We start from the raw sequence: 480138 nt of genomic DNA, 5'->3' as shown, positions 1-480138 counted from the left end.
ACTGTCAAAAACAGGGCAGACACCTCAAACTGGTGGTGTGTTCCGTAATTAGATTTTTACCATGCCAGTGGCAAATGTGAACTCCTGGATTACTATAACAGTTTTACCATGGAGTCACAGAGTCTCCTTAGACTCTCTCTATCTTGCCACCCAGGCAGGCTGGACTTAGTGATGGATGGTTGTGTACACCAAAAATCACACCATATACAGGTTGCTTCCAGTCCCAAGAGACCAATCACTCACCCCAGATCAATCAGTACCCCACCAAAGGCAATGCTTTTAGCCTGGGTTGACTGGAGAGCAAGTGTGAAAAACTGGGACACTTTTTTTTTTCAGGGGAGGGGTATAGGTGCATGTATAAGACAAAGCTCCTAATCTCGGGATGGTCCTAATAGTATCAGGACATCTGGTCACCCTACTGTAGTGAATCCTGTAAAAAATTATCTAAAGGTTTACTAACTGGGAATAAAATTAGAATTATTTACAGGTTAAAGCAAGCAAACATATACACACAAATGAGTTACCATCTAAACCCTAAGAGTGACAGAGTTGCAGCGATCTGTCAATTCAAAGTGTCTTTCAGACTGAACCCAGGAGGCAGCCCCTGGGGATCTCTGGCTTCAGTTTGGTGGCTCTGACCCTGTGAGAGTTGAAACAGTGATGAAATGGAAAATTTTCCTGTGATGTTGTTTTATTTCCTTCATTGAGTTTCCAAGTCCAAAGGAGAAGCTTCTTTGCACATAGCATTTCCAAGATGTGATAGGGCTATTAACCAGTCCTTTGAATTGCGATGTTCCTTGATGGCCCATCTGATTTTCATAACCCTTCTGGATGGTTGGAGGGGAGGAGACGATTCCCATGCCTGGGTTCACAAGTTCAGAGCAAACATTTTCAAAGTTTGAAAGCAAAACTTACATATTTCCTTATAGTCTGGAATATTGACATTACAAGTGAGATTAACTAAATTCTAAATACATTCTTATAAAACTAATACCTATTTTGAGCAAAACTAACATCTGGGTGAACTGGTCTGGCTTCCAGCTATGAGTTTGTCAGTTCTTAGCTAATGCCTGCAGCCTAGGCAAGAGCTGACATCTGGCCTGCCAGCATCACAGTATTGATGGAGGTTTTTTTATCCTTTTTGCATGGAGCAGATCTATTTAATGTATCACCATTATGTTTAGAAGCTTATATGTGCTGCTAACTGAATTCTGTTGGGGACTCCCTTCTCTGTCACACAGTGGTAAAGTGTTGCCAACTCTTGTGATTTCATCATATGTCTTGCAATATTTGGTGTTTTTCTTAAAGTGCCAGCTCCTAGAGTCAAGTAACTACACAAGAAACTCAGCTTTCTGATTTTAAAACTAGTAAGTTTTGAAGCCTTTATGATTGTGGAGAAAAGTTTGAAAATGTGACCTCTAACAGCTCAAAAACCAGAAGGTAAACACCCTCCCTTCCCAGTTCTCTTAAGGACACTGACACTTGAAAATTTTGACCTTCCATGGAAGGGAATTTCGAATAAGAATATCATGGTGACTGATGGATTTGTTTGCTCCCCACTATAGCTCCTCCCCATTCAGTTCTGCAAGACACAGCCAGAGAACAGGACAGTGTACTGTTTTGCTGAAGCCAAGATATGAGATGGCACTCAAAGATTGGATAGGGTTCTGAAGCTGATGGGCATGGATCTAGTGATAATCAGCTGATAATCATATCAGCACTAATGACACTGCATCATGGGTTATCTCACAGATAATAGATGTCTTGAAGCACCTCAGAAGTGTGCTGAAGAATTAGAATGTCCAAGTGATCTTTGAAATCCTTTCTGTCCTGTAACTGAAGAAAGACAGAAGGCAGAAGTGAACCGCTGGTAAGGTAAGTGGTGGGGTGTGGAAAGTTTTGGTTTTGTGGAATATTGGTCCATCTCCTATGTGGAGAGGGTGCTATCTAATTTGGATGACCTCTACCTGGTAGATGGGGCACTAATCTCCTTGAGGACAGGATGGTGGGAGTAGTTGGGAAGGTGTTAAACTAATAACAAAAAGAGAGGGTAAAAAAAGAGAAGACATGAGCACTCATTTAGCATATAATTGAAATGTTGAGAACAAATTAATCAAGGTGTGACATGTCCATGCCTAGGGTAGCCACCTAAAAATGCCAAAGTCAGGGCAGGCTGCAAAAAGGAGAGCAGATTCTCCCAAACTGGTGGCTAACACTGCAGTTAGATTCCCCAACCAGTTACAAACAGTGCTTCTGATTGCCCACACTGGTTATCAAGAAGCTAAAACAAACAAAGTATACAGCCTCCTTTACTGCATTTCAGTCTCTGGCTCCCACTTAGCAACTAGGTCCAGTAAAGAGAAAAGTTATTTAAAACCAAAATTCCCTTTACCAAAATACCACGTTGTTGGGAGAGATTTAGGTTGTAAACAGATCCTTTTCTCTGTAGTTGGTTTATATGCTGTTGTAATGTATGGTTTTAGACTCCATATTAAATTGTGTCGGACTCCATATTGAAGCAGGCCAATGTTGGCAGTGTGCCAAGGATTAAACTCTGCCCAGCAACTCAGCGAGCAGGGCTAAGGCTGGAAAATCCCAGCCAACCGAATATTAAATGGTCAAAGCAATCAGATATATATGGTCTTTACAGTCATTTGGATGTATTAGATTCTCAGCAGAACTGTGGCGTTTTCAGGCTTGTACAGTCCCTCTGGCGTACATCCACTACCTGGATGACTCTCAGTCCTTTGTTTCACAACTTCAGGTGCTGATGAGTTGATCTAGAGGTAAGAAGCAGGACTGAAGACAGGATGGGGATGGTGCAGCTGCCTTTTATGTTCCTTTGTCATGTCCCAGCCACACAGCACATGGCATGGCAAAGCCTCAGAGTCCCCTGTCCATGGGCATGTTCTTACATGCCCTGGTGACTCATAAGGTGTAGCCCCTGGATTCTTTCACTGGATTCATTGTACCTGTGAGTTCCCTGGGTAGGCCATTAAGCAGACTTAGTGCTGCTGCCATCCTCTCTGGGGTGCCACCCAGAAACACAGCACAAGCTGAAATACGAATATGCCATACATATTTAGAACTTATAATAAAAAAGACATACATATACATGTGCTTATCAATCTTAGCGAATCATAACCTTACCAATGGTTCCTGACATGGCATATCTCATATGAATTATTGTAATTTTGCCATATTGATATCAATGTTATAAATGGTCACCCCTAATCCAGACAGCATCACACAAGGAACCAAAGGACCCGAAGAGAAAAAATTATTTAATTGCCTCTACACCAATGCTAGGATCCTGGGTAACATATGAGGAATTGGAGTTACTCATTTATTAGCATAAATGCAGTCTATTTGGTATTCCAGAAATCTGTTGGGGTGACTCACATGACTGGAATGTTAAAATCAATGGTTATAACCTATTTAGGAAGGACTGATTGGGCAAAAAGAGAGGGTAGGGTGGCAGTCTATGTAAAAAATGACATCTGTTCCTGAGCCAGTGACAGCTAGGAAGAAAATGATCTTGAATGTTTATGGCTCAGTGTTTTAATAGATAAAGTACAAGATGGGGTATTAGTTGGCGTCTACTACAGACTATCAAATCACACTAGGGAACCTAGTGACCAGCTCCTTAACTATAATATGTAAGGAAAAAAGTTGCGTTATCATGGGGAACTTCAATTTGGGTGACATATACTGGAGGTTTCATACTGCCAGTACTAATATATCCTTGAAATTTCTAAATATTATAGGTGACAATTTCCTAACTCAAAAAGTGTTGCATCAAACATGGAGGAATTCTATAGTAGACTTTGCTTTGACAGATAAAAAGGAACTGCTCACAGAACTAGAAATTAATGATAGCTTAGGTACAAGTGATTATGGCTTGATCATATTTAAGATGTGCAAACAGAATAAAGTCCAAACTAGTTATGTATTTACTTGGTGCTTTAAAAGGACTAGTTTCACAACGCTGAAAACAATTAGGACACAAATAACCTGGGAGAAAGAATTTAACAGAAAAATTAGCATGATAATTGGGAATTACTTAAGAACATTTTACTAGATGCCTCAAACGCTACAATCGCACAATTATGTATTATTGTGGGACAGGGATCGTATGTAATTCCATGGAGGAAGGTGACCACTGCCCTTCAGGAATTAAGAAAGCAGAGAATTAAGAAATTCAATCAGGTTGTAACACCTCTGGAGAGTTACCACCACCTGGAGAGGCTCACATATACTGGTTCAAACTGGATTCTCCAGAGACCAACACAAAGAAAGGACTTTTGAATAAATAGCCTGAGTATAAACTGGCTCGGGGCCTTCATTCTGATCCAGCAAATGGACAGGACCTTCTGTCCCAAGGGTTAGAAGGACTGCAGCCTCCGGAGGTCCCATAAGACTGATGGGTGACTTCTGATAAACTTTCAGCATGAGATGTAGGAACTCTTATTGGGTTCTTTTTATGTTTTCTCTGTAATGCTTTCACCTTAAGAAAGGATGTGCTTGCTGAGAAAGAAGTGTGGTAATTTATAACCGGGGGGGGGGGGGGGTGTGTAATTATAGGCAATTACACTTTTTGTAGCCTCTGAGGAGAGAGCAAAGCACTAGGCAGTCTAGAAATAACATAGCGTAGACAGGGAACCATGCAACCTGGAAACACCTCACTTGGGAGGGGGAGAAACGTGTCTGCTCAAGAGAAGTGACGGCTGTGGAGTTGGGGACCCAAAGTGGGTGCCTTGGTGAACTGTGGAAAGTAGATACAGGTACAGTTGCCCTAAACTATACAACTCGAAATCCCAACATATTATACAACCCTTCAGCACTAGTAGTATTGCCACTGAGCCCCATAACACCACCCCACTCCACACACAAACACACACTAGAAATAGCTGATCACTGTGTAGGGCTTGATTGCATGAGCTACTACGAGCTCCCAGTGCCAGGAGGTGTTCAGCACCTCACACAATTGGGCCCTCCCAGCAAGAATTTATTCATAGGAGGAAGTGGTGTCAGGCAGCGAATCCTGCCCGCCTTGGAGCCATGAGGGAATGTGGAGCTCCCGTTGGGTCAGTTGATTTCTCTAATTCTCTCCCTTTCCCTTCATTCCCCTCACCATGGCCAAACTCCAGCTTTGGTAATTAGGTTGTGTTTACCTAAAATCCAGTATTTTAGCCGGATGCAGCAAGATCCTGATCTTAGTTATACTGATGTAAATGCAGAATTACTTCACCAAAATCATTTGCAGTGTTGCTGTAACTGTGTTGGTCCCAGGATATTAGAGAGACAAGATGGGTGAGGTAATATTTTTTACTGGACCAACTTCTGTTGGTGAAAGAGACAAGCTTTAGAGTTACACAGAGCTGTTCCTCAGGTTCTGTGTAACTCGAAAGCTTGTCTCTTATATCAACAGAAGTTGGACCACCAAAATCAACAGCTGACTCCAGATTCACTCTGGGTTAACTAGTACTAGAATCTGCTCCAGTACTTTTTGCTTCTGACTTAAACAGCATAGTAATTAGAGGTTGGTGGGGAAACAGTTTTTTTTGGTCCCATTAAAATTTTCAAGATTTCAAATAGAAATTTCCCCTCCAAAATGGGGATAGTCAAAAATAAAGAAAAAATTTCAGCTCAGGTCAGCTGAAACATTTTCATTTGATCATTTCAAAAGATTCCATTTTGACCATTTTAAGGTTTGGGTTTTTTGGTTTTTATTTAATTTAATTTATTTATATATTACCAAATTGCTTAAAATTTTGAAACAAAAAGTCATTTTGAACAAGAAAACCAGACCTTTTCTTGTAAAAAATGTCAAAACTTGACATTTTGACCATTTTGAAACATTTTTCAAAAAAAGTGTTTGAGTAAAAAACCCCAAAACCCTGACCTTTTTCTGCAATAAGTTTCAGTTTTAATGAATCATCATGTGCTGAGAAAAGAAGTTTAGTTTAAATAGTCCCAACCAGCTCTACTCAGTTGTGATTTGTGGCACTTTTAAATCACTGCTGCATCCTGCTGAGATGTCTCCAGTTAAGTGATTGGTGAAATTATTTCTCTGTGGTTTATCTAGTTGGTGGAGTTTGCAGAGCACTTTGGGATCTGTAGATGAAAGGTGCTCCATTTTACAATGTCAGTTGTGTGTATATTCTTTACATGTTTGCCCATCTTTCTGCCTGTTCTTTCACAAGGTGTCCAATCACCACCTCCCTCTACTGGATGGACTGTCAGCCTTGCTGAAGTACATTGGCACAAGGCATCTGCACAAGATACTGATCTGACATCTCTGAATTAGCATCCGAGAGGGAGACCATAACACCCTCTAGTGGTTGCAGCCTACAGAAGGCTATAAACCTTTATACTACTGCACAAGCATGCATGTTTCACCAAGTTATTTTTACTATTACTTAATCTTTCTGTTATTAAAGGTTGTTATTTTTTCTTTTGCTTCACTGAGACAATGGAAGGATACACACCATGTAAACCAACCCTACATGCTACCTCTCTCAGCATACCAAATAGGGTCTGCTGTTGGAAGTGTTCTGTATACATCTGGGATTTGGGCACCTTGTCAGGCTGCAGGCAAAACAGGCATTTGTTTTGATGAATGTTTTCCCCATTGGATGCCCCTCTTTTTCCCTGTTAAAGTTAAAGGATCCTTCCCTACAACCACTGTTTCCCATCGTTCCTTCTACAAAGCCCTGTAGTACAGCTTCTGTCGCTGGACTGGACTTCCACTGGAACTCATCCAGAACTGCTCCTTACTCAGCTAGGGAGGCTGAGCCATGCCTAGCACTCATTAGAGCAGAGTCATTGCTTCTTGTCCCTCTGCACAATACAAAGAAGTGTTCTTAAGACTTGCCACTGCTGAGTGACAATAGTCTGAGAAGGCTCTGATTGCGTATGTGTCTGCAGGCACCTTATAAAACAGCTGTACTAGCAACAGGGCACTCCAGTGGAAAAATCTGGGCAATGCCACAGTAGAGCAATGAAGAGAACTGGTTTTGGAGAGGACTACTGAGTCTCAGTGCCAGCTTTAACCACCAGAGGGCAAACTTAGCCCAAGAGAAAACAAGACAATACCTCACACATGGAGCAGGAGTTCTGCTAACCTGTAGCTTCTCAGATCTTATGATAGAGGCTGAAATCTCTAACTTGACTTTAATTTGACTGCTTGGATACATTCTGATAACAGTGATGGATAGATTGCCCCTCAACCTCCATCTCAAACAGAGGGCCCAAGAGAACTTCACAAAGAAATGCGATTGGGATTCCCTGGCCTCTGGCGAAGTGCAGCATCCCATCTCTGGATGCTGCAAAACCAGCACTGCCAGGGCTGACTTTTATCCTGATATTCCTGAAGAACAAATATTTTGCCTTTGGAATGCAACAGACCATCACAAACAGCAAGGATTTTCCAACAAGGATATTCCTAGACTCGCTCCTCCTCTCCAGATTACTTAATTCAGACTGTACCTAGGTCAGACCAGTTCAACAATGCAACACGAAAGATCCTAGCCTCCTAAATCAAAGTTTCTTATGCTTTTCCCTTTCAGGACCTCCTTTTAAAAGTACAGTCCCCTGTCTCACACATCTCCTCATTATAGGATTTTATATTTTTAATAACACATGTTGTGAAGCTAAAGTTATTAATATTTGTCATCGGAGGACTCTGAAGTTATTTAAAAAACAAATACATTTTGCTTCACAACATCCATGAGATAGGTGTTATCCCTATTTTATACATAGAGAAACTGAGGCACAGAGAGGTTCCATGACTGCAAGGCAGTAGCAGAGATAGGAAATTCCACCCAGGAGTGCTGTGCTCTGGTAACTTGATGATGTCCCTCCCTTTGAAGTGTAAAGCACTGGGGGAAGAGCAGGAAGGCAAAGGGCTTAAAACACAGGTAAAGTTAGTGATTCATGAAGGCTGGAATATCAACTCCTGTAAACTGGGAGGGAGGAGAATTGGCTTTCTTCACCTCCTTCTTACTGGTGATGGGTGAAACATCAGAAAGTTCAGAAGCTCATTTGAGAAAAGCTCTTAAAATCCTACAGCCACACAAACCTTATCCAAACTGCTTTGAAGGCCAGATCCTCAGCGGGTGTACATCAGTGAAGCTGTGCTGATTTTCACCAGCTGAGAATCTGACCTTGAATTTGCAAATTTGGCCTGGAAACCTGATAAGAGAGAGATTTTGCAGGATTCCTGGTACTTCCTGCTTCTGCTGCACAGGACCAATCTTTTTCAGGCCATGCCGGTTCTTTTGATCAAAGCTAGAAAGTACAACAGTGGACAAAAAAGGAAATAGAAAAACATGTAATCTTTTAACCTCAGATACCTTTCAACTTCACCTTGTGGAATGGATGAAAATTTGAGCTTCCCCCTGCTATTCCAACCCTAAGCTCAGCCACCAGTCCTGACGTGTTGCACCTGCTGCTATTCTCATCCTGGTCCTCCCACAGTTTACTGGTGCACCTTATCTAAAAAAAAGATTAGTGTTTTACAGTGGTGATCACTGAAAAAGGGATTAACCCTTAGTCTCTACTAAGCAGAGATGGCCATGTGTGCCACCGCACAAGAGGGAAGGACAACCACCAAGTAGGTACTGCATTAAACTAATTTGATTTTGCACCTACTCTTAAATCGCCCTACTGAACGTAACTAGTGCACTAGGCTATTGGCTGAGTGACAAACTATCTGCACTTAGGAACTATGAGTTGGTAACTTTAGTTTTTTCAGGGATGGATGATGCACATGGGTATTAATTGCCATTTTCCTGCATATGCATTATACATTCAAAGGGTACCTGGCTACATCTTTTCTCCAGTCTATTTTGAGCGTGGAATAAAGCCACATTTTATTCTCCAAATGGCAAATAATTGAATGAACAGTGCATTTTGAGTGAACTTAAAAAAACCCTAAGAAACAAATGCTACCCACTGGAAGTCAATCCATTTGTTGTGTACCAATTTTGCTTGTAATTAATTCTTAAGTTGTAATATCAGCCTCTGGCTTTGGTGGACGGAGGGATGTTACAGAGGGGTAGCCGTGTTAGTCTGTATACAGCAAAAACAACGAGAGTTCTGTGGCACTTTAGAGACTAAAAATTTAATTTTAGCGGGCATAAGCTTTCGTGACGCTTAGCTCACTTCGTCAGATCTGTATGTGTGCAAGTTTTTTCATGGAGTTGGTAGATTTCCATTTCAAACAGCTAAATTCAGTGCCTTCCATGTAGAAGAGTTCCAGAGGGGTAGCCGTGTTAGTCTGTATACAGGAGGGATGTTAGTGGAACATAAGTTTTTCCCAAAATGTTATATGTTTAAAAAACAAAGATATTCACACTTTTATCCCCTGTTAAAAGTGAAACCTCGACTGCGTCTTTCACTATAGTCTTGCAACCACTCATCTGTCATAAGTAGCATGTTTCCTTGGGGATTTGATGAAGAAAAAGTTATATATTTATTCATTCATTTATTGCGGTGAATATTTATTTTTTCAGGCTTCATCCATCATATGGATACCTGCAAAACAAAGCTGGATGAAGCCTGACAAAATAAATATTAACTGCAAAAAAATTTTTAAAAATAAATTTTTCACATTTTAAAATAAAATTTACCTCTGTGGAGTTCGCTCCTTTACATACTTTCCACAAACATTCTAGCAAATACATTCACAGGCAAGAATGTTAATGGAAACAGCCAATAGTTTGTGAATTTTCCATTTGGAAACATGAGTATTTACACCAGAAACTTGATTCCATGAGTTACTCCCATGCAATTAGCAAACAAACATTCCAGGTAATTTGTGTCCAATCAAAGCTAACCAACACAGCTCAAGTTTGGAGTTTCAGATAGCAAATAATTGTTTATGCTCAATCTACAGACCAAAAACTATTAATAGAAAGGATTCAATGAATAATTTGGAATAACATATACAGTGGATAAAATTGTAAGCCAGTCACGGACAATTTACAAAGACAAAGAGGCAATATTCACCAAAAGTAATGATTCACTCAGCTCTGCTTTACATACACATGATATTTCACACACATGCACAAACACACACCTTTTCAAGCACATGTTCCTAAGATCAGGCTCCTAAGTTAAGTGACCTAACTTTCATAGCAGCTGAGAACCCACAGCTCTTATTGAATTTTCTGGGATTTGTGGGTATTCAGCACTTCTGAGAAGCAGGCTGTGACTTTCTGGTTGCTTAAATATGGATTTAGGAGCGTGACTCCTCTACTTGAAATGTTGGCCACAGAGTTATGGAGCTGGAGAAAATCTGTTTCAAGATGCACAGAGAGATTGGCAATAACATCCGATGCCGCAGAATAAATGGGGGAAAATGAAATTCAGAACTTTATCTCAGAATCATGGAATATAGACATGGAAAATACTGGCTGTGTTGCTCTCTGTGCGGGATCTTTCCTGATTATATATGTGTGTGCTATGAAGCACCTAGCACAATTTTAGGAGCTATAAAATCAATACTAAACAATATTCACTGAGGGTTTGTGCAATCAAGTCTTAAATACCCTGAAGCAATTGGGCTCCCATAGCTTTCCTTGGGAGAAGATTATTCCAGGTCAATACATCTTCATTGGTTTTGAACATTGTATGTCTGTAGCCTCTCTCTTTCACATGTACATATACAATGCATGGATATAGCTCAGAGGAATGGGGTTAGGACTCAAAACAGTTGAGTTCAAGTCTTGGCTCTGACACAGACTTCCTGTCATGGGATTGGCCCTTTATGGGAGTCAGCTGCCCAGCCAACATGTGACAGGATCCACTGAAGGGAATGAGCCAACCCAACTCCACCTGGGGTTGGTTAACAGCCTAAACAGCTAGAGATCAGTTAATTAATCAAGGAGTACCTGTGCCTAATAAAAGACTTAGGGGCACTCCCTCAAAAAAAAATGCTCCTGAGGAGAAAGGATGCTCTTAGGAAGGGATGCTCCTGAGGGACCCAAACTAGGCAAAATCTTTCCTAGGAGAGACACTGGTGAGGCCGGGGGAAGACTATAGAGCTCTCCAGGCCGTGGCAATGCCTGATGCTTTACAGAAGAAGGAGCTGCCTCTGGAACCTAGAGACTTTTGTTATGGGACTTGTATGTTTTATTTTGGCTCTGGCCTTTTAAACTCTTGTACGAATGCTTCTTTCAGAAGGCTTATATACTGCTGTGAAGTAGAGTGGTTGGCTTCTTGTGGACTGCTAAGTGGCCTCATTATGAGGGGGAAAACCAAGACAGGCTGTGATGGGGTGGGCTTGCCCTGCACTGAGCAGGAAAGTGTTAAACCCGTGATAGAGGTGCTAGAAGTCCTGCCCCAGTCTGTGCTGGGCCTGATCTAACTGCTGCCCCAGTATAAAAGAGAGCAGCCCAGCTCATTCTAGGCTGAGCACTGAGGAGGGAGTGACTCTTGGTAGAGGCTGTGAGCAAGAAGCTGCTTCAGCCCTCAGCTGTGGGAACCAGAGGCCTGAACAGAGATGTGCTGCCCTTGGCTGACTGCCTAGAGTCAGATGTCCAGGGAGCTACCAGCACCAGGGAACCCAAAGGCCCCGACGAGACCCAGATGATAGTGTCAGGAGGCATGGCAGGAAATAGCTGAGGCAGATGGAGTGTGGGGTGTCTCCCGTCTGTGGTAGGCCAGTGAGCTGCAGTGGGATCCCTGCTGGCCAATGACCACCCCCATCATGGAGAGGGCCCTGGATTGGGATGCGGAGGAGATAAGCCCTTCTATGTACCCTGCCCCTGCCACACCCCTTGGGTTGACAGCAACCCCCTACCTGAGCTTCTGACTTCAGAGGTGTGTGAATCCTTGCCCTAGCTACAGACTGCTTGTAGCCCTGCCCGAGGGCCAGAGCTATAGCCCATTTGGTGCCCCGACCTACCTGAGGGTCTGGGGCTATACATTGACTTCTGGGTGCTAGTCTGCGTAGACCCTGGCCCTAGGGGTGGCCACCTTGACTCACACTTTGTTCCCGACCTCCTGGTCATGTAACTCAGTCTGGTAGATTGTGCCTACAGGGACACCCCACTACCTTCTTGCCCCTCAAACCTCCCCACTGGAGGGGGATGGGGTGGGTTTACCCCACGACACAGGCCACAGCAGAGCCACTCTTCACCCCAAGAGAGTGCTCAGGTGGCAACTATGCCTCTTCTACGCTCCCTGAATGGACCTTCTTTGTAGAGTCCAAGGCCCGAAGGCACCACTGTGCTCCTCTGATCTGCCCTCCTGAATAACACAGCCCAGAGAACTTCCCCCTCCCCCCCCCCCCCCCAGAATAAAACCCAAAGTTCAAACAGGAAAGTCACTTCATCTTTCCGTGCCTCAGTTTCCCCTCTGTAAAATAGGCATATTAACTCTTTGTCTCCAATTTACCGGGGGGGGGTGGCAGCAATATCTTACTATGTTTATATACAGTGCCTAGCACAATAGGGCCCTGAGCTTGGTTGAGGTGCTAAAGAAAATAGTATGTTGACCTTTTAGAGGTAAGATGTTTTTTATCCCAGTTTCTGTTGCTTCAGATCAAATGCTGGGTCCCTCATTTAAGGACTGGGTGAGACAGCTGCCATAGGTACTGTTTGAAAAAGCTCCCAAGTAAGACAGCTCACACAATGGCAATTCACTTCCCATTATTTGTGCCAATGCCTTCCACAAACAGTGGAGAGACCGTGCCTAGAACAAAAAGGAAACCATGCAAAGGTACAAACATGTTTCTCCAAATCTAATAGCAAAACAGCTGATACCACAGCAACATATGGTTCCACATTTGCCTCAATGGATAGAAGGGTGTCATGAGCTGAACAAACTGGAAGCCTGGAGAATACTGCTTGTAACAGACTCAACAAATGCCAGTGAATTGAAGATCTGGAGGCAAGGAGTCAAAACGCTGGCTTAACCCTGCTCCCACTGAAATTTGGTAAAAGGCCCAGTGACTGCAATGGGAGCAGAGTTAGGCTGAGCACTTTTGCAAATCCTACCCTAGGTGTTTTCAGTTTCTGTTGCTTGGTAAGTGTGACCTGAGAATGCATTAATGCCAGCCAGCAAAGGGGTTACAGGAAACTCCTGATTCTGGTGTGTACATTTGAGTTCACCAAAGAATGTCATGTGAAGTCTCTAACAAAAGCTGCAGTCACACTGGCTATTAATATCACTGAAATGTTTCTACAGATCTGATGTAAGGAGCTGTTGGTATACTGAGAGCATGGTCCTAAATTCTGCATTAAAATATTATTCATGAACCAGGGTGAAAAACAGGTTTTCTGCCAGACAGGAGATGTCTATTCATCTTTGTTACCATGTGTATATTAAGAATTGTCTCGTTTACAGTGGATCATCAGTCTGAACTGAATGCAAATGAAGGATTGAGCATTTCGGGGGGCGGGGTCTCTCTGAAAGAGGAAAAGCAGGTGCAAGAAGGTGAGTGCACCTCAGAGGCTTGCTTGTCTGTATTGGGGGGGGGGGGGGTAGAGAAGACACCCAGAAGTAATAGGACAGTGGTGTTTTCCTTCATGGAAAATAGTGCTTGAGCCTGGCTTTGTTGAAAACATTGGAGAATTTGGGGTGAGAGGACTTCTTCAGACAGGAGGTTAACCTGTTAAGTTTGGTCTCTAGACAGCAGGTTATGATTTTGTTTGATATATATAACCCTTTGTTTCCAGCATTCTTATGCATTGTCTTGAATTGATGACTATAAACTTGTACTTGTTCTCACCATACCTGTAGCTAAGAGCTGTGGTGTTAAGCAAGGTTGTGGTCCTGAAAAGAACGCACCAGCTTGCAAGATTCGGGCCCTTTGGGAGCAGCAGGCCTGGTAATTCTGAGTGTTAGTGGCTGGATGCTGGAGGGAAAGCTCCAAGGATGCAGGGGTTGCTGTGTGCGCCTGTGGTTACCTGTACAGACAGAGCAAGGCCTGTAAGATGGTGCTTGTATTGCAAGAGGCTAGTAGATTCAGGGAGCTGAACTACACAGCAGCCACAGGCTAGGGTGCCTCACAATGAGGGTAGGTGGTGGTGAGGTGCTACACAACCCCAGGTACCATCACAGCAAGGCACCCTTTCTAGTCCATCAATCTTGCCTTTTGCCATCTAGACATGCTGTCACACCACACTACGGGGTGCGCCATTAGCAGGAGGGATTGAATCCAGGAGGACCTTTGGATTTGAAAGACCCACTTCTATTAGCCACCACTGTTGCATGCTCATTGGTTACATGTCTCAGCCACCAGTAGAGGGGGACAGAACCACATTGAGTGGGCATGGGTTACATATACATCTGGTAATGCTGTAATGTGTTTGTATCAGGTAAACATTGTTCAGAGTTTCTGTGCAGGTTTGCAACTGTACATTGCCATCTCTTTCTTTATTTCTTTAACTTCATGTCCTCTATTCCTTTTCTCTTCCCCCCTCTCCCATTTTCCTTTCCTGTCGAGGGAGCTACTTCCCCCTGCCCTTTCTTACCTTCAGCCATTGCTCCCCTTACTTGTAACATCTCTGAACCAACTAAAAAAGGTTTTTAGCCTCTGACATGCACAATGCAACAATAGTGGTAAGATGACAGCCACAACAGCAATTGCAGGGCAATAGTAAGGGATGTTTGCTCAGTGGACCATGACTTCATACATACTCTACATATCATTCAATGTACAGTGTTTTGCCTGTGTCTTATACTGAGAATTTGTAGGATAAGTGGGGAAGGGGCACATGGGGAATCAGTCTGTTCAGAGGGGGAGATTTATGAAGTCACAAATGGCAATTCAACACCTACCAGCCATTGACTAGCAAAGGGAATTAGACACCAATTCACTTTTGATAATCTCCACTGGACTACATAAACGGTGGCAATGTCCATGTGACTAATGTATCTCTCCAGCATCCTCTCTTCACCTGCACTCTGCCTACCAATCCATCTTTGTGACTGTTCGCAGCAGAGCTGGGCTGGGCTGTTTGCTGCAAAAGATCATCCCACAAAGATTCATTCCAATTTGTAAATAAGTTTGCTAAGCTACTCCTGGGAAGGCAAAAGCCTTGAGCACAGCCCTAACAAAAGGAATTCATCTACTGGCAGGGACGTTGAGCAACACATGGAATTTTAAGGGAGTATCACAGAATAGTCAGACAGCGAATGATGGAGTCATAAGCGTGAGTACTGTACCTGGATTGGGAAAACCGATTCCAAGAGTTGTGCTTATCTAGCATCTAATCCAAACCCCCCTCAAATCTGGTGACCTGAACGCAATGAAATCTTTCCACAATCAGAGAAGAGAAACATAGTAAGGCCCTGATATTGGAAAATACTTGCACAGATGCTGCAAGCTAAGCATGTGCTGAAGTCCAATCACAGTCATATGTGCTTAACTTTAGGCATGTGTTTAAGCATTGTCTTTGATAGGGATGCTTTACTGATTAGGACCCACTGATCCGTGCAGCTACTCAAAATAGCTGGAGTACTGAAAATCTGAATCTACAATAGCTAAGGCATAATCTATAGATTTACTCCATGAATAATTTTGTATGACTAATTTGAGTAAATCGTGATCTCTGCACAGATCAGTCACACCCAGAACAAGAGGCAAAATTCATCCGTTACATTATCTCTTAAAATTATTTGCCCTGTGATCCTTCAAACATTTCAAACCTCTGAGCAGCTTCCCCCAACCAAGTTTAAAATAAAACCATAGCCTGTTGGGGAAATCGGTCATTCCTCCTGATTAGGGAATGTTCTTCCAAACACTTGTACACTGATCAGGTTAGGCAATGGTGAACCTTATTTTATTTTTCCAGTTATACCAGTATAACTTTAGTGTACAGTTAGACCAGAATAGCCATAGCAGTTTAATTGCCGATGTGGAGGCTATTTTCTGGAATAAGAAGTACTTTTTTCAGCTGAGTTTAAACTGCTCTGTGGACGTGTCCCTGGAATCGGGGAGCAGCATCCGGGTCAGGCTCCCTCTCTGGGTCCTCCTCAGAGGGGGACCACCCCTCCCGGCTACCTCTCACCGGGAGCAGTCTTGTGCCTTTCGCAGGGCAATCAGCCTAGCACCGGGCTCCTAGACCAGGCGGGCAAAGGAAGGAGTCTATAGCCAGGCCCTCAGGCAGGGCTAGCGAGGCAAGCAGTCTATAGCCAGGCCCTCAGGCAGGGCTAGCAGGTGAGCAAGCCGCTCTTTGGAACGGCACGGCAGGGAAGGCTTCCTCACAGAGGATAGGGAAGGGGGGAGGGGGACGCAGGCCCACCCGTCTCCACTGCGTCCCAGCCCAGGGTCCTGGCAGTGGCAACAGCGTTTGCCACTGGGTCGGCGGGGCTCTGGCCGCAACACGCCGCCCAGGTTGCCCCTGACTCAGCCACTAACATGTGGCGATCCCTGGGCTTCTTCCTCCCCGAAACCCCCGGTACCTGCCTCCTCTGGGTCGCTGAGGTTCGGTAGACCTGCTAGGCCCTCATCATCCACGGGCGGCAGCTCAGGGAGCTCCATGGGCTCATCCTCAAAGGGTAGCTCCTCCAGGTCCTGTGGTCCCCAGGCCTCGGGCAGGGTCAGTAGGTCCTCGGGGTCCTAGGCTCGGCACTGCTCTGGCAGATCCGCCTCCGGCTCCCAGGCCCCGGGTGTTTCCGGGGGGTTCTCCTCAGGCTTGTAGTCCTCAGGGAGCCCTGACGGGCCTTCTTCCAGCTCCCAGGCCGTGGGGGTCTCTGGTGGTCCCTCCAACTCCCAGGCCATAGTGTACCTGGGGGAGGCCTCGGTCGATCCCCAGGCTGGGTTTAAGGCTGGCCACTCCCTCTCAGCCCGGCCCGGCCCAGCCCAGCCCAGCCTTGGCTAGGCGCTCTAGAGGAGATACATCCTTCCCTTTCAGCCACCTTCCTCCAAATGAGCTCACCCGCCTGGCTCTTAAAGGCCTAGCTCCACCCCCTGCTTCCGGTCAGGTGGGGCCACTGGGGCCTTTAAAGGCCTAGACCCGCCCCCTTGCTTCCGGTCAGGGCTATCCCTGGGGCAGGCCTCTGTTAGCCAGGGTGGGTCTGGCTCCCTCTCTGGGTCCTCCTCAGAGGGGGACCACCCCTCCCGGCTACATGCTCCCACTGTGATATAAGCTAAACTGCAGAAAGGCTCCTTTTCTACTGGAATAAGTGTGTCCATACCAGCAATTATACTAATATAAACATAGCACTTTAACTTCGCAAATAAGCCCAAAGAGTTCACACGGTCCAGTCTCTGCAGTGAATGAGACTGGGATCCTCCCAACCTTGGCCTCCTTAACCGTCCAGCTTGCACACTCTACTGTGTAAACTACATCTGATATGTTACCACACATAGAGGGCCCAGCCAGTATGCTGGGTAGTCATACAGTGGCTTGCATCCTAATGGGCTAAAAGTGTTATAAATGCAGTACAGCACCTATTGAGGCTTAGCAGGCTGAGGGGCTGTCACCCCAGGGTTGGCATGGCCAGGAGGGAGGGGGACAAAGGCCCATCCAACTACACTGCGTCCCAGCCCAGGGCCCCAACAATGATAGGGTGTCCCGCCACTGGGTCAGCGGGGCTCCTGCCGAAACACACTGAGTGATGGCCCAGTGTGGGCAGAGCTGGACTGAGGCCAGCTATCCCTAGGCCACTTCCTCCACCCCTGTACCCAGGTGCCTGTAGCCCATGGCGTAGTCCAGCCCCTCGGGGTAGATTGTGAGGGGCAGGCCCTCGGGGTCACTAGTGTCGGGCAGCTCCTCCAAATTGTTCTGGGCAGGCTGCTCCAGCAGATCACTGGCAGCCAGCTGCTCTTCCCAGTCCCTGGCTGCAGGCAGCTCTTCCCAGGCCCAGGGGCCTGGTAGCCCTGGCAGGTCTTCTAAGCCCCAGCCAGTGGGTAGCTCGGGTGGCCCTTTTACAGAGTCAAGGTTGGGTTCAGGTACCAGCCCTGGAGGAGAGACCACCTTCTCCTTCAGCAGCTTCCCTGAACTGAGCAACAGGGCCTGGCTTTTATACCTCCTGTACTGCCGGTTTGGAAGTGGTGTGGTACCCGTGCCCGCTCACCATGTGGCGTGCGTCGGCCCCTCGGTGTTGACCTTGGAGAGAGGTCACACCACTTCACTACATGCCCCTAGCCATAACCAGCTGGAACAAAGCACACAGCACAAGAGTGTCAGGAGAAGGAAGAATACTGGCAGAGGAGCACCCCCTCTGTTTGCTACAAAAAGTGCCATGGAACTTTCAATGCCCGCACAGGGTAGAGAGGATCTCAGCTTTTGAGGTTTCATCTGAAAGACCCTCCCTTGAACAACCGATCAATTGACAGTGTATGTAATTTATCTACACCAGAATGAAGAGGCTGTATGATGAGCACAGTTAGGATACAGACTCTAGCTACACTTGTTTGCAGAACCAAATCGTGGATTGTGCAGTGCTCCTGCATGCTTCCCATACCTCTGACTGAGATTCCCCCTATGCTGTGTTGGACATGGGTATGACACTGCATCCATGTATATACCTTTGTCCACACTGCTGCTGCTTTGTGATGGTAGTGCCACCCTCTTGGGCAGCTTCTCAGGGTTGTGCATTACATGGGCACAGTGCCTGAACCATTTTGCTGTGGGGTGTTGGTATTGTCCCTCACCTCTACACGTTTGCTGATCATTGCTTCTCACCATTATTTGCTGCAAAACTGGGTGGAGGACATGGAACAACTGGCAGCTGAGCTGGTTCTGCTCCTGTTCCTTACTGCAGAACAGATGGTTATGCAGTAGGGTGGGTGCATCTGCGAGATGCTGGATGGAATTTGGGCGGCATTTGCTGCCATAGTGAAGAGGGCTGATTTTTGAGTGACTGTGACAATTCATTCAGCTCCCTGCGTACAGATATGGTGTAAGGCGATATTGTCACCACGTGCCATTTTGTTGGCGGTTGATTCTGGTGCAGGAGAACAATACAACGTGATGAGGTCACATAGTTTTGGAAACCTGGGATGACTAGCAGTGGCTTCAGAATTTCCGCTTGAAGAATCAGACCTTCCTGGAGTTGTGAGGAGTTTGCACCAGAACACTTGAGTCACAGAAGCTAACTTTGCCTCACTAGCAGGTTGCTATTGCCCTATAGAAGCTGGCAGCACCAACAGCTATAGGTCCATTGCAACCCACTGTGGGGTTGAAAAGTCTACTGTCAGGGCAATGGTGTGCAGGTTTGTGAGGCATTTAATGCTCTGGTTTACCCACGAGTGGTTGCCATAAGAAAAGTTCTAAAAATAAGAGCTGGATTGTAGGGGATGGGGGTTTTCAAACTGCAGGTGCCATCAATGGCCCCCCATCCAAATACTTTGCTGACTGTAAGGGTCAAGTGAGTATGTGACCCAAAAAAGTTACTCTTTGGTCATTCTGCAAGGCTTGGTGCATAACAGAGGCAGATCCCTGAACACACATGTGGCAAATTCTGGAAAGGTTCCTGATGCCAAGGTGCTGAGGAGATCAGGATTGTACTTGCAGGGGAAAGAAGGGACTTTGTTTCCCAGAAATGATGTGGATCTGTATGGCATGTCTATACCAGCTGTTATTTGAGAGGATCCCGCATACCCACTCCTGCCTTAACTCATGACTCCGTACTCTGACATCAATGTCTCTGCTGTGCTCACTTCTGTCCTGTCCTGCTCCAGCCCTGCTTGCCCCTCACTCTGGCTGTGACCCCCGGCTTGACTTCTGGTTCCTCACTGCGGCTCTGACGCTTGACTCTGGTTCCTGGCTTGTGACTCCTGCTCTAACCATTAGGCTGCCTGTGGCTCAGCAGCACGCTGGGTGGCAGGTGGAAGAGAAGGAGGTGCTGGGCTGGCTCTGGGGTCGTGGCAGCAGGCTGACATCAGTTCGATGAGCCTCTCTATTAGGGAATGCTCCTGTTCCCTATGGCATTTCTCTGTCTGTAAACTGGTTCATAAGTGTGTTCTCCTACAGAAGAGACCAGTTCTCCAAGGCCCCAAAAAGTTCAAATTGCTCCTGGTTGCTCTTATCCATCCCCATGAGCAGCTACTCTAGGGTCCTTCTCTGTCTACCTCGGGGAGTGCTGCTCCTGTCCGCTGGGTAGCATTAACTCTCAAGAGTCGAAGGTCTGATTTATTTTTGACTTTTGGAACAAGCTGAGGAATCCACCCCCTGCCACACACGTACACAACACAACTCTGCTGTAAAAGGCCACCCTTTTGATACTTTTCAATATTGCAGGAATGTAGCTCTCGCACTAGCCTGGCTTCTCAGACAGCTTTTGCAGCCCATAAAGAAGGAGAAGAGGCTAAAATGGTTTTAAAGAAATTAATAAAAACCCCTGTATTAATGTTTTTAGTGATGTAAATGTTCATATGGTTTCAACAGGAGCTAGAGGATGTGGTATTAGTTCCCTCCAGAGCCTATGGTACCAATTTACAACTTCTTCCCTGAAGGCTGGCCAACAGAGAACACGGCAGTTTTCAAAGTGCCGGAATGGAAAAGAGAAGTGTCTTTCCGGACCTGGGGAGGTGATCCAGCAATCTATGCCAGAGAGAAGTTTCTGCTCATGGTCACCCCTCTATGTTGCTGTGTCTATTCTCAGCTAGCCTAGGGAAAATTGCATGCAAAAGGAGATCTGAGCTGCCTCCCACCCTTTCTTCTATGTGAAAATATTATGCTAACGATGGTGACATGGACAGGGAAAGAAAGACACACCACAACTTGCTTAGGTTTCCTGAAGTTTCAGCTCAGCACCACTACCCCTCGCCTCACACAACTGGAAAGGGATGCTGCACTGTCTTTCTTCAAGCACCAGATCTGCTCCTTCTCCCAGCACCACTCCCTGTGGCTTGTGCCACATGCATGGGGATGGGACAGGCACTGGGGACAGAGTCTGTAAAGACATTTCAGTCAGAAAACTGACTCCTGTCTCTAACTTTTCCTTAGACAAACAAGTTTTCTGCATCCATGTCCTGTTCCCTTCCCCAACGGAGACCCTTCCTTCAGTCTGCTCCAGGCCCATCGCTGCCTGACTGCTGGCTGAGCAATGTATGGAATCAGGGGCAAGATGACTTTTTCCTTTACAAGGTGCTTAGAAAAATAATCATTTGGGTTTGAAAGCTAATTGTGATTCATCAGAAATCGATAAATGGGTTGATTGGGAACTCTGCCTCATTTGAGGACCATTTTCAAGGTGCAGCACAGTGGGTTTGGATAGACTGTGTGTGTGGGGGGGAAATCTTAGAAGTGTAGGATTGGAAGGGACCTGGAGAGGTCCTCTAATCCAGCCTGTTGCACTCAAGGCAGGACTACATAATAACTAGACCAGGGGCTCTCAGCCTTTCCAGACTACTGTAGCCCTTTCAGGAATCTGATTTGTCTTGCGTACCCCAAATTTCACCTCACTTAAAAACTACTTGCTTACAAAACACACAAAAATACAAAAGAGTCACAGTACACTATCATTGAAAAATTGCTAACTTTCTCATTTTTACCATGTAGTTATAAAATAAATCGATTGGAATATAAATATTGTACTTACATTTCAGTGTATAGTACATAGAACAGCATACACCAGTCATTGTCTAAGAAATTTTAGTTTGTACTGACTTTGCTAGTGCTTTTTATGTAGCCTGCTGTAAAAGTAGGCAAATAGAGGAGTTGATGTACCCCCCTGGAAGACCTCTGCGTACCCCTGCTTGAGAACCACTAAACTAGACCATCCCTGATAGGAGTCTGTCTAATCTGTTCTTAAACAGCTCCAATGGTGGAGATACCACAGCTTCCCTAGGAAGGTTGGAGTTTTTGATAAGGGGATGGGACACAATAGTGCTTTGGTTTCAGCACTGAGTGATGCGCATGTTATCCAGAGAGGAGAAGTCAGCACACAGGACTTCAGCTGCCTTCATCTTAAAATCAGGAGTCTAGCACCAGAGCAAGAGAGAGTATTGGTGGGGGGATTACAGCCTCGGGTTCTGGTCCCTGATGCAGCTGAGGGCTCAGGGCACAGGTGCAGAACCACGTGTTCCCTGAGCTCTGGCTCTTCTGGAGCAAACCCCAGGGTCCCTGCTGTCTCCCCGCCTTGGCCCTCATCTGTTTCTGCTCAGACAATGAGGCCCGTGGGGTTGAGAAGGAGATCAAGAGCCACTTCAGGGTCAGTACTGGAGATCCTTGGCAGCACCTGGTCAAGCTGCTCATAGAAGGGGCCACCTTGGACCAGCACTCCCAGAGCGATTGTTAGTCTTCAGCTGTCCTGTACAGGAGCTGCCAGGGCTTGATGTGTTCCCGGCACTGGGCCAGAGGCTGCTCAAAGCCCGCCTGCTCCAGCCTCTGTGAAACTTCCTGATACAGGAGAACGTTCCTGCTACTCCAGCCAAATTGGTGGAAGACAATGTGCTCCACCTGCACGTTGATCGTCAGCTGGGTACGCTCGGCAAGCCGGGCAGCTGCTCTCGGTGCTGGATCCATCTGCACCTGTAAAGAGTGCAGCAGAAAGCTGTTCTGCAGTAGTCAGTCAGTGCAGCAGCCTACTCCCAGTTCACAGGACCCTAGATTGGGGAAGGGTCAGGAATAAAAGGGTTCAGTGCATTGTGGGAATGGGGATGGAGGAGGAAAGAGACTTGAGCTGCTGCACACCCCTTACCGCCGTTCACACTGCAAACTGGCATGAGTATGGTGTTTTGTTAGAGCCTCAGACAGGTACTTACCCACCTCTCTTAGATGTGCTGGTTTACTTCCCCTCTGCTCACCCTCAAATACATGCTTCTGGAGTTTAATCTGGTCAACAGGGGGGTTCTGTCACAAGCCTGTGCATGACACATATACAATCTGTAGTATAGATGTACATGTAGCGTGTGGTTCCATCCCTTCTGGCATTTTCTGTGCGTCCTGCGCAGATGAAACTGAGCTGCCTCTTTATTTATTTATTTATTTATTTATTTTTAAAAAGGTCCCATATACCATAGAGCTGGGCACGGGGCCATTTCCTGAAACCCTCCCAGCAGATTAATCCATCCCCAGGAAATATCCTGTTACAAGGTGATTTCTGCACTTATTAAAGTCATATTTACAATGTGAGAGTCAAATGCTAAGGCCAAAATCCATCCTTTTTGCTGAGATCCAATGACTGCCCATTTCCTTTCCTCAACAAGAACTGTGGAGTGGGGTTTAAGGTCCTGGGGATCTTCCCTGGCTATTCCTAGCAGGGACTTTAGGAACAACCAGAGCAGAGCTGGCCCTCAACAAACCCTTGGTTATGTATTGTGAGCCCAGCAGCTGCCAGGACAGGCCTTTAGGAGTTTAATCAACAATCGGTGAAGCTGATGCTGTGTACGCTTAATTTGCTGTGTACAGCTCAACTCAATTTGCTCCTTCCGCTTGGCTTGGGTGAGTGGAACCATCACCTTCTTGGAGACAATGGGACTGATGTCCTGTTGTGCTGCCCCTCAGGTGGACGCTGACACCAACGCAAAGTGAGCATGGAATGGGAAAGGCCCTGTTTTTATACCCACTCTGTTTTGCAGCTGGGGGCCGCTTTCTGCTGAATAGTTCATTTGATGAAAAATGTGATTTCCGTTGACTTGACGATATCTGCAAATTTGACGCAGATAGTTTGGGCCATTCGCAAAAGGCACAGAGGAGGAGTGGAAGGTGGGGGTGGTGCTTTTGTTCCCCCCCCATAATCTTTACCTCAAGGGTTAGGCCCCTCACTTGGGATGTGGGAAAACCAGGTTCAAATCCCGGCTCTAGAATAGATGCACACCACCCTTTTAAATTCACTGAAAGCCCTCAGAAATTTCAGAGTTGGTTTGACCCTTCCCCCAAATGAAAAATAATAAATAATTCAGAAGTGCCACAAAACCAAAAAATCATTCATTATTATTCGTTATTCATTCTGCTCCGTACTAGCGTAGATGGCAGAAAAATGGACGACCAGGCTGCCATCTTGTTTTTCACTCTCAGCCTGAGAATGGGGAAATAGCTCCCCTGCCATATTCCTAGTGCTGTGGCTGAGTTCCCACTAAGGGCTCAACTCCCCTTGTCTTGTGAATGGTTACAAATTGTCTCATTTTTCCTTGATTAGTAACAGCCACTGGCAGGCTGCACTCCTGAGCCAAGTGTGTGAGGCAGTGAGGATGGATCGGGGAGCGGTGGGAGGTAGGTATTGCTAATGTCGTACTCCAACCATAGTATTCTGTTTCATCTCTGTTGGCTTGAGGTGGCCGAGGATGGTCAGACTTGCAAAGGTCTTAGGGCTACTGGTGACAAAAGGAGATTTTTTTTTTTTTTTAAACAATGCGTGCGAGATGGATCTGAATTTCACAAGTAAAAGCAGAGCCCAGGAATCTCCCGTGCCCACGCCTCCTGGCAGGCACTGGATGTTCAGCGGGTGGGATACACCAGCTTTTCACCTGATGCTTTAGCAGCGAGTGAAAGGCTCTCTCAAGAGCCCTGCTAGTACTTTATGGATTCCCTGGCTTTTTATATTCAGGGGGATCTCCCGAAAGATCCTCAAAATGATGTGTAGCACAGTACTAATCATGGCACGACAGTTCAGAAAGTTGCCCTGCTGTGCTAAAGGAGAGAGAGAGAGACTTGGGGCAAATTCATCCCTAGGTCAGCTTTAGGGCCAGCACTGGGAGTGAGAGGTGGCAGCTGTTCTAGTCTCTAGGTTCTTATCTCATCTTCATAGTAATTGGGCATCTTCCAGATGTGCATTAAGGGATGAGACTAACATCTGTCACTTGTGGCTTGTTCTCTCTCTCATCCTTGCCCCAGGGATCCTGTAAGAGCCAGTTTGTACTCTATTCAAGTGAGAGCAGCTTGCAGGGCCGAGAATAGTGCTGTGGCACCAAGACTGCCTCAGCCATGTCTCCTGGGACCTCCAATCCATCCCCTCCTCCCTCTAGCCTGCTCCTTCTCCATCCCCTTCCTAGAACACCTCTTGCACTGGTGGCTCTTCAGGTGGTGGTGCTGGCTCTGGTCCTGCTATTAAGACCTCCTTGATGGTGCTTAGATGTGCCCTATGTGTCATTGGCAGCTGCCTGAATGGCACAAAGGTCACTAGCACAATGCTGAATCTGCACCAGAGAAGGGCCAGGAGGGCAGTGAGAGAGTGCTTATGTGATCCCTTGATTTCAATCAAGAACTGAATGGGTCTGTGGGATGTTCACAGCACAGGGCACTTGTGCCTGTCCATCAGCATCCTCTATCATGCTCCCATAGACAAAGCGCAAAGTATACGTAGAGTGAGCGGGCCTTAATTTTAGATTAAGTAAAACAACAAGAAAGAACTAATGTAAGGTCCCCATGAGAGAGCACAGTGTATGTGTCTTGTCTGTAACAGGCTGCAGTAACTCTGAGGACAAAATGGCTGCTGTCTCTGTAGACGGGCAGAGCTCTTAGAAATGGAAAGAGAAATTACACAGAAAAAAAAGGCATCATATTCTCAAGATGTGTGTATAGTGCCACCTATAAGCAACATCGCGGACTGCTGTCTAACTAGCTTCATGCTTTACCCCCCCACCCTGATGCTGCCTCTCAGCTTTGGCTCCATGCAGGTTTTGATCAGGATGCTCTAGCTCAGAGGGTTTGATTTGGCCCTTTGTAGAAATAGAGGCCAGCTGCAGAATTCAGATCTGGGTTCAAAATCCAAACTGCTCCAAAGTTCAGGATGCTCAGATCTGGGGAGTGTGGCTCAAGGTTCAGCTCTAGCTTATTTCTGATGGGCCAGAAAAATTATGCCATGAATTAAATACCGTGACCTATCAGGGATGGTCTAGATATATTTAATCCTGCCTCAGCATGAAGAGGACTTTTCAAGATCCCTTCCAGCCCTGAATTTCTATGATTTCTATGGACTTTTCCTGGGTGGGTTCCAGCCCAAAGTAAAGCTTGGATGAACTTTCACAAATCACACTAGAGCTTTCGGACACTTATCCAAACTTCTGGAGCCATCCCTCATAAAGCTTCTTGAGATCCTTGAATGGAAGGTAAAATATTATCAAGGATCTTCGCTGAGAGATCAATGCTCCAAAAGTACAATGGGCTGTGTAAGGTTGGGTGCATGGGTGCTGAACCTGAAATGGTTTGGAGGGAAAAGTGCAAAAACCGGAGGTCACATTTGATTCCTTCTTTTCCCAGCCACAACCAGGCCATTTGGTTATTATTTCTAGTCCAGAAGCTGCTGAGGCCCCACCGAGATCAGATGTCCTTTATAGAGAGTTAACATTCCAAAGGCCTTGCAACTTGATGGATAAAGGATTGGAGGGGAAACAGAGACTCATCCACAGTCACAGAGCAGGTGAGTTGCAGAGTTGGAAATAGAATCCAGCTCTCCTGGTTCCTGGTCCCATTCCCGAGCCACTAGCTCTGCCCTGCCCTTTCCCCTCCTCATGAAGCTGCAGGCCGTGCTCTGCAAGCATTGGGGAGCCCCTGGGTTAGGGTTTGTGGGATGCTGCAGGTGGCTAGAGCAGTCTCTGCCCTGCCATTGTTTTGGTTTCTGTGAACCAAGCCTCTTGATAATAACCGGTTCAGCAGCCAGTGTTGAAAGCAGGGCAGTGCCTGACTCCGAGGGCTCTGGCACTCTTCCAAAACAATCCCCCTGCTTCTTTTCCCAGAGCAAAACGTGTTCCTCTTCCTGGCAGGCAGCCCATGTGACATGCCCAGTTCCTCTGGAGATCCCTGCCAACCATGACAAATGAATATTGTCCGAAACAAATGGCCACAGGCACTTCCGGGGCGCCCCGGTACACACGAACGCACTGTGGGAAATCTGTTTCTGGACTCCGGCGACCCCCAGCATCACAGTTTACAGCAGTGATTCCCAGCCTGTGGCCCAGGGGCCAAAAGTGACCCACGGAGACTTTCAAAGTGGCCTGCGGCTCCCCTCCTGCTGGCTGCAGAAGGGAGCCACTGCTTAAGGACTCAGGTGGGGTGCGTTTCCGTAGGGCTAAAGGACCATAGAATCATAGAATCATAGAATATTAGAGTTGGAAGGGACCTCAGGAGGTCATCTAGTCCAACCTCCTGCTCAAAGCAGGACTAACCTCAGCTATATCATCCCAACCAGGGCTTTGTCAAGCCTCAGCTTAAAAACCTCTAAGGATGGAGATTCCACCACCTCCCTAGGTAACCTATTCCAGTGCTTCACCACCCTCCTAGTAAAAAACTTTTTCCTAATGTCCAACCTAGACCTCCCGCCCTGCAACTTGAGACCGTTGCTCCTTGTTCTGTCATCTGCCGAGAACAGCCTAGCCCCATCCTCCCTGGAACCCCCTTTCAGGTAGTTAAAGGCCGCTATCAAATCCCCCCTCACTCTTCTCTTTTGCAGACTAAATAAGCCCAGTTCCCTCAGCCTCTCCTCATAAGTCCTGTGCTCCAGCCCCCTAATCAGTTTTGTTGCCCTCCGCTGCACTCTCTCCAACTTGTCCACATCCTTTTTGTAGTGGGGGGCCCAAAACTGGACACAATATTCTAAATGCGGCCTCACCAATGCCGAATAGAGGGGAATAATCACTTCCCGCGACCTGCTGGCATTGCCCCTCCTAATGCAGCCCAATATGCCACCTGTGAGCGTGAACTCCGCTGAGGGTGGGATAACAAATACAAGGTGACACTGAAGTGTATCATTCTTGTGTTCGGTGCCTAGGCACTATGGCGAACGGCCCAATATACATGCATTGTGTGATGAGGTGTACAAAGCCCCTCAGAGTTAGGAAAGGGTAAATGGGCTGCTGGGGGCCCAGTCAGCTCCCTCCTCCTGCCCATGATGCTGGAAGCAAGCGGAGGAGCTCACCTCGGGCTCCAAGGGAGAAGCTAAAAAGAGAGGGCCCAGCTCAGCTGCTGCCGGGTTGGAGCTCTCCCTGTAGGAGAAGTGGGGCTGGGAACCAGGGAAGATGGCTGCTCATCAGTGCTGCCCTGAAGGAAGTCCCGAGTGTGTTTATTTTGGACTTTGGGTGCCCTGGAGGGGGCAGAAGTGTCCTGGGAGCTTGCCGGAAGGTGCTGGAAGCTGGGTGGAGCAGCTGGAACCCAGGAGGGAAACGGGGGGGGGGGGGGGGGGGTGTGTGTGGAGCTGCTGCTGCTGTGCTGTCGTGAGGAGATGCACAGGGAAGGCGTGCGGCCACCCTGTACAGACAGGCCTGTGACCACTGAGCATTCGTAGGCCAAAGGGAGTGGGGTGCGGATCCCTGAGCCTGGGGACAGCTCAGAATGACCTGGACGCTCCTGTAAACCGTGCTAGATTGTGATAGCCTCGCGAGAGACCTCCCGCTAGCAAAGGGCAGCCAGCGCGCATGACCCCTGACATGCCTCTAGGATGGGGGCTGTGGCGTAGGAGCTGGCTCTGCCACTTCTATGGCCACTGGGGATTCCTTACTCTCAGGAGCTGCCCCGGAGGGAAGATGTGGCAGCTTTCCTCTCCCTTGGCACTGCCAGAGAGGCTGGGCCAGTGCCTGTAAGGCACTTTGCAGAAGGAAAGGGCTAAGTTACTTTTTGTATTACAGTCTAAATGGATGAGAGAAAAGCAGGGGAGGGGAAACCAGCACAGCGAGGTCAGGTCTCCAAGGTTACCCAGTGGCTGAGCCAGGAAGAGAAGTTTGGTGTCCTGAGTCCCACCCAATCCAATGGCCTGGCAATTCGGTCATTACTGTGACAGATTGAATCCAATATGTTTGTTAGGCTTTCCTTACTTGATAGCAACAGTGGAGAGAGGCTAATAGCTCCAGCCAGCATCTGTGCATCTGAAAGGGTTGCAATGCACATGTTCGCTCTTAGACAGCGGGCTTCTGCTCTCTCCTACATCTGGCACCTTGCTGACTGCAGTAGGGTTACTCCCTTAGAGAACGGTTAGCAGCAGAGACTTCCCTTTCTTTTTGCTTTTTGGTGGATTCTGTGGAAAGCAGTGAAATGACGACTGGAAATATCATGAAGTTCTCAATCCTGTAACCACAGTGAAGTCACTTTACTCATGTGAGGAGTGCTCTGCAGATGCTTAAGACTGAGATTTCACAGAGGAGTCTAAAGGAGTTAGGTGCCCAATTAGGGCTGGCCACATTTTCCCCTAAATGTTGCTTTTGATGGAAAACTGGGTTTGTGTCGAACTTTTTTTTCACCAAGAAGTGTCAGTTTTCCACCCAAAAACTTCAACTTTGCATCAACAAACCAAAACCTGAGAATCAAAGCTTTAGTTTTTTGGCCAAAACACAACATATATAGTCTAAAAATCTTCTGGTCCAAACCCCCGAAATTTCCAGGCATGTGTGAGATTTTCCAACCAGCTCTACGTGCAACTCCCATAGGGCAACTACGGGAGTCGAGTGCTTAACTCACTTAGGACTCTGAAAATCCCCGCTGCAGGGTTTGCAGGACAGGGACCATGGACACTTGAAGGTAAAAATATGAAAACTCTGTGTATTACGTCCGGAGAAATCTAGCTGTTTAACCTGCATTGGTTGGATAATGTCACCTACATTCCCACCCCAAAGGGTCCAAGGGTTAGCTCCATCCTGGGAGTGGATGAAGTGACTCCTGCATATGCACCTGGGACTATGCTTGTTTAGACAGTGCCCAAGGTCTTGCATGTACAGGAGCCAGTTCATCCACTAATGAAAAGCAACTACCCCTGGGGTCAGGGACATGCACACAGGGGGGAGGGTGGGGAAGCAGGGGCACGGCCCTTGCCCCAATAACTATCAGGCACAGAACTCCTTCAGCCCCAGGTCCATGGGGCAGGGGAGGGAGAGAGCAAGCTCCTCCTGGGATTGGGGTGTGCAGGGGAGGCACAAAAAGGTCAAAGTTAAATTCCTGTGCACGCCCCTGCTAGGAGTGGAAGAAGGAGGCTGTTTAATAGCACACAGAAGTTTAAAATAGGCAGAGAAGGCCAGCATTTCCAGTTGCAATTGCCGAAGGAATTCTAGGAAGACCACATGTCATTATCCAAATTGGAATTTGACCAAGGCCCAGACTTACATCCAGACTCCAGTATAAAATGTGAAAAGACTTTTTAATGACTGCAATTAATCAGGCCCTCTGTTTCACTTGTCCTCCACCAGACAGCAGCAGAGCACCCCTGAACCATCCCGGGCATTTGTCCAGCCTTACTTCAGAGGGAGGAGTGCCACCTACTAAATCACCAGCATCGCTCTCCAAAGCTGCTGCTTCGCTTGGAGGATGTGACCAGATCCCAGTCAGAGGTATGCTTGCAGGCAGCGTTGCTGGTAGGTTTGTCTTGCTGCTACCCTGGGGATGTTTCTCCTGTGTTTGTTGACAGGCCCCACACCACAAGCCACTTGGCATTAGTAATCCAGAAAGTGTGTTTTGCTCTTGCCACTCAGGCTCTGGCCCTCAACTGGCTGATTTCTTTCTTGCTGGGAAAAGACACACACTTGCTTCACCAGGGCAACCCACACAGGAGGCGCTGCTCACCCTCAATACACAGTTGCTTGTATTTGAAGTTAAAGCTTGTGATCAAGGCTGGCATTTCTAAACCTGCTGGTGGTGGCCCCCTCCGATGCTCCTGATAAGGCACATCATTTGTGACACTGGCATGGCACAGGCCCAGCATGGGAGACTTTGGGCAAGCGGCATTCTGATTTGGCTATAAAAAGAGGTTGCAAAATTGAATGCAAAGAGTCATTTTCAGAAGGTGCAATTGATCGGCTTTGCTTGTCCATGGCATTGAAATGCACAGTAAAGAAATATCAACAGTGGCAAAGACTGCACTGCACTGTCTTTTTAATCCTTGAATTTTTAATAATCAAAGGTGATATCATCCTGGGAAAAACTCCCACTCAGCATTTGTAAAGCTGCTGCTTTTCTGAATCCCTCCTTAAAATCCCTCCTTAAAACTTCTCTTTGCCATGATGACTACAAATCACCACAGCATTGGTAAAACAAATGATAAGCTGTCTCCTGCTTTTCTGCTTGCTTTGTTACCCCATCCTCCCATCCTTATAGGGTTTTTTTTTTGTTTTTGTTTTTGTTTTTTTTTGTGGTCCTCGTACCTGACATGTAGATCGGGAGTGCTCTAGGACAGGGACTGTCTCCATCGTGATATGTCCAATCTCAGCATAGTACAGTGGGGCTCTGATCTGTAGTGGGGGTTCCTGGTTGGTACCGTAATGTCGATAGTAAATAATATTAGTAGAGCCAGGCAGAGTAACTGCAGCCGGCACTTCACTGAAATAACGTTTGCCTGGTTTGGGATTTATTGAGCTGGGGCAATTTTGCTGTTTTTCAACAAATTGTTGTGCAAAGCTCTTTCCACGGTCCAGGTGTCTGAAAAATTGAGTCACTTGAGCACAAAAAGTCCACCTTGTGAATTTGGGGTCCGGACGGCTACAGAAGGAGGCTCATTAGCAAACCCAGCTCTTCTTCATACTCTGCCCTGTGCACCCATGTGAAACCTGAGCAGAAAGCTGTCGCCCTAATTACCAGAGCCTGAACGGCACCACTGAAAGTTTGTCTGGTGGTTCTGTCAGGATACAAGGATTCAGGAGAGCCTAGTTCAATTCCTGGCTCTGCCACAGACTGCTTGGACAAGTCACTTCATATCTCTGTGCTGCATTGCATTCTCTCATTCTGTCTGGCCTGTCTATTTAGACTGACAACTCTTTGGGTACAGTATGACCTACCCAAGGTACAATACAGACTAGTGAGTAGCTATGTCACCTCTTATCTGGGGTGCCCTTTATAATGCTTTGCTATTGTCGCCTCTAGTCTGGACTGCTCACAAACAGCCTCCAGCGTGTAAATCACTCCCAGCTATGTCCATGTGCATTTGTAGCCAGCCAGTCACACCTAGACTCTTACCAGCCTGCATTATACTGCAGGGTGACCCCAACACACTCCCGGTTCCAGATTTTCCCCAAATAAATGTACATCTTGTACTGCCCAGCCCTCTCCTGCATAATACAAGCCTATGTAAAGTCTGTCATTTCATTAGTAGAAATGATGCACATAGATCCTGTGGAGCTTTCCAAACACTTAAATTCAAAACAATAAAACAAGTTTATTAACGACAAAGAGAGATTTTAAATGAAGACAAGTAATGAGGCATAAAAATCAGAAATGGCTACAAGAAAAATAAAGATAAAATGCAACTAGGGCCAAACTCAACAAACTACATTAAATTCAAAGCAAAGTTTTTCTCACCACTTGTTCTTAGCAGTCTTAGTGGCCAAACTCCTTAGGCCAGGACCCCTTCTGTGTAATGACTGCCTCCTTTTTTCCCTCTCATGCAGTGTATCGATGGACAGAGAGAGAGAGAAAGGACAGGTTCCTTGGGGTGTCTGCCTGTTCTCTTTATAGTCCTCCCCGTTGGAGAAGCATTTCTATCTGGAAGCTTGGTGACAGGCAGCCTGTTGGTGGAAGGGAACTCCATGCACTTTCTTTGCTAAGATATAGATTTATCGCCCACAAATAGCCACTTAGCAGGTAATGGCCCGTTAACCATGTTCACACCTGGCTGAGGCGTCAGCTTGCCCTTTGTCTCTGAGGAACTGGTTTGGCCACCTCCTAAACTTGGAACATGTTTTAGTAACACTGTACAGTGGAATCTTATAACTTTACATACATTGTTGCCACACATATTTTACCAGGACAATAACGACCAGGAAATTTTGAGATTTCACTTACAAGGCATATGTTGTACAAAGATTATTACAATAGTGTGAAAGGGGTGAATATAGGAGTATAGTCCATCACTGGTGGAGACTATCTTTACCACAATGGAGACCTCGTCTTGGCTGAAGCCTCTAGTCCCTACTGTAATACAAACAATAAATAAGAGACCCTGTCACCCCACATGCTCTAGGCACAAAATGCTGCAAATAAGCATAGTCGAGGTATTACTGTTGACTGAGGGCAAAACATCTAAAGCTGTCCATGGTCTCCTTGGAATGTGTATATATACAACTTTAGACATTTCTTACAACAGTGTTTCTCCTTTTAAGAATCTATAATTTTAAGGTCACTTATCCCAATTTTAAAAATGTGTGCTTTTTTTCTAAGCACGCCAAGACTTGTTAAAAATTTCCCACTTGCTTTTTAATGAATTTCTTCTGTATCTTTGTACATCACCTAGCACAAAGGAGCCTGAGCTGTCTGCCCAATAGGGGTCACCACGCATGCTCTGAAATAAGATGAGAGGACGCTGTGATCCACAGACCAAATGTCTGAATGACTAGGAGGGGGATGATCTGACACTGTGGTCAAAGGCTTTGACCTTGGTACTTTTACATTTAAAGAGAGCAGTTGTCAAAGGAGTAGGTCAAATGTATTGCTCCACTGCCTTCAGTGGTGTTCCATCAGGGATGGATCTGGCCTAGAGCTAAAACACAGCCTGATGATTAGGGACTGAGACCAGGAGGTTATTCTGTGTGAAACAAGAAGAGTGGTCAGTCTGTGGACTAGTGGACAGGAGTCCATGGCCTAAAAAATGTCACCCCAATTGGCACTGGCCCTACTGTTGAGTCTCAGCAGAAAGGCCAAGGTTTGAGGGAGTCTTTCCATTGACTGAAATGGGCTTTGGATACCTGGGTATACTGAGCTGCCCTGCCGTCCCTCTGGATTAAGGGTGAGGCACATTGGAAGGATAGCATGGAGGGAGCTCACTGTCCCTAGATCATTGATAAACAGAGGGTTCCATTTCCAGGGCTATTAATCTGGCATCTTTCACCAGAAATAAAATAATCCATTTTAAAAAAGAAATCTAGAGAGACCATAGGATCAAACTGATCCCCTTTGCTTATCTGCTAAAGCCTTCTCCTTCTGCATCCTTGGCATCTTGTCCCTAAATGGAAATCTAGCTACCTTGCAGCCATATGACAGACCAAGGGCCAGACCCTCAACTGATGTGAATCAGCATTACTGCATTGACAGAAAGCAGCTGCACCTGCTTACTCTGGCAGAGAATCTGGCCTTCAAATCTGACATTGCTTGTGGATTTTTTTCAGTGACTTAGGCATGATTGCTTCTGACCAGCTAGCCAAACTTTACCAGTGGCCTTCATGTCTCTGATCTCTCCAGGGCACAAAAAGTAGACCCTAGCCTAGCTTTTGTCTTCCTTCCCCGCACCACTCCTCTGCTCTGTCATCCGTTCTCTCCACTGCTAATGGAGCAGGAACACACAAGCAAGGTTTCCGAAAAGAACTCTGAACCTGAAGCGACAGGAGAGAGAGAGGCTTTTTGAATATTGAATTAAGGCTGTCTCCAGCAGTATTGATATTCCCATAAGAAAGCAGTCAGCGAGCCTGCTGCCTTAGTGCCCTATGAATATTTCATTGCTTGATTTAAGCACTGTGAAAATAATTTGACCACACAAAGCACCTTCTTGGCATACAGATCTCATTCCAGTCAAATGCTCGCTACCCACATGTCTCGCATCAGCTATGATGTCACTGGGACTGGCAGTCAGAGCCATCTGACACTTAGCGATCTAAATATGTCTAACCAGGGCAATCTTCCTGGCCGAAACAAAGCAGGAATTTCCAGGAGATAACTGGTTGGGCTACAAAATGCATTAGTGGCTGGCTGAAGAAGACTGCTTGCGAGCTGCGAATGTCAGTGCCATGAGCTCAGGGTGGCTTCCTAAGCTGCTTGCTTCACATTGGCTTCTCTCTCTGCTTCAGAGTCAGGAAAACCGAGAGGGTGGCTATAACAGTATCTCAAGGGGGCTGGTTTCCATGGGATTTTTAGATGTCAGGGAGCTGATTCTCCACTTGTGTATGCTGGAGTCACTCCTGCTTTGCACCAGTGTTAGTGCGTAGAGACTAAGTCCCAAAGGGTTGAACTGGGGCTTGCGGTGTTTAAGTCTAAGGGGGCCGTCAGGGACTCGGGGAGGTTTCTATAGGGCTAGTTTCTTTGGTTGTTAGTGCTGAGTTGTTTCTGTCAGACTGTTTTCTTGACTAGATTAGCCTCATCTCAGCTGGCTGCCATTAACATGGGATTTCAGTGCAAATGAGAGGTTTGTACGCTCAAGCCATTCTGGGATGGTCCTCAGGGCTAGTGACAAGATTTCCTGCCCTGCTTCCAGAGCAGTTTTTAGTATGTTGCTCTTCAGTGACTGTAAACTTCACAGAACAAAGAGTGGGCCCCAGCCTGATACGTTTTGGGTAACTGCTGGTAAGTGATCATCCAAGTGATAGGAGGCTGAGGGCTTTATTCCTCCTAGCATCTCATGTGCTTTCAAGCTATTAATGAAGTAGGCTTCACAATGCCTCTGTGAAGTAGGTAATCGGCATTACCCCTGAATTACAGATTAAGTCACTGATGGACAGAGACCATCTAGCAGTTCAGTGACCATCCTGATACCCATTCTTATGACCTGACTGGTAGGCCATGCTCTCACTCAATTCTCAAAGCTTTGGATGCTTAACTATAGCTCCTCTACTATCCAAAGCTCTTGAATCTGCAAAGTCAGACTGGAAATCTCCCAAGAATGGGCTCTTTCACAAGACTTCCTTTACTTCTGGCTTCCTGGATGAAAATACCATGGGCCTTATTCTCCCATGTCTTGCACCTTTGTGGACTCACTCACATTGGTGCAAAATGGGGGGTGAAAATCCTACCACTAGAGTAAGCAACTGTACCCAGATTCACTAAGGGTTCATCTACATTGCAAGAAAACCCAAGCAGCAGCGAGTCTCAGAGTCCAGGTCTACAGTCTTGGGCTCAAGGGATTTGTGCTACAGTGCTAAAAAAGCAGTGTAGACTTTCCTGCTTGGGCTGGAGCTCCGGATCTCAGCCGAGTTTCAGAGCCTGAGTGGGAATGTATACACTGCTATTTTGAGTGCCATAGCATGAGCCTGAGTCTGTGGACCTGGGCTTTGAGACTTGCTGCTGCAGGAGGGTTTTGATTTTGGTTTGTTTTTTGCAGGGCAGCTGTACCCTAAGGGACTTAAGTGTTAGGCCTTGCAATATCTGGAATCTGCAAATCCTGGGTTAGGTGCCTAGCCCCTATACAATGCAGGGGGAGAGATAGGGGCCGGAAAATGCAATCCACAAAAGCCAACACACTAGAGGGGCAGCTGCCTAAATTAGCTAATAGAAGATACAGACAAGAGGGGAATACCATAAGCCTTGCTCCTTGCACAAAGTTAGGCACCTAAGGCCAGGACACAGGGAGGCACTTATCTCTGCTTGCAATCCACAGCTGGGAACCCCCCTCCTGGAGTCAGGCGCCTAAGCCGTTCTTGCAAGAACGGCTTAGGTGCCAAAATGGCTGGTGGGAAGAAAAGGCAGAAGACTCCCTTTTAATTCTTAGCCCAGTGGGTGGAGCTTTCACATGGGATGCGAGAGACCCTGTTTCAGTGCTCCCATCCGCCTGACGAGGAGAAGGCTTAGGACAGGGGTTTCCAACTGCTCAGGTGAGCGCCCTAACCACAGGACTACAAAACGATTCTCACTTCTCTGGCCCAATTAATAATTATTAGTCCAAAGTGGCCCAGCTTCAACAGTAGCACTAGAAAGAGCAACACATCAAAATATCCCAGGGCACCCAGATGAGCGGTGGGCGACTCCTGCTCAAATCCTTCTGCTGGCAGAGAAAAAGGGAATTGAACCTGGGTCTCCCATGCTGTGGGTGAAGTCACTAACCAATGGGCTAAAGGTTATAATAACAGCTACTGCCTCCTTGGCTGAAGTTCTGAGCACATCTACTGAATTGGGCCTGCGGTTGAGATAGATGTTGCTTCACCTCTTTTAACCTTGTCTGAGGATCATGCTGGGGTTTAGGTGTGAATGAGGCATCTAGGTGCTTATCTGAGGCAGCGGTGCATGTGCTTAAAGGCAGAAACTTGGGTGCCTAGGAAACTTCCACACTGCCAATGTGGGTGCTGAGTTGTTGAGACAGTACCTAATTGGATCACATTTCACATCCACTTTGCACAGGTGTACGAGACTGCACAGATGCCTCAAGACTAGCTTTTTTCCGGTAGCATTTCAGCATTTCTATGTTGCCTAAACCCCCAACAGTCCAGTGAAAAAGAACAATACTGAGGGAGAAAAGTCCACACAATGGTTCTGACTGGCAGCAATGCCCTAGCTCTCATTCTATAATGAGACCTTGGCTGGTTCTGATTGTTACTGGGCTGGTTCACCCCATCTTTAAATATTTGCTGTTCTGTCCCAGGCTTGTGTTTGGCAGTGGATCGGCTCTTTCCCCAGGACCAAGAGCGTCATCTGCAATTATTTACTCAGCAAACATTGGAGTCAGACATGGCTGCAACAAAAATCCATTCTCTGCATTACCTGCTGGGTTCAGAGTCCCCTAACCACAGCACTTAACACCTCTCTTTGCTTGCCTGACGCTACTCATCTGATCTGGAGTTACCTGACTCAGGGCAAGTCACGTCAGTACTGCTAGCTCTCACACCTTGTCTATTTAGACTGTTAGCTCTCCAGCGCTGATTGTGTCTCACGCTGTGTGCTGTATACAGTGCCTGGCACCAGTCTAGGTGCTACTGAAATACACATGATCGCTTATAATGGCTCCAAAGCAACCTGGAGCATTCTGAAGAGCTGGAATCATTCCCTCAGCTGGTACCACCAGCTTGTGTGCCTCCATTCTTAGCACCAGCTTGGGGACCAATCCTGGCTTCTTGGCCACTCCCTATAACAGAGCAGTGATCAGGCCTTGAACTTTTTCCCTTAACTCTGATGAGAGGAAAGATGAGCTAGTGCTCAGAAGGGGTCTGGAGTGCTGGTTTGCCACCGATTTCCTTTTATATGCTATGCATTTTGCATCTCCGAAACTGGGATGCTACTACTTACAAGCTTCGTTGGCTTAATTCAGTCATGTGAAGTCCTTTGAGATTCTGGGCTGGAAGGCGCTGTCCAGGCTCAAAGTATCATTACTCCAGCAATCCAGCTTCAGGAATTGCAGAGAACTTTGCTGTTCAGCAGATGCCAAGCCATATGGCACATCCTGCTGCTAGCTCTATCCACCCATATTGCGAGCCGGGCTGGCACCATTCTGCTTCCAGCAGCTTTTGGTAGCTGCTAGCCAGTTGAGTGTCCCCGGTTTAGCACATTAAGGGTAAACAAGTGCTACTGACTGTTTCCTGCAGTCTGCCTCTACCTTGTGTGTGTGTGTGGGGGTGGGGTGGGGGATGTGATGTGAGAGCAGCGTGTTCTTTCAATAATAAATGAGAACATACTGCTGTAGGACTGAAATGTTCATTCTCTTTTGCAATTTAATTAGAAGAAACGAGAACCTCAGGTTAAATGGCATGCGTGTTTTTATGCATAGCCAGACACACACACTCTATTTCATTCTTGCAGACATCAAAATGGCAACTGCAAAGTCTCTCTCTTCTGAGGAAAAAGACATATGGCCAGATTTTCAAAAGGGCTCATCATACTGGGAGCTGGGCTCTCTTGGAAATCTGGGCCCCATGATGGATGCTGATCCTTTGAGAACCTGATCCTGACCAGGTCCATAAGGCCTCATATTCAGATATCCAACTAGCAGCTCCAATCCACTTCAAGACAATTTTTCAGTAGTGCTGAAAACTGGGCCCATGTAGTCTACTACAGCAGAGCTCTAAAGTAAAACAATGTATCATGCAGTCATTTGGACTGCATTAGTTTTGGTGAGATGGATTGCTAGGCTCATAAATAGGACAGCTAGATAAGAATGATGGATGGACGGTCACAGAGTAAGTACATTGTAGACAGATGAATAGGTCATTTTGTTTGTTAATATATTAATGGGAGATGCAGACACAACACAGTTTTTAAACCTGGGCACCTAAGTCCAAGTTTAAGCACCTACAATGGTACCTAGGCACCTAAAACTGGTATTTTAAATGCCTACCATTAATTACGATAGATAAAAGCCCAGAAGTGTATATGCTGTGTTTGGGGCACCTTGGCAACTGACATTATCCAAGATCTAAACTTTTAGGTTGATGAATGGCACTGCCAAAGCGAAGTAACCACCGTCCTCCTCCTCATCACAGCAGGTCTCTGTCCAGCCTTCAGCTTGCTCCCTCCTTGAATGGCCCAGAGAAAAGATGAGCCCTGCAGAATGCCTGGAAAGTGAATGGAACTGGGCATAGGCAGCCCAAGGGGGAAGTGAATTCCAGGGGCCTCGACACTCACTCTGCCTCTACTGATCACAGCTAAGCATGGAAACTAGGACCAAGCAGGTTACTTACAGTTAACACTGGGACAGCATCATAATGGCTGCTCCCATCTTGCTACAGAACCTAGTCTCTATTTGCTGCAAGTCGTGTAGTCAGCCTGCTGTGCACACAGAGGTGATTGGCCAACTCTGTTGATCTGGTCTCGTGATTCAAAGGGCCTCATATTTATGAAAAACCAGGTGGTTGGTCCTTTACTTTTGCATGTATCCCACTAATACCTCAGGAAAGGATAATTTGGAGCTAAGGCACGTTGTCTCCTCTGTATGGCACACCAGAGTTCTGTGGATCAGGTGTTCTCTCCTGAAGATGAACTAGTTAAGTGTGGCGTTGAATTTTGGTGTATCTTGATAATGCAACAGTTCAGTGTGACTTTGAGTTTCCTGGACCCCCAGCTTAGTGAAGTGCCTAATAATGAGTTTAAAGTCAATCACTTTGCTAAATCCCATTTAAATCAATGGAACTTCAGCTCATGCTTTAGTGCTTTTTCGAAGTGGGACCCTGGTGTCTTATCCGGAAGGCTCACAAGGAATGTGGGCCTTTGAATTTCAGGGCACCTTGTCCTCATAGCAAGCCTTAGGGTCTGTTGGCAAGCTAGATGAGGAATATCTCTGATGGCCTCCCAGCACACAAGTGAAAGAAGTGGGTATCTCATCTCTGTTCTTCCCGAGAGCCCCCCTGGTCTCTTTCCCTTCCCAAGGTCACCACTCACCTCTCTTTCCCTGCACGCTCCACATCTTGTGCTCCTTCCCCCTGGAGAGAGTGGTCAGCTTGTCTGTCAGGCAGCCTGCTTCCTTCTGTAGCCCATGCTTTAGGCTTTAGGTATGGGCTCCTAGAAAATGGGCATCTTCCAGCAGCAGAACTTGTGTCAGTCATGATGCTTTCCTGAAAGGTGGGGCTTGATTCAATACCCACTGAACTCCATGGAAAGACTCCAGCAGGTTTTGAATAAGCCCTATGGTTCTCTAGCTAGCTTTTCTATTCACTCTATGCATAATGACAGCCTTCACTGCCCTGATGACCTACTATGTAAGCATGGCTCTGAATTTTGGGGTATCTTCCCCCAATTACACCCCAGGTGAGCACGTCTTTGTGTTCTGTAACAGACTTCATTTAGTTAATTACATTTCTAGTTAAATGTTGCAAGGATTTAGAAGGCAGGCAGGGAAACCAAACAATTGGCAAAATTTCCTGGCTTCATTCTCACCAACTTCTGGTTCATCCTTTTCAGTCTGGTTTCACAGACTCTAGTACTTCCCCTCTTTCTCTAAGAGCTAAAGAAAGCTCTGAAAGATTACTGGAATTGATGGGAAAAGTCTGCCTCTGAGGCATTCCCAGCTCTGTCTATAGCCACCACCAGCCCGTTAATTTCACTTAGCAATAAAATAAAAACATCCATTACTCAGCTCCCCCTGCCCGCATACTGATCTGGATTTTGCATGAAATTTCACTCTGATATCAAAAGCTGATATAGTTGTTTTCCCTCAGTCATCTCCCCCCTTTCTTTTGTCTGGCTCTTGGCTTAATTACCCTATGATCAATCTCATAAAGATACAGCAATGCGGGAATGGCAGATGGGGGAGCCGAACATGAATATTAATTAGCAAAGAATTCCAAATAGAGGACTTGAATTACATTAAAAGCGCAGGCTTGTGGGCAGTGACTGACTTCTTGCTGCTAATCTTTCGAAAGGTCATCCTCTCAGCTTTGTCTGTGCATGTATATACATTTCAAGTGGGGGGGGGGGGGGGAATACATTCCTGTTTTCCAATTAAAAAGAAATCAGTCCCATCAGTGAGAACACGTCTCCTGCTGGGCGCATTTAGGGAGACAATTATTTTGTGATGACATCCTTTCCTTGGGGGGACTGAACCAGAGACCACTAAATCTAAAAGCATGAGGCACAAATGTTGAATTACATGAGGGGGCCTACCTGCTTGTATGTAGCAGCAGACCAAAGAAACTTCAAAGCTGGTTTAGCCACTAGGGGGGGCCAGACAGCCACATTGTGAGTTTGGGTTACAATTTTCATAGATTCCAAGGCCAAAAGGGACCACTGTGATCAGCTAGTCTGCCCTCCTATACAACACAGGTCAGAGAGCTGCCCCAGAGTAATTCCTAGATCAGATCTTTTAGAAAAAAAAAATCCCATCTTGATTTAAAAATCACCAGTGATGGTGAATCCACCAGGACACTCAATAAATTATTCCAATGATTAATTACAGTCACTGTTAAAACATTTCCGCCTTGTTTCCAGTCTGAAGTTGTCTAGCTTCAACCAGCCATTGGCTTGTGTTACATCTTTCTCTGCTAAAGATTTGTTCCCCTTGTATATACTTAGAGACTGTGATCAAGTCACCCCCCAACCTTCTTCTAGTTAAACGCAATCTATTTATTTTATCTATTTTATTAATCTCCTTTTTAAAAAAAATACAAAAGAGAAGCACTGTTAGGTATGTATAATGCTTCCTAATCACTTAAACATCCCAGAGACAGACTAAAATCCCTGTCCTGAAGAGCATACATATTAAAGTCTCCTTCTAGAGCAGTGACACTAAAGCTATCCATCCTGAATCTTATCTTACGCTGGGATACATCCAGTATTTATTACTATTTTAATTTATGATGTGTTTTGCTGTAGCACCTACAGGCCCTAATTGAGATCAGGGCCGCAATGTGCCAGGCGCTACAGACACAGAGTGAGAGAGAATCCCGGCCCCCCAGGAATTTACATTCTGAAGAGACCAGGCAGACACTGGGCGGGAAAGAGGAAGGATTATTTTCCCCATTTTTCATAGGGGTGATTGAGGCAGAGAGAGAGAGATGTGGGGATAGGATTTTAAAAATCTTCTCCAGGTTACAAAGGAATTGATCCAGGCCTTCTAAACCCCAGACCACTGCCTCAACGACTAGATCATCCTTCTTTTTCTAGATCCTGCTCAGAGTCACTGGAAATACATTAATATAAATGCAGAGTAAGTGAACTTGGTTGCCAGCCTCTTGTTGACTTGCCTGTTTTTCCATGAGGAATGAATGCGGCTAACCAATCCTTTTATTCCCACTGGGTCCAGTATGGAAATAGCCCTTCCTCAACCATCGGGTGACCATTGAATTCATGTGGCCAATACAACAGGAACAAGCACCACTGCTGCTCTCTCCTTACAAGTGATAGACTTTTTAATGGTAATATCCCTCCTGGGGAAGAAACATGGATATCACTGGTGTGTTACTGACCATAAGATCATATTGGCCATCGGGCTCTTCAGAAAAACTCTCTGGGCGGGGAGTTATTTCTTCCTCCTTAGTTTGTGTATGCACCATTAAGGGCTTGGGGGTTAGATGACCCCATCATGGGGTGTGAGAACAACTCACCCAAGCTATCTGAGTTCCCTTGTCAGCTGCTGCCTTGGTAGATCTTAGAGGCTAGATAGAAGATGAGTAGACTCTTGCAAGGTTCCTGAAAGGCAGAGCTGAGAATCAAGGATCTCTCCTGAGCCCTGAAATCTGGATTGCTCTGGTATATTTGATCCCTTTTCACTGTTTGGAAGAAATAAAGACACCTTGCCACCTTTTTTGGAGGGAGAGTAGGAATGCAATGAACCTTGTTTCCCTCAAGATTCAAGCCATTTCCCCCACAAGCACTCTGAGCAATGGGGTTAGTAGGATAAACACGAGGCGAGTTTGTCTGGGTGCTTGCTTTTAATCATTGCTGTTCCATGAGGAGAGCATGACAGGTGACTGGCGTGCCCAGGGTAGTGGTAATGGAATGCAAATGTCTTTGCATTCAGTGCATCATTTCAAATCCAACTTGAGTCACAGAGGCTCAGGACTGGCATACCAGGACTCAGGGCAAGTGAGGACTGAGGTGCACAGGCAGAGCTGTGTGTAGATCTCAGGACTTGAAATGCAGACCAGCGACTTGGCAGTGTTCTGCACTTTCACCCAAAAGAGCAGGGTCAGGATAGTGTTGGGCCATCCCTCCACAGAATCTAAACATATACGGAAACTGGGGACCAGATCCTGAGCTGCTGTAACGCAGTGCAGTGTCATTGAGCTATGACACTTTACACAAGCAACGGATCTGGCCTAACGTGGCTGGGCTCCAGGGGATGATGTTATAAACCACACTACCCTCACCCCCCATATGCTCTCCCCCCAAGCCACCCAGCCAAACTACGTTACACCGGGGTGCAGCAAAAGTCTGCTAGCTCCCACTAGCTCAGCGGGATGCAGCATCCAGGACAGCAGCAGCTGAGGAGGGGAACAGATGCATCTCCCTGGTGGCTCTGTGACTCACCGCCTCGCCCTAGCAGATGTCAAAGGAGCTCTATCTCCTCGGCTGCAGTAGTGTCTGGCAAGCCAGGGAGCGCAATCAGTCTTCACAAACTGTGGTTACTTGTGAAGTCAATGAGCTAATACAAAATGCTTTCTAGCCTCTTTCCACAGTAGCCCTCAGTGGGTTGTTTAAAACCATGCTAATAGCTGAGCAGGGAGAGCTGAGGTCTAAGCCTTTCCTGGCAACGTCCTGGATATTCCCTGGGCTGCCTGGGCACTGATGCGAAAGATCGTCTGGATCAATGAATGATTTGTGATTGGGCTGACTTGCACCTCAGCCTCTGCTTGTTTGTGCTATTGCCAAGCAAGGGCAGTTCTGGGGCAGTGCGATGCCTCGCAGAGCACTGTGTAATCACTGTGGCAAGAACTTTCAGCAGAGCTCAGCAGCCTCACGGGGGTCTGAGTTTTAGACGTGCTCAGCACCCATTGACGACAGAATCCGACCCGCCTTCCACACTGAGAGCAATGGGAATTACTGTGGCTGAGCTCTTCTGAAAATCTGGCCCTGAGAAAGTACCCTTCTCAGCAGCAGCTTTCCACACCCGGCCCCAGGATGCCTGCGGGCAGAGAGGGGGAACCTGCATCATCTTTGCTGCCAGAGACTGCCCGACTGTTCCCTCATCTCCCTGTGTCTTGTGTCAGGGACACAGTTTCACAGAGAGAATCACTTTCTTTTAACACTGAACAAGGAGATCTACTAGAATAAAGAAAACAGCGTTGCACCTAAAGCTACTCCCTGTTTCTTCTGCCCGTTTCATTAAAATCTTCCCTAGTCCCTTCCGGCCTGGCTTTCCATTACAGATTTAGAAATGCCGGGAGGTTTCCCTCTCCTCTGGTTTTCTGCTCTCTTCTCCCGCCCCCTTGCCCTTTTCTGGAGGCCTAATCCTATCAGGGGCTGAGCACCCACAACTTCTATTGATTTCAGTGGGAGGTGCAGGTGCCCAGCTCTTCTTCAGATCTGAAGCTGAGGGTTTGCCTTCACTAGGATACACGGTGTTTTTTTAACGCGTTTGTTAAAACCCTAGTGTAGACAGGCAAGAGAGGCCAGCTGGTAAAGTTCAACCTCCGACTCCCCACTAGGCCAACCTCTTTCAGCTGACACATGTTAAAATAAGCATGTTTAGCTAACACGTTTAAATACCTCTTCACCCAAGCGAAGATGTACCTTAAGGCCTTATCCACCAAGGTGTGATGTTAGATTTTAGCTCGCATGTCCTACAGGCCTAGCACAGCCAAAGTAGTGCAGACTCTAACATGTGCTAAGAGTCTATGTGCTAACATATCTAATGTTATGAATGCTGTATGTGATCAGTCAAAGAGGGGATGTGATGGTATACTAGGGTTATAAGACATTCCCGTAGGAATACATTGATTTAACTAATTAGGGGCTGTAGGAAGAATAAACAAGAAGGTAACATGCTGGTCCCAGATCACAACCTCCTCACAAACATCCAAGGTGGTTATAAGACTGGCTTCCTTCAGGGCTCCAGGCTGAGGTGACAGAGCTGTTTGGCCAGCCTGGGAGGCTAGAGATTAAAAGGGCTATAAACGGTTTAAAAGTGACTTAATTCCTGCAAAGGTGGGGTTGAGTTGCCAGGGGTTGTCCAGGGTGTTGTCAGTGACAGGGAGACAAGCTGACACGGAGAGGGCCTCTGCGGAAGAGTCTATGGGAATTAGACCCAGATCCTCAGGTACTGAGACTCCTAACTTCCATTGATTTCAGGAGCCTACATACCTTTGAGGATCTGGCCTTATTTCTCTAAGAGTCCCCATGTGGAAGATGGTGACCCACCTGGCAAGACAGACAGATATACGTAGAAGGCTGGTTTTTTAGTTGTAGAATATGTTGTCTCTGAAATGTTTCTATTCTACATAAATGATCCTTTGCTTTGAGGTGACTGTTTGATCACCAATTAGCAATGTCATTGCTCCAGAGGGAGCAGGGGCTGCAGTGAAACTCAAAAAGATTCAGACTAGGGAAACAAAGATGATCAAGGGTATGGAAAGGCTGCTGTACGAGAGCACTGCAAAGGTTAGAGCTATTCAGCTTAGAATAGAGATGATGGAAGGGGGCACGTGATAGAGGTCCACAAAATCGTGACTGGTGTGGAGAAAGTGAATAAGGAAGTGTTATTTGCCTCTTCACAAAGTGCAAAAACCAGGGGTCACCCAATGAAATGAAGAGGCAGCAGGTTTAAAACAAACACAAGGAAGTCCTTCTTCACACATGGCAGAGTCAACCTGTGGAACTTGTTGCTGTGGAATATTGTGACGGCCAAAGGTATAACTGGGTTCAAAAAAGAACTAGATAAGTGCATGGAGGGCAGGTCTATCAGTGACTATTAGCCAAGATGGTCAGGGACGCAACCCCATTTTTGGGGCAAGTCTAAACCTCTGACTGCCAGGAGCCAGGAGTGGAAAACAGAGGTTGAACTCTCCAAAATTGCCCTCTTCTGTACATTTCCTCTGAAGCTCTGGTACAGGCCACTGTAGGAGACAGGATGCTGCACTAGGTGGACCATTGGTCTGACCCGGTTTGGCAGCTTTTATGTTCTAAATCAGACTAGTGGAGGCAATTGTGGGTAGTACCAGGGACTGAGAATGGGAGAGTTGTGTGAATTCTCCCTGAGCCAAGTGATGGCTACCAGCCCAAGGCCTGAGAACCGGTGCGTTTGACGGGAGCAGAAGGGGTCGGCGGTGTAGTTTGCCTGGTAACTGTAGCAGTGACATGCATTGCAGGAGCTTTCTGAGGGAAGCAATGCAGTAAGCCTTTATTTTGAGGGGAGGGGGACACATTTAAAGGCAAGCAGTTATGGCTTCCGGGCATTGAACATTGAACAGCATGACCAGCCCTGTGTAAAGAGCCAGTCATCAAACACATAGATCTCTCTGTATAACTACAGCGTATGATTATTGTCACTGAGAAATTAGAATTCAGAGAGCAGCAACCAAAATGACAAGATGGCTGGAGAAACCGACTTAGGAACAAAGATTAAAAGGACTAAATATGTCTCGCTTGGCAAAGACGAGGGACATGATAACAATCTACAAATATTTGAAGGGTGCAAATTCCAAAGAAGGAACTGAGCTCAGTGGGGTGGTACAAAGGCCATAGCTGGGGGCAATAGGATGCTGCTAGGCATGGGAAGATTGCAGCTGAATCCTGGCAGTGAGATCTATTAGCCTGTGAAGCTGACTCTCAAGAGAAGTGGAGGAAACCCCAGTCACTTGGCTTATTGAATGCTAGACTAAACACAACACTCAAATACACAGCAGTGTACAAGAAGAAGGGCTTGTGGGTCAGGCGCTGGACTGGGACTCAAGAGGTCTGGGTGCAGTTTCTGGCTTTGCTGCAGACTCTCTGTGTGACCTTGGGCAAGTCAGTTGGGCTGTCTGGATCTCTGTTCCTCATCTGTAAAATGGGGATAATATCCTTTTCTTCTCATCCTTTGTCTGTTTAGACTGTACGCTGCCTGGGATAGGGACTGTCTCTTGTTATGTCTGTGTACAATGCCTCGCAAAATGGGGCCTGATCCGGTTTGGGGCCTCTGGGCTCGACTGCAGTACAGAGAAGAAAGGGAGCAATCCATCAGTGGCAGGGAGCTGTACTGACTAGAAGGACAAACAGCTTTGGAGCTAGGCACAGCCATCCACTCTTGTTGCTCTGCACCACTCCTGCAATGCAAAGCAAAGCAGCCCTCAACAGGGTTTCACCTGAAAATGATTTGGGTGCTGCTTTGCACTGCCAGAGCAGCACAAAGCAGCAAGAACACACTGGTGAATCTACTTTTTGTGCTAGGAGCAAAGTAACATGCCAAATACTTTTGTTCCTACATGTACTTTTAAAAAATCCCTCAATACAAAGCCCTCCACTGTACATGCAATTCTCCCCAGGAGGGAGGATGAGAAAGAGACCAATCACATGTGACAGGCATTCGTCACCTTGCTTAATGCTTTAATGTGGAAGATGTTCAGATACTGGTTCAGAGAGCAGTGTAAGAAGAGCCTGAATAGAATAAAAGACTAAGTGTCTATAACAAATAGTTGTCAGGGACACATAGCTAACTTGGTTACTGAGCTCATACTTTACAGGTCTAAAGCTCAACTCTCCCAGGCAGCTTAAAATTCTGCACCAATATTAACTGACCACTGAGAGCATCCCTGTAAAGAAGACATTGTTTTCCCTGTATTAGATGGGGAAACTGAAGCCCAAAGCAATTAAAATAGCATGCCCAAGGTCAGAGAAGGAGCTGAGCATAGACTGCCCTTTGGTACCCATTTCGCTGCATGACTGAAGAAGAGCTGGGTGGAAACCAGAGCTGATTGTTAGATCTGCTAATTTTGGTCTCACTGACATGGGCACTGCTTACTTGAATGGAACTACTGGATCAACACCATTGCCTTTCACATCCCACCATTCTGTTTATAATGGGACCTAGATTACAAATTTGACCATAAAGCTGCTGCTGTGCTGTGGGAACTATGTGAAAAGTCAAGCATAGGCTGGTTTGCGTCAGAATGTCAGGTACGGTTTCATAGCCTTGAGCAATGCTGATGTAGTGTCTTTGTTCTACGCCGGTCTCAGGTCTTCTAATACTTTCTAATCTCAGTGGTCAAAGTTCTACACCAAATCCTGATGATATGACCAACCCCTCCCCTGCCCCATTCAACTCAATTATCACTTTGCTTATATCAACTTCTCACACTGCAAGACATTCAAGATATTGCAAACAGGTTGTTTCTGAGCTTGATCTGGCCATACGGGTTTTGTGTAGTTGACCTCCTCTTTTTTCTCCGTACTTGGGTTGCTTCCTCATCTGAGAACCCTCCTTGCTGTCCACTTTTCCTTTGAAGCTACAGACTTTCCTCATCTTCCCTAGCAATAGTACAGTTGCACCCCACCTTGCCAATCAGAGCCATTGCAGAGGCATGCAGTACAAAATAATTCCTAGGTTCCACCATCTCCCTCATTCCCACTGCTAGTGTGACAGACTCTGAGAGATTGGTTTACTTTTGAGCGGGGCCTGCGCTACAGAATTTGCTTCTGGATTTTGAACCCTCTGAAGTTTGAGGTGGTTTGCATATGGGGGTTTTGGTTGGCCCATTGCAGCAATGGAGACCAGCTGCATAATTCACATCAGCAACTAGTTTGATTCAAACTCTCTGCCCTCAAAGTTCGGCGGCATGTAGCTGGGAGAGTCTGGTTTGGCTCCATCTATCATTTATACATGCTTCCCATGGCATGATGGCCAAAAGTATCTCTGCTTTGAGAGATTCACTTTGGGACAGCGCAAGAATTCAGATTGGACATGAATGTGCAGCTATTGTCTTTGGTGCAAAGGGTATAGAAAGATATCAGACAACAACTAGGGAAGGTATCTTTGTTAGGAACTATATCTCAGAACCTTTACATTGTTAATTAATGACAAGGCAGTATGTGGGATAAATTACAGGAACAACAATGTAAGTACAATGTGTGTTGAATACCTTTTGAGGATCTCGGCCTGAGACCCATTTACTTGGGAGAGGGCCCATGCATGTTGCAGGAAATCAAAAGGGTTTTAGTTAGTGTGCAAGAGCTTGTGGAAAATGGTCTGTGATGGTGCAGAGTAGAGTCTGAGGGGGCCTGCCTCTTTCCACACAATGCATGAAGGTGGGAACTCTGCCTCATCCTCTTCCATATATATGCTCAGTTCTGAAGGAGCCTTGACTTTTTCCACAGGAGCTTTTAACTCATTGTGTTCAGGTTTGGTGCAGAACAGAGCATTCTATTACTGAATTTTTATCGGGGGGGAGAGGGAAGAAATCTAAGAAACTTCACACAGAAAAGACATAAAGAGAACACTAAGGTTGCAAAGTGAAGCTCTAAGAAGTCTGGGAAAAGCCAAAGTGAAGATTGCATGCATAACCTTATCTCTGCCCCTTTGTATGTGTCCATTACAATTAGGGTGACCAGATGTCCCGATTTTATAGGGACAGTCCCGATATTCGGGGCTTTTTCTTATATAGACATCTATAAACCCTCACCCCCATCCCAATTTTTCACACTATCTATCTGATCACTTTAATTACAATACTCTCTTAATGACATGATCACATTCCCTCTGCCCCATCACTGATGCCCCATTCAGTGTGCACTTGTGGAGATGCCAAACAAAGCAGGGTTATGTAGCAGACGGGATGGGGTCTGTAGGACTCCTGCAGTACACCACACAGCAACCAATAAATAGGAATAGTACATGTAAAAGAGCTGCCCCACTTTCACAGAACACTGTCCAGCCTGCACCCTGTATGAGGGACAGTCACACAGATCATGGAGTTCAGGAATGCATTGTATGGCCACAAGGAGCAGAGCTAAGGTTGCACATGTACCTTTAACGTCAGAATTTCTAGACTATAACAACAGCTGCACTTTGCAACCTCAACAGTCTTTTAATATAATTATTTTTATATGAAGAGGAGACACTTTTTTTTAGTGCAACTGTTGAGTATACTAATTTGAGATGTTGCTGCACTTGAGCTAGTTTGAGTGACCACACTGTGAAACTATACTCAAGCTACTCAGAGGGATTACATTAGAAGTTGATGAGTCGTAACTTGAGTTGCTGCATCCCCACTACTTTACTAGCTCTAGGTTAGCAGCGCTGGGGCTCTAAACCCTTCCCCTTACCATCTCCCACCCTGATGGGCCAGCTAGCTCACTTTTATCTCAAGCTGGTGATTTCTGTGTGTGGATGGGTGTGGGGTTGGAAGCAAAACTCAAGTTCTAGCTTGAGATGACAAGCTTCAACTGAGAAAGTGACCGTTGGTGAAAAGAGACTTTGCTGCATGTAGAATAGCTAAAGTGGTGTCAACCTGGACAGAATGTAGACACAATCTCTCACGTTAGGCTTTGTCTTCCCACAAAATAAATTCTGGTTTTGCATCAAGATAGCTAACTGGAGAACTGGTCTCCCCGTTGACACCAAGGCACTGTGATTTTCACATCAGTGTAGCTAGTCAAGATCAACCCCAGATGAGTGGGTGTAAGGTTGATCTCGACTCGCTACATCAAATTAAAAACTTCCCTTGCTTTGTCTCCACTAGGATTTTACAGTGAGAGATCTATCAGGGTGTAAAAACAGTGAACCACAACCTTATATTTAATCAAGATACAAAATTGGAATTAAGAATGGAGTTAACTGTGTGGTCAAGGCAAGGTCCAAATGGGAAAGGTCTGTTTTCAGTGTGGAGTGAAATCAAGTTGGATGTTAATCCATCACTAGAAGATTTCATAACACCAGGCACAGTGGTCACATTCCATACAACCCGTATAGTAACTATGATGCAAAACTGCTTCATCCTTTCTCCTTAGGCCAATTTTTTTTTTGCCAGCTGTGCCATATTTCTTCAGAGCTCTTCTCTTCTAATCCCTTTTCTAACGCCAGGAGAAATATTACCAGCAATGCTGGAGTAGCTCCAAGCACTTGATGCACTAATAAGCAACTGGCTACAGAACCGACCAACATTACTTCATACATGCTCTGGAAACTTTTTTTCCATGGAAAGCCAAGGAAACGAGATAAGGCCTCAAAATTCAGTGTTATGGATTAGAACAAAGTGTGTGTGTGGGGGGGGGGGGGGGGGGGGGGGGGGGGGGGAAGAGAGGGGGGAACAAAGCAATAAAACCAAAACTGAATTTCATTTCCTGTCATCCAAAGAAATGAACAGGTGTTGATGATTCCGCAGCAAGAGGATTGGAGACAGCCCTGGGCGCTGTGTTTGGATCTAGATAACTAACTTCCCAAAAGTTTAGGGGTGCTCAGCTCCTTGCTTTTGGTTCTAACCACTGTAGGCATAGGGGCCAGACATGGAGTATTCAGGGTTGTTTGGGTCAAGGATTTTTCCTCCTGCTGAGCAACAGGTTCCAGCCTATTCCTAAAATATACTTTCCCTTATTATATTATATATAATATTATATATATATATAATATGATACTAATATTTATTTATTATTTTATATATAATATTTTATATATATATATATATATATATAATATTATACTAATATTTATTTATTTAGATTTAAATAATAATAACAAAACACTTAGCCAAGGCTCCAGGCCCCCAAACACACAATCAATAACCCACTAAAATCCCAGCATGCACTTAGTCAGCCAGCCTCCTAGAGAAACTCCTCTGCACCCCTTCGTCATCTGTGTAACATACCTTCAACCCTCTCCAAGAACCTGTCTGCCGTATTCCCCTTGATATTTTGATGCTAAATACACACATTAACAACTTGCAATGGGGGAAGGGGATCATGGGGACTGCAAAAGGCACATCCTTTATGCTAAGGCCAACCCTTGCTAAATTTAAAATCCCTACTCCAAAGCATGGGGATGCTAGAACTTTCCAAAGAAAAAGTTGCTGGAATTTTTTCAACATGGGCAAAACAATGTATTCTTCCCTAACCTCATTCTTTGAAGGGACTGAACTGTTTTGGCTGGAATTTCCCAAAAATATTCAACACCCAGCCTGGAAAATTTCCACCCAAACCATTAAAGTGTGGTAAAGTTATAAGCAAAAAAGTTATAAGGAAAAAAAAAAGGCCTTAGACTGGGAAGTCTCAGACAACCTCAGTAATAGGCAGCACTTCCAACCTCTTGGTCAGACACACTGACCAATAATAGGTGGTGCCACTCAGGCTCCTTGGTCAGATACTCTGCATTGTGCATGCGGATGACCCTGCTCCTACCTTCTGATTAGTCAGTTGCAATTTTTTTCCTCCATATGATATGCTGTTTGGATGATATTATGTTGCCCCCTCTTGAGATGCAACCTCCATCATCGTTATTTCCAATGTTTGATTGAGTCATTTACACAGGGCAGATCTGCTCTGGAGATGAGACCCAGTTTAGCCGAACAGAGTAACTGCATGAAAAGTCAGAGCTGGAAGTTAGCAGAACTGTATTTGCTTATACCAGGTTCGAATTGGTTCCTTGGATCTGTTCTGTACAGTTGCTGAACTTCCTGAGACAACAGAGCAGTACCTGAGTTTGGGTCATCAGTTGTTTATCTTGATCTCCACTTTTCTAAGCTGAGAGAGAGAGAGAGAGAGAGAGAGAGAGAGAAGTCAGTTATTGTTCAAGGAGGGTTAGATGCACATTTGTGGGTTGTTGGTAAGGTAAGATGTTTTGTGACAGTAAATCTATTTTGTGGGCTTTCATAGAGATAAGTGAGCTGGTTCGGATTAAATACGACCGGAACCTGAACCTTTCACATTTCTTTTTTGCTGCTCAGTGCCAAACTATAAACAGGTGTTACACAATTGGCAGACTAGCAGGGCACAAGACATCATGGCTACACGTACGTATTTGGAATTGGAGCAATGTGGTGGATTCATCTCTAATTCACAAGGCCAGCCAGTGTAAAATACTACTTCATCTTGAAAACAATGGGAACAAAGCTAACCAGCATAAATCTTTAACATCATCCATGGGCAATATACCTGCCTGGATTTCTACTGCACTCATCACCATAGCAGCTGTTCTGTGATCCTATGATTTTGGCTGGAGAGATAAGATAGCAAAGTGGGATTTTCAAAAGCATCTAAGGATTTTCAAAAGCATCTTGCTTTTAAGAAACCCGTCTTTAATCACCAGAGATGGGGTAACTATTGTTTACAAAATCCTGCAAATATTCATGCCAGGTCCAAAAGAAATTCACTCTGACTGCGTTATTTCCTGTGATTATTCTAGCAAATGGGTTTTTTGACAGGAATGGTGGTGGAAACAGCACATGTTAAAGGCATATTTGTTGAAATCGGTGGGGTTATGCTGAATTACACAGCGGAGGATCTTGTTTTAGTTCATTATTATTCACTATTATTTCAGTTCCATTATTATTTTATGCTGCAACTGTGGATTCATGCTGGGGCCAGCATGGGGAATGCTGATGTATGGCATGAGCAGCTGCCCTTATGGCGGTATCCACAGGCCAACTGGAATGAGGAAGCCCCAGCAAACTCCTGATAAAGCTTCTTCTTGCTAGGCCAGCAGAGCTGACTTCAAGGGGTCCTGCTCATTTGAGCAGGCTTCTAATCCGCTTGGGACAAGAACTGAATGTCGGGGTGGTGGGCTGGACCTGAGACCCTTCGCAGGTCATCCATCGCAGTCACGCTTTGCTTTGATTGTGAAAGCTTTCTTCTTTGTCATGCTTCTCCTGCCACTTTCTCAGTCTGGCTGGATTCAGCTGCCTGGCCACAGACAACTCACAACTCCCAGCCCCCTTATTTCTGCACTGAGGCCTCTGCTGGTTTCCGGAGAAGTAACAGACTGAGTGGAAAGCTTCTGCTCCTCCTCATGTAGCTACGTTGCATCCCATCATTGCCCACCCCTTCCACAGGCCTAATGGGAATAATGAGGGTTCCCTCCAGCTCGCCCTCGCATGGCACGCCTCTCCTTGCTGCTTCCTGCTTGCCTACCACCCCTGCACCCCAACAGCTGGGTTCTGACAACCCTCTTCACTTGTGCAAAAATCAGAACATATCCAGCTACCTGACCTAAAAAGCTGGTGGGATCTCCAGACAGGGACAGGGACAGGCTACAGGGCAGTGAGATCACAGAAGTCCAGAGGGAAGGCAGGAAGGCTTGTTTGGTTGTGTGGTGACAGCAGGGGACCTTGCAAATTACGGAGCTAGGGTGGTAATTCCCCAGGATGTGTTTCCTTAAGACAACTCCCCGCCCCTGTATCCTTCAGTCCAAATCGGGAGATCTGTCCTCCTATCCAGATTTCTTCGCTGCTCCTACAGCACAAGCAGTACTCTCCAGGGAGTTCAGATCTTCTGCTCTTGCTCCTTTTACTGGGGTTATCGGGGTGGGACAAGTGTGGCATCGTCTTGCTTCTCACATTAATTTTTAGCCATTTAAATCAGGTGTCTATCTCCTGTCAGGTGCTTTGACATTATTAGATATTATTATTCAACAGATTAATGATTTCACAATCTGACTATTGGCTGAGCAGCTCGAAGACTTTTCTCATGACATCGAGAGGCAACTACGCCTGTCCTGCTCCAAAATAAGGCCCCAAACGATCCTCTAAATCCTTATGGCTGAACACGTGGAGATGAAAACAAGCCAGTTTGGGGTAATTCATAGCAACACATGGTGACCATCGGACATGTGGCAAAAGTATGAAGGGTGGAGGAGCTCGTGGGGTGCTGTGGGGTTGTAATTGGAGCCCAGGTCCCCCTGGCTTGACTCCCTTTTGCTTCCACCCAAGAACCTACAGCCCTTGCAGTGAATTATCTCTAGGCCAGCCCCTCATCCCATCTCTCCTGATCTCTCCCTGTGGTCTCTGCCTCTCACCCTTTAACCCAACTCCTTCATAGTCTGTCAGTAGCTCAGCTTCAGCTTCCCTTATTCATAATTCTCCCTTCTCCTTCCCCTGGAGTTCTTTCTCCTTCCCACTCCCCCAATCACTCTCCCTCCCTTCACAGTCTCTTGCTTTCTCTCTTCCTGCAGCTTTGGGGCTTGATTTGACTGGGGGCCATGGCACCAGGTGTCAGGAAGTCCATCTAGAGGAGGGATGTGGCTAAGCAAGGTACCCACTCTACAGCGCAGCCTACAGCCCTCCAGGAAAGCCCCGAAAGCTTGTGATGCCACTCATGGAAGAGCACTGTCAGGATGGTCAGGGCTGCATCTATTCACTTTATTCCATTCTGGCTCTCTTGAGCCCCCAGTCATCCCTTAAAGTTGCCCTCCCTGGCAGTGAATACCCCGACACTCAGATGCCCCCAGTGCAGCAGGAGAGTGAACTAGGCACCCCATCCTCTCCTGCACCATCACCTCTGCACCTTAATTTCTTTGCTTCACTCCCCTCTCTTTCCCTGTCTTACAATTGCTGTTCCAAAAATTCTCCCTCCTACTTTTGGACAGTATGCTCTGCATCTGTTGCCTGTCTGTGTGAAGCCCCAGAAGTAGCTGCATTTCAGTAGGGATGCATTGTGTGTGTCTCTCTCTGGCTGGAGGAAGGTATATAAGCTGTTAGATGGCCATGTAGCCCATCTGTCAGCATGTGTTATGTGCTGTGCCCAGGGGCCAGAGAATGTGAGTCTCTCCTAGCCTGAGCTGGTGAGGTTAGCCATTTAGCTCAAGTTGTAAAGATGCTTGTTCTGAACCCTGGAGGTCCCCAGTTCAATTTCTGGGGTCTGCAGAGATAGGGACTATCATGAAAGTGTTGGATTGTCTGTTATTTGAATGGTGGGGCCTTAAAAGCTCACAATGAGCTTTCCTGTCTAGATGATGTATGTAACCCCTGGTGGTGATGCATAGAGGATGCTAGTCTGTTACATTCCCCTGGCTAAGGAGTCAGGCCCTGTAGCTAGGGACTATAACAGAATCTGGGTGGACAGACCCAGAAGGGCACAAGGAGCAGTGGATTGGCACCTACCAGTGACATCTGGCATACAGTGTTATGTGAATCAGTGTTATGGTGCCTTGCACCACAGCTGATTGTTGGGTATACAGGTATAGGACAATGGGAAAGCAAAACAGACTCTGCTGGTGTTTGTGGAATCTCCTGCAAACATCTATTCTTTGTCATCCAGCAACCTGTTAAGAAACAGGCCTATTGCACTGCTGAGAATGTGGTGTAATGTAAGGTACTGTTTTGCCAGTGCCCCCTGCCAGGATTCTTGTGCTGCTGCTGCTTCTGCAGTGGAAGAAGCAGCAACATCAGTGATATTAAGAGACACTGCCAATAAGGAAAAAAAGGACCTAATTCTCTGTTACCCTGAACCTTGTGCAGTTGTGCAAGATGCTCCCATTCTGCTTTTGCTAGCCTTTTTCACCTACTTTGCACTGGCATAAATGACTGCAGAGAAGCAGGATGATGGAGAATCAGGCCCAAGAGCTCTCTGCCATATTACTAGCACTGATATGTTTGCTAGACTTCATAGGGGTCCACTTTCTTATCCATTCGTCACGTGTAAAGGCACCTCAGTAATTGTTAATTTCATTTGAAATATGCAGCTTAATTCCATGTATTTTCAAATGATTGAAATGTCAGTGCAGCCATGAAAACTGGCCACACTTGTCTTTTATGAATTTATTTTTTTACATATGTTTTCACTATACTTTACACTTCATGTTCATAGCATCTTTCACCTAAGGATCCCAAAGCACGTCTGTAGATTGTAGCACTCGCAATATCATCTGTTCTGCTGACATTTATGAGAGTTACTCATACCCTGCATTTGGAGAATAGGGCCCAGGGTCCTGGGTCAATATTATTACACCCAGTTTAGGGACCTGAGACACAAAAAAGTTACTTGAATCATTCAAGGCTACACAGTCAGTCGGCGCAAAGCCAGGAAGAAAACTCAGGAATCTCAATTCCCTACTACAGGGAAGCTTGAACTGCAAAATTTTGACCTCAATATGGATTCTGACTCCTACCATCCCCACTGCCTTAGTTCCAGATAATGGGATGGGGGGTGATTGTTTGGGATCAGGTCTAACCACAGTAGAGAATGCATCCTCTCTTATGCATTGTTTTCTCTATCTTACCTGCACAGTGGTGGGGGCAGTGGCTCTGGCATGAATTTTTACCCTTTGTGCGTGGAGAATGCTATAGAGCTAGCACAAGTTAATATTCAATGTCTATTGTTGTTATCTGAGGTTGCTTCTTTATTTCTACATTCCAGTTCCAGGCTGTGGGTTCAAGACTCACCCAGAGCTTGGACTCAGCCTTAGACCTGATGCTGTGCATTGCAGGTATTATTAGGGGTGCTGGACAGTTGGGTGGGGGAGAACCTCATTTGGTTGAGACATCAAGCCACAATCCCTTCTGCCCACCTCTGGAGGCCACAGAGTTGAAAGTTAAAATCTCCACGGTCCCTTCTGCAATCTGCGGAGGGTAATATTGACGGCTGTGTGATATCCTGCTCTGCAACAATGGTAGGTCCGGAGCTGAATGTGAGCTGAACATAGGATGGCAGCAACTTGGCCTACAAAGTTCCAGAGGGGTAGCCGTGTTAGTCTGTATACAGCAAAAACAACGAGAGTCCTGTAGCACTTTAAAGACTAACAAATTTAATTTCTGCAGGCATAAGCTTTCGTGGGCTGTAACCCACTTTGTCAGATGTAAGGAATAGAAATCAGATAGGGGGTATATATAGGGGGTGACCCTTGGATAAAAGTGCTTTAAAGTGCTACAGGACTCTTGTTGTTTTGGCCTACAAAGCCACCCTTACTGAAGTCAGTTGGTGTGGTGCCGGTTTACACTAGGATTGGATTTGGACCTTGCTATCTACCTCACTGCTTTCTAAGGCACTTTACGATATCTTGAAATGATCATGTAAATGTCTGTAAAACCAAACGCTCTTTTATTATCCTACAGTTGCATTAACTGTGCCGTATTCTGGCATCCCCACTACATGTGCAAGCAATTTTATACTAAGGCACATGAGAAGTATACGGTGAAATCAATCTGTTCAGTATTGATGACCGTGGCAAGAAGTGGGAACAATAAATCAGCCTTCCCTCTTGCAAGGAGACCCTTCACAGGATTTCTCGTCTTCCAATCCAACTCTTGCTGAATAAGATTCCAGTAAAAGGCACCGCAGAAGTATTTGTTTCCAGGTGTCATTTTATCAAGCAAACAGCTAAGAAAGCTCCAGGTCCTATATATAGATCCTTCACTTTGCTGCATATTTTGGAGACTTTTATTGCTACAATCGCTTGATCAGTCCCAGACAAGCTGTCCCCAAGGAGCTCAGTTTTGAATCAGAACCTGAGATCAGAAACCACCATTTTAAGGGTCACTCAGCGATTGCTTTTATGGACTCTGAACTCCACATTGAGTGGTAATCTAGCTAGTTTAGAGTTTTCTATGGCATGATGATGATTAATATTAATAATAATAATAATATCATCACCACCAAACTAAACTAAACAACCCAGTGGGCTTTCATTCCTGGAGCTACATTACACCTAGGACTGAACTAAGTTCACACTGGTACAAACTGGTACACCCTTTAGACAATAACTGCTGGCAATTACCCCGTGCATACTGTAGACAGACCATTTGGCAGGCACAAAGTATAGAACACTAAAGCAGAAGCCAACAGGTAACATTATATATCTTGCCCTAGCAGAAAGCTTTCAGAAGTAGATTTGTAATATTTTGTATTTGCCTGATGACTGGAAGTGTCTCCCTCTCTCATCTAATCTTAGTTTGTTGGTGCCCAGATCCTGTTCTATTTTTCTTTTTCTTTCTTTCTTTTATTCTCTGACTTCTTCATTTCTTTCTCTGTTCCCAGATTTTGATCTGGCCTCTTAATTTTCTGTCTCAATATTCCGCTGTCCTTGTTTGCCCTCTGCCTGTGTGTGCCCTCCCTTGCTCCTGTTTATCTGTAAGGTCTAATTCTCCCCCCTACACCTTTACCTGCAGGAGGAGACACTTCAGAGAAGACGTGCTGCCGTTCTGCTTTCATCCCTCGACCGTGATATTCCTTCCCCCCGCTTCACCCTCTCCTACCTTTTTAAAAAAATGCAGCCAGCTCCTGCTGTATGTCCTTAAATCCGTTCCCTCCAACTTTGCTGGTTTGATGGCCGGTACCCTGGAAGGGGCCTCCCAGCTTTCGTTGGCAACCCAGCAAAAGTCTGATCTCCGCAGATAGTACTTTGGAGTGAAGGGGGTGAGGGGATCCCTTCTCGTTGAGATTTCAAAACAGCTCGTACCAACCTTGAGAATCGCGCACTTGCTTTTCATAAACAAGCGACTCCTGATGTTTGGTGTTTTATTTTATTTATTTATTTTATAAACTTTAAATGCGTTTCCTTTGGCACTTTCCGTGTCTTTTCCTCGGGCACTGCGGGTGGGTTCCATGCGCTTCTCGCTCGTCTCTCTCTCTTTGGATGCGATTTTTCCCCCTACGTGGGAATGGCGTGCTGTGGGATTAAATAATTGATTAGTATGGATTTATTTTGCTGTGGCGCTGGCGTCCCAGTCCTCCCCCTTCCCCCATGACTCGAATCCAGCCCACTTTTCCGCACATGTCAAACAGTGAGGATCAGTGGTGGTTTTTTTTTTTTTTTTTTTTTAAAGCCTCGGGAGATGCCTGGTGCTGGTTCGGGGGAGAGGGAACTAGAGCAGATGGGACACCCTGCTCTCTCGGCTTTGTGAATTTCACACATGGGAACTGCAAGAGCACTCTTTCCTTGATGAGGGATTTTCTCTTCCCTCTTCCTCCCCTTCCCCGAGGTGAGGGGTGGGGTGGAAAGGAGGAGCAGAGGGAAAGAGAGGTGGGCAGGCAGATGAGGTCACAGCAAAGTTACAACAGGAGGAAAACACCGATACGATTCAACTTTAAAAACAAAACAAACAAACAAACAAAAAAAACCCAAACGTTGGACTGCCAAAACCGGGAGAGTGGTGAGCTAAGGAATGAGAGAGAGACACACACACCAAGAGAGGCTGGAAATCTGTGCAGCTGCTTGAAACCGTGTGAATGGATGACTGGCTGTAATAATCCAGACTGTGGTCACTAATAAAAGGCAAGGACAGTGTAGGTGAAGCAAGCTCACTTCCAGTTTCAAACGCGGGTAGGGGGCGAGTCGGACTGTTATTCTTTCGCGTGCAATGAAACCTTCCTTCTGGGAAGGAGGTGGAGCCGTTTATTCTTCCTTGCACCTGGTGCTCTTGCTTGTTGTCTCTACCCTTCTCCCACCCATCCGCTTTCTCCAGAGCCCCGTTCTCGTGTGTTGTATATACCACTTCCTCTTCTCACCGTGCTCCCTTTCCCAACAGCGGCAGTTTCCACCCCTAAGTGTCAGTAAAAGGGGAGGGGGGAGGGGGAGAGTGTGCAGTCCAGAGGGACCAGAGAGCACAGGCAGTGGAACAAGAGATGTGAGCAATCGAAGACCAACAGGCAAGAGGACCCAGAAGACTATCCTCAGCACAGCTCGCCTGCGGAGGGCAGAAGGGTGTCTCCTGAGCTCTGGGAAGCACATTTTAAGCCTCTTCTGGAGACACCCATTCAATGGAGCAAGGTGTTTTATTTCGGGGTGGGCCGACTGTGGGCGGGAGGGCTCGTTTCCAGGAGGTTTACATTGCCCAGCAAAGTGAAGTGATGTAGGTTTGCGACCTGTAGCCAAAGCCGGGATAGAGAGTGAGAAATCGCCGAGGTCTGGTATAGCAACATAGCAAGACGGGGATAAATACTCTGTACCTGGTTCCCTCTGTCCTGGGCGAGACCTCCTTCTCTTGTTCGTGGTCTGAGCCTTGTTCATTTCATTTGCTGTCCCCTGCAATCTGTAACTGACGCCTTAGCAGCTTCTCAGGGAACTTCCAGTAAGAGAGAGATTCATGCAACCTCGGAACGACGCTTCCCACAGAATAACGAGGCGGGCTGAGCTCTTAGGGATATATTATTCATCATAATTAATAATTATGATTATTTCCCTCTCCCCCATTACCCATTATAAACGGCTCCTGTGCCCAGCCCCGGCAGAATACAAACCACTTTGGTTCTCAAGAGCAAGCCTGAAAGAAAACCAGTAGCAAAAATGCCTTGCTTAAATGGAACTGACATGCAAGATGGTCTGAATGTGCTGCAAGTGTGTCCAAACAAAGCTCGAGTTAATTTACTGTCGCTTAGCAAGAGCTTGGCCAGCTGACTCTAGACTGGGGGCGGGCAGGATTGAGAGGAGAGATTACTGATGGATTGTTATTGATTGTCTCGGCTGGGTCTGCTGAAAAAAGAGTGAAACCAAGAGGTGCAGCATCTCCCAGTGCCCACGTGAGGAGGTGATGGTTTCCAGAAGGAGGAGGTGGAGTGATGCGCAGAATTTATTAGATCGGACATCCTCCTCCTCCTCCTCATCATCATCATTTTAAAATAAAGCAAACACACAGGGAGGGGAAAGAGAGCCAGGCTTTCTAGATAAGTGCATCACATGCACTATCCTCCTCTCTTTTCCTTCTAGGAATCTACAAGACTCCAAGAAGGGCGAAGATCTCACAGGGATCTCAGAGCCGCAAAGTGACTGGACATCATCTGAAAGGAGTTTGAGGCATCTACAAGACAGACAGCTGAGGAACGGAGCAGAGCCCAACCAAGCCGCCCTCTCACAAAAACAACCCAATAAGCTGCAAATAGAGGACAAGCCCCGATGGTGGAAGTTAAGTACTAGCTTGCCCTGCGTGCTCCAACTCCTCGGTGCGGTTTTTGGAGATTTTGTTTGTGTGCGCATCTCAGTCATCCTGAGGGTGATTCTAAAACAAAAGCCCCAGGGGAGCAGCAAGGCAGCCGGACTAGCGCTTGGCCAAGCGAAATGAAAAGAGGCAGGCTCTGCCCCGAAAAATGCTGAAGGAAAGTTTGTGAACGGACCCTGGCTCGCCTGAGAAGAGATGCGCACACCAGAGAGCCACGCGGGAACATGACCACGCGCTCGTTTGCTAGCGGCAGCTGTCGAACAAACCATATCTGAGCTCGGGGTGAGCTGAGCAGGCAATGCAAGGGAGCCAGAGAAAAGGCGAGAGCTAGAGAAAGCCAGAAAGCTCGCGCACACCGCAGGGAATCCCGGAGATCAGTGGGCAAGGCAGAGACTTTTCGCTGGGATTCCAGCGGGAAAGGCGATTCCCTGACCCTGCTGGCTGAAGCGGGCTGCACTGGTTCAAAAGCTCTCGCCTGTCTCTCCCTGCAGAGGCCCCCTCCCCAGTTGGTACAAGGGCCAGGGTGCGAAGGAGCATGCTGTGCCTAACGGTGCTGCTGGCCACCCCCGTGCTGCTCGCCAGCTGGGTGCTCAGCACTGCTGATGACTCTGACCTATCCTGGGGGCACCCCCGGGCCTTGGCACTGAGGCGGGACCAGGGCTCGCTGGAGGGGGAACGATGCTGGCTAGGAACCAAGCTCCGTACGGCCCGGGCCATCCCTTCGCACTCCCCACTCGCGCTCTATCCGGGCAGAGGCGCGCCAAGCCTGGGCGCACAGCCCCGAGGAGAGGGGGAGCGCAGCGCAGACGCCCTGGAGGCTCCCAACGGCGTCGGGGCCAAGGGCAAAGCTGCTGCCGCGCAGCGCCCAGAGGAAGGCCAGGCGCAGGAGCAGCTTCGCTACCGCCACGCCCGGAGCGCAGAGCTCAGCAGCATGGAGAACACGTGGGAACGGGAGGAGCCGGACGCCTCGCACCAGCGCGCAAGCCCCAGGGCCAGGCCCCGCCAGCTGCCTCGGAAGCGCAGCGGCTCGGGCTGGGGAGGGCCGAGCTCCCCCCCTCCCGGGGGGCTCTCCGCCCTCTACTTCTCCGGCAGCCGGGAGCAGCTGCTGGTGCGTCCTGAGGTCTTGCCCGAGATCCCCAGAGGCCAGTTCACCATCGAGGTCTGGGTGAAGCCCGAAGGCGGACAAAGCAACCCGGCCATCGTAGCAGGTAACTAACGCCGTGCGGGGGTGTAGAGCAGGCCGCCCAGCGGCGGGGGTGTGCCAGCGTGTGGCCAATGGGGGTCAAACCCGGCAGAGCCCACGGGGCAGAGCTGCCTTCTCAGCCCAAGCTCCCGTACACAAATGGGTGCCGGTTCACAGGGGAGAGATTTTTTCCGGCCGGGGTGCTGCCTGGGAGGCGTAGCGCCAGGTCAGGGCGGAGATGTGTAATGCCAGGATGGGTTAGAACCAGGCTCCGTAGGATCTGCAACCCCAGCGTCTTAGGGAGAAGGATGATGAGACTCAGTTTAGGGCCAGGTGTAGGGTTGGGTAGAGAGTAGAATGGTTAATGAATCCATCTCTTCAAACTAGGCATCACGGGGCTGCCCCTGGGGAACCTTTCATTCTCCAGCCATAGTCAGGTGCTGGGCAGTTTAAGATGTAGCAGGTGAAGAGGCATCCACATGTGCGAGCCAAGCCATGCTGGTAATAAAATACAATCCATACCAGACTTTCCTGCTGCCCCCTGAAAGCTCATATCGCCTGATACTAAAGGTGCAGAGTTTAGACTTGGTTCAGATTGGCATCCCACTGCCCTGCCACTTGTGCAAAGCGGGTCTAGATCATCTAGATTATTCTGGTTGGGTAGCACTTTATGCCCATTTTGCACTGGTGTAAATGACTAGAGAGGGTGGGGATGGGGCCCAGGCTTTGTCAGGCTCAGAGATTTAGCTCCAGAAGGTAACTCTGTGTGGTCTGGGAGCTTTCCTGTTGGAGACCCTCGGGGAAATACATATCTGAGAATTGCTTAACTTGCCGCTGGCATCAGCACTGAATAGAAAACAGCATCTGGGACTGATCAGTGGAGGTATGTCCTTATGAGATAAACACCTGGCAGATACTAGCTGGATGCTGCACTACCTTGAAACAGGAAACAAGGTTATTCATCTTTCCCATCAAGAAGTCATCGGGAACATGTGGACCTGACATGCCCCTCAGGTATGTGAGGTCCGTCCCTAATCTTAAATGATAGGTCAACCCCCAAAGCTTTGGAGTTCAGATTCAGTTCCGATAAGTGTTGAAAAGTTTGGATGCATCTCTAAACCTTGCAGGAACTGTGCAAACCTCATGGTTCTGCAGCTCTGGTTGAGAAATTTCAAGGTCTCCCTGGATACTTGGTGACTTCTTCCTTCCTTCCTCCTGGTGTTTTGGAAATTCTAGATTTGGATGGGGGCTCAGAAGAGGAGGGACAGGGGTTGGGAAAGTTAATCAAACTTTTTGTGTTTTGAAATTCTCGGCAGTTTTGTGCGAAGGTTGGGATCAATTCCTGTTGTATCCAAACTGGTCCACTCGTCCCTATTAAGTTCCAACCAAGCTGAGCTCTCTCACATACTCATCTGATCTTATAACTATCATCATTATTGAAAAATCACTGCCATTTAGGAACCTCTGAAGAATAATTTGTATAGGCAGGAAATGAACCTCACCTAATTTCCATCTCTTTATGCTGCTGTGTTTTGTCTGAGCTGTGGCAGGTGATAGCTTGACTGTGACACTGTGGAGTAATCTAACCCAGTCATTGTGCCTTCACTAAGAGATCCCCTGAGTGAAATACCGTAGGCTTTCGTTAGAGATGTGTCTGAAACAACTCCCCATAGCCCCGAACACCACTCAGCTTTGGGGAAGTCCAGACTGAAATCTGGCCCTGATCCAAACTATCTAGTTTATATGTTTCCTTTCATCAGCTGGTTCTGGGCTAAGCAAAACAAGGACAACCGAAAGGCTTCTTTGGGGGCATATCTTGCACTCAGAGGGCTTCTTTAAAACTCTCACTGCATCCCTCTGCTGTTCTGCAGGCTGGGGGCGGGATTTCCCCATTCCTCCCACTTGAGTTAGCCACTTCTGCCCTTCCCACATTCCTAGCCTCTTTTGGCCAGCTTTAGTTCCCTTCAACAGAACATAACAGCAAAGTTCCTCCTGGTATTTGTCCAGTGAACCCCATGGGAGATCTGGCTGCAGGGAATACATGCCTGCTGGCCACAGGGTGGCACTATTGCTGCAGACAGAGGTAGCCAGACAGTCTGTCTGTGACAGCAGGGAAATCCTAAGGACAGTGTGAGCTTCCCAGGGGCACCTGTGTAGGGCTGTACCTTCCCTTGGGGCCTTGCCTTGCTGGTTGGCTAGAGAGAAGTGTTTGGGGGCAGAGGGAGGGAGGAAGGAAAGGAGAAGGACTTTGCAGCACTGGGAGCATTTCTGATAAACTTTTAAGGAGTCCTTTTTCCACCGGCCATTAAGATTAGTGAATTTAGTGCTGGTGAAATGTGCCGGCCCAGCTGCCCTGGAGATGTGAAGGCCTCTATTTTTCAACAGAGCAGATACAGCACAAACAACAGCCACTAGGCAAGTTTCCTTCATGTTGCCCCTGCATCCTGCCTCTATCCTCCTCTGGAGAGAATCCTTCTAGCAAGTTAGGGGAATTCAGTTGCCATGGCCTAGTGTATTCTGAGCCTCTCTGATAAGGCTGCCAACAAGGCATTGGATGTGTTGATAGCATATAATACAGACACTTGTCCAGTGAGAACTAGGCCAGCAAATCCTTTCTTATAGGCCACGAAACAGCTATGAGATGCTGATGGGCTTGGCCAGAGCCCAAAGCTGATGCGACTTAGGAGATCAGAGCTTGGAATGAAAACGTGAGAGCTGGCTCTGCTTGGCAGGGTGGTGAGAAGAGGCTTACAGACCTGCGTGTCCCAGGCCAGGGTGGGGCTGTCGGTTGGGTGTGGTATGAGATAGGCCGGTCAAGATTTATGTCTGGCATAGCCTGTATAAGCCAGCCAGGACTGGTCTCTGGTGTGGTATGCACCAAAGGCGGGAACTGCCTTGAAAGTGTTTACAGTTGAGGAGATTCATTTATGGGTGTGTAGAAGACTTTTTTGCTTCTTCTCTTCCTGTTCGATATTGCTAGCATTCATCCACTCCCTGCAACCTACTGTGCATGTTTATAGGTTGTCTCCCTCTTCTGCCCTAGCTCTCTTCCTTAGCCGAACCTTTGCTGCAGAGGATACCCTCCACCAACGCAAGCTCCACGTCACCTCAGCTGGCATGTCTTTTTTTCCCCACTAGTTTGGCAAGTGCTTGCCATAGTAGCAGGAGCTCCTTGTGTCTTTGAAGTGATGGCTGCAGCTTTGCTGTGGTAGCAGCCTCAGGCTCTGTGGGGAGAAAAGAGAAAAGCATTGCAAAAGGAAACAGAACCTTGGGGTTAATTATGCTGCCCCTCTAAGGGGCTCCATGCTTTCCCCAGGCTGTGTGGATCTGTGCGCATTGAAGCCAGCGGTTGCAGATACATCAGCGGGGCAGCTGCGTGGAACCGGCTATGTGGCTGGCCGGTGCGGGGTTTGGGCTGCCAGATTTTCAATGGGCTAGGCCTGTTGTTACACAGAGAGGAGTGAGCTGTCCATGATCACTGCCCCCCCCCCCGCTTTAGTAATTAGCTCCAGGGTTCCAGTGCTTGAGCCAGCCAAATGCTACTCTCCCTTTCCACCCGGACTCTGTGTCTGACTGGCTCCCTTTATTCACAGCTGGGATCCCTGGCTAAGTGGGGGGGAGGAGCAATTTCCAGGGCACAAGTGGCACTGCCAGCTGCAAGTGGTTTAGTGCCTGTTGAGCTTACACCAGTTCTTGGTCTCTGCAGTGTTTCTTCCCCACCCGCATCAGTGCAGGAGGCCGAGGAAGGAACTGTCATAGGATCCTGGGGTGTCTCCGGTGTTGTCAGGGGTTTTCCCTACCTAAAGATGTTACAAGTGGCACTGGGGTAGTGGATGAAGGTCAGAGGACAGAATACGTCCAATTGTCTCTGTTACCTGCTAACCGAGGTCACCTGGTGTCATGCTGGGGAGATGGGGGGGTGGGGGGAGCATTTGTCATATTGATTAACATCAATATGTCAAAATCATAATAATTCATGGGAGGTATGCCATGTCAGGTGCTGTTAGAATGGTTATAAGGTGTTAAGTAAGATGCTGACGTTTATATGAATGTGTTATGTGTGTAGTGGAAGTTTAGGGACATATTTGATTTGGGAGCCTGGAGCTGAAATGCAGTAAAGGGGGCTGTGTGCATTTGTGTACTGGCTTTACTGGCTTCTGTGGGGATTCAGAAGTGCAGTTTGTGGCTGATTGGGAAGTCTGGCTTCAGTGCCACCCACTAGTGCTGGGAGAATCTGCTCTCCTTTTACAGCCTGCCCTGACCTTGGCATTTTCAGGTGGCTGCTGTGGGCATGGACAGGTCACACCTGGGTTTAGTCATCTGGGGCCTGGATGGCCTTTCCCTGTAGCTCCGTCCTGCTGGCATCTCCAGCTGGCTCAGTTGCACCAGGGATTATTCCTTTGTCAGTGACTCATGGGCTTTGGCTTCCCTGTGATTCTCGCAGGCATCGCACAAGCGTGGCCCACCGGAGCTGTCTTATTGCTTCATTGCCAGCAGTCTGTGTTAGGGAGTAGCAGCCTGTGCCCCTTCATGGCCTTCTCTGTCCCAGGGGATTGGTTTCCCTTGACCTCTGCATTTTGTCAACTCCTCCCCTTTTCCTGAAGGAGGCGTCATGGTGAAGGGGATAGGGCACCACTTTGTGGCTTAAGGAAAGTCATTTACCCTTTCCATGCCTCAATTTCCCCATCTGTAGAACAGGGATAATAAGGCCCAGCCCCCTTGTAAAGCATGCTGAGATCCAAGGATGAAATGATTATTATTTGTATTATTACTTGATTTTCCCTTTCTTTCTTTCTCTCTCTCTCACTCAGGCTCTCCATTTCTTTGGCTTCTATCCACGTTCTCCTTCACACCTTCCCTTCCCCTCATTCTGCTTTCATGACACAATTCAAGCCCCTTCTGTGGCCCCAATTCAAACTTCTCCTCTACCTCTTTTCATCTTCTAATCCCTCCTCTGCCCACTCCTTTCCACCTTTGTGCTCCCTGCTAAAGCTACCCTGTTCCCCTACATTGTTGTTCCATGTTGACACCCCCTGCTCGTGGCTGGGAGGGAGAGCACCTGCTGGACCCCTGAGAGGGTATGGCCCAAATCAGTGCTCGCTGCCAGCAAAGATGTGTGGAAGGGCCAGCCCTCTCTCTCTCTTGCTGTTCTGATTTGGTTTCTTTCACCAGGTGTCACTCAGGATGCTGGTGCCTGCCTATTGACTCTTCACCTTCTCCACAAACACTTTTCCCCACCTCCCTCCTTCGGCTCATATGTTTGCTACATTCTAACTTTTGCAGCTAGAAAAGATTCCACCATTGCATCTGAGTTCTGGTGCCTCATCCTTCCCTGATCCTCCTGAAACCCAGCACCTCTGCCAGCTTCTCCTGCTTTACCCAGTCCTCTTGGCTCCCTAACTACAACCCATCTACAGCCATCTTTTCATTAGCCGGTGCTCCTCTCTACCCATCACTGCTGCCTTGCCTCACTGTGTCTGGCATTCAGGCTTTCCTCCTACCGAGAATACCTTTCTCTAGGCAGTTGAAGATACCCTGTTCCTCATATCGGAGCATGGATCCCACTTTCTTCCCCTTGCTGCTCCTGAGATCGATTAGTCTCTCCCTCTTTTGCAGAGTTCCCAGCACTCTGCCCTCTTGGCTAGACTCTTACTTCTCCATGGACTCTATTTTCATAGCCCGGGGCATTACCAGTTCACCTTGTTCCTTCCATTGTGGGATGGCCCAATACACTCACCTTTTCCTAGTTCCGGTCTCCTCTGGGGCACGTGTCTAGCATTTGCCTTGGTCATCAGTTATGTGGATAACAGCTTCTGTTCTCTCTTCCCCTTCTCTCCCCTCTCTTATTGTATCAGTTCTTGAAAACATCACAACATGCTCATGCTGTGGATTGCTTTCTTTGCTGTAACTCTCCATGACATCGCCTCCAAAACTTGGGTCAGAATTCCTCTTTAACTTGGCCTGGCCTTTGCTGAAATCCTGGAAGGTCAGGTTGAAGGGCAGAGCGGCTGGACTGGATTATCAAGGGGTATTATAGGTCAGGTTTGAAGTGCAATGGCGTCGTGCCTGTTCTTAGCGTAGCAGCGAATGACCTGTACACGCAAGAAACAGCCGTGCTGATATCATAGATGAGATGCATTAGAAGCCTTTGGCATAGCTGACCACAAGGCTGGCTTGTTTATGAGATCTGGCAGGAATGAGTGGAATCATGTTAACCTGGTTCTGCTTGTTGTCCCTGGACATATTTCAAAGGGTCAGGATGAGTGGCTACTCCTTCTCCTCCACATCTCTTTGCACAGGCATCCCTGAAATAGTGAAGACCATGGAGTGCCCAGCTACAACTTCCCCCAGGAACAAATAAGCAAGAGGAAACCAGTGATGGCAGTGGAGGGATAGAAAGTCTGAACTTTCCAAATGACTGTTGCTCCTTCCTTTGTGTACACAATGCCTAGGGACCAGGGTGATGGTCAGATCGTATATGCAATAGGCAGAAAGACAGGGCTGGAATGGCAGAGAAAGCAATTGAAACGTATTGGTCTGTGTGTAGAGAAGCTTGTCCAATTTTGGTTGTAAGTCTCAGGCCGGGTCTACGAACCAATTTAGTTGAGCCAATGCACCCTAGCATGTGGACCCTCAGTTTAAATCTGGATTCTATTGATTTGGCCTGCAGCTGTAAATTACAGGTAATTAAATGTAAATTACAGGTGAAACAGAAGCTGATATAAGCCAGATTTAAGGCAATATGAGCATGCCAACACAGAGGCTTACACCAGTTTAACTAAGGGCTTGTTTACACATAAACCACTATGGTGGCACCGCTGTAACACTTCAGTGAAGATGCTATCTCCCGTTGGTGTAGGCAATCCATTTCCCTGAGAGGCCATAGCTAGGTTGACAGGAGAAGCTGTCAACCTAGCACTGTCTATACCGGGGGTTAGGTCGGTTTAACTGTGTTGCTCAGGTTAGTTATACTGACCTAGTGTAGAACAGGTCTTGATCTGTTCCTAAACTGATTTCAGTTAATCCAGGGCAACGTCTGTGTGTAGACAAGACTTTAGCAAACAGGGAGCCACTCTTTAGTACAGGAACAGAAGAAGGCACGTTGAGGCAGGAGAATGAGAAGAAGAGGCTGTGAAAGTGCCTGAGGGGTGGTAAGAGGGCAACCTCAGGAGTAGTATTTGAGCATAGGACATCTTTGGATTTCTAAGCAAGAGCAAGGGATGCACATGTGAGAGGCATGTATATAATGTACTGCAGTTACACCGAGCAGTGTCTGGCGCTCTCCGCTTGGGGAACCATAACATCTGGAAATGATGTGTCTGGGAGGGGAAAGGGCTCTGAGAGGCAGGGGGGAGGTAGTGTTATTGAATAATTTATCTTGGGGTCTCACTTCAAGGCAGGATACCCAGACAGGAGTCGGAGGACTCAGTTGCTGTCCCGTTTGCTGGATTTTCAAGACAGTAGGAATTCCATTGGGCTGCTATGAGTTGTAGGGCTTTGGTTAGGGCCAAGATTTTAAAAAGGGAGTCCTGATTCTGGGTTCATCCAATTTCATGTGCCCAATTAGAGACACTTGAAAAGGGGCCTGGGCGCTGAGCATCTGCCCTCTTCAAAGGTGTCTCAAGCTGGCCATCCAAATGCTGATGCCCTTTGAGGCACTAGCCTCTTTGGAAAATCTAGGCCAAACTTGTCTACATGAGCATGTAGCACTGGCTTAATTTTAAGGTGTGATTTTTTTAAATCGATTTAATTAAAGTGGTGCAGAAGTGTTCAATGTAAACCAGGCTAATTCCAGTTTAGCTGAAGTCAAGTAATGCTCTCAAACTCCAGTGATGGCATAAAACCCTAAATTTGACAGACGAGGAATCAGATTAAGCCAAACTGACATTAGCCTGCTTTATGCTGAACTGAACGTGTCCACACAGGGCTTGGCACCGCTTTAGCTAAATCTCTTGAAACACTGATTGAAGGGACTGTCTGTAGGAGAAAGTTGCACCAGTTTAACTGAAGCTGGGTCTGAAAGACAAAGGGTAACATTTTCAAAGTGTCTAAGGGCAGATATTTAGGCTCCTAACTGGATTTTCACAAGTATCTAATCTATTGCTTTCAGTGGGTGTTAGAAGCCTAGAAGCTTTTGAAAATTCCACTAAGTGACTTCATACCTCTAAAGACCTGGGCTTGAGTGACTTAGGAGCCCAAGTCCCATTTCTAGAAGCGACATACATACTTAGGAGCCTAATTCTCAGTGACAGCCAATAGGATTTAGGCTCCCCAGTCACTTAGGCACTTTTGAAAATTTTCTCCTAAATCCATGTAAGGGCAGGTGCAAAGAGGCCCAACTCACTGCCACTGAAATTGAATTATACCTGGGAAAAATGTGGGAGACTTAGAGATTCATGTGCCTTGCCCAGCCAGCTATCCTCTAGCTAGGCCGAATTGCATTGCTGTGGCACACAGGTAGGTTGCATCACACCTGTCTGTGCTGCATCAGGTCCGTGGAGGGAGAACAAGTCCTCCATTTCCCTCTCCCTCTCCGACCCTTACCCGTTCGTGCTGAGCACATGAGTGAAAAGAAAACTAGAACATAAAGGAAAGCTGTAAAGCTGCCTGGAAGCTGTTAGGAAAACAATTTCTGGAGGAGTCTGTTTTGCTTTGGGTTGCCGTATTTTAATTCTTAAAAGCTTTGGCCTGTAGAAAAAAGCTTAGCATCTAATCCCGTCTCAGGGGAGCACTCTACAGAGAGCAGTTCAAAAACACCTCATCGCTTCAGACTCGCTCTCTCTCCTCTCACACTTTCTCCTTCCCTCTCTTCCCACCCGTCCATTCCCTTTTTCCCTTCTCTCACTTGCCGTCCTGCTCTCCCACAGGTCTCTCCTCTCCCCCTCGCTGTCCCTGCACCTGCCAGTTGCCTCTGGAGATAACAGTGGCCCAGGCAGAGCACCCAGAGGCCTGTTCTCTTGACTCAGATCAGGTTAATTTACACTTGTGTTTTCAACCTGGCCAAGGCTCCCCCTGCCCCGTTCCCCAACAGAAAAACAGATGAAGTGTTTCGAGTTACTGCTTCTCGTGCTGGTCTCATGACTGTGCCACTGGTTGAATACCTCCTCCGCCCCTGGCGAGGCACCAGTGCTGTCTGCTGCATGAGCCTGGTGAGTGCCAGAGGGTTCCACACCTGGCGGGTTCTCACACCCACCCTCTAGCACGGCTTCCTGGAGCATATCTCGCCAGTGGCAGCTATGAATTTCAGGGAAATGTGATGTTTCCTTAGGCCAGTGCTTTACTGTGCCAGCTAGGCAGTGTCTTCAGGGAAGTACCCACCAGGCCCAGCGGTGCAAGCAGTGTGAGATTCCAACCCACAGCGCTCCACCAGCAAGAGGGGTGACCCTGGTGGTGTGAGATGCCCGGCAGCAGCTCTGTGACATCACCAGAGGTGGCTCCAGATGTGGGCTGTTGCCCTGTCGGGACTCATCCAGGGCCTTGGGTTGAGGAAGTGTAGCGCGCGGCCCATGGAAGTGCTCTCCGAGGGCCTGGACTGTGTACGGGTGGCTGGGCAGGGTGGGGAGAGCAAACATAGGCCTGGAGCAAAGACCTGCGGTAGCCATGAGCGCACCCACCCGTGCCAAGACGTGGGCTGTACCTCGCAGCTGGGCAGGAATGGCAAGGGGACCCAAGGGGATGCTGTGGAATGTCTGACGCCTCAGGACAGGGCACCAGAGCATCCAGCAGTGGAATGAGGGTTTAAGAGTAGATTCTACCCACATAGCCCACTCTCTTCCCAGCAGCCTCTGCAAGCAGTGGGGAGCATGGCTCACGGCGGGGGCAGTGCTATCTCTCTAACCCACATGGCCTCTCCTCCACAGGTGCTCTCCAGGGTGCTAACTTCCACAAGCTCCTCCTCCCTGTGTCTCCAAAGCCGTGGGGCAAAGCAGCAGCAGTTCCAGCACTCCTGTCTCTTCCCCGGGTGGCTCTCCCTCCGCAAACTCCCATGGCCCTCACTTTCCAGGTGTTACGTTTGACGAGTACCTTTTCTGCTTTGTCCTTCTGTCCCCTGCAGGTGTGTTTGACAACTGCTCCCATGTGGCCAGTGACAAGGGCTGGGCGCTGGGCATCCGCTTGCTGCAGCGCCAAGGCAAGAAGGATGCCCGCTTCTTCTTCTCGCTCAGGACAGACCAGATGAAGAGAGCCACTGTGGTTTCTGGCTACCGCCGCTATCAGCTCAACACCTGGACTCACTTGGCCGCCACTTACGACGGGCAATGGATGACGCTCTACCTGGACGGGGTGCGGGTGGGCAACAGCGACTGGCAGGCCGGTGCCCTCCACAGTCCCTTCATGGCCTCCTGCCGCAGCTTGATTCTGGGAGGGGACAGTTCAGAGGATGGGCACAATTTCCGCGGGCACCTGGTGTTGCTGGCACTCTGGAGTACAGCTCTGCCCCAGGACAGGCTGCAGCGCGGCTTCTTACAGAAGAGCGAGGGCGGGGAGGCTGCCGTGGTGCTCAGTGCCAACTTTGCCCGCCTGGAGGAGCAATGGGTGGCGTTCAAAGATGGGGGTTACCCGCTGCTTGAGTCCCTCCATGCACCGGAGCCTGAGCTCCTGTCTCCGCTGGCACCCCCTGCCTGTGGGCAAATGGCCTGTGACAATGTGGAGCTGATCTCCCACTACAATGGGCACTGGCCGCTGCGCAGCGAGAAGGTGGTGCGGTATCGGGTGGTCAACATCCTTGATGACCAGGGACTTCACCCCACCGTCAGCCGGGAGCAGGTGGCACGCCAGCACCAGGCTCTGAGTGAGGCCTTCAGCCGCTACAACATCACCTGGCAGCTGGGCCTGCACGAGGTGCACAACTCCTCCCTGCGCCACCGTACCGTCCTGGTCAACTGCGAGCCCAGCAAGATCGGCAATGACCACTGTGATCCTGAGTGCGAGCACCCACTGACCGGCTACGATGGGGGTGACTGCCGTCGGCAGGGCCGCTGCTACTCCTGGAAGAGACGGGATGGCATCTGCCACATGGAGTGCAACAACATGCTGGATGACTTCGATGACGGAGACTGCTGCGACCCCGAGGTGGCTGACATCAGGAAGACCTGCTTCGACCCAGACTCACCCCAACGGTAGGCAAGGGGATGGGCGTAGGGGGGGCCCATGGCTGGGGCAGCTCCCACACAGCTCTGCCAGTGCCCCTGTGTGCAGTCCAGCAATCCCCCTGCTTGTCCAGTTCTAGGCTTCCCATACAGACGGCTCTGCCAGTGCACCTAGTACTAGTACCCCCTGCTATTCCAGTCTCACTTCCATGTCTTCTGGCACACCCGAGTCCTGTCCCGTCACTCCACCGTTGCAGTGCTGACATGACACCCCCGCTTCTTCCACACACCTCTCTCTCAGCACACCTTAAGCCCTCATCTGTAGTATCCCTTCTGTTCTGGTCCTGCCATTAGCAAAATTAGTGTCTGCCATTAGCAAAATTCACAGTGGTGTTTTATCGGTGGCAAGTGGACAAACATCCACTAGGGACTAGGAAATTCATTTCACTTTTTACAGAACTAGGATCTGAGACCTGGCGACCAGCGATGAAATGAATTTAGCATCAGGGGTATAGACCTCACCTGGTTTGAACATCTTGGAGCCAGATTCAGCGGTGCCCTCCAGCTAGTTGGCATTGCAGCAGTTAAGTCAAGTTCCCGGCTGCTTTGCCACGTCAGTGTGGCACAAAGAAGCCAGAGTATACCAGTGAATCTGTCCGTTTCTGTCTGTGTGAGCAACTGGGGTGGTACAGAGAGCTGGGGTGGATGCTGCAAGCACATCTCCATCGATACCCTTTCGATGTTGTTAAAAAAAAAACAAACCCCTCACTTTCAATAAGCTGAGCTCTGCCAGTGTAAGTGTTGGGGGAGGAATATCCTTAGTTTTTAAAAAACAAAAATAAAAGATGGGGGGGAGGGTGCGTAAAAAGAAGGAGCTGCAACTCTTCAGGATTTCAGAACTCTGCAAATAAGATGGGAATCGCATGAATGGATTCCATAATCTGGAAACAGCTGGCGACACACCCCTGGAATGCCCTGTCCCATGCTGTAGGGAAGAGAGAGTCCATCTCCTGTGAACCTCAGGGGGCCTCTACAGCAGATCAGGGCAGAGTTCCCACCTATACAACAGACAAGGTGCCAGACCTCTTGGCTCAACCCTGTGCACCCAGCACCACTGTAAAGCTGCCTGGAGTGACTCAAGAGCGTGGGTATCAACCTCAGGACAAACTGTTAGGAAGCAGGGCACATGGCTCTGAGTTCTATACTTAGTTCACCAACCAATCATCAAATATAAACCCCTCATGCACTGTGACACAGGTACGCCCATCTGTCCTGCCACTGAGGTAAGCTTACCTTTGTCATAGATGGGCCCTGACACCAAGAATCACAGCAATATTCAGGTTGCTGTCAATCCCAAATGACCAGTCACTTACCCTAGGTCGCTTGCACCTTAGATCTTACACCGAAGAGAACATTTGTAGCCAATCCTATAGTAAACTATGTACAGATTTATTAACTAGGAAAAGGAAGCAAAAGTTATTTACTGGATTAAAGTAGGTAAATATACATACACAAATGAGTTAGTCTTAAATTTCAAAAAATAATAGGAGCTTCTACAATAAGCAAGCTCTGTATGACTGTTAGGCTAACTGGGCTAAGCACTGGGGATCTCTTGCTTATGCCTAGTAAACCTTGCCCCCCAGAGTCCAAGCAGCATAGAGATCCTCAGTTTCTTCTGTTGGCGTTTTTATCCCCCTCCTGTCATGTGCTCCGAGCTGCAAATTCAGCTGAAGGGGGGAATCCACTTACATGATGACTTGTCTTCATAGGGGGAAGGGGAACAACCAATGTCTTTTGTCCTCTTTAACCTTCCACAGCAGTCCATCTGGTGTCGATGAACCTTTCCCGTTGGGCAGGATGTAACACCTTCTGTTGGAAATCAGCACTTCACGCTACTTAATGTTTCAGTTCTGCCTGGCGATTTACACAGGGCACACAATCCAAATATTACCCTACAGTTATGGGACAGAGAGGTAATGAGGGAGTTTAATGCAGGTAGCAACTCACCAGCATTCAATCAAGTCTAAACATTAAACATGTTCTTAGCATTCTAATGCCCATTTTAACGCCACCAACACAGAGGTGAGCCAGACTGATCCCAGCTGTGCATTTGTTGGTGTTTGATGGAGACATGCAGGCTTTGAGATGAGCTGGTATGTGGTTTGCCAGCGTCACACCCGCCTTGCCTCCGGAAGGCACCACAGAGACTCATTCCCCATGTTTTCATCAACAGAATTGGGTTTGCTCCCCCTTTTGGAAAAGTCTCTGGGACCCACCCTCAAGTCCTACATGTCCCCGGGGATCTGCACAGATCCTGGGTACCCATGGGCGGAGTTTGGAGGGGACATAGGGGGCATTGCCTCCCCCCACAAACTTTGTGCCGGGACCAGCCGAGAGAGTGGACCAGGCCAGAGGTGGGCCGCTGCTGCCAGGGTCCTGGCTGGAAGTGGGGACTGGCCGGGAGCTGCCTGCCTCCCAGCTGTACGCCGAGACCAGGCGGGAGGGGGCTGCTTTGTGCCGGGACCAGCTGGGAGCAGGGACCGGGTGGGAGGCACCTGCCTCCCCAAATTAACCCATCAAGCTCTGCCTATGTGGATACCCAGGCGAGGCCAGGGTGGTCCATGCAGAGGCCTCCTGACCCCACTGCAGTTCTGTGCTCATGGCAATCCCTCCCCACCTCTTCCTGGGAGCCTGGTTGTTAAATCCAAGACCGTCAAGAGGGAGCAAACCCTATTCTGCTGTTGGAAACGTGGGGGGTGGGGCTGATCGCTGGACCCATGCGGAGTAGTTCTATCCAATGGTCGGTAGCGACTGTTCACTTCTATGGGGACTGTTCCCATAGTGAGGCACTCCCCAGCGTGAGTGAGTGTCAGAATCCATCCCCCTGTGAAGATCTCCATGGGCAGTGTCTGGGGCAAGAGAGCTAATGGGTCAGATTAGAGGCTGACGCAGGCAGAGTTCTCGAAGGCGTGGTTTTGCCTGAGGTTCAGCTCCCAATCAGGGTAGGTGTAAAAAGTGTTAAAAGAAAAAACAGCAGAGCTCCGCCGTGTTACGCAGAACTGAGAGGGTTTGCTGAAACTTGAACCTCATCCGTGGGCCTGTGGCAGATCGCAGCCTGAACAGGGAAGCTTGTGGAGAGTCAGTCGCATCTTCAAACGGGCATGGATTGGGACCCATGATGCAACATCCGCTCCAGGAGAGTGGGAGGGAGAGAGAGAGAGAGACCCTGCCCGGTTCAGGTCTGTTGTGGGCCTGGCTCTGACTGCCCTGCCCCTGCTGTTGTGGGTGTCAAATGCCACCATTGCCCCCGCAGCAGGCTGCCTTTGCACAGGGGTGACTGACTTCACCTGAGGTGAGACAGTGGAGAACCTGCATCCATACATCGCTGCGGCCAACGTTTGCAAAAGTGCCCAATGGGTTTGGGGGCTTACGGCTTCTTGAGGCCTGAGCGGAGACACCTTAAAGAGGATGTGATTTTTTTTTTCAGGAAGTGCTGAGCATCTGCCCTCTGCAAATCCAGGGCCCTTGAAAGTGTCTTTGTTCCAACTTACCACATCACTTTTGAATCCCTTAGCTGTATCTGTGCTGACACTGGCACAAATACACAAATCCGCTTAGGAGAGAAGAATCCCATGCACAGCTACAGACTGGGGACTGAAGGGCTAGGCAGCAGTTCTGCAGAAAAGGACCTGGGGGTTACAGTGGACAAGAAGCTGGATATGAGTCAGCAGAGTGCCCTGGTTGCCAAGAAGGCTAATAGCATATTGGGCTGCATTAGTAGGAGCATTGTCAGCAGATTGAGGGAAGTGATTATTCCCCTCTATTCGGCATGGGTGAGGCTGCATTTGGAGTATTTTGTCCAGTTTTGGGCCCCCCACTATGAAAAGGATGTGGACAAGTTGAAGAGAGTTCAGCGGTGGGCAACAAAAATGATGAGGGGGCTAGAGCACAAGACTTATGAGGAGAGGCTGAGGGAACGAGGCTTGTTTCGTCTGCAGAAGAGAAGAATGAGGGGGGATTTGATATCAGCCTTTAACTACCTGAAAGGGGGTTCCAGGGAGGATGGAGCTAGTCTGTTCTCTGTGGTAGTAGACAAGAACAAGGAGCAATGGTCTCAAGTTGCAGTGGGGGAGGTCTAGGTTGGACATTAGGAAAAAGTTTTTCACTAGGAGGGTGGGGAAGCATTGGAATGGGTTACCTAGGAAGGGGGTGGAATCTCCATCTTTAGAGGTTTTTAAGCTGTGACTTGACAAAGCTCTGGCTGGGATGATTTAGCTGAGGTTAGTCCTGCTATGAGTGGGGGTTGGACTAGATGACCTCCTGAGGTCCCTTCCAACTCTCATCTTCTATGATTTTAAGTGGGATCACGGGGGTAGGAGACCAGCCTGCTTGTTCCAGGTTAACGCCTTTGCACAGAGAGCACTGGATTCCCTGGGAGAGGAGGGGCTCAACCCAGTGCCTCCCAGGAGACAGGAAGATGCTGCTGTTGATGGAGATAGATGTGACGTCTGGAACTCAGACAGTCTTTGCTGCTGGAAATGTCTCCCCAGGCTGGGTGAGTGAAGGGAGGAGACAGGCACTCACACAGATCTCCCTGAGTCAACAGGCAAAAACGCAACAAAAGCAGCCTGTCCTCCCCAGGCTCTCTCAGTCAGCTGGGAGCTGGGCCCAGGGAGTCTCATAGCCCAGAAGAGACATGGGAGGCATGATTTCTCTGCAGCTGTCGGAGCTCTGCCAAAGGTGCCTTTCGAGTTGCAATTGGGAGAACACGTAATATTTTCTTCAGTGCTTTCTTCATGTCTGAGTGAATCTCCTCCTTTCTCTCTGTGGCAGCCTGGCTGCGTGTGTGTGGAGACTTCCCGCTGCATCGGGCGCTCATTGAGAAGCTTCCAGAGGAGGGATGTAGGCAGGTCTCCATGGCTCAGGAGGGAGGAATCTGTCTGAGTGGGTGGAATACAGCGATGGAAGTCATTAGTGTCCATGGCAAGCAGGTGAAGTAGCAGGACCTGGTAGGAAAAGGTGCAACATGGACTTCTAGGGACACGTGACTCACCTCCCCAGGAGGGAAGTGTAACAGGATGGCTTGCCCCTGGGCAGGAGAGTCTGGGGCTAACTGAAGATAAAGCGGGGGCATTCTCAGAGGGGCAGGAAGCCTAGGGAAGCCAAGGAAACTGAAAACTGTCCAGCGTCAGGATCGATACAAGTCTTTGTTTCTGTTTGGAATTGCTGACGTTTGGCGTTTGATGAGCTATGTGCTGACACCCACTAGAGAAGGAGTAAAGAAAGAAGACTGGGAAGGTGACTGGAACTCTCATGAGTTTTAAAGGGCCCTGCTGAGCCAAACAGGAAGGCAGAGGGAAGTGGAAATGGGGGATGACAAGCAGCAACGGGCTGATGGGTGTGAGACAAGTGAGGGGAAGAGAGAGCAGACACTGCTGGCCTTTGGTTTTCCTTCCTAGGCTCCTTGGGTGTTTCTTGCACTTATTTGGATAGGCTGAGGAAATTTTAAGGGCAAATGGAAGAGCTGTCCATCAAATGGCCATTCTCCCATCCCAGCTACTGTCTGAGTAATAGAGCTGGAATTAGAGCTCCCTGTCATGAGAAGTTCCTCCTGCCACTGCAATCATCCAGGTGACAATAATATTCATTGTGCCGCATCTCTAGGTCTTTACATTTTCAAAGTGCTTTCCAAGCATTTAACCCATTAATCCTCATTGCACCTGTCCAACAGCGTTCTATGCCCAGAGGCATCTGCATTTTAGTGTGTGTGCAGGGAATTGATTCTTGTTATTTATGTATAGTTAATGAAGTGCTTTGATTCTTTGAGGAGAAAGGGTCTACCTTAAATAAAAGAGGCCTCGTTTTTTTGCTGGTATAAATCGGTGTCATTCAATTGGTGCTTGTCTGTTGACTTCAATATGGGCAACAAAATGGCTGTTGATAAGGACAAAGTAATGCATATTAGAAAAAATAATCCCAACGATACATACAAAAGGCTGGGGTCTAAATTAGGTGTTACCACTAAAGAAACAGATCCTGGGTCATTGTGGATAGTTCTCTGAAAACACCCACTCAATGTGCAGCTGCAGTCAAGAAAGCTAACAGGATGTTAGGAACCATTAGGAAAAGAATAGATAATACGACAGAACAGTGGTTCTCAACCAGTGGTACGCGTACCACCGATGGTACTTGGAAGAAGGCTGGGTAGTATGCGAGCCGTACCGCTCCGCCGAATCTGCCGCTGAAAGTCCCCCCGCCGCCGCGGCCGCGAAACCCTGCCGCCGCCAAAAGTCCCCCCCGCCGCCGCCGCGAAACCCCACCGCCGCCGAAAGTCCCACCCACCCCCGCGAAACCCTGCCGCTGAAAAGGGGCAAACGGCGGCAGGGTTTCGGCGGAGGGCATTGTTCCCCCATGCAACCCCGCCGCCGCTGAAAGTCCCCCCTCCCCCCCCTTTTTTCCCGAGTGGTACTCGGGTCAGGTACAGTGGTACTTGACCTGACTTTACCTGACCCGAGTGGTACTCGGGGAAAAAAAGGTTGAGAACCGCTGCGACAGAAGATATCATAATGCCACTATATCAATCCATGGTACGCCCAAACCCTTGAATACTGTATGCAGTTCTGGTTGCTCCATTGCATGAAAGATAGATTAGAATTGGAAAAGTACAGAGAAGGATGTGATGGGGTGGACAAACCCCTCGCTGGATAGGAGGGGGCTAAGGAGCGGCTCTGGGCTCAGGAGGCTCTGTCTCTCTGCCCTTACCAAGCATGCCTGTGTTGGAGTCAGGGTTTAAAAGCCAGCCTGGCAGCTCAGTCGGGGGCTGGCAAGCCAGGGAGAGGACATGCCTTGGGAGCTCCAGGGAAGGACTGGAGCTGAATCCACACTGAGCTGGGGAGCAGTGGAGTGACAGCACCCAGCGACTGAGACTGGGGCTGGAAGCCTAGAAGGCGAAGTTCCCCAGGGACAGGCAGTGGCTGGATGGGGTGCAGACTGAGGTAGGAAGTGATCCAGGGAAGCTGATTTGAGGCTGACACCAGACGAAGATGGGTGAGCAGCTGAACCAACCTCCCAGTGCCCTGGGTTGGAACCCAGCGGAGTGGGAAGGCCTGGGTTCCCCTCCCTGCATGATATGAACTAGGCGGGTTTGCTGCCCCGCAGACCCATACTCATTGGGGTGACTGCCACTGTAGGTGCTAACCACTAGGCAGGAGTCCCAAAGGGTAACAAAAATGATTAGCGATATGGAACAGCTTCCATATGGAGCAGAGATTAAAAAGTCTGGAACTGTTCAGCTTAGATAACATACGACTCGAGGGATATGATAAGAGGTGTATAAAATAGTGAGTGGTATGGAGAAAGTGAACAGGGAAGTGTTATTTACCCTTGACATAACGCAAGAACCAGTGGTCTCCAATGAAATAAATAAGCCACAAGTTTACAACAAACATAAGGAAGTACTACTTCACACAACGCACAGTCAACCTATAGAGCTTGTTGCCAAGGGATGTTGTGAAGGCCAAAAGTATAATTGGATTTAAAAAAGAATGAAATAAGTTCCTGGAGGATAGGTCCATAAGTGGCTATGAGGCAAGATGGTCAGGAACGCAATCCCAAGCTCTGGGTGTCCCTAAACCTCCAATTGCCAGAATCTGGCACTGGACAAGAGGGGATGGATCACTTGATAATTGCCCTGTTATCTTCATTCCTTCTGAACCACTGTTGGAAGACAGGTTATTGGGCTAGATGAACCATTGGTCTGGCCCTCTATGGCCATTCTTATGTTCTTAATGTACCTGAGCAGAGAATTTAGCCTTAGGAATTTAGCTCAGGCAAAACTCCTACTCAGGATTTTGGCCCTAAAATACTGTAATTAAGTGAAAGTTTAGGGGGGGGGTTGCCTAATGGGGGGGATAGGTGAGGGGAGAACTGGACTAAAAATGAAATGAACAACCAAGAGAATGCCACAAAATGGGAAACTTGTGCTTAGATCTGGACAGAGTCTTTTGTCCCATGATTGCAAGAGACGAAGGGCTAGATCCTGGTGTAAACCCTTGCAGCTGATTTACACTGTCTGAGGATCTCTTGGCCAAAAGAGTTCAGTATTAATTTCAGAGGTATCGGAATCTCTAGTAGAGCTGGCAAAAAAACCCCAAACCCCAGAATTTCCATCCTGTGGGAAATTCAGAGACTTCAGCATTTCATTTTGTCCCAAACCAGGATGAAAAGTTGAAACTTCGGAATTTTTAGTGAAATGAAATATTTGGGAATGTTTTGCTTCAACCTTATCATCTAAATTATTATGCTATACAAGTCGAAACATTTTGACTTTTGTATTGTAATATAATATAAAATATAATATAAAAGTTTAAATGAGAAGATCGAAATGCGATGTTTTGCACATTTCCCTTTGAAAATATTGACAACATTGGGACTGTCCTGGGAAACGCTTTGATTTAATCCAATCAGCGTTTCCTGAGGGAGAACAGTTTTGTTGGAACGTTTTCAGCCGGCTCTAATCTGGAGGTGGGCATGCAGTGAGCGGTTGGAGTGTGTACACGCACACTGATGGATGCATTGCTCGCCAGGGCCTGGGGCCCTTTCTGGAGACCAGCTTTGTGCACTCTGTTCACCAGCACAGCTGTGTGTAAATAAAAAGACCTCATAAAAAGCCAAGAGAACCTGCAGTTGCGATGGGAAAAGCTCCCTCCTGGATGTTAACAACTGTAGGCCGCTGTGCGTGCCTGTAGCCGGGAGGTGTGGCCTCCCTCGGAGATTGACACCGAGGGAGAGCGAAACCCGGGAGTACAGCACCTGACCAGAAGCAGATAGGCGGGGCTAGGCCTATAAAAGCCAGGCCTGCCCGCTCAGTTAGAGCCCAGCGGCTGAGGGAGAAGGATGCATCTCCCTTCGTGCCCGAACCTCCAGCCACACCCGACCACTACCTGGAGGAGAGACTGCCAGAGCTATCCACGGCATGGGGCCCTGAGGATCTGGAGGAGCTGCCTGAGCCGGAGGAGACCCCCGGATCCTATGGCCCAGAGGAGAGGTTGCCAGAGCTGCCTACTTCCTGGGGCCCTGAGGACCTGGAGGAACTGCCTGAGCTGCCAACCTCAGGTGAGCCAGAAGGGACACACAGACCCTGGGACCTAGAGGAGCTGCCCTCCACAGACAACCCCGAAGAGTTCCCAGACCTGCTGTCAAGTGATGAGGAACCGGAGTATGGCTCAGGAGACCAGGTACTCTAGGGAGAGGATAGAGGAAGTAGCCCAGGGAAGCCGACTACAGTCCAGCTGAGCTTGCGCTTGCTCTGGGTCAATCTGTTTTGGCCGAAGCCCCGCTGACCCAGTGACGAGACCTGCCCCCCCCCCGGTCACTGACAGGGCGCTGGGCTGGGACACAGTGGAGACGGGTGGGCCTGTGTTCCTCTCCCCTCTTCCTACCCCAATCTAGTGGTGAATGCCAGAGCCTGTCCCTTGCTGCCTGCCATGCCCTGCCGAAGGGTTGGGTGTGGGCTAGCTACTCGCCCTGCGAAGGGCTATAGACTGCTTCCCTTCTACCTGCCCTGCCCTGCCCTGCCTAAGAGCCAGGGCCTTGGACCATTTCCTCGCCCCTCTGGGGCTAGAGACTGCTTCCCCTCCCCATGGTCTGCCTGCCCTGCCAGAGGGCTAGGCCATAGACCATTTACTCACCCTGCCAAGGGCTGGAGACTGTTCCCTGCTGCCTGCCCGCCTTGCTGGGGGCTGGGCAATAGATTATTTGCTCACCCTTTTGAAGGGCTAGAGACTATTAACCCTAAGGATCGACCCAAACCCAAGGCTCACCCTACTAAGGGCCGGAGGCAGCCCCTCTAACTTGGACTCTCCGAAGGGCGTAGGCTCTGGGAGGTGTGGCCTCCCTCGGACATTGACACCAAGGGAGAGCCACCAGCACCACTCCCTACAGGGGATCTTCTACAGTGCCTCGTAGGGCTCTCTGCACCCTTGGGGTCAAGATGCCAGCCTTGTGATTCATACAAGCTGCTGCCATTTGGCAGAGGGACTAATGCATCAGCCACATGCCCTTCCTCTCCTCTGCTGTGGCACACTGGGAGCAGCCTGTGCATAGGGGAAGGGGCACACAAGAAGCCTTACCCTCGATCTGCGTTACTGTGGTCTGGGCAGCACAGGCACTGCTTGATCTCTGCCCTGGGGAGTACAGACAGAAAGGGAGGTAGGCAGAGGCAGGGCCATGGTGTCACAGTTCAGGGCAACTGCTTCTGCATTCTCCTTTTGTGGTCCATCAAGGGCACCTGCTCTAGCTCCAGGCTTCTCAGCTGTCACTTCTTTTGGGTGGCGACACGTAGCTCTTTCCCTCCTAGCCGGGGTGTTTCCAGACTGTTCAGTCCCCTGATATCCCGCAAAAGCCATCTAGCAAGGCAGGTCTGCTTCCCTTCTGTCCTCTGAGATGGTACACAGTGCGACTGCTACCGTTAAGTGACCACACAGCTCTGTCCAAGCAAGTTCTTTGATTCTTAAGGTAAAAGCACCCCAGAGAAAATGGATTTAAAATGAGGAAAGGACCTACACTCGTGCCAGAGCTCACCCCTCGCCCCAGTTTCTGCAAGGGTTCTGGCTGGCAGTTAGTCCTTCCAACCCCACTGTGTCCTGGGGTCACAAGTTCATCAGCACTCCTGCTCCAAACAAGCCCCTCAGTCATATGGGGCCTCCAGGGACCAAAGTCCTGCCAATGCTTTCCTGAGCATCGGCGCCCCCCTTGGACAGAAGGTCCTGTCTGTTTGCTGGGTCAGAATGAAGGCCCTGGGTCAGTTTAAACTCAGATGGTTTTTCCAAAAGCCCTTTCTTTGTCTGTTGGTCCCTGGAGAATCCAGTTTGAAGCAGTATGTGCAAATCTCTCAAGAAGAAGACATTTGTCAGGGTGGACAGCTCAATTAAAACCTCTGTTCAATGTGCAGTAATGGTTGAAAAAGCAATATGTTAGGATGGATAGATTTTAGGGTAGAAAATAATACTGAAAGCACTGTACTGTCACTGTATAAATCAATGATATGCTTTTACCTGGAATACTGTGCTTCATTTTCGTCACCCTATCTGGAAAAGATTGAGCAGAAATAGAGGGGGTTGAGCGATAGGCAGCAAGAATGATCAGAAACTTGGAATGATTCCTTAGGAGAAGAGCTTCAGAAGGTTGGAATGGCTCTATTTAAAGAGGAGACAAATAAGGCTGTGTCTGCATGGCACAGTTAACCCGGGGGATTGGTGCCCGGGTCTGAGCCTAGTCTGGGTGTGAGCAGCCACATTGCAAACCCTACCCATGTGACTGTGTGCTCATTGCTTCTGTACTCGTGTGTTGGGGGGTTCTTTGTGCTGGGATGCTCTAGGATTCTTTCCTGTGTGGTTGTCACTTGTGGGAGGGATTTGTCTGCCCTCTATGGAGAATTGTGGGGAGGGCATCGGAGGACTATCAGCACTCACTGCAAAGTGGTCAGGCGCCATCCTGAGTTAGAGGATCTTGGGCTCTAATCCACACCTCCCTTCTGGGTATATTACCCTGGGTTTCAAGAACCTCCAAACCTGGCTTGGTGGGTTTTGGTGTGTGGAGGGGATGGTGTGGTGAGGGGATTAAGGCTGAAACCCAGATAAGGGTCTGGGTTAACTGTGGAATATGGACACACCCTCAGAGGGGACATGATAGAGCTATGCAAAACAATGAATATTTACAGAGGAGGTGAGTGAGTGAGATGCTCCTCTTTTACCCCCTGTCTATAATACAAGAACAAGGGGACATCCAATGAAATTGAAAGGCAACAGATTATCTTCTGAAACGACAGCTCCTGGCTCAGCTGTGAACTGTCATGCTCAATGCAGGAATGACAGGGTGAAGTTCTAGAGGGGTAGCTGTGTTTGTCTGTTTTCAGCAAAACAACAAGAGTCCTGTGGCACCTTAAAGATTAACACATATATTTGGGCATAAGCTTTCATTGACAGAAACCCACTTCATCAGGGACATGAAGTGGAAACTTCAGTTTGGTAGGTAGATATACACATGCAAGGATAGGTGAGTTACATCACAGTGAGGAGGGTGAGTATTAACGAGGTTAATTCAATCAGGGTGGATGAGTCCCATTCACAACAGTTGATGAGGAGGTGTGAATGCCAAAAGAGGGAACGTAATTTTTTGTAGTGGGCTAGCCATTCCCAGTCTCTATTCAGACCTAGTCTGATAGTGTTGAGTTTGCATATGAGTTCCAGCTTTGCAGTTTCGCGCTGAAGTTTGTTTTTGAAGTTTTTTGGTTGAAGTATGGCAACTTTCAAGTCTGTTACTGAGTGTCCATGGAGATTGAAGTGCTCTCCTACTGGTTTTTGGATATTACCATTCTTGATGTCTAATTTGTGTCCATTTATTCTTTTGCATAGAGACAGTCCGGTTTGGCCAATGTACATGGTAGAGGGGCATTGCTGGCACATGATGGCGTATATCACATTAGTAGATGTGCAGGTGAACGAGCTCCTGATGGTGTGGCTGATGTGGTTAGGACCTACAATGGTGTCACTTGAGTAGATATGTGGGCAGAGTTGGCAACAGGGTTTGTTGCACGGATGTTATGTAGGAGGCCAGACTGTGTTTGTTATGGCTCTTTTTGGCCTCACAAATTGAAGCCTCTGTAAAGCTGATAAAACGAAATATGCCCTTTTTTACCCAATGCATGTTTAGTCCCTGGAACTCCCTGACTCAAGATGTCCTTGAGGCCAAGAGCTTAGCAGAGTACAAAAAAACATTGGGTGTTTATAGAAGTAATGAAAGCATGCAAAGTTGCAGCATGGCACAAACCAGCCACTAACTGATGGGATCTAAGAGAGGCTTTCCCTATGGGGAGGTTATACCATAATTATCCACTGCAGGGTTCAATGGCATACTGTGGGTCTCCAGCGTCCGGGGGCCAAGCCGGCATTTGCATCCCCTGCAGAGCTCACATACCCCCCTGCACAGGGTAGGAGGGGTTCTTGGCTCCCATCAGATGGCACTGCCCGCCAGCTTCCCTGGCGAGGGGGAGGAGTCTGTACCTGTGGGGGAGGACACGCCGTTTACCTCCTCCTGCGTGGGGGACTTTCTGGTGCTCATTGCAGTGGCAACCACCCCTGCTACCTCCCACACTTACCTGCCTCGCGGCACCCGCCTCTCCCATTCCAGCACCACAGCCCAGTGCCAGCTCGGGTGGGTGGCCTCACCCCCCCCCCCTCCAGCCAGGAGGTAGCGGGGGTAGCTCCTCCTGGTCAGCCACATTCCTCCTCCACCCCCCCGAATCCGTCCATCCGCCCGTCGGAGCCTCCTGTGCCCCCCTGTGTGTTGTGAAGGGCTGGCCTGGCAACACTCCCAGGCTGGCACCTGGTGGCCTGCCCCCCTCTCCACCTTCCTTCTTGGTATGCCACTGGCAGGGTTGTTTGCACCTTCCTCTGAAGCATCTGGTCGGAGGGAGGAGATGGAGTTAGATGGAGCATAGGCCTGATCTGGTCAGGTAGTTCCTATTTTTACCTGCACACCGAAGTTCTGCTTACGGATCCTTGGTTAGCGGAATCCAGCAGATGCTTCTGGTAAATGCTAGCGACTCATCATGAGACTGAGGACATTGGCAGAGCAGTGTGGAAGGAGCTTTGTACGGTGATTCCCCATGCTGTCCCTGTTCTGGGGGGATGGGGAGATTGGTCCCTGTGCACAGGGCCAGTTGGTCTCAAGTGCTACAAATGGCTTTTGTCAGACCTTCTGCAAAGAGGTGAATTTCACCCTGGGTGAAAAGAAGACTTATTCTCCAGGGGTATTCGTTCAGCACCTTTCCACATTACCAACACCAGATTTAGAACAGTCTGAAAAGTCATTGAAAGTCAGCAACATCTTTTTAATAATTGAAAGTTGCAACCAATAAAAACCTCTAAAAGCGATGCTATTTGGAGTTATTTCGTCTAGACGTTTTTCAGCTGGTCCAGCAGCTCTCCAAGCAAGCCAGCCAGCCATCTGCCTAGCACGGGTTTAGAAGGCCTTTAAGGGCGTGTTGCTTGTCTGTTCCTTGTAGTGGTTAGTAACCGAAACACAAACACTGCCAGGAAAGCTGTTCGCTCTCTGCCTTTTCCTTTCTTATCCTGATTAAAAGCTTTTTTAAAGAGTTATTACAGTGCAGTGCCAGAGTCATCAGTAAACTTGCTTTGATTTGCTGCAAACATGATGTGTTTGTGTGCTGTTCTAATTGATCCCTTGGAAAAAAAAAGCAACAAGAGCTCATTAGCAGCAGTTAACACTCAGCAAACATTGCTTTCCAGCAGTGAGTCAGTCAGATCCTGGTGTGTGACAATTTACATGACACAGAAAGCCACTGGTATCTGGATGGCTAGAGGATAAGTATGGGGCTAAAGAGCTTTTCACCTTTGGATGGCCAGCTAGAATCCAGGCAAGCTAGAAGAGACCAAAAGTTGTGATCTGACGTGAGATGACTTGGTGCGTCTCATTCGAGTTCCTAGAGGACAAATGTCCGTATCTCCTAAACAATCCCCATACCTGGCAGCCTAAGCAGAGAGGCCAAAGGTATAGCTGGGCCATGAATGAGCCTCTCAGGCCTGGTCTACACTAGAAAACCCACGGTCAGTAGTGTTTTCAGCCACACATGGTTGAACTGCAAATATAGACCAAGGCAAACGGGGGTCAGGAAATCTGGCTCAAGACAATGCCTGCTTCTAGCACATCTTAACTATGGTTTCCTGGTGCCATGTACAACTCTCCCGATCTTGGTGTGCAGCTGAACCTGTTGTTGAGTCTTGTCAACAACAGGCAATTCTGCTTGTGTAGACCAGTCCTCATGTAGACCAGTTCCTAGGCTGGTGATTTAACACTCTTCATCAGCAGGAAGTTCACTGAGGGAAAAGAGCTGACCAGAAACACTTACCCCAGATTCTGTTACCAGGCAGCTGTGCAGGGGTAGGTGGAGACTGAAAATTCTGCCCCCTGAATATCCATTTGAATGTTTCCATGGATTTGCTTTGGTGCTGCAGTGCTTGAGGCTCATTTGGGCTCCTTCTCTGCAGATGTTAAAGGGAGAGAGTTGCTGTGGAACCAGCATTTGCAGACAGCGCATTTTAAATTTGAGTGAGCGGATATTTAAACTGGCACATGACTGTTCATGCAGGAAAGGAAGAGCCAGATTGTGACCCTTGCTGCGGGAGGTGCCCTGTGATCCACTACCCCATCACAAGTAGCAGCATGGTGGGGACAGCGGGCTTCACGGGACTGCTGCTTTCCCTGCAGGTGGGCTGGGAGTGGGCAGAGTTCTCGGGCTGCAATGCACTGCCTTTGTGAGGGTAAGGGATGTAGTCTGCACCACGAACTTGGCTTACAGAGGTTATTTCCTCCTGAAAGAAGGACAGAACCAGTGATAGATTATAACTGAGTCACAATTTCTTTCCTTCTGGGTCATCCTAGCAACCCATTGTCATTTGCTTATGGCACAGCCACAATGGAACCTAAGTTTGGCTGGAAATGAGCTCCCTGTTGCTTCTTCTTAATCCCCTCTGCTTTCTCCATCCCTCGTAACATCACCACCATATTTCCCTTCGCTCAGGCTCCCAAATTCAGCTACACTCAGGGAACAATGTCAGGCTCAGAGCTCTCTGCCAGCTGACGCACTGTTAGCACTAAAGGGAAAATAAAGATCACAGAACATTAACTTATAAACAGAGGTAAAGGATAAGAGAGACGCGCACACTCAGTAAGGCATGGGAAAGGCAGATTTAGGACACATTTACACTACAAAATTATGTCAACCTAACTTACATCAATGGACAGCCACCACAGTTATTAAATCGCTGGTGTGTGCGCACACTTGGCTCCTTGTGTCGGCGGTGCGTGTCCTCACCAGGTGCACTTGTATCGATTGTATTGTCAGTGTGGGGAATTGTGGGACAGCTCCTGAAAGCCAGTGTAACTCCTTGCTTGTTTGGAGCCATGCTCTGTCCCCTCTAGTGGTGGCTAGGCCCATAGAAAATGATTAGCCTGCTACAGCCTTAACTAACAGAGATGTGTCTTTTCGCTCATGCAGTAGAAGCTCATGCATTAAGCTCCAGAGATCCCAGGTTTGATCCCTGCTGCTGACGCCTGTGCGTGGTTCCATGTTGCACCAGTAATACTCCATATAAGCAATACAGTGTCTACAATGACGCTGCGTCAGCCTAATTACATTGACCGTCATTCTACGCAGCTCAAGGAGGTGGTGTTACTAAATTGGTGTAGAGTACGGTGACCAGATAGTAAGTGTGAAAAATTGGGGTGGGGGCAGGGAGTAATAGGTGCCTATATAAGACAAAGCCCCGAATGTCAGGACTGCCCCTCTAAAAATCAGGACATCTGGTCACCCTAGTGTAGAGAGGCACTTAGCTGGCGGGAGCAAAATTGAAGTGAAGACACTTCCACAGCTAGCTCAATGCAAGGCAACTTACGTCAATCTAAACAGGCCCTAGTGACTACGGAAAAGGAATATGTGAAATGCCTGGGGGGGTTGGTTAGAGCTGGATAGGGAAAAGAAGGAAAATTATTCTTTAAACTAAAAATTTTTCTCTTTTTAAAATTTGAAATGTTCAGCACTGTGTAGGGGGATGAAAAATGGGGGGAAAGTTGATAAAAATGTGTTGAAACTTTTCTTGACTTCCCCCCCCTTGAATTTCAAAATTTTGTCATAATTTGAAAAATTTTAACCTACTGTAATTTTAATACCTCAGATATGCAAGTGAAAGCCAGCAATGCAAAGACAAGGTATTGCAAATGCTGATTTACCTTCTCTCTTTATGGACTAAAATGAAAGCTATTGATGGACCTATTGATGCCAAGAAGATTCATAGTGTAATTAAACAGATGTCTGAGGGCAAGTTGCCAGTTGCCTGATGGATTCCCAAGTGGATTATATAAAGCTTCAACAGAGAAGTTGTCACGTAGTTTAATAGTTTCCTAGAATCCGCATGAATTCTAGCCTATACCTTGTTGACTGATACACAACAAAGATAAAATTGATTGTTCCTCTTACAGATATATTTGCCTATTAACCAGTGATGCCAGGATATTTGCCAAGATGCTTGCTAATAAGCTAGACTCACTGCAGCATGATTGAGACCAGACAGTGTATGAAAGAAAGAGTGTAAGTGATCCATTTGGCCCAGTCAAAGTACATGCCTGGTATATTGCAGAGAAAGCCTTTGACTGGGTCGAATGGAATTATTTAAGAGGAATATGTGGATAGATGGAATCTCTTTATAAAATCCATTTAGCCAGAGTCAGAGTTAATAGTAGTCACTCTGAACCTATTGAGCTGCAGAGAGTCACCTACTAGGGGTGCCCTCTGTGATTGCAATGGTATGGAACCTTTTATACCACAAAAAATCAGGACAAATGACATTATCTTGTCAATAAATAGAGGAGGCTTGGAGCACCAAGTAGTGTTTTATGTAGGTGATGTTTTAATGATGACCATGGATCCCCTCAGAGCCTCTTGTTACGGAACGTGCTATGGAATCATCAAAAGATCCATTGGTCATTCTTTCAGAACTCCCAGATAAAAAGACCCATCCATTCGATAATACTAACTTGCTCTGACCCCTTCTGACAGCGGCCCTGGCAGAATTTGGGAAGAGGAGAGAATCCCCTGATAACAGCTTTTGGTTCTTGGATTATGAATATTCTCAGAATGGACTAGTTCATGAATGATTTTGAGACTAGATTTACAGATCTAGATCCCATTTCAAGAGTAGAAAAAACATAAGATAAAAGAAACAGAAAGACTGTAGAAGTACAGAGGTTTTGTTTCACTTTGAAGCATTTACACTGTTTAGCCTCCGTACTAGAAATGGATAGATTTAATAGAAAGGATGGCCAGTACATGATCACCTCTTACATTCCAGCATTTTTTTTTATATAATTTGAAATGTAACAATGATTTTTCCTTGTATCTGCTCAAAAGCCCCTGTTTGGCAAAACACTTAAGTCCATGCTTAACTTTCAGTGGGACTACTTGAAATCAGTGGGGCTACTTGTGTTTAAACATGTGCTAAAGTACTGTGGTAGATCAGAGCCAAAATCTGTAAAACATTACAAAAGAAAAGTTTTTTTTTGTTTGTTTTTTTTTTTAAAGGTACAGGTTCTGCACTGCACCCTCTGTGTAACCAAAACCGGTGAATTTCATTCTGTGGCCCTTTGAAGACAAAGTCAGAGGGCCTTATTCTCGTTTGCTCTGAGCCCCCTTTACTCTTCTAGAGTGATGTAAATGTGCCTTAGTGAAAATGAGAACAAAACCCCTGAATCTAAAAACGCAGTACTGATCTCACATCCCTTGTTTCCCATTCAATTATCTCTACCTGCACAGACTGTATACCCCTTCCCGTTCACATGCGCTTTTGTGATGTATACATTTCACACACATATACATCCACATTTTCCTTATTCTGAACTATCACTAGATGGGAGGGAGTCCCTTTTTTATTTTCAAAAGTGACCATTTTCCCATTCTGAACTTCCAGTGAGCTTCTTCCCAAATATTTCTATGCTCCAGTGATCTCACACACGTTTCAACCATTCAGTGATACAGGCTCTTCTAATTCTGACTGGTGGAACAATTTTCTGGGTGTTCTCATCCCCCAATAATAAAAACCTATATAGAGAGACAGAGGAGATACATTTCTCAATCATTATCCAAAGAGAATTAAGGGTATGTCTGCACTACCACTTATGCCGGGAAAACTTATGTTGCTCACGGATGTGAAAAAAAGTGACATACATTTTGCGAGCATAAGTGGTAGTGTGCACAGCGCCATATTGGCGAGAGAGCTTCTCCCATTGACATAGCTACAGTCACTTGTTGAGGTCCTTTTATTATGTCAATGGGAGTGCTCTTTCCTGTCAGCGTAGAGCGGGCTACATGAGCAATATTACAGTGGCGCAGCTGCATCAGTACACCTGTGCCGCTGTAAACTGGCTAGTGTAGACAAGGCCCTAGGAAGGAACTGTATTCTTGTTTTTACACGTATGCCACCTTTGGGTAGTTGAGGGGAATTGTGTAGACCAGCAGCCGTTTCTAATGGTTTGTTATTGCCTTTATTTTTCCTGTAATTACACTTTCGGTTTACTTAGATTTTCTAATTTTTACCGCTATTTTTCATGATTCCTTGTGTTTTTATGGCAGTTTATCCTGAGTTTCTTGGGCAGGTTTATTTATCTTTTCCTTTCTGTTGAAAAGCAAATGCCGTTTATCCATCGCACCAACGTACTGGATGTGACATCCATTTCCTTTTCCCTTGCAACTCTTCTTGTGCTGGGGGAATATCGAGAGGAATATCACATGGTTTATATTTTTCATTAGGTGATAACTTCCTTATATGATGAATAAGGTTGTGTGATTGATGTTTCCAATGGAACTTTGTAGCTTTTGCTCTGCCCAGGTTTACAGGAATCCCTAAGGAGGGTGTGAAAGAGGGAGATTATAAAGCTACACTGCCTTGGGATGTGATCTTGTTAGAGTGCACGTGCTATGCATGGTCAGGCCCATTTGGGTTTTATGTGTGGGATCATTCAGTGGAAGGGCAAGGCAGGATATGGCAGTGATTCAGGAAGCAACACTGTGCTCTCCAAGACCCTGATTTTGTAAACACTTTTAAATTCAATTTACCATGTGAGCAGTCCCAGTGAATTCAGTGGGACAGCTCATGTTGTTAATGTATTCACGTGTAAGCACTGTAGGGTCAGGAGTGATGTCATCAGTGAACCAGTCCCTCCAGCCTGGTGTTAGGAAAGTCTGTGCTGCTGGGTTCCTCTTGTAAATGGAAGAGGAAATTGATGCACAGACCAATCAAGATCCTTCGGTACATTTTGTAAGGATAGGGGTGTTAGCCTCATGTGCTGGTCTAATTCCACTGGGGGTAATAAGGTTGTGCCTTCCTCAAATACCCTGCAGAGTTTTGTTCAGATGTGGTGGGTCTAATATACCACTGTGTTACTCAAGGTTCAGGCCAGTCTAACTCCATGACTGTCAATGGAATTAGACTGGCGGAGCGCAAGGGGGAAGCAAACCCAGTATTCATTTTCAGTCCCCAATTCAGCAAACATTTAAGCACTGCTGAATTCAGGCCTTAAAACTGTATGGGCAGCTCCTATTGAATTTAACAGAGCATGGCCACCTTTCTGCAGAAGCTTTAAACCAGGCTTTAGAATTCTACTGCTAGAATATAATCCACTATTCAATTGTATAGGATAATTTAAGAATTTGATAGCAAGTTTGGGAGACAATTTATTTAAAACTCTTCTGGTTTTATGCCTATGAAATTCCCTAGGACTTTTTCATAAGTTCCAAGCTATTGGGCAGTGTTGCTGTGTGTTATCACATAGATGCCGTGTCCCACCTCAGAGGTGGCTGCATTGTGGTGCAAGATAATGAATGATCCCTGTTTACAGCATGTAGAATATCTGAGCTCCTACGGGAGGAGAAGAGTTATCAAAATGTTTTAGCAAATATGTTTGTAATGGAAAAAACATAAGAAAGAGGGGTGATATGATTGGGATAACAGTTGTGAAAGAGCAATATGTGTTTGAGCCGTTCAGGAAGTTGCATGAGATCCAATTTTGCCCTTGCTTTAATTCTCGCATAAGGCTCTGCATTATGGTGACCGTCGTCCTGGCTGCAAACAGCTGGGTAATGCATCCCATTGATGCTGCTGAGCAACTTTGGGGGCACAGCCTCTGCTTTCCTCCCAGCCTCGTGGAGGTTAAAGTCCAGGGTGAGAGCTTAGAGCCAATCTCTCATCCTGTCGGCTAGAGAGGCCCCCAAAACAAAAATGAGTGGCAGCAAGGAGACTGGCAGAGAGTTGGTGGGATTCCTTCGGCTCCCAGTAGAAGGTCCCTCTGGAATGATTTATCCAGCGTTTGGGTTGGCAAGCTCCATTGAAGCCATTCGAATTGTTAAATGAATGTATTGTTTTTAGTTTTCTTTGGCTCAGCGAACCCCATTATTTAGGAAATAGGATTGTCCATTTTGCATGGGGAGAGCGGGACTGAGGGCCGCTGAGCCGAAGCCATCCAGAACGGTGCAATGCAAACAAAGCTGATTGAAGACTCGGGAGAGAGAATTCCAAAAGCTAGCAATTATCGCCTGCCAAGGGCAACACTGGGGATGATAGATGGCCTTGGATTTTTTTGTCTGTGGTTAAAGTCCGATCATTGCACTACAAAACTTCCCCAATAAATTATCTTGTGTCCTTTTTATATCCAAGAATGAGGCATTTTTAGAATGCTGGCTTGCGTGCGCCCTTCTCCCAGCTGGAACACCCAATCTCTCGGATTTAAAAATAAATCTGAGATTTTTTTTTTTTTTTTTTTGAGATTGGGAAGAAAGGAATCTTCCCCCACACCCCTTCTTTCCCTAACACATATCGAGGCTGCAAAAATTGTCCTTGAAAGAAAGAAATTTAGGAGTAAATGCATCTAAATGGGAGGCAGTGTGAACAGAGCACTGGACTGTGATTCAGGAGTCCTAGGTTCTATTCCCCGCTCTACCATTGGCCTGCTGGGTGACTTTGGGCATAGTACTTCCCCTCTCTGTGCCTCAGTTTCCCTATCTCTAAGATGGGGATTATGATACTGGCCTCCTTTGTAATGTGCTTTGAGATCTCCTGATGAAAAGTGTACAGTAGAGCTAGGTATTATTGCATTTTAGGTTTCATCTCCAGCCTGGCCAAACATCCTGCAGAGCCTACTGAAGAGGATGGAAGCTGGAGATGCTCAGCTTCTTTCAGGGGAAGGCCCCTTAGCTCCAGGTTGCATCTTTATTATTATTCAATGACAAAAAATCTCCATTAATGGAGTTAAGTTTGCTTGGTGGTGCATTAACCCTTGTAGAACGTTGAGCTGAACTCAGACTTCTGAAAACCAGGGAATGCAGCGTTAATGTTGTTCATGTACCCTTAACTCTGCCCTTGTTCACCAATGCCCCATTATGCCCTCTTAACACACATACCTTTACTCTGCAGACCCTATAGTTCACCACCTTTTGCAATCCACTCTCACCTGCAAGATTCCAACTAACACAATTAAAGGGATAATAAGGGTTGGTCGTGTCACCTTCCCTCTGTTCTCCTGGAGGTGGCAATAGCCAATGGTAATTATTTGGATACACTCCAGGCAAAGTCAGTTTGTTAGGTGTACCTACAGGAAGCGGTGGAGGCAGTAGCTGACCCTGCTCGGTAAAGGTGTATTTCTGGTATGAGGATGTGCGTCAATTACTTTGAGGAGTGTGGCAGAGCTGTGGTTATGTGCTGCACCTCTGAATTTGAGCAAAGGGAAAAGCAGCATGGATCTACTATACATCATTTCAGTGTAGAATTGTGTGTGTTGTATAATTAGCAGGGCACAGGGATTTTATCAGAAAGGGTATTGTCAGTAGCCAGCTGGATTATGAGGGCCGCCTATGAATTTGTTATCTGCATGTATGCCAGGGACAGCAAGTGTGGTCTGTCCCCGGTGTAACTGTGCTGAACAGTAGAGGCAATAGTGAGCTCTGCTAGGTAGAAGGGTTTTTGGCAAGATCTGTGCATTACTCGGAGGGGTGTGACGGAGCTGAGACTGTGATATAAGCAGATGTATGTTTTCCACCCTCTCGTGCATGAGGAAAGGGGAGAGGAACATGTGTACCCGCAGGACGCAGTGTGCGTCGCTTCTCTGGAGAATTGGGTCGGTTTTGTCAATAGCGGGGCACAGGGCTTTGATTAGAACCGCTGCAGTCTGCAGGAAGGTTTCACTGGACAGGACTCTCATGCTGTAAAGGTCGAGGGAATACCCACTGGGTCAGTGGAAGGGAGCTGGAAAAGGTGTGAAGTGGTTGTGAAATCAGACATGCATTGTATTCCTAGCCCCGTCCCCAGAGCAAGTTCCATGCTGTCCCTTAATAGGGTGACCTGGGATCCTGAGGGAGGGAGGCAGTGGGTTGATGGTCCAGTGATGCCCATGGAGAGAATCCCAGTGACTTCAGTGGGTTGTGGATCAGGGCCTGAGATTTTAAGCCACGTGGACAGAGTCACTATTTCTGTTCTCCTTGTCTGTTCAGTGGCTGGCCTGCCTGCGGTGCTGTTCAGAGAATAGGACTAATGGTGTCATCAGGCAATGCTGAGCCCATCCAGGAGGAAAATCTACAGGAGGGAACCAGAGCAGCGCAAGCTCTCTGGGGTGGTCTCAGGTCATGGCCTCCCTGGTACCGAGTGGGGGTATATCAGACACAGCGTAATACAGCCTCCCCAGTGGTTGCTGGGGGGAGCGAGGAAAGGGGGGGCGATAGGTATAGGTCATTCATCCCACTAGCTCTTTCCCGGTGCTCCCTCTTCCACCACCGCCTGTGCACAGATCCTAAGACAGCTCACCACAGGAGGATGTTGCTGTAGAAGTAGCTGAAGCACTTTCCATTCAGTCAGGAGTTACGATGGGCCCCTTGGGGTGCAATATGGTGCCTAAGAGAATTAAGTGTTCATCTCCTATTGAATTTCAATGGATTTGGGCACCTAACTTTGATAGGTTCCTTTGAAGAATCCAAGCTATAGTGCTATGTGTCTTCAAAGCATGTAGGTGGTAACAAGCGGAGTGCCCCAGGGGTCGGTCCTGGGATCGGTTTTGTTCAACCTCTTCATTAATGATCTGGAGGATGGGGTTGATTGCACCCTCAGCAAGTTTGCAGATGACACTAAGCTAGGGGGAGTGGTAGATAGAATACAGAGTGACCCAGACAAATTGGAGAATTGGGCCAAAAGAAATCTGATGAGGTTCAACAAGGACAAGTGCAGAGTCCTGCACTTTGGATGGAAGAATCCCATGCACTGCTACAGACTGGGGACTGAAGGGCTAGGCAGCAGTTCTGCAGAAAAGGACCTGGGGTTTACAGTGGATAAGGAGCTGGATACGAGTCAGCAGTGTGCACTGGTTGCCACGAAGGCTAATAGCATATTGGGCTGCATTAGTAGGAGCATTGCCAGCAGATCGCGGGAAGTGATTATTCCCCTCTATTCAGCATTGGTGAGGCCACATTTGGGGTATTTTGTCCAGTTTTGGGCCCCCCACTACAAAAAGGATGTGGACAAGTTGAAGAGAGTCCAGTGGAGGGCAACAATAATGATTAGGGGGCTAGAGCACAAGACTTACGAGGAGAGGCTGAGGGAACTAGGCTTGTTTAGTCTGCAAAAGAGAAGAATGAGGGGGGGATTTGATAGCAGCCTTTAACTACCTGAAAGGGGGTTCCAGGGAGGATGGAGCTAGGCTGTTCTCAGTGGTGGCAGATGACAGAACAAAGAGCAATGGTCTCAAGTTGCAGTGGGGGAGGTCTAGGTTGGACATTAGGAAAAAGTTTTTCACTAGGAGGGTGGTGAAGCACTGGAATGGGCTACCTGGGGAGGTGGTGGTATCTCCATCTTTAGAGGTTTCTAAGGTGCAGCTTGACAAAGTCCTGGCTGGGATGATTTAGTTGGTGTTGGTCCTGCTTTGAGCAGGGGGTGGGACTAGATGACCTTCTGAAGTCCCTTCCATCCCTTATCTTTTATGATTCTACCCAATTGGACCTCACAGCATGCCTGTGAGGTAGGCAAGGGTTATCCGTACTATACAGATGGGAAGCTGAGGCAGAGGGAGGATAAATAACTTGCCCAAAGGTCACACAGTGAATCAGTGCTAGCCTTGGGATTAGAGCTCAAGAATCCCTGCTTCCCAGCCCTGTCCCTGGACCTTGTGTTTCCTGAATAAAAGACGATGCTTATATCAGACTTTGGTGCTTTTTGCACTCAGGGCAAAATTCTGCTCTTTGATCTGTGCTGTCTGGCTGTGCTCCACACTGCTGATCTCTACTGTGTAGCTTGCTCTCTGAGCACTGTTATACTGCTAGCCATAGCGGCCGTGGCATGCAAGGTCTAATGTAGTGCGTGCAGTGGAGAGGTGGGGAATCTGAGACCAGGACTTTGTCCCAGCCTGTTTTTTTTCAGGCTGAGAATTATACTTTAAAAGTGGGCTGTGAACTTCAGGATGTTGGGATGCAGAAACTTGCCAGCAGGGGTCTGATGGCCAGAGCTCTCCCCACCCCGCAGCAGCAGGCAAACTTGGCTGTGTCGCCTTCTCACTGGGCCAGCTGAACAAAGGGAAGGGCCAGATCCTCAGCTGGCGTAAATCAACATAATTGAATCGACTTCAATAGAGCAAGGCTGATTTTCACCGGATGAGAGTCTGGCCCTAAAATGGGAATCGGGGGCATCTTTCACTTTGGCTTCAGAAGAGCCCCATTTTCAAGTTCTTTCATTTTAAACCATTTGGAAACAGTACAATGAATCTGAAAAGTGAAACCTGACTGGTCTTCTCTATTTTGGAGTCTGGACTAGAATGACTCGGCCCTGTCAAACACTGCATGCAGAAAACGCCCAGCTACAAACGGCCTTGTGTGATTCCCCTGTCCGTCTCCCTCCCTAGACATGTTCTGTATAAGTCAAACATTCAAAAAGTCAGCATCAGCATTATAAAAAGAACCAAGGCGTATTATCCCCTCCCATATAGGGCCTGATCCAAAGGCCGGAGGAGTCGGTGGTAATTTTTCCATTGACTCCAGTGGGCTTTGGGTCAGAGCCATAGAGAGGAGTCAGTGTTCCTATCCTTCCCTCCCATGATTTCTAAACTACACCTTTTTGATGGTCTCACATCCTCTGGTAGTTCCTGATATATACTAGATCAAATGTGTGTTTCTAAGATTTCAGCAACCAGCCTTCTGTAAAGTAGTTGAACATCTGATCTTGCTGTTTCTTTCTTCCATTTCCTTTATTTCTTTCCATATCTGCACCCAGCTCTTTTCCCTCAATCTTTTCCATTGTCAGTTTTCCCTCTTATTAAGGCATTTATTTTCCCTCTCCTCTCTGTAAAGGCCAAATGTTTAGTCAGGCCTCATACTGTCATCACAAACGCAGTGTGAATGCTTCGCTTGCTAGATGAATCGCTAGACGCATTGGTGTGCGTTTTGGAGCTGCAGACACACGTGTATGCACTTCAGACAGTGGAATTTGCAAAAGAACTCAGTGATGACATCTGCACTGTAGCTGAAAAGTATAATTTCCAACTTGGGTAGACACACCCGCGCTGGCTTTGAGTGAGCTTGTGTGCTAAAACCAGCGATGTGGCATGGGCTAGTCACCTGTACACAATCCTGTCCGAGACCCTAGGTAAGTACTTGGGCAGCTACGCCTCTAGCTGCAGCATAATCAGACCCTTTGGTAGCGTAACACTGCCCCCACAGGAGCTTTCCCATTGATTTCAATGGAAACAGAGTTGGGCCAACATTGAGAGCTTTGGAAAAACCCACCCTTCAAGTTCTATCCCCAGTGTACATACAAGTGCTAGAATTTGTTCCCACAAACCCCATTTGTACGGTGGCAGATCTCAGAGTTGTTCATATGCACAAGGGCTAGGATTCCTGCAAGTGCCTGAAAAGCTCCCTGCCCTAAGGACCTTATAGTCGTATCATCTGCATAAACCACGGCAAACTTTGTACGGGTTGTCCACAGGTCAAAGTTTACAAGGTGTTATGTGCCTCCACTGGCCAAGGTTCTGGGCTAATCTCTCCAAGTGTATTTATTATTTAGGGTCTGTCTATACTGCAGCAAGACACCCGGGTTGTCCCGTGCCAGATGACTCAGGCTCGCGGGAGTTGAGCTAAATTGCAGAGTAGACGGTCGGGCTCAGGCTGCAACCTGAGCTCTGGGCCCCTCCCACCTCGTAGGGCCCAGGGTCCAACCCAAGCCTGACCATATACACTGCAATAAAGCAGCCCCTTAGCCCGCGCCCTGTGAACCTGAGTCAGCTGGCATGGGCCAGCCACAGGTGTCTAAGTGAAGTGCAGACACACCCTTAGAGTTCTAGGAGCCCCACGGCACAGCACCTGTCCCACTCGCTAGGTGCCCTTCACAAACCCTTACAAAGACAAGGCATCATCAGGAGACGGTGGTCGTTACTCAGAGACAGCACTGGCCCAGCACAACTGGAGCAGAACACAAAGGCACAAAGCTCTGTTAATGAGACCACCATAGACGCTCCATCGCATCCTTCCCTCAGGCAAAGCAAAGATGAGCCTTGTCACCAGCTTTGAAGGCAAACAAACTCCAACTGTGGCAGGCCAGTTTAGGGTTGTTATTTAGGGACCCAGTTGCTGAGGTTGTAGCAGGATACCTAGCATATTTCTCTGCCATGGAGGGGATCTGAGAGGAGAGTTAAGGTTGCACTGCTATACTTCACAAGGTTGGCTTTGTTGGGCTAGGAGGGCATTCTGGGAGGGAAGGTTAACATGGACTTTCCAGGCTTTCACCTCTGTGGGGTTTATTGTTTAGAAACTACAATGGTCCTTCATAGTTCCTTCATCTTTACATTTTCGATACATGTTGCAGGCTTCACTCTAGCTTCATAAAGATTTCTGTTGGTGTATTGCCGTGCAAGGGTGTTGATTGGCAGTCTGTAAAAGGAGTTTAAATCCACTAGGACCAGAATTATCAGAAGGGCTCAGAATCACAACTTGAGCCACATTTTCCAGAGCTCAGCTTCCAGCAAGCTCACACCGAGAATGGTGGAAGATGCAGAGGAGAGAAGGCAGATTCTCAGGAAGGAGGGGTTGACCCAGCTTGAGTTTGGGACTGAAGACTCTCTGGTGTGTATTTTGGACTTTGATACGCTGGAAGGAACAGACTCTTTCCTCTTATGACTTAGTCAGAGGATCACATCACCGCAGCCACCAACCAGGCTGGAAGATCAGGAGAGCCAACCTGAGTGAAGAGAAACTGAGGCAGCTGTTAGCCCAAACCCAGACTTGGTCATTGGTGCTGCTACAATACCATCCACAGACATGTGAAGTTATAACATAAAGCCCAAATACATAATGTTGGAAACTCTCTATTGTCCATGTGGCTTGCATTTAACAGGATTTTTACTACTCGTTCCAGGAGGCATTGAAAAATTTTGATGCTAGACTCAGGCGATTAAGACTCAGGTGACGCATAAAGATCCTTTTGTGTCAATAAGCTGTGTTTTCCTAAATCTATTAAATACCATTTACGTGAAATTAGAGATTCTGCAATTGATCATGGCTACCAAAGACTCAAACAGCATAATCCCAGAAGACCTAGGGCAATAAACCACTGATTCCCTGGTCAAATTCATCCCTGGGCAATGTAGTTGGCCCATTATGGTTAAGCAAAGTGAGAATTGTCACTCAAGTCAGCATGAGCCAGGAATGTTATAGGGCTCAGAGGAGTGGAGAGGGTCTCCCAGGGAGTAAAAATGAAGGTTTCTAGAGTAAATCAGTTTAAGAGCTAACACAAACTGAAACCAAACCCCAAACAGAAATTCTTTTGCATGTTTGGAAGTGTTTGGATAACTGCTTGTTCTTTTTCTTATTATTGTTAACGCTCAAGTATGTGCACAAATTGTAGCAGTAAGGGGGGTAACTGGTAATGGTGGAGAGTAAGTGAATCTGCATATAGTACGGATGATGCATTGGTAGCTGATGGATGGATCTTGTGATTGAAGCACTGGAAGAGACTCAGAAGACCTGGGTTCAATTCCCAGATCTGCCACAGATGCCATGCATGACCTTGAAAAAATCACTTAATCGCTCTGTGCCTCAGTTTTCCATCTGTAAAATAGGAGTATTAGTTCTTCCTTTGATTCTCTTGTCTACTTCCATTGTAAGCTCTTTGGGGCAGGGACTGTCTGTGTTCGTGCAAGGCTTAGTACAATGGGGCTGCGGCTGTGTTACAAAGAATAGTGATTGGTAATAGGGAGAGGGCAGGTGTGGCACAGCCCTGAGGATTGCTTCAGGGGAAAGGAAAAGCAGTGGAAATGGGGCCTGCAGATTGCACTGTGGCAATCTGTTTGCACTGGGCACCCAGAGCTCTGCCAATTGATTCAGGATAGAACAGTTGCATTAGCAGTGAAAGAAGCTGGGAGTGCCACAGAGTATGGAAGGGTTGCATTGGTAATAAAAACAGAGCAGAGATGCTACGGCCTTGGTGTTGCCTCAGGGGGTTTCATTGTTAATGCAAGTCTGGACAGTCCATGAATTGGTAACTGGAGTGTGGGGCTCTGGAAGCAATGCAGACTGCACTGTGGCTCGTGAATCGCCACGGGGTATGGTGATACACTACAGGAGCATGCCTGCCGACGGGGGTGGGAGGATCGGATATGCATACTGCAGTACTGTGGATTGCCTCGTGGTACCAAAGCTGTGCTGGTGATGGGGAAAGGACTAGGGTTGCCCCGAATCCCCCACGGAAAGCGATTTGTGGGTATGGGACAAGGGAGGGCATGTAACTATGCAGTTGGAGAGAGAGAGGACATGGCAGCCCTGTGGATTGCACACAGGAGAGGTACTGGGAATGGGGAGATAGCAGAGCAGGAGAGATGATTTGCACCCAATGCACGGTCTCCGCAGAGGAGCCGGCAGACAGCAAGAGGGCTCTGCGATCCAGCTGTCCCTTCTCATTAGGCCTCTGCAGCTCACCCTCTCCGCCAAAGAGAAATAACTTGCAACATGCAGGCTGGCGGCCGGCGTCAGCCACCATCTGCTGTGCCCCATCTGAGGAGAGGTCGGGTGATCCTATTGAGCCAGAGGCTTGATCTCACTTGTCTGTCTCCTTGCATGCCTCCTTTAATCAGCCTCACTGCAGCCTTTCGTTCCTTGTTGACAGCCTCTGCTTTCCATGCTATGCCTGAGTGCTTGACCTGCTTTCTTTCCCATCACTGCCCTCTTAGCCCCAAAGTCCCATCTCTCAGCTTTGCTTTCTAGGAAATGTGAGTCTGGAGTTCCGGGTGATGTCTCATTCCTCGGCCAGCTCCCCTGTCCCAGGGGAGGCCATCGGAGAAAGCTGCCCCAATGCCCACCCCCTGTGATACGGTGACGCCACACAATATTTGGGCTGGGAATCGATGGGACAACATGGGGAATTTGTTTTCTCTTTTGCAAATGAATTTAGGTGGGCGGGGGGTTTCTATGGTTTAGATCCCTCTCTGCTGGGAACTGTGCCGAAACCCCAGGTCACCCAGCAGCCATCAGGAAATGACAATGTTTGGTCACTTAATGACCCAAGCCAGATTCAGTCCAGTGACTCAGGAGCCTAGAAAAGTGAGGAGGGGAGACTGCTTGGAAGCTTGTCCAGCTTTGGGTTTATTGGAGGGCATGGAGAAGTGTGGAAACGGATGCAAACATAATAAAAACAGTGTTATTCAGTGATCCAAACAGCCGATCCACATCTGATCCATGTGAGATTCAAAGCCAGCAAGCTAAGCGGCAGGCTCAAAGCACTGGCAGGTGAAAGAGGAAAATGAGGCAAAGGAAGGTGGTTAGCAGAGCATCCAGTCTGATTAGACTACCCTGAGATATGATTTGCAAACCATCCTGTCTTTTCCATAGAGGGGTGGAGGGAATTCGCCCTCCTGCTGTAACAGCCAGAAACTTGGGGGCCGGCAACTGATGGATGCGGACAGTTTGGCATCATGTGAGAGAAGCATCAAAGCCTGAAAATATAATGTGGAAAGCAAAACAAAGATTTTATTTGAAGATGACATGAGTTTGTTGCCAGCGAGGGACTTCCAAGCCGAGCATCTGTCTGTGGTTTGTGTGGGTATGTGTGTACACACAGGGTTGCTTATCATGGTACAAGGGTGCAGTTTGGAGCAAACTACCCTAGAGGCATGATGATAATCAGATCCAGCCGGCTGGTTCTCTTCCTCCCTCAGACAGCTGTATGCACTCTTGGACACTCCCAGTGCGAATGGTGCATCTGGATTTTTAGCTCTTACTTTCCCCATAGCTGAACTCCCTGGCCCGCAGCAAATAGAAATGCTTCAACTGCACTTGCTTATATTTCCATTTCCTAAAAGCACATTGTCAGGCTCCCATCCTGTGCCCAGAGCAATATCACCTAATGATCTGCTCGTCTAGCTGAATCAGGTGAATACCCATGTGTAAACCTACAAGGTATCTTTATAGTTATAAGAATATCCAGTCACATCCAAACCCTGCTGCTTCTGGGCATAATCCATCCACTAACTATTGGGATCAGGAGGGAACCTTCCCTGAGGGCAGATCATCCCATAGCCTCTTCCTTTAGAGCAGCTGGTGCTTTGCACAGTCAGAGACAGGACGTAGGATGAGGTATGCCCCTGCTCTGACCCATTCTGGCAGTTCCTCTCTTGCTATACCAATCCGCTCCAGCCATTCGGGGCTTTTTCAGCATGTCCCACAAGAATCTGGGGGCCAGCAGCAGTGGGGAAAGATTTCTGAAACCATGGCACCTTCAGTTAGAATGTCCTGCCAGCACCTCCTTCTTGCCGATAGCCACTCAACCACCCGTGCTGCTCAGGGCAGTGGCTCAGTCTAGTTGATGGTGAAGGTAAATCGCTCTGCCTTTTCGAAGGGAAATAAGTCGAGGTTCTTTTCTCTTTGTTGGAACTGGTGGAACTTGGCACTTGTGAAAATGATAGATGGGTAGCACTTGCTAGAGGCGGGGACAGAACAGGCAGGTGCTCTGCAAACTCAACACAGGCTGCTCTCACAGTGCATCTCAGTCCTGATTTCCAGGCCTCAATCCACGCCCACAGCTCACCTACTGTTCCCATCCTGGCTCCCACGCACTGCCTGTGCACCTGAGCTGCATCCCCACTGCCGTTCCAGTGCTGCATAGCCACACAGCTCCCCTGTGCACCTCTGTCTTGACTCTCAGCGCTCCTTGCTCTTGTGGTCATGGCTCCCATGAACAACTTCCCTGCGCATCTCAGCCCTGACTTGCTGTGCCCACTGGCTGTTCTAGTTCAGAAGCCAGATATCCCTCCCCCAGGTACAAATAACCCTCATTCACATACACAGGAATTACCCATGCTGTGGGGAGCCCGCACAGAGCTGCAGTGCATCTCCGTTGTGCCCCCCAATCATAGGCCTTCCCACAGCTCTTCTAGACTATTAAATCACATCTTTGACTCCGCACTGGCAGCGGCGGTGGCTTTCTAGGCCATCCATCAGCTGGCAGTGCGTGTTCCCGAGAGAGGTGTGTGCCCAGGTCCACGTGGGCGTGTCATGCTCTTATCCCGGGTGCGCACACCCCCCCCCCCCAACATGTAAGCTGTTGGGCCCTACTCCAAAGCCAGTGCGTGGGCAGCTCCAATGGATGGCAATGGACATTGGTTCAGGAACTTTGTGCTTCTCTAGATCCTGACTGTCATTCAAGCTTCCCTGATCCTCTCAGGCATGCTTCATCCTCCCCATGTGACCTGACTCTCCCCAGCTCAGCGGCAGTGCTGTGCGCGTGACGGTGTTGTGCTCTTGCCATGAGCGCATCCATACATGGGTGGCACGTTGACCAGCACTGCTCTGGAGACAGAGCTGTTCTTTTGGAGGCTTCAAGCCGAGTTGGATGTGAGACCCGCCTGGACCAGCAAAGGAGAACCTCAGCTATACAAACCCACCTTAGTCACAACACTGCAGTGCCTCTGGCTGCTCCCGCCTGGTGACCAAGGGATCTCCGGAATGCTCTGCTGTGTGAGATGACCGGCAGGATAAGGATGGGTGGCAGCCTCGTATCAGGGCCCAGCGCCATGCAGGAACACCTTACACACCATGTGAACTGCAGTGCTCTTACACCTTTGGACGCTGTGTCGTAGAGACCAGGCTGCTGTCGGCCACGATTTCCCTTGGCTTACGGCGAATGCACTGTCAAAACGCCTGCGCCTGCCTAAATCATGAGTGCCCCTGGCCATCCAGTGCCAGCTGCTGGCAAGCCCTTCCTGGAGCCACCACTTTCATCAGCAGGGGTTTGGGGAATGGAGAGCCTCCCCCGTGGGCAGGGGCGGGAGAGAGGACTTTCCCTGCAGAGTGAAAATGTGGGGAGGGACATAAAAGGACCGCCAGCATCTCCGATGACTTCAGCGGCCTGGGCACTTAGCTTGGAACTGGCTGGCTGTCAAGTATTTCCCAGCAGTCCGTGGAGGGTACTTGGAGATCTTGCTTCCAGCCCCGGCCCCACATCCCCACTGGCCTGTCCCCAGGGAAGGGGCTCCTATTTCTGAACTGCAGTGGAATTTTTGTGGAGTTACACACTGCATCCTTAGCAATACCCAGAGAATTCAGCGTGATTTGTGTTATGGCCCAGGATACGTGCTGGCCTCAGGCTCTGTCCAAAGTGCCACCGGTTGCCTCTTGCTAATAGGCTGTTTTGTGCCCACACATCAACAGGGTCCTGAATTTTCCTGTCATATGGTTATCAGTTAAACCTACCTATTCCCTCCTCCCTCCCAGACAAGGGCCTGCATCACAGATGCACCCTCCAGCTGGTAGAACCTGCACAGACCAGTACAGCGCTACACCCCTTCCCTCCTCCCGGTGTGACACAAACAGCGCTCCTTCCCTTGCTTTCAGAAATGGAGAAGCCTAAGCTGATGAAAGCAGCAGCAGCCCTGTCCCTCCAGGCTGTGATGTGCACTCCCTCGGAGAGGCAAACACCCCAGTGCATGGCATGGAGCAAGCAGAGTGACTTTCCACCCCTGCAGACGATAAGAGCATTGCACCTGCATGCATGGCACAGCACAGTGAGAGTGGTGTCTCTACCCCTGCAGGGACCAGCATGAGGAGACGTGCACCTGCAGTGTGGGAGAACATTTCCTTTGCAATGCCACTGCAGTCCTGTAGGTTCTCTAACCCTGCTGACTCATCCACGGCTACATTCTCCTCTGAGTTCTACCAGGGCAACCGCAGTTGATTTCAGCAGGGTGGCACTGGGATAACCCAGGGGAGAGCTCAGCTACTGCTCTCCAGTAGCCTGTAGGTTTGAATGAAGAAACACTTGTTTTGGTCCATTTGGAAAACCTGATGACTTCCTTTTCTCCTTCAGCCTTTGCTTTGTTCCTCATTGTTCCGTACTCCATGTGCCTGGATGTCTGCTCACACCACGCTGCCGGCCATGCATGTTGTCCAAATTGGAATCCTCCCATTTGGAGGAGGTGGGAGGTTATTTGGGGAGGAGGGGAGGGTTGCAGCTTACCCAGTTTGTGGGGGCAGAGTGGGGGGAGGCTGAGAAAATAACGGAGCTGCCGAGGAAGAGGGATAGCATAACATTGGCAGCTAAGCCAATGACCGGCGGAGACGCCAGTTGCATGCTCATTGGGGGATTGAGGGAAATCAGAGAGTTGTCCATTCCGGAGTTGTTTTGGTCTCTCTTGTGTCTTTGGGGAGATTGGCGGGAGGATCTCTGTGCTTACCCTCCCGCGGTGGGACAAATCAGTGACTGTTCCTCTCTCTCTAACCCATCGCTATGTTAGAATCGCCACCCCCCTCAACACACCCCTGAACTGCACAAGTCTCTTGAGGGAGGAAATTAGGGTTACTTACAATTAAGGGTAGAAAAAAATGTTGCTTGTGTCTGGGGAACAGCAGGCGACGGCCAGAAAAACATCTTGCCTCCAGAAGAGAGGCGTCAGGAATATCCCTCTGAACGCAGCTGACATCAGCCCCTGGAATCTGCATAGCTCGGGAGGGCTTGGGGCTGTTTTTCCAAGATATCACAGGTCAAGAAGCAATGTTATTTTTAAAGCCCGTTTCCCCCGAGCAGCCTGTGTGCATGAGGGAGCTTTTCTCCTCCTCCATTCCTGTTAAGTTTTTGCTTCTGTTCCTTCTGAGTCATGCCACAGAAATGTCTTCCAGGTTTATTTATGGGGCCAGGAAAGGATTGTTTCCCTTAATGTATTCTTTGTGTTTTTTGGTGGGAGGGTTTGTTTTTGTCTCTTTCCTCTGAAGCATCAGGAACTAGAGGCACTAGAGATGAGATGCTGGACAGGGTCTGCCAGTGCTTTGAGGTAGCAGCGAGCACTCTCTCTGTCTGTCAGGAGCTTGGCTGGCTGGTTCTTGCTCACATGCTCAGGGTTTAACTAAACCCCGTATGTGGGGCCAGGAAGGGATTTTCCCCCAGGCCAGATTGGCAATGATCTTGGGAGGGTTTCAGCTTCCTCTGGAGCCTGGGGTACGGGTCATTTGTCAGGAGCATCTGGGTACATCTCACTGTATCAATCCTCTGACATTGCAGGGCCTCAGGTGTTGGTGCATCTTGGTCCCTTCTGTTCTCTGTCTGTGGCACATAATAGTGTAGTCTCCTGAGCATTTTAATACTTGGTCTGATTGGTGTGGTTGGGTTTAGTGTGAGGGTGCTGGGTGCTGTTGATGGCTGCGTTACATAGGAGGTCAGATTGGATGATCTGGGGGTTCCTTCCTGCCTTAAGCTCTATGATTGCTCCTGCTCTGGTGGGGTGGAAGAGACGGTGTCAGCATCGCATGGAATGGGGACGGTCTGGTGAGGCACCGCCAAGGGGTCGAATTGTCCTAACTTTGCTGCAGTGGGGTGGAGAAGGCCTGCTGTCTGTGACTTCCGGGGCAAGGGAGACATTCTCTGGGAATGCTTATTGTGATGGGAGCTCGGGGGAACTTGGTAAGAAATGGTGTCCTCTCATTCCCACCCTCAAGCACCACCACTGGCTCCAGCCAGCATTTCCCAAGCGACTAGTGATTTGAGGGTGGCGCTCTGGTTTTGGGGCACCTGAGACTTGATTCTCAGGGGAAATATGCTCAGCGCTTTCTGAAAACCAGGCACCTCGAAGGTGTCTCAGTTCAGGCACCCAAAAATGGAGGTGCCTGATATTGCTGGTTGTTTTGGAAAATTATGGCCATTTCAGAATCCAATTCAAAATGTCTTCTTTGGTTTTATTGTGCCTTGTGAATCTGGGACCTTGTTTCTCTCTTCTGATCCCTCTCTGCTCCTGCTAGCAAGAAGCCTATTCTGCTAGCAACAAGCCGCCTCTCTCTCGCTCCATCATGCCCTGTGGGTGCGTGAGCTTTGCTGGAGCTCCTGGCATCCCAAGCAGCATATTTGCACGTCTTTTGGTCTGTGTAGAAAGGTGCTGTGGCCTTCCTCAGAGCCTGGGCCCGAGGAAGGGTCACGATGCCCCTGCTGGGCAGAACAGGGCCCTACAGGCCAAACTGCCCGGCAACAGAGGGGCAGAGCCAGGGCAGGAAGGGGAAGTATAAAAGGCCGGCCTAGCAGCTCAAGTGCGCCAGGCTGCAGCCCCTCTTCCGGCTCCTCCAGATCCTCCTGCTGAGGTTCTGGCTGCACTTTTCCCCACACTTGTTTATCTATGCACACCCCGTCCGTGGCCCCACGAAGTCGCGGGACCTCCTCGTCAACCTCCTCCTGGCCCTGGCCAAAGTTACCATCTACAATACCAGGGAGGGGAGGTTGGCGGGGGAGGCGCCCTGCGACTGTGGGGCCTATTTCCGTTCCCTTCTCCGTTCACGTCTCCGGGCAGAGTTCTCCTGGGCGGCGTCCGCCGGCTCCATGGATACCTTCCAGGAGCGGTGGGCGCTGTCCGGGGTTCTCTGCTCGGTGTCCCCTTCCGGTTCCCTTCTTTTATACCTTTGACCCTCACTCCCTTTCCTGTTTTTGCATTTGTTGTCCCCCGGAATTAGTTACCTCCTAGGTCCAGTGGCTCCTCCCCTTAAGCTGGGGGAGGGGCCTTGAACGGTGGGCGGGCTGGCGCCCGCCAACCTCCCTAGGTTGTAAATAGGAGCTCAGTAGGGAGGAAGCTGCTGCCAGAGACAGACCTGTCTTCCTAGAGGCTGTGGCCTAGGCCTGACCCTGACTGAGCAGCTGTTTGGAGCAACTGCCCCACTGAGCGGAGCCTTCAAAACCTGCCTGGATTGCCAGGCCCTGGTGATTGGACCGAGCCACTGGGCCCTGGTAGCTGGGATGAACCACCCGAGACTCCTGGGTGGGAAATACCCCCTGAGGCTGGCCCTGACCTGGAGGAGCTGCCTGACACCAGGGGACCCCGGGAGCTGAGGGAACCCTGTGGACCGGAGGAACCCTTGGGACCTGGAGGAGCTGCCCTCCGCTGACGACGCAGAGGAGTTCCTGGACCTGCTGCTGGTTGACGGGGAAGGACTGGTGGGCCTGCTGCTCTCAGTGTACCCCAGCAACCTGGAGGGAAACTGAGGCCTGCAGGTACCCAGGGTCTGGGGGGAGGAAGTGGCACAGGGACAGCCGGCTAGCTGACGGCTGAGTCAGAGGCTAAACCCCATCAGCATGTTGCGGCTGGAGCCCTGCCGATTCCGTGGCAAACGGCTTTGCCACTGCTAGGGCCCTGGGCTGGGATGCAGTGGAGACAGGTGGGCCTGCGTCCCCCTCTCTACTTCCCTAATGATCCCGGGAGGGAGTGCTACCCTCTGCGTTTGGGAGACAGAGGATCCCGAGCTCTACTGGCCCCGCCTGCCTGCAAGGCCAGGGGCCCCAGACTATTTTACAGGCCCCGCTATAGACTATTTTACAGACCCATCCAGCCCTGCCCAGCTTGCAGGCCAGGGGCTATAGACTGCTTACCTGCCCTGCCCTGCCTGAGGGCTGCCTTGACCGCTGGGGGCCGGGGCTAAAGACTTGTGAACGGGCACTGCTTATTCCTCTTAAGGGGAGACGCTGTGTCCTTCCTCGGAGCCTGGGCCTGAAGAAGGGTCACAACACCCTGGCCAGACAGTGCCACCAGGTTACATGTGGTGGAGAATGCAGGCAGCCGCCCCCTAACGAAAGGGAGACTGCCTGCGCTGACGATCCATTGGAGTTCGGACGCCTGTGACTGGTCCAACGATGGACTTGGATAAATTTATGAAATGGTGGGCTGACCACCATCAGCAGCAAGTGGCCCAGCTGCAGCAGCAGCAACAGTTGCTACAGACATTGGGCACCCAGCAATAGCAATTAATCTGGGACCTGGGGGCCCAGCAGCAGGAACTGCAAAGACAGTATGTTCAGCAGCTGGGTGCCCTGCTATCTAGACTAGCGGGCCCGGAGGAACTCCAGGGCCGGCCACTGCTGGCGGCCTGGCCACAGCTACGCCTCACAAAGTTGGGGCCTGATGATGATCCGGAGGCGTTCCTGACAACATTTGAGTGTGTGGCTACCACCATGGGTTGGGCCCCGGACCAATGGGCCGTCCTCTTGGCCCCATATCTGACGGGGGCTCCCCAGGTGGCCTACCAGACCCTGGCCAATGATGAAGCACAGGACTACCAGACCATGAAGGCCACAATACTGGATGCCCTGGATATAAACCCTGAAGCATTCCGGCGCTGGTTCCGGGAGAAAACATATCCCCCTGGGACCCGTCCTCGGGCTGTGGCCCAAGAGCTTCGGGACGCCGGCTGGCACTGGCTCCAGCCAGAGGAGCATGCCACACCTGTGGTGGCAGAGCAAGTCATGCTGGAACAGTTTTTATGCATCCTGCCTGCCTAAGGGAGGACCTGGGTAATGAGGCATTACCCCATCACCCTGGCTGGAGTGGTATGCCTAATGGAGGACTTTTTTTGGTGGCAGAGAGGCCCGCCATGCCCACGGTGCCCGCACCTGGGCAGACGAGCCCTGGGGGGACCGTGACACACCAGCCTGTATGGACTATCTGGTCCCGCCGGAGCCTCCAAAGCGATGATCACAGTCAGCATAGTTGGACGGCATTTGGAGGCCCTGGTAGATTCCGGATGTGGCCAGACCCTCATTCTGCAGGGGCTGGTCCCTGAGGACAGGCAGGTCCTCAGACAGTTCAGCCTCCATTGCATCCATGGGGATCTGAAATTTTATCCCACCCTGTCGATCCCCTGGACCATCGGACAAGCCACCCGGGTGCTACCAGTAGGGCTGGCACCTCGCCTCCCGTACCCCGTGATCCTAGGTTGGAACTGGCCAGGCTTCACAGGGGTCCTCCAACAGGCAGGCAGCTAAGACGCCCGATGAGGGGCCTCCGGAGGCGGAAGTACCAGACCCCCCAGGAGTTGCCCCCTGGAGACGAACAGATGGATCCCGCCGCGGAACCGACCCGAGAGACGGCGACCCAGGAAGGAGAGCCCCCTCCGGCGTGAAGGGATCCACCCCACTTGAGAGAACCAGGAGCTGACTTTTGCCGCAACCAGCAGGAAGACCCCACCCTCAGCCGTACCTACAATCAACTGGCCGCCATAGACTGGGTGGTGACCGATCCCCACGGGTGGCCCAGTGGCCACAATTTGAATTACGACAAGACCAGCTCTATCGCTTGGAGCGGGATGCCCAGACTCAGACCTCCTGTGCCCAGTTCATAGTGCTGTGGACCCACGGAAGGTCATGATGCGACTGGCTCACGACATCCTGGCCGCAGGCCACCTGAGTCTCAATAAGACCCTAGCCTGGATACTAACCCGTTTTTATTGGCCTGGTGTGCACCGGAAGGTCCGGGACTACTGTGCCTCCTGCCCAGAATGCCAGCTTGCGGCCCCAACAGGAGTTCTGCGGGCCCCCCTCGTGCCTCTCCCCCTGATTGGGACACCATTCGAACGGGTGGCTATAGACCTGGTTGGGCCCCTGGAACGGAGCGTGGCAGGATACCGGTACCTCCTGGTCCTGATGGACTACACCACCCGCTTCCCAGAGGCCATTCCTCTAAAGAATGCTACCGCCTGGACGGTGGCTGGAGGATTTGGTCAAGGTGTTTGTGAGGGTGGGACTACCGCGGGAGCTCCTGATGGACCAGGGGACTAATTTTACCGCCCGACTGTTTCGGGAGGTATGCAACATTCTCGGGTACCGGAAGCTCCGGACCTTGATATATCACCCCCAGACCGATGGGTTAGTGGAGCGATTTAATCGGACGCTGAAGCATATGCTCCCGAAGTTCCCCCTGGAGGATCTGATCAACTGATCCATCTGGGAAGTCCCCCAGGCCTCCACTCAGTTCTCCCCCTTGGAACTGCTATAGGCCTGACCCCGACCGAGCAGCTGTTTGGAGCAACTGCCCTACCAAGCGGAGCCTCCAAAACCTGCCTGGATTGCCGGGCCCTAGTGATTGGACCAGGCCCTGGTAGCTGGGATGAACCACCCGAGACTCGTGGGTGGGAAATACCCCGTGAGGCGAGCCGTGACCTGGAGGAACTGAGGGAACCCTGTGGACCAGAGGAACCCCTGGGACCTGGAGGAGCTGCCCTCCGCTGATGATGCAGAGGAGTTCCCGGACCTGCCGCTGGTCGACGGGGAGGGACTTGTGGGCCTGCCACTCGCAGTGTACCCCAGTGATCCAGAGGGAAACTGAGGCATATAGGTACCTGGGGCCTGGAGGGAGGAAGTGGCACAGGGACAGCCGGCTAGCCAGTGGCTGAGTCAGGGGCTAAACCCCATCAGCGTGTTGCGGCTGGAGCCCTGCTGATTCTGTGGCAAACGGCTTTGCCACTGTTAGGGCCCTGGGCTGGGACACAGTGGAGACAGGTGGGCCTGCATTCCCCTCCCCCCTTCTCTAATGACCCCGAGAGGGAGTGCTACCCTCTGCGTTTGGGAGACAAAGAATTCCGAGCTCTACTGGCCCCGTCTTCCCTGTGGGAAGACCGGGGGCTGCTGACTACCCAACCAGCCCTGCCCAGCTTGTGAGCCAGGGACTGCAAACTGCTTACCTGCCCCTGCCTGCCTGAGGGCCAGGGGCACCAGACTGCTTGTCAGCCCGCCCCGCTGGTGGCCAGGGCTAAAGACTTGCGAACAGGCACTGCTTAATCCCCCTAAAGGGAGACGCTGTGGCCTTCCTCGGAGCCTGGGTCCAAGGAAGGGTCGCGACGCCGCAGCTGGATGGTGCAACTGGCTTACAGTCTTATTGATTCTTCTTCCCATTTCAGATATGAGAGAGGAAAATATCTTTTCACCCTGGCCCGTGCTTAGTTTTTTGGTCCCTCTGCCATCACTGAATGCTGCAATGCAATATAGGATACAGCTTCTTGAAAGCTGGTAAATAAAGTACAGTTACATTTTTTGTTTGCCTGCATGAATGGTCCTGGGGAAAAAAAGCCCCACTGGTATCTAATCCCCAGTATGGAGAAGTGGTTGCATTCCCCTCACAATATCTTCCCTACCATGTAACTTACAAGCTGCCAGTTGCTTCGGAAAGATCATGATAGCATGTGATAAATGAGGCCTTTTTCACCATTAATGATTTATCAGCGTTGTGCCGTATCTTTATTCTTTAAAACGATACGTTCCCGTGATGGTGTGTTTTCCCCCAGGAATCTGTTGCTCCAGGTCCCTCAGGGCTTGATCCAAAGACCTTTGTAGTGAATGAGAGTCTTTCCACTGACTGCAGTGGATTGTGGCTAAGACCCTGTACGCTTTGGGTGGACACAGAAATGGTGTCCCTATTATCTGTGGGGTCTAGCTATACAATATTGCAGTGGCTAAGAGGGCTCATGCATGCAGGAGCAGTGAGAGCTTTAATACTTTCTCCCTTCTGTCTAACTCCCTTTCTCTCCCTTGAGTTCCCCCTTCTCTCTTTCCTAGAGCAAGTCCCCTTCTCTCCCTCCCCCCCAGTGGGGGTAGTCTCTTCCTTTCCTCTCTCCCCTGGAGTCACCTATTCATCTCTCCTCCCTTTTCCTCTCTCCTGTCCTCATTTTTCTCTCCTTCCCCCTTTTCACTCTTCCTTGGACATCCCCCAGATTCCTGCTTCCCCAGGACAGGTACCTTCTGTAAGAGCAGAATTCAGTCTTAGTAGGAAGTGAGTATAATGTGTGAGAATTATTTATATTTGTTTAATTGCGTCTTCACTACTGTGATACAGCTCAGCATTAAGACAGAGAATTAGCCATCTGGTTGGACGTCTCCCTAAAACTGGCCACGCCTTCGCAGACTTTCCTAGAAGGCACTGGGACTCACAGGATGGATCCTCCAGGTCTGCTTCTGCTCTGGTTGTTCCCAGGGCTCTGTCTGTCCTACACCGGTCTGGTACAATCCTACTCCTTCCTGCTGCATTGAGATATTTGCTGACTGTTTCCCGTTCCCTGTCCCTGCAGGGCGTACATGAGTGTGAAGGAGCTGAAGGAGGCGCTGCAACTGAATAGCACACACTTCCTCAACGTCTACTTCGCCAGCTCGGTGCGGGAGGAGCTGGCCGGTGCCGCCACCTGGCCATGGGATAAAGAGGCCCTCAGCCACCTAGGTAAGCCAGTCCCCCCACATGACTCCCATGTGTCAGCGTCTCCCTCTGTGGCTGGTTCACAGGGGCAGCTGCCTGCTGCTGCCCTCAAAGGGCACCAGAAGGCAAGTGGGGCCAGGGGTTTGATCCAAAGCCCACTGATGTCAAGGGCACGACTCCGATTGACTTGAGCAGGCTCTGGATCCCCCCTGAGCCCTTCAGAGTATACAGCAGAGGCCTATGCGTAGGAGCTAGAAGTCCTGTGTTCTTCCCAGCCGGGGGGCTGCTATACTTGAGACAGCCAGCCCCTTGGGGTGGGGATGGATCTTGGGAAGCTCACTTCCTTTGGACAGATGCTCCTCTGCAGGGGAGCAGTGATTGGGGGTTCATCTGGAAAGAGGCAAGGGATTCTTAATGAGGGCGTCAGGCCTGGGTGAAGGTCGCTGACTGGCCGTACCAAAAGAGGCGGTGCGGATGTTCCAGGGAGCTTGAGAGTAAGAAGGTAAGTGATGGGCTTAGTATAAAATATGGATCCGTCCAAACTTATTACTGTGAGCCCAATGAGAAGCTTTGCAGAGAGGTGCAGAAAAATTCCTTTTTCTCTTTCTGTGAGCAGAAGGGCTACAATTCCGGCCAGCATGGGGAGGTCGGTAGGGCTGCCCTGCATGGGCTGTGCAGTTTCCGGGATGTGTGTGTGTGCCTGTTCTCTCCTCCACCCCAGCATGGTTTCTGTCTAGTCCTACAGCAAGACAGAACTCACCCACTGGGGCAGCGCACACAGAGGGGCAGCAGGGGCTGCAGTAATAGCAACGCTGGGTTGCAAAGATTAGCTGTTTGTAGAATTTGCAGGCTTCATTTTTTTAATTGCAAAAGAACTAAAGTAGAGATTTGAATGGTTCCAGAGCAGGCCATCAGCAGCAGGTGTTAGCGCCGACGGCTTCTGCAGATAACAGTCAGTACAAATGTCAGGTCTAGTCACTTTTTTTAGAGCCTGATCCAACACCCAGTGAAGTCCATGGAAAGATTCCCACGGACTTGAGTCAGCTTGGGAAAAGGCCCTTAAAGTCAGCCCCAATACAGAGGGGTTAGCAGGAGGTGCTCCTCCAAAGGTACTTACATGTGGTTCATGCTTCCTGCTCTTATGTATGTCTTTTTTTTTTTTTTTTTTTTTTTTTCTATTTCCCTCTCTTTTTCCTACCTCCCCTCCCTTTTTCCACTCTCAGACATTGCTGGCAGAGCCCTTTACACTGTGCAGTCAAAACATCTTACTGAGCAACACTTAAGTAACTGGAAGTAATTGCTCCCGGCACCTGCACACCAGACCTTGACCTTCTGCTTTTATAGTGTGGGATGTTCAAACTTTAAAGTTTTACACGGCCATCAGAGCTCTGTTTGAAAGTTATTTTTACCAGTTTCCTTTCCTCAATGTGCTGAATGCACCAAGTGCAGGGGATTTTGGTGCTGGTTTTCAGCTGCAAAGTGCTCCAGTCGCCTGTTGAGGAAGGCAAATCTCTGTGAAATCCATTCTGTCAGCTTCCAAAAATCATTTTCAAGGCTCAGCCATTTGTGACTGTCACTAATCTTCCTACAACCAGCTCCTCAGTCATGCTCCTTGTCTTCAACACCCTCTGACTATCCATGTGTGTCCCCTATCCCCCTCCCTTCATCCCAGGCCTTTCCCAGCTCCTTCCCAGTGCACATCTCTGTTGCTTTGTTCACTAAGAGATGTGTGGGAAGGTGGCAGGGTAGTCTTGATTTTACCTCTGGGTTCGTCCAGCCTGAAATCTTAAGCAGAGCTGGGCACCAGCTGCAATGTTCGAGTCAAGATCTTCAACTAAAGTTCCTGGCGTGGGGTAGAGTGGGGGTTAGCCTGGCATTAGAGCCAGAGCTGTGAAGTTTGAATCTGCATCTGAACTTTGCTAAAACTCAGGTATAGGTTGAAGGCTTTGATTCAAGACCGTTTCTCCTTTTCTGTGTGCTGCGTTTGCGAGAGAGGGTAACAGCTTTGCATTCATACATTGTAGCATACGTATCTGTCTCAGTTCCAGCAGAGGCCTGGGAACAAGCAGGTAGTTCATTTGGACTTTTAAAAACAAAGCCTTTGACAAAGGTCCAGCTCCTCAAAAGCAATGGGCATTAGGCACCTTTAATGGGAGTTAGGCACCTAAATACCTTGAGAATCTGGGTCACAGTCCCTCACACGAGGCTATTAAAGAAACTAAGTAAACATGAAATGAGAGACAAAGTATTGTCATGGATCAGAAGCTGGTTAAGAGATAGGAGAACAGAGTAGGGATAAATGGTCACATTTTAACGGGGCAGACTGATGGTATGGGTATTGCCAAAAGTTCTGGTGATGTTTCGTATATTTACTAATATTCTGGAAAAGGGGTAAGCTGGGAGGACTCCACTAGAAAATGTTACCTAGCTAAATGGAAACACTTCTCCACTTGGACCCAGCTAAGAGGCATTGTGTGAGAAGCTGTGGACATTGCCCTCATCTGACAATCCTATCTTTAAAGACATTGGGTCTCTCCCTCAGCTACCTGCAAGTCCACCTAGTGGTGATCACCGCATTCCATCCTCTTCCTGAGTGTGACTCCATTTTCACACACCCTCTAACCAACCAATTCTGGAAAGTCCTCATAAGAACCTCCCCAACTCCTCGAAAGATCACACCCCAACGGACCCAAATCTTGTTCTCTCAGCACTAACAAGGCTCCCCTTTAAGCCTTTAGCTACTTGCTCCATGTCCCTTCTCTCCATGCAGGTCACTTTCCTTGTAACTATAACTTCAGCTAGAAGGGTCGATGAACTCGGAGCAAGGGTGGTATGCCCTCCATTCACTGTGTTCCATAAAGATAAAGTTTCCTTACACTTACATCCCACATTTATCCCTACAGCAGTTTCTGAATTTCACTTTAATCAATCCGTTTCATTACCTGTATTCTTCCTGGGACTGTACACATCTGCAGAAGAACATAGAAGAATGTGCCTTGAGGGAGTGGAGTCTACGTTGGCCTTTTACCTGCAGAGACAAGACAGTCAGGACGTCCCTGAGACAGTTTATTGCGATAGCAGAGAGAGTCAGTGGGCACGCCGTCTCCACCCAAGAATTTCTAAAATGGTACCCAGCTGCATTCTACTCTGTTATGAGCTCTCGAACCTACTTTCCCCTATAGGGGTATGAGCACAAGCAACAACCGTGTTGTCCTTTCAGGATGCACCCCTCCTAGACATCTGTCAAGCAGCCATGTGGAGTTCCATCCACACGTGTTCAAAACATTATGCCCTGATGCAGGACTCAGTAGCTGAGGACTCCTTTGGGCCGGTGGATCTCTGTTCAACCCTATGGTCCTCACCCTCGCACCCTCCTCTTACTTAGGTACTGCTTGTCAGCCACCCACACTGGAATACAATAGGGACTGGCACTCAAAGAAGGGGAGGAGATTACTTACCTGTAACTGGAGGTTCTTCAAGAAGTATGGTCCCCATCTGTATTCCATTACCTGCCTTCCTTCACTTCTGCTTCCGATCTTTCTGATTCACAGTGGAGAAGGATCTGAAGAGGTCAGAAGCACGAGGCAAGCCAGAGCTCAAGCACAGACCAACAGACACTGCTTTAAAAGTTCTCCGACTCTGGGCACATGGCGCACGTGCGTAACCGACAGCAGAATACAGTACGGACCACACATCTTGAAGAACCTCCAGTTACCTCCTTTGAGTCCATGACATCCCTACAGGGCAGAGTAAGCTGGTTTAAGTTCCTTAATGGTACATTTCTTAGCTTAACATGTTTCTATAAATTTAAACTTAACTCTGAATTTCCTGGGTTTAAAATAATCCCGGTTTTAGGATAATCACAACATCCCTGTGATTTCTTCTTTTTTTTTTTTTTTTTTTTCTCTCAAGTTAGTGTTAGATCCTTTCAACCTGAAATCCATCCAGAAGGCAACCAAATTCAAACTAATGAAAACACGTACTTCTTATATTTGCATAATTAACCATTGGAACTCACAGCCGCAAGCTGTAGAGGCCAAGAACTCAGCACAGAATGATTCTAGAGAGGGTCAGACATCTCTGTGGCTAGTAAGGCTCTCCACATTTCCCTGCCTTCCTGCCTCAGGCTGGAAGCCAGCCAGTAACTCCTTAGGGTTTGGAAAAGTTTCCTTCGTGAGCACATTAGTGCCTTATGATCCGTTCTGGAGCCTTGACACCTGTCTCCAAAGCAGCACACGGCGAGGAGGGAGCATTACATGGGTGACCTTGCGCTGGCTGAGAATAGTAAAGTCCCAGGGTCTGTAAGTCCCAAGGAGAGCAAAGGAGCAGCTGTCTCTCTCCCTCCTCCTGCTGCATCTGTAGGTGCTGTCTGGGTCTCTGCTCTGGCCTCTCTCACCCCCACCCAGTCTGAGAGCAGCCCCTCCTCTCCAGATGCAGAGCGCTCAGCTCCAGGACCCAGGGGGTAGCACCTCAAGGTACAGTGGAGCCAGCTGTGCTCCTGCCTGGGAGCTGTACCCTGTGCAGGGAGTGGGCACAAGGAGAGGGCCAGGAGATGCCTCATCAGCCCTTGTCCTCCTTGCACTGCCTGGCCCCCAGCCCAACCCTCAGCCCAGCTGTACCACCCTCATCTGGCGCTCCCAGACCCCACCCCACCAGCCCATCCCCCAGCCCAGCTGTACCACCCTCCCACAGCATCCCCAGTCCAGCCCCTGACCCCAGCTCTACCACCCTCCCTTGGTATCTCCAGCCCCTACTCTAGCATCCCTGGCTCAGCGTCCCCCACAAACCGCTCTCCCACTCTTTGGATATGTGCCCCACAAAATGCGTCTCAGCACCCCAGTCCAATGGTCCTTTGCACTGTTCACTGGGTAGGCAGCAGCTTGACTTTCTTTGACCATCGTGCGGCTTACAGACCAATGGCGGTTGGGAACCAGAGCTCTACAGTATCTGTCCCTGACCAGGGTGAGAAGCAGGAGATGGTCCTTGGGCTGGAGGCCACTGAGGGAAGCCCAGGTGCTGCGAAAGGGGTGTTGGTGATTCAGGTCTGTCTTCCCTTTTGAGTCAGTACTGCCACAAAGCCCCAGCCTGTGGTTGGAGGCACTGTGCTGCTGGAAGTGCGAACTGTCGGGCGCTACGTAATAGTGGAGTCCTTGAATGCTGGCAGCAATGTGTGTGTGTGGGGGGGTGAGATCCCCTTGTGCTTTTCCCCAGGAATCAGGGTGTGCATGTGTGGCAAGCCCCGACTCGATGGGTTACACTCTTCTCTGAAATCCCCTCTGCAGTCTCCAGGCAGTGGAGATTGTTCTTTACGGCCCCTCCCAAAGACAGTGCCGTTTTGTTTCTCCGCGATTCTGGCCGGGAGAGGCTGGGGCCAACCTCTCTTTCTCCCTCACGCTGAGGGAGAGCTGGGGGGGGCTCTCCTCTTCCTCTCTGTCCCCTGGAGAGCGAGGTGGACTCAGGGAGGACAGATCTTTCTGTAGAAGAAAGGGGCCTCCCAAGTAGACAGGCCTCGGTTAGCTTCCGGGCTCAGCCCTTGTAACTGGCTGGTCTGATATCAGGGCACAGGACCTTTGGGAGATCACTCGTCCATCCAGGGATTATGTCGATGCAAAAGCCTTTGTTACCGTTATTGACTGGACCCATCTAGCTTGCTGAGAGAGCTCCAGGCTCAGACCTGAGCAAGTTGATTGTCTCAGCACCCCTAGCTTGCAGGTCTGGTCTCCCAGGCCAGGCTGCCATGAGGTCGCTGGCTCGGCTTCTTCAGCTTGCTGGGGTAATTGTGCGGTCCAGGAGTGTGGGAGGTCTCTGGTTCCCCATCTCTAGCTTGCTGGGCTTATGTCAAGGCACAGGCCTCAGGGAAAGCATGGGAACAGCACCTCTAGCTTGCTAGCCTGACATGAAAGCACAGGCCTCTGGGATGTCACTGGCTCATCCCGTCTAGTCTCCTAGGCTTACGTCAAGGCACAGGCCTCCGGGACATCCGTGACTCAGCACCTCTATCTTTTTAGGCTTCTATGTGAGGTCTCTGGCTTGCTGGGACCATGTGAAGTCACAAGCCTTTGGGAGATCAGGGTCAGCTCGCTCAGCTGATGTCAAGGGCTCTTGTGAGCGCATTCGCTCGGCACCTCCAGCCTGTAGGCCTGAGGTGAGAATTTCATTTAAAGCCCAGTGAAATCGGTGCCACAGGACTGCATAAGACGGAGGGGAGGGATGGGAGAAGCAGGAGACACCAATGGCAGTTTTAATGAAAACTGGCTTTCCTTTGGGCGGTGGTGGGGAGATCAGGTATAGGGTCTTGGCCAATGCTCTGCAGCAACTCTCTCTCCTTATTAGAACAATTCTTTATTCCTCTCCGGTGGAAAGGTTTCAAATTTCAGCAGCTCAAAGAGGGGGATATTAAATTTCAGGGCCTCTGGTGCCCTGCGCATTCAGACCCGAATGGATCGGTTTCCCATTCCTTGAGGTCAGCTCCGCGGGATCAGTGCAGGGTTTTCTCATCCCATTCATTTCTTTCTGAGCATTGCTTTCTTTCTGCCCGTCCAGCTCTTGGGCAGGGAATCTCATGCCTCACTCAGACTTGGGTTTGGCTGGCTGGAGGCTTGTTTCTCTTGCATTTTGTTTGGATTGAAACGCGAAGATGCTTTGCATTGGTTTGTTGGTGTCTCCATTGACCAACCTCCCTCTCTTACCTGCCCCTGGCATGTGAAAGAAGGTCTCTTCTTTGGGCCAAATTCAGCCTTGGGGTGCAGCGTCCGGGGACACCTCTGGGACATGCAGAGTGGTGTGAGCTGCATGTCGGATGCAGTTTGTTCAGAAAATGGGAGGAAGGGGTCAAACAACGTAACTTGCACCAAACTGGGCCCCCGATTCATCCCTGGGTCAGTGCAGAGCCCAGCGCAGCCATTGAGCACCGAGGGCCGTGCCCCTCAACTGTGAAACAGCTGGAGGCGGTTGTGGCCCCTGACACTGGTTAAGGCAGCCCTGAGGGCTGCTCTGACTTGCAAACCAGCTGTCTTAAGGTATGTCTTTGCCGTAGTCCTGGGGGGTGAGTGTGGTCCAAGTAGGTATACACAAGCTAGCTTTGGGTCCTGGCAGCGCAGGCTTCCCGGGGAGTAATTCCCTACGTTTTCAGGCGGGTTTGTACAGCCTGTGCTAATGTGCAGAGCCACAGCTTCACTGCCTCGAGACCCCAGCTATCTGGGTTAAAGCTGGCTCAGGTATGTCAGCTGGAGCTCCAGTCGCTCCCTGTGATTGCAGGAGAGACGTACCCTCCGTGTTTAGGGGGCTTGTGGCAGCTAGGCATTGCTAAGGTGTATGTAGCAGGGAGTCTCTGCTTTCAGTGACATCCTGTTATTACCAGTAGTGCAAAGAACATGATGGATGCAGGTGGGCACAGAGAGAGAACCCTCAAATCTCAGTCGCTGTCTCTCTCTAGCTCACTTTTATTAGCTACCTGCAGAGCCCACAAGAAGTGCATCGTGCCCACCCCCTTGCCGCCCCTCCCCCCCCCCGGCATGGCTCTGGCAGGGGAGGAGGCGTGCAGAGGCGGTGGGATGTGAGGGGGTGTTTTCTGCTTTGGGAACATTCACCCAGGCCCATGTAGTTACTTTGTGGCCCCTTTGCACCAACACAAAGGAGCTGTGGAGTAACTGTGAATCTGGTTGCTGGCACGCAAGACGTGTAGTTTACACGCCAGTGGATACCTTGGGGGAAGAGCAGGAAAAACAACCGACAGCAGCGTTGAAGCTACAGAACAGTGCCATATCTGAATGTGTAAAGAGCTACATGGGTGCTGTCGTTTTGTTGTTGATTATTATTATTTTATGAATTCCCTCGTGGGTCTGCAACCTGCTCTCTATAGCACTTGTGTCAATTTAGAGCCACCCCAGTGGGGTCATTCTGGATTCTGGCTGGTGTCACAGAGAGCAAATTCCGGCCCTCTACACCAAATCCTGCCCTTGCTAACCCAGCCTCTCGCAACCCTGTTGGGATCAGGAGTGTCATTTGGGGATATCTCTGTCAGTTCCCTGCTGTTGGAAGGGAATTTGTGCTCCTCAGTCCCTCCTGTGATTTGCCTGGGGTCTTCTGAGGGCTGTACTACTTTGGTGTGATTCCAGTTGCTGGGCTTGGTATGGGAGCGGCTGGGTGGTGTTGGTGGCCTGTGAGATACAGGAGGTCAGACTAGATCATCTGGTGGTCCATTCTAGATTTAAAAGCTATGACTCCAAGGATTGTTTAGGGTGTAAATAAGGCAGAATTTAGCCCTGTGTATCTGATTCCAGTCACACCCTAGTAGACATCTGGCACAGCTCCACTGAAATAGTCAGAGTCTCCTGGGTGTAAATCCAGTGACACTGAAATCAGAATCAAGCCCTGCCTCAGAAGGAATGCCTCTACTTCCCAGGCTTGAGGCAAACGCTAGCAACCCTGGTACCGCAGCTCACACACCAGCGTTGCGACACCATGAGGTTGTTCAGTGGAGTAGCCAATTGATCCATCGAGCATGAAGATCAAACTTGTCCTGGCGTATGTCTGCACTGCAGCCATGGGGTGGAGCGTGGGCTACCCACGTGAATAATTGCCCAGTGGTCCTGGGGCCGATGGTCGTGCTACCACGGCTTCTCAGCTTTTGATACCCAAGCTAGCTTGAGTAAAGCTGTCTGTGGTCTATCTACGCGTGCTGCAATCACCCCCCGTGACCTCAGTATGGACAGACGCTCAGACAGGCCTGTAAGAAGAGAGAGGGCGCAGTGGGTAAAGGTTGCTGTGTGTTGGGACAGTGCCGGGGGAACACTCATGTTCAGAGCCAAGCACGACGCAGGCAGACAGATCAGTGCTGTTAGCCCCGTGATTTGTGTAAGCATCAACCCACATAGCATTTTTAAGAAAGAAGAAAACACATTCTTCAAAGTGGGGAATGGCTTAGTAGGCTTGACTCTGGACCCATTCATCTCAGTTAGTGACTTGGGTGTCCCCACTGTGGGCTCAGGAAGCGATGAGGAGCGAGTTGGTGGGTCTCAGTTCTGCATTTAATCAACAGGTGTCTGTACTGCCCCCCAGGTCCCCATCTAATTTCCAACTTTGTTGGCAGTCTCAGCAGAAAGACCAGGGATCACCTGGGTGTGGAGATAACCTACCCTCTCACCATCTCTGTGGGGCCTGTTGGTGAGGAAAACCAGGGAAGCTTGTGTTATGACCAACAGGCTCCAGTGTATCAGTCTAGCCACTTTTACCAGCGCTAAAACTCCATCGAACAAAAAGGGCTGGACTTCAAAAGCATGCCAGAGAGTTAGGAGCACAGATCCCATAGGATGTCATTGGGGCTCATCTGCTTGAAAATCCCAATGTATTCAGGGTCAGATTCAATCCTGGTGTAAGTAGGCCCCTCTCCACTATCTTCTTTGGATCTGCACCTGGCTTTGAATGTAGCCCTTAGTGTCCGGGGAGAAGTCAAGACTCTCATGGCATGAGCATTGCATGTCAGTTGAGTGCACCAGGTCAGAAATACATTTAGAGGATACATAAGGCTGTAAACTAGAATTTTATCTCAGAATAGACACTAAAGCTGAAATGATCTGACGACGCAGGTGTGGAATATCAAAGGACCTGACCCAGTGAGGTGCTGATCAACTCCTGCAAAGCACTGAGTGCCTTCTGACTTCACAAAAGTCAGTCTTGCATCGAACACCTGGTTTGTGATCACTCAGCAAACTGAGAAATGAGTATTAGCTGGACTCAACCATTAGAGATTGGAGGTAGTTGCTTCCCCACGTCTCTTTCTTAATGACACTGAATGTACTTGCAATTCCAGGTGGCGTGGTCCTCAATCCAGCCTATTATGGCATGCCTGGCCATACCAACACCATGATCCATGAAGTAGGACATATTCTGGGACTCTACCATGTCTTTAAGGGTGTGAGTGAAAGGGAATCTTGTGATGATCCCTGCAGAGAGACTGCACCTTCCATGGAGACTGGAGACCTCTGTGCCGACACAGCACCTACCCTCAAAAGTAAACTCTGCCGAGATCCAGACCCTACCAATGACTCCTGTGGCCACACCCACTTCTCCAGAACACCATTCAACAACTACATGAGCTACACAGGTAATGGAAGGGAATGGGGATTATTTCTGCTAGAAATTCAGCTTGTATTTCATTCCCCTCAGTCTGTTTCTTCACTCCCTGGATATTTCCTTCCTTTCTGGAATTTGGGTACCCAAGCCCACCTAAAATCTCAACTGGCATAGAATAAGCCCTGGAGCTGTTCCACTTTATACCAGCCAAGGATCTGGCCCTTAGTATGTAGTCAATATTCTGCTCACCTCTTTGTTCTTGGCATCAGTGATTTTTCTCTCTTCTTGCTTGACTTTCTCTGGATGACCAAAAAAGTACTGAGACCAACATGTGGGAATTTCAGTGCCTAAGGTCAGGCATTTAAATCCATATTTAAGCACCTAAATAAATGTCTTATTTAAGTACCTACTATGGGTTTGGATGCCTAATTTTAAATCATCTGTGGCCTGATTTCCAAATGTGCAGCACACCGACAACAATCATGGACTTCCATGAGAATTGTGGGTGCTCGGCACTTCTGAGAATCAGGCTTCCCTCTGTGAATGCACCAGGTCAGTTCTCCTCTCACACCAGTGCCTGTCAGATGCACTCCACTGCATCAGTGATGTGAAACTGGTGCAGGTGAGATGAGATTCAGGTCCCTGGACTCAGCTGAGAACATTGCCATTGCTACTCCATGGATACAATGACACACACTAGTCTAGGAGCAGTGAGCGTCCGAGTACTGGTGACTTAGTCCATCAACGCCCCTCCTTTCTCTCTGAAGCTGGATGGTGGGCTGCTTGGTTAGAGGGGCTCTCTCTCGTTGCATGGTGGCCAGACAAATGGATACAGAGGGTAGTAATGCTTCCTTTCTCCCACCCCGTGTCTGTTTCAATTGTAAACTCTCCAAAGGAGGGACTGTCTCATTATGTGTCTGTACAGCACCTACTGCAGTGGGGCCTTGATCTCGGCTGTGTCCTCTAGCTTCAGCTGTAATTCAAATGATAATAAAGGGCTAGATCCCCGGTGGCTGTGAATCAGCACAAGACCTTTGACGTCACTGGAACTCTGATAGTTTACATCAGCTGGGGGTCTGGCCCAGTAAAAACCCTCTGGCACTTTTGGGGCAGAATCAATGGAATGTGTCAGCATTTGGGTCAACATTCCCTCTCCGAAGAAAACCAGTGTCCTAAGTCCAAGACTATGCAAAGGTAATGGCTGAGCCCATACGGCCTGGTACTTTAGCCTGCACCGTCACTGCATACTGATATGAAATAATTCATTACACTGTTCAAGTGTTTTGTGATACCACTGGTTTGAAAGGTGCCATATGTCCATATAACCAACATTTGTTCTTCTGACAGTAAATGAAATGGGCCAGATCCTAAAGACTTCACTCAGTCCGACTCCTCCAAATTCCAACTGACTTCCAGATTTGTCCCTTGTGTATGGCGAAACTCTGAGGCAGAGGTGCTTTAGACAGAGCAGCAGCTTTGATGCATGACGAGTTATTCGTGACACTTGGCTGGCAAATATTATGGTTGATTATAACACATGCCGTTATGCATGCACTAAGCTCAGATGAATCAAATCTCATGCTCCAAGGTATAAGATGGTCACCTGCTGGGCTCAGGAAGGAGTACTCTTCCCACACGCCGTCCATGTCATTGCACAGTGGGCTGGTTGGCTTATGGGATTCCTCACCTTTCCTATAGCATCAGGTTGTGGCAGCTGTTGGATGCAGGATTGTACATCGGATGATGTGCTATGGGCACATGCTATGGGCTGGAAGCTTAGCTGATGTAAATTGGCATAGCTCCATGGAAGCCGTGCCATTAGTTTTGGTTCTGGCTCTGTGTGCTCCTTCTGTGCGTTTGTTGGAGGAGAGCAATTGAGCAGATGGAAATGATTGGTCTGCCTCCTCCTGGCAGCTGCGTGGCATCACAAACAGCGATGCCCTTTCTAGACTTAACAAAGTCTGATGAGAGCAACTGATTTTCATCCATTTGTTAATTTCTTAAAAAGCCAACCTTGCAATGCGTTCTGAGCCCTCCCCTCCATCACACCCCCACACCTCCACAGCTGTGGCTTAACAAGGTGATTAGTCATTGAAAGGTCCCATGAAAACAATCCAGAGGTCTGGTCAGTGAAACAAACCGCTGCTGAAATAGTGCCATCTTGTGGCAGACTGGAGAAATAACATGAGGAGTCATGTTGGACAAGCCATAGGGATTTTCTCTCACCTAGGGCATGTTTCTTGTCTGGTCCTCCAGGAGAGCCTTAAAACAGGACTGTACTTAGTAATGAATACTGCTAATAATGGTAACCACTTATATAATGCCTTTCACATGTGAATCTCAAAACGTGTCACCAACAAGTCCCCTCCATCCCTTCTCTCTTCCATTCCACACTACCTCATCTTCTTTCTCTCTCAGACGATGACTGCACGGACAGTTTTACCCCAAACCAAGTGGCTCGAATGCATTGCTATTTGGATCTGGTGTACCAGCGATGGAGCCAGAGCAGAAGGCCCACTCCGATCGCCATGCCCCCAATTGTCATTGGGCAGAGCCAAGACTCCCTCACCATCCACTGGCTGCCTCCTATCAGCGGCGTTCTCTATGAAAGGTAAGAGGCAACGTCACTTAGATAGTCCCGGACATGATGCTCTGCTGAACATGCCAGAAAGCCAGTGTAAACTAAAACTGCCAGCGTGTTTGATGGCCTCTTGCTTCTAGATCAGTTCAGCTGGGGACCAATTTTGTAGTCCTACCCCTGACCTCAGCCTGTAACTGGATCCCTAAACAACCGCATGTACTTGCTTCCACGGGGAAGTGCCTGTCGCTATTTATTTGCACATGGCTCCCTAGGAAAAGTCATTTGGCACTGAACCAGGGAATTTCAGAAGTTCGTGAAGGTGATGAAGATGAGTTGGCAAAACCCTCAAGTTCTTTGCCAAGTGGCAAGCCATGCCAGGTTTTTTTGTGTTTGAGTAGGTGCGGCGCACGCAGCTATTTGTGCAGCTGCCTTTTAGGAACGAAGCAACCCCAGTCATGTCCACCAGGATAGCATGTAGGGGCACACATGTACTACTCGAATGGCAGTGTGTGCCGGCGTGTTAAGCAAGGGTCCTCCAAAAAGCATTCCACTGTTGGGGGGCTAAGGGAGGAGGCCAAAGGGTTTTGTGCCATCAGGAGACAAGGCCAAATGGAACCTGAGAGCACAATTACTAAATGAAGAATGAGCTTTCGTTAGCACTTACTGGGTAAACGAGTGATTTATGAGGAGGAAATCTGGTCTTGTGGTTAACACACAGGACTGGAAGCCAGAAGATCTGGGTTTGGATCTTAGCTTTGTGACTTTGGGCATGTCAGTGATATTTTCAGATGTCAGTATCTTAAGTGAGGCCCTCACTAAAATGAGCCTGACTTTCAGGGGTGCTGACCAGCCACAGCTGCCATTCACTGGCAATTGTGGGAGCTCGTCCTTCTGAAAGTCAGGCCACTTTTATTTGAGTGCCTAACTATGGATTTAGGTGCCTACCATCAGGCACCCCAGTTTGCAAATATTGTCCACATTAATGAATGTTTGATGTAGAAATCCTTTGAAATCCTGAGATGGAAAGCACTCGAGGTGTGCCACGTGTTATTGCTTTGGCGTAGAATTTCTGTCACATATATTTTTAAACATCTGTTTACACAGCACATAATGGACCATGGTCCTAATCATGAAGTCAATGAAAAGCTGGTGTGATGCAATGGATAGAGAACGAGACTGGGACTCTGGAGACCTGCCATCTATTCCTGGCTCTGCCATTGGCCTGCTGGTCAAGTCACTTCCCCTCTCTGTGCCTGAGTTTTCCTAGCTGTAAAATGGGGGTAATATTTATGTCCTGTGTAAAGAGCTCCAAGACCTATTGATGAAACGCATCATAAGAGCTAGATAATATTATTATTATTTATTACTCCCTGTGACTTCACTGGGCTTTGGAGAGGACTGTATGTAATCTGTCCATTTCTTTATTAATGCTCTGGTAAATGTTTGTATAGACTTGACACTGTTGCTTGCTAAGGCCCTGATTCAGCAGTCCATTCATTTTCAATCAAGCACGTAAGCATACATTTATCTTTAGGCATATGTCTTTTAGGTCCCATTAACTTTAATGGGACTTCGGCACATCCTTAAAATTAAGCACGTTTCATTGTTTAGGTGAACGGGGATGGACTTAAGCAAATGCAGAAATATTTTCTTCATTTGGAGCCTTACAAAGCTTAGTGGCCTGTGAAAGCTGTGATATTTACAATGGCTGTGCAAAGCACATGTGCCCATAAGCTGCTTGTAATAGAATAAGTATAATACTTTGCACTTATCTAACAACTACCAACTCAAAGCCCTTTTCAAAGGTGAGTGACGTCTCACATCCCCCTGAAAGTGTTTTACAAATCTGTCCTTTCAAATGCCTTTTAATTCCAAGAAAATCAATGTCTGAGGACATCCCGGCTAATTACAGAATAATTGCTCTCTAGCTGCACCAAATGGTGCATATGGAGTGCTATTCCTGGCTCCAGAATGACATTGGAACAAGGATATGTCACCTAGCGAGGGCACAGACAGGTGTCTGAACAATCAAATGGGCTTGCATCACTAAAAGAATAGCCTGAGAAGGAATGGAGGGGAGAGTTGGAAAAACATAGCAGGACCATTCAGGGCTAACTGAAGGGAGCATTTTGACATTCTCTTTAGAGCAGGAAATACCCCCTGGTCCCTTGTTACCTTGAGGCTGCCACTTTAATTTAACATTATCTCGTCTTTGCATTATGGTAGCACCTAGAGGCCAAAGTTGAGTGCAGGGCTTCACTGTGCCAGGCTCTGCACGTACACACAGAATGAGACACTCCCTGGCCCACACAGCTTGCAGCCTGAATAGTCAAGGGAGACACAGGAAGTGCTATTCTCCCCATTTTAGAGATGGGAAACTGAGGCACGGAGCATTTACTAACCTGTCCAAAATCCCACAGGGAATCTGTAGAAGAATAGGGGATCCAACCCAGATCGCCAGAGCGGCATCTTAACCAGCAGGTCACCCTTCCCTCCCCAGCCCCGCCAGAGTTGGCTGTGAGAACAAGCAAGCCCTGGCTCATTCAGGCTTTCCATGTCATGCAGAGATCAAGACTGACTGGGGAGAAACCAAGTCTGACCATAAATCAGGGGAAGAATCTTTCTCATTCTCTCTCTCTGTTCTGCAGGGACCCCAGCACCCTCTGCAGAGACTGCGCTGAAGATGGTACTTTCAGCCAATATGTATACCAGGCTTCTTCCCCTCGGGTCTGCGACTCCTCTGGCTACTGGACCCCTGAGGAGGCAGTAGGTAAAGTGCCTTGTCCTCTCTCACTCATGGTGACTGACACTCCCGCTCCCCCCGACCCCTTCGTGGAGATGAGATCATCTGAGACCCAATTTTCCTTTTAAAATATCTAAATCTAATCTAAATTCAAATATGCAAAATAAAAATCCTCTTTGGAGAAGATTGCATAAGGGAAAGCTCAGCCTCCCAGGGTGTGTCTTGGAGTTACCAGTTATGTTGGGGTGCAGGGAGCTTGTTGATGTTATTAACAGCTTCCCAGGAGGGTGCTGGAGAGAGAAAAGAGACACTTGGGAAACTATTCAGATGGACTGATTTCACCAAAGTAAAAGCCAGTGTACGGTGCACCCAACTCTTAGGGTCTGATCCAAAGCCAATAGGAGCCTTCTCATTGACTTCCATGGGCTTTGATCCAGCCCTAGAGAATGGCATGCTCTGCTTGGGGGGTTGGTGAGAATCTCATTTCTTGGATCTTTTCATTCCAGGCATAGCTTTGGAGAACACAGTTCAGGGAACAGTCCCCAGCAACGGGCTGGATGGGATGAACTAATAGGTGGATTCAGTTTCAAGTGTTTATGAGCCAGGCCAGTCAGTTCAAAAGCATCCTAGGGCAGGTTATCTCGCCCCAGGCCTTGCCTTCCAGATAAGTTTCAACATGGATCATACTGATATGCACGAGCCCCTCGCAGTTGGAAAGAGGGGTTTCATGGTGTCACGGGAAATGTCACCTTGAGATCGAAGTGGGGGGGAAACATCTCTCGCAATCAGAGAGAGTGATAAAAGGAGGGGTTAAAAAGAGGTTTGTGTCAAGCTGATTGAACAGCCCCAAGTTTGGGGCCATCCCCTCAGCATTTTCCGTTTCCCACAATGTCAGAAGGCTGTTTCGGCCCTCACTGATCAGAATCGGGTTTGTCTCTTAGCAGGCACTAAACCTTTCTTCATGCTAGTGTGCCGTTTTCACCAGCACATCAGCTTGGGTGCACTTTTGCACAACCTTAGGGATTTCATGAGGACAAAGACACATGAGTCCAGGCCTTGCATTGGCTCTAAATGTGACAAATGTTTATGGCTTTGGGGAAAACTGGGGCATTTTCAACAGAGTCCAGGAGCTTGGAAGCGGTTGTTACACTCAGCTTTTCTTTCAATGGCTCCGAGTACATCTATGTGTGTTTCTCTTGCTGATTGCATGGGGCTCGATCCTGAGCAAGCTTTGATGTAGCTGATGGGGTGGAGGCAAAAGAATCTCTCAGGCCTGTCTGATCCTGAGCTGAGGTGGGCCCCTGATGAAGTGGATTTACACCCTGCTGTCTCGGGATCACCAGCATACAGCGTGCTCTGGCTATGCCCTCTCCTACACTTGGCCCGCTCCAGAATGCCCCTAACATGGTACCCCACCGAGGATTCCCCCACGACAGAAAAACCTCCAGCTGCCTCTGTAGGAAAGCATCGAGTTCCCTTTGTGCCGCACTCTTTCACATACTCACTTGAACGCACTCACCTGACAGCCGCGAGCCCTGACTTGGGATCGACATGAAAAGGAGTTTCCTTAACTTCTCCTCAGTCAGCTAAAAATGGGAGGGATGGTCAGAATGCACCCTGGAACTATTGCAGGGCAATCGGAGCCAGCCATGAACCAATGATGCTTTTCTCTCCATCCCAGGTGTATAGTGAGAACAGCGAGTGGCATTGAGACCAGCCACAGAACCCTGATTGTTGCAGCCCACCTCTGTGTGCTTGCATGTGCATCTCAGTGTGTCTGTGTGTCCAGGTATGAGTGGGTGTGTGTGTGAGGGAGAGGTCTGGAGATGTGTCCGTGTTTCGTTCTTCCCATTAGTTCACATAGATGTGTCCTTACGTCTCTGTGTGTGCCTGATGTATGTGCTTGGGTCAACATGTCTCAGGGCAACCTGGACAGGTAAATGGGCATATGTTTGTGAGTGTTGTCTTTGTGTGCGTGCGTGTGTGTGTGTGTGCAGGTATATCTGTGGTTTTGACAAACCTCTTGTGTGTCCCTGTGCAGGTGTTTCTGTGAGTACACCAGTGTATATAATATGTGTTTGTGTCTGAGTCATTGCAAAGATCACATGTGTGTCTATGCTGGCATTGTATGCACAAGTGCGTATGTATCTATGTTTATATGTATGTGCAAACATGGTACGTGTGTTCACCTCTAAGTGTGTGCCCATATGCACAGACGATCATATCTCTGTTTGCCACCGAAATGATCTGCCGTGTGCCTTATAAAGATCCATATTTTCCCCTTGTCTAGGCCCTCCGGATGTGGATCAGCCCTGTGAGCCAAGCCTGCAGGCATGGAGCCCAGAGCTCCACCTGTACCACATGAACATGACTGTCCCTTGCCCCCAGCCGCATGGTTGTATCCTGGAGCTGCATTTCCTGCATCCCGTATATCCGGAGTCTCTCATGTTATGGACCACCTACCTCTCCACAGACTCACCCAAGGCCCTGTCTGACATTGAAATCCTGACGGAGCATGGGGAGTCCATCCACCTGGGCCCTCTGGACACTTTCTGCGACGCCCCCCTCACCATTAGGCTCAACATCAACAGGAAGGTGTCTGGGGTAAAGGTCTATACCTTTGATGAGCGGATGGAGATAGATGCGGCTCTCTTAACCTCCATGCCCCAGAGCCCCCTCTGCTCCAGCTGCAAGCCTGTGCGGTACAGGATCCTCCGGGACCCCCCGTTTGCTAGCGGCTCCCCCATAAAGGGGTTGCAGATGCACCGAAAGTTCACTGACACGTGAGTAGCAAGATCGGTCCACCAAAGGCCGGGGGTGGGGGGTTGCTGTTCTAGTTCTCCTTTAATTACCTGCCACAGAGCCTCTTTCTATAGCCTCTGCTCAAGGCAATGTAGAATCTGAGCTCGGGGGGGGAGGAGGCAGGAGAGCAGAGAGAAACTGATGATGAGCACTGCTGAAAATCCCACCTTAAACCATCTCCCAAGGCCATGTGCTCCTCGGTGGGGGAGACGCGCCAAGTTCTGTTCTTCATCCCCAGCTCAGAGGGGGAAGTGGATGAGCTCAAGACTGCACCTCTGGCTTCTGTTGCATTCATTTTAAGAGCTAAAAGAGTTAAAGGTGTTTATAAACGTTATTTTTTAACATTAAAGCAATGATACCGTAACGCCGACAGACCCCGGTTGTTAGCGGCCGGGATCAAACTAGTGACCTCTGGAGCTTCATGCATGAGCTAAAAGATACATGTCTCTTAGCCAAGGCTATAGCAAACTCAGCAATCTCTAGCTGCCACTAGAGGGGATGGAGCGCCACACCAAACAGGCATGGGTTACAATACTAAGTGTGATGTTTTGGGGTCACCCAGGCTAGTAAGGGGTTTGGTCACCATCTTCTGGGTAATCCTGGCCATATTGAAGCTGTGCAGCTTCGGTCCAGAGCTGTGACCCGAACAGCCTGCCAGAAGCCCACAAGTCTCACCCTGATGTTGCCCAAACAGGCTGACCCTAGTATGCGTCCAGCCCTGAATTCATCCCAGCGATTCTTTTTTTAAAATACATCAGAAACAGGAAGCTTGCCAAACCATCAGTGGGGCCATTAGACAATCAAGGTGCTAAAGGAGCACTCAAGGAAGACAAGGCCATTGTGGAGAAGCTAAATAAATTCTTTGCATCAGTCTTCATTGCAGAGGATGTGAGGGAGATTTTTACACCTGAGCCATTCTTTTTAGGTGTGAGGAACTGTCCCAAATTGAGGTGTCAATAGAGGAGGTTTTGGAACAAATTAATCATTTAAACAGTAATAACTCACCAGGATCAGATGGTATTCACCCAACAGTTCTGAAGGAACTCAAATATGAAATTGCAGAACTATTAACTGTGGTATGTAATGTATCACTTATATCAGCTTCTGTACCAGATGACTGGAAGATAGCTAATGTAACACCAATTTTTAAAAAAGGCTCCAGGGACAATCCTGGCAATTCCAAGTCAGTTAGCCTAGCATCAGTTGCAGGCAAAGTAGTTCAAACTATAGTGAAGAACAGAATTATCAGACACAGAGGAACATATGTTGGAGAAGAGTCAACACAGCTTTTGTAGAGGGAAATAATGCCTCACCGATCTATTAAAATTCTTTGAGGGCATCAACAAACATGGACAAGGGTGATCCAGTGGATACAGTATACTTGAACTTTCAGAAAACCTCTGACAAGGTCCCTCACCAAAGGTTCTTAAACAAAGTAGATAGTCATGGGATAAGAGGGAAGGTCATCTCATAGATCAGCAGTAACTGGTTAAAAGACAAGAAGCAAATAGGAGGAACCAAATGGTCAATTTTCACAATGGAGAGAGGTAAATAGTGGTGTCCTCCAGGGAGCTATAGTGGTGTCCTCCAGGGATCTATATTGGGAGCAGTGCTGTTCAACATATTCATAAATGATCTGGAAAAAGGGGTAAAACATGAAGTGGCAAAATTTGGAGATGATACAAAATTACTCAAGATAGTAAAATCCAATACTGACTGCAAAGAGTTACAAAGGGATCTCACAAAACTGGGTGACTAGGCAAGAAAATGGCAGATAAAATTCAGTGTTGATAAATGCAAAGTAATGCACACTAGAAAACATTATCCCAACTATACATACAAAATGATAGGTTCTAACTTAGCTGCTACCACTCAAGAAAGAGATCTTGGAGTCATTGTAGATAGTTCTCTAAAAAAAGCTAACAAAATGTTAGGAGTCATTAGGAAAGGGGTAGATAATAAGACAGAAAATGTTATAAAGCCACTATAGAAATCCATGGTACGTCCACTCCTTGAGTACTGTTTGCAGTTCTGGTGGCCCCATCTCAAAAAAGATATATAAAAACTGGAAAAAGTACAGACAAGGGCAACAAGAATTTTTGGTGGGACGGAACAGCTTCCATATGAGGAGAGATTAAAAAGACTGGGACTGTTCAGCTTGGAAAAGAGACTAAGGGGGATATGATAGCAGTCTATAAAATCGTGAATGATCTGGAGAAAGTGAATAGGGAAGTGTTATTTACCCCTTCAAATAACTCAAGAACCAGAGGTCACCAGATGAAATTAACAGGCAGTAGGTTCAAAATAAACATAAGGAAGTACTTCTTCATACAAAGCACAGTCAATCTGTGGACTTCTTTGCTGGAGAGAGTTTTTGTAAAGAAAAACTCCCTTGTTGGACAGTCTCTTAGTTGCTCTCAAAGATGGTTATCACTGCCCTTGGGGGCAAAAAGAGAAGCAGTTAGTTGAAATGGGCTGGAGCTGCTGTTGTTGCTGCTGGTAAAGTCCGATCCTGTTGCATCCCAGATGGTGTTTGGGATTCAGCTGGAACTAGTAGAGCCGGTGATGTTATCTGGAGCCCTCTCTCTGGCCTGGTCTGGTCAAAACATCTCTCGGGTTTAGGATGACAAAAGGCCTAGGATTCCAGGAAATAGTGGGGGTGGCAGCTATGGCTCTGAACCTTGCTTTAGTAGTCTGTCTGTTTTTTCAGTTTTCTTCCCCCAAATTCCCTTTCTTTCAGGACCCACAAAGGGGATGGAGGGTGGAATAGCCCATCTCCCCATTGTTTTGTTCGCAATTAGGCCTAATATCTGACACACCTCTCTCGGTTCATTACTTTCCAGTTCCACATTTTCTGTCTTTACCAAGCATGATTTCAACATGGTCCTTGAATTATATCATTATGGCCTTTTTTTATTTGGACTAATTCAGTCTCTCTGTCTGGTTCTTTTGCATCTGTTTACCACATTCACTACTGAAAGCAACTTGACCTATTTTTATTAACATTTGTTATAAGTTATTTTATTATTTTATTAACTTTGATAGGCTCTTTACATTTTAGCTGATAATTAGGGTAAATTTGTCAGCCCAATTATTACAACACTTCCTATCTAGTAGGACATCATCTCTTACCTTTCCATTCTGCCTGGTACCACACGTGCTTTTTATAACCTCTAACCATCCCTATTCCCTCTAATGAATCCACTGCAAATGGTCACACGTAGGCATATGTTTCTCACACTGTATTTGTTCTCTCTTGCAATTTGTTTCATTCCTCTGTGTTTCTGCAGGGAAGTCATACCAGGCCAGTTGTACCGGTACCAGGTGCAGGCCGTGGCTGGGACAGCCGTGGGAGAAGCCTCCCCGCCTTTGATCCATACCCATGGTGCTCCCTATTGTGGAGATGGAATAGTGACCGTGTAAGTATTGAATTCTACGCATGTTTGGGAGATGTTTTTAAAACAGTTTGGTCTAGTAGATTAGATCCCAAGGTAAACAAAAGGCACGATCCGTCCCTCCAGGACACTAGATTTATGCAAGCCTAACTCCACCCCCATCAGTCCTGCCAAACCATCACAAAAGAATGGATTATCAGGCCCACAGTGTTTTGCACAATTTAATGTTTCTTCAAAGGTAGAGATGGACCTGGCGAGGTGCAAAATTTGGATCTGGATTCTGATCTGAACTTTCCCAAGGACAGTGGGTGCTTGGTCCAGTGCTTTGGTTCTGGCCTGTCTCTAATGACAAAGTTTCATAGATTCTTAAATCCAAAACGGAGCATTTTGGTCATCTAGTCTGGCCTCCTGCACAGCATGGGCCAAAGAACTTTACCAAATGTTTCTGCGTTGTGCCCAGTAACTTGTGGTTCAGGTGGAGCATATCTTTTAGAATGACATCCCATCCCATCCTGATTTAAAGACCCCAAATGATAGGAAACATACAACATCTTCTAGTAAGCTGGTCTAATGGTTAGCTATCCTCACCAGCAAAAATTTAAGTCGTGCTTCTAGTTTGAATTTTTCTGACATCAACCTGATCGTTTTCCAGTGAAAACAGCTTTGTAAATTGTTAGCCTCCCTTTGCAGTTGAGAAACCCAATGCCAAATGACTGTGCTAAATGCATGAAACCCAACAGAGGAAACTGACTAGAAACTGGGCCAGATCCTTACTTGGTGTAATTCAGCATCGCTCCATTGATTTCATTGCTGATTTATTCTAGTAAAGGATCTAGCCCCGAGTGAGTGACTGACCACTTTAGTTCCACTGTCCAAGCTGAGTGAAGTTGAAAAAACTGAACACGCAGCATAAATGGGAAGAAAGCAGCGGAGATTTGTGACATGCTTTTAACATGACTGATCTAAAGGATGGATAGGAACACAGTTTAGGAAGTCTTCTTTTATAAACAATTTTAAACTATCGTGTGAAATAACAGTGAGTCACAGTCAAGAGAGGAGAGAGACAAGGTTGATTTTCATATTGTGCATCTGTGTGTAGGGAGAATGTGTGTGAACAAAGGTGCATGAGTGTACAAAGTTTTGAGTGTAAAGTTTGTGTGTGTTTGTGCGCGCACGAACATGGGATTAAACCTGAATTCACCTGGGTGTGGAATTTTCCCTATTTTTGCCATCAATCCAGCTTTTTGCAAAACAGCGATGGATGCTGCTCATGAAAATTGCTTGTGGTTTTCTCATGAAATGTAGCACATGGCTGTTGTGTTTTCCCCTCACTCACTAAGCTCATGCCTGTCCCTTACTCACCTCACCTTGTCCAACTCTCAGTGGAGAAACTGGCCATTCTTCACTTCTAGCATCACTGATCCCTGGCGTTTCTCCTCTGACACAGGCTTGGTAGCTGCACTTGCACCTGCCCTGAGTCCCCAAGGGAAGATGATGGTGGTGTGGGACCCCTCCTCTCCCATTCTGGGTTTTCCAACCCCTTCCTCACCTGACAAGAGTCCAGACTCTTCTCTCCCTCAATGTAGCTGTCATCCCATGATCCCTCCAGTGAAATTTGACTCAAGGATTGAACTTAAACATGGGGTCTGTATCCTTATGGAGATGAAAAGCTTGAAGGGCGTCTAGTCAAGAGGGAACTAACATTATTGCTGTCGGTCTCTTAGGAGCCTGGAAGAAGAGTGTGATGATGGAGACCTGTTAGATGGAGATGGCTGTTCTAGGACGTGTAAAAGGGAAAAAGGCTTCAACTGTGTTGGTGAGTCCAGGACGACCAACCCCTCCGTACCAGAAACAAAATCTACGGTATTCTGGCCGGACCCTGTAGCGGCATGGCCGTGAGAGTGTCGTAATTTGGGTGACTGCTGCAGAACATTGGTTATTGGTCTATGCTTGTAGGGAAGCCTGTGGGCAATCCTTGGAGCCACGCCTGTCACTGTGGCACGGAACCCATAAATCAGCAAGCCCGGATGCTTCCAGTGAGTTGAGTCCAGTCCAGAAGCTAAATGAACGTGCTGAGTCAGCACATTCCTTCTCTCCTTGGCCACACCCCCATGCTTGGACAGCGCCACCCACTTTTTGGGCCGCAATGACCACCCGTGCCCCTCTCCACCAGTGCAAGTGGAGGGGTCAGTTTTCTCTCCCATTGTAACATCCCTGCAATGGGTTGTCCTGCCTGCCCAGGACCCTCTTCAGGGATCTGCCCCCAGCAGAAGCAGACAGTGGGATGAATCTGATTCCTAAACTTCTAGTCTTTGGCCTCTCTGCAGGAGAGCCAAGCCTGTGTTATGTCCATGAGGGAGATGGAGTGTGTGAGCCCTTCGAGAAGAGAAGCAGCGTCCTGGACTGTGGCCTCTACACTCCCAAAGGGTACATGGATCAATGGGCAGCACAGGCCTACACATCCCACCAAGACAAGAAGTTGTGTCCCGTTTCCACGGTGACCGGAGAACCTGTTGTGAAGGTGAGGTTAGGCATTTCCTTGTACCAGGGGAGTCCCAAACCTGATGTGATCTCCACAGTGCCCTTGATCTTCCTGTCCCTCCCTGAGGAGTTTCGAAAGGCCTATGAGACTCAGTCCCCTCAGCAAAGCAGCTCTCATGTATCAGGCAGCTTAAAGTCAGCCATATAAACTGGAAAAGAAAATCCAGACCACAATCCTGCCATTGCTATGACATGGGCTAAGCTTCGCTTTCCATCATGCTGCATGGACTCCCCCCAGAAGACAACACTGCATCAAAGGAAAAGCTGTTTAACAAACCCCCGCACTGTTAACCCTTGGCGTTCACTGCCACAAGCTTGTATTGAGGCCAGGAGCTTTACAAAGGACAAAGTCGAAAAGGATTATGCACTTCTAACTTCATCCCTATTTGGGGTGGGTGTAGGCTTTGGACTGGCTCTCTGTGTAGGGGGTGTATCACCCTTCTATGACTAGGAAGCATGTCACTGTTACACCAGATAGGATAAGAAACTATGGCCCTGATCCAGCAAAGCACTTCAGTACATGCATGACGTTAAGCCCAGGAGTTGTCCCATTGAAGTTGTAAAAATTAGCACAGGCCTCAATGCTTACAGAATCAGGATGTGAAAGGATATAAACCCTCATGCTTTAGGACGCATGCCCACCACTTAGTGTCTGAACCAAAGCCCCTTGACGTTTGTGGGCCTCTTCCCGTTGACTTCAATGGGCTTGGATCAGGGCTGAATTGTCTGGAAGAAGCTTCTCCCATAGGCATGTTCTTGCATACGTCTCATTACACTACAGGAGCTTCACATCTTCCTCTGGAGTGTTTGGTGCTGGTCTTTGTCTGAGACAGGATGCTGGACCAGATGGACCTGATGTGGCCTGGAAGCTCTTATGGTTCTATGGTCCATCATCCTACATAATGTGTTATCATAGTTTATGAAGTCAGCTCTGTGGGGCATGGTCCCTCACTGCATATGACATTGCTCTTGAGTGAGGCAGTGCGGCCCAGTGGATGGAGCACTGGTTGGGGACTCTGGAGACTTAGGTTCTAGTCCCAGCAAATTAATGACACTGACTGCCTATGTAAAGCACTTTGTGATCAACTGGTGAAAAATGCTGTTTAAGAGCCAGGTATTATATATATTATATCTGTCTGTACAGTGTTTTGTACCTTCTCGGTGCAATAAGAATGGTCATGATCTCAATAAGGAATTGAGATAACTTCATAAAATCGTATTAGTATTTCTTACTAAGAGGCTAAGAAAGGGGAGCCGGGAGTGTGGCGAAAAGTCCAAACTTGTAGCCACTTGTGCACACACTTCTCTGGCCAGTCCTGGTACAGTGGACAATTTTGAGACCCAATGCCCCTTACTCCAGAGGAATCAAGATTTCAAGGGCCAGGTTCTCAGCTGGTATAAATCAGGGTCGGTCTGTGGACTATGCTGATTAACGTCAGTTGAGGATCTAGCCCTGTATATTAATTATTTGGAAAGTTGTTTCTTTTAGACCATTGAGCCCCGAATCTCAGCTGGTGTAAATTGGGGTCCATGTGCTGAAATCAATGGATTTAGGCTGTTTTACATTAATCTAGCCCATAGCCTTTCCCTCAACTCCACAGGTACCCTCAAATATTCTTTATTCAAGCAGACAACTTCAGTCACCTCTTCCCTTCTGCTCTCGTTAACACTGTGGCAACTCTTTCCTGGCAGGCATGTAGGTGGCTGATAGTTCTCTCTCTCCCTCCCTTCTCTTTTTCTCCATGCCCAACTCTTCTGCTTGGGTTTAAAATCTTTCCTTTCCAGGTGTGCAGTTCCCATCTTCAAGATATGCTGGAGTATCATTCCCTCACTGCGTGGTTCCCCTGCTCCACCAATCACGACAATGCTGAGGTCACAGATGGGGAGAAAACGCCCTTGGATGATGAGAGAGTTTGGCTCAAAGTAAGTGGTGTGGGCACCTGGGCTTAATAGGGAGGATACTTTATAGGAGTGTGGGAGGGATTTCCTGTCCTTAACCCACACTTTCAGGGATAAAGGCCAACGCTTTCCTCTCTTCCCCATTGGCTACACCCAGGCATTCTACAGATGAGTCATAGCAACCGAAAGCCAATGAATGACTGGTATATGTATCACTCGTTTCATACCCATTAGTATATAAGCTGGTGGCAGCAATCCATCCTGGAGGTTGCCAGAGCATGGATCACTGTGGCGAGAGCTGTGTCTGAGCGAGAAGTCTGCAACAGTGTTCTGTAGATGAAAAAGCCATTCTCCCCATTGCCTGCTAATTGCAGTGGCATATCCAGGGCAGGGTGACAATATGGAAAATTGCAATAGGCAGGTACTAAGAGGAATTATTTGAGATTTTTCTGTTAGTCTTCAAAGGCTCCTTCACCATCGCCCTTACTTCAATGCGGAGTGGGTGCAAACTGCTGCCATTGTGATTTAGCTCAGTTTTCACTAACATTGCACTGGCTGCACAAGGTGCAATGTGGCCCCAAAGACTTAAATGTCCTAGGGCTGGTTTCCTGTGGAAGGGTGAGATGGCTGGCCTGGAATTCCTCACCGTACCCACAGACATTTGAGAGAGGATGGGAGTCAGAGCTTTTCTGACCTGGCATCCGAGACACGCTGAAAATGACCTCCCTTCTCTACACATCAGTGTTTATCTGTGATGTGTCCTTTAGGGCAAAGATTTTTAATGTAGCAATCACATAGTGAATTAGACCTGTCTCTTCCCTTCTAAAGAGCAACTAAGTCAGAAAAAATAACGAGAGTCTTGTAGCACCTTAAAGACTAACAAATTTCTGCGGGCATAAGCTTTCATGGGCTGCAATCCACTTCCAGCTCACGAAAGCTTATGCCCGCAGAAATTTGTTAGTCTTTAAGGTGCTTACAGGTCTCTTGTTATTTTTGCTGTATACAGACTAACATGGCTACCCCTCTGGAACTAAGTCAGAAAAGTGACTCCATAATGACACATGGCCTGATCCCATGAGATACTGAGTGATCCTTGGTTGGTGCTGAGTGCTGTCTATTCCCCGAAAGTCAGGCTCATGACAGCTCCATATGCATACTCTCAGAATAATTCCAGATGAAATATGCATAGTTTGCATGTCAAAAGATGGATTTTTTCCCCAGCGGCCAGCCTCATGGCCTGGGATCTGACAGTTAAGATGGGGTCTTTTGGCTCTGTCACCATGTCTAGAGAGTTTGCATTGGGAAGAGCTGATGATGCTGCTGAGACAGACCAATCCCACGGCTGCATTGGCCCCAACTCCAGCAGTGAGCGTTAAACCTTGGTTGTAGTTGCCTAAGGACGACATGAGCAGAAGAGACAAGGGGAGCTGATGCATCCATTAGGAAGATGCATTTCATACAGTGTTGATTCTCTGATTGTAACCACAGTTTAATTTTATGTGGCTGCTGCCTTCTATTATTGGAAGGTTATTTGTCTTTGCTCTTTCTGTACAGTTTATTTGGGACATGTTGCCCTGTTAAATCCTACATTGTCTATAATTACCTTTTGTTAAGGCACTCAGAAGACTTAATGCGTCATTAATCATTGGTCAATAAACAGTGTTATAACCTTTCTGTCCCTACCACCCTGTATCTCTACGTCCTCTGCCTCTACAGAGAACTCTACCTATATAATCTTAGTTCTCTCCTGTCTGTATCTCTAGGACCCTCCCTTTGGGTTTCCTGATGTGCTTATGCCAGGGCAAAGGCCCCCTCCCACCATTTTTTCCTTTGCTCAGAAGAAAGAGAAAGCGCCCTCTTTTGCTGCCTTGATGGAGGCTCGCTTTCCATTTCTCACCAGGGTTAACTCGTGTTCCAGTTCATTGGAACTTGTGCTCAGCTCCATTCCTTCATGGATGTTTATATGAAAGACTTTCATTACTGGCTCCGCACGCTCATTTTAGGCGTGCTATTATTTTCCGCCCATAAAATGATTATGGACTAGTAATAAATATGCCCTTTTCTTTCTCTTTTATAGCGTTTGCCTGATTGCTAACAGATTGGGCAGGGAAGGAGGATTCTTTTTCTCACACACACATGAAAAAACACCATCCCCTACAAATAGAGCTGTTTACACACACATCTCAGTAACATGTGCGTACACAGCTCACTTACAGAACTCTTTTTAATGCACTGTGTCACATGCTTTAAAATAGCAGTCACATGATTCATTAGGCACATGATTCCAGCTGTCCGTACTGAAACATTTTCAACAGGTGGCGCTAAAGAGCAAAGAAATCACTGGTCCCTACATGAAGGCACAGTCTTAAGTGGGTGTGGCCATCGAATGCAAATGTCTGTGCAATATAACTAGCCTCCCATAGTGCACCTCAACATAGCTGGTATATTTGCAGATATGCGTTATTCTGATTTATGGAGGAGCACTTTCCAGTGGCAGTGCTTTGTTCTCTATTTCCTACGCATCAGATTGAGGAAAGTTTTGGAATCACGTCAGAATGTAACAAGCAGGAAATTAAACAAAAGAAAAAATGAAGCTATCGCCAACAACAGCTAAATATGTAATAAGAAAAAGGAAGCACAAACAGAGAATATTTAGTGAGATAAATCAGACTCTGCAGTCCTAACTCAGAGGCAGATTTTGCCAAGTCCCTGCATGGGAAAGCAGTGGGGAGGGATGGAATAAGGAGCTTCTCCCAAACTGGTGCAGTCTGTATAAGAACTGGTTTTGTCTTCAGCTGAGTTTTCACCATTCAGCTGAGCATCTGGCTCTCACAAGTTAGGTTGCAATGAGCATTTGACATTGAGGTGCCTTATCCAAACCATGCAAGCCTCTTGGATGTGCAGAATTGGAATTCTCCAGAGTGCAGGGATGTCTTTGTGTAATTTTTGGTAAGGTGCTGATGCTGACGAGATTAGCCTTCAGGGTTTCTCAGGGCTTCCGATCCCAGACAGGAGGTGGCAATGCAACAATGGTGAAATAATAATGGGAGGGAAATGTTACTCAGTGATGGTTGAGTGGGAATTTGGGGTGAAGAAGATACAAAAAGATATTTCATCTGCATTGCTTTGCTCAAAACTGATGCAAGCTCTTGATGGGCCCCAGGGAATGGCTGCAAGGCTGAAATATTTGCTTCACTCTTTGATCATTGTGTTGAGCTCTGAGGGAGGCTCTTGGGCTATTCCTCATTATGTGGCAATGCTTCATACACTTCAGCCGTCTGCAGGCATGGAGGGGCCTCCCCATGACACACCCGGGGGGGGCAGAGGCAGGGTTTGAACAGCCCGCACGGTGGGCTGGCTCTGTTTGCCACCAAAAATCTCTTTGAGTGGTGGAGTGAAACCAAGCTAGGCTGGAGGAGAATAGGGCTAGTGGAACTGCAGCTATAGGGCTCCACCAGTTACCCCTCTTCTGTGGGTGGGGTCTGCAGAGGAGCTGCAGGCTCTGGGAGGCAGTGTTCAGTTGGGCAGGGCATTGGACCAGGCCCCTGGGGACTTGCGTTCTGTTCCTGGCTCTGCCACCTCTCTCTGTTGTCTATCCAGCTCTCTGTCTCATTGGTTTATTTGTCTGATCGATAGCATTGCTTCTAAAATGCAAAGCCATCAGCCCTGTAGTGGTGTGTGCTTTGCCGCAATCCTCTGCCCTAATGGCCCCTGTGGTGTTGTCCCCTCTTGCCCAGGTATGCTTCGACAGACCCGGACTGGCTACCTCAGTCTTTATTTTCCTGGCATCTGATGGCGTCATCCCAGGAGACCAGCGCAAGCCAACTGTGACCGTCCAGCTGGGGGATGAAAGGAGGCACAACCACTCGCTGGGTGAGTGCACTCAGAGCTGAAGGGAGGCTGGGCAGGATGACGAGCATTCCCCTTTCGGCTTTTCCACTCCCTCAGCCCCTGAGCCCCTCTCTGCTTTGCCCTGGGTTTTCTGTTGCAGGGCTTAAGGAGACTAGCAGGTCTGAGGAGGCTCCTGAGTAAATAAGGCAGGGCTGTGTCAGAGAGCTCCTAACAATCAAGCCCAATTGTTATGGCCTCCTTTGCTCACCCTGAGTTCAGTGGGAACCTGGGGCTCTCAGCACCGCTCTGGTAGTGCCCTACTTGAGCTCCTCCTGACCACTCTTATTGGTGGAGACATGGCAGACCAGGAGGAAGGAGCTGGTTTAGGCTGTGGTACCCTCTCTTTACTTGAAAAAACAAGGAGAGTCCTGTAACACCTTAAAGTCTAAAACTTTCTGCGGGCATAAGCTTTACTTGAATCTTTACTTGGATCCTCTGTGTCCCATTTTTCTCCGCATTGGCTCTCCCTCTCCTGCTTTCTTGACCCTACCCTAGTTTCTAGTTAGCCTGAAGCAGAAGGGTTTTCCTTTGCCTGGGGCTTGTCCTGTCTGCCTTTCTCGTGGCGTTACTCCTGTGGAGGAATCCCGTAGAAAAGGCAGACCACAGCAGTTGCATCTGAGCTGTGGAATAACCCAGGGTGAACTAAACAATACCTGAGCTGGTCTAATGGCCTCTCTTTCTTGTTAGGGATGCATGAGCTGTCATGTCAGCGGAACCCATTGGTCATCAACGTGACCCACGGCCAGGATTTCCTTTTCCACCGGATCGCCTCGGTGCTGCTTAATTTCTCCTCCCCATTAGTGGGTGTGTCAGCCGTGGCCTTGCGGACTTCTTCCCGCCTCAGCTCTCCCACACCAAACACCTGCCTCCCAGACCATGAGGAACGTGGCCTCCAGAGACACAGGTACCACATTCCATGTTGCTGCTAGGCTAGGGCCATTGCTCTGCTGGAGAGGCCAGCCCAAGAGTGGCTTGGAGGTCTGTCATTCCTGCAGAAGCTGATGTCCAGCTAAGAGCACAGCTCTGAAGGGCTCAACCAGAGGGAGACATCCTTTGACTCAACTAGCGCTGTTACCTTCTCGCCATTGGGCAAACACTGTCAGAACAACTAGACTTGGAGCTGGAGGTGTGAATTCCAGCTCCAGAAGCCACACCTGCTTGGCTCTGATTTTTAGTGCACCAAAATAGAAAATAGTCTCGGTGGCACGAGGGGAGTGAAGGATGAGCCACCCCAAGTGCATGCCAGGCCTCTCGGATGGGGCGGCTAGTCCTGCTGCTGCTCACGGCACCACGGCTGTGTTCTATTTTTAGCACGCTAGCTTGATGAGAACTAGAGCAGGTGTGTTTCCCTGAGTTGGGATTTATACCTCCAACTCCAAGTGTGGATACAGAGTGTAAGGAATAAACCTGGAGGGAATAATCTTGGGTTGATCACTCTTTCCCATTTTTAATTTCTGGTTCTGTTGCAACAAAGATTGGCTGTGGACATCAGCTGGAAATCACAGCAGTTCCTGCATCCAGACTGCCCCCTGCGTAGAACAATAGGGATTCTCTCTGGAGTCTAGCATTCCACTTTTAGTGCGGGCTCATGTCACTCTGTGCATGCATGTGCACACATCCCATCACCCTGTTGGCTCAAGTGGTTCAGCCTTCCACTCAGACAAAATGGCATCAAGATTCGATTCACCATCTGATTCTGGGAAAAAGAGTTCAGTTTGGGGGGGGAGTGTGTGTGTGCGCACGCGCTAGAGCGAGAGAGACAGAAACTCAGTGTTAAAAGAATGTCATTCAGATCGCAAAGTCAAGCACTCCGTGGTGAAGCAATGCTAATATTAAGGTTCCCTAAGCAGCCCTGATTCAGCCCCTTACTGCGTAGTGTTGTGATAAAAGTTTTTAATTACACAATCACATACTATTTGTTCTACAAGAGCCCTGCCTTTGTCAGGCCTTGATCCAGCCATGCACTTAACCATATACTGAGCTTTTAGCACATGAGCAATCCTGTTGACTTCAAAAGCTCTGATATGCTTAGAGCGATACACAGGCTTAAGTCTTCACTGGAATGGGCTCCGAGCACTCAGCACCTTACAAGATCGAGCCCTGGACATCCTGGTGTTAAAGACAACACTCTGGTTAACAGCGTCCCTTGGGAGGTAGAGCTGAAACTTTCCAAGTCAGCTTTGGCACCCGCCACTCTCTCGTTAAACCGAGAGAGAGAGAAACACGAGGAGAGCGATTCTCCATAAAACAGACCATTGGCGGGAGCTTGACAGACGCCTGCCTTTCCATTTGTGTTTTGTTTTCCTTCCACTTTACCACCGGATGTCCCGGCCCTGTTCCAAACACCTCCACTGGGGAGGGGAATCTCCTCTCTTCCTGTTTGGATTTGGGTGCCATGCTAGATTCCTCAAATACCTCTGCACGGAACTCCCACCCCGGCTCTCACAGGCTGCTCATTTACCAAGTCTCATGTTGCTTCTTCAGTAGTAATAATAATAATAACAACACACTTTAATTTATCGCTGTCCAGTGCTCAAAGGCCTCCAAATGTCTTAGTAAAGTATGCAACTGAGGAGCAATATTTGCAGAATAGGGCAGCCTGTTCCAGATAAATCACTCTGCAAAGGAAAAGCGGGAAGAACTGACATCCAAGATTGAACGAATAAATAAATAATGCAGAAAGCACATCCAGAGCCAAAGACACAGAACTGAGAAGGAATTAAAGAAAGGTGATAAGGTTTGTTCTAAAGGAATAATAATGATGATAGCAGATGATTGATGATGATGATGCAAAGTTTGGCTCTGGATCTGGATCCCAATTTTTCCAAAGTTTAGACGTGTCCAGATCCTGGGGTTTCATTCAAGCAATTATGCAGATAGTGTCCAACTGGGAATTCTGGATTTGGATCAAAGGATTTTGTCCATGCTTATCTCTAATACTAACTGTTTCTGTTAGAAGTTTTATTTTTTAATGGCACTGCATGAAATAATGGAGTGAGTGAGTGTGATGTAACTGAGTTGCACCGAGTTGTGGAATGCACAAGCAGAGTTTCAGGGCGCATGTGATTTACACAGCAACAGAAATCATGGCTTTCTTAGTGAATAAATGTGCAAGCATTTGTCTCAGGCCCTCATTGAAGGGGCACCATCCATCTGAAATCGAGTCAGTCTCCCTTTGGGAGTAGTTACAGGTGCCACACTTCCCCTTCAGCCCCTGCCAGTTGATGTGGATTTACAATCACATTTTCCCAGCCTTAAAATATATATTTCTTTCTCCTGTTGCTGTGTGAAAGCCCCACCCAAACAAGATGTGAAACTGACTGATACTGAAGGAACAGTGGACTTGGCCATACACAAAAGCTGCCAAATACACAAAGAAAACAAACTGAAAGTAAGGGAATGATATATTTTCCCCTCCACCGCTACTCTCTCTCTAGGCCCTAGAGTCTAGGGAGAGGTTATTTGTAACAACAGTGATACATTTCAGACAAAAGTATCATTTTTAAAGAATGGTGTCCTTTTAAGGACTGACCTGAACATGCAGAGACATATCACATAGCCTTCATGCCATATGTAAGCGGATTTTAAAGTGTGGATTTCACACATACGAATGAATATCGTAGCCTTTTGGAAATCCTGGGACCTGATTCTTCTCCAGCGTAGCTCTGCTGCAGTCAGTGGACTAGCGCAAGTTGTGAATTTCGTGAGTTGATGCACATGAAGATCAGCCCTACACCCACTGGAGTCGCGGGGGGTTGGCTTGAATCCACAGCAGAAGCTCCGTAAGCCTCAGGCGTCATGTCAAGTGGAATCCATGTAACCAGCGAGGTGCTGAGCTGCACAGACACATCATCTGCCAGTGGTAGCAATATGCTTGCCAGCAGCAATTGGGAATCATGGTGCGAACGGCCGCTAGGCATACTCCTTTTGAAGGCGGGACATTTTTATGGGGGTGAAGGAGTCATCTCCAGTCAGGCACTCAGGTAGTAGGGTGCTGGGCACTGGGTAGATAAGTCTTTTGCTGGTTTCGGGGGAGAGAGGCAGTTTGGTATAGAACGGAGTCACACCCCTGGTCATCGTGCTGAATTCTTGGGGCATGGAGACAGGGATCTGGAGGCAAGAGTTTGTGGGGAAAGGGGCAGGTTTGCATGGATAAAAGGGATGATCCATCTCTACCCCTCCTCAGGTTTTTTGCTGAGCTCTAGGAGGTGGGATAACTTTGTGGCGGAAGAGATGCCCCCTGATAGTTCTGGAAGCGGTGCCAGTCTCCTCTTCTCATCAGTGTGCTGGGTTTGTCCTGCTGGGCGGGGAGGCAGGAGCCCACATAGGTCTTTAAACCTTCTTTCATCAGACATCATGTGGACTGTGGTGCTGGCCAAGCTGCTTTGCTTTTGCTTAGTTTATCTTGGTGCTGATACCACCTTCCGTCAGAGCTGCCGCTCCAGCTAGTGCTGCCGCTCTTCCCTTTTCTCCAGAGCAAGGGGGCTCTTCCTGCACCCACGTTCGGAGGCATTGCTCTTTAGTGGCTAGGCGTGGCACCAGGAGCCAGAATCTAGCCCCAGTTCTGCCGCTGACCCTCGTGTGACCCTCGCAAGGCAAGTCACTCCAGGGCTGATTTGCAGAGATGAGTGCCTGCAGCCTCAGTTAACCTCACACAAAGGGAAGAGCGCTCAGCCCCTCCGGCACTTGGGCCCCCAAGAGCAGATATTCAGATGAGCGTATCGGGGGGGGGGGTGCCAGGGTTGGTTGAAAATTGGGACATGCTGAGTGCTTGGCACTTGGGGAAAACTTGGGGCCTTTGTTCAGGTGTTTGAATGGGAGCCGAGCTCTTTTCAAACCCTGGCCCCAAGTGGGAGCACAGAGCACTTGGAATCTTGCCCTTTGTGCATAAATTTGGGCATCCAATAAACGAGGCATCCAACCTTAGGGCATTTGCTTCTCTTTGCCTCATTGTGACAATCTATAAACCCAGTGTAACAGCACTTACCTGTCAGCCAGGGGTCTTCTTAAGAGTCCCATATGTGCTTTGAGTAGCTTGAATGACATGGGCCTCAAAAGTGCAACGTATTAGTATCATCTCCATCTTGCAGACAATGGGACCCTGTCGGGAAGCAGAGGACCCATAAATCCCAGCTCCCCCTGATTTCCAGTCTGCAAAAGCCATAGTAACAATAACAGAGCCTCTTTATCAGCTCTGGATGTGTCTGGCTAATTTTTTCCCTGTATTTCATTTTTTAAATTTATTTCATCTCTAGTGAAGAACTGAATTGACTATGCATGCATGTGTATGTTTGCCTCTTATTAAAAATAACCCCCAAAAAGTAACAAAGGAGACTAGGAAAAAGACGTTTTCTAGCTTTAGTCTAGAATCGTTCATTGCCCATATAATAAAAATAATGTCCTTGTATTTCTTTAGCATCTTTTATCCTGAAAGATCCCAAAGTGCTTTCCAGCCTGTACGTTTAATAAAGAGATCACACACTCTGCAAATGAAATGCAGCCATCTCTGGGGCAAGGCATAGTTGTTTCAAAGAGGGAAATGATTAGTCTCACCTGGTGAAACTGCAGGAGGAATTTTAGAGGCAAGGGGGCAGGAAGTACAGAAACTGCCTTGGGACCCTTCATGGTCACAAGCTGCCAGGCCTTTGGGTGTTGTCTCATCCAAAAGATGGCACCCTCCACCCCCCCAGTGCCCTGTAACACCGTGCTGGGTCGGGGGATCAGCACCTTTGTGGGGTGCTGAGTGGATGGCAGCACGTTGGCTGCCCTCCTTACCTGGTGCTCCAGGAGCAGACGTTTGCACTTGTTCCCTGTGCCAGTGCTGAGAGAGAAAGCTCCTGAGGTTCTCCCCAACGCCCACATGGGGTCAGGCCCTCGTATAGTCATGGAAAGTCCCCAGGAGTAAGGAAGGAATGACCTCCACATGTGCCTCGGTAGGGCATGAGCCAAAGTGCGCTGAAGTCAGTGGGAGTCTTTCCATTGACTTCAGTGGATCAGCTGTGACCCCCGACACAGGGCGTGTCTACACTGCAGCAGGGTGCGAGCCTATGTGGACAGACTCGCGCTAGCAGGTTCAAGCTAGCGTGCTGAAAAGAGCGAGGGGGTTGGGTGGGCTTGCGGGCCTGAGCTGCCATGCCCAAAGTGCTATTTTTAGCGTGCGATCTTGTGCCCCATGAACGTGAGTTTGCCTACCTGGGCTGGGTGGCTCGCTTCCAGTGCAGTGTAGACATACCGTCATTGCACCCAAAGTATCTGAAGCCGTGCCTCTCCCTGGTACTTCAGCCCCTTCCAGATAATTGTTTTTGCTCTCCATCCAGCCTTTCCCTTTGCATGTGAACACTGAGCCACATTCCCTCCTGTTTTCTTTGGTATGGACTGTACGTACATCAAGTCAGGGGAGCAGATTTTATTTATTTACTTTTTTAACTGCATTTTATTTTTAGCCTGCTTGAGTTTACGTTTGCTTGTGCTGGGAACTGCCTTGGCGCTATCAAAATCCAGTCTGCATTGTATTCTTATCCCCCCCTCCCCCCCACCCAAAAAAAAAAGTTTTAAAGTATTAAAGAGAAATCAGGTTTGGGCTTTTTGGGAGTATTTAATTTTTGCCTTTTCTCATCCAGCAAGGGAGGAATTGCAGTTCCCTAAGCTATTCCCTTCGCTTTCGTGCCCAAGTATCTTACTTTAATCCAGGAATGATTTGTATATTGTGCGTCAGGCCTACGATGTTTGTAATTAACTCCCAGGCCCCTCCAAAGCTGGGCTATACCCTAGTGAGGGGGTGAACCTCAAAATGAGAACTGGACCTGCCCAGAGCCAGGCTGTTGGTGGAGGTGATAATGGTAGGGCTAGGGCAATATGGGGTCAGGGAGGGAAGTGGGGAAGAAAAGGAGAAAGACAGGAAGTAAACAAAAGAAGGAAGGAGAGAATAGGAGATGGGGTAGAACAAGGGGAGTGTTAGAGGGAGGGGACGCGAATGGAATAAAAAGAACTACAATAGTTTGCTTGAAAAACATTTGTTCCAGACTAATTTAGCACTGGTGAAAGGTGTGAGATGGAGCACCCCCTGTTTATCACATACTTTCTGGGCTACATCATGGCAAGCTTCCTCCATGCTGCCACAGCCATGTGCCTTTAACCACACCTGGAAGAGCCACCCCTTTTCTCGGAGAGAGATTGAGATCTTGATAATCATAGTTTGTAGGGTTGGATTTTGAACTCAACATGGATAGACTCCAGCTTTGCCTCCTTCCAGGCTGTGGTGATTGACACACACGGCATTTCTTGGGCATCAGTGACCAAGGTAGGTCACTTGGTAGGGTAATTTGTTCCGGTGTTCATCCAGCCCCAGAATGCTCAGTGCCAGGGCCATAATATGACAATGCAGACAAACATAGGTGTGGGTGGATTTTTTTGCAGGTAATGCCATTTCTCTTGCTAGATGTAGGCCATTTCTAGAGCTTAATGCCTTGTACATTAGCTATTCAGAATGCTTGAGTCATCTCTCTCCATTCCAGTCAGTTGATAATCTATAATGAAAGCACATTTTCATAACTCAGAGTAAATAATTGCACGGAAAAGACCTTGGGATGAAAACCTCTCTGCTTTTTTTCATACTCTTAGATTCATAGATTTGAAGGCCGGAAGGGACCATTAGATCATCTAGTCTGATCTCCTGTGCAGCACAAGCCACAGAATTTCATCCAGTTATTCCTGTATTGAGCCCAATAACTTGTGTTTGACCAAAGCGTTTCTTCCAGAAAGCCATTTTAAAAGGGGAAGGGGTGTTACACCCAATTCCCAGCCGTACATTCAAGGATGTTGTATTCCCTGCCCGGAGTTGAAGAGGTAGGCAAAATGGTCTGGCTCCAGCCTTCTTTGTGATTGTCACATAGGCCCCATCTACATGAGAGAAGTCACTAACATTGATTCACTGGTAGGAATCAGAGTAAAACTGGCCCATCAACTGTCTGCGGTTTCCAGCACAGCATCATCTAACCCTGCTGGGAACGAGGCTAATTAACAAGGTGCTGGAAACCAGGTCAGTGGCTGGAACGACCTCTACACTAGGGCTCCTAATGTTGCTTACAGCAGTGGGCCTGAGCTGATGTGTAAACCAACAGTGGGATAGTTTTCCTCCAAGGTCTTGTGGCTTCTATGATAGATACCATTCCCTACCCATTTAGTGCATATATGTGTTGGTGAAAGGTACCTTATAAATATAAAAGAAAGAAGGAAAGTTAAAAAGTATGTCAGAGCTGATGGCAACTCACCTTTTTGATGAGGAACGTCAGTGTGAGGGAATGAGATGCCGCATGATTGGTCAGTGCTAGAATAGTACTAGGGATTTGGTGTGTGAAAAAGGAGACACTAGCTCAAATAATAAGACAAGACAGGCCCGCTTCATTCCAGGGTGACCAAGTGTGTATATGTGCATGCACATATGAAGTGACATGAGTCCAAGTTAAAAGTGTAGTGCTAGACTCCAGAGGGAATCTCTATTGTTCTAGCAGGGTGTGCGTTTGGGTGGGGGAGTCTGGGTGCAGACGCCTTGAATGCAATTAGAGAATTCCCTGTCAGGGAGCTCCTGGGACATGAGATGAATCAGTACTGGATTTCTGGGTGTGGCACTTGGAAAGAGAATAAACTGCATAAGGTTCCTGTGGCCACTTGAAATGGGTGCTGGGTGGAACCATTGCTAGTTGGTCGTGCATGTCTGTACGGAGGGATCACAACTTGGTGGACTGTGTCATGTAAAGAGAGATTAACGTTGCTCTTGGAGGCTTGTATGTGTGGATGTTTTATTTTTTAAAAATGTCAGCCATCTTTAAAAAACAGTCAGAAACAAAATGAAACATTTGGTTTCACCCAAAACAAACTTTTTATCCTCTTTTCGATCAGTCAAAAATTTCAAAAAATTTAATTTCCAACAGAAACAATTTAAAAAAAAAATTATTTTAGTTAGTAGCTAACTGAACAATCGTTATTTATACAGCTTTAGTTGTGACTCACATAAACTCCATTTATAGACATTTTTGTCATTTGTATCTTGGTTTGAAGACTATAGGTGTTTATGTGTTGCTTAGTATGACCGTGTGTTATTAATGGGGTGGATAACCTCGTAGTGACAAAGGCATGGATAACTCTAGTGAGGTTCACATCTGTAAAGAAAAAAGGTCATAACCTTCTAGCCAAGTGCAAGTAGCGAATGTGTGGTGTTGGCTGATGCTGCTCGTTAGCCATTCAGAAACAGCTGAGAATCCATCAGGCCCTCCAATCTGCCAGTTCTTCCTGTCGCTCCCTAAAACCTACAAGCACTATTCTAACACTATCCAGGTTGAGTCTCGCCAGCAAGCTGTCATGTAAACCCCAGTCTCTCAGGGTTTTGGCCGATGAATCTCAACTATAGCGTCTGGCAGGGAGAGGCTCCATGTATACACAGCCCATTTGTGTGTGCCTCATAAGTGACAGACTTGCTGTGTTTGTCGAAGAGGGAATCAGGAATCCATTCCCACCAGTCCTGCTCTGGTGCAGCAAGCAACAAAAAGTGCTGGAGGGAGCGATGTGTAGTGTTGAGATCTGGGGACTGATGGAGTCGGGATTCCTGGGTTCTGTCTCTGGCTCCCCCACAGCCCTGCTGAGATGTTTGGCAAGTCACATCACTTCTCACTGCCATATTCCTCTATCCGGTTATTAGGGATAATGACACTTACCTGCCTCACAGGGACGTTGAAACTTAATTAGTTATTGTCTGTGAGGTGCATTGAGAGTCCCTGATAGAAGATGAGGAGGAAAGTACTATAATTAGAAAAGAAGACACAAAAAAGCTTCCTGCTCAACTCTCCCTGTACAAACCCAAATATGTGGGACAGAGACTGAAATTGTATTAAAGTAACAGGAAGAAGCACCTTCCTCACAGAAGCTGCTTTGGTTTGGGGGAAAAGAGAACATCAGAGAAGACCTCTCCCAACCACCACACCATGTTGTGTCATGCTCCGTCATGGGCAGAAACATCCTCCACTGCTTTAGAAGCATGAGATCCCAGAGGAAAATTCTTTTCCTTCCCCAACAGACCATAGAGATCTCTGATAGGAACTGCACTGAAGGCAAAAGAAACTTCTCACACACAATCACCTCTCCTCATTTATCCATCTCTCTGTTGTTGCCGGATTGCTTTGGGGATACGCGTCTGTTATTTGATTGGACAGCATGGTCCTAAACCAAAGGCCACTGAAGTGAGTGCCAAGGCTCACTTTGACTTCAGTAGCCTTGAGCTTCTATTGTCCATCCCACTGTACATTCACAGCAGTGTAGAAATCACTTCTAATAATACTTTTCAATTGTTAAAATTGCAACTTAATTTTAAAGGCTGTTTTGATAGCAGTCTATGAGACTGCAGCCTGGGCAGAGTTTACAGCAGACTTATGGATGATTTACAGTGCCTTTGAAGGTTCTGTTTAGTTTGGTTAAGCCCACCAGTGTTTTCTGGGCCCTATAAAACATCCACAATAAAACAAAACGGTCAAGTTTTCAGAAATGTGAGGTTTTAATATTTTGCTTTGTTTGCAAAATTGGTCCAATTTCCTGAAAAACCTGCACTGTTTCGCAGCCATTGGAGCCATCTTTGAGCAGTTTCAGAAATTTCCAGATTTGAAATGTTATTTCGTTGATGAGTTTTGGTCTCAAGACCCAGGGGACCTTTCAAAGCATCACATGGCTGTTTGCAAAAATGGCCATTTTGCCAAAATGTCACAACGGATCATCTGTTTGGGCTGCAAAAGAGGCTGGGATACAAACACTGGTATTTTTTGAGATGCTGCATGGAGGGAAAAAATAATATTGGCTGCTTGATTTTCTTGCACAACCCTAATCCAAAATGTCTAAATGTCATGGGACTGCAAGAATGAGCTGGCAGGATAACCTGTACCCATCTGTTATAATCAACAAGAGAAAGAAAGATCTACTGCACACCAAGGTGAGAGCTGTGCTATCTACAGCATGTCCCCGCACAGTTACTGCTAGGGCAATATAGATTCCATGGCCATTACGGACAGCGACTTGTTCCTGAGAATCATGCCAAGCCATGGCATGGTATACAGTCTAGCCCCTAAGCAGCTTGTAACATGTAGATCATCTTTTTGTGGTGTGTTTGCATGACGGGGTCCTTGTCCATGACTGTGGCTGCGAAGTGCTGCCACAGAACGTGATATTGTTGTTCTTTGTATTATTGACACTCATGAAAAGAAAATCTGTGGACAAGGAAACTCTGTGAAACCATTTGGGAGGCAGCCAGGCCACTTCCCCTCCCTTGATGTGACTTCTCTTTGGGGTTTATGCCAGCCATTTTGAAGCACTGTTGTTGCTGGCATAGTTCGGATTGCACAGCGTAGGCTTGTCCCCCCCGTCCCCAGTACTGACAAGGGCTGTTCTGTGTCAGAACTGGCATGCAGCATAGTAAACGGTCTCCAAACATCTTTGCAGCATCGTTGCAACCCAGCATGCTGACACTGCGTCACTGGCTCATGAGCTTACAAAGTTGCATCACAACATGGCATGCAATTTGCTGACATAGCAATGGAGACTTCATGGTGCTGTGGCACATAAGTCAATACTGCAGGCTTCCTAGTTTTGTCACCCCAATTTTCCTCCTCTAGCTCTGTCTTTACCTGCCGTACTATGGTAGCTTGTAACATCTTTGTGGCATGGCTTATAAAGTGCCACACACACCTCTGGTGCTAGAGAAGTAAAAACAGGACAAACTCCTAGTGATTGTAAGCGTCTCGGGGCAGGGAATGCTTTTTTGTTCTGTTTTTACAGCACCTAGCACAGTGGGGTTCTGGTCCTGGAATAGGGCCCCTAGGTGCTACACCAGTGCATATAAGCAATAATAATAAGACTGACTTCCTTATGGTGGTTTGCAGAAAATAGCCAGATTCTCTTGTCGTTTCCCTTGTTAGTGTGAGACTGGAGACAAGAAAATGTCCTGAGAGAAAAGAGATCCTCCCCTCTCTTCCCCCTCCAAGGATGTTACACCCGAGAATGTTACTTTGGTTACACTGAATAAGAGCTCAGATGATCCAGTGGGAGGTAAAGACAGGGCTGGGGAAGGGGTGTGTGCTTTGGTGATAGGGGCACAGTTATGGAGCGGTTCAATCTTATGGAGAGAGAGGAGAGGGAGATTTACAATTGGTACCAGATGCACTCGGAAGCTAATGACCTGACAAGCGCTGTGCTCATAAAACAAATTCTTTAAAAAGGAAGCAAATGGAAATATAAGCTAGTGAAAGAATTTGTAGCAGCTGCCCTGAAACCATTTCTCACTTCATAAACAGGTCTGTGCAGGAAAAACAGCCTCTTTTTTTGGTTGTTTGTGGTCCTTTCCCTGGCCATTTTCCCCTCCTTCATCTGCCCCCAACCCTGAATGGGCTGTTCCACTTGGGTTTCCATGGCAACTTTGGCTAACAGGACTTGGCTGGAGTTGACAATGAGCTCTGTTCATTCTGCGCTTATATCCGCAGCATTTTTTGGTGACTTTGCTCAATGAGTATTTGTCTGTGGTGTCTGAGCGGGTTCCTTCCACATATTTGGTGCCTGCAGCCGTACCACCTGGTGCTAGCAGCCTGGGAGCTCTCACAAATTGAGCTGGCTTGGGCCGACTTGGGATTTGGATGGGAGATGTTTGGGGTGAGGAACCCCAACTGTTGCAGAAAGCGGTGTGGCTGATTCAATAGTGCTCTTTCCTCTGAGTGGCTTTCAGGGGTGCCATGCCTCCTGGAGGTACTTCCTTTTGGGGGACCCAGAAAACCGAATATCACTAAATATCCCGTGGCACTTTTTTGTCAGAATCGGAGCCCCAGTGTCTTGGCCAAATTCCATCCCAGGTAGTCATATTCCGCATATTTCATTTCCCTCTGCAATTTTAAATGGATCTAGCGTTCCCCTTCATTTACTCAATTGCTGTGCAGTGTTGCTGTGATTGGTGACGGAGTAGGGGTGTTTTATCCAAGTGGTGGCTGCGTTTCCTTGGTGGGAGAAGCGAGCCCTCTCCGGTCCTTACCTACATGACAGGGAGGTAGAGAGCCTTAATTAATGTTTATGCAGTGCCTTGAGATCCCTAGAGGAGAGGTGCCAGGGAGGGCAGTTCTTTTTGTTGTTGTTTCCTGGAAATGGGGGACAGTGTGAATGGCAAATCATACTTTGGAAGCTGCCCCACTCTCTCTCCCTGATAACTTTGAGTATCTTTTGTATGACGTGTGGTGTGATTATTTTTGTTTGTGGTACAGTAGCACCTTGAGCTGAGAGATCAGGGCCCCATAGTGGTAGGTGCTATACAGACGCACGGTGAGAGAGGGTCCCTGCCCTGAAGAGCTTAGAATCAAAATAGACAGGACAGGATGGCTGGAGGACAGGTTAAGAGACAGAGAGAACACAACTTGCCAGAGAACACACAGGGAGTCAACAGAGCCAGGAGTTGAACCCTGAGCACTAGGCCAGCACCTTAATCACAAAGCCATCCTTCCTCCTATGGGCTGTTTACTATAATAAGCAAACTAAATTCCTCACTGCATGCATGGTGGTGCTAAAGGGTAGAAAGGGCACCTCCTGTGGAGGGTAGGTGAAGCCCAAATCCTTGACCCACAGTTACGCCATATTCAGTTTTTAGCACGTTCCCGTTTTTAATGCTGCCACGTGGCAATTTCCGGTCAGCGGCACTGAATCACAGCAGAGGTGGCTCTGTGGGCAGTGAAAAAGGACAGGAGAGGACCTAGAGGGGAAACGACAGGCTGAGAGGAATGAGTGGGAGTTTCTGAGGCCCTGTCTACGCTACAGGGGCTGTAGTGGCATAGAGCTATGCTGCTCTAAACCTGTAGTGTAGACACAGATTACAGCTACAGAAGGGGTTTTCCTGTCACCGTAGGAACACCGCCTCCCCACATGATGACCGAAGCGTTCTTCCATCAACCTAGCTGTGTCTACACTAGAGGATAGGTTGGCATAGCTATGGCACTCAGAGCCGAGGACCCCTAAGCACCGGAGCTAAGTCGACCTGTGTTGTAAATGTAGACCTGGCCTGAGCTTTCACACAGTGTTCAATCCATGATGTGTTTCGCCTCGGTGCCTACGTGCCCTGTATGCAAACCCTATGCCTGAGGGCTTTGCTGCCGCAGCTTTTGCCAGAGCTGGATACGTAGGTATTGGTATGTGCAGGTCTGTGTGAGTGGAGTGTTTTTGTTGGGTGTGTGCCCCCATACAAGTGACTCTAGGGGAGGAAGGCTTGTCCAGGGGTCATGGGACTTGAGAGACCCCTATCTGTTTGTGTGTCTGAATGTGATGGGATGCTTTTATTCAATTCACAAGCCTTTAGTAGCACGACAAGCTAATCAAGAGTTGTCAAAGACCCTGTCTATACTTACCTCTGAGATTCAGCGGCAGTCGACGGGAGTTATGCAAGCTACGCAAAAAAATTGTGTAACTCCTGTCGACGTCTCTACTTCTCTTCTGCGTGCCGTCTTCACTGCATTGCGCCCATCGACGCAGCACTATGCCACTTGTGAAGGTGGTCTTAGTACCTCAATTTCTGGATCGACTGAGCAGGTCTTCACTGACCGCTCAGTCGATCCAGAGAAATCAATCTGATGGCAGCGACTTTGCCACTGTCAATGTAGCTGTAGCCAAAGTGTATGCAAAACTCAAACCATCCTCCCACGATACAGGTAGGTGTGAGAGAGCATGGGCGTGACAGTGACTGGGTGTGGCTGCCAGCGGATGAGACTGTGGGTGAATGCGGATGAGTGCTGTGTCGCTCAGAGATAGGGGTGAGAGTATGTGTGAGACAGGTTTTTGGGGGAGGAGACTGTGAGTTCGGATGAATACTGTGCTGTTTTAACTTGTGTAGCTAAATGGTCAGCGATTCCCCTTGGGATTTCCTTGGATGCCTGGTAACCTAGCCCCTGGCCCCCATTTCCATCTCACTTCTGGGAACCAAAGCTTGGAGGGCAGCCGTGAGCTGACCATTAACACGTGGCTTGGAGCGTGCAGGCTTGCATTTAAAGGTGAGAAGCATCAGCATTTGAGGAAACCCAAAAGCTCCAGGGAAATACCTTGTGGGGGCTGCGTGCCATGGAGCAGCTCACTGCTCCACTTATGGGTTCTGTTGTGATTCTTTTGAACAGGCTCCTTGAAATCCGTAAGGTCCCCTCTAGGCCCCTGGTTTGTATTTCTCCACTCAACTGTCACAGCTTTTAGTGACTTAGAGTTCCCAGGGGGCTCCCATCTTCTGGGGCAAGGCCCAATTAAGGATGTGCGGAGTAGATCCCAGAACAACATCATTTGATGCCTGGATCCTGTGAGAAGCTGAGCACCTGCAGGGCCCATGGAAGTTTAGGGCGCTCAGCGCCTCTCAGGATGTGCCCTTAGTTGTTGTTTCTAATGAAGAGCTTAAGGGGGGAAAATGGTCCAAACCCTCAACTGGCATAAATTCAGCACTGAAGTCAGTGGCGCTTCACTGATTGCCAACAGCTGAGGATGTAGGTTTTTTTTTGCCATTTTTACCTTTTGCACTCAAAGCCTGATCTTGCTAGACTCTTATGTGTTTGTACAGCTCCATAATGTCATGGAACTGTGGTTTTGGAAAACATGCCTGCTTGGGCCCTGATCCTGTGATTGGAGTCACGTGGACAGACCCTGGTGCCTACGCAGAGTCTCGTTAACTAAAACGCTGATCCCTAGCTTTGCAAGGGTCTGCCTGTTATTATTCACACTGCAGTGGCATGTACATGCCAAAACTGAGAGCGTAGGTTCCCTGGCTGTCAGTTTACTGCTCTGTCCACTAGACAACACTGCCTTTTGCCCAAGCGTAGGACTGGGGCCTTTACTAGTGTGTGGAAGTTTGTGTGTTTGTGTACTGGGAGCAGGTGGGGACTAAACCGAGGCAGAGCCAGCGGGGGGGAGGGGACAGGGGGAATATGCTGGGATACAGAAACCCTTGGGCAGAAGAACACTTCCCCTGTCCCCAGAGCAAATCTTTGCAAGTGCATGCCTAGATAGGAAGCTGTTGGATAGGGGGTTGTTGGAGCCCCCTCACTCGATCTTTCCACTGGTTCTGCCACTTCTGCAGATTAATTAATAGACAGGACTAGACTGCAGGGAAACTCCCTGTGTTAACCATCTGCCATGCAGCGTTTTTCTTAGGGAATCAAAGGCAACCGTGTAGGACGAGCTGAGCTTTGCAGCCTGCCAATGCAAGAGAACCGAAAATCCAACTGCAGTGTTGTCTGCACTGACCCATCCTGGGCTGAACATGGGAGTGCTGGATGTCACCTGCGACACCTGTCCTGAGCGGGGTGCTGGCCAGTCCCGGGTGGGGTGCTGTTGCACGAGGAATTCCCGTGTGATGCCGCAAGGGAGGAGCTCCTCCCCCTGCAGAAGCACTGGGAATCCTCCCGAACAAGGCGAGCTGCTTTTTGATTCTCTTCTCCCACCTTTGTCTCCCCGACAGCTGCACCCGCCGGGACTGCGGGGAGCAAGGCAGTTGTATGCCCTTGTTGCTTGACCATGCCATGGTGAACTGCACATCCGGTGGCCCAGGACACATGAAGTGCGCCATCACCTGTGAGAAGGGATTTGTCCTCCACTCCAGCAGCGGGAAGGGTCTGAGCCCTAGGCAGGTGAGTTGGTAGCGAGTTTAGGTGGAAATAACAAGGAAACCTACCTGAGTGACTGCTAGCTAAGACAGGCTTGAACCCACCTGTGCTGGTGCCCCTCAGTCCTGCCCCACAGTACCCCCTGCTATATTTTACCCATCCATATTTACAGGACCACCACCCTCAGCAATACCAGTGCACTTCAGTCCTGATCTGTGGCAGCCCTGTGGTTCCAGGCCTGGGCACCTCACAGCTCTGCTAATCCACCTCGGTCCTGACCCGGGCCAAATATTGCCCTGGGTGTCTGGGGCCTGTTCGGTGCAGGGGCTGCCGGCCAAGCGGAGCTGAAAGATACTATTGTGAAGTGAAGAACTATCCCCCAGGCTGGGAGCTGCCCTTGTGAAGATACTCCTGGGGCGGTGGGGGGAATAGTTTCCCTGGGAACCCCTTCTCTGAATTCTAAATACAGGAATACATTCAATGGGGGGCCACATCTGTCATGAGGCGGATCCTAAAAATCCCCAGGATCACCCCTCGATTTGATTTCTTGTGGGATGAAGAAGAGAGGTGTCTCCGAAATACTTCCCCCCCACCCCAGCACTCCCCCGGCATTTTTGTGGCTGTGGGGCAGAGGCGAGTCAGAAGGGAAGAGAGCAGCCATCATAACTCTGCTGCTCCCCCTGTAGGCTGCCTGTCCTCCTGCAAGTTCTGCCACCCTTGGAGAGCTGATTAATGGGTGCATGTGTCTTGTGGGGGAAGGAGGGCTGTTTTAAATTTCCTCCTCCTCCTCCTCCTCCTCTCGGCAGCCTCCTCAGTCCAACTCCTTCCCCTTGTGTCCACACTGCAGCTCTCTTGTGGGTAATCCCAGGAGCTGCTAGAACTTGGGGGCCTGTATCGCCAAAGTGTTAGGCTGCTATAGCTCCATTCAGTGGAACTGGGCTGAGATAGCCCAGCCGGAAGCCCTACTCTTTGACTTCAGGCGAACAGGAGCAGTAGCACTGGAGTAATGCAATGAATAATGTTTCAAGGCTTCGAGGTTTTCATCTCACAGCTTCAGTATTTCCTTAGGATCCCCTTTCCTATCTGTGGCACTTATATGCCCCCCATTACTATAGTATCTGAGCTCCTGACAATCTTTCATCTATTTAGCCACACAGCATACCCAGGAGATGTGGGAGTGCGGTTATCTCCATTTTACAGAGGGCTAGAGAGACTAATGCCTGGTCTACATTAGAAAATTAGTTTGGTTTCATTACATTGGTCAGGGCTTTGAAAACTCCTTACTCCTCTGTGGCGTAGTTAAACCAACCTAAGTCCTTGTGTAGGCAGCACTAGCTACTGCTTCTTGGGGAGGTGGATTACCTACACCAGTGGTTCTCAACCTAATTACCATTGTGGGCTGCATGTTCAGCTTTCTGTGTGTTATGTGGGCCGCATCCACACAATATATACGCTACCTGCAGGGCCCTGAGGACGTCACATGGGCCTCAGCTGTGTACTGATTGGGCTGCAAGCAGCCCACGGGTTGAGAACCACAGACCTACGCTGATGGGAGAATCCCTCCTATCGGAGTAGGTAGTGTCTACATCAAAGGGCTACATATGAACGGCCATACTGGGTCAGACCAATGGTCCATCGAACCCAGTATCCTGTCTTCTGACAGTGACCAATGCCAGGTGCTTCAGAGGGAATGAACAGAAGAGGGAATCATCAAGTGATCCATCCCATCGGCCATTTCCAGCCACTGGCAAACAGCAATCCCTGCCTATCCTGCTAATAGCCATTGATGGACCTATCCTCCATGAACTTATCTCGTTCTTTTTTGAGTCCCGTTATAGTCTTGGCCTTCACAATATCCTTTGGCAAGGAGTTCCACAGATTGACTGTGCATTGTGTGAAGAAATACTTCCATTTGTTTGTTTTAAACCTGCTACCTATTAATTTCATTTGGTGACCCCTAGTTCTTGTCTTATGAGAAAGAGTAAATAACACTTCCTTATTTACTTTCTCCATACCAGTCATGATTTTATAGACCTCGATCATATCCCCCCTTAGTCGTCTCTTTTCCAATCTGAAAAGTCTCTGTCTTATTAATCTCTCCTCATATGGAAGCTTTTCCATAACCCTAATCATTTTAGTTGCCCTTTTCTGTACCTTTTCCAATTCTAATATATCTTTTTTGAGATGGGGCGACTAGATCTGCACACAGTATTCAAGTTGTGGGTGTACCATGGATTTATAAAGAGGCAGTATGATATTTTTTGTCTTATTATCTATCACTTTCCTAATGATTCCTAACATTCTGGTAGTTCTCTTGGCTGCCGCTACACAATGAGTGGATGTTTTCAGAAAACTATCCACAGTAACTCCAAGATCTCTTTCTTGAGTGGTGACAGTTAATTTAGACCCAATCATTTTACATGTATAGTTGAGATTATATTTTCCAATGTGCATTACATTGCATTTATCAGCATTGAATTTCATTTGCCGTTTTGTTGCCCAGTCACCCAGTTTTGTGAAATCCCTTTGTAACTCTTCACAGTCTGCTTTGACCTTCACTATCTTGAGTAGATTTGTATCATATGCAGATTTTGCCACCTCACTATTTACCCCTTTTTCCAGATCATTTATGAACATGTTGAACAACACTGGTCCCAGTGCAGACCCCTGGGGGACCACCACTATTACCTCTCTCCTTTCTGAAAACTGACCATTTATTCCTACCCTTTGTTTCCTCTCTTTTAACCAGTTACTGACTCAGGAGAGGACCTTCCCCTCTTATCCCATGACCGGTTACTTTGCTTAAGAGCAGCTGTGCTGCGGTAGCATTTTAGTGTAGACATCCCCTAAGTATTTTGACCAAGGCCCAATAAAGAGTCTATAGCAAAGGAGGGATTTGAATGCTGGTCCCTTGAGGCCCTGACTAACCCCTGGGCCATCTACCTAGCACCCTAACCCTTGGGCCATCTTCTTCCTTCTGCCCGTGTTGACTGGCTCAGTATGACCAGGTACAACACAACTCCAGTATTTCACTGGGGTTGGCCACCTGTATCTCTAACAGCTACATCACAGCAGCCTCCACCAATCTAGCACTGAGCACACATTCCACTGGGGCATGTCTGTTCTCTAGCCAGCACATGCCACTGCAGTAGCCAAAGGAAGCTCCCATTCCCCAGTCCCACTAACAGGTAAAGGAACACAGCCATGCTCGTGAAGAGAAGGTCATGTTCAGAGGTGACGAGTGTCACTGTTTCACAGACCAGTGCTCTCTCAGCTCTGTATGGTTCCTGGGAGGAACCCCCTTCAGCGTGTTAGCCCTCCATGAGGTTACACTCTTGGGGTTAAACCCCTTACTCCACCACTTCCTGGGACCGCAGCTCTGAGCTCTCAGCATGTCTCTTGCCATGAGCTCCCTCAGTATGTCCACTCAAACTGGACCTCTGGTGGGGAGGTTTGCACACCCAGAGAAGGAAGCAGTGCACCCCCGACCTGTTGAGTCTCTCACATGGCGTTGTAAAACAGAAGGGTTTGTTAGATGTCTGGAACCCATCCGAGGAAGTCCCTGAGTTAGCATAGAAAGCGGGAAGCTACAGCCAAGTCCGTCTGAGCCTGTCCAGAGCTCAGGGCTCTCTCTCTCAGCCCCCCGGTCCCTTAGTGTCCCTGCTTCCAGCAGCCTGCACTTCACTAACTCAATCTGCTCCTACTCAGGCCTTTGTTCCTCTTCCTGATCAGACAGCATCACCTGACCGACCACCTTAGCTCTTTATTCTCCAACTTGTCCAAACTGGATGGCTTCCTCCCGAGGGAGATGGGGGAAGCTGGCAGTCCACAGTCATTAGTTGCTAGACAACCAGATGTCTGGGTCATTGGCTTCTGGGCATGGGCCCAGGCAGCTAGGCAGTAGTTACTGCTGGAACTCTGTGTCTCTGCAAAGAGCAAACACCCTTTCCCCACCCTCCTGGCTAAACATGCAGCACATAGGGGAAACTGAGGCACACATACTACCCCTATAAAAGATCAAGAAAATTCCCCGCTTCATTACAATGAGCAAATCAGACATGAGCACGTGGGCATGAGGGAGTCTGTCTGCGTGGAAGTGTTTCAAAATTGGTGTCATTTGCACAAGGAGGGGCTGGAAAAGAATACACAAAGGTGTACATTAAAAGGAGTGGTTGAGGGGAGCTACTTGAATGTATACCTTCCTCTGCCTTCCTTCTTAGCTGCTTTCCTTCCAGCAGTCCTGTTATCCAGCAAGTGACACCTCCATGCTCTCTCTTAGGGCTTGCCTGCACAGGGACATGTAGGAAAGTGAATTCAAATTAAGTGAAGATGTGAATTTGAAGGGGATTAGTTCAACCACATTAAATCCCTGTGTGAACACCCTCATTCAGATTTAAAGTGGCCTCAGTTCACTTTAGTTTAAGTTTCTTCAAAGTAAATTAAACCCAATTAAAGTCACTTTAATTCTGATTAACAGTGTGCACACAGGGATTTAGTGAGGTTTAACTAATCCACTTCACATTCACACCTTTACTTAATTCATATTATTTTTCCTGGATGTCCCCATGTAGACAAGTCCTCATTCTCAAGGTCCTCTCTGATGGAACTCCATTCAAGTCAGTGGAAGTACATCAGGGATGAATTCAACCCGGCTGTACTCCCTCTTACCCATGCCTCAGCTCACTTCTGAATTTATCCCAGCCACTTGTGGGACTGTCCTAGGCCACTCCCTCCTGCTTGCCCAGCATGCAGCCAACCCCTTGGATAGCAACATGCTGCTCTGTGTACCTCAGAGGGCCAGTCCAGAGGAATGAATTAAGTTGCCACATACTGTATTTGCAAATGTAATCTGTGAGACAAGCATATTATCAGGGAAGGAAATTAACAACAAGCAGAAGTGACGGCTGTGGCTCTGAGCGAAGGGCTGGAGAGTACTCTGGGTGAGTACCATAGGAACAGATTAAATGATCCCATTACAGTTCCGGAGGGAGTGGCTAGAATGACAGGCGTCTCCAGAGCATTGTCACTGCTAAAGGCTAAGGTAATGGCACGTGTATGGAGCAGAAAAAAGTAGGTTAAGAGGGATGCATTTGAAGGTACATGGATGAGGAGCTAGGTAATAGGATATGGAGCCTTTCTTCCTCTGTAGGTCACTGGTTCTAGTACAGTCCACATCAATGTCTCACAAGTCTATGTAAATTGAGTTTGGCCTAGTTCCTCGCAGGCAAAGGTCTGTGTCACAAGCCCCCACTATTGCTGGCCCCCTTGTTAGCTGGGAGACCAAGGACTGAAGGTCCTGGATATTGAGTTGCCCTAGAAGTGATCCTTGCAGGTCCAGGTAGTGTCCCTTTGGTAGGGCACTGGGCACAGTCCATACTTTATTTGGTGTACACATAAATACGGACTGCTGGACGGGCATCTGTCAGGCTGGCTTGTCTCTCCAGTGCTAGACAAGAGAGCACAGAATGAAGTGAGGTGAAAATAGATGGGGGTATAAGGAGAGTTCAGGGGACTTTTTCCTGTGGCTGAAAGCAGTTCATGTCTGGAAGGGGCACTACAACTGTGAATGTGTTTCCCAAGGGCACTTAGTAGTGGTTAGATAGGCACTGAGAAGAGAGACCTATTAGAGTGCGAAGATTAATCAGGCAGATGGATGAGGCTAGATGGGTTGCTTGGCCCCCTTCTCTCCAAAAATGCTGTAAATCATACGGCCTTCCAGCTAATCCCTGTGTGGGCCACGGCAGATGGGATCGGACGGCGGGTCCCGTAACACACACTGCACCGTTCTCAGGGGAAATGTTCTTTTTGCCTCTGAAATGAAACCACACAACATAAATCTGCCTGGTGGGAGTTCTCAACCTTTGGCAGTCAGATAAGAAGTATATGGGCAGAGTTGGACTTGAGGCTGTGACACAGTAGATGGGATGTTACAGGTGGCCGTACCAAGGTTTGCAGTGGCACTAGAACTGATTTCTAACTCACAAGAGGTCAGGGGTAGCCGTGGGGTCTCCATTATTGTGTGAGCCTTTGGTGGGATGGTGACACTTTGTGAATGCTTCTGTTGTGATTTCCCGTGCAGCTGGGCAGACAAGTGTCACTGCCTTATATTGTTCCACGTAAGCCTTGTCTACACTGCAGAAAAAATGGTACTTCATGTTGCCAGGGTTATGGTTATTGCTAACGCAGCTCACTACATCCACACATTTTTAGAGGGTAACCCGTGTTGGCCTGTACACACCATGCCACGCAACTGTATTTATCTCAGTGCATTCCGGGAAAATCCAAGCAGCTATCCCATCCAGCCTCTTCCCACTTGCTGGTGCAAGGGGCAAAGGATTATAGGTGGTTTTACATTGGTGCAGTGCATTTTCAGATGCCCTTTGACATAGTGTCTATTTACACTATAGAAACAACAGTGTTTAAAAAGTGACTCCATCTTGCATTGTGGACATACTGAGCCACAATTTAACCATGCCTCTGAACTGGGCTATATACGTAAGGGCCGCTTTGTTCTGCAGATATTCAGTGAGTTTGCAGCCAGGTTGTAACATGGCTGACTTGCACGCAGAACATGGATATACCACATTTTGAACCTGATCATGATCAGGACTCTCACGTGATTGACTGGTCGTAACCAGAGTCTCAGATGATTCTTCTGTTATGTAAAGGGGATTTCTTAACTATGTTTATTAATCTGGTTATCCTCAGGGGTCTGTGAGCCTATACACAATAAAAAAATAAGCTTGGGGGACCCAGTTCCAATACGGCTGTCCTCTGATATGGTTAAAATAAGGCTCAGTTTTGCAGTGTCGAAAAGACAAAGCCACACTTCCTAACATACTATAGCCTTGCTTAGGAGCCATGTGCTAACCATGTATTTGGTGGAGTCAGCCCCGTCACTAACTGATGGCAAACATCTCTAATGTGGACGGCCCGTACAATACCGCAAAGGCACCACTGTGCAGTGTGGGGCCACACATGCGTTGTGCTCCAGTGATGGCAACGATGGCACATGTCTTGTGTACGACAAGGGATGGTTTGAGCCTGGGTTCCCAGGGGAGGGAGGAAGGCAACAACACTACTGTTCTTTGCAACCCAGGCCAGCCTTTTTGCCACTGCGGTAACTTTTAGGCTACATCTACACTGCACAGCAGTGGCGGCACTGTATGAGTAGCTACACGAAAAGCGAGCTGCATCCATGCTGCAGTGTGTAGCTACACACATCAGCGAAAGGCTGTAGTAGGTAGGAGGCAGATGGGAAAGGCTCCAGCTCTGGCGAGCTGCTGGAATCTTTCCCTGCAGCAGGGCAAGGTTTCAGCAACTGGGAGGCAGAGGGACACTAGACTGCTAAAAATAGGAGTGTACGCGGGTGCGTAGAGCTGTGTAGGGTACATACCCATAAGGTCCAGGCTTCTGTTTACTCGCCTAAGCTATGATTCACTGTCTACACTGTTCTTTATAGCTGTGCTGGGAGAGGATGCAGTGTATGTACGCTACATGTCTTCATAAGGTTGGTGCCATGTAGACCTATCTTTAGCCTACAACTCATTCATAAAAATAAGAAGCGGCTATGTTTTCTTCTTAGAAAGAGTTTCCGGTGACATGCAACGCTGGATGGTGGGACAGATCTGTGACCTGCAACCCCGTGGACTGCGGCGTTCCTGACCAATCACTTGTGTATTACGCTGAGTTCTCCTGCCCCATGGGAACCACGTTCCTAGAGCGCTGCTCTTTCGCCTGCATCAAGCCAGCTAAACTTCAAGGTATGGGATTGTCTGCTGAGGGGTGGAACCGCCCTCGTGATGCCGCATGCATCCATCCTTGTCTCATTCAGAGTTGAGCGTTGCTTCTTTGTCCCTACCAGTGTTGTTCTAACTGTGCCAGCCAAGCAGGCTTTAGGTATTATGAGGCCTCCTGGGATGATGTGCTTCTTCTGTCCCCCTCCCTCCCAATACTCATGGCAACCCCTCTGGCCAATTCCTGATTGCCACCTCCAGCCCTGGGAATGCCCCCTTCCCTTTTGCTTGTGCAGTTCCTGCAGGATCTGTTAGCTCCTTTTACATAGATCTAGGGAGGTGGGTATGGAGCAGAAGTTCAGCTGGTCAAATCGGGATCGGACAAGGGCTCTGCTGGGGACAGTCGGACAGGACTGCAGATGGGGAAATCAAAGAATGGCACAATGGCTGATGGGCATGTGCACATATGTGGCACTGGACTCCTGGAAGACATGGCCTTCTGTAGCCAGAGAGGCCACTACGGGAGCCCAGTCCCCAGGAGTATATGGCATTATGACTCCGTACGTTGCTTCCTGCCCACCACCTCCATCAATCCCTAATCTGTGGTTTTAAACCAAGTTAAGAAAAAAGAGCTACTATTACTGTCTCTATAGGACAGGGATGGGTGGGATTTGGGGGTAATTGTCCTGACAGTTCCAAGTGCCGGGGCTTTGTCTGAGTTTCCACAAGCTTTTATTCACTCTAGCATCACCTACAATAAATCATTTTAATGGGTGCCCTATTTACTGAGACTTTTATAGCTGAAATATAGGAAAATTGTTCATCTTTTTATTGAAGGAACAAACCACTATAAATTAATCTGATTTTCCTGATGGTGAGCACGCCTGCAGATCCCAGCATGAACTGATCAGTACAGCGTGTGCGAATGCTTGTAGTCAACGGGCCAAATTTTGACCTACACAATACTTTTGCCTTCTGTGGGGCTGCTCAGCTGAGGGCAGGGTTGAATTTCCTAGGATGAAATGCCTGTGTATGTTAAGCTAAGTCTGTTAAGTCTAGTGGATAAAATCAGAGGATCCCGTCAACTTCACTAAGCACTGGAGCAAGCCCTTAGATTGGAAGCTGTTGGGACAGAGCTGTACCAGCTTCATGTTCTCACGGAAGCGCCTTGCATCCTGGTGGGCATTTGATTGATGATGATAAATTCTAATAATAGATTATATGATCTGTGTGGTATCAGTCCTGGGCCCTACCATGCAGGAGATCCAGATTAAGGAGAAACCTTATGACGAGCTCCTTGGAACCCAGGTCCTCTGGGAACACCAGCACACACTGGAGGGGCCGCCAGCACAGCATGGACGCTGAGCAAACAGTTGTGGGAATGCCATGCCAGGCAGAACAGACTTCTGCTCACTTCTCTGTGCTGGGTGGCCTCTGTTTTGGTCGGCACAGAAACCAGATAGGAGGGTGTAGAAATGTGGTGTTAGACGGTGCTATATCTCCCATCACTTTTCTGACTGTTCCTATCTGTTTATCTTAGAAGTTTCTGAGGTACCCATTGCTGTGATAGTCAAACACTGACAGAGCCCCTAAGGAGAACTGTAGCATTTCTTCTTTCTTCTTTTTTCTTCTTCATAATGTTTATTATTATGTATTGGTTGCATAGCATTTCGGGGCCCCAGTTAGGGATCATGGCCCCATTGCAGTAGGCACTGTAACAAAATGATGGCCCCATCCTAAAGAGCTGCCCATTTAAGAAAAGGTTCAACAGGTGAATACAACAAACAGACGGGAAAGCATGAGGAAACAAAGATGATTGCAACTGGTGTGATAAACCAGCCATCTAGCTATCGTTGAGTTTTCCACAGGCATCACGGCAGAGAAGGGTTTTAAGGAGCGATGTGAAGAAATTTGAAGAGCGTTCAAATTCCTTTTCAGAGAGATTTCTCTCCTCCCCTAGGAGTTGTGACTTCCCACTGTGCTCAAATATGTCAGTTTCAGTAAGGTCCTGATCTAGTGTCTGGTGAAGTTAATGAGTTTATTTCCATTTATGTCATTGGCAGTGGCATCATACTGTATAAGAGCAGATCTTGCTGGTTTCCCTGCCCCTAGGGTTGTGTCCACTTCAGGTAGTCCTGATAGAATTCTCCTGTATTCTGAGAATGCTCCGCTTCTCTCTCATGGAGTCAGGAATGAGTCAATGGCTGACCTGCCTTGAGGACGGGCTATGGTCACTCCCTGAAGCGTACTGCAAGCTGGAATGTGATGCACCCCACGTGATCGCCAACGCCAAGTTGCTGGTCCCTCGTTGCCTGCAAGGGAACCATGATGTGGGTTCTGTCTGCCGCTATAAATGTAAACCTGGATACCACGTGGCAGAAAGCATGGAGAGCAAACCCAGAAAGTAAGTCTGAATCTCTTCTGTGTCAGCAACTTTTCCCATGCTCCTTTAATCCTCTCTGTGTCCTTCATCTCTTCTGCTGCTTATCATAGTAGAGTCACTGAGGGCAGAGAGATATTTGCACACTGGCTTCACAAATGTCTGACTTGGTTGCCTCTGTGTGCACAATTCACCACCTTTTTCTAGTGTTCACACATACATCACTGCATAAGAAATTAAGTTTACCTGTTTGTTGGTAAACTGATGGGAACAAGGTGTAAATCTCCAGTGTCCTTGCGTGCGCACATTAATGGCAGTCATACCATCCAGTCTTACAGCCCAAGCAGGGTTGTATTGGCCCTATACTCACACAAGAGACCTCAAAGAAAAACCAAAGTTCTCCAAGAAGTGCTACGGGTGATTCCACAGAGGGTGCTCGTCTCACTTTTCTCTTAGTCATGTGCTCAACTATAAGTATGCGAATTGTCTCAGTAACTTCAGTTGGGCTATTCACTTGCTTAAAGTTAAACACTGGTGTGAGTGTTGCAGAATAAGGGCTTTAACCATTAATTAGCTAGTACACTATGCTGCTGGAGCTGCTGTCTTTGAAATGAGTGATAAAACCTAGGTCTTGACTCTTTGTGATCATGAAAGAACTTGTGGTGATTTTCTGTGTGGATGGAGATGTTAACCTTCGTGTCCTGGCAAAATTTCAATCAGGTAATTACATTTCAGTTCAAAAAGGCATTCTCTGCTGCTGGAGAAGGTGCTGGTGAGACAGGGGCACTGATATCTGTACTAAGCCAATACCCTCCCGTGGTGCTATAGGGTGCCACAGTGTCTTTTTAGGTGAGACCAACTGAGGCCCAGCCGGTTCTGGGCATTAGAGATTCCAAGCCAGTGTTTGTGTACTCCGCAGGGTCTCGGCCCAATTCTAGATCAGTTAATTACCTTCTGATTATTTAATCTCCCCCTTTCAGTTTGAATTGGACGCAGCTTCCTTCTTTCCTGGCTCTCCTTAGCTGTGGTATAGTGCTGCAGCCTGCTGCGCAATCGTTGTCACAGCTTCCCCTCCCCTGTAATGGACAAAGTGATTACTGCACACATCTTTGTCAAGTGCTGTGAGGGTTCCTGGGAATGTGAGAAGCCAGATGGGACAGTCATTACACAACGCTGCATAGACCAGTTGATATGCACATAGGGTTAAGACAACGTTGTAAATCAAGACTTTTTCAGCAAAGAAAATGGCGTAAATCAGAGTGAATTTCAGGGTTATATTATGAGTACTTATTTGCATTGCTGTAGAAGCCCAAGTCCTGGCCCGGGACCTCACTGTGCTAGGCGCTGTACAAACCCAGAAGAGAAAGATGGTCCCTTATTAACATTTGTGTTAACAAATACAGTGAGGGCCTGATCCAAAGCCAGGTGAGCCAAGTGGGAATCTTTCCTGGATGAGTAACTGCGGGCATATTTTTAAATCTTGCTTTACACATTTTTACTTAACAGTTTATTGATTAGCTAATCACACTTATAAACTATCCGGAGTTGTATCCCCCAATCCCACCAGAGACGGGCAGAGCATACTGCCCTGCAGCTCCACCTCCTACTCCCTGGAGGACTTGGGGTAAAATGCTCTTAAGGTGACTTAAGAACCCACCTTCCCTCAACAGTTCAGCTTGTGCAAATAGATGCACTTTAGGTGGTGTATTTCTGCAGCGATGCTTTTGTTAAATACTTTCTAATCCATTTTTCGCCCTGCTAGTTAAACGGATTATGACTATGACAGTAACACCTAAGACCGCAGTGAGGATGAGAGTCCCTGTGGTGCTAGGCACTGTATGGACACCTATTAAGAAATGGCCCCTACCCCAAAGAGGGGATCATGCCAGTAGACTTAAGATGGAGGAAGGAACCATCATTACCCTCCTTTTGCCTGTGGGAAAGTCAGGTGGAGAGAGGAAGCACTAAGTTTTTAAAGGCATTTTGGTGCCTAGGCACTTTTGAAAATCTTCCAGGCACCTATCTGCCTCTTTAGGTGCCTAAATACCTTTAAAAATCTGGCCTGAAATGACTTAGGCAAGGTCACAGAGGGAGTCTGTGGCAGAGCTAGGAAGTGATCTCAGATCTACTCTGTCCCAGTCCAGTCGCTTTACCACAAGGCCATCTTGTATTTTCCTCTCCTTTCCCCCCAGTCCTTCCAAAACTGGTGCAAGGCCCCTAGTGCTCATGTCAGACTCTCCAACCTACGTTGTTTGAGGAAAATAAGGCTGTCTATGTCCAGCTTGCACATTACTGTCTGTATGTGCGGATGCTGCCTCTCCCCCAGCCCCATTCACCTGAATGTCACTGCTTTGTCATTCCCTTCGATTGAACACTCTGTGGCTGGCATTCCAGCTGGGCTGGAATTCCCTCCACTTTGTTTGGTTTTAATTGATTTTTACCACTGGGAATGCAATTACACAAAAATTTGTTTTTAAATATGTACACAAATTCTTCCTCCTAATCTCCTGAGTAGATGCCCTCTAATTCCCTAATGAACACCGCTATGGCTGATTACATAGAGGTGAAATGTAATTAGGTCATAATGATTGGATTGCTACCTGCAGCGCATGGGGGATCTAGGTTGGGGTGTCAATGCTTATTCTGAATTTCCTAACTTTTTTGCTGGTTTCTGCTCTAATAAGGAAGATCTGAGAGATCCAATGACCTTAATTTAAGGACATTTCTCATTTCCTTGGTGGAGGGGTGGGATGTGTAAGGTAAGTCTTTGTCTAATAGAAAAGGTTATTCAAGAGTTGCTCCCAGGGGATAGAAGCCCCTTAGAGATCTTTATTGACAAAGAATCCCTTATGTGATTTTAGCTGTATAATTAAAGGTCTATGCAATGATTGCTACCATTTGATTTCAAGGGACCCTGGAATGGTGTGACTGAGGATTTTGAGGGGGAAAGTTAGAAGCATCTTTAGCTTTGCCTGCAACTCGGGAAAGCTAAAGATGTCTCACTGTCGGCAACACAGGTGCAACTGATGAGCTGGGGAGCTCTCGCATAGACACACCTCCAGCTGCCAGCCCTGTTCCCCCCCCCACTGCAGCTGCACGGAAGTAGTCACTGAGGAGACTGCCTCCTTGGTGATCTCCCGTCTCCCTGGCTGCAGCAGGGAAACAGCACGTGGCCTGTAGCTCGGGCACTCCACCTTGGTCCCTAGGCAGTGGCTCCCTTCTGCAGTTAGGGGGATGGGAGATCCATGCTCCCCGCCCTCTGGCTTCAGCAGGGACCCCAGCTAGGCAGAGCACTTTGCTGTGCTCCCTTCTGCAGCCAGAGAGAGTGGAGCCATGGGCCCCTTTGAAAGCCCCTGCGGGCCATTTTTGGTCCCTGGCCACATGTTAGGAACCACTGGTTTAGCCATACCACTGTTAGCAACAGTGGGGAAATTTGTAGGAAATGGCCTTCATGTGGAGAAGGCCTTTTTTTGGGGTGGGGGAAGGGACTCCTTGGAGAGCACTGAATTGAAGACTGATGGCCAGAGGGGCCTGGGCTTGGTGCGGGAGGGGGGTAATATCTCTTGAAATTGTGATGGTTGGATGGGGAGATGGGTCTCATTGTATCTCATCTGGATGAGCTCCACTTGGAAAGGCTCATAATCTGGTTGGGTCACCCTTGAAAATGGTTTCTTTGGGCCAGCCAGCTCGCCTCAATGATGGCATTACTTACACATGAGCCCCCGAAGGCCCTCGCTGCTTGGAGGAGGACAGGATGATTCCTAAATGAACACACGCTTCCCGAGGCACCACTATTACTGCTGGCCAATGGCTACGGGAAGCCTCCTCCTCGCTGCCAAAGCCTGCCATGGGGCTGGGAAACCCTCCAGGCTCAGAGACTATCAGATCCACGGGCAAGAAGCCTCTGCTGGATTCACCCTGTGCCTGGAGAACTTTATCCCGGGGCCCAGCAGTGGCGTCCCAGCCCATCTCAACAGCCGCCATGACAGGCAGAGTGGAACGGTGGATTCTCAGCTAACTGAGCCCTGTAGCATTTGGGACTTTGTAAATTAGAGTAAACAACCTGGAGGAGAATGGGCAGTGAGTGCAGAGCCCGGCACACTAGGGCTATATGCTCACATCAGTCTGTCTCGCTTAGGTGGCGGACGGCCCCCTCCTGCACCAGCCATAGCTACCAGTGTCATGTCTTGCCTTTGTTGTCATGGGTAAGTGTACGATGTTGCCCCCAGCGATTGGGTCAACAGAGAAGATAAGAGGCCTACCGTTGTTGCCAGCTGTGGGGGTTTCCCTGTAGTTCCAGGGGAGATGGCCTGCATTTTTTGGAGTGGAAGGGGCAAAATCCTGTGTGATTTCTGAGATGATTGTTTCCTCTGCTGCATAGGAATTTGTTCCACTGTCTGGTTTCAAGGACAGCATGAAGGAAGGTATATTCACTAGGGGTGGGATTTTCAAAGCTGCCTAGGGGAATAAAACTAATGGAAATCGGACTTCCAAATGCTCTAGGTGCCTTTCACAGCCTCAGCCTACATTCCTTTCAGCCCTAGCCCGTCTCCAGTCTCTGTTGCTTCCTTCCACTGCAGGAGTTGACCCTGAAACCATCACCTCACTCTCCGGTATAGTAGATATAAGATGCTGGAACAGCTGAGCAGCAGATGGGTGGGAGAGCATTTGAGGCCAGAGCCACCCAGCACCAGCCAAAGAATGATTTGCATCTCACCCCTTGACTAAATTCAACACAGCCCAGACTGCCCAGGAAATCCAGCCTGTAATGAACTGCACCCCTTCATGGGGACATCTGATCCCTCCAGCTCTTTGTGTTGTCCAAATACTACAGGAGACTGAAGTAGACCATGAAAGGGGAAGAAAGGTGGATGCGGGGAAAATGAAATGGAAAGAGTGAGCAGGATAGGGCTGGAAGCACTTCAGAAAGGCCACAGTGGGCAAATGAAGACAGAGTAGTCCAGGAGCCGTCTGAGTGCACCAGGGCACAGGGCCATCTTACATTAGTTGGGTATGGGCATGGGCTTTAGCTCTTTAAGCCATAGATTTATCATCCCAGATAAAATACAAATGTGCTGCCATGAAGCAGGGGAAAGAAAACATAGGTTGACAAAGGGACTCCCATGTATTTACATCTCTAAGAGCACCGATAAAGATTTACACCCCATTAGTGTGGGGCTGGGTTGTTGGTTTTTTGTCCTTCGACCATTACATGACGGAAGGGAGAGAGGCAGAAATCTAGTGACCCAGCTCTTCTGTCTTTTAATTTACCAATAAACAACACCCCCCCCCCCCTTTTCAACTTGGAATCCTTGAATCTCCTGCCATTGGCAGATAATGTGAGCCTTAGGCTGATTTATTGCAGTCCCTCTTGGCATCCATGCAGTGGATCCTCTGCTCCAAGTCCTGGCCACTCTAATGCGCATTTGGGTGCTAGCCAAGCTCCCTGCTGCATGGTTCGTGGAGCTTTAGAGACCAACATTCATGCCTGCACATCAAACGCAGCTCCTGCAGGCCTCCTAAGTCCTCCCTGCGGCTGTCACCTTCTGCCCATTAAACATCTGCTTGAAACACTTGATTTTTTAATTTTATTTTCCTTGGGCTCCTGGCTCCTCTGCTAATCCTAAGTAAATGTCGCTCTCCAAGATCAAAAGGAGTCAAGGTATTTGTATGGCGCAGCGAAGTTTAGGGCTGCAGGTTTTAAAAGGCTTTCCCTCTGCCCCTCCCTCCCAGCACCTCTCTGTAAATGGGCTGCTTAGCATTGCAGTGTCCGCAGCGTAGCTGCCACCTTCTACCTCAGGGTCAGGTAAGGACAATCCTATTTGGAAGTAGCCTGAAATGGGAAATTTGGGTGGGCACCCGAAGATGTGAGTTATTGATTAGTATTTGTAGGATGTGCCTTTTTTCCCATCGTACAGCGTGTGTGGTGGGGCTGGAGGGGGAGGAGTTGGTGAGAGAGCCTCTTGTGCCAAACTCTTTTGTATCCCTGGAATATTCCACTGCTCATGAAGAAAGTCAGCATGCTCCGTGATAAGCCCCTGCTTTAGTAAGCCAGGGCAGATGTAGTTCAAATCCATCAAGGAGAAAGCTGCAGTGTTTACAACACACTCCATTCCTTCCCATGGCTACTTCTGACAAAGCATGATTTTTCCCGTGCGGCTTGGACAGGCTGGCAGGCAGCCGTAGGCCCCGATGTGTTTATTCCAGCACCACATCAAACCGAGAAGATAAGTGAAGGCTAAGGAGCTCGCTTACTACACAGGGCACCTGTGCAAATCACACATTTCTTAGCGATGTTGCAGGCTCCCAGCCCTTTTGATACTAAGGGCTTGTCTACATGGCGAGTTATTGTGCAGCAAGCTGGAGCACTGCAGATTCGCACCTTGAGCTGCTGAGCAGAAACTCACCGTGTAGACAAGCCCTCAGGCGCTCTTCTTACAGAGTTACCCTGTTTCTGCAGCAAAGCCCTTGGATGTATTTTTGAAGAGCAACAGTGACATGCAGTGGCTGGATCGGTTACTCCTAGGTGACTGTTTGGGGAATGCATGCAGGTGGCTGTCTAAGCCGAAAGGGATGCTTCTTTTTTCAAGGGCGTTACTGAATGATTGAGGCCCACTTTATACTGGGGTTTTTTGTTTGTTTTTTGTTGTTGTTTTCATGCATCAGTTCAGCTATATTAGTATAGTAACACCAGTGTAGGCTCCCAGTGCAGGTGTGGTGTGTCACATGAGGTTTTGCTGATCCCAAAGCTCTTGATAACTTTACTCTTTGCAAGGTTGTGGCAAGAAATAAATCAATGGGGACACTGCTGTCCGGCCAACAGATAGGTCAGGGATCAGCAACCTATGGCACACATGCCAAATGTGGCACATGAGATGATTTTGAGTGGCACGCATCGTGGCACTGGGTCCACGTCACGTGGGGGGAGGGGCGGGTGCAGGAGGGGGGAGCAGCACTGCTTGGGCCAGGTCATGTGGGAGAGGGGCGGGGGAAGGGGCAGGGCCGAGAGGGGGTAATGCCCATCACGTGGTTCTGCTTGGAGCTGGGAGCGGCTCCTGGCCAGAGTGCTGGGACCACAGCACGTGGGAGAGGGGCAGGGGGAAGACTTGGCATGCCATTTCTCAAAGGTTGTCGACCTCTGAGATAGGTGATGAAAGCAGGCAAATGAAAGTGCTTTCACGCAAAGCTGCTTCTTTATTCCAGCATTTACACACATCCGCAGCAGGTTAGTAGAGCACTCCAGATTCTTATTTACTCAGGGTCTTGAAAAGGTCTTGAGTGGATAACTAGAATTCCCAGTGGCCAGCGTTTTGTCAGCAGGTGAACTTGAGAGATGTTCAATTGTCCAAGTGTTCAAGTGTCCATCGGGTTCAGATTTCTTCCCCTTTTTATACCCAATTTGTTAGTATTACAAATTAGCTTGTTCATAAAACAAAAACTGCTTGGCAGTTTTTGTTTTAAGCGGGGAGATTTCCAGCCTGTCAAGCTGGGAATTTTCCATCATTTAACCAGCTGTATAGCAGTAGTTAACTATTGCCAGACTTTCCATCTTGCAAAACCGCATGCTTCAGAAAAACAACTCAAGTGAGGAGGGCAGAAGGTCATGTTTACTCCTTGTGGTCACTTGCTTCCCCCTCCCCTCCTGGTCTGTTAGTTGTGCTAAGGTTTCAGGAAGGCCTCCTTTTAGCTGCTTTCAGCAGTAAGCATAACAATTGGTATTCCAGCTGCAGGCAGTGGTTTAAGCATGTTACTGGATTCTGGGCTCTCAAAAATCAGCCCCTACAGGGTGCACCTGTGTAAGAGGGGGTTTGTACTGCTGTGATGTACCTCAGTAGATTGCCAGGCTAATTCGCACCAGGCTCTATGTGCAACTACCATGATGTAGCTACACTGGGGCAAATGTTCCTGCGCTAGATGAACCCCCAAACACAGATTTTCACCTTCCTTTTAGCATCTTGCTTTTGCAGTCTTATAGTCCTGAAGTTTTAAAGGATGTTGCCAGGTAATTAATAACCAAGATTTAGGCTTAGTGCAAGCAGAGAATCAAAGCAATTCCAGCAGAAGCTAATGTTAATAAGCTCGCCTTCGAAAGGTAACAAATGCAATTTCAGTGGAAATAGCTTGAAACAAAAAATTAATCTAGTGATGGACTCAAGCCACAAAAGTTCAGCTCCAGATCTCCCATTAGTTTGTGTGGTTTCAGAACCATACTGTTGATTCAGGACTACCTCTGATAGAAGTATTTCCCTGCATTCTTTGAAGCTCAGATATTTGCATTGTAGTAGTGGATGAGTTGGTGAATTCCCAGTCTGCTACTGACTTCATGCAATTCACTTCACCTCTTGGGGCCTGTTTCCCCTCCCACCCTTTGGCTTGTCTGTTGAGATTGCGAGCTCTCTAGTGCAGGAGCTCTCTGACTATCTGTTTGTACTGTGCCTAGCACGTTAGAACCCTCTTCTCCGGTGGATGCCTCTAGGCCCTACAGAAACACAAATGAGAGTACTGAAAGTGCAAGGGAGTAGAAACTGAATCTATGACTGTCAAACTGAGTGAAATGCAAAAAGGAAACAAAATTGCATAAATCGTGGAGAGACAAGGTGGGTTTGGACAGGCGTGCGGGGGGAAACAGAAGAGCTCTGTGTAAGCTCGAACGCTTGCCTTTCTCAGCTACAGAAGTTGGTCCAATAAAAGATATCACCTCCCCCACCTTGTCTCTCTAATATCTTGGGACAGACACGGCTAAATCAGCACTGCATAAATCATAGAGAGACATTTGTGAATTTTTTCAGTTCCAATAATGGATTTGTTTAAAATGCTCACCCTCACAGTGTCTCTGAAATAATAATAGCCTTATCTCATAAGGTTTATTTATACTACAATCCATATTAGCTCCCTCGTGAGACACTGCTGCCTGCTGAAACGCTATAGTAAAAACTAAACAGATTAAATTGTAGCTGAAAGATCACGTCACAAGAAGCATTATACATGAGGCATGCAGAATGGACCAAACTGACTCTCCTCTTCCTCTTTTGCCAATACAAAACCTCCCATTGCCTTTTTCCAGTGCAACCTGATGCCATTTGGTCACACTGCGCTGGCGAGGGTAGCCAAATAGGAATGCACCCTGCTGAAATAGCTATGTCAGTGGCAGGACTTTTGCCAGGAAAACTTCCTAGTGTAGATAAGGCCTCAGTGGCACAGTCAGTCCTTGCACTGCAATGGCTGGAAAGCAGTTATGCGTTGCCCCTTATTTGAGCTGGATTGTAAGGTGCTTTTGTCTCCTGTCCCTATTTCTGCAGTGAGAGCACAGTGGCTCCCCTGCTTTTCAGATCCTATAATCACACACGCAGGTGGCCAAGGGTTGACCTTTGGAAATTAAAATGGGCTGGCTGGCTGCCTATTGTGTCCTAGAAACTTTTAGCAGTTGCTGCCTAGGACTGTGCCTGCTGGAGGTGAGGAGTGGAGAAAGAAAAAGTGAGGGATTGGTCCTGGACAATGAAAACCATCATTAAACTTGTAGAAAAGTTCAATAATAAAGACGTATGACTAGTAAAAGATCTGGGAAACTTACAAGTGGTCAAAAGATTCCAGAGCAGGGTCAGGCAAGAATAATTAAACATTGGATTTAATTAGGGTCCTGTCTGAAATTAGTATAGCTAGGGCAAAGCTCCCCAGTGGCTGGGGTTACAGAGACATTTCTCCCCCATGATAGGAGTACTGCTCAGTTGTCCAAGTGCAGAGTGGGTTTTTTATGCCTTCCTGTGAAATGTGTGGTATGTAGATGATTGCCAGCAATGGGATACTTGAGTAAATGGACTGTTGTTCTGTACATTTTTCTTTTTCATTATTTTTTGCAAGGATTTAAATGTTATATTGTTTTAGCAATACAAGATGATATTGGTCTGTTCTGGTATGGCAATTCCTATACCAGAAAGATATTGACAAATTGGATCGAGTACAGAGAAGAGCCACAAAAATGATGAAGGGGCCAGAGGGATTTACTGATGAGGTACATTTGAATGATCTAAGTATGTATCACTTGGCTAAGGGATAAGGCACCAAGACTGAGTGCACATATCAGAAGGGCTTGAACAACATGGAGGGAGAAGAATTGTTTAGGGTGGCACAAGGGAGAATAGCAAAGGGGGAGGGGCGGGTGAAATTGAGGAATGGCAACTTTCAACTAAGAAAGGAAAAGCTTCCTGATGGTGTGATCTGTTAGACTGGCATAATCTCCCAATTTAAGTGAAGGAAGCACCACTACTGTAGACATTTAAACCTGTTCTGGGCAAAGCACTAGGGAATATGCTGTAGGAAACAGTGCTGCATAGGGAAAGGGCTGGATAATTAAGGCCCTGATTCAGCAAAACATTGAAATCATGCTGAAATCAATGAGAATTCAGCACCTGCGGAAAGTGGAGTGTTCTGCTGAATAGGGATGGATTTAAGCATGTGCTTAAGTGTGTTGCTGAAGTGGGGCCTAAATGAGTCAAATCCTGATTTCAGCAAATGACGTAAGCATGTGCTTAACTTTCAGCACGTGCTTAAACCCCTGGGGCAAGCATAAGTTTAAGGGCTCTCCAGAATAGAGGCCTTAATGTCACTTCTCTGATTCTAAGCTCAGACGAACGGTGCTGTATGTGCAGAGCTGTGTGTTGTTCAGTATTAATGATTATTTGCAGTCCTAATAAAAAAGCTGCCAAACATCCATCCAAATTTCCTTGCATGGGGTATTGTCGCTCTCTTCTTTATTACCCTTCCTTCCACTTCCCCTGGCCCCCACTGCACTTTATCAGTAGACAGTGTGGGTGTGAACACAGTTCCCAGTCAGGATTTTAATCTGAACTTCCTTTAGTCAAGGGGAAAAGCCGCAGAGTTAACAGCACACCCTTTCGTATGTGAGCACTTGCTCCTCTGGGGCTGCCCTTCAGGTGTGCGGTACAGTAACTGTCTTGTGCATGTGTTTCCCAGGAAGTTATTGAAGATCCACTGTCTTGAAAGCGGAATGTGGGAGGAAGGCAGCTGTGTTCCAGTGCTGTGTGAGCCACCCCCTCCTGTCTTCGAGGGGATGTACAACTGCACCAGTGGCTTCGAGCTGGACACCCAGTGTGTACTCAGCTGCAACCCACAGAGCAAAAGGGTAAGAATAACGTCTTTAAGGGGAAATGCAAGAGCACAACAAGCCAGCTAGAGGACACCCTGGCAACCTTGTTTGGGTATGGCTATGGCCTGGCCTGAAAGCAGTGTGACTGGCTAATTAGATGAGTTGCAAAGGATATTCCATGCAGTTGTTCTGACTTTATTTGCTGAACTACAAATTCGTGGTATACTTGGTGCAATCAGCATCTAGGGTGGGATTTCCTAGGGAGCCCGCCAGAGAAGTTTGCACGGGAGTCTTGCAGGTGGATGGAGGAATCTTTCTCTCTCTGTCAGGTCAGTAGAAAGTAGGCCCTCAGTATTGTGAACACTTAGCCATGTGCAACTCATGTGTGTTAAAGTTAAGCACGTGTGCTTAGTGCGTGATTGGGGCCAAAGTAAAGGAGAACCTGAAACAGGTCCTGATTGAGCAAAGCACTGAAGCGTGAATGGAATTTAAGCATGTGCTTAACTTTAAGCACATGCTTAAGGGCTTTGGATTTCCGTGCTCTGCTACAGCTGTGCATCTCCCACAATGCTCTGCTAGTGACCCATCTTGGCCAACATCAAATCCATCTTCGGTAAAAGGGGGACATGAACCAAGACAACGCTATAGCAAAGCTGAAGGTGAGCAATATTTCATGACTTATCCAGCTGTTTAGCACAAGAGCTATAGGATCCAAACCTCAGTCTTCTCCTTGCTACGTTGCTGTATTTTATGGAAGTGTTGTGGGCATGCGTACACAAACCATGCGGGCTGACTGGGTTAAGAACACTAAAATGGGGCAGCTTGGCTCTTGGTGTAGGAGATTGGGACACAAGTTTGTGTCCTAATTTTGTTCTTCCAAACTATTCCATTCCAAACAGAGCCCCATGCATTACCCGGCCCTAGACAACAAGACCTGCAAGCTTCTTGAGTTATTCTGTATAAAATAATTCAACAAGCTCAACTTCAACTCAACAGGTATTTTACAAACAAATTTTAGGCCTCTCTTCTGTTCACTAAATATCTGCAAAGCTGTCCTAATTTATTTAAAGTTAGTTCATTATTTGCAATGCTTCAACAAATAGTTTTGCAAAGAATTTTTTCCCTATATTTATATGCACGCTGGTCATTGAGCATTTCCTAGTTGTTATTGGTGCCTAATGACTGAATGTCCCTAACAAACACTGTATTATTCTGTCCCTTACTTGGATGACTAAGCATTTGGGCTAGTCTATATTTCAGAGCACATTATGGAACCTTTTCAGGGTCCACACGGCGAGTTAGTGTGTGGCAAGCTGGTGTGCTGTAGATCCGTATTCTGGCTTGCCACGTGCTAACTCGCCATGTAGACAGGCCCTCAATAAACAAGAGGAACCGATATTGTCTGTTGACATTCAGAATTGTTTGTTGTATCTGACACACAGCTAACGGAGAGCCTTTCAGAATGGGTGTGAGTGCATTTCCATCTCAGAGCCCCATACATGTTTATTTGCGCTGGTATTTGCAATGTTCTTGCAAGTGAAAACTTACTGACTCAAATGTTCATGAAGAAGTAGAAGTATTTAGCTGCTTGCTGTCCTTTCATCTGTGGGCCAGGTGACCTGCAGGCTATCACCTGATCCCTGGCCTCAAAGCTGTCCCTGGGAGATGACTAGGCTCAGGTGGGGGCTAAGGCCTGCTCCCCTTGGAGTGCCAGCCAGCTTTGTGACAGCAGGATGCAAGTGTAACATTGGCAGCAGCTCTGCAGATTCTGTGTTATGTCCTGTGTTTTGTTTTGGTATATTTGGGTTTTGCGCTTAGTCTGTAAGCACCTGGATCTTTTCTCTCCTGTCCCGCTGAAGAAAATCTCAGTATGTTGGCAGTGCCTTTGTGATGCAACAGTTTTCATGGGCTCTCATAGACTTTAAGACTCAAAGGGACTGTCATGATCCTCCAGGCTGACATCACAGGACACAGAATCTCACCCACCCACTCCTGCAAGAGGCCCAAGACCTCTGGCTGAGTTACTGTGAGGCCCAATAAAAGAAATCAAACCCATCATCTGGGAGGCAGCTAACTGGTCACAAGTGGAGCTAAGCTCACTCTCTCAAGAGGGCCAGCCCGCCCCGTGACAGTCACGCGCTTGTGTAATATTTATGTAAGAAAATAATTTGTGCTTTCAACAGTTCTCTTTGCCTTTTAAATGAAAGGTTAATAACCTTTAAATGAAAAGGTTACAAGCCCTGAAAAGTCCCTTTGAAGCATGCTCTGGGAGCATTTGCTAATGTTTTAGCAGAACTTAGCAAAACGGTGACTGATTTGTGACATAGCTGCCCATAGTCTCTGGCCAGGGGCTTGCTCAGGGAGAAGGACTTCTCACTTAGCAGCTGCTGCTGGGGCAATTTGCATAGGGACTATTGCAACTGTCTCTTCAAAATACACGTGGTGAATTTCCTCTGACGAGCTCAATTGCAGAGTGGAACAGATCGCTTAATAAACATTAAGTATGGGTCACCATAGATTGGATTTCCCATTTCACCATAATTTATAAAAGGCTGCATCCTGCTCTCACTACAGTCCATGGGGAATGTTGCCTTTGATGTCAGTGGGAGAAGGGTCATCCTAAACTTCATTTTCTGAAATTGATGTAAGCAGGGGGGGAAGGATAACATGATTTAAATGGGCTCCAGTGCGAGGTAGGTTTTACTTTCAAGTATGGCCATGGGCAAGGGGAATAGAGACATTGCTTGTGGCAAAACCCATTGTGGAACCTTTTGCACTGGCTGTACTGTGTGGTAATGTGGATTCCTCTCTCTTTGATATTCTAGGTTCCGATTCTTTGCACTAAAGAAGGCTTATGGACAGAGGAGTTTAAATTGTGTGAGAACTTGCAAGGCAATTGTCCACCTCCCCCAGAGCTGAATTTAGTGGAGTACAAGTGTGAACAGGGTTATGGCATTGGTAAGGGCAAAAAAGGATGTTGATTTCTGATCCAAACCCCCTTCTCTTGGAACAGGCTGTGTGTTGAGTCAGCAGGGTCTAGGTCACATTGACTCTTTTGTTACACCAGTAATATTTAAATTTAAATTTATGACAAAGTTCCATTTTCTATTTAGTCTTCTGTCTGCACATAAAGCCAGTTGGGAGCTTTATGGATGTACATAACATCTGGCCATGTTATCAATAGAGCTTTAATGCTAATGCTGGTTTAGTAGTAGGGATCTGTAGTTTCTCGAGAAGGAATAGGTCAGCGAGGCACAACGCAGCTGTTTTCAGTCTTCTTCCACCCTTTGCAGTTGTTTTTACTGTAGGTGGCTGTGGTGGTGACGGTGGTAATTCCTAGAGTGAAGATCTGAGTTACAGCCACGTGAAACTGGGCATTTTTGCATTGCATGGGTCCAGGCAAACTGTTTCTTTGGTCTCACTCCACTTGGGTTCATATCCCTCCCGCTTTAAAGCAACACTCAATCATAGCTGCTACATTTCACTTGGCTTCATGTCTAAATTGAGTGTTAAAGCAAAACTCACATAGTTTTCAAGTGAAAAACTGTAAATCACCCAGGATTGAGCAAAACTGGTCCCAGGCTTGTGAAAAAGGCCTTTTAAGTTTAGCAAAACTTCTGACCAGCCTGGTATGAGTTTGGGGCTTGTGATGAAACTCATCTATTTCCCCATGGTTGCAGGGTCCATTATGCACATTTTGCTCAGCTCTAATTTGATTTTTTTTTTAAATTCTTTATTAATTTTAAGAAATAAAAAGATTAAGGACTAGATCTACAAAAGAATTGCCACTTTAGGCTCCTCCTCAAAGACCCTACTCAGTTGTCAACTAACCTTGTAGGCTCCTGAAGTTCCTAGGCGGCACCTAAGTTTCCAGCGAGGAGGTCCCCTCGGTGCCTACGTGTCTGCCAGCAGGCGTGCTCACAGTCCCTTACATCATGATGTCACTGAGCTGCTGGGCACCTCAACCTCAGGGGGATCCTCAAAGCAGACATCTCCCCTCCATTTCACCTGGGAGGCCAGTCCTGTTGGTGTGCTCACAGGCAGCCTCTCAGCATACCTGCCGGCTCAATCCCCACCCCAAAAAAACCCCCAATGGTGGCAGTTGTGTCCCCTCTTTACCTTACAGCCCTCATTCTAATCCTCAGTCTGCTGGATTCAGATCACGGACATGAACCTCCCAGGTGAGTGCCCAAACCACTGGGATATAGGGTTCTCTGGGGTGGGTCTTGTCGGTTGAAGCTGTTCCACTTTGCATGGAGTATTTTCAGTAGTCATTGGAACCTGGCTCTCTCAGGTGAGTGCCCGAATTGCTGGGCTGTCGAGTCAGTCTCGCTCTCTCTGACCTGATGACTGCTGAAAGTATTTCCTACAAAGTGGAACAGTTTCCACAGGAAAGAGAGAGAGGACCACGCTGTAGCCTAGTGGTCTGGGAACTCCCCTGGGCGGTGCAGACCTGGCTTCAAGTCCCAGCCCCAAATCCAGCAGTGGTGGGGGATTTGACCCCAGCTCTCCCACAGCCTGGGTGAGTGCTCTAATCACTGGGCCATAGAGCAACATTTCCCCACCGCTATGCCACGGCGCACTGCTGTGCCTTCAGGCCCAAACAGGTGTGCTGCGGAATTGTTTTGAAAAAGTACATATGAGAACAGAGGGGGTGGGAGCCACTTTGTGATTGGCCGTCTGCCTCACTGCTGCACCTCCCACAGGGGCGGAGTAACCAATCAGAGTTCAGTCTCCCTCTCTTCCCTCCTCCCCTCCTGTGTGAACAATGGGTTGGCCCTTCTGCCCCCCTGCTTCCCTTCTGCAGCTGCTGCAGCGCTGGGCAGAAGAGGTCGCTGGAGCTTGAGGTGTGCAGCAGCAGAGAGCCTGTTGGGAACCACCGCTATGGAGTGTACGGCAGCTGCCACTTCCATTGTGTTTTGCAAGACTGGACTGACCTGGCCAAGGGGCCTAACTGAATCCCAAGTGGAGATAGGTGCCTGCCTCCAGTCGAGAGGTGATCTCCTAACTCCCTCTGAACAGCAGGTCTTAGGCCACATGCCCCTCCTTACCTCCTCCAACTGGCTATCTTCAGTGGCTTCCTGCTCAGCTTGGCTTTTGAGGACCCCGTCTTAGGTGCTAAACTCGCCCCGTGCATTGCAATAGGGAGACTGAGCTCCTGACTCGGGGCTGGAGATTCCGCCAGGTGGAGGGGCCTAAATGTAGAGCCTTGCAGAACTGAGCCGAAGTCTGTGGCTCTAGCCCGGACAGTCCAAACACGCCGAGAGATTGCCTGAATGTATTAAAACATGTTAGAGAGGCAGCTCTGTCTAGTGGAGGACACGTTGGACTGATGCTCAGAATATCTGGGTTCTAGTCCCACCTCTGCCACAGACAGGTTGTGTGACCATGTACAAATGACTGCACCTCTCTGTGCCTCAGTTTCTCCTCCCAACTGACTGGTCTCGTCTATTTCGATTGTAAGCTCTCCAGCATAAGGCTGGTCTCTTACTAGGTGTTTATACAAAGCTCAGTACTATGGGGCCCTGATCTCACCTGGGTCCTGTATTGTCATCATCATAATAGTTGTTAGTTGATGTAATAACTGCACAGAGGAGAACCAAAGCAATCACAGCAAAACAAACTAAATAACGCTAATATCCTCACTCCCCCTCTCCCCCCAAAAAAAAAACAAAAACAAAAAACAAATACCCACTCCAGCCTTCAGAAACAACACATAGACCAGACAAGCTGAGCCATCTCAAAGCTTCACTGGTTTGGAATGCCCCCCACCCCCGAACTGTATACATAAGAGCGAACTGTGGCTATCAGTGCGGGAGATCAAGACATGCATTACCCAGCTGTGGCATCATGAAGTGGACATTTGTCTCAACATTCATACGGCAATGAAAGCTGCTTCCTTAACCCCCAAGCATCACAGTAAAGATCCCTATGGGATTGTCCCATGTACAGTTCAGTGCCTTCAAAGGATCGTTCATCTTGTATCTGTACCTTTTTTACCTATGTAGCGATCTTCATACTAGTTTTTTATATTAGGCTGAGATTGGGGTGTTTGTTTTTTTTTCCATTCTAATTAACCTTTTAGCTGCAAGATTATTAATCTTTTAGCCTTTACCTTTTAGGAGCCAGGCCTTATTGTACTGATGTAGGACCATAAGTAGAGCCCTGCAAATTTGCAGATATCTGCTTTATATCTGTGGACCATGTTTGCAGGTCACAGATGCATATGGATCCAAATTTTATATCTAGAGCCCTGCAAATCTGCGGGTATCTGCTTTATATCTGTGGATATGGATGTCTGTGGACCATGTTTGCAGATTGTGGATGGATGCGGATCCAAATTTTGTATCTGTGCAGGTCTCTAACAGTAAGTCAGTAGTTATGGCCCACTTGCATGCCATCCTGAGATCCTGATTAAATACCCCGTTAATTGTGGAGAACGCTGTGCTGTTCTGTACTTGGTTGTCCTTTCTGCAGTTCCCAGGAGGCTGGAAGACATAAGCTGTGGACAGATCTCTAGTTCCAGAATTTTCAAGCAAAGATCTGCACTGCAGGATCTGATGTGTGGGGATGTTTTTCAGAAAGTCAAAATGTTACAGGTTATATAGTCAGTTGCATAACCAATAGATTGTATTCCCTTAGGGCCAAATCCCAGTTCCACTAAAGTCAATGGGAATTTTGCCTCTAACAGCATTAGGATCATGATTTGGCTTGTTGAAAAACAGTGGCAGAATCACTGTAAGATCATTGCTAGATAGTCGTGTTTTCATGGGTTTGTCCCATGTCCTGCCAGCTGAGTTTGCAGGACAATACAGAGTCATCATCAGTGCACAAGAGTCGCTTCATGGCTTTCCTAGATGCTTCCTTCTGCATAGCATTGGACTTTGTTTTTTTCTGTTTTTTCAGTTCACTTCTGGGGTGGGCAGCATGAGAATTAGCTGTGTGAAGACCAAAATTCTCCCTTGATTGCTTAGAATTTTGGAAGGGAATTCTAGCCCAATCTCCAGAACTGGAAAATAGAAGATCTCTCTTGGGTCTGCCTCAATCACACTGTAGGGCTTAACACTGGTGTAACCCCGTTTCCCCCTAGAGCATAGGTCCCTTGTTACCAAAGAAAGCGCTATAGAGAGTGCAGCTATGACCCACTGATGAGTCTCCAATCCTGTGTCTCTTCTACACCAGGAGCAGTGTGCATCCCTTCCTGCATAATCCCCCCCAGTGACCCAGTAATGCTGCCTGAAAACGTTACTGCTGACATTATGGACCACCGTTTGGAACCTACCAGAGTCCAGGTAAAGGGGGCAGGGAGTGTGTCGCTGATTAAGATACACTGAGGCCGAATGGCTCCTGAGATGGGAAGGGATCATTCTGATTCCATTGTAGCTGGCTCCTGGAACACATTCTGGGGGGCCAAGGTGAGGCTTAGGTTAATTACAGAGTGGCAACACCGTTCCTCCCAGCCCCCACCTCCTGTGGCGTTAGAGTACAGAGTGGCAGGCCTGGGGAAGAAGGAAGAGAGAGATTGGGGAGGAGAGGAAGCCTGGGAGAGACATAGATGTATTAGGCTCTCTGGAGACACCCCAGACTTCATTCAGAGAACTGCGAGCAAGTTGGAGGAGCCTCTCCCGCTACCAGCCGCGAGCCAGCTCTGCCTACAGAGCAGAGGGAAGGGAGTTCCACCTTAAAACATCCAGACAATCGGACGTGACCGCAGCACTGGGGATTTAAAGGCCCTGTGCTTCTGCAGGCCAACCCTGCCCTTCCCTGGGAGCTGTCGGGGCCTCAGCACCTCTGACAATCAAGCCACCTATTTACATGCCAGCATATGGAGCTAGGTGCTTCCTCTTGGCCACCTGTTGCGGAACAGCTGTAGTGTACCATAGGCAGGGCTGGGAGTGCTGTCTGTAGTTAACTCCCCCCAACACTTCCCATTATAAAACCCTCTTTTCAGTTGTTAATACCTTTGCCAACCTTTAATCATTCAGGGTGAAATTTTCCCACGCTTGGGTGTCTGCCTTAGGCCAATGGTTTTGGAAAGTTTGAGCACAAATGGCTCAGCTATTTCCGAGAACAAGATTAGGGGGGGAAATACATTGTTTTGCCCATTTAAAAAAAACCTCTTACGTCTATTTCCTTGAGGCACTCTCTCACTCCCACGCTGTGGGGCAGATGCTTGACGTTGGGCAGGGCGTGGCCTTTGTGTCACCGATGCGCCTTGTGCCATCTGTGTGGAAATCCACCCAATTTGTCCCACTTATAAGCCCTTGAAAAGGCTCCGTTTGTCCTTGCTCTGTGGAAACTTGTTACACTTTGGCAGCTAAATACTCCAAAGATTCTGTCTGTGCTGACCACGTTTCAGCCCAGGGAGGCAGGGATTTTTCCTGCAATTGCTGCTCCCTGTTGCTTCTATCTAGAGTGGGGCCAGGCATCCGAACTGAGACCAGAGAGCTTGTTTCTCCTATGCTCTCAATGACTCTCTGCCTGGCACCCAGGCAGCCTGGAGGAGGAGGAGGTACCTCCTGACTGAAATGCAAGGGGAAGACAAGAGCTGGACAGGGTGTGAGGAAGGAGTGGTGTGGTGGAAGGAACAGATTGGAATAAGGAACATGGGAGGGGAACTGGAACGGGGACACGGGAGTGTGGGAGTGTGAGACAGAGGGGGTGCAAGGTAAGAGTGAGATCGGATGAGGAGCTGGAGAATTGTCATGGGAGGAGACTGGGATTGGTTGTGCAGACAGCCCAGGCGGGAAGACGGGGACTCAGATGGGGAGCCTGGAGGGGGAGACTAGCACTGGCTTGACAAGGAGACTGGAAATGGGATGAAGAGTTGGTGGGGTGGGGTGGAGGAGGAGGAGAGACAGGATGGGTACAGGGACAGGCTGGAGGGTACAATGACAGAATAGGTCAGGCTTGAGGGGAACAGGGCCACTAGAGCACACTCCCCTCTAGAACCTGGAGTAGAACCCAAGAGCCCAGAGCCTCAGCATTCCCCTGCTGTCAGCAAATAGCTGTGAAAACCGTGGCCAAAGTGTGTCCCTCTAGTGGCTGGTTCACAAAGAGGACAATAACCTACTACTGCTATCAGTCTGGTATCTCTCTTCCCCTTGGTACCTCATCCCAGTATCTCCTGATGTGCAAACTGGAAAGCCAGAAATTCCATCAAGGGGAATCACATTGACACCACATGGGTCATCAGCAGGAGCCTTTAGATCCACCACCAAGACCTCTGCATTTGAGCTATAGTGATGAGCTCCAGGAGAAAAGCCCTTGAGGAAATGAATAATTCTGTCTTCAGAGCAGCCCTTGAATCAGGAGTAAATACGGCCTGGGGCCACCCTTTGTACCAGGAGAAAATAAAATATTGGCTAGCTGTTCATTCAGTGCATGCTGTCCATCCTGTGCACTGAGTGAGGCGGGGGTGCCTTGGAAAAAATGGTACATGAGCATGGAATCAAAGAGTTTGTCATACAGCATATGCAGGAGGGGTCCAAATCAGGATTGCATAGACAACCCTCATTCTGTCATTTCCTAACTTGTGAGTGCTTGAGTTTGTGATTTTAATAATGTTCTTTTAACGGTTTTTGTGTGTAATAGAATATGCAGTACAAATACACATAGACGAGAAAGTGTCCATCGACTGCTTTGGGCTCTCGGGGAATGGAAGGTGCTGCAGAAAGCCAGGAGAAGATTTAGGATCATGAATCCCACTGATTTTTCAATAGGACTTGTGCTTCTAAATCCCTTAGGTGCATTTGGAAAGTCTCCCCCCGTGGGGCACTGTCATTAGCAAATGCACTAAACAGGGTAGATATAGGAGCTGCAGCCACACCGATCTGGCCCTGCAGACTCACTAGCAGCTCAGACTAAACTTCAGCCAGGAGTCTCAGGGCGCTCTCACCTATTGACAACGCCTGCTTCGGGAACCCATTGCAGACTGTTTCCAATGCCTCATGGCAGTGAAACATGGAGTCTCTCTCCTTCCCTCTCCTTATTCGCTTTCCAGCAGAAATAATCTGAAGTATTTGAGCCTAACATGCAGAAGCAGCTCCGCCAGGGGTAATATTTCTTAAAATAAAAATGAAATGCCTTGGAGGGGGTGGAATAGAAGCAAATAATATTATTAGGAGCCAGTGTTCTCATCCAACCGCCTTCCTTCCCTCCTGGGAGCCCATCGGAGGCCCAGGGTTACCAGAACTTCATGCCTGTGGATACTACCGTGCGTCAGTTTGAATCAGACTCGCTGCAAATCACCAGCCTGGGAAAGGCCCAGTCGGGGGCTGGGGGAGGCCTGTGGCATGTGGGATCGTTAGCTGGCTCTTGGAAGGAGGCCTCGGGTTTGAAGGCTCTGTGGGATGCTGGCTTTTGGCTTTCCTTCCGCCAGCACCATCGCCTCTCGAGAATGCGGGGGGGGGGGAAGGCGTTATTTTAAGAAAATGTCATTCCCTTTGCCAGGACCTGTCACTGGAACATATTGTTTTATTCCCTCCCGTAGCCTCTGCTTCCTCCTCCCTCCCTGCTGATAAATAAGCATTTCTTTCTTCTCTCCAAGCATGCTTTTCTCCATGGTGTTGGCTATTGGTCAGGCACCTCCACAGCCAGAGCTGCCATTCCAGCAGAGAAGGAAAGGGTGGGGTTGGGGCTTAGAGCTAGACAGGTGAAATCACTAGGGTCAAGTTCCAGTTCTGACTCTGCCACTGACTCGTGTCGTCCCTTGGGCAAGTCACTCCATCCCTCCGCCCTAATATCCTGATCTGGCCTATGGGGGTGGTAATACTGCCTCCATTCAGGAATTCGGAGGCCGTGAGTGGGATGTGATGACCTAGAGATGGACTCTGCCCTGGTGACTGAAAAGGCTGGAGTTTGGTGGGGGGGAGAAGAGGGGGGAGCACAGTCAGAAAAAAGTCAGGCAATGAGTGAGAGACTAAGAAAAACTATTGGGGGGGGGGGGCAGATTAAACATCTAACTGGTGAACCAGCCGAGCATCCCAAGACTCCTTGGTGATGGAAGGAATCCCGCGTCTCTAGGCTGTTCCTCTCGAGGAGCAGACCTGAGTGTGACAAGCCAGCACATTGAGCCGCCACATCCCTTGACTCCACCACTTCTCTGTCACTCTGGAGAGTTTAATTCCTTTGTATTCCTTAATCATTTATGTCACAAGGTTCAAAGAGGCCGAGTATAAGTGCCTGCTCTCTTCACACCCGTCAGCACGAGTGCTTCCATAGGCTTGGAAAGAAGTGCCCCATCCATACCTTCTCAGCTGGATGGAGTTTGGCTGTGACACAGGCTCTGATGGGTGGGGACAGAGGAGAATTCTTGGCAGATGGCAGAACCTGACCAGCCTGCTGGCGATGCAGAGAGAGGGGTGGTATAATAATTCTGACAGGCCCCTAGAGCACCTTTGCCCAGTTCCTGACTCACCTTACAGCTGTTTTCTCCTTCTTCCTTTTTCTCCATAGAACATCGTATGCACTGGCAGGTTGCAATGGCATCCAGACCCAGCTGTCATTCACTGCATCCAGTCATGTGAGGTAAGCCCCCTTGCATGAACAGCACTTTGGGCTGGAGTTTCAGACTGGAGTTCAGTCCATCATGAGGGTGGGGCTAGTTAGCCTTGGTAAGGGTTCAGATGGTCCACGGCAGGGTTTTCTGTCTTAGCAAAGATGCCAGGGTGAGTGTTCTTCATAAGCAAAGGAAAAGCCTATGCACCAGTTTGGTAAAGTGGCAATGACAAGTCTGAATTTTCAAAACACCTTCTCCTACTAGGACATTTGCCCTGGTAGGCGAAGCCCAAAAGGTTTGAATAAGTGCCCAGCCTGAGTGATTGCAACTCTCTGGATGACGGGAGGTCGAAAGTTTGGTCTTGAAATCTGGTGAACACAGGCTTCCTTGTGTGATTTCTGGCACTATGGACCCAGACAAGCAACAAGAAGTGTGAAATGAAAAATAGTTAGAGCTGGGACACACACCACAGAGTTGGAAGGGAGACTGGAACGTCCTCACAGCTTGAGGGTGTAGGGATGAATTTATTCAAACTTCTTGGAAGTTCAGGTTCTGGGAGAAGGCTCCTGTCAGTTCTTTTATGCGGTCTTTTATCTCCTGTATCCATAAGACAAGCTGGGCAGGAATTTAATTGTACAGGCTACAGTGCAAAGCTAATGCAAATGGTGAAACAAGCGAGTGATGAGCTCAGAGGTAAAGAATGAGAGAGTATCTGTGTCTCGAACATCTGTGAATGGCAAGTTCCACAGAGAAGGGGCTGAATGGCTCAATCAATCACGAGTCGAGAATGACATAGACCTGTGAGCGCGAGACAGGTTGTCTCATTGGAGGCAGCTTGGGTTTGGGAGCAACTTTATATCGTTTTGTCATGTTGTATGGTGCTCCGTGTGCGTCTCCTGATTGAATATAGTGTCTCCATTTACTGCCTTTATTACGACAGGTGAGTTTTGAGGAGAAACTTTAAAATACAGGGACTGTCACTGCTAGGTCATCCTCCATGGCCAGCCCCGGTTATTAGTAAGTGGATGTCGTTACCATCTCATGGCTGTTTGGTGGTCTGTGTGGAATGAGTTCGCTGGTTTCATCCCATCTTCCTGGGAGCCCCTAACTAGTTCCTGTTGATGGCAGTTTCAGCAGTGAAGTAAAGGCCTGAATGCTTGTAAAATACCTTCGTCCCCTTCCAGGTCAGGAAGAAGGCCTGTGGCAGGGCTGTGTGAGAACAGCTCGCATAGCTCTGCTCTCTTCCCTGGATAAGTTGGCACATTACACAATCAGGGCTTTAAGTTAAAGGGAGTGATTCCTCCAGCTGAGCCCAGTGAAGCACTATAAATAAGGATATCAGTCTGTCAGAAGGTCACGGATTTTGTGACTTTCCAGGACTTCTGTGACTTCTTCTGGGGCAGGGCTAGAGCAGCGACTGGCCAGCCCCAAGGCCACTGAACAGCTGACAGGCAGCCAGCCTGGGACCCCGGACTGCTGATCAGGGGTCAGCGCCGGGGCCAGCTGAAGCAGGGCCCCTGGCCTGCTGGAGCAGTGGCTGGGGTTGGGTCAGCCCCTGCCACAGGAGCAGCAGCAGGGCTGGACCAGCTGCGAGCCCTGGCAGATCTGTTTGTCCCTCCCTCCTCCCCCCAAGGCATTTTTAGTAAAAGTCGGGCAGGCTGCGGGCTTCCGTGAATTTTTGTTTATTGCCTGCAACCTGAAATGCCCATGACAGAATCTTAACCTTAACTGTAAGTGTCAAATAAGAATTGGGTAATTATACAGATATCAAGACTGTCCAGAGTTGTCATAACTAAAGATGATAAAAATGGTATGGAAGAGCCATTGAGCCTCATACATCGGGGCTTAAGACGATCTCTGACTAGTAGAGGTCAGGATGCGGGTTTGTTGCACCTTCCTTTGAAACATCTGGTATGGGCTGCTGTCAGAGAGGAGATACTCGGAGAGATGGACATCAGGTGTGATCCAGCCAGGCAGTGCCTATGTTCCTACGAGTTGTTAGTTCTGCAGGGGAAGCGTGACAGGCATCCCCTAAAGGCAAAATTCTGCTGTAAGTTTTACTGTGGTCAGACAGTCCAACAGGGGGCACTGTAGAGCAGCAGCAATTGCCATCCCCAGTGGGACAGTCAGAGAGCACCAGTGTATTTAACAGGCTTCAAGTACAGTAGAAGTATGTTGTGTGCTAAGGCAGCGGTTTAAGAGCCAAGGTGAATAACCATTGGAGCCTGGTGGATCCTCCATCAACGGAAGGCTTTAAATCACGAGCTAGTGTCTTTCTAACACATATCCTGTCGCTGAGAGCTGTTGGGCTTGAAGTAGTAATCAGCGGGGGAGGTTCTCTGGCTGGCATTGTGCAGGAGTTCAGACTAGATGTCCATATTGGTTCCTGCTGGCCTCTAGGATCTGAGAGTCCTCTAAAGCTGTTCAGATAGAGCTGGGCATTCCTCTGAACCCAAGTTTGAGATACAGGCAAACACTGGTCCTTTCTGTGGTGGTTAGAGGGGACTGAGGGACTCCTCCAACCTTTCTCCCTGCCCTCTTTTGAGCTTCCTAAAAGGTAGCTGCTTTTACACGGTATGTAAGAGGTAATCGCTTCACCCAGATAGCTGAGACCATAACAAAAAGGGTAGTTTCATGCCGGCCCGGCTTGGCACCTGCCAGCCAAAGTCAGAGTTTAGCAAGTTTTAGATCATTAGCTCTGCATCTCACCTCAGAGTCGTTTGTTTTGAGCAAGAGCCGTCAGGAGTGGTGCAGGAGCACTGACTGTGGGGCAGCTACAAGCTACTGCAATCCCAGCCTCTGCCAGCAGAGCATTGGATATAAGAGAACATCTAACCACCCCAGTGCCTCTGATAGCGATGGAATTGCTGGCTGTGCAAGAACTCCTGCTGACTCCTGTTGCAGTTTCTTCAAACAGGAGTCACTATTGGGTGGGGTGTAGGAGTGCTGGCCGAGGGCAGGCTCCACGCTGTCCCAGCTCCAGACGGAATAATTTTAGGGAGCTCTAGCTTCCAAGCCTCCAGCTGGAAATATCAAGTCACTTCGTGATGACATTGGAATAATTTACCTTGTCTCCATCATGTGTCTGGCGCTGGAGCAGTCCGACTGTCCCGTCTCTCCCCTCCTTCCTTCTCCATCCATTAATCTGGCTGTCCATCTGACACTCTCTCTGTCTCTTGCCAAATTCCATCCACAGATGGGGACGTCCTGCAAAGAGCGAGAGAGGGATAGAGAGCATTCCAAGCGCTCATCGGGAGTACAATTTAGTGTGGAGTGAGCTCTGCATTTCATAGGCCCACAAATAGCTCATCCTGTGCCATCAGTAGAAAAATAGATGGCAATGAGGGGGAAGGCAGGGGTGCACAGGGGATGCCAGGCAGATAAACACCCAGAGGACAGTGTGATTGGGAAGAGAGATTGGAAAGCCCAGAGCTGCAGAAAGAAGCCACTGGATGAGGCATTTGGGCGCGTTGTGGCAGTGTTTCCTAGGCCATCACGTTACCCTCTTTGCTGGCTAAGGCTCAGCTCCACACCAAGTGAAGGGAGTAGCCCAGGATGGGCATTTCTATCCAGGCAGCCCCCCCAGCAGTCAGGGTGTGGCCCAGGTTGGTTACTGATTCACATCTCCCCTGCCATGCATGCCTACTTCTCACTTTCTGTCACTACCTCTCTGGCTCTTATTCACACTGCACCGTGGGAGTGCTTTAGGCAACTGTTTTGCTGCCCATCTCACTGCTATTCACCACGAGATATCGCCCCATGTGGCACTCAAAACACCGCCCAATCCAGCCAACGCAGTGAAGCAAACATGTCTTGGTTCCATGTAGCAGGGGTGGGGTGGTTTGCAAAAACAAATTGAACGCCTGTTTTGAACGACCAATACTTGACATGAGTACACTGTTTTGGGCTTGAGAACCCATCTACAGCTTGCATTCCTTTCCCTTGCGGCACCTGTCTCCACTTCACCGTTGCCTGCAGACAGCAAGGGGTAGGTGCTTGAGAACTAAGAACAACATGACAGATGGGCAGGCCATCAGCAGATGGCTTCACAGTGGTGCCAAGATATCAACCCAGTTACCAACACGGTCCTAAGAAGAATGCAGATGACAACTGAAATACCTAATGATTCTCCTGTGCAGCGCCATAGAGAATGATGAGCTTTGTTGATGGTCCTCAATGCAATATTCTGTAGATGCAATGGCTGGCTATTATGTGTTTTCCCTGGGTCCCCCTAGCATCTGTGGAATTACTAATAATGAACCAATTGTTCTGATAATCTGATGTTGTGTTCTAGAAGGTCATATGTAAGATTGGGAGGCAGGAATTCCACAATTCCTGTCCTGGGTCTGCCATTGACTCATGGTGTGGCTGTGAGCAACTAATTTACCATTACTCTGACTCAGTGAGCCCATTTGTAAAATGTGGGTAATAATTCCCCCCAACCAACATGGTGTGTGTAGGGATAATGAATCAAGGTTTGTAAAGTGCTTTGAAACTATAAAGCACTGTGTGAATGTGAAGGTCCAAATTCTGTTCTCGGTTATATGGTTGCAACTTCTGATGAAATCCATGGGAGTCACCCTTGCAATGGAGAGCAGAGATCAACTCTGAGTAATGTTGGGTAGATTCTGCCTGCAGATACCTCCACATAACTTCTGCTGAAGACACTGGAAGTTGTGTGCATGGATCTAAGGGCAGAATTTAGCTCCTTATCATAATTGAAGGGGACATCCACTTCCGATACTCATGACACAGACTGTAACCAGGACAAGAATTGGCATCATGTTACAGGCAATTCTCAAAGCAGATGTTTGGAATGTTTTATTGATAACTGGAGTCAGGGGCTCATCATTAATAACTTTATTGGGGAGCTTTTCATTCACAAAGTGTTCTTCACCTCATCCCTACCTGATATGGTGAAAACCAACTGGGTGCTCCTGTTCACCCCCTCCCGTAACACAAGAATGAGGGGATGCTCACCATTTCAGGGCATGTCCACATTGCACTTGGAGGAGTGGTTGCAGCATGTGTAGGCATAGCCCCGCTAGCTTTAATCTAGCTGCCATGGCTAAAAAAATAACTGTGAAGACATGGTGGCACGGGTTGTACAAGGCCACCGAGAACCCTAGATACATATTTGCATTCCTATCCTGCACCAGTGTCCATGGCACTGCATCTTCATTGCTATTTTTAGCTGCGCTAGCTAGATTAAAGGTAGCGTGGGAGTGCCTCCACGGGCCGCAGCCATACCTCCAATTGCAGTGCAGACATACTCTCAGGCAATCCTACAGTAACTGAAGAAATTAAAAAAAAACAAAAAAAACCCACAGCCTTTAGAATTCACTGCTGCAGGATATTATTGAGGAAAATAATCTCAAAGAAAGCACTATACTTATAGAATAATAATAAGAGAGGGTCAGATTTGGATCTGAATCACACCAGTACAAACACAGACTGATTCCTTTGGAGAAAATGGAGTTACTCTAAATTGCACCCGTATAACTGAGGTCTGGATCTGGCCCCAAATCTGCAGTTCAGTGCTAGCTGGGGTACAGTGATAAGGACTATTGATCCTCAAGCTTCTCTGAAACAAATTATCACCAGCTGGAGCCATGAAGACACTTCTCTTGTATGACATCGGATGGCCCGATGGGTTGATTCAGGAGGATTTTGCACCTCACTTTGAATCATCTGGTTCAGGCCACTCTTGGAGACAGGATTGCAGATTTGATGGGCCCTTGGTCTGACCCAGTGTAGCAATTCCTGATTGTAAATTAGCACTTAACAAAGGCAGTTCTGTAGTCAAATCTGTTCGGGCATGTGATGACTCACTCCCTCTGTGCGGATGGCCAACAGGAGCTCCGCGTTGTTGCATTTCAGCCGACACCTCTTGCTGTGCTCTTTCTAGGAAAAGGAGGAAATTGGACATTCTTTATTTGACTTGTTCTTGTAACAGCTTTAAGTCTCTACCCTTGGATTCCCCAAGTCTTGGATGCTGCGTCTTGGGGACTCCTTAACACTCCATGCCCTTCCCCATCCCGCAGCTCTGTTCTGAAAGCCGTTCTCATGCCAGGTGATGGCCTGTGATGACTAACTGAAGGGTCATACGATCACCACCCTTCATAACATGGCATAGTGAGACGTGGTGTCACCTTTAGCCCATATTTTAAGTCAGCTGTTGAGATGAAGCTATTGATCCATCTCTGAAACCAGGACTTTGCTTCCAGAAATCTGCAACAGATACTGGCAAAGGGGCACTGAAGGTTTGGGGGAGGGGGGAGGAGGAGTTTGGAGGGATGGGGAATGGAGTGTTTGTGCAATTAACAGCCGCATTGTGTGTGCGTGAATGAGTGATATGTATCTATGCATGTACACACACGTGAGTGTAATTTCTCTGAGGTTAGTAGTAGATACTAGCAATATTTCAGTCCCTAATTCAGTCCATCTGGGGCTACATTCCACAAATTCTCTCTCTCTAATCCTGGCCCTGCTTTCATCCTCTCTCCCATCTCTCTCTCCTGCTTGTTTTATACATACTCCAGACCCAGGCCTTAGGTGGCCAGCTCGTGACTCCTGCTCACTGCACAGTAACTGGTGAAGCACTGGCTTCTTGCAGCATCTTGGGGGGGGGGGGGGGGAGCCCCTGAGGCAGTTTTTTGTGCCAAGTCCGAGCCACTGTAGCACAGAGTTCATGCGTTCTTGTGCTGCGACGGTGACAACGAAATCACGCTTCCTCTTCCATGGCATGCAGTGGGACTGTGCAGAGCAGAGAGCAACGTGGTGAATTTTAACGTGTCTTGACTCTCTTACAGAGGCAAATTCTCCTGCCCCCAAAATTGGTTGCTTTGAGGCTGAGTTGGCTGCCACCGTGTGCTTTGTTTTGCTTGGTGAGAGTGTCGCCGCATAATGGACTTGCACAGCTGGCGCAGACCAGCATGAAAGTTCTGAGCCTATCATTAGCTCAGACTGGTGAGGATTTCCAATGCCTCCTACAGATGGGGAGGAGTCTAGCCGCTCTTAGACAGCCATAGGTGGTGGTGTTTGGGTTTATATTAAGGGTATATTTATATATAAGCTATAGAGAGTTAATAAATGATTGATGGATGTTTAAGTAAATGGTTACTTGTTGCAGGTTGTTCTCTGGTCTATCAGGTCAATTGGTTGCTTATAATAATCTATAATGTCTTCTACTGACTTGCTTAGAACCAGCTCTAAAGCACAGTGTACCCATAGCTGTAGAATATTTATGGCATATATTAATCCTTTATTAACCCTTTATAAACAGTTTACACATACCCTTATTACAACATATGACTGTAATAATATCATATTATGTAAGAGTATGAGATCAGGGCCCTACTGTGCTAGGTGCTGCACATACACAGAGTAAGAGACGGTCTCTGCCCCAAAGACATTACAGGCTACATCAGGGAAAGTACTTAAGCATGAGTGTCTCATGGGATTGAAGTTAAGTTTGTGCTTAAGTATTGGTTGACTTGGGGCATATCTAGAAAAGATGAGTATTGAGTCCCCCTACTCAAGGAAACTTGTCTCATGAAACAGCATCACCCATATCTGCCCCTCTCTTTTTGGAGAAGGTCATGTAGAGGGGTGGCGATGAGACAGCTTCAGTTGCCCCTTGAGTCTTCAGTTCCTGTCTGTCTGGTTTCAGATGTGGGCTTAGCATGTTGGCATCCGCATCTGACAGTCTCCTTCCAGCTGTAGCCAGAGGTATGATATCGGGTGAAGTGTGAGCGCAGGCAATTACAATGCCACTGGCATAAAACTTGACCTCAGGCAGATTGTCTGCAGCACAAGTTCTTGCTGCCGTGTACCAAAACAACTCTTCTGGATAGTGAGCATTCTAATCAACCTGGCCTTCTTCAGCTCCATCCCAGACCCAAGTACTTGCTGCTTTGAGCGGCTCTCATTTTATAACATGGAAAAGATCAACCACATCAGAACAGGAAGAGGGATTTATGTCATCTTCTTTAACAGAGTTTGACCTGATGGAGCTTGCAGAGCTTCTGGAGATTAAGGGAAGCCTGTTCCCTACCCCAAATATGAAAAGTAACCTTAGCTCATTGTGGTTGGTGAAGGTCAGCGAGGAGCACTTAGGCCCACTTCTTCAAAGAGGGCAGTCTTCAGCTACCTGGAAACTCCTCATGGCCAGTGTTCAAAAAGCCACATCTTGCTGTCTACAAATTCACCTTCTTGTCTCTAACCTCTCCATCTGCAAAGTTGAGTGGTGATGGCTCCCCAAACCCACTTGTTCTATCCCCATATCTTTCTGCTTAACTTTGAAAATGTGGCACTGAGCATACTGAATTTTATTGCTTGTGTTCTACCTGAGTAGGTGAGAGCAAGACTATGTGATGGCTGTTTCATGGGACCCTCCCCAGAATCAAATGCACCTCTCCCAAGGCTATCCTGATTGTCAAACACTTAAACAGATACAGAACCACTTGGCCAGAAATGTGGGCCAATGGCATGAATTGCATTTAGTCTTGTCTCCTAGTTGAGTGTTGATGGCTGAGTGTGTGCAGTGAGAGGGAGAGTGTTACAGACAAATCTGAAGGTTTCCTGTACCTGGTGCATCTCAGATATAGGTGACAGAGACTGGTGCAAACCCCAAGCACAGGGTTGAAGAAGCTGGGGGCAGATTCTCCACTGAAAGTAAGTATTAAAGTCCATAATATTTATTCTAGTCAGAAATGTCACTGTGTAAATATTAGAGCGATAAGGTGGGTGAGGTGATATCTTTTATTGGACCAACTTCTGTTGGTGAGAGAGACAAGCTTTTGAGCCTCACAGAGCTCTTCTTCAGGTTTGGGAAAGACGTGGCTCAAAATCTTGTCTCTCACCAACAGAAGTTGGTCCAATAAAAGATATTACCTTCCCACCCTCTCTCTCTAATCGGGGATCATCATGGCTACAACTACACTGCATACAACTGTGTAATTATGGCAGGGGCTCAATTGTGCAAGAGGATGGGTTCCCACAACTCCCAGTGTTGTCAACAGGAGTTAGAGGTGGTCCGCGCCTTGTGCCTTTTCTTCAAATCACTGCTGATTGAAACAGCTACAGTTTGACAAGCTGGGTTCTGTTCTGTCACATGTGGCAGCAATAAAATCACCAGTGGTCCCAGCTACAAGCTCCCCTTCCCTGGTGCTGCTGTAAGATGCAGAGACCATGCAGCCTGGCTTCTGAGTTGGTAGCACTGGCTGCTAGAAAATTCATCTTTTATCTTGCAAAGAGAGAGAGAATAAACCTAGGGGGGCAGGTTGCCGTTTGTACAGGCACATCTCTGGCTGGACCCTATCATTCCGGACTCAGGATGATGCGTTCTTTCTGGCACAAGAGTGCATTCCCTCCCCCTGCTGTGCTCAAACAACTCCTCGCTTGCTCTTTTGTCAAGAACTCCTGGAAGAAAAACCCCATCCTCTTGTTTTGAATCCTATTTGGCTGGGGTTTAGGAGAGTCAGGGAGGGTTCAGATTTTTCCTGGAAACTGGAAGTGGCCAGGGTTTGGCTCCTGAATGCCCACAGCACCCATTGACTTCAAATGGAGGTGGGGTGCTCAGAGAGCCAGCCCCAAACATGGCAAGTTGGGCACCTAGAAATGGAGGCACCCCAAGTCGCTGGCCACTTTAGAAAGTGCAGGCCTGACTGTGTAAAATGGGCTCAGTGATACCTATCTACCTGCCATAAGAAGGAGCTGTGAGGGTTAAACCTGCCAGTGACTGGGGTCTAATGGCCCTCATTTCCTATTTGGAAAATTGCTCCTGGAAAACTTTACTGCTGCTGATAGTCTAAGGGCTGGATTGCAGCCTGACTCATTCTTGCAGGGGAAGAAGGAGGGGAAGGCACCCCATTGCACCAGCTATCCCCTCGTTTGACCCCTCATTGTGCCAGGCAGTGCAGGTGTGCCGGGCCCTTGTGGACATACTGGAGCAGGAGGGAAAATCCAGGAAGCAGCTGGTTACTTCACATCTGGCGCAGTGTAACTGTCCCATACTCTGTGCTTGTGCCAAACCCACAACTGGGCCCTACATAGCTCAGACAGACGAAGGACAGAAAGGGAAAGTGAAGTGAAGGGACTTGCCCACGGTCACACGGTAGGTCAGAGGCAGAGCAGGGAATAGACTCAGCTCTCCTGACTCCAGTCCAGGGACACGGCTAAAATGCCTGCTGGCAAGAGGGAACTGTTTACTTAGGGGGGACATGATAGTGTGGAAAAAAGGTAAATCAGACATTCCTATTGACCTTTCTCTGGTTGCCCAAAAACAAGGGGACTTTGCATATAGGGAAATTGAGAGACAAGAAGGTAAAATGACTTGCCCTAACTCATACAACAGGCTGGAGGCAGAGCCAGGAATACAGTATTAAGGTAGCTGACTCCCTTCCTGTTCTTTTTCCTGCTAGTCTCCCCCCACCAGCGACTACTGAGTGTATTGTATGACTTCCTTCAGATAATCAGCACTGTGAGCTTTCTGCACCAGCACTCAGGATCCTCAGATCTCAACATCACTGGCTACCTGTCGTACCCTGTATAAGCCACTTTTCCTCAGCATGTCACCTTCCCTCTGTCTCCTGTTTGCCTATTCGCTCTCTCTTTCGATTGGCTGATCACTGTCTCTCATCTAACAAGTGACAAATAGATGGAGAGTGGATGGACATATAAAACACTCAGCTGAAATAAAATCAGTGAGACTTCTGATAATAACTAACCCCCCCTCAGCTCCTGCCAACCACTATTCCAACACGAATATCTTCAGTTCCTCCAGCCTTGTACATTGCTGGGGTTTTTTTTTTTTTTTCTGTTTAAGATCTGTACGAGAACTTGGCAGAAACCAGATACAAGTGGGTCAGGAGGCCCTGGTGGTTTTTAGGGCTTGTTTTGCATAACCCGTTCTATCCTGTAACATACTTAGCGGGAATGGCTTGGCAGGAGATCCAACCCCTGGCAAGAAGCAGGCTGCTGAGGGCAGCATTTCAGGCTGGTGCTGCGAGAGTACAAAGCCCTGGTGTTTCCTTACACATGCGGTACCAACACACGAGCAGCAGGCACTAGGGACTTGCCTTTGAGAGCAGAGGCTGCTGCTAAGAGAGCTAGCTGGGCCGTGCGTGGCATCTTCTTGTTAAGTTTCTCTTGCCAGTTCTGGTTTCATCTCTTCTTGTTCACACTGGGGCTGATCTGGGGAAGATGGAGAGGGTTCACTACAAACCCCGGACTAGGCCAGGAAAGCACACCCTGGGTCGACCCCAAACAAACCACGTACTCACCCATAGACACAGAAGTTCCTGTGAACACCATGAAGGATGGACCCATCATCAGACTGTGTTTAACTACAGACTCCAGCTCTGTCATTCTAAGAAACAAACCAAGCAGAGGCCATATCCTGCGTAGTCTTCAGCCCAAAGCTCCCAGGAAGAGCAGGAGCACCAGAAATTCAGGATGGGGCCCCAGGTTTGCCCTTCCATCTGCACACTGCACCAATTCGTGTAAGAAATCGTGATGGTTCTTCGGTATTCCCCTCACCCTAGCCAATGTTGGAACCATTGACCCTTACTGTAAATTGATGCCTCTTGCACTGGCACTCAGCAGAACCACTGTCTACCAAATCTGTTTGGATTTGGTTGTATTTTTAAGTCCTGGACAGTTTTTCATAACTAAGGCATTGAGATTGGCGGGTGCTGCCGTGCCAATGAGATGTGCAGGGGAACAAGCTGCCTTCCATCTCAAGGCTGTGTGCCCTATTGAATTGCCACAGCACAACCTCGCCAGCATCCTGGAGCACCTTTGCGCTCCCTTCCATTCTGCTCTTGACACGCCGCGTGTCCTGGCAGAGCCAGCATTCTGTCCCTGAGAGTTCTCCACTGCCAGGTCACAGCACTTCAGAGGAGCAAGGCAGAGGGGAGCTTCAGGGATGATATCTGCAAATCTACTGGGACATTCCAAAAATACATCCCAATTCAGTAGCCCGCATATGAAATTATACTGATCTTTGCAGTGAAGGCACATCTGAGCCAAATCCGGGTCCAAACGCCAGATTCTGGCCAAGGTCAACTTCAGATCAGAATCCAGATGTTTGCAGCTGGGACCCATCACTACTGCATTGGTGCAAGAGTCAAGTCCTGGAGTAATTTGTCTAGGGCCACAGGCTTCCCTCCGAGGGGGTGTCTACACAACAAGCTAAGCCCAGGTCTGTGAGACCCGAGCTTGTGGACTCTGTGTTTCCATGTCTGGGCTTGAGAATCAACACTGTGTTGTACATCTGGGTTTACCATTGCTGGACCCAGGTCCCACAGCCATGTTAACACATCCATATTGCACTGTGCAGACCGTCTGACTCGGCTCTGCCAGCTTGACTTGCATCCACACTGTAAAATGACAGGGGTTTGGACCCAATTCACAGCCGAACCTGGACTCTGAGCCGCCCTCCTACCAGGATTCTAGGACTGAGTCCTGAGTGCTTGCTGACCTGGATCAGAATGGTTTGTGTGTGGCCAGAAGGGGAGCTTTAGCTCAAACCTGAGTCAGAGTCTGGGCTTATTGTGCAGTGTAGACATACCCCGAGTGACTGAGTAGTAACTTCAGGATCTGGCCCATAGAGATGAGAATCGTGTGCACCCCTTCTCAGACAAAATGAGTTTGAGATGTGGGGTTTCAGAGTTTCCTTTGGTTTGGTTTTAAAGGAAACTCCTTTTAAAAAAAAAAATTTAATGAAAAGTTTTCTGGACTGAAGCCCCCTTTTGGCGCAAACGCGGTGGCCCTTATCCCAAGGAGTGCTCGCCAACCTGGTTTGCCTGCAGTAGTTAAGATGAGAGTTGGGAAGGTCCTGTGATACTATTGCTCAGACTGTTGATATCCATAGGTCCTCATCCAAAGCCCGTTGAGGTCAGCGTGCTTTGGGTTGGACTTGTAGTGGTGGTCCACACAACAGTGCAGAACCACAGGAGTGCTGGCGCAGGTGCCATGCCCTATCCAAATCTGAGAGGCAAGTGCAGCTCCCTGGGTCTCCATGCAAGCCTCCTTCATCCCCCCCAGGCATCTGACTCACAAAATGAGCCAAAGAGAGCTGTCATCATGGATCTGTTTGGTGGACAGAAGTGGATTGGGAGGCTGGAGCTGGAAGACATACAAATGGTGCAAGGAGGCATGTGGACACTTAGGGACAAGTGAGCTCAAAAGAGCTCCGTTCCCATTGTGCACCCACCATGCTCAGGTCTTTGGTCTGATGTGTCCATTTGCCTGAAGCTTGCTCACTCCCTGTATTCAGCCTAGCATTGCAGTGGGTTCACAAATCCATCGAGTAGCAATTGCAGGGTCCTAAGAGCGTCTCAGGGTCATTGGGGCCTCCCTGGGCTGGATGGAGAGATGTGCCCAGGGGCTTTGGCCAGCGTCCAGCACCGTTACCTTCTGGGCCCTCACTATATATCTCGGAGCCGATTTCCTCTCTGCATGCCTGACTGCCTCAGGAGGGAGGGGGGGCAGGAGGGAGAGAAATAATAATAAAAAAACGACACTCAGCAACAGAGGGATGGCCAAGAAAAATATTTAATCCAAACAACGAACTTTGATGTTTCCTCCCACAGTCTGCATTCCGAGCCAGCTTCCATGGGCAGGCGGGAGGAGCCAAGAAATGCTGGGCTTGCTGCCTTGCCAGCTTGTGTATGTGCGTGCAGCACACGCGTGGTGAGGACGCCGCGGTGTAGCATTACCACAACTGGCTCGTGCTTTACTGCTGCCCTCCCGTGTGCTGAGAAGAGGCCAAGATTCTCAGACTGGACTAGTGATTTGGAGGCCCTTCACTTCCAGGACCCCAGCCTGAGGGTCCTTGGGGAAGGGGGCTCAGTGCTTTCTGAGAATGGGCTCCTTTTTGTGTCTGTCTGGGCCCCGGAACAGAGGCAGCCAGAATAATTGGGCATTTCTGAACATCTTCGCTAGACAGTGTAGGGCAGGAAGGGAGACGTGCAGTGTAGGGGGCTAGGAGAGAGAAAGGGGAACAGTGGGGCTGTTATTGACATTGACAGAATCCCCTCCAGCATGTGCATCCTTCATTCCATTGCCCCTCCTCCAGGACCGGCCCATAGTGCAAAGCAGATGGTAGCTGCATAAGCCTTAGGTGACAATTCCCTTGGATTCATGTCCTGATGTGGCAAGACCCTGAGATTCACCTCCTGATGCATCACCTAGAGCCAGAGGGTGCTTGTGGCGAGTGTCCTTAAATCCTTTGATTCACTTGCTCCTGCAGTGCAGGCCCATAACCAACTGCTCACTGGAAGCCCTGTGGTCACAAACTTTAGTGGGGTCATAGGGAGGCTCACGTGACTCTCTAACCTTGTGTGCTTTGTGATCACGGGCCTGACGTGGGATCCCTCCTGCCAAACAGACATGGGTATCTGGTCAGTCTAAGTCTAGTATCTCCACTCTGGCAGTTGTAAGTACCTGGGCTCAAGTCCTTTAGTCTACCCTGCTGCCATTTTGGGCCCATGTATGTTTGCAGTTGTTGGATGTAACATGAAGCTTGAGGCAGAAAAAGGTAGGGGGGAGGAAGGGTATGTTGCAGAGGGGGTCAGAGCTTGTTTGAGTTGTTTTATCTAGAATGTGAATATCAAGGGGAGTTTTCTGAACTCAGTGGCGCTGGCTTATTTGTCCCTTTGTTTCCACTTGAGGCACAAATCTCCATGATGATGTGCAGCCACAGCTACAGTATTGGCATGACCACCTGCCAAGGATTTAAAGCAGTGACAATCCTTTGTCCGTATTTACCGCCTTCCACCTGAAGATCTCAAAGCACTTTACCAATAGTGATGGGCCTGGAAGATAGCTGTTAATAGTGCACAAACTATGGCTCAGAGAGGTGAATTGAAGGTCTGCAGGAAGTCTCTGTCAGACACACATTAGGACTCCCAGACGTGAGCCTTATTCACAGTTCTTTCCTCCTTGTTACCACTCCTCCCTGACAAATATCCTTGCTACAGCTCCAGAGACCATTCTGCATTGTTCCCTCTTCAGCTCATCTAATGCAGTCTACCAGCTCTGGTGCCCCAGGGGTGGCCGTGGAACAGGGAATGTACCAAGGGCGGTAATGAGTGAGGAAGTGGTATTAGAAGATCAGTAGAAAGAGCACCAGTGATAGAGTGTGATTGTAACAGCATGCTAGCTCTGCTTTCTCTCTGGCTCTTCATAGTAACAGTTGTCATCTTCAACACTGAAATGTGGCTCATGGACTGTTGATTTTTTTCTCCATCCTTGTAATATATTTCTCTGTCCTTTAGAGCCTCATAATCTGTCTCTGATATTGGTTTGGCATGTACAGTGGATAAGGACTAAGATACTCAATAATCACTAGCTCTGTTGCCTAACTATCCAATTTGCATGGGCAAATGATTTGCACAGGCATGTCCAAGGTTTTGCATGTGCAAAACCAAAGGCACAGAATAGAAGTGTTAAAGAATGTGTGTGCAAGAACATACAGTCTCCTGCCAACACGGAGGCTGCATTAAGGGACCTTAGAAAATTTGACCCTCCTTGCCATTTTTACCCAATTTTCTAAGATAGGATATTCACAGACACTTTCAGTCCCCATTCAAGAGTGTAGAAGTGAATCGGCAGCTGGGGTTAGGAAGGAATTCACCCCTCCTGCTGTGGTAGTATGACATAACTGGCCAGGTGCACTATGTACTTCTTTTTATTACCTTCTCCTGAAGCATCTGGTATATGCCACTGCCAGAGGCTAGATACTGGAACTAGATGGGCTACTGATCTGTTCTGCCATGGCAGATCCTACATTCTTAAGAAATCATTTTCATTGACGTGTCCATGGCACAGCTCCAAAGACACTGATATTTATGATATTCATAATTTATTTTTCATATGCAAGTGCATTCCTGGACTACATCCTGTTTATTCATCTGTCTTGTTTATCTTCTCTGTTACTCCTGAGTGTGTCACTTTCTCATGTTTTTACATAGTAACTCAGCCCATTAGAAGGTCCTGTAGGAATTATCTGGATCCTGATCCAACTGCCACTGATGTTGGTGGAAAGACCCCCATCGATTTCAGTGGGAAATAGATTGGACCCAGGATGAGCATGCAGTTTACACGTCTCCAAAGAGTATAGCAGGCTCTGTTCTCTTAGGAAGGGAGCCAACTCACAGCCAATAAGTTCTGCAATGGATCTCAGGAATCTGCAGGAATAGTGGAAACTGTGTATTGCACAAGACATTGTTCCCTACATGGCATCTCTTGGCATAGGGTGAAACTGCACAACGGAACCCTCTGAAGTGCCCCTGCTCAGTAGAGTTTATGGTCTAAACAGACAGTGTGCAAACACAGAAGGAGCGGGGTGGGACACAGCATGAGATTTGTAACAACCCTTTCCTGATTTCCTTCTTTACCTGATTATTTTTAAATAGTATTTTTAACTCTTCCCTATTCTGTTGTTGTTATTAAGGCTATTTACATATTCAGACATTTTATTTATTATCATAATTATTTATTACAATAGCAGCTAGTGGTCCTGAGTAAGATCAGGGCCCTGTTGTGCTAGGCGCCATACAAACACAGTGAGAGACAGACCCTGCCCCAAAGAACATACAGTCTAAACAGACAAGGTAGACAAAGGAGGGCTGAGATTTACTGAAACAGCCCAGCTGATTTGCTTTGCTCTGCCAAAGCAAAGCAGTCACCTACCCAGCTTAAGCTTCACACGGCCAGTGTAGCCAGAGGAAATACTTAATTCATTGTCCCTATCTGTGTAGTTTCTTTTTTTGAACATCTCTCGCTCTGGACAGCGAAACCCATCTAGTCATTTTCCCTAGTTCACATGCACTAGCCCACGGGTGTTGTATTTGGGTATCCATCTCTTCTTCCTTTGCGTAAATCCAAACAAGCTGTTTGCACTGATTTTTTTTAAAATGTCATGAAATGTTTCTATTAATAGGTGATATACATAAACCTTCCTTTATAAAACTTTCTATTTGCTTCCCATGAATCCTAAATTAAAGTCAAAAGTAGGCTGTGTGTGTCTGTCTCTCACATAGTTACAGCACTGCGCCAGAAGGGAAATTGTACTAGAACCTTTTATCTTCACATATCTATAGTGGGGGCCTGATTCTCCACTACCTTGCACAACTATTTATACCAGTGCCAAGGAGGTTTTGCACTTGCTTTGCACAGGTGTGACTGAGTGGAAAATGAGGCCTGCTATCGTAACTGGTAGGTATAGGAGCTGATGCATTGTGGATCTAAACAGTACTGTTTATGAAGATTGAAACCAGATGCAGTCTCTTTAGAAGCAAAAACAACCAGCTTCAATTTATCTCCATATAAAAGTTAACAAGAGTCGCACCGACTTACCCTAGGTCTGGCTTTGGCTGATTGTCTTGATTTGCTTCAGGTCTGTGTGGTAATAAAACGACCATCCCTATCTCATCTATCAAGACAGGCACGTATTTGTATCTGTTGTGTAGGGCAAAGTAACCCTGTGGTTGCTCCTTGGTGTTGCAATGCAATTTTTGCATTTTGTTATTGTAACATTGCAAAGTCGCCTCATTATGCCGCATCAGGACCCAAAGTAGGAAAGATTGTCGGTAATTAAGACACTAGCCTGGGACTTGGGAGACCTCAGTTTGATTCCTTGCTGTGCCACAGACTTCCTTTGTGACCTTGGATAAATCCCTTAGTCTCTCTGTGCCTCAGTTCCCCTATCTGTACAATGGGGATAATAGCACTGTCCTGCCTCACAGAGGTGTTGTGAGAGTAAGTGCATTAAAGATTGTGAGGTGCTCAGATACCAGGTGAAGGGGGCCATATGAGTACCATAGATGGATAGAAGACACATTACACTGCATCCTGACCACCTGTGACCTGATGTGCACTGAAGGCTATACACGTCTTACAAGATGTGGTGTTCAGTGGCTATAAAGATCTCTCAGGTGGAAGACAGCAGCTGTGGGGTAGCAGACAGCAATGCTAGCCAACATTTTAGGATGGGATGTGACAAAGAATAGAGTGTTGGATGCTCAGCTGGTGTACATCAGCATAGCTCTGTTGAAGTCAACAGTGCTAATCCAGGTTGCACCAGCTAAGCACATGGCCCAACCTCTCCAGTTAAATTACAATTGGAAGTAGGAAGGATATAACAGGTTGATCTGAAATTTGGTCTAGATCCCTAAGGTTAGCACCTCTGCTCTTGCAAAAAGCCCTGTGGAGTCCTTAACGAACACAGGTTGGCATGAGAACCATGATTGTGCATCTCATGCAAAAGACCAAAGTCGTGCGGTTTATTAAGAAGACGTGGACAGAATGGATCGATCAGAGCTTTACACCTTTCTCTCACTGAGACACTGTGCTTCTTGCTCTTTCAAGCCCACAGTTCAGTCAGTCATTTTTTATTTTCCTCTTGTATGTATTTCCAATGTAATTTTGAGCATTAGCTGTCAAAGTTTCCCCAACAGATGTTGCCATAGGAGCCTGTATTTGTTTAGGGTGGGGACTTTTGTGGCTATTTGAGGGGAGGAGCAATTAGTTCTAGTAGGTATACAGTGAAAGCAAAAATCTCCCCTCTTCTGCTCCTTCCCTCTCCATCCCTAGACACTTGACACAAGCAATGATCTGGAAATCATTTCAGACCTATGCCTCTGGGACAAGCAATTCTTTGCAATAATTATATGGAAACTAAATACGAAATAGATTTTTGTTTTCCCAGTGACTCATGACATATGGAGCAGAGCTGAAGGAAAATCGACAGCATGGAATCTTGCAAAACAATTCAGACACCACATCGCCCCCTCCTTGTGTGCTGCACAAGGGTGATGCAGTAGATGGCACTCTTCATTCTGAGTCAGGGCCTGAGCATGGTGCTAATGCACATGGTGTCATTCCTCAAACGGGACAGAGGCCTGACGTCTTCACTGTTCAGTCAGTTAAGATCCCTTGGCACTTCTCACAAGGATAGGAATATTAACCCTGCTGTCTTGCTCATACTCGTTTGGGTCATTACAGTCTGACTGGCTGTTCCCTTGGCTGGATATAATGTCCTTCGTTTCCTGCCTTAAACTGTTGCGTAGCATTACCGTTAAACCCAGGCAATGGATCCTAATGCCCTGAGCACGGGACTGACTGAGAGTCAGGAACCCTGACTGCCTATATTGACTCTGACAATGACCAGTTGCGTGGCCTTGAGCAAGTCACCCAATGTCTCTTCCTCAGTTTCCCTATCTGGGAATTGGGGGGATTAATGGATGGCTGTGAAGCACAATATAAGGGCTAAGTATTATTAAACAGCTTTTGCCTTCTAACACAGAGGTGTCTGCACTTCAGTGGGGGGTAAGGTGGTCTCTGTGTATGTATAGTATGAAAACTTGGTAAATTGCTTTGCCTCCTGGAATGCAAGGTACTAGATAAATGTAAGTTGCTGCTCTTATTGTTCTTGGATCCCATGCTATAGGTCAGGGGGTGAGAGGAGGGGCAAATGTAATCAGGCGGTTGGGATACAGGGTTATACCAGTCTGAGGCCTTTGACCACGCCTGTGCAAGGCTACCTCCCTCAGGCAGATATGTAACGAGGCAGTATAGAGCTTGTTAAGGTGCCAGACCGGGACTTGGGCTCGGGTCCTGGCTCTGCCATGGACACTGTGTGACCTTGGGCCAGTCACTTCACTTCTCTGTGCCTCAGTTTCCTCCTCTGGAACATGATGCTTCCTTTCTCCCACCTTGTACCTAGCTGGTATATGTTGAGTGTAAGCTCTTTAGGCAGAGGCTGGCTCATACAATGTGTTTGTCTGCCAGGTCCCTGTGCTTGGTCAGGTACTGTAGGTGCCAATGATTCATTGATTTCCCACCTGTCCTAGCTCTCACTTCATCCTCCCTTTCGTGGGAAAATTACACCTGGTTTGTTTTGGGCCGTCACCACTGTATTCACCCCTGGGTGGCGCCTCCTTCTGGAGATTAGTTCCGTTCAGTTCAGTGCAGTTCCCCTCCCGCTAACGGAGTCGCAGTACAGCTGCTTCGTGACTTGGCCCTCTGGCCAGGTCACGCTGTGTTTTCCCCTGCTGGGGGGAGTCTCTCAACTCAAGCAGTGTCAGGCAGTCCCCATGCCCGCTGCCCTGACTGTGTCACTCCTGCAGTGACTCAGGCTGTCTTCCCATTCACTGCCATAACAACACCGTTCTGTAGGGGCTGGTAGGGGAACCCAGACGCACCTCTGTTCTGGGTTCCAGTCCAGGGCCGTCTGTGGCTACACCAACCTGACTGTTCTCACCCCTAGCTACTTCCTACCGTGCTTCTGCAAGCTTCTCATTCTCCAGCCTTCCTAGTCAGACCCCTCTCTCTTAGATCTACTAGATAAGCACTTCTCAGGGTGTCCCCTCCCATTCCTTCTCCCTGACTTCAGAGACTGCAGGCTTCCTCCCTGCAGCCTCCCACTGCTGCCAGCCACCTGGCTTTATAGAAGCCCCACCTGTTCCCTCACAGGTGTGTTCCTTCTAATTAGCACCCTTGTCACATCCTAAATCTCCCCCATTTGCAGTTTAATCAGTTGATTGGGCGCATCTGGCCTAATTCAGCTCTCTCAAGGCCCATGTGGGGAGCACACTCCGTCCCAGGCCCATTTCTTAGGTTCTGTTCCTATCAAGTCGTGAGGACAAAAGTAGGCAGATGGAGGCCCACGGATGGCAACACGGGCTGTTACTGTTTTGCCCAGCTGCAGTGGATGGTTATTGTGATGTATTTGAATGCATTGGGCAGAGTGTTGAGTCTATTTATGTGAATTTGCAGGCGTAGTTTCTTACGCAGTTGCTTATGTTGAATCCACTGTTATATAGTGGTTACTATGTTTTTCATCTGTCTCTATGCAATACAGAGTCAGTTGCCCTCATGGCTCCAACTGTCTGCAGGTATCTGTGTTTATAATCAGGGATTCATGCCATGTCCGCAATACACAACAACTGGCGATGAGGATTTCAAGGATTTTCTATGCATCAGAATAGCAAAACAATCTGTGACATGACTTGCAGTCCCGGTGGGGAAGAGGAGTTTGCTACAATTAGTAATACTCTGAACAACGAAACTAACAGCAGTGAGGTGACATGTCAAGCTATATCGGAAAAATGGAGGCCTTTGACAATGCCATGAAGGACTGGCCCATAGATAGAGAGAGAGAGGCTGGAGCAGTATTTTGAAGTAAATGAGATTCCCCCAGAAAAACACATAGCAACATTACTGAGTGCAATGGGAGGAAAAACACATAGTTCAGTAAGCAGTCTTATGCACCGGAGAAGCCAGCCAGCAAAACCTTTAAAGAGAGAGCGCAGATTGTTCAAGAGCACTTGTCACCCAAGCCACTGATTATAGCAGAAAGGTTCAGGTTTCATAAACAGAATCAGCTTGAAGATGAATCTATTTCCTCTCTGCAGCAGCATTAAAAAGATCATCAGAACACTGTGCTGTTAAGGATAGGCTTAACGAGGCCCTAAGCAACAGATTTGGGTGTGGATGGCTTAATGAAAGCATACAGAAGAGGCTCTTAACTGAGGAAAATTTTACCTTTAAATGCCCAGTAGAAAGTCAGACAATCTGGTTGACACCTCAGGTGGCAGGGAAAAATGCTTAAAAGGAAATTAAACACAGGCTCTGCAGTGTCTGTTATCTCACGTTCAGAATAGGAGAAAACCTTTAAAAACACCAAACTGAGGGAAACACCAATGTTACTAAAAACTTATATGGAAGAAAAAATAATGCAAATTGGAGCGATGCAAGTGAGTGTGGAGTATAACAAGAAGCAGTGTTTATTAGACTTCTATTGAGAAAGAAGAACAAGCCCTGTAGAGCTGTGAATGGTTACATAAGGTTCTTCTGGGTTGGATATCTATAAAGGTGCTGCAGTCACTTTCAGCAGACTTCAATAAAACAATCGAACAACAGCTGGAAGGGATTCTAAGTCTGCTTTGGGAGTATTCAAGGAGGCCATAGGAACTCTAAAACACATGAAGGCTGAAATCATCCTAGATGAGAAGGCACAGCCCAAATTTCACAAAGCTCAAGCTGTCTCTTACAGTATCTGCTCAAAGGTAGACGCTGAATTGGAACGTCTGGATGTGCTATGTTTGTCTTCCTCCCACAGGACAGAGATGACTTCATCTGTACTAAGTGCAGGCTGGTTTCCTTATTGGAAGAGAAGGTTAAAGGACTAGAGACCCAAATATCAACCCTGCGTTGCATTACAGAACACAATGTCTTTGTCCATCAGGCACAGGCAGAGTGTAAGGAAGATTCAGAAAAGGCCGGGCAGGCGAAACTGAAGAATGGGGAAGAAAATTGGCAGCATGTGACCTCCCGAAGAAAGAGAACCCATGTGCCCACCATGCAGATAGAAGTAAGGAATCGTTTTCATCCTCTCTGCACAAGTACTACAGCGGAGAATGATTTGGAGGACCCTTCGGAGGGAATGGATCAGAAGGAGACCCGTTTGATCAGAAGGCAAGGGATGCATTCTTCTAGGGATGGGGGTTCCACGACCACCATTCCGAAGAGGAAGAGAAGGGTGATGGTGGTCGGGGACTCCCTCCTAAGAGGGACGGAGTCATCCATCTGCCGTCCGGACCGGGAAACTAGAGAAGTGTGCTGCTTGCCTGGAGCTAGGATTACGGATGTGACGGAGAGACTGCCAAAACTTATCAAGTCCTCAGACCGCTACCCCTTCCTGCTTCTGCACGTGGGCACCAATGACACTGCCAAGAATGATCTTGAGCGGATCACTGCGGACTGTGTGGCTCTGGGAAAAGAGATAAAGGAGTTTGAAGCGCAAGTGGTGTTCTCATCCATCCTCCCTGTTCAGGGAAAAGGCCCAGGTAGGGACCGTCGCATTGCGGAAGTAAATGCGTGGTTACGCAGGTGGTGTCGAAGAGAGGGCTTTGGATTCTTCGATCATGGAATGCTGTTCCAGGAAGAAGGATTACTAGGAAGAGACGGGATTCATCTAACGAAGACAGGGAAGAGTATCCTCGCAGACAGGCTGGCTAACCTAGTGAGGAGGGCTTTAAACTAGTTTCGACGGGGGACGGAGACCTAAGCCCGAAGGTACGTGGGGAAGAGGGACACCACAAGGAAGCAGAAGGAGGAGGGTGCAGCAGGGGAGGCCTCCCGATTCATACTGTGAAAGTAGGCCAGTCGGCTACTTATCTCAAGTGCCTGTACACAAATGCAAGAAGCCAGGGAAACAAGCAGGAAGAACTGGAAGTCCTGGCACAGTCAAGAAACTACGACATGATTGGAATAACTGAGACTTGGTGGAATAACTCTCACAATTGGAGCGCTGTCATGGATGGGTATACTCTGTTCAGGAAGGAAAGGCAGGGGCGAAAGGGGGGAGGAGTTGCACTATATGTAAGAGAGCACTATGACTGCTCTGAGCTCCAGTATGAAACTGGAGATAAGCCAGTTGAGAGTCTCTGGGTTAAGCTTAGAAGCAAGAACAATAAGCGTGATGTCATGGTGGGTATCTGTTACAGACCACCAGACCAGGAGGATGAGGTAGATGAGGCTTTCTTTACTCAACTAGGGAAAGTTTCCAGTTCACAGGACCTGATTCTCATGGGAGACTTCAATCACCCTGACATCTGCTGGAAGAGCAATACAGCAGAGCACAAACAATCCAGGAAGTTTTTGGAGAGTGTCGCTGACAATTTCCTGGTGCAAGTGCTGGAGCAACCAACTAGGGGCCGAGCTTCTCTTGATCTGCTGCTCACAAACAGGGAAGATTTGGTAGGGGAAGTAGAAGTGGGTGGCAACCTAGGCAGCAGTGACCATGAGATGGTCGAGTTCAGGATCCTGACAAAAGGAAGAAAGGAGAACAGCAGGATACGGACCATGGACTTCAGAAAAGCGGACTTTGACTCCCTCAGGGAACTGATGGGCAGGATTCCTTGGGAGGCTAATATGAGGGGGAAAGGAACCCAAGAGAGCTGGCTGTATTTTAAAGAGACCTTATTGAGGGCACAAGAGCAAACCATCCCGATGTGCAGAAAGAATAGCAAATATGGTAGGCGTCCAGCTTGGCTTAACAAAGATGTCCTTGGCGAACTTAAACGCAAAAAAGAAGCTTACAAGAAGTGGAAGCTTGGTCAGATGACTAGGGAGGAGTACATAAACACTGCTCAAACGTGCAGGAATGAAATCAGGAAGGCCAAAGCGCAATTGGAGTTGCAGCTAGCAAGGGAAGTGAAGGGGAACAAGAAGGGTTTCTACAGGCATGTGGCCAACAAGAGGAAGGTTCGGGAAAGTGTGGGCCCCTTAGAGAATGAGGGAGGCGACCTAGTGACGGAGGATGTGGAGAAAGCTGAGGTACTCAATGCCTTTTTTGCCTCTGTCTTCACAGACAAGATCAGCTCCCAGACTGCCGTACTGGGTGGCACAGAATGGGAAGGAGGCGAACATCCCGCAGTGCTGAAGGAACGGGTTCAAGACTATTTAGAAGGATTGGACATTCACAAGTCCATGGGGCCGGATGCAATGCACCCGAGGGTGCTGAGGGAGTTGGCTGAGGTGATTTCAGAGCCATTGGCTATTATCTTTGAAAGCTCGTGGCAACAGGGGGAGGTCCCTGACGACTGGAAAAAAGCAAATATAGTGCCCATCTTCAAAAAAGGGAGGAAAGAGGATCCAGGGAACTACAGACCGGTCAGCCTCACCTCAATCCCTGGAAAAATCATGGAGCAGGTCCTTAAGGAATCCATTTTAAGGCACTTGGAAGATAGGAAGGTGATCAGGAACAGTCAACACGGATTCACCAAGGGAAAGTCATGCCTGACCAACCTGATTGCTTTCTATGATGAGGTGACTGGCTCTGTGGATGTAGGGAAGGCGGTGGACGTGATATACCTTGACTTTAGCAAAGCTTTTGATACTGTCTCTCACAGTATTCTTATCAGCAAGTTGAAGAAGTATGGGTTGGATGAATGGACTATAAAATGGATAGAGAACTGGCTAGAGCATAGGGCTCAACGAGTAGTGATCAATGGCTCCATGTCTAGCTGGCAGCCGGTCACAAGCGGAGTGCCCCAGGGGTCAGTCCTGGGACCAGTTTTGTTCAACATCTTCATTAATGATCTGGAAGATGGGGTAGATTGCACCCTCAGCAAGTTTGCGGACGACACTAAGCTGGGGGGAGTGGTAGATACCCTGGAAGGTAGGGATAGGATACAGAGGGACCTAAACAAACTGGAGTATTGGGCCAAAAGAAATCTAATGAGGTTCAACAAGGACAAGTGCAGAGTCCTCCACTTAGGAAGGAAGAATCCCATGCACAGCTACAGACTGGGGACCGACAAGCTAGACAGCAGTTCTGCAGAAAGGGACCTGGGGGTAACGGTGGATAAAAAGCTGGATATGAGTCAGCAGTGTGCCCTGGTTGTCAAGAAGGCTAATGGCATATTGGGCTGCATTAGGAGGGGCATTGCCAGCAGGACGCGGGAAGTGATTATTCCCCTCTATTCGGCGTTGGTGAGGCCGCATTTAGAGTATTGTGTCCAGTTTTGGGCCCCCCACTACAAAAAGGATGTGGACAAGTTGGAGAGAGTCCAGCGGAGGGCAACAAAAATGATTAGGGGGCTGGAGCACAGGACTTATGAGGAGAGGCTGAAGGAACTGGGCTTGTTTAGTCTGCAAAAGAGAAGAGTGAGGGGGGATTTGATAGCGGCCTTTAACTACCTGAAAGGGGGTTCCAGGGAGGATGGGGCTAGGCTGTTCTCGGTGGTGGCAGATGACAGAACAAGGAGCAACGGTCTCAAGTTGCAGGGCGGGAGATCTAGGTTGGACATTAGGAAAAAGTTTTTTACTAGGAGGGTGGTGAAGCACTGGAATAGGTTACCTAGGGAGGTGGTGGAATCTCCATCCTTAGAGGTTTTTAAGCTGAGGCTTGACAAAGCCCTGGCTGGGATGATATAGCTGTGGTTAGTCCTGCTTTGAGCAGGGGGTTGGACTAGATGACCTCCTGAGGTCCCTTCCAACTCTAATATTCTATGATTCTATGAAAGAGAGGGCGCACTTTCAAAAGTGGCCTGGAGCGAGTGGGGGACTCCTGTTGTTTCAATTGTAAAAAAATGTGGTGCAGGAAGGGGGTGTACTGAAAGTTGAAAAAGACCCACAGCCTTGAGTTCAAGATATTTTTGCTACACTGGCAGGGGGATGATGATTCAGCAAAATTGATTTGTCACAGGCCTATCTACAGATGGAAGTTGAGGAAGAGTCTCAGGCATACCTCTCAATCAACACACAAAAGGTTCTGTACCAGTACAACTGGCTAGTGTTTAGTATTGCTTCTGCTCCTGCTATATGACAACGGGCTGTGGACCAAGTTTTGCAAGGTATCCTGAGAACACAGTGTTGTTTGGATGACGTTACTGTGACCAGTGGAAGAGATGATGAACATTTGGAAATCCTGAAAGGGGTATTAAAATGTCTAGAAGAATATGGGTTATGAGCTAATTGCACAAAATGTGAATTTTTCAAGGACTCAATGGCATATTGTGGGCACCTTATTGATGCCCAGGGCCTACATAAATCTCAGGAGAAGATTAAAGCAGTCCTGGAAGCTTCACTGCCAAAGGATGTGTCGCATCTTAGATCATTTCTGAGATTTATCAACTACTACAGCCAATTTGTACCAAACCTAGCAACTGTATTGCATCCACTGAATTGTTTATGGCAGACTGGTCAAAAGACGGTTTGATCACGTGAATGTCAAAAAGCTTTCCTGGAAGCCTAACAATTGGTCCCATCAGACAGTGTGTGTACACACTTTAACCCATCCTTGTTTATCAAGTTAGCACATACCTCCTCTTGTGAAATTGGGCCAGTTATATTGCACAGAATGCCAGATGGCAGTGAGAGATCCACAGCATTTGCTTCAAGAGCCCTCAGTGGCAGAACCTAACTATGCGCAAATAGAGAAGGAGGCTTTAAGTCTGGTATAGGGCGTGAAGAAATCCATCCACTATCTATATAGGAGAAAATTCACCCTTGTCACAGGCCACCAAACCCTAGCAGCAATCTTTCCTCGAAGAAAGGGAGCTTCTGTGACAACAGCAGCATGTATGCAACGCTGGACTGTCTTCTTAGCTGCTTACATCTGACATCAAATTCAAAAGAACAAAAGCATATGTAAATGCAGATTGGCTTTCCCGCCTGCCCTGCTAATTGAAGGACATTTACATTTTGGAAGCACATTCTCTTGACCACATGCTGTGCTATTTGTAGAAAAAGACACAAATCAATGTATGGCTTCACACTATGTTGTGATCCATTTTGGCAGTCCCCTCAGCATTTTGGGCTGTTCTGGTTTAAACAGATGGGGGCACAGTACCATTTGGGGTACATTTGCTGAACACCTACTTACCCAGTCTGGAAAAATTCAGTATCCAGCCTGGAAAATGGTACATCCGCTGCTGATTTCTCAATGTAGAAGAGTTTTTCCTTGAGTATTATGCGCTCCTGAAAATAAATGTGAATAATAGTTCTTTAGGGAATCTTAATCTGTTGTCCTGGATAACTGTAGTATGGCGAATCTTTCTTGTGCCAAGCTTTAATTTTGGACAAGATGTCAGCAAAACAGCACTGTTGCTAAGATTCCAGTGTTGCGCTCAAGCAGGTTTCTGTGTACCACTTTTATCTTGTTTTACCAAGAGATGACCTTACTCTCCTTTTGCAATAGAAATCCCCCCCCCCTTTATTTTGACTGGCTTTTGCAGGCAGCTCTGATTTTGAAATTTTAAATACAGGTACATATGTGAAACGTTGTGCAGATACATTGTCTTGTTTACTAGTTTCTTTTCTGTTATTTTTTTTTCCGGCTCTCTTCCATGAAGACTATAAGCATCAATGAACATTTTAACTAACTTCAGTGGTTCGTACATGTGATGTATGCAATGTATTGAGCAGACGGTTGAATCTGTTTGCGTGAATTTGCAGATACAGCTTCTTAAGCAGATGCTTATGTTGAATCCGCTGTTATATAGTGGTTACTACCTTGTTTTTCATCTGTCTCTATGCAATGCAGTCAGTTGGCACACAGGTGGGAGCATCCTGCACTTTGGAAAAGAATATCTTATGGGTCTCTGCTGTGTGACTCGACCCAGTGCTCCTACAGACACCTGGGATCTGCGCTATGGCAGCTTGGCTGGGTTTGCCTGCCCTTTTTCTTAGTCTCAGGCAGATTAACCACGTTCTATACTGGGCTCTGACCACATGATCCAAAGGCAAAAATTACACAGCCTCTCACACACTTAGCCATACAGCCTAAGCCACGAAGTTCAGATGTGGAGCCAAGATTTCGAAAAGTCTGGGCTGGGGAGGGCTGCAGATTGAGGTTTTGGGCTCAGTCCATTAGGCAATCAGTCTAGGGCACTGATCACACTGTGACCTTGACTTCAGTGGGGTCACATCAAACTGGAGTAACACAGTGGAAGAGCAGGCCCACGTAGCTCCGAGCTGGTCCTGAACTCACCCAGTGTTCAGTGGCATTTGATTCTGAGGCCTTGGTCTGACCCATTATAGAGCTAGAGTTGGCTGTGAAGCTCCAATCTGGATTTGAACTGCTCTGAATTTCAAGGTGTTTGGTTTGTGCTGGATCTAGTTGTAGATGACATAGATTCTTTGTCTGAAACATGCGTCCCTCACTTTTCATGGCTATACAGAATTGCTCCTCAAGTTATGGCCCACATCCCCTTCAGAACTGAGCCCATGCTGGACAGTAGATAAACTGTCCCTAAAAAGCAGTGTGAGTGTCAAAGCTGTGGGGAAGTGTGGCAGGTTGGACCCCATACAGTGATGATGATGCATGAGGGCTTTGTTGAAGACCCGGGGTCCTTGGTCTTGAGAGGCGTTTTCCATTCATGAAGCATCCTAGCCAATCTCCACTAAGCAATTATTCATTTCTCTTCCTAGCCTTTCCAAGCCGATGGCTGGTGTGACACCATCAATAACCGGGCGTATTGCCAATACGATGGGGGTGACTGTTGCTCCTCCACACTGTCCTCCAGGAAGGTAAGTGAGTGTCCCACAGGAGGCAGAGGGGAACAAGTTCTGAATAAGAGCTTAAGGCAGCCCAGGCTTACAGGCTTCACTGCATCTTGGAACTGAGCCTGCAGATTGATAACTGTGCAAGTGGAAAGCGTACCTCAAGGGGTTTGATCCAAAGCTTACTGGGGTCAATAGTTTACCTAAATAGGTTTGGGGTCAGGGCCAATGGGATTAAATGCTCAATCCAGCTCCCACACACCTCCATGGGACTCTTTTCCGAAGACAGCATTTGTAAGATTTGGTGTTACCCAGTGATGATTAAAAAATTACAGTGTTGCATGATTCAGCATCTCAGTGATGCAGTGATTGTCATCCTACTCAGTGTCTTCTTTCATTCTTTCTCTCAAAACTCCTGCTGGACTTGGCCTTTGTATTACACCTTAAAAAGTTGTGCCTGTGGGTAGTTTAGCAGAAGCCTCTTTTGGTTTGTGAACCGAGCTGGCCCCTCTTTTTCTCCCATCCGTAGCTCCCTTCTTTACTATCCCTGCCATCACACCCAGGTTTCACAACCTTTCCTTCTAAAAGCCATCCAAGAGAAAAACAAACCTTAGGGCACAGATACTTTCTCATTCCAAAAATGTGTGGGTCTGGTTCTTTTCTTCTTTCCTTTATTGTGGATCTTGAATCATTTTTCTGTTCATCATTTATAAAAAAGTGAAAAGCAACTGTGAATGTGTAAGCTAGATGAAAGGAAATGGGTGTTGCACTAAAATAACCGGAGCCGGGCACCTAGTTTCACTTGGCGATCTTACAGAATTGGGGTGATACATTGTAAAGATAGAGCTGAGTGAAACTCTACCCTAATAATATTGGCATCTCAGGGATGGAGAGGGGGTGTGTGGTGGAGGACAGGGGGACTAACAATGACCTAGCTCTATTGTGACCATTCCAAAAAGCAGCGAAGTCAAACCACTGAGAAGAATGTCTTGTTCCATCTCAGATGAGCACAAAATCCCATTCAATTGCTTTGTTTACATGATCAGAAATGTAGGAGAGGAGAATATTAGGTTCAAATACAAAACAACTTGCGCAGACCTGTCATCAGATCAGCCTGAAAGAACCCAACATGTCTCTAAAGAACAAAGAATTCCCGGCTCCGAGTTTGGCTTGTATGAAGATCTCCAGAAAGGAGAAGACATTCCAAGACCCTTATCTGTGAACTCCCTTGCCTGTGGTACTCTCTGCTACGGCGTTACCATGGCCCAGCTCAGGAAAGACCCAACCGCAAACCACCATCTTGCTGCTAGCAGTTAAGCCACATGGCAAAACAAGCTTATGTGGTCGGGTGAGGTCAAGGACTGGAAGAGCAGGGGGTGCTGCAGATCAGGACAGAGGGGCATTGGCAGAGCTGGAGGATTCAATGCTATTAGAGCAGGGGTGCAGGTCAGGTCAGAGACCCCTAAGTGCAAATACAGTCTGGATCTAACTCCCCCACCCTCACCCCCACACATACCACCCCACACATTTTTTTTCTTGGAAACCTTTTGTTTTGGCTGAAAATTCTCTTTTCTTTCTTTTTTAATTAGTTCTCTCCAATGTTCAGTTTTTGTCAAAAACTCAGAAAATTCCACACACAATTTGAAAAAGACCATTAAATTTTCAAAAACTTTTTTTTTGTGTGTAGAAAATACCATTTTTAACTGTTCTAACCAGCACCTCTCCCAATCTGCCTCTGTGTTCTACAGCATCTCAGCTTTCATTTTAAAAACTAGTCTATAGCTGCTGTGGTTGCAAAATGTACCTTGAAAACATGAAGGAAGAACAAACCAGGGAAGCGATATCTGCCTGAGTTTGTACACAGCTTGAAACAATAGCACTGAGGCGGGGGTGAACTGCCCCATTCAACTCTAGGGTTGTTAACTCAGATGTCAGGCGCTGTCGTGAACTTATGCACTGTGTATTGAGAGTGGCCTTTCAGAAGGTAGGAGCTTATTTTGTGGCTGGAGCTTGGAGAAGTACCTCTACTTCTCCCCACCCTCCACCATTCAACCACTGTGGGACAGGTCTGCATCCAGGATAATGTGGCCCCAAACCTGACTGGGCCATTTGGGTGCTACTGTAATACATGAGAAGAACCAGACATCTTGGCTGGCTCCTATACTGGCTATTTGGGTGACCAGTCCTGCCTAACTCCATCTCTGATCCAACTCCCACTGACTCATGAAAAGACTCCAATTGACTATGGGGAGAGCCCTGGGTGTGAGACTGTACTCCCAGCTGGACCTCTGCTCACCACAATATCTTCTCCCTGGTAGTGAGAGAGTCCTTCCTTCTGAGAGGACAGAGTTACTCCAAGCAATTAAAAAGCCATTGGTCCTTGTATTCCACCCCCTGGATAGTGACTGTTTCACATCCCCTTTCCAGTGGGGGATTCTGCTAACTCATTTGCTTCTTTCCATCCCCTCAGGTGATCCCGTTTGCTGCTGACTGTGACCAAGATGAGTGCACCTGCCGGGACCCAGCGGCCGAAGAGAATCAGTAATGTCGGCGAGGCGAGCACCAGAGGAATAACAGGAAACAACCGGGGGGCCGCTGGGAGAGTGAGAGACGGCTGGGAGGGGAAAGAGGAGGAGATGGGAAGGGGTCAAAATCAAAATAAGGACGATCGCTGCATGAAATGGGGCCCAGGCACCCAATGTTTTGAAGCATCATAGGAAAGGAGGGCTGTGAATGAGGAGGAGAGAGCGGGAAACACGTGAGGAGATGGTGGAGTGAGAGTGGGAAGATAAATATGCTCAACACGTCGTTACACCCGCTACCCTTTTATCACCCCCTTTCAGAACCAAAATCAAGATCCAGGGCCTGATCCAAAGCCCAGTGAACTCAGCAAGGATGAGTCTTTCCATTGGCTTCAGGATCAGGCCCCAGAACCAAGAGATGAGAAGGTACCATGGACGCTTTATATTACTGTACCAGTGGTTTACCACCTACCAGTGTCCGTCTTTGCTCTGACTTTCCTCACTATTCACTTCCTCTACTATAGAAGCTTCTTTTAGCAAGGTTGAGGTAGTTGTGATCTCTTGCAAATATTTAAACATAATTCTCTCTCTATATATAAAAATATATGTATAAATATATATATTATATTTTTTTGCTGTTTATTAAGCTGAGAAAGAATACCCTTTGTCAGACACGTGCTGCTTTGAAGTACAAACTATTGGAAAAAGTGGTTGGAGGTTGGAAAAGAAGTAAACTTCCCATAATTTGCTGGGAGCGAGAGGGAAACAGAGACACACCAAGCAGGGTCTTTAATTCTAATAGGAGATGCCTTGCCAGTAACCCAAAATTAGAGGCAAATCCTGAAAAGTACTGAGTTTCTACAAATCCCAGCAACTTCAATGGGATTTGCAGGTGCTCAGCTTCTTTCAGAATTTGGCCCTAGGACTTCAAAAAAAATGACAGTACTCTTGAATAGTTCCACCAAACTATAGCTTACTATAGCGTTACTATATGTACTGCTATCACTTGAAAATACTTGACTATGACGTTGCTTTGGAATTTTCTAGTGTGGCTCGTTACTCTGGAATACTCTAGCATGGGCCATTGGTCTAGAATACTCTCAAATGAGCCATCTCACACTGTGTTATTGTCTTAGTTGCTGGTTTGTTCATACTCTGTCTCTTTCCCTCTCAGCTGCCGGTGACCCAGGTTGGAAAGAAAGGTGTGAGAGCCTGATAGTCAAGAACATCCCATCCAGTGGTCTGAGATTTAAAAAGATAAGGTCCATCCTCTTTAAAACCCCCTTTCTGGTCATGGGAGCTCCATATCCAAACATGGTATTGGCAGCGTCTCAGAGGACACTTGGGAGGTGCTGCATTAGCTTAAACCACTTCCAAGGAGAAGTTTTGAGTCTTTTCCCTTTTTTTACTCCTGGAGTTCATTTTTCTGGTCCTCATTGCCCTTAGTTTATACCATAAAATATCAAGAGATCCCTTACCCTGACCTCTCCCTTTTGTAGGTCCCCAGTGAAATAATTCACAGGAGTTTCGAACCAAGCATGAGCCCAAATAACAACATTTGGACCCAGAACCAAACTTCCCAGAATTTCATATAAATGGGTTGGGGTCAGCCCATTTGAGACAGATGCCAGACTTGGGACTTGGATCAAGATGTGAATTGCCCTGTGTTTGAGCTTTGATCTGGGGGTTTGATGAGCCTCCTTTTAATTCCTAACAGATTTTTCGAATCACTTTACAGAGGGAGAGAGGGAGTTGAAGAAACCTGGAAATGGGGGGTTGTGAGGACGAGAGAAAGGGAATATAGAAAGATAGGAAAAGAGGAGTAGAGAAAGAGAAAATGTGACTCTCTCAGGGCCTTCCTGATGTTGGGTTAGGGCTGAGAAAATATCCATCCAGAATTTTTCCTTTGACGGTGGCAGGCTGTAGGAATGGAGCAAGCTGGGAAGCCAGTCTTTGTGGCAGGCCCATTTCAATGTGGAAATGTTCCTTTGGCTGTGGCGCACTTGGAGACAGAGTGTCTGTAGGGAGACCAGGGAATTTCAAAGGCCAGCATGCAGTTTCTGTTACCTTGGCTCTTGCCAGCCTGTTTGTCAGGCATATCAAAAGGTCACCTTGTGTGGGACCCTGCATAAAGTCCCATGTGTCTGGGTCTTTCTCCCTTTCCTGAACTGGGAGGGGCAAGATACATGCTCAGATCCAGGGGATGGATGGTGGGTGAGTCAGTGTATCATTTCACTCAGCAGTAGGGCTGCTCAAAAATTTTCTATGGAAACTGCTTTTTTGATGAAAAATTGAGATTTTGACAAACCAGAAGGAAAATTTTGACCAAACACCTGAAAACCAAAACATTTTCAGTTTTCAAGCAAAATCTGAAACATTCCAATTTGGAAATCCTGTCATGGTGCCTCATGCCCCCATTCTTTTCCATAGCCATACCCCCAGCTGCACTACATCTCCCATGATGCACTGCAGTGAGGGACTCAGGACAGTGGCTCAGCAAGATGGCAGACTGTAATCCATCATGGGAGAAGGAATTTAGTACATAAGAACGGCCATACTGGGTCAGACCAATACTGGGTCCATCTAGCCCAGTATCCTGTCTTCTGACAGTGACCAATACCAGGTGCTTCAGAGGGAATAAACAGAACAGGCCAATTATCAAGTGATCCATCCCATGTTATCCAGTCCCAGCTCCTGGCAGTCAGAGGCTTAGGACACCCAGAGCATGGGGTTGCATCCCTGACCATCTTGACTAATAGCCATTGGTGGACCTATCCTCAATGAACTTATCTAGTTCTTTTTTGAACCCATTGACCTCCACTACATTTCCTGGCAATGAATTCCACAGGTTGACTGTGCATTGTGAGAGGTAGTATTTCCTTCTGCTTGTTTTAAATGTGCTGCCTATTAATTTCATTGGGTTACCACTGGTTCTTGTGTTATGTGAAGGAGTAAATAACACTTCTCTATTCATTTTCCCATACCATTCATGATTTTATAGACCTCTATCATATCCCTCCTTAGTCATCTCTTTTCAAAGCTGAAAAGTCCCATCTTTTCAATCTCACCTCATCTGAAAGCTATTCCATTCCCCTAATCATTTTTGTTGCCCTTCTCTGTACCTTTTCCAATTCTAATATATCTTTCTTGAGATGGAGCGACCAGAACTGTGCACATCATTCAAAGTGTGGGTGTACCATGCATGTATATAGCATCATTATGAAATTTTCTGTTTTATTATCTGTTCCTTTCCTAATGGTTCCTAACATTTTATGTTAGCTTTTGTGACTGCCGCTGCACATTGAGTGGATGTTTTTTCAGAGAACTATCCACACTGACTCCAAGATCTCTTTCTTGCGTGGTAACAGCTATGTTAACTCCCATCATTTTGTATGTATGTTTTCCAATATGCATTACTTTGCATTGGTCAACATTGAATTTTGTCTGCCATTTTGTTTCCCAGTGATCTGGTTTCGTGAGATACTTTTATAACTCTTTGCAGTCTGCTTTGGTCTTCACTATCTTGAATAATTTTGTATCGTCTGCAAATTTTGCCACCTCACTGTTTGCCCCTTTTTCCAGATCATTTATGAATATGTTGAACAACACTGGTCCCAGTACAAATCCTTCAGGGACCTCACTGTTTACCTCTTTCCATTCTGAAAACTGACTATTTATTCCTACCCTTTGTTTCCTGTCTTTTAACCAGTTACTGATCCAGGAGAGGACCTTCCCTCTTATCCCATGACTGCTTACTTTGCTTAAGAGCCTTTGGTGAGGGACCTTTTCAAAGTCTTTCTGAAAGGCTAAGTACATTATACCCACTGGATCACCCTTGTCCACAAGTGTGTTGACCCTCCTCAGCGAATTCTGATAGATTGATGAGGCATGATTTCCCTTTACAAAAGACATGTTGACTCTTCCCTAAAAAGTTATGTTCATCTGGGTCTGATAATTCTGTTCTTTACTATAGTTTCAATCCAATTTGCCTGTTACTGAAGTTAGGCTTACCAGCCTGTAGTTGCCAGGATCACCTTTGGAGACTTTTAAAAAATTGGCATCACATTAATTATCCTCCAGTCATCTGATGTAGAAGTTTATTTAAGCGATAAGTTACATACCAGTATTAGTAGTTTTATAATTTCATATTTGAGTTTCTTCAGGATTCTTGGGTGAAAGCCATCTGGTCCTCCTGACTTATTACTGTTTAATTTGTTCCAAAACCTCTACTGACACCTCAATCTGGGCCAGTCCTTCTGATTTGTCACATAAAAAGAATGGCTCAGGTGTGGGAATCTCCTTCACATCCTCTGCTGTGGAGATTAGGAGCTGAGCCCATACAGGAGTGTGGGGGCGTGAGGCATCTGAACTATAACTCCCATGAGGCACCCTGGTGGTATTTCTGAATCAAATTTTTTCAGGGTTTTGGCCAGCAATTTTCAGTTGTTGAATTTTTGGTGGAAAGTTGAAATTTTCCATGGAAAGAATTTTTTTTCTGAGCAGCCCAACTCAACAGCCACATATGGAAGGAGTTGGGCTGATGGCCCCATCCCCCAGCCCTCTAGCTGTCTGAGGCCTTGAGAATGAGGGGAAGGGGCTGTAAAGTGGGGAATCCTCTGGTAGGAAGCTTCCTCTTTGACAACTGCTCAAGGTCCAGCCCCCTCTTCAAAACAAACCACCAGGGAAGAAAGGGGCCACTGCAGCCCTGGGGTGAGTGAGCACCATTCCACTGATGTCCGTGGCATGACCACAGCTTGCACCAAAGCTGAGACTGGCCCAAAATGAGAACCCAAGTGCTTCGAGATTGTGCAGGACACACATTCCGCACCCTTCTGGTTTGATGGCAGAGCACCAAATATGAGGCTGCTTGAATGCTCCCTCAGTGTTCGAGCTGCACATTCATGTGGTGTGCCAGGCCCCACTTCTATCAGGAAGTACTGCATTTAGACCAGCAGCCAAGCTCAGATCCTTGCGGCTGGGGTGGTGGCATGCCAACAAAGCAGGGCCAGTGCAGCTAGAATGCTGTGGGCCCATTACCATGGCACAATTCCGTATGCTTCAGTAGCGCTGGCCCAGGTGTCACTCAGCACGGAGGTTAGCCTGGTGTTTTGTTTTCTGAATCAGCAGTAATCTGTAGCGATGGATGAATTTGGGCATCAGAGGTTCAGATGAACACCCAGAAAAAGGAATGCCTACCAGAACCTCTGTTCTGCAGCTTGAGCTGGGAATCTCTTGGGGACAGGCTATGTGGTGAGATTCCCAGGCGAGGGAAACCGTGGGTCACTGAACTAACCAGAGGTCAGTAACGTCCCCCAGGTTTGAAGCTGCTAAGCAACACTCAGAACCTAGCGCTGCCCAAGCAGAGACACAGCCAACGACAGGCTCTGAGGGCAGCTGGAGTGGCCCTGTGTGCAGGCTGGGGACAGCAGAAATGCGGCTTGGGCTCAGGATGTGGCGTAAGGGTGACACTCAGTGGGGAGATGGGAGAATTTCAAATATCTGCTTCTGCCCTTCCCAGCCTGACTTCAATAGGAGCTGCAGGTGCCTCTGAAAACCAGGCCACCAATGTAGGTGTGGAATTTTAGGCTCTTGGGTTTGAAAAGCTTTGCCTTATTGACTAGCCCTGGGTCCCATCGCTGATGGGGGTGTTTATCACGTGCATACTCAGGGCAGATGCTAACGTGTTGCACACTATGCACAGAGAAGAACAGTCTGGCACCAGGGCTACCATGGGGTGGGATAGCTGTGCAGAATGCCAGGCTATGGGCCAGGGTTTGAGCAGTCGCAGACAGATCAGATGGGAATGCCAATAGAGGGTTTGTTTCTCGTGAATCAATAGCTTTTGTGTAACAAGAATCTCATTCTTCTGTAGCAACACTGAGCATTTTGTTGCCTTAGGGTTTCATTCACAACTGAGGCTGCTGCTATTTTTATTTTTTTGTATTTGATGATTATTTTTTATAAAAACCTATGAAAATAAATAATCTTCTCATCCTCCGCCTCTTCCTCACTGCATGTAACCTAAAGACTCAACATTACCAGCTAGGGATGCCTGATGCGGCTGGGGGACACATGCCTATGTGTACGCTACGAGGTGGGGAAAAGGTTCATGATTATGGGGTGTGTATGTTGGTGGTTGTTTTAATTTCTTATGCCCTGTAGCAGAGATGGACTCAAGCCACATAATCTGGACCAAGAGCTAGGGTTCAATCCGCTCCCCAGATTCAAAAGGTTTAATTTGGCTATTTATAAAGAAGGACCCAGAGGGACTTCTCAGAAGACCACTGTGCTTGGTTGCTATGGGTCTGTCCCTGGCATAGCATTGCTTATAAGTCAGTATCTACAGCAACGCCTGTCTGGCCACCCTTGGGTGAGTGGTTTGGGCATTATCATCCACCTTACAGATCCTGGGCCTGATTCTTCTTTCAAGTACACTGGTATAAATCAGGAGTATGAGATCAGGTCACTTTAATCGGAAAAGACAGTGTTATGTGCCTCAATATAGCCTGAATGATTCCATGTGTCGCTGATTCTTTTCTTAATTAGAATTATTATTTAAAAGCACTGTTAACATAAATTGCTTCTCTCCCCTTTAACCCAGTAACAGTGGAGGATCAATCAGAGGTTCCATTGAATTAATCAGAATCAGCTTTCTAAAAGGTACAGATGGCCCCAATCCAAAGCACCAGGCTGGGGAGGGTTTCAGAGCCAGGATTTTGGTGCAGACCCATCCCTACCAAAAGGAGGTGTGATGTGATAAGGTTCATTCAATGGAGCAAGCCAGGTGAGCATTCAGCTTGCTCCATCCGAGGAGTGTTTTTGAATAATCTCTCATGGAGTGGGGAGAAAAGACCACGATCTTGAGATCTGACTGTTTTCAATTGTTGCTGTTATATCTGTTATATCCTTGGAAGAGAATGCATCCGAAGGCCAATGTGCTGGGAACCAAATTTATGTGGACATTAGAGTGGCCCAGAGACACTAATTTAGAGGTGAGTTTGGGTGGGCTGCTAAAAACATCTATCTTATGTTTTCATTTAGCCCTGAACTTCTTTTCCACTAACTAGCACTATTGAGAGGCAGTGGATACTGTTCACAGAACTGTCCCTCAAACTCAGCTGAGCCTTAAAGATCTTGTAGCACTTAATTCACTGCGTTTTATCAGTTCCTCAGAGCAGAGGTTTTCCTTAGCTGTAGGAAAGTGGTGCTGGAGATCATCAGTACTATCTGTCTTTCTAGTGATGATCCATATTTAAATCATAGATGCATATTTACCCCCTATGCACGTTATTAGTTAACTAATTGCTGGTTTTTTGCTGCTCTGAAAATGCTGCTTATCTTAATGGGGAAAGATCCTTAGCCGCTATGTATTGATATACCACTTGCTGAGTCAATGGAGCTATATGAGGAGCTGGCCCAGGTTTTATAGCTAGGGTTCTCCTTTGATTGGGGAAAAAAAGTGTCACTGTTACCTCCTTGTCTAATAACAGGGTCACACTGATGAGCAGAGAAATCTAGTTTAGCTGCTTCTCTTGTAGGCTGTTCCTAGAGACCATTCTTTGTAATGTGTGAAGGGGTGGTGTTGGCTCTTTAGTATGGTCATACATTCATCATGGTCTTGGCTTTGATACTCACATAAACTGGATTCTTGATCTGTGCCTGCAGTGTCTACCCTTCATTGTATTTCATTCTGACACCAGGGAGTCTAGGAACCGATTGAGAGTGCTGGCAAACAAGTGGCAAATACCACTGCACAGCTACTAATGCAACAGGAAACCTCTGTCCTGCTGGTCTTTGGCATGGACGAAATGGATTGGATGGCCTCAGTAAAACTGCTGGCAGAGTGGGGTATACATTACAAAAAAAATGCTGTCACAACCAGGACTAACTGATCCCTTTGGCCTTTCTTACATTGGCAAATTTTGCCTAAAATCCCCCACCATGGCTACCCCCAGTTCAGCTGCACCAATCCTAGCTATGATGAGTGCACTAGTGTGGACAAGACAGCAGCCACAGCATTTTAAGACCCATGTTGTGTAAATTTGTTATTGGCAGAGTTAATCAACATGGTGTAGAATGGGTAACCTGCAACAAAGCATTTTTTTAATTTGTTTAATTCTACAGCTTAGTAGACTAATGGTCTATTAGGAGCTACTCCTGCTGGATCTATTTTTGTCTGAAATTGCATTTTAAGGGTTTTTATTTTTAAGAATTAAAAATAGTGGCTCTTCCCTCCACCTCATGGAAGAAAATGCGTCAAGTGATTTAAGCTCTTGCTGACATCACTGCTATCTGCATGTCAAACAGGACCCCACCCTCCTGGTCTTTGTATCTCACCCTCTTTATTTATATACACTGCCAGTCTGCCACACTGTCCTGGATAAAGCTGCTACATGGTTTTGGTGACAGCTCTAACACTGTCTTGATTAAAGCTGCTACATCGCTGCTTCCCAGCTCTTGGTGGGGGGGGGAGGGTGAGTGAGATGGGGCAGATCACATCTCATTGATTCACAAGGCCTGGGATTTGTACCCTCACTAGTTGCCAGGCCAGGACATTTCAAAAACTATGGAGACTGAAAGAGTGTCCTCTAAAGGCAAAAGAGAAAAGTTGGTTCACTTAAAGTTATTAGGAGGACTTAAAGACATAATTGCTGCTCATACAAAGGTGGGATGATGATTTCCAAGAAGCATTGCAGGTTATCTTTGAAACCCTAGTCTTCCCTGGCACTCCAGCTTATAGTGCGTCCCTGATCGCTGTGGTTAAACAGCTGGTGGCAAATTTGAGTAAAATAGTCCTAGTGTAACCACAGCTTTTGTTGGCAGCCAGGGCAGGGAGGCTAAGGAGTCATTGGGCCCTTCACTGAGGCGATCTGTCTGAAAATGTGGTTGAGCAAAGGACTTGGGTCGTCAGAGCACATGGGCACAAGCCTTTGGTCAATTTAGCATGTTACTTGCACTAAGAGTAAAGCTGAAAACACAACTGTGCAGCTGGTGGTGTAGCTTTGTCTAAAATGCCCCCCAGCCACTCACATTGTGTGATCAAGTTAATGTTTGTGTCGCTGAAGTACAGAGCAGCCAGGAAAAAAAAAAAAGCTTCCCTTTTGGCTTGACATGCAGCATATCTTGTCCTGTAACCAAAATTAAAAATCAACAGCTGACTTGTGTTTATCATGATTAAAATAAAATAAAAGGCCTTGTGGCTTTGACAGAGCTACTCAAAAAATGGGCAAAAATTCATAGCAGCAACCTGGCTGATGGAAGAGTCTCAGGCAGGAATTGTGCCTTATGGAAGTTAGGTTAATAAACCAGACCCTAGCAAGGAGTGTTGCTATTGGACATGTGAAAGTCTTTGTGAGTTAGTGAAGAGTCCAAGAGGGGAAACTGAGGCAGTCATAAGCGAGAGCTGTCCTGCTGTATACATACTGAAGTAAACGGATTCCTCCCAGGAACACATTAGACCCCTCAGGATGTTTAGTGCATTAGGAATAGCTTTTGTTAACCATCTGAGTCTTGTAACAAACCTATGCTGGGAACTCTGTAGGGCAGGGCCTGTGGTTTATAGCATGTTTGTGCAACACCTTGTCCTTTGGCCGCAACTGCAATACAAAAACCAAAACTATGTTTAGCCCTTTCCATTCATAAAGCTTAAAAGCAGGAAAATGGGAAGTTAAGGGGAAAGATGTGTGTGTTCCTTTTCATATTGCCTACAGCTCGATTGAAAATGCCCTCAAAGGCTTTCTATTCTGTCTCCAACAGGTACCCAAAAGTACTATGCCCCACCCCTGCTACATTAAACTCTCACTGTAACCACAAAACCTGAACATTGTTCTATGTCGATGCTATCAACAGATGAGCACATCTGACTGTCATGCACTCAATGCACAGGTGATGCTATTTTGCCTTAACACTGCTGAGGTCACGTAAGGGTTTTGCATTTGCGTGTTTGATGAAGATGGGGTACGTAGGACTCTTTCTGTAGGAGATAGCAGTGAAAGTTACTGCTACAGCATCATTAGATTGGGCTCAGCAAATGGAACAAAGCTGTAAACACCAGTGATGGGTGTAGGAAGGTCAGTGCATGCCAGCGTGAACCTGCAGGCCTGTTTAATAAACCATAATGATACAAAGTTACAGGAGCCTTGCCAAATACCTTAGGCCCAGAGCCAAAGGGGTTTAGATGCTTAGCTCCACTGAAATCACTGGGAGATGTTACGGGCCTAAACACCTTTTAGAATTTGGGCCTTAGACCAAACTTCAGGCCTGGTATTAAAACAAAAATAAGGGTTTGCACAATGGACAGAAGTGTTTTCAAAGTGCTAATTAATGAAAATGGCTTTTCAAAATTTCGCCCCGCCCTTGGTGCAGCACAGCATGACTAAAACATGCTGCCACTGGGTAGCACAAAGTTGAGCAGGAGGCTAGGACAAAGGAAATTAGGTTTTAAAAGCGCTGTCAACACTAATATGCTAGAGGGGCCAGCTGTACCACACAGGCTGCATGAGAAAGGTGTGCAGGTGAGAGGGTGCCATGCTCCAAGAGACACACAACGGGCGTGCATAAATGCTTCCAAACCACAGTTTAATGGTGTGTGATTTAGACACTCACCGAAGTTGGATAAAAGCCTGTCAGTATTCATGCTATACCAGTGTAAGGGGTTTGGGTGAGGGTGGGGGACTTTCCTAGCCCATACACTGCCCCCTGGGAGTTGGTTAGCAAAAGGATCTGAGTCCTCGCCCCCACTGCCTTTACCCAGATGGCTGCCTGACCACGAGGACCGCCCCCTTCCACACTCCTGTGTGGTTGGGTCCCTGTAACCCTGACAGGGCTGGGCCCAGGATCCCTGGAGGCTTGACCCTCTCCTCCCCCAACCTTGTCGTGGTCACTCAGGGCAGGGGCCAGGGTGTCCCCACTCTGGGGGGGGAGGGAGGAACTCGCTCCACCCTGGAGGCGGCCCTGATCCACTGATCGCTGCATACAGTGCAAAGCAGACACTGTTCATTAAACAACAAGCAATTAAAGGAAAATACCTATGGCTGCTCCCGGGGACCCCACCCAGCGTGTCTGGGGTGCGAGGATGGTCACAGCCTGTCTCACATGTCACAGGCCCCTGCCCAGGCCTGGCTGTGCTGCAGAGTGGGGTCACACTCCCCCCACCAAAGGCCTCCAGGCTGGGGGTGTCTCCCTGGGCCGGCCCTGCCCAGGGTCCCCCTGGCTCTGCCCAGCCGCTCACGCACTGTACCCGGCTCCAGCTGCCAGCGCGGCTCTGCTCAGCTCGGCTCCCTGGGCCGCTCTGCTTCTGCTGCTGTGGTGCTGCTCGGCTCGGCTCGGCTCCCTGAGCTGCTCTGGCCACCAGCCGCCAGCGGCCGTGTCCTTAGCTGGGCCGCTCTCTGCCCAGGCAGCTCTTCACCTCACACAGAGGATGGGACACCCTCGCCCTCCTGGCTCCCTCATTGGTCAGCCTGCCCTGTCAATCAGGCTGACCTGAAGCATTGGCCTCTCCTCACTGGCCCTGGCGGCTGTCCGTCTCAGGGTCCTGGTTCCTCAAGAGATGCTACCCAAAGAGCGCCCTGCTAATTTTTGGTCAGGGGCTAACAGACCCTTGCACCAGGCGTGTACAAGGCTGACAAGCGGCTGAATTTCACAGAGGCTGATTTCTGGTCGGTGCACGCTCAACTTTAGCAAAACAGTGCAGCGCATGCTGCATAGGGCGGCCTTCAGAGGATGCTTAATTTGCTGGGCTTTAGTCACATGCTTTGCTGCAGGCAGCCCCTAGGCTGTGTAGTGTAAGGCAGGCTGGCTTGGTGGTGGGGGCAGTGTAGTTACCCTATAATTTCCCCTGCTGTATGCCCACTTGACACAGGGCACGGCCCACAGCTCTGCTCCCCAAGATGGTCACACCAACCCCTGCACTCACATCACTGCAGTGGGGCACGTGTCGCCCAAAGCTAGGTGTGTCTGAGGCTGTGATAAGCGAAAGGCAGCCCAGTGGGCCCCCCCCCCCAGGTTTTGGATGAGGCAAATGAGCATAGTCACAGCTGCGCTGACTCAGCTCATTGCAGAGGGGCCTTGAAGGAAATCTGCCCGTTCCCTACTGAAAGAGTAACAAGGCCATCTCCACCTCACTTAGCACTCCACACTGCGCTGATTCTGCCCTTTCAGTTACGCTGCACCGGCGATGGATGTATATGCTGCCCTTTGCCGTGTGCGCCACAGCTGGCTATGCATGGTTAGCAGCTTGCTTACTAATTAGTGACAGCATGCGTGCCTTGTAACTAGAGACTAGTTGTTAGGACACGTCCACACTACAAAATTAAGATGACTGAAGTTGGGTCAATTTACAGCCACTTCAGTGATTCGATTTTTTAAAAATTTTTCATCTGGCCGCCCTACGCTGCCTGTGGCGGCAGGGCGCATCCTCACCAGGCCTGCTTGCACCCATTTAACCGTCAGCGTGGGGCAGCTTCTGAACGACAGCAACAGTTGAGTAGAGTAGAGCAGGGCTTAAAGAAGTTGTCGCCATCGGCTAAGAATTGCAGGTTCAATGCAAACTTGGCTGGGGCGCCGGGGGAGGATTGGCTGAGAAAACCCTGAGTCCAGTAGCTAGCAGACATGCTCTCCTGTGATGCAGGGAATTCTGTATATAAAGGGTAGACCCAACCTACCAGTTCCACTGCTGTTTTTAGCATGTAGAGTCGGCTTCACTCATCCTTTGGGTGATAGTGCATTATTTTCTAATCACATGCCCCAAAAGCTTTTGCTCTTTTCAAGGTAAGGTGGTGGTGGGGGATAGCTGAAAGAACCTCTCGAGGTCCCTTGGCACCCTACATGTCCATGATTGTAAAGTACCCAGAACTAGTGGTATGGGCTAGCCGTGCACAAACCTTTCCAAGTGGGGCCCATAGCAGAGCCGCATGTGCATTTGCAATCTCTGGCCCACTGACAGCTGCATGTCACTTCTCTCCTCCCCTTTCAAGCACACAGACCATCTCCTCCCATGGCTGATTGCGTAACATCCTAGTGCCAGCTATCGTAATCGCTTCCCTGGAAAATGAGCGCACGGAAGGTATTTTATTTCAATGCAGTCAAGCAGCTGGATGCAAGGAGGGACAGATCCTTGGGGGATGATCCAGCAGGCACTGCCGTCAATGGGTGCTTAGATGCCTAGACCCCAGATTTAGGCTCTGCTGGGTTCCCCAGCACTCCCATCTGAGCCTGTAGGTGCCTAAACTCACTTGGTGCCTACGTTTTTTGGAGTAAAAATTCCCTTGGCACCTATGTTTTTGCCTCTGATTCTGCGTGCTGCTGCCTCCTTCTAGCCATTCGGACGCCTGCCTCCCCTCCGGCCCCCCCCCCCCTTCACGCACAAGAGCAACTCCCCCTGCGGGCGGGAGATTGGCTGCCTGCCTACCTGGTGTATGGGGCCCAGTCCGGTTGATGGGCTCAGAGACCACCTACAGCACGGGAACTCATTCAAAACATGGCGGGTGGCAGCAGCACTGCTGCTGCCCATCTCATCCCTTATAGAGCACTCAGCAGAGACATGGCCACCGCTGGTTCAATTCTCCCCTCTGCCCAATGGAGAGGCATCTCCCACCTCACAGGCGAGCACCCTACACCCCCAACTGTGGGCCGCCCTCAGGCTCTCCTGGTGATGCTGTTCCTCTACGCCTACATAGTGAAAGGATGATTAAAGCAGGAGGAGTGGACCCTGCATCTCCCACCTCCCCAGTGGGTGCATCAACCACCTGGCTACAAAATCTTCTCCTGACCTGAAGACTCTAAGTATTTATCCAAAGAGGAACAACTTCAACAGGACAGACTGAGGGATCCCTTCATCACCGCATCCTTAGCCCTCTCCTGAACAGCAGGATTTGAATAAGAGTCTCTCTTCTCCTCAAGAGGCAGTAGGCAGGTAGGATTTGAACCTAGGTCTCCCACATCCTAGGTGGGAGGGATAACCACAGGGCTACAAGTTATAAAACAACCACTTCCCACTCCTGCCACATCTTGTTGCGGGACGGGGACAGGTGCCTAACTCCTTTTTGCAAGAAACTGTAGGTGCCTAAACCTCCAGACCCCAGCCAATGGGTTCCTGGATGTCATTCGCTAGCAGAGACCAGCACCTGCCTCCCTGCAGCCCAGACTTAGGCACCAAACTCCGTGGGGAGTGGGAGGGGGCTTAGGACACACGCCCTTGTGGGTGTCTCTCATTGGCTACTGTAGGCAGCTCCTCACCTGGCCTGCTGGGATCGCACCTATCTAAGGCCCCTCTCTCTCCCCATTTGTTTTATAGGGTACTAGGCCCCTCACTCAGGCTCTGTGGATTATAGTGTTGGGCTGTGATTTTTCCAGGCATCTCAAAGTTAGACATTGCAGTGCTCAACATCCAGGACCTGAGTCCCTTTTTTGGATCCTGGCCCACCTGACTAGCACCCTTGTGGTCTAGTGTAGGAGCCAATGGTTGGCACTGTTGATTGGGGATAAGCACTGTCGGATGCCTCAGGAGAAAGAAAACTGACTTCAGACCTTAAGGTAGGCTGGATCAGAAGTAAGCTTTTGATCACTTGGTCAAAAGCAGGGGACCTCTGGGGTGTGACGCATCCCTGTGATGCAAGGAGGCTAGCTAGACCCAGGCTGCAATAAAGATAGTCAAAACAGACCTATCAAATGGGCTGTGAAGCAAGGATTTAAATGATTTTCCATCATATGTGTACTAAATAGGATACATTTCCTTAGTGTTATAAACCTGACACAGTCACCACTGCTAGTTTACTGTTTTTCTGGATGGGAAATCACACACCCTGTGGAAACATTTGCAGACTTGTACCACACACTCAGGGCCAAATCCACATTTGCTGCAAATTGGCACTGATGTTGGCTAGTGTAGATCAGTATAACTGCCAAGAGACTAGCAACCAATTCCTTACCCACACCTGTACTGTTCCTTTTTCAGGCAGTGCCAGGTATTCACCTATAATTCAAGTACTGCAGGGCAAATAGGTAGCTAACTCTCTGTGTGTGCTGCAGTGACTTTGCCTAGAGGGGAGCTATTGGTCTTGCTTTGTTTATTGATTGGTGAAGGAGGTGCTTAATCTGGTGAACAGACAGGCTCATGGCAAACTTGTGTGAGGAGGGAATGGAGTTCAAAGGCAAGGAAGTTAGTCTGAACACTTCATTTCATGCCAAAAGTGACATCAATGGGCTCAAAACTATAAACAAATATTCCAGTCGGTCAAACCCACAGCTTACTAACGGCTCTGTTTAATAGTCAGTTAAATTTTCATCTGAATTTTTACAGTGTTACAATGATTATTTTTTTAAAACCTTTTAAAATAATACTGTCATTCCTTACGGTTTTGCTTTGTCTCCCGCTTCCCCCCCCCCCCCCCCCCCCCCCCCCCCCACAACTTTCAATCTACAGTAGTAAAACATTACAGAATTCTAATAGAACATCAAGGAACAAGAATTGTAGTCAATAAAAAAAAAGGCCCAAACCGTCTTCATGTTAAATAATTGCACGACAAGTAAAAGGTATTAATGCTATTACAGCAGTACAGCTACAGCCAAGAAACTAATGCAGAGGTTCATATCATGTGGATCTTCTGCCATTAATTCAGGAGGAAAAAAATGGGAGGGGGAGATTGTGGCCTCAATCATACAAAAACATCCTCAAGCATTCATTTGGTCGGCAGGATGGAAAATGCCAGCTTTCTAACGGTTAATACTTTGTTCATGCCATTTTCCGCACACCTACCACAGCTGTTGATAAAACCCAGCTAGAAGTAATATGTTCCTCCACAAGCAAATGTTATACGTGACTATGGACCAGATTCACAAAGGGATTTAGGCACCAAATGCCCATTGATTTAAATGGAAGCACAGCACCTAAGTACTCTTGTGAATCCGGACCCTGGCACATCTGGGGCCAGACTTCCAGCTGGTGTACAGAAACGCCCCAGAAGCCAATGGTCTCCATGGAAATCAATGGGTGACTCCTGGCATTCGTGAGCAGGTCACGTGTAATCGCAATTGCAACCTCTTGTTTTGGTGCCAGGACACTAATACACAACCAGGTCTCGTTTTAAATGATCCAAGGCTTTAAGAATCTGTTGAAGCGTTAATTCAGGATTAGCAACCATAAAGTAGGGTCAAGATCCCAGCAAGGAACCCAGAAGCATGAGAATAAAGGGAACAGAAAACCTCAAAAGATGGCTTTCTATGGCAGTCTGTCCTCCGCCAGCTGCTCACGTCAGCTTGTGTTCTCATCAGTGTAAGGCCAGGAAGAGGTCGGGAAATCTCAGGAAACAATTCCTCACTGTAACTAAGAACAGCAGGACACTGGAACAGACACTCTAGGGAGGCGTGGCAGCTCCTTCACTGGAGGTTTCCAAGAGGAGGCTGGGATAGCCACCTGTCCTGGATGGTTTAGACATAACAAATCCTGCATCCTGGCAGGGGGTTAAACTAGATGACCCTTGTGGGCCCGTCTAATCCTAGGGTTCTAGGAGAGCAGCAATTGTCATTGGGATCCAAGGCCGTCTCACCAAATCCTTTACCAGCAGGAGGCACTGTTGGCTCCCTTGTTGCTCTCCATCTGGAAAGGCCAGGCCTGGCAATGGTGGCTAGTGAAATCATTATAGTACCGGAGTGAAACTCCCGCTTCTGTCCAGCACCGCAGGTAGGTGGCATAGTGCAGCGAGTAGGGCCTGACTGGGAGTCTGGAGAGCCGGGTTCTAGCTGTGGGTCTGCTACCGTCCTACTATGTGACATTGGGCAGGCAAGTCAATTCCCCTTTCACTCATCGTCTCCTTAGATTGTAAGCGCCTGCCTTGTGTGTGTTCAGAAGCCAGCAAAATGGAGGCCCCCCATCTCGGTTGGTGCATCCAGAGGCTAGTGCACTACAAATAAACGTTCCTAGGGCAGAACACTGTGGTGCGCCTGCAATGCAAATAACTAAAGCAGGACCAACTGTTCATGAGGTCCCCAACCGCTGGAAGCTGGGCGGAAGGTGGTGTTGCAGTGTGGTATGTGACACTTGGACGCGAACGTTCCTCTCTGAGGCTAAGCATTGATGTCTGCTAGAAACCCCAGCTCCTTAGGCCTTGAAAAAGTGAACTGGACAAAGCAGAGAGTGGACACCAGTACTAGAGATAATCCTGTACTGGCTAGCGTTTGGACTGGATAACCAATTAGGTCTTTGCCATCTCTGTGATAAGACAGGGGGTTCTTGGCAAGACAGGGCTGCCTGGCCGGGCTCTCTGATGTCATCAGCTTATGCTGCCAGTAGTTTGAGATGCCAAGAGCTGAAGCAATATGGAAATGGCTGTGAAGCCCAGTCATAAATCTTGGGTGGGACAAATCAGTAACCTAGGCAGATGCACGTGCCTGGTGTCTGACAGATGCCTGGGATTCTTGGCAGAATCCCCCCATCGAGGCTGACAAAGCCTGTCTCATACCTTCTATGCTGCTGCACCTGGGAAGCGATAAAAGGGGGATCAGTCTGCTACAAGGAGGAAAAGTCTCTATTTACTAGAAATGCCACATATGGGGTATTGTTTGGTAAGCAACAAACTTGCTTCTGGGCCAAAGAAGGATATATTCAGGAGTCCCTCAGAGACGGCATCAAGCTAAAGTCCCTTTCACCCAGCCCACAGGGGCTGCCCCTATAAATCCAAAACTGTCCTGGCATTTGCTAAAAAGAGTAAGAGGATAAACCAAGGTGCCTTGGCCAAGATTCCTTCTCATGGAACCCAGATTTAATATCCAGGGCTATGTGTGAATTATGGCTGAGTGTACCAATGAGTGCCCTATCTGTCTTCAAGGTTACTGCACTCCTGGCATCTAGCATATCATTGCTTTGTAAAGTGCCTTGAGATACCTGCACTGACCCTGAGAGTCAGGGAGACAAATAACTAAGCAGGATTACGATACCAGGGCCAGGGTTATTTTAGGTTGGTTTTTTTTTTTTTTTTTTAAATAACAGCTGAGACTATGCAAGTGGAGATAACTTTGTAACAGAAATCAGCCTTCATGGCTAGGGTGTAAGCCACCCTGGAGCTGCTAAAACGTTCTCCTGTTTCCCCAGCTTTGTGTAGCTGGGCAAGTGCATCGTGGGAGGCATTTAACTTCCTGTAAAGCATCAAGGAGTGGCTACTGCTGGAGGCAGCTGAGAGGCCATCAAGGATCTAAGACCTTTGTGATGGAGAGAATGAAAAGTGCTGTGTGGACTCCAGATGGATTCCATTGCTTTGTTGCACACAGCAGACGTTCTTGTGCATGGAGACACGTGTTGGCGGCATTTACTGCCCAGTTGTTACACTTGCTCAATGCTGTAGCTGTACTGTTTGTTCTCATTGACTCACCAGTCTAAGTCAGCTATCCTGATGCCAGATTTGACTACACAACTGGCAATAGGTTAGAATGCTTCTGTCATACCTGGGGGACTTTATCTTGCATCTGCCAATCTGAAAAAGGTCACAAGGAGAGCTGACCGATGTCTAATGTGCAAATTCTCAGGGCATGGTGGTTGCTGATATGCAAATACTGTTAGGTAACGCCGTTGACTGTGGACCAGAGCTATTTAATGTCAACCTAGATACGAAACAAACAGCTGTGTGTCCTTGGCACTTAGTGGGAGCAAAGAAGGTTGTCAGGAAAGCATAATGTGTAGGCTGAGATGGCTTCTGCCAGCACCAAAATATTAAAAGGAGATTCTACTTCGAAAGCTGCTATAAACATTCCATCGTGGGGCCCCCTGTTTTGTCTGTCAGTTGTTTCAAATCAAAGGTTGTCAGCTGGCAAGATTAAAGATGTTTTCTCTACCTGCCTCCTCTGTAGCCTCACTCTGGGAGTGGGGAGTCAAGCAGAGCTCTTCCTCCCCCTCCTATCATCACTGGTAATAAAGATCCATTCTGCCAATGAACCGGAATTGAACTAAACCCAGCCTCCCATAACCACCTAGGTTGTGCAGTGCTAACAGGAGTTTAAACAGCAAAGCTGTGACTCTAAGTAGAGGTGGAGAGCCTTGCTGCAATGGCATGAATTCTTGTGCAGCAAGGGCTGTACAAACACAGCTCGAGTCGCATGTCAGGCCCCTCAGGGGCGAGCCGCTCACGTTGCAGTTACCTCAACAAACACTGTAGTGAGCTGTGGCCAGAAAGAACAATCAAAGGGGGTTAGAGAAGCCCTATCCTGAGGGAGGGGGTGGGAATTGCTCTTATTCATTTTGGGTGTTCGACTGAAAGTTGCTTTTCAAATGCCGGCCTTGATAATGGTGCTTCATTTTTCATGAAAGACTAAGCCACAGGTCAGGTTTGGAGAAGGGATCTCCCAAGGGTTGGACTGCACAGCTCTTCCACAGGTAGCAAAGCGTTTGTTAAGCCGCTCCCAGGCGTGTGTTCATGGCTTTCCCCAGGGATGCATTCCACACTGAAGGTGGCGTTCGTTTTCTGCTGAGTAGAGAGGGATCCTAAGATAAGGAGACAACCTTGCTGCAAAATGGGAACAATCCCATGGGTTCCTCTTCCCTCCCTTCCCCAAACCCTACTGATTACGCTGTGTGCCACCTTTGAAGCTGATGCTATGCCATGGTTTGAAGCTTGGTACCAGGGAAGTTGGGCTGGCTGGTAAATGCTCCCGAAGCGTGTACATTTTAGCTAGAGCTCTACCCAAACCCCGCATTGCTTAGCAGCTGTTACTGTGCCAAAAAAGGGAGACTTGCTTCCCACAAATTTGGTCCAGTGAAAAGTACATTGAGGTTAACAGGGCAGCAGCAGTGACCATAGAGGGACAGGCCATTTTGGGCCAACTACAAGCTGGAAGGACTTTGCAGGATCCCAGCACAGAGCCAAGATCAGGGTCTCAGTGTAATAAGCAAGGAATGATGGGGAGGAAGGGGATGGGCGGCATGCAAGCCCTCCTTGCCCTGTGATGGTTTGAAGATTATTGCTATTGCAGTCCGGAATTTGTGCTTTACCCCTGCAGCAATTTTTTTTATTTCAATCTAATCTCGGACCTGGATCCTTGTGGGGAAAAGAGTTAAATCTGATGCTGAGGCCCTGTTTCTGCTGTTCCAGACCTGATGTTCATTTTGCAGCTGGGTTATTATCTCCGCATAGGAGAGTCCTCCTGTCTGGCCTCTCTTATTCTGAATTTGTTCTCTTCGGAAACTGAGACTCATCCTGCATGGGGATTTGGGGGTGGGGGGACTGAGAGAAATGGCTGGACCCTTTAAAAGTGTATCTTTCATTCTGGAGTATGAGTTCACCTACACAGTCCAAGGAACCTCCTGGTAAAATGAGCAAAACACAAAACACTGAGTCTCATGAGACCTCCAACTAGAAAGGTTATTGGCTGTGTTGAAGAAGAGTCTAATCCCGGGTAAATCCTGCCAAGAGCAGCAGCTGCCCTCCCTGGTTTAAGTTTTGTCTTTAAAGAGTTGATTGATCTCCTGCAGATCCATTTATAAAATTCCCACAAATACTCTTTGCTTCCGCTTGCCTCTTAGGGGCCTGAGCGCGGTTCCTCAACCCCTCAATTGTATTTGTCTCCATAGTCGTTATAGAGGACACTCAGCGCTTGCTCTTCGCATGTCTTCTTGAGGTCCCGACTCAGCTCTGACCAGTTGAGTCCGTAGGGCTTGATCTCACTGTAGCGGCAGGCAAGATACCTGAGGGAGGTGCGCTGGAGGCTGATCTTGGGCTCCTGAAGGAGGCTGCTACACCAGCCGCTGAGATCCACCAGCTGGGAGAGAATGAGGCCGGCCTTCCTGCAGACAGGGCATAGGAGAAGCCAGAGAGGTGGTGGGACAAGAGGAAAGACAGGGGAAGGAGAGATGGTGGGAATAGCAGAGAGAGGGTGTAAAAAGAGAAAAGCAGGAAAGGTTTAAACAGACCACGAAAAGGCTCGGGAGAAAGAGAGAATAATAGTCCTGTGGCAGATGAAGTCACCTGGTCAGCCTAAATCGCCATGCCCCATGAAAGCAAGGTCTCCCACCCAAGGGGGTGCGAGGACCAGTGTCAATGCTGAGGATGAAAAGTGAAGTGGGTCCCCACCCCCCCCCACCCCCCGGAGTGCAGGCGGCTTGCAGTCCAGCTGACGTGCCTCAGTCCCCGTCTCAGCCCCCTCATCCTGAACAGCCTTTTGTACTGCGGAGAGCTGAGTGCAGAGCTGCTGGAATTCTCCCAGGGTGGACCTAACCCACATAGGACAAAAATCCTAGGAAAGAACGGAGTCTGTGGGACAGCCCCCAATAAACCGGGAAGGGAGATCCAAAGTTTGGAGCGAGTGCCCTGGCTGGGGACACTGAGCAGAAAACACAGGACAGTGTCCATTGCGTCGGGAAGGAGCCCAAGGAGCTGTGGGGGCACCACCCAAAGAAACTGGGCCTGGATAGATGAAATAGCCAGGCCCCACAGTCAGAGGAAAGCTCCTTATTGAGCATCCTGCTCCTGGTCTGATGGGCAGCCATCTTGGCCAACACCAGGCCAAGGCAGTCTGACGGCTTTGTGGGCTGTGGTTAGGGTGTGTGTAGAGCAGAGGAGGAGGAAACACGTGGTCAGAACCTACGCAGGAGGCTGGGGAGGGACCAGAAGAGGAGCTGCAATCCCTGTGGCACCGGGATCTCCCACTTGCCACAGAGAGGCCAGGTGTCAGGGGGCTTTGGGAGCCATTCCGGAGCTGCCAACTACTCTCCGGCTTGGCCGTGAGAGCAGGCGGAATAAAGGCTGGCCCCCTAGGCTGCCGCTCCTCCCACTACTCTCTCCTCACTGGCCATCGCGCAGGCCTCAGAGGGTTGCTACTGACACGGGCTGATTTTAAGCCAGCTACCTCGCTGGTTACCAGTCCCCTACATGCCCTCCCCTTAGGCCCGGACTAGCAAGTTGATGCCCCTTGGGAGGCAACGAGCCCTTGGCCAGCGCTGCAGGAACTCAACACTTCCCAGGAGGCTGAGCCCCCTACAATACGAAGCCTTTAGTCACTAATGGCCTGATCCAAAGCCCACAGAAGTGGAGAGAGGCCCATGAACTTCAGCCGGCTCTGGATCAGGGCCTAACACCCACTGTCCCTGCGTGCCGGTTCTTCCCTAGAGCAGGTGTTTGGCTAACTGTACTCTGTGTGCCTCCATGGGGTGGGCGGGAATGAGCGCTTTTCTAGCCCCACATCTCTTGCTTTACCAACACTGCTGCCTTTTCCGTCATTGCAAGCCATGTGGCCAAGAACTGACAAGCACATTCTGAAAGAGCATGCCCAGGGCCACCACTGCCCAATGGAAGGTGCTAACTCCTGACACCTCGCCCAGGAGTCACAGAGGTCTGGGTTTGGATCCAGGACACCCAAGGAGCGCCGGAGGGCAGCCAAACCAACACTCTGGTGGCTAAATCATGTCATCTGCCAGTGATCTGTCCTGTCACCACCACCCAGTGTGCTTCACCCTAGCAGAGGATCAATAAGAGGCCTGGCTTCCAAGCTTTGTCATCACCAGCAACCTCTGCAGCTGCCTTGACATTCCTTTCCCCTGGCACGAGCTGCAAACACTTAATCAGAAATGGCGTCATTTCATGGCACGTGCACATCCTCCCCCTCACCTCTTTGAAATTCAAACCAAAAAGGGTGGGTGAATTCAGTGCTGACCCCTGCCAGCCCTGACGACTGAAATGCTCCTGTATATTTTGCTCCACACCATGCTGGTTTACCTCCACTATGAGCTAGCAGACCACCCCAAGGGGCAACAGGGGAGTTCCCGTCTTTGCCCCGCTGCTGAGAACGCCGAAGAGGCAGATAATCAGCGCCGGTTCTGGTATTGGCTCTGTGACGAGGTCGCCTCTCTGGGTTTAGTCGAGTTCCCAACAATCAGCTGCCCTCACAGAAGCACATGCCTCCAACGTGGGGTGCACCAGCCAGTGAAAGGGGGCCGGGCTGGGCAGTCAGGGAATGCACTGTGAATACTTAGAGCCATTATTCAGAGTAGCTAGGAGAGGGTTAAGAGTCTGTGGAAACATCAAATACAGTCGTGCATTCACCCTGACCCCAGTGTCCTGCTCTCAAAGGGTTCTGGCACATCCCTGTCCTGTCTCCTTTCCTGAGAATCACTCACCCCCACGTAATCTCCTGGACTCAGTACTCTCAAGGATTCGACTCTATGGGGCCTGGCAAAGTCCCTCGTCTCGTGGATTTTATATTGATCTTCCTTCTTCTCCCAGCTCAGGTGGTCACGCCAACAAGGGTCAAGTTGGCAAGGGTGGGCTGGAATAGTCAACCTCATCCTATGTTTCTGTATTCTCTACAAACACATCCTATGAAGCCCTAGGCCCACCTGAAGCCATCCTTCCTGGGAAGGGTAGCAGTGCAAATATCACCTGCACTCCCCACCCCATATCCGAGTGCTCCCTGGGGCACAGGAGCAGTGCGGTCAGTAACTCAAACCTATTCATAGCATCACAGAAGATTAGGTTTGGAAGGGACCTCAGGAGGTCATCTAATCCAACCTCCTGCTCAAAGCTGGACCAACCCCAACTATTGTCTGATCCTCAATGGTGACAATCTTCCTTTGGGCCAGATCAGCAGTGCAAGGCCCTTGACTTCAACACAGATTCACTCCAGCTATATGGTTACCAGGCTCCCCCCGTGCTAGCTGCTTTCATAGCGCAGGTGCTCATGGAAAGAAGATGTTTAGCTTGGCCTTCGTCAGTGGTGGGGGAGGCTACGGTTAGAGCTAATGAGGTATGGGGAAGTGCACATTTCCACTCTTCCTCTTCTCCATAGCTCTGACAGTGCTTTTCAGCCTGAACCTACAGCTCTCTCTTGCTCTTGTCAGGAACAGAAAGAGGGGTGAGATTCAGGGGGGAGAGCTTTTGAATCGAGATAGGCCAGCAACGAGACAGCAGTACAAAGGTGCAGAAGAATGTTTGACTTCATCCAGATTTTAACTCAGGCAATCAGAGTTCGGGACCTATGGACCTTCGGGACCTATGGACCTTCAGGACCTATAGGAGGAAACTGCTTGCCCAAATTCATTCCTGGATGTAACTCCTCCACCTTCAGTGGAATTACACTGGAGCTAGATTTGTCCCAGGGCAAGGGAGTCAAGTCAAACAAGCTGAGAAAAGCTGAAAGATGATCTTAGCTTGCACTATCTGTTGTATGTGTGGTGCTGTTTGTGTGGATGTATGAGGTATGTGCAACATTTAAAATGACTTCACGTTTGAGCTCATTTCCAATGTGCAGAATAGCCAGGTGGAAGATGTCCCAACTGGACCTGGCTGAAATTTTTCACTCTGCACCTTTTCTCAGGGAAAAATGCAGATTCGATGGCCCCAAAATGTTTTGCAAATTGGTGTTGATTTCGCCAAATGGTTTGGGTAAGAAAAAAACAACTAATTTTTGTTGTTGAAATGTTTTGAAACAAAACATTGATTTATTTTAGGAACAAAAGACCATTTTGAACCAAAGTCCCCTTTAACTGTTTTTAAAACAAAACCTTTAAAAATGCTCAAAGTTGAAACTTCATTTGAGTCAAAAATTTATTTTTTAACTTTGATTCACTGAAAAATTCCATTTTCAGTTCACCACAATACCAACTTTTTTCCTTTGATTTTTCAGAAGTGCCAATGAACTGAAAAAAATCCATTCCTCCCTCAGGAAAATCACTGCCTCTTTGTCCCCTTCCATCCCACTCTGTGTTATAGCATGCACTACTTGGGCTTTTTTGCTGAAGCACATTTCATTCCCCACTAGCCTGGAACTAGTGCTGGAAAGCCACGGCATTTATTTTTGTCACAACATTCAGTTTTTCCCTGGCAGCAACTGTTGCCACAATACAAGGGGGGGAGCAGGTCTCCTGGCTGCCCTTTCTTCCCACTGTCTCTGCTTCTGCACTGTGTGAAAACAGCTCTGGCCAAGCTGCAGAGAAATCTGGGGGCAGAATGGGGAAAGATGGTGGAATTCCCATGCCCAGCTTGGCTGTAAGTCATGGTAGGTCTCTGCCTTTTCTGTTAAGATTGCAGGCTTCCCCATCTGTCTGTACAGTGCCTAGCACAATGAGTCCCTAGATCTCATTTTGGGCCTATAGGGGCCACAGTAACACAATTTGCCAAATCTAACCTTCCCAATGATAATGAAGTATCAGGGGTGTGTTGGTCAGACAGAGCTGCCACACTAGTCAGCATGGCTATCTGGCTTACCTGGGTCCTAATTCATCCTCACACCGCCAGGTGAACTCCCCGAAGCTCTCGTAGTGCTGGTTGTAGTGGTAGAGGACCCGGTGCAGGCTGGGCGAGCCCAGGTCCAGGAGGGTGTTGTAGGCTGTCTGTTGCTCCTTGCCGCTGGTGTAGCCATTGAAGAGATTGTAGATCTTGTCTGCTATTTCTGGACAGGATGACAGAAAGGGCACGTTTAACAGGGAGGAAGGAAACGTAACAGCAAACCAGGTCCAATATTGAGTAAAGAGCCCTTGCGCAAAATCCTGGACCCACTGCAATCCAGAGCAATTACTTGCATTGGGCCAGGATTTCCTCCCTCCTGTAATTTATACCTGTAATCCTCCTGTAATTTATACCGTGTCACCAGGTCATATGCTAAAGTAGGGTCAGTGGAACGTATAAGATTTCCCAGACTGGATCAGACCTGTGATCCCTCTAGTTCAGTAGCATGTCTCTGACAGCAGCCAATGCCAGCTGCTTTAGAGGAAAGTGCAAGGAACCCTGCAACAGGCAATTACGAAACAACCAGCACTAAGTTGAAGATTCCTCCTAACCCCCATCAATCAGGGGCTGGTTTATGCTCTGATGTAGGAAGGTTTCTATTCCTGTCATAGCTCGTGGGCTCTCTCTTATTATGATGATGTCTATGGCTAGTAAAAAAAAAATAATTGTGTCTAACTCTTTGGGACCTTCACCATCAGCCTGAACAACCAACGACAAGGCAAGTTTCCACCTGCTCACCCCTCCACCAGCCTCAATCCTAACCCGGATAGACTCCAGCTACAGTTAGAATCATAGAATTCATAGTTCCTGCAACCATTCACACCCTGGCCTCTCTAGTGAGTAAGGCTTCCCATTACTGTTGGCTCTGGTGCTGGGTTTTGGGGCAAGATACCGCAGTCTGAGAACCGTAGATGAAAGACGCTGTCTATCGGCACAGCAAATGATTACTGTACTAATGGGAACGAGGCTCAGATCCCTCTCATGAGAGAGGCCACCTAACTGACAGCCATTGTGTGGGAATGCCTTGATTATTGCTGAGTGGGATCTGAACTGATTTATTCACACGGTAGGGCTGTCACCCCGACACCAGTCATCCTGTCCCCCCCTCGGAACAATGCTCCCAATCACCTCCCATCCAAGCGGAATGAGATGTTATTTTTAAACAAACACATTAATTCCCCCTGCGCAAACTAGATGTATTGACCTAATTTCCACAGTCTCTAACAAGGTTCTGTCCCAGTAAGGACAGCAGAGAAATAGCCTTTGAACCTCAGGCAGTGATTCCACCACGTGTGTCCCAAGTCTCCATAACCTTTGAGAGCAGATGCACAGAGCCCCAAGAGGAAGCATCAGTCTCATCACGATTTATCAGTGTTTTGGTAGGCATGGACAGAGATGACTCCGAAGAGGTTTAGGTGCCTAGCTCCCATCGAGGATCTGGGCTAAAGTTCTGACTCCAAGAATCTTACAGTCTGAACCAACCAGATAACTAGGGACAGCCTAGATATGAGATGCTTAGATCCAGATCCAAACACCACCACAGTTTTGGGGGTGTTCAGTTCTGGAGTTTAAGGGGCGCCCGTTACAGAGATGCCATAAGCAACCAGTCTAGATCAGGGCCTGGATTCCACCCAACTTCAGGGCCGTTCACAGCTAAGGTGTGGCCTGGGCGTATCTCTTCAACTAGCCCCACTAAAAAAAATAGTGGAGTGCTCCCATTCTGGGTTCTGTTTAATCAGGCTCCATCGCCTGCCCCACAACCCAGCACAATGAGGTCCAGCATGTCAGACCAGGGCTTTGCTTGGGGGAGAGCAACACCCCTCTCCAGCACCCCCATTGTTACCTTGAGCCTTCACATCATCTACCACCGGGCAGGGGGTCTTGACCGTCACATCACTTGACCTGGAGCGTCTCCCTGTGTTATCCACTCCCCAAATTGTGAACCTGGGGAAGGGGGGAGAGGGAAGATGTTATCACAGCACAGGGACAGCGGACTGATGGGGGGCTCCAGAGCTCACACTCGCATGTGCACATAGTAGATTCCTGTCAGGAGCAACATATGCAATGAACAGCCTAGGAAATAACAGACCCACGCACTGCTGTGCCTGGATTCTCCCCTCCACTGATGCACCTGAGGGATAAGAAACCAACTAAGGGCACTTTGCCCCTCACAACCTCTATTTCAGGGATGCCTTCATCCATGCGCTCTGTGTGCCCCTCATTACCTCCTCCCATACCAGGGTTTCCCATTCTTCCTCTGCCCATGCCAACTGCTCTTTTCCCAATTTCCCCTCATTCCTCCGTCCCGCGCATGCCAAGGGCTTTGTCTGCCCTCTTTTCCCCGTGAGGGGTTCCAAGTGCCGTCTTCTCCTACGTGCCCTCCCATGCTCCTCGTGCCACCATTGTTCTTTCTGTCTGGGAGATAAATCATTGAGGCTGTTAAACTCTAGCAGGAGGCAAGGCAGAGATGAGATGGGATGGGATATTGTTATTGTTATGCTGGAAGGCATTAAGGGGTGCCATCAACCAGTTCTTTGATCTTCAGACAACCGCTGTATCAGCTGGTAGGGGCTCCCTCCATTTCCCCCCATTTTGGTTTTCCCATCTTCCCCAAAATCAATAGGATTCTGGCCCTTGAGGTCTTGAACATTTTCTGGACTTGATTGAACACGGCATTGAAAAGTTATTGCATCACAGACAGGGAAATACTGTAAAGCTGAGTGTACAGCCTTCGCCAGCTCAGCCAGCAAGGCAGTGATGATAATTTAATATTCGTACATAGTTCCAGGAGCACATCCAGCACTGACCAGCAGGACGGTGCTTGCCATGTAAGGGGCAGAGAATGAACACTCCTGCTCTCCATTCCCCCCACAAAAGATGAGGTGAAAACTTAGGAGTAGCCAATCAGAAGTGGCACTGTGACTCACAAGGTCAGGCACAGCCAATTAGAGGTAGCGTCACTCACGTGTAGGTGGTGTCCGGCTCCAGGCAGCGAATGATCAAGGAGATGGTGGTGGATAGCTTGTCGGGTACTTGTGCTGGCATCGCGCAGGGGGATTTGGCTCCGGAGATGATGTCATCCACGAAACTCAGCACCGTCTCTAGGGAAAGAGGGGGGAAAAAAAAGGAGATTTTAGGCAATTATCTTCCCATCCCATGTCCCAGAACCTAAGCCAGGGAAGATGGGAGAGGGAGATGAGGAGAGGCTAATAATGGACTCATCCTCCTGCTTTACAATGTGTCTCATAGACTCTAAGATCAGAAGGGACCATTATGATCATCCAGCCTGACTTCCGGCACAACGCAGGCCACAGAACCTCACCCACCCACTCCTGTAATAGACCCCTAATCTATGCCTGAGTTATTGAAGTCCTCAAATAATGGTTTAAAGACTTCCAGGTACAGAGAATCCACCGGAGAATCCACCAGCAAGTGCCCCATGCTGCAGAGGAAGGCGAACCCCCCCCCCCCAGGGTCTCTGCCAATCTGCCCTGGGGGAAATCCCTTCCTGACCCCAAATATGGCAATCAGCTAAACCTATAGCATGTGGGCAAGACTCACCAGCCAGACACCTGGAAAGAATTGTCTGTAGTAAGGTAGTGGCTTCTAATTGAGTCTTTCCTACTTTGAATAAGAATAGCTTAGATGGACGCCACGCAAGATTGTTCTAGTTCTGATGCCCCCGCAAACACCAGGCCGTGTGGTGGAGTGGGTCTGGATTGGGGTGTCTTACTCTACCCCTTCCCTGAGTAAGGAGATCTGGAAAGGGGAGGATCCTGATAGGAGAACGGATTGACATCCTCAGGAACTCTGGGTATCTGTCTGGGACAATTGGGTGCTAGGAGAATAACTCTGGACCTGTCTTGAAGGATCTTCCTCAAGACCTGTGGTAACAAGGGAATAGGAGGGAAGGCATATCTGAGATTGCTTGTCCATGACAACAGGAAAGCATCACTGTAGGAGCCCTGAGCCATAGCTCCTCTGGAGTAGTACCAGGGCAGCTTCCTGTTCTGTTGGGAGACAAAGAGATCACATAGAGGTGTTCTCCATTGAGTGAATATCTTACTCAGGACAGAGCTGTATAATGTCCAGCTGGTGGTCCCCAGAGAAGTGTCTGCTCAGGTTGTCTGCTGAAGAGTTTTGAACACATGGGAGGTATAATGGATAACGATAATGGTTGGATAATGATGCGGTTTCTGCTGCACGAGTTCCTAAGCCTGATTGCTTCTAGGCAAAGGGGAAGAGATCTTGCTCAGCCCTGTTTGATTACGTAAAAGACTGTGGTGATGTTGTTCGACGTCACTTGGACTGCCCTCCATTCCAGTAGACTGACATATGGTCTGGCCTCCCGTGGGTGCAGGTATGGTATGGTTGTTCAGGTGAGCACCCTGACTCTAAGGGATGTGTCTGTTGCAATGGTGGCACTGGAGGGCAGAGGTAACAAAGGGTCACTCACTTTCACTTGACCCAGGTTCGACCACTGGGTAAAGAGAGGCAATGACCCTGGTCCGAATGATCATCCTGGTGTTTATGTGATCCTTGTCTGGAGAATAGACCGACCGGAGCCAGTCTTGTAGGCAGAGTAGATGAAGCCTGGCGGATAGTGTCACACAAGTGCATGAGGTTACGTGGTCTAGAAAAGAAAGGCACATCCTGACCATAGTCCTTGGGCTGCGAATAATCTGTGCTATCCGATTATTCAGTAGCTGAAATCCATCCACAGGGAGGAAAGCTCTTGCTGCAGTGGAGTCCACTGTTGCTTCAGTGAAATGGATCATCTGTGTAGGTGTTAAAATACATTTTTCTTTGTTCAGGCAGACTCCCAGTGGGGCTAGAAGATGTAGCAGAATAAAGTCGCCAATGTGCCCTCTTGGCTGGAACAATCTACTAGAAAACAAGGTTACTTACCAGTAACTGTTGTTCTTCGAGATGTGTTGCTCATATCCATTCCAATGTAGGTGTGTGCGCGCCCCGTGCACAGATTCCTGGAACTTTTTTCCCTAGCAAGCCCCGCATGGCCAGCTCAGGTGCCCCCTGGAGTGCCGCGCTCATGTCGCGGTATAACGGGCGCTGCTGGCTGCGCGGGTCCCCAGTCCCTTCTTTCTGCCAACTCCGACAGCGGGGACGGGGGGTGGGTTTGGAATGGATATGAGCAACACATCTCGAAGAACAACAGTTACTGGTAAGTAACCTTGTTTTCTCTCTTCGAGTGATTGCTCATATGCATTCCAATGTAGGTGATTGCGTAGCCGTACCTTGGAGGAGGGTAGGAGTTATCGGTGACCTGCTCTAGACAGCACGGCTCTGCCGAACCCTGCGTCTTCCCTTGCTTGTTCCACGATGGCGTAATGCGACGTGAACGTATGGACTGACGACCAGGTCGCTGCCCTGCAGATGTCCTGCAGGGGAACCCTCTCTAGAAAGGCTGCAGAAGAGGCCTGGGCCCTAGTGGAGTGTGCTCTCACCGGCCCTGGGAGGGGTACTCCTGCCTGCTCATAGCATGCTTTAATGCAGGCAGTAATCCACTTGGAGATGCGCTGGGTGGAGACAGGCAAGCCCTTCATCCTATCCGCCACAGCCACGAAGAGCTGTGTCGACTTCCGGAAAGGCTTGGTCCTCTCGAGATAGAAGGCCAAGGCTCGCCTGACGTCCAGCGAATGTCCCCTCCTTTCCTCCTCCGACCCATGGGGTTTGGGAAAGAACACAGGAAGGAAAATGTCCTGGTTACAGTGGAACTGAGACACCACCTTAGCCATAAAAGCCGGGTGAGGCCTCAGCCGGACCTTATCCTTATAAAAAACCGTGTAGGGGGCTCCGAGGTTAACGCCCTCAGTTCGGAGACCCTTCTGGCCGAGGTGATAGCCACTAGGAAGGCCACCTTCCATGACAAGAGTAGAAGGGAGCATGTAGCCAAGGGCTCGAATGGGTGACCCATCAGCCCGTTGAGGACCAAGTTGAGGTCCCAGGGTGGCACCGGGTCCCGCACCTGAGGGAAAGTCCTCTCCACCCCCTTAAGGAACCTCACCGACATAGGGTGAGAAAACAGGGAGCGGCCCTCCATGGGTTGGTGGAAGGCCGAGATGGCTGCCAGGTGGACCTTGAGGGAGGCCAAAGCCAGGCCCTGCAGTTTAAGCTGCAGTAAGTACTCCAGGATGGCCTGAATAGGGGAGATGCTAGGGTGTAACCCTCTCGCTTCTGCCCACCCCGAAAACCTCCGCCACTTAGCTTTGTATGTTACTTGCGTGGACGGCTTCCTGCTGCCCAGGAGGACCTGTTGAACCTGCATGGAACAGGCTCTCTCTCCCTCCGTCAGCCACAAAGTCTCCAGGCGGTAAGGTGGAGGGAGGTCAGGTCGGGGTGCAACAATCTCCCATGGTCCTGGGAGATCAGGTCGCACCGTCTGGGTAGCGGAATCGGTTCGGTGATGGAGAGGTCGAGCAGCATGCTGTACCAATGCTGCCTCGGCCACGCTGGAGCAATCAGGATAACGTCCGCCCTGTCCCTCTTGATTTTTAGGAGGACTTGGGGCAGGAGCGGGACAGGGGGAAAAGCATACATTAACTCCCCTGTCCAGGGAACCAAAAAGGCATCGGACAGAGAGCCCGGCTCGCGACCCCTGAGCGAGCAAAACCTCGGGCATTTCCTGTTCTCCGCTGTAGCGAACAGGTCCAGACGGGGAGAACCCCACCGTTGGAAAAGGGAAGCCACTATGTCCTGGTGTAAGGACCATTCGTGGTGGGGAGAAAAACTTCTGCTGAGGCGGTACACCTCGCTGTTTCGTACCCCCGGGAGGTGAGAGGCAGATAAATGAAAACCGTGTCTCACCGCGAAGTTCCAGAGGTGAATGGCTTCCTGGCAAAGTGCCGAGGAGCGTGCCCCCCCCTGCCTGTTCATGTAGAACATGGCTGCCGTATTGTCCGTAAGGACTTGGGACCACTCTGCCCCTGAGGAAGGGGAGGAAGGCCCTGCAGGCCAACCGGACTGCTCTGAGCTCGCGCACATTGATGTGCAGAGCTCTCTCCTCCAGAGACCAAAGCCCCTGGGTGCCCTGATCGTGAGAAATGTGGGCTCCCCATCCCCGATCGGATGCGTCTGTGATGAGCGTCACAGATGGGGTGAACTCTCTGAAGGGGACGCCCATCATCACTTCCCTGGGGTCCCTCCACCAATCGAGGGACGACAGCACCTGTGGGGGAACCAGGACCACTCTAGTTAGAGAATGCCTGTGTGGTACATACACCGAATTCAACCACGCCTGGAGAGGTCTAAGCCTCAATCGGGCCAGTCTCACTACATATGTAGAAGCCGCCATATGTCCCAACAGCTGCAGGCAGTGCCTGGCTGTCGTCATGGGGGACAAGTGGAGATCCGATATTATGGCTGCCATCGCCTCAAATCTTGCTTGAGGCAGGAAGGCTCTGGCTTGTACTGCATCTAACCTGGCTCCAATAAACTCAATACATTGAACCGGAGTGAGTGTGGACTTTTGCTCATTGATAATCAGCCCCAGTCTAGCACACAAGTCGCGTGTGAGGAACAGACTATGTCTCACATGGGCACTCGACCTCCCCCTGATTAACCAGTCATCCAGGTAAGGGAAGATTTGAACACCTTTACGGCGCAGGTGGGCTACTACCACAGCCATGCACTTAGTAAAAACCCTGGGTGCTGAGGAGAGCCCAAAGGGTAGGGACCGAAACTGATAATGGTGTCCCGCTACCACAAACCTCAAAAACCGCCTATGGGACGGTAATATCGAGATGTGAAAGTATGCATCCTTCAAGTCCAGGGCGGCATACCAATCCCCTGGGTCAAGGACCGGAATGATTGTGGCGAGAGAGACCATATGAAACTTAACTCGCCTAATATATCTATTTAGGCCACGGAGGTCCAGAATGGGCCTAAGGCCTCCCTTCGCCTTGGGGATTAAGAAATACTTAGAATAAAAGCCCCTGCCCTCTTCGGCCAGTGGGACTTCCTCCACTGCCCCCAACGTGAGGAGCGACCCAATCTCCTGCACCAGGAGCTGAACCGAGGCCGGATCCCCAATGGGGGACAGCCTTGGGGGGGTGTTGGGAGGGGAGGTTGTAAGCTGGAGGGCATACCCTTTAGCAATCACCTCCAGGACCCAGCGGTCCGTAGTGATGGCTTCCCATTCTGAAAGAAAAGGGCGAAGCCTGTCCCCAAACGGCCGACCAGGATCCCAGAGAGAAGGAAGAGTACTACCCTCCTGCTCTGGGTCAAAAACGTTTATTAGCCTGATTACCCCCTTTTGCAGGCCCATGCTGGCCCCTCGCAGAGGACCCCTGGCGGCCTCCCCTGCTGGGACCGCGGTAGCGCTCACGACCCCTCCTCTGCGGGGTGGTCGAGGAGCCGGCTTGGGCGGGGGCGGTGGTTGCCCTTGGACCTGCGGTCTGGACTGCTGCCTGGAGGCCTGAGGAGTATACAACCCCAGAGACTTCAGGGTGGCCCGAGAATCCTTGAGAGCGTGGAGCGTGTCGTCTGTCTTTTCCGAAAACAGACCCAGGCCATCAAACGGCAAGTCCTGGATAGCCTGCTGAACCTCTTGAGTGAGGCCAGAGGCTTGAAGCCACGAGCAGCGGCGCATCACCACCGCCGAGGCCATTGCCCTACTGGCTGTGTCAGTCGCGTCGCTAGCCGCCTGCAGCGCAGCGGTAGCCACCGCAGATCCTTCATGCAGAACCGTGGAAAAATCCGCCTCCTGGTCAGGGGGCAGCTGGGAAGCAAACCTCTGCATCGAGGCCCACAGGTTCTTATTATACTTCCCAAACAAGGCCTGGTGGTTCGCTACTCTAAACTGCAGCGCCGCAGTAGAGTAGATCTTCCTCCCGAACAAGTCCAGCTTACGGCCCTCCTTGTCCTTAGGGGTGCTACCCTGACCCCCCTGACGGTCCCTCTGGTTGGCCGCATCGACCACCAGAGAACTGGGCGCAGGGTGGCTGTACAGAAATTCAAAGGGTTCCTTGGGGACATAATATTTCCGTTCCACCCCCTTAGAGGTGGAAGGCAGGGAGGAAGGGGTCTGCCACAGCTTCCTCGCTATCTTCATGACATTGTCATGCACTGGCAAGGTCGCCCGGGAGGGTCCCAGAGAGCCCGAGGGCCCAAAGAGGGAGTCCTCCTCCTCAGACATGAGCTTAAACTCCATGCCCAAGTTCTCAGCAGCCCTCTTGAGGAGGTCTTGGTGGGCCCTGAAGTCAAACAGGGGCCCTTTACGATCCCTTGCTGCTGCCTCATCCGGTGACGATGAGGAAGAGAAGGGTAGGGGTGCGGAAGAGGGTCCCTCCCCAGGGTCCGAGTCCTCCGAACCCTGCTCATGAACCTTAGGGGCCGGGGGGACTGGGGGGGCCACCACAGAGTGCAGTGACACCGAGCCCTGGGGCATAGAGGCATTCCAGGGTCCCCAATACGGCCACTGCCAAGGTCCCTGGGCCCACCCCGCAGCCTGCAGGGAAGGCTGATGGAGCCGCACCGCCCTAGTGTCACCAGAGCCCCCCGTGCGTCGCTTATGTCGCCGACGCGTGGAGCGGTCCGATGAAGACGACGTGGACCGGTGCCGACGTCTGCGGTGCCAGCGATGAGAGGAGGACGGGGACGACGACGACGACGCACCCAACCTGCCCCTGCGGCGAGAGGACTTGCGATGCCGCTTGCCCCCTCGAGACCGAGAGCGGTGCCAACGATGGTGACGCTGAAGGGAGTCCAGCCGTCCCGAGGTCGGTGCCGGTGCCATCATCGGTGCCGGTTGCAACGGTGCCATCATCGGTGCCGGTTGCACCGGTGCCGGAGCCGGCAACAGTGCCGAAGCAGGCGTCGGTGCCGGGATCGGCGGTGCCGCCAGATGTGAGTCGCTGCCTCTCGAAACGACCGACAGTGACCTCGATCGGTGCCGGGACGGGCTCCGCACCGTAGATCGTGAGCCCGAATCCCAGTCCCCGCTCGAATCGGAGCTGGATCTGCGGCTCCGGCGACGGACTCGGGACCGCCCATGATGCCGCGGTGCCGAGTCGCTCGACGACCTAGAGTCGGAGCTCGGAGGGGAGCCGACGCTCTCCACCCTCCGTGACCGTCTGGCAGGAGACTTAGATTGGGAGCGTCTCCAACCACCGGGACCACCCAGCGCGGGTTTGCCCCGAGACGCGGGTCCCTTGTCCCTCGGCTGAGGGGGGGACGGAGGCGTGGGCAAGGCCATGAGGGCTCGTGCCGCAGTAAACGCCTCCGGCGTCGACGGCCCTTGCAGGTGCACTCCCCCACTACCAGGAGTCGGGGGAGGCAGCCCGCGTGGAGACCCCGGTGCCGGAGTAATCTCAACGGCGCTTGGCTGGGGCGTCTCCGTACTTCCTCCACCCTGCGCGGGCCGGAGGGAGATCTTGGGTGCGGCCGAAGGCCGTGCCGTCTTCTTGGCCACTTTAGAGGCCCGCGGCGGTGCCGAAAGCGGTGCCGGTGGGGGGGCGCTCCGCACCGACGACACACTCGGTGCCGACGGAGACCGGGACGGCTCGGAAGCTGGATGGAGCGCCGACTCCATTAGAATCGCCTTTAGCCTCGCGTCTCGTTCTTTCTGGGTCCGAGGCTTAAAGGACTTACAAATCTTACATTTGTCTCGACGGTGTTCTTCTCCAAGGCACCGGAGACAGCGGTCATGCGGGTCACTAATAGGAAAGGCTTTAGTACACAAGACACAGTTCTTAAAGCCTGTGGACACCGGCATGACTCCCAGCAGAAGAGGACCCCGTCCGGGGTTCTAACTTGTCACTACAACTACAAACTAACGAACTCTATAACTACTACTATAACAAGAAATGTTGAAAACAGTCAAACAACTAGGGAATGAGCTACTTGCACACAGCAAGAGGCGATAGTTCCAGTAACCGTCACAGGCGGAAAGAAGGAACTGGGGACCCGCGCAGCCAGCAGCGCCCTTTATACCGCGACATGAGCGCGGCACTCCAGGGGGTGCCTGAGCTGGCCATGCGGGGCTTGCTAGGGAAAAAAGTTCCGGGAATCTGTGCACGGGGCGTGCACACACCTACATTGGAATGCATATGAGCAATCACTCGAAGAGAGAAGCCAATTGTCAAGATACAGGAAAACTGTGTAAAACTCTGACGTCTTATTTGGGCTGCCACCAAAGAGAAGATCTTCATGAATACTCTACATGCTGTTGCTAAAGGGAAGGCCTCTGAGCTGGAAATGTTCCTGACTCATTAGAAAGCAAAGGAACTTTCTGTGAGACGGATGAATATCTACATAGAAATCAGCTCCTTCAGTTTGAAAGCCATGAACCACATCCCCTCTTTTATTGATGCTCATGTATCCATCCTGAATTTTGACTTTCGAATGAAGATGTTCAGTTGTTGAAGGTCCAGAATGGGTCTCCACCCGCCGTCTTTTTTGAGGACTAGGAAGTAAGGGGAATAGAACCCTCTCCCTTGATACTGAGGTGGCACTCACTCTATTGCCCCAAGTAGAAGGATGGAGTCCACCTCCTGTTGAAGAATCATCTTGAAAGAGTGGGCCCTGAATGGGGACTGGGAAGGAGGTTTGTGGGGAGGGAGAGAAGGAGGGAGAGAAACTCCCTGGAGTATCCTCGCTGGATAATTGCAAACAAAAAGTGAGAGGCCATCCCAAAGATAATGGGGATAGAAGTGGTTAGTATCAATAGCAGACAGCATATCTTGACCGAGACATCAAAAGTAGCCCTTAGCAGTGGCTGGGAATGGGTAGAGATCGTGGTAGCAGAGGAGGCTGAAAGTCGAGGTCTCAATCTTCTGGCAGTTACGCAGGGGCTCAACCGGATGCTGTGGTGGAACATGTGTGGAGGGGACGGCCTTCGCTTACACACCTGCCTGTGGTGTTTTCTCCTCTGGACTGGGGTGTAAATTCCCAGGAAGAGTAGAGTCGACCAAGTCTTTCAACGAGCGTAGGGACTCGTCCGTTTTGTCGTTGAACGAATTCGGCCCATTGAAAGTCAGGTCCTGTATGGTGTTCTGGACCTTCCTGGGGAGTCCCGAGGAGTGAAGCCAAGACTTGTACCTCATCATTATGCCAGTGGTCAAGCCTCTGGATGCAGTGTCTGCTGCATCCACCACAGCTTGAAGGGAAGTCTTTGCCACTAACTTGCCCTCTTCTGTGAAAGACTGAAATAGGGCTTTGTCGTCAGGGGAAAGCTTGTCCTTAATGTTGGCCAGCCTGGAATAACTGTTATAGTCCTATTTCATTAACAAGGCCTAACAGTTAGTAATACGGAATTGTAGGTTCAGAAAAGAAAACACTTTTCTTCTCAAAGGTCTGACCTCTTTGAGCCCTTGTCAGCTAGGGTGGTCTTGGGAAGCTGCAATCTAGCTCTCTCTGTGGCCACATGTTCCACCAGGGAGTTGAGCGCCAGATGGGAGAAGAAAAATTCAGCCCCTTTGGGTTGGCCTCTGATGGAGCCAGTGGGCACCAAGTAGGAGAGGCGTGGTGTGACTTATGGATGGATTCGGGGCATCTTCTATGTGGCTTGCCGGGGCCCCAATAAGGCTGAAAGGAGGGATTGACTGGATGAGGGGGACCCAATGGCGTCATGTGCCAGTGGCTCCTGAGGAACTGATATCTGGATATCAGATCCCGGATGGATCCTTTTATCTTATGCACTGTGCCCTCCAGAATGGGAGTATTAGTGGTCCTGGACCCATTGGCTTCATGTGCAAAGATTCCCCCGGCCTGGATGAGCTTGGGCAGGACTCCCTCCTTTTATGGGCAGATCCAGATGGGGCTCTGTCCTTACGGCCACGAGAATACCCGGACTCTCCTGGGAAGCCCAGGAAGAAGAGTCCTTGGGCTCAGCAGCTGTAGGCCCTGCTACTAAGCTCATACTTGGTGGGTGCTGCTCATCTGATGGGGCCAACGTATGGGGGTCGCCTTAGCCCAGATCAGAGTGAGGCCATAAGGGATTTCCTTAACCAAAGCGCACAAGCGGCGGAAACAAGCGACAGACGCTGCACTTTGCAGCAGTACACGTCTCCCCCACCCAACAGAGACAGCGCTAGTGATCATTGCTCACAGAGAAGAAACGAGGGGAGGGGACAGTTCTTGAACCCCAGGAATCTGAGCATAGGGCCAGACTGTGGCAGGGGGTCCCCGATTTGGGGACAGAACAGCCTATGCTAACTAACTATACTAATATAAAAACTAGAAAACTATTTACAAATTTATTTAAAGACTATTAAGGATAGGAAAATGGAGAAATCTGTGCAAGGATTCCAAGTCAGGCCATGTGGTGGTAAGACGGCACCGGGGAGGTGTTGGCCTGTACTTCCTCTTCTGCTAACTGCTGCATGTGTGCGGGCTCACGGACAGTGCTTGTTAGAATTCCCGGATTCGGGTGCATGGCACCCACATGTGTCATACACATAGGGACCGGCGCTCTAAGAAGAATTGAACCTTTTTCCGGCCCATTCCAATTGGGCTCATTGACATGCCAAGGGGAGCCTATAAAGATGCCAACGGCCCAGATTCTCAGAGGAATTTTGAGGCGCCTAACTCCTGTGAATTTCAATGTTAGGTGTCTAAATACCTCAGAAGATCTGGGCCCAGGTTCCTAAGGTTGCCGAGTGGGGAGGGGAAATAGCAATACTACAGTGGGGGAAAAGGGATATTTTTTGGCAGCATGCGAACTTTCAGACCAAGCAGAGACTGATTTTGGAATGCTGCAAGCAAGGGAAAACAGGCCGTTCTGATCCCAATGCAGCAAAGTACTTAAGGATGAATTTAAAGTTAAAGCCCGGTTTAGGTGTTTTGCGGCTGGAGCACACACTTGCCCTTGAAAGCGTTCGGCCCTTGATTTCCGCCTTTGCCAAAAGACAATGCTGCAGAACCCAGAGCTATGAAGAGGGCGTTCCTCACACAGCCGGAAACGAACTATATCGGCTGCCGGCGCCACACAGTGCCCTGAACAAAGGAGGAGCTAGAGCAGAGCCCAGGGCTGGCTGCCAGAGGAGCAGAGCCCAGGGCTGGCTGCCAGAGGAGCAGCGCCCTCCATCCCTGCACTCACCGGTCTCCACTTTGGAATGATCCATCCTGTCGGTGACCTTCTCCTGACGGATGAGGTAATCGACGATCTGCACTCCAATAGGTGGCTCCGAGTGCTCCCATTCCAACACCACCAAGGTGCTGCTGGGCTCGTGCACCGTGGACAGCCGCAGCCTGAGGAAGGAGGAGAAGGGGGGTCAGGCCTTTTGAATAGGCTGCTCCTGCCCGCCCCTAACAGCCCCCGTCTTTTCCTCCCACCCTTCTGCAATGTGGGGCTGGCTCCACCCATTGTTCCCTCTGAGCTACTGGCGGTCTTCTGCAGCCACAGATCAAGGGGCGGGTTATGTCTTTTGCCTCTCAGGAGGCAGTGCTCTGAAGGCATAAATCGGTGGGATAGGGGGCAAAGGTGACTAGTGGCAGCCTTGCATGGCGAACTGCAGCCCAGAATAGCCAGCGCACAGAGCACAAGTCCACCATTTCCCCTTCTCATCCAGCCCATCCTGCCCCAATCTGCACCTACACTGGGGTGTGTCCCCCCCGAGCGCCGCTTCAACACTTTCAGAGAGATGCAAAGGGGCCACAGCATGGGCCAGAGCTGGGCCCAATGCTCTACATTATTTTAATGGAGGAAAGCTGCAGAACTTGGCCTTTGTGCAGATGTCCACTGATTTGTGAGATCGCCCAGCACTGCATGGGGAAGGCAGCTCATTTCAAGCAAGTGCTGCTGATACCTCTGTGCCACACTCAACTCCCCCGTCATGCCAAGACAGGGGCATTCACAAGGGCGGGCAAGCAGGGGCACGGCCTCCTCCAGTAATCATCAGGGGCACAGAACTCCTCCAGTCCTGGTGGCGGGAGGGGGGAGGGAGAGCGAGCTACGGCTGGGGCCGGGACGGGGCGCAGAACGGGCCCCTCCAGAAGGTGTCAAATTTAAATTCCTGTGCACAACCCTGTGCCAAAAGGTTGTCACTCAGGATCAAGACCATCTACGGGATGGAGTGGGGGACTCTCGTGCTGCTGCCCTTCCAGCTTCCAGCCACATGCTGGATCTCAGCCTCTGGCACCGGCACCTTCCACAAACACCGAAGTCCCTTTAAAGAGGAATAATTTCTGCTGAGGAGAGGGTGAATTCAGCATACGAGAGACATACACCGGGTGTGGGAGGGGTGCACATGTCGGGAGCCCGTCAGCACCAAAAGCACTCGAGTCGCACCGGCACCAGTCTTCGATGACATCCCCTCTCCCGGAGCACCACAAGGTGCTCATGGTGGCCTCCTGCAACAGCTGAGAGGGAGGAGATGAAGGATTAGGGCCAGGCAAGCAGGAACGTCCCTCCCTCCAATCACCCACCGTGGAGCTTGCATCCGAAAACCTGTAACTTTCTGTATGTGCCACTCCCCATGCAGCCTGGCACACACTGCCAGCTGGCTGGGAGCTCAGAGATCCCTTGGCAAGAAGGGGAACCAGACAGAAGTCAAAGCGGATGGGGGCCTTTCATGGGGTCTTCAACCTTTCACCCAGCTGCAGCTGGTTTCAAGTGGCCATCGCTGAGCCAGGCCTGCATCCATTTATGCCCACACACGCTGGAAGGTGACTGGCGCTCTGAGCTGGCAGGCAGGGTAGCAGTGTGGTGATCTCCCATAGCCCCACCAAGGCAGATGCCGGTCTCCGGAAAGCTCTCTGTCCCTTCCTCATGGCTCGCCATGTGCTACAGCCGGCTGCGCCGCACCCCTGGACGCCCAGACCTACCATTCGCTGTTAATAACCTCAGGTCGGCCGTCCCACCCCAGAGGCTGCTGACACTCAGACAATGCTAGGGCTACCAAGGCCCAGTTGGAGGATGAGACGCCCATGTGCCAGTGCCATGGAATTGTTCCCTGGGGCTTGGTGACTGGGCTCTGTGAAGCCTTTAAACCGCCCCCCCCCTCGGTTTGCTGGTGTCAGCCATGTTTCCTCGCTCTCCCCCTCTCTCAGCAAGTGGCTCCTCACCCTCTGTGTCTGGTTATTGGTGACCAGCTCATAGATGGGCGCTGCTTTGGTGACATCCAGCAGAATGGGCTCGGCCGGCACGGCTAGGCTCGAAGTCACATGGCAAAGTGGGCAGGAGGAGGGGCAGCGGCCTCTGCTCTGGCACTCCATGCGGACACCGGCTGCCACCCGCTTGGTGCCCGACTCAGACAGGCTGGCAATGTACTCCGGGAAGGTGAGAACCTTGGGGTCCCGCTCTCGCTCCTCGGACTCGTCTGAGGGGGAATTGCCTGTGACAGAAGAGAAAGAGAGGGGAGGGGGAATCAGGCCAACCTGTGGGACAGGCAGTAACGCCCTCCCTCACCTGTCCTCCCTCGGCAACACTTGGCTCTTTCACTTCACTCTGAAGTCAGGAGAGAGGAGATGGTGACTGGTGACTAGACAAGGCCACCAGGAAGCAGGTCTTCTGTGTTCCTTTCCTGGCTCTGTCACTGGCAAGTGACCTAGATGTCTCCGTGCTCCCATTTCCCCACAACCTGGCCTCAAGCTGGGGATGCATTTCCCTAGCTGCTCTCCACGCCGCTCACACATACAGCCCGAGTCCCCCGGCTAGCTGCAGGCGGACTGAATTCCATCTGCAGTGACTGACATATCCACTGGAGGGAGACGTTCTCCTGCAGATGGGGGGCATAGTGTACATGAGCGTTACGGTTTATTCTGACTTCCACATCCCGAGAATGTCCTTAAATATCCTTCTTTTGGGGAGAAACTTGCCATACTCGGTCTCCGCCCAGGAGCAATTCTTGGTAAGTTTGAGGGAAATACTTTTAGCCATTTCTGGGTGAGAGCTAGAGTGAAGAAAATAGATTTTTTTTCAACTTAAAACATTCAAACTTTTTTTTTTTCCTGAGGGTGGGGTCATTATTAATTAAAAACCAGCATTTCATCAGCTCTCATTCCATCCACTAAAGGGCAGCACTGCACATAATCTCCACCTCCTGCATTTTACTTTATTTAGGCTTTTATGTAAGACAATGAGGAAGACCTGATCCAAAGCCCAATGACGGCGAAGAAAAAGGACTTTGGATTAGGCCCCTCCTTTGAAAATTTTGGCATGAACCTATCTGTACCTCAGTTTCCCCATCTGTAAAAAGGAAAGATGATGCTGACCAACCTTTGTAAAGCACTTTGAAATCTAGGTGTGGAAAGCACCACATAAGCATGATTATTAATCAACTTGGCAGGATTCCTAGTTTCATACATGCTAAAGATACCAGAAGGGACCACTGTGGTCATACAGGAGGTCAGACTAGATAACACAGGCCATAAGACTTCCCAGAATTAATTCATGTTTGAACCAGGGCATGTGTTTTGGGGGGAAAAAGATCCAATCTTGACTGAAAAATTGTCAGTGACGGAAAAATTTACCGCAACCTTTGGTAAGCTGTTCCAGTGGTTAATTACCATCATTGTTAGAAACCAGCGCCTTATTTTCAGCATGAATTCTTCTAACTTGAACTTCCAGCCGCTGGATCTCATACCTTTGTCTTCTAGAGTGAAGACCTCAGGATCATATATTTTAATCTATTTCAAGTTTCACAATTGTGCAAAATTATGAATTTTAAGCATTTTTTCCTATTTATATTAATTTAAATGTTCACAATTGCAGAAATATATGGGGGGTTAAATAATAGTTATTTAATGACAGACATTGTGATTCAAAAAGTTAAAGCTTTATAACTGTTAAAACACAAGCTGTCAACATCAAATGTCAAAATATATGAAGTAAATATCCTTAAATCAAACTCTAGTAAGTTCTTACTTTGCCTATCCATAAATTTCTATTAATTTAACCAATTTAAATTGGTTTATTGGTAAATTTATTTAACCAATACCAAATAAATTTGAAAAGCTGTTTTGTACATTTTTAATTGATTTCCAACTTTCAGCCAAATGAACCCTGACACACATAAAGTAAAAAATTAATCAAGTATATAAGATGCATCAGTCACCATTTTCCAACCTAAAAAAATATGTACAAAACAAAAATCTGAATGAATAAATGTTTACAGATATACTGTATTCTCCTGGTTAGCGAAGAGTAGTACCAATGAAAAGGCTATATTTCATTATGAATAAACACGTTTTAATGGTTACCAGCTAATAAGTATAAATGCAAAACAAGATTGAAATTGCTGATTTAAATCAAAGTTTCCTGCTTGTTGATTTAAATCATGATTAAAATTGCTGACTGACATCACTTTGATTTATATCGGTCCATTCTGGTGAGGGAAGCAGAACTGTTTCTTAAAGCAGTGTTTTGCAAAGTTCCTATGGGGTCGATGTAGCTTGAGATACTCTGAATAGTCTCCATGGCCCATATTGCTTGTTATTAACAGATACGCCTATACCTACAGCGTTGCAATACATTCAACAGCTAATCCAACCTACAGCAGGGAGACCACTAGATGGTGCTGTGATGCTGAATTGTTCCAGGCCTGGGAATAGCATATTGACAGCAGTGATTTAAAAGACCCATTTAAGATCAATACAACTCCTGCACCAAATGTGCCATATAGTTCCTCCAAAAGATGCTGGATTAAACAGCAGAGATGAGGTGCAGGCTGATATGAGGCAATGGGCTCATTCCCCATCCTCCAAAGCTGGACAATCTCTACTAACAGGTGAATTAAGCAAAGGGTCTTTCTTTTCCAGGAAAGTTTCCATTGAACAACACTGCATGGGGCGAAGTAGCCCAATATACCAGGGGGAATCTTCAAACAAAACTTCTTGACTGGGAAAAAGAAAGAAAAAAAAAGGCAGAGAGCTTTTCTAGCCACGGCTGCGCTCTGAAAATGTGAAGCCAGATTGTCAAAAGATCTCCGCACCCAGCAGCTCCCACTGATCGGAGTGTGCATGTTCTCTATAAGAGCTGCTGGGTGCCGAGTTGTCTGAAAATCCTGCCCAAGGAGCAGATCCACATTAGATGCTGAGCAGACATAATGAACGTCCCTCAAAGCTCAGACAAAGAGGTGTGTTGGGGGGAAGAGTCCGAACAAGGAACTGAAAAGAGTGTGAGCTCCATCAAGGAGTTGCCCAGACACCAAACAACTCTCCTCATCATCCCGGCCAGGAAGAAAGTGCTGGACTAATGTACGTTCTCTGGCACCGGATCAGGCCCTCCTTCACCTCCGACTGACTTCACTGGGCGGGGCGCCTGAATCTGAAGAGATGATCAGGCCACGATGCCTATTAAACCTTGGTCTGCAGGGCTTTCCCTCAGATCTGCCTGTCCTTTGTGCTGGAGCTGGAAGGGAGGTGCAAACGGATCTGGGCATTGCTGATTGAGCATGCTCTAGAGAGCTGCAAGGGCAGGCGGCTGCAGTTCTGGGAATCACAGGCACTGCTGAGCCCATTCTCCTGGCTGACTACACATATACGGGGGTGGGTAGGTGGATGTCGGAAAGAAAGAGAAGAGAGACGACACACAAGAAGGAGAGAAGGAAAGGCTCTCCAGCCTCTTTGGATTCCACCCAGCAAAGACAGCAGATGTGCCCAGCTTCCTGTAAAGCCAAACAAACTCTGGTGGTGTGTTTCACAGCCGTGCGCTTCAGAATCAGCAGAGCACATCTGGCTTATACCTGCAGAGCAAGAACAAGATACAAAGGGAGGTGGAACTACATATCCCCTGCGGGATGTTCTCATCTCTGTTAGCAGTGGGGGAGAGAGTGTGTGAGAAGGGCTGGCTGGGGACCAGCTACCTGCTTGTTCTGGGACTGGATCCAGATTTTTTGTAGACACACAACTGTCAACAGCACCATCAATGTAACGAGGGTAGAGACAAGCCAGGTTTGCAACTCCCAGAGCTGCAGGGGACAAGAGAGGGTTATGACACAACTGCTTCTGCCTTCTGCCTGCACCTGGAGGCGGTGTGTGAATTTAGCACTGAAACCCTGCCAGGCCACTGGTAACAGGAGCTAGGGCTTTTTGGCACAAGTGGGACATAATGAAGGGCACTCTCCTTTCACTGACCCATGGAGCTCTGAGGCCTCTCCAGCCTGTCTTCATTTTGCACACTTGCCTTGTGCAATCTCCCAGCTGGCACACCCAGCAGCAAAGGCCCACGCAAACCCCGATGACCCAGAGGTGAAATGCTTTCCACCGGAAACCACATTTCCGCTCAACGATCCCTAGGTGGAACTTGGCCCTAATGGCACCGCTAAGGTTCTTCCTAGCACCTTTGTTTCTCTGCTCCTGACGCATCCAGGAAAACGAGCCCAAGCCAAAACAACCAACACGAGGAGCAATTGGGAGATCCGGGGCACAGGAGCGGCTAGTCAGGAAAGCAGCCAGGAGGGTGGGTAGGAAATAGAAGTGAGGCTCTGACTTCATGCACCATCCCAGCTCCAGCAGCAGCTTCTGCCACTGGCATGAACAGCTGGTATTAAATTTAGAACAGAAACCAATTAAAAGATAACAAGAGAACATAAGAGATCATATGCTTTGGATAGCATGAACCTAAGTGTTTAAAAAAACATGACCTCTGGCTATCACAGGGGAAGTTTCAATATTGTTTCGAAAGGCCCACAAACTACTTCAAAACGAGCATCTCATGCCATTAGCGACTTGCTGTCATAAGCCCGGTGATCGATACAAATGGGGAGGGTAGGGTGCATGAGATGACCCAGGGGAATGCTCCATCTCTGGGTGGGCTGGGACAGAATCCCCGTTGCATATTTTGCTGCATGTGGAATATGTTCTCTCTCTCTCTGCCAACGCATATATGTAATAGAAGCAGGTGGCTTGCAGGCCTATTGATCTTTGGAATGATTTTCAGACTAGGTTGCAACTATTTTGCAGTAGGCCTCACGAGGAATACTGGCAGGTCTCTGACTATTTAGCAGTCACTGACGTAAAATGTCGCTGCAAATGGACTGCACATATACACAGATCTGATCAGTTCTTTGCAATGAATTCTCTGGGCAAAACCTTCCCTGGCTGTGATTTACAAATCCCTCACACACGGCACATAAAAAGCAATGACAGAAACCAAGGCAGAGTTGGGTAAGTCTGCAGTAGCGTAAAACCTTACAGTCAAATTGTGTCTAGCTCTGTGGGAAAGGTGTGAGGACTCCTCTTCCACCTCCCATCACCCTGCACAGGCAACGGGTGCAATCCTGGTCCTTGCACGCCCAGCACACAGGAAACAGGGACTGCTGTGTGATTGTTCAAACATTTGCACTTGCAGTCTGCACGTTCTGCACTAGGAGAGCGTGGGTCTTTGTCCCCCTCTAGTGCTTGGTACACACAAGAGGTTAATGGAGGAGAAAAGTAATAGGTGAGTAGGTCTTGAGCACCCCTTTTTCTCGAAAATGGACACTACGGCTTTTCTCTGCTTTACTAGATCCTGGATTATTCTTCCATTTGACTGGCGGAGGATGTGGGAGGTGTTTCTGATGAAAGAATCCCATCTGGTTGGCATGTCCCTCCAGCCCTGGTTTCCCTTAAAAAGAGAAGGGGAGGAAAAGAAGAGACAGGGAAAACTTTGATCTGCCAGCATGTCTCATTGTCGTTTGCTTTGAACAGAGAGGCTGACAGATACTTTCCACTTAAAAGGAAACCTCCTGGATGTCACTTAGATGGAGCTTCCGGAATGCCCACTCCGCAGGAAGCACTTAGCACTCAGCAAGGGAAAAATATTCATTTTCTCGGAGATGAAAAGGTAGGGTTTTGTGTGTCATTTCTCTGCCTCCAGCTGGCAATCACCATTCCCTGGAACGCGACACTGCAGGACAAACTGTGCTCTGGGCCACACCAGCATGAATCCTGAGTAACCTCCCTGGTATCAACGGAGACCAGAATTTGTCCCTACAAGACACGAGGATTAAACTGATCCTTCTCCCCCCGCCATCTTGAATTGAATGAGATGTCCCTATATCCTTCTGCTTCAGCCTGCGGGGTGGTGAAGGAGCCCGCCGTAACTTTTGTGCGATGACGTCACGGCAAGAGGCATTGCAGCGTTGTGATAGTGAGCTGCCGGGGTTGAGGCTACCTTGTAGTGTCCCAGTGGCATTTAGGTTGAGGTATCAGGGGGATCAGACCCTCCGCTGGTGTAAATCAGCACAGCTCCACCGACGTTAGTGAGGTCACACCCATTTACACTAGCCCATGAGGTTTAGCATAGACTCATGCCTGCCATACAAATCAGGATGCACAACTTCCTATAGGACAGCCACTTACAGTGGTTTGCCTTAAGGGCATCTTTAGATCGGCAACAGCATTCAGGCGAAGGATGTTCGTTGCTGAGGGCTTTGTTTTCACTGTAGCTGGATCATATGAAAACGGTTCTAGTTACAGTAGAACCCCATTTTACAAACTGCCGGGAATTGAGAAGATCATGACACTGAGCATCTAAAAATGACAGCAGGTCCAGCGACGAAGTTGCAGCATGATGCACTCTATCACTTTCTTCACAACACTGCAAAGCAACTTCCGATGCGCTGAAGGCATCCGAAAGTGAAGAGAGAGAGACCTGTTCTTCAACGATGTCACTTTTGTTATGGGATTTGTTTTTTCAATGCCAAGAAAAAATGGTTTGTGTAACCGGTCCTTCGTAGGATCGGTGTTCGTGAAATTGAGATTCTACCGTGTTACTACTGTTATTCGTCCCTAGGGATTATGTGCTTAATTTCTCTCTTGGACACATATGGGTAAGCTCTATGGTGCTGCTGATCTGGGCAGGAAGTAGCAGGAGAGAAGGAAGACAAAGTAGGAAGAGCCACTAAGGACTGAGTTGTTCAAAGTCCGCGTTTGATCAAGGCATGGGGCCGAGGGCTTAGTCTGATGAAGAATCTTTGGACTCCATTAGTCTGGAGTGCACATTCACCCCAGAAGCAATTGACAATCACTATAGAGGGGTTGAGAGATGAACCAGTGCCTCAGTTAATGTGTCAGTTTGTCTCTAGCTTTTACGTTCGATAGAACTTACTGTTTAAACATTTTGCCAAGAAACAGGACAGAGCTAACCTCGCTCAGAAACCCCTGCAAAGAAAACACGCCTGTTAAACCAAAAGGAGAAAGGCTGCTTTTTAGCTTCCCCATCGTGCTGGAAATGGACTATTGTGGGACAGCTTTGAATTGCAGCTTTGAAGGCACAGGGGGAAAGCAACAGCCACAGAGAATGGTTTGTATCTTGCAATTTTCCAATCAATATCAGCTCTGGACATTCACCAACTAAAGCCAAGAGGAGAAAGTGGCAGGTGCTGAAACAGGAGTGAAGCTGAAAGGAGATACTGTAGGGGAAGAAAGGAGGCAACCATGAGACCTGCAGAAAGTAAGAGATCATCACTGTGTGATACCTGAAATGGCCCAGACCGGGGGGGGGGCCCCCCACGGGTGGGAATGGAGAAAAGAAAAGTCACTGTGCTCAGAGAGATCCTGCCATTCAACTACTGTGGATTTATGCTAAAGATGGTGGCTTTGGGGAAACCCCTGTTGTTCCAATAGCCATATGAATCCAAGCGATCCATCCAGAGACGGAGAAGGGTGAATTTCCCAAATCAGACCCACGTGCAGAAGCAAAGTTTCCATCCTGGCAGGACAGAGAAAGTCCCATTAGTTATTTTAGTGCCAAGAGTTTGAATTTCCAAACTCAGAGATGGAAACAACCTATCAAATTATCTCATTCACTTCTTGGAAGTGCACTGCTGTTCTCTACAGTGCAGGTCAGGCAGATTCCTGCTGGCTGTAAATGGCACTCCCAGAAGCTGTAACATTCATCTGAATGGGACAAAATTTCTTCTTACTGTGCCTTTGAAAACATCATGACAAATCAAAAAAGTCACTCGCATTTTGACCTTAACAATCAGCAGCCACAGCAATCAGTAGAAAACATCAGCATGGGCGTATTTTGGGGAAAGTAAGGTTTGATCCATAGAGTCAAGTGATCAGTATTGTATAAAGAGTGACTGCTAAGAACAAAGGCCATGCAGAACTGGAATAAAGCTACCACAGCTCGGGGGGGGGGGGGGGGGGAGGAAGGGGGCCTTGCACAGTATCACAGCTGGTTTTGCTCCCACACTATTACACAGTTCACGGTGTGAAACAGAATGTCTGAGGGACACAGTTAATGACAGCAAAGGAAAAACAGACTCTCCTAAAGGGGATTTATAAAGGCACAAGTGGGAGTTAGGTGCCCAACTCCCACTGACTTTCACTGGCAGATGGGTGCTTACGTGCCCTGTGGAAACCTTGCCCCAAAGTGACATGTATACACATGTGCAAAGAGACCCTGTACTTACACGCAGTACAGTGGCACGTGCCGTTCTCTTTCCGCTGCTGTGGTTTGTGCCTGGAATTTCCTGTTTGCACAGATTCACATTTCATTTCACAGGTTGAGAGTGCCTGCCTTGCAAAATGTAACCCAGCTTCTGTCTCCAGATCAAGCTGCTCAAGCTGACTAGCTTCACCCAGGCAGAACTGGTCAAATTCACATGCATCCCTCCATGGTCTCGACTCTTGAGGTTCCTCAATTCCTACACAGTGACCAGTTTTCAACAGGGTATAGAAGTAAAAGAAAGTGCAGGTTTGGGGGGAAGAAAAACACTAGATAGGAAGCAACTCCAGACTCAAGACCCAGATGGAAGAATGCAGATGCGGAAGACACTCAAAAGGGAAGGACAAAGATATAGCAGCTAAGAGTAGAATCCGGCAGTAAGGCTTGGTGGGAGGAATGCATTAGCCTTTCATTTCTCCAGGCATGTGGCTTTTTATCATCTGCAATGACCTGATTTAATCCCTACTGAAGCCAGCGGGAGTCTTTCCACTGACTTCAATGGGTGCTGGGTCAGGGTCTAAACAACAAATAAAATGAGTCGGCATCTTAGCCTGGGCAGTTTGTCCATATCACAAAGCCAGCACATGACTGGCTGCAGGAGTCTAGGGAGGAGAGAGAGAATAGCTGGTATAATGGTGGGAACACACTCATTTGATGCAGTCAGGCACACCTGGCCTGGAAAAGGGCTTTCCTACCTCGACACTGTACCGCTGGGATCTGCCCATATGCCCTCTGGAGGGGTGCATGCATGCGTGTTTTTGATCATTGACTAGGATTCCTACCTTTGCTTATGTCTTCGTACTCCAGCCAGAGCTGACGCTGGACCTGCTTGTTGGGATACCAGATAGAGCAGGATTCCTCAAAGCCATAGACTGCTTCTTGGATGTAGTGGTTGCCAAACTGGTCCAGCAGGGCCACGAAATCACCTCGGGAGGTGGCTCCATCCAGAGAGTGGAGGGCGTTGCTGAACGCTGCAGAGAACGGACACAGAAATAGAAAGCACTAGCGAATGTGAGGGGGGAATCCAAGCTCCCACCAAACCCCGCTCCCAATAGGGCCTTATTCCCTCTTACAGCCCTGCATGGCTGAGGAATGGGCGTGACAATCCAGCCTTTGGTTTTTAAGGAGAGTAGGATCAAACCCTCACTCACCCCAAATAATAGGAAAGCTATTCTACCTCTGCCCTCTCCCCCCAAGCCTGCAGCCCTGCGGCACTTACCCTGGGAGATAGCCAGCTGGCTGAGCCGGACATGGTACATGATGGAACGCACCTTCCAGTGCTGCAGCAACGGGTATCCTGACACCTCGCTGAAATTCACCATCCCTGAGGGAGACAGGACACAAACCCCTCAGCGCTAGAGAGCAGTGAGCTGCTAGCTGCCCAATGGGCAGCCTGCCCCACAGGGGCAGGGGCTCACGGATGATGTGTGAGACCAGCCCCGGTGCACACAGGTGGGAAACGGGGACGCTGCATCGTAGGGAGTGAGGCTAGAATTTCCAGCAGAGCTCAGCCTGGGCCTAATGCCGCTTTCGCTACAGTTAGTGCCGCTTTTACCACTGCCATCAACACAAACAGAGCTAGAGCCATGCGGAGGCCTTCCGAAAACCCCAGCCCTTAAACCCTCACATTTACATTAGTAATCCTAATCCCTGGTTTTCATCTAGCAGATCTCAAAGTGCTTTCCAAACAGAGGCTGTATGATTATCCCCATTTTACAGGCGGGGAAGCTGAGTTACAGGGAGGGGACGGGACTTGCCTAAGGCCACCCACAAGGCAGAAGCAGAATAGAAGAGCCAGGAATAGAACCCGGGTCATCTGAGTCCCAATCCACTGCTTTATCCTCTAGGCTACACTGCTTCCCTTAGCACAAGCCGCGCCTGAAAGGGGCTAGGAATAAATTTCCCTTATGAGCAGGTTATTCCATAATTGTATGCCATCAGGCTTATTGCACCTTCCTCAGAAGCATCTAGTGCTAGCTGCTGTCAGAGGCAGGATACTGGACTGAACGGATCCCAGGTCTGATGCAGTACAGCTGTCGTTACGGTCTCTTGCATTTTAAAACGGAGCAGCTCACATCCCTGTACTCTGATCAACACCTGCTCTTTGAAAGCTCCTAGATGCTGTCATGTCCCAGCAATTGAACATGTGCCACGGTCTCAGCCTCCAGTACAGACCTCTTAGTTGGCTGTAGCAAAGGAACAGGGTGGGTTTTCTGCCGAAGGCTTTCATACGGGCTAACGATCTCTAATTTTTCTTGCATGGCATAACAAGCAAGGCAGCAGCTGGGAGTTCAGAGCCCAGAATTTGAAAAGTGGTTTGGAATCCTTCTAGATGAAAGATAGCTGTTTATTATTTATATTAGAGTAGGACCTAGAGACCCCAACTCAGAACAGAGCCTCCTTGACTTAGGTGCTATGTAAATGTGTCATAAGAGGCATTCCCTGCCCTGAAGGGCTCACAAGGAAAGGATTACCATCTCTATTTTACAGATGTGGGAGTTGAGGGAGAGACTGAATTAAGTGATAGCATCAGGAACTGAATCTAGATCTCCCAAGTCCACATCTTAACCATAAGACACCCTCCCTGTGTGCTAGTCACCCATAAGATTCGTAACTGTAAGTCATTATCATGATCAGCATTTCCTCTGAGGTGCTACTCACTCAATGGGCTTCACAAGCCCTGCTCTCAGCGAATGCCCTAGGTAGCATCTAGCGTCCATTGCCTGATCTGCTGTAAAGGAACAGTGCCGCAGTAATGGGGCGCATTGATCAGCAGTTCTGTTCAACAAGCTGCCCAATTAAATCTCTCCTTGGGTGAGAGAATGAGCCGGGCTGAACCGGAGGAAATAACTGGGCGGGGAAAGAGTCTAATTACGCTAAAAGATGGTTTGAGGGTCAGTGACTTTCCAGCAATTAAAAATACAACTTTAAAGGAATTTGTTTGGGTTTGTTTCCTCACGCCACTTTGGGCTCTGCTTCCGATGATAACAAGGCCTTTTGCGGGTTTTTTCTGGAAGGCCAGTCCAAGAGGCATGCCCCAGCATCTTCATTACTCCACTAATTAGATTTTTTAATGAGCCATCCTCTGAACACAGCAAGCTCGTGTGCGCTGCCTTTAATCCCTCTGGCGGCGTGGTCACAGCCGCGTTCCATGCCAGGAGGAATGGACACGGATGATAAGAAAGCCAGTGGAACCCCTTAGTCCAGCCAGGCCCAGGTGTGAGGGAAAAGAGGTGTGAGGCACTGACTGGGAGCACAGTGAAGCCTGCTCTTGATTTGCAGAGGTGCTGAAGCTCCTAGGGAAGGCAATGATGTTGGGGATGCTCAGCACCTCTGAAAATGAAGCCTCACATCTCTGCAATTTCTCCACACAGAGGATAAACACCACCTAGGACATTAGCCACCTGTCTCTCCTCTACATTAGCCCCTGAATCGTATCCACCCAAAGAGATGCGTAGTGGGCAGAGAAAGCACATGGCAACCCTTTATGTGAGGGGTGAGTTTATAAAATGTCCAGTTAATTATGTATTAACTCCTCAACTGAGATGGCAAGCTATAAAATACAGGAAAGCGAAACCAGCAGAGCTTTTTAACTCTTGTCTTGACTGGCTACGGCAAAACTCAGGCAGAGGTTTCAACAAGTTAAAATGCCGGGCTGAGTTTCAAAATCTCCAGTGCTGTGAACTGGGCAGCAGCTGTGAAAATCATTTCAACCTGGAGCACAGGCAAGGGACGGTGGGATGATCAGGGCCCCGGGCGGAGACAGCAGGGGATAACAGGATCACGGGTGTTAAGGAAGAATGGGCCATTTATGCCATAACAATGATTATTTCCTGGGGGGCAACAGAGTCAACTACCGTGGCTGGCCTTAAAAGGAAAAAAAGGAGCTGGAGAACGTTAGGACCAACAGTAACATCTGTAGGTAGGCACATGCTCCAGTAAGGGCTGCTTATGGTAGCTGTGCAGGGTGAGCAGGTTGTCTGAGAGGACCAAGAAGGAACTTTGTTTTAATTGTGAAGATCTCCAGCTCTGCCAAGTACAGCCTCAGCTGCTGGGATTCACACTCTTCGTTACAGTGAAGAGACTCCATTTTCGAATCATAAACTGTGCTCTATTCTAGTCGCAGCAGGGAATGCTCACCAGCCAATGAAGCAATTCCATTCCTGCCGCCAGCTGAATGGTCTCGTTTAACAGGCACCAGGAAACAAATGTGGAAACACGAACACAGCCTTCGAATCTACTCTCACCCCTTTCTCACCTTTGGTCGACCAAGTTAAAAGAAGCACTGCCTTCCAAATGATCCAACTGGCTCTTTCCAATCTGTGTCTGGGCTGGGCTTTTCAAAGGAAACGTAGGCACCCAAATCTTATTCAAATGAGGCAGCTAACTTCCTGAGGCACCCTGGGAAACTCCAGCCACAGCTCTTGCCTCCCAGAGTTAAAGTGAGATTCATAACTCTGGATTTCAAGCTACCAGATCCTTCCAAATGCCCAGGAATGCTCCTGATGGGACTCAGGCATTTTCCTGCAGAGTGTGGGCACCATCCAAAAACAGAGAAGAGCTAATTACCAGGGGCAGGGGTGATGGGAAACAAACACCCAATTACATCTGGATGTGAGGTGCTGCTGATGGTGATACATTTGGCGGGCCTGCGGCTAGTACCTAATGGATGTTTGCATCCAATCAAATAAATATATTAAAGACACATGACAGCACGGCATAACTAGCAGGGTCAACTCATCGGACAGCACAAACTGGGCTAACGTGGGGTATGGAAGGTCAGAACTGAAGTGAGGCAGCAGAGCTGTGTAGGGAGCCCAGAACTGGAAAAACAAAGGGTGTTTCTGGATAAGATCCAGGCGGTATAGCAGGACCGTGTGTGCAGTTCAGCTCCGGAACAGCAGGCAGTGCTGTGGGTCAGAACCGAGAAAGCGTCTGCCGGCTGAGCAGATGACAGATGGACCAGTCAATGCATTATGCTACACAAAAAGGACACACTGTGTCCTACCCACCCACTTTGTTTAGCAACCTTGCTCCATTTAATGCTCATGAAAGATGAGACAATAGCACCGACAGGGTGGTGAACAGGCAAAGCAAGTAACAAACTAGTCCATGTCAAGGGTTCTCCCAAGGCGCTAACCAGCAGGACTGTGCAAGGAGAGTAAAGCTGCATTTCCCAAGTGATAATAAGCGGAGCTGGGGAAAAGGAGACATTTTTGGGCCTTTAAATTCCTCTTACTTCAGTGCTTGCTGTTACTGATGACTTGAATGTGGGGGGTCTCCTCTGAAAAGTGGTTATGCAAAACTGGCCCCTTCTTACTCAGCACCTTTGCCCCCACATGTGTATCCCAAGCAATGCTGGGACCTGCTGACTTCAGTGAAAAACATAAGATTTTACTGCGTTTTACCATGGGCAGCTGAGAAGAGCCAGCTCAGCTCTGGGAGAATGAATGGGATTATTTTCCAGCTTGCGCCGCATCAACAGAACTGTTAACTACATTCCAATTACAAAGCGGCTTGTGCAATGTTGTGGCCGTAATTACACCTGTGTAACTACCTTGGCGGCAGCAGGGGTGAAAAGTGAAATGCAGTTTGAGGTCAGGGGGGAGGCAGAGGTGTAAATGAGGGAAGTGTTTGACCTGCATTTATTACTGGGTGGATGCACAGGTCGGAAAGAACCAAGTAGGCTGGAACTCAAAAGACCCGGTTCTAGTCCTGGTTCTACCCAGTGTGACCTGAGGAAAGTCACTTTACCTCTTTGTGCCGTAGCTTCCCCAGTGTCTATTTACACTGTAAGCTCTTTGGGGCAGCGACTGTCTCATAACATATTTGTCGAGGGCCCCGATTGTGACTGGGCTACTAGGCGATCCTACAATACGAACAATGGCTAACAACGAGTGCCTTCTAGCATTCATGGAGCTATACTGCCATGCCAGGCGGCTGGTTGGCTGGGATGTCCTGCTAGTCAACCAGTGACCATTTGGTGATCCCCCAGAAGGCAGGGGAGGGAAAAGGCATAGGTCAAGAATGCCCACAGGTGAGTGGGGCAGCCAGGGCATCTGAGGTCTCCCAGGCTTGGGCCTCATCTGATTTTTGATTGGCCAGGGAGGCTTTTCTCTGCTGAAGCCAGACCGTGAAAGGTTCCCTCTCTCTGCCGTTTTGCAGGCACTAAAAACGCTCTTCCACAAGTTGAGCCTGGGAGGAGAGGGCAAAAGTCTGGCTGGAATCACTCACCAGTCAGGAAGCCTGGGTCGGGCGTGGGCTCAGAGATCTGCTCCTGGCACTGATTCTCCAGCGGGACAGTGGCCACCACCAGGCCATCTGGAAGCTGCTGCTCCAAGCCCCGGGCAAAGTTGTTCTGCCTGCAAATTCCAGAGAGTTAACGCTTGCGTGTGTGTCTGTAATTAAAGAGGCTGGATTGGCAGCCCTGAAGAATGAGGACAAATGATACAGGCATAGGTTTTAAGGCCAGGAGGGACCTCTGTGCTCATCTAGCCTGATCTCCCGCATAGCACAGGCTGCAGGTCAATGATCCCTGGATCAAACCCCTAGCTTCTGGCAGAGTGAAAGCATCTCTTTTACAAAGACACTGAATTTTGATTAAAGACCTGAAGTGACAGACAGTCCACCACCTTCCAATCTGTTCCAGTAGTTAAAAACATGCCCCTTATCTGCCCTGGATTTGTCTAACTTCAGGGCCCAGCCACTGGTTCTTGTTACACCTTTGTCTGCTGTATTAAAGGCATCTCCGCTATGCGAAATAGCACAACGCTGCATGATCACTGGATCAACCTTCCCACCACACACGGCAGCGGCAATGCACCTCGGCTTAACAAACTGCTCACGCTCCTGTGTCTATTTAAAGTCTAGCTTCCTGCAAATCAGCGGCTGAGGGGCTTGTGACGGTGGGCACAGATCCTCTAAGTTATTAGGTGCAAGGTGCCTAAATACCTCTGAGGATCTGGGCGCCCTGGCAATTAAGAACTGGACTGTGACCAACGACTCACTTCAACGTAGATAGGATGGACTTTCAACCACACCGACCAGGCTGCATTTAAAGCAGCAACTGTAAACAGCAAAGAGAAAACATAAAGCCACCCCAGAAGCCCATAAGTTAACAACTTTGAAGGGCATGTATCCCCCATTTCCTCAACCCCTCTTGGAAAAGCCCTGGCCTCTATGGAAACAAGAGACTCAGGACCTGGGACTGTGTTACAGACCAGGGCTTCCCAGGGGCGTGAAGAGTTTTCAGACAAGCACAGTGGTGGCGCCTGCCTGATGAAAACAGGGAACATGGTCTTCACCTGAAGGTCCCTTTCAGCACCTGTCCAGCTGCCACCTCCCTGGAGTGGTTGTTGTACCCATAGAATATTTCCCCGAACAGAGTCTGATTCACAGGCAGCTCCCGGCTCTCCCCGCAGTTGCCTCCCTTTGGACAGGACTCTGAGATCAGCTGGCATGACCGGGCGTCCACTCCGAGTTTGTAATCCTCAATGCACCTGCCATGGGGGAAGACCCAGAGCGAGCCATTACAACAGGCGACTGAGCCAATATGTCCAGTGGTGGAGGCAGGGAGGAACCTCAACGCAAAGACAGAAATGCCCCTCTCTATGGCCAACTGGAACAGCCCCAGGGTAGCATACAAGCCATTGAGTTATAAGCATTAGCCGTGGAAGGCTCCCAGTACAGACAGTTACCCTATCATCTTCAAGGCACGAATGGAAGATTGTTCAGTCCAGTTTTAAATGGCTCAGGTGATAGCACTTCCACTGTTTCCCTTGACAGGTTATTCTATGACCCGATAGCGCAGTCTGTCAGGAAATTATTCCCAATACTCAGTCTGTGCTCCATTACCTCCCAAGCACCGTCTCTGGGCAGATCTGCCTCCCTGGCAAACACAGAGCCGTTCCATTTAATTTGCTTATGAAGCGGTTACAGTGCAGAAAATCCCCAGAGGAAACAATGCTTTGATTTCACAGCTGGTGGTGTTAAGCTCATAAACGCGCACCTGTCTGCCCTCCTGAAGGAAGGAATACACAGAGTCCTGGGGGCTGGCAGGGAGGTTCTCTCGCTAACGTACATGCCTGTCTGGGAAGGAGGAACCAGCGCTTTGATGCGCCTCCATAACCTGGGACCTCTTCCACGTGTCATGCAGCTGTCTGTGTAAAATATGAACCCCGCCCGCTAACATCTGGGCAACACTAGAAATGCTAGGTGCCCACAGCTTTCTCTAGAACCAGCTCAAGACACCATGCAGTATGTTTCTTTCCTGTCTTGGGGGCTACCATGAACATGTAAGGTTCCCCCAAACCCCGACCCAACTGTCTCCTAGATGAAAGTGGAATGGGCTGGGTCACTCACCCGCAGAACATGAGGATGTTGTACAGAGAGGGATCTTCTGGCAGAGGCACCATCTGCTGGAGACACAGCTGCTCGCAGCCGCCATTGAACCCATCTGAACAGTCCACGCCAACGTGGCGGTCATAGCAGCCAGTGCCATCCTTCGTAGGGCTGAGTCCCTCTGGGCACTGGCATAAGAGAATGACCAGGTTCTGGATACAGGGACCAAAACAAGCTTTCGCCTAGCTGTTAGCACATAGCGAGGAAATAGCATCTGAAACCTATACCAGATGTTCTCACCTCCACTGGCTGTATTTCAAGAAGGCAGCATTGACCTTACAATAACACACCCATTTGCATCTCCCATCTGTGCCTCGCACGGTGCCAATTTTCATCAAGACTCAGTTAGACTGCACATTCGGACTGGACCAGAGGGGAGGGCGCGGCAGGTCAGGACTGAGCTGCACTGGCAGAGCGGCGTAGACATAAGTCCAGGCCTGGAAGAGCAGTAGGGGCCAGGGCTCAGGGCTAAGGTGCATAGATGGAGTCGCAGAGGAGCCCAGGAGTAGAACAGCACGACTGATCTGCATTGGCAAAGCTGTGTAGCAGCCCAGTGCTGGGGATGCTGCAGGACAGGACACAGGGAGAGCGGCTCCATGTGGGGGAAGAATGGCAGTTTGAAGGGAGTGGCGAGGGGTGCTGACTATCACGTGAGAGATGCGCAAAATGAGCTGGATATGGGGCTCAACTAGAACTGTGGGCCGACTCATCCCATGGATGGACGGACAGTCAGCGTGCTATAGCTCTTGGGCTAAGGCAATTCACAGAAGGAGAAAGGGCTTCGCAGTGACGGAGAGCACACTTGAAAGTTCTCCCCGAGCGCGGAAGCCCCTCGAAACAAAGAACAAAGTGCTAGAGACCTCCCCATCAGCATTCCCCCATTTTGCTGCCCTCCCCCTCGCCGAGAGTCTGCTGGCACAGCACAACAGCCCGGGGGGATAAGCTCGCAGCAGGTGGGCCACTTCAGCATGGTTTTCCCTTCCGATGACCCTGATTGAAGATCACACAACAGGCTGACACTAATTCAGCAATTTGCAAAACAAATGGCATGCTGCAGGCTTGCTAGACTTCCCTCCTACCCCCACACCCCCCCAACCCCTGCACCAGTTAGAGCACTGGGACAGGATGGCACTTTAGGCGGTTTTATGAAGCCACCGCTTGCTGTGCGAACCCAGATGTTCAGGATGATGGCAAACAGGCAAATTGCACAACGGGGGATCCATCCCCTCACCCATCCCCCCTGCTCTCTGGCTGCCCAGCTGTTCCATCAGATGTGCTCTCCAGCAGGCAGGGGGACTGCATGCTCCTGATTGATTTGACTCCTTGCTGGCTGGCAAAGCCCAACCGAAGTGGGTTAGAGGGGGAAGAATTTTACTGGCTTTAATTCACTACGGCTTTGAACCAACTCATTCTGAAGCTGGTGCAATACTAGGAAGACGCCTGTTCCCATTTCACACTGCACATCCTGAAAGCCCAGCGGTTACAAGCACCTCTTGTCCCATAGAAATGACTACCGCTCACACCAAAAATTCAGTGCCATGGAGCTCTCTACAGCTCCCCGAGTGGCTCCCCAGAACGTGGGGTAGAGGGGGGCCTTTGCCTGCGTGGCCGCTAGGTGACCTCACTGGGTTTCTTCCCAGGGCAAAGTGCACTTCTCTCCTGAACAGCCGCTACGCCACGCTGGTCACCAGCACTGAGGCTGTAAGCGCATCCTGCCTCTTCGCCAAAATGTCAATACCTGGCAAGGGACTACACAGCAGTTGTTACAACAGTGCCAGCCAGCATCTCTCCTACTGCTTCCAGAGGAACAAGGGGCGTGAACATCTGCAGCTAGAGAGGGCTGGCTGCTCCCTAGGTAACTTTTATCCTAGCTCATTTGGCTGTGTTAGCAGAACTCATGACTCAGGACTCCCCCTGGAGCCTGCCTCATTGTCTTGGGCTGGAGAACTGTGGGTGGGAAGAAGCCAGGAGAAGCTACTGAGGAGTAAGATAGATGCTGTTTGGAGAGCTACAGTAAAGCTGTAATGCAGCCTCTTTGCCTGCTTTTTCGGTACCTTCTGAAAAGCAGCACCTTGTTAAGTGATGTGTTTGCTTGATCCCCCCCAAGGCATTATGGGAAGCTCTTAACCGCTCTCCCACACGTTTCCTATCACACACAGGAGACCAGACAAGCTTTGGGCTCTGACACCCAGAATGGACGCACCACACAACCAGAGGAGTCCAACTTGCGGTCCGAAATGCAGCGGAAATTCTTGCTGCAGCCTCCGTTGTCCCTGGAGCAGTCCCGAACCGGTCCAAAGGAGTCTAGTAGAACCTCCAGGCTATCAAAGGAAGACGAAGTCATCAGTTCTTCCCTGCAAGGAGAACAGGAGAGGAGGAGGGACACAATAAGAAATTCAGGTCCCAGAGCATAAATAGATTTAACTCCATTTCAATCTAAAGTGCTAGCGAGTGCAGACACCATGAGACACACTCTCACATCCAATCACACGCATTAGCACCTACGGGGATACACAGTTGTGTGGCCATATTTTTGTACAAAACCGCTCGGATCACAAGTGCAAAACACACACAGCAGGCAGTTGGACTCCTCACGCTCCACTGGCACATGGAGAGTGCATGCTGTGCACACAGTGGTAATAACTGCTTTAGTTCTACGAGCCGACACTAGTGAGACCAACAGGTACATTCTGAATGACTTAATAATCATTAATAATCAAGGCACGCAGAAGGACACATGGCGAATGATGTACTAAACTCTGCCCAGGAAACGTGCACCTGAAGGGTTGCCCAGTGTACACAGTGGGAGCTTCATCCAAAGCCCACTGGGGTCAGAAGAGAAACTCTTGTGTTACTTCACTGGGCATTGGGTTAAGATTCTATATCAGTGGCCCCGTGTGGGACACGTCCCCTAGGGTTGCACAGAGGAACGTTCGGGGGGCACAGGGGGGGAGGGGGGGGAGGAGAGGTAGGGAGGGAGTGCCACCCAGCTCCACTCTGGACCCGCCTCCCAGCCCCAGCCTCCGGCCCAGACCGTGGCCCTACTCCCAGCCCCAGCTCAGGGGGAGGCATAGACAGGAGTAAGGGCGGGGTGTGGGGTAAAAAGTTTAGGGACCACTGCTCTATATCCTGATTTCCCATCTACATGGGAATGAACATCCACCAGGAAAACATCCGGTGACACAGCACTGAAGGACTGTAACAATAGTCAAGCTTTGGTTGTTATCTCTATGGTTCCTCCAACTTCAGACCCTGCCTTGTGGGTGTGATCCCCTTCCCCCAACACTGGGGCCCCCGGGCCTCCAGCCTACCCGCTACGACCGCCCCACAGACGCACACACCTGACCTCCACCGCATCCTCCATCACCGTCATGTCCGTTTTGCACTTGGCTGAGGGGTTGATGGCCAGTTCAGCTGGCGGGATCACAAAGCTCTTACTCAGAGGCAGCCACATCCCTTCCCCCAGTGTGTAGGTGAACCTGCCAGACAGGGGTTAGAAACATTCACTGGGGAAGGAGAACAGTTCCCACCTGAGTATGAGCCGCCCGAGGGGACAAGGGGAGGGGCACACATAGGAAGCCAGGTGCAAGTGCCACTGCTGCCCGACACAGCAAGCAGACAGGCCTCCTGCCTACCCTATCCCCTGGAAGAGAACAGCGGGTAAGTCTCCCCGAAGAGCCCCTCCGCACCCATAAGCAGGTCGTTATGCAACTGAAGCAGACAGCTACTGAGCCGGCACGTGGGAAGGAGGGACGGAGGCTCTGGGGTGCTCTGATAGTTCTGGGTATCTATCCAGGGCCTCCACGCCTGTATTAGCCAAGCACCTCACAATCCTTAATGTATTTATCCAGCCAGCCATGGGCCCTCATCAGGCGCCACTGAGATAGTTACAGATCCAGCCGCTATGGAGAAAAGAGTCTTTTCACTTTCTTTCGTTCTCCTATTGCTGGTGTTAAGGATGCTGCATTCACAGGCCTGGAGACTGACATCCTCTGCTCACTCACAGGACAAGTGAAGCCCGAGCGGTGCACCCCACGAGCATGACTTGAACGTGCCCTGGCTAGATCACCTAGATCCACAGCTCACAGGCTCTCTCCAGACATTGCCTGCACGTGGTTCAGTGGAGTTAGTGGCAACTGTGGTGGTTTTTCTCTTTGGTGACGGAAATGTGTCTTCACAAGGAAGTGGAAAAATCAGAGCGCTGTTAACTCAACCCCGGGCGGGCACTGATGCGCTGGATTTGGTGGAAGCTTATGAGGCAGAGCCATCCTAGCTTGCTTACATTCGAAAGGGCATGCCCCGGTAATCAGAATGCAGGAAAGTTGCGAGGACCCACCGAGAATAGAAGCCAGTGGCTTGCTTGCACTGGCAGAGCACAGAGAACTCTGTAGCCCTGTCCCAGCCCCTACGACATAAAGGGTGACTTGGGGTGGGGGAAGCCGATGACGCAGCACCAGAGGCATACGGTCTGCAAGCAGGAATTTGTGCTGCATGTTTGTTCCATGCCTTCCCCATTCTCACGGTGGAAACAAACCGCTGCACTCAACGCCTGCTCCCAGTGGCAAGTCAGGAATGCAACAGCACATGGAGCTGCTGAAAGCAATGCGCCCCAGATCGATGAATATTTACGGAGTTCAGAGGCACCATGGAGGGTCCTTGGGGAGCGAACTACTCAATTAATGAGGTCCCAGCAGTCTCTGGCACCTCTGATTCTGCTGGAGCGCACACACATGACATAATTGCTTTGCTTCATCACTGCTCTGGCTGCTCCAAGCTCGCCAGCCTTCAGACGCGCTCATCAGTACGTACCAGCTCAGAATTTATAAACCTCTCCCCCCTTTGAAGAGATGTACATGAAAGACTGGGGGAAAAGAGGAGGAGTGGGAAAGAAGAAATACAGACAATTAAGAGAGGATTAATAATCACATCACATCTATAGTATTTTTTAATTCCAGGTGCTTTCCAAAGCTCTGTGTTATTATTCCCTTCTTGCAAACTCAGAAACTGAGGCCACTGCGATTAAGTGATTTGCCCAAGATCACAGAGTGATTACGTGGCGGAGTTGGATATGGAACCTAAGTCTCAGCCATCAGAAATGTCGCCACTTCCAAGTGCTCAGAGCCTTGGCTTTCCATCTCATCCTCCACAGGAAACGAGACTCCCCTGCCTTCTCTGCCTCTTCCCCACTCCGGTCTTCCCTCTCCGGAAACACTCACTGACACACTACCCCATTAATGCCTCAGAAGGGGTTGGAGAGGGAGAGGTGGCCAGGGAAGAGATATGAGGCCTTCCTGAGGCCATGGAGAACCTAGGGGCCTTGTCTCTATTAGGACAAAACCTGGGGTCTTCACCCAGTCCTCACTCAGTGAGGACTTCAGCATTTGGCCTGAGGTATTAGTCAGTCTCTGCTCAACTTCTGTCAGAGCTTGGCCTGAGTAAAGGCTAAACCAAGTAACTAGGTCTGGCCCTTAGTAAGATGTAACTGGGAAATGCCCTGCGTTCACAGTGGAAATGGCGTGTTCCCACTGAGAACTCCACACCACACCACCTGTGGACAGAAATGGGAAAGCAGGCCAAGAATGGGGAAAATGGGACGGTGGGAGATTGTGAGGACAGGAGAAAACACAGGTCCAACCACACAGTGGGGAAGCAGGAGACTGCACTGTGGGGGCATAGAAAGGACCACAAATGGGGACAGGGAACAGCACACGAGCAGCCGTGCAGTTTCGTGCATGTACACACACCCCCATAAGCACATGCACGCAAGATCAAAGCCCAGCTGCCTTCACAGCCAGCAGATACATGCAGACAGCCCTGCAATGACTCGCTTCTTCCACTGCAGTAGGGTTTGTATGAAGTGCCTGAAGGAGACCCACCCGTCCAGTTACCGCGGGCCCAATGCTCTATCCAGACTTGGCCAATCAGATCCCTCTGTTTGACACCCACGAGAGAGGTCCCATGATCCATGGCAACTGGGGAGTGTATTTATTGACAAACATTTGAGGCCCATTGCTCTGTTTGTGCCTATGGGATACGAGGAGGGGCTGTTTGGTTGGCAGCAGAGGGCTAAGGTAACTGGGGAGGCTGGCGGGGCAGCCACACCTTACCTAAAGATCTTATCAGAAGGCTGCTCTCCCAGCACCAAGTCAAATCCACGCTGGAATATTGTGTATGGCCAAGGCCTGGAAGGAGAAAAGAAAATGAAATTCATATAACATACCACATTTGTACAGCGCCGTACACACCGGAGCGCTCTGCAGATTCAGGGCCTGGGTCTGATCTCACATCCATGCGCGAATATCGGGAGTGACTCCCCTGGAGATACGTCAGCATAAATCTGGTGAAAGACCAGAATTATACTCTGTACGCGCGCTGGCATTGCTTAACTGGTCAATGGAATGCAGTCATAGCTAGAGCTGCTGCTCAACAGAGCACAGCGACACTAGGCAACAATTCAGGGCAGGAGACGGCCGGCGTTGGACTTGCTGGGCCCAGGGCAGACACCCGAGCTGCCTGGCATCACCACTCGCGCCTCCTCCCGCCCGCACGTTCCTCCGCATTCCCTACGGGTCGTGCGCCACAGTTTGAAAACCTCGGCTTTAGTGTGATTTATTTCCATTTCTAGAGATTAAATGACTGTAACACTCGCATGAGTTACCCCCAGTGAGTCTGCAGATATGATGATTTAGCTTCACAGGGGGCCCCCATCACCAGCCCTGACAGGAAGTGGAGAAGAATTGCTTAGTTAATTGAATCTGAAGGGGGAATTCGGCAAGGCAGGAGGCAATGACCTGAACTGGAGCTGGGCCAGGACATTACAGCAAACACTCCAACTTCCAAAAGGGGTCTGGAGAGTTCTCGATTCCCTGTCCTCTGTCACCCTGCCCCCTACCACCATCCTGGGGTATTGGTTGGGCACCAAAACTCAGGGGACGGTCCCACCTACTGCATCAGCAACACACAGGGTGACCATATGTCCCAATTTTATGGGGAGAGTCCTGATATTTGGGTCTTTTTCTTAAATAGGCACCTATCCCACCCCCCAGTCTCAGTTTTTCACACTTGCTATCTGGTCACCCTAGCAACACCAGGTCCTGCAGGATTCTGGGTTTCCTTTGGCTGTATCCCACCCCAGCACTGACATGTTGATCCTGTTCTTCTGATTTTGCAAGTAGCGCTGAGCAGGCAAACCCAAGCACCTGCTTGGAACCCCACTGACTTTGTTTAATTACCTTAGGTGCCCTCTTATTCTTGAACTTATCGAGTACATACATAAGCTTTAGCACCATGTAGCTAACTCCTGGAGAAACTTACATCATCATATTCACCTCGTAATGTCTCCTCTTGTGGAACACCTGGTTACCCCCCCAAGAGGAGAGAGAGCACATAAGTGATGGAGGAAGCTGGTTTAAATCTCTTGCCCAGTGGAAGTTGAGCCACGTCCCCCAATAGCACTGCACAACTTGTTTTCCCAGAGGCTGCAGAGGTCTATGAAAACTTTCGGGAAAATGGAGTTGTATTTCATCTGTTTTTAAGGAGGCTGGAGGAGTGAATGCTTCCTGTGAACACTGTCTATGCAACTACACAAGAAAGCCAGGGCTGGGGCTGGCCGCAGGATTCCAACGCTGGGTCTATCAACCTCTGGATAAGCCACAGAAACAACATGAAAATCAGACTGTTCATTAAAGAATGGTTACAGACACACAGCACGTGTGGTCCTTTGTGACATTGTAGCTAGCCAAGTTTCCTTTATAAGTGAGCATGTACCTCATGCATGTGAAATTGGATTTAGTTGACTAGCATACGTCCCGTGTCTCCTTGTGCTCTCATGTACAGGCATTAAAGGCAGAGTGACCCAGACCCCCCTCAGTACCCTTGCAATTTGAAGCCCATGGGAGGTGAGGACTCGGAAAGCAGGGATGCAGGCTACGCTGACAACGCAACTTGAAGAACCACAGTTACTGTAGGATAAGGAAAAGTTCTTTCTCCTTCCTCTACGTGTCACTATGGATCCCACAGCAGACGACTGGCGAGCAGCCTCCCTCCTGGATGGGGGGGAATAAGGAGTACCAGCTGTGTGAGTTGAACCATGCAGGGAGTACTGGTCTTCCAACCTTGGCCTCTGACACAGCTGCTAACTCCTAAGCACACTGCTTGACAAAAGTGAGCAGGTTACTCCATGTTGCCAACCTCCAGATTTCTGATCTTAGCACATTCCTGAAGCAAGAGAAAGATGATACTAGATGGTGGAGTGAGACCTGGTTTTCGGCAGTAAAGCTACATCACCAAGCTGGTAACACGAGCTGCATCGCGTTGTCCGTTTCAATAGCCTTTGTGAAGAGACGGCCTGATCTTTAGAATACCTGGCTATAGCTGCAGACAGAGCAGGGGATAGCTTCAATAGTTGGGTCCTGTCAATATAATAAAGCAAAGTCCTGGACACATCTAGTGTGTAGAGTTTCTTTTCTCCCAGCACCAGCTGTGGTTTCAGGAAGAAGACAGGCTGGCTTATCAATTGGTTCAGATGAAATTCTGCATTTACCTTAAGAATGAACGTGAGGCGAGGTCACGGCACCGACATGCTCTTACGGAGTTGTCAGATGGGGGTACTCGGCTCATAAGAGCATCCCATGGCCAGTGCTGGATGCTTCAGAGGGAATGAACAGAACAGGGTAATATCGAGTGATCCAGCCCGTTGTCCAACCCCAGCTTCTGGAAGTTGGAGTTTAGGGACACTTAGAGCATGGGGTTGTGTCCCTGACCGTCTTGGCTAATAGCCATTGTTGGGCCTATCCTCCATGAACTTATCTAGTTCTTTTTTGAACCCAGTTATAGTTTTGGCCTTCACAACATCTCCTGGCAACAGGTTTCACAAGTTGACTGTGCCTTGTGTGAAGAAGTACTTCCTTATATTTGTTTTTAACCTGCTGCCTCTTAATTTCATCAGGTGCCCCCTGGTTCTTGTATTATGTGTGAAGAAGTAAATAACACTCCCCTATTCACCTTCTCCACACCATTCATGATTTTACAGACCCCCTTAATAGTCTCTCTTCTAAGCTGAAAACTCCCAGCTTTGGACAGCTCAGTGGATTGTATCAGAGCTGAACAGAAGGCCAACCTGTTTTAAAGTGCAATAAGTTGTTTGGGCTCTTCAGTATCAAGGCTTGAAGCAGGTTCAGACCCTGCTGGGTGGCCCATATCAAGAACTTCTTCCATTTAGACGGATGCATCCTCCTGATAGATACTTGCCTGCTATAGTCCAGGATTTCCTGGACTCGTAGAAAGCAGTTCCTATCCCTGGTGCCGAACCAGGCAAGAGCTGTGTTGGTCTCGAAGGAGCATCTGGCTGTGGTGCTGCGAGATCAGATCGAGGTGGCTGGGAGTGAGAGTGGAGACTAAGTGACGTCTGTAAAAGGTTTGTCACACAGAACTGCCTCAGCAAGGCAACAAGAATGACTGTGACCTTGTCCCTCCAGATCTTGAAGATCACCCCTGGAATCAACAGAAAGGCATACAGCAGACCTCTGCTCCACTGTAGAAGGAAGGAATCCAGTAACAATCCTGGGCTCTGTCCTCTCCCAAAGCAAAAGTGCTTATATTTGGTGCTGTCCTTGGGGGCAAACAATTCTATTGGGGGGTCCACAATGGCAGGATATCAGTCTTACGACAGATCTGTGCAAAGACTATTCAAGGTTGGTCACAAACTGTCTGCTCAGGAAATCTGCCATACTGTTTCTGGCTCCCTGTGAAGGCTATCCCAGTCTGATAGTATCAGAGCTTGATGGGCTCCATGCAGAGGAAAAAGGAGTCCGGGCCCTCTTGTTTGCATATGCAATGCATGGCTGTCATGTTGCTTGTGACAATTTGCACTATTGAGTTCCAGAGGACAGGTAGGAATGCCACACAGGTCAATATGATGGTACTGAAACCTTCTTGTCCACTCATCGTCTTGCTGGGGAACAAACTGACCTGAGCCAGAGTTGGAGGGGCCCGAAACAAAGTCTGGCACCTGTGTAAATGTCAACATGGGGCCTAACACTGCAAGTCCGTACTGTTGAACAGACGTGTACATCACCATCTGCTGCTCCCCTATTCAGCCCTCGCATGGAAGCAAAGGGTGCAAGCAGAACACCAATGGACGGTGCTATTCACACATATCCAGTCTCCCATGCATAAGGTGAATGCACACCCACAGCAGGGTCCATGGTGATACGTGTTCAAAGGAGAACACCAGTTAAAATACGTCGCCATCCATCACAGTTGGAAAGAGACCGTCAGGTCAAAAATACAAAAAGCCCCATGCAATTGTGGTCTGTGTTGACAGAGGCATAGGGATCAAGGGACTTCATGGTCTACAGCTGTGGAATGATTGCACCTGGAATACTGCATCCATTTCTTTGCAGAGAGATATTGACAAGTTGGAGGGAATTCAGCGAACAGCAGGAAAAAATAACAAGGGACAGGAGGGACTGATTTAGGGGGAAAGATTTAAAAAGAGTTAGACAGGTGTAGCTTGGCTAAATGACAATAAGGGAGGACATGATAGCAGCACACAGATTAAGAGCAAAACAAACAAGGAGCAGATTTATTTAGGTTGGCAGAAGCAGCTAAAAGAAGACCACCAAGAAGGAAAATGCAAGCTGAACAGAACTCTCGCTTGGGATATTAAAAGTGGCTTGGTCAAAAATGTGCCACAAGTATCATTCCTTCCTTTGCAGAAAGATGGGCTCAATCTCTGACAATTGTTGAGTAAAGTTTGTGGCTTTATGGTCAAATGCTCACTGTGGTGACATGTCACTAATGATCCCCTCCTGTACCAAGGACAAGATGGAGTCACTGGCTAACCCAATGCTCCCAGACTTGCTGAAACACTTGGAAGGTGGGTGGTTTCCAGGATCACCAACCTGAACAGAGGAATCACGGTCTCCTCCTGTTGTAGCGTGCTCCATGGATGCCTGCCTGTCTTCTCCACTTTCCTACATGAACAACCCAGTCTTTGGAACACTTGTCTCGCCAGCACTGAAGAGAAATAGCAGCATAGCAGTGACCCCTTCTGTTGGTAGATTTCTCCATGGCGGTATATCTGCCTTTTGGATGCTGGTAGAAGAAGCTGGAGTTGACTTCAATGGACTTTGAAGAGATACCACATTGGCCCAACCCGCTGCCAACACCACCTGTCTGAGAGAGATTAACTCAGAGCTGGAGATATGGACACCTTCGTGAATGCAGTCCAGGGTGATAAAGGCAGGAGAATCTAAATAGTGCAAAATTGTTGCTCTGAGGAAGACAATCCTAATAATTTTCTTTGCAGGTAATTACAGTTCTATTACGTGAGCACCTTAATTTCTTATCTGAAGTTATTTTAGCAACAACAACAAAATTCTGATTGCAGGATTGTACGTCTCTGTCTAATTTTTCTACCAGGACATGATTTTTCTCAAGACGGTTAGAACTGGATAACACCATTCAGCGCATAGATTGGATTGGCTTGAATAACACAAAGCTTTAGAACTAAATGCGTATATTCTTGCATGTCTCATTGACACTTGAATATGCCGCAGTCTATGAGCCTTTCAATACTCCTGCAGATGGGCTTTATTCTTCTTTCTCAGGAGTGCATCAGATGGCGAACAAAAGAGGAGGGCACGGTATTGTTCCGTACAGACACAGGAAAAGAAAACTATTATAAAAGCGAGTCTTCTTTTTCCTGAGTGAATTTAGTGCTGGTGAAAGGTGCCAGATCGACAACCTCGTAGCCTGGACTCCTGTTTAGCTACAGACCAACATTAGACTGGGCAGCTGCAATGCAGACTCCCCCACGCTACACAGTCAATGGGCCCTGATGATGGGGAAGATTGGAAGTCTTAGATTTTTATCAGTAAATGTGGGTAAACATCTATTTCACCACACGCTCACTCACAAACCAACAGAAAAAAAATCTCCATCGATAATAATTGAAATTTACAGATAGGCAAAGTAAGAAAAATGCTGCTTGAGAACTTGTTTGATCTGAGGATATTTACTTTGTATATTTTGACATGCGATGCTGACAGCTTGTGTTTTAATGGCCATAAAGCTTTAACTTCTTGAATCCCAACATCTTCTCTCATTATATAACTATTGTTTGACACTCCCTATAATCTCCAGCAACTGAGAAAATTTAAACTGATACACTAAGAAAAATGTGTAAAACCCATACCTTTTGTGTGACTGGGAAAATTTAAAATAAATGAAAATTGAAAAAAAGTCCTTAAAATAAACCAATATTATCCATCAAAATTATTTTTTTTTAAAAATAGAATTCTCCCAAGCTTAAATCTGGTCAACGCAAGGGGTACAGGACTCATTGGGTCTCTCAGTGCAGAATTTTCCAGCCAGGGTTGAATAACACAGCTGTTCATGTGATGCTGGCATCGATCCAATAAATATTTTTCTGATGCTACTTCTCCAAGTAAGCAATTGCTGACATTTCCAGAGGGATCCTGGAGAACACGATCCTGTGCAATGGCAAAGGGGAGTGGAAGAAGCACCTCCACACCTGTAACTGGAAGGGAGGGGGGACAAGATTCAAATGACTCTCTCTCTCTTCCCATTAAGACGGGGCCTATCCTGCAAATAAAACTTTGAGCACCCCCGAGCACAGTTAATACCTTTAACTAGATGGGCTGGGCTTTTCGAAGGAGCCTAAGGGAGCGAGTGCTCAACTCCCACTGAAGTTTAGTGGGACGTGGGCATCACAACCCCCTTAGGCTCCTTTGACAATGCCAACCCCCGGGAATGCATTAATCAACAAACCATCCTTCCTCTTGACTGCTCTTCGCCATCCACGCAGCTCCTGCTGTCTCACTTGGCAACACTCCCATCAGCTCCATGCTCCCGCAGGCTGCGAGGGCTGCCAAGTGCCATTCTACCCGCATTATGTTTACATCACATTTTATACAAGGGAGGGTCTGGGCATGAGGCCAGGGCCAAGTCGGGGCCCAGATCCACAGCCATGCCAGTGTCCAGCACGGCTGAAATCAACGCAGCTACTCCCAGAAGAGGCCACTGCACAGCTGAACCCCACATGGGCATCACTGTGATGATTCAATGGGGCAGGATCGGGGGGGTTATGTGGGTTGCCATCCCCGCCCCTGCACTTGTCCCTAATGCCGCAGTGATGAGTTATGCAGGACGATGCTCTTGAGTCCCAAGGGGAGGAGTCCAGCTCAGCAAGCGCCTGCTCTGGCCAGCCTGCAGAGCAGCGCGCGTCTCCAAGGCGGCTGCTGCTGGAGGCAGGAGAGCATGAAGGGGAGGCACTGTAGGCCTGGCAGAGGCAGCGGGCTTGGGAGGCGCTGTGGGGAAAACGCTGAATTTGGAACATGGGGCGTCGTGGTAGGTGGGGTTCAGAAGGAGAGAGAAGCCTCCCCCGGGTGCCAATGCTTTGCAGCAGCTGGAGGGGCATCCCACATGTTCTAAAGTGCCCGCCCCCTGGGGCTACATCTCTATCCCCTTCAGCGCTGCCTGGACTATGCGGCCTATGCTCAATAAGGCTTCTTCTTGGCTGGGACTTTTTTTCTGCTTGAGAAATGAGTAATGGAGAGGACTTAATCTCTCTGCACACGTCTCACCTGTTCAATCATTGTCTTTTGCCCCCCCGTTGTTTCGCTGATTTGTTTCGTTCCCTCTTTCTCTTCCCTGTTGCGGCTCTCTCTTCCCCCCTTTCATGATCAGCGCGGGTGCCTCGCTGCTATGTTTTTGTTGCTCTTGGCCAAGTATTTCGGTTGCACAGTCTTTAGAGCCCACAAAAGAAAGGAGGGCTGATCAGAAACCGCTCAGTGTCTGATCAAACTGGATTAACTGTGATCGAAATGAGAGAGCTCAGCTTTCGCTCTCAATCACTGCATTCGGGTGAGAACTCGAAAGCAAGGGACTAGCAGGGCTGCCATGAACCAGTCAAAGCATGCCAGCTACTGGGCAAGCTCCTGCTTCAAAGCTCTGCCGATGCACCTCCGTTCTGCTCTTCAGCCCTCCCTGCTAATCCAGTCTCGGCTACTACTCGCACCGAGTTACAGAGACAATGGCTCAAAATCAGGGTTTGATGTGAGCCCCCCAAACTGACTGCACTTGCAAAAATAATCCTGGTCTCCATCCCTAAGTGTAAGCGGCGGAATGGATCCGCTATTATGGGGAACTTTCCTTGTTTATACACTACCCCGGTAGAGTTGGCTAGCAAAAGGATCTGAGTCCCTGCTTCCACTCCCTTTACCCAAAGGCCCACCTGACCTTGAGGGCTCCCCTCCTACTCTCCTGTGTGGTGGGGTCCCTGTAACTCTGACAAATCTGGGCCCAGGATTCCTGGGGCTCAACCCCCAATCTTGCTGTGGTCCCTTAGGGCAGGGGCTAGGGTGTCCCCACTCTGCACTGGGCACTTCCCTGACCCACTGGTCATTACATACAATGCAAAGCAATACAATTTATTAAACGAACAACAATCAAAAAATCAAATAAAAAATAAGAAAAGAGGAGAAAGGTTAAAGAGAAACACCCAACACTGTCCCCTGGCATGGGGGCACCACAAATAGTGTTTCCGGGGTGTAGGGAAGGTTCACAGTCTGTCACACATTGCAGGTCCATTGTCCAGGCCCTGGCTACACTGCAGAGAGTCAGACACTTTCTCTGACAGTAGCCACACACTCTCAAGGTCCTCCTGGTTCTCCCCAGCTGCTCACCGCACCCAGCTTCAGATGGCTCTAGCCCCCAGCTCCTGCTTCACTCTGCTCAGTGCAGCTGCGCTTGGCTCCCTGGGATGCCCCTCTGGTTCTGCTGCCATGGGTCGGGTCAGCTCAGCCCAGCTTTCTGTGTTCCTCTTCCAGCCTTCCAGCCGCTGGCTCCTTTTTCCTTGGGTCTGGTCAGCTCTGCCCAGGCATGCAGCTCCAGCTCACACAGAGGGCCACGCTCCCCCCCACCCTCCTGGCTCCCTCATTGGCCTGCCCACCTTGTCAATCAGGCTGATCTGAGTTGGCCTCTCTCCACTGGCCCTAGGACTATGTCTGTTTCAGGTCCTGTTTCCTCCAGAGATGGCCAACCAAAAAGACCCACTAAGTTTAGACCCCTTACATAAGCAATACCTGGTGCCCTAACCTACTGTCCTACCTTAATGCACCTTCTCAATGCTCCATTGTTCCAAGGACCAGGCTTCATCTCTAGTAACCTTTGCCCTTCATTCTTTACTTCCTGGTGTCTTCTCTCCCCTACCAGCCCAAGTTTCTGGACAGGCTGAAGGGGTTACAGCATGGAAAGGGGAATGTGTGCATGCTAATGATAAAGTGTCTATTGTAGACACCTGCAGAGAATCTAGAGGGAAGATCAGGGGTTTCCAGGAGGGGAAGCTCTGGAGAATGGAGGAGGTACCAGGAAGCCAGTCCATTTGCCAGTGGCTAGGAATGTTAGCTTGCAGTTGGGATTAACTCTGGATAAGCTCTGCGTTAAGCTCTGCAAATAGCTGGTTTAATAAAGAGCCAGGTCAGCTAACTCGGAATGGTCTTTGTGTTCACACCTGCATCCTCTTCATTTTCCAATCTGAAGTTAAGCAGAATGAGTGGCCCAGGTACAAACTCTCTCCCCATCACTGCTCAGGTCGAAAAAGAAGGCACCTTACAGGGACCTTCTAAGACTCACCCACAGAACACCCTCATTGTGCCCCCCAAATGAAGGAAGGATTTGGGGTCTGCTCCCTAGCCTGGAGTAGAAACAGCAGTGCCTTTTTTCCTCCCTGCTCATGGGATGGGGCTGCCCCACACAGCAACAGGCTCCTACCCAAACCCGCATATCAGAAGCTGCCTTGAGGTTTTGGCACAAATTCCCCTGCCAAGGTGGAAGCACACCTGGCAATTAGCACCTATCCACAAGACGTGAATCTCAATTTCCTGAATCCATTTCAAAACCCATGTCCCTAAACGTCACTGGTTCCAAATTTTACACAAAACTAAAACTTCCGACTCTTTCGAATCGAAACACGTCTCGAGGAATAAAAAATTCCGTTTGATTCAAAATGTCAGCATGTCAGCCCGGAGAAGGAAGGCCGAAAGCAGCCGTTTTGAGCTGGTTTCTCAGTGCTTCAGGGGGCAAGGGAAGGAAGGTGTCTTTTCCTGTGCTAGGTGTGAAACGTAAAAGCAACCCCCCCAACCCCAATCCAGACCCAAACCAAGAAAAAATATCTCCCCACACCACACAGTGGAAGGCAGAGAGATGAGGGGGAAGTGCTGAGGGGAAATGAGGAGCACGTGGAGGAGACAGTGATGGGGCAACGGTGAGAACGTTTCGCTGTGGTTATGGGGATGTCAGATTTGGCTTCCTGCAATCACTGTGGGGGGAGAGGGAGACTTGCAGCGCAGGACTCCAGAGCCTGGTAAAGCCACCTGTTGAGGAGGTGCCGTGCAGCAAGAGTTCCAAGGAGTCACCGGCTCCGTCGCCCGCACCATGTGTATTGAAAAGCCCAACCTAGGAGCCGCCATGGCAGAAACCCCAGCCCCAAATCCCTCTTTCCACCTGACCTCAAGGAGTTCACAATCTACATTGACAATCCATTTTCTCAGCCAGCCAATTCAAACTCATCTTAATGCAACCCCAGTGACTCCCTGAGGGCCTGATCCACCATCCGCCGAAGTTAATGGACCTTTAATCTCTGCCTGCTGTGCCCTGGGCCAAAAACAGGTAAGAAGGACCCACCCCCCCAGAGTGCGGAAGGCCTCTCTTTGGCTGAGAGCTCACAGCCCGAGCCAGTGGGCAGGCAGAAACGCAGCGTGCTATGATTTGGATAGTAATGGCTGCACCTTAACTAGTACCAGGAAGAGAGAGGATAAAGGGCGACATGTGCAACCAGTTGGAAGACCAGCTTCAAGTGTCACTGAGTTAAACAGATCCAGCAATTTCCCACCTGCCTGCTGTTCTGTTGGTGCTCAGAGCTCCTTAAATCAGCTTTTGTGTTCCTTCTAAGATCTCTGCCTGTCCTGTACGGTTTCTACTTGGGCTGACCTTTTACTATCTGTGGCTTGGCTTTTTGCTTAATTTCTTTTTCACTCCCAGCCCCCTGCTATCCTTCCCAGCCAGCTCTTTATTAAAAATGCTAATGCAGACACTTGCTTCCTGGGATGCCCATGAATCTGAAAGAAGAACTGAGGGGGGGAGGGGAAGGAATGGAGAGGAGGAGGAGGCAGCTGGAAGGTTTGGTGCACGGCAGATCTGAAAGTCAGAGAAGCTTTTCATCTGGCTGTCCTTCAATCTCGCAAAGCTGAGGCACACAGCAGGGGGGTGGAAAGAGGCAGATTACAAAAAAAGAAGAAAAAAAAAAGAATTTAAGCAGGGAAAGTGCTGCCCTTGTAATTTCATCTGGATGCCTGCATCCCCAGCCCTTCTGTCATTTGCAATCCTGCCAGGGCTTCACATTGTTTGGAAGTTGTGTGTGTTGGAACAGTGGAGGAAGTGAGGGAGGAGAGGATGTGGAAGGAAGAAATGAAGGAGGAAGAGAGGGAAAAGGAGGAGGAAGGGATGGGCGGAGGGAGGGGCTCATGTACATCTTGTTATGCCAGTGAAGTCACTGAAACTGAGCCCTAGGAATGCTGCAGACACTCAGGAGGGCAGGGGAGAGAAGGGGCAGGAGCCAGTGAGAGTGGTCAGCTAGAGGCGAGGGAGCATGTGGGAGGCCTGTGGCTTTTCTCCAATCTCAGGTGAGAGCAGTGACTTCCTGGCCCTCCCATCACCACCAGGCTCAGGTCTGTCCTGAGTCAATGCCCCCTCCTGTGCCCCCCTCCATGTCACTATAGGAAACCCTTAATCCAGGAAGTGGGAGCCTCCTCCTCCTCTCCCCCCAGCAGGTGACACTCAAGCAGCTCAGGACATTCTGACAGGACAGAAACAGGAACCGGCTTCAATAGCTAACTGCTTCCCAATACCAAACAGCTGAGCCAGTCCCTCACTCGTGCTGCCATAAATGAAGTCTGTCCATGCAGATCTGCAGAGGGAGGCTGGGCTAGCCCACAGCACAGCAGCAAAGATACAAGCCAGAGGGGCCCTTCCCAACAGAGCATAGGATCACTAGGGCGGGGAGGCTGGAATTCTTCAAGGATGAGATGCTTCCTGTTGAGGAATGACGGGCATGGCTCCCACAAGAATGCAAGTGTTCCTGGAGCCCTGTGCTCAAAGGATAGTGAGGAGGTTTGCTGATTCATTGGGGACAAACCATGCCACCCATAGGTTACTCCACTTACTAACAAATTACCAGAATAACACAGGGATGTGAGATTCCACCTGCCAGACACCAGAATAATTTGCCAAATTAAGCTACGTGCATGGAAGACTCACCTGACACCGGTGGAGTGCATCGACATTAGCAGAGTCATGATGGTACACATTTATCCAAATGCAGACAAGCCAAAACCCATTCAGGTATTTCAAACCTACTTCGATCCATGCACAAATGTTACTTGTGAAAGGTACAAAACCCAGCTGTCAGGTGATACTGTTGACCGTTATATTACAGACCTACATACTAAAAAGAAGATGTGTGAATCTGAACATGAACAAGAGATGGGCTAATTAGGGATAGAATTATTTGTGGTATACCTGAGAACTAAATCAAATAAAGTTATTTCATGAAGATGATTTGACTTGCAAGGAGCAGGACTAATGAAAAACTGTGCTTCCCAAATGAAAGTGTTAACAAGCAGTGGAAGAACCGACATGCATCTAATTAAAAATGCACATTGAGACAAAGACAGATTGCAAGGATAAACAAACAGCAGAAAACAGACCTGTTCGAAATGCTGGAAGTCTGATGGGTGTTTGGGTTGAAGAACAATGTGCGAATGCAGATCATCAAATGGGTTGTACAGTTTATAGTAGCTGCTGAACAAGATATTCCTTAAAAGAACTCAATGGTGTTAAACACAGCAGGCGGCATTAAGGGTATACAACATCTCACACTGATCCCAGTGTGGCACCAAAGAGGCACACTACACATAATATCCCATTGCCGCTGAACTTTATTAGATGGTAAAATTAGACATGAATATCGACACCAACTGACTGTGTCAATCTTATGGTCATCCCAATACAAATAATCCAACCAGTTAGACATAGATATAAATCCAAAATATTTGAATACACATGCACTGCCCTATAGGAATAATTGAGGAGGTCATATCCAGACTTCAAAATGCAAGAGTATTTTCAGTTTGGAGGTGCAAGATAAGGGATCTGGCAATCCCCACTAAATACAGAAAGTTCAAAATTTTGTATCTTGAACATCCCTTTTGGTAGCTATGTATCAATACACCATAGTCCCAGATCAGTGAGGAACTGCATGGAGTGGAAGCAATTGTTGATGATCTGCTGATTTGGGGTGAAAGTGATCAACAGCAAAATGATTTCTGTATTACTGCAGAGTATCAAAGAAAAGAGTCTTAACCTGAAAAGCAACAAATGCAAGATCAGGCTGAATGAGATTAGTGATGGAGGCCAGATATTCAGTGACAACAGAGTTCAATTGAGCCCAAGAAAAGTGGAGGCAGTTGTACAAATGGAAAGACCCTAAAATGAGTCCCTACAGAGAGATTTCAGGGGCATGTTAACATCCCTAGGCAAATTCATCCCCAAATGGTCACATGTAGTTGTGAGAGGAGGACTTACCGATTATATGTACTGCGATTGGCACTAAGGAGTCCCAGTCACAGACACCACTGTGATAGGTGCCGTTCAAATACAGAACAAAAAGCCAGTCCTTGCCTCCAAGAACTTGTTACACGAGTAATGCTGCCTGAAGACAGGGAGATGGAGCTGAATCTCAGGAACACCTTTTGGTCCCCGATGACAGGGGGTGATTCTGAGCACATTTCAGCTCAATACTTCGGAGACAAAAGTTTGGTAGGGAGGATGAAATTTTCCTGCTGGCTCTCAATAGAACTCTCTCCTGTCCAAGCACAGAGCTCTGAACTGGCTTTTGGGTCTCTGCAGCAGTGGATTTTTGCTCTCTTACCTACCCTCTCCTTCCTTTTTCCCCCATCGTCCATATTTTTATTCTCCTGTTACCAGCTTTCTTCATCTTTCCTTTCCTCTGATGTACAGAAGCTGGTAAGGCAAGAAGAGGGTAGCGAAAAGACAGAAGGAGAGTTGAGGATGAAAGCTGCTGTCCTATTTCCAGGCCAGAAGGCAAAAGAAAAATAGAAAGAAAATGAGCAAATGTGTGTTTTTACACACACACACACACACACACACACACACACACACACACTCACACTCTCTCTTTGCTTCCGGTAAGTGGAGCCATCATACGATCTGTAATTGCTGTTGCTAGACAGAGTGGCAGAAGAAGGTTGGATGGCAATGGACTTTTACCAACCTGCTACGGAATCTTGCTAAGTCCTACACCTCCTATGTAAGTCACCGGACATACTGACATGGAGAATACCTTCCATCAAAACGTAGGGGTTTTTCAATGGCTCGCACGCTGAGTCTGGGAGTACTGGAGATCAAGAGTTTTGACCAGTGTGTCGGGGATGAAGGTTGTCTCTTTGGTGTGACTGGATGGGAAGCTGCCGTCTCAGGTAACTACAGCGGAAGGATGAACGAACACCTCAAGGACCATGTGCCACATTTGCCCTACTCGATCTCAGCACAATCTGAGCCAGGGTCACATACCCAGCAAAGAACAAGCTGCCCCTTTGGAGGGTCTATAGTGAATCCCTTTCTATTCTCCACATTAAGCACCGCCTCTCTGTTTATCCACACTCCTTTCTCCGTGCTCCTGCAACTGCTCTGCACTGAGCTTAATTGTTAAATTGGTTTTAAAATGAAAGAATCAGAGAAGAGTTTGGAGATCGCTTCAGCAGCTCTGTCCCTGGGCCCCAGTTCAAAGGAATCTCTGCTCAGGGCCAGGGAAGAGAACAGCAGACTTAATACGCTTTCTTTGCAATCCTCTGGCACCTAACGGCGCAGCAGGGGTTGCTGGGAAATGAAGTCTTTGATGATCTTCTCTTCCCACTGTGAAGACTAATGACTTTAAAGAGGGCATCCTGCCAAAGATGGGGCTTCCATGGAAAATCTTATGGCAGGGTAATTAGACAAGAAGAGCAAAGATTTGCTACCTGACCAGAAAAAACCCACCCCTCCCCTAAAAAACCATCAGCTACACTTCTAGGACAAGCAATTATTAAAGAGGGTCTGCGGCAGAGCTGCCAAGAAGAAACTCCTGCAAGCCTGCAGCCGCCCGTGTTCCTGAGCTTTGTGCTCCGCTCTGCAGTAAGAACGCTCCAGCTTTCCACCAGCTGGGTGCAACGTCCCTGCAGATGGGAGAGTGGACTGTATTTTGGTCTCTCGTTGTGTGTCTGCACCAGGTCTAGAACAACAAGGCTACTGGAATGCAAGTAATTAATAACAGCATGAAAAGAAGTGATCAGTCCCTCTTCTTTAAGCCGTCCCATGCTTAAAATGATGGTGGATGTTAAATTCAGAACTGATTAAAGGAGATCCCAAAGTCAGCCTGGGAATTCACTTCTGCCCTCAGAAAAAGAGCTGGCAAAATGTTATGACCAGTTATAATGTTTATGGGTATTGCATGCACACACTTAGCTAAGGGCAATTTGCTCTCATTACTGCTTCTCCTACCCTGGGTGGGTCCAGAGAACAACTGATCACTGTCGTCTTTGTAACGACCTTTTTCATATTTGAAGATTTACCATGCCTCCCTTCAGCCATCTCTTCTCTAGCATAAACATGCCCAATTCTTTTAACTTTTCCTCACAGGGCATGTTTTCTAAACTTCTTATCAGACTAGAGACTTGGATCTCATCGTTCTGGGTGGAGGGCAGCGTTACTGAACTGATAGTCCCGCTCACATTTCCAGAGAAGGGAAGGGACCCAGGAATTCTTGGAAAAGGAATATCTTCTATATCAGCAGGGTGAGGGACGTGAGGAGATCCCAGCTCCTTCCTGACCCCCACGCAGCACTCTGAAGCCTCAGGGCATCCCAGGGAGGCAGAGGAACAGAGAACACCACAAAACAGAACCCTGGCCTCTCACATAAAGGGGTGTCTCATCCGCACGTGAGCACCTGGCACTAGGATCTGGATCAGGCACCTGGAAACAGAGATAACTTGAGCCGAATAAGATGGGAACAGAGCCAAACTTTGGAAATGGAAAATTATAACCCAGCCAGAGACTGTTAGATTCAAGCTTCTTCGTACCCAAAATGAACCAGTGACATTCAGCCCTTCTCAACCCTACCTGAACTAATTCTGTTTGCCTTTTGCTCTTTCAAACCTAATTCAAACCGGTTTGCTTCGGTCCTGACTCCATCCTATTCAAATCGCTTGGTTCTAGATTTGACTGGGTTCTCTGAGGAGACCTCTGGGACTCCTGCCCAGCTCTGAGCTCCAGAACCCTTTCGCCTGGGCCCATTCAACTGACCCCTTCAGCACCAGCAGCATCTCTGCAAGAATAAAAAGAAGCAGCATGACTGAGATGGGGAGGAGGGAAGGGAAATCCCAGCCAAACCGTTCCAGAAGGAGGGCATGTGAAGGTAACAGTCTCTCCGGGACACGTGACAAGGCACAGCGACAGGGGGATGACTAATGGGAGGATAATCACATTTGCGGGCGGAACAACGACAAGGTCTGAGCATGGAGAGCGCAATCCCCAGGAGGAGGGGAGGGTTAGGGAGCCTCCCAGATAACAGAACAGGCAGCGTCTCTGGCAGCTCCTACCCAGAGGCTTTGTGAGCAGCTACAAATTCCAGGTGACATGTTCAGGGCTCCAAGGGGAGGGGGATAAGTAGAAGGAATGAGAAGGAACTGAGCCAAGAGACGAATGTATGGTGAGACCTATCGGCTGGTAACAACAGGCAGAACATCTTGTCATGGCTACATTGCCAATCACTGAATCACATGGCTGTTCGGTGGCCCACCTGGGATCCGTTTGGTAGCTCTAGTCCGGTTCCCCAGTCTGTGCATCACCAACGTCACGGCTGCAATGGACGGTATCAGATCTCCTCGCCGGCAGGCAGGAGCGCAAAGCAGGAAGTCCCCAGCAGTGGCTGGAGAGCAGAGAGGAGATGCTGAGCCAGGTCTGTCATTACAGGGAGGCTGTAAAAGTTGCCGTGTCCCCTCAGAACCTTCAGCCTGCCAAGGCAGCTTGGCCCAGGCTGCCAGCCCTGAGCGGAAAAAGCCTGAGCCTCGGGTCTCTGATCACAGAAGGAGCCAGGATGCTTGCTTCCCTGCAGCCAGCAGCTGTCTCCAGTCTGTGTCTCTCATCGGCACCCGGCTCCGACTGGCCGAGCTGACAAGAGAAACCCCATAACTAGCAGCATCCGGTCCCTCCCCACATCCCAGTGAGATCCCTAAGGAGGGGAAGTAACAAGAAATGGGGGGGAGCCTCAATGAGGGGGGAAGGGACCTCAAGGCATGAGGGATCCTAGTTGGAGAAAGGTGTAAGTTGTGCTAAGGAGAGAGTCAGCCCCTTAGGCAGAGGAAGGAAAAGGAAAGAGCCAATGATAGGAGGAAAAACAGAGCCATCCTCTACCAAGAAAAGAGAGATGGAAGAGCTCCCACAGGAATGAAAGTGGAAAACCCAAAAGGTGGCAATTCACATGAAGAGAGTCTGCTATTGGGGGAGCTTCAAACAGGAAGAGGGAGGAAGTGGAGGGAGAGGCGGAAAAGAGAAGATACCCAGAGGGTCAGGGAGACCCCAGGGGATCAATGTGGGGCTGCCGAGCTGGAGAGAAGCGTCAGAGTGGCTGGGCAGCCAGCTGAACAGTCAGAGGAGGAAGAGAGAGAGGGGGGGCTCCTATGGAATCAGTATGTGTCAGCAAACATTCCTGGCACCGAACTGTTTCCAAGTCTTCTGCCCGCTGTAGACGCTTTCACAAAGAAGTTACTCACCTTGTGTAGTAACCATGTTTCTTTGAGATGTGTCCCCCTATGGGTGCTCCACTGTAGGTGTGTCTGTGTCCCTGCACTGCTGATCAGAAAACTGTGGTAGCCCACACATGCACTGTCTCTCTTCAAGCTGTGCCATGAGGCTAGCCAGCGTGTATGGACTAACTGTCCTCAGTTCCTTCTCTACAGCAGAATGAGAAGTAAGAACTCTGAAGCATAGGGGAGAAGGGCAGGTCGTGGAGCACCCATAGGGACGCACATCTCGAAGAAACATCGTTACTGCACAAGGTCAGTAACTTCTTCTTCTTCTTCGAATAGTGTCCCTATGGGTGCTCCACGGTAGTGACTCCTGAGCAGTGCCCTTTCCGGAGGGCTGGGACTTCAGAGTCGGGTCAGTCACAGATGACAGTACTGTGGAGCCGAAGATGGCATCAGAGGCAGAGTTCCTAGTGATCACACAGTGCTCTGCCAAAGTGTGGACTGATGCCCATGTTGCTGCTCTGCAGATCTCTAAGATAGGGACATCCTTAAAGAAGGCGACAACTGAGGAGATTGATCTTGTGGAGTGTGTACACAGATCGAGTCTGGAGGGGTCATATTATGAATTTGGTAGCACTGTCTGATGCCATTCAAGACCCATTTAGAGTCTTTGGGCTGATATTGCTGAGCCGTTAGATCTCGCAGCCATAGAAAGGAACAGCCTTGGGGACTTTCTAAAGGCTTTTGTCCTATCAAGGCAGAATGCTAGGGCTCTCCTAACATCTAAGGTGTGTGGTACGGCCTCCCTATTGTCTTGGTGAGGTTTGGAGTAGAAGATTGGAAGGACTGGATTGACTGATTCATGTGAAAGGAAGAGGTTATCTTAGGGATGAACTTTGGATGGGGCCTGAGTGTCACCTTGTCTGGGAAGAACGCTGCGTAGGGGTGGAAATGTGCCATCAGAGCTGCTATCTCCCCTAGTCTTCTAGCCATAGTAACTGTTATCAGAAAAGCCGTTTTCATCAATAGATATGTTAGTGAACAGTTGACCATAGGTTCGAATTGGGGCCTGGTCAGCCCTTTAAGTACCAGGTTTAGGTAAGGGGTTAGGAAGTCAAGGTTGAAGGAAGAGGTTTTATTATATCTTTAAGGAACTTTTTAGTGTTTGGGTGAGATAGTACCAAGTACCACTCTATGGGCAGGTGAAATGTTGTGATGGCTGATAGATGGACCCTGAGAGAGCTTAGGGATAACCCCAATTTTTTAGGGTCAGGGCACATTCCAGAATATGTGGAAGAGTTGCCGACACTGAAAAGATTTGTTGGGACATGCACCAAATCTGAAACCTGGACCATTTCTGCAGGTAAGTGGATCGTGTGTAGGACTTTCTACTGTGTAGTAGATCCTCTTGTACTTCCTTAAAGCATGAGCTAGAACTACACAGGAGCATTGCTTTGAGGCAGAGGATCCCCAAGTTGGGAGGTAGGGTACGTCCTTTATTTTGTGAGAGGAGGTGCGGAGTGGCCGGAAGGAAAATCGCCAGACACATTGTGAACTGCATCAGGTAAGGGTACCCGGTCTGTCTTGGTCAATCAGGAGCAGTCAGGATTACATGAGTTCTGTCCTTCTTTATCTTTAGCAGGATTTTCAGCAGAAGAAATGGAGGGAAGGCATAAAAAAGGTGCTTTTCTCAAGGGAGGAGGAGAGCTTCACCCAGAGAGTGCTGTCCCATCCCTGCCCTGCAGCAGCCTCGTGGGCACTTCTTGTTCTGGTAAGTTCTGTGGACCAGGTAAATATGTCGTGATGTACTGATGGGTGCATCTCCCACTCTTGGTCATGTGGGAATTGGCAACGGAGCTTGTCCACTATCGAGTTGTGCGTGTCCAGGAGGTAAGCTGTGGACAAGGTTATGTTGTGAGAGAGGCACTAGTTCCATAGTCGCATCGCTTCTGTGTGTAGGGAGGGTGACCTGGCCCCTCCTTGGCAGATGATGTCGTACATGCAGGCTATGTTGTCTGTTAGGATCTTCGTGTGCGATCCTGCTATCAGCAGGAGGAAATGGGTGCAGACATTCCTGACCACTCTCAGTTCGAGGAGATTGATGTATAGGGATATCTCCGCAGGTGACCATTTGCCTTGCCTTGTGAGGCCATTTAAATGTGAGCCACCGCCTCGGAGTGAAGCATCAGTGGTAAGGAGCGACAACGGTGACGCCTGCAAGAAGGGGATCCCTTTGCATGCACTGGTTGGGTTCTTCCACCTGTCCAGGGAGTATTTGATCCTGGTAGGTAGTGCCAAAAGGTTTGTCCAGACTGTCTCTGTTCGGTCTTTAAACTGAACTGAACCACAGTTGGAGGCATCACACGTGGAGCCTGGCATGGGGTATCACAGCCATGCTTGCCTCCATATGTCCCAGGAGTTGGAGGCAGAGTCTGGCTGGTATTTGAAGACTGCATTGAGCTGTGTCTCTGAGTGAGACCAGGGAGAGGAACCTGTCTTGCAGTAGGAAAGCTTTGGCTTGTAGCGTGTCTATGTCGGCCCCTATGAATTCCAGGCATTGCACTGGCATGAGGGTCGACTTCTGGGTACTGATCTGGAGGTCCAGTTCTGTGAACAAGTGTATCGTGGTGTCAGTGGCTCAATGAGCCTCTTGGAATGACTGGGCTCCGCGGAGACAATCATCCAGATAAGGGTAGATCATTATCCCTTGTGAACGTGGATGGGCGGCTACCACTGAGAGAACTTTGGAAAATACTCTTGGGGCCAATGAAAGTCCAAAGGGGAGGACTCTGTATTGGTAAGGGTCATGTCCCAGAGTGAATCTGGGAAATCATCTGTGAGCCAGTAGTGTGGAAATATGAAAGTGGGCGTCCTATAGATCAAGGGCCAAAAACCACTCTCCCTGTTCCAAAGATGGAATGATCGTTGATAAGGTGACCTTCTTGAACTTCTGAGCCTTGACAAACTTATTAAGAGCCTGGACATCCAGAATGGCTCTCCAACCTCCCTTCCTTTTGGGTATTAGGAAGTAATGAGAGTAGAACCCCTTGTCTCGTAGATGTTGAGGTACTGATTCAATAGCTCCTAATTGCAGGAGTCTACCTACCTCCAGATGTAGTAAACTCTCGTGAGAAGTGTTCCTGAAGAGGGACGGGGAATGGTGATGTGGAGGGAGTAGGGAGGTGAAGTGGGTGGAGTATATGGATCGGACGATTTCTAGGACCCCTTTGTCTGATGGTATGTGCTCCCAGGCACTGCGGAATGCTGCCGAAGGGTGGCCAAATGGGTGCATGGTCATGGACAGTAGGGGGCAACGGTCTTGCGGTGCATCAAACTGCCTTTCAAAGTGGTGTTTAGGGCCATGGGGCTTGGTCAAAGATTGAGACCCAGGAGGTTTATGTTTCATGAATTTTCCCTTTTTCCTTTGGGGCTCATAGTGGCACTGTGATGGGAATTGAGACGAATAAGGCCTGTGCTGGGACTGGGGGCTAAAACTTCTCTTTTGCCCAGGTATATAGATTCCAAGTGACCTGAGGGTGGCCCTGGATTCCTTCAAGGAGTGGATAGAGGCATCAGTCTTCTCAACGAAGAGCTTCACACCCTCGAAGGGGAGGTCCTCCACTGTGGCCTGCACCTTCTTTGGGAACCCCGACAGGTGGAGCCATGATGCCTGTCATTACCGCAGCTGTGAAGATGGACATGGCAGCTGTGTTGGTGGCATCAAGGGCTGACTACAATGATGTTTTTGCCACCAGTTGCCCCTCTTGGATGATGGACTTAAAGGACTCCCGAGAACTCTCCGGCAGCTTATCAATAAAGTCATGTAACTTGTTGTAATTCGTATAGTCATATTTTGCCATGATCATCTGGTAATTGGCAATATGAAATTGTAAGGTGGCCAAGAAATATGCCTTCCTTCTAAAGAGATCGAGGTGCTTCCAGTCCCTGTCTTAGGGCGTTGCTCTGGAATAATGTTGTTGGCCACAAGAGTTGACAGTTTCCACCACAATGGAATTGGGTGGCAGGTGGGAGAAAAAGGAGCTCTGACTCCTTTGCAAGGACATAATATTTCTTGTCCACCTACTTGCATGTTGTGGCTACTGATGCTGGGATTTGACACACTATTTTAGCTGGGTCTGAGATGGCCTCATTGACTGGGAAGGCAATTTTTGAGGACGATGAAGAGTGGAGAATGTCGAGCTCATAATGCATGTCTCTGACCTCCTCCAGTGGTATGTGGAGGATAGCCACTACCCTTTTCGCCAGCTCCTGAAACAGGCAGAAGTCATATGCCACGGGTGACGGTGAAGGCATGACCATTTCATCCAGGGAAGGAGGAGGATATGGCTTTGGATGTTACCTCCTCCTCCACATCCCCGGCTTTCTCTTCTGTTTCTCGAGACTCTGAAGCCCTCAGTGCTGAGGCCATGGAAGTGTGCCCGGAAGGTTGTCGGGCAATGCTTGATGCTCACGAGGCAGGCTGATAATGTGCTGCCCAGGGGTCCCAGTATGGCCATTGTGGTGGCATAGGGCCTAGTGGAGGTGTCCATGGGTGGCCATACCAAGATGTTGGTGGTGCCATCTGCTGGTACATTCCCAGACCCTGTTGATATAGCGGGTCCCATATGGAGCTTGGGAAGAGTATTGTGAAATCCCCTCTAGCTCACTATTCGACTCCTTACTTGACAGTGGAGGGGCATGGCGTGATTGTGGGGATATATCCCATGCCCAGCTATGGCTCGGTGCTGTGACCTTGGTACGGAGGGGCAGAAAGTCAGGTGCCTCCGTCATGCCTAGGTCACCGGCCTGATGGAATTCCGCCAGCACTGAGCGTCCCGGTGGCATTGCCACGGGAGATGGAAAGTTAGTCTGTACCTGTCTCTCTGGTGCCAGGCAGGCTATTATCGCTGGCGGTATTGATGGCAAATCGTGTACCAGGAGCGTCTTCTTAGGGTGTTTGCCCTCATCTCTCGGAACTGAAGATTCTGTGCCCATGCTCAAAAGGGCCCATGGGCCTATCAATGGTATCAGATACTGACGATCGCTGTGAGGCGTGGGTGCCAGATTGTGGTCTCGGTGTCAGAGGTGACAAGGATACTGAGAAAGGGTGATCGCTTTCAACTATCCCTGGGTTCACTGATGTGACTTCCTGCTCTCTTTTGATCTGAGAGGAGTTCCCAGTCCGTTTCTTTGACCCACTCTCCTTCAAAGTCAAAGGCTGAGGGGAAGCCTCATGCCCACCGGAGGGCTGAGGTCAGAGAGCTGCCTCCATAAAGGTGATTTTCTGGCGAAGCTCTCTGTCCTTACGGGATCTCGGCTGGATCTGCTGGCAGAGGGAACACTTCAGCTGGATGTGGCCCTTGCTGAGACAGCGGATGTACTGGGAGTGCTTGTCCGTGACCGGGATTGTCTCGCTGCAAGTGCGGCACTTCCTAAAGCCCGGAGAATGTGGCATATTGTCCTGGGGCAGGGTCTGCCCCACCAGGAGTTGACCAAAAAGTCCTTTCTTTTCTTCCTTCCCCTCCCCCCCCCCCCTTTTTTTTTTTTAAAGGCAACAGTCAAATAAACAGTTAGAAGGAGGAAAAGAAATAAAAGAGGCTTCAAAGGAACCTAAAAATTAGCAAATGTAAGCAAATTAACAATCCACGAACGGATAGCTAAGGCTCGGTCTCTAGCCAGAGGCTATTGAGAAGGAACTGTTAGCCTGGATGTGCTGGTTGGCCTTGTGGCACAGCATGAGGAGAGTCAGCACATGTCCGGGCCCAACAGACACTGCTACCGAAGCGCTCCAATCAATACCACAGAGACGCAGACATACCGACAGTGGAGCACCCGTAGGGACACTACTTGAAGAACCATCATTCCCAGCAGATATTTCTCTCTCTCTCTGTTTTGATCCTCCCTTCCCAGGTTTCTAATCAAGGCTCTGTTTGAGTCTGACATTTGCTATGAGAGCATGGGATTTCTCAGGGGGTTTCCTGAAGTCAGAACACACACACTTCTGCAGGAAAAAAAAAAGGGAATGCAGATTTTTTTGGGTTGTGGGGGGATTCTTGGCTTTCCAAGTTCCATCCTCAGAAGTCCTTACCATTTCTTCTAATGCAATGCTTATCCTGGGATTTTTTGCATCAGTATGGCTACCAAAGTGCAAACCTCAATCTACACGCCCTATGCTGGTGAAGACGGGATGTATTAGAGCAGAATGTCTACATTAGAAACTTGCATTAACATAATGATATTAATGTAGCTACACCGGCACTAACTTCCGCCATCCTTTCTACGAAGGTCCAATTTATAAATGGTTTAATGAAGGGTTAATAAATGATTCCTGGTGTTACTGACATGAGCAGCATGGATTATAGATTATTATAAACACAGCAGAAGAAGGTGTTAAAAATGGTTATAAGCCATGGTTATAAACAACATATTGACTTGTTGGATTCCATAGCCATCTCCAGCCGCATTTTAGCAACTCTTTCTACACTACTTATAAATGAAACCTTAATAATATAAAGTGTGACACACTTCCCTAATCTAGACAAGCCCTATGGCCAGCAACACAGATCTGTTTCAAATGGTTTGGCTTTCTGCACTGCCCTGCTTTGACGTTTTGGGGCTTAATGAATTGGGTAGTATTAACCAGTAGTCTTCTCCTGTCATCTTCTTATGGCATGTCACCATGGAAGAGAACAGTCCAAGTCAAGTCTGGAGGTCTATCTAAGAGAGATGCCCTAGCTCAAACAGAAGCTATGGGCTTGACTCAGGAATTACTGGCTGAGATTTTCTGATCCCGTGTTATGAAGGGGGTCAGACTAGATGATCTTAATGTGTCCTCCTAGTCTTAAAATCAATTGATAGGAACAATATGAGAAATATGACCCAGATGCTTTTAATCTCTATACAGAATCTATCAAGCATTCTTGGGCCCACACAAAACCATGCAATTATCTCCCTACGCAGGGGCGTTTCAGTAGCTCTAAAATGGGAAGGCATCTGCTTCTGAATATTTGTGCTTGGATTAATGCAAATATATGGAAATGTATGCAAGAGTACAATCCTTTAAGGTCAAAAAGGAATAGGGCAGGTATGGAGGAGGGACAGACAAAGGGAGAGAGAGATTCACAGGTGGCAATGGCAGAAAGGTGATGTAAACAGACATGACCTTGGAGATAGCTGCATGACATCAGGGCAAACAAAAAAAGCCAGTTTGGCCACCGCATGGGAAGCAGATGGCTAATAGTGGGGCACAGTAAAGACAAGTGCAACTCCTTCTTTTCTGGTAAAGCAGGAGGAAAGGGCAAAGAGCTCCTCCTGCTGGTGATGAGGGAATGCTGATCCCACAGCGACCTCTCTCATTCGGCTGGTAGGGAAACTGAAGTGGGAGATGCAGGTGCTGGTGTCAGTGGCTTAACCAGGACCAGTGCTGGGCTGGGAGTCCCTATTCATCTCCTCTAAGTGAGAATCCATCTCCCAGCTGACTGCCTGAGGGAGTGGAAGGGGCGGGATGGACGGACGGACAGATGCACGCATGTGCACGCACACACGTACGTTTAGCCAGTTAGGACCTGCCTAGCGACCTAAACTCCTTTAGGATAGATTTCTTCACTTTTCCCCTTTGCTCAATCCTGTCACCACAAGGCCACAAAGTAACACAATGGCAGGACCTCCAACACATCACACATTTTTGCAGTGGGCCTTACACAGTGTGACTAAAGAGAAAAGATTCCAAGACCAGAAGGGACCACTGATCATCTGAGATGACCTCCTGCATAATACAAGCCAGAGAACTGCTCCAAAGTAATTCCCAGTGCAGATCTTTTAGGAAAACATCCAATCTAAAAATTGTCCATGATGGAGAAATCACCATGACCCTTGGTAAGTTGTTCCAATGGTTAATTACTCTGACCATTAAAAATTTACATCTTATTTCCAGCCTGAATTTATCTAGCTTCAACTTCCAGCCATTGGATCGTGTCAGTCCTTTCTCTGAACCCTCTTTAATTTATCAATGTCCTTCTTGAATTGCAGATACCAGAACTGGACAGTGATCGAGCAGCGTTTGCACCAGTGCCAAATCCAGAGGTAAAATAACGTCTCTACTTCTACTCTAGATTCCCCTAGAGTTCCCCAAGAGTTCCCCTAGAGTTCCCCAAGAGTTCCCCAAGGAACACATTAGCCCTTTCGGCCACAGCTTTGCACTGGGAGCTCATATTCAGCTGATGATCCACCATGACAAGTTTTCAGAGTCACTGCTTCCCAGGATGGAGTCCCCTATCCTGGTAAGTATGGCCTACATTCTTTATTGCCAGATGTATACAATTGTATTTAGCCCATTTAAATGCATATTGTTTAAAAAGTCTAGCACTTTTTTTTTTGACAGAAGGAAAGGAACCAAGACATACAGGGCCAGAGCTTCAGCTGTTTGGCTTCGATGGAGCTACGTTAGTGCTCCACACCAGAGGAGGATCCGGATCTTAGAATCCAAAGGACATTCCCTCTCCCCACTCCCCCCCTCCCCAATCAGGCCCCAAAATGGGAGAGGGAAGGGGAGCATTCCATTGAACATTTAGACAAAAAGGAAAATGAAGTTTGGAAAATTTTGACTTTTCCATAAAACCTGTATTTTTTTTTTTTGGCTGAAAACCAAAATGCTCTCACCATTTAGCTGCTAAGTATAAGAATCACAGCAAACTGTGTCTGTCTCATTCGTTTCCCCATGACATAGTAATCAGGTGTCTAATTCAACCCATTTTCAGCACACTCAGGCATCTCATAGCACTGGAAATTCTGCTGTCTCTCTGGACAGGCCTGGAGCTGCCACCAGCATTGCTATGAGATGCCCACATCAGCAACTCTGAAAATTGGGCTCTCCCAGCTCTGAAGTAATGTGGTGCAGGTAATTTGCCCTACCTAGCTCTCAGCATTGCCACTTTCCTTTCTCTGTGCAGCTCTGCACTGCCAGTTATTGTCCCTCAGATTCATTAGCTTGCATTTTCCCAGGTTGCATCTCATTATGTTATTTCTTATCCGTGATTCTAAATCTCTCTAGGTTCCTTTACATTCGTGCTCTCTTCTCCCTGGTGTTCAAAACACCTCTTGGTTTCGTATCATCTGCAAATACGAGAAATGTGCTTTTCATTCCCTCTTCCGGAGCGCTGAACTAGAGAAGGGAGGATGGGCTTGTAGTCACAGCACCGAAGAGGGATGCTGGAGAGCTGCCTCCCTGAGTAACGCCTTGGACTACTCACACAACTCTAAGAAATAGGACTGCATGGATATCACAGGGCTGCTCATGTCTCCCTAGAACTTTGTGGCAGCAGGGACAGAATGCCGAATCTCCAGTAACACAGGGATCTGCCGCTTGAATTAAAAGGAGAATCCTCACAGTCAGCAGACCAAGCTATCTTCTCCCTGGGCTGCAGCTGTCCACTAGAGGGCAATGAAGTTGCACACGTTAATCGTTAGAGCCGCCGGTAGAATTGTCCGCTGTTCATTAATCTACAAAGCAAATCCTGAAGGCAGGAGCTGGGGGTGCTCAGCACCTCTCTGGGTTTGGCTGTAGACTAGCAGCGCAGAACTTCACCAGCTGCACTGTTCTGATCCCATTTAGTAGAGAGCAGCGGTTCACATGCTCACTAGCAAGATCACAGCACTGCTAACCTGACTCGCAGGGTGATAAAAGGCTTGAGTATAAAGTACGCCGCTGTCCGTGGACGAAATTTTGGGGGGATTACTACTGTTAGCTGAAAATGTTAATTAAGTCAAAGCAGAACAATCAGCCTAGCAACAAGCCAGTGGGCATCACTCCCCGACTCAGTGCCGTTCCCCTTTCCCTCTCTTTAAGGTTTGTTTGGTTCCCATGACGGTTCGCAAGGGTCTGTACGTCCCACAGTTTCACAGCCAGAGAATATGACACAGAAATCAGTTGCCGCAGAAATATTGTCCTGAATCTCAACATTTGTTACCTACAATATGTTTCAAGCACTTGTGTTTGCAGGTGTAACATTCCCAACGTGAGCGATGTGTAGAGCAATAGAAAGTGGTCCACGGACAATGGGGTACAGAAAGGCGTTGACCAATTCTACTAATCTGAATGGGCTGTATGATCTGAAACCAACGATGATCATTTCAACATCAGTATTGCTCACTGCCGATCATTTCTGCAAAAATACCCATCTAGTGTACTTCTCGCACAATCCCAAACTGCCTCCCACATCTTCCTGGCTGCCAGCTGTCCCCCAGCCAGCTGACAACTTCCACAGGGCAGCTATCTGTCCACAGCACAAAGCTCTGTGGAACACTGAAAAATAACGGGTGGCATGGAACACACCAGGACAGATCTTCAGATGGTCTAAGTTGGCACCCGCCAAGGATTTGGCCCAGTGAATGAGACACTAAAAATGAACAGCAGAAAGCGTTCTGCACAGACTGGATTAGTCATTTTCATATTTAATTAAACAAAAATTTCTCTTTTTAAAATTTATTTATTTACCCTATTGCAGTATTTCTACCCTGTTGCATTCCAGAACCCCAAGGCCTTTGAAGCAGAACTCAGATTCGGCTTGCTGCAGACCACCCCCAGTCCTGGACATTACTCTTCTCCAAGCCAATTTCCATTCATTCTTCCAGGAAGATTTCACGTGACAGACACTGTATCAAATGCTTTGCTGAACTCCAGATATTCTACATGACGACCGCTGTGTTCCCTCTGTCCGCTAATTGTGTGACTCTCTCAGAAATACCCACCATGTTTGTCTGGCAGGTTTTGTCCTTTATAAAGCCCACCCTGCCTATTTTTCATGGGGATTACACTGTAAATGCACTTTCCAATATTCTGGACCAAAAGGAAGTGACCCTGGAACATGCTGACCAAGTAAGTCTCTTTGTCCGCCTCTAGTGGCCAGATCCCATTAAGCAGTTTATGGATCTACTACTGCCCCCAACCCTCCTGAGCCTTTAGCTCAAGCCATAGAGACTCTTGCTTTTAGATCCAGGGGCATGCGGGTCAATCCTGCCGATGACCCATCAGTGGGGTCGTCACAACAGGGCAAGTTCAGGAAGTCAGGGGAACGGCCTGCTCTTTGTGGTGTTCAGACTTACCCCTGGTTCGTGCCCCACTCGTTCCTGATACAGAGATGCTTGTGCACCGGGTCCTTCATGTAGCCCTCATAGCAAAGGCACTCACCTAAGAATGGAGGAAGGTGAAATAGGGAGAATGAATTGTACGGGCCACTGCTGGAGACAGGCTACTGGACTAGATGGACCAATGGCCTGATCCTGATCCACGGGCTCCCGGGGTGCTTACATTAGGCAAGATTATTGCATCAGGAAATCCCACCTCGGGTGCCAGAGGCTGAAGTGCACAGACTGTCACTGCATCAACTCAGTCCCTCCCTGAGAGCTACAAGGGGTGCCACGGCAGAGGATGGGAGGAGCCCTCACACCAAAAGGGGAGGTTATTTACTGTTACAGACAGTTCTTCGAGATGTGTGGTCTCCATCTGCATTCCATCGATGGAATCCACATAGAGACCATCACTCGAAGGGAACGTTGTCTTCTCCTACCTCCAGACCTTGCTACAACGGTCAGCAGCAGTCTCCGAGCCCTGGTCCAAAGGCCAGGAGCTGTCAGTCACACAAAAACAGCAAACGCTCAGTAGAGTCCAGAGCATAGTGAGTGACGGGGGTCACCATACCCCCACTTCCCTGCTCTCCATGTCCCCTTTGGGGCATTCCCCAGGCCAGAATTAGGAAGCAGCCATTTCATTCCTTAAGAATAGGGAGTATAATTCGGGCCCTAACGTGAGCTGTGCAAGGGGTCAAAGCTCCTTTCTTCCTACACCCTCCCCTCTCTCCTTCCTCCCCCGCACAGTACAGCCACGTAAGAGTAGGCAGAATCTAGCTCCTGGTTAGTTAATATTTATGAAGTGCTTTAGGTCCCAGTCCAGCACAGCTCTTAAACACATGCTTAACTGTAAGGGCTTCACTGGGAATATTTAAGTGCTGAAAGCTAAGGACGTGTTTAAACGCTTTGCTTGATCCGGGTCTTAAAGAAGAAAATGCTAAAAATCATTATGTGTAATAAGCTCAGTGCTGAAAACAATGGTAATGCAACAATGTCAAGATGGAGCATTTCAGAGCACAAGCGTCAGGAAAATCCAAAGTTAATGTTCCCAGAGCAGTTATCTTGGTCAAATTACAACTGCAAACGTACCACAGTGGTTTGGATTACTGTTTAAAGCTAGTGCATTTATGCCTTACAAGATATCTTCCATGTGGCCATGTTACAGCAGCTGTGGGAATATTTGACCAACACTTTCAAACTTAGGTGTCTAAAGTTAGATACCTGAACCAGTATTTAGACACCCAAATAAGTAGGTTGACTTAGAAAAGCATTGAACATCTGCAACAACTATTGGCTTCCATAGGGATCTGTGGCTGCTCAGCATCTCTGAAAAACAGACTACTATTTAGGGACCAGATTTTTAAAGGTCTTTAGGTGAAATCAGTGGGTGTTAGGCACCTAAATGCTTCTGAGGATTTGAGTGTCGTTGCCGCAGTATGGATAAATGAGCCTACCTTTAGGCAGCCAAGTTACAGCCATTAATATTTGAATTTTCTGACTCGGACACATTTAAACACTCAACTTTAACGCTACTATTTTGTTCCCTGCTGAATGGCCTTGCTTTTATTTGAAATAAAAATGAAGCAGCTGACTGGTATCATGGTAAAGAAAAGAGCAGACAATTTGAAGTTCCATTTTTGCTCATGAGTTTTCCAGTATTTCTGGCCTCTGATCAGACCAGAAACACGATAAGAAGAGGCTCTCTCACACAGGATTTCAGCACTTCTGCTTCCTGGATGAAATTCACCCCTGCAGAAGTCCAGTGTGATGCCCACCATCTTGGTTGTACTAGGGATTGAACCTCCAGAGCTAAAGCATGAGCCGCTAGAGCTTGTGCTAAAAAAACCCTGCAGCTAGCAACTACAGAAGACTCCTATTCTCTGCGGATAGGTGCCGAAAGGAACATACACAATGACAAAAGATCTATGCACCAGCCATCCACTTAAGCTCTGAGGGGTGGATGAGCTTCATGCAGGGGGATACATGAATTTCATCCCCTTTACATGACAGAACCCAGAATGGCAGAGGCCTCACCAAAAAAGGTTTCCCTGAGTTTGAGGCAAAGATGCTGCCTGGCTACTCTATCCCAATGGGTCTGCAGCTCACTGCTCTTAAAAAGCCAGCTTCTGTGCTAACCGATATCCAGGGTATGAGAGACTGCACAAGGGGCAGGGCAGAATACGGTCCATCAACTAGGGCAGCCTCCTGCTCTTAAAGGGCCACATGCCTTTAAAACACAGACGAAAGACCCCTGCATTTTTAAGACCCCGACCCCAAGGGGGCTACTGCCTCCCTAAGCCAGGGCTGCATCTGCTGTGACAGATGGCTGTGAATACATGGTGTGCTGATTCTGGAGCAAGCACAGACTCCCAGCAGGGGAGTGAGTGGTTATGACAGGAGGAGACACAGACGGCACACAGTGACCCGTGGAGCAGAGGGAAGAGACTGACCCAACTTCTGTACTGATTTAAGCCCCGTGCGCCTGACTGGTGCGGCGCTGGCTGGGCAGCAGTGCTAAGTTTGCCCTACAGTATCAGAGAGGAAGTGGCTGGGGCACTGCACTGGAACTCAGGAGACTGGCTCTGCCACAGACTTTCCATGTGACCTTGGAACTGTAAAATGGGGAGATCATGCTTCTTTTCTCTGCTCTACTTAGACAGAAAGCTCTTTGGAGCTAGGACTGTCTCCCACTATGGGTTTGTGCAGCACCTGGCACAATGGGGCCCTGATGTGGGTTGGGGCCTGTAGCGCCACCGTAAGACAAAACCATCTTAGAAGGAAGGAAGGGGAATTCTGCCCACAGCTACTCCCAACAGCAGCAGCTCATGTGGAAAATGAAATCAGAATGTGGAGATAATCAGGCTGTGAGAAGTGTGGCTGATGGGACAGAAATGCTGCAGGTGGCAGGATGGATACTGGAAAACGGAGACCTTCATCTCTGCACCATGGATTCAAGCTCACTCTTAGTCAACAGGCACCAAAAGCCAATGCTATTCAATGGCTGTTCAGTTGCCTACGTGAAACAAGCTGGCAGTTACAATCCAGTTCCTAGCGTGCCGCTGTTCGGCTGGCTTAAGGGGCCCCTTGTTAGCAGACCAGAGAGGCTGAGGCATGGAGAGTGCATTGCCAATCCCCCTGGATGAAGCTCTATTGGATTGGGAGTGAGTCAAAGTGTGGGGAACCAAAGGCTGCACTGCACATCAGTTCTCTGGCTGAATAGAAGGCTTCTGGCAGCAGGGGAACCAGTTTGGCAGCTTGCAGCAGAACTGTATCCACATCGAACTCAAGGAATAGGGGTGGCCGGATGGAGCATATACAGGGAGGTAGCTCAGTTGATCTGCATCGGATCTGCATCTGCACGCCCTCTCACTTGCATAACAACAATGCTACTCCACTCTTATAAATACATAAAATGAACACGAAGGAAACAGAGGGGAAAGTATTCAGCGGGTGCCAATGGGCTTAGTGCCATTGAAATCAGCGTAAATCAATTTACACTGTCCTGGCCCATGATAACAAACTTCTCAACACATTTAGGTCAGTGACCAACGAGATGCAGATAACCTCACGTTACAGATCCAAAACGACATCACTCAGTTACCCCAGTATAAATCCGGAGCAACTGTGCTGGAGACTGTAGCGATATTCCAGATTTACACCCACATACAGACACTGAGATCTGAGTTTGGCACTTATCTGCTGTAAAATTCTGTTCCATTTCTATTTGATAAGGAAAGGAACCCGTGAAAAAGAAATCAGAGGACACCCAACAGGGAAAACTAAGGCAGAAAAGCATGTTTGGGAATGAACCCAGCCAAGGCACAAAGGGAAAGGAGACAAATAGGCAATAATAGAGGGAACAGCAAAGAACAGAGGCAATTGCAAGAACAGAAGGGATGCCTGCTTCCCCGAGACAATGTTGGAAGCTGCAAAGCTAGGTTAGCTTAGCTTTGTATAGGCAGACATCCAATAGACTAGTGGCAACACACCTTGCAGTAAGATAAAGGATTTAAAAAAAAGGACAATGACTGTGTTGGATGTTGATGATCAGTAATGACAACAGATTCCTACTTGCCTATGTTCATTATGTGGAGGAAAAACGTGACTGTGGGTGGGACTTGATGTATTCACTGCAATGAACGTGGGATGACTGTGTCCCGCACATGGGGAGAGCACTCTTCCAAAACCAGTGGCAAGAATAAAACCATTGGCACACCTGCTGCCTGATCAACATTTAAAAACTGAGGGTGACATAGCTATGCACTCAAAGGTGTGAAAAAGCCACACCCCAGCGCAAAAACTCCTATCAATGGGAAAACTCCCATTGCCTTCAATGGGAGCAGAGTTAGGCCAATACCCTGTGCTTGTAAAAACCCTGCCTGAAAAAAGCTAAGCTCCTCTGGTTACCCCCGCTCCCTCACTGGGCCAGGTTCCCCAGCCCCAGAGTGGCAAGGTGTGAATAACCCCTTGCAGCAGCAAGGCCCTCAGGCCTGGTAGATGGATTCAGCCTGGGGGAAGCCAGGCAGAGTGTCTGTCACTGCCCTTCCTCGGGATTTGTCAGAGACAGAAGGCAGCAGTGTTGCATGCGGCTGTGGCCCCCCAGGAGCCCTGCTGGCAGAGGCAGTTGTGTTGATTCAATGCTTCCCCTCATCTCCCAGCCACTCCCGTCACATCCCCAACCGCAATTTTTATTCTCCCCATGGCATTTCACACACAATTAGCTCATGGTGCCATTGGCAGGCGTTAGGGGGAACGGGTACCACCGCACCGCAGCTGGATCATAGATTTGAGTCACGGAGCAGCGGCCCACTGGAGGAGAAAACTCCACCTCAGGTCCATAAATGGTGCAAGGGACAAAGCACCCGTCGCTCACACATAACTAGTGCCAGTGCCTTGCTCGTTCCGCTTCCCTGTGCATCCAGTTTAAACGGTCTGTGACCTGAGGGCTCATCTCAGTGACTCTGTTCTCTACCCATGACCATAGACTTAGTCCAGCCAGGCAGGACTGGACTAAGTCACCTCTTGAGGTCCCTCTCAGCCTTACGTTTCTACAATTATACTCTTTGGCAGCTGCTCCAAGCACACGGTGTGTCTCAGTACAGGCAACCATAGATGCCCTGGGTTCCCCTGAGTGGTGGTCGTTTGGTGGGTATCCCCGTATCCCTGCAATGGCATTGTGCCCCCTGGCTGACAGTAAACGATGCATGCTGGTTTTTGCAGGTGGCTGTGTTGCACTTCCATCCCTTCCATACCCAAATACTTCCCCATGTCCTTCACACAGCCTGAGATGAGACATCTGCATAGGTGAATTACAGCTATAGTTGTAAGGAAACGGAGGACCGAGGGCAAGTTATAGCTCCTAAGTTACAGCTGCCATTCAATCCTTATCTCATCCTGCCTGATCAGTGCTTCAGTTCTCATATTTCTCCATGGAGGGCATCAAGACAGTAGCAAGCAGAGTTTCAAAGCATCACACAGGGCGTTAGCCAGACAGCTGCCATCATGTGGCATGGAAAACTCATCTGGGAAATATATGGATTTTTCTCAGATTGCAGCTACCCCTGGGCCTGTTCAATCTCAGTGCCCCTTCACAAGCACTTTGGGGAAGGAGATGGAAAGAAAGGATCCCTTGCAGTAAATAATCAATGATGGGGGGAGGGAGGAGAAAAATCAGGGAACTAATTTAAATATGTAAATCACCTAACCCTTTTCTGACCTGGGTCAACAAGACCCAGCAAAGTTTTCAGGCCTGTGCCAGAAATGTCAGCCACACAAAGAAGGGGCTAATCGAAATACATGGGTGGCTGTGCTCATGGCCCCTTGGCTGGCACAAGATGCTCATCTCACAGGCTACAAGTCACCAGCCTGGAAATGGCTGAGTCTGCCACTGTGTGGCTGATCTCCTGACTGGCTGGTAAACCCACAGGGCCCACCTGAACCTGGAGAGATCAGCGAGCAGAGACCTTTGCTGCTGGAGAGAGAAGTGACCCCCATCCTCCCCACCAAGCTTGCCTACCAGTTTCTGGATCACACTGATGTTCGCACGGGTCGAGAAGCCGTCGGGCGCAGAGGTCCAATGCCCAGGGCCCGCTGGAGTTCTGTTGGGAAAACAGGACAACCTGGGCGGGATTTAGCCAGTCGCTGGCGTCCAGCTGGCTGCCCTCCAGCAGGATAAAGCGGCTCCCTGAAGAGAAAGACATGCAGGAAAGGCTGAGACACAGAGCGCCCCCTAACCCGTTTCAACCACCCAGCCCTCCCCAAGCCAGTTCCAGGCACCCCGCAGGCAAGTTTCAATTATAACTGGAATAACCCTACCCCACACATGCAGTCCTGGGCTCTGGGGATAGTGTCCCAGAAGAGGGGCTCCTCTGGATCTGCCCTGCCCTGCCCCCTGAGGCAGCCCATGATTTCGGGCTAGGCACTCCTTGGCTGTCAGTTTCATGGTGAGCCCTCACATGGCGCCGTCCTGACACTCCATCCGCCTGTCATGACTCAGGGGGTGGGGCTTGGCAGCTCCATACCCAGCCGGATCGGCATTTCCTCTGGCCGGGCTCACCCCACCTGAGAATCAGAGGGTGAAGCTGGGTGGGCGAAGGAGGGGGCGGGGGGCGCAACTCACCGTCGGCAATGAGGTGCTCCGGGACGTGCAGGGTGATCTTGACGATGAGTGGGCAGCTCATGTGGGACGAGCACACCAGGCTGATCACGCAGCTGGTGACGCTGATCAGGGTCAGCGTGGTCTTGTTCACGGGACTTCTTGGTGAGCCCACTGAAACGGCAGTAAACAAAGAGACCAACAGCGGGGACATCAGAGCCGCAGCAGCAGCCCCTTGCGCTGCCGCCTCTAGAATACAATCTCAGGAGACCCTCCGCCTGATAAAACAGAGCTTTGGGGCGTCCGTGAAACAGAGGATACCCTGAAAGGTTCATCTTCCCAGGGAAACCCGCACCTCTCAGCCAGCCTCAACCCAGCTGGCATCATAATCCAGGGAGTCTGATTTGTCTGTGTCTTGTTTGGGGTGGTTCCAGGGATGTGTGTGTGTGTGTATGGGGCAGGGAGGAGGGGCAGCTTTGCTTATATCAAAGTGGCTGTGCCCTGGAACTGCTTTCACAGGCAGCAACGTCCTTCGTTATTAGCCCACAACTCTGCAGCCCCAAGTTCCCAAGGGTAACCAATGGCAGTGTTTAACTCTGGGCTTGGAAAGCTGGTGGATCTGTCCCTATCTCAAACGTACACTCTGGAGCATCAGCCTCTGTCCACCCCCTCAGTGTCAGGCAACCCTGCAGCTTCTGATCTACTCTCTCTCAGACAGCTGGTACGATGCCCTGGCAGAGGAAGAGGCAACTCTGGGCCGCAAGAAGTCTAGCACACTCAAACCTGAAGCTTTCACAGCCTAAGGATTAACAGCTTTCAGAGCTGCATCACATTCGTGCATGTGCGTTTTGCTCAAAAGATGCCATTTTGCTGAGGGTCACAGGACCCATATTGCTAGAGGAACCAGCTGGCTTGGATTCACACCACACAATTCCACCTTAGGCCCTTATAACGCCTCTCACCCCAACATACTTCATGAATGACACCGTATACCATTATTTAATCCCTGAAACGCAGCCACTTCTGGGAGGTGGCACAGCAGTAAGGTGGACAACCTGTACACTGCCCTATAGTGAAGGGAGGGAATGTTTTGGGAGATCAGTCCTTGCCCTCCCCTCAAATTCTTCTGAAAAGCAAATTTTGCTCTCAGCCCCAAGATCGGCAATCCAGAGCAACTCTAGTGAGGTCATTCAATGGCACCACTTTGGATTTACACCTGCGAGAGAGCAGAATTTGGCCCATTATGTTTTTATGGAGGATCATTCTTCACTCCCTCAATTGTCTGTAGTTCACTGCACATATAACAGTTCAGGTTCTTTCACAAGACTGCTGCGTGTATCAATTTGTTTTAATACTCAAAAGACCATTGTAAAAGCCTTCATTTTCCAGCAGGTCAGAGAGACATGGCTGCATATTCAATGAAAAGAAGAGAAATAGAGTATTCGGGTTTTTTTTCCCTTTCTGGTAATTTTCTTGCATTCAGTTCGCCAAGAATAAGCGCCATGGGATCTTTAACATCCAGGGCTTTTAATATCGCATCTGAAGGACTCATGCCCTGAGAAAACTTGTATGGTGCTGAGTTCACCTGTCTCAGAAAGGGGAAAGAATGAATCAGCCTGCATGGGGCCCCTTATCAAAGGGATCTGCTTCCATGATGCCTGCTCTGAATTTGACCTGCTGAGTCTTTAGATTGCTACAACCTGGTGGTGAGTATGGCAACTCTGACTGCTAGAGAATGCTATGTATGCCCATCACCAAAGTATCTTATGGAAGTTTCAGTCTAGAACTCTTCCTAAGGGGAAAGAGAAATCAGTCAATTAATGAAGTCTAGAGATATTGGCCTGTTTATTCAGCGAGAGGAAGACCAGGAGAAAATACCCATCAATCAACAGCCCGGCTGCATCCCCAGACTTCAGCACATTCTTTCATCAGGAAGTTCTGGAGACCCTAATGGAGCCTTGACCCAAAATTTGTGAATTCCCACCCATCCCCCTCCTGGCTCGTGAAAGAGTCAGGCACGACCGGCACCACCCCAGACTGAAACAGCCGACGCCTCACACAGAGAAGGAAATTCCCTTCTTCCTTCAAACATGGAACAGCCTGACTTCCCTGGATACTTCAGTCCCAGCCGACTACTGCCCAGCCTCAGACCTCCCATTCCTGAGCAAGCGGACAGGGAAGGTTGCAGAAGGCCGACTACCAGCTAACCAATTGAAGCTAGTCTTTTTGACCCAGCACAATCTGGATTCAGGCCAGGACATGGAACTGAAGCCACTTGAGCAGCACTCATGGACGATCTAATGCTGTCAATGGCTAGAGAGCAGACATCCATCCTCATGCTCCTGGTCCTCTCTGACATCCAGGCTGTGAGATTCTGGTGTCCCGCCTGAGAAAGGTGGCAGGGTTCCAGAGCGATGCACTAGGACGGTCTGGGTCTGTGCTGGAGAGATGCACCCAGCAAGTAGCGATGGGGAACTGCTCCTTGTGATACTTCTCAGCCTGACTCTGCTTAAACCTGGGAAGTCACCCCAGAGCCAGAAAGTGAGATGATCACCAGAGGCAGCTACTTGCAGCCCAGGGATATGCCTCATGCCATTCAACCAAGGGTCAGTCAATCCACAGGCAAACAGCCACCCAGCTGACCCCAAGGCAGGTATACAGGTACCTAAGGGAAGCAATCTCTCCAGTCTGCTTGATGTCACTAGCTGGCTGGGTAGTCGTTTCAACAGACTGTCCCTGCTTCAGCTCCAGGCAGCACTTTGCTCCTGCTCTAGCCATGCCTGTTTCCACCCGCCTACTCCTGCCTCAGCCAGCTGCCCAGAGACTCTGAGATGCCCCCACTACCACCACTCCCCTCACTTGTGGAGTTCCACCAGGATCAGTTCTCTCTTGGGGCCTTTTTAACAGCTACATGCAACCACCAGGCGAACTGGTCAGATGACATGGACACAAGGGCCAGCACTACGCAGATGCCACACAGCTCTACCTATCGTTCGCCACACACGACAACAGCACTGCCACCAATATGGCCCAGCGCCAGGAGGAGATCAGCTCAGAGGTGAACAACAGCTAGCTAAAGATCAATTCAAGCAAGACACAGGTGGGCAGAGCATTATGAAGAGTTCACAGCCATGGGGCAGTCTCCTTTGGTTCAAGGTACGCAGCCCACAATCGGTCAATTCGGTCTGTAGACTTGGAGAGGGTGCCTGGATTCCTTGCCAATGCCAAGTGATCGCGCAGCAGCATCCACAAATGATGCTTCCTCCATTTCCAGTTGCCTGGGAGACTCTGTTCCCTCCTGGCAGACAATGACCTCTCTCCACTCTTCACGCCTTCATCACCTCTTGGCTTGACGACAGCAGTGTGATGCGCCCGGGCACGACGCCTGCAGCATGTCAAAAAAACTCCACCTAGTAAAGACACCATAGTACATCGCTGCAGACACACAAGCGACCATGAGCATGTCGAACTTGTCATCCGCACACTATGCTGGTTTCCCACAGCATAGCAAGTCAAGTTCAAGGTCCCTGTCCCTATGTCCAAGGCACTCCATGGTCTGGACACAGGACAGTTAAATGATTGTCTAAAGCTCATGGATGCAGATTATGGTCAACAATTTTGCTCCTCAGGCACACTGGAGCGCTCTGCAAGAAGGGCAAAGCATGTCTGTATAACAGACAGAACTTTCCTGGGAGCCAGCATGAGATGGTGGAATGAACTACCACAGGAGCTAGGGACCATCACAAATTTCCCCACCTTTCACTCCAAGTCTTCGACCTGCCTTCTCGAAGATACACCCAGAGAAACCCATATAAAAACCCCCAAAAGCAAAACCAGAAAAACCTCACTAATACAAGAGACAGTCCACTGCACACACTTCTCCCACTGGGGAGCGGATGAGAGAACAACACATGACAGATGTTAGTCACGTGGTTTAATGCGCTACTGGATTGTGATGAGCTCAGTGTACAATCCTACAGAACAGAACACTGAACACTCATTTTAAAAGTTTAGGTGTCCCAAGGAAAAAACAAATAGGCCAGGCTGTGAGCATCACTGCTGAGACGGAGGAGGAGGAGGAGGAGGAGGAGGTGGTGGTGGTGGGTGGGTGGGTGGGTGTGTGTGTGTGTGTGTTCTACTGTTCTCAAGAGAGAAGCTGACGCTAAGAGAAAACTAGTTCATCCTTTTAGTTAGGGACTGTAGGCTGGTGGCACGGTCCAGCCAGGGGCGTCACGACCCTTCCTCGGGCCCAGGCTCCGAGGAAGGCCACAGCGCCTTTATCTAAAGGAAAAAAGCTCTCGGCTTATGAGTCTTTTAACCCCGGCCCCAAGCGGGGCGGGCTTTCCTTGCAGTCGGTAGCTCCCTGGTCCTCACATAGGGCAGGGCTTGTACGGAGCCCACGACCCCCGGCCTTCCAACAGGCGGGGCGGGCGCAGAGTCTATTGCCCCTGGCCCTCAGGCAGGGCGGGGCAGGCAAAGTAGTCTTTAGCCCCCCGCTCTCAAGAGGGGCTGGCAAGCACACGCAGTCTATAGTCCCCGGCCCTCAAACAGGGCGTGGCTGGAAAGCAGTCTGTTGCCCTTGACCCTCAAGCGGGCAGGCAAGGTACACAGCTGACAGACCCCGGCCTTCAAGCCAGGCGGGTCTGATACACAGTCTGGTGCCCCCAGTCCTCAAGCAGGCAGGACAGACGAAGCAGTCTATAGCGCCCAACCTTCCCACAGGCAGGGCAAGCAACATAGTCTGTAGCCCCCAGCCTTCCACTAGGTAAGGCGATCAAAGTAGTCTACAGCCCCCGGCCCTCAAGCCGGGTAGGGCTGGTGAAGTAGCCAACTGCCCCTGGCCCTCAAGCAGGCGGAGCAGGTGAAACAGTCTAACACCCCCGGCCTTACAGGTAGGCAGAACTAGTAAGGCAATCAATAGCCCCCAGCCCTCAAGTGGGTGGGGCAGGTACAGTGGTCTATAGCCCCAGCCTTACAGTCAGGCGGGGCTGGGAAAGCTCGAGGTCCTCTGGCCAGCAGTACAGAGGAACCAAGCACTCCCAGGGTGGTTAGGGAAGGGGGTGTGGGGGACGCAGGCCCACCCGACTCCACTGCGTCCAGCCCAGGGCCCTATCAGTGGCAAAGTGTTTTGCCACTGGGTCAGTGGGGCTCCAGCCATAACACGCTGACTGGTCTGGCCACACACTCAGCCATTCTCTGGTCGACTGTCCCTGGGCTACTTCCTCCCACCCAATTCCCAGGTACCTACATCCAATCGGCTCCCGCCGGGGTAGACAGCGAGTGGGTGTCCTGTGTGTCCCTCACCGTCGACCAGTGGCAGGTCTGGAAACTCCTCAGGGTCGTCCGCGGAGAGCAGCTCCTCCAGGTCCCAGGGGTTCCTCCGGTCTACCAGGATCAGACAGATCCAGGGGATCCCCAACGTCGGGCAACTCCTCCAGGTCAGGGCCGGCCTCAGGGGGTTTCTCCCACCCAGCAGGCTCGGGCCCGGCAGCCCTCTCCAGTCACTCGGGCCTGGCAATCTGGGCAGGCTTTGGATGCTCTGGTTGGTGGGCTGGTTGCTCCAAAGAGCCGCAGGGCCTGGGTCAGGCCTACACTGCAGCCTCAGGGAAGACATGTCGTCCTTCCCCCGACTAAGCTGCTGAGCCTGCCTTTTATACTCCCCTCCCTGGCCCTGGCTCTGCCCCTCTGCTTCCAGGTGGCTTGGCCTGCAGGGCCTGGTTCTGTCCAGTAGGGGCGTCACGACCCTTCCTTAGGCTCAGGCTCCTTGCTACAGGAGTGGCGTGAGGGAGACCCTGGCACACGTTTATCTCAAGTGTGCCAGGTGCAGTCCCTCTTCCGGCTCCTCCAGAACCTCCTGCTGAGGTTCTGGTTGCACTTCTTATCACACCTGTTCATCTACGCACACCCCATCCATGGCCACACAAAGTCGCGGGACCTCCTCATCAACCTCCTCCTAGCCTTGGCCAAAATGGCTATCTACAAGACCAGGGAGAGGAGGTTGGCGAGGGGGTACTCTGCGACTGTGGTGCCTACTTCCATTCCCCTTGTGCACTCACGCATCTGGGCAGAGTTCCTCTGGGCAGCGTCTGCTGGCTCCCTTGACACCTTCCGGGGGCAGTGGGTGCTGTCCGGGGTTCTCTGCTCAGTGTCCCTTTCTAGTTCCCTTCGTTTAAACCTGTGACCCCCACACCCCTTCCTGGTTTTTTTCATTAGTAGTCCCCCGTAATCAGTTGTATCCCAGGCTCAGTGACTCCTCCCCTCAGGCTGGGGGAGGGGAACCGCCCACTTCCCGGTTACAAATAGTACAGGGACAATGTTATCAGTAGAACCCTGCAAATCTGCAGATATTTATATCCATGGACCATTTCTTGTGGCTCGCAGATCGGATGGCCATAGAGGTCGGGACCTCTGTGACTTCTGGGGCAGGGCTGGAGCAGCTGCCAGCCAGGGAGGCATCCAGAACAACTGATCAGCTGTTAGGTGGGAGGATGGGGCTCATCATCTGTTTGGGCTAGCTGGGGCTCAACAGCTGATGGGGGGCTGCTGCTTCCAGAACAGCGGATGTGCAGATGCAGTTAAATCTAAAAGAGGGAGGGCGGATTGCAGGTTGGGTAAAAGTTTATTCCAATGGATGTGGATCCACAGGGCTCTAGTTATTGGTTAGCAGTTCAGCCTCATTTTACTTTGCTACAGAAGGGTTGGTTTTTATAATCTTTTCCTCCTCCTTCTTCTAAGCCGGGCACAGCTGCCTTCTCTATGTTTTCATACAGCCCATTGCTGGTGAGGTGCAGTGAGTTTAGAGTGTCTTTCCATCTGATTTCCCCTTCCTGCTCATGAGTGTTTTATTAAAATAACAGCAGCAATACACCAAAGAGGAAGGCACAGGGACTAACCGGCCAGCCTTTGAAGCCCGTTACTCATTAATATACAACAAATCCTGAGAGATGCCAGCAGCAAAATTTGAATGCATTTCATCCTCAGTTGAAAAGATCGTATCAAACAGCTCCATGCAACCAGTTGACTGGTTAGGGATTAGACATCAGCACCTCCAGATTCTACGGATCTAATTGGATTTTAAATTCTGACCTGGGTCACACCAAGAATTCAATGAAAAATCATGCCCAGAGACAGTGTTTATGTAAAACCTGCAATGTTGTGCTTTTGTAGCACGCAGCCATTTGAGGAAGCACAGTGAGACAAAAGAGAACTCGGACACTCCCACAGAGAGGATGCCCCTTCGACCCTGGCTTTCATATTTGGAAAGAGACAGAGCTGTAAGACTCTTAGCACAGGGCTATTGGAACCAAACTGACGGCCCCATCCTGGCCCCGATTAAATCAAAGAGAATTTTGCTACCAACTTCAACAGGATCAGGGTGTGGCCCAGAGCACTTACCATAACTCTCCATCTCTTCTTGTCTTCGCAGTGGATATAGTCTTGCTATATGAAAACACTCTAGAGACAACCCTGCCCCAGCCCCTGCAGGAACACCTGCTTTTGATTCTCAACCTCCGTTTTCCGCCCCACCTACCTCTACTGCGCCGCCTGCTCCGGGATGGGTCAGTGTAAAACGTCAGCTGAGGGTCGTTGTCAGCCTCGGTCCCAGAATCCCCTTCGGGGTTCAGAAACGCTGAGCCAGCTACAATTAACAGATGACAGAATCACTTCCAACAATTTCACTTCGTCCCTCTGCCCCTGTCATATCCCTGCCGTCCCTCATCATTATTAGTACTTGTATTACAGTAGTGCCTGAAATCAGGCTCTCGTTGCGCTAGGTGCTGAACAAATGCACACTAGAAGTCACCCCTTGCCCGGAAGAGCTTACAATCTAAATAGACAAGGGGGCGGGAGAGGAAATAGAAAACTGCCCAAGGTGATCCAGCCTCAGGACCCACCACTATCACCAGGGCTGGCTCTGAAGTGGTCAGAGGGTGTTGCTACAGTGAACACAAAGTGCTCCCTCTCCGCCACGGAGGAAAATCATGAACTCTGCCTTGGGGATCTGCCCTGTTTTGCAGACCCCTGCTGTGGATGGACAATGCTGCTATTTGCACTGGTAGAGTCTACTGCTACCTGAAACTGGGGTACCTGGGCTTTGCCTGCACACGCTGAACAGGGTGAGAAGGCAAAATCCTCAGTGCAGACAAAGCCTCAGATGCTTCCCACTGCTTCCCCCCAAACCCAGGGAGTCATGGGATACCTCGTGCTTTGTTGTTGATCCGTTTCCGCTGGCTACTGGAGGTGTGAGACAACAGGGTAGCCTGCTGGTGGTTGGAGTCCACAGGGCTGGTAGCGATGATGTTATCCTTGTACTTGTTCATCAAAGACAGCTTGGCATGGTCGCTTCCTGAGCAGGAAGAATTTAAGGCAAAAACTTTCAGAGAAAAGACAAAAAAAAAGGAGGGAGAGAGAGAGAGAGAGAATTCATTTCTCAGGATCCAAGTCCTTTCCCAGCATCTGGGCGAGAGCACTACAGACACCTTTGATGGCGGCCCAGCCAGCAAAACTGACCAAGGTGCCTACAGGAACAGGGGCTGAAGCTGAGGTTTCTTCAACTCCAAATGTGTGTGGGGCTGACAAAATCGGTTCAAGCCAGTCTCTCGAGAGCCCTCTCCGTTCGGACCAGCAGCAGGCCCACCTGTTGTAGCTCCACCAGCCCTGCCAATGCATAGCTACCATGGTGAAATCCAACAAGCAGGGAGAAACTCCTTGTCTGGCCTGTAGCTTGGAGGAATAGGGTGCAAGGGAATCACTTGGGAAGAGCAAGGGATGACAAGCAGAAGGATTAAAACTCACTCCATTAAAAAAAACTACCTCTTAGGCTGGACGTTGGTGAAGCCCCATTTCATTCAGTGTCTTCTTGACGAGTCTGCCAATAGACAGGCATCAAAGCCCATCTGCTCTACAACAACAACTGGGTCAGGGGACCCTCTTTACACTATGGTCATCCCTGACCCAGTTACAATACTGTACAAGCTGTAGTGTAGATGGGACCTAACTGGGCCTCTCTCTGATCAGGCTAAGGGCTTGGGCTGAGATTTCCAAAGCTGCAGAAGAGATTTTGCTGCACAAACTGGGCAGGCAAATGCCTTAGGCAGCTTTGGAAATCTGATCCTTAGACTTTCCAGGGATGCAGTTTAGGTTCCACCTACACAGCTGGGGGCCCCTTTGCAGCCTGAACAGGGAACAACTATGTTATCACTAGGCATTGTGACCCAAGAGAAGCCCCATTTGTAGCAATGTGGCGTTAACGCTGAAGACTACTGATGGAAATGTGAACATCAGTGTTGACTATCTCACTGCTGATCATTTTTGTAAGTGAACCCAGTGGTTTTGGGACTGGGGCTCGAGCTTGGGGTGAGAGCTGGGATAGAACACCCCCACATTTTTCACCTGCTGTCTGACCCCTCACTGAAACCACTCTTCAGAGGTGCAGAGATGCTCACGGTGCTGGAATCAGGGCTCTGCATTTCAACATCACCGCTTATCTCTGCCACATCACATGCAGTGGAAGACACGCTGCTAGATCTGGTGGCCTGGAGGCCCCAAACCATGGGGAGAGCCCACCCACTGGCTACGGGAACACCCAGGGGTACACACTCACTACTATCCCATGCAAAGGGAACCCCAAATGAACTGTAGCCCCATGCCAGCAATTCACACAGGCAAAGGACACGGTTACAAGACTCAGCTGAGCCCCTGCAAATGGAAGCAGCTAAGCACATTGAGTGTTAATCATTCGTCCCCCCAACCTGGCGTGAGATCCATGCCAGACTTCTCATTGCAGCCCTGAAGCGAGTCCAAAGTCCTGGTGACCTGGCTGGCGAAGTCCTCGCCGCCGTTCATGCACTCGCGCTGCAGGTGGTGCCGCAGGTCGGTGATGTCATACTCATAGCCATCCAGGATGGGGGTCTCACGGATGCTCAGGGTACCGCTGGAGTTGTGCCCTTGCACGCGGGCGTTGCGCAGGCTCTCCCGCCCGTGGCCCCCAATCAGCACTGAGGGGATGTAATGGATTTCATTGGCTGCCTCGGCACTGGCACTCTTCTGGGGCTGTGGCACTCGCCGCCGCTTACACCAGCGCCGGCGGGTGTAGAGGATCATCACCAGGCACAGGACGGAGAGCAGCAGGGCGATCATCCCTCCCTAGGGAAGGGAACAGAAGCAGGTCACAGGTACACGGCAGGAGGCAGAACTACCCTGACGGGGAGATCAGCGGCTTCCGTTCCAGCTGGACAGCCAGCGTGGCAGGGAACGAATGGCCCAGGGGGGAGCCGGCAATGGGGACTGGACAGCTTTCACCTCTAGCCCACTAATCTCATTCCAAGCTTGGCTGAACATCATCCCCACAGCAGACATTACAGTTTGGGGGTCGGATACACGTAAAAGGGCAGATATAAAGAAATCTGAGCCCTTTCTTTCTTACGAGCCCTGCTGTTGACAGGAGCAGTCACCTCTTCCAAGTGGAAGGCAACGGCACCATAAAAATGCCAAACTTCCTTCCCCAGCAGGCAGCCCTCCGACTACGAACATGGGGCACTGGGCTTGTGACCCTGCCCCACTGGACTGCAGATGCTGCCCTGCTGCACATCCTACTCGAGGCTGCAGGGAAATCAAGCACAGGGAAATCCTGCTACGCCATGCTCCACAGCTACCTCGGCACACCTCCTTAAAAATAAGAGCACCGAGCACTCTTCAGCCTGAGATCTCCAAGCTCGTTGCAAAGGGAGGGGAAAGCAGATGGGGAAGCAGCCTACCAGCACTGGCAGTACCCATTTAAAACATAGGCCAGTCCCTGAGATGACATAAATGATCATCGCTCCATTGACTTCAATGGAGTTAGGACAGGGGCCAAAATCAGTCCGAGCATAAACAAGAGCAACATCCACTGGCAGTTACCTTCAATGATCATTTTGCCTTCTTAGGCCAGGGCAAAACCTGGCTCTGTATTTTACTTCCATGTAAGCCCCCCCCGTTCCTAGCGCAGGCAACAGTCTGAATTATGCATGCGATCATGGCAGCAGCTCTAATTTTTGTCGCCTTCAACCAAGTCTGTTTGACGGAGAAGATAGAAAAGGCAGATCCCCATTAGGAAATCAGTGATGTGGGATACAGCTCCTGAATAAGTAGCAATTATATGCAGTCCTTCTACTGTGCAGCTCATCTGGAGCTCTCAGGGCATTTACAGAGATGGGTACACCCGCCTGAGAGCCAGGGAAACTGCTGTGGGAAGAGGTGCAGCAACTTGTCTACGATCACACAATGAGTCGATAGCAGAGAGGGTAAAACCCAAGTCTCCAGACACCCGGTCTCCTGCCCTAACTACTAGGTAATATTTAGTACTTATATCCTGCTTTCCAGGTGGGATTTCAGAACGGCTGCGACTTGGCCTCATTCTGCTTCCCCTGAAGTCAACAGTGAGTCAGGCCAACACTGAGCACTTTAGAAAATCTCATCCTATGTTCGCAGAACTACTAGGAACAGGGTACTTGGGTGCCCCAGAATACAGACCCTGCCCTGATGAGCTTACAATCTAGTGTGACTGTGGCAGTGGCCATTACCCAAGCGCCCTCTCGTGGCCAGGGGAGCCTCTGCAGCTTCTATTTCCCCCTTCTTCGGGGCTCCTTAAACAAACTCCACATGGGCTCCCTCATCTGCTCACAGCCCTTCTCGGCATCTGATTTCTTAAGTCACACAAAACAGAAAAATCTCCCACCCAGCTTTAAGCTGGACACACCCCCTCCTCCCAGAGGAGCTGACCGTTCCCACTGCTTGGGCAGCTGAAGGCAATGCAGGGCTTGGCTTGCCTTCTTTGTCTTCTCCCACCGGAAAAACAAACCTTTCAGCTAGGACTTCCTACCTAGCTCCAGCTCCCTTCCTCAGGGACCACTGCAAGAGACAGTCCCTGTAACTTCACCCTGCACTTCCCCCTTCTAGCTCTGTCATCCTTTTATAGCCCAGAGGCAGTTCCACCTTCTTAACTGGTTCAACTGGGAGCACCTGCTCCAGCACAGAGGCACTGGACCCATGTCAATCACAGGGGCAGCCTGACATAGACACAGAATGCAAGAGTGAGTGTAGGAAACAGGGGATGATGGGCTGAAGGGAGACAGCTCACTGCACGAGATCATAATCCTTTTCAGACATTAATTCATTACGCTGCCCACCACCCCAGTGAGACAACCTGCTGCTTGAGCTAAAGGGAAATTTCCTTAACTACTGGTAGTAGTAGGTCCCTTATCCTCTCTGTGGGATAGGTCAATGGGACTGGTTAAAGATTTCCCTCCAGGCCCCAGTGGAATGGACCTTGAATTTCTTTCCCTTGACTTAGCTAAACTAAACAAGGCCCACCTGTTAGAGTGAGGTGAAAAAAAATGGGGTAACAGTTAGCTTGAAGCCTGGACTCCTGGGTTCTGGTCCCAGCTCTGTCATTAACTCACTATCAGACCTCGGGCAAGCCACTTCAGTTCTCTGCACTTCTTTTTCCCCCTTCTGTCCAGTGAGGCTAGTGCGTACCTACTATATATAATGTGCTGGCTTGCAGTGAATTAATTCACATGTGAACTAGAATACATCTTTTAGACAAAACCATCTGTGCGGGGGATTTGTGGTGGGAAATAATGGGAATATCCATTTGAGGTCCTTGGCTCTACAGAGATGTAATGGTCTTACATTTTGTATGCAACACCTAGAGTGCTGTGTAGGTGCTTTGTAAATGTGAATAAATACATCTAATCCCATTTATCCTCTGAGATGGGAGCGTAATTGTGTGGGGGGTGGAGGGGTGTTCTTTGGACTTGTTTGAAATGGAAGGAATTCTTGGCAAAAGAAAAGTCTCTATATCACAATCCTGCACTAGCCAGGAAAGCCTGCAATCATCCAAACACGGAAAGTAGTATGTAAATCACAAACCCAGAGAGCCCAGCTTCACCTCATGGGGAACTTCCATTCAAATGCAGGAGTAAGTTACTGAAAAAGAACCAAAATTGAAACAGTCCTTAACTCGTCTTGATGTATTTTAGTACTAAGTCACTTTTGGTTTTTTAAAAGGAAATGCAATGCTGATGAATAGAATGCAGCCATCGGCCCGGGGGCAAAATCCTGTATTTATAATCCACAGAACTGGCATGGAACACACAGCCAATGAATCAATCTTAACACTGTCCAGGACAGATAAGATTGCAGTCCATAGGTGCTGGTTAGACACGATGGTCTAAAGTCAGCAAAGCACTTCAGCTTCACTTTAAGCATGTGCTGAAGTCCAGCCTCCTTCAACAAAACACTTAAGCATGTGCTTCGGTCCTATTGACTTGAAGGGAACCTAAAACATAGGCTTAAAGTTAAGCTCAGGCTTTAAACGTCTTGCTGAGTCAGGACAATAGGGCCAAGCCAAGCCAGCTTTGAAGCAGTTACCTGAAAGTGAAAGAAACAAATCTTCTTTATATGTTTATTTCCATGTAGTCTTTGAAAGCAGAGATTAGATTTATTGTAGGCAAACACTCCTACCAACAACGTTTCCAGTGCCAACGTGGGTGAGGTAATATTTTTTATTGGACCAACTTCTGTCAGTGAAAGAGAGAAGCTTTCCAACTCACTCAGAGCTCTTCAAGTTACATTTCCGTCTGGTTTGAGCACTAGCGCTCTTAATCTTTAGATACTGTTCTAGGGCCTCCTACAGAAATTAAGTATGTGACTTAACAAAAGACAAGAGAAGACTGAATGGCTATTTACATTACAGTAGAGCCTAGAGGTGCCAACTGAGATCAGGGTCCCACTGCATTGTGTGTACACACACACACACACACACACACACACACACACACACACACACACACACACACACACACACACACACACACACACACACACACGAGTGAAATCTTGTCTGATGGGGCAATTTTTACCAGTATAAATTATATTGGTATAACCATAGCGATATAATTCTGCCAGTAAATCTCCCTGTACAGACAAGCCCTTCAAGCCAGCCCCTGCCCCAAAATGCTTACAGTCCAACTAGACACGCCAGACAAATGGGCTATTGCTGCTGCCACCCACAGATAAAGCTGGAGAGAGATGAGCTCAATTTTGCTGACTGTGCCGCTCCTTTAAATCTTGCATGCCAAGAGCAAAAATAAATAAATGGGAACCAGCTAACAGCTCTTCTCCTCGCCGCCTTTTTTATGCAGTAGGTGATCTTGATAAAATAAAATAATAACCATTATTTGCTCCATTAGGACAAAACATTAAGGGAATTATTGAATGAGTAACAGACAAAGCAGCTGGCAGAGTTCTCTAATGGCCATTACGCGTTAACCCCTCTTTCATTCGCGGTATGATGGAGAAGTACTGACCCCTCCCTTCCCTCCAAAAAAAAAAAAAAAATCTGCAGATTAAGCAGAGGAACAATCACTTAGAGGGCATATCTCTCTGGGTTCAGTTTACTAGCCCCATATTGCCCTCACCATGTCACATCGTCGAGCCACTGATCCCAGCAGAAGGGACATGGTACGGTGGTGCTTAAAAGTGGTATCTGATTCCGGAGTTGTCAGTGTAGTTCTGAGTTAGGCATTAGCAAGGACATACCCAGGACCCGGATTATGACTTTTTATGCAGCTATGGCCCATACGTAGGGGATTCCCCAGTTAGCACAGAGCTGGCTTAATGGATATAGCCACGCCCTTGCAGGAGCAAGCATGGGAGAGACAAAGGGGCTTAGCTGTACTGATTCTTCTCAGAGGCTGGAACTGCAATATGTTTAGTTGCTATTATATTGTTAGGCCACTAGATGCCTCTCTGTGTCAAACAGAGTTCAAAAAGCAAGTGATCCCTGGTAAACAAGGGAGACAAAGCTAGAACTCGGGTTATGTGAAAGCCTGTTTGTTTCCTTGTTGTTTCCTTTAATAAACACTTCCTGTTCAAGGAAGATCATGACCTCATCTGACATGACAGGCACAGTCCACTGGGTTCTCTAATTTATGCCTGAGAACTGGTAGGATCCCAACTAGTTCAGAATTCAGGGAGACAATGGTGGCCTAAAGCAACATTTGCACCTCCCTGACTTTCTGAACCATCTGGAATTAAGAATCAGGATCCTAAAGTCCTTTTCAGGAGGGTACAGGAATCCAGTTTCATCTCCTACCAGAGAACCCAGATTCCATTCCAGGTGGGCACGGCAATCCAGTCCTAATTTCCGCTTTTCCCAGTGCCTATATCCAGACAGCAGAGCAATGGTTGCTATAGAAATTCCTAAAATAGATACAGCCTGAAGTGCTACTGAAATACTGGCAACTTTAAAACACCCACCCACGGGTCACACTCACAAGTGGCTCAAAGAGGAGGACTCAGCTGCCCAGCACCTCCACTCCTCTTTGCAACACAGTAACCTGGCTGAATTGGAAGGAGAAATGCTCTCAAAACTCAGTTTTAGCATAACACATTATTCTGGTTCGTGGCACAAGATCCTTCCCCGGGCTGTAAAGATGCTTCCAGGGTGGAATTGATTTGGGGAGGAGGACTAGGAGAAAAGAAATATTTAATTACACATGTTGGTGTAATAATCCTCGCCTGGCATCCTTCCTGTTCACTTGCTAATAATCATTGCCTGGGCTCTTACGCTCCTGCATTTTTCACCCCAGAATTTATTTCACCAAAGATACGATCGTTACCTCACAGGCTGACGCAGCCTCAAGTGATCATTAGTTAATTCAAACCCCACCAGCAATGGCCTCAGTGTAGAGGTTCTGGAATTTCCAGTCCATGTGGGACCAAATGATTTCCACAGAGAACCCCTGTATTGTGCCAGGTGCTGTGATATACGCAGTCTGACTGTTGAACTAAATTCTAGTTAACCAAAATATCCTCTGAACAGAAGTGCCATTGCAGTACAGAATACACACCAGGCCTGTAGTGTGTGTGTGTTTGTGCACGCACATATGTGCATGGACATGCATACACCTGCTCTGGGATCCTCTCCTGTTCTAACAGCAGAGACTCAGGCCTGGCAAAGCCCGTAAGTACTTCACTTCAAACAGGTAAATGGTCCCACTAACTGCACTGGGATGATTCACATGCTTAAAGTTAAGCATGTGCTTAAAGTGCCTCTCTGCAGTAGAGCCTCAGCATACAACCTGCTACACTGGCTGTTTACTGCATTACAGAGGTGGAAATCCACCGCCTGGTCTGTTCGAAGGCGGCAGACTGGCGCCCATACTGAACCGGGTGAAGCCCCATTTGGCACAAGATTTTAGGGATCTCCAAGACCTGTGGGCACAAACGAGGCTGTGCTGCACTCCTTTCCAGAGAGGCATGTGAAGAAAGTGAGCAAAAGGCCGCCAGGATCTGGAGTTCATTGCCATCTGTGGGCCAAATCAGCAGCTGGTGTCAACTGGTTTAGCTCCACTAAAGTCCATGACTAGGGTGGAAAGAATGGTCCAGCGGAGAGGGCATGAACTGGGATTATGGAGACCTGATTGAATCCCCAGCTGAGCCATAGATTTCCTGTTTCCACACTGCCCCAGAAGGCAGCATAGTAACGATGTATATTACTAAGGAGACAGTATATCCTAGAGGCTAGAGCACTGGACTGAGACTCAAGAGACCTAGGTTCTATTTCCAGGTGTGCCACTGACCTGCTAGGTGACCTTGAGCAAGTCATGTCACTGTTCGGTGCCTCAGTTTCCCCAGCTGTAAAATGGGAACACTGACCTCCTTTGCGGAGCGCTTTGAGACCTTCCGATGAAAAGCGCTACACAAAAGAGTCAGATGTTATCATCCCCTTGGGCAAGTCATATAATCTGCCCTGTGTATCAGCTACCCAGCTGTGAAACTGGGATAAGGCTGCTGTGAGGTGCTCCGAGAGCACAGTGATGAGGACTATGTAAATAACTAGGTAGATAGACCAGAGCTCCCCGCATGTACACCAGCTGAGGCTGCAGCCCATGTGTCCGGGATAATTTTCTCCACTTAACACACGGCCTTCTCGGCAAAAACAGACTAAATGTTTCCAGTTTGTTTTTGCCATTTATTAATTTTTCTCCCCTGATCAAGCACAAAAGATGGAGGAGACACTTGGCCCCGGGCTGCAATCTAGAAGAGATATTGACGTTCTCATTAGGGCTGGCTTATTAGATAGCCTGTAGCAGGCGGCAGCAGCACACTGTCTCCAGCTAATTATCTTCTGTCGGCAAAGGAATTGGTACGATTCTTTCCATCATTTAAAAAAAAAACAAAAACAAAAACCCACCTCACAAACAAGGATCTACACTTTTTCTTTTCCCCCTTTTGCTTCCATTGAATTCTCTTTCTTGAGCTTCTGCAGGGAAGAGGCCAGAAAGGCAGCAGTGGGGTTGGAGTGGAGGTGTGTGCAATTCACAACATGCTTGGGGGGCTCATGCTTGTTACACTTCAAGCCCTGTACACTCACACGTGCTAAATCCAAGCTATCAAGCTGCGGTTCCCTACACTGGTATCATAAAAGCAGTGGTGAGGAAGCATCAGAGGGAGAAAAGCCTAAAGGGGCGGGGGGATAACACACACAGAAAACAGAGATGTCTGGGGACCACAGGCACTGGGGGGAACAAAATGGGAGGAGGGTTGTATTTCTTTGATTTATGCAAGATTTGTCCTGTTGGATCAGATTATTGGTCCACATAGACAAGCCTGATTCATACTTCATGGCTCCAATCTTGGCCTATGGCCAAACTAAGCCTAGAGAAGCCCAGAGGGACTGGTGGGTGATAACTTTGTGCCTCCTGCGTCCTTGGCACAAGCTAGAGCAGCCCCGAGGGCTAAGATCACATACACCGCCTGCAACAGCTTCCCATGGAGTCATCCAATTGCCTAGCATAACTGGAGTTTGCAATGGGCTCTGGCCACGCCTTCTCCCTCCCCACCCTGCCTCCTGCACTGATGGCCACACCCCTACACAGAGGACTGCAAAGAGAGATGGCATAGAGATGCTCACCTGGCCCTCCACCTCCAGGCAATCTCCATTACAGCAAGGCTATTCCTTGGGGGGGCAGAGGGAGTGCCCATCAGCTTTGCAGCCCTCGCAAGCTCACAGAACTCACGTAAAGGAGCCAATGGAAGCACCAGAGAGCTGGCTGGGAAATGGTTCTTCCGTCACATGCAGAGCTGAGATATTGAAAAACATTCCTATCCCAAACTGGGATGAAAAGCCGAAACCTCAAAAAATTCTGCAATCTGAAAATCCAAAATATTTTTGATTCTGGCCCCCCTGAAACGTTCTGTTTCCATTTCAACCTTTTTTATTCTTTTTTTGTAACCCTTCCTTTAAGTCTCTGTTTGCTAAAACCAGGTCATTCTAAAATGCACGTGGAGGCTGGCGAACGGCACCGTATGGATAATCATTACTGGTCACCACCACCACAACCTGCCACATCCACCCTCCAACGACAGCTCAGCACACAGGTGTGTTTCATGGGTCGAGAGGGGGAAGACATTTTTAAAGGTGCAACATTCCCACTGAAACTCAGTGGGAAGCGGGTGCCCGTCGTGGGCCTCCCACAGAGCGGAGAACAGGGAAGGTGAGCCTGCACGTACCATGACAGAGATGTGGAGGATCCTTAGCTCCTCTTCCGCTGACTCACTCTGGGGCTCCTCGGTGGGGTCAACACCAGGCAGGCTGGGGGCACCGTCTTGGTGGTGAATGTGGAAGAGCAAGGTGCCATTCTCCAGCCACTGCTGCCGCCAGCGCACTAGAGGAATGTCCTCGGTGTTCCCCGAGATCTCTGGAAAAGGGAACAAAGCCGACACGTGAACAAGGCTACAGTACAGAAAACCTACTGGACCTCCAGTTTGCCTCTTTCTGAGAAATCAGTACAGAGCCCTTGGTAAATCCTTATATGTGCCATTGGCACATATAATCAAAAGGGTGAATACACGGTTGCTTCCCTCTTCCATTAGCTGCCAACTATATGTGGATTTACCCAGGCCAACTGCTGGAAGCCCATCATAGAAGCCCTGCTATGCAGGTCCATGGCACTTATTGCGTAAACCCTGTGACCTGACCCCAGAGGTTTAACAGCATATTTCTGGCCCCGATTCAGCAAAGGACTCAAGCATGGGATTAAATCCCTGAATTTTATGAGGGAGATGCAACAACAACTCACATGGGGCTTACAAGGCAAAACTTGGAGCTTGTGTTACTTTTATTTTTAATATAAAATGGATCCCTCACCCCACCCTTTTTTTTTTTTTTAAATTAAATTTTGGGGGAACTCGGAGAATTTTATTGTCTACAGAAGGAAGGATCTGATGGGAGGGGACAGCCGGGGCACATTAGGGACAGATTTTTAAAGATATTTAGGAGCCACTGATTTCAATGGAAACTAGGTATCTACCTTTAAAAACCTGACTCAGTCTCTTCCTCTTCTACATCTACCCAGGAGCAGGGCAGAATAAGGACCCAGTGGCACTCCATGGCAGCATGTGATCTGCAGATGTGAACCACTGGCATCTCCACCATGCTCAGAACATCCAAGACTGGTGCCCAGGGATCCTTTTTGGAACAGCCTTTAGGAGCATGCCAGAATGGCTCTGTGCAGAGAGGATGGCTAATGGCCCTTTCACTCAGCTGCTGCTACTCTGCTCCCCCATTCAACCCCCATTGCTAAAGCAAGTATTGTAGATGGTGTAAGTTGTCACCATTCCATGGATAAGAACTCACAGCGTCTTAAGTGGGCTACACTGACGTAACCCCGCTGGAGATCTGGGCCCTTTATATCTGGAGTGATGCCTTTTCTCCCAAGGCTACTCTGAGACACTTAGGACTCTGCTTGGGCATAGACACCTAGGGTTTTCCATCAGCTTCACTTTGCAACCCAGAACGAACCTTCTAGCTCAGTGGTTCCCAACCTTTTTGGTTCAAGGGACAAAGATATAATTTTTACATCCCTGCAGGGCCACCAGTCTCTGCTCACAGTCCCCCCCACTGAAGCCAGACGGAAGAAGTTCAGCAAGGAGGCTGCCTCCTCGCTAATCTCCCGTTCCCCTGGCTGCAGCAGGGAAACTGCACGTCCTGTAACCCCGTGGCAATGTGCTCCACCTGGATCCTTAGGCAGTGGCTTCCTTCTGCAGCCAGCGGGAGGGGAGCCGTGGGTCACTTTGAAAGCCCCTGGGGGCCATTTTTGGCCTGCAGGCCACGGGTTGGGAACCACTGTTCTAGAGAATGCACCTAAACCTTACTGTGCAGACCAATATGAGCAATCAAACCATGACATTCACAGCCCTAGGGGGACACAAGCCTATGGTGTCCCTGACTAGGAGACTGGCAACTCCAAGCCATAAAACTCAGCCCTGGGAGCACAGCAGTCCTTCCCCAATCTTCTTTGTCATGTGGCTCAGTCAATCCACAGCCCTAGCTGCTGCCTGGGGTGGGGGTTCCTGGGTGTGGAGGAAGCTCGTGAATGTGAGCCATTTCACCTCTTCCCTATCTAGCCACATACACCCAGCAAAAACGGCCACGTATAGCGCAAAGGACATGACAGTGCATGACACTGTAGCAGCAGAGCTGGTCAAGAGGTGCACTCCTGCCGCCTCCAAGGCAAGCATCAGAGCTTCTCAAACGCTTCTCTGTCTTCCAACAGAGGCCGACCAAAAGGCTAGATGCCCTCGTATTACCCACAGCGAACAGTGAATCTCCTTTAGCTCCAAAGGGGGCTGCTACAGGAGTTGATGGCTGTGAGTTCCATTCCCCATGTTGCACGTGCCTGCTTTAGCTGGGGACTGTGCTGCATGCATGTAGCCATAGCAGGATGGATGGATTTTAATCGTGATCTAAATTAGCAAGCAGGAAACTGTGATTTAACTCATTTATTTTAATCTTGTTTTCCATTTGTACTTTGTGGTTATTTTCTGAAAGCAAGGTTTGTTTTCACTGGTTGGGAACATCAATGTGTTTGCATGTTACAACCAATTAAAGCCTTTACTCTAAATGTGTACTTATTTTTCCTAATCAGAGGAATACCCTATATCTATGCACATTTATTTATGCAGGTATATAGCTTAACATGCATTTCTTATTTACTAGATAATGTTTTACACAAGATTTGCGTCACGCTGTAACTGGGTAGAAATCTGAATTCAATTAAAAGTGGCATTTTAAAAATGCTTTTAAAAAATTAAATAAAACTAACTTAAATGTGCTGGACACAAGAAAAAAAAGGTATATCCCAAAACACGTTTTGCATGTAAAAGTAACTGTTTTATTAAACAAACAAAAGTATTAACTACAATTAATTGACAAACTGTTTCTGGTCACCGGGGGCCAAAGTTTCAAAAGTATCCAGGTACATAAGGATGCAGATAGACACTGTTGAAACCCCTAAATTGGTTAGGTGCCTAACTCCCATGGAAATCCCTTAAATATCTGAACCCATGTCCTTCAAGAGTTTAGAATTATTAGCCCTCATCGCTCCCATCTGTTTTTTATTCATAGATTAGAAGAGAAAAAACAAGCTTTCCTGCTTTTTCAACTCCCAGTCGGTTTATCAACTGTGAATGAACTAGTCCAAATGAAGAAAATAGGCTCTCTGCACCTGTGAGCTAAACTGCAATCAAATGTAATTCAGGCAAAAACTTTTCTGAACAATGGAAACTGAAAGTACTTACATTTGGAAAAATGTAAATACCAGCATCCACTCCATTGCAAAGACTGAAAATAATAGAGCAACTTGATACTGTGTGTGACACTGTGACATTTATAAAGCTTGAGTTGACTCAAAAATTAAAAGATGTTTTCACCCAGTTCTGCATATAATTTAAAAAGCAGCACCCTTTATCTCATCAAAATTTGAGGAGGGCTCATTATTCAGCATTGTTTTAACCATTTAAATGATTTTAATAGAATATAGCAAGTTTAAGCCTTAACGTAGGTTGCCATAATTCCAAATTTAACAGGTTTATTTTAAAAAAGAAAATTTAAATTTTAAAAATCCGATTTAAATAAATAATTGGATTTTTTTTTTTAAATGTAATATGACTTTTCCACCCTGAGCCATAGCATTACACACACACACACACACACACACACACACACACACACACCCTCTCTCTCTCTCTCTCTCTCATCTGCTACACACAGAGACACCAAAGATAAAATACTCAGGAGTGAGAAATATTACGTTAGGAGACTCTTCTTTCTGGCACAACAAACTAAACCAGTGACTGTCCACATTACTGACTTGTCTTTCCCATCAAGCACACGTCAGGACTATCCTATGTGAAGAGATATCCTATGCGATCCTGTTCTTGGTAAAAACCTAACCCCCATAGAAACAAAATACTTCACCCCTTTTCAGCAAGGGTTTCCTCGTCTGTTGGCTGTGCCTCCTCCTCACAAGTCCCAGAGTTTAACAAGTGCTTCAAGAGTTTCTCAACCTGCCCCTTATCTCACTGCTATATCGCTATCGCTTCCATAACCGCATTGGTCGCTGGGGGACCATCACTGATGAACGATCAGCCAATTGTCTCCACCCCTGATGCTTGTGTGTCAGTGCCTGAGTCTCCGCGAAGTCCATTCCTGTCCACTCTTTTATGTTGTCAATCCATTCCCTTCTTCTGCCTGCCTCTTCTTCTCATCCCGTCTGTCCCTTGGAGGATAATCTTGGACAGGCCAGATGATCTTGTTACATGGCCATACCACTTCAGCTTGCACTTCTTCACGGTCATCAGGAGATCTTCATATGACCTAGCACATTGGGTGATAACGTTACAAAACCTCTTTATTTGTGACGTGGTTGAGGCAGGAGATGCCCAAGATTTTATGGAAGTATCTCATCTCTGCTAGCTGTATATTCCATTCAAGTTTTGCCATAAGGTTCCATGTCTCACACACATACAAAAAAATGGAGATGACCAGTGCGTGCACCAGTTTCAATTTGGACTTCAGGGAGATGGTTCTTGTTCCTCCAAATTGGCTTTAACTTTGCCAGTGCTGCTGCTGTTTGTGCAGTTCTTGCCAGAACTTCTGCCTTTGGGGGCAATCACCGATGAGAGATCAGATACTTGAACTGTTTCACTGTCTCCAGCTCTTGTCCACCGTCCACCACGGTGATGTGTGAGTTGATCCCATTGCGTTTGTTTGTCATCAGCTTGGTTTTCTCTGCATAAATTTACATTCCGTACTTTGCTGAGGTTTCATCCAATTGTTCCACAAGGTTAGCAAGTTCTTCCTTGCTACCTGCCAGGCTGTCAATGTCATCAGCAAATCTAAGAGTTGCGATTGTTCGCCCCTCCAATACTGACTGTGCATATGTGATCTTCTAGGACATCCGTCATTACGTGCGCTAAGTAGATGTCAAACAGTGTGGGCGAGAGAAGGCAGTCTTGTTGGACTCCAACAGTGATGTAAAAACCACTCTCCTATTGTGCCGTTGACGAGAACAGCACCGTTGGCCTCAGCATACAGTTGTTTAGTGGTAAAAATAAGCTTACAACCAATGTTGTACCTCTTGATGGTTGCCCAGAGAGCTTCGTGCCATACTCTGTCAAATGCCTTCTTGAAGCCAACAAAGACATGGTAGATGTCCTGCTGGTGTTGTAAGTACTTCTCATATAAAATATGAAGGTTGAAAATATGTTCTAAGGTACTTCTTCCAGCACTTAAGTCAGCCTGCTCTTCAGAGATGATATTCTCCGCTTGTGGCTTCAATCTGTTCAATATAACTTCCAGCATCACTTTGCTGGGATGGTTAATTAAGCTTATCCCACTGCACCTCCACATGAAAAACAATGTGGGGGGGGAGAGAAGGTCCACTGAATTTTTCAGTGCTCTCACAAGATTCATCTCAGATCTGGTTCCAACTTCAGATGGAAGTTTGAGTATCCAAACCAGTCCATTGGCTCAGATTAAGAAGGGTTTTATATGCTATGGACACCATTGACCCATGCCACACCGTTCCTCTCTGGTCTTATGGAAATAGCATCTTGTTTTTATCCCTTCATCCACTGCCTTGTGCAACCAGCTGCCAGTCTGGGATGAAGTGATCTCCTAAGCCATGCATCCATGTACCACTAGAAAGGGGAGAGTTGATAATAGGAGTGAAGGTACTACATATAACCGGCCAGACCCTCAGCTGGTGTTGAACAAGCGGAACTGCCTCTGCTCACACCAGCTGAGAATCTGGCCCCATGAATCCTTACAAGGGGATGACAGATTCAAGGCATGGTGGGAAAGCAATTGAAAAACCACAGAAGGGGAAAGAGTAATTTCAAGTTCAAAGTTTGAAGGATATTGGTGACAGGCCTGCTCCCTGTGTGGCTTTCATTAGGCCTTGGGAGTGAAGCTATTAGCACTGGTATTAACTTCTTACACCTATGTTAAAAAATAGCCTGCCTGAGTCAAGGGTTAATAACAGTAAGGGAGACCACTAATTATCCTGTGAAGCATTAGCCTGGTATCAAATGTGACCTGAGTCCTTAATATATACAGGAATATCAGCCTCTAAACACCCCAGCTTCTCTATAAACATAATGGCAGCAGCTCATTACTGTCCAGACCATCTGTGAAGGGAGAAACGAGATGGGAGAGAAAAGAGGCAGGGCAAAGGCAGTGAGAAGGGGAGAGAGGAGGGCAGAAGGAGAGGCAAATTGAGGAGAGGAGAAAGGGATGCAGAGAGGAAGATCCAGCTGAAGTCACTGGAGCCCCTTTGATTTATACCAGCTGAGACTCCAGCTCACCTAGCTCCTCATCGCTCAGTTACCCCAGTGACCTCGCTAAATCGAAGAAATAGTTCATCTTTAACTCAATTTGACATCAAATAAAATGTGATAATATTTAAACTCTGAAATATGTATGAACAGATCATCTCATCCATCATAATGAGTACAAGTCATCCCAGAGACATGGTGAGCTTCCAAGAAGAGCCCTGATCTGAGGCTGTAAGTCCCCCAGGGACAAGTCTCCGGCAGGTCAGCATGGGAAGCCACAATGCCCTCACATCAGCCTCTGCTGCGCATCCCCATGACGCTGAATGCAGATGCCACCATACTACACACAGTGGCTGCTGCGCAAACAACTCCCATGAATGTCACTGGTTCCTAAGAGCAAGAAGAGAGGCTTCAAGATCAGGCCCTTGGGGTTTCTCTATGCAAGAAGTGTTAATGAGGCCTCTCTCAGTGGCGAAGTGTTCCTTGGAGCTTGCTACTTTCTTTGCCTTTTTCTCTCCTTTCAGTTTACGCACCCAGCACTGATAAGCTATTTTTCTGTTGCACTGGCAAACCCTTGGTCTTACTGAAGTCAATGGGAATTTAAGCACTGACGCTGGGAGAACTAAATTTGGCCCTGTGGCCGTAACCAAGGTAGGGGGCTTTGTGTGTGCATATACCACAGCATCTAAGAAAGATATTGAATATGTAGGGGAAGATGACAGAGAATTTCTACAAACAATGTTCTCTTTCTTCACGAATTTGAACCTTCCTAGGTGATAAACAGAATTCCACCGATCAAAACGTGCAGCACATAATGGCTGTGATGAGATTCAGAGCAAGGACTGTGCCGTTTTGCCATGTCAGATAAGGCATGTACATTAAGACCTTCAAGGACCTGCCCTATGGGACATTAGGAAAAACTTTCTAACTCTTAGGATAGTTAAGCACTGGAACAGTTACTCAGAGAGGCTGTGGAATCCCCATCACTAGAGGTTTTTAAGAAGAGGTGAGGCACTTCCATGAAGGATGGCCTAGGTATAATCCTATCCCAGCACAAGGGGGATGGACTAGATTTCCTTTCAGTCCTACCCTTCTGATTCTAGGATACTGGAAATTCCAGCAGCTGTAATGTTTCCACCAGTACTGCTGCATGCCTTCCCATGCTTCCAACCTCTCCTATTTGGTTTTTTTAGGAATCACACTTTCACCTTTTTGTCTTTTACCAGATGAGCTAGTGGAAAAATAGCACCAATTTTTATGCAAAAAATGTCACCGAGAACTGGTTTATTGTTTTCCATCAATATTTTGAAAATCCAAAAACAGTCCATGAGCCCTAATCAATAGATGTCTCAGGTCATTCAAAGATAAATCTGGGATAAACTTTGTCAGAATGCTAATGATCTCCATAAATCTCTGTAGATTCATTTCACACTATGGAGGGAACACTTCAACTAGATCTTTTATTTTCATTAGCTCAGCAATCAAACCTGTCTTATCCAAAACTTAGGTCAATTTTTAACTATAAGTGCAATGTTCAGTGTCCCGCTCTTGCTCTGTGCCAAAATATTTTATTATGTCCTTTAAGGGGTCCCAACCCAGACTAAGATACCATCCATAATAACTTTAATACATTGTAATTCCTCAAAACTCTGTATAATTAATCTTTGAAATACTGCATGAACAGAATTAATACCAAAACGTATTCACATATAAATGTTGCATTAGTCACCACCAACTTAGAACCTGACTCAGTTAAATTTACTTGACAAACTGCACGCCCTGCACCTGGTAGTAAGATATGTTTTGCTTCTGAGATTCTACCTGCCACATATCTTTCACTGGATAATATTCATATTTTATGCCTCTGTTTAAATCACGCATCAGTGCATATTTGTGCTTTATATGTTTTTGTTTTTTTCAAATTGCAAGCAGAAAATTAACCCAGTCTGTAAGTTGCAAGTCTTTTTCAAAACATCTAGCTTTTCCATATTATGTTCAACTGCTCCTTTTAGTGAAAATGGAATCTTTCTTGATGGATGGATGGATGAGTAAAGTTGCAAGTTGCTGAATGGGTCAGTGAAGCTGCTGACTCTGATGTCCTTCCAGACTTCCTGGTCAAGATTTTCAGACGCGCTCAGTCATGGAGTGCCTCCAATTCTGGTTGACCAACTTCAGACACCAAACCAGGGCCTGAGTCTCAGAAAGTACTAAGCCCTTGCCCTTTGAAATCATACCCCTTTAAGATGTCTCACATTGGGCACTCCAAATCACTAGTCATCTTTTAAAATCTTGGTTAGAGAAGCTGGAAGACATCTGAAAATTCCTCTAGTGTGCTTTGTGATTCTGTAGCAATTTACAGCAATTGATTTTTTAAACTAACTTAATTGCTAGACAGGTTTTCAGTCATAATATAGGTGTGTTCACTTTCTGGAAAGTTATTAAATGTCACCATTTCTTAAAACAAGTTGTAATAATTATTTGCCATTGTACTGGTATCTTTAACCAGAATATGAAACAAACTGCCTTGACTGTAACCTTTCCTTATCTATTGTATTATCTATTATTCTTGGAACGACACTGCACTGTGTTGTAGAATCAAGTTTAAAGGATATCAATCAACTACCAATGCTACCAATCTGAAATGGTTTGCTCTGCAGTCACTATACCTACAACAAGGTCTGCCTCGCTGCCTTTCTGTTGTCTAAACACAGGCTTTAGCTGTGTGACATCCCCATTGAAAAATTATCTGTTTGCTTTTTGTCATATTTCACCAAACATCGGGCCATTTCTTGGCCGATACTCACAGCTACATCAGGCATGCAAAAGATTTTGCCTGTCAGAAAAACCTGTTACCCCCATTTTGTTTGTTTGCGGCAAAGGTGTGACACACAGGAGTACTGAGAAGAGAGACAGGTCTTTATTTCCTGGATTTACTAATCTGTCAAAGGACAGATTTACAAAAAATGAATACCCTTATCATATGGCAGCGGTCAATATCTAACAACTCCAGTGGCTATTATTATGGTCTCCATTTCTAGTTTTCTCTTCTTGAAACACTGCCATATGAATGACCTATAATTGCTCACTTTGGTCCTGTCACTTCAAGCCAGAATATGCATTTCACTAACACCTAAGATTCAGGTTATGCCACCTCCCTTGGGGTCTGAGCGTGCACTTTCGAAGTCATCAGGAGTTTTGACATTGGTTTCAATAGATGCAGGATTTATCATAATGATCATCTATTGAGACCTCCTGCCTAGCACAGGCCATAGAATTTCTCCCAGTGACTCCTGCATCCGGCCCAATGACTCACCTCTCTTTGCAAGTCCACCACATCCCTCGGGAAGCTGTTCTGATGGTGAATTCCCTCCCTGTTAAAAACGTGTGTCTTATTTGACCTCTGCTGACTTGAGCTTTCAGCCAGTGGGTCACTTTATATGCCTGTCTCCTTGAGAGTAAGGAGATGTGTTACTATCAGGGCCGTGGTCATTCTGTATTCCAGATACAGGTCTAATTGAGTCAGACAGTTCCTCAAATTCATTTTTGATTGTTACATCTAAAAACAGACATACATGCATCAGCACTGACCATGAACATGAAAACAAACCTCTCTCATAAAGTATCTTTTCTCAATGTACAGTACCTCTCAGATTCATCCACAGTCTGTGCCAACTCGCCTTTCCTTTCCTCCACCTTGATAAAAGCCTGCCACATGGGGATACATCATTGCCTACATTTTAACTGCTCTTTCTTCAGCACCAGCAGCAATGAGAAGATTGTCTGAAGATTATTACTGAAACTACACTATTACCGAAATGACACCATTTTTCTAGGATCGTTCTCCGCACATCTGGTGGATTTGGAGGAAGTAACTGCTTCTTCTTTGGTCTGAGAGAACTCCTCATGCCAGGTCATCTTCAACAAGCATGCTAAAGGCAGGCTGGTTGAAAAGGCAGCACGGCACTTCGATTAACAGGATAACTCAATTCAAACCTAAAAACCGACTTCTGATAATCAGGTTGACAGTAAGCATGCTCAACGGCTTAACGCAGGCATTAAACTCAATCATCTCTATACTAACATCACATGATCTCATCTGCCCTGCAAATCTGGCTGAGATTTTTCTGAAGTGCCTAGAGATTTTGAGTGCCACGGTTTTGGGGGTACCCAACAGGAGACCCCTTACAAGGGCCTGATTTTCAGAAAATACTAAGCACCCACTGTAGCATTGTGTGGCCACTTGTTATCTCCTGAGTGCCCTCCTGTGGCCATGGGTACGTCTACAGTACTCCAACCGTCTCCTCCTTCAGAGGGGTCTTTATACAAAGTCCACACAGCCCAAAGGAAAATTAAAAAACATTCCCCACCTGAGGTCCCATTTATTCAGCCTTCCTCAGGTACACACTGGCCCTGGCCCTCCAGGCCCCAATCCCAGTTCGGAATCTCTCAGCCCTCTTTCCCACAGTTGGATCACAGTCCGATGTCTCTGTAGGAGTCTTGTTCCCTGCAACTGCTTCTTCAGCCAGCTGTAACTTCTCAGGCTTCTGCTTGCTGAACATCCTCCAGCTTCCTGCCAGGCTGGCTGCTTCCAGAAGTCTCAAGGATCCTCTCTCAACCACACCCCTTTCCCGCAGCTTGCTGCTGCCTTTTAAGTCTACATCAATTGATTCCTCTCAAGTGAGGCTTATTTTGTAATCAGGGCTGGTTTTGCCAGGGCCAGATTTACACTTTACACGCCCCTAGGCGCAGCATCTTCAGTGCCCTCCCTGCCTACAGCTGACCTTCGTGTTTTCCGCGTGGGGGGGAAGCAATGGGAGAGAGAGGGGCTGGCCGGCTCAGCCAACTCCAGGAAGGGGGAATTGGGCTCTGGCTTCCAGCCTGGCCAGGGGGCGGGGCCTCCAGACAAGAGGAGGAGCAGGGGGCGGGGTCAGAGTTCCAGCACTCATGCGGAGCCCCAAATTGGCCAGGACCCACTGGCCCATGCAATAATCCGCCATTGTTTAAGCGCCCCAAGGCACATGCCCTCCACATTCCTCCAAGTCCCCATCACACAGCAAGTTTCTTCGGCCAAAGAGGGCTGGCTGGAAACACCACTGGAGCTCAACAACTCAGACTGGCCACTTGGGCTACTGCAGGAGGATCTCTGGGCTCCCGCTCTTCCCATCAGCAGGGTAGAGTGTACTGCCTCCGCATTACCCCACACACTGCCAGCGAAGGAAATGAGAAATGGAGCTTCCTCCTTGTCTTTAAGAGATTATTTTGCCTTCCACCTCATGCTACCTCTCCCTCTTCCATGCCTAAATAATTTTAAAGTCATAGAAAAACAGGGGTAGGACGAACACAGCGGCCACCAATGTCTTCCTTTTACACATCAGCCGGAGATTTTCACAGGGAGGCAAATGACTATTTATATCTGTTAAAGGCTGACAGTCAAGGTAAAGGCCAGCTACTCTTTCTAAACCATCTGCCAGCCACTTAGCAAGACATCAGAGCGGATCACAAGGCTAAGTCAGTCAGGGATGGTGGTAGGATAGAAAGGAGGAGGGGAAATGCATTATAGAGATGAGATGGACTACACTTCAAGGGTAAACTTCAGCCCATTCCTGCAGACTAATTTGTTTAAGTGCTCATTATGATGGGGGCCAAAAGGGCAAGAGAATTAGATATTATTTTAGCATTCACATCCTGACTGCATGAAATGAGGATGGTTGACTGTTCTTCATCTAACCACAAGCGAGAATGCGCTCTGTGCTAGAGATTCACCTTGGGCTTATCATTTACCCACGTGTTGGGGAAAAAACCTAGGTTAGAGGGTAGATATGATGCAGCTATCTTCACTCCACACGGAAATGTAGAGAAGTAACAAAACCAGCCTGGGGAGCACATGTTCCGGTGAAATAACTAGGGTCCAGAGGTGCATTTTAGGAACCAGTATTCAACAGTAAGAGACAGATTAAAATGAAGGTGAGAATTTAGCATTCAGGTGTTTCTAGTGAAAGCCTGGGATTTATCACCACACTCAAGGCCCTCAATACACACTCCTCATTTTCATCTTCTGGTAACATGACACTCCTCTATTGAGGAGAGAAGCAGAACGGACAGCTGAAGAAACATTCACGGGGAGTGCAGTGACAAAGCCGGGAAAATAAAGCCGCTTGGGACTCTGAGATATTTTATTATTATTGATATCATGGTAGGGCCTACAAACCTCAATTAAGATTGGGGCCTCATTGTGCTAAGCACTGTACGAACACAGGCTAAGAACCAGTCCCTGCCCTAACAAACTTACAATTGAAATAGAGGAGAGAGGAGAGGAAACAGAAGCGAAGAGAAATGAAGTGACCTTCCCCATGGTTACACAGCAGAACAGTGGCAGAGTTGGGAACAGAGCACAGATCTCCAGACTCCCACTCTAGGAGGAGAAGCAGGGTTCGTGAACAGGAGGTCAAGATCTTCTATTCTCCCTGCTTTGGAGTACAAGAAGAAGGGGACATTCAATGGAATGGAAAGTTTCCAAACTCAAAGGTGGCAAATTCAAAACGGATAAAAGGAAATACTTTCCCCGCCACACGCACAATTAGCTTGTGGAACTCACTGACACAGAATACCAGTGAGGCCAAGAGCTTAGCAGGAATCAAATGGGGATTAGACATTTATATGGTAATTAAAATATCCAACATTATCATAGTACATTCTTAAAAAATAACCGAAGAGTTTGGGAAGGGATATAAACCCTCTTCCTTCAGGGCAACAACCAGTCCCTAGATAATAGGAAGCCAGGAGGAATCTTTGCTGGAGGACAGGTGTGACACTTTTCAGGTTTACAAAGTGTCCTGGATGAATCGCTATCATCTACAGACAGCATGAGACAGCCTTGTCTATGCCCCCAGCGGGAAATCCTCCCAACTCTGCTGGCCGCATAAGCACTCTGCTCTGGGCTCTGCGAGCCCCACCCTCTCCCCCTCTCTGCAAGCTAGCAATTTACACACCCCACTTGATTACACTCCAGTGCTTAGTCCCTTGTCTTCTGGACACCCACACTGTCCACCGATCTGCTGCCTCTGTGGAAGCAGTGCACCCCAGTTTACTGCTTGTACATCAGTTCAACACTCTCCTTAGCACAAGGCACTCTGATGTGACTACAGTAAAATCAAACTGAAGTTTAATTTAACAGACCTTGATATAAAGATTCAAACTAAAAGCAAGTAAAAGGATTTGGAAACACTAGGTTACAGGTAAAAGAAAACCATAAACCACAATCCATTGCCTCTATATTTATAAACCAGCTGCTTTCCTGACTGATGAGGTATTTTTCACCCAATCGTCAGGCCTTGCACTGCTTATCCAGTCAAGAAAGCTGGCATCCACTTTTCATAAGACACTCCATTGGCAGAACGTCGCCCTCTTTCCTTCTCTTATACAGTCTCAGGCCTTTATTTTTGTCAAATCAAATCTGCATCTTCCCCAGACTGTGACTAATAGGGCTGGGCTGACAGATGTCAATTGTTCTCAAATGTTGATTGCGTCAGCTCTGAGACTAGCTCCACCTCAGGTGATGTGTTTCACTTCCAACAGTTTAGGAACACAGAATTCTACATGTTGCATAACACTAAGAATGTTCCCTGTACAAACATCCTGCAATAACCAGGATTATCGGCTAGTTCTCAGCTTTTGGTAGAGACTCCACATGATCCCCTTCTGGGAACTGTAGAGAAGCTGGCAGAACACAGGTAGAATATACCTGCGCACATTTTTTTCACAGCAGGTTAGCCCATAACTGTCTGCTACAGGGTTTCTTGCATCTTTCTCTAAGGCATCTAGCGTTGATCACTGTCAGAGACAGGTTACTGGTCTAGACAGACCCATGCTCTGATCCAGAGTGGCAACTTTTATGTCCCTATGAAAACGGAGCTCAACACTGGTTTTATTTTCAAGTTTGTAGGAAGACATTAAAAATAATGGATAGTAAAAAAGAAAGAGCTGGAGGGGGGAAAAAAAGGAGTTAACTATGTGCCTTTATCATTCTCTCTCTTGAAGGAAGAACTTGTCAAAAGGGCGAGACCAGCAGTGTTCAAAGATTGATCAGTGTAAACAACTTTTAGGTCAAATCAGGCTTGTTTCAGATTTAAAGGAATTGAATAAAGACATAAATCTGTCACAGCCTCGCGAAAATCGAGGTAATTAAATCTGCAGGTGAATATAATTGTCAAATTGATGATCTATATAAATCAGCAAAGTCACCGGAGGCACGAAGGCACCAAGTTCACTGCAGAGGAAGCTCCCTTGGAGAAGCATTTTGTGCCCACATGGGTAGCAATGGGAGATAGTGAGCATGTGGAAAGTGTCACGCTAGAAGAAATCCATTTCCCCTTCAAGAATCTGCTGGCCTTTTCGCCCAACACAGCCACGTTCACAGGACATCACAAACGTCAAGGGATTTTCAGAAGGAGATGTCAGATGTGCTCCTGTGGTTACAGCCTGGTCCCAAGACTCCAGCATACAGCCCTCCTCCAACACGCAGATCACAGGCTCCAGCATGTTCAACAGACCCTGGAGCCACCTCACTTCACCCCTAATCCTAGCAGGCCTTGGCTCCCTGACATCTCCCTTCAGGTGGTCTGTCGGTAGTAAACTGCCTACAACCAAGATTAAAATAAGGGGGGTATGAGGGCAAACCCTGCCTCCAGCCTCCCTTCCCTTAGCCAGAATCCAGAGGACAACAGAATGGTCCTGTCTGCTCCTTCTCCCCTCCTGGCTTTTCTTAGGTGGAGGGGATGGCTGGGAACACGAAGATCATTCCCCGACAGAGCTCTACGCTCCTGCATGGGGACATGGGGTCCTTTCAGAGACATTTATTCTTTCCTGCCTGTTCTTTTCCTCCAGTCACATCCTAGCATAAAGCATGATGCAACATCACTTCAGCACATGACCTCAACAGTCATGACCTGCTAACATCCCAACTCAGCGAGCACCCCATCCTAGTGTGATCCATTTTACTGGCGCGGCACCAGGGAGTCTCTGCCTTTAGAAAAGAAATTCAGCCACTGACGTCACGATGCTCCACGCCTTGACATCACGCTAGTAAACTGGAGAACAGAATCAGGGACCTTAGAAGGATGTATGCCTTGAAATCAGTCCACCAAGACAAACAAACTGAGTCTCTTGTTCATACCAGCAAGCTACAACCCTGAGCTTCTAACCCTTGTGACTCTTAACATCAGCCCAGCCTGATAAAGCTGCTTAGCTAGTGACCTCACAGATGCATCTGCCTTGACATTGCACAAGCTATCTGCAGTTGCTGACTCAGAGATATCACAGAGGCCTGTGCCTTCACATCAGACCAACAAGTTAGAGGGTCGGATCCAGACACCTCCAAGAGATTCCTATCTTGACATAAGCTGAGTTTGTGCCATTTTAAGCCCAAACATTATGGCAGGATAGGTGCGTTGAGCAAACTTCCATTGAACTGCAAACCATGGGCTAACGGCACCTGCAAAACCCCTAAACAGGGCTGTTGGGGGAATTGGCCAACATTCCAAAATCAGGTCACAGACAAGTCGACCTCCTCACAAAGATTCCAGGAGTAGAAGGGGGGGAGGGGGAAGGCAGCAGGCACCGACTCCCCAGGCCAAAACACCCCAAAAGATTCAGGGATCCTAGCACCTGAGGGAGGAACCAGGATAGTGTGAACAAACAGGTGGGTCTGGGATTAGTGCTAAAGATGTATAGAGGACAGAAGCATAAAGAAACTTTCCAGCTACAGCACTGAAGTGTTTGCAAACTGCAGAGAGATCATGTATTTATTTATCTAAATTGTTCTCAAGGGAAGTGTTTTTCATAAATCATGGAAACATTTCCGGTAGTCTTAGGTTTCCTAAAATCTCTATTTTAGAAAATCTACCTCTGGCTAACTTTGACCTGCTAATATTCCTTTTACAGTTTTGGCCTGCATGTAGACAGAGACAAAGCTTCTTCCAGGGACTGACTGCTCCAATGCCTAATGAAAGCAATGGAAAAATTCCTATTACTTCAATGGGCATAATTACCCCTGGCCCAATCCCCTCCCACAAAATTTAGTGTAAACACTGAGTTACTTACGTTGACTCTAAAAGTCCTCAGCAGGATCAGGACTGGGTCCCAGATTTCCCTCTGAGAAAGCCAGGCTCTGAAATTTTAACAGACAAACTCTGCGGGTGGCTTTTGGAGCACACTTTTGAAGTGCCAAAGTGTAGGTGGACTTTTCACAGAGTTCTTTATTTGACTTGATCATCTGCTGAAATTTTTTTTTTTTTAAGATTTTATTTTAACCTTTGTTATTTTTGGAAATAGGCTTTTGAAGCGCAGACTCCTCTGAACTTGATCCTTTTGTAATGACAGGAAGCACGGCAGAGGGATTTTAAAGAAAAATGCAGGAGAGAGTCACAGCTGGTGTCTGGTGAATGCTCCATAATTTCCCATGTCCCAAGAAACCAAAATGGGAGGACATTGTTTTTGTGATTTGTTTATAGGCAGCTTATGCTAAAGCTAGAAACCACCACCAACAGTAATGATGTCTTATATTTATATAGTGTTTTCAGCCACAAGGCTCTCAAAGGGCTTTATAAACTTGTATTCAAATGCAAACCCCTTCCAGTATCGAATGTCATCTATACAGGATGGCTATATAGCCTTCTTTCCCACCTTGGGGCTTAGTCTACCCTACAGAGTGAGGTCAACATAAGCCACTTTGTGTTGACCTAGTTGTGCATGCGTCTATACTTAAATTTGTCTCCTACCAATGTGAGTGCCCGGCTATGGTAACACAGTAACACTACCTCCCTGAACAACACTGAGCCATGGTCGATGTATAGAGGTTAATGCAGTGCAAGTGCAGACACTGAGTTACTTATATTAACTCTAACACTCCTGCAACAGCTGTCCCTGCAATGCTGACACTGACTGCTCTGGTCACAGTTGTGAACTCCACTGGAAGCCCACCTCCCCTCTCTTTGAAGCCTTGCAAATTTTTTAAATAACTTTTCCTAATTGCCCAGCTGAGCAAGCCCACCTAGCAGCTCTCCACTGTTGTGTGCAACTGCCCAGCTGACCGTGCTGGATATATGCTCCAGATGCACCCTATCTTGGAGCACACAGGAGACGCTGGATCTCCTGGGACTGTGGGGAGAAGAGGCTATGCAAGCACAGCTATGGACCAGCTGAAGAAACGTGGACATCTACGAGCAGATTGCTTGGGGGATGCAGGAGAAGGGCTACGGTGGGGACCAGCAGCACTGCTGTGTGAAGCAAAGGAACTGCGTCAGGCATATCAGAAGGCCAGTGAGGTGAACAGTCATTCTGGTGCCGAGCCACAGACCTGCCGCTTTTACAAAGAGCTGCATGCCTTCCTCGGTGGAGAAGTAAGGGAAGGGAGTTCTGAATCTTAACCTTCACTTTCCATTGTGACAATCCTGAAAATGGTACCTCTGAGTGTCTTATCTGCAACAGCTGCCTTTGCAGCCTTGAGGGGTGTCCTCTCCATGCCCACGGAAGGCCTGAGCCAGAGGAGGAGAAATAAGAGGACTCAGGGTGACATGTTCAGTGAGATCCTGCAAGCCAGTGCTGCATCAAATCGTGAGCACACAGCCTGGAGAAGGAAAGAGCAGACAAGAGAAAGACCTAGGGGTCCCAGCAGAAAAAGGAAGATACACCAGGCTTCTCCAACAGCAAACATAGATGTTGCAGATTCTAGTGGATTTACAGGTTCAATAATCCCGGGTTCACCTCCCTTTGCAGTCCATGGAAAGCTCCATTACAGCACCTCCCTACATCCCACCTCTACATTCCATAAGGCATCATGGGCCACATCTCTACTCTGACCACTCTAACCCGGGTGCCTTTAAGGACACCCACAGCTTCACATACACTGACCTGAGAAAGCCACAATTGCTGTATGTGTAGGAATAATGAACATAAATGTTTTTTCCCCCATGTTAAGTTCTGTTCCATGAATTTATTATATTTTAACATTTTGGTTGGAGGGGTTTTTTGCACTGAATAATATTCTATTATTTGGAAAATAATTCATCTTTGTTACTTCACAACATATGCTCCAGAGTACCTAGCACTTCTGAAAGCAGCCACTTACTTGTTACTGTACAATGTGATACAACTCATAGGACCAGTGACACAAACCATGTAATAATCAGAAATGAACAGAAAGTGCCACAAAATGAATAGGTGCATTGAAAAAGTGTTGTTATTCATATATGTACACCAAGCGCCACACAATACTTAACCGGCCCCAAAACAGCATGGCCAGATACAGCACAGGACACCACAATGCATTATTGTGGCTCACTGTTCAAATAGTCTTTCAAAACTTCCCTGAGCTGTATAGCTCTACGCTGAGCTCTTCCACTAGCCCCTGTGCCTGGATGTTCAAACTCAGCAGACAGCTGCTCCACCCCCACTCTGGCAGCAACTTTTCCCCTTTGCTTCACAGATATTATGCAGGACGCAGCAGACAGCCATAGCCTTTGGGATTTTTTTTCACTGAGATCCAATGAAGTGAGTAAGCAACGTCAGCGTCCCTTCAATCTCCCAAAAGCACATTCAACTGTCATTCTGCAACTGCTGAGTCGGTAGCTGAATCTTTCCTTAGTGCTGTTGAGGTGGCTGGTGTAGGGCTTAATGAGTAAGCAGTAGGCTGCATTGCCCAGAATCACTATTGGCAGTTCAACAATGCCAATACTAATCCACCAGTCGGGAAAGATAGTCCCTGCTTATAGCTTTCCAAGAGACGAGGTGGGAGAGGTAATATATTTTATTGGACCAACTTTTATTGATGAGAGAGACAAGCTTTGAACCACACAGAACTCTTCTTCAGGTCTGGAGGTATTCTGAGTGTCACAGCTAAATGCAAGATGGAACAGATTGTTTATCATAAGTTTACTTAATTTATTACATTTTAATCAAAGTACCTTTCCCAGACCTGAAGAATCTCTCTCTGTGGCTCAAAAGCTTCTCTCTCTCATCAACAGAAGTTGATCCAATAAAAGAATATTACCTCACCCACATTATCTCTCTAATATCCTGCGGCCGACACAGCTACACCAACACTGCATGTAGCTTTCTGGACAGTCTTAGTTCTTAAGTATAAGAGCATCATGCACCTTCCCTGACCAGCCAACATTGATGTGAATGAAGCATCCCTGGTGATCCACCAATGCTTGCATAACCAAAAGAAAGGGCTACTTTTCGATACTGTACTCTATGGCAAGGTGGTCTGGTGCCAAAATAGGGGTATGATGTCTACGGTTCCACTGGAGTTCAGGAACCCCATTGCTGCAAATCCATCCACTATGTCTTGCACCTGGCCCAGGGGCACAGTCCTGAATAGAAGGAAACAATTAATGGCGCTGCACGCTTGCATAACAATGGCTCCCACAGTGGATTTTCCAATTCTAAAATGGACTTCCCATTGACTGACAGCAATCCAGCGTTGCAAGTTTCCACAGTACAATCGCCACTCGCTTCTCCATTGTCAGTGCAGCTCTCATTATGATATCCCTGCACTGCAGGGCTGAGGGGAGCTCAGTGCACAGATCCAAGAATATGGTCTTGCACATCCGAAGCCACTGCTCATCATCCCAGGCCTGCATTATGATGTGATCCCATCGGTCAGTGCTCATTTCTTGAGCCCATAAGCAGTGCTCCACCATCGGCAGTGGTTCCATAAACACCAATAATCACCTTGAATTAGTTCTTGTTATGTCCCACAGCAATCTGTCCTCCAAGAAATCATCATGTTCCTTGCTGACCTGGTTCTTCTTACAGCTCTGCAAATACCAGAGGATCATGCACCCTTTGCTTGCAACGTTTATGAAAATAGTGCACAACTTTGCAGGTTCCATGCTTCTGTCGGAGATGGCAGACAGTGAGGAAGGCTGCGTGCGCAGTTTCATGAGATATTTTAAAAAGATAGAAAAATTAGGGGATCTATAGATAACATTATGGGGTGGAGATACATGCATGCTGGGAAATTGACCTCTTGCTCCCCATCACCCTTGCGTGACTTGTTTCTGCTCCACCATGCATTACCAAAACTTCCCAAAAGACAATGCCCTGGACAGAGGCAGGCTGCACACCGGGATACCTACCCATGGTGCAATGTCACCCATGGTGACTTGTGCAATACTATGCCATGCAGGCACATTTCTTCCTGACCTGATTGCGTTCCTTTGTGTAGTATTTAGATAAACCATGTGTCTAATTCAATCCTGCCTAGTGTACCCACAGATGTGATTCTTAGCCACATGCTGCCAGAAAGATCAAGAGAGAGGATCCCAATCTTCATAAGTTAGCACTCGCGGCATTAAAGACACATCTAAACCAGCGAACACTATGACCTGTATCTGCTGAAGGCTATTTGCTCTGTGCTGATTTCCAGCCCTCCCTATACTCCCACCAGGATCACAGTTTCCTTTAGTAGTATTTATTTGTATTGCTATAGTATCCTCTGTGATGGGGCCCCACCTTGCTGGGCAGATACAGAGAGGAAGAGATGCTCCCTACCCCAAAGAGATTACAGTCTCCACAGACCATTTTATGCAGAAGGGGGACTGAAGCCCAGAGGGAGTCAATGATTCACCTGAGACGGCACAGGGCATCTGTGTCAGAGCCAAGAACTGAACCCTGATCTCCTGCCTGAACCCCAAGACCATCCTTCCCTTTGGAGCTGTGCTGCTGCGTTCTGTGGCCCCCCGACCTCTGACAAGCCCCCAACTCCCACATAAAGTCTGTAGGCACAGAGATTACTGGTGGTTTAACTAGCAGTAAGTCCCATGCTACTTTCCACTCGGAAATCAACACCCTGCAGCTTTACGTCCACTTACCACAGGAAAAACTGAAGGTCAAACCCTGCTCCCCACTGAAGTCAAGGAGAGTTCTGCCACTGATTTCAACGGGACCCACATCAGGTCCCGAGCAAACAGATTGGTCATACAGAGTCCCACATCTGGACAACTGCTGAAATGGTGCAAAGGGAAAGGCGGGATCTCAAGTAGCCAGGCCCCAACCCACACAGGACTTTCTAGGTTCAAAGAAACACCCTGAATTGAACCCAGAAACACGCTGGTACCAGCACAATCTACAGAGCAGAGCTGTTACATGCTTTGTACAGGGAACAGCATTAAACGCACAGGCAGCTACACCCCTCAAGGTGCCAAGTGGCCCAAGCAGACTGTCACAATCCCTTCTAAAGGGTGGAAAAGGCATGGGAGCAGCAGCTAGGTTTGCATCTAAGCAGCCTCGGCAGAATAAATCTGCTTTCATGTCTTATGTCTACAGACAGACTTCTAATTAATGGCCCATTATTAACTATTAGTATCATCTACCTGCAGCATCAACCTACTTTATCTTCCTGGTTGGCTTCCAGCAGTTTCTCCTCTAACTAGGAGTCCACTGCTGCAACAATCTCTGCCCACATGTAGTTCATTGCTAACTGGAGCCTATCTACAGTTTCCATTTTACAACATCTATTTTCCCATGTCTGTGTGGCTATAGTTTCTGTTCTGCTGGGTGAGGATAGGGGGACACAGCTAGTGTTATGGACTCAACTCCAAATCTCCATGATTGCAGCTGCTGGGATTTTTTTCTCATAACCACAACCTGAAAGCTCGCTCGCAACAAAGTCTCTGGTCTGAGAATGAACATATTAATGATGAGTGAACGTCTAAAGGTTCACGGGTCCAAGGAAACACTCCAAAACTCAGACCTTTTCCAAATGATCTAAACATTCTGTAGACTGTCACACTAGTCTGCAGGCCTTGTGAAAAGATCATCTCATGGGATCTCCTGTAACTTCTCCTTCTAGTAATACAGATGCCTAAACTCACAAGCCTCAAGAAAGGTTAGGCTGGGTTTTGAGAAAAGGGTCAGGCCAGTTTTTGATTCATCCAAAAATCCATCCCAGCTTCCACTTCCCTGTTTCAAACTTTCTTCTGTCTTTTGAAACTAAAGCAATTCAAAGACAGGCAGAAGATATCCCCAGAGAAGAAGAGAAAGAAGGAGGGTTAAATCTTCATGCCACACAGAACCAATCTTTCCCATTGCATGTGAAGGTTCGAAGCCAGCTGACAAGGAGAACAGGTAACCCAAGGAGCCGAGGCAAGAGTGAATGAAGTTAATACATTTGGATCTCTCAGACACTGCTTATCACTGATGTCATCTGACGGAACGAGCTCTGTGTGGCAGTTGGAAACTAACCCTGCAGTGCAGTCGCTGGCTTCCTTGACATCTGCAAGACACTGCTGGCCTGTCCTAGAAAGCTACAAAACTTTGACTCTTCTAATACCAAAGCTCTCTAAACCTTCCTCTAGTTATAAATCTAGAGGGGAAGGATGGTCTTGTAGTGAAACAACAAGACTGGCTATGAGATGGCCTGAGTTCTATTGGGGGCTCTGCCACTGAATTCTCATGTGACCTTGGGCAAATCACTTCCCCACTCTGTGCCTCAGATTCTCCATCTATAAAGCAATAGGGATAATGATCCTTCCTCACAAGGGTGTTGCAAGGATCAAGCAAAGCACTACAAAAGGGCAAGATATTACTGATCTCTGTCCAGTCAGAACCCTTTGCGCGTGTGCATGTGTGGGTAGAGGCAGTGCCCTATGGGATTTTTGGTTTGCACTCATGGGCAAAGAGCATTCCATCAAAACAATTCCCAACGTACTTTAAGCAGGTACATACAATTAACGGGTTTCTTTGAGTGAATTTGGTGAAGGTGAGACGTGACAGACTGACCGCTCTGGGGCCCACCACCCTCTGTTTAGTCACTGATCAGGTACTCCATGGACATTCCCTAAAGCCAACCCCAGTCACTATCTTGACACATTTCCTCCATAAATCTCACATCACTTCACAGACAAGATTGGTGTCATTAGCCCCACTTTACAGAGAGGGAAACTGAGGCATGGAGAGGAGACAACAACTTCCCCAATGTCACTCACGTGGCAGTGGCAGGAACAGAATTCAGGTGTGCTAGGCCCCCGTGCAGTGCACTAGTCACTGGGCCACACTGCCCCCCAATGTAGGAGTGTCCATCTACCTAGCTGTGTCTCGGTACTAATCTGGAGGCAAGGATGATTTATGGCACTTTAAGGGGCCCTCTGACTGGACTGGATCCAGCCTATTTATTCTCAATTCACCCTTGCGTGGTGGAGCCATCTCTCTGGATCAGAAAGGTCATTTTCTGACCCAGACATTCCTGGGCCTCTCCACTGAGAATTTGAACAAGAAAGTCAGCAACACTTGGGATAGGGGATTTTGCCCTATGAAGGCACCAGCTCATTTCACATGCACTCAAACGGGTATCAAATGATGATAACTTTTGGCCACTACCAGTCGGGACCGGCTTCACCCCAGTGACCTGCAGAGAAAAAGCACTAAACCTCTTTACCTGCGCCGGGAGCTCTCTGGCCGCCTGCTAAATGATTCATAATAAATCCACACCTTGCTTCCGTACCCCCCTGCGACCCAGCTGGTTCACCTCCCCTGGCCATCAGGTGGTAGCAGCACAACTTGCACTCTAAGGGTCAAGTCCCAGGGAGACACCTGTTGTGTCGGCGGGTGGGGCTAGGCCAGATGGGCAAGTTGGCAATGAGCCATCTACCCACACAGGGCAGGATGTCTCAGGGTGGGCAGGGAGGGGGCACATTGCTGGGGGCACTTCAGTACCATGGGGGCTGAGACTGGCCATGCCTATTAACCGGTAATTATGCCGTCTGGGATCCTGGAAGACCAGATGGGCTCCTCTACCAGCGCTGAGTAGGTAACCTGCCCTGCCGCTACACGGGTGTGCTAAAAAAGACTCCCTGGGGCCTCCTGCCCCATCACACGCCTGCTCAATGGAAGAAAGACTCAGCTCTAAGCTGAGAGAGGTGTCACCTGAACAGCAGACTAATCACGGTGCAACAAGAGATGGCTGTGAAAGGCTGTTCCCAGCATGCCCTGGGCAACAGGGCTGTGCTAGGAAAAGGCACCATTCGTGTGGGTTTGCGTTTACTTTTGCTCATGTGTTTTCCCCTTGGTACAGGTTCAAGAGGCACATTTGCATATGGGTTTGCTGGCCTCTAGTTGTGAATTGTGCTTCAGCTTTCACAGTCAACGGATGCGTCATCTTTTGGGTGGTGGTTCTGTGCAGAGAGCTGAGCACAGTGAACTCCAGCTCCCCCAGAGAAGAGGCCCTGCCATGGCACAGGTCAAGCCTGGCACAGCTCAGCAGTGAATCTCCTCATCTGGGAGCCGAGCTACTGAATGTCACTTTGCAAAGTGCCCCTTTCCCCCTCTCCGCTCTGCAAAGGGAAGCTAATTGGCACTCACATGAACGCCACAGTCCATTTCAGCCCCCTGGAACTGTCCCATTCCGCCGTGCCTCTGCCGTGTGAGCTGTGAGAGCACAGAGAATAACAACTCCAATCTGCACTGACTCCACGAAACACAACGGGAGCCATCCACCTCTCCATCTCCCCTTGGCAACCAATCTCCTCAGCCCAAACCTTTGATCATCTCTCTATTAAGTAAGAGAATTCAGTGCTCCTGACAGTGAGGAACTGAGAGCACGGACTACAGCCAAGAACTGTGGCTTAGTTCTTTGCCAGCTTCCCACACAGCTCTGCTGATGCATCCCACACAGATATCCCTGTCCCCTTTCCCATCGGCTCTGCCAACTCACCTCACTCCTACCCTGCAGCATCCTGGGCTAGCCCAACACCATTGCCCCCACCGCCCCTGCTCCACCACACTGACCTGCAGCATCTCCTGCTGCTCCATCTCCACCAAACCCCAGCTGTGCTGCTTACTACACCTCCCCTGTATGGCAGCCCTGAGCATCTGCCCGGAGCATTAACTTCCAGCCATGCTGAATGGTGGCTTTCTGAGGCAGAACAGGCTAAGACCCAGCACGCCCATTCTGCTGTGCTTTGCAGGCTCAACATCATGACATTCCTCCCTGCTGCGCTGCATTTGCCCCACGCCTCCGGAGGCTACAGATGACGAGTCTGCTGAAAAATCCTAACCCCACATAACCTTCCCCTTGCTTCTGAAACCAAGGGTAACGCCCCACCCTCTTCCCTGTGCCTGGTTCATGAGGTAAGAGAATGTAGGCTCTTTCTGACATGCCTGGCTAATAGCTCAATCTTCTCTGGCCCAACAGCACTCTTTGGCCCTCTCTGCATGGACCAAAGAGAGTCTTAAGGGCACTGATTGTTTGATAGGGTCGGTCATCTCATTTGGCCTTGCAACGGCTTAGGGAGTCCACACACAGCTCTCCTTACAGCTGTTGTGGTGCCGGTGCCCCTTGGGACTCCCGGCCCCCATACCTCATAGCACTCTGCACCGTTGCTGGGAGCAGAGACTTTACAAATCAGAGGCCCTGCATTATGGGATGGAAGTGGAAGGACTGGCGGAATTGGCACACTGCTGCAGTGCTTCTGGCTGTCCTTCCATACGGCAAAGAAAGCAAGGCAGATCGAACTGTTCCAGCCAGACTCCGAACGAAAAACTCTGTCCCATGCACTGCCACCAACCATTAGACCCAAGGGCCTTGGGACATCGTTATGGATGGAAGGGGGCTGTGCAAGCTCAAAACTGGGCCAAGCCATGGTTTGCTGCCATATTCTCCTCCCAGGGATCGCACCGTGAACTTAGGGCTGCTGTAGGCAGGGAAAATCTGGGGCACTCTCGAAAGGAAATGCCATCTAAGGAGGAGCATCTCAGCTCATGGGCCATGGCAATAATACTTCCATCGCCACCCAAGCAACTGCTGTAGGGCAAAAGCCTTGCCCAAGACTCATCATCCGGGAGTGACCCCCCTCACAGTGTAGTGCGGCATTGCAGCCATTCTGCCTCAGCTTCCTCATCACACCCTTTGGCCTGCTCTAGCAGCAGAGGTAACTGGGCCTCCCAGGCATTGCAATTTAAAGCATTCAACCCTTTCGTCCACACCCAAACCAAACAGCAAAACAAAGTCTTCAGCCCCTTCTGCATTCAGCCGCCAGCCCCTCCCTGACAGGCAGGCTCCCAGCAGTAACAGCTGATCTCACGGTCTAACCGACAGCTCCTGGGTTCCAATCAACTCACCACCCCAAGAGCCACTGGCTGGCCATAGCCCTCCACCCGTTCCTAGCTGAAGGCCTCATGCTGGAACAGCCCCTCTGCTCTCCTTCCTGGCCAGCCCTCTGCTGCTGGGCTTTCCTCCTTAAGTTCCATACCTCATAGAGGTGTAGGGGGGCAATGCTCATTGGACAGAGTAGATTGGCCCAAGGCCTCCCCACCCTTAAAGGGGCAGGCCACACAGGCCTCTTTAGAAGTGCTCCTGTCCATCTGGGTGAAAGCTGCGGCTACCAGAACCTTGTTACGCTTGACCAGTGCAAGTCCAGGACCAACACTGAGCAAGACTGTTAGCCAAAGCCCTTCTTCCTCCTGACTGCCACCAAGACTAACCCTGTCAGGGATTGACTGGTATCCTCACCAGGGGAGAGCTTGGCAAACGAGGCAAAGCAATTAATCCACTGGCTGAGTGCAAATGGATCACGAGTTCCATCAACCTGTCTGCTGCTTGAAATGATGCTCTGACATGCAACCACCTTTCAGCCCAGGGGTTGCTCACAAGCTGCGCACTGTGGGTACCGCTCTGAGTATTCAGTATTCGCAGCGCCAGATGCTTAGACGGGTCACGCAGGGCTTGGCCCAAAGCCCGTTGAAGATGCTGGCAGTCTTGCCACTGACTTCAGTGAGCAAAGGATCAAGCACAAGGTGCATTTCAGTCCCTTGGCTGAAGGAGCGCACCTTGTAAAATCAGATTTCCAGACCAAACGTGTGTGATTACATCCATTCCAGAAATATTTCCCAACCCCTTAAAGTTCATTTTCTGAAAACGTTCCTCCCATGATGGCTTTTCACTGGGATTCTCAGCCCAAAGGGGACTGCAGCCCACATGAATACATCCCACAGGGCACCAAAATATGCCCGAATTCCTGTTTGCAGGGCTTGCTTGGCTCTAGCCCAGAGGATCTTTGCAGGAAATGACTAAGGACCAAGGAGTTGCTCCGGCTTCCAGAGCACAGTTTCATTCTTAATTTACATTAAGCAGCACAGGATTCCTTCTGCAAAGCGTTCTGCACTCTGTGAATGGGGAGGGGTCCCTGTAGGTATCTGGGGTTATTGCACAGGGCTGGGAGGATGTCTCATAAAAATCCAGGAGACTCCCAAAGATCCTGCAAATTGCTTCATCTATGTAGAGTCCCATGGCAATCTGCCTGCATGGAGCAGCTCATAGGATAAAGGCTCTTATACAATGGTGCTGTTGGTCAAAGCTGGGCAAGCTGTAATCCTGATAGGTACCACGGTTCTCACACTGCCATTTGATATGTACATGGCACTGGAAGGGCTAATCAGTGAACCAGCAGGGTGGGCAGGGCAAAGCCTGAAGAAACTGAGTCAAGGAAGAGGAGACAAAAGAAGAGGGAAAGGAAAAGAATCACAATGGGAAATGGAGTCAGAGAAAGGTGTAGCGAGCGAGAGAGAATTACAGGGAGGAGAAGGCAACGGGGAAAGGCAAGGGAGATAAAGGGATGAAGGAAAAAATAAGTATGGGATTTTCTTGTGATGCAGTTACTTGCAGCAAAAATCCAAGGCCAGATTCTCAGCAGCTGTCAACCAGCAGTTGCAGTCAAGGCTTCTCCACAGCCACCAGGGGTCTGGCCCCTCCCGGGAGAAGGAGAGATGGGGGAAATCTTTCCGGATGGCATTTTGACCTGGTGCCAAACTGCAGCACTGCCCCTTCCAGATTTTTTGTGTTTGCTTTTTAAACAAATAGCCAACGATTTAAGGTTCCAAAGGTCACAGAGGAACCAGGCTCACCTCCTCTTAATATTGAATGAGACACTAAGTGCCATTTGGGCAGTGAATCAAAACCCCAATGGGAGTCACACCAGATCAAGAAGCTCCTGCCTTTTAAAGGGCCAGCTGTCCTTTCTTAAAAGATTTTTCTTTCCTATGAATAATAGATATCCTAGTAGGGATGTATGTATATCCCCATTAGCATACATCTATTCTCAGCTCCAGATTTATTTTATTTATTTGTTTATTTTTACAATTAAACTTTAAGCACAAAGTTCTGCATTGCAGTCCGTGACTTACGTAACATCTTTCTTCATTTTAAAGATTTAGTATGTTTTTAATATAATTGTATGTTATTGAAGCACTGTCTATATTTAACTGTATCTATAGATACCGATATAGAGCTAGACACAGAACGAAGGGAAAAAAGTACGTAACTTTCATGTGAAATTTCTGCCTGTATTTATATCATTTGCATCATTCAAGGGAAAAGGGTAGATTTGCTTATTTTGTCAGCCCAGTAATGAAATCTACTGTCAGTTTTTGTTTCCCAATGGGTCCTAAAGCCAGCTTTGTTTTCACTATTGCAATTTTACTCTGAAAAACCACGGAAAACCTAAATTATCTAGACAACACATGAAAGCTGCTAGATCTAAGTTCCTACCAGATGACTTGACTGGCATGTTCAGGTCTTTATTTTTACCCCCCATTTGTACCTGAAAAATTCTGAAAACATTAAAAAAAATTGAAACAACAGCTAGAGCAGAGCGTGGAGAAATGCTTTAAATTACTTGAAACATCCTATCTTTCCAGTACATTTCACCCCAGACTGACTCACAACCCCCTCAGACTGAAACACCCTCCTGGAACAAGGATCTTCTCCCTAGGACCATGTGTGCCCCAACAGCACCCAGCCCCTTCTCATACCTGAGCTGCCTTCTCCCATTTGTGTGTTTAACGACCCATCAACAACAGACGAGATGTCAGTCACCCCATAGAAGTCTGGCACAGGCACATAAGCATTCAAGGCCCCAAGTCGTGGCCTGTGCCAGAGTCAGGTCATGTGACAGCAGCCCAGAAACAACATCTCCTGTATGATGACCAGTCATGCAGTGAGAGACCAAGCAGGAACAAGGAGGCTCTGCTGTGGTGAAGCCTGGACAGCGGGGAGGCTGGGGCAGCACCCCAGGATTTAGGTGCAGCCTCTAGCAAAGAAGGCTGTGGAGAATCCTGTACCAAAAGCAGGAGTTTGAGCCCAGGGCAGGGCCAAAAGATGACCAGGTGCAGCCCTGAGAAGGAGTGTTGTCCAGAGCACTGCACCCAGGGTGAAAGGCTTGGCTGGAGCCTAGGAAGGCCAATGGAGACTGGACAGCAGCAACAGTGAAGCTGTGGCAGCCCAAGCTGTACCACCCCTCACAAGGCCCTGGATCCGGACTCGAGGAGCTGCAGCTTCACTGCTCCTGTTATTTGAGCTAGCTAGATCAAAGCTAGCCTGGGTAGGACTACAGACGGCAGGGCAGACACACCCTGAGAGACAGCAGCGCGATATATCTTACTATGTTCTCATCGCAGGGCCAACATTCACACTGGTGCCAGTCCGCTGAAGACAACGAAGCTGCACAGGTGCAAGTGAGGACAGAACTGATGGGGATGACTGAAGGATTTCCAGCTTGACTCAGACCCCGGATCAGTCTGCAGGGCTGGGAAAGAAGCTTTTTCTTGTGAACTCAGCACATTTGCGCTGAATCGAGACAGAGACAAATACAGAATCCAGGGTACAATAGCACCTTAACAGAGAGGGAGCAGGTCAGCCAATGGCTGGGGATGGTGGAGCTTGCTAGCGTGGTCACTTGAACCTCCCAGTATATTTCACACACAGACCCATCAGATGGTGACAGCTTTCAGTCACTAGCACTCTTGGGCAGCATCTGAACCAGTCATATAGGACTGAAAAGCTCCATAACATACGTTACTATATTACTAACATTTACCCCAAACCGAAACAGCCAACAGTTCATTGACTTCTTCAAGATGTGCAATGGACACGTCTTGTGGCGAAAACATTCCTGGTGGTAAACTGGTTTTGTTTGAATCTATTAACTAGCCTGCCTTAATCTAAGGCACCCATGGCCTGTCCTGAGGTGAATTCTCCATGCATTTTCTACTGGAGAAGGTATTTGTTCCTCCTTTATAATCTGTTGCATTGTGCTGCTAGAGCATGATGACGGCCACATTCGAAACCACAGTTGGCCATGGGAGGTCACTACTAGGCCAAATTTGGACCCCAATTACAGCTACACAAACCAGCTCAAGTCAACAGCATTGCTCTTGAGTAACAAACAGCAGCAAAAGGCCTGGAATGGAATGGAATGGTGGGCGGGGGGAGGGAACAGGGGATTCTGACTCTTACAACTTCTGCACCTTGGCAGACTGGAGGTGGAGGGGTGTGATATGTGGCATGTGATATGTCTGGAGTCTAACATGGTATATTAGCAGTAGAACTGGTGACAACATTTTTTTCTTTCACAAATATTTAAAGACTATTTCATTCCAATGTTATTGTTTTTCAAACTAAAATATTTATTGGGATTTTTTTTGAAAGTTTTCTGCTGAATTTTTTTCATTTCCAAAATTCCTGTTTTTCAAAACCAGGTTTTTTAATTTCAAAGTAAAACAAAAAAAATTTGGTTCAGGAAAAATCCCACCCCAACTTGCTAAATTTCCCCCAATCCAAATTTGCGAGAGAAAATTGACCCCTCAAATTAAAAACAGGGAAAAAAATTAAATGCCAAAATGTTTAAATTAGCAAAGAAAAAAATTATTTTCCAGAAAATGTTTTTACAAAAATGTCCATTAAAAAAAAAAGTCAAATTTCACTGACAATTTTTCAAATGAAAATTTTTGACCAGCTCCGGTTGTCAGCCCTTCACTTCCATCAATCAGCATCCAAATTGTTTTAAGAGAGGACAGTAAGGGATAGAAAGTCACCTTATGAGAGGGTCTGTTCCCACCACCCTGTGTCTCCCACAGACAGAGTTACTTGGGTTGCTTGGCTAGTCAATATACACTACCTGCGCTGAGATCACTTCTACATTAGGAGCACTCTTCCAGTATAGGAATACTAGAGCAGCAAAGCATTCCTAGCATGGACTCAGTTTATAGCAGCAAAGCCAGCCTTTTACCAGTATAGGTTATTCCACCTCACTTGCCGCCCTCCGAGAAAGACAAGCTATACCAGTAAAAGCACAGCTTTGATGGCATAACTGCACCTACATTACAGGCTTCTGTTGGAACAGCTCTGCTGGTCACCCCCTTGACCAACCCAGCTGGGCCACCAGAAGTCTGTAGTGTACACCTGGCTTGAGTTTTGGCTGGTCCCTGGACAGGTATTCCAAAGCAAGCACAGAAAACCTAAATTGTTGTGCGTTCTCCTTCTTTATTACAGTCACAAGATGAGAGTTTTAACTTTTTCCCCTACAAGACAAAGAAAATTGCCACACAGCGAGAAGTCATCAATAATTTATTCATACTGTTATTAACACTAAGATTACACTATGCGTGTTTATATTGCAACTTCCAAGTCAATCTGAAAAGATGTCAGGAACACATGATGTCTATGATATATTCAATGCTTACATTCACAAGGCAAACAATATCTGTCAATAAATTATTTCAATAACTTAAAGAATGTCAGCACCTAACTCCTACTGCTTAATGACTCTTGCACTCTGTACCTCTAATTATTTTTTAATTCTTACCATCTCATTTCTCCCTTTATGTCTTTTGTTGTTTCTTTTTCTCTTGTATCATGGTATTTTAGATGCTGCTTTTATATTCTCTCATTAATCCTAATACAGTCCGTGCCCACAGTATCTTTCATCCAAAGGTATTTAGGTGGCTTCCACCCAGCCCTACAAGGCAGCTGCAGCTGGGGTTGAATGCAGCCACCATTTAACAATGTAGAGCAACACTGCAACCCTTTAGGGCAGGAAATTAGGAAGAATACTGTAGCCAATTAAAACATCAGGACTAGATAGGTAAACTGTAATTACTCAAACTGTAAATTTGGTTAGGACGGCTGGACACACTTACAAAAAATTCCATGAGATCTTCAGCAATTACAAGAGGCCAGGCAGACAGTGTTCAGCTTCATTCTCAATAGAGCACATCCAGATGCACAGCACCCACACCATGCTATGATACTGAGTCAGTTCAGAAGAGGGAGATGCAGGAACACCTACTGAAACACCAACAGCACTTCCTGCAACATCTGGATTTTCCTTGGGCATCTCCCATCAAAATGCTTACCACACTGGGCCCGGATTAACCGGCAAGAGCACAATTACAGGTTTGCAGCCCACCGCAGGGGAGCTGCCAGCACAATACACCATGTCAGTAATTTTTAATTCATCTTCCTCTCCAGTATTCGTAACACGCGGTTAAACTTTCGGTCCTTAGCACGGTCACAGTTTTTCAGTTAGCAGGCAAATGTGTTGCACTGGGTTTCTAACGGCCCGGTAGCTAACACTTGCTCCCTTCTGTTTACTTCTTCCCCATCAATCCATTGCGCCATTTCTGCTATCGATGGGGATAGATGCTGCTGCAGAGCCAGCGGGGGGCACTCACACGTAATTCTGTCTCTCATGCCAAAAAGTGTTATCTATAATTTCTCAGCCAAAGGTGCATTTTAAATGGAGCTGGAAAGTGAACTGATGAGTTATGAACATACACAAAAATCAGTCCTTTACGGCCAGATTCCTCTAGCTTTACTCACACTGAGTAAATACCTTCCTGCCCAACTAATCCCATTGAACACAGGATTATAATCAGCATTATAACACTTTAGTCAGATCAAATCCAGGGTCTAAACAGATTGACAAGATTCATTTAATGAATTCATCCCTAACTGTCTCTTTAAATGCTGTTGATGAACTCCATCCTCCATAAACGGCAGGACTACACTTGAACTATTATTCAGAATACGAAGCAGCTAACAGTGCCATTGTGGTAGACACTATACAGACATATAGTCAGACAGTCTCTGCACCTAACAGCCAGAGCATGGGAGACCGCAGATCCATTACAACGGCTCTTGCAGCTCCTTGGAGACGGATACCAGACCTGTCAACCACAAACAGCTGGGACTGGCCATTCCTTTGAAGCCTCCAGCAGTTTGAGATACTTCCAACGCTCCTTTGTAGAGCTCCTTCCTTTCAATTTGAATTCACAGATTAGACAGAACAAATTCCTGCAAATTCTTCCGACTGCTGAGCAACTTCAAATGTCATCCCAGCCACCAGAGAATATTATATATAATCCTGGCCTCAAAGAGTGAAAAAAATGACCAGGCGGCCACCCCACTTCTCCCTTTGTATGTTGCAAATGATCCTTCATGCCAGGAGGCTTCCGTGACTCTAAATAAATTCATACAAATATTTGAGGGAAAAGCCAGCTTCTACCTTAGAAAGCTTCGGAAATGCACTGATTTAGCCACCTAATAACTGAAGCCTTGGGTTTTGTTTTTACCCCTTTTTTCTTCCATTTCATTTTATTTACGATGGATGTTACAAACCAGGAAAAGAGAATTCTGTGAACTGGGTACTGCATTCAATGTTGATTTTTAGAACTCTCTTGAAATCAAGTGTGCCAGACTTTAAGGGCAGAAAAGAGAGAATTGTGATGTCCTGCAACCAAGTTTATTTTTGGAATAAAGGCTGCATTAACTTACCACAATGTTGCCCTCATGAGAGGTGCACGACGGCTGCACTTCAATAGGACCCTAATCTCTGAAAAAGCACCTCACTGAAGTGATTGCAAAGAGAAATTCTAATGGCACTTCTGAAAGGGATCAAAAACATGCCCTAGTCAAGGCATTTCATACAAGATTTAGGTCCCAAGAGGGAGTTCTCATTAGAGAAGAGTTGAGAAATAAGGCAACCCTAATGAGATAACTTAGGCTGGGATGAGCTTAAAATGTCTATTACTGCTTGGATTTTAGAGGTTTTAGCCCACATTAAGACTTTACTGTAAGAACTCAAAAAATGTATTTTTTGGTCCTTGCCTCGACTGGATCCATCCATGCCAATGACTGAGCACTCTGTCTTACATCTAGCTCAAGCCCATGATGCCATTTGTGGAATACTTTCAAGGCTAAAAGTATATTGTAAACACATGAACATATCCTATTTTAATTGATACCTTTCGGGTATTGTGTAGCTAAATTTAATCTCTCTGGGCTTTTACGGAATTTTTGTCCTTGAGAGCAGATCCTTCTTATAGAAGGAGGAAGCATTCAGTGGAGATGACCATCTGAACTGCATTTGAACCAGGACTTCCTCAGTCAATGTGGGGCCACCTCGCTCACTTCTGCGGTTTAAAAATTTTTTTTTTTTTTTTTAAACTGTGCAGGAGAACATGGTGAACAGAAAAAGAGTCATGCTTTTGAGCATAGCTAGGGCCAATTAATCTCTTTATCTGGAAGAGAACTTCAGTTCCTTCTCTGAATCCTGGATGCAAACAGTCCATTGAAGGACAGACAATCCTGGGCCTGACTCCACTTTCCCTGTTCTACCCATTGCCTACTAAATCAAAGTGCTGTGATATTTTCTCTTTATGAATAGAGAATATATATCTATTTATCTTCACTCTTCTTCTTTGCCCAGAAACAGAGAAGATTAAATGCTTGCAGCATGGCTGAACATCTGGTACCTCTGTCCTTGCTGATAAAAGCCACTGCTGAAGCCACCGTACGACATTACTGGTACATTGGCCTCTTGGAACTGGAGTTACAGCTCTTAGGACATATCTGTTTGCTCCGAGCTTCAGCCAACTGCTATTATGTTGAAGCTTTGTTCTTCCATTAATCTTGGATGACACTGTTTCTTGAAGAGCTTCCCTGCTTTTGGAGCTGGCACAGATTTTCTCCACTAACCCTTCCCAGTTCTAACATACTGCAAGGAAGAGCTAGGATGATGGATTCTGGAAAATGATAAACTTCTGGGGAGAAGTCAAGAAACTTCTGGACAGGACATATGCAGAACTTCCCTCCCAGCAGGATGAAGCTGCAGGAGACAAACATTCTGAACCAGGACATTGGAGCTGTGATCGATGTGACTGGAGAATGAAGGACACCCTCCCTTGTGGCCACCGTCTCCTGAATCCTATCCTCTGACAGAAATGGAGGCTGATATCTAGGACTCCTCCATGAAGTATGATAGACTGTGGAGTCATCTGGCTCCGGGGGTGGTGACAAATCCAGCATACGTGTGTGGCCCGACCCAGCAGGGGGGTTGCAGCTGTTCCTCGGGCCCAGAATCCGAGGAAGGCCACAGCACCTTATTCTATGGCGGGAAAAAGCTAGCGGTTGGTGAGTCTGTAGCCCCCGGCCCACGAGCAGGGCGGGGCTGGCCAAAGCAGTCTGTAGCCCCCGGCCCTCAAGCAGGGCGGGGCTGGTAAGCTTGGTATCGTCTGGTAGGTGGGTTCAGAGGAGCCAAGCACTCCCAGGGTGGTTAGGGAAGGGGGGAGGAGGACGCAGGCCCACCTGACTCCACTGCATCCCAGCCCAGGGCCCTATCAGTGGCAAAGTAGTTTGCCACTGAGTCAGCAGGGATCCAGCCGCAACACATGGACTGGTTCGGCCACAGCCTCAGCCAAACTATAGTCGGCTGTGCCTGGGCTACTTCCTCCCACCCTGTACCCAGGTACCTGCAGCCAGGGGTCTTCCTCCAGGTTGCTGGGGTAGATGGCAAGTGGGAGCCCCATGAGTCCCTCACCATCGACCAGTGGCAGGTCCAGAAACTCCTCGGGGGTTGTCAGCGGAGGGCAGCTCCTCCAGGTCACAGGGTCCCAGCGGGTCCTCCAGTACACCGGGTTCAGGCAGCTCCAGTGGGTCCCCGGCATCAAGCAACTCCTCCAGGTCAGGGCCGGCCTCAGGGGGTTGCTCCCATTCAGTAGCCTCGGGTAGCTCTTCCCAGCTCCTAGGACCCGGTGGGCTCTATCCAGTCACTCAAGCCCAGCGGCCCGGGCAGGCCTTGGAGGCTCGGGTCGGTATGGTGGTTGCTCCACACAGCCACAGGGCCTGTGTCAGGCCCAGACCGCAGCCTCAGGGAAGACATGTCTGTGTCCAGTGGCAGCTTCCCCCTGACTGAGCTGATAAGCTGGCCTTTTATACTGGCCTTTCCTGTCCTGGCTCCGCCCCTTTTCTCCCAAGGTACCGTATTTCCCCATGTATAAGATGCACCCTTTTTCGAAAAATTTGGGGTCTAAAAACTGGGTGCGTCTTATACAGTGGTTGTAGATTTTTTTACTTGAATTTATGATGAATAAAACTTGAGTTCAATAACTTTATGTAATACATTTTTTTTCAAATTTCGGGCCCCAAAATTAAGGTGCGTCTTATACATGGGAGCGTCTTATACATGGGGAAATATGGTATTTGGCCTGCAGGGTCTTGATCTGCCTAGCGGCGGGGTTGCAGCTTATCCTCAGGCCCAGGCTCCAAGGAAGGCCACAGCACCTTGCTACATCCAGATTATTCCAGAATAGAAACCGGGATGCACAATGGCTGCTTCATGGACCTATTCCAGGAAATTTCTTTTGTGGAGAGGTGACCTTTGTGGTGAAAATCTGTTGTATCCTTCCTTAATGCCTTTTACCTTCTTTTCCAATTTCTCAGATTGATTGGGGAGGGCAGAGAAATTAGTATCTCAGTAGGTAGACCAGGAAAAAAATCAGAACACTTTTTTTTTTTTCCAGGGAGTGAGGGTTATAGGTGCATATATAAGACAAAGCCCCTAATATTGGGACAGTCCTGATACTATCGGGACGTCTGGTCACACTAATCTCAGGGATGAGACACTGATTATGCCCTGACGTTACAGGCTTCTTCCACCCTTGCTGGCCAGAGGGACAGTGGCCTCCATTTCCTGAGATAATAGGATATCACTGACAAGGGAATCTGAAGGGAGACACACACCTTGCTCTATGCTACAGAAGTAAGTGAAACACCTGAGAAGTTTATCTTTTCAGTGATCTCTACGTGGGCTCCTTGAACTTTAGATGCTCTATAAGCCCCTGTGCTCAAGGGAGGGGTGGGGGAAACGTTCACACAGAGCCGCCATTTTGTCACAGTGACTCCCGCCAAGAGCAAGGCAAAGCTCCATAAGGGCCAAGTCCCATCTCAACAAAGAGGGCAGGGAAAATGGCCTGGCCTATGGAGTGGACCAAAAGTCCCCATACCACCTGTGCGCTCCTCACAGAAAACAGCATGGCCCGGCCAACCTACGGGCTTTGGTGAGCCCAGCCAACTGGTGGTGTGAGTGGCCCACCAGTTTTTTGTGCCCAGCCATTTTTGTGCCCCTTCCTGCCAGCTTATCTATTCCTCTGGTTGCCTGTGTGGGGTCCCTGCCAGAGGCTGCCATAGCCAGCAATCATGCTGCAGAGCCGGCAGGCTAAGGAAGTGCTTAGATTCCAGTAAGCTGACTATTTAGAATAAGAAGAGTCCCTTTTGGGTTGTTTCCTTGTTGCTCTGAGCAGGTCACACACAGCCTTCCTGCAGCTGCTGGAGGCTGACTGAACTGGCAATGGCTGCTCCCCGCCTGCTGCGATTGACAGGTCCAGGATCTGCCTCCAAGGAGCTGCAATGGATCTGTGGACTTTCCCTGCTAGGAAGCACCTAAACAGACAAGGCAAGCAAAGGAAAGGTTCTGATCCCCAATTTATACAAAGGAGACAGGGATTAAGAGACTAGCCCAAGGTCACACAGAAAGCCTGTGAAAGCTAGAACTTGAACCCCACATCCCTGAAGTTAAGGTCAGTATCATACCCACCAGACCTTCCTTCCTCTCCACGTGAAATTGCTACCTGCAAGAGAAATACAAGTGGGACAAGCCGGCTGGTTCATGGACAGGGGAGAAAGGGTGTGTGACACACCCTCTGCTGTGCGGGCAGGGAGACCCATCTCCTGTTAAGAATTAGCCACATTTAGACAGACTATCCGGTGTTGGGTAATCCTGACCCTGTCTCAACTCAGCAGAACGAGAGGAAGCCGAGACCCAGCCCAGAGGAGCTCATCACAACCCAGTGGTTTCTCTTTGTAGGTTTTCACTTCTCTTTGACTTTTTGTCCCCTAGCACTCATTTCCCCTCTTCCTCCTTTCACCAGGCCCTGCTCAGTCCTTCTGGCATCCCACGGGCTGCATTAGTGCCAAGGGCATCTTTTGTGCTTCCCTGCAAACCAACTTGGCAGCCGAATTCCAGGCGTTGCTGCTTTGTCACACAGGTGTTTGTCTAGCTGCAGCAACTGCTGAACTCATGCTAAAAACCACTGCACAGAGTCAGATATAATTTACAGCTCAGATTTGAGGACAACAGGGAACTGCTGTAGCTTCAAAAAAAAAAAGCTATAGAGAATACGTGAATGCTACAAACAACAGCTGTTGGAAGGAACCCTCCACCCTCCCTTTCATCTCTCACCTGGTAGGAATTGTTTTTCAAATGTGGGAGGGAAAGGATGTTTCTAGAGGACTAAGTCTTCTGCACAGACCTGTGCGCACACCACATGACAGATGCTCTGGACAACCTGACCTTGAGACAACTTTCTATGAGGTACAGGAAAGAAGATCTGATCTGGCTGACAATGGAAATAAATGTTTTAACACCCTACCTGATTTAATCAACACTGATGTGACACAACTGAAAGGAACATAAATGCCTACAATTAACTGAAGGGAGGAAAGCACCAAAGCGGTGGTACCACAGGGGCCTAACTGGGACTAATCAAATTAAATGTAGATCATCCCGCAGCAGAAGCTGCCCGAGAGTGAGATTTATTAGACTGTGGAATAGTCCCTCAGGAGGAGTGGTGGGCGTCCCATCGCTTTGGACTCACCCACACTACAACTGTATCTGGAGGTTGGGATCAGTCCACAATTAAGATTCCATCTCCACAACAAATTAGTTATGTGGGGATCAAGGCAGGAGACAATTGTATGTGAGTCCTCTAAACTGGTTGCATTTACAGCATGGATGGGCCCTAAAACTCCACTAGACAGAGCACTGGAAAGTATGCAGTAGGTAATAATCCTGCACCCATGGAGGGATGAGCTAGTGAACCTATCAGGGCTTTTTCCATGCTAGTTATGATTTCTGTGAATCAATGGCTGCTGCTCCCTTCTACAAAAACACAAAAAAATCCCTGGGGTTCCTTCCCTTTTTCCTAAAGTCCTTGGGCCTCTTTAGCCATGGAATGAGAGAAACCCCTAGTTTAACCTGGCCTATCACCCGTAAGAGAGCAGTACTGCCTCTTATTTACACATCACTTGTACAGCTCCGAGAGCTCTACGATTCCCTGTAATACCTTCTCTTCTCCCTTTTAAAAGCCTGCATCGGTCATTCCCTCTTCTTTCTCTAGTATCCCCTATTTTTCACTCTAAATCCTCAACATTCAAAGTTTTTACAAGTCAATGTGAATTGCTAAAAAAGGTTCAGTTTGTTGAAGAACCTGAAACTGCTGTGATTGGGTTTTGGGGGGGGGGTGTTTGCAAAGTAAATCATTTGAGTGAAAACAGGTCCCTTTTTAAATGAAAGCTCCAGTTTGACATTTTTAATCTCACAATCTGAAATTTCATTCAGATGGACCAAAACACAGGGGAGTTAAATCATTTTGCCTATTTCAATGGAAATTCAGCCATTTCACAAAAAGAGCACAATTTAAGAAGGTAGAAGGTCACAATGTCTCCCAAAATGGAATTACTGAACATTCTGGAGATACTTCATGAAAGTTCCCACCATAACTCCAAGGTTTTTATACGGTTACCCATCACCATGGCCTCTGACCTTCTGCACATCAGTAATGCCTTCTAGAGACCTAAGGAGGCCAGCTTTAGGGTCAGACTTTCAAGAGTTCAAAAGTCAGCAGCTCCTATTAAACAAGGAAGAAAATCCTCCCCAAACCCCTTGCAGCTGAGAACTATGGGAGCTGAGCACTTTGAAAATCCAGCCTCAGCTGTGAAAGCTGAACCCTTCTGAAAACTCTGACCTTCACGGCTAAGGGACTCGACTCCTTGTTCTGAAGGAGCTCTTTAGGCTAGAGATTTGCCCTGATTACAGCCATCGGTGGCCTGTTTATACTAGGGGTTCACACTGCCGGCTGGAATCAGGGTATGTTCCAGAGCGCAAATAAGGCCTAAAAGTCACTGACTCCAGTTTCTTCCAGTCACCATGAAATGAAGTTTTGGGTTTTTTTAAAAGTTTGTTTTTCATTTGGTTCTAGACAGATAACCCTGGAGCGTGACAACTAATACCAGTACTGCTGTGGGGGTTGCAGACACCTATCCAATAGGAACTGGACTACGCCCATCCAACAGCTATCAAAGGGGAGCAGCTTCTAGCCTCTATTTACAGAGGCTGGATTTGAACCAGTGACCTGTGGTTGAGAAGTGCCATCATGCCACATCAGTCCACTGAATCACCCCAGCCCACCAACCCTTGTCTGTATTTACCCATGGGACATACACAACAGTAGTGCCACAATACTCCTTTCTGGCATAGGCACAGAGAGGGTCAGACTTCAGGCAGGTGCAGTAGATGGGTGCTTCTAAAACCAGGCTCCTCGGGAGCCTATTTTCATGCAAATCTTCCGAGCAATGAAAGAGAAGACAACAGACTGCGAGACGCTCCCTCCTAACAGGTATGTCAGCGTGAGGAATCTTGACAGGAATCTGCCGAGAGACACCCCTGGCTGCAACACGGGGTGACAGCAGCGACCTGGATGCTCAGCATTGTGGATGGAATTCACACACCGAGACGTGCTAGGAAGGGAAAGAACGAGCAGCTTTATCAAAGCAGGCCTGGGAGTCGGGAGCACTTGGGATGGAGTCAGTAGAGGTTATTTTTTTCTCTTGGGTCAGATCTTTAGTGATGCTGAGCACCTGCCATTCCCATTGAGGTTAATAGGAGCAGAGACCGCTCAGCACATTTTAAGATTTGGGCCTTACTGGGGAACGCAAAGGGGATCCTGACGGGGCACCGCAGAAAGGTGATGACACATGTAGCTCACACAGAGTCATGAATCTGAAGGAGCCAAGTACTACCAGCTTTGAGCAACAAGCTGGACCACGAGGGCTCCACCCCTCCCTGTGTGGCTCACAGCAGCTAACCCCGGGTAAGCCCCGAGATTCCCTTGTGCATACGGACATGGAGAGGAGCTGCTAAAGCAGTGGTCTCCAAAATATGATCCAGGGACCACCAATGGCTGCAAAGGACTGGCTAGTGATGTGCAGAGAGCTGGCTGGTCACATGATGACTATCTGGCTCTATCTTCAGCTGCTAACATGCATTGAAAGAAACTAATTATACATGAAATACTTTCCTAATGTTACTTTTCCATGCAAACAATTGCTGTAGTTATCCAGTGATGCAGTACAGAATCGCTGAAAGGGACCTTAAGAAGTCATCTTGTCCATCCCCCAGCAATAAAGCAGGACCAAGTATACCTAGACCATCCTTGGCAGATTTTGTCTGAAAACCTGCAAGGATGGGAATTCCACAACCGCCCTAGGTAACCTGCTCCAGTGCTTAACTATTGTTATTTTAATGAAGATTTTCCTAATATTCAACCTAAATCTCCCTTGTTGCAAGATAAGCCAACTACTTCTTGTCCTACCCTTCGTGGACACAGACAACAGTTGATCACCATCCTCTTTATAACAATTGGCAGACTTACGTCCCCCTTCAGCCTTCTCTGCTCTAGCTCAAACAGGCCCAATTCTTTCAAGCTTCCATCACAGGTCATTTTCTAAACCTTTGTTTTTGTTGCGCCTCTGTTCTCACTCCAGTTTGTCCACATCTTGCTTAAAGCGTGGCACTCAAAACTTGACAAAATGCTCCAGCCGAGGCCTCACCAGTGCCAAGCAGAGTGGAGCAATTACCTCCTGTATCTTACATACAGTATTCCTGTATGATCTGCAGTGGGAGATGTCAGTGGTCCACGAGCATAAGCCAAACTCTAGCTACTGGGAGTTAGAAGGAAACTTTCCCAGGGACAAATTCCCCATAATAGCCTATTACAGGGTCCTTCTCTGAAATACCAAAGGTGCTGGCCACTGACAGACAGGACACTGCACTAGGTGGACCACAGGTCTGAGTTGTCCAGTGGTGTGATCCAGGATGTCCACAAACAATTTCTCTATTAGGATGTGCTCCATCCCTATGAAAAGCTTTGAGCCCTCCTTTGCTGCAGCCCTGACAGCCACATGAAAACACTGTTGATAGTTCGTTTTTTGTGTGTTTTTATTTGGAGGCATCGCAAGATGAAACTTGATCTCCTTCCACTTTCTGGGTCAGCAATACCATCTCCTGAGCCCTGCTGTCACCGCGTGGCAATCTGGAAGCTGGGTTGCTAGGGGAACATGCTACTGGAGAAGGAATCTATCTAGTTTATTTACAGGCCTTTCCTGAGTGAAATGAACGGCAAGGAGTGTTTCATTTTTGTAAACAACTGAAGGCAGCAGAGGAGGGGCGATGGGAGTGCTCTCAGCGATGTTCACGCCCCACTAGGAAGGGCTTAGCCTTGGAGGCCTTGAGGACCCTCTGCCTAAAGCCCCCTTCCCACTCTGAAGTCATGAATTTAATGTAGGTCCATGAGGTTTGCAGCCCTGAGTGCTTGAACTGGTGCTCCACTCACTGGGCCTAGTGTCAGGTAGAGCTAGTGGAGTGAAAATCAGTGCACTCCTCTCTGGCTTGCCCTGGGGAAAAACCACTCTGCCAAGCCCCTTCTCTGTATGGGGGAGTGAGGAGAAAATGCTTTCTGCCCCTTCCGCTCCTTGGCTAAGGCAGGCACAGGAAAGTGGATAGGGAGGGACAGCTGCAGGGATGGGGACTCCAGGAGGACACTCAGCACAGCTGCCCCAGAATCCCCAAGCCAGCTGTTCCATGGCATTCTCAACGTGGCCCGTGTGTTCTGGACGATCGTTTGTGTTGCCATTGATATGGCAGGGTTGGGCAACCTAGAAACACCTACGCCTGATGTCAGCGGGAGTTTTCCCATTATCTAGATGCATTAATCCCTTTCTCTGGTCTGCATTCCTACCTCTCACCCCTGTGCTTCATTAGCACTGATGGGGGGTGTTCTCCACCTGCCCAAGACAGAAGGGTTGGATTAGCCCTTGGAGGTCATTTAAACACAAACTGGTGTGAAAACAAGTTCCGCAAAATCCCTCCACTGTATTCCCATAAGTGGCTCTGGAGACTGAAATGCCTCGAGCATTCTCCATCTCCCAGCACTGCAGTTAGCAGGTGACTTGTGTGTTTTAGTATTCTACCTACTCAGAGAAAATGGAGCAGACAGGCAGAGCAGAAGGATCTGCAAGGACTGTCTATACACCCACATACCAAATACAGCTGGCACATCTAATTTTAGGCCTAGCAGCCTTGGCAATCTCCCAACTCCCTTTAAACCAATGGAAGCAGAGAAACTGAGGTCTGAAATTGAAACTCTGACCTTAAGTCATTCCTAATATTGCAGAGATCTCTGAACATCGAAGGTCAGATTTTCTAAAGAGCGGCTTTCCTTCTGCAGGAACCATTTGCAGCCATAATTTTGCATCCACCCTGAATTTGAGACCACTCATGGGGCTTTATTTTAAGCTGTGAAAAGTACTCAGCCATACAAAATTTATTTGCAGGCACAAAATTACTAGCTCAAATAGCCAACAACTGCTCCCGCAAGTGACAGGCAGAGCTTTGTGACCAAAATTTAGACTTGGATGATCAGAGAGACACGGTCTGAGCACATCTGGAAAGCCGTCCATTGAATTCTGGTTCTGACTCCTGTGCCACAGCTTCTCTATTTGTAAAATGGGGATGAAAACTTGCCCCTGCCTCACACGGCTGCTGTGAAGATGAGCTAATGTCTGGAAAGTGTTTGGGGCATAAGACACATGGTGGAAACAGCAAATACAATATTACTCTTTACTAGATCTGCAACCATAGGTCACCGGGCTGGATGTAGGAATCACTAGGTGAGATTCTATGTCCTGTGTCATACAGAAGCTCAGACCAGATGCGCACAATGCTCCCATTTGGTCTTAAAAAAATATAAATATATTTCACTGACTCCTAGAAATTAGACCCAGAAAAGACCCATTAGTTCATCCTGCCATACCCCTGGGGCCAATGCAAGATTCCTCCCTACAATACATTCTTTAGTGCTTTATCCCATTGCCTTTGAAACTATGCAAGCGACACGGCCCTTCATGTCTTCCTCTGGGACACTCCGCCATCCCATCTTTCTTCCCCTAACATTTGCCGTTGCACCACCTTCACCCAGCCGACAAGACAATAGGCAGAGGAGACAGAAGCTGAATCAAGGCTGGTGTTATCGGTGGAGCAGAGAGTGAGGGGCATAAAAGAGGAACAAGTAGGAGATTAGGCTAGGACTGTGTGATGAAGGCATCAGGCATAACAGGGTCCAGGTCCTGGTCGCTATGGTAATACAAGTGATTAATTGTAACAACCAGGTAGCAAGTCAGATAAATCTTCTGGCAAGTGACCGATTGAATGATTTGTCAAGGACTGATCTAGCTATTTCCAACCATAGGCTGCTATGCCTTCCCCTCTGGTAGTGATGCCTTTATGTAGAGTCACTCAGCTGGTTTTCAGTCCACTTGACAGTGCCCAGATCAAAGCCAACTTCAATTAATTTCTCTAATAAGATTTTGTGAGCCATTATTTCAGGAGCTTTACTAAAGTCCAGATACATCTACTAAATTCCATTAGTCGTGCTCATTTAGTAATTCAATCAATCAAAACAAAAAAAAAACCCGCAATCAAGTTCCTCCGGCATAATTTAGCTCTGTTAGTTTCAAAGTACATAAAGATTTTTGTCTTAATATTTGTTCCATTATTTTGCTATCACACTACACCCACTTGCAGGTACAACAAGGTTAGCGTAAAAGCTATGCCATGGTCTTGCTGCTAATGCACTGGACTGGGCCAACAGCTCAATTTCAGAATATGCCACAGGCTCCCTCCCACTGGAATCTTGGATAAGTCACTTAACAGGGGATTTTCAAAAGCATTCAGCATGACCTTTTGAAGTCAATGGGAGCAAAGATAGGTCAGCACTGCACATGTCTGAAAAATCCTCCCTTTGTCTCTGTGCAACATTCGCCATCTGTAAAATGATCCTTTCTTCTTTCTCCCTCCCCTTGTCATCAAGATAGACTGTAAACTCTTTGGGGGTTGGGACAGCCTCTTACCATGTGTCTACACAGCACCTGGAACAAAGTGGCCATGATCTTGGTTGGAGCCTCTAGGCATGATACAAATAATTAAATAGTAATAAAAAAGAGTGACTTCCAGCTGAAACCAGCTTCATCCAGATGCTGCTCCATGCAGGAAACTGCTGCCTTTTGGTCCACCAGGTAAAACTGCTGCCTACGAACCCTTAGGCTATGTCTACACTGCAGCATTTAAGCCTGGGGTTCGAATTCAGGCTCAAGCACAGCCCCCCCTTCCATCTACACACAAATCTCATTAACCCAGGGCTTGGACCCAGGGTCCCGGGACCCCATGGGGGTAGAGGGTCCCAATCTGAGTCAAGCCAAGACCCAGGGGTCAAGCCCTATTGCTTTGCAGTGTAGATGTTCTGGGAGCCTGCCAGAAGCATCCCATAATCTCATAGGCCAAATTTTTGTCCTGTAGACAGTTCAATGGACAGTCAAGTTTTCCCACATGGCACCACGAACAAATGGCTAGAGCAGCCACATTTTAGAAGGGCACTAGGAAGTCTGGGATACGGGTGACTGGACCCTGGCCCACATAATGCAATGTGGATGCTGGAGCCCCAGGTTGGGACCCAGGGTTCAACAATTCCTAACCTGGAGTAACAAATGAGTGTAGATGCTCAAGCCCTAGGTTAAAAAAAAAAAATTGAGTTCTACTAACCCTGGGCTTACACTGCAGTGTAGACATACCCATAGGTCCCAGTTCTGGTCTCAGCAATGTGCAGGATGATGTACACAGTGGGCCAAATTCAGATTTGGTGTATGTGAATGTAACTCCATCCGAGTCAGTGAATGAACAAATCCACAGGAGCACCTTTTCACAGACACAGGATGAGTTAAGAAAAAGTGTTTCTAGTGTAATTCCCATCACATCTGTTGCTTTGCCATTGTCCACTGTCCTCTTCTTCCTGTGGCCAGTTTCTGCATGCTATACAAAACATCTGGGGCGAAACTCAACCACAGCATGAGCAGTTTCAACTCCAGAGAAGTCAACACAACTGCACCAACCTGCATCAGGGCTGAATTTGGCTGGGGGAGTTTAGTTTTAAGGCAATCGCTCCACCTGCACTACCGTGCTTTTGCATTTGCATGCCAGCAGAAAGCGAGCTGCCGAACCAGGAGCATAGCTTTCTGGGACAGTGCTGTGCTCCCTGGGCTGCAGAAAGAGATATGGAGACTCCCTTAGGCGCACTGGTGCTCAAGGAGGCCTCATGATATGTTTGGGGCTGGATTCTTCACTGCCCCGCACTTTGCATAGTAATTTGCACCTTGCAAAGTCAGTGTAAATCACTCCCAGGTCAGAATGGCAACAATTTAGGGAATGCTCCGAGTTGGGAGGTGTAATTCCCAGCTCAAAGAGACAACCCTGTGCCAGCTTCGAGTGCACTGGCTTCGAGTGCACTGGCTTCAAGTGCACTCACGGTGTGAGTCCTGGATCCGTGCCTAGCATCTCAGGCAGGATCATGCTCCAGGCGGCCAGCCCCTTCTGCTGCTCACGTCCCCACGGCTCACGCCCACCGCCAGAGCTAGTGTGGGGATGTGACTCCCGGCTCGAAGTGCAGACGTGCCCTTATGCCCACTGTGCGCTCGGCTGGCACCAGTGTAAGCAACGCCACGAAGTGCAGGGCCGCGGTAGGGGGGGAAACGGCACTGCCTCGCATGCTGAGCAATGCTATCTCCTGGTTTCCTTGTCCTGGCTGTGCATCCGCATCCACCTCATCAGTGCTCTAAGCTCAAGGGGACTTGGGGGGGGGACGACACACAGGATGGGCCCCCTTACTATTTTCAGGGGCTGCCCCAATTCTGATGTATTCAAAGGTGCCAGGGGGCCACATTTCAGCCTTGCTTCTGCCTGCATGGCCAGCAGCAGGGGCAGGAGCTGCACGGGGGGCAGCAGGTGAAAGGGGAGCTGGGGCACTGTGAGGGGACAGTCTGTGGAGAGAGGGGGAGGCTGCCAGGGCAAGCAGGGGCCTCACTGCTCCATGGGGGAGGTTGCCCAGGCTCGGTGCTTCACTGGGCCATTTTTAAATGGATTGGGGCGAAAGAGGTCTGAGATGGGGAAGCGTCTCCTTCCCCCACCCCGCAGGTCATCTGCAGAGCGTGGAGAGTTAAATGAGGTGGCAGGGGAGGTAGAGTGGAAGAGGGATGTGGATGTGAGCGGACGTGTGTCGCGTCTCGCTGCCTCCCAGAGAAGCGGAGCGCTATGAAGCCTGAAAGGAGACCCGGAGAGTGTAAATGCCTTCGCATCCTGTCAGGCTGATTAGCAGCGAGGAGCATGGCCGACGGGTTTGCAGAACGACAGCCTCGACAGCCAGCCGCTCGCCCGGCAACGGTGGGGGAGCTGGAGTTGTCCTTCTCCCCAAGCCATGGCAGCAAGGGCTTCCCAGGGACTCAACCCCTCCCTTCTGACGGGGCCTCTCCGTGGGCAGAGGGGAAGGGTGGAGAGGACAGCCCCCCAGCTGCAAGGGGTCTGCAACTCCAAAGGCAGAGGAGGGAAGGAGGAGAAGGAGCTATCTCCTATAGGTTCCCAATTAAGCCCTTGGAAAAATCAGCCCCTACCTCCAGAGAATCTATCTCAGGACACATAGGCCAGGACTTCAGGGGCCGAGGGCTAGTCAGTGCCGTGCACCTACTCACTCAACGCAGAGGTCTACACACCCTGTTTTGAGGTTTGAAGAGCGACTAATGTCATTCCCAGAGCTGGTGCTGCCCAGAGGGTGAATTTCAGCCTCAGCACAGGCGTAAGCGAGAGCGCAGATAGCCTCCGCATCAAGCCCCAGCGCTCTGACTGGCATAGCTCCGAGGGACTGTAACAAGAGACTTGGACTTGACAGAACCCACAGCCATCTTGTACATTCAGCCACCATAAGTTGGAGACAAAACCTATAGTCAGGAGATTTCAGCCTTGGCATAGGCAGATAGTAATGCTGCAGCTGGTATATTTAACAGGGACAGACACAGCACAATTAAATTCTTGGGAATGGAAGGAAGTATGGACAAGCTAACCTTCAGTCCAAACTAGAAGGTGTTGCTGGGGAAAGCATTTTAGCCCATTAAGGGTTACTTAAAAAAAGTTAGAGAGTGTATCTTACAGGAGCAAGCAAACAGGGTCCACTGCTGATTAAGTATTCCTACCCTGAGAATGTGTCCCACCACCAAGTCACAAAGATAAGCTGACTTTTGTGGTTTTCAAAGTTTGTTAAAAACATCTCAAAGACATGAGGAGGCTGCTCCCAGGCACATGAACCCCTGTTATCGTGACATATGACGTAGAATGATCGGTTAGAATTTTTGCATAGCTGTGCGGTCAGGGAAATAATTGGGTTAAGACCTAGACAAGAGAAATGGTTATTTTAACTATATAGTGAAAGTCGGAAGACAAGCTTGTTGGAACCTAACTCCGGGACTCAGCTCAAGACCAAAAGTTGCCAGAACTCGGACCACACAGCAGCCAGCTGGAGCCCCAGACGATACGACCCTGACTGGCCATCGGGAGACATCTGTCTGCTTTACTGGGAGTGGTAAGCACTGGATGCTTGGCATGTTATTCTGTTGATTAATTACTAAATTGCCAGCAAATACAGATTAAGGGTGCTACGTGAAGGCTCTTTCACTGGGAGAAGATCCCGCTAATCTGTAGAGGGCCATTGAACCCCAGGCCCAGGGACAGCCCTAAAGCGTGCAGGTAACAGGAGTTGGGCTGTAACTACCACGGAGGATAGAGAGAAGCAGCTAGTTCCCCCCTTGCTTTCAGAAGAACAAACGCAAACAATCAGGTGAACAAAAGGAACCATCGGCAAGAAGTCACCAGCACAACTAGGCAAAACATGTTCAGACAAAGAAAGCAGCAACAAGGACAGTATCAGAGAAGACTACAGATGGCAAACCACAACCCAGACACAACCTCGCAGCTCAGGCAGGCAGGGCTGGAACGGATCCTCTTTTTCTGCCACTTCAGCTGCACGCAGGTGTCACCAGCATCCCCTGCCCAGACTGTGAGGCCTCTACATCAAAGGTGCAACACGTGCCACCAAATCACCTGAGAATGCAAGCATGGCCCAGGCCACCAGACCCTGGGCACTAGCTTTGCAAGTGGCAATTTAACCCTGGAATGGGGTGTTACTTAATGCCATTTTGGCTGTGTTGCCACTTCCCCAGGTGTCATTTTGAGCACAGGAATACAACCAAACCACCCCAAAGATCACTTAGTGGAGAGGATACTCCCAACCCTCCTCACATTTCCCATACCTGAATCTCAGTCCAGAAACGGACAGAGCTGGGAGCACTGGAAAGCCTGATTGGAGACCTTATTTGTAACGATCACAGAAATTGACCTCATTAATATTATTCACCTTTGGTTTTCTGGTAACACCTAGAGGCCACAAATGAGACTGGGGCCCATTGTGCTAGGCTCTGTAAAAACACCTACAGAGAGACAGGCCCTGCCTCAAAGATCTTACAATCGAAGACAAGATAAGCCAAGGGAGGACCTCACACTGCAAGTCAGTGGAAGAGCCCAGTAGAAAACCCACATCTGATTGCTAGCCGAATGTCCCCACTGGACCAGGCTGCCTGTTTATATGCCATGCTTTTATACTGTACTAGGAAAAGAAACACACTAAGGGGCAGTCGCTGGAGCTATGCCTAATTACACCAGCTGAGAATCCGGCCCCCAGTATTCACAGATGGCACAGGTGGTGATGAAGCTAAAGCAACTCTCACCTCTCAAAAACAGACTTCAAGCATTACATTTCCGGCATACCAGCAAGCTGGAGAAGCCTCAGGCCAGCTACCCCGTCTAGCGGCAGGTCTCATAGGCTAGCACAGTCTCAGCACTCCCTTGTTTCGTTAGCCATCATTCCCACCTCCTGGAAAGTCGATTATTACCCCAGGTCCTTTGGAGAAACAGGTGGCTCTGTAGCAGTCAAACAAGATTTGAAAACCCAAATCAAGTAGAGGCATGGTCAATGTTTCTGGTGCCCCAACTCCCCGTGCTGAGGCCCAGTCTTGTTAAAACACAGATCTGCTTTTCAAGTGGGTTTCCACCGGAACCCAAATATTAATCAGCAGCGGGAAACTCACCTTGGAACATGGATCTTCGTCTGGTCCCTCTCCACATCAGAGATCATTATAAAACAGGCATGTTCACCCAGCCCAGTGCAGAATTCAAACCCTCTTCTGAATATCAATTCCCCACCAACGCAGACTGGTCCAACAGGGTGGCCTGCAGTATGTAAAATGAGGAATTGTCTCAGCTGAGTTCCTAATGGACCATGTCCCATTTCATGAAAGCTACCATCATTCATGTCAATCTCAGCAGTGGTTTTCATTGTGTGGGAACATTTCCATTAGGACCTTCCTTGACTGAGATCTTCAGATTCATCATTTACATAGACCCCTTTGAGGAAGTCTCATCTGGACACACCAACTCAAAGTAGCACCAGATCCTGCCAGAACAACAGATGCAAAACCCACAGACATATCTCCACAGCTCCAGTGATCCACACCCCCCACAACACACCTTTTCAAGATCCCTGGGTCCTGCCCATGCCTATCACAACATGTGGTGTACCTCATCCAGTGCACAAACATCCCAAATGCAAATACAAGTGTGAAACCAGACAATCGCTGCGCTCTCGAATGAGCTCACGCAGGAAAATGATAAAAGACAAAAAACACCCCATCACCTGTGGGCAAGGACTTGTCATAAAGCGATCGCTCTATATACCTGACCTATCAGTCCTCTTCCTCAAAGGAAACCTGAACAACACTTTCAAAAGACACACCTGGGAGCTTAAATTCATAACTTTGCTGGACACTAAAAATCACGATCTTAATAAAGACACTGGAATTACGGCTTATTATGACCATCTGTAGCCCACTCACCCCCCCTTTTTGTCCTAGGACTACTGGGTTGTGAACGGGCCTGTACCGGGGTGGCACCCACCTCTCAAGAGCGCCCCCGTGCCAGGTGTGAGTCTGCACCTTTTTTAGTCTGTGGTGAGCCCTTGTGGCAGTTTCTCTGGCGGTTTCCAGTGATTCAACCAAGTCACACGCAGTCTGTGAGCAACACAATGCAAACAGACCTCTTCTGGGGTCTTACTCCAAAAAAGTCGTTAAGCACTCCTGGCCCTGGTAAAGGGCTGTGCCCCCCAAGACTTCATCCTGGGGGCTCTTCACCCACTCCAGTCTGCTCTGGCCCCAGCTGGGCTTCTTACCAGTTCAGCACCCCTTCTGGGGATTTATCACTGTTTGATTGTGGGTCACTTCCCCAATGGCCTATGGGAGGGACTCGGGTCCATCCACTACTCCGGGTCCCAGGCCAGGAAGCCTAAGAATAGCAGCCACACACCACCATGCCCCTTTACTTTCAGTTCACCTGGGCCACTTCCCCACAGCCCCAGCCTCCACCCCTTACCTCAGGGCTCTTCTGTGCTCAGGCCCAGCAGCCAGCCAGGAGCCCGCTCTCAGCACTGGCTGTCTGTGGTGCTGCAGTTCCCTTTGGCCAGTCGGGAGCACCTTCTGCACTCCTCTGGCTCCAAGCAGCAACTGCCTCTGGTCTGCCTGCACTGCAGCAACTTTTATACTCACCGGCAACCCTCTGAGCCCCTGCCTGCCTCCACCGGATTGGCTACTTTCCTGCAGCCTCTCCAGGCCACGTGGAGGACTTAGCTGCATTACTCTTTTCCTGGAATGTGGCAGGGGGCCTCTGGGCCTAGCCCACACTGTCACAGGCCATTTCACCTTGATGGGTCCCTCAGAGTATCTGCACCCTCCTTATGCTAAACTATCTGATCTCGTGTTTAGCTGTGGCACTCTGCATCTCTTTCACAGACCCGAAGAAGAGCTCTGTGTAGCCTCAAAGCTTGTCTCTCTCACCAACAGAAGTTGGCCCACGACAGGGTTATTACCTCACCCACCTTGTCTCTCCAGCATCCTGGGACCAATACGGCTACAACACTACTGCACATCACTGAAGGCAGACGTTTAACCTCCCCGTGACACACACGGACTCGATCTTTCGTCATTACTGGATTCCTTGTTTCTGGCACATGGGGTGTATGAATATGAACAGGCGCATACAAGAGTATGTTTGGGTGTGAGCCCACACACAAGAGTACATGTGTGCATGAGACAGTGGGTCAAATCCTCAGCTACTGTACATCAGTGACCCACAACATGTTATGAGCCTGCAGATCTCATTGCCAGACCAAGCACCAAGGCCAAGAGTGTGGCAGAATTCCAAGAGCGATCAGGCGTTGAGGGGAAGCGTTCAGAGGCACGAAATGGCATTGATTTCCAGTGGGAGACGGGCAACTGGTTATCATTTGTGCCTCTGGAAACTTTCCCCTACGCAGATAACAAGAATATGTAAAGTTATACCGAAGTGGATAAAAACAACGTGCCTAGAGGCTGTAAGCCCTCCTGCGTCGGGGCATGAACCAACCACTGACTGATGGGAGGTAGGAAGGAAATTCCATTATGGTTATTTCATAATACAAGGCTTCTTCCACCTTGCTCTGAAGCACATGGTAGTGGAACAAGATGTTGGACTAGAAGGATCACTGGTCTAGTCTCGGGTAGCAATCCTTAAATTCCTATGTGAGCATACCCATGTAAGAGTATATATCCATGGGAGGGTACCTGACAGCACATGTTTGCGTGTGTATATTCATGCAGTGTGCCTAGCAGAGGCCGTGCATGCATCCAAGGGGGAGTTGATGTATACGTGTGGCTGCACGCATGCCCGTTTATGCATGAGGGAATGTGTGTCAATGAATGGCTGTGCACGCTCATGCCTGAGACAGAGGGAGGAGGGGGAATGCACGACATGAGACCCCGTGAGATGAGAACTCACTCTTTTGTTAACAATATATTCATCACGTATACATCAACTCCCCCTTGGATGCATGCACGGCCTCTGCTAGGCACACTGCATGAATATACACACGCAAACATGTGCTGTCAGGTACCCTCCCATGGATATATACTCTTACATGGGTATGCTCACATAGGAATTTAAGGATTGCTACCCGAGACTAGACCAGTGATCCTTCTAGTCCAACATCCTGTTCCACTACCATGTGCTTCAGAGCAAGGTGGAAGAAGCCTTGTATTATGAAATAACCAGGTACAGGAAAAGAAATGAACTTTGAGCCTGCAAAGCCCCTCTCCCTGTCCCCTGCTGCGCTTGGCTGAGAAGGAGCCCAACCTGCAGCAAGCGGCTTGCCTGGGGAGATGGGGATGTGTGGTACAGCCTCCCCTCCCTGCCACAGTGAATCAGCATCCCTCACCCTTCCCAGTTCAGCGACAGAAATACCCTACACCCAGGCAGAACGGAGAGATGCAGGGTGCAGACACATGGCTGATTCCAGGACTCGCCTTGCGGGAGAGAGAAAAGGAATAGTTTATTCCCCTTCCATCCTACCTCTCTGCGTCACTGAGATCTTCAAACAATCGGGGCACGTGCACGAGCAGAGTGTGCAGCCCCCGGGAGACAGGATCTGTGCACCACACAAGATGAGTAAGACGCCAGGCTAGAAAGGAAGCCCCATGTGGTGGCCTGCATGCAGGGCCTCAGAGAAGCACCATGAACTAGTCCCTCCAAGCCAGTGCGCCCCGCAGCACCATTTACAACAAACGGAAGGGGTCTTCTCAGAGTCCAGAGCTGGAAGAGCAGGGTGTGCTGCAGGTCAGGGCTGAGATCACTGGCTGAGCTGTGTGAGAGCCCAGGATAGCAACAACAGCAGGCGCTGCAGCTCTGGAGTGAGGTGCACCGCAAAAGCGGCACTCCAGGACATAACCCAAGAAGGCACCAATTCTGCAGCAGCACAGGCCACATCAAACTGCCAGGCACCAGGAGAAGCCAGGGTGTAACTCACATCATGATTTTATAAGCAGCAAATGCCCATTACCCTCCTTGCCTGCCCAGGCAGATGACCAGAAACACTTGATCCTGCAATTCCCCACCAATAAAACCCTGCCGGCCGATGGGCTTTGTCCCACCCTGCAGTTACATGGCGAGGGCAAAAGGAAGCAACACCATAGGACTCCTCCAGCGGCGCCTGAGACTGCTGAAACCCCTCCATTTCACAGGCACTACATTCATTGCTTTACCCAAAAAATTGCACAGGAAGCCGATGACACGCCAAAGGGCTCCATCACAGAACAAGAGTCCTTCTGCCTAGCAGAAGAGAAAAATAATGAGATGCCAGCCAGAATACAGCCGACAACATGCAGGGCCTCTGGCCCTCTTCATTCAGCAATCGCGGCTCTCACAGGAATGATTTGGCAGTCAGCAATTTCCAGCTTGGGAGTATTTTCCAATTGTACTTTATCAGTATATTGAAGGCCAAATTCTGCTCCGTCACGCTGGTGTATCATTAGACTTACACCAGTGCAACCACAGCCTTCGCTAAGGTAGAATCAGGAATGGAAGGCAGCACGAGGCTGATGCTTAGGGGAGCTGAGTTTGAGCCCCGACTTTGCTCCTGGGGCCAGTCACTTACCCTCCAGATTTTCTAAAGCTTGATTTCTAGGTGCCAAACTTGAGATGCCTTAAAGGGGTCTGATTTTCAGAAACTGCTGAGCACCTGAAATCTGAAAATCAGGTACCGTTAGGGTCTCTCACCCTAGGACACCCAAAAATCACAAGGCACTTCTGAAAATCTTGCCCTGTGTGTGTCAGTTTCTTATCTGTAAAGTAAGGGCAATGACCCTTCCTGTGTCTGTTTTGTCTGTAAGTTCTTTGGGGCAGAGATGGTCTCTCATTTTGTCTGTGTGTAGAGCACCAAACACAATGAGGCCTAGGTCAGGGGCTCTAGGTGCTACTATAATAGAAATAGCAAAGAAGAACTGCACTGTGAGAGCCTACAGTGATTCAACTGACCCCATGTAGCTTGAAATCCCTCTTGCTTAATGTAAATGTTGAATGCTGCTACTCTGGACTGCCACCAGCCAAGCAAGGAGCAGGGTTTGGACCGCATTCTAGCAGTGCTATCGCAGGAGCATGTTCAAAAATGTTCTTCCTTCCTGGGGCGAGAAGGGTCTTTCAGCTGAGAACTTTCAACGGGGAGGGTCTCCTCTGGGCTGATGTTAAAGTTCCCATAACAGTAGGAAGCTGCACTGGAGTTAACAGTGGTCCCTAGAAGTAAAATCCTAGGGCAGACAAGACTTCAAGCAGCAGTTTCCTCTGACAAGGGCATCCAAAGGGATCCAAACCGGTATCATTCTGTACATGTGCATGCATAATGTGTGTTGATTTATTTTCCTGCCCACTGTCGCTTCGACGGATGTTCCAGGGCCAGGTTAATCGGCCATGTCACCTTCCCCCACTAACACTGTGGATCTGCAGACAGCCCCTGTTGTCTCTGTCAGCTGCGCTTAGCTCAACCCTGCGCTGCTGGCAGGGCTTTATCACTGGACTACGAGGGACCTGGTGGAGCACCCAAGCTTAGAGAGGCAGCTAACGAGGGAGCCCAGCTCATTAGGGCAGTCAGTCAAAGTCGGGGATAATTAAACTCAAAGGTATGGGGCCCCCAGTTGCACAGACGAACTGAGAGTCGAGCTGCTGCTAAAACATTTCACACCACGAGGCAAAACAAGACAAGGTTGTTGTCATTAACTCAGGCTGGTGCAGTCCTTTTCTGAGCTGGGTCTGATGGGTGGTTTAAACCCCTGGGCCAGGATCAGACACTCTGGGTTTCCCACCACTGCTCTCCACACTGGATTGTAAGCTCTTCTTTCCCATAAGCACAGATTTACTGTCACTTCAACCACCTCTGTCCATACAGGCTAAAGCCCTGCCACTGCGCTGTGCCCACAACTGCCATGCTCCACGATGCCCCTGTTCCAGCAGCATCCACCATCACTCTCTACCCTGCCCCTGGGCATAGCTCCTGAGTGCTGCTCATGCTTATCACCTCCAAACCGGGTCGGTTGGAAGCAAGAGGCAAGTGCCACACGGAGCACACAGCTGTCTCACAATCTCCCTATTGGTCTTACTGACCCCAGCCTGTCTGGGGGGGGACGGGGCTTGGCAGGAACTGATCCCCGAGTGCATGGCTCCAAGGGCTTTGAGGCACACTCGTTGGCCTTCATGACCCACCAGTGCTAGTTCCTGCCATTTTCCAACCCATCATTAAGTTGATTATCTTAACGAAGTGTTAAAGTCAGAGCCCAGGAGTGACAACTGCAATCCTAACACCATTCCGCTACATTCAGGGGGATGGCTGGGGCCGGATGGGAGTCTAACGACCCAGAGAACACACACACACTGCAGTTCAGCCACCTCATGCAAAAAACACTCCAAACTATTCGCACGCGTTAGTCTTTAATCTGCCAGTTCCAACCTGTGGTTTGGTTTCTAGCCGGAATATGGACAACAAAATCGCTTTACAAACACTGACTGAATTCAGCCTCGCAGTATCCCTGTGCAGCAGGGAAGGATAATATCCATTTTACAGACAGGGAGCTGAAGCACTGAAGATTAAGTGACTTGTTGAAGACCGCAAAGGAAATCAGCTGCAGAGCTGAGAACAGAGCCCAGGAATCCTGTCCATCTCTCCTCTACCCTTCCACGATAGCTCCTCATAAAGAAACTACTGTTTGCTGAGAAGGTTGTTGAATGCTTTGACTTTCGCTGCTAGCTTGGGGAGCAGATGCTCCAACCCTAAGGACTTCAACCCTTGCCATCTCGTGCTCAATAGCAAAGTATTGTGTGCAAGCATGGAGTCAGTCAGCACACACCAAACTTGTTGACGTGCAACTCAACTCAACTATGCGCATCATCACGAGAACTCTCCAACCAGCTTGTCTTCCATGGCTTCCAGGTCCAAGCCACAACCTGCCAACCCAAGTGTGCCCTTGTTCAATGACCTTTTTAACCCACCAGTTACACGTCTTTCATCACAACAACCATTGTGGTCAAGGGTGACTCCCCAGGATGTGGCAGGGGAATCCCTGTAGCAGGAAGACCGACACTTCAGATCAACCACTAATCAGTTCCTCCTCACAGACCCTACTACTCGCACACCTGGCTTTGACCTGCCATGTCATCAGGGGGCCCTTCTTAACCAATTCCAGCCTGGGCAATGCCTCTGTGCAGCCAACCAGCACCGTTGGGGTCTTCGAGACAATCCAAACTGCAGCTGTGGCACGGATCAGACAATGATACACATTGGTGAGTGTGCCCACTAACCAAATTTAGCAGTGGGTTCCAAGACCTCTACTTGAACATAAGGACGGCCATACTTGGGTCAGACCAATAGTCCATCTAGCCCAGTATCCTGTCTTCCGACAGTGACCAATGCCAGGTGCTTTAGATGGAATGAACAGAACAGGCATTCATCAAGTGATCCATCCCGTCACCCATTCTCAGCTTCTGGCAAACAGCAATCCCTGCCCATCCTGGTTATGAGCCACTGATGAACCTATCTTCCATGAACATATCTAGTTCTTTTTTGAACCCCATTCTAGTCTTGGCCTTCACAACATCCTCTGGCAAGGAGTTCCACAGATCCACTTGGCCACTAAGAAGGCTATTGCTTGGCCTGGCAAATATGCAAGCGCTAAATAAATAAATACTACGATGGCACTAAGTTGAGAGAGTAATGCCTGCCTCCAAAGGGCAGAAATCAGGCTGAATAGGTGAAATGTTCGGATCCGGTGACCAGGTGTATATTTACTCCTACATCTGAGAACCCTCACTATCACCCTCCCAGGCATATACAATTTATTTGGGGCCAAGGATGCTGCCTAGAGACGAAACCGAACCAAAACCCTGGACCCAAACGCATTTGAATTTTGGAAAAGTTCTGGTACTAGTCCATTAAAGTTAGTTTATACCAGTGAAGGACCTGGGTCCCAAGGCCTCACTTTGCAGAGGTAACTAGTGATTTGAAGGGGGTCTCAATTTCTGGTTGCCCAGCTTGAGACGGTTTAGATGGGCCTGATTTCCAGGAAGCGCTGAGTGTCCATGCTCTGAATATCAGGCCTACTGTCTGCGGGTATGTCTGTGCTGCAGTCACAGGCTGTCGGCTAACCCGCATCAGGTGACTTGGGCTGCGGGGCTGTAAAACTGCCATGTAGACATTTGGGATCCTGCAATGGGGGAGGGTGCCAGAGTCCAGGCTCCAGCCTGAGCTTCAATGTCTATTCTGCAATTTTACAGCCCAAGCCCGGTGAGCCAGTCGGAAGACACAAGCCAGCCCTGGGTGTTTAATTGTAGTGAAGACATACCCTGTGTCTCAAGTCAAAAACCACGAGTCCCTTGGCTTAAATGTGCTTCCAGACTGGAGAGAGATGGGGCCTGAGCTAAGCACGGTAAGCTGGATCAGGATACAATGCAGAGGACAGGAAGGAAGCTGCACACCTCCTCCACTAAGGCTGACCATGCCCATAGGCTACTGTATTATTTAAAGGGATTTAAGAGAGTAGGCTCCTGTGTTCCCCTGCAGAGGAGGGGTGGGGTCTGCTACCAGGGCATGAGGAAGGGTGATAAATAAGGCGAGGTAAACTCCCCAAATGCCAGGCTGTTTCTCCCAGAAAACCTAAAACTGCAACAGCTTTGGTTAGTGCTGAAAACAGACAGAAAGGCAGGCAGATGCCAGGGTAGACATTATAGGGGATTAATAATGGAGAGGGTTAAATGAGTGGATGGCTAGATTCCCTTAGAGCTTCATGCAAAATTAATTTAATTACAGGGTCCAGGATCCTGAAACTGACTCTGCTGTAGCTGTATCGGGGGGAGGGAAAGGAAGGGGTGATGCAGATATGCCTGCTTTCTCCTCTCCCAGCTCGCCAAAGGGGCTAAGCACACAGGGAAGCCGATGGCCTCCAGCCAGCTGCTGTGATGTTAAGAATCACTGACTAGCAAGGTTAGACGCGATCAAAGGTTCCTGAACTCCCCGACTGAGACACAGGAGTCATCTATCTCCCCCCCCCCCCCCCAGCCCTGTCTTATTGTCCGACCCCTCTGCTCTTCCTTCTCCCACTCCACCCAGTCTCCCCCCAGCAGCTGGTGCCCCCCATTTGCCTCCTTTCCCCCTTCTCCACGTAACAGCTCCCTCCCAGCTCCAGAACCACTGCTGCCCTCTCCCTCCACCCCCGTACCCCCATTCCCAACCCCTCCCCCACTGCTATCCCCACCCCCTCACACCCTCCATGCCAGATCTTCTCCCACTCCAGCCACAGCCCTCAGCTCCCATTTTGGCCCTTCTCCATTCCCAGCCAGAGGAGCGTCCCACTCCCGCCCCATCACTAGCTGGTGGACAGAGTGCACGGCTGCCCCATCTCACTCGCATACTGGGCTTCGTTTCCGCACAGAGGGCAGCGCATCTAACACTGCCATTTTTTCTACTGATTTACTAAACTCCACTCACACGCTCGGGGCCTGCACAGCCCTGCCCTAAGAGCTTACAGTCCAAATCCCTGTACTGCCTGAATAGACCACCTAGGGTCACACACGCATGCCAGTGTGCTGAGAAAGCATGGGCACTCCAGCATGGGCTAATGGAGGCCTGCTAACGGCCCAGTTCAGACTGGTTATGAGCCAGTTAGAGATGGGCCCAAACCCTGCATCCAGACACTGGGAGAGCCAGAGGTGGCCCCTAACCTTTGAATGGGATGAGCAAACCCTGAGATCCAAAACATCCCCCACTTTGAAGGAGTCCGGATCCAAATGTGCAGCTCGGACCCCATCTCTGGGGCCATTGCGGCTGCTCTATCAGTCTAGGCAGCTTCCATGGAGATCACAGACTTGCTGACTGTCCATTGAATCATCTCATCTATCTCCCCATCAGGACTGGTCCCTCCAGGGATTTTCCCACTTGTCATTTTCAGTGACGCAAGCAACGGGGGTCCCACTTCTCCCCGGCAGAAACTGCTCCATGCACATCTCAGCTCTGGACCACTTTCCCCGATAGCCCACTCCAACCCCATTGATCGTCAAATGAGCAAGAGCATCCCCAATCCCCGGCTGTTCTCTTCCACCTAAAGGAGCTTCCAAGGGGGTCTCGCCAACTTGCTTTAGACAACTGGACAGAGCCCAGGCGCTGGCAAACACAAACTGAGAGCTGTAACCATGGAGACACTGGAAAAGCAGCTGACGCTGCAGATCCACAGAAAGGACTGCGTAGGGAAATGACACTGACGCCGGCTAGGCAGTTCCTTCAGTCATTAAGCTTTCCGGTGAGGCCAGCTGGGAATTCAGCTCCATAGATACTTCCGCTCCCACGCCAGCAAACAGCCTCCTTGCTGGTTCAACACCCCCTTTCACTCCCATGCCTGGATTCCAATTTCCAGGTGCAACTGGGGGTGGTTTGTCCGTTAAGCCCTTTGACTGGGATTTTCAGGAAGCCCATTACTTCCTATGTGTCTACAGAATGCTTAATGCCATAGGGTCTCAACTGAGACTGGGGGCTTGTACATCCTAGCACTCTCTTGGGTATAACTTAAATCGCTTGGAGGTGTGAAAAAGCCACTCCCGTGAGCGATGTAAGTTACACCGACCTAACCGCCACTACGGCTCTCCTGCTGACCTCTCGGGGAGGTGAAGTAATTATACCAACGGGAGAGCTCTCTCGTGTCGGCATACAGCGTCTGCACTAGCAGCGACACAGCTACATCAGTACAGCTGTGCCGTTGAAGCAATTCAAGTGCAGACGAGCCCTGGGCGTCTCTCACTGTGTATGTACAGCATATAGCATAATGGGGTGCTCATCTCGTCTGGTGAATTGAAATGCTATTGTGATATATTGCTATCATTAGGTGTGTATTATTTGTATAACCTATGCTTAGTTGGCGTTTGTTCTGTACACCCCCAGTGGAGGCTGGTCCACAAATAGAGGTTGATGAGCCGGCTACAGCTTTGGCCAAGATGGCTGGCTCTTTTGGCTCAGGCAGCAGAAGCTTGTCCTTTAAAGATCCAGAGGTCCCACGTTCAGTCCCCATTGTCGCCAACCTAGCCAGGCCTTGCCTGTGCAATACAGCAGCGGCTACACTGCTGTTGTTAGCACACTGGTTTGATCAGTGCCACAGCTGGTATGTGTCTTCTTGAGCTGGAAATTATACCTTCCTGCTCCAGTGTAGCTGTGCCCACAGTTTAAACAGATATGCCAGACAAATCATAAGAGATAAAAAGAATTATCCCCAATTTATCGATGGGAAACTGAGGCACAGAGAGATGTAACGATTTGCTCACAGTCCCACAAGAAATCTGTGGCAGAACCAGGAACTGAACCCAGAATCCCTACCCCACACCACTCTCCTTCCTCACAAGATTTTTAAAATGTGCCTAAAATATTTATATTAGAGTTTGAAACTCCCACCATGATTGTGGGTGCCCAGAGCTAGCCCCTCTAATAGCTCAGATGAGCCCAGCTTAACAGCCTTGAACAACTGGCCTACGTGGTCATCTAGACCGCTACTATGATGTATACTTCTAAATACATCTTTTATCGCACAGACAGCTAGAGGGTGGTGACGGCACACAGAATAAATTGGGAAAAGAAACAGCTGCCAACAAGACTGAGTGACAATTTTCAGTGCTCTGGCTGCAGAATGGATTCTGATTGAATTCTAACACACACACGCCCAACCATCCACTAGCCATTATTATTATTACTTCTATTACAGCAGCTCTGGAGCCCTAGCAGAGATCAGGTTCCTGCCGAGGTAGATGCTGTACAAACATACAATGGAGAGTGTGCCTGCCCCCAAAGGATTACAATCTAAATAGATAAGAGAGTCAAAAGAGGGGGAGAAAGGAAATGTGTCACCCCCATTTTACAGATGGCAAGCCAAGGCACAAAGACTGAGTGCTTGTTCTATCTAGATCACACTTGGGGTCCGGGGCATAGCTAGGAACTGGACACAAAGCTCCTGAATCCTACTCTAACACAGTAACCATGCAGCTATTCTTCTTCCTTCAGTACTGCAGGGCCTACGTCATCCAGGGATGAACAGAACAAGAGGGCAGGACAGCGCTATACATATTAGTTAAGAGACCTTCAAAGTTCTGCAGGACATCGTGGGCCACACAGATCATGCTGTTCCGCAGAATGGCCTGGTGTGGAGAACCAAATGCAGGTTGGGAGTCCAAGAGGCTGTACAGGTGCCACTTTATGGTCTGCACCTTATTCATCAACTCTCATGCTTCAGCAAATAAGCAGTGAGCTGGGTTCTAAATGTCCCTGGTGTCACTGTCTGAGCTGCGTTGGCTACGCCAGCCACCCACACAATGTATTTTGTTTGTAAGCCTGGCTGGGTAAGACCCTCTCACCACACAGGTGAGCATGCATGATCCCTGGCTCTTCTCCTGAATGCTGTGACTCCTAGTTCTTTCCCTCACAGCAGCCTCTCTCCTTTCTCTCCCCCTCCCCTCTCTCCTCTGTTAAATACCCAAGACCTTGCCATTCTTTTGCTGCAAACTCATCAGTTTCAAAGGTGCTTTGCTTTCAAGTTCTTGGGCTCGTTTGAACCTGAAGTTCAAAGCTAAACTCAAGGGCTGTGAATCCAGGCAGATGAGAACCACAAAAACCACACACACACCTCAACACACCACCAGCCGTCACCTGCACCTCACCAAATCAACTCTGAAAAATTTAACACACATCTCTGAACAATCTTCATCTCAGAAGATTCATCTCACAGGTTCCTCCCAAAGATTAACCTCACAGGTTCCTCCCAAAGATTAACCTAAGTAAACAGAATTATTCTACAAGTAGAGATTTATGTTCCAGTACAATGCAGTAGAGTGTGACACCCTCTCTCTGCTGGTTCATAACTAGGCTACGCAGAATTCAGCTTTTTAATAATTTTTACGAATCATATCAATGTTTATTTTTAAGCTTTTTTTTAGATCAAATCAATATTTATGTATTTACATTTTCACCGTTGCACGAAATTATGGGGGAACCAGTCAAATTATTTAACGACAGCAGATGCTGAAACTCAAAAAGTTAAATCTTTATAAACCATTAAGATACAAAATTGTCAAAACATATAAAGTAAATATCCTTATATCAACAAATCCTATCTGGTTTTACTATTCATTCACTAGTCCATTTGTAACAATCCTAGCTCAAAAATCTATGTCACTGGATTTTGACTCTGAATTCTCAAGCAGCATTTTTCCTACTTTGCCTATCTATAAATTTCAGTTATTATTGATTAAAATGTTTTTCAGTTTGCATGTGTGAGATCAAATCGATATTTACCAACATGTACTGATAAAAATCGAATCCTTCCAAGCCTCTTCACAACATACTTCCCTCTGGTTTCAATCTGCCAATTTTCTCCAACACTAAATTCTCTTCAAAGAAACACAACCCCCTAGATACACCAAAGCTCATTGTCAAACACACAGTAGAACACATGGGATCACAAATATTCATGACAATGGTAGTACCCTATGATCGCTGCCCACGTAGACCTTAAGACCAGAAGGGACTATTGTGATCATTTAGAGGAAACTCTTGCACATTGCAGGCTACAGAACCTCATCCACCCACTCCTGTAATAGACACATAACCTCAGGCTGAGTTACTGAAGTCCCCAAATCACAATTTAAAGACTTCAAGTTACAGAGAATCCACTATTTATTTACTCTTGTTCAAACTAGCAAATGACCCATGCCTCTTACCGCAAAGGAAGATGAAACACACATACACATGCCAGGGTCTCTGCCAATCTGACCTGGGAGGAAATTTCTTTCAACTCCAAATATGGCGATCTGTTAGACCCCGAGCACATGGGCAAGACCCACCAGCCAGACACTGGGAAAGAATTCTCTGTAGTAACTCAGAGCCCTCTCCGTCTAGTGTCCTGTCACCAGCCATTGGAGATACTTTCTGCTAGCAGTCACAGAGAAGCCACATGCCATTGTAGGCAGTCTCATCATACCATTGCCTCCATAAACTTGTCTTGCCAGCTAGGTTGTTCCAGAACTTCACTCCTCTGATGGTTAGAAACCTGTGTCTAATTTCAAGCCTAAACTTGTTGATGGTCAGTTTATAGCCATTTGTTCTTGTGTCCACATTGGTGCTTAACTTAAATAATTCCTCCCTCTGATGTATTTATAGAAAGCAATCATCTCCCCTCAGCCTTCAGTTGGTTAGGCTAAACAAGCCAAGTTCCTTGAGTCTCTTCTCATAAGGAAGGCTTTTTATTCCTCTGATTGCTCTAGCATCCCTTCTCTGCCTCTGTCCCAGTTCAAATTCATCTTTCTAAAACACAGGAGATGAGAACTGCACGCAGTAGTCCAGATGAGGTTTCACCACTGCCTTGCATAATGGTACTAACACTCCCCTATCTCTGCTGGAAATACCTCACCTGATGCATCCTAGGACTGCATTAGCCTTTTTCATGGCCGCATCACACTGGCAGCTCATAGTCATCCTGTGATTAACCAATACACCCAGGTCTTTCTCCTCCTCTGTCATTTCCAACTGATACATACCCAGGCTTATAGCTTGTTAGTTCCTAAGTGCATGACTTTGCATTATTAAATGTCATGCCATTTCTATTTCTCCACTTTTGAAGGTTGTCCAGATCTTCTTGTGTGATATTCTCGTCCTCCTCCGTAGCGGCAATCCCTCCCAACTTTGTCTGCAAAATCTGCAAATTTAATTAGTACCCTGCCACTTTTTGTGTCAAGGTCATGAATGAAAATGTTAAATAAGATTGGTCCCAAGACCAATCCCTGAGGAACTCCACTAGTGACCTTCCTCCAGCCTGACAGGTCACCCACCTTTCAGTATGACTCATTGTAGCCTCCATGCTAAAGCATGGGAAAACAGATGACGCAGACAGTGTCCCCTGAAGGTCACCAAACCCAGGCTCTGGCAAACCTAGGTGGGCAGTGAGTTAATGCCAAAAGAGCCATCAGCAGGAACGATGCTTCCAGTTCATGCCCTCCCAAGAGAGGACTGTTAATACCAGTGCCTTGGATGGTGGTGACAGCACAGCACAGCGAAAGAACGGCCGTCTCTGAAACAGCCAGGACCTAAGCCCCTAAAGGCTGTCTAGATCAGAACCAGCACCCAGTGCAGAGCACAAGAAGCCATGTGTCCTCTGCACCCGGCATAGCTTAACAAACAAGCCAGCTTGTCCTGCGCTAGCTGCAATGCCCAGATGGCTTCAAGGGGATCCCTGCGTCGAGCATGCTGCAGTGAGCCCACCTCAAGGTGACACAGGCATAGCTCACTGCACTGACTTGCCAAGCACAGCTAGTATAAAGCTCTCCGGGCAACCACTATCACCTGGGAATCCAGGAACAGCTGAGGAGCCAGCAAGACTTGGATATAGGTGTTTGCTAGGTGAGGCATCGGGATAAGGCCTCAAGGCCTGTAAGACAATAGCTTTGCCAAACGAATTAAGGCACAAGGCCCAAAAAGCTTTAGCACAAGTAGCTAACCCGTGGGTCAAGGCCCAAAATTGGGTTGCCAGAATGTCACAAAGAGTCACGTGGCAGCTCCTGTGGCTGCTATCCCCCACGGCTGGCTGGGCTCACCTCCCTGCTCCAGGCACTGCCACCTCTGGGGTCCCAGCACTGCCCAGGTTCGGCTCAAACGTCATGACAACGGGAGTCCGGGGAGGCCAAATCTGAGTGAATGGCCCTGCAACCCCAGGAGCCAGGTCACAACTCCACTCACACCAATGCGGTGCAGTCGGCAGGGCGGGGCCAAACCTGAGCGTCACTGCAACCCCAGAGTTTGAGAGCCAAACCCTGCCAGCCCCACAGAACAGGAACTGCAGGAGCCCACCACCGTGGGCTGAGTGCTGGGCAGGACCCAAGCCCTGGGAGGGCAGGACCTGACCAAAGTCACCCCAAGGCCTCTGCCCTCAGATTGTTTCCTGGGTTGTGACAGGGCCATAAATATTTACCAACAGGTCCTGAACCCAAAAAGTTTGAGAACCATTGCCCTAGATCAGAAGAGATCAAAAGACAGAATGCTGTAATGACTAAGCTGCTGATAGGTAATCACCAGATGCTAGTTTATAGCAGCTTGAGATATTTTAGTTAGGGACAGCCAATGTTGGACCACAAGAATGTCATGGTAACTAACTGACCAATAAGCTTGAGGCAAAAGGATTAATACCCTACTAACATTGGGGTACCCTTCTCCCAGAGATTGAGGAGACACAAATAATGAAAGGGGCTGAAACCCTTTCAGCACAACACACTATAAAAGTTCTCCCCCAGCCTGTGCACTTGGAGAGGGAGAGAAGTAGCCCTTGGGAGGGGCCAGGATTACGACCACTGGTGATGATGGTGACGGGGAAGATGATAACTGACTCGCCAGGTTGTTTTGCACAGGGTGGTGTAAATATACAGACATCCAGCTCTCTCTGTATCATCTCGCGCTGCCTTGCCAGGTTGGAGCATTTGAGACCTTGCTAATTGTATTAATAAACTGGTTATAAATATACTGCAAGCGATCACAACTGTGCACACCAGGGCTCCTGACTTAAGAGCAATTCTGATAACGCTGGGCAGTTTGGGACAAGAACCTACCAAATTTCACAGCGTTAACTGGGGACTCTAAATCAATGACCTAGTCAATAACAAATCAATAGAGCAGGCAACCATTGTGCACCTTAGTAATGACCGGCAGAGACAGCCCATTAATAGGGAATGCTGATCTAGCTTCTGCCACCTCTTCCAGCCATGTGCCCCCTCCTGGAAGCAGTGGCTTTCTACCGGAGCAGCAGAGAGCAATGGAAACATTGAGCCGGGCAGTCTCCACACCCTGATCTCACTGGTGCTACCTCACCAATCCCCCTAGCAGCCTCAGGCACATGTTAAACAGGAGGGCTGAGAAGATGGGGCCCTTTGGCCTACTCACCCACCGCCCAGTGCTAACCTCCGGGGTCTCTCACAGATGAATGGCATGAGTCCACATAACAATGGCGGAGTCCAGGGAGTGTCCACGCCACTTTATAGTCAATGCTATCGGGGGAGGAGAGGGAGGGGAGGCAGCTGATTCATCTGAAAGACTCAGCATGAATAGCTCCTCTTCCTCTGTTGCCAGGAAGCCATCCACAGTCACCACTAATGCAGTCGCCTTACCAGACCCAGATGTCTACGCTAATAACTGACTGGGCAGTCTAGAAGTCCTGAGCAATCCAGATGAGTCATTTTGCCACTACCTCCCATTATTTATATTCCTTACAGTAGCATCTAGAACCACTCAGCCAAGAGCGAGACCCCATTGTCCTAGCGCTGTATGTACCCAGAGGAAGAAACAGACCTTGCCCCAAAGACAGAGGCACACAGTGAAGTGACCTGCCCAAGGCTACACAGCAGGTTAGTAGAAAACCAGGGAACAGATATCCTGGTTCCTACCACAGTGCCCTATCCACTGGGACACACTCCTTCTAATACTGCCTCTCACTCTGCTTCTTCCCAGAGCTTTTCCACTCACGCATAAGGGAGATTAAAAGAGCAGTAACCATACAAAGACAGGGTCAGTGTCAAGAAATGGTTTTCTTCATGAGCAAGTGCCAGCCAATCCCGCCTCTGTGAGAAGCTGGCATCGCATGGGCACTGACAATCCGCTCTAATAATGGCCCCAACATCCCCTCGTTGAGTTTCACCAGCCAAGCAAGATGTGGATCGAATCCGCAGGTTGTCACATGCCCAGTGTCCAGCACCTCAGTGAGCACCAGTGGCTGAGACTCAAGCAGAGAAGATTTGAGGCCTGATCCTCCGCCGCTGCAAGTCAGCATATGAACTTCAATGGCGCAACAACAACTTATGCCAGCTGAGATTTTGACCCTCTGCATCTGTCCTCTCAAGAAACAACTCCGTAGCCCCTGGGGCAGCTAGCTCATTCCGGATCTGAGTGATCTTACCAGCAAACAATGCCTCACAGCAAGAAACACTTGACTGCCACTGGCTCCAACCAAACCCCATTTACCGTATTATTCCCCACCCAGAACAGCTCCAATGACAGGAATTTCATGGCAATTGTGGAAAAAGCCCCCTGCCCACCTACATCATACGTTGCAGACATCCCAGTTTGAAGCATGAGCTCCATCCTTTCTTCAGTGCTCATAAGATTATTTTTACACTATTGCACTATTGTGCATGTGGTACCAAAGGTTAATATTTTTTCCCTTCTGATTACTAGTGCAGGATCAGGGCTCGGAGAAGTCCTTTTGTCCTCTGAAGTGTCCCTAGCCCTAGAGGTCATGAGATACTTGACCTTAAAATCACATCAGTCTGATTACCATTTTCTTTCCCACCCCACTTCAACATGATTTGAGCAGCCAGCCTCTCAGAGTTCAATGTATTTGAAAGCTTGGAAGGGGTCATCATCCCCTGCCCCCCTTGGTCGAGGAGTGGATTTTTGGTGCTTGACAGAAGACTGAATAAGGCAAGTAGCAGAGCTCAGAGGAGTATCATGTTCAATCCCAGTACGTTATAAGATGGGCTGTCAACATTGCAGTAGGAGACAGCGAATTCTCACGTACACCACAACCCAGTCAGTCACATTCCCGGAGAGGTATCACTCATCCCCCCCACATCACACTCACCACCCCGAATAGGTATGATCTGGGGGGAGAAATTGTGCCGATAGCCATTTGGCTGCCCAGTCCACTCTACAAAAGTGAAATTTACTAATCACATACCATAACTCAGGAAGGCCTGAATTTTCAGGCTTGAAGAGATCACTGGGATATGCAGCACATCATGCATAACAGAGGCCACTGAATTTCACCAAGACATCTTGGAGGAGGTGGATTTTCCAAGTGGCTGAGCCCTTACCAGTCCTACGCAAAGCCAATAGGAAGCAGTATTGCCATTATTCTGCAGACACGATAATGGGATTGGTGGTGATTATTCTTATTGAGTATGGCTGGTTAACGTGCTCAGCACTATATTTACACAGTGGAAACCACAGCACTTACAGTCTAAATCACACACAGGGCAATGCCTACAAAGCTGCCCACGCCTAGATGGGCCAAACTGCTGGAGGGGTAGGAAATACGTTGGGATGATCTCCTTCCAGCCAAGAGTCATTCTAGCAGGGGAGAGAGAAACCACACCAAGCAAAAGCTTCTGGCCTCCACCTTCGAGGCCCTCCACCATTTAGCCTCATTCTAGCTTCCAAATCTAGGGCCAGCTCCTCCCCATGTCACGCCGTTGCCTTCCATCCCAACGCACACCATTTGCAGATCTGATTTCTTAGGGCAACACTGGCCCTTCCCCCCATCACTCTGCTGACAACACCAGCCCTGATGGCCCATTCATCCGATTTTCCCACAAACTACCCCCTCCTTTGTCTCATCCTTCCCTCCAGGCACAGGAACGAATGCCCTGCTGGCCACAATTCACAAAGCCTTCCCTTATCTTCTCTTAAATCCCTCCTTAAAGCCTACCTCTGCCTGGCTAGGCCAGCGACCACTTGTGGCTACCGAGACCCCTGGGACTCCTGCCATATGCCGATGCACCTATCTCGGCTGTTACTTCGTTCCCCCAGTGACTATCCATTCCTCTGCCATCTATTGTCAGAACTAGAGTCCGCAAGCTCTCCAAGCCAGTGACTGTCTTGGCACTACTTGCGTGGATTGTGCCCTGCTCAGCAATGGCCTGATGGGAGTCCTTAGGCCCTACCGTAAACAAGCAAAAAGGTAGAAAGGCTCCACATCAACCCGCCCATGTGTCTGCTGATTTCTCAAAGGCTGGGTGTATGCACTAAACAAGCTCCAGGACTCCTGTCGATTCCCAGATTCCCCCTCAGACGCTCGCACACACCCTTGGGATAGAGAACGATAGCTTCTAATGCACCTGCCTGTCGGTCTGGAAGGGCAGAGGCAGCACCGTAAGGTGCTGAAAACACGCATCCATGTCTGCTGACCCCAACTAGCTCTGGTGTAACCCCACAGCATTACACCCAGGGTGGAGTTGGCCCTGTGCGATCGCTCACCTAGCTAGCGCCGGTGGTGGCTGCTGTGGCAGCTGCAAGTTGCCATGGCAACCCCATTAGGCCTTTCCGCAGAGGGCAGCAGCACAGCCTCTGGTTTTCCTGCTTGGGCCATGGGCCCAGGATCCTGTGTGGCAGCTGCCAGCCGACAGGCAAAGCTTTTGGGTTGCAAAAGGGAGATGGGGAGGCCACACCGGCATCCAACTATCCCAGGCTTCCTTTGAGGCACTGCGCATCCACCCTTTCCAGGACCATTTCATGCACTGCAGATGCTCATCATGGATCTCGCTCAGACCCAGGATCCCACCCACCCCGGCGTGCACACTCCATGGCTCCTGCAGCACCTTCGCAAAGGAACACCTTTGCGAAGGCGGCACTAAGCAGCCTCAGCTGCCGGCTGCTGCATTCAGAGGCGTTACATGGAGGAGGAATTGCCCCTGTGATTCCATTTCAGCACTGGACCGGCGAGAATGCCACTAACAAGTGCTGTGGGGCTGCACTGTGTTCCCCCATAGCTCTCCCCAAACCAGAAAATGAGGGCTTGCCAATCACATTCATCCCAATCCCAACATCAAAGAATGCTGCAACCAGTGTGAAATTGACAGGAATGTATTCTTCTGCTCACCAACCCCTCCCATCTAGGATGTAACATTCACTTCCCCTATACGGCTTCAGCCACTGGGACAGATGGATGAGTTCTGCGTGCAAGAAATGGGTATTTTAGGAGATGGGGAGAAGGAGATTTGATTAACAAGGACACAGCCACACTGGATCAATATATTAATTCTGCATGCCGCATGTGTGTGGATATATTTTTCTGGACTTGGGAAGGCAATTAAATAGGATGCAGAACTCTGGAGAGGCAGACAAAGTATATGCAAAAATGTACGTCTGTGTGCCTGTGTTCCGGAAGGCAATAGATATGTGGGGGTGGGGAGGGTCAATACACACAATGCCAAAGCATCGTTGGACAGGTGAACTTGGCATAAGGAAGGGGAGCTGTGGGTGGTGGCTCAGATGCAGGCATCAGAAAGATGCTGCTGCTGTTTTGCAGGCTAGGTGTATTTTGCGTGCAAGTGGGAGCACGTGATAAAGCTGATGCTGAAGTTTTGATGGATGGGTGAGTTTTGCAGGCAGGAAGCAAGGTGCATGTAGATGTCTAGAGTCTGGTGTCTGTTTTAAAGATGATGCCATAGTTTTACTGGGTGGATGAGTTTCACATCCAGGAGGTGATGTGAATGTGGTATTCTGGAGCGGTTTCAAAAAGCAAATGAAGCCGATTACATGGACAGGCAAATTCTGCCTTGTATGCAGAAAGCAAAGTGTAAATGGTTGGATTAGCATGGTAGGGAGCACAAAAATGACAGACAAGGCCTAATTCAGATCTCACACCAGCATAATTCAGTAGTAAATCCACTGGAGTCAGTGGAGGTACACTGGTATAAAGCCTGTATAAATGAGACCAGCATTAGGCCCCGGGAAATCAATAGATATTGACAGATGAATTTCGCTCATAGGCGGTAAAGAGCATAGAGCTCTTTGGCCATAGCCTTGGTCTGAAATAGAGAGCATGCAGCAGTGTGGATGGATGTGGGAGTTTTGCATGAGGGTTGTGCATGTACAATACTCAGGCGCAAAAGCCTTGATGGGAAATGAGGTGCATGGGGATATTTTCCACCATGTTACCAGAGGATGAATCTGCTTGGATGAATATAGAATAGAAACAACTCTAGCCTGGTTGTAGCTACCTAAAAGAGGAGGAGTGTCATTCTGAAGACACATTGGCCTGCGAGTTAGTACAGGACAGGGGTTCTCACAACAAATTTTTTGGTGGTCTCAGAATGCAGCCACCAACTCTTGCTGGTGGCTGCTCTGACAATTTTTCCTAAAATGCTTCATTAACTTTAGGAAAAACTAATAGTATGCATGTATATACACATGTCCAGATCATTGTAATTTATTGATGTTGGGGTTTGTTTGTTTTTTCGCAGACTCAATAATAAAAATATAGAGTTGTGTCTTTTTTTAGTGGACCCAAACAGAATAGAAACGCAAATAAGGTGCATTGCACATTCTTGTCTTTTTTGTTGTTGTTTCTTTTACTTTTTTGGTTGCCTTTTTTTTTTTTTTTTTTATATAAAGACTTGCTAGCTAGTAAGTCTGCTGCTGTGAAGAGTATTGTTAACATCATTTTTCACAGCAGACTTACTCAGCCCGGCAAGCCCAGAGACAAATTAAGCCCTGGATGGGAAAGCGGGCAGGGAGACAGCAGAGCCCAGGGGCAATGGGCAGGGATGGTCAGGGGCCCGGAGGAGGCAGCGGGGAGCAGGGATGATTGGGGAGAGGGTGGGCACAGGGCTTACACCCGCGGCCGCATAATTGAGGCCCAAAGCCCTGCAACTGGATCCTGGAGTCTGAGCCTGAAGCCCTGGAACCAGGATCTGGAGCCAGAGGAGGCAGCAGGGGCCAGGAGTGGTGAGCATGGCTGGAGCCTGCCTCAGCTTGGCTGGAGCTGAAGACCAAAGCCCTGCAGCTGGGAGACAGAACCCCCCACTGCATAGTCTCAGCCTGGGGCTGGAGGAGACAGTGGGGACCAGAGCGATAGGAGAGGGGTGGTGAGCCCAGGGCTCCACACTGGGGGATGGAGCCTGCCACTTGCCATCCCTGGGCTGACGCCCGACCCCAATGCCCCCATGAAGATGGGGAACAGACTGGCTGCCTGCTCCTCCAACGTGTGAGACTCCAGAGAGGAATAGGACTCAGCCCCACCTGTGCTGGCAGCCCAGGGGAGGGGCCACTACTTTGCCTTGCCTTGCCTCGCCTCGCCTTCACCACCACCCAGGAGGCTGGAGCTGCAAGAAAAGGCCCTGGCGGACTGGCCGCATGCAGCCAAGGTGGCTGCATTTCAGAAATGCTGGTATGGAAGGCCTAAGGGCAGAAGGTTATAGGCATGTTACTATGTGGAGGGAAAGTAGCAGTGGGGGTTTTTTGTGGGATTAATATAAATGACACATTCAAGAGGTCACAGGGCTGTGGCCATCTGGGGGTGCAGGCCAATGCTGGGTGCATGGCTGCATGCCAGAAGGGATGTCCATGGGGGTGGCAGGATGCATGGCTGCTGGAGACAGAAGGCGCTTGGCACAGGTGGGGGGGGACACAGCCTGCTGGCCAGGTTTATGACTGCTACATGTGCATGAAAGGAAGTGCATGGGGTCACCTGGAGGCCCCTAGGTGCTGTGCAAGTCGGTCTCTAGGGGTGCTGCCTGCAGGTCAGGTGCATGGCTGATGCATGGCTGCTGCATGCAGGAGGGGCCGTGCCTGTGGCCATCTGGAGGTGCCGGAGGACTGTGCATGTGGTGATTCTCTAGGGGTGCTGCCTTGTGGCCGGGTGCAAGGATGCTGCGTGCAGGAGGGGCCGTGCCTGTGGCCATGGGGGGGAGTGGTGTCTGTGTGTCTGAGGATGCACGGCTGCTGTATGCAGGAGGCCTGTGCATGGGGGGATGCAGCCTGCTGGCCAGGTGCCTGGCTGCTAACCGCAGGAAGGGCCCTGTGTGCATGTGGCCCGGGAAGGGGAGGGGACGGGGGCGCCTCTCTCCCGGGCGCTATGTCAGCCCCCAGGCAGCAACTCACCCAGCACGAAGTAGGGCAGCTCGGTGTTCTCCAGATCATCCACCACCACCAGCTCGCCGGGGAAGTCGTTGCGCACGGAGAAGAGGAGTTTGGGCTCCGAGGCCGAAGGGCTGTGCATGATGCTCAGGTCGTTCTCCCGCAGGAAGGGCAGCGCCGACACCGTGATGCTCTTGAGCTTGCACTCCAGCTCCTTGGCCGGGTCCCCGGCCGCCTCCGCGGGCCCGCCGGCCGCCGCCGCCGCCGGGATCCAGCAGCAGGAGAGCAGGGCGCAGAGCCGGGCTAAAGCCATTTTGAGCCCGATCCCCGCGCGGAGAGGGAGGGATGAGCCCGGGCCGGCGGAGCGGGGATGCAGCTTGCAGGACACGGCTCCGGCTGCAGCCCGCCGCTGGGCTCCTTTGTTTGCAGGTTGCATGCACGGGAAGCCACTAGTGCAGCCGTGCGTGTATTTCTTCACACAAGCAGCTCTGCCCCCGAGCCAGCTGCCAGTGCTGCTGCCTTTCTCCTCCCGTGCATCTTCTCCCAGCCTAGCAGCACTCACTCAGGCGCTGCTATTAGCCGCCTGCATTGCAATGGGGGGGGGGGGTGATTTTCCCTTTCCAATTACACTTTACCATGCAAACATTTAACACCCCCACCTTGCACCCTGAAGGGGGGGAGGGGGGACCGAGCAGCTCCTTAAAGGACACCTTAAGAGCTGAGACTTTTGATTCTGTATTGATTATTATTCATTTGTGTCTTTATCTCCGGTACAAACATTTTGCAGCACTCCTATCCATACCTCTGCTTTTCTCCCACCCTTTGCTAATTTGCTAGATCACCTGCGCACACACCCATCCCATCAAGTGCAGCTGCAAATGGTTTCTCGTTGGGGGGGGGGGGGGGACAAAGGGTTAAAAATAATGTTTGCAACCATCACAACAAATGCAGTGTCAGTTTCATTTAAGTAGTGCGGGAGAGACCAGTGCATGCCCCATCTGTTAAGTTTCTGCCCCTCAGCCTACCTCTAGAAAGGAAGATTGCCACCTGATTTCCACCCTCCATCCCCCTCTTTGGAATCAGCAGAGTTGAGCAGGGTAATGCAGTTTGGCTCAGCATGGGGTGACAGAATTGTTTGGGAGAAGTAAGTCAAAGAATGTGATATTAAGCTGTTAACTGCTCTTTACAAAAAAATGCTCTGTAAAGCATTTAGGGACAAATCCAACTCCCATTAAAATCGGAGGACAGATTCCCATTCCCTTCAATGGAAATGGGAGTGGGCCAGTATTTCCTCCAGGGCTTGGCGCACACTAACCCTATTTAAGAAATCAGCTGTTACAAGAATATACTTAAGAAAGGGATATTTTTGGTAGGCATAGAAACTCTGTTCTGTCGTGTGTGTGTTCAACCTACAAGCATCCAAGCAGATTTTCCCTCATGCCTTAACTAAACAGCATAGGCTCAAAGTCAGCTGTCCCTCATTACATCATCATCACCAGGGGCCTTCCTCATCTTAGAACCAAGGTAACATTTTTTAAAAGCACCTCAATGACTAAGGAGCCTCAGACCCATTTTCAAAAGTGACTTGGGCCTAGATCCTCAAAGACATCTAACAGACTTTGATTTCAAGAAGTTAGACATCTAAATACTCATGAGGATCTGTGCCGTTGGCTGTTAGGGCCACATTTTTAGAAGTATGTTGGCATTTTAAAATAGGCACCAAGTGGGATTTTCAAAGATACCTAAGCCAGTTAGGCACTTAATTCCCATTGTTATGCAGGAGGTCACAGTAGATGATCACAGTGGTCCCTTCTGGCCTTGGAATCTGTATAAATGAGGTGCCTAAGTACCTCTGGAGATCTGAGCCTAAATCACTTTTGAAAATGGGATTTTGCTTCTATGTCACTTAAGAGCATTTGAAAATGTTACCCCTAAGCTTTCCTCTGTTCCACACAGATCAGATCTGGTGATGTAATCCTTGACTTGTAAATGATTTACATGACAAAAGGAAGTTACAGGAAATGCATTTCCTTATATTGGGGAAAAAACAGCTTAAAGGGATACAGCCACTTTGATGAGCAAACTTTTAAAAATTGAGTTTAACAGTAGTTTCAGATGGTTCACCTGTTTCCAAGTCTTCCTGCAAAGGTTTAGTGGCTTAACAACCAAATGCTCTATTTTTAAATGTTTGTTTTCTCCCTGGTGCTGTGTAAAAGATATTAGGGAAATGAAAACTAACTATCTAGGGGGAATGGTCAAAATGACTCTCAAATTTCCCACCATTGATGAATCTGGTTAAGCAATGCGACATACCCAGGCATGAAGCTTTCAACACATAGTACCAATCGCTGCAGCCCATCTCAGCAGCACCGGCTACTGCAAGCGCATCAGGCATGTCCTTCACGCTCTACACTGGCTTCCAGAGAATAGTGAATCAAGTTCAAGGTCTTAGTCATTATTTTTCACTATTTGTATTACCGGGATGAAGACAACTCCACTTCTCTGACACCATGGAACTCTACCATAAGAGTAAAGCTCAGCTGTGCAGGAGACAGATCTTTGGGGGTTGGTCTGAGACCATGGAAGGAATGCCCCCCAGCAGTTACAGACCATCATAAACCTCACCATCCGTGCACTTCTTCCACCTGCCTTCTCCAATATAAACACAGAGCAGAGCGTACGCTTAAAAAGAATGAATCCCATGTGGCAGATGTTAGTTATGTTGCTTCATAGCTGGAGGGCACTCAGATATGATGGTGATGAGAGTGGTATGAGGAGAGGAGAGAAGAGAAGAGAAGAGAAAGCTCTGCCCCTGCAGGTAACGGTAGAAGCCCTAGCGTAGATTGGGCTCTAAAATGTTTGCTAGCATTTTAAACACTTTGCTATCTAATCCTGTTCTGAGCAGATCTCAGCACGATGCATAAAATACCGTGAGCTACCAATGCCATCTCTGAACTAGCTTTCCCACTGTTGCTATTAACAGTGGAGTTAAACTTACAGTAGCAAAGGTAGGTAATTTTAGGAAAAGGATCCCATACGATGCCAAACTTCTGCCAAGCACACAAAGTGAACAAACTAAAAATAATGTTCTTCTCTAATCTCCTTCATTATTTATAACAATCCTACCTATAATAATGCAGCAATGGGTAAAAGATTTCCAGAGAGAGAGGTGATAGACACCATCAACCTAAACATCCTGGCCTGAAAGGCAAAACTCCCTTCCGTGGGACTAGCAGTTCACCGCCACATCGCTGTCTGAAATTGTTTGTCCTGCTATTATTAGATATCAGAGCTAGTCACATGTTTTGGTTTTAATGTTGATGAAATTTTAAAATAATAATAAAAAATGAACAGGAAGATTGCTGAGGACATTTTTGCAAACCCCCTCCCCCCATTTCTCAACTAGCTATAAAACAAGTCAATTATTTTTTTAATTTTTTAAAATTTTGAATTTAGAAAAAAAGAGGAAAAAGTTTGGAAAAATTGTTGTGATTTTTCTCCCCTTTTTTTGGAAGTAGCTCTAATAGAAATAACATCTGAATTAACTATCACTGTATGACAGTGTTTCTCAATCGGTGTTCCGTAGAACCCTGGGATTCCACAGGAACAGTGTTAGGGTTCTGTGATCAGCTGTTCGCCGCCCCCGCCAAGATCAGGCGGATCAGCTGTTCGCCGCCTCCGCTGAAAAAGGGACTATGTCCGAAGTTTTCGGGGGAGAGTATGGAGTGTAAGTGTAATGTAAGTGTAATGTAATTGAGAAATGCTGACCTTTGCTTATTTCGACATTTGAAGACTGTTAAGAATTTGGGGGGTTCCGCAATTATTTATGGAGTTCAAAAGGGTTCCGTGGTCAAATTTAATTGAGAAACACTGCTGTATGAGATTGGAGGAGGGGAGGAATTCTATTTTTTTCAATTCCATGTTGAACATTTGACTGTGCTTTGTGCACAATTACCTTCCCTGTTTCCCCTGTATATTCAGTTATATCTGGCTCCTGCAAACACTTACATACATGTGTAACATGAACCAGGTGAGTGGTCCCATCCCATTGACTGGAATGTAAATGAAGTAAGGCCTGGCTTATACTTGAAAGTTATAACTTTTGGCTAGGGTTGTGATTTTTATTTTATATTTTTTGGGTAGCAAAATCATACAACTCTTAGGGCTGGTTCACACTGACCCCACTATTCGGCAGCAGTGGACGGGAGTTATGCAAACTATGCAGAGTAGTTTGTGTAACTGACGTTGACTGCTCAGCTTCCCTTCTGCGCGCTGTTCACACTGCGCTGAGCTACGCTACTTGAGGGGGTGGATTTACTCAGTCGACTTCCTGATCGATTAAGCGGGTCTCACTGACTGCTCAATCGATCCTGAAAGATTGATCTGGCGGCGGCGATTTTGCCGCCATCAGTGTAAACGTAGCCTTAGTGAGGATGCATTTATTCTGTTATAAAGGCACCTTATGCTCATATGGTTATTCCATTTCCCAAGTGGGACTAGCTATACCGGTATAAAGCAAGTTTATACTGAGGTAACTATCCATGCAAAGGAGTTCTTAACTGTTCTAGTAAAGTTAAAATAGTACAACTTTCTACTGTAGACAAGGCTTAAGTACATGAGTGTTTGTGGGTACTAGGCCAAAGATTCCTCCATTGTTTGTGTGGTTCTTTTACCCAGCAAGAAGGAACAGGAAACTATTTTCTAAAAAGAGGAATGCGATTGTAAAACAACAAAAATTGGCAGAGGGCTGAAGGGAACGTGTGGCATATGAAATTGCATTTATCTTGTGTTTTAAAATGGATTCAATTTCCAATTGGTGGTGTCCCTTTAATATGTAACAACACAGCTAAAGAAAAGAACAGTGCCTGTTGTATAATGACATGAATAATAAATACAAATTAATAAAACAATGTACAACGTAACAGCAAATCCTACACTCCATTATGCCCATGTAACTCCCAGTGCTGACTACTAGAAATTTTAGACATTTGGCATCTGCCTTGCCACCCTCATTCATCATTTAAGTGAAATCAACAGTATATTTTTACAAAGATTAATTTTTAAACAATAACCAAAACAAGCCTTTGCTTCTGTAACGTGTGTGTGTAACACAACTATAAGGTTGAAGAAGTATAATTGGGAAAATTTAGCCTATTTTGTTTCATAGATTCCAAGGTCAGACAGGACCACGTTGATCATCTGGCCTGACCTCCTGTATAACACAGGCCAGATACCTTCCCCAAAATGGTACCTAGAACAGATCTTTTAGAGATGCATCCAATCTTGATTTTAAAATTGTCTGTGATGGTGAATCCGCCACCACCACCACTTCATAAATTGTTCCAATGGTTAATTAGCCTCGCTGTTAAAATGTTATGCCTTATTTCCAGTCGGGATTTTTCAATTATGTTGCTGATTGCTTTTGTTTGACGCGGCCTATTTATTTAGGCTAGGAAGTTAGTGGGGTTGCTAAGGGTAAATGCGAGCACAGTGCAACCCTGTGATACAGAAGGAGGCAGATCCTCAGCTGGTGTCGATAGCCAGCGCTCCCCAAGGAGCAATTTTCACCAGCTGGATCTATGACAATTTTCCCCCAGGGGAGGATCTGTCCCATGAGATCCAGAGCAATTATGTTTAAGTATTGACAAGAGCAAGCAAGCTTGGTCTGGACATTGTAATAGGAAAATACTGTGTGCAGCTCTGGGCTCCCACATTTAAGAAAGATTCATTCAAACTGGAACGGGGCAGAGAAGGGCTTCTAGGATGATTAGACAAATGGAAAACCTGCCTTACGAGAAGAGACTCAAGGCGCCTGCCCTGTTTAGCCTAACCAAACAAAGGCTGAGGGAAGCTAGGATTGCTCTCTATAAATACATCAGAGGGAAAAATATCAGCGAGGGAGAGGAATTATTTAAGTTAAGCACCAATGTGGACCAAGAACAAATGGATGTGAACTGACCATCAACAAGTTTAGGCTTGAAATTAGATGAAGATTTCTAACCATCCGAGGAGTGAAGTCCCGGAACAAGAGGAGCAGTGAGGGCAAAAAACTTAACTGGCTTCAAGACTGGGCTTGACAAGTTTATGGCGGGGGATGGCATGATGATACTGCCTACAATGGCATGTGGCCTATCTGCAACTGCTAGTGCAAATACCCTCAATGGCCCGTGATGGGGCACTAGACGGGGAGGGCTCTGAGTTAATACAGAGAATCATTTCCCAGGTGTCTGGCTGGTGGGTCTTGCCCACATGCTCAAGGTTCAACTGATCATCATATTTGGTGTCGGGAAGGAATTTTCCCCCCAAGTCAGATTGGCAGAGACCCTGGGTTTTTTTTTAACCTTCCTCTGCAGCATGGGGCACAAATCACTTGCAGGTTTGAACTAGAGTAAATGGCGGATTTGCTGTAACTTGACATCTTTCTATCATGATTTGAGGACTTCAATAACTCAGCTCGAGGTTATGTGTCTATTACAGGAGTGGGTGGGCGAGGTTCTGTGGCCTGCGATGTGCAGGAGATCAGATTAGAGGATCATGATTGTCCCTTCTGGCCTTAAAGTCTATGAGATTGAAGACCGGATTTGTCAGTGAAATGAAATACAAGTCGCCAAAGGTGCAAATGTTTTGAAGTAATGAAGGTATGCTGGCTAGGACATCAAAGGCATCTTTTTAGTAAAGCCTAATAAAGAAGGCCAGGTGGTAGCATCATCAGTGAAATTGTCCCTTCATGAGGATATGTTTCTCCATGACCATAGTTTTGCTAACCAATTCACTACTCATATGAGATGATACATTCTCTAAGGAGCTTCTAAAGAGACTCTTGCCACCAAGATGCTGCACCACAGGTAAAATGTATCAAATAAATAGCCACGTCTCTGTCGTAAAGGAGCTTCACCTCTAGAAACGAAACCAGTCCAAGGATAGAAGAGGCATGCTGAGACATCTGGTTATTCTGGCTGGGAGATCTCTGCACACAATAATAAATAATTAGTTCTTATGTAGCATGTTTTGTTGAGAGATCTCAGAATCTTTACAGGGGAAGGTGAGTAGCATTATCCCCATTGTACAGATGGGAAAACTGAGACACAGAAAGGGGACATTACTTTCCCAACTTCACACAGTAGATCAGTGGCAGAGCCAGACATATAAATCAGGTCTCTTGATTCCCAGGCCAATGCCCTGCTCATTGGGACATGATGACTCCCCTAGCAGCATGATGAATATACCACCAATAAGGCAATCCACATAGGGAGACTTCATTAAAGAAGTAGGTAAAAGAGGGGGGCTTGGAAGATGAGAGGAAGGAGGCTGTTCCAATAAGGCACATTATGAAAGAAGGTGTGAAGCCAGGACCAGCTGAAGGACACCCAAGAAGCAGGCTGTTTACTAAACACATATGATTTTAAACTTCTTGCTCTGTTATTTTCCTTGTGTCCCTCTGGCAATGTCCTGTAGCCTTCGCAGGATGAATGGTTGGTCCTGACATTTTTCGGTGACTCATTATTTGCCCAGGTCCCATTAATGAAGGCAATGGAGGTGCCTCTTTCAGGCTAACAGCCAGTCACCCCCTGGACTTGTAAATGGAAGATGAGCAGCCACCAACCTTCTGCAGCCTGTCATCTCTACCATGTGCTTTATTTGGTGGCCAAATGAGGGGAAACACCTATCTGGAGTCAATGCTATGGAATAGCAATGCAATTATAATTATTGAAAAGATGGCTTTCCCGACAAGCAGCAATAAAGGAACCAGCAAAATGGACAGTGTTGCTTTCTGTCCTTCTTCTCTGGATGCATGTATGTTATAACCCCATTTCCTCCATATAAACCGGTGTCACTAGAGCTCACCCCGTTTCAGCTGGCAGATGATTGTCTCTGTTGCTCTAAGAATACGGTGCAAGCTTTGTCTGTTCTGTGCTACAGTTTTGCTATAAGGAAGCTCGTATAGCCTTGGGCACACTAGCAAGGAGGGATTTAATCAATTCCCAGTTCAGCGAGCAGCCTTTCTGGGGGCTCCTGGGTTAGTGGATGCATTCACTTTTAAGGATTTGGTACTGTCCTCTCTCACCGGGCAGCTCTGCTATACAATAAAAATAACCCAGTGGCATCCAGGCAGACAATGGTGGTGAAGGATCGGGGATGAGGCAATAAGCATGCTGCGCAGAAGCATTAGACATTATTTGTAGCTCCATTGGCCACTGTAGCAAAAGCAGTCACCCGTTCCCTTACAAGAACAAGAAGGAGATGCTCAATTGCATGGAAAGGCAGCACATTTTACACTGGTCAGAGGAAGTACTTTGTCACACAATGCAAAATTATCCTGTGGAATTCATTGCCACAAGATATTATTGAGACCAAAAATGAAGCAGGACACTACAAGGCCTGGATGTTTATATGGATAACAGACTTCTAATAGTAAGGGTTAAAAAAACAAATCAAGAGCCTTGGAAAGGATAGAAACTCACCTGCTAGACAGCATAAGCCAGCCTCTCTAGCGGCTATTGGGGGTCAGAAGGAAACTTTCCCTGGGGGCAGCATATCTCATAACTGCTTGCTACAGGTCCTTATTCTGAAACAGCTGGTGCTGTCCACTGCTGGAGAGAAGATACAGGACTAGAGGGACCACAAATCTGATCTGGCAATTCCAGTGAGCAGTGGCTCATGGAATCCATTTGCTCAGCTTTCCGTAAGCAACCCTAGATGCAAATGGGGGAGGTGGAGGAGTCACTGGCGTCATAGGCATTTGACCTGCACTGCATAAGGAATTAAGTTAGCTTGTATTTTAGCCAGTATAGATTCTTATATTGTCCTCGACACCATAGTACCTGAGCACCTTCCAGCCATGCATTAAGCAACATGACTCACATCTGTCATGTGCGATTTGTTCTCATTCTCATCCCCTTCCCAGTGGGAGAATTGTGTATGTGGTGGGGTGTTTGTTTTGGTAGGCATTTTTGGGGAGGGGGTTTCACGTACACTCTGCCGTATGCTGGTTAGAGAAAGCAGGGTAAAGAAAAGCCCCCATAAAGCGAGGTAGGGAGATTTGTGATGGCCCTTACTGCTAGGCAGTTCATTCCCAGTCACAAACCAGCCCCCATGAAAGCGCTGTCTTCTCCTCAGATGAGCCTTACAGCAGAAAGGTCCATTGTGCCGGGGGAGCAGCACTGTCAAGCAGGGTCCTTGTCCCAAAGCTCTTGCTAATCTTTCCGATAGTCGGGACCCAGGCCAGTGAGTGCCCTAAAGATAAGGACTGAGCCTCTGAACTTGATGCAATATTGTATCAGAGAGCAGAGGACAGGGAGTTTGGGGTTCCTGAGGGCAACAAGATGTGTCCCTGTGTCAGTTCAGGGGCAAGGAAAGGCAGGACTGGAGAGCAAGGAGGACTGCACACTAAGTTTCATAACTCTTCCTTCACTCAGAACATCTGGCTCCCATGAGCCCTTTGGCTAATCCCAATGTCTAATTCCTCCATGTTCCCTAAATCTCTGAATCCTTCCTGTTTCCAGTCACTGCACAACATAATCTCTGAAAGTCTGCTGGAGAAATGGCACACACGCCATTCTCATCCTGTCCCCTTCCTGCCAGCCTGGGGCTGGGCTTGTGCTAGGCAGGATGGGGAGAAGGAAGGCTCCCCTAGTCCCCATCTGTACAAATGGGGCACACAGCCCAGTTCTCCCTACAACGGTCGGGGCCATGCCTCCCACTCACCCTGCTTGGCTTTGATCCACTTTATCTAATTGCACCTGTGCTGTGGCTTCCCCCTGGAAAGTTTCCTTTTCTTTGCACTGGAGAAATAAATCCCCCATGGTCCAAGTCCTGCTCTTTCTCCCTCCACTTTCCACCCTGTCGCCTCTCCCTTACACCCCAGCCCTCCCCCCAGAGTTCCCAGCAGCTGCTGTCCCTTTTTGCACAGGAACAAGGCAGGGCCCCCTTTCGATCACTCCGCTTTGCATTTTGTTGTTCTTCAAAAGACATTTCGGGCCTGACCCTGGGGCCTGGGCGAATAAAACAAGGGGCGTGGGGGACGGGGAGATCTGCAACGGGGAAAACTGACCTGGAGCATTGGCCTCCTTCTTTCCCAGCCCACACATGGTGCCCGCTCCTCCCTCGCTCCCTGCCTGCAAGGCACTGCCCAGCCGCTGTCTCATTGCTCCCCCCGCTCTCCATCCTCGGCTCCTTTCCAAGGCTCCGTCCCTCCCAGGCCTGCAGGAGCCAGCCACCGTCCCCCGGCGGCTCGGATCAAGGAACAGCCACGTGCCCCAGCCCGGACTCCGGGCGCTGTAAAGCGGGCGGGTCTCCAGCCCCCTGTCCCTGGCCGCCGCGAGCTTTCACTAATACTAAGCAAAGGGAACCCTTCAGGGCCCGCCCCCAGCCCCGCGTCCGGCCAACCCGGGCGCGCGGGGACCGTGGCCGAGGCTCCCATTGGCTGTCCGCCTGCACGAGGGCGGGGGGGGGGAGAGTGCGCGGGGCGGGCGGGCAGCCTGGTTATCTCAGGCTGGCCGGTGCGAGCGGCGCGCAGGTGACAGCCCGGCGCGGCCGAGGTGAGCGCAGCGCAGGGCCAGCGCAGGGCGGCGCGCGCTCCAGCTAGGCGGCAACATGGCACGCGGCGAGCGCCAGGGCGGCCGATGAGGCCAGACGTGCCCTCTGCGCCGTGCCAAGGGCCGGTGCCCCGGCCATGGTGGGGGCCGAGCCGCTGCGCGGGGAGAGCCAGGCAGCCGCGCAGCAGCAGCAGCTAAGGCCGACACGGTTGCGCTAAGGGGGAGTCCAGCTGTCCCTTCCCCCCCGGCACACGAGCGAGCCCCGCTGCAAGACTTTGGGGAGTTGCCCCCTGAGGATGGCGGGCAGCCTCCCGCCAGCAGGGCAGGCTCCTGCCGAGACCCGAGGCAGCGGTCCAGGGGCGGGGGCAACCGCGGATCCTTGCCTGGCCCGCTCAGCAAACGGCCCCCGAGGGTGCTGAGGCAGCTGGCTGCGGTCCAGCCCCGCGGGAAGGGCTTCCCCGCGCCCGGATCCTCGCGTCGGGCTCACCCCAGAGTCACTCCGGATTCCCCAGAGGCTGGCGTCCCTGGACCCACATCCCTGGTGCCTGGGGTAAGTCTTCGAAGTTCCTCCGCCTCACAGCCGCGGCTGGGACGGGGGCCGCTGTCCTTGCAGGCGCCGAGCGCTGTTGTCATCCCCGCTGCAAGCAGCAGGATGCATAGGGGGGCGCCTGTAGAGTCAGCTGAGCTGCCTTGTGCACAGTGCAGTCGTGCCCGCACCTATAGAGAGGTTACACACGCTCAGGGGGAAATGTGCTAATGCTCAGATCTGTTAAGCTTGGAGATAGTTTCTTAAGGGAAGAAGAGGCAGGTCGGTGGCTTGAGGTGCTGCAAACTGGATTGGCAGGGGCATTGGAAAACATGCTGCTGAAATAGCCAGGGCATAGGCAAGACGACCTAATTCCATCTCTCATGTCTACGCTTATATGTGAGTACGCCTGTATTTGCCATCTGTATATGTCACATTAGATGTCAGCTATTCGATCGATTAGGTTTGCATTGTACCCCCCACTAAAAAGTGAAGTGCATGAACTTGTGAGCTGCTGTTCCCACCCTGCAACTCCCTTTTCAGCCACCAATAACACTCTTTATCCATTGCACCCTTACCTAGAGCAGGGGTTCTCAACCTAGACACTGCCGCCCTTTCCACCTTGCTAATTAGGAGCAGAGTCCAAGTTAGATCCCAGGTACATGGGAGAGATGTTGCTGTGTAGGAAAGGTTGAGAATCCCTCACATACAGTGTTTCTACACAGTCCAGACAGAAACTAGAAAATGGATTAACCTGCTGGGAAAGAGTTCTGTGATCTGACCATAGAGGTAGGTACGGTGCTTGGGGTTCTGGCACTAGGCGCGCTACGCGGAGGTGGTGGTTATACCGGGGATTCATGCATGTGGCAGCTAAGTGATGACTATTATGCCAGGGAAGGAGTTATAAACAGTGTCTAGATACTACAGTCATTGGTACCTTACGGAGATCGACATTACATAAAGCAAGTGTTAAACTTAGAAGGAAGGGACTGGGTGTGTACATGTGTTGAAGGGCAATCTACGGCGTGTAGTTGGTCTGATAAGAGCAACATGTCTGGCCATCTCTCTTAAGAGTAATAGATAAGCAACCATGTAATTCAAGTGTACTGCATCCAGTGGGGTTCTGGGGCTACTGGAGCTGGACCGAACCCTGCCACAGGTTTCCTTGTAGGACCTTCTTGCTTCTTTTGTTCTTTTTTTAAAAATTGGCTGTCTGTGTCACTTTCACATTCTGTGTTCCCAACATGGCATCTCAGCGGGGCCGCATCACCTGGATACTAACACAGGGGTCTTCCGCAGCCACCATCATGCTGCAAATGACTGTTCGTTAACGCTGTCAGAAATCATATGTAGTTACATGTGCTGTACGGGGAGAGGGTGGGTGGGTGTGAGGAAATCAGCGTGTGTGGGGCCAGGAAGCATTTGAGGATGAGCAGTTGGTTTAACATGTTCTATTCTGCTGGAGTGCAGTTTGGCACAGACAAGTGTGTGTGTGTGTGTGTGTGTGGAGGGGGGGGAAGTGGAGACAGGGAGGTACCTGGGTGATCCTATTCCACTTGGCAGTCAGCATTTCAGCCTCTCGTATTAGAACCGCTACCATCCTCTGGCCCTGCATTTAAGATCATCCTGCGAATAACCCTTCTGCTGGCTTCAAAACAAGTTGTCCCTGCGTCATCCCACTCCTTCCTCTCCCCAGGTGTGGCAGACTCATCAGGGAGGGTTCGGGAGAAGCTGTGGTGCCTTGTAGCTTGTCAGCCTACAAAGCAATGCTCCAAGGAGAACAGGGACAGCTGCCTGGGCACTTTCTGCTTACTGAATGCTGTCCTACCCCCCATTTTCCTGTCCAAAATGTTTTGGAGATTCAATGCTTTCTCCCCCTAAGTGTTGTTGTTAACAGCAGGTTGGTGGTGGTGCATTGCTTGAGCAGATTGTTGCAGCCCTGCTGGGATAGGCAGCAGCAAAGAGAGCAGAGTGAAGAAGGCTGGCCTGGAAACTCTTACTGTTGTGATAAAGGGGGAACTAACGTAGGAAGTCTTGCACCGCAGGACCCGCTTCATGCCTCATAACACAGATATGCTGGCTTCACAGCACTGCTGGGCCCTGGAAAGGAACCTTGATCGGGTAGCAATTGTCCCACAGCAGAAATAGCGGCCTGTTGGGAGGACAACAGCAAACTGAGGTATGGAAGGGCCTGCGGTTAAAGGTGGGGACGTGGGTTCAATTCCTGGCTCTGCCAGTCTCCCTTTGTGACTGTGGGTGACTCGTGTAGGCCCAGATCCTCAAAGTTATGTAGGCTCCTAATATCTATTGAAATCAGTAGAAAGTTAGGAACAAAAACCTTTGAGGATCTGGGTCCTCATCTCTCTACGCCTCTATTACTTGGGGATAACTACACTTCTCCTCATCACAAGGAGGATTCGTTCCTTACGGTTTATGAGACATTCTCATGCTGATGGGGAGACACCATTTAAATGGAGACGAGGAAGAGCATAGCAATGCTGAACAGAGATTGGGAAGTAGGAAAGGTAGTGGGTTGGGGGATAAAGGAAGAGTACTGGGATACAACAAGTCTATTGAGAAGAAGGGATGATATAGGGTACTACGACATGGGAAGGACGTTGAGATATCAGGAAGATCTTCTGGTACTTGTATGTAAAAGAACACCGGGACCTAAGAGAAATGCTAGTCTGGTAGGATGCAGAGTGTCCTGGGAAATTGGGATGTAGAAATGATCCTGGGATCTAGGAAGAGTACGTGGGTATTTGATGGCCTATAGAAAATATACAGAGGTAGACTGGGCAATTACTGGAGTACTAGGCTGTATGCAAGATTCTGAGACAGGAAAGTGGCAGAAGTGTCGCATACACATCCCACTAACGAAATCCTAATGCAAGAACAGTTGCTCTGTCTGCCAGGGATTTCACTGCTGAATGATCAAACCCAGTCAGCCCAGCTCCTGACTGACATGCACTGGTCGACACCTTCCCAGGTCCTGGCTGATGTGCATTTGTCAACACTGGCCAACATGAAAAGAATGGTTTATTTGCCCAGAACACCAACCGCACTAAAATGTGCCTGGCATGTCAGATCTCTTCACCTGGGAGCCAGAGAGTGGCTAATTTCACTGGGACCTGGGAATACTCATGCTCGGCTCTGAAAAATCTCAGCCATGTGTTGATTTCCCAGAAAGATACTGCTCCCTCCTTGATTTAACAGCTAGAATACCCAGCTCCCTGAAGCATTAGTGGAGATTCTGGTCTTAAACGCTTGTGCATGCTGTACCTGTGCGTCACCTGCTGCACGACTCGCCTCTTTTTCTAAGTGAAACATGTACCATCTGCAGCTGGAAATGTATTCAGCCACATTATAGGGCGCCTTGTATTGCCTGCAGCCACAGCGCCTTGTGCTGTGATCCTGTCAGCTTGCCCAAGCGTGGCTGGGCGAGCAATCCTAGGAAAGGGTCCCGCAGGCTGTGGTTCTGATGAACCAGCAGGTGTCACTCTTCCCTCTCACGCCAAGCTGAACCCATCCAAGCATCCAAACAGAGAGAAGAGGCATAACACTGCAGCCCTAGCCAAAGGTGGTTGTGAAGGATCCCCGTGGTGCCTTTTGCAAGAGAGGTGGCACCGATCTCAGCGTCCTGGCCACATTCCAGCCTGTCTCTTTCTGCATGTGCTGCATTCTTCACTCCCTGCCCCAAACTGCCCATGCTGGGTTGCTATGTGGGGCTAGGCATCTGCGGCATGCCAGCCACTCCCCCGAGATGCTCCCTGCACACAGGCTACGAGCTAGGTTCACAGTGTTTATTGCCAGCTTCCCCCAGTGTTCAACCTGGTAGGAGGCTCCAAGGGTGGAAAATACGCCCAGGGAGAAGGCCGTGGAGGCAGACAGATGTGCCAAACACTGCAGGGACTCTTGGTGGCCAGCAGTGCCCCCAAAAGAGGGACTGCCCAAAGCGAGAGCACCCATCTAGGGAGTGCACCAATCCAGTGTTTTCTCTCTGCAGCCTCTGCCAGCAGGACACCTGTGGAGCCATCTTGGGAATTCAAATTGGCCTCCCCCTGGGTGAGCCCCATAAGAGGGCAAGCAGCTGTCCTGCCAGCTGCCCTCTGATCCACCCCCTTGACAGCAGAGGGCACCAATGCAGGGAACTGTGAATCTCCAGCTCTGGTGAGTCTGACCCTATAGACCAGCTTACAGGGATGCTAATCAACCTAAAACCCAAGCAGCCCAGGTTAAAAGCAGGGTCAGACCTGGCCCCAAGTCCCCTCCCAGTGACTGTGGTGTTGCAGTCCTGTTTCCCCCTCCCTGTGGCTGTAAGAAGGACCCACACAGACAAGAGGGGAAGCAGACTATACAGGCCTTTACCGATAATTAGCGTTTTTCTTACATCCCCAGCACCAGGACTCCTGGGGACGTGACAATCTCATTATTTAAGACATCTATTTAATTAAAAAAAAGTTTCTAGCCCTCATGACTGCATTGAAAAGCTTGACAATGTGAACCCTAAAGACTCAAAAAGTAGATGCCAAATAAGATACATAAAATCTTACTGTTTTTAAGCCAATCTCTTGATTTTTGGGGGCCATGATTCTTGTCCATACCCAAAGGTCTGGCAAATACACAAAGCAAACAAGCTGAAAAGACAAAGAACCACCCATTTTTCTTTCATCCACATTAAAGCACTTTTCCACGTCACACACAGATTAATAGATTATAAGATCAGAAGGGACCACTGTGATCATCTGGTCTGACCTTCTGTGTGACACAGGCCCTAGAACTGCTTTGAATTACTTGTGACAGGAGCAGGTAAAATGCAGCAGACGGCGCAGCAATATTGTGGTCCTTTTAAGTTTGCCCAGGACATTGGGATGGAAGGTGTGCTGTGCATGTAAGATCTTTACACTGCTCTGAGGTTCGTAGAAGATGGCTAAGTTCCCGAAGCATGGTGCCTGTGTGAGAGTGCTGGGATAACTGCACACCCCTCAAACACTTACCGGACCAGTGAACGCCCAATAGTGCAAGGCCCCATCATTACCAAGTTTGGCGTTTCCATCAGCTGGTAAGAACAATGATTCCTCAACACTTTCTTGGGAGATTATATACACGATACCTGCAGAGCAATGAACTGTGCTGACGAGCGATTTGTTATGGGGCACTACAGAGGAACATAAACCCCAGAGCAAGGAGGACACAGGGTGTGAAGGAAACCTTAGGCCGCCTGAACTCAGAAAAGCACAGGCCTGAACTCAGGCCTGGCATGTGTCAAGGCAGAGTAGGAGTGCAGCCTAGAGCCCAAATCCAGGGAGCTGCTCCCCTCCACCTGGGACTGGCTGGTTTGGAAGAGTCCTTCTCTCTGAGACGCAATCAAGGGATCAGCCCTGCTCTGAGAGCTGCCCTCGTGAGGTCTAGCAGTGCAGGGGCTGTCTGCAGCCAGATCCCACGGAGGGTTTGAGGCTGCACGGAGGTACAAAAAACGAAATCCACCTGCCTCCCACACCCCAGCACATACACTCTGGTGCACCGACCCAGGGCACTGTCTTTCCGTTCCAGTCCCAGGAGAGGGCACCAACCTCACCCAGCAGTATGCGGCGCCAATCAGCTCCACCCTGCTTCTGCCCAGCAGTGACAGCCCCCCCCCTCGCAGCTGGTATGCGTGCAGCAGTGACTGGGGGTTGCTGGCCCCCCCAAGCTCTCCACCCACTCCCTGCTCCCAAACCGCCCTATCCCAGACACGGTGGAGCCAGAGCACTCTCTCCCGGCCTCCCTGCTGGGAGAGCCGGGGTGTGTGTGTGTGTGTGATTGGCAAACACTGGGGATGTGGAACATCCTGGGAAGATGTACAGATTTCCCAGGAGAAGTACCTAAAAAATAAAAGGCCCGGTCTTGGGAAAACCTGGACAGATGGCAACTCTAGGGTGCTGACCACTCCAGCCCCAGTCCAGCAAGGCATTCGAGCCCTGATTCAGGAAGCCTCTTGGGCATCTGGCTAACTTTAAGCATGCACGTACATCCCATTGACTCCAGCGACCGCTACTCCAGTGTGCTCAAGTGCTGTGCGGGACTGGTGCCAGAGGGCTCAGCACCTGGGTAGGGCAGAGCCCTTTCTGAGGGGCCTGACTGGTGCGCTGAGTACTTGGAAATCGAGCCCCTGAAAGGGTAAGGGATCAAGCACAGAGTCACCTAAGGGAGAAGGCAAGCAACCCAGGCACGGAGGAGAGTGGGGGTGGAGGCAGGGCTTTGGGTAGCTAAATACAGAGTTGTATGGGGCCTGCAACAGCTGGAGTGCGACAGAGAAGGAGATCAGTAGCTGGCGGGGGAGTTGAGTAATAGCAGCCAGCAAGGGAGATTGTTTGAGCTGCTGAACTGGGTTATGTGGGGCACAGAGAGGCCAGGACATGAGGGGCTAGAGTGCAAACACAGGCACTGGATCAGTGGGGCTGGGCTTGCTGTACTGAGATCCCCTGAGGTGGGATTCTCCTGGGGCTGGCCAGGGGGCAAGCCATGGGACAGCTCTGCTCACTCGGGTTTGCGCAGGACTCTGCACCCGGGACAGGGGAGGCGATGAGAGCAAGGGGGCAGAACGTGGTGTCCTGTGACCCGATTCTTCAAAGCAGGCACTGGGCTGACCCTTCCCTAGGCCTGCTTCCACTTCCATGCAGCTCTGCAGCAAGATCTGTTTTCTAAAGTGCAGGAACCTTTGGAAATGAGGCCTGCGGGCACCTGGGCTTGGACTGCTGTGCCATGCAAAGGGGAATGAGAAAGGCAGGTCCCTCTGCACTCTCAGTGCCACCTCTCCCTCCACGCACAGACAGGGGCTCTGTGCATTGCTCGTTAAACGACAGGGGCAGCATAGAGCGGAGGAGGTCAAAACACAGGCTGTTCAAGCTATGGGTCTGGGTAGGGCTTGTGGTCCAGAAAACAGCATGCTATGATGTTGTTCCCACAGCCCCCGTGGCTGAAACAGATGTGACCATGTAATTAAAGACTGTGTCATACTAAGAGTTAAGGTTGCATGGGCACCCCGAATTCTGGCATTTCCTAAATGCTGAACGCTTCATTTTCCAACCTGAATAATGGTCTTTTAACCAGGGTTTTTTTTGTTGTTTTTTTTTGGGGGGAAGGGGGGTTATAATATATAAAGAGCTGCACTGCACCCAGCACCACAGGACCCCCTATGCCATCTGAGCCATTGGGAACTACCAGAGCAACAATAAGTGGTCGAGAGGCAGTGTGGGCTAGTGGCTAGAGCACAGCGGTCAGGAGCTTTTAGTTCTGTTCCTGACTCTGTTCCACAGCTGTTGTATGACTTTGGGTAAGTCACTTCCACTCTCCTTGCCTCCCTTTCCCCTCCAACTCTGGGTCTGGCTGGGCTGGTTAGACTGTCAGCCCTATGGGACAGAGACAGTCCCGTAGCATGGGTGTTTACAGCACCTAGCTTGAGCCACGATGGGTTGACTCTTTAGTCCCTCCTGCTACCTTTCATCAATCTGCCTTGCAGCTCCCTGTGTTGGGAAGTGCACCCTGACGGGGAGTGGGGTTCTTGGCTCCATGGTTCAGCTGTGACCAGAGAACAACGGGGTGGGGTGGGGGGTAGGGTTGGTCTAAAGGAGATGCCTGCCTGAAGAACTCCTGGGGAGATCTTCCCCTCTGGGGAAGTTAGCCAGCTGCCTTGCTATTATTACTTGTATTAGGGTATAATCTAAAGGCTTATCAGCAAAATCAGGATCCTGTTGCTCTAGGCCCTGTACAAACGCACAGGAACAGACAGTCCCTTTCCCTACAAGCAGGCGACCCAGCATCGTTATCCTCACTGACAGACAGAGAACAAAGGCACAGGGAAGCTTGCACCTGCCTTGCGCACCAAATTGAACCCAGATCTTCCATGCCTCTGGCTAGCGCTGCAAGCACCAGCCCAGCCCTCTTCTCACCAGTTCCCATTAATGTCAATGGGGACTTTTAAGGAGACCCTCCCCTCCCTGCACACCTGAAAATGGACCACTGGATGGCATGTCACAGCGAATCTCCCCAGCCTGGCATTTGCTCCTGGGGGTGTGGGTGAAGCAATCAGGATTTGGCTGGAGAGCTCTAAAGTAAACCCAGGATACTGCAGGAAATAGAGCCGCTGACTGAGCAGATGACAACCTTCTCTCTGAAACAGCGCCCCAGAGATCGCTGGTGGTCATTAACCATCCCTCGGCACTTTTTGCAAGAGCAGGGGTGTCAGGTCCCCATTGCCCGGGCTGAGTTCCCATCCCATTACGCCTCTTTCCAATTCCCTCTGCAATCGGCAACTGGAGACAGTCTTCACGTACATCCTAAACTGCTGTGTAATGCTGCTCTGCAAAACATCCACTGCATCTTTTCCCCCCCGCCCACTCCAGCGGTGGGTGCAGTCAGCCCTGTGCTGCTGCCTGTAAAGTGCTTTGGGTTGTGCTGTGCTGGCTAAATACAAGATCTGATTATCCTGAATCTGTGTTTCATAGATGCTGGGCTTGATTCACCCAGACTTCCAGCCACATGCAAAATCTACCAGAGGTGGGTGGAAGGAGCAAATCACTCTGCTGGGGGCTCATAGCCAACCACCACCACACCCGAATAGGTGACACTGAGAGGAGCTGCCCTGAATCAGAGCAGCCCATGGGACAACCTGGACTGGGGTGGGGTAGACGACGACTCTTTTGGAAGGCGGCGTCCCAAGGGGATGATAGGTCCCCTGGGATTCAGGAGCCTGCAGTGGAATAGGGGTTGCAGTTTGCAGCCCCTTGAGCAAACACCAAAGAATTTAAGCCAGTGGGCCAGATCCGCAGCTGGTGTAAGTTGGCATTGAATCAGTGGGGCTATGAGAAGTTTAAAAAGGTGCCTGGCCCTGCTTTAAGTTATATTTAATCTACTGCAGAAACTGAGCTGGAAAATGCACATGGCCTGACAAAATCAATGTTAATGTCCCTGACAATTAGCTAATGTCTTAATAATTGAACTACACCTGATATACGGTTACACTGTACATCTCCAGGGATTGCTTTGCCATTGACTTCATAAGGAGCAGGATCGCTGGGCACTACGTTGTACCTGCAACAGAACAAGCTGCCTGGGTTCTGTTTCTGGGTGTTGGGACAATGTACGTGGGTTGACCCCTTCCTCTCCAGGCTGAAAGCTCTAGGCCCCCCGCTACAGGAAGTGGATGTCTCCACAGAGAGAAAAGATGGATGGATCTTGAGATTAAGGCACTGGCTTGGAAGGCAGGAGATCAGGGGAACACGCCCTGACCTGCTGCAGATTAACTGCATGACCCTGGGAAATAATGTCTCTTTCCATCAGTTCCCCAGCTGTGAAGAGAGGGGGGCAGGCCGTCCTGTCTTAGATTGTAAGCTTTTCAGTGCAAGGGGCTGGCTGTCACTCCGTGTGCATACAGCACCGAGCACAATGGGTCCCTGCTCCTTACAGAGGCCTCTCATATTCCTACAATATAAATAAGCACGCTCTTCAAATGTCTTGTTGTCTAGTGTGGCTGGGGGCGGGAGATGGGAACAAAGTGTTTCCTAAAATCAGAAGATGAATCAGAAGCTGAGATTTGATGCGAAAGCCTCTGTCTGAGTTTATTTGCCCCAACCCCAAATATTGATGCTCTCTTCCCACTCCCACCCTGCCTGGGCAGCCCCAGCTGTTCCAGTTGCTTAGTAGCGGACAATACATGCCTTGCTTGGCTGCTCCTTTCCTTTCCCTGAAGCCGAGAGATTAATTAGCAGCTGCAGGGAAGAAAGCCGGGCAGTTTGAAAGCAGTGAGAGATTCAGGTCTGCAGGACTCAGCAATTTGACATTCTAATCCTGTTATTTTTCACCTTAAACCTACCCGAGTCAGCAAGGTTTCTTTATGATTCATCTAGCTGCTGGTTGTACCATCAAACGTCACCCGCCTCCCAACAGCTGCCATCCCTCCTCCTCCCCACGGGGTCATATAGGGAGGACTAGAAACCCCAGACCCACAAGAGTTTTCCAGCTTGGCAACTCCTTTTCGGCAGTGAACGGTGCTGATTTGCCAGCAGCCTGTGGCTGACAGTGTATTTCTGCCCTGCAGTTATGTCTCAGAGCAAGCTTCGGCTGGGTTGTCAATTTTTGCCATGCACTGGGGGTGGGGTTGAGGGGTGTTGAGAGGTCAAGCCATCTACCCACAATCAATTGCACGGAAAGGGGGCACTGTCAGGGTTGAGAACAGGGTTAGGAAGAGCTGCTTAGGAAATGAACTGTTCCCATGAAAAAGTTTGATGAACACTTCTTACTTTTCATTGGAATTTTCTTCAAGCGTTGTCGTGTTTCATTGGAAACAATTCTCTCTCAATTCCAAAAGCCTGAAAATTGCCCCTCCCTTTTTTTTTTTTTTTTTGGATGGAAAATCCATCATCCAAATCAAATTTCCATGAGAAATGTCAGTTGTTTTGGCACCTGGACAGCTAAGCCCATCCCTGCGATCACACCCACACACAAACATGCACAAACCCACATGTAGGGGGCATCTGCAAACAAGCACACGCACACACCCAGACAGGGCCATTCTGGGTCCATGTTTCCCAAACCTGGATCTCCCGGCTCTGCTTCCTTCTCAGGCATAAACTAGCAATGAAACTAGGAGCAGGGCTTGAAGGTGGGGGACCAGGAGAGGGTGCGTTGAAGACGTCTTTTCGGTGATTTTGGTGCTGACGAAAGAGAGACGGATTGCACTGGCTTTGGAGCCAGCGTGGCTCCCCACAAAACATTGTGCTAGCATCCCCTGCCCCCGGCGCGCACGCAGGCACGGTTCTGAATGGCAACAGTCCTGCTGCTGCAGTCTGGGGCCACTGGTGCCATGTCACGTTACATTGCACCTTTTGAAGTGGATGCTGGGCTTTGAGCCTCAGCTGACCCCATGCTGTCAACATGGCCGTCTGCGTTGTCTCCTGTCCAGCCCCCTGATAGGAAATGCACCATAACCCATGTGCCATCTGTCACCCACTGCCAGAAAAGGAAGAAGCACAGCTCGATATTTTCTGCATCATTTTCCTCCTCCTGCTGTGGGTCTTGGAGCCAGGCTCCTGGGGGAGGAACCCTCCCACAGAGAGGGTGCTCAAGGACGGTCCCCTCTGCTGAACCTGACTAGACCCGCCTGCTAGTTCTGCTTACCAGGGCCGCGGTTCCTGTTCTGAGCCCTTGGACCACATGTTCTCTCCCACTGGCGTCCAGGGCTGCGGTATCCCATGGTAATCTGGGGTGAGGGGGGAGGTCTGAGTATTCCACGACCTGGGACATCTCCGGCTGGGGAAGGCAGGGCTGCCTAGCAAATCTGCCATAGGCTCATCCCTGCACACAAGTAGGTCCATGCACTTACTGTGGCTCCAATCCCCCTCTGGCTGTGAACCCCCTGTTTGTGAAGCTCAGCTGCCTCTGGGCTGTGAAGGCAGGGTGACTGTGATGAGCCAGGGGATAATGTAATAGGTGGTGAGACTAGAAGGGTGAACCAGGGGGAGGATCTCCAGATCTGGATGTGCTCCCCATTGCCCTCCACAAGGCCAGTTCTCTCTGATGCAGGCGGGTGGTAGTATAGGCTGTTGTAAGGTTCCTCTGCATGGTTTACCTGTTATCCCCATTGCCAGAGAGAGAACCCAACTCCGAGGCTGTCACATGGTTCAGAGACCCAGATAAATACAAGGTCCAGCCCCAGCTAACTTCTCGGACTTAGCCTTGCAGAGATTGGACGATCCTGCTTGTCTGTCTCCTTCCCGATAGCACTAGGGCCCTGGGCAGCGCACAGGGCTCCCAACCACCTTTGAACAGTGTCAAGGCCTCTCTGCCCCCCAACGGTTGTTTCCAGAAGAACAACGGGCCCTCAGTTCCCAAGGTCTGGGCCAGATACAGCCATGTGCAGCCTGGTGCAGCAGGGAGCTCGACAAGCATGCAAGTGACAGGGGCAAGCCTGGGAGAGCAGCCAAGTTGCACTGACCGGAGGGTTGGTGAGCATTCAGAGCACACCTACGTGTTGAGGGTGCAAGTGCACAGCTGGAAAAGGTAATGGGAGAGGTCTGATAGAGCAAACACCCCTGACTTTACCTTATCTACCCCCTCGGTCCTGGCCCATCAGTAGATGAGTGGGGCTAGAGTGGTGCAGGGAGGTACAAGCACGCCGAGCTCACTTCATGCAGCCATGCTTCACCTGCCTTGCCCTCCATCTCTTGGGGATTATGGGGTCAGGCTTACCTAGGAAGTCTACCCATTGGGGGGGCCACAAACCGGCTGTGTTAGTCCCCAAACTGCCCCAGCCTTGCCTTCTGCTTGGCCAAAACTGCCCCCATTTTTGGCCCTGCAGAGGAGGGAGATTATGGCAGCCTCAATTGGGCACTTTGCTAACATGGACCCTGCTGACAGGAGCTGGGGTGGATGTCTGTATGCACTCAGGGTATCTAACCCATGTAAACCCAGCATGCAACTCTGCTAAGAACGACCAGCCCCCGCCCCTCCCTTCTTGCCTATCTCCTTTTCTGTTGGTCTCCTGTATCTTCTGCCCCGCCCCGTTCTGTCAGCCAGCGCAGATCTCTCCAGGAGATGGCACGTAGACTGCTTGAGTTCCCGCCGGTCCCCCTTCCTTTTTGGGGGGTACAGGGAGAATGCCTCCTGCAGCCAGATACCAGCAGTCCTCTCCGCTCCTTCTCCAAGATAGACAGACCCCCCTCTGGGGACCAGGACATTTGGATTCTCACTGATAGAGCATCAGCTTGATAACAAAAATAATCCAGGGGCATCTTCCTGACAACAGATGGGCATCTCACGGTGTCAAGGAAGAACATGCAGCTGGGGACAGATAAAATATAGGAATCGGTACACAGAGTTAGGTAGGGCAGGCCAGATTCTCAGCTGGTGTAAATCAGTGTAGCTTCTCTGATGTCAGTGCTGGGGGACTGGCTGGGGAGAGGTGGAGAGAGAAGCAGACTGTAAAAGCAGAAGTAATGGGGTGAAATTAAGCAAAGGAAAATTTAAAGCGGAGATCAGGAAAGATTTCCTATCCATCAGATCTATTAGACCGTGGATTAGGCTCCCAAGGGAAGCAGTTGGAGTCCCGTTGCTTGAGTCATTTGAAAGCTAGGCTAGACAAAGCACTGGAGAATGTAGCAGAGGGAACAACGGGGGAAAGATGACCTAATAGGTTTTTTCCATCTCTAAATTCTATTATCCCCACTGTCTACCTGGATGTTAACCAGCAGCCTTGAAGATCTGTAGCACCTGGCTTTGATCTAGGAGGCTTAGAGAGTGTGCAGCAGTAAGAAGGGATGCACACCCACTAGGACCAATTCTGGCCCTCGTTCTGGTCCCTATATGCCCTGCCCCTTGTGAAATCCATCTGGGGGGAGGGGCGGGGGGCAGGAGGAAGCACATCAGGGGAGGGAGAGTAGCCTTTGCACTCAGCACTACAGACAGACATTGTGGGTCATGGCACAGCCCCCAGACACTTCTGGAGAAGCTGCCTACAGCAAAGTACTGTACATGGAGTATCCATTTATAGGAGGAATATTCTGTGGGGAATTGATTTGAGAAGCAGAGAAAGGATTAAAGAGAGGTATTGACAGGCCCAAAATTTGCCTCCCTTTCCCTAGGGTAAAGCATCCTTGTAAGTGTGTGCGTGCAAGAAAGAGTGTGTGTAGCTGCATGTATTTTCAAAACACTCAGCACTCCTTTCCCCCCCATGAAAACAAACAAGTCCAACTGCCTGGCACCCAGCAGCCTGACAGAAAGATCAGAGCAACCGGCACAGCCTAGCACCAGGAACGTACTGCAGTAACAAGCATGTGATGGAAGGGGAAAGAAAAATTAGACTCTGCAAAGAAACGATTTCCATAGGACCCAATCCAAAGCCAACTGAAGTCAATGGGATTCTTTCCTAAGACTGCAGTGTGCTTTAGACCAGGCCCACAAAGGATTGTAATCACAACTCACTAAACTTTGGAGCCGGTGCAATATCACACTGCATGCCCAGGACTGGACACCAGTAGATTCCCCACTTTGAGATCCTGTGTGGGGAAGGCATGGGAGATGCAGTGATGAACATATCTGCCTTCTAAGGGAAAGGCACTGCCTGCTTTATGTGAATGTAAGCATGCCATGGAGATCTATTCCCAGTGGGTACCAAGGGCTCTGCACGTGGGCCTCCCACAGCATCCAGTTCCACAAGAGACACAGGACAACATGTTTTTTATGAACAGCAAGGAATGAATGAAAATCCTTGGTGGGCCAAGGCACCACCAGGGTACTGATGGCTCTAGATAGACCTTGTACCAGCAGGGAGCTAGGCAATCAAGCTAGCACATCACCTCTGTGAAGTCCTTCTATGATCTCTATTGTACGAAGGGGACTGAGGCATAGAGAGGCTAAGTGACTTGCCCATGGGCACACAGGCAGTCTGGGGTGGAGCAGGGAATTGAACTCAGGTCCCCAGCCACTGGGTCATCCTTCTGTTCTATAGCATTGCAAGGCTAGAGGCTGGGGAGACTGGAGTGTCTTCCTATGTGGAGTTCTGTGTTGGATACTGAAAATACTCGCCCGTCTCTTATTCAGAGACTACAGGACTCAGCCCTGATTTCTGATCAGTGACTCTTCACCCTGATCCCAGCTCTGGAGATCCTGGTCCTAGCAAATGAAGGAGAGCATGCAAGCTTATTAAAGAACTTACAGCTGTCACAATGCATCAGCTAGTTAATGGTCACTCAAGAACACGCACAGCACTTAGTGTCAGGAGAACAGCATTCTGGGCCAAACACATATGTGGAGACTTTGCAAAGCTGCCACCTCAACGAAGGAGTTGTCAGGACCATGAAAATATAGAGGGAATTGCTCTAATTGCTTCTGAGAGCAACTAAAATCCCAGCACCTGATTCTCCTCCCACTTAGGGCTAGTCTACATTTAAAACTTACAGCGACACAGCTGCAGCGGGGCAGCTATGCCACTGTAAGAGCGCTTGTGTAGCCACGTTATGTCAAGAGGAGAGAGCTCTCCCACTGACATAATAAAACTATCTAATCGAGCAGCGGTAGCTTTGTCAGTGGGAGAACATCCCCCATCAACCTAGCACTGTCCACACAAGGGTTTATGCTGTCAAAAATTGTGTCATTCAAGGGGGTGAATTTTTCACCCCACTGAGTGACAAATGTTTTCCCAACATAAGTGCTAGCATGGACAAGGCCTTAGGTTGAGGTTCACACCAAAGCAGCTCCATGGACTGATACCTCGTGGTGTGAATGAAAGGAAAATGGGACCCAAAACCTCTGTGGGAGTCTAGCCGCCTCCAGGCCACCTGGGCTCTGCTCAGCTCAAGGAAGCTGCAAATTGTTCTGCAACCCCTTCTGCAAAAGGGGGGACCCTATTTCAGTAACACACACACACACACACACACACACACACACACACACACACACACACACACACACACACACACACACACACACACACACACACACACACACACACACACACACACACACACACACACACACACACACACACACCCCAAAGTTCAGTGCCAGCAGGTCACAGGAGCCGACATTCCAGCCAGCGCCAGATTGCCCTCTGATCACTCACTTCGTGTCACGGCTCCCCTAAAACAAAGCAGGGAGGAGGAAAGGAAGCCGAGCATAAGGGGACAGAAAGGATTTGCAGTGAAGTCCATGCAAACGGTGAGTGTCAGAGAGACAGACACTCCTCTCTGCCCTGGAGTGCAGTCACACATACAGCTCTGGTCCCAGCTCACTCTTTACTTGGCAAGGACTCCATCCATCCTGCTGATGGAGTACCCTCCGCATCGACCGAAGTCAGTGGGAGCCAAGCTCCCCTTACCACCTCGCATGATCGAGCCCCCAGTCTCTTAGGCCCAGACCCTCAAAAGGTATTTAGGTGCCTAACTCCCACTGATTCCATTTAGCAGCCTAACTACCTTTGAGACTCTGGCCTTGCGTCCTCATTCCCTTTGAAAAGGTTAAAGATTAAAAGCCACCAGACCTCTTCTGTCCAGCTGGGATTTGGGGAAGCCACAGGACCGCCCTGTTACCATCTGCCAGCACCATACACCATCACTGGTATGTTTACTTCCTCCTTTTCCCTGCTGCTGGGCCCCTGGGGATCACTGTAGTGAATTATTTGTTACATTTTCCATTCAGCTGCATCAGCAGGGCCAGGGGAGCTCAGTGCCCATGGGCCCACAGGAGGGGAGAACCGCTCCTTGTTTGCACATGCAGAAGCCACAGCAAAACAGCAGGTGAAGCATAAGCCCTGAAGGGATCCTTCCCCCAGCAGCACTGTCTCTAGTGGACAGCAGCTGCATGGCCTTAGGGCAACAGAGTTGCAGTGAGCCCCTGGGCATTCGTAAGAGCAGTGGCCCCAGGCAACAATGCATGAGGCTGCGCACGGAGAAGAGCAACCAGGGCTTTGGGCTACTGAATCGGAGCAGGAGAATTGGTGCCATGTGTCCAGGTCCAGCTCCAGCTCACAGGGCCAGCATGGCTCTCAAGCCTTTTGCAGTCAGGCTTCACAACTATTTCCCATTTCTGCAGAGGGACGGTCAGACCCTGGAATCACAGAAACAGGGGAGAGAATGTGTCAGGCACTTCTCTTCATTCTTATCCTTGGGGGCCAATGCAGGGTTTCTCTCTATACAGCCCTTTCTCCAGCGCTTTGACCAAGCCAGCTGGAAATCACTAGCAACAGGGTCTCTGCCACTTCCTTTGGGAGGCTGCCATAGAGCCCAGTAGCTCTCTCCTGGAGGGCATTGGTTAATGTCATCCTGGCACTCGGAGCTATGAAAAAGCCTGGGGTAGAATACTCCTAGCCACACCTTAGAAAAACGTCACAGCACTCAGAACCTTTCAAATACGAGGCAGATACTTGATCCACTAGGCCAGCTTTTCAAACTCTTTTTCACTCACTAGTGTATGTCCAACTTGTTAGAGATGTACTGGGCCTGATTCTTTTAAAGTTTGGCACTGCGCTGAAAGGGGACTTAAAAAAACCCACCCCAAACAACAAAAATCAACCATTTATTGTCTTCCAGCAACTCCAGAACTAACTCTGCTCGATTTACAAGGAAGAGGGATTTGTGTGTGTGGGAGATAGCTGCTCAGCCTCTGCCCAGGATCCATAATAGCCTGGCTGTGAACCTCTTACACTGATGAGCAGTGATTCCTACTGACTCCAATGAGCTATTCCTGAGTTACTGAAACCCCAGTTCCTGGACTCAGGTGACTATGGGAGAATCTGAGCTCTCCTTTCAGTAATAAATAAGTTTCTAGCCCCAGTGTTTGAGGAGAAAAGCTTGGACAACATGATCAGAGTGCCCCCCAAAGGTTAAAAGAAAAAACAAAGAGAACCTCCCAGTTGATTATTTTTTGAAATCTCCTGATTTTAAGCCAATCTCAAGAGTCTTTTGGGCCTGACCAGTGATGGATGGCCACTTGGTATTGGTAGTAACTGCTTGCCGGTAATGAAAGGATTCACATTCAGGCCCTTTCTGGCTCCTGCATCATCACCAGCAAGGAAGGCACTGCCCCTGGAATGTAGTGAAGAATTATGGTGACAATACATGAGCAAGACTAGAATCCTGGTCAGTGTCTGATCGCTCTACTGGGCCTGCAGGGAGGAAGGGTGGGAGGGACGGACAGACGCACACCGAGCCACTGGGAAAGGAATTGCTTCCATGTTGGAAAGACAGGATCAGAAAGTGATGGGAGTCTCTGAAAAAAAATCAGCCAATTCTCAGAGAAAGAGTCAGCTCTGCTCCCTCTTCTGCCATGCAGCATGTCCAGGAGTCACCAGCTTCGTTACACCCTTGATCTCTCTCCTCCTTTGAAGAGCCTCCTTTTCTCCTCCAGAGGCCCCTGCTTCTCTCTCTGTCTCTCACAAGGGGCCCTGAAACATCCCAGTGTCGGTCTCCCATCACCTTTGACTTTCCCTCCTCCTCCGGCATCCCCGCCCCCGGTTGCCCCAGCACTGGGAAGCCTCCCTGCCTGTCCCCACCTCTGAGATTTGGGCATCACATTGATGGTGGGGAGCTGCCCTGAGCTAACGGACTCTTGGCCAGATCCCCAGAGAGAGCCTGATCCTGAGAGGTGCTCTGCGCCAGAACATCCCAAGGAAGTCAATGGGTCTTGAGGGTGCCTGGCTCAGACCTACAGAGAGGGAGGAGGAGCAGCAAGGGGGAGTGAACACAGAGCCTGACCCAGAGCCCCTTGAAATCAGTGGGCATTTTTCCATTGACTTCAGTGGGCTTCGGCCCATGCCAAAGATGGCTGGAGTGGAGAGAGGATTGTACCTCAGCTGCTAGCGCATTGCAAGCCCAGCAGTCAGGAAGAAATGCCCCTGGGGCGGGAAGTGGCATTAGAAAAGTCATCCTCTGGATGGGCAGCCAAAAATACCAGCAAAGGTATTGGGAGGCCAGAGATTCTAGGCCTTTAATCCTATGCACCAGGCTGTTAGATAACAGCCATCCTTGTGCGTGGAGGGTGACTACAGCCATGCCCTCCGCCACTCCTCCCCCCAGCTACCCCCTTTATCCAGGTGTTTGCATCAGGGGAAGCCTCGGCATTTTGGGAGAGTGACAGCTGCGGTGCCAGCGCCTTGGAACGCTCTCCTTTGGCTACCGGTGATTCAGATGCTGAGCCTTCCTCTTAGCAACCCCTCATCGGACGAGCCCATGGCTGGAACAGCAGGGGGCTGCAGGCCAGGACTGAGTCACACCGGTCGATCTGTGGGTGCCTGGGACTGAGATAGCTGGGGGTGCCGCAGGTCAGAAATGAAGCGCAACGACAGAGAGCTGGAGGGAGGAACAGCACAACAGGCAGCATCAAAGATATGGTTGATTCAGGAGAACAGCTGCGAGGGCCCCTGAATTGGGCTAGTAGGGGGTGTTGAAAGCGGCGATTGACACGCATTAGCAGAGCCGTGTGGAGGCCCAGGCCGATGAGTGGCGGGGATCCTGCAGGCTGTGATTGACATGCATTAGTAGAGCTGCGAGAGGGGCTGGCATTGGAACGGCCGGGCTGCCGCTGGTAATAATGGAGATGTATTATTAGAGCTGCATGGGGCCAAGGGCTGGCATCTCAGTGGGGCTTCAGATCAGGAGCGAGATGCATTGGCAGCGCCGTGCGAGATCGAGCATCTGCCTGCTGTAAATGTTGCTCATGACTCACAAGAAAGTTTTCTAAACATATGGAAATGATTCTGAATATCATCGAGTTGCCCAGATGGTTTTGATGGGGAACATATTTTGCTAGAACAGTAGATCAAAAGCCCTTACATGGTGTGGGCCACTCCTCGAGAGAGAGATTCGCCTCCAGGGACACTTCCCCCTCCCAGCCTTCAACCCCCATCCCACATGCTCAGAGATGGGAAACAACATTAGGACAGTATTAAGAAGGCAGGTTGTAAATAAACTCTCTTGAATCTGATGGCTCCAGTCTATATCTATACTGTTTATTTCCTTTCCTAGGGTGTTGGACACTACACTTACTGGTACCAAAATCCTTCTGTCTCCTGCCACACCCATAATAATAGCTCTTGTATACAAGGGTCATCCATCCATCCATCTCTGGGGGAAGGGAAGTATTGTTAGTCATAAGATGGGGAAGTAGAGGCACAGAGACGGGAAAGGGTTTGGCTAAGTCACACTGGCTCAGAGGCAGAACCAGGGATGGAAACCAAGTCTCCTGACTCCTAGCCTTGTACCCTAGCCACTAATCTGCCCAGTCACTTGATAGTTTGAATATCTCCTGTGTGTTTGTTGCACCTTCAGTTTGTCATCATCTACCAATTGGATTGACTTCACCTGCCAGAAAAGCCCTAAGACAGACAGGAAGCAGCCAGGCAGACAAGGGCTTGTTGTTTGGAGCTTAGGTTGTCCAAAATCTCCTGGCACCATTAAAAGAGCCTTGGGATGAGTCATAGGAAGCAGGAATTGTTTTGAAAACTCTTATCTGCCACCCATCATGGTGGTATCTCAGCATCTTCCACATAAAATCAAGAGCAGACTTCATGGAGTCTCTGGCAGTTCTCCCTTTACTGGGGCAGAGCTCTGCCTGGGTTAGGGTTTTGGCTTATTAGGAGGGTTGGAAGGGGGTTAGGACTAAAAAGTGTTTGAATTGTGAGTGTCGCTTACAGTGGAAAGGCTTTTTCAAAGATGACAGCCTTGCAGTGCTTCCTAAAGATAGTCAGCATCTGGATTCCTCTGGCAAGTTGTCCCATAGCTAGAACCCCTCTCCCTGGCAGACACCACCACGGTGACAATAGCAGCTTCGTAGACCTCTGGCACAAGGGTGGGCATGACCAACAAGTGCCTCCTTAATGTCCTAACTATGTACTTTTACACCCCACATTTATTCAGCTAAAAAAAGAGTCAAGTCAAAAGTGTTGGTGCTGACTTTGAACTCTGCTTTGTTTTGTAGATATTTTTAAACCTTCACTGCCTGAGAAAAAATGCTAATAAGGCAAAAATGCTCTATCCACAGCCACAAGGTTCAGCAGAATCTAACTCACTCTCTTCAGCCAACCCCATCGAACAAGCAGAATGCTGACGCGCAAAGCAAAGCTCCTACCCAGCATCTATTCTGGATGGGCACCACAATCCCATCTGGAACGTCTGTTACCAGCCAACAAGACTTGGATCTGAGACAGGGTCACCACACCTCCCACTGAATCCACCACAGCATGCACCCTGTTGGCTCACTCCCTGCCAGTGGGCCATGAGGGTTTGAAATCAGCTCTGGTTATGAGCAAAATGCTGGCCCAGTCACTCCATCCAGCCAGTGGATGGGGGACTGCACTCTCTCATAAAGGCTGCCCCAGTATCAGACCCCTTGCTGGCAGACCCAATACAGTGTAAACGAAGTCTTTCCCTCTAATGGGGGTACTCACCACCAAAGGACCTCCTTGAGCCAGGACACAGCCCTGCAGGGATTCTTCTACTTCAGCACCACCCAGTTGTCAGCCAATCTGGTTCTGCAGCAGTCTGGGTCTTCTGTGGCCCAGCCCTCCAGCCAGGTCACCTTTCAAGTGCCGTCCCTTTTGAGGATAACAGGACTCTTATTCATCCATCCACTTTCTGGTCTTAGTTCTCTGCCTTTTGTGGGCCATCTTGAAAGCTTTCCTGGCTCCTTTAGCATGAGCCAGTCTCCAGAAAATGCTTCCTCTGGAGTCTCTCTCAGTCTATCACTTGTTGGAGTTCCCTGCTCTTCAACCTCTACTCCCACAGGCCTGCAGAGTTCTTGGCCCTTTAGCAGGGCACTTTTTCTCCTAGTAGCTTCCCCCCACTGCCTTCTCTCCTCAGGGAGCCCACTAGCTTCTCCTAGGGGCCTCCCTGCTTCTTGCAGACCATATGTCAGGGACCTAAGCTGCTCCCTGTGCTTGCCACAACTTGGCCAGAGGCACCAGATTGCTGCAGCCTCTGCCACAGTTTGCTCCAACAGTGCTCTCTCAGAGCCCAGCTGTTCACCACACCTGGCCCCATGAGTCCCACCTCCTCAGGCTGAGAGGCACTGATTATGGCACAGATGGGGCTAATTGGACCCTTAAAGAGACAGGCTGCCCTATCACACAGACAGCTAAGGGGGCTCCTGGCTCCCACTTTACCCTCTCTGCACTATATGCTAATTCACTTGGGAAATGGGCGTGAAATAGCATTTCTTTGCCTGCCTGGACTGGATCTCAGGTGCCAGCCCTGGGAAAAGAAGACGCCCGGGACCAAATTGTCAAGAGCTCAGCATCCTCACTTGAGGGGGACCTTTCCAAAGCACATGCCCCGAGCTGCTCCCATGGGGGCCGGGCCAGATTTTCTCAGCACTTATTCTGGTGCCTAACGGGAAGTTTTGATCTGCAGAGTTCTGGCCTTGATTGGAAGGGATACATGTTTCTTCAGCAGTTTATTTTTTTGTTTGGTTTTTCTATCTGTCCGGGTTTTCTTTTTTGTTTAGCTGATTTGGCAACCAGGCTGCTGTGATGCTGATATATTGTTCCCCTCGCTGTTACTGAACATTTCATTTCCTCGACAATCACAACCTCAGGCCAAAGGAATAAACTGGGCACAGTAGGTTTGTACAGAAAGAAAGATAGCAGTCCTCTGCACTGTGCACCCAATCCAGAGCACATGAATCCATGCCTTGGTGTGCATGGCAGATCCAGCCAGCGGGTAGGAGCATCCATGCAGCAAAGGAGGGAGGGCTGGGACAGGAGCCACGGAATTAAGGAGCGAAGTAGTAGCTGGTTGTGGTTTGGGATATCGTGATGCAAAAGAGAACTGGTCCCAAAGCAAACAGCTATGGTTCCATGCGGTTGGAATGCACATCCCGCGATATGATGCTAGGTCTCGATCCCTAACTCCATGGAAGCCTGTTGAAATCTCCACTGGAGCTGCCCCACGAGGTGACATCCATAGTGATCCATTGCAAAATAGGCCTTGTGGAGGGACTGACAAGGAGCTTGCTTTGGGCCATGCCTATTTTGGAGGGTTGCCATAGACAGAGGGATTGGAGGAGAACAGCCAATGTTTCCCACATGCGATGCGCATTTGGTGAACTGGATGAAATGGGGGTGGGGGTGAGGGGGAATCTGTAAAACTGGTATTACATTTTGCAGCTTTGTCCCCAAGAACCATGAATTCCCCTGTGTCCTGGAGCCCTGCACCTTCTCCCTTTGCATTTCTCCACGCCACCCAAATCTTCATCACACAGCTGAGACTTGTGGCACTATTGTCAGCAGCCACAGCTCAAGGCCAGAACAGGTTGCAGAGAAGGAATTCTCCCTGCTCATGGGCACTGCTCCTCCCAGATCAGAGCTGAGGGATGTTGGTGGGACGGTGTGAGGGGAAGCCTGTAATGAAATTGCCCATGTGGTACCTGTTCTGTTAAAGGGAGGACTTTGGAGTCCAACGTCCGGTCAGCCCAGCACCTTTCACCAGCCTCAAACACACTGAAAAGGGCAAAACTCAGACAAGAAGAAAGAGCCAGAGTGTCATTATCGCAGAAGGGTTTCAGAGCAATCTCTCTGCCTGCCATGCATTTCTCCCTGGTGTCCAGCATAACAGCCTGGAGAATACCCATGGGTTCTCTGCCTGTTGGTCTTACTCCTGAACTCTCCTTTCCCCTCGTGCCATTGCAGTGTCGGCGGTCCCGAAGGCGCACCAACAGGGGAGAGAGTGGTGAGAGAATGAGGGAGCCAGCCGCGTGGGAGAAGCATGAGGTGGCAGCGCGACGCTCAGCGTAAAGGGCTCCGGCTGACGGTCCCATGGGCATCAGCGCTGTCGGTCCTGAGTCTGTGCTGCTGGGGGTTGGTTGCTGCCACCGACATTGACCCGGTGCCTGACCAGTATGCCTCCTCCTCCTCCCCTGGCCAGATGCCGCTGGACTGGCTGCTCACCAACCGGGGACCATTCCACCGAGCCCAGGAGTACAGCGACTTTGCCGAGCGCTATCGGCAGGGTTTCACCACCAGGTACAGGATCTACAGGTGAGAGGGGGCGCTGGTGTTCCTTCCCTAGCGGGCTGTGTCTTGACAAGGGTGAGGTGAAGGCCCTGGAGCAGACGGAGAGAAAAGAGAGAGTGGGTGGGGAAGGAAAATATGATGAGCTGTCGTATACATGCATGCATGCATGTGCGCACACGTGTGTGCATCACCGTCCTCTAGTGGAATATAACAGATCTGCTCAGATAGGGGTACCATTTGCCTCTTAATTCCCACATAAGCCCCAATGGGGCGACTCTCCCTTCTAACAAATAGGGTGACTCCCAACAGATCCTGGCACGTTGCCCTGACCCTCAGGAAGCACCGTCCCAACTCTGCTGTGCCGATTGTCATTCGTACATCACCCCAGGGGAGAATCATAGAGGATCACCCAGACGGAGCCAAACGCTGCCCTTGTGAATGACACCCTCACATCTGCAAGTAGAGTTTGGCCCCTGGTTTGCAGTTTAAATAAAAAGGATCAGATTCATTGAAGCCAGTGCTAGATTACGCCCAAAGAATTACCACAGCAAACACAACCGACCCATGCTAACCCTCTTGCGTCACTCAACCGACCATGTTGGGGCTTCAGCCAGATAAGAGGCAAAGCTAGTTAACTGGGAAATACTGTCATAAATAATTGAACCACTTTTGCTCAAAGCCTGTCTGGTGATGCTAGATCCCTGCTTGGGTTTCTATGTATTGTGTTCATTTGTTTGCTCACAGCTGCATTAACTCTGGTGACTCACAAGGACTGTCCCAATCAGACGTGGACATTGTAAGCTAGGCTGTTTAGACCTGACGCTCTTCAGGGCGGGAACTGCCTCTCCCCATGGGTCTGGCACGGTGGAGCTCTGATCTGGTTGCAGCCTCTAGCCTTTCCTGGTACTAGAAATAAATAAAACTAGCAAGCCAGATTCTTGGCTCGTCCGTGCCCATGTGCCACTCAGGGGATGCCGAGGGAACAGCAACCACCCCGAAATGCTTTCTTGGGGATATCCCAGGGAGTGCAGAGGGCAGGTCAGTTTAGAGGTGGTAGGAGGCAGCAGGCATAGTAGCCAAAGTGCAAAGCCCTTTGGCAGTATTCAGCTGGCACAGAGCTTATCCCACAGCAAGAGCAGGATGAATTCTGATGGGCTCAGTAGCGAGCCAGGACTAGGAATCCAGAGCAGTCAGCTCAGTGCACAAGTGGGTTGAACCAAAGTGAAATATGATGGAGAAAGAAAAAGGAAATATAGGAAGGCAAATACCCCTGCACTGCCGTCAAACCTTGCTGGGACTTCAGAGAGTGCTTGGAAAGGCGTTCTATTTATAGGCCAACCTGCTTGCATATGTAGCACAAACGGGACAGGTTCTTCTTGGTGCTTATGGCAGAGCTGGCCTATGGAGCTGAGTCTTGCAGGAGCAGATCAGGCAGCATGACGGACTTTGATAAAGGGCTGGACAATTTTATAGGCAGCAATAGCATTTGTAGCTCCAACAATAACACTTTGCATGTCCATCGCCTAGCCATCTGAGCATCCCTGAGTGCTGGGCCAGTTCCCAGAACATAGCCTCTCAACGCACTTTTGCGCAGCAGTGAAAGGTGGTTAGCCTGTCATTCTCCCAGTGATAGAGAAGGCTGGTGCATGGCACAGTGGCCTGCGTTGAGGGGCAACATGGAGCTGTATTGCCCCAGAGAGAGATCGTCATCTGCAAACGTTATAGGTGATGATTTTATGTTTTCTTCCAGCTCATTGATAAAAATGTTAAATAGTGTGGGGAAAAGAACTGATCCTCACGGGTCCTCACCAGAAACCCACCCGCTCGATGTTGATTCTTCGTATACAGTTACATTTGAGACCTATCAGTTAGCCAGTTTTTAATCCATTCAATGTGTGCCATATTAATTTGGTATCATTCTATTTTTTTAATCAAAATCAGTGTCAAGTAAAAAACCTTACAGAAATCACACTTTTACCTTTATCAACCGAACTTGTAATCTCATCGAAAAAGACATCCAGGTTAGATTTACAGGATCTATTTTCCATTACCCTCCTTTAGTTCTTTACTAATTGAGTCTCGTATTAGCCACTACAGTATTTTGCGCAGGAGTGAAGTTAGAGTGACATGAATCATATGGAGTGTCAATAAGATGCTACATGATAGAATTTCTTTTTGTTCAGTTTGCTTTTTTAAAAACCCAGGAAATTACACACACAAAAACTACACGGGTTGCAAAGTCAAGGACTCAAAAACTAGGAAATTCCAGAATTAAATTTGGTATGTAATCTTAATATGGCACCCTTGTGCACATGCATTATGATACCATTGTTAATGACAGGATCACAGACCATTTTTTTCCACAAAACCCTTGCCTCATTTGGTGCACTTCATGGATCTTCCCTGGAGACGAATCATGTTGTGTAGTGAAGGAGGCTGTTGTCTGTAGAATCTTGCCTCATTTGTTGCCGAAGTTGGAAGGTGTGTAATGCAGGAGGCAGGGGATTGCAAGAAGAGAAAAGATGGTCTCCTGGTTAAGGCAGCTGAATGCTGCCCTGGTGAATGGGATTCTATCCCTGCCTCTGCCACAGAGATTGTGTGTGATGCTGGGCAAGTCACCTAAATCCAGTTTGTCACAGAGGGCCACTAAGTGTGTGTTCCTCATTTTCTGGCTGCTCGACGTGCGATTCTGTGTTCCGATTTGCAGAAGTGCACAGCTACAATTGAAGTCAATGGGAGCCATGCTTTAAACATACCATGTGCTATATATAATGCTAAGTACTCTGAAAAACTGGGTCCTATGTGTCTAAAATTAGTGGATACTTTTTACTTTAATGTCTGTGTGCTCCTAATCTGTAAAATGGGGATAATACTCCCTTATCTCACAGGGGTATTGTGAAGATAAATTAATTAACGTTGTGAAGCACTCAGATACTGTAATGAGGCATACCACAGAGAAGCTCATGAGGAAATTAATAATTCTGTCCTTCGAGCAGGGTTTGAATAGGGGGCAGTAAATAAGACCTGGGGCCACCCATTGAACAATGAAGACAAAATAAAACGATGAGTAGTTGTTTATTCTATGAGCCATGTCCATTCTGTGGATTGAAGAAGACAGGACTCCTGAGGCCGGGGAGGGGCGGGGGGAAGATATCATGTGATCACATAATTAAAGACTGGATCATAATGCATACACACCAGGGGGCCAAATTAAGGTGACAGGCAATCAATTCTGGCATTTCCTAACTTTTGAGCACTTGACTTTGCAACCTTAAATGTTCTTAACATAGGTTTTTGTGGTCTAGTAATTATTTATATTGCAATAGTCACGGACCATGACTCCATTGTTCTAGACACTGTGCAAACAGTATGCTGTATTATATGTAGCATATTACATGTATGTAAATATCACATGCCATAAGGCTCTTTTCAAAAACGATTGGTTTTCCTTTTTTTGTTGTTGAAATTTTCCATTTTTCTGGACAATCCCAAACCCAGACGTTTCCAAGTTTTCATTTTTCCCCTTATTTCCCTCTTTTATTCTTCTCTTATTTAGTGGCAAAATGGAAGACAGAGAGAGAGCAAAAATGAAAACAAAGCACACCCCAGCCCCCAAAAACTTGGGGGGGAGGGAAGTGAAAAGTTTTGAAACTAAAATAATTTTTGTACAGATAGTCACAAAAGATTTCAAAGCAATGAAAAAACCTTTTGAATCCTTGGGAAGAAAAATTATTTAGAAAATTTTGCAAAGACTCAAAAAAACATCTTTACCATTTTTCAGCCGGCTCTTGCATTAGTCATGGATGAACAGCGTGGCATGGAGAGCTATTATTTGAAGGTCATCTCTAGATGAGGAGGCTTGTACTGGAAACGGTCACAATTCCAGTTAGATGGGGGCAATGACACCAGTTGCTTTTGCTGATTAATAACACCCTAGCCTTTAACCTCTAGAGGCCATTCAGATGCACACTGTTCTCTTCCTCCTCCCATGCACCCGCACAATTAGATGCATCAGATTTTTCTAGCCAGCAGAAAACTTAGGACTAGAATAGCAGGGGGCTCCGTAGGTCATGATGGAAGAGCTTTGGCAGAGCTGCGTGCGTGGGAATCTTGCACATTGCTTGCCTAACACTCTGCCTTCCTCTAATCAGTGCTGTCAGTTTCTCACTTTAATGAGCATCAGAATGAACCTAATTGTCCCTAAAATAATATCTCTATATTTTTAACAAAACCCTCACAGCCAAGGAGATGGGTTTTGAAAGACAGATAAAAGCAAAGCTTCTACAAGGCCCTTTTTGATAACAAACAAAGCAGCTGATGCCAGTGCTGCAATCAGCCTGTTGTTATGAATGCTGGTGCCTTCAGAGAATTTATTTTCGCCACCACCACCCTTGCCTGCATACTGCTACCTCACTGTTGTGGGACCCAGAGGTCTCTGGAGTAAATGCTGGTGACGGAGGTGGGACAGGAAGAAAGAACCCACATGGGTTAAGGCAGCCTTTGTCTCTCAGCTCCTCTGAGGCATGTAATCAACCATCAATCAGCAGCTTTTGGATTTGTTTTGCTAGCACAACAGCAAATTCAGACCCAACTAAGCCACTTCTGCCTGACAGAGCCTTCTGCACTTGGATCTAAAGAGCCTCTCTGGAACAGTGGGAGCTTGGGGGGGTGGGGAGGGAGGGATGATACTCAGGTGGGAACAGCTGCAGGTGAGGCAGGATAGGGTGGCAATGCCTGGTCCATGCTACTAACCATCCACGGCCCCTGCAGGCAGGAGCCTCAGCCTCTCTGACCCATCAGCCAGGACGAAGGAGGCTTTATCTGTGGTGAAGAAATGGGGCTAGGAAGTTCCTCTCTCCTCCCCACCCCGGGGCAAAGCAGAGGGAGACGACTCCAGAGGGACACGTACTTCAAGCAAGAGGCACAAGGCTTCTGCCAAGATGTGTGCCATCACATGGGCTGGAAGGGGAACGGATCTCGGACATAGGTGGAAGCGGGAGAGGGTGGGCTAAACGGGGCCTTGCTCCACCAAAACCCACCCCCTGCTTTTCTCCAGCTCCCCACACACAAACCCTTTGGTCTTCTTCCCTCAGTCCCTCAACAGTCTCGTCTCAGTCCCCCCCTCCCCCGGGGGTGATATTCCTCTCTCCCTAACACCCGTCACTCCCTGCATAAACTGCAGCCTTCCCCCCCTGCCTCAGAAGAGCTGGGCCCACAGCCCAATGGTGGTGATGGGAAAGAACAAGTGACCAAAACGAACAAAAAGCACCAAACCTGGGCTTCCATTCTCCCTCTGAAAGGGAAAAATAGCATGCGGGGAGGGAGCAGCCCTAGGCCGTAGGTGGTGGTAATTCCTCGGCCAGACCCATTGTAGGGAGAGAGCACGGACACGCTTGGCTGCTCAGGGCTTTGCCGTCTCACAGCTACAGTCCAAGTGCTTGTCTGCTGTCCGATATTTCTCTTGCACTGCCCATTTAACCTAATGAAAAAACCACCCGGGGTGCCGCATCTCGCAGCTCTCAGATGCCACTGGAGCGATGTCAGATATGCTGGCTGGCTGTTCCCCCCAGACTCCCCTCCATCTCTCCCAATCACCCTTAATTAAACCAGCTGAAAGCCACAGCCTGGTTTTAATTAGAGCGAAATTGCAAAGATTAGAATGAAATTGGCCGATCATTGTTTATGGGGCCGTTGTTTGGGAACACAGCGGGCTGGTAAATTGCCTCCCCATCAGGCTTGCCACAAGTGCAGAGAGTGCCAGAGATGCAGGAGTCTTGCTAAACTGGGCTTGGCACATACCCTATGACATGTTTTGCAGGCTGCAGATGTTGAAATGTTACTTACCAAACGTCAGCTCACCCTGCCAGCCTCCTTCCCCTTGAGGGTGCCCCGCAATACGGAGAGGGGGTGTAACGCTTGGCAAAGTGGGGGTATAAACGCCTCTGCACCGGCAGGGCTTTTGACAGGGTAATGGTTGAGTAGGAAGGATGAGCTGGGACACGGAGATCTGGATTCAATCCTTAACTCGGCCACAGGCTTCCTGAGTGATGTTGGGCAAGTGACTTCATCTTTCTGCCTCCGTTCTTCATTTGTAAAACCTTCCAGAGGTGCTGGGAGGGTGCGATGGCGACATACCAAGAGAGGTGATGAGTTTGACTTCCATTGTTCAAACTCTGATTTCCTTTCCTGTCCCCCTCCATTCCCAGAATTCCCACCTCCAGGAGGTGGCCCATCTGAGCATCCCCTCCCGCTGGGTGGGAGAGTGTCAGATAGGGCCAACTCTGGCCACCCAATTCCTGCAATTGCCCTGTCTTGGGAGACCATCAACACGGCAGCCTCACACTGCTTGGAGAGCCCCGGGCTGTGGGGACATCTGCATCTGCGGAGGGAATGCCTGAGGACCCTGCTGGCTTGTGCCCTTCTCGAGCAGACACAGACGGTGACTGCAGTACCACATGGGGCCCAGACAGGTCGCGGGGAGTTTTGCCAGCAACGTCAGTGGGGGCAGCGTCAGGCATTGATTGGGTAGCTCTGTTTCTCTGTTAGCACTAACACTGTATTTGCCGGGCAATAACATTTCGAACCCCAGTCCCCTTAGCTCAGGCATGCCCAGAGAACGGCCACGTCCTATAGTCCTTGTTCAGTATCTGAGCCATGGAGGGGCAGAGTGTCAGGGATAATGATTTTAACTGGCCAGAGCCACAGCCTTCCTAACCCTTTTTATTAGGTCAGTCTCCATATAACAGGGACTGAGTCTCCTCTCATTGTCCAAATCAGGACAACAAAGTCAACGGCGTAAAGACAACGAAAATCAGGCCCATGATGTTTCATGTATCATAAGCTCTGTTCCTATGTAACTGAATGGTGCCATAGCAATTATAAATAATTAAGACCGTTTATGGTTAATTTATTAATATTACAGATATCATTAATACATAATAGCTTGCTGTTATAACTAATGGCTCTGGGATTACCTAGGTTTGTTTATAACTTTAATTTGTAACTGATATAATTAGCAAGCAGTGTGGTTTAGTGGGTAGACCTGGGTTCTATTTCCCCGCTGTGCTATTGACTTGAAGAGTGCCTTAGGGCAAGACACGGCATCTATTTTCCCTCCCACCCTGGTTCATTTAGACTGTAAAATCTATGTTTGTACCATGCGTATCATGCTGGGGACCTGATCTTTGCTACCAAAATACTGATCATCGTGCTCCTTTCTTTGGGGCTAGTAGAAAACCAACCAAAACCATTAAGGAGGCGTCTTTCCATTGAATTCAACGGGCTTTGGCTCAGGCTTTCTGTCACCTTCTGCAGGGTGGGAACTGCCTTAGGAGAACAATACTAGTTTGTCTAGTGGGTGGGCTCCATCAACCAGCCAGCCACCTCTCTGTCACAGGAGTGGCACATGGAAGCAAACAGCAGGGTTCTGTGCGTGCATTTTTCATTTCTGAACTTATGCCCGGCCCGCCTGGAACAGCTGATACACACAGCTGCATAGCAGAGCAAAGGTTTCAGCTGCAGAATTCCTAGATGGGCTCATTGTGCTGTCAGCTGAGCCCATGCACCACTGTTAACCTGGCCACGCTCCCCAAAACGTGTTGCACCATTGGCTGGTGCCGGTAGTAAGCGTTATCAGGTGCAATCCATTCCACAGCGGTATTCACCCATCAATCCTTTGAGACTGTGGATTATGTCCCCCTAAGCATTCACTGCACCGGGGTGTGGGGAAATGCCCGGGATAGCCTACAGGTTAATCTGTTTAGATCAGTGTGGTAAATGCTTCCTGCAAATCATCATCTGCTGCAGGTAGATTATGTGGGGGGTATCATGACAGAGGGGCAATTCCTCTGAGAAAATACTACTCAAAGGTGCTCTTCCACCCAGGCTGTGATGGCTGCCTAGCTGGAAGTCCGTGATTGCTTCCAGTATGGATTGGCCTTTTTATCAATGGACTTCACTGGTTCAAATTTGACTCACACATGAAATGAGTCTGGATGCCTCAGCAGCAGGGGATGGGTAGATTCCTAGACTGGAAGGCCAGAAGGGAACATTGTGAGCATCTAGTCCAACCTCCTGCATCACCCAGGCCACTGAATGCTCCTCAGTGATCCCCACATCTGGTACTTAACTTGTGATGGAATGAGTACATATCCTATAGGAAGACATCCGTCCTGTCTCACACTAAAGACACAAAGAGATGGAGCATCCCTTGGGAAGCGTATCATCATCATTGTCGTTGGGCCTTCTCCCAGGCTGAATTTGTTTCATTTCAACTTATTGCTACGTCTTTGTCTTTGGAGTAGCAGTTGTGCATGCAGCCTCCATCCATTTTTCTCTCTCTCTCACCTCCACCCCCTTGGAACTGAACTGGAATTGTTTCCATCCCAGTCTCTCCTCTCTGCTATCAGAGAAGAGTTCTGATCGCACAAGAGGTGCCTTGGAGGGATCTAAACCTGTTAGATATACCCTGTTACCGCCAGTTACGAGAGACTCTGGATAAATCCCTAATCTGTTCTGTTCTCTGTGGGTGTACCTAACCAGGTGAGATTGCAAAATCCCTAGCCCAGTTTCCCTCCAAATGAGATGTTTCCAGCACATGTGGGACTTGTGTCAGACGTGCGTGGATTTGTATAGTGGTGCATGCCAGTGTAGGCTCATGATTTGGGTCCAATTCTCTGCTCTACCACTGACTCCCTGTGTGACCTGGGGTGTGTGCCTCAGTTTCCCATCTGTACAGCAGGGATGGTTTATCCAGGGATGATTTATTTATTTCTCTGGTCTATTTAGAGTGTGAGCTCTTGGAGACAGGGACTGTCTCTGACTAGGTGTCTGTTACAGTGCCTAGCACAACCAGCCCTAATTTCATTTGGGTCCATTCACAGCTACCATCACACCACCAATAATGGAAGGCGGGACAAAGACAGTACATGGCGTGACCTTCACAGCAACCTTGGTGATGCCCTTGGGTTTATGTTCCCCCCACTCTCCTCCCTCTCACCTGGATGCTGGCGTTCATGGTTGCTTTTCTCTTTCTCCAGAGAGTTTGCCCGCTGGAAGGTGAATAACTTGGCCTTGGAAAGGAAAGATTTCTTCAGCTTGCCGCTGCCCCTAGCCCCCGAATTCATCCGCAACATCCGCCTCCTGGGACGAAGGCCCAGCTTGCAACAGATTACGGAAAACCTGATTAAAAAATACGGGACGCATTTCCTGCTCTCTGCCACTCTGGGAGGTAAGTGCCCACGTGTGCCACCCACAAGCTGCCCTCTTGGTCATGCTCTGGGGGCAGCTTCTTAGCTTGTGCAAACTGGCATTGTGTCAGTGCAGTTAGCTCCATCTCCACTGGCTGAGGATCTGGCCCAGGCAAGGGGCTGTGACGGCCTTTACCCCCTTATTTATGTAGCAGCGTTGAGACGTGAGCAGGCTGTGCACAGTTCTGGGCATGCTGCTTGCTCACGGGACCGCTGTGGCAGACTCCGCAGCCGGAGTGACCACCAGCCAACATCTTCCAATAGAGCTTGTGATTTTGAGGTCTCAACCTTGAGATCCCTGAAAAGAGCCTCTTTTTCCAGAGGGCAGATGCTCTGCACTTCTTGCGAATCAGGCCCCTTTCTCAAGTCAGGTCTCTTAAACCACTAGTCGCTTTGGGAGCAGCTGAGAGCAACGGGTCTGACCAGCAGCATGACAAGCAAGTAAATACGAGAGCGCCCTAAGCTAGAGGGCTCTTTCTGGGGTGATCCCGGGGCTGCGTTTCCACTCAGCCTGGGTGAACACCTACCACTGGTCTCAGCACTGCAAAGGGCCAGGCAAGGTACACTCCAGTTCTGAATGGAGCGGGCACGTCTCCTCTGACTCAGCCGCAGTCCTTTGGCCAAGAGTGGCTGGGCCTCCCAAAGGAATTCCACCGGTTCGCCGCAAGCCTCGAGCGCCGGGTGGCTTAGCATTGGTGGCAGGGCATGGAGCACAGCCTGGGGTTCTGACAGGGACACGAGACGCAGGGAAGAGGGGAAAGGGGGGCGTATTTGTGCGCTAGCCTCTCCTGTTCTGTTCTGCCAACGGGCTGCTGTGCAAGGGCCATGGCCGTAAAACGTGAGACATTTAATAAGGGAGGCTGGTTCTATAAATCCCCCCACAAGGACCTACCCCCAGCCCGAGGAAGGGCAGATGTGATGGAGAGATGGTCTCCAGCGGTGCCCTCCCACCTGCCCTTCAGAACTAACTGGGATTCCTGGAGGTCTCAGGGTGACTTGAACCTCCGAGTTGGGCACTGATGAGCTGCTCAGAGCCGGCTCAGGGTGGCCTCCGAGGAGTGAGGGGCCATGGAGCTGCTGGTTGACCCAGGGCTCGGCCTCCTGGGTCTGGAGGTGCGCAACCCACCCTGCAACCCAGCAACCCACCCTGCTGGCTTGCATCGCCATGAGGGGTGACAGGATGTGCTGCCCGGAGGGGTAGCGGGATCACGGGTTCTGGCTCCCTTCCTGCCCGCTGGGGGACCGGAGGGGAAGCGGAGCCAAGCATCCTCAGAGCAAGCTGAGCGGCTCCTGTGCCCGTGCAGGAGAAGAGTCCCTGACCATTTTCGTGGACAAGCACAAGCTGAGCCGGAAGGCAGAAGCAATCGGGGCGGGAGGGGGCGGGAACAGCTCCACCGTCCCCCTGGAGACCCTGCACCAGCTGGCCGCCTCCTACTTCATTGACCGCGAAAGCACGCTGCGCAGGCTCCACCACATCCAGATAGCCACTGCCGCCATCAAGGTGAGTGCGGAGCAGGTGGCCCCGGGTGGGACGGGAGGTGACAACGAGGGTGCCCCTGTCTCTCCAGAGGGGGTGGAGGCTTAGCACCTCCGGTGCCAGCTTTTCAAAAATAGCAAAGGTGAAAGGGGCACGTTCTCTCCCCAGGGCTCATTCCAGGAGGGATGGGCTTGTCAGTGTTTACTCTCCGTACTACAGGAGCAGCTCGACATGCCAGACACGGCACAAACACATAGTAAGGAACCGTCTCTGCCCTCCAAAGTGCTTGCGATCAAAATAGACAAGGCAGAGAAAGGGTGGGAGGGGAAACTGAAGCACAGGGAGGGAAGTGTCACCCAGCAGGTCAATGGCAGAGCCAGTAACAGATCCCATTTCTCCAGACTCCCACTGCACTGCCCTAACCACTGAGCCAGTGTCACACGGTGGCCCCTCCTCACATCCCCCTCTTGGGGCAGGCCGCAGCATGACAGGTACTCCTGCCTCAGTTTCCCCTTGGTCCAGCCATAAGGAGCACATAATTCCTCTCCCTGTCCAATTCAGAGGCCCACCTCTAAGCATAACTTAGTCACGTACACACACAATAGTCCATAAAACCCTCACGGCAAAATTGTTCTCCCAGTTCCCACAGGAACACACATCAAGGTTCAATGATTTTTTCATTCCCCTCTCTGGGGACACTTCCAGGTCACCCACCCGAGAGTCCAGCACCCATTTCCCAGTCCCTTTCTGCCTTAGTTCCGGGGCCCCACTCCCCAGGCCACCCACCTGAGAGTGACCAGTCTCGCGACTCTCGTGCCCACAATACAGTCCAGCGACTCAGCCCTTTTCGGCCTCCCGGCATTGGTTCTCCAGCTCAGGAGGGGCAGCAGGCTGACTCCTCCACTGACCTCCTAGCCATTCCTCCCTGTTCCCAGGGAGGGCCCACAACATTTTCTCCTCTCTGCTGCTTCCGTCTCTCTCCCAGGCAGCTCTCATCTGCTACAGCCTGACTCTCTCTTCATAAGATCCAGGTGCCTTCTTTTAACCCCATTTGGGCAGCTGCTAATCAGTCCCGGGTGTACAGACCCAGTCACCCTATGACAACCACTTCCTCGCAAGGCGCTGCCCTTTGGCTTAGCAAACTTGGCTTCGGTTTCTGCTACGGAATTTGTGTGCCCTTGAGCAAGTCACTCCTGTTCCCCTCTGTGACCCTGGGCCAGTAGCACACTTCCTTTGTCTGGCTTGTCTATTTAGGTTGTCAACTTTTTTGGGCCAAGGCTGTCTCTTGCTAGGTGTTTGTACAGCACCTGGCACAATGGAGGCTGGTGGGGGCATGTAGGCACAACGTGGCAGGGGAGTCTTCACTGGCCCCTCTGAATGATGTGTCTTGTTCTGGCCAGTTCTACACCTTTGCAAGTTGCTATTTTGCTTTAACCTTGTTCACTATGTTGACGCCCATAGTGGCTCTTGTGGCTTAGCCCCTGGATATCTTATACCGTTGAGAACAAGCCATCAGGAAACAAAACACCAGTCTTTCATCTTAAGGGCCAGCAATGAAACCCACCACTCGGTATCCCACCCCTCCACGCCAACCATTCAACTGGCCCGCCCGGCGGCCATCCGCAGCACCCACCAACACGTCAGTCTTGTGCTGCGGCCTGGTCCGTCATCAAAGCGAGGGGCCCAGGGAATTGACTGTTGTCAGGACTCACATGGCAACATTAACCAGAGGTTGTGAAAAGGCCCATCCCCAGCTCTGCCGGTGCACCTCAGCCCTGACTTGCAGCCCACTGCCATTCCAGTGCTGGGCTTCCTCATACTGCGCCGTCGTGGAGAGGAAAGCCAAGCTAGTCTCCTCGTGTGGGAGACCGGACTGGGAGGCTCCAGTGTGAACCCTTCCTGAGCTCTGATCTGCGTGCTGTAGGTGGGGAGAGCTCGCACGCACTGAGGAGTTGGTGTCCCGTGCCAGGCACATGCTCTCACGCTAGCATTGCTCTGCTACGTCTATGCTCTTTCCTCTGAAAGCGTCACGCCAGCTCTCAGCCCAGAGCTGCTGTGTACAGACTGGGCAAAGCTCTGATTGTGGTGGATTATATGGAAGACAGCTCAGCCTCCATCCTGGTCTGTTTCCCTGAAAATGAGAAGCTAACGATACACCTTCTCTTTTCCCACCACGTAGACCCCACTACAAGTTTTTTTCCTCTCTCCTAATGGCTGACGACAGTGTGGCCCAGAGGATGCGGCATGAGATGGGGAATCAGGAGAGCTGCTTACTAGTCCAGTCTGTGCCACTGAGTTACTTGAGGCAAATCTCCATGCTCCAAATTCCTTCTGCTTTGAGATCTCTGGACAAACAGTGCTTTATAAGTGCCGGCTGCTATAGACTTGGCGATAGCCTGGTGGCTGTTGGATCTGCTGCCTCTCTGCTCTTTGAAGCCCTCTTTGTTAATTTGATTGAGTGGATCTAACGAGATTTACGAGCATAGTGCCGGTGTGTCATGGAGTTGGGGAAGGGGCTCTCCCAGTCTCTGTCCCCCCCATCCCCTTGATGGCACACCTAAGCCAAGTGGGATGCACTTTGCAGTTGGGTGTAGCCCCGTCCTCTTCCTGAGCTCAACCTGGCAATTATAACCCTGTCTCTCTGGTAGGCACTGTCCCTGCCGGGAGAGTAGACGGAGCGGGAGCGAGGTGAGCGCCTTCCTGTTAGTTATGGGAAATTGGCCACGCTAATGAAGCTGAGCTGCATCAGGCTGGAGGCAGAGCCTCGCTCTGTCAACAGGCCAATTAGCGCGCAATTATTTCCCCTTTCTCCTGGCGCTGCCCAGTCGCCCGTCTCTCACGCTGCCGCAGACACCCTGGCTGGCTCCTCGTTTGCACAAATGAGGCTCTGCAGCCTCTCAATTACATTTGCTTTCCAAGGTCACCCGGCCGCCTGAGAGCACATGGGCCAGGATTTTGCAAGGAGACCTTCTGGCCTCTTCCTGGGTTCCTTATATTTCATATTAACGGGACCCTGGTATTACTTCTTCGACCGCTCACCATTTCTGCCTCCTCGCCGTTTGCCTTCCCCTCTTGCTCCTCCAACAGCCCTGGCTGGCCTTGAGGAGCTGAGAACAGAGCTTGGACAGTCAAGGCAGCATTGGCTAAAGCCGGATGGGGCCTCCACCCTGCCGTTGCTGGGGATGGTCCTTGGGATGTGACAGGTCTTTTTCATCCCTGACTACTCCCCTGGTGAGCTAGGCTTCCTGGGCTGGGAACGGGCCGGCATCCAAGTTCTTCCTGGTAACACAGCAGGGCAAATCCTGCCTACTTCACACATGCAAATAGGGCCAAAGACTTCAGCAAGGCCTCCTTGTGAGTGGAAGGGGACCAGAGATCTGCATGGGCCCAGGACTGGCATAGCAGGAGGTGCTGAGAGTCAGGCCTGCCGGGCATGGGCAGAGGGGCACAGAGCACAGCGCTGGCCTAGGAAGGAGTACAGGTCAGGCTAAGTTGCACTGGCAGAGCTGTGTGTATTTTCAGTTGCAGGCTCCTCCCCCACGTGCTGAGGCATGACGCAAACGCCAGGCCCTGCCTCACTTGCTCTCTTACTATCCCCGTTTCTGGCAGGTAACCGAAACCCGGACGGGCCCGCTTGGCTGCAGTAACTACGATAACTTGGATTCGGTTAGTTCGGTTCTCGTCCAGAGCCCCGAGAACAAAGTACAGCTGCTCGGTGAGGATGTTGGCCTCTCTCCTTTCATTCCCCACCCATAGCAACAGCCAGGCCAGCCCCTGAAGCAGCTCAAAGTGAAGCTGCAAAGGGGGGGGGGGGATTGCTGGGGGGTGAGAAGAAATGGGGCAGAGCCAGAGAAGGCACAGGGAAAGGGGGAGGCAGGAGGGTGGTGGGTAGAGGCATGACCCTGGCTGACGTGGTGGCATGAGTGGGATTGTCCAATGCCTTTGTGTTCTGAACCCCCTCACCCCCTTGCAGCCAGCACTGTGCCCTGAGCTAGGCAGAGCGGTGTGGCAGGAATGGAGTCATCCCTCTGAGGGCTTAGCTGAATTGGACTCTGGTTAGGGCAGCATCGTCTGTTATCATCAAATCAATAGCCCAGCTTGCCTGGGAGCGACACAATGCTGCTTGAGACAGGAAAACGATCGGTCTGTTGAGTACCACTCGTGCAGCACCCAGCAGCCCTGTCCCTGCCCTTTGACTGGCACGGTTGGTTGCCACCAGGCTGCACGTGTTGGGAGAATTCACCCAGTTCTCCCCTGGGATGTGTTGTTGCTGCAGGCATCTCGCCGCCCACCACCGAGACCCCCAATGGGGATCAAATGGCCCCCTGCAAAGGTGTGAGGAAGGAAGGCATAAGGTAGGGTCATTAATTAATGCCAGCATGCAACTCGCTAGCAGTTCAATGGCTGTCAGCAGGATGGAAAGGGTCAGATTGGAGGTGATTTTTTAATGACAAGGCTGGGTTGGAAGGGTGCGGACAGACAGCTGGGGTGGCAGCAACAAACGGTCCCACAGGGCCCAGCCAGCAGCAGAAGCAGACCCAGCAAGGGTGCCCATAGCTGGTGCAGTGACAGCAACAATCCAGCCCAAATGTTTGAGGCCTGGATCTTGCAGCTCTAGGGAGTGGAGAACAGCTACACACATGGCCCTAACACCCTGAGTGATCCCAGCGGAGAAGCCAGCCCTGGACATTTAGCTGGACTTGATCCAAATCACTGCAAATTCTTTGGGTCTGCAAAGCTAGGCAAGGAGTCTCCTGAGAAGAGGCTTCCTGGTGAGATGTCAGCACTTCCAGTGCCAGTCCCCATCAGAACCCATAAGCAAAGAACCCACAGAGAGAGAGGGGATGGGGCAAGGGAGAAAGTGAATTCAGCTTTTCCAGCTCTCCCAAAGGTTAGGGTGTGTGGCTGGGTTTTGGGATGAAGCCGCCAGTCTTTGCTCGGTTTAATCAAATTGGTTTGGCCATCCCTGCCTCTGAACTGCCAGGAGAGACCGCATGTGAAGTGGTGTAGGGCCGCGATGTAGTTACATCAGTATTGCAGCCTGAGCCAGAGTCAGGCCTGGCCAAGATGGATGTGGCTCCATTGACCTTTGCAATGCTGAATGTGGCCCAGAACCCTGCAGACAGGAAGCACGTGGGGGGGGTGTCTGCTTGTCTCACCCTTCCTGGGACTCTCCCTTTGTGCAGGGCTGCAGGTACTGCTGCCTACCTACCTGCGGGAATGCTTCGTGGCTGCCGCCCTCAGCTACATCACCTGCAATTCGGAGGGAGAGCTCATCTGCCGGAAGAATGACTGCTGGTGCCAATGCGGGCCCGGCTTCCCGGAGTGCAACTGCCCTGAAGCCGACATCCAGGCAATGGAAGACAGCCTGCTGCAGATCCAGGATGCCTGGGACAATCACAATAGACAGTTTGAGGAGTCAGGTGAGGCTGGCAACGTGTGATCTCGCTGAGACCCTTCCCTCTTACTGAGACTGGACTAGCCAGGCTGGAATAGACCAGCGACTCTGCTGACCTAGCTCTGACAGTCCCAGATACTTCCCAGAAGTATTAGCTAAGCTACTAGCCACGATGGTCAGGTATGCCACCTCATGCTCTGCGTGTCCCTAAACCTCTGACTGCCAGAAGTTGGGACTGGACGAGGGGGGATGAATCCCTCAATAATTGCCCTGTTCTGTTCATTCTCTCTGAATCATCTGGCATTGGCCAGTGTGAGAAGACAGGACCCTGGGCTAGATGAACCATTGGTCCGGCCCAGTATGGCTGTTCTTATGGGGGAAGGTTCACTCCATTATGCAATAATCTACCCTCTGCGTCTGTGTGGAGATTTCTTCCTGACCTCAGATTGTGATCCGTTTATAGCTGGAAGAAGGAGAACATAGACCCACACTTTTTATCCCAGCCAGTCTCACTGCAAATATTATTTTCAGTGTAAATGTCCTTTAAGAATTACTAAACTATTCACCTCAACAATATCCAGTGGCAGTAGGTTCCACATGTTCATTATATGTAGACTTTTTACAGAAACCAATTGCCTTTTAATTTTAAGCCATCACCTTGTGTTTGTGTTATTATGGGATGGGAATAGACAGCAGCAGCAGGGAACACAGCTGCATCAGTCCCCTAGTCAAATTTAAACCTGCATTCAGTATTGTTAGTGCTTTGGAAGCAGTGTGGTCTAGCGGACTGGGCCCTGGACTGGAAGTCAGGAGGCCTGTCCATAGAGAGAGGGAAAAGAGACTTACAGAGGATGTATGAAGTGGGATTTTGGAAGCGCAGGGGGTTCTTGTGTTACCCTCTCTCCACTGGCGAGCTTGATTCAAATCCCAAAAGTCATCCAAGTGGAAATGAGTATAGAGGGGCTCCATCTCTCATACTGATCTGACCCCCGTTACTGGAATATCTGAGGGCTTCCCAATCTTCCCAGAGTCCAGATTCTGACACCTTCACTCATGGTAAATAGTACCGTAGAACCTGAGCTGAAGACCACTCATGACAATGAGAAGATTCCCATGGAGAGCACTGGGCTTTGATAAGGGTCTTACTCCCCCAAAGATTCCATTGAAACCAACGGGACCTCCGGGCAGTAAAACGCTATTCGGTGTGAGTAAAGAGGTCAGCATGCAGCACCATCGTTTTAGGCACCGCTGGCGATCTCCAGCATGACATTGCTGAGGGTGCTGGCGATTGGGAGCGTGGGGCAACTGACAAAGCTCTTTGGGTCCAGGACTGAAACAGCTGGTGTGGGAGTTTGTGAGCAAGGTGCAGTAGCAGAGTGGTTTGGCTCCCCAGGACTGAAACCGCCATTCGGGAGGGAGATGCATTGGCACAGCAGCATGGGAGAAGCTGGACAGCACAATGCCTTCCCACTAACACCACTCCCACCAGAAGATGACTCCGTTAGCTCCAGCACAGAGAAGAATGACTTCAGAAATCTCTGCCTCTATCTTCTAGTGATATGTCCCTTGACAGCAGGGACTCTAGTCCCAGGTGGAGTATCTAGGCTGAGCCAGCAGATCAAAGGTCCAGCCCAACATGGTGTTGAGTCATCCCAGCTCCAGTGACCGCCTGGGGCAGCTGAGGACTCGCAAGAGACGTGCACAGGACCTAGCGGCGTTGGGCCCTGCCCCTAGGAATTCAGTCCCCTGAGGAGTGTGCATGAGAGCTGGTGTAACAAGAGGTCACAGGGAAGCAGCCCCAGTTTGGCTAAGTATAGGGGTGGGACCAAACTGCACCTGCCTTGCTCTCACCCTGACGAAGAGGGAGCGTCAATGTAATTTACTTTATAGAAATGAATGAGTCCTTACTATTAGCCTAATCAGGCAGTGGGGCCTAATGGATCAAGCCCTGGACTGGTACTCAGGGCGCTGGGGTCTATTCCCACCTCTGGCACAGGCCTACTGGGTGACCTTGGGTAAGTCATGTCGCCCATCTCTGCCTCAGTTTCCCCATCTGTAGAATGGGGATAACGATACAGAGCTCCTTTGTAGAGTGTCTTAAGCTCTAGTGGTGAAAACTGCTAGAGATCATCATCGTCATTTATATTACATCAGTGCTTAGCATCCCAAGCATTGCTCAAAGCTCCCTTGTGTGGACACTGTACATGTATGAAACAAGATGAAGCAACAGTATCTAGCGACTCCAGCTAGGAGGTGTCCCAAGTTCTAATCCTGCCTCTGTTGCCTTGAACGAGTCATTCCACCGCTCTGTCTCAGTTTCCCCTGCTGCTGTAAAATAGGGACAGGCTCCTCCCTGACCTAGCTGCCCAGGGCTTTGTGAGTACTGTTTGTACAGCGCTAAATATTATTATTGTGTGATTCTAGCAGATCTACTAGCTCTCAGAGGCCACGTTCAGAGTTGATGTGGTGGGAAGGACTGGTGCCATGGGGGGCAGGAGGGCTCTGTCCTGTCAGACCTTGCGAAGAACCCCTGTGCTATGTCCATTTGCTTGGCCATTGTGGAGGGGCCAGGTGTTTCGACTGAGGGCCGAGCCAGGGGAGAGAATCTAACCTGGATGATAGGCCTGGCCTTATCAGGCTACTCTTCCTGCACCGCTGCTTTGTCTTCTGACGGTGCTGACTTCCCCTTCTCTCCCCACAGAGGAGTTCCAGTCCCTGGTGAAGAGACTCCCGGAGGACCACTTCGTGAACATGACGACCATCTCCCAGTACTGGGCAATGGACCTTGACATCCAGCATCGCTACCAGCAGCTGGGCACCAGCTTGAAACTGCTCCTCAAGAAAGTCCATCGGATCATCCGGCGTCTCTTCAACCTCTGCAAACGTTGCCACAGACAACCTCGCTTCAGGCTGCCAAAGGAGAGGTACAGCGTCCCGCGGAGCTGGCTCTAGGTTGCCGTGGACCAAGCTGGGCGGGTGGGACAAGGCCTGGAACCACCATACCCAGTCATTTGGCATTGCTCTATCCAGATGGGACTAGAAGGGTGACCTCATGGGCATCACAGGGCCTTGGAGACCGAGCTGCTTTGCCCGCTTAGTACTGGCTCTTTCAGGGTCATGGCTTGCTGGTGGAGGTGACATGGGGATCCTTGCCTGTCCTGGGGCTAAACTGAAGGGTTCCAGTCTCCAGGGCTGGTACCTGTCACCAGAACAATGAATAAGTCCAGGGCACAGGCTCCCACTATGTCCGTGAGGAAGAGCGGTGGCCGTGTTCATGCTGGCACTTAGGAGCTTTTTCTCTCTTGCCTCTTTCTCCTTTAGATCTTTACCCTATTGGTGGAATCGCATTCAGTCCTTCCTGTACTGCAGTGAGACCACCCCGCCGGGGACTTTCCTAGAAGACAGCCACAGCTGCACCTGCCCCTATGACCAAGTCTCCTGCCAGGGGCCCATACCATGTGCCTTGGGTGAAGGTCCGGCCTGCGCGGCCTGCGCCGAGGAGAACAGCACCCGTTGCGGGACCTGCAACCCAGGCTACATGCTCAGCCAGGGCTCGTGCCGTCCGGAAGTGGCGGAGTCCCTGGAGCACTATCTAGGGCTTGAGACTGACCTGCAAGACCTGGAGCTCAAGTACCTCCTCCAGAAACGGGACAGCCGCATGGAGGTGCACTCCATCTTCATCAGCAACGACATGCGCCTGGGAAGCTGGTTTGATCCCTCCTGGAGGAAACGCATGCTGCTCACCCTGAAGAGCAACAAGTACAAGCCAGGCCTGGTGCACGTCATGCTGGCCCTCTCCCTCCAGATATGCCTCACCAAGAACAGCACCCTGGAGCCCGTCATGGCTGTCTACGTCAACCCTTTCGGCGGTAGTCACTCAGAGAGCTGGTTCATGCCGGTCAATGAGGGCGGCTTCCCGAACTGGGAAAGGACTAACGTGGATGCCCCTGCCCAGTGCCAAAATTGGACGCTCACTTTGGGAAACAAGTGGAAGACCTTCTTTGAGACAGTCCACGTCTACCTGAGGAGCCGGATCAAGTCTCTGGATGACAGCTCCAATGAGACTGTCTATTACGAGCCTCTAGAGATGGTAGATCCATCTAAGAACCTGGGCTACATGAAAATCAGCAGCTTGCAAGTCTTTGGCTTCAGCATGCCCTTTGACCCAGATGCCATCCGGGACCTGATCCTTCAGCTTGATTACCCCTACACCCAAGGCTCCCAGGACTCGGCCCTGTTACAGCTCATAGAGATCAGGGATCGGGTGAACCGGCTTTCACCCCCTGGCAAAACCCGGCTTGACCTTTTTTCTTGCTTGCTTCGACACCGGCTCAAACTGGCCAACAACGAAGTGGGAAGGATCCAGTCCTCCATGCAGGCCTTCAGTGCTAAGCTGCCAAGCCCCGTGGAGTATGAGACTGGCAAATTGTGCAGCTAGCCTCGGGGGCTGCTGGAGTTGCTGAGGGGGGAAACCAGGAAAAAGGAGGATAGAGAACCAAGACTTCCAAAGGCCTTACTTTAGTGCCAAGCGCGTACTTCCGTGGAACACCAAGCGACCAGCCACAGGCACGGTGGTGTTTGAAGGATGCAAGAAGAGGCACGGGCCATGGCAAGAGACTGCAGGGCAGCAGATGCAGACTGGTCAAACAGGGGAGCCCGGCCGAGGGAGATAGGGGACTCACCTTATAATGGCTTGTATTTTTCCCCCTTCCCAGTCACAAACGACAGTTGTGACCAGACAGGTGAATCAACTGGCTCGTTATTTAACATGTGAACAGGCCCGTGTGGGAGAGAAAGCTAGGGGGAGGAGTCTGCCTCACAGCGAAGATGCCTGCTGGTCCCTCTCCTTGGGACATTGCCTCCCGGCCTGTGAGCTCAGCTAGTGCTCCACACAGAGCTGGGAGGTGAAGGGATCGGGAGTCAGACCTCAGACACCCAGCAGGGCAGAATTGCTCAGAGCGCCTCACTCCCCCCATGGGAACAGGCCACCTGCATCCTTCCTCAGCGCAGGCACTTTTGTATTCTTTTTAACAGCTGTTTCTACCCACATCACGGCTTCTACGTTCTCCGTGTTACATTCTGAGGCGTCAGCTCCCCTGCCTTTTCCTTACCTGCCCCCTGGCACCACTCCCTTGATGATGGGGGAGAACCAGGCCCATCCCAGCTGGGGGGTCTACAGAACAGGCACTCCTGCTTGATCTTCCCTATTCCCATGTGGAAGGGAGCACACATCCCCCTCCTGTGCCACGCCATCAAACTACACCTCATTACACTGAGCCAAGCCATGAACAGCGACTTGGCACTGGCACACAGATGGATACCTGTTGTTATAGTCCGCGGGGGAGCTCTGGGGTAGCTTCTCCTTGCAGGTTTTTATTTATTTAATTGATTGTTGGGGTTTTTTTGTTTTTTTTAAAAAAGGTATTTATTTGGGGGAGGAGAGAAGGGATTTCAATTCTGGTCAATTTCACCAGCTGAGTTACACCTTAGTCAAATGTATCTGGTTTAATATATTTTTAAAAAGATTGCCTTTTTGAGCAAAACAAAACCAAAACAAGGAAAAAAACGATGTAGTCTCTGCCTGTCTTTTTGAATGGAGATGCTGTGTGTGTGGAGGGGGGGGGGGGGAAGAGGGGGAGATGGGGGACGGACAGATTCCCATGGGTAGGTGGGGCACAGAGCTGGAACTATGAATGGCAAGGTGCAGGGTGTGATTAAGATGGGGTGGCAGACAGAGGGGTGCACGTGAGCAGGGAAGGACAGCTGCAGGGATAGCCGTGGGTAGGTGCTGATAGACAGGTATTGATGGTTCTGAGTGGCTAGGTGTGGATGTAAAATTAAAAGGGGTTGGGGTGGAGCTGTTGTCCGCTCTGTGCATGTCCATCTACCTGTGTGTAACAGAAGTTCCCCCCCTATTTTTTGCACAGTTGCCATGGCTTCTTTTCCCCTGGTTTTCCCTTCCTCGATTTGTTTGAAGTCTGTTTCTAATACTTGTACCCATGCTCCTAGCCACGCACAGCTCAGGAACCCCCCACTGATTTAACACAGGGGTTGGTTTAATCACTGTTAAATGAAGCCCCTGTCCCCATGCGTGGTCCCCTGGCTGACTGCTGCAGCTAGAACCTGTGGCTCGAGCTTTGGCCAACCCTTGCATCCCCTGAACCAGGGGGCAGCCGGAGCCTGGGCCAGTCCTGGGTGCAATTCAGAGCAGTTGGCATAAGCCACAGCAGTTGCATCAGCTCCATAAGGAAGGCTGCAGTATGTGGGGAACATCTGGAGCACCACCCGGACTCACTCAGCATACTTTCCCCACCTGGCCTGGCCTCCAGGCTGAGGGCTGCAGGAGGGGGGGTGTACAGCCCATTATGCCAGCTGCACACCTCCTGTGGATTTCCCTGCCTGGAGGAGCCCACAGCTGGCTCTGAGATCCAGCACTGTGGCACCTTTGCATCACTGGTGAGAGGCTAGAGCTCTGGACCAGCGCTCAAAACAGTGGTCTCAGAGGTCTCCCTGTAATGTCAGGTCAGAAACTCGAAACACTTTTGTGAACCCCTGGAATCACTGTGGAGATAATGGAGCCAACAGGGGAAAGGGTGGGGGGAGGGGGAGAAAGGTTTAAAGACAGCAGGGGCCTGTGAAGAGAGAGAGCACCCAGGGAGAGCTGCAGCTGCTGGAGTCTGGATTAGCCGGAGCCTGCAGGCAGTGCAGTCTGGAGAAGATCTGTACATGGAAAATTATAGAAAGGCAACAAAAGCCCTGGCCAGCTTCTCCATAGCCCCTTCTACTCAGCAGCAACCCAGCAATAGGGAACACTCTCAGGCCTTCGGCTCACAGATGAGCTATGTGGATCCAATCCACCATTACCCCAGCCAGATCAAATCCAGATCTGGGGAACCTGAGCCCTACACAACTGAAATGTAATCTGAAGAGGACATGCCTGTCTTTCCCTGCTGCTTTCACAGCAGGCCCAAGGGTCACTGCAGCCACCCACTGCACAGCTTTCTTAGTGGATACTGGAAATAGAACAGTGCCTTACTTGTATCCAAAATCCCTGAGTGGGGCAGAGAATTACTGATGCAGATCATCAAGGATTGGCAAGTGAGTTATTGTTCCTTTGCGTGTGGCATAATATGCCCCTGCAGGCCTGCTGCCCGCTTGCAAGAATTGCTCCCAGACCAGGATACTTAGACCAAGATTCTCCTTTTGTGGAGCTTATTTATTAACTCTTCCACAGAGTGGACCCTCTTTAGACCTACATCTCCACCCTTTTTCTGGAAGCCTGGCTGCTAATCCAGGCAGGCAGGCAGGCAGCCTCTCCTAAATTCAGAGGCCCCACACCCTCTCCCTGGGCCTTGGTAATAATCCTGGCAAGTTTACCCTCTTGGTTTTCAAGAGTCTCTCTGCCTGGGGCCTTGTATATGCTAAGACCTCTTCTCCCTCAGTGCTTCCTCTCTCTCTTTCTCTCTAGGAACAACTTCCTTTAATCAAGCTCTGTTAGCCTTTTATCATGTCCAGGTGCTTGTTAGTTCATTAACTGCCAACCAGCCACCTAGGCAATTAACTAATTACAGGTGCCCCAAGATGGGCTCATTCTCCTTCAAGAAGCCCATCATGAATAGCCGGGTCCTGATTCCCTTTAAAGGGCTCTGCCACCCCATCACTCCCTTTAACAGTTGCTGAATGTTCCAGGTGTGACCCAGTGGAATGCATCTGTCTTCCTGCTGAATATTCCAGGTTCTCCGTTAGCACACACAACCGGATCTGTTGCAGATACACCCCAGGATAATTCACTTGCAATGCCGCTGCCTGGGCTAGAGAGAGCCTGGTGTAACACACCTGCCCTGCTGGTCCAGGTGCATTCCATTAGCCTATGGTTCTGTCACAGATTCCATGATTTTAAGAGATGCCCGTGAATTCTTCAACCCCACTTGGGCTTCAGCTCCAGAGGGACTTTAGTAGGCAATTTAAAAGCTTCTGTATTGACATAGTGAAAACTGCATTACTGTGCATGCATTTCCATGATTAATTGTTTATTGCCCGCATCCTGTCCATGACTTTGAATAAAAATAGCCATGCCAAAATCAGCCGGTGAAGGAAAGTGGGGCTGAAGGGATGGGTTAATAAGAATGGGTCTTACCACATAGCTGTCAGACTTCTATAGATGAGTTCTCATTATCACCTGGAGTGTAACTGCCCATCCAGCCAGCCAGCTGATCCAGCTGACTACTGAGCAAAGCACAAACATAACTTACTAACTAACCAAAAATCCCGGCTGCTGCAGACCAGGGTGTTTCTAAAGCATGTTTACAGATCTGCTGCTTTCTGGTTGGCTGACTGGTGGGAAAAACTTCATCCTCTTCCACCATTGAGAACGCGTCCCTGCAATTAACAACAGAGTGAGCAGCTGTCACACTGCTGCAGCCATCATCCATCAAGCCAGATGATTAAATCTACATCAGTCATTTGGAAGCACTGACATGCCCTGGCACTGAGTGTATGCCGTATTTCCTGGAGAATACGATGCCTCCTTAATCGTGTCACCTACAGAGTGACTTGGCTGGTGTTTTAGTTTTAGTGTCTCTTCTCTCAATGTCTTTCCCATGTTGCCCCTCCCATCTGTTTGTGGTGACCCAGCCCTGCCTGCTTCGTTCCTTTTTCTTCCCCCACATGTGTTTGTTGTGGAGCTGCTGGTCGCACAGGTGCCGCAGTTGGGGGTTACATTGAGTTTTTCAGTTCACTCTCCTCTCTCAGCTACCAAGGGGAGAGAGGCAAGGCCAGAATATAGCAGTTCCTCTTTACACTCTCTTTGCTCATGTGCCCACAAGCCTCCAGCTGCACAGAAGAGCCAACACCCTGCAGCAGCCCAGGATTTAATTTGCAGTTACGGCCAGAAAAGTAATCATGTAAAATGACCCTTTCTTATTCCACATATCACACCACCCCCCTCTCTCCCCCGTGCGGCTATAAGTCCTAACTACATACTTAGGGCCAGCTTTTCCAATGGTTTCAATCAGCATAGCTCCATTAACTTCAATGGAGCTAGGTCAATTTACCCCAGCTATCTAACACTTTTATGGCCCCCATCACCATAGTATCTGAGTGCCTCAATCTTTTTTGATGTATTTACATTACCAGCTGTTATCACCGTTCATATCACAATCATAACTAGACACCCCATTCGAGATCAGGGACTCCCAGTGTTAGGCGTGGTACTACACAAATTAAGCGAGAGTCCTCGTCTGCTTACACTCTAAATAGGCGAGAGAGCCAAAGGCTCCACCATTATACAGATGGTGAATTGTGGCACAGAGAGATTAAGTAATTTGCCAAAGGCCACTCAGGGACTCTGTGACAGAGCTGGGGATTGAACTGAGATCTCCTGGCTTCTAGTTCAGTCTAGGAAGTGCTGAGTACCCACTCTCAGAAAATCAGGCACCCCAACGCTGTCACATGCTGGGCCCACGAAAGCACTTTGAAAATCTTGGCCTTAATTCTCACCCTCTATTACTGCCAGCACATTTTCATTACTACTCCGTGCTGTTTCTATGTCAGCTGTGGTGGGTTGTCTAAATGAGGCATACCGAATGCTTTTCCTAGAAATGATTTTTCTGGGGTCTGGTTTTGGGGCATAGTCAGAGCAGGTCACGGGACTGCAAGATGCCACTCATGACTCTGCGGTGGAAATAAAAACGGTCTGCTGTTACACAGTATCATCAGCGAAACTGGGTCTGAACATGTCATTAAATACGGCATCATACAGTGCATGCACAAAGAGGCAGAATTAGGGTTGGACAAACTGGCCCAGCTCACAGGGATTCAGGTTCCTCACGCCCATTGATTTCAAATACCTAAAGCCCATTGAGGAGCTGGGCCACCGTTCTCACTGTGCTGCTTCCTGAATAGTGCTGAGCTGAAGTTCTTTGTTTAATGAAGAGCATGGTATGGGACACCTAGAGCAAGGCTTAAGTGGGCTGGTTGGCCTGGGCGGGCCAAACAAACTGAGCTTTGAGGTGGGTCAGAGACACGTCCCTTGCTAGTGAGCCATGGTGGTTGACCCACCAATTTTCAGCAGTGGGAATGCTGCTTGAGGGGTTGGCACTTCCCTGGCAAAGGGTGGGGCTTAAAATGGACACGCTCACCTCCAATTATGGACACGCTCAGAACCCCCGAGTGCCCTACCCCACATACAGACAGGCAGGCTCTGAAATCCCTCCCCGGCCCACACCCAGGTAGGCTCTCATCAGGCACCATGCAGCACATGCTCTCCGTCCTTTCCCGTGCTGCAGCTCCTCTCGGTGGATCTCTGGGAGCTGCTGCCGGGAATGTCCAGCCACCTGCAATAGCCCTCCCCTCTGGAGGAGAAAGGCACCCCAGCCACTAGCTCAGAGGTGGAAAGCTGCAGGAGTCCCACAAGAGACCTGAGCAAGTGCCTACTTTGCCGCCCCAGAGCAGCAAGTGGTGGGGTGGTCACAGGGCGGCAGCAGCCAGTTGAGGGTAGTGTGCTGGGACTCCTGCTGCACTCCACCTCCTGCTGATGACGTAAGTGCTATCATGTCTCTCACATGGTGTGCCGAGTCCTGCACCCTCTCCCATGGCTGGCTCCGGTGGCACAAGAGCACCCTAAAAGTGCTGGAACCAGCTGTTTTAACCCTAAAATTGCCTTGTGACCCAACGAAATCCCACCCTCAGGCACAGAGCCTTTAAACTTGTCCTCGAAACCTCAGCGTTTGGGGAAATAATCATCTGTT

At 48.9% G+C, this 480138-nt stretch overlaps 3 protein-coding genes and 3 long non-coding RNA genes across 6 annotated transcripts; 2 read left to right on the top strand and 4 right to left on the bottom strand.

Moving 5' to 3' along the window:
- Positions 1 to 59138: 59138 nt before the first annotated feature.
- LOC137142987 (uncharacterized) lies at positions 59139 to 60965 on the bottom strand. The gene is made up of 3 exons (XR_010917069.1): positions 60951 to 60965; positions 60660 to 60846; positions 59139 to 59379 (listed from the first exon to the last, which is right to left on the bottom strand). It is a non-coding gene; the product is annotated as an uncharacterized lncRNA (long non-coding RNA).
- A 761-nt stretch (positions 60966 to 61726) lies between these two features.
- On the top strand, positions 61727 to 226834 carry PAPPA2 (pappalysin 2). Its single transcript, XM_067532408.1, has 22 exons — positions 61727 to 62853; positions 72883 to 73945; positions 115860 to 116005; positions 125793 to 126086; positions 128474 to 128666; positions 131285 to 131406; positions 133670 to 134162; positions 137472 to 137600; positions 139301 to 139392; positions 139904 to 140097; positions 141903 to 142040; positions 145754 to 145889; positions 146595 to 146811; positions 162403 to 162571; positions 170133 to 170310; positions 172474 to 172687; positions 183635 to 183803; positions 186593 to 186725; positions 190950 to 191059; positions 195225 to 195296; positions 224218 to 224316; positions 226760 to 226834. The coding sequence occupies exons 1-22, from the start codon at positions 62181 to 62183 to the stop codon at positions 226832 to 226834; spliced, it is 5109 nt and encodes a 1702-aa protein (XP_067388509.1). The 5' UTR covers positions 61727 to 62180.
- Positions 226835 to 241805: 14971 nt separating this feature from the next.
- Positions 241806 to 419262, bottom strand: ASTN1 (astrotactin 1). The gene is made up of 23 exons (XM_067532409.1): positions 418752 to 419262; positions 344919 to 345106; positions 336110 to 336503; positions 334558 to 334731; positions 333889 to 333996; positions 326382 to 326531; positions 325779 to 325946; positions 319739 to 319823; positions 290858 to 290932; positions 288092 to 288229; positions 286954 to 287104; positions 284712 to 284878; positions 283655 to 283849; positions 282585 to 282712; positions 277570 to 277674; positions 277133 to 277321; positions 268037 to 268305; positions 267198 to 267331; positions 266070 to 266221; positions 254979 to 255114; positions 253857 to 253957; positions 251993 to 252176; positions 241806 to 247578 (listed from the first exon to the last, which is right to left on the bottom strand). Exons 1-23 carry the CDS (start codon positions 419161 to 419163, stop codon positions 247344 to 247346), a joined length of 4038 nt encoding a protein of 1345 aa, XP_067388510.1. The 5' UTR covers positions 419164 to 419262; the 3' UTR covers positions 241806 to 247343.
- A 9910-nt stretch (positions 419263 to 429172) lies between these two features.
- On the bottom strand, positions 429173 to 451132 carry LOC137142910 (uncharacterized). Its single transcript, XR_010917043.1, has 2 exons — positions 450706 to 451132; positions 429173 to 429979 (listed from the first exon to the last, which is right to left on the bottom strand). It is a non-coding gene; the product is annotated as an uncharacterized lncRNA (long non-coding RNA).
- A 1746-nt stretch (positions 451133 to 452878) lies between these two features.
- BRINP2 (BMP/retinoic acid inducible neural specific 2) lies at positions 452879 to 474959 on the top strand. The gene is made up of 7 exons (XM_067532398.1): positions 452879 to 453291; positions 462306 to 462496; positions 463820 to 464016; positions 467602 to 467707; positions 469179 to 469415; positions 472092 to 472314; positions 472712 to 474959. The coding sequence occupies exons 1-7, from the start codon at positions 453020 to 453022 to the stop codon at positions 473826 to 473828; spliced, it is 2343 nt and encodes a 780-aa protein (XP_067388499.1). The 5' UTR covers positions 452879 to 453019; the 3' UTR covers positions 473829 to 474959.
- On the bottom strand, positions 453317 to 477571 carry LOC137142909 (uncharacterized). Its single transcript, XR_010917042.1, has 3 exons — positions 477528 to 477571; positions 469205 to 469380; positions 453317 to 453356 (listed from the first exon to the last, which is right to left on the bottom strand). It is a non-coding gene; the product is annotated as an uncharacterized lncRNA (long non-coding RNA).
- Positions 477572 to 480138: the final 2567 nt, after the last annotated feature.

Source organism: Emydura macquarii, unplaced genomic scaffold (genome assembly GCF_026122565.2).
Source record: "Emydura macquarii macquarii isolate MOO-44397 ecotype Brisbane River unplaced genomic scaffold, CSIRO-AGI_Emac_v2 contig_3287, whole genome shotgun sequence".
In the NCBI taxonomy this organism is placed as follows: domain Eukaryota; kingdom Metazoa; phylum Chordata; order Testudines; family Chelidae; genus Emydura; species Emydura macquarii.
This window is presented reverse-complemented; position numbering and strand designations above follow the sequence as displayed.

Bases quoted from the DNA above. Each gene is read 5' to 3' on its own strand.
- ASTN1 (XM_067532409.1), bottom strand. From the start codon at position 419,163: ATGCAACCTGCAAACAAAGGAGCCCAGCGGCGGGCTGCAGCCGGAGCC. The intron at 333,997-334,557 runs GTATCCCATGAC...TGTTAATTGTAG, and splicing joins GATCAACAACAAAGCACGAG to CTGGCTCAGCGTTTCTGAAC. The intron at 282,713-283,654 runs GTGAAGACCATG...TGGAATTTGCAG, and splicing joins GTGCTGAAAGGGACCTTCAG to GCAGAACAACTTTGCCCGGG.
- BRINP2 (XM_067532398.1), top strand. From the start codon at position 453,020: ATGAGGTGGCAGCGCGACGCTCAGCGTAAAGGGCTCCGGCTGACGGTC. The intron at 467,708-469,178 runs GTGAGGATGTTG...CCCTTTGTGCAG, and splicing joins GAACAAAGTACAGCTGCTCG to GGCTGCAGGTACTGCTGCCT. The intron at 472,315-472,711 runs GTACAGCGTCCC...TTTCTCCTTTAG, and splicing joins TTCAGGCTGCCAAAGGAGAG to ATCTTTACCCTATTGGTGGA.
- PAPPA2 (XM_067532408.1), top strand. From the start codon at position 62,181: ATGCTGTGCCTAACGGTGCTGCTGGCCACCCCCGTGCTGCTCGCCAGC. The intron at 139,393-139,903 runs GTGAGTCCAGGA...GCCTCTCTGCAG, and splicing joins AAAAGGCTTCAACTGTGTTG to GAGAGCCAAGCCTGTGTTAT. The intron at 142,041-145,753 runs GTAAGTGGTGTG...CCTCTTGCCCAG, and splicing joins ATGAGAGAGTTTGGCTCAAA to GTATGCTTCGACAGACCCGG.